Here is a 547,449-nt window from a genome sequence, read left to right as displayed (position 1 = left end):
GATGCTGCAGACCTGAGCAGAGTCCACTTTCAGAGGCTATTGAGTCTGGATCCTCTGAGAACACACAGGGCAGAAGAATGGGCCGTGTGTGCAAGTGACCTCCCAGACTCTAAGTTCCTGTGGATTCCCAAAACTGCTGCTGCTGCTGCCACCACCACAAACCTCCCTCCAGCTGCTGGTGAACCCGCAGCTCTCTGGCCTCTGCTAGTGAGGCTTGGGCCTGAGAGGGAGGTGAGGTGGCCACATGGCCCCTCCTGCTCTCCCTCGCCAGCTGAAATGGGCATCGACTGCAGGCAGAATGGTCACCCTGGTGTGTCGGCAGGACAAGGAGGGATCCTTTGGAGCATGTCCCGTGGGGACACCTTGGTTCTCTTCTGTGGTCACACTGGTGGTACGCTTGGGAACGTGAGTGCTTCCTCTGGCCACTGTTGTCACCTGTCACTTTGCTCAGTTGCTCAACACCTTGTGAATTCACTTTTCCCTCTTCCCTTCCTTTAATGGTCCCTCCAAGGCTACCTCAGACTCAGCCAGGGTCAAAATGAAGAAAAAAATGTGGAGAACAGATCACTGGTCTCCACTTGGGAAGCACATCATAGGGTGCTAGAAAGTTTTAAGGTTAGCAAACTTCATTCCCCCTCAACTCCTGCTGTGTGAGCACTGTGGGCTGTATGCCAGCAGGTGGGGAGAGCCCCCCTCTCCTCTTCCTCCCTGCCCAGTGGGTTGTCCCCCTCACAGCAGTTCAGGAAGAAAGCCGAATCAGGAGTTAGGGTTTAACACACCATGTAACCTTAATGAGAACCTTCTGGGGAAAAAAGCAACAACTTGCATTTAAAAGTAAACACTCTCGGTTTGAACACTTTTTAACAGCTTAGATGCCACTGTGGCTATGTTCTGCCACCTTGTCACAGGGGGATGTGTACTGACTTCTTAAGATCACCTACTGAAGTGCAGCTAACCCTGAAGGAGAAACGTAGATGGAACTCGATAGTGATTCTGAGAAATGGACTCACAGTTATGAATTCTGACAGTAATCACACCTTTCTCAGCATTGCTTTCAAGCAGTAGGAAGTTTGACAAAGAGAGAGAAACAGGATTGAAGGGTAAAGATGTATCAGGAAGCAATTCACCATCTGATACTATTAGAAGGAAACACCCATCTAACTAGCATTTATATTTGGATAGTAAGGTGGCTTATGATTTTGATTGTTCTAAAACACTCCCTTGCCCCAAAAATTATTTACTGTATTTCAATATGAATATTTTAAAGGTTTTAAAATATTTGCCTGATTCTAAAATCATAACCTAAAGGCAACTATTTGAAAGATAGAACAATGGAGTTAAAAACAAAGTTCAAACTGATATCATTCTCCATGTACCGCTAAATCTGCATCATAACTATGTTGCTGGTACTGTGAGGATGAATATGTCAGTTTCAGCTCTCCAGGCATAGTCGAGTAGAGTGCTGTCAGAAACCTGCCAGGTGTTCACTGTATTTCCATGAGAAATATGGACCATCGTGCTGGGCACCTCAGCAACTCGGGAGGTTGACGCAGGAGGATCACCAGTGTGAGACCAGCCTGGGCAATTTAGGCAGACCCTAGGGATGTACATCATTGGTACAGCCCTTGCCTAGCATGTGTGAGGTCCTGGAATCCCTGGTACTGGAAAAAAAAAAAAGGTGTCATCTCTCCTGCAGGAGGAGGATATTCAAGTCTTACATCAGATCTAAATCATCACATGAAACATGACTCCCTGAGTCTAGAGGGCTCTCTGCCTGCGACTAGCAGTCTGGGGGCACATGAGAGTCCACTGCCAGCCTCACCAACAGGAGAGGCTGAGAGGTGGGGGACTACTTGTGTGTGTCTCCATGTTTCTGAGTCACCCTGATGGGAATGGTTTTGAACACCTGGGCATATTTAATGAGAGTGAAGACTGTTTACAAATATCAATCCATTCATGGATGGCATCACTACTTCATAGTCATGAAGTAGTGATGCCATCCATGAATTGGATTCTTACTAGGTGTTAAACAGAAAGATTCATTTACATTACCTTTAAAAGTATTTCTACAGTTCGATGGTGAATAAGCATAAGCTAATTTTCAATACTTATCTATCAAAAGTCAGAACAATTCTTTATTGCAGATTTTAGGAATGCTATTTATTGGAAGACAAAGATTCTTATGATTAAGTTGTGATTTTATAAAAAATGATCAGCAACATAAACCAACAAACATTACAGCTAATTTATCAATAGAAAAAGTAAATTTCTAATTTTCAGCACTATTTGATATGCAGTACAAGCAGAAGAGTATAGCTTCAGAAGACAATGGTATCTTGTTGAACATAGATTTAAAGAGAAAGTATTATATTGTTCAAAAATAAACATGCAAGTTTACCTTCCATCCCAAATCTTATTTCCTGAAATGTACTGACCTGAATGTAGGAAGCAGCCATAGTTGATAAAAAAAAATTAATCAAACATAAGGTTAGGCCCAGAACCACCCCAACAATTGGCAGACCCATGTAGGAGCCCAGGGCCGGGCCCAGGACTGCCTCCTCTGACCTCCTTGGGACTCTAGGCAAGGTTAGGCCCAGGACCACCCCACTGACTGGCAGACCCACGCAGGAACCCAGGCATAGCCCACTTCAATCTTGGGATACTGCAGCCATCACCATAGTCCTCCCCATGAGTAGCCTCCATCTTAGGACAACAGATAGGGCCTGGAGGCAGCTGCATCTCCAAACATGCAGCCCACACTTTCAGCCCCATCTCTAAAACTGGCTGCAGCCAACTTGGGACACCCCCACTGCTATCTTGAGTTACTCCACTATTGCCACCATCATCTTTAGTTGTAGTAGCATTTATTATGGGACACCGGACGGGGACTAGAAGCCCAGCACCAATGTGAGATATGGGTAATCTTCAGGGACATTACAAGATTATAAGGTAGAAACTGTAATATCTCAGATCCAGTCTGCAAGAAAGGGAGACTCATAGAAAACATGAAGAAAAAAAATGGAGGAAAGTGCCCCAAACAAACCAGGATACTACAATAAGAGAATCCATGAACAGGGCAGTTGATGAAATGTCAGAGAAGGAGTTCAGAATGTACATAATTAAAATGATTTATGAATTAAAGAATGACATAAGTGAGGAAAATTTGATCATGCCAAGTAAGAAATAAGAGCAAATACAGGCAATCATTGATCACACCAACAAAGAGATAAGGGAGCAAATTCAGGTAGCAAAAGGGAAAAAAATAAACCAATCAGAAATCCTTGAAATGAAGGAAACAATAAAATTAAAAACTCAATAGAAAGAATCACCAACAGACTAGATCACTTAGAAGACAGAACATCAGATAATGAAGACAAGTATACAATCTGGAAAATAAAGTTGACCACACAGTGAAGGTAGTAAGAAACTATGAACAGAACATCCAAGAATTATGGACAGCATCAAAAGACCAAATCTAAGAGTTATTGGGATAGAGAAAGGCACAAAGTTTCAAACCAAAGGAATGCACAATTTTTTCAATGAAATAATATCAGAAATTTTCCCAAATATGAAGAATGAATTGGAAAATTGAATACAAGAGGCTTACAGGACACCAAATGTACAAAATTACAAGAGATCTACACCAAGTCATGTTATAATAAAATTCCTAGTATACAGAATAAGGATAGAATTTTAAAGGCCACAAGAGAGAGGAATCAGATCACATATAGGGGGAGACCAATTTGTATCTCAGCAGATTTTTCAACCCAGACCCTCAAAGCCAGGAGATCGTGGAACAACATTTACCAAGCTCTGAAAGAAAATGGATGCCAACCAAGAATCTTATATCAGCAAAATTAATCTTCAGATTTGATGATGAAAGAAAACCTGCACTACAGAGCATTCTCAGCAAAGTATTCCCGGAGGAGGAAATGAAAAACAACAATGAAAATCAGCAAAGGGAGGAACTACACTAAAGGAAAGTTCAATCAAAGGAGAAATCAAGTCAAGTTAAAAACCAAAAATAAACAAAAATGACCAGGAATACAAATCATATTTCAATAATAACCCTGACTGTGAATGGCCTAAATTCATCAATTAAAAGACTTAGATTGACAGATTGGATTATAAAAAGAGAGAAAAAAAACAACAACAATATGCTGCTTTCAAGAGACTCATCTCACAGGAAAAGACATCCACAGACTGAAGGTGAAAGGTTGGGAAAAACACGCCACTCACATGGACCACGTAAAGAAGCAAGGGTCTCCATCCTCATATCAGATAAAGTAGACTTCAAACCAAAGCCATGTGCTGAACTGAATGTAGGAAGCAGCCATAGCTAGTGAAAAGGGATAAAGAAGGACATTTTATACTGCTGAAAGGATTCACACATCAACAAGACACAACAATCATAAATATCTATGCCTCAAACAAAACCTTCTCAAATACAAGAACCAAATAGACCACAACACAACAACACAAACTATAGAAAAAGTCAACAAGTTAATGACCTGACATTACAGCTCAGTGCCCTGGAAAAAGAAGATCAAAACAACACCAAAAGTAGTAGAAAACAGAAAATAATTAAAATCAGGGCATAAATCAATGAAACTAAAACAACAACAACAATTCAAAAAATTGACAAAAAAAAATCTGGTTCTTTTAAAAAATAAATAAAATTGACAAACTCTTAGTCATCCTAACGAAAAGAGGGAGAAAACTCAAATTACTAAAATTCATGATAAAAAAAGGAAATATCATGCCAGACACTATTGAAATGCAGAAGACAATTAGATATTATTTTGAAAATTTATACTCCAATAAAATAGAAAACCTTGAAGACACTGACAAATTTCTAGAGACATATGATCAACCCAAACTGAGTCAAAAGGATATACACAATATAAACAGATCAATTTCAAGCAAGGAAATAGAAGATGCCATCAAAAGCTTACCAACCAAGAAAAGTCCAGGACCAGATGGATTCTCAGCTGAGTTCTACAAAAACACCGACAAAGAAGAATTAATACAAGACTCCTCAAATTATTCCATGAAATAGAAAAGGAGGGAATTCTTCCAAACTCATTCTATGAAGCTAGTATCATCCTAATACCAAAACCAGGCAGAGACACATCAAGGAAAGAAAACTTTTGACCAATATCCCTGATGAACATTGATGCAATAAAATTCTCAATAAAATTCTTGCAAATCTCATACAAAACCATATTTAAAAAATAGTGCACCATGATCAAATGGGTTCATTCCAGGGATGCAGGGTTAGTTCAACATATGGAAATCGATAAATATAATTCATCACATCAATAGACTCAAAGATAAGAATCATATGATTATATCAATTGATGCAGAGAAACAAGTTGACAAAATATAGCACTCTTTCATATTCAAAACACTAGGAAAACTAGGGATAGTAGGAACATATTTCAACATTGTAAAAGCTATCTATACTAAACCTAAGGCCAACATCATTCTAAATAAAGAAAAATTGGAAACATTCTCTCCAAAAACTGGAATATGACAAGGATGCCCTCTTTCACCACTTCTATTTAACATAATTCTTGAAACTCTAGCCAGAGAAAGTACACAGAAAAAAAGCAATTAAGTGAATATGAATAGGAAAAGAAGAATTCAAACTATCATTATTTGCTGACAACATGACTCTATACTTAGAGGATCAAAAAATCTCTACTAGAAAACTTCTAGAATTAATAAATGAATTCAGTAAAGTAGTAGGATATAAAATCAATACTCATAAATCAAATGCATTTCTGTACATCAGTGATGAATCCTCTGAGAGAAAAATTAGGAAAACTACTCCATTCACAATAGCCTCAAAGAAAAGAAATAAAATACTTGGGAATCAACTTAACAAAAGTGATGAAAGACCTCTACAATGAAAACTACAGGACACTCAAGAAAGAAATTAAAGAAGACCTTAGAATGATGAAAAAATCTCCCATGCTCTTGGTAAATGCATCCTTCTTTTTTTTTTTTTTTTGACCCATCCATTTTTCTTGTTTAAATAAACTCTGCTAAATTTAACTTGTTTAAGGGTTTTCTTTTAAACATTAAGTAGGGGAAAGAAACTGAAAGATTATTAATTGTCATGTAGTTATGAGTCTGTGATATTTATGTTTAAGACCTATTCATATCTTGAAGGTATCTAATATTTAAAATAAAGTGTGTTTCTTATTAATCCTTGTGAAGCACATTATGTTTTTCTTGGGGTGGTCTTCTTCCTCCCAGTTCTTGTCTGTCTCGATTCTGGCCTGGCACAGAGGGTTCTCACTAGATCTCTGTATCTCACACACCTTACCTTGTCCAGTGGATGCCCCAGGGTGAGCACAGAGATTTCCCTGAGTGGCGCCCCCTTGCAGAGATTGGGGCTGGGCACGCTTCAGTTTCCTAAGCAGGTAATCATGAGGTTTGCCTGCATTTGCCTGGCACATGGTTCGGGCAGTGCAGCAAGTGAGTAGTGACTGCAGAGCTCTGTGGAGGTCCCCCACAGCTACAGAAGATCCCCAAGCTTTGGAAGGTGGGAGGCTCTTTGCTGCCTGGGGATTGGAAATGCAGACCCAGCCCCTGTCCTTCGGTTGCTCCTGGTTCTATGCACACATTTTCAGAAGTGGCCAATTAGTAGACGGTGCCTTCTCTCTGTTTTCTTTCTGCCTTAATGGTCATTGTAGCATCAGGACATCCCATGAGCCTGACCTGAAGGCATCTGTGAAGAGGTGAGTTTCTTCCCATGCAGCTTGGGGGATTCTATACCATCTCTCATGTCCTAGTCTGTATTGGGGGAGCTTGGAGCTGTGTTTTGTCCTGGTGTCGCTGTGTCCTGTCTATAGTAGTGACAAAGGGCAGTCCCTATGGGAACCCTAGCTGGCATGGTCCCCCAGCCACTCTGAATTTCCAGTGGGTGCTGAGCAGTGAGCTCAGATGTTCTGGGCATCAGAGGGGGTATGTATTGCAGGACTGTAGCCGGGAAGGATGGTCCTGTGGCTGTAAGGAGTTATGTCCCAGGACACATTCCAGGTTCCAGGTGCGTGATTTCCATCTTGGCAGTGATGTGTGCTTTGAGAAACCCATGAGTGAGCTTCCCCCTGGGTCTAAGGAGCCTAATGAATGTCCAGCCTTGGTGACTGGGCTGGCATTGCTGCCTGTGTCCCTCTCACACTCAGTGGCACTGTGCTTGGTTCTCAAGAGCTGGATCTGTTAGAGGTGCAGCAGGGACTGAGGGGACAGGGACCCAGGATAGTTCTGGGATAGCTAGAGGTACACAGTGGCCTCTGAGCTGGCAGGGGAGCACCCCTAGAGGAGGAAGCCCAGAGTCATCTCTGAGAGCCAAGGCCTACTGCAGAGCTGACTCTGGGGAGCCCAGGCGGGGAGGCTGTGATCAGGAGAGGGAAGGAAAGAGCAGGAAGGAAGGGGCAGGGAGGGGTGGGGGAGGAGGCTGTAGAGACCTGGGGAGGAAAGAGGGAGGATAAGAGGAGCAGAGGAGGAAGGAAGGGGGCATGGAGGGTGCAGGAGGAGAGCCAGCAGCAGGGTGCAGAGGGCCAGTGGTGAGGGGAGGGAAGGTGGGGGAAGACAGGGACCAGGAGGAGGGCAGGGGAAGGCAGTGGGGAGCAGAGTGGTGCACGAGGAGGAGGAGGAAAGGCTGTGTCCAGGGAGGGGAGCCCTGTGGGCAGGGAATACATAGGGTGGGGTGGCCCCCCGATGCAGTGTCTGGAAGGAAGCCCCTGCAGGGCTGGCAGAGGGGTGGCCATCCCAGGAGAGGATGGAAAGCACTGAGGACACTCAGCCCTGGTGGAGTTTTGACTTGAAGAACCTAGAGAAGAGGCTGAACCGAGGCAGCTGGAAGGTGAGGACCTGCCAAGGCTGTTAGGCCTCAGCAGAAAACTAGACACACACCCACTCATGGGGAGGAGGAGGAGGATGAAATGAAGGAGGAGGAGATGGAAAAGGAGAAAATAAAAAAAGAAGAAGCAAAGAAAAGAATCATAAGTGTGGGTCTGGGGTTGTAGCTCAGTGGTAGAGCACTTGCCTAGCATGTGTGAGGCACTGGGTTAAATTCTCAACACCACATATAAATAAAATAAAGGTACACTGACAACTAAAAATTTTTTTTTTAAAAAAAGAATCATGAATGTATGATTTGTCCCTCTGTAAACAAACATGGGAACCTAAATGAAATGGTAATTGTGAAATATAAAGTGTTGATTTACACCCCAGAAAAGAGCAAATCTAAAAATCCTCAATAACTTAGAAAAGAATTAGAGAATATTTTCACAAAACTACACATTGAAGAATTTTCTGGTGTAAGCTGACTCACAGCAGATTTCTGCATATACTTTAATGGGGTTGTAATTCCAACATAAATAATTTCAGGGTTTTTTTTGTTTGTTTGTTTTTTTGTAGCAGGGATTGAACCCAGGAGCACTTAACCACTCAGCCACATGCCAGCCCTTTTTATTTTGAGAATGGTCTCGCTAAGTTGCTTCAGACCTCCCTAAGATGCCGAGCCTGGCTTTGAAGTTGCCATTCTCCTGCATCAGCCTCCAGAGTTGCTGGGATTACATGGGAGTGCCACCGTATCTGGTCATTTTAGAATTCTGAGAAGGAGGAAAGAGAATTCCAAATTCTCTATAGGAGGGCAGCATAATATGCCTTCCAAAACCCAGCATATCTTTAAATATGCCCAATCAAAACTCTAATGCTATTGTGGTTTGGATGGGAGGTGTCCCCAGAAGCTGCTGTGCTAATGCAGGAATGTGCAAAAGTGCAAGGTTTGGATCATGAGAAATGTGCAGTCTGAGTGAACTGTGCTGGCACAGGCAGTGGGTGTGGCTAGAGGAGATGGGCCCCAGGAGGCAGGTCCTGCGCCTTCCATCAGACCTTGTTCCCCAGCCTCTTTTCTATGTTTGCTGGCTCTCATGACCTAAGAAGCTTCCCTCAGCCCTGTCCTTCTATCATGATGTGTCCCCTCACCTTGGGCCCAGAGCAGTGGACTTGGAGCACCATGGACTAAAGCTCCAAACCTTGAACCAAAATAAACTTTCTGTCCTCTAAGTTGTTTTCATCAGGTTTCTTTTTTTTTTTTTTTTTTTTTGGTGTCACATGTGATGATGTCAGGATCATTGTTGTCCCACCTGGGGGTAGAGTGCCACTGAGAGCAAGTGGGCAGAGGCTAGGGAGGTCGCACAGGAGAGGTTCCTGCAGCACAGGGTCATCTAGTCTGAGATCCCGGCAGTACGGGTATTCCTTGTGTCTTAGATGGACTAAGCTCGCTCAAGGTGCCAAGCCAGTGAATAGCAGAGCCAGCCCAGATATGTTGGGTGAGGCGCACGGCTCCGCCTGCCAGGGCCCAGCTCAGCAGAGGCAGAGGTCTGAGCAATTTGGTGGGAGGTCAGGAGACCAGAAGGCTGATAAGGAAGTGCTTATGAGATTTCAGAGGAAAATGCAGACTCTATTGGGAATTGGACTAGAGGCCATTCATGTTATATTCTGGCAAAAAACTTGGCTACATTTTGCCCAAGTCCTGAGACTTTGTGTGATACTAAACTTAAAAGTGATGGGCTAATTAATCTGGTGGAGGAAATTCCAAAGCTGCACAGCATTCAGGCAGTGGCATGGATATTACCATCAGCTCTTAGACACTTGTACTTAGAATCAGGAACACAAAGTGGAGTGAAGGGATTTTATAAACTTGCAGTTTGGTCAGAAAAGTGTATGTAAAACTAGAGTCAATGAAGATATGATTGTTAAGGAGATTATAGCTACCAAAGAAATTCTAAGAACTTTTCACAGATACAATAGGAAATATGAATGAGGATATCTCAGGAATTTGCAAGACCATACCCGAAGCAACCTGAAAGATCTAGCGGAGAAAAATTCCTTTGAGAAGAAATCTTTGGGAAACTCTGCTTACACAGTAGGATCTACGAAGTTGTTTCATCATGATTTCCGTGTGCACAGCTCTTGTGCAAGCTGGGTGTAGTGGAGCCATCCAGAGGCAGGGCCAGCAGAAATACCAGGTGTCTATCCATATGTGACCTGTGCACGTAAACATCTATCATCTTTGGGTGTATAGTTGGTATACATCTATCTTTAGGTGTATAGTTGTATTTATCACTGGAGAGAAGCAGAGTAAACTCTCAAGCAAGAAAACAGATCAGAGGGGGGATGGAGGGAATGTATCTCCTCAACCTATCCTGTTTGTATATGTGCCCTTTTAAAAATATGCAGTTTATTGTAAAAATATGTATACAGAAATAATTGGAACACACAAAGACATTTCCCTAGGTTCTTTCTACAAGGATTCTAAGCATGGAAAGCATTGGAAGATGAAGGCATTAATCAAGAGAATAATAAACAAAAGGATATTAACTTAGAATCAAGCTAAGTAGGAAACACAAGGTTTTCAGTATTGCAGTTGATATTAAGAGGATCAGGATTATGTATAAATGGAAGCTGGAGCTCAGAATCTACCTGTGGTATAATACCAAAATATGCCAACATTTTTGACCATGTTTAATTTCAAATATCTGAGAACTAGGCTGAAGCGTGTGTGTGTGTGTGTGTGTGTGTGTGTGTGTGTGTGTGTGTGTTTTTAAGGCATTGAAAAATGAAACATAAGCCAAGAAGACTCACTGGCACAGTGCTGGACATTGGCATCAGTGTGGAGCTTAGTCCTGTAGGTACTGCGCTGCTCTGGCACAGTATTTTTTTTTTTAAAGATATTCCTGCTGTTAGTATTTTAAAAGTTGTTTGTCCAAGAGAATTGTCAGGGAACGTGCATCCAAGAACTATTTCCTGGGGCCTCCCTTCATTCAGCCCTCAGCTTTGTGGGGTGGGGAGTGAGCTATGCAGATTAGGGAACCTGCAGGCCACCCTGTGGTGGGGGGTCAGGAAACAGTTCTGCTTGCCACCTGGGGGGTGAGCAGAGCAGCTCCTGAAGGTCATAGTGACATCCAGAGATCAGGATGGCCCCACCAAAATAGCCTTGGGCTCTGGAAATTTTTACAGAAAATAAATGTCCCTGGAGGCAAGAGAAAGCAGTCACCAGGAAGCAGTTACAAACCGTAGGTTCCACAGGTGTCCCAAGGAAAGGGAAGTCCAGCCAGGTTCACGGCAGAGTTCAGAGGGAGAGACACCAGGAGACAGTTCATAAAGCAGAGAGGAAAGAAGGAGGTTCCTCTGTGAAAGCGACCTGAACTACACAGGTCAGGTGCTGAATTAGCACCTGCTGCAGGCAATAGCTACGGAAAAGTGCAGGATTTATTCGGCAGCCCTCTTCTAAGAAGTTCAAAAGAATTGTTTAATATTTCTCACTAATCCTTACCACTTTCACCATATTCTTAAGGGGGTACATTAATACCCCTCTATTTTCATATATAGATTTTTTAAATGGGAGTTGAAACAAAAGATGGTGGTCTCTACAATGGTCCATGGTGTAGGTGTGACTCTTGTGTCCTAGTCTAGTTTAAGGAAGGAATGTCTCTCGTTTCTAAATAAATCAGACTTACAGGAAAACCACATTGTGGCCAAATGAAGGGGGCAGAAGGGCCTACAGAGCAGGAAGGCTACTGGCAAAGCAGGCCGTGTGGCAGACACTGGTAAAGAACAAAGCAAAAACGAACACAGCACTCATGTTTACCCCATGATCGTAGGAGAATGACTTGCTCTTTTATCTTATCATCTTTGTCCTCTGTTTAATATGTCCAACAGGGTGGGAAGAATTAGTCATTATGTTTGAAACCAGTCCAGTAAATTGCAAATAAAATAAAACTAATTGTGATGATACAAATGTACAAAAATGGCAACTGGGAGTGGCATGGCAGGCTTCCTATCTGAGCCCAGGGTCAGGAGCCCTGCAGTTGACTTCAGAAGGTACATCTTCAAGGTCTTAACAACCTTGGCTCTCTGGACCTACTCAGGACGTTACACTGTTGCCTTCTTCAATGAAGTAGTTCATTGTCCATTTTCCTAGCCCAGGCTGTGCTCTGTAACTTTGGGGATGATTAGGCAGGGCTCTAGTCTTGTCCAGTGATTAAAGTTACAGAAATTCGACAACTCAAGCCAGCTGAAACTCAGAGTAAATACACCCTGACATCCAGGCAGAGTTCAAGATTCCAACTACCTGGCAGTAGATGCCAATAAATGTTAACTTATTGCTGAATCATCACCGTTATGTTCATTCATTGAACAGCACATCTAAGTGCATGAAAGCGAAGGCAGAGGCCCAGATTAGTGGACAAAGAGCTAGTTTCCAGGCTCACAAGCCACTCACAAGGTACTTCATGCTTCTTTGTGTTTGTAGTCATCTGATCACAGCACTGAAGCCACGGGGACCTGCAGAACCCGAGGGTCAGAACACTACGGGGCATCTGTCCTCTTCAGGTTCTCCATTGGGTGTCTTGTCCAGATCCCCGATCTCCTACAGGCCTCTGCTTGACGCTGTCATTCTCCGCAAGGCTGCCCTGTCCAGGCTCTTGGCTCTCTTGGGTATGGCCACTTGTCTTTTTTTTTTTTAATTTTAATATTTATTTATTTTTTCTTAGTTCTCGGCGGACACAACATCTTTGTTTGTATGTGGTGCTGAGGATCGAACCCGGGCCGCACGCATGCCAGGCGAGCGTGCTACCGCTTGAGCCACATCCCCAGCCCTGGCCACTTGTCTTAATCACTCCACCTCCCTGGCCCGTTCCTGACCCATCTTTTCTTGTACTCCTTTCCATTTTTATACAGCAGTTGCCAAATTCTAGTGAAGTATGTAATGCAGTTTCTTGTCTATTTTCCATCTTTTGCCAGCTCCATGAAGACAGGGCACTTTGTTTTACCCACCTTTACATCTCAAGTACCCAGAGAGTGCCTGGCAGGGAAAGAATGTGAGTACCACAGTGCGCTGATTCTTCCAGCCTGCTTTCTCCTGTCTCTGTTACAAACCAAAGGGTGCACTGATTACCTGAACGTCATTCACAGTGAATCATAACAAGAACACTGGTGACAACAGGATGTTCTCCCATAATAACTGAGTTTGCTCAAAGGAAATTATGTTTTTAGATATAAGTACTCGGGAATCTGGAAAGTTACCATTCCAACTTCTAATTCTGACAATCCTGTGGAATACTTCACATTTTTGTTGCAAGAATGAAACTGATCTTTGGACTCAGAAGATATGCCTACAGCAAGTAGAAAAGGGGAGAAAGTACGGGTGTGCTCTGGAAGTTTTTATTCTGATGGATTCTGCACAAATAAGAACTTATATTAAAATAATAGCTATCACTTATTGGCACTACACAAGTGTCATGCTTTGACACACTCGCTTGAGAATCCTCAGAACAAGGCACAGACATTCCTGTTTTCTACCATGTAACAGTGGAGATAACTCAAGAACGGAGACCAGGTTTCATGCAGCAGTCAGGACAAAGTCAAGATGGGAACCCGGGTCTGCTGGCAGCCACCTGCTGTCAGTCAGCCTTGCAGTCACTTTGATTGCTCATCAGCATCCCACCGGTCATCCTAAGTTACAGCACACAGGGAAAAGGGCACACACTGGCACTCCGCCCTCATCTCCCAAATGCAGTCCAAGGTCGGCAGGCAGCTGGTGTTTACAGGGTCTCAGGCTATATGTCAAAATGTTCTTTGTCTTATAAAGTTAGGTGCAGAACCTGATATGGTCAATTCCAGTGTTACGGTTTAGGTGTGAGGTTTCCCCCCCAGAGCTCATGTGTGAGACAGTGCAAGAAAGCTTAGAGGTGAAACTATTCGGTTGTGAGAGCCCTAACCTAATCAATTCATTAGTCCACTTTTGAGTGAATTAACTGGGTGGTGATTGTAGGCAGGGAGGGTGTGGCTGGAGGAGGTAGGTCACTGGGGTGTGCCTTTGGGTATATATTTTGTTCTTTGTGAGAACTCTCTCCCCTTCTTGGTGCCTCATCCTGATTGGCTTTCTTCCACCATACTCCTCTGTCATGATGTTCTATCTCACCTTGTAACAGGGGTTCACTTGATGCTTTGACCATATCCCTTGTGGCTCTGAAACTTACGTGTTTCCTTCTCCCACGGCAGGATGTCATGCAGAATGTGCAGCACTCTGTTGCAAGGGCAGTTATGCCAACATGTATCACCTCCACCTCTCACCTCATTTCTGCCCACTACATCCCCCTTCAGGTTATGGAGGCTGAAAGTTTAAAACTCTGAGATCTTGGGGCTGGGGATGTGGCTCAAGCGGTAGCGCGCTCGCCTGGCATGCGTGCGGCCCGGGTTCGATCCTCAGCACCACATACCAACAAAGATGTTGTGTCCGCCGAGAACTAAAAAATAAATATTAAAAATTCTCTCTCTCTCTCCTCTCTCACTCTCTCTTTAAAAAAAAAAAAAAAAAAAAAAAAACTCTGAGATCTTCTTGGTACAAGTTCAGAAGCAACTTTTCCTCCTCTGGATAGTTGTGGTGGTCCCTCTGAGGTAGATAGGCCACAAAAGTGAGGCTCTTTCCTGCTCTTAGCCATGGAGGGTCCTTGAAGGCAAGAAACTGAAGTCCAAGCAGGTGGGGCAGAGGGAAAGTCAGTCAGATCCTCACCCCAGATGAAGGTTTGATTCCTTTTCATAGATTTCATAGATTCCCTCAGTGACAGCCTGCTGGAACGTTCCAGCCTTATCTGTACTGGCCACCAGCATTACAGGGCATCGAGGGAGGGGTCCAGTACCCACATTTGAATAAGAACTTCATAGGCAGAGCTCATTCATCTTCCTGGAGTCCTCCCTTCAGCCAAGGAAAACTCCATTTTTTTTTTTTTTTTAGTCTCAGACTTCTTTACATACTTTAAAAAATTATGGAAGATCTCAAAGGGTTTCTGAGTATGTGGATTTCTATGCTAAAAAATTAAAACTGAGAAATGTTTCAAATACTTGTAGTTAGACTTTAAAAATAATAATCAAGGGCTGGGGATGTGGCTCAAGCGGTAGCGCGCTCGCCTGGCATGCGTGCGGCCCGGGTTTGATCCTCAGCACCACATACAAACAAAGATGTTGTGTCCGCTGAGAACTAAAAAATAAATATTAAAAAATTCTCTCTCTCTCTCTCTCTCTTTAAAAAAAAGATTTAAAAAAAATAAAAATAATAATCAAGCCATTACATGGTAACATTTAATGCATTTTTATTAAAAAATAATTGTTTTCCTAAGCTAAAGCTCATAGGAAAATCGATGGGCACTGTTCCTATTTTCCCGATTGTCTCTCTCATCCCGCTTGGTAGACGCATATGCATTTTGTGATGTTTCTGCATTCTTGTTGCAATATGTCATCTAGGCTGGACTTCGGTGCAGAGTTGTGATCTCACCCAGATGGATAGCTGGAAAAGTCAGAGAAGTTCTTAAACTTTTTACTTGGAGGTAACGGTAGACTTCAGTGCATTTGTGTGGCATACTGTAGAGGAATTCTGCAAACCTTCCGTCCCATTTCCTCTAATGTGTATCTTGCATAATCATAAAACAACATCACAGTCAGAAAGTCAGCACTAAGTCCAGTGATTTCATTAAGATCTCACTGTAACCATGTGCATTCATTTGTGTGTGTGTGTGTGGGGGGGGGGTTCTGTGCTGATTTTCACATGCACAGATCCACGTGAACACCACTAGGAAGTATGGAGAGCTCCATCACAGGCACCTGTCATCTGCCCTCTTGGACCCACAGCCACCTCCCTTCTTCTGCCTTAGAAAAGACTGTGGTTGTCAGCCACCCCATGAAGTGTGCACTATTTATTATTCTTGTTTTACAGATGAGGAAACTGAATCGCCAAGCCATAAACCAATAAGTGGCTTAAAGAGAGACTGAAAGAAGGGAGAAGGCAAAAAAAATTCTCATTGTGTAATTAGGTGTTATCTTATAGTCTCTCCTGTCATGGGTAGGGCAGGACCCACACTTAGGAAATTCTGGCTTGCCACAAGACAACCTAAATTTTTGGAGTTTTTAATAACTAGACTCCTCTACTCTTTTAGCCTTATCTCCTGCCACAGTAATCGCGCAGCCTCTAGCATAGTGTTTCCGAAGCCTCCAGCACCTGAACCTGCCGCTGTAAAATACCCGCGGTCCATTCACCTCGGAGCAGGTGGACTACACTGGCAGGTCGTCGGAAAACACCAACTTCCGGGGCTGACTACGCCCGCTGCAGGGCGCGCTGCGCTACCACCTGTAATCTGCAGATTTCAACGCTAGCAGTCTGAAGAGTCTGAGCACGCACAGGCCTAAGTTTCGAACCGCGCACCTGTAGTAGGCAACCTGTTCTGGGAAGCCTTGCTATCTCCGGCACACTGGAGGATGTCTTCTCCGCTCGCCTTACCTCTTTAGAGAGGGGTCTCCACCCGCCGAACCCACCCTTAACTTAAACTTTCCCGAAAATTAAGTGGCTCTGGGCTGGCTCCGCCTCTCAGGCCACGTGGGCGCCGCGCACCTCGGCACCCGTGGCAGGGGCGCATAAGGGCGGGCGAGGGTCCTTTGCACTAATGCACTTGGAGTGCTCGGAGCCGGCCAGGGTAGGAGGCGGGCTGGGGGAGGGGAGCGTGTGGAACTGGAGAGGAAGCGCGGGCTCGGTCGCCCGGACAGGTATAGGGTGGGGCTCATGGCTTGGGGGAGTGGATCCAGGGAAACTTGGAAAGGAGGGGCAGACCGAGCTCCGAGTGCTGAGCGCCGAGCCAGGTTCCGGAGAGAACCTGGAGCGGAGGGGCGGGCCCAGGTGGAGAGGCAAGCCCTGGAGGGCGGTCTGGAGGGGTGGAGTGATCCAGGGGCGGGGACGGGTCTCCGCCCTGGGAATAGACCTGGAGAGGATTTGTGGCCCTGGGAGGCGGGGCGGCCCGGGGCGACGGAGGAAGCTGGGCGGGGAGCTAGGCTGAGGAGCGCGCGACTGGGCGTCCGAAGGCCCAGAGCCACCTTGGGACGACCGTGCCCGCGTCCATGGGTCCCGCTGCAGCAGCAGAGACTGCCAAGCCTAAACTGGGGCTAGGAAGGGCCTTCGGGTAGTGGGCGTGACCTCCGCATTCCTGGGGCCGTGCTCCGCTCCCCATACGCCCACCCTGGGCGCAGACCGCGACGCCGCTGGAAGATGGGCGCCCCAGGCCGCCCGGGAGACTGAGCTAAGCCCGCTGTGCCGCGCCCTTGCGGCCGCGCATGGCACTTACGGGTGCCCAGGGGGCGACCCTTAAGCCGGGATCCCCGGCCCAGGTCGCCCCCGCCAGCGCCGCTTCCTCGTTGTCAGCCTCCTCGGGCGGCGCGTGCCCTGCGGGCGCCGGGCTGTGGGCTGCGCTCTACGATTACGAGGCGCGCGGCGAGGACGAGCTGAACCTGCGGCGCGGCCAGCTGGTGGAGGTGCTGTCGCAGGACGCCGCTGTGTCGGGCGACGAGGGCTGGTGGGCCGGCCAGGTGCAGCGGCGCCTGGGGATCTTCCCCGCCAACTACGTGGCGCCGTGCTGCCAGGTCGCCTGCCCCGCGCCGCCCCCCGCGCCGCCGCCGAGACCCGGCTCGCCCGTGCACGTCGACTTCGAGAGGCTGGAACTCAAGGAGCTCATCGGCGCCGGCGGCTTCGGGCAGGTGTACCGCGCCACCTGGCAGGGCCAGGAGGTGGCGGTGAAGGCGGCACGCCGCGACCCGGAGCAGGATGCGGCGGCGGCGGCGGAGAGCGTGCGGCGCGAGGCGCGACTCTTCGCCATGCTGCGGCACCCCAACATCATCGAGCTGCGCGGCGTGTGCCTGCGGCAGCCGCACCTCTGCCTGGTGCTCGAGTTCGCCCGCGGCGGGGCGCTCAACCGCGCACTGGCCGCCGCGCCCGACCCGCGCGCGCCGGGTCCGCGTCGAGCGCGGCGTATCCCCCCGCACGTGTTGGTCAACTGGGCTGTGCAGATCGCGCGCGGCATGCTCTACCTGCACGAGGAAGCCTTCGTGCCCATCCTGCACCGGGACCTCAAGTCCAGCAACAGTAAGTGGGCTGGCGGGGCTCCTAGGACCCTCCCCGGGAGCAAAGAAGCGGTGGTCACCGCGGGACCCCCAGGCGATTCTTGTGTTCTTCTGGTCTGGGCCTTTCAGGCTGAGGCCAGGCAGCTTTGGAGCAGGTGCTCCTGCCCTGACTTGCTGCCCTTGGGCGTCTTTTTAAAGAGGCAGACCAGATTTGCTTGTAGATAAAACCTTTGTCAATATCTGTACTGGCAGGAACCCTTGGGGGCAGTAAGAGCAGGCAACAAGAAATGATATGTCCTTTGTATGTTTGTGTAAGCCCCCTTGACCATTCTTTGAGGTAGGAGTGCAAACTGAGGTAGTGTCCTTGGACAGTTAGGCGCCCTGGCAGCCCTCTAGCCTGGTGGCCTTTCACTGGCCCTTTACAAGTGAGTGTTGAGGTTGCCATTTTCCCTGTCCTGTCAGTTGAACTCGCAGCCTGTGCATGCTGTGCCCTCAGCTCAGTTCCCGTCCCCCATATTCTGTTCCTTAAATATGGCTTCATGTCCTTTGACTTTTTAAAAAGTTGTTTAGTTGTCAACGGACTTTTGTTTATTTATATGTGGTGCTTAGAATGGAACCAAGTGCCTCCCACATGCTCGACTAGTGCTCTGAGCACAACCCTGGCCCGACCCTTGACTTATCCGAAGGTTTTTTCCATTTACCATCTCTGTGTATAAGACAGAGGTGATTTCACCTACAGGTTCTGTGTATGAGACATGGTTTCGTTCTAGATGGGTAGCTTTTTTTCTTCAGATAGGAAGTGCCTGTCTGAGCCAGTATGCACTTGTGGGTTAAAATCAAGTTTATTGTCCTTGCATAGGTACTTGAAATCCTTAAAATCCGGCCTGTGCCTTTATCTTTTTATAAACAGGTTGTATTTTTCTGGTGTCAATAAAGAACTGACATGTGACCTAAATCCAAATACTGTTAACCTTCACTGTATAGAAGGGTTAATACGGTGGCTGTTTGAAATAACTTCTTTGCTCTTGAAGACCACTTCATATGAGTGAAATGAAATGCCTTGGAAGATTAAAGGCTGTAGCCGGAGCTGGCATCTGCCTGCTGCAGTAGCGTCGTGTCTTTCAGCCTTATAAAACCTGCTGGGACTGGAGGTGGTTCAAATGGAGCCGGTGTCCTCCAAGAACAGAAAGAAGAGTGACCAGAAGAAATGACAGATCTGTTGTATGTTTGTGTAGATTTTTTTTCTATCAAAATTCTTCAGTACTGAAATTATTTAAAAATTGCTAATGTAGCATTCACATTATAGGAATTGTGAATGCTTTGTTTTGGTTATGTATATGGTCAGGTTTCATTGTGTGATCCCGTGCTCCCCAAATCTCTCATAACCCTGATTTTAATGGCATCAATGATAGGAGCATAGCCTATCAAAATGTGACATGGAGGAGGGTCAGTGCCCCAGTGTATTCTCAGTGCTCTGCAGGGCTGGTGAAAGACTTTGGGACTATTTGTTTTAAAACTGTGTTACAGTAATGACACACCATTTTCAGTGTATTTCAGATTCGGTGTCTTGCCAAACTTAAGTTTTTGTAGGTGTCTCACATCTGGGACCATGGGACACAAATCGGCTAAATTGTAACAAGAAATACTATGGCCCTGGAAGAATAACTGTAGTCTTATTGACACCGGAAAAACTTGAAGAGCACAGATGGTTGTGCATGTAGTAGAGTTTTTGTACTTTGAAAGTGATTACATACTGCTACTTGGTTTTTGAGAGTTCTTACCCTCAGAACACAGTGCCAGACATCCCACAGCATTTTACTTTCTGTCATCGTCAGGTGAGGTCACCTTGGCTTCCAAAGGATCAGTTGGCTAATCACTAGCCCAGCCAAGTATTTGTTGCAGTGTGGCCATTAGTATAGTTATGTGATGGGTGCAAAATGAAATTTTGAATAGAGCCTTAAATGTGCAAGTCACAGTGCCTGGCGCAGCCTTATTCTGCCCGCCTGGTTCTATTTGTTCACTGAGCAAATGAATTCTCGCATGGTGCTTGAAGCTGGGACTTCTTGCTCACTTTTCCCAGTGTAGCTGATACTCCGCCACAGCATGCTTGTTTGACTTTATTCATTGTTTGCTAATGGTGGTAGTAAGTTAATGACCTTGTAAACTAGACCTTAAAAGTCAATATTGAGCTGTATTTTCACTCTGCAGTCTACTCACATAACAGAGCTGGTGGAAGTCTGTGGAAATTATTCTCTAAAACAAATGCTTAAGTTTGTCAGAAGAATTTATTATTCTTGACAGGTTTTCTTTCATCTTTTAATTTTAATGGGTCTTAAGTTTTATATCACATCTTGCAAGAAATACCTGCAATGCAGTGAGTTAAAACGTTTTGATGGTGTAGGCAGCTTTGTCCCTTCCCGGCCCATGGTAGCAGATCGAAAGTTGAGCCAGGTTTGCAGGTTGTAAAAAGTGAGTTTCGTAACTCCCAGGGGACTGCTGCCGTCCTGTCTGCCCACCCCAGCGAGACATGATACCAGGCCACCTTGGGCCGCTGCAGAACTGCCAGTTTTACATGTGCATCAGAGAGGAGAGAAACACTGAGGTTCCATGAAATTTATGTAACCCTGTGCCAGGCTCCTCCAGGCCCCAGGGACAGAGTAGCAAACCAGAGGACAGTGACAACATCCTTGCCATCATAGAGCTTGGCCAAACAGGTAAGGGCCTGCATTCATGCATTCACCTGTGTTATCCAGCTGGCGCTGCTGACAGTGGTGGTGGAGCAGAGGGACTGTTTCAGACAGGGATGGGTGGCCAAGGAAGCCGCTCTGAGAAAGGGCCCAGGGGAGTCCAGGAGTCTAGCCCAGACGCAGGCAGAGGAAGAGGGAGCAGGCCTGAGGAGTGGGGAGTCCAGTGAGACTGGAGGCCAGAGCTGCAGGCGCTCAGCCGCCCTGAGCTTCCTCTTCCAGGGTCCTGGGAGCTTTTTGTACTAAGGAATGGTGCGATCTAACTTCTGTTTTTATTTAGTGTATTTGTGTTTTGCAGTGTTGGGGGTCAGACCCAGGGCCTTGGGCATACCAGGCCAGTGCTCCACCACCCAGCCACATCCCAGCTCCCTGACTTCTGTTTTGAGAGGCCACCAACTGCTGGGCAGAAGGGACTTCTGGGCTGAGGACAGGCTGTTGCTGCTGCTGCCTGTGGGAGGGGCTTTCTGGGAGTTGGGTGGAGACCAAGGATCAAGGAGATCTCAGGAATTGAGGTGGGCATTGGAGTGGGCTTGGTGTTCCCGCTGAGCCAGTGAGTGGTGGCGGCCTTCGGGTGTTCCTTTCCTTTTGTAGCAGTGGTCGCTGTGTTCTGCCTTTGCCATTCTTCAAGGAAAATGACATCCTAGGGAGATTGAGCCTCAGATGTCAGTGGCTCTGAGGTCAATGACCAAACATCTTTTATCCTGCTTTTTTTTTTTTTATTAGCCTGTTTTGAATAATTATTACTCATTTACTTTATGGTTTACAAATACACTACACCTGTAGTCTACAACTAGGCATAAAGTTGTATTTTTTATGAAATGCAATCTAAAGCTCTAAGAGAGACTGCCAAAGGAATCTATGTATTTTTAGTTTTTCCTTTAATATGTTGTAATCAAAGGAACTGGTTGATAAAATTATAGCAGATGTAATAATAAATAAGGTATTTCAGGCCTTCTAAGAGTGGCTTGGGGCCACTCTTAATTACGCTGTTATCAATTAAAAGATACCTATCCTGCCCTCTTCTACTCTCTCACCAAGATACACTGCTCCCTGGAGGGCCAATTCCTGTTCTAGGGCGCAAGGGCAGGTAGCACAGACTTCCCAGTGGCCACTGAGGCATGAATGTGCTCTTGAAATAAGATGAGCAGGGGCTGAAGCTCAGTGGTAGAGCGCTCGCCTAGCATTCTTGAGGCACTGAGTTCGAGCCTCAGCACCACATAACTGTAAAATAAAGATATTGTGTCCACTTAAAAAAAAAACCCTAAAAAATACATATTTTTTTTTTTTTTAAAGATTAGCAAAAAGCCAAGGCAGAAACTCTCTTCCTCGGCAGGGTGATGCTTGCCTATTCAATGTGAATAGGCCACTTCTTAACTTTTACTCCTGGGGAACGGCTGTTCAGTTTCAGATTAGCAGACTATACATAGTGTTCACTCTGTAGTCAGAGACGGGGAAGAGAGGGGCGGGCCGTCCCCCTGGTCCGAAGTTGCCCGTGTGCCCTGCATCTTCCCACAAGCATGTGGGTGTCCACCTTCACTGGTGGCAGACGTTGGCTTCAGGTCAGCCAGAGCTGGAAGTGAATCAGTGTTGCCACCTGCTAGCAGGTAACCTCGGTTTCCCACAGTGTGTATTGATTTCCTGTCATGGAGCCTGGCAGAGCCCTGTAGGGAAAATCTGTTGAATGTTATTAACTCTTCAAAGGCAGCTAGATAAATCCCGGCTTGGAGAGCTTTCCAGGGAACAGTGGTGAGCAGCTAGGTGTGGCCAAAAGGAAAGGTGGAGATGGGGTTTCTGGGGTGGGAACTCGGGTCTCGTGGGGCTGTGCAGGTGTGTGTCCCACGTAGTGGTCGCCAGGGAGCTGTTGAGGTCCTTGAGGAGGAAGGTGGTGTGTGGTCTGCTGGTGAAACCAAGTAGCGGGAAGAAAAGAACGAAGCTGGGGTCATGGGCTTTATTACTGCGCTGTCAGAGGCTGTCAGAATGGCATCAATAAAAACATAAAAGGACTTACTGAGATGCTGGTTTGAGATCAGTTGCTGATCATCATGCCCCAAGCTCTGGTTTTAAAATCAGTTTGTTTAGTGAGTTTGTTTAGACTACTTTCTTGCCCTGATTTCTCACTCTCTTTAGAGTTGTAAAATATTAATTCAGTTTTCTGTAGGGCTGATGGATGTAACTGTGAAAGTCCTTAACCGTCTCCAGTATCCCCAGAGCCTCCCCGCACAGAAGTGTCCCCCACACAGGACTTGAGCCAGCTGAGGGGTCCAGGGTGAGAGGTGCTGGAAGAACTTTGACACTTTATTTGCCTGATACTTTAATTTTCCACAAGTGACCCCCAGTGAGTGTGAGCTTAATTTTTAAAAAAATCATCTTCTCTAAATGCTGCTTCCCTTTGGGCACTTCTCGCTAAATAATGGTGGTGACAGGAGCAGCAGCCACCCTTGATGTGGGCCCCCAGCTTCTAGGCACTTCTGTACTTCATGCCATGGCTCCTGGGGCCTCTGAGAAGGGCCTGGCCACCACGCCCACAGGATTAAGTTCACTGTGAAGCTAGTGGGTCAGCTGGTCAGAGGTCCAGGGCTAAGGTCAATCCAGGGCTTCTGCGTCTAGCACTTGACTTCTTACCCTTCCATGTTGCCCAGATTGACAGTTTTTGAATATTTGTTTATAGGACCCAAGGGAGCATTTATGTATGTTGTGTATAAATCCTCCCGTCTGCAGCAATTGATATCTGTTGTATTAGATGTTAAAAATATTTAATAATATAAAAACAGGAATAGCCCCATTGATAAATGGGTTTATTGAAATGATAATCTAAAATGATAATTGAAATATTTAATATAGGTTATTATTAATTATAAATTTAAAATATGTAATGATATAAAAACAGGAATAGACCCATTGCATGTTGACATCACATTTTCAGTGGGAGAAAAACCCCACATTTTTAGAACAAATTCAGCACAGAGGGCGCCATTGTGTGACATGCAGAGTCTCGCTGAGTGGCAGACCGTATGAAGTCTGGGTGTGCGGAGTGCTGAGTGGCTGGCGTGCTGCTGTGCACTCTCTCTTGCCATCCTGGGGGGCTGGGGTCCTTGGCACTGGTTGGCCCTGTTGGCACAGCAAGCACTGTCCTTCTTAGCACCTGCACACCTTCCTAAATCACTAGATCAGTCCCCTCGTGAGCTTTTACAAATAAACTTCTGTGTCTCATTTTTGGATACTCTGATTCAGTTGATGTTACTTGGGAACGAGTCACGTCTTTCTTTTCTAGTATCTTGTTTTGAAAATCCCGAAATATTTGGAACTGAAAGAATTCTAAATTAACTTTTCCATACCACCACTTATTCGACTCCACCCCCAAGACTGTGTAGCTCCCCTCACTGGTCGGACCCCCATGTCCCTCCTCTTGGCTTAGGGTGGAGCAGGACATTGTTTTGAAAAGCTTACATAGGATTCAGGTGTCGGGCCAAGTCTGGGAACTACTACCCCAAGGACAGGGTGTGTGGATTCCTGCATGAAGTTGGTCTGGGGTGTATAAATCCTCCCGTCTGCAGGCTGGATCCCAGTCAAGGCAGCTGTCTAATGGTCATCTCTGACTGGTCACAGGAAGTGCTAGGTGAGACTCGGCCTGGCTTATTCTGGCATGTTCCAGGGAAAGGAACATCTCCAAGCATTTGTCTTCTGAAGTTGGGGGACAGATGAGGCAATTGTGGTGTGTGAGGCATTGGCTCTGACTCCACCCCTCTGACCCACCCTTCCCCAAGGACCCTGTGAGCTGAGGAAGATCAAGTGGGATCCTCTGGCTGGGCAGACTCCCAGGAAGGGCCTGAGAGGAGGCATTTCTGACTTTGCAGGCCACGTGGTCTTTGGCCGCTCCTCAGCCTTGCTGTTGTAGCCAAAAGAATCACGGCAGTTTCCAATAAAACTTTATTTACAAAGGAGGTTTCGTACCTATTTACAAAGGAGGTTTCGTACCGAATTTGGCCCACAAGTTGAATTCTGCCAACTCCCCATGTGTGTCCAAGTTGTTAATAGCACAAGATAAAAACCTACATTGTCCATTGGTGACTATGCATTTTTACATTTTGTTTAGAAACACTCTCAATGCCTAGTTCTAGTTTATTTGTGCATGAACTCGTTGGTACCTAAACGTTTTCTTCGACTCTTTATCACCTAAGAAATCATTATTATTGTTCTTTCTCCAAATTGTAGTGCCATTTACTCATGTTTATTCATGTTGGCTGAGGGAAAGGGTTTTTCTTTTTTTTTTTTTTTTTTTTTTTTAGTTTGGCTGATGTAGTTGATTCAGCCAGCCCACCCCTGAGGACAGGGCCTGAGCTCTGCCTTGTGTGGAGTGTCACCCAGGATGAGTGGCAGAAAGGACTAAATTACTATTATAGCCATTTTGTTTGCACAACTCATTGGTAACTTTTGCATATTTAAAAAATTTCAAAAAGAGCAAATTAACAAGTATTTAGGGAAGTGTCTCGATTGCACCTAGGATATGTCAACTTTCATTTCTGAAGATTTGGCTTGACACAGTTGTGGGTTTTTTTCAGATTTTCTACAAATACTGCATCAGCCTATGAGTGTAGGGTGTGGCATGAGAGTCCTGTCTCAGTCTCCTTCATTATGTGCCCTGTTAGTGAACCAAAGTACTGGCAGCAGGGGCTGATTTCACATCAATGAATCATAAACGTTTTCTCATTAAAGCTGGACATTGTGTCCACGACCACCTGCCCTGTGAGAGGTGGCTTTAGTTTTGGTGTAGGAGCAGTGTGAAGCTCTGTTTTAGCTGACTATGTCTGTGTTTTCTTTATAAGGGTGTTGTATGTATAAGCCAACTCACTCACTCATAGAATAGTTATTGATGAATTAACCACGATGTGCCAGGAACTCTCCTAGTTTCTTGGTGGTCAGTGGCAAACAAAGCAGAACAGACCCCTTCCTTAGTGCAGCTTACATTCTATCAGGCCAGACATGAAGCAGAATAAAATGGTAATATAGGTATTGTGTTGGCAGAAGCAAGTGCTCAGCGTAAAAGCTAACGTGGCAAAGCAGGATAGAGGGAGAGGGTGGGGGGAGCCAGAGGTTCTGGACCATGTGAGGTGGTCTCAGGAGGGACACCAGCAAAGGCAGGTTTGCAGCAGGGTCTGGAACAGTGAGGGTGTGGCCGGGTTGGGAAGAGCATCTTTGCTAGAAGCAAGAAATGGCACAGTCGGTGACAGGACCCAATGGGTTGTGATTGCTTTTTTTTTTTTTTTAATTAAAAAAATTTTTTTTAGTTGTTGATGGAGCTTTATTTTATTTATTTGTATGTGGTGCTGAGAATGGAACCCAGTGCTTCACACATGGTAGGCAAGTGCTCTATCACTGAGCCCCAGCCCCAGCCCCTGTAATTGCTTTTTAAAAACATACATGCTGTACTATAATTCTGGACAGAATTTTCCAAGGGGCTGAACAATCCATGCCTTGTGCTGTGTTTGAGGGGCAGCCAGTTGATCTTGTGGAGGTAGCTGGGGGACATGGTCATGGAAGGCCCAGGAAGGGGAGCCAGTGGGAAGTTACCAAGGAGCGCTGGGCATGTCTGTGGACAGATGCTGCTGACCAGGCTACCTGGTTTGCAGTCCTGAGCCAGTGCACCTCAGCGCTTCCTGCTGGAGACAGGAAGTGGAAGGTGGCCCCACCTGTGTCCTTACCTGAAACCTGGCTGGGGGCCCACTGTGTGCCCCTGGTGAGACGCTATTAGTGGTTTCAGTCAAGAGATAAGAAATTTCAGGAATTCTGCTCCATGGCCCTGAAACAGAATCCCAGACAATGGGCCGTTCTTGGAACCCTGGGCCTTGGTGTGGAGGGGCTCTCGTGCCTTGCTTTCTGCCAGCTCAAGGTCCTTGCGGCCTCCAGGTGCACTGGTTTTCATGACTGGTATGGTAGCTGTTGGACGGCACAGGGCAGGTAAATGCACATCTTTCTCACAGTGGCTTCTGGCCTGGCAGAAGCCCGGCAGGGTTCCCTGGAGTCCATGAGAGCGAATTTGAAAACTTGCCACAAACACTTTGAACCCAGGCTGTGTCTGTGTGGGAGGTCCTACGGCGGGCAGCTGAATCTCGGACTCTGTTGTAGGCCCTTCACACATCACCTGTCCTCTCTCCAGCATGACCCAAGCTGCTGGCGTGGGTGCCTGCTGTCCTTGGTACCACTCTGCCTGTCCACAGACCCGTAGGTGAGGAACCAGAGACAGGAAATCAAAACAGGAGGCACCTGGGAGAAATCCCCTGCAGAGAGAGCGAGCTCTTCCAAGGAACTGATGTCAGCTGTCAGCTGGGCTCTGCTGATGGGATGAGGCAGCCAGCTGTGGGGTCAGACTGGGCCTCACTGCCCCCCCAACCTGTGTGACTGTGTACCGTGTATTCAACCTCTCTGTGCCTCTTTCTTATCTATAACGTGGAGGCAACAGTGTCTACCTGTCGATTGTGTGGCGGGTTATATAATGAAAGACCTTTGGCCTCACCTGGCAGCCAGTGTTCTCTGCAGAGACTGACATTGGAGAAAACGGTCCCTCTTATGATCAGACATGAAGAATATCATGCCTACTGTCTTGCCCCAGTTTTTTTCGGATAGTTCATTCCAAAACCTCATACGCTTGTTTTCTCATTTTCCTTCTAAGAGCACCTGGTTGCTCTTTTAATTGAGGAACTTATTTTTCAAGGTGAACCTGAGTGAAACCCTCCCTTACCACGTGCACCGCTTTCTCTGGAGTGTGCCTTGCTGTTTGGTGGATTTGCTCAGTCACTCCGTTTTCACTGACTCTCCTTTGGTCATGAAGACTGCCTCCTGGGGCTTCTGTGAGTGAGATCATGCCGGTGGCAGGAGAGCATGCAGGGGACACTCAGTATTTGTTGGTGACTCTTCTTAATCTGGTGTTCCCATAGGGTAGGAGGGCAGGAGCCCAGGGTGGTGTCAGGGCCCGTGTGTCCTCCTCTTCTGTGGACATTCGGCTCTTATTCTGAATCAGACTCCTCAGAGCAGGTGCAGGAGCTGAAGGCGAATCTCTTCTGCCATCTACCTCCTCTTCTCCCTGATGCCCCCTCTGTTCTGTGCCCTGCCTCCCAGCTGGCTGTCCAGAGCAGGAGTTGGGTGAACACAGGTGTCACAGTGCACCATGCCTCCTGAGTGCTGTGTGGATTGCACGCAGGAGGGGAGGGTCGTTTCTCTCCCTTGGGGGGTTGGAGGGCCTCATCAAGGAGACCTTTGGTCTGGCCGAAAAGCCAGCCCGGCTCTAGAGGATGAGGTATGGGGTGCATCTCAGGTCAGTGTGCAAATGTGGAGAACTGTGGCTGCCCAGTTAGGAGTGTGGACACTGGCCTGGGTTACATGGAACCACAAAGGGGCTTTTTTTTTTTTTTTTTTTAAGTGCAGGGTTATTGGAATCTGGTTTATACACAGTGAAGTGGCCTCCTGAGTGTGTACAATTTGATGAGTTTTGGCAGATTAATAGAGTCCTGTGACCTTCACCATCAAGGTGCAGAATTTTCTTCACCCCCACGAGCTTCCTGGTTGCCCCCTTGCAGTCAGACAGATCTCCTCCGGAGCCTCTGGCAACACTGACTCGGGTGTGCCTCTCCAGAACATCCTGTGAGGTTAGAGTAGGGGCCTTCCTGTCCGGCTGTAAGTTCACAGAGTGGTTTTGAGATCCATCCTGTTGCGTGTGCTGGTAGTTTGTTCCTGGGGTTTTAAGAAGGTAAACAGTGTTGTGATGCCTGGGGGACCTGCTGCTGGTAGTGTGTGTACAGAGGAGGAGGGCGTGGCCGCTGGCTCCACTGGAGCCTCCTGGAAACCCAGGGACACCATAGGGGGTTCTGGGGACAGGAGAATCAGCCAGGGGGCAGAAGACAGGAGGGCGCCTGGAAGGCGGGACTGAACGCACCCTGCAAGCTGCAGAGCAGGAGAGGCCCCAGACTTGGTGTGAGTTCACCGCAGGAGGCGGGGCTGGGAACACCGGCACTCAGGGCCTCTCTGAAGCTTTTGCTTTTTTGCTGTATTTCAAGCTTCAGTAAAGCCATTAATGACATCTTATAAATAATGTTCAGGAGCTAAAGGATGTATAGTGAGCGTTCTGTAAATTCAGGAGACTAAAGTCTGATGGTCGTGAGTTATGGTAACATACCGTCCAGTCATGAGAATGTCTGCTTGGGCCATGAGGCGTTTCTGGGAAGAAAACAGTGTATTTTTTTTTTTTTTCATATCAGGAAAATTGTTACAGATCAGAAGTCTCAGCAAATGTTTCTTGCCCATGGAAACCCTTTCCTTTCCCAAAAAAGAAAAAATATCATCGACTAAGCTGTGTTGCAGTTGTAGATTTTCCTAAAAGTGCATAACTTGAGGCACAAGTGACCCAGTCAGGGTTATAATAGACCTGCCTGCATTAAGTTAGGAAAAACGATGAAATACAAATTCATTCTCACCTGTGCCCCAAACTCCAGTGAGATGGTGTTTTAAGTGCCGTTGAAAACCCATGACCAGAGAGCTGGGCGATGAGCGTGTCCTCCTTGGCTCTCCTCAGTCTTGCTGCTGGAGAAGATCGAGCAGGACGACGTCTACAACAAGACGCTGAAGATCACGGACTTCGGGCTGGCCCGCGAGTGGCACAGGACCACCAGGATGAGTGCAGCCGGCACCTACGCCTGGATGGCCCCCGAGGTCATCAGGTCCTCTCTGTTCTCCAAGGGCAGTGACGTCTGGAGGTGAGCGGTGGCTGTGCTGAGTCCCGTGGGGCTGGGTGGCCCTGAGCTGAGCAGCCAGGTGCACCTGCAGGGGGTTTAGGTTTCTAGCCAAGAGCCACAGGACGGGGACTCGAGGGCTCTGTAGTGGAGACCCCATGTACTGGGCGAAGCTTCCCGTGAAGTCAGGAGCTGATTGGAGCTCAAGGTCTGAGTGAAGGGCAGGCCAGGGAGTGAAAGGAGATCACCCCTCAAGCAAACTTGACTCCTGTGATTCACAGACAACTAGCATGGAAGGAGCTGGAGGAAAAGGAAATTTAGACGGTCCCTCCATGTCCTCAATGTTTCCTCCAAAGGTTGAGGGCCTTGGGGTGAGGATGGAGAGTGGACCCAGCTGGGACACCAGGTGCTGCTGCTGTCACTCAGCTGTACCTCCTGAGAGTGAATGGATAAAAAAAAAAAATGTGGCATTTATACACCATGGAGTATTACGCAGCACTAAAAAATGACAAAATCATGGAATTTACAGGGAAATGGATAGCACTAGAGCAGATTATGCTTAGTGAAGCTAGCCAATCCCTAAAAAACAAATACCAAATGTCTTTTTTGATATAATGAGAGCAACTAAGAACAGAGCAGGGAGGAAGAGCAGGAAGAAAAGATTAACATTAAACAGAGACATGAGGTGAGAGGGAAAGGAAGAGAAAAGGGAAAGTGCATGGAAATGGAGACCCTCATTGTTATACAAAATTACATATCAGAGGTTGTGAGGGGAATGGGAAAATAAACAAGGAGAGAAATGAATTACAGTAGATGGGGTAGAGAGAAGATGGGAGGGGAGGGGAGGGAGGATAGTAGAGGATAGGAAAGGTAGCAGAATACAACAATCACTAATATGGCATTATGTAAAAATGTGGATGTGTAACCGATGTGATTCTACAATCTGTATTTGGGGTAAAAATGGGAGTTCATAACCCACTTGAATCTAATGTATGAAATATGATATGTCAAGAACTATGTAATGTTTTGAACAACCAATAAAAAAAAAGAAAAAAAAAAAGGAGGGCAGAGAGAAGCCAGGCCTCTCAACAGCTCCAGTGTCCTCAGAGCTAGCTAGCCTTGGCTGTTGCTCATCAAGCCCTGCGTGGCACGTGTTAAAATCACAGGTTTTTCTCTATGGTCTTTGAGCAGCCTTGCTGACAGGCACTTCCCATATCATGCAATTCGCCCCCGAACCACACACTTCAGTGGGTTTCGGTGTATCAGTAGAGCCCATCAGCATGGTCAATGTGTAACATTTTTGTTACCCCATAAAGAAGCCCCATATCCCCTCACCCTTCAGTCTTGGGGCCTCTTCTCTCCTGGCCCCGGGCAGTAGTCTGCATGCCAGGTCTGTGGACTCGCCTGTTCTGGACATTTCATCCAAATGGAACCTTCCAGTATTTGTCCCTTTGTGCTGGCTTCTTCCACTGCATCACGAGCTTCGTTCTCTTCAGGGCCAAGTGATAGTCCCTTCTGCAGATGGGCCCCATTTTGCTCACCCATTCAACTGGCGGTGAGTGTTTGCTCTGCGTCCACTCCTGCTTACTGTGAATAATGCTGCTGCAAACACCCACATGCAGATTTCCCTGAGGACGCGGGTTTGGTTCTTGGGCACATACCCAGGAGTGCCGTGGTTGGGCCACATGGCAATTCCATGCTTAATTGTTGAAAAGCCACCCCTGCCTTCCAAAGGGGCTGTTCCTTTCTGAGCTGACCAGGTTCCTTGCCAACTGGGTTGTTAGCTGATTTTCTGACTCTTGAGTGTCCCAGGTGTGAAGTGTGTTTCATTGTGGTTCAAGTTCAAATTTTTATTTATTTATTTTTTTAACACAAAAGAAAACTAGTGGCAGGAGAGGTAATATCACTTGCTAGTGTCCATTCCCATGAAGTGATAGGTCTCTGTTTAAACCCAGATGTGTCTGACTTCCAAATTTCTGATCAGCAAAAATTGTTTTTTCCTTTAATCTTAAAATGCACTGGAAGTTACTCAGACTCACACGTGAAGTCAGTGGCAGAAACCCCTGTCAGTAAAAGTTCCATAAAATTGCTTTATGTTTACAACATTTAAAATATGATTTACTTATTTTACTTACAATTTGTAAGAAGCTTATTGTTGGGTGGGGAATTCTGTGGTGTCTTAGCACCAGTTTAAAAAATTCAAAGGCTTCAACGTCCCTGCTTACTGAGTTAGACTGTCCCCTGGTAGAGGCTGAGCATAGGTTTTTATAGGGAAATAAAGGTTTTCATTGATGTCATCACAGTGGTTTTCTAGCCATGTGAAAATGGCATGTGACGTGAGTGAAATTGGCCGCCCATGTAAGAAATCATACTTCAGGACTCTAAGAACTATTAAACTATGTCATCCATCAGGTTCACAATCAAAATGATAGTTCTGAAGGCAGGAGCCATGTCATCCTGTGCCTCTGTCACAGGCCTGTGGTCAGCAGGAGGCGTGAGCTCCACATGCTCCCAGCTGCCCTGTCTGCCTAGAAGGAAGCAGGAAGCAGGCTGGGGGCTTGCGACAGCCAGGAAGCAGGGCTCTCCCCAATTGGCTCGCTTGGTAGACAGCGGGAGAGCCTCGCCAGGCTAATGGTACTGAAACACGGCCAAAAGCAAGGTGAGTGGCAGGCAGGAACCGCAGGAAGTAAGAAAGCAGAGGATCCAGACCCTGGGACCCTCGGGCTGCTGGGTGCAGAGCCGCATGCCTGCCCCTCTCCGAAACGCACAGCATTGCACGTGGGGGAGTGTGACTCAGTCACGTGCAAGTTTGGTCTCCCACACGGGAAGTTTCTCCTGGATCCTGCCTTCTCTGGCCACCACGTCTCCTTTTGTAATGTTTCCTGAGAAGAGCCTTCAGAAAGCAGGTCCTGCCTGTGCAGTGGGCGGATTGCGATGTGGGTCCACCGGACCTCTTCCCCTCCCCCCTGGCCAGTGTTCCACTGCAGGGTCATTCCCTGTGCATGAAGCTGGACACTCACCTGACGTCCACAGCAGTTCCTGCTGCCCCAGTTGTACAGGAGCCAGGTGCGAGAAGTTAAGTTCCTCGGGGTGCTGCTCTGGGTGGTGAGGCCAATGAGAAGCAGGCTCCAGTCCTGGGACCAGACCTGTGACTCCAGGCACCAACATCAGGTCACATGCCCTGGGGCTCTCAGGGGAGGGCTGTCATGGGCTCTCCTGCCCAGCAGAGGACAGGAACACAGGCCCGTCCCTTCAGCATCAGCCCTGGGTACAGCTGTGTCCTCCCAGCTGGGCTTCTATGGGGTGAGCCCTCTTCTCTATCATGACCTGTCCTGTAGGGTCCTTCTTTCCCTGAAAGAAAAATGAGAAGAAAAATCATCTTGTTTTATGCTTTGGTTGTGTCATTTGCTAATGAGATTTATTTAAAAATATAGTCGTAGTTGGACACAATACCTTTATTTTATTTATCTCTTTATTTTTCTGTGGTGCTGAGGATCCAGCTCAGTGCCTCACGCATGCCAGGCAAGTGCTCCACCACTGAGCCACAACCCCAGCCCCTGCTAATGAGATTTTTTAAAAAAATTTTTTTTTTGTTGATGACTTTGAGTTCTGAGAATTTTTTGATCCTCTGCTCTGAGGTGTTTTTTCTTAACCAATATATGAGTTAAATTTACTTATTCTTGAAATCATGTCATTACTAATGAATCAAGATGGAAATAATTGACAAGAAACTAACCAGATAATCTTTGAAAAGTATTGGTTTCAGAGTGAAAGCTAAGAGGTCTGGCATGTCACCATCTATGGTGCTGCGTCATGTACGTGACACGTTTGTCTTTTCTGTTTTGCACCGAACAGCTCTGAGGGGTGGAGCAGGGTTTGCTGTTATTTAAGGCTGAGCTGACTGAAGATGGTCTCTCTGGGCTGTGAGTGCAGACAGGGCTACTGGGCAGCTCACCCACGGCCTGCCTCCTGCCTGGGCATGCCCCGGGTCTCAGTACCAGAGCAGCCCTGCCCAGGGTGGAGGAGCACCAGCGCACCCCAGGGCCTTTGCCTGGCATGTGCTGTGTTCTCCCTTCTTTCCCGTGTGTGTCGGTTCCCAGCCTAGAGTGCAGGCAGCGCTAGTGGACAGGGTCTGTGTGGTGTGCAGGTGTTTGAGCTGTCCTCCCCCTGGGCAGTGGCCACTGAGCCAGCTGGGTGAGCCACCCTAGTGTTGAAGCCGTCATGAAGAAGGGGCGCCTGGGCTCTTTGACACCCTGCTGACTTTTCTTTCCAGCTATGGCGTGCTGCTGTGGGAGCTGCTCACGGGAGAGGTGCCCTACCGTGGCATCGACGGTCTTGCTGTGGCCTATGGAGTGGCCGTCAACAAGCTCACTCTGCCCATCCCGTCCACCTGTCCCGAGCCGTTTGCCAAGCTCATGAAAGGTATTTATTTGTCCAACCATTGCTTTCGTGTGTCAGGGGCAAGGAGAGATGCTCTTGAGGACATCCACATGGGTAACCATAAAAGCAGTATCTGGTGATTCCAGTTCCCAGTTGCTTAGAGGATAAGCCTGTCTTGGATAGGAACCGTCACATGACCCGCATAGCTGAACACCATGCGTTTTTAACAGAGCCTCCTTTCTGCACAGAGCTCAGCCGAGTGGAATGAACGTTTCCCTGTACAGCGCAGAACTCCAGCGGCCCTGAGCTGGGCCACATCTGCCATCTGTCGCACACCTAATGATCAGAAGTGTTTTACAGGCTTACCTGGCCTGGTTGTACCTGACCCTGTCTATCTGATCCTTATCTCTCGAAACTTGTTAACTCTTGGTGAGCTGTGCTAGTCCCATGGTCAGGCTGTTTCCTAGAACTGCTGTTGTGAGGATGGCACTCTGGAGACTGTGTTCCTGGGACGGGTTTTATGGACATGCATTTCTGCACCAGGAAGTCTGTGACCCTGGCAGCTGAAGCCTCTGCAACACCATTCACGGCAAGACACAGGACACGCAGTTCCAGGTGCTGGCCGTGGTGTGGTGCTGGCCGCAGCAGCCTTCCTAGCAGGGACCTGGGTTGATACAGTGTGGACAGACTTGTCACTGGGTCCTTAAACCTTCAGGGCAGATGTTAAAGACATGGGTTTCTGGTTCAGTGACAGATGTTAAGCTGAAAACCTGGTTGGTGTAAAAACACATCTTAAAACCTCACTGTGGATGTCCCCTGAAGCACGCCCAGGGAGAATCACATGGTTCCTGTTTATCTTAGAGTGCTGGGAGCAAGACCCTCACATCCGCCCGACCTTCGCCTTGATTCTCCAGCAGCTGACCGCTCTAGAAGAGGCCGTGCTGACCGAAATGCCCCAGGATTCTTTTCATTCCATGCAGGATGACTGGAAACTGGAAATTCAGCACATGTTTGAGGAGCTGAGAACCAAGGAAAAGGTGAGACGGACTTTTTAATTATAACATACTTACATTCATAAAAATTATGGAAAATAAGAGCCAAAGTCACTAGTAGCGTTATTCTACAGTATTTTCAGTATTTATGGATTCTTGCTTTCTTTTGGTTAAAAATAAAAGCAAAAATGTCCTTAAGATGGATAATTGGGGGAAAAGTCCTTTTGTTTGGAAAATTTTTAAATGTTAAAAAAAATGGAATAGCATAATAAACCTTTTGTGTGCATTAACCACAGTTTAGTAATTGCCATAATCTCATCATTTGATAAATCTCTCCCCACTATTATTATTGTCATTATTATTACTACTCCTACTACTCCTACTACTGTTATTTGGCATTACTGGGGACTGAACCCAGGGTGCTATACCACTAAACTACATCTCTAGCACTTTTTATTTTTTGAGACAGGGTCTAAGTTGCCCAGGCTGGTCTTGAAACTTGTGATCCTCCTGCCTCAGCTTCCTGAGTAGCTGAAATTACAGGCCTGCACCACCATACCTGATTCCCTTTGTGTTTTTTAAACTGGAATATTTAAATCAAATCATGTTATTTTACCCATAAGCCCTTTGGTGAATCTTTATCTTTCTTGCCAAAACATCCACAGTAACCCTCCCATCTCATATACTTGCTCGGTATTCGGAGGTCACACTTGGCCTGTACTGAGAGGTCACAAAGATGCCTTCTTGCAGTTGGCTCATGCACCTCAGACTCACACGTGGTCTGCATGGTTTCGTGGTCAGGGCTTCCAAAGCCTCTTTGATGCTGGTTCTTCCTGCTTCACCTCTCTGATTTCTGAGGCCATTGCTTTGCTGGGGAAACGGGACCGTGCGTAAGTTTGGACTCCTAAGGTGTTGCCATAGAGCTGTGCTTGGCTTAGGCTTTCACGAGGTGTGGGGTGGATAGGCCCATATGCTAAGCACACTGAGGCTGCAGCTCTGTGACACGAGAGGGGACCCCAGGTCAAGAGCACAGTGGGAAAGCAGACTGGGAGATGAGTCATGTGGTTTCCTGGATGAAGACAGATGCTATTGAGGGCCACGTAGGGACCCCATATTCAGGCATGCCTCTCTGGTGCAGTGGTGGTATTTATTACTTAAAGACATTTTGTAGTGCCTGAGCATTTTGACTGTCAGGGTTTCTTCCTAACTGGAGTGCATGACTTGCAGTACTGTTGAGCCCTCTGAATGTTTGTGCACACAGATTCCTAACGTGTCACGTTGAAGTAAAACATGGTAAGTTTCTGTGACCTCTATGAGGTTATACCCTTGTAGGAACCCCATACCTCATCAGACTCTCAGGTGGACAAGGGGAACGTTCGTTCAGAAGAGGACTGAGGTCTGGTCTCTGGGCTCTTGGAATGTTAGCCTGCCATGAAGGCTGTCAGCTCCCCTCTGGGGAGCTCAGGAGATGGCATGGGATCACCCAGGGGTCTCATGCCAGCATTGGTGGCCATCTTTAGTGGTGAAGACCAGGGCTCTGAGCCAGATGGCCTGGCCAGATGGGCTTGAACTCAGCATCACTCTCTGCTCCTGGGCACTGGAGTGTCCTAGCAATGTCATTGTCCCTAGGGTTGGGGGAGGTCGGGCGAGCTTTCCTTGCAGTACCCCACTCCACTTAGGAAGAGCTGGGTACTTGTTCACTTCAGGAGAGGACAGGCTGGCCTTAGCTGACCTGGGCAGTGTCCTGGCAGAAGGTGGGCACCTGCTGCGGAGGGATGTGGAGGCCACAGGCTGGCTGGCCCTTCTCCTTGCAGTTCTTGGCAGGACTACTCTCAGTGGGGAGGTCACCATTACATTTAGGGTGAACCTCAGTGCTTTTAGTTGACTTAAAACGATATTTTTCTCTTTTATATATCTCTAAATTATTTTCAGGAATACTAAAATTTGATGGTTCATCACAAAAATAAAAATGATTTTATGCAGTGGTAGAGGATTTTGAGGCAAAAATACTTAAAATCACAGAATTAAAGTTGGGTCGTGATCTCATTAGTCACAGCTATTCCGACCTTTTTCCTTTAGTCATTGATGAAGCCTCTCTGGGGCTGCAGGATGCAGGTGTGTTGGGCGATTCTCCTGTCGGTGGGTTAGGAATAAGAACTTGCTTCCAGAGCACTTTCTGCATCTTGAGGTTGAGAGTGGAGTCTTTCTTATTCTTCTGATTGCATTTTCAGCTGTTTTGGTGCTGTTTTTTTCCTTCACTTTGATTCTTACCCATTGCTCTTTGGAATCCAGCATTGATGGTATCTTGTGAACCTTTGATTCATTATAAGAGAATCATCCCACCTTATGAATTTGTTTTGCTTAAAGCTTCCCGATGGCATCTTTCTGACACAGTGAAGAGCACAGGGTCCAAGCTGGGTCTCCTCTGCTCACAAGGAGGCTTGGGCTCCTGGGCTGAGAGGCATGGGCTGGAATGGACGGCCATGCACTGGGCCGCCACAGTCTCATTGCTCAGCTACATTCAGCTTCGCAGATGTGAGTCCTGAGTCCCCCGGCCTCTCTCTAAGTGCCTGCTTGGGTTCTATTGGACAGGAGGTTGTCGTTAATGATTGAGCTGCGCGTCTGGGAACCCGGATCTGCCGTTTCAAGGATGGCCTGCGGCCAACAACTGCCCCTTTTGGCACTCCTTCCAGCGGGAGGACTTGCTTGGTGTGCTTCATTACAAAATAGCCAGAGGGTTTCATGCCCAGTCCTCTTTTTTTCTTTTACTTTAGAATTTTAAAATTCGCACAGAAGGAAGATGACTTTGACTACTTTCTCTTTGATCATATATAAATATTTACCATGTTTTAGGCAAGTGTTTTTTTTTTTTCCATTTTTTTCGGGCGAGGTTGTTACAAGGGGATGCATATTTTAGATTGGACTTGGAATTAAAAGTGGTTTCTTATTTAATTCATGTAGTAGTGACACAAAAGTTCGAGTGAATGCGCTGCCCATATCTCGTCCTTATGCCTCTCATTTGACAATAGTGAGCTGGATCGGGGTCAACACCGCTGAAATGTAATATCTTTTTTAAAAGGTCATGTTGGGAGTTAGAAGCTGTGAGCTGAATGGAAATTATCCTCTGTCCCCAAATACACTGTAGTAAAAGCTCCAGTTTGGACAAACTAGTTGGAGAAAGTTACCAGTGAAAAAATGAATCACAGAACTTTAAAAAATATATTACATATTTTTTTCTTTTCAAATAATAAATAGCAGTCTGCACCTGACACACTGTAATGAGGAAATGCTGAGCTGCTGTATAAGCAGGACCCAGCTGGTGCTTATCATAGGCCCACCGTAAGGCCGGCTATTTGGGGTAAACCATTCCCTCTGCAGTTTTGTTTGTGCACTTTATTTTTACAAATTTAAAGTAAAGGATGCTTCAGAGTTGAGTTTCAGTTCTCTTTGGTGGAATTGCCATAAATTCAGGATTGGTTTGATCTGAATGAACACATTTGTTCTTGGAGCTCCTGGTCTCTTAATTTTTTGTGTGCTGAGGCTGGAATCCAGGGCCTCATCCTGCTAGGTAAGGGCTCCATCTCTGAGCTGCACCCCGGCTCTTCCAGTCTCTTCTGTATCTTGTCCTGTTAGTTTGTGTGTGTTGGGGGGGTGGATGGCGGAGGGGGTGGTTCTGTGTTTATTTTGCTTTGTGATAATTGTTCTGACAGACCTGGGTCCATCTATAAAGTCCAAGGGGCTGGCAGAATTGAACTGGCCTCCTAGTCCCTGGCTGGCCCTGGGGACCAGCACCCTAGAGGTGGGCCACATGCAGTGGGACATGTTCCCCACCTTCAGGACTTGCAAAGCCCAGCCTGGAGCTCTGCCTGAACTGCAGATCTGACCAAGGGTGGACTGAGGCTGCGCTAAGATTGAGTTCGTCTGAGCAGAGTACGGAAAAGCTTGCAGATACCCTGTTTTCCGTGTAAGTGCTAGATTTAATAGCAATATGTCTACAATAGAAAGGAGTTCACCCCTCAAAGGAATAGTTATGTCCTTGGCAAAGAAGAGAACACAACAGAAACAGGAATGGAGATATGGTTTAAATGTAATAGCATTCTCAGATTCCATGTTGAATAATTTTTTTCCAAGAGGAATAAAATATTTTTAACTCATAGATGTCCGATTTCTCAGAAATTCAATAAATTCTAAAACCAAAACCAAGAAGAAGTTGACATTAGTCAGTAAGCATTGCTGAGGAACTTCTGTTGGGTAACTTATAGAAGCTGTCTGGGGTGGGGGAAGCTCCATGGGGGGGTGCCTGTGCTGAGGGTCTCGGTTTGGCGTGTCCCACTGTCCCTTCCAGCACTGTCCCTTCTGGCAGGCTCTTCCTGCCTCCTCCCACACCAGCTTGCTTCCTTCTCTCCATCTCATGTTTTATTCTCAAGCAGCAGTTAAATGCCTGCAGGAAGGGCCTCCCTAAAGAAATCTGGACTGCAGGATTTGGAACTAGGGTAATTATCCTTCCACTAATGGCTTCACCGCTGGGCTTCCTTCTGCAATGAGCCACTTGGGCCTGTGCTCGTTGCTGTGCTAACATACGTCGATATGCCGGGTGGCTGCAGGCTGCAGGGAACCATGCAGCTCAGGCGTGAGAGCTCGCGATGCCATCTCTGGATCACAGAGCTGAGAGGGCACAAGGAGCGCAGAGGCCTGGGTTTCCTCCAGGTCCGTGGTGGGCTGGCCGGCTCCGCACTCTGGGTGCCCTTACTCCTGGGAGCTCCGGAGGATAGGGAGCTTTGCCCAGCGCACCTGGGAATCCAGAGGCTAAGGTTTGCAGAGGGTGTTAGAGTCCTGAAGGGCCTCCTCCCTGCAGGGAGTGACTCCCTGGGTGTGACCCTTGCAGGAGCTGCGGTCCCGGGAGGAGGAGCTGGTGCGGGCTGCTCTGCAGCAGAAGTCTCAGGAAGCCCTGCTCCGGCGCCGGGAGCAGCAGCTGGCAGCACGTGAGATCGACGTGCTGGAGCGAGAGCTGAACCTCTTGATCTTCCAGCTGAACCAGGAGAAGCCGCAGGTGAAGAGGAGGAAGGGCAAGTTCAGGAGGAGCCGCTTGAAGCTCAAAGATGGACATCGCATCAGTCTCCCCTCAGGTAGGACGTGTTCTCACATTTCTGGAGGATCTCTGTGCCTCAAACTGTTAACTGGCTTTGTCTCCTCAGAACTGGGAAAGCTTGGGCAGGCAGGTTTTAAAACAGTGAATGGGTAGATATGCACAGTTGGTTGCTCATCCTGTCCTCATTCAGTGACCCTATGACCTTCAGGTGCAAAGCAGCGTAGAGGAATGTGTGGCAGTTCATTCAGGCCTCAGCCTGCCTCCCATGACATGGTGGGTCGATCTAGTCCTTTTGAAATCAAAGCACAGCCTGTGTCCTGCTGGTGGCACTGATGGCACCAGGTAGCACTGTAAAGTGCAGAACAATAGGACGTTGACATTTCATCTTAAGGTTAAGGATACGTCGAGGATCTGTGGTCACATCTGGTGCCCAAGTTCACAGGGACACGTAGGCCGTCATCAGTACCTTCAACATAGCGAGTCGAGTTCTTCGGTTATATTCCAGCCTTCATCCAAGCGCATAAAAATAAACCAGTAAATCTAGGGAAGCCTTCAAAAGCATTTTTTTTTAAACATTGTGATAATAACATACAAGGATTGCTAAACCTTTGATGTAGAATTATATTATCTATCCAGGTATGTATGTGTTTGTGTTAAGGTGTGCTTTGTGGATGCTTGTGTCTTCCTAAGGTGTTTGTTAATGGCATGGAAATTTTATTTAAATAACTATGATGAGAGTTGTATTTTACACAACATGTGTATAAATTGTCTTATAAACTATTTACAGACACTGGAAGGCTTACAGGATAGAGTGACTTTTTAAGATTTTTGGAGATGCTGTTGGTTGATCAGAAATTGCTAATGTGTGGTGGTGATAAGTGTCTGTTATCTGTTATTGATGATTCGGTTTGACGAGGTGAGACTAGGCTGGGGGCCTTACACACTTCCCTCTCTGGTGGGGAAAACCAGTTGTGTTTTCAGGCTCTCTTCTGATGTTTGCCTCTGCTGGAGTGTGCCTGGAGCCCACTGACAGGACAGTCTCATATATAAGTATCAGCAGTAAGTTAATTATAGACTCTTGTGTCTACAGTGAGGTTTCTGCTTTCCTGTGTAGCAGATGGAAAGATTGAGAGGCACTAGACGGTAGCTTTCTTTTCCAGCTGCCCTCTGCACCCTTTTTCTGCCTGCACCCCTTTCCTGCCTGTGTGGGAACCGAGCTGTGGTCATTGATATTCATGGTTTCTGTTGGGAACTCTGGGGGAGCAAGTAGGAAGAATTGGATGGAAAGGCAAAAATCTTGGAAGAAAAGTTAAACCATCTTAGTGGTTCTCTGCTCTTCACGGGCAGGGAGAGTAAGTGAAATTCCTCAGGATCCCTAAGTCAGACTTATGTTCCTGCTTTTCCTCTCAATGCCCCTTGGCTGATACCTGGAGCTTATTAGTTCTACAGACTAACTATATCTGAATATTTTTTGTTTTTATTCCTGGCTTGTATTATTTGATGTTTCTCTTCTAGTTACATATTTATTTACTTTGTGACACTTAGTGAAAGGTTTCAGTTAAAATATAACCAAATAATCCACTGCTGTGCTACTTACTATCTGTCCATCAGACAGGAATGAGATCAGCCTCTGGGATTTGGCGTGGCGGTTACCTCCTGTGCCCACAAGGGGGCATTGCACCTTGCAGTCCTGGTACTAGGGTGGAAACCCTTCCTCCTGGGTGCAGTACCATGTGCAATCCCCAGAGCAGGGCAGGCGTTCTTAGTGTAGAAGAACAGCAGTTATTCATACCTTATATTCAATTATTCATTCCTTACATTCAAGGGAGTTATTTGTACCTGACCTTATCATCTAGTAGGCAGTTTTTTGGGGTACCCTGTCCAGGAAGACAGAGCTGGGATGTGTGGCTTTCCATCTAGGGCATTCCCTTACCACCACGAGCCCCTTTGCAGGTACCCTATGTGGAACCAGCTCAGAGAACTTCACAGAAGCTCCTACAAATCAGCACTCAATATGTGTGCCTGTGGTTCTTTCAGACACCTGTTACTCAAGGCGAATAGTTAGGTTCACTTGTGATTTTATCTTTGAGAATCACTGATGATGATGTTTAATCTTATGACTATTTATAGCCATGATGACTTACTGTTAGAAAACTAATATTGTTTTATCCCTGCTAGGATCTCTTGGTGCCTGGCTCTGAAATAAGGAAGCCTAGCAATTTAAAAAGTGACATAGCACAATCTGTGCCACTTAATTGTGAAACTTTGTGTTTTGTGAGTATACTGAATGTTTTTCTCGGAACTTGTAGAAGGAAGAGGTAGGGTCACAAGATGTTTTGTGTTGTGATCACTCAAAATCACTCTCTCTACTGGGTTTATTTTGAACTTAGGTTGTGCTTTTAGGATGTGTAAAAAGCAAAGCGGAGAGGTTGTGAAGATTCCCAGGTTTGGTATTTCTCTAAAGCAGTGTGTTCTAACTTCATCTGCTTCAGAAGGACTAAGTCCTGCAGGAACCACTGCACACATGTGTACGAGAAGGTGCATGTGCACGGGGAGCGGTCTGGCTCCTCGGGATTCTGGAGGGTCACACGCCTTCATGTGAAAGTGGTTGATCCCCTGGAGGCTGTTGGCTAAGTGCGCAGTGGACCCACCTGCAGAGCCTTTCTCAGCACCCTGGCCACAGTTCTGGCTGGGAGCAGATATCCAGAAGGAGAGCCTCCTGGCAGCTGGGCACTAACAACAGGTGGAATTCCTGAGCACAGAACTGGGACAGACTTGCCCGTTCCCTGCTTCAGAAGGTCAAGGGCACCCGCGAGGCCCGGGTTCTGTAGGGGAGGCTGCACTCTGAACTCGGAACGTTGGGCTTGGCCTCCCGCCCGTAGCTGATCGGGGTTGGCACCTTCACCACAGCATAGTCTCATCCTTGCGTGTCCCACTGTCCCTTGTGGTGGCCTATTGCCTCCTGTGGGAGATGTGCCTCCCGGTGGGGTAGCACGTGTGTTCAGCACTCGTAGGTCCTGCTGGAGCATGTGCATCCGGCGTCTTCTAGACTGTTCCTTCGCTGTGTGGCAGGGTTGGGTAGTTGAGGAGAATCTGAACCTACAATACAGCATTTTAAAATGGGCACCAGGGGCTGTGACTGTGGCTCGGAGGTAGAGGGCTTGCCTGGCATGCTTGAGGCCCTGGGTTCCAGCCTCAGCATCACAGAAGAGGCTGGAGGCCCACATTCCAGGTGCAGGGGTTTCTGAATCAGCTACATTTTAATCTGTAACTTTTGAATCATGAGAAGCTTTTGAAGAATTTTAAGCAGGGGACTGCCACGGTCAGTCATGCATTTTAAAAAGTGCATCTAGGGCTGGGGATGTGGCTCAAGCGGTAGCGCGCCCGTCTGGCATGCAGCACGGCCTGGGTTCGATCCTCAGCACCACATACAAAAAACAAAGATGTTGTGTCTGCCGCGAACTAAAAAATAAATATTAAAAAAAAAATTCTCTCTCCCCTCACTCTCTCTTTAAAAAAAAAGAAAAAAAAAAAGTGCATCTAGCCGCTGTGAGCTGGTCTCGGCCCAAGAGGGTGGGAAGAGGAGAGAAGGCACTGTGCAGCCCAGGTGCAGCCTGAATGCACACAAAGTGGTCGTGGGGAGGGACTTCGAGCAGGTCATGAGCACCAGCACCGGCTGCCGTTGAGGCTGGTGGTGGGCACTCTTCACTTCTTCAGGCTCAATTTTCCATCACAGTCCTGTGAATTAGGAATAATGTTTTTTTCCAACAATTTTTATAAGAGAATGTAGTGAGACTTAAAGAAGTTACTTTCTAAGAATTCACCTGGCTAGTAAAGGGTAGAACTGGGACACCAAGTTTGCTAACCCCAGAACTTGGATGTAAATTCTCTTCTGCAAGAATATGCAACAGAATTTATAACATAATAATACGTAATAAATATAATGGAATTTTGTGCTTCATGGATGTGTAGGGTCAGGGAGAAGACAGTGCCAGAACAATCTGAGATTTTGAGTGTGAGTGATTATATGGATGCCTTACCTTCCAAATTCTAACCCCACTTCATGTCAAATAACAGGTGGTCCACTAAAGTTCTTTAAGGATCGTTTCAAAAAAGGTGAATTATTCCCCTCTTGCAAATATGAAATGAACATGTCTCAAAGATTTTACTCAATTCATTAATTAGGAAAACAACAACAACAAAACAAACAGATAAGGCTGGTTCAGTGGAATTCGAGCAGTGAGGTCTTCATGGGCAGTGCAAGGCAGGGTGTCAGGAATGGATGGAGCGGAGCCCAGACCTTGCCAGAGCCCAGCGTGGCAGCAGGCCAGAACCTAGGGGGTGTCTTTCATGCTCTTGGGAACCAGACAAAACCTACACATTAACGCCCACCCCTGCCCAGCCATAAAAACGGCCCTGTGAGCGGGAGATCAGATAAGCAAAGGTCCGTCTCAGCACCTCACAGAAAGACGCTGCAGAGTTCCTTTCCCTGTGCCCCCAGATTTGCTGGTTCCCCCTCTGGCCTCCCTGCCCTCTGGCCATGTTGCTCTGTCACAGAGTCCTGCAGTTGAGGCTTTTCTCTGCCCCATCCAACCAGGCGAGGACAGCCTGGAGAGTGTTTGTAGAGTACGCCTCTGTCTCACTCACCACAGGGTCCTGTGAAGTGCTTGGTGCCCTTCAGGGGTGAGGGGACAGGCTCTGGGCAAGTCGTCCCTGCTCTCGGTGCATGATTTGCCAGTGATGGGCCTGGCCTCCTGCTTCACCTTTGTGTTTAACCGTCTTCAACTGCACACAGGTGACACTTGCCAGTGGATCGAGAGCTGTGTAATGACCCAGGAGCATTTCCCTGCGTGTCATTGTACCTGACACAGAACCTGTCAGTCATTCTCTGGAATCCAAGTTGAGGACAGATAAACCAAAGTGAGAGACAGACTCTGAAATAGCCTTGCCGTGCTTGTTCACGGCATTGTGTGCTTTTATTGCTATGCACAGAGGTCGTGTGGATGAAAATAACGTAACATTGTGAAATCTTGGTTCTTTGATTTGTACCCAACAGATTTCCAGCACAAGATAACCGTGCAGGCCTCGCCCAGCCTGGACAAGCGCAGGAGTCCGGACAGCAGGAGCCGCAGCCCGCCCAGCAGCCCTGCCATGCTACCCCGGCTCCGGGCCATCCAGCGTGAGCGCCCCTCCCGTCGCTCCTCTCTTCATCCCCTCCTTTGCTTGCCTTGGATTCAGACCAAGCAGACGTGTTTTTATAGCAGGCTGCGGGCTGCTGATGTGAACAGGTGCAGCAACTATCTGGAAAACACGCTTTGGCCTCAGGCTCCTAAGGCCGGTTTCCTTCTGCTCACGATCACAGGTGACCTGTGGATTCTGTGCAGTGTGACGTGGGCAGGCTCAAGTGGAAGGTGAAGCCCTTGCTCTTGAGACATTTTGTTAATGACCACGTGCAAAATTAGTACCAGCTTGTTAGGCCGTACCTTGCTAAGTTTTTGGCTATTTCATAGTTGTAAAGGGACATCATGCCTTTGTTTTATTTGTTTATTTTATTATGATTTTTTTTTTTATGCAGTGCCTCACACATGCTAGGCAAGCATTCTGCCACTGATCCACAGTGTCAGCCTCGTTCACTTGTTTTTTAAGGGAAAAAAACCCATTTTACTTTTGAAATTTAACTTTAGTTTACTTTAGGTTTGACCAATCGAATGGTTAAAAGTACTGCCCGGGTTGTGGTTTTAGAGAGAGTGGTCCCCTGGAGGAGCTCGGGCCTACACGAACTTCTTTGTGTGCTGCGAGCTTCGTTTAGACCCTGGGTCACAGTTGGTAGAGTGGGATGAAGAAGATCATTGATTTATTTTTTTCCCGAAGGCAAGTCCTCACAGACCCCACAAATAGGCTTCTCGAGGACACAGTGGGTGATGAGTGTGTCAGTGGACTAAGGCCATTACCACGCTTCTCATCCACCCACAGCCTCTCTCCTTTGTCCACTAAGCTCCGTCCTCTTGTCTTATCCTCCTTATTTCGGGAGAAAAAAGTCCATAAGAAAATTTCCAGCTCTGAACTCCATTTTTTTTCGTTTTTGTTAATGAATCCTTTTTCCTTTTTGTTAATAAAATCCCTGGTGAGCGGCAGGGATTTTAATTTTTTTTTTTAAGCTCCTGGACCATCTCCTCATAGTGCACCATTGTTTTCCTGTAAATGGTTTGTTCTTCTGAGAAGGCTTTTTTTTTTTTTTTTTTTTTTTTTTTTTGATAAGGATCTTTTTTAAAGCTGTGTTTTGTATCTTGCCTGGGCCTGGGCAGTCAGGGCTTAACTGGAGGAAGGAGAAGGTCGTCGGCCCTCCTCCTCTGCCCTCTGCCCTCTCCCCTCTGCCCTCTCCTTGTCCTCCACCCTTGGGAGTGCCCACTCTCGGACGTGGGGATGTGGCACTGGGCAGCCTGATGGCACCCAAAATTTGTTCTGGATGAAGGAGATACTTTAGGGATTTCAAACGACTTCCTTCCTGTACGGTGGGTACGAGGCCAGCTCAGAGCAGGCAACCCCCAGTGCTTAGTCTAAGCAACGAGCCGTTCTGATCCAGCATTCTTAGTGAGATTGGCTCTAGTGGGGGCTGTGGGCCATGGTCCTCCCAGCTCAGCATGGCCATCTTCGTCCTGCCCCGGCTGCTGCACAGCCGCTCTTGTTGTCTGTGTCCCCACCCCAGCCCGGCTCCCTAGAGGTCCTGTGTTCTCACGGTGCTTGGCATGGAGGGCAGTAGGGTGTGGGTGGACTTTGGCACAGATTCTAGCCTTGGCCCTGCCCCTGAGACGTGGGTCGAGTTCCCTTAACTCCTCAGCCCTGCGATGCTGTTCTGTGAGCTGAGGGTGACGGTGGCCTGGGAGTACCTGGTGCACAGAGGCTCCGTGTGTGCTGAGCGTTGCCCTCCCATCTTGCTTCCTACTGTCCTGTCACCACCCCTGGGGCTCTTCCTGGCTTGCCCTCCCTTCTTCTGCCTTTCCCAGCCTTGTCCTGTGTTCACTGTGGAAATGCAGCCTCTGGTAGGTGCTTGGGGTACGGATAGACACACTCGGCCGAGGGGCCTGGGCTGCCTCTGCCTGCAGAGGGTCATCGATGTCCTCTGGCTCCGTTTCCCTTGACATGTGGGTGGACTTGAGTGAGAAACATTCGTTGTGCAAGAGCCATTATGCACTTACTTTGCCAGCAGGAGTCTGAAGCAGAAGGAAGGGTGTTACAGTGGGAGGTAGCAGGGGCATGGGGTCAGTTCACCACGCGAGCAAGAGAGAGCTCTGACCAGATGCGACTTAAGGGAGACCCAGGGAAAGGCCTCAGCACAAGCTCGACTTGGGCACAAAGGCAGTTTTCCGGCATGGTGCAGAGAATGGTCGCTGGCAAGCTGCACCAGTGATTGTGCGGAATCACTGTCACTCACTGTCACCCCCGCTGGCTCACCTAGTGACCGGCATTGCTGTGTGAGACCATGTTAGGGCCCACTTCACTTTGAGAATGAGAAACGCTAAATTCCCTCATTCTGGAGATCTCAGCTTTCAGGTGCAGACTCAGGTCGAAGGCTCAAAGCCAGGGCAGAACGCACCTGCTCCCTGTCAGACAGTCAGAGCTTCCTGTCTGTGGTATCTGCTGCCCTGTCCACCCTTGGCCTGTGTCCCGGTGACAGTGTCAGGAGGGATGGTAAACTTCAAGCCTGAGTCTTTCCAAGGAGTGGCTGCAAGCTGGAGATGCCAGGAGCACCCTTGACTCCCCGCCCCGCTCACCAACCTGCAGGACAAACAGAAACCGGGCAGCTCTGCTGACTGAGGCAGAAATACCACACCCAAACCTCCGACAGCAGAGACCTGGGGGCCCACCCGATGGCAGTAGCAGCCCATGTCCCCCGGCACCTGCTGTATTTAAGCGATATTCCAGCGGCTCCATGCTGAGTTAACCCACTTAATGCTTAGCCCAGTCCCTGGGTGGGTGCTGGTGCGATCCCCAGCCAAGGTACAGGCAGGACCTGGCCTAAGTAAGGAGTGAGTAGCAAGCCTCTATTCAGACCACAGAGTTCAATAAAGGCTTATTTTGTGGGGACTGAGAATTGGACCCAGGGGCCCTTAGCCTCTGAGTCACATCTCTAGCCCTTTTTGTATGTTTCATTTAGAGACAGGATCTTGCTAAGTTGCCTAGGGCCTCACTAAGTTGCTGAGGCTGGTGTCGAACTCAACAGTCCTCCTGCCTCAGCCTCCCCAGCCCTAGCCACTGGGCTTACAGGTGTGGCCACCACGCCCGGCTCAGAAAATGTTTAGACAGCGAAAAAACAGGAGTGCATCAAGAGAGGAAGGAGAGGGGGATGGGAGGAGGAGGAGGAGGACAAGAAACCAAGGACTGTTGGGCTCTCTGCATGTGTATGTGCCCATGTTTTAAAATTTGGAAAAGAATGGGAACATAGAAGCCACAAGGCATCACACCCAATGCCTCCGGTTTTTAAACGCCCCCACAGGAAGTGACCTGCCCTGTTCTGTGGCAGCCTCCCCCCAGAGGCGAGCCCCAGCAGGAGCTTGCTGTATTCACCCCCCTGCTGCGTGTGCATGTATGTGTGTATGTGTGTGTGTGTGTTTGGTGTGATGCTGTGTAGGAGTGTGGGGTCGTGGCGACCATCCCGCTCTCCACAGGACTTCCTACAGGTGTCCTTCCTGCTCGGCTGCTGGACGTACCTGGTGTTTCAGGGCTGCTTTTCTCCCTGGGGCTGATCATTTCCCCAGTGGTTTCCAAATCCCCCTGAAGGCAGGGGGCCCAGGAGGAAGCAGATCAGCAAAGTAGGGGCACCAGCCTGCTCAGACCCTGCGAGGCGGGAGTAAAGGTAGGACAAGGACCCCGAGTATTTCCAGACTGTACAGGGCACCTGTAGCCAACTCGATCGCTCCTGAAAAATCAGGTTAAGCTACAATTTTAAAGCATGTGTTTTGTGTTTCAAGCTTAAAATTTAGATTTTTTTTTTTTTTAACATTGGGGTACTAAGTTTATTTTAAGTTAAATGTTCAGTCTGGCTCCTGCTTCAGAAGTTAAAATGCACACCTTGCTGTCTCAGAACATCAGATGGATGAATCCAATCTCTGCTGTTAATTTTCATCAAATTTTCTGTTAATTCTGCCCACTTCCCTTGCTGTTTTTCTGATTAGAAAAGTGAATTTTCCTTGGACCGGATGAGATGTATCTGCTCTTTTTTGTTTTCGTATTTTGAGTCAGGTGGTCTGGTGGCTGACAGGTGGTGCATGTGGAAAAGAATGGGAACATTAGCTGTCGCTAATGATGATACTCTTTGTTTAGTGACTTCAGACGAGAGCAATAAAACGTGGGGGAGGAACGCAGCCTTTCAGCAAGGAGAATTTGAAGATGTTGGAAGGAATTTCAAGAGAAAGGGTTGTACGTGGGGACCAAACTCAGTTCAAATGCAAGAAAGAACCGATGTCAAAGAGAGGTAGGTGTGTGGAGCCTGCAGGGTTTGGGGTGCACTCTGAGGGCTGTGCGGCAGAGCCAGCCCAGGCTGTTGGCTGGACTCTGCTTCCAGAAAGCAGCCAGCACGAGAGCCACTAGCTTTAAGTGAAGACTCAGTTCAGTGGCTAAAAGTTCCTGACCTGTTTCTGTCTTGTTTTAAGGTTTGTGTACTTAGTTAGCTTTTGTTCAAAGCTCAAGGGTGAAATGCACTTCCCCTGCACCTTTGAAGCTTTGGCTGAAGCTAGGTACCCAAACCTGGTGTGTCCTATGGTCCTGTTACGTGACACGCAGTCTGTCTCTTGCAGGATCAGGCCTCTCTCGGATGGAAACAGCCCTTGGTCGTTTCACTTAATAAAAAGTCAGAAATCCACGCCGTTGGCTTCGTTATTTGCGGACCAGCCAGGTAATGGTATTGCCAGGAGTGGTTAGCTTGGGTTTTGACTCCACGGGGAGGCTTTTCCCACCCAGTCCTTATGAAGAAGTCAGTAGGTTCAGATGGAATTTGGGGAATTTATAATTCTTGATCTTTATGGGAAAATTCGCTGCCACACTTTACTACATAGACCCAATTAATTTAGGATAGGAGGTAGCAAAATGAACATGTTGTTCTGACAGTTCTGTTGAGAGGAAGGGCTGACATGAAACTGAAGAGAGATGGGAATCATTGGAAAACCTCAAGGGTGCTAGTTAGCCAGTGGGCCCCGCACTTGACAGCGTCAGGAGGCTCAAGGTTCCGAGTGTGATGGAGACATGAACAGTGTTTCTCCGGTGTCTTCTGGGCGATTTGTGGGCTCATTTCCCATGTCCATTCCTCTTCTTGGAGGGTTCTGCATCCAGGTGGGGCGAGGGAAGCTGTGCTGGAGGCAGGGCCTCCAGTGGAGGAGAGGAGGACACCTGCATCCCGGGTCGTCCTGCTTATAAAGCACACTGCAGGTGCTAGAGGAGGAGGTGCTGGAGAAGCTAGAGGCTGTGTCATGGACGCTTCAGGAGCCCAATGGCAGGGTTTCCATTGCGTCAGCCGCTGGTGAACACATGTGTGGGAGCAGTTCTAGCCTCCTCTGCAGCTAGTGTAAGTTCTGGGGACCTCCAGGCTCCCCGGCCTTTGGGGGTGTCATCCCCTACCGCCCACTCTTTGACTTGGCCTGTCTCAGCACAGACTACTGGTTCTACCCCCAGGACTCTGCTTCACTGGTCTGGGATGGGCCAGGAATTTGCCTGTCCTCAATTCCCAGGGGCTGCTGGGGTCCAGGGGACACGTTGAGAACCACTGGCCTCTATGTGACACTCTTCTTTATTATTATTATTATTTTTATTTATAGATATACCTGACAATAGGGTGTATTTTGACATATTGTGCACACATAGAATAGGTGTACATTGTTCCAAGTATGGTTCCATTATTGTGGTTGTGTGTGTTGTGGAGTTCCACTGGTCATGTTTTCATACATAAGGAGACCAAAGATGTGTGATCCATGTTCTCTTTTCTGTTCTCATCCCCTCTCCCTTCCCTTCATTCCCGTTGTCTAGTCCAGTGAACTTCTCATCTTCCCCTCGTTGTGAGTTGGCATCCACATATCAGAGAATAGTCTCCCTGTGGTTTGGGGGCCTAGCTTATTTTACTAAGCATGATAGTCTCCAGTACCATCCAATTACGGGCCAATGCTATAATTTCATTTTTTTTTTTTTTTTTTTTTTTAATATTTATTTTTTTTTTTTGTTCTCGGCGGACACAACATCTTTGTTGGTATGTGGTGCTGAGGATCGAACCCGGGCCGCACGCATGCCAGGCGAGCGCGCTACCGCTTGAGCCACATCCCCTGCCCTATAATTTCATTTTTGATGGCTGATTAATAGTCCAGTGTGTATGAATGTCACATTTTCTTTATCCATTCATCTGTTGTAGGGCACCTAGGTTGGTTCCATGGCTTGGCTCTTGTGAGCTGAGCTGCTGTAAACATTGAAACATCTGCATGTGCAATGGTCTTGCCCACAAGATGTATTGTAGAGGCGGGTCTTCATGCTTATACGGGGCATGACACAGAGTGGGCAGTAGGTGATGACACCCCCCGAAGGCCAGGGAGCCTGGAGGTCTCCAGAACTTAACACTTGCTGCAGAGGAGGCTAGAACTGCTACCACACATGTGCTCACATGTGACTAGCATTCTGCGTGTGCACATGTGTGCATTTTGTAGCTCCGAGACTTTCTTTCCAGGATGGTGTCTGTCAGGAAGCTGAGGAGGGAGGCTTTCTGGAGGGTAGGGGAACAGCAGGGGCTTTCCTTCTGTCCCATCTCTGGGGAGCTGAACTGCAGGACTTGGAGTCTGTCTTCAGAGTGCTAGATGGGTCCCCGCCCTCCGGAAGGACTTCGTGTGCATTGGGTTAGGATGTTTACCGGGAGGTTCGAGCTGTGCTTTACATCACAGTTTCACTGATCTCTGCTGCAAGATGGTGCCACATTGTCAGTGTTTGTGCTTTTGTTTAGGGTCCTGTGAGGAGCCAGCCCCTTCCCCTGGCGGGTCCGAACGCAGAAGACCAAAGCCAGTGAAGGTGCCCGGACAGGCCTGCGTTGACCTGCCTCTTTGGAAAGATGGTCAGAAAGAGAAGCTGGCGGAGGCTGAGGGCCAAGAGGAGGGGCCCCTGGCCAGCCCTGCCACGGGCTCCTCTCGGGTGACACCTGTGGCCAGCCTGCCTGGACCACCCCAGAGAAGGAAAACAGACACGGCCTTGTACAGGTGCACGGCGCTGCTGGCCTCGGTGGCTTTGGGGCTGGATGTCAGGGACCTTGGCAGAGCGCAGGCTGCTGAAGAACTGCTGCCCAGGGAGGAGAAGAAGAAGCGAGAGGGGCCCCTGCAGTGGGCCACCAGGTCCCGCGCGAGTGTCAGCCCACCCCCCAGGCTGCCGAGCCCCTCCGACCCACCAACAGGCACTCCAGGCCCTCCCTCCACGCCCTCTCCGGCCACCAGGTGCTGGCTACAGACAGGCAGCTGTGAGCCACCCAAGGGCAGCACACGTGTGCCTGGGGACCCCAAGGTGCCTACTCCGGATTTCTCTCCATCGACTCCGGGCTGCAGCTGTGTGCCTAGCCCCATGCCAAGGGCTGAGGCTGGTCACACTGTGCTGCATGGCCCTTCTCCTTCCCTCTGGGAGCAGACATGTGGGGACATGCCTTGTTCCCCAGAAGACAGAGCACAGCGCAGCGGACGACCTGCGTCTGGGGAGAGAGCTTCTCAGACCTCAAGTAGGTTGCCTTAGATGGGGACCAAGCGTAAAGCTCCACGGAGAGGTGGCACTGTCTGCTCTGCTCTTTCCCTGGAGATTGCATTTAGTAATTGCTGTTTACGCGGACCTCTACCTTTGTCCTTCTCTTACATTTAATTTACTCTAAGTGTCCTTAAATTCAGTGACTGAGGACAGAGCGTGGGCAGGGAAGGCGAGCCACTGGCGTTATTGAAGATGGCAGCCAGGGGTGCAGCGGGGCCAGAATTGGTGGCAGTTGCCGCATCCTGCGTCAGGGCTGCCCTGCTCCATTTCTGCTGGGGGGAGGGTGGCGGGCACCTCTGTGTGCCAGGCTGCATGACGAGGCGCAGGCCATGGGCACACCCAGGAGGCCACGTGCCCACCGTGGCTGGGTTGGCCCTGCAGAGCTGCCTCCTGCTGCACATGCTGACTTCACCCAGTGCTCCCACATGGCTGCTGCCACCCGGGAGTCCTTGTCTTTCCTCCTTCCCGGCCCAGGACACTAGTCACGTGGGATGGGGGCCCACCTTGGTAGCCTTGTTGTGACTTCTTCACCTCTGCAGAAACCCTGTCCACCTGGTCCTGAGGTCCTCAGAGTTGGGTCTGCAGTGTGTGGATTTTAGGGGACGTTCTGCTGTGCAGCAGGGCACCCAGTGACACATAGTGCGCCACAGGCCGCCGTGAGGCCCGTGCCCAGGTGTGGACGCTGCCGAAGGAAAGTCAATTTCCACAGGTTTTCCTGGTCCATCGAACAAGGTGCAGAGGTGTCCCCTGACATCACAGTAGCACTTGCAGATGACAAAGCCTCTGACCCAAGTGGCTTCACCTTGAGGGGACTCTGTGGACATGACATCAGCACAGAGGCAAGGGGTCAAAACTCGTGGGAAAGCAGTGGTGCCTGGGACCCTGTAGCCACCAGGGATTCCAGCCCTGGGTCCCCTGCTGCACTGTGCCTGCCCCCTGTCCTGTGAAACTTGACCAGTGCTCACATGATCAGGTGGTGCAGATTTGAGCAGAGGGGCCATCCCCTCTGAGACCCCTGGGGGTGGTCACTGTCCAGTACTGACCTTTGAGGACACTGGTTACTTGGGAAGAGCAGGTAACTTGGAGGCATAGGACTGAGGCTCAAGGTTCAGTTACGTGTCTGTATGTGGCAGCCGTGATCCTGGGAAAACCATGGCCCACGTCCTCGTTTAGAAGCCTTCAAGATCCTGTAGTGTCAGTTAGTGCAGAAACTGGACTCAAGCTTGCTGTGTGGCAGTGGGCAAGTCACCTGACCATCCTCGGTCTGCTTTCTTTCAGTCAAATGGGACTGATTATTGTTCATCAGCATCAGGTGAATTGATCTGTGAGTCAGTGGGTGTTGGTCTTTTATGGTTGCACAAGTCAGAATCCCAGCACAGTGATCCTATGAGAAGTCATCCTTGGTCTTGCTGGATGCCAGTCACCTGGTGCTTCAGTACCAACAAGAGAAGTTGTGGGGGGCGGTGGCTGGGGTTGTGGCTCAGCGGTAGAGCGCTTGCCTTGCACGTGCGCGACCCTGGGTTTGATCCTCAGCACCATAGAGATAAATAAGTGAAATAAAGGTATTGTGTCTAACTACAACTAAAAACTAAATATTAAAAAAAAAAAAGTGGGACCTGACCACCTTCGTATTCTTGTCAGTTTTTCCAAATCCCAACCTAAAACTGAAGTTTAACCATGTCACCCATCGTTTCTGAATGTCCCATATTTATTTTAGTCTCCTGCATTTTGAAATCCACCCTGTTCAGAAACGCGGTGGCAGCGGCCGCTGGCCAGAGCGCCTCAGGGTTCCTTTGCTCCCTGACACACGGGATTTCCATGCGTTGGTGCTCTTCCTAATCTTGGGGTACTTTATCCCCGAAAGGAATTGCATCCTGACGTGTGGAGGGTCTGCGTGGAGGGTCTGTGTGCTGCTGTCTGCTCTTGGTTGTGCTGAAGCTCCTGGTGAGGGGTCTTACTTGGGAAGAGCAGGTAACTTGGAGGCACAGGACTGAGGCTCAAGGTTCAGTTACGCGTCTGCTTTTGGCAGCTGTGATTTCTTTGAGCGTGGCTGTCTCTGTCTTTCTAATCGCCTGTGTTTTGGCTCTCCTCATTGGCAGGTGCTCCCGGGGCCTCTGAACTGCCACCTCCGGCCTCCCCTGGCCCTGCTTGCAACTCACTAAGCGAGGTCCCTCCTGAGCAGCACCCAGCTGTCATGGTCATGCCTCTGCCGCCCCCTGCTTCCTCAAGAAGCCCATCCGATGTGCCACAGGCTGTCCCACAGAGGTCAGGGTTCCTTCCTGTGTGGGTGGCTGATGGTGGCCACACAGGACCAGGCCCCACCTGCCTTCTTGGTGCCCAGGACAGAACTAGGTTCCAGGCACCATCCTTGCTGGACACTGATATGGAAGGGCCGACCAGGGAGGGCATGGTGCCCTTGTGTGGTATGCAGAGTGTGGCTCGCCCGCCGGCCGTCTGCGCCCTGGAGAGGAAGTTTCTGACCTAGTGCCACTGCTGTTCTGGCGTTTGCCTCAAGACCCCGTCTACACCTTTGTGTTGTGTCCAGCTGCTGTCCTTGAAGCTGTGGCCTGGATATTCACGTTCACAGCTGGAACGTGCTGGTGCTCGAGTGAGGCTGGCCTGTGGACGGTCCTCTGCGGCGGCCTCTGCCCTTTTCTGCAGCTGTGGATGGGTATCCAGGAGCAGTGACCTTTTCATTCTCCAGTGGAGTGTTGAAAATGCCAGTCACACATGCCCACTGTGCTCACAGATGTTACCTGTCATAAACATTCAAGTCACAGGGCTCCACATTTCTCTGTTAGCCCAGGGTCATCCCAGCCCAAGTACCCTAATCCCTGCCAACACAGGAGGGATGGTGGTGCTGGAATGTGAGCCCTGTGAACTCACTCCACCTGTGCTTACATGTATGATCTTACAGTCATAAAATTGACCACCGGGTTACGGGGACAGGAGTGGCTCAGCAGGAGCTCATGGATTTGCCTAAGTTTCTCATCTTTTCTGTCCCTGGATTGTCATATAGAAGACAGTAGATATTAAAGTCTTTTCATACGATGAAAAACTAAACTGTAGACATTGCTTGGTATTTCATTTTAAATTGTGCTTCAGTCAAGGGACAACCTTGCAGGGGCTTATCGGCCCCGGGGTAGGGCCAGTGAGGAAGCTGGGAGCTCCATTCAAAGCCACTCTGCAGGAAAATTTGAAGCCATTATTTCTTCAAATATTTTTCCCAGCTACGTTTTCTCTCTCACATTTTGGAGTGCATACTAGGCCCAACATTTCCCGGGAATTGGCTTGCTATTCATTCATTCTTTTCCCATAATCTCTATTGATCTTTCTTCAAGTACCCTGACTTTCTTTCCCCTGGAGACGGGTCTCACTACATTGCCCAGGCTGGCTTTGAATTCCTGGGCACACAAGCCGTCCATCCAGCTCTCTGATGCTTCTTTAGTTCAAATTTACTGTCCAGCCCTGTGGTCAGGTATTCATTTTGACTAGTCTGTTTTCTACTCCGTGACTGTATTTTCCATGATGTTTACCTCTCTGTTGATGTTCTTTATTTGAGGAGGTGGCAACATCTGCCTCCCTTTGCCTCTTTAAAAACATTTTCCTTTCCTTCACAGAACACTTTTACAATAGCAGTCTCAAAGGCTTTGTGAAGCCTGAAAGTTGGGTCCTTTCTCAGGCCATTTCTGTTTCTCTGGTGCATGGGTCATGTTTCCCTGTTTCTTTGTGTTTCGTGCTTTTTGTTGGAATCTGGATATTTAAGGCGCTGTATTGTGGACACTGTGTGTGCACACCGGTGTCCCTCACCACCCCCCCTCCAGGTCTCATTTTGCTGTATCTGCTTGTTTGTTGAGCTATCTACTAGTCTACCAAGGTGGAGCCTGCTTCCTCCAAGGTGTGAGGCCTTTGTGTCAGGCCACACTAGGTCTGGGATGACATGGTGCAATGTGGCTCTTCTTTCCTGGTCTTGCTATGTTGCCCAGGTTGGCCTTGAGCTCTGTGCTCAAGTGATTCTCCTGCCTCAGGCTGGCTAGTAGCTGAGACCACAGGTGCATGCCATCATACCTGGCTCTCTGCTTCTAGTTCACATTTACCCTCAAGCCCCTCCAGTCAAGTTCATCTGTTAATCAGTGTGCTCCCTTGGCCTCATACCCCTAGTCAGCCTCTAATAGTGCTGGGTAATTGTCCTGTTATTTTCATTATGTCCTGGGGCACAAGGTACACACAGCCTGTTCCAGTTCATTTCAAGCAGATGTAGTTTGGGGGCCAGGCTTTCAGGCTTCTTCGGACCTAGGAGGACCCTGCTGAGCTGTCCCTGCTGATACTGCCTGATAAGCCCACAGGCCTGGTCTAAGTCGTTGCTTCAGTGTAGAGGAGCCCTGGTCTTGAGAGTGCTCATAGGCTGGACCATCACATGTGGTTTCAGATAAGATCAGTTCCTTCAGTCCGAGCTTTGGAGCTCTCTGTTCCCCAATGGGCCATTTTTTTTTTTTTTTTTTTTGAGTCATACACTGGGTGCTTGACCAGCAACGACTCTGTTCTTGGCTTCTTCCAGAGTGGCTCCCCTATTCTGCAGGTGGCTCCTGGGGAAGCATGGACCTGGTATTGCACTGGTAGGCCTCCTGCCGCTGAGTGGGAGGGAGGGAGCCTTTGACCACTGGTCACACTCACCAGGAGTTTTGTTTTCTGCTTGTGCCCCCACTGAAGTGCCACCTCCTGTGACCAGGTGCTGCTGAGATGAGGGGGAGTTCTGACTTTTTTCCTGGAGTGGAGTTCCCGCCAAACAGAGCTAAGTGGGGAACAGGGAAGGGAGCAGGCCACAGCCCCAATGTGAGGCTCTCATTCTCTCAGCAAGATAGTCAATTTTTGGGGGAAAAAAAAAAAGATTTCTTTGGGGCTGAGGCTGTAGCTGATGGACAGAGCACTTGCCTAGAACAAGTGAGGCACTGGGTTCGATCCTCAGCACCACATAGAAATCAAACAAATAAAATAAAAGCATGCAGTTCATCTACAACTACAAAAAAAATATATTTTTAAAAAAAGAATTCTTCATTTGCTGAATGCCCCAAGGACAGTTTCTAGAGGTCAGCATATCCCCCAGAGAGCTTTTACTTGCTTCTCAGGGAAGATGGCACCCTGCACACAGCCATTTCATGCATTGCTCCTGTCTTGCCAGGCTTGCATTAGCTTCTTTTTGAAACTTTGTCTTCTGTTGGCTCAGGAAGCACCACACACCTGATCCACGTTTTTAAATTTTTATTCCATGGCTGTCGATGCGTTTCCCTGTCCAGCCCGTGTTTCTCATGTGTTTCTCCCACTGCTGACTCTTTGCCTCCTTGTGGGTGGCAAGGGACAACTCAGCCTGGACACTGCTGAGATGAAACTCCTCCCCTTGTCCTTAGTAAGAGCTACTGGCTCCTAGCGGCCAGAGGCTGGACGAGCCGTTGTTGGGGGCAACATCGAGAGCCCTGGGTGTCCTAAGGGCCGTTCCATAACCACCTGTGGAATGATTAAGTGAATTATTCTTATTTCACAAATGAAGAGACTCCATCTCAGAGAGATCAGATAAAGTGCTGGATTTGAATCCAGCCTGCTTCTAACCCTCTAATCTGTTTTAATTCTTTTTCTTTTTGATTTTTTTCTTAGTTATATTTGAACACAAAACCTTTATTTTGTTTATTTATTTTTATGTGGTGCTGAGGATCGAACCCAGAGCTAGGCGAGCACTCTTCTGCTGAGCCACAACCCCATCCCTGTTTAAATCATTTTAAAGCACAGGGAAAAAAGTTTGCTAGATATAAGTTGGTTTTCAATAAATGCTATTGCTAATGTGCTCATTAAAGAACAGTTAAGAAAATAGTGTAGACTACAACTGGGATATGGAGGACTTTGAGTACCAGCCTAATAAGCTTTGGCACTGTATTTTGTGTTAAAAAGGAGCAAATACAGGTTTTAATTTGGAGTGCCTATTAGGTTCTCCAGCAAACAGAACAAAATGAGATATGTGTCTATAGAGGAGGTACCTAGGAAACTGGCTCAGGCGACTGTGAAAGTGCCAGGTGTGAGGTTGGCAGGGCGGGCAGTTGGGCTGTAGATCCAGGGAGGAGCAGATATCACAGCTCCAGTCCAAAGGCCTTGTGGTCAGGTGCAGTGGTACACACCTGTAATCCCAGCAGCTCAGGAGGCTGAGGCAGGAGGATCATGAGTTCAAACCAACCTCCACAATTTACCAAGGCCCTGTCTCAATGAAATAGAAAAGGGCTGGGGATATAGCTCAGTGGTTGGGGATATAGCTCAGTAGTTAAGTGCCCCTGGGTTCAATCCCTGGTACAAGGGTAAAAAAAAAAAAAAAGGGTCATGTGGAGACCTTGAAGTCCGAGGTCAAGGTGTCAGCAGGGTTGGTTCCTTTCGAGGCCTCTTTTCAGCTTGCAAATTCTCCCTGTGTCCCTGCCTGACCCCTCTGTGTATCTGTGTCCGAATGTCCTCACCTTCCAAGACATCAGCATGCCAAATGAGAGTCTGCTGTGGCCTTTCTTTAGCTTGCTCACCTTTGTAAAGAGCCCTCTCTAGCCACAGTCACATCCTGAGGTGCTTGGGGTCACCCCTCTGCATCTGCTGTGGGGGCACAAGAGGGCTGTGCTCAACTTGGCAGGGACTGTCAAGCAGATCAGAGAGGGAGGAGGATGGTCCCTGAGGACAGGATGCCGCCAGCTGTCACAGCAGGAAGGTAGGGAAGGAGCATCTACAAGAGGACACCACAGAGGGAAAGAGCAGGGCTCTCCGTTGGGAGACCTGGGAGACCGTGGCCACACCAGGAAGTGAAATGCAGAGGCGACAGGTGCGAGGGAGAGCCAGGACCTGGCTTTGGAAGGCTCTTTGGGGTTCTGAGGGATGTCAGATTCCAGAGACACCCACAGGATCTCTAAGAAAAAGTAAGAAGAGCCGGAGGACGGTGTGCAAAGGGGAGGGACAAGTGGCCCAGGGGAAGACCCAGGGAGCGGAAGGCAGGGACAATCACAGGGCACTCCCTACCCCAGGTAAGCACCTCTGAGTGGCCATTCTCAAAGCCATGGGCTCTCATTGCCTCTAACCAGACGAGGGAAGGGAATCCAACGTTCATGCATTTTACTAACAGCCGTGGCCATGCTAAGTGGCACCTGCCTACAGAACCCAGGCAGGCGACAACAACCTAGAACTGTGACCCAGGCCACGCCACGGCACCTCCCCACTGTGCTTTCCTACAATGTGAGGAGAGCACAGGGCACACACCATGTTTGAAGCCACCCATTCCTAAAACCAGAGAGTAGGAATGATGTGTTTGATGCTGTCCCCCTGGCCATGCTGACTGGTCTGCAGGGCCTGGCAGCCGTCTGGCCTCTTGCTGCTCCTGCAGATGGCCAGGAGACCCCGCCAGTGGTGCCCTTCTCCTCCTGGTTTGGGCCCAGCCCAGCAGGATTGGCTTGAGCAGGGAGAGCCCCATGGCACAGCTATAGGTAGAGCCAAAGTCCAGGCTCTTGACAAGGATCCTCAGGCACAACCCTCTTACCTCAGAGGTGGAGGAATCGTGGACACTTCTGATGTGTCTTTCCAAATGCTTCCTCTCTGTGCATCAGACAAGGTTTCCACAGGAAACCCACATGGACCTTCCCTACCTGAGTCTGTATGGAAATGTATTACTTATTTGAAAGAGAGATTCTAGGTTAGCCCAAAATGTGACCTGGTGACCCTTGGCTGTGTCAGAACCTAGGGACAGTTAAAGGGATCTGTCCTGTTGCTTAACAGGTGTTAAACTTTTAGTAGGCCATGCCCTCTTCTCTAAACAGACATTCATAGGTGTGATGGTTCCAGCCCTGGAAGTGGGAATAACCCACCCTCATCCTCCACCCACTCTGCACTCTGCTTGCTCCAGAACCGGAGGCCAGGGGACGGTTTCCGCTGGGCTTCCATGTACTAGACACCAGATGGCGCCATGTGCACGTCATTTCACACGCAGAGGCCTCAGAAAGATTTTAAAATCAGGCAAATTTCACATCTTGGAAGAAAAGGTAAAAACGGTAGATGTGATTTGGGAAGAGGAGGGGAAACAGAAAATGTTTTTCTATAATGGTCACACAGCAACAAGGAGATCTTAATACATAGATCTGTTCCAAACAGAACAAGGAAAACAACACCCAACACACTCAACGGTGCACTTAGATGCAACCCATGAACTTACACCTACAACACAGATATGCTTATGTACATAACATACATGTTAACACACATCACACCCTGAACAGAAAACAGCACACACCATACCAGGCCTGGAAAGTGAGGGTGCAGCCTACAGGGATGACATTGAAAGGTCCTCACCAGTGACATGCCTGGGCCTCCAGTCATCAGCTCCCACTTACTGGAAGTACAGAGAGGAATTCAAGCAGCATTTGAGATTTTCCAAGATAACAGAAGAGTGTCAGAATTGGAGCGTACACTAATATTCAACATGGTTTATGTTAATCAATCTCCACTAAACCACTGGGGCAGGCCACATCCTCTATGGTGGTGGAGGAAGGGGGGAGGACTAACCCACTCCTCATCTCCGCCCCTCCCCCACCTTCCTTCCTTCCCTCCTAAAATCACTTAGTGGCTGTCTGTTGGGACCAGGGCCTGCCTGACCCACGCTGAACCGCTCAGCTTCATCCCCAGTCCTTTTTAATTGATTTTGACACTGGGTCACATTAAGTAACTCAGAGTGGCCTTCAAATGGGGCTCCTACTTGACTCAGCCTCCAGAGTAGCTGGCAGGACAGGTGTGCACCACCTTACCTGGCTGCATATATGTGCTCCTATGTGTGTGTGTGGGGGGGGTGTGTTACTCTGTGCATGTGTATATGTGTTTGTCACACTGTGTGTGTGTAGGTGTGTGGGTGTTGTTCTGAGTGTGTGTGTGTGAACGGTGCTGGGGAACACCCCAGGGCCTTGTGTGCGCCACACAAGCTCTGTTCTGAAGGGACACATCCCCTCCATGATGTCAGAACCTCGTGACCTGACCACCTGCTCCAGGTCCCACCTCTCCGTACTGTGGTACTGGGGTCAAGCTTTCGATTGGGGCATGGGAGGAGCGCACACTCTCAAACTACCAGAGAATGGGGCCGAGGGCCTTGGTCACCAGCAAAGGGGCCCCATTCTCTGGGTTGATCTGAAGGACTGGACAGGAACTCTCTCTGGATGGAGACAGAGAGAGTTCTGGCAAAGGCAAATTCATGAAAACTGTAAAAACTAGCACTGCTGGGGCTGACGTGGTGGCTCAGTGGTAGGGCACCTGCCTCTCATGTGCCAGGCGCTGGGTTCCATTCTCAGCACCAAATATAAATAAATAAAACAGAGGTCCATTGACAACTCAAAAAAAAAAAAAAAAAAAAACAAGAAAGAAACTGGCGCTGCTTTGGTGTCCCCCACGTTTAAGGAAGAGAATGCAGGCAGCCCATCCCTCCAATTGTTAGTGGTTGTTAGTGGACGTTACTGAATAGAGGCACACACATGGGCCACTGTGTCACCAGGAACCACGGGGGATGGGGTGGAGCTGCCTAGCAGCTGTGATCACTTTCGCTTGAGTTTCACTTGGTGCATCTCTGTTCATGCCAACGTCCTTGTAACCTGACAAAGGCTGCTCGGCTCCTTAGTGTAATCGCTCTGTGATTCCCTCCGTGTCATGTGGGATTTCATGTTTGTAAAACCAAAGCACGGCACTACCTTTCTTCTTTTAAGGTCGGGAGTGGTGTGGGCTGTAAGTGTGTTAATTTTATTTTGGGATGCCTGTCCCTGGGGTGGACTGGAAATCAAACCCTTAAGGTAGTAGAGTTCTATGATCACACTCCCTTCAAATCAAAAGTAATTGAGAGGTGCAGGGGTTATATAAGTCACCTTTTAATTGTGGCATTTGTTCATGACCCTCCCTACTCTGCACTTTGAAGGGGAAGTTTGAGCAGAATAACATTATTGGTGTTCTCTGTGTGAGCATTCCAAGAGAAATGGCTCTCAAAAATGGAAAACCACAGGGCAAACGGCAAAATTGCATCCCCAGGAAGACTCCCACTCGCATTAGGGCCTGCACTTCCCAGCTTGCTCTTCTTGCCTCAGCAGGTAGGTAGAGGGACAGAAGAGAGGCTTCTGATGGCAGCCCATCCCCAAAATCTCCCCGCCCAGCAGCGTGCCCTGGGGGTGTCCATGTGGCCCATGGTCTTCCTCTGTCTGTCCTCACACTTCTCACATTGCACTCTGCATGCTAGGGATCTTCTCTCAGCTCCTGCAGGTGTTCTGTGTCCAGATTTAGATCCAATGCCAGAGTGTCACGTGCCCTGTGCTTACTCAGTGGGTGTCCTTAAGTGAGCTTTAGAAACCCCAAAGGCCTCATTTTCTTAATCTACGAAAACAACAACAACAACAACAACAAAAAACAGTCCATGGCCTACATAGAAGAGGATGGGTCAGCAAATGCACGCAAAGCCGCATGTGGCTCCTGACTTGTAGTGGACCCTGGTGAGATGTGTGATAACCATCGCTGCCTGTTTTTCTGCTGACGTCAGATCTTGCCATCAGGCGGGCTGCTGTGCACGGGGAGTCCTTGGTCACAGATGCACTGGTTCTCAAAACCTATTTGAAACTTCTCCCTGTAAGGCTCAGAAGGGAACCACACCTGACTTTCTGGGCACCGACTTCTTGGAGCGTGTGACTTCAAGAAGAGCCCACTGTATCTCTTCGGTATCACTGTAGCACACCTGAATGTGTGTTAAATGCCACTCAGGCCAGGCGGGGGCACAGCGTGGGGTGGACTGGCCACAAGTGGTCAAGGTCCACCCCCTGGCTCTGTTCTCGAGTGTTTGCTCACCTTTGCCCAAGTCCTCCCTGGTCTTTCCTGTCCCTTACTTTGTCGGCCAAAACATTGTTCCAGTCTTGCTATGAATCCTCTGTACTGTTCAAGTATAGGGACTCAAGCAGCTCAAATCAATTGCCTGGATAAAACAATAATAGTGGAAAGTTCTCTGGTGGTGACTAACCATGCACAACTGAAGTCGGGTTCTCTCCCAGCGGAGAGCCTTTTAAACTCCTTTAGCACGTAGGCGAAGGCTGTGCACAAAAGTGATTATTTTCTTTGAATTTCAAAACCCAATTCATCATCTGAAAATTGCAAGGAACATTGTGTGACTCATGAAACTTCTTTGCCAGTAAGTTCATGTAGGAGGCAGTGTCCTAGCACTTCCTAAAAACTCCACCTGCTGGAGCTGATTGGCTGCCGGCATGGTGCACACCTGGGCATCTCCTCAGAGCAAAGCCATCAGCCAGGGGATCCAGCTGTGTCTTTGACGGCTCTGCGGAACCTGGGGAGGCTCGCACCATCATATTCAAGGCCACATTATTTCATTATGTTTTATACATCGTCTCCAGGGCTTTTAGTGTGTTTAGCAGGAGGAATAGGTCACAGGTCAGCGATTACATGGTCTTAGCATCTGTCAGGGGGTAGGCCTTCTCCCCTCTTCTCCCTTCTTCTCCCTTCTCCCCTCTTCAAGGGAAGTCAGATTTGGTTTGAGTTTCAATGATGAGCTTTGAAACTGGGTAAACTTGAATAGGAGTCTTTTCATTTCTTCTATGGTGATCTTTTTTTTGTATTGCAGGACACTGAGCATTGGTCCAGAAGTAAATTCTTGTCACTCATGATTCTTAACTGGAACTGCAGCTCCCAAAACGTGCCCAGTGTCCCCCACCTGGTACTTGAATACTCATGCATCATGCTCCCCTCAAGGGGGGGAAGTCCTAGTGACTAGCTTCTGATAAACAGGTCATGGGTGGTTGGATTTTACCTCTGGGATTAAGTGACAGATTACTGTCTCATCTTGCTCCCTCTCTTGCCTCGACTGGAAGCCAGCTGCTGGACTCTGAGCTGCCCTGTGGTCAGCAAACAGGATGGGAAACTGAGGAAGACTTCCAGGCAACAGCCCGTGAGGGACTGAGCCCAGAGGAGCTGTGTGGAGTGAGCATGGAACACACCTACCCCCAGAGGGCAAGCTGTGCCAGCTCTAGCACCCCAGTCACCCTGCAGCCCACCTGGTCATCACAGCGTCCATCTGTGAAGGATAGTGCCATGCTCGTAGGATGTTCAAATGGCCTGGGGCCCTCCTGATGGCGCTGCAATGGAGGGCAGGGTTTGGGAAGCCCTGGGATAGGATTGTGGCAGGCCATAGGCCAGACCATGAATCCAGAGTCCATGTGCATGGAAGCATGTCTTCGCCCTTCTAGGGAGTTCCATGCACCTCTCTTTCCACGAAGATCACCCTGTTATTGCTGTGGTTCGTATGTCTGGTACTGTAAGAGTTGCAACAGCTCTTTGTCAATATTTTTTCATAATTTTTTCTTGGCTCTTGACATGTCCACATAGACACTAGTTTACACACACACACACACACACACACACAGTGGGGTCTGGTAAAACTGGGATTGCCTTGACTCTGCATTAGTGTGGGAACAGCCGCCATCGTTACCACACTGGGTCTCCTGACCCCTAATCGGAGGGATCACCTGTATTCATTCACGTTTTCCTTAATGTCTACCAATAATGTTTTATAGTTTTCACTGTTGAGATTATTATATCCTTAGTATTTGATGGTTGTTGGTGCTATTGTTGCTTCTCTATATTGAATAAGTGTACAGTGACTTATTAAAATAGTTCACGAGCTCTCTTCTTTATCTGTAGGTCTTTGGGTGTCCCATGAGCTCTAGGTGGCAGCCCTTTTACTTCCTGGCATTTCTGCTGTGTGTTTCCATTGCCTTGTTCAGCTGGTGAGGACTCCAACACAAAGCCGGACGTACAGGTGGCCAGTCCTGCTGCTGACCCGGGGCAAAGCTTCCAGAGCCTTCTCTTCACACATGGCCTTCCCTGGACGTTTTTGTTGCTGCCTTTTATTAGCTTGGGAAATTGCTTTTGTTACTTTGTTAAGAGTTTGATTCACAAACAGGTATTATAGTTTAAGAAAAGTTTTTTCTTCATCTATTAAGATAATTGCATGATTTTCTTCCTTTTTCATATGAACATGAGGATGCATCGATGCATTTTTAAATATGGTTCAAAGTTCAAAATCCTGGAATAGACCTTCTTGGTCATAATGCATTATTCTCTGTATTCATCACTGGATCTCACTAGCTTCTAATTTGTTTAGAATTCTTGCAACAATGACAATAAGGGCATTTGGCATGAATTTTCTTTTCAAGTTCTTGTTCAGTTTTTGAAATTTCAACTTTTCTTGTTTTCTCCACAAGACTCCTGATGTGCCATTGTCAGAGGCTCTGACATCTCCCATCTTCCAATGAATCAAGTGTGACTTGGCTGCTGGGAGATACAGACACCCCCACTCATCTGCAGGTGGGTCTCTTCATCCTGCAGGTCCTTGTTTAAAGGTGGGTTTGTGGCATAACTTTCCATCTTCCATCTCAGAAAATAGCTCCATTATTGAGGTGTCATTTTTATTCTGATAACTTTATTTTAATTTACTTTTTACCACTGTGCTTCTAAACTGCCTGGTTCCCAGACATTTATCAAAAGTGCCTGCCACAGTAAAAGGCCAGGGGCCTGGCTTTGTCCTCCTCTTGATTTTATAATACTGAAAACACTTCCTACTGAGAGGCTTAGCATTCCTTGACACCCACTAGTGACGTCACTAGAGCAGAGTCCCAGAAGGCCAAAGGGGAAGGAATCCCCTGGAGGAGCAGGCTCGGCAGGGAAGCCACGGCTGAGGAGCTGGAAGGCAGGTGGCACAGGCCAAGCAGGCTGCCGTCTGGCTCCTGGCAGACGCTCCAGAGGTGCTGTGGCTTTGTACCCAGGCCCACCGACAGAATTCCACTATTAATATTTTGGAGCAAGAATTTTCTCATGCAGCACGGCGTATCAAAACCTAAATTTTAGCTGAGAATCAAGATATTATGGTACTGTTGTTCCAACCCCCGTTTTCTCTTCCTTTAATTATGCAGTGAGAGCATGCTTCCTTCACCAGGAGCAGGAGACTGCCAGAGTCCAAAGGACACCAGCATGGATTCCAGCAACCTATGCTCACCTGTGTCCCTGTGAGCCAGGTGTGATGACAATGGTCTCTTTGTCAGTGCAGACTATGTTCTCCAGGTCACCTGCACAAACCTTTCTCAAGTGGCTTAATATTTCCTGAAAGCCGCTATCCACCGCTCAGGTGACATCGGTTCAGTGCCAAGACTACGCAGGTGGGAATCACTCCCTGTGGTTTGAAAAAGAAAATGGACGGAGCAGATGGCTGTGGCCCAACCTGGGTGTCCAGCCAAAGGAATTCACGCTTTAATTAACTCTCTCAGCAGAAGAAATCCTGCAGCTCCCGCTGCACCCCTCAGCAGGCAGGCTCTGCACCCCTCAGCAGGCGCTCGTTGCCTATGGGGCAGGTGAGGTAGGAGATGTGCTCGGTGCAGAGCAGAGGCTCTCAGGCTCTCAGCACCACACCTGCCTCTGAAACCAGAAAATACCGTCTTCGTCTTCGCTGTTTTAATTCACATTCAAACAATCGAAATTCATAAAACTGAAAAAAAGTGGGTAGCTCTTTGCCTTACAAAAGCACTAATCCTCAAGTTGTTTTACATAGTGAAGTCCACTATTTTCACCCTTTGACAGGAGGGTGCATGGCCACTGAGCTTCCTGTTAGCTGGGGTTCAGAGGAGCTGCTGATGGGAGCAGAGGGGGTGAGTGGACCTGGAGACAGCAGCTCTGAAGTCAGTGGTGACGTAGAGAAGAATCGGAGCTGGCTGAAGCACAAGGCGATCCTTGTCTCTCTGGGTTGAATCAGACTGGTGGCTGAGGTTCCCTGGCCTGTGTGGGGCTCCTTCAGTATGGCAGCAGCTGGCCTTTGAGCTGAGCCTTCTGCCCCCTCTGGCTCCCCTACTACTACCACCGGTCCTCCCTTCCCCCACCCCCTGCCGCAGGCTCCCCTCTGACACTGTCTTCCTTGTCCTCCTGGGGACTCCCTCACATCCCTCAAGATCCAGGTGAAGGACCTGCTTCTCAGCAAAGCTTTGCTCTGTTCGATCTTTGCCTAGGAATTTCTATGCCTGTGAGGTAGCTTGCACTGTGGTGAATACTTCATGTATGTTTTGATTATTATCACGCCCATTTCAAAAGTTGGGAAGTCAAAACTTTGAAAAATTTAAATGTTGCCCAAGATAAAGGCTCCAGTGGCAGGGCTGGGATCCCATCTTTCCTCTGCAGGAACCACCCCCAGAAGGACTCTGCTCTGCCTCCTGCTGGCTGATCCCAGAAATGCCTTCTCTGCCTTGGAGCTTGCCCTCCCCTGGCAGAAGTTCCTGACATTTGAGATCCTTTCACACCTGCTCCTGAGAGAGGCCATCTGCCTTCGAACCTTCTCCCTCCCCAGACTCATGCGGATCATAAAGACCAGCCCAGATTCCAGAGCCTTCTATGCCAGCCCCTCCGCATCTCCTGGGTCTCTCATTGTTAAATGATCTGCCTTTAAGTTCATGTTACAGTTTGTAAAAATGTGGAATTTATGAAGTTCAAGGTGAGTTGACCCCATAGCTGTCTTCTTCTCCCAACTTCCACTTCCAAACAACATTTTTAAAATTTAGAAGTCATGTTTCTTCTTTTTAGAAAGTTTGAGGGGAAAAAAAAAGTACACTTTAAGGATTTGCTTTAGGTGACCTCCCAAGGTGGTGTTGTATGTTGGGGTGGTGGCATGTGTTTTTCTGCCTGGAAACCCTGCTTTTCTTTTCAAAGCTGACAAGAAGAAAAGGTACACAGAGCAAGTCCCCGAACTGTGTCAGGCACACACATGCGATATGTCCTCATTTCAAAGGTGAATGGGGGAGAGGACCACCTTGAGTACAGGTATTTGCTTATTTAAGAAATGTTTCTCAAGGCCTTCCACATACTGGCATTGTTTCAGATGCTAAAGCACCTAAAAATTACAAGACAAACTTATGACATTATCAATTTATTCTGCAAATGTTCACTGAATACCCACCACATGCCAAACTCCACACCACGTGCTGGAGGTCCAGGGGAATAAACCCTTGCCCGCATTGGGCAGACTCCTCAGCAGAGGGGGCATTTTTGGCAGAAGAGGAGGGGCGCTTGGCCTTTCTACTCACCCAGGATTACCCACACCAGCTTTGGCCATAGGGAGGGGACACAGGCATCCGTAGACCCCCACCCACCTCCCTTCTGGTAACCAGCCAAGCCTGGTCCTGGCTCAGAGCTCACAGCAGAGGCTGAGCCCCCTGAGGGCCTGTGGGTGTCACTGTGGCATCTTGGCTGCTGTCCTGAATGCGAGGCTTCTCCTGAGTAGCTTGGAACATGGGGGCGGGGGGACCCTCCTGTCTCCCAGGGGCCTGCAGGATACTTGCTCTAAGGGACTTTGCATGGAAAGCCGGAGGCCGGAGCTGGGGTCCTTTCCATCCTGCGTTCTTAACCCTGCCAGTCTTTAGGCCTCTTACCCTCTGGGTCCCTGAGTTCTGTGCCCCCTTGTGCAAGGCCTTCTCCTGCCTCCCCAGGACAGTTCCTTGTGGGGCCCTGCGCCTTCCCTTCTCCTAACTCCCCGTTGCCCTTTAGTGCTCAGGGTAGCCAGGGCTGGTGCTGTCTGGCGCTGTCCCCATTGATGACAGGCCCAGGAGCCCTGGGATGTGCGTGAACCAGTCTTGGAGTGGGTGACTGAGTGGACCTCAGTGGCAGCCTCCCTGGGGTGGCGAGTTCTCTTACACTCCAACCCAGCTTCTGGTCCTGCCACAGACTCAGCCCAGGCTGAGGCACCTGCTGTGACTGCGCCTGCCTCTTCCCCTCCCCACAAGTCTCCTTGTCAAGACACCAAGCCTGCCTGCCTTCCCCCAGCCTTTCCAATGTCTTCTTTGGAAGCAGCTAGTGCGGCTGGGGACAGAACCAGGGCCTTGTGCCCAGTAAGCTCTACCACTGAACCACACTCCAGCCCCATTCAGAGATCTTTACATTAGGGTAAAATATCCACTAAAAGAGTAAATGAATAAACTTTCAGAATTTTCAATTCTGATAACCCTTTTGTATCATTAACAGCTCGGGTGAGAATTTTTAAGCATTTTGTGAGTTTGGGATATCATATTGTGGGTCTTCCTAATGTGTTAAGTCCTAACTAATATTTCAGAGATAGATGTAGTTCTTCCAGTAGATTACCCTTTCCATGGATAGCACGCAGAAACCAGAGGGTTAACAAGCCATGCTCACTTGAATATGCACCACCTGCATACACAGGGAGCTCAGGCTGCAGCCACACCATGTGCAAGGCTCCAGCTCTGCGTTGGTGGAGCCTGGTACAGCTCTCCCTGGGGCGTCCTCCCTTGAGGCTGGGAGAGGAGGTGGGTGGGGCAGGCCCTGCCCCATGTCTCCAGAACACTCCTGTTCTCACAAAAGCCTGCACCTCCTTTAGAACCCCTGGGGGCAGAAGCCCCAGCTGTGTGACCCTGGAGGCTGCTGTGACCCTGGCAGCTGCCATTTAAATGCCTGCCACTTGTCTCCCCTGCTGGCCTGAGCCTGGAGTTGGAGAAGAGGAGCATGCCCCTCCTTCAGTCAGAGCTCAAGAATGGAGGGCACTGACTCTCCAGGAGGAGGAGCAGTGGGTGGGGAGAGCTGGCCCAGGGTCAGGGGCCTCTGCCTGGGACAGAGGCTCAGGGCTTCCCTGCTCTGCCCAGGCCCAGTCAGCACTGTGTGAGTGTGTTCACCCCATGTGTGTTCACCACCCCTGTGTGTGTGTTCACCCTGCACTGTGTGTGTTTACCCTGCACTGTGAGTGTGTGTTCACCCTGCACTGTGTGTGTTCACCCTGCACTCTGAGTATGTATGTGTTTACCCTGCACTGTAAGTATGTGTTCACCTTGCACTGTGTGTGTATTTACCTTGCACTGTGTGTGTGTGTGTTCACCCTGCACTGAGTGTGTGTGTTCACCCTTCCCTGTGTGTAGGTTCACCCTGCACTGTGTGTGTTCACCCTGCACTATGAGTGTGTGTTCACCCTGCACTGTGTGTGTGTGTTCACCCTGCATTGTGTGTGTGTTCACCCTGCACTGTGTGTGTTCACCGTGGCACTGTGAGTGTGTGTTAACCCTGCACTGTGAGTGTGGCTGTGGTGCTCTGGCTCCTCCAGGTGCAGCTCCACGGTGGCCAGTGCTGGCGCTCCCTACTCCTGTCCCTGACAGATGCGGCTCAGCGGAGTCTGCAGTACCAGAGCACACCCTGGGGTGCCCGAGTGGGGCTGCCTTGTGGGACTGTCTCCGTTTCCTCATCTTGCACCCTGTTCCCCGGTGGGGGCCATCTTTCCTTCAGAGCCCACCCTCCAGGCAGGAGAATTCTGAGTAAAAGAAGGTCATCCCTGGCTTGTTAGCAGCCCTTGAGCGGTTGCCAAGGGAGACCTTCGTCAGCAACAGTGACATAAATCCGACATCCACAGAGTGATTTAAAGTGTGTAAGCAGATCCACTCTTGACGCCCTCACTCGGTCATTTAGAACAACCTGCTTTGGATCATTTCAATGATGAGGAATTGGAGGCCTGGAGATTTCAGGGTTTTGGCCACATCTTACAGCCCTTGCGTGGCCCATGGGACTCTCCCAGTCCCACACGAGGGCTGGTGCAGCTGCCTCCAGAGCTTCTGCTGGAAAACACCACCTGCAGGGGGATCCTCACAACCCTCCTGCCTCCACCGGCCAGCCAGGGCCAGCGCAGGCAGCCTGCTGCCTTAGGATGCAGGGGCCTGGCAGAGTCCACCCTCCTCCCAGAGCGTCACTTGCCCCCACCCACAGGTCAGAGCCCAGCAGCACTGTCTGCAGAGCCTTCCTTTTCTCCCAGCATGGGGATAATGAGACGTGGCAAATTGCTTCTTCTAAGCACTGTTCATCACGAGGCACAGATGAGTTTAATGACAGGGGACGGGAGTGCAGACCCTGGAGAATGAGGCACACTTAATCAAAAGTCTGCACTTTCATTTATAAATGGCTTCTCTTTGTTGTAATTTCCTACTGAGCGCAGTCTTAGTAGCTGTAATCTTGGAATTAAATGATCAGATCCTGCGATGTCCATTAACCTTGTCAGTTGGGGGTAATTATTTCACTGGAGGTGAAAAATATGACATTTTTCAACGTGAAAAAGTGCCTAGCAATGTCTGTGGACAATTTCATCTGATCTCACAGGATTTGCTTGTGAAGGTTCCAGAAAGGCAAATAGAATCGTGATTAACATCTGAAAGCTGCTGGCTGAGTTGTCAGAAGGTCTGAAAGCTGAGTATTTAATAACAGGCTTATGGAAAAACGGATTCAGATAAAAGCATGGTCTCCCTTTGTGTTTAGACTCCTCAGATCCCAACTGCAGGGAGGTTTCAACACAGTGTCAGGCAGGGGCTAGGACCCCAACTCCAAGGGGCAAAGAACAGAGGGTCCTCTGTCGCGTTTCTCACGACTAAAACACTCAGGGTCACTCCAGGGGAACTGGGCTGCACAAAATAACCACAAGAGACAGAGATACCTTTTCTTTGGGTCCTGTGGCGGCTCCTCTGACCTTAAGGGTCCACAGAAAGAGAGAGAGAGAGAGAGAGAGGGCACGTGCTAAATCCTTTTATTGGGGAGAAGCCATTCAAATGAGGCAAGGGGTCAGGTTTTGGGGATTGAGTCTAGCTTCATGATGTCTGCTGTCAGCAGGTTGACTGACAGCTAGGAAGGCCACACCCAAGGGCAGAGCAAGAGAAAGGGACACACAAAGGGAGCTTCCTTGGAACATTCTATCCCAAACAGGGCAAAGGGTTAGGATTACAAAGGAATAGGTGAGTGTAGCTCCTGAAGACACATCCTCAGCTTCCTGGGCTGGGATAATGCCCAAGTCACCAGGAAATGTAGTGATTGTGAAGTGGCACCCCTTTTCTCCACTGAAAAGTCTTAACTGGGCCTCTACAGAAATCTTCACTCAGACTGATTTTAGGTCAGCAAAAGAGTCTCTGCAAAAGAGTTCAATGTAGATAAACTTCCTATTTTCATGTCACCCTGTTTACTTGGCCACTGGCTAAGAAGATACCAGCACTCCAGGTGCTGGGCACCCACTTACTAGTTTTTCACAAATGTATCCAGTATAGTACTTTGGCCTCTGGCCTTGAGCTGGGCTTCACGAGATGTCTACATTTTTAAGATAAGTTACAAATGGGCTCCATGGTAACAGCTGGCAGGGGGAGGAAAGAAAGGGGAGAAGAAGCTCTCCCCTTCTCAGGTGTTGTCCTTGAAGAGTTAACTTGCCCAGAACAGTGAAAGAAAAAGCTGCTTTTATGTGAACTTCTGCAGACTGTGAACTTCTGAGCCCCTCCCCTTACATGCTGGATATAAAACTCTGAAACTCCCTGAACTCGGGGTTCAGGGGATTAATTGATTACAGCAAAAGCTGTGTCCTCTGAACCTGGCTGCAGCCAAATAAAACTGTTTCCTGCTATGTTCGGTGCCTTGCCCCCTTTGTTCCCACAACAATTGGTCAGAGCCTCTTGCTTCAGGACGGAAAGCCTGGATCCTTCAGAGGGGCTCCCCACAGTCCTCCATGGAGGAGGCGTTCCTGGGCCTCTGGGAAGCAGGGCACAAACCAAAACCAAAAACAGAAACAGCAGGAGAGCAAGAGGAAAACCAAAGTTTCCAAACCAGGAAGGAGGTGGCCTAGAGGGCTCAGCATCCATCCTCAGCCTGTGCCTGGGAGCCGCTCTGCAGATGAGGGTGCCCCACAGGCCCTGGGCTGAGTGGGCAGGACCACGCTGACCAGCCCACGCCAACCGGGCCATGTCGACTCACCACTCGGAGCCAAAGCCACGTAGCCCTGTGAGCAGATGGGCCTCCGAGTCCTGAGCTGGGGTGGGTGCCTGAGAGTGTTGAGGCTTCCAGGCTTGGATCAGCCCCTCATAGTGATGGTGTTCACTGTCACCATGTTGTGCAGCTCCTTAAACTGAACATGTGCACAGTTGTTCCAAACCTATGGGGAAAAATAGCCCTGTCCCACTCCTGACCCTGCGCTGCTTCTGTGTGACTTCTACAGAACTGGGTGGTGGGTACCATCTTGTAAGTTGAACTGCCACAAAATAGCTTCCCACCAGTGCCCCGTCCTGCCATTAGCAGGGCCATCAGGTGCCTGCTCACCGGAAGTGCTCTGTGAACGCTGCTGCCTCCTGGGCCTGGCTCCTGTTTGCCGTCGGCGGTGGGTCTCTCGTAGTTCCTCTAAACCAATACAGAGTGACCAGTTGGCGGGCACATAGCCTATTTCAAAATAATAATAGTTGATTAAAAGAGAAGGTACTAATCAGCTACTGAGGCTTGGAAAAGACTGTGCATGAAAAGATAAAAGCGTATACTTGGGGATATGGACCAACGCCAGAGCCTGGTGCCATTCCTGCAGGGCATCATGAGAAAAATGACAACTAGTTGTTCATGGAAATTGGCACAGTAATTTAAAAACCCAAATGAAGTAAGTACAGAACAACTGAGATGATTTTAGAGAAAAACAAACAAGAGTCTACATGCCTGAGGGGGTGTGTGCAGGCCAGGATGAAGTAGGAGACCACAGTGCACCACCTGTGAACATGTCACACAGCAAGAGTGTCCTACTGCAGGTCTGGACAGAGGGATACAGGGCAAAGAAATCCAAGTGTGGGGATTTATCATTAGGAAAATGTTCTGGTCCTGTAAAGAAGTTTCACACCTTGAACCATTTCCAAAGCCAGATTCCGGTGATATAAAATATTTTTATTTAATAAAAAATAAAAAGGAAATAGTTTTAAGGAAATAAAAAACAGAAGATATGCCAAAAATCTTGGTGTGGACAAGACATGAACACATAGACCATGAATGGGTTTCTGAGCATGTGATATACTTTAGGAATGTTTGAAACTACAAAAAGAAAAAACTTAATGGCAAAAGATGTAATAGGAGCTAAATGAGAAGGATGAGAAGAGAATTCTCAATATCCATAATTAAATATTCATGCTGGGTGGAGAATATGTTGAGTGACTGAAAATCAGAGGAAAATGTAAATAGCACAAAAGATAAATGACCAAAGAACAGAGCGGAGAATTTACAGAAGAGAAATTAAAAATGGCTACAAAGCAAATGAAAACATGCTCAACATAGAGAAATACAAATGAAAACAATGAGATGCTATTTTAAAGCCATTAGTTTGACAAATATCAACAAATTGTATACTGTGTTATGTTGGCTAATGTAATGGCCATTTTATAGTCTGTACTAAGGTGTAAATAACTACATTAGAGGAACACAATGTGCACAAAATTGCACACACAGAGAATTTTGTGCAGCTTTATTAATCAGGAAAAATTGGAAATATTTCACATGATCATATATGAGAATTCTCAAATTAACAATGGGACATAGATGCTATGCAGCAGGTAAAAAAAAAAGAAAAGAAAGAAAGGAAAAAACAGTGTGGTTTATATTGACTGGCACTGAACAACTTCCAAAGGAAATTATCTAGAAAAAATATAATTATATTCAGGAAAAACAGAAGCCAACTCTGTGTGTCTCTACAAAAATACACATTTTTCTGTGTGAGAGGGCAGGGATCTGTCGGGAAGTGTACCCAGAAGGCAGGGAGCAGAGTTGGCCCTGGATGGGCCCGGGACTGTGGGTGGCTTGCTGGAAGGAGCACCATCTTTGTGTTGTTTAGCTTGCATGCTTACAAAAACGTCTTCTTGCTGAGGTGCTGGAGGTTGAGTGTCTCAGAGATGGAGGCAGCAGAGAAGGAGGTGCAGGAAAGAGGGTGAATTAGTAGAGTGGGGTCTGGGAGGCATCCAGGGGCCTGGGCGACTGGTGAAGAGGGGCAACTTCCTCTGAGGAAAGGAAGGAGAGAGTCAGTAGAAAGTGGATTGACAGGGGTACAGGGAGAAGAGTCTATGAAGAAAATCCAGGGGAGATCTTCCACCCAGAAACTGCGCAAGGAGGGATGATAGTTTTTGAGTGTTTATATGGAGATTCACCATTAAGACTGGCTCTTTAGTGATGTGTGGACATGTGCAAGTGTGGAGCTCCGCCTCCTGACATGACTGACAGGTGATCCTCATCAGTAGTTGCAGACACTCAGCACTGAGGACAGGAGGGTGGAGATGTTGCTGAAGTCATGTCTGATTATACAAGCAATGAATATATGGTCGCCCGAGAGCACTTAAGCCCAGGAAGCTGAGGTGGGGACTTAGAGATCATCTAAAACTTCAACCCTTGAAAAGATCTGTATTCTTCCAGTATTTTTATGCATACATGATTTTATGCTAAGGTGGGATGACATTATACTTAGAAATTTCTATCCTAACCTACCCAGGTTATTAACTAACTTTGGAAATGTCATTTTAATTTCCAGGTAATTATGCATCATATGGAAATAATTTATTTAGCAAATGGGATAATCTTCATGAGAGAAATAATACCTACTTAAATTCAGTGAGATCCATGTTTTAATATTCCATAGGAAACAGGAATCCAGTATCTAAGTAGAGAATAAATCAGCTAGTTAGTCAACAAACATTAGCCCAACATTATACACGGTGTCCTGGTGATTTTTCTCCCATCCTTGGCTATACTAAAAGATAGTCTCAGTCCATTGCCTTAACAGTGCCCCATCAACTGATGTAAACAAAGCATTTGAAAAGTAAAACTGCAAAATGTGTCCTGTCACCGTCCTAAAATACAGAGCTCTTCCCTTTCCTCCACAGAGCCTGTCTCTCTCAAGTTGTGCCATTTTTACAGTTGTTATTTAATGTTATTCTGAGTAATACAAGGTGAGTATCAGCACGAGCTTTTCCATTCCTGAGCTTTTCCACTCCCGTTTACTGTGGGTGCTGTTTAACTGCAGGGTAGGAGCCGCTCACTCGGGCAGAGTCTCCAGACCCCGCTGTTCACATGGCACAGCTTCTTCTGAGGGTGGGAGCGCGGGAGGCTAGGCAAGCTCGGCCTTTGGCTTTTGCCTCAGCGTTTTGCACCAACATCATGGCTGGCTGATGAGCAAACATGGCTAGAAAGGAACAAGACCCTCCCTTTCCCACCATGTTGTGTTCAGCCCCAGCTATCAGCCAACACAAGGACGTCGTTACACAGCAGGAAATACCGTGCGAGGGGTCAGGTGTGCCTCCTCTCCATGTCCACTGCAGCTTCTGACTTGTGGATAGCCAGCCTGTGGGAGCCCTTCTTACTGAGATGTGGACAGGTGTGCTTACCTTGTCCTACTCTGCGTCTCCTGACTGCTGTGTGTCCCCATCACCTGAATTCCATGCCAGGAACACAGGGTGCTGTGTGGCGGGGGATGCGGGTGGACCGGGACACCCCCTGCTCTATGATCTCATCCACGTCACATAAACACCCACTGAGAAGCAAAATCAGTGGGTTTCCAGGTGCAGCCTGAGAACAGGGCTTAAACCAAGCCTGGGCCCTCGTGAGCATGCGCGGGGCAGCCTCACAGGCTGCCCCGAGGTTCAGGCAAGGATGCTGGCAGGGCTGTCTTGCTCACGTCTGTGCTGGAACTAGAAGCAGATTCACTGTGAAGGTACTAAGTGTCACAGACTTTACCTGCCCAGGAGCTCACCTGTTGGGAGCTGATAGGAGCCATCGAATGTTTGACAGGAAGGAAAGGACAGGTTGCTACTGAGAAGTGTTGGTAACCTAAAGAGATCTTGGAAGAAAGAGACCTGGATTCTATCCTCTAGTCATTGTTATGAATTCTTTCTGCATTCTGAAGAAGTCACTGTGTATCTAATTTTGTAACTGTTTTCTTAAAGAGACATTCCAAATGATATTAGCATCAGGCCCAAGGACACCTAGATCTGTCACCTTGATGGGTACAGCTAATGTGTTCTCACCTTACTAATCAAGGTACCCAAACCACATTGAACCAGAGCTTCATGAACATCACACCTTCCACCTTTGCCCTCAGAAGAGGAGTCCCCGCTCTCCACCACTGCACTCCCACTGGGAGCCACATCTGCTCGTGAAGCAGGAGGGCAGGTTTCCCTAGAGCTGTGCTGTGCTGCTGGACCCCCGTCTTGGGTGCCTCACCTTTCATGGGCTTGGGTGAGGAGGATAATAATAATAATAATAATAATAATAATAATAATAATAATAATAAACACATAACACAAGTACTGTGTCAAAGAGGTTTTCTTATGACTAATGGCTTTCGTTTCAACATGAATAGCATTATTAGAGAAATAAAATATTTCCAGACTGTGGCCAAGAAGCTTCTGTTGGCATCTGGAATTTCCACGTTCTGGAACTACAGGCCAAAGAAGACACACAGCAGCCTCAAATCAGCTTCAAATCAGAAACATCAGCACAACCCCAGCCCTGACGAAGGATGGTGCCCTGGCGTGTCCTCGAGTCCCCAGCACACAGCAGCTGGCACAGATGGCAGAGTCTGCAACCCAGAAACTAACCAAGAGCAGACGTGGGAGGCTCCTGGCCCTTTCAGTAGGGTTCACCAGCTTTGGGGACCCGCCACCTCTTCATGTGGCTGTGGGAAAGTCCCGATGGCAGGAGTTTCTATAACCGTGGTTTGGTTTCAACCGTTTTTTGTTTTCTATTTTTCCCTTTCTCTCTGATTGTTCCTTTTCTCAAACAATCTGTTCTTATCTTATGGGCACAATATCTTTTCTTATTTCTTGGAGCATTCGTTGTAATTTGTTTTGTTGTTTTTTCCTTTGCCTGTGCTGTCTGTTTTTTTTTTTTTCTGAGATACTTTTTCTATGATGCTATTTTAGATTTTCTCCTTTTTTGTTAAGACTTTCTTCAAATGCCTTTGAAGGTCCACTCCTCTGTAAGACTGAGACACTGAGAAGCTGCTGGAGGCCCTGTGTGTTTGGTGGGCCATCTCTACGGGTGGGCTTCCACTTGGGATCAGCTGGGGTGACAGGGCAGGGAGCTCAGCTTTTCTTTGGGGGGCTGTTAAATGGCAACAGATCATTTCTTTGTCCCCAGCAGAGCCCACTCTCTTTTTTTAGGGAAGAATTTATGTGTCCTTCCTGGGAGGGTATTTCTGCCCTGAGAATCTTCAGAAAGCTAGCTGTCATGAGGTAGGGGACCATGAAGGGTCAAGAGTGGCAAGGACAGCCTGTCACTGGCCTCTTGCCCCTGCTGAGGTACCTGCTCTGACGAGTCTGGACATGCTGGGGCCACATTGGACATCTTCCCCCAAAAGTCTGAGGTGCAATTCACTCCATCTTCCATCATTCATCCTCCTTCCTAATTCCAAACATAAGTCCACCTTTCCATCTGCAGTCCTTGCCTCTTCTGTTCATTTTGAGAATAACTTTGAGATCTTTTATTCACTCCCTTTATCAGGGTTTTGGCACAGCAAGGATAAACATCTCTGGTTCATTGGCCACTTATTGAACCAGAAGTCAATTTTCAACTTTCCATGTATTCTCTGAGATTTCTATACAATGATGTATGTCAAATAATCTGCTAGGAGAAACCTTTCGATGAGTGCCAGAAAAAACACGGACCCATTGCTCTAGGTATGTGTGCGTGCTCAGGTGATGCTCACATGCACGGGGCTCCCCCCTTAGACACAGCCTTCCCCGATTCTTCCCTCTTCTCCAGCTGCAAACAGAGCCCATACAGGGCAGCGATGTGCACAGACCAGCTGTTAGAGAGGCTGTGTTTGTGTGAACGCACACACGTGTCTTTCTGGTTCTGTTTGCTTGGGACTGTGGGTTGAAGAGGTAAGACTTCTTTTATTTTTTAGCAATCCCTCTGCAGTGGTGGACAAGATGGCAGATTCCCTAGATTCCCTTTCATTGCTTAATTAAGAGTTTCCCATAAGGGCAAGGAAGAGTCTACTGAAGCCAAAGCACATTGCGTAGTCAGAGATGAAGGACTGACCTGCCTTTGGGTTTGCCTACAATGTCGTGTTTGAGCTCTGGGCACATGGTCCAGATTCTCTTTAGTAGGAATTGAAAGAAACCTTGCTGTTTGAATTCTTAAAGCTTAGATAAAAATTGAAGGAGAAATAAGAAACCAGAGGGTAAATGGAAGTAACTCTCAGGAGGCTTGCAGAGCCTAGCAGCCAAGTATTGATTTCAGTACCTGGTCCACAAATGAGGGTATTGATCCTGTCCTTCGTGTTGGAGGTGCCACATTCATTTTCCACTCAATTGAGGACAACAGTTTAGGAGTGGGAGGTCTGATTAAGGGAGCCGGGACGGCCAATGTCTTACTTTTAAGACCTCACAGTGTGCCCTGACTTTTGAGGAATCTCCATATTCTCTAGGCTCAGAAGGAAAAGGAAACCTCATCTTCTTCCCACAGTTGAACGTGCTGCGTTGCCAGCAGCCGAGATGGCTTGTGCTGGGAGGACCCAGGTGATGACAGGCCCCGGAGCATTGTGTTGGACGTCCCTGGTTGGCCCCTCAGGGTGCATGGAGTCTGTTATGGGGATAAAGAGCTTCTGGAAAGAGCTTCTGCAGTGCATGCTGGATGTTGGATAGACACATCTCAACGCCCAGGGTGAGAAGGACCTGAAGATGCAGACATGCATGTTTGCGTGACTTATTGCTCTGCTGTGGGTTTTTTTTTTTTTTTTTTTAGGTTCCAAAAGCAACCCTTTTTTTTTTTTTTTTTTATTCAGAGTAGAAATTAGAAGTTTATTAAAGGACAGCAGAAAAGACTTCTCCCGGAGGAAGAAGGGGACCCAAGAGGTGGAATCCCCAAAAGCAACCCTTGAAGGTTACTAGACATTGCATTTTAGAGCTTAGGGTCACCCATGAAATTGTGGCCTTATTTGGCATCAGGCACTGCCACTGCAGAGGGAGGAGGCTCAGGAGGCAAGTTAAAGAATTCCGTTCTAAGAAGGGCTCCCGCTGTCAGGGACCAGCTTCCTTCTGGAACTCTACACAGGATTGGCCTGTCTTCCTAGAGCTGGTCAATGCCAGGTGTAGGAACAGGTGAGGGGAGGTTGAGGGAAGGACTCTCTTTTTTTAGAACAGCTCCGGGTTAGGAGTTAGTTTGGTAGCCCTGGCCCTGGGCTGACGTCTGGAGCACGTGGCTGCTGCTCCCAGCTCTGTAGCTGAATACCACAAGCAGTTCTCCCCACACCAGGCTCCTCCCCGCTCACAGGCCCTGGGTGAGAGTGGTGGCACAGGGGAGTGCCCCCCCCACTTCCTCCTCTCTGCACCTGGGTGGCCATCAGTATGTGCTTGGCAAGGTAGTGCTAGCCAGGGGAGGCCACACAGGAAGTGACTGCATCTGCTCCAGGAAGCTTTTCCAGCACATGCCAGGTGGCTTTCTCTTGGTCACTGTGTGGTGCCAGGATGCCAACCCCGAGGTGGCAACTTACTCCCTTCCCCAGAGCAGATGAGCAGCAGATGGCCGTGCGCTTCTCAAGGACAGAACCGGCAGCTTTTCCCCAGCCAGTTTCCAAAATGAACCTGGATGAAAAAGGCTTTTCAGATGAAGCAGGAAAGATGGAGTTTTCTATGCGCAGGCAGGGTGCCCTTGTGGCAGAGGGGAGCAGGAGTGCGTGGAGCTGAGTACTGACAGGATGGCCATGCTAGGAGACCCCAGCAGGTCCTGATATGCCCGCGTGTCAGGGGGCAGGGGCAAAAGAGGCACCAATTTCCATGGCTCCAAGTGTCTCATTCACATACACACAGCAAAACAAGAATACTATTAAATGGAATACTGCTTCAGCCTCTAAAGCACAGTGTTAAGATACATTGTTAAAAATGGTGGCAAAGAGGGCTGGGGATATAGCTCAGTTGGTAGAGTGGTTGCCTTGCATGCACAAGGCCCTGTGGGGAGGGAACATAGGGATCCCAGGTGTCTGGATGGCATGTCCAGGACTTGGCACTGAGGGCAGGGAGATGTCCCCGACACCACAGTCACCCCACAGCCCAGGCATTGCAGCAAGCCAAGCCTGGGGTGGAAACATCTCCTGAGGCTCCTTTTTAAACAGGGGCACACCCAATGGAACAGGTGCCTCTCGATCAAACAGAGTCAAAGTTTGGCCTCATTGGAAATTCATTTCAATCCAAGCACTCGGAAGCCTTGCTCTCAGTCTCGCTTCCTGGGTGGTAGGTGTGAGATATCTTTGGCTTCTCTTCTCACCAGGGAGAAACAGTTCTCAACATGGAGCCCAAAATAAACGGCAGCGCTTTTCCATCCAAGCGAACATGCTTCACCACCGTCTTTAGTTACAGCTCATTCTTGCTTAGGGAGAAGCATGTTTCTGATTTCCTTCCCCCCTTTTATGAGGAAGGTACTTGGGTAATTCTGTGTCTGCAACTCCTACCCATGCTTTTCCTGTTCTCTAAATGCCTTAGGTATGATCTTGTCATATGCTGTGTGCAAAATGTGTATTCTGGCTTCCTGTTGCTTATTTCATCTTATATCCTTGAGAATATAACCTGCATCAAACTCGGGGAGAATTAATTTTGTCCATTCATCATTCTCAAAGGTGAACTCGTCACTGGTCCCTGACTTTACCCATTCTCAACATCATAATATAGATCATAAAACCTGGGCGGGGTCCACAGGTCAGTGCCTCTCAGTAAGGATCATTAGAGAGGGAACCTGCTCCTGCCATGAAAACATCATGGTCAGAGGGTACCCTTCCACCCTGCTGGGCGTAGTGGTGCTTGCCTGCCAATCCAGCATCTCAGGAGGCTGAGGCAGGAGGATCACAAGTTCAAAGCCAGCCTCAGCAACTTAGTAAGGCCCTAAGCAACTTAGCAAGACTCTGTCTCAAAATAAAAAATACAAAGGACTGGGAATGTGGCTCAGTGGTAAAATGCCCCGGGGTTCTATCCTCAGCACCCCCTCCCCCAAAAAAAAGCACCTCCCCATTTGACAGGAGCTAAATGAAGCACTCCCAGGGCCAAAGCTAGAACAATTTGCACAACAAAAGTGTTAAAAGGAGCATTGTGTTATAACCTAAATATAAAATAAAGCCCCTGAATCCACACTGATATGAGAAAGTGACGGAGTCCCTAATGGGGAGAACGGGGGAAGTCTGGCAGAAGACTTTCCAGGGCTTTGGTGAGATGTCCCCTCAGGAGGAAGTGCAAGGCTTCTGCTCCTCGAGTGGCTGTGCAGAGGGCTCCTTTCCCAGGACTGCAGGATGGAAGGGGGTGAGGGCAGTGTTAGCGTGGAGAAGCCTGTGATCCTCAGCCTCCAGGGAGTGGCAACAGAGGCTGGCGAGTCAGGCAGAGAGTGGGCACCCTTGACAGGGGACAAGAGTGCTCTTTCCCCCACCACCTTCCTTCAGGACCTACAACCCCAGAATGCTCATTATGAAAGCATCAGATGGATTCCAAATGGGCGCCATTCTGATTGTGCCCCAAACTGTCCAGCTTGTCAAAAGCAAGGAAGTCTGAGTAGCTATTGACACCCAGGGGAGCCCAGGGAGGCATGGTGGCCATGTCATGTGGGGTCCCCTTGGGACCCTGGAGCAGAAAAACTACTTAATGGGTAAAGCATAGACTTTACTTCCTAATCGTGTGACAGTATTGTAGGATTTAAGTGTCGAACCTACTGACATCACACACACAGACTGAAGCTTACAGGACAGACACATGCTTCAGACCCTCCTCCCTCCGCAGCTATTGACAGTCTGAAGGAAAGACAGGGGAAGAGAGGCAGTGATACCAGGTCTATGGAGCGAGCACTGGGCAGCTGTGAGCAGGGATCTTTCTGCACTGAGTACCATTTCCTGAGACTTCAGTCATCTGAATTGCAACAGCTAATAACTTGCACACATCACGTCATGGCCGACTGCCAGCAAAGCAGGAGGTGAGGGCGTCCACTAGTTGGCCACCACCTATAGTGAGCTGCCTTAACAAAGAAGGAGGTTTTGAACCCTCTAGTCTTCACTGGTAGAGAAGGCTGAAGATCTACGGCTGGATGGCTTGGATGGAAAGCTCTTTCTGGATAGATTCGTGTTCCCCAGACTAGGGAGCTGCAGCACTGTGACCCATCCTTGAGGCACTGAGCAGCGGACATACCTGAACAGCAGAGGAAACAATATCCCTTCATATGTCTGTCAGGCAGAAGCCTCATAAATGCCAGCAGATGCCCCCAAACAGTATTTCAGCCCTGACCACTCAGTCCTCACAGGCAGAGAACAAAGTCAGCCACCTTCGTAATTCAGACTTAGCCCCAATCCCTGCTTGATTGGTAAGTATGCTTGAGATGTGGGCCCCGGTGTCCAGCCTATGGATGCTGTGTGGACAGGGTGGACATTCCTCTGTGAGTTGGTGTGAATGACATAGCAGCTTTTTCTCACTTTCACTTGAAGTAGTTTCCATTAAAAACTATTTTTTTAAAATCATTGATAGATTTCCTTCAATCATTAGTCCTGTTGCTGGTGGATAGTGCTGTGCTTAGTCCTGGGGAAAGTCTCCTGCCCAGTAGTGTTCTTGCCAGAGGTTTTTTTGCTGGCTGTCCTCAGCCAGACCCAAACCAGCCATGAGTCTTGGGGTCAGCAAGGCCATAGGACACACCCCAAAGCCTGTCTTTGCCCTGGAGGCCACGCCCCAGGAACCCAGGACCTGGAATTCCCTTCCAGCAACCTCACTTCTGCTCGCCTGCTGCAGACCCTTCCTGGGTTCTGTTGAGAGTTTGAAAGGTGGCTGAAAGGCAGCTCTTCCTGGGGACAGTGAGCTGAGCAACTGCACAAGGGTGCAGGTGCCTCTGAATCTGGACAGAATGGGGGGTTGAACAGAAAGGGGCTGGGTGGGGCTGGGACCCAGGTTTCCTCCCTCTGTCACCTTCTGGTACAAGATGCCAAGAGTTCAAGACTTTCAAATTTGAACTTGACCTCTCAGGTCATCATGTCCAGGCAGAAATATTTTCCCAGCTGGTTTAATCCTTTATAATTTTGGAGTATTTAGGCTGTACCAACCCTTCACGTCCATTCCTGCTCCAGACCCCACTCATTTCCTGTGGTAATAACCATCCTTAATCCACATATTTTGAAAACTTAAATATTTATTTCTGCAAGCAGCATTTAGTTCAATAAAAGTGGTGTGCATGGATCTGTAACCACTTCTTCACTTCCTTGGGGTCAGAGGGGCATGCACATGACTGTTTTTTCTGCTGGTGACAAGGGTGTCAAGTGTGGTGTAAAATCCTGTGGCTCTCCATTCTGACACAAACTCACTTCTTTTTAATTCTGTTTGTAAATTATTTCTACTTTCTTTAATTTTTTTTTTAAATTTTATGGCAGTAGAGTATATTTTGACATATCATACATACATGGAGTGTAACTTCCCATTCTTGTGGTTGAACATGGTGTGGAGTTACCTGGTCATGTGTTCATATATTTAAAAAAATTATTTAAATCTATCTATCTATCTATATCTATATCTATATATCTTCATTAAATTAATTAATTAATTTATTTTTTATGTGGTACTGAGGATTGAACCCAGGGCCTCATACGTGCTAGGCAAGCATTCTACCACTAAGTCACAACCCCAGCCGCTCATATGTTCATACATGAACATAGGAAAGCTATGTCCGATTCATTCTACTGTCTTTCCTATTCCCTTCCCCCAACTCTGCCCTGTCCAATTCTGTGACACTCCCTCACTCATGCCTATTGTAAGTCATCATCCATATATCAGAGAGAACATTTGGCCTTTGGTTTTAGGATTGGCTTATTTCACTTAGCAAGATAATCCCAGTTCCATTCATTTATCAGCAAATGCCGTAATTTTAATCTTCTTTGTCTTTCTCCCATCTTGGAGGAATGCCAGGGAAAACATTATCTTATCATGTCATAGGGAGATTGAGCCCCAAAGACGGCACCACGTGTTACTCTGACCCAAGGCTTTGTGTCCTGGCCACGAGCCAGAGCTGGGTTGAGCACAGGCCGCTCTTCGGAACCAGGATCCCTCCTGCGGGGTGTCCCAGAGCCACCCTCTGCCTCTGCGGCTGGAGCAGCGTGCCCGTGCTTCAGGTCCAGACTTCCCAGCATCCTGGGTGCCAAGATTCCAAGTGGCTCACGTTCTCTGGGCACTGGTCTTTGCCAGCCCAGATCGAGTCTCTATAATCACATTGACCAACATGTAGAAATGAACTCCATCATTTTGGCCGCACATTCTGCCCATCTGTCAATGCCATGCTGTCCCTGCTGGCAGAGCTGCCCTGGACTGAGCGCAACTCCCGGGGGCTGGGCCTCTGCAGCAGTCATTGAAGGGATTTTATGTTGAGGAACATTTGTAACATCCCCACTTGCTACCTTTGTCCATGGAGGCTTTGGCAACTGACCACGGAGACAGTGCCATGGGAACACGACATCTGTGTAAGAATGGCAGGTGCCGTGTGTGTGTGTGTGTGTGTGTACCTGTGTGTTTGTGTCTGTGTGTCTCTGTGAATGTGTGTACCTATGTGTATGCATGTGTCCATGTATTGGTGTGTCTGTATGTACCTGTGTGTGTGTGTGTGTCTGTGCATCATATATGTGTGTGTGTCTGTGGGTACCTGTGTGTTCTTGTCTGTGTGTCTCTGTGTCTGTGAATGTGTGTGCCTATGTGTGTCTATGTGTTACATGGATGTATACGTGTATCGGTGTGTCTGTATGTACCTGTGTGTGTGTGTGTGTGTGCATCATGCATGTGTGTGTGTGTGTGTCTGTGTGAGCTGCTCTCCAAAGCCTGTTAGGTCACCTGCTATTCTGAGTCAGTTACATTATCTTCCACTCGTTAACTGAGTATGCAAGAGGCTCAGTGAGTTAATGATCTAAATCCTAGACCTTCACACCTGCCATTCACACTAATTCTCAGTTATGTACTTTCTGTCAACATGGAGGTCATATGTCCCTGAAGGTGCCACTGTGAAGTCAGCCTTGAGACATGCTCTTCCCTGGCCTAGATATGCAAGGCTTGCCTCTTTCCATCCCGGGGCCCCTGCCCTTCACCCTTCTCAGGCCCTCCCAGCCTCCTCCAGGCCACGTGCAGGCCTGGCTAACCACTGAGGGCAGACCCATGCCGGAGCGGATCCCTGAAGATGTAATGTGTGGCTGTTGGTCGGTGCCCCTTCTGCCTCCAGTGCTGTCCAGGCTTGCTCTCGTCCTGGAGACCACCCAAGGTGGATGGTCGGGCCCCTCTTGGGTCTTTCCTGGCATGCACATGGCTTTCTAAACTCCTGCATCTACATACTGACTTTTGAACATCTTAGTTTCCAAAGAAATCTCCCCAGCCTCTGCTCCCAGGCCTTCAAAAAGACGCTGGTGTATTTCTACCTCAAGTCCTCGCCCCAGGCACCGATGGCTGCTGGCTCCAGGCAGGTGCTTTGAGGCACTGTCCAAAGCTCTTCAGGCCTGAGTCTGGGGTGCAGTGAACACAGGCAAGGCTCCTGCCACCCCCCGCAGGCAGCCTCAGAGTGGCCATAATGCACCTGTGGGGATGACCTGTGAACATGGCCGGCTCCGCTCCCTCCAGGACCCGGTTCCAGGTCCTGCAGCTGCTTCTGACCCAGACTGCCACCTTGGGCAATGGGCATTCAGCAGTTCTTTGGTGGCTGTAAACTTGTGACTCTTTTCCAGAGTTCTGACAAAACTGGTTCTTTTTCTAACGGTTTTTCAATTTTTCCAGGGGAGATGAGCCTGCAGCTGTCTGCTCCACCATTTACCAGAGTGACTCCTTAATTAATTTTTGAATATGGCATGAAAAAAAGGTCAAGAGTCATTAATTTCCATATGGATGTTCAGCTGCCTGGCTCCATTTGTTGAAAAGACAAATTTAATTTTTGGCTATGGGTGGGAAAAGCAAATTTAGTTTATTTTTTTTAAAATCCACCAGTGGGGTTAGGGTGTAGCTCAGTGGTACAGTGCTTGCCTAGCATGAGGGAGGCCCTGGGTTCCGTCCCTAGCACCCCCAAAACCAACCAACAAACAAACAAATAATAATCAAGCAACGTGTGCCAAGTCCCCGCATACTATGCAAGCTATGCATTCAGAGACATGGCTGGTCACTGCAGTAAACTTGGTTAATGGCCAAGGGGCCTTGCTTCTTTCTGTAGGCTGGGGAAAGACCGTCTTGGGCCTGATACATGCCATTGCCGTTGGCCTAGTTAGAAAGTCCCCTGCACAAGAGAATCTGATGGCCCACACCAGAGTCCTGAAGCTCCTTTCCCCCTCTATCCATGTGTTTTCTTTTAAGTCAGCCAACGCACAAGCCCTTGGAAAGCCGAAGAGAACCCTGAACGGGTGGGAGTCTCAAGGGCCCCCACTGCAGGGAGAAACACGTGACTATGTCCTCAAAGACCGAGTTTCGCTGACATGGGGTCCTGTGCCAGGACATCAGCACAGCCACTGCCACGGAAACCTGCAGCAGGTGAGCGAAAGGCTGGGGAGCAGGGAGCCCAACCCGCCATCCTCTCCAGGTGGCACCCTGCTGTCTGGGCCCCACCAAGTACAGCAGAAGCCTCCCCCTCCCCTCGGGGTTTTGAGCTCTGGAGCCCCTGACTGCAGCGCCTGGGTTTTCCACCTTGCTGATTTCTTGCTAGGAAGCTGTGTCTCTGCTGGAGGAGTAGCCGCAGTTTCCGTTATTGTGAAGTCTTTCTCTGGCTTTCCAACCATGGTGGTCATGGTCACAGTAAGTGAATCCAGAAAGCATTGCCTCCTCTGCGCTTTGAAGAATTTGTATAGAACTGGCTGTTTTCTTCATGTTAGGTAGAGTGCACTGGTGGAGCTATAGAGTTCTGGAATTTCTTTTCAGAAAGGTTTGAAAATTACAAATTAGATTTTACAAATAGAGGGCTATGCAAGTTTCCTCTTGTGGAGTTGGTTTTGGAGTTTGTCTCTGTTGATGTGTTTGTCCATTTCATCTGAGCTCTTGGATTTACTGATGCAAAGTATTCGTAATGTTCTGCTGTTGCTTTAACATCTCTGCATATGGACAGCTGTCCTCTCATTTAATCTTTGAAGCTGGAAAATGGATCATCTTTCTTAATCAGTCCAACAAGTTTTATTAACTGCATTTGATTTTTCAAAGAACCAGATGTTGGTTGCATTAATTGTATTGTTTTCTGTTTTACTGATTTCTTGTCTTTATTTTACATTCTTTGAGCTTCGTTGGCTTCTTTTCCCCCTTACAGAGGGAATATAAATCCTTCAGCTTTGACTTTCTTTTTTAAAAAATATGATCATTTGTGCTGTGAATTTCTCTCTAAGCACTGCTTTACCTTCATCCCACAGATTTTGACATTTTTATTTTCACTTAATTTAAATGAGTGTTGATTACAAATATTTAATGGTTTCCCATAAATCTTTTGTTTAGTGATTTCCAACTTAACTCCATTGTGATCAATGCATACACTTTTTCTGTTCTTGCGAAGAGGCATGGACATTTCCTCGGTCTTACTTCTCTTGAGCTATTGGGAGCTGAGCTACTTTCAGAATGGACAGAGGCACAGAGAAGGCACAGGACTGGGCCCAGGAGCACCTATTGGGTGTTCTCTGCCTGCCTCCTGCTCACTGTATGCTGTCTTCTGTTCTATTCTGCTCTGTTGCCGGGTGGCTGACCCATTTCCATTACATCGACAGGTCCTCATCTTGTCCCTTTCGCTTCTTTTTGAGTTGGGTCCACTGGAAACACCCAGCAGGGGTCAGAGAAGAGCACTCAGGGTGGGCATTCCAAATGCTCTCTGCTGGGGAGCCCTGAGGAGCTGTGTCTCTCTGTCAAGGCCATATTGCTCACAGGTGGCCCTTTTCCCTGTTGGCTGTCCCTTCTGCCTGGGCTTGGTGTGGCAGCCCTTCCCTACTACTATGAAGCTGCCTCTATTTCAAGTCTCCTCTGATATCCACCTTGGGTGATCCCTCATCCTTCCTCGTGGTTGATGCTGAGAGATGGCTGCCCCTTGGGTTCACCTGTTCTCAGCCTGGAGTAGGTGCTAGAAAGCGGAGAGGCTTCCTCCTGAGAGTCTTCTCAGGCTGATGGATAGTATTGATTATTACATTTTTCCTTTTATTATCACCAGTTTTTTCAAAGCCAAATGCATTCAGAGTTAACTCAGTTTTTCTTCTAAGTGAAATTTTAAGCTGCCTACATTTTTATTAAAATGCTCCTGTTTCCCTGTGGCAGGTTTGACTAGCTGAAGCCCCAATCATTTACCCTGGATTTCTGATCTCTCCTTTATTGACTCACCAATGAACTCATTTACATTTCAGAATAATGAGGTTTCAAAAGGATGGTAGGAATTGGTGGTTATCTAACCAGCATGTGCCATAATTAATTGGTTGCTTGGCACCAGAATCTCCTGCTCTGCACAGGACCCTGGTACCACAGGGGCGGCTTCATCACATGCAACTTGGAGGAGGTGTAAGTGGAAATACGTTTTGCATTTCTCCTCTAATTAAAAGCATCGTAAATGTTACTGAATTCCCTGATCCAAAATATTTGGCTCATTAAGAGTCTCCTCACATCAGTTAATTATGTAATTAGCTAAACTCCTTAAATTAAATTCTTTATCAGCATTATATGTTGGCAGAGATACAAAATTTTCAATCTTACCTCGCACAGAAATTCACATAGTAATGAGGAGAGCAATCACTTACAGACGATGAGGAATGAATTTCTATGGCAACTTCCACTTCAGGTTAGGGACAAGGGAGGAGACTGATCCCCAATCACTGGGTCCTCTTGACGTTCTCCTCTTGACGTTCTCCTCTTGATGTTCTCCTCTCGACTGCCCGAAGAAATGGCAGCAGTAAAATAGAGGCAGCTACACTATTTCTCTTTTGCAGCCACATTATTTATTTAGACATTCTGTCTCTTTAGCTTGTTCTAGCACAAATTAAGTAGAAGATGCTCCCAACTCCAAATAAAAGGCCTCAGAGTAAGAGGTGGTGGTGGTTTAACAGTACTCGCTGTCTTCTCCAAGTTAAAACAGTGCTGATGTTAATTATAAGCCTAGAGCCACAGCAATGCGTGCACATGTGTAGAAAGAGAAAGAGAAGAGAAATCGCCAAGTGTACAGTCATGGTCCTGTGGTCTGTTAGAGTGAAATACCACAGGCTGGGAGGCACAGGACACCAGAAGTTTATTTCTCACAGTTCTGGAGGCTGGAGGTTCAAGATCAAGGCGAGGTCAGTTTGGTGTCTGGTGAGCGCCAGCACCGATGCCACTTTCCTGTGGCACCCTCACGGGGAGGAAGAGGCCTCTTTTACGAGGGCTGATTTCAATCGGGAGGCCATGCTCTCGTGACCTAGTCACCTCCCAAGACTCACCTCCTGAAACCTTCATTTGAGGTCTGGGATTTCAACATGAATTTCAGGGGACACAAACCTGACCACAGCCCATACAACGGGGATGACATCTGGAATCTTTAACCACTGGTGCCTGCTACAAGGACATTGTCAACCAGAATAGATACAGGCACAGACAGCCGCCTGCCACCCCCCCCACCCCCCCACCCCCCCCCCGCCAGACCAGTGCAGGCTGGATGATGAGAGAAACTACGGCCACGGGCACACGGAGTGAAGGTGTGCATGGGTGGGCGTCACGTTGCCACTGGTGCGTGTGTTGCTGGTGTAATGAGAGAGGAACGGAAGCGCCTGCAGGGATGTAGGGAGAGAGGAAAGGATGGGGAGGTGAGGGACAGCTGGCTGGGACCTGCCTGGTGCCCTAGGACCTCCCGTCCTGCTTCACGCCCTCCTTCCATGGCTGCAGAGCAGACCAGGGACAGGGCTGTGAGGTCACCTTCTGGGTCTGCAGTCAGTGTGAACACCTCTTCCTGACTCAGGGCTTGGAAGGAAACACATTGCTCAGGGTCTGGCCTCTGGCTCCCTGGCCCACCACAGCACACCTGTCTGCTAGGTGGAGAAGTGGCTTCCTGGGGGCCTCTGTGCTCTGTCCTTGGCGGCTCCTGGTTGCTCCTCCTGCTCCCTCTACATCTTGGCTCTGCTCCTGACCTTGGCCCCAGCTCAGCTTTTCAGGATCCTCCAGGAACGAGATCCCAGCAGCTGTTTCTGGTTCCCTCTTGTTGTGTGGATTCCAGTTGCTCCGGAGTCCTGGACCTCGAGGTGACTCACGAAGAGCCCACGGTCCCCCCATAAGCACAGCCATCACAGATGTTTTTGCTGGATGAAAAGTTAAACTTTGTGTAACCCATTTTCCCAGGTCTTTGAGTCTTTGAGTGGAAATAGGATTGGGTCTTGCAGTTCTGGAGCCAGGAGGGCTGCCAGGCACCACCTGTCTCAGCACCTGCTCCTCTCCGCCTGTCTCTGGGGGCATCAGTGTTCACTCATAAATCCACATGGCATCTGTTGGCTTTTCCATTCCTTTTCTGAACCCGGCTATCCTCTTTGGTCAAGCTGCCCACAGCTGGGTACAACAGTGGTAACAAACTGACCGTGGCCATGCCCCGTGGACATCAAGGATGCTGCCGGGTGTGCCACCAGCCCCATCCTCTCACTCTCACCTGGTCTAAAGCTTCCTTTGCCCTTGCTGTCTCAGGATGTTCTAGCTGCTGTTGAAGAGACCTCAGGCCAGGTGTTTTATAAACAACAGAAATGCATCCTCATGTTGTAAAGGCTGGGAATCCAAGACCAAGGCGCTGCAGATTCTGCTTTGTAGGTGGTGCCTTCTCCCTGCGACCTCGGGTGGTGGAAGGGGCAAACAAGCCCCCAGGGCCTCTTTGGGAGTGCTCATCCAACCCATGAGGGCTCCACCCTCAGTCTGATCTCCCCAAAGTCCCACCTCGTAGGACCTCCTAGGACTGTGTCTTGGTGTGTGTGTGCTGGGCGGGGGCGGCAGTCAACAAACACAAGCAGACCACAGCTAAACACTTTATAAACATTTCCTCCAGTGCTGGGGCTCTGGGCTCTGGTGCTCCAGTGCTTCTGGGTATTCCCTCCCAGGATGCTCCTAATGTGCCTGGGCACTCAGAGTGTGTCTTATGGAGACTCCAGGGCCAAATACTTTCTGGTGTATGGGGAAAAACTCTTTCCTCCACCTTTATGTCAATCTCTGTTTTAAAACTCTCTGGACTCTAGAAAATGAGGCTATCTTGAATCACATATAGCTGGAAAATCTCTGATGTGGCTTTGGAAGTTTCAGAGGCTCAGCGATCTCAGAATTGCTCTTGCTCTTATGTTCTCTCCCCTGGCCTCCCTGCCTCCCTGGCCTCCCACTTTGTTGATCTTCATCTATGCCCGTTTCAAAGCCCTGTGTTTCTCTCTCCACTGGCCTCACTCCCACTCCCTAGGAAGATATTTCCTCCTGGGGACAACAATGGTTTCTACAGACCCTGGTTCACCTCATCCCAGCTCAGCAGCCTCTTTAAATGACTATTTACAAAATTTCACCAAAGACACCGTTTGATCCACTGTGGGGCAGGTGTTCACCCCTGGGCCCATCACTGTGTCCAGGAGATGAGACAGTGAGACTACAAAATCCTCGCAAAAGACTGTATGCAGACGCTGTTCCGCAAGGAAGGCAAGACACTGCTGTAGAGGAAGGGAGAGGGAGATGCTGGGCAGGAAGGAGCAGTAACTGCTCAGCTAATGACTGACAGAGCCTTCGGTGAGACGCTCTAAGCTTCCCTTTGCCACCATCTCTCCCGAGAACTCAGAGTTGAATCCACGGAGGTGGGCCAAGGGGAGAACTTAGGGACAGACTGTTCTCAGAGTCTCCATGCCTGCTGTGATCAAGGCTGTGGCTTGGGACACAGCTCTCGCCGACTCTTCCTGCGTAGGTACTTCCTCAGGAGATGCTGTCCTCTGTCATAGTGATCTCATGGTGGCCGTCTCAACACCAGCCGCAAACATGCCCAGCACGGCTGCATCCTGCACTGAGTGCTCCTTGGAGCTCCGGAAGATGCGTAATGTCTCCCTCTCTCTATGGTTACAGGGAGAATCACAGCAGTTGTTTTTATCAATGTCCGGGTTCCTGCAATGAGTAATCATCTGGAGCCTTTGCAAATGTTTTACGATCTTTTCAAAATGATGATGACATAAGTAGAGAACATCTAATTAATATGTCTTATTTTTTGATCTATTAAAGAAATTTACGAGTGCCTCAGAATTTGGTGTCATGTCATATATCACTAAAATGCCACGGGAAGAATCTGGCACTCTTTAAATCAAAGAAAAATAAAGATGGAAAGGACAACTCTATTCTGGGATTATTGACATATGGCCCTCACCCAAAGGAGGAGTAGAGGACATTGAAGGTTCTTTTCACCATTATTGCCAGACCTAAACTTTTGTTTTCTGATTTAAACATTTTATTTAAATTATCCTATTTAAAAAAATATCCCAAATTACCAAAATCTCAAGCAAAACAAAACATGTGTGTGCATGAACTACAATCCTGGCTGCTTTGCGTATGAAATACCATCATGGTCTAGCTCAGTAAGAAAAGCACTGAGAGTCGGGGACTTGGTTACAAAAACCAGTCAAACGTAGTCACCGTGAACTCTTTCATTCCCACCCCAGCTTCAACTTCTACTTGGTCTCTCCATTGTGCGGTCTGTTGTCTCAACATCCCCATCATCCACCCATCCAACAGCAGTTGATTCTTCTTACCTTAATGTGCCCCTGAAACCCAATTCTCTCAGCTGTCATGTCACCTCTCTCTGGAACCCCACCTTCTAGGGCCAGCTCTGGAGGCCGCACTCTGCCCTGCAGCCAGCAGGGGGTGCTGGAGGAGGCCTCCGACTCTGCCAGCTGGGGAGCCATTGCTGCTCCCTGCAGTGAATGTTTTAATGTCCTCCTGGCTAGCACGTCTCTTTACTGGTCATTTTATGATCTCTGGTAGGGTAGCCTACATGGATTCTTTCTCCTAACTGCACTCTGACAATACCCTCCCGTTGTCATGGTCATAGAGAGCACCCGCCAGCCTCTGGCTCACCTTTGATTTCTCTTTTCCCCTATCCCAGATCCTTAAAGATGGCCTCAGAGCGTACCGTGCATCGAGGCCTCCCTTCCTGCCCTTCCTCTGGGGAGATGTCCTTCCTCCTCAGTCTGATCACAGCTTTGCCCCAGCTGCTGCTCTGACTGTCCCTGGCCCCTCTTGAGCACATGTCAGCCGGACTGCTCTTTAGAAACTTGGCTCAGGGGATCCACTCTTGTGTTCTCAACTCCCAGTGGGAGGGTCCCAGCCCACAGGCCTCGCCGGACACTCCCTGCCGCAGTCTTGGCTGGGCACAGAATCACGAGCCACCACACAGCTTTGTAGATTCAAACAGCAATTCTTTATTCCCGAACTCACACCGGCCTCCACACACGTTCTGGGGCAATCCCCGTTCTTCTGCCACCCAATTCACCTACTCCACGAGGCTTTTTTCCCCAAATGCTCTCTGAATCTCACGAGAACTCAACGGGAGCTCAGGCAGCAGGAACGCCCTAATTCCAGCAGCAATAATCCTCAACATCGAACTTCCCTAAAATCCAAGGTCTTAAACTGGGAACGCCCTAAACCCAAGGACTGGGATACTTCCTCAAACCTGATCAGCTCTAAACCCGGATCCGCCTTCCTTGAGCAAGGTCACCTTACATGCAATGTCAACAGCGAAATTCCAAGGCAAGTCATTTAACATGGGGTACGCTGGCAAGGAAATTTCGAATGCGTCATTCCTACTTGGTAATGGCCCTCAGCAACTCCCGAGCTCACCCTGGCACTGTGGTTCTCTGATATGCCTGGCCTCCCCACTTCAAGGTCTGCCCTGGCTGCTCTCTCCTCCAAGAGTATCCATCTCCCAGATCTTTCTGTGGCTTCTTTCTTCACCAGAGCCAGGGCTTTCTGCAACACCATAGCTTCAGCACGGCTTCTCTTGGCCGGCCTGTCCAATAGCACCGCCCTCCCCGCCTGCCCCTGCCCCTGCCCCTGCCCCCGAAACTTCCATTTGTTCATTGCTCATGGCAGGGGTATGGCCAGCACCACGTGGCAGGTATCGTCCAACACATTCTGCATGTGTTCACTGGGTTATTCCTCTTAAGAGCTCAACCAAGCAGTTTTGTGTGATACCTATTTAAGGTGAGAAAAACAGGCACAGAGGATAAGTAACTTTCACAAGGTCACACAGCTGGTAATTGGAGGAGTTGAGTCTAATATGCAGAAAGGTCTGGCTAGAGCCCAGGCTATTAATGTCAACATTATTCTGCTTCATTTTGCATTAAGAATTCAACACAAATGAATGAATAAACTAATAGTTGAACATGTGGGCTCCAGAGTTAGGAAGTCCTGGATTGGATCTTGGCGCTTATGTAAGTCCATTTTTGAGTTTCAATCCTGTTTCTACTAGTCTCTCACATGTATGCTATCAGCCAAGTTAGTTAACTGTTCTGAGTTGTCATTGCCTTATTGATAAAATAGACCTTGCGGTCACTGTGAGGATGACTCCTTCAGGTGGCTGTGAACATTAGTACCGTTACCTGTGCATAAACTCTCCAAGATGACTTCCTTAAAAACTATATCCTGGGCCAGGGTTGTGGCTCAGTGGTAGAGCACTTGCCTAGCATGTGTGAGGCACTGGGTTCGATCCTCAGCATCACATAAAAATAAAGTAAAGGTATTGTGTCCACCTACAACTAAAAAAAAAATTAAATACTTAAACAAAAAATTTTATATCCTTAATTAAAGCCTTGTTCTTACACAGGGCTTCTGTGCAGTTTCCCTGGTGGCGTGCTGGGCAGCAGGGAGAGGCAGGCATTCGTGGCTGCTCCAGTTGGTGCACACTGCAGCCGCCCTGTCCATCTGTGTGGACCACAGCAGTTTCTCCTCTCCATGTCCTGCAGAACGAGGAGGAGAGACTGACTGGGTGCACTGTCCTTGGCTTGAGAAAGCATGAGCACTAGTATAGGAGCTGGACCGTGTTCCCAGCCAAGCCATGGACCCAGACCCAGTCTAGAGTTTACACAAGCAAAACGAGAATGGGAGCTGAAGGACTTTAGAGCCCCAGGTGCTGAGAGAAACTTCCAGACTAGCTCACCACTCCACGCTTTACCTTGCCTGTGGGCAGGGACTTGGCAAGGTTTTAATTTGAGAAAGAAATACCTCCTGAATTTGAGTTGGGGCTTTTCTTTGGAGTGTGGGGCACACTTGCCTGATCCTTCACATATGGATCCTGAGTGCTGCGATGTCCTTCTGTGACGTTCCTCCACCTCCATATTCCTCCAAAGGCTGTCCGTGTTCTAACAGGCAGTGAACTTGGCTGCAGATCTGGAGTGGCCCAGCTCCCACTCAGTTCTTTCGCCCGAGGCTGAGGCATGGGAAGCCTGCCTTTCACGATGTGCCCAGGGGCCCCCAGAGACTGCACGCTCACCCTCTTTGCCCTTTGCTTTCCAGGATGAGATCGCCGCCTTCCAAGGGATGTGCTAGTCCTTACTTCTATCCTCCAGCTTCTCAAGTCAGAGGGAACCTGGGTTTTAAGCCTGTCAACAGACTCAACATCATAAAAGATGGGAAGCTACCTGGTGCCATCTCCTTTCAAGCAGCGGTTTCCCCTGATCTGCTGCCCTTGCTAACTCTGAAGGTCGGTGGCTGTGTTACTTGATGGCTGGGTCCTTCCCCAGGATGAGGGTGTACTGGGCCAGCCTCAGGGAACTGCCTACTCCGGCTTCAGCCCCTGCCCTGCAAACACAGGCAGGACTCTGGCTTCCTGGCTCTCCCTTCCTTGTCTATGAGGTGTGGGAGTGGGGCTCCCCACTTAGGGTTGTTGACAGGCACCATGACCCAGCACACTCAGATTCTCCCCAAACCAGGACTGCGCTGAGCACCATCTGGGAGCCATTTCTCCAACACTGAAGCTACTCCCTTGGTGAATAGTCACTGTGGTTCATTTCATATTCTCTGTGGATCATGTTGGGAAGAACTAGACAAAAAGTCACTAATGTATTTTCATCCCAAGTCACAGATCAGCATTCTGAATTCAGGAGACATAGGCCTCATTACTTAATGAATCATGTTGGATTCTTTTTTTGATGCCCCGGATATTGTAATGTATAACTAGTTCAGGAAGAGGAGAACTGAATTCATGGTTTGTCACAAGTCACTTCAAACATTTATTACAATTCTTTATTACTGGGTTTTTTAAAAAGTTAAGAGTTGAGCCTTTTACTCCCACAGTTGGTTAGGGGAGGGGGAGATAGTTACCGACTGCCTACTAGTTCCACAAATTGGTGATGCCTACAGAATCCTGATGATGTTTTGGTTGGTGTTCAAAACATTTATTTTATAAATCTGTCTTATTTAGATTAGAAAAGCTAATGCTTATGGTAATGTGCAAATGTGATTGTGTAGCAGTTCATTAGCATTCCCTACAGCATTTAGAAAAATCTCTGAGGCCAGAAAAATAAATCATGTTTTCTCTGAGGCAAACAGAAGAAGAATACTTTGTTTCAGCTAAAATTTAGAATGAAGAATTGTTTTTTAAAAGAGAAAAGAAATCCTGATAATAAGATCTCAAACAAGTGGGGCTAACTTTTCTCATAATGGAAATCCAGATGTTGGCCACTGGGGTTAGTGCAGAGACGGGCTCCCTGATGAACCTGCTCCTCCACTATGTGTTTACAGGGTGGCTGCCACAGCCCCCAAGGTTGTGTCTGCATATACCAGGACAGAGAATGGAGAGTGAAAGACTGGGAAGTGTGCTGGCCGAGTGGGTCCACTTTTGTCAGAGAAACAAGTGTCCCCCAAGGCAGTGCCTCTTCCCCACCACTCAGGGAAGACTTGGTTGGCCCAGCTGGGTCATGAGGCCACACAGTCCAAGGTGAACAGAGCAGCTGTCCAGGCCAGAGATGCACCAAAGGAGATCGAGCCTTGGTGGTGACAAAGCCTGGCAGGTGTCCACCAGGGATGTGTGACTGAGGGTCACGAGAGGCTTTCCAGGAAGTCTTGGAAGTCACCGTCCAGGTTTGCAGCTTCTGGCTAGTCCTCTGCCTCAGAGTGCCTGCCAAGCCAGCACCCAGCTAGAAGCACCCAGCTCTCCCACCCCACTGCCCACTGCCTCCCTCCACCAAGCAGGAGGACTCCAGGCCCCACCTAGCCCCTTACTTCAGTACAGCCACCCGTTTGTTCCCTGGGTACACAGAACCTCCAGGACACACGTAGGCCAAGGCAGCGCTCAGCAGGGGCTTGAGGAAGAGGGTCTGGAGAGCGTAGCTATGGCCTGGGCGCAGGGTCTCCGCTGTGTGCATTTGCACATCCTGACCCCTCTGCCTCTGGTCTTGTTGGAGAATTTATTCCTATTGAGGAAGAGCCTTTGAGGGCAAAGCCAGGAGACATGCTGGGGTGTTCTAATCCAGTGACAAAGGTGGGGGCATCGTCTGCTCTAGAATTAGGATTCAGAAATCTAGTGCCCACCTGGGAAGGCACAGGGTCAGGATTTTCTTGAAGGCAAAAAGAAAGGATATTTTTTTCCTGCCCCAAATGACTGTCATTTTGCTGATTGTTTGCTAATGGAGATATATTAGGAAATAAGGTTCCAGAGGGAACATTCTCTAATTCCAGCCAGATGAATCTGGAGCTCCTGTATCGAAGAGACTGTCCCCAAATGACCAGGTTAAGAGGGTTCAAAGGCTGCTGCTCAGGGAAGGAGCAGCAGGTCTAACTGGCAGTCACGTGGCCTTGTGCCAGAGACAAAGAAGATGGGTGTCTGGATCCCAGCCATAAATGAGTCCCCAAGTCTGGTGGCTTCTAACGCTGTGTTTACAAGAAGCTCCCAGACACAGCAAATCAGCATGTTGGCTAACGCTGAAAGAATTGAGAGAATGATCATCCTGTGAGCTTTGATATTTGAATCAGAAGGACACATGAAAAAAGTGGTATTGTTACAAAAAAATTCTATTTCCATCCACTTAAACTTGTGCTTCCAGGTGTTTGTAAATGAAAAGGAATGAAATAGACGGTGAGCCCGCCCACACCCCAGCATAAGCACTCACCCAGGAAGACAGGAGCAGATAGAAGATGTCCCACAGGCTCATTAGAAAAGGTGTTTACAACAAAATTTATGTTTTCCATTTAGTATTTATCAAATATGTAATATAATTATTCTATTTGCATTGATATTGAAATCTGTGTTCACCTATTTTTAAAAAAATACATGCTTATATATGTTGTAGGATAGCAAATTGTTCTGGTATTTAGAATTCACTGGATATATAATATTTATAGTCCATTGCACATAATAAATATAATAAATTAATCTAAATATTTTTATTTTGTTACAGAGGGAACATTCTCTGTAATTCCAGCCAGATGAATCTGGAGCTCCTGTATTGAAGAAACTATCCCAAAATTACCAGGTAAAGAGGATTCAAAGGCTGCTGCTGAGTGAAGTTGTGATTATAGGATTATATAAATCCAATACAACAGAATATAAATATAATAAATATACTTGTAGAAAATATTTTAAAATATTTTTAAAACTAATTTAAAATAGCTGAACTAACATTTTGCAATTATTTAAACTTAAAAAATTTTTAGATGTCAGCTTAAAAATATATTATTTTTCAAAATTCTATTTAAAAATTTTTAAATTTGTTTTAATTAGTTATACATGACAGTAGAATCACTTTGATATATCATACATTTCAATCAGATAGCATATAATTTCTCATTTTTCTGAGTGTACAGGTAGCAGAATCACATTGATCATGCAGTCACATATATATATATATACACAGTAATAATAATGTCTGTTTCATTCTACTATCTTTCCTATCCCCACATTTCCTCCTCTTCCCTCCCATCACTTCCCTCTACCTAATCTAAAGTAACGCTATTCTTCCCAGTGCCCCCAACCTCATTGTGAATTAGCATCCGAATATTAGAGAAAACATTCAGCCTTTGGTTTTGTGGGATTGGCTTATTTCGCTTAGCTGATATTCTCCAACTCCAACCGTTTACTGGCAAATGCCATAATTTTACTCTTCTTTAAAGCTGAGTAATATTCCATTGAGTATATATACCACATTTTCTTTATACATTTATCTATTGAGGGACACTTAGATCGGTTTCCTAGTCTAGCTGTTGTGACTTGAGCTGCTATAAACATTGATGTGGCTGCATCATTATATATGCTGATTTTGAGTCCTTTGGGTATAAAACAAGGAGTGGGATAGCTGAGTCAAATGGTGGTTCCATTTCCATTTTTCTGAGGAATCTCCATACTGCTTTCCATAGGGTTGCACCAATTTTCAGTCCCACCAGCAATGTATGAGTGTATCTTTTTCCCCACATCCTCACCAACATTGATTGTTGCCTATATACTTGATGATTGCCATTCTGACAGGAGTGAAATGAAATCTTAGAGTAGTTTTGATTTGCATTTCTCTAATTGCTAGAGATGTTGAATACTTTTTCATATATTTGTTAATCATTTGTATTGCTTCTTCTGTATTTAGGCAAAAATGGTCAAGGTTATAGTGAAGGACAACTGACAGGTGATGGGCACAGAGCTGTCATTTCATCGCAAAGTTTCCCAACATGTCTCATAAATCACAGTAAGGCACTCTTAGAACAAGCTCCTGAGCATGAAGTGTAAGGACACTGCCCCTGGATAGAGGGGCACAGGTGACTAGCTGAGGGACTGAGCAACATGCTGTCTGGAGCACCTGCTGTGCTCCACGCAGCCCCCACCCCCAGTCCTCCGCGCTCACGAGGATGGCACCTGCCTAGGCAGAGCCAGCAGAGGGCCCATCAAGAAGATGCCACAGCTCAAGACACCTGCTCTTCCATGATGACAGGCACGAGTCCTGGGAACAGAGAGGACGGAATTAGTTCCAGGGAGAGCTCCACTACTTTAGACCATCTTGGGGCCTGAACACCCCGTTATGAACACACATGGGTTTGCTTATTTTAAGCACAGATAAGACACATCTAGATGTGAATATTGTCCTTTTACCCATGTTCTTCAGTAGAATTTATCTCACATGTTGTAATGATAGGTAAATACAATTTTACATGCGTTTTTTCCATTTCGAATATCATCAAAGAGCTTTCACGGCTGGGAAGCAAGTGCAGAGAAGCAGGCATCTGAGGCAGCCAGGCCCAGGGTCTGGCTTAGGTGACTGCCCCAGAAGCTCTCTGCCATCCAGCGTGTTTAGAGCTGTGCCCCCAAGGAGCCTCTCACTCACCTGAACCTCAAGTTGGAGGAGCCTGGAGGATGCGTGCGTCCCAGGAAAATGCTCTGTGGGAGCAGGAGGGCTCTGGCTCTCACAGGCAGGGGCTGCAAATGCTCCTAGGTTTTTATTTCTGTGAAATTAAGTCATGTTCACATAAAAACCCAAACAGCAATGTCTATAGTAGCTCTGTTTTCCAGAGCCCAGCTGGACGAGGGCAGGCATCCTTCCATATGTAGATGTGGGATCAAAGTGTGGTGCATCCTACCCAGAACGCTACTCAGAATAAATGGGAAAATATTTACACATGAAACAACCTGAGTGAATCTGCAGAGAATGATGTCAAGGGAAAGGACACTCAGCTTCCCTACTAAGTCAATGTATGTTCCACTCCTGAAGCGACAGAAGAATAAAGCTGGAGAGTGGATTCTGGAGGGTGAGGAGGGGTCCCCTTCAGTGGGTGGTTGTAAAAGGGCGACCTGGTTCCAGTGGTGGAGGGAATGTTCTCTACTTTGCATCAACATTTACGTCCTGGTTGAGACAAGGCACTAGAGTTTTGCAAGGTGTCACCTTCAGGAGAAGTTCGTGGAAGGGTATAGACGATCCCTATTATTTCTTACAACTTCTTGTGAATCTGCAGTTATTTCAGGATAAAATGTTTAATTTATACAATGAGACCATGCACCACTTGAATGGTAGCGTAAGCAAAATCCGCAGCTTGAGCCTTTGGATGCCAGCATATGTGACATACACAGCTCTCTGTAGGGACCGAGGTGCTGCATGTGTGACATGGTGAGGGTTCCCTGGTTCAGAGTAAGACACATCTGGGGCTGGGGCTGGGGCTGGGGCTCAGTGGCACCACATTTGCCTAGCATGTGTGAGGCACTGGGTCCAATTCTCAGCACCACAAAAAATAAACAAAATAAAGATATTGTGTTCATACATAACTAAAAATAAAAAAAGAAAATTTGCTTCCTTCTAAGTAACCCATTTATCAGTGTCACGAATATTACTATTGTCCCCTGAATTTCCAGACCTTTTCCTAAATCTTCCACTTTACTTTTCTCAGGAAGACTTTGTGACAGAGAGGAAGTGACAAAAATGAAGGGGAGATAAAGTGTCTCCAGATTCCTCAGGCCTTCCTTAAATGCATGGGCAACCTTAGAATGAAGGAAATGGAGATGAGGTTGCACATGGTAAGATTTATTTTTATTTAACAGTTTTTTTTTTTTTCAAGAAATCAGAAGTAAATACAAGAGTAGCAAATCCAAGAATTTCAGTGCAGTGAGATTTGGTGATCTCTTTCTCAAAAGAAATCACATACATTTGGGTCTTTTTCCTCCTACCTTCCCTCCTTCCTTCCTTCCCTCCCTCCTTCCTTCCCTTTCCACCCCCCCCACCCCACCCCAAGGAGATGTGTGGTGTGTACTGGTTATACAGGTTTATTTAATCTTAAGAACCCATCAACTTGGACATCTGTGGATTCTATTTTATGCAAATCATACTTATTTTATAAATTCAAAAAATACGGGAATTTGAAAATACATCAGAATAATGAAGAGCACACTGATAATCACGGCTTCTCTGTGTGCCAGGCAGCTTACAAGTGATGTGCAAGACAAGGGCGAATCTGGGTAAGTCTTGGAGCAGGTGCAGGACTTAAATGCTGTCACCAGTTTACGAATGATGGAACTAAGGTTTAGAAATGCTATGTAACTTTCCAAAGTCGCAACTGAGTGAGAGGCGATGTCCTAATGTTGCCAGGAGAGGAAAAGAGGTGGATTAAGGGAGGAACTCACACGCTGGGAGACAAGTCTGCCAAGAAAGCTTGTGCTTTGCCTTTGCGATTCCTTGGTTCTGTGTTCCAGGTGACCTTGACTTGCTCCACAGATGCTGGGGACAACAGAAGTGTCAGATAAGAGGACCCTCATAAGACAGCTAGGGGGACAGGTCTTTTCCTCTTGGCAAGCTTTGCAAGCCAGCAGTCACCTGTAGTTGGGCCAGTGCCCATTTCCTCTCCTATGCTTCCAACTGATGAAGCGTGGAAGCAGCCCACAGAGGGTAGTGTGAGCCTCCTGAGCACCTGCACCATTATTAGGTAGCCCATTTGACCCTGTGACTAACCATGGTAGGGACACCAAGAGACAGGAATCCTGAGACTCAAGGAGACTATCAAAGGCATCAGGTAGGAAGTGGTGCCTGGTGCAGGGGGTGAATGAGTCAAGTCTTTTGGTCTAAAACAGCAGTCCCTTCTCTCCCATGGTTGTCCCCGTGGTTGTCCCCGCGACGTGCCCTACCTGTTCTCACAGCATCACCAACTGGAATGCTTCCTGCCCTGCAGACCTGTCCTTCAGCTTTCCACCACCCCTGTCCTGGCGGAGACCTCAGAAAACACAAGGTGGCTTGCAAGTCCCCTGCCTTCTTCAGAGCTTAAGGGTCAGCCTGCAATCCCTGCCCCCACGCAGTGGTGCATTGTTCCCTGGGGCTCTGGTGCAGGTGAACAGATGGCTCTTTGTTGGAAGCTACAGCCCTTAACCAACAGTGAGGTGGCCACTGTTTTCCTCTGTTCTCTTTCTTTTGTTTCTCTAACCTTGGCAAGTTTAGATATCAGGCTTCTTGAAAACAAGGAAAGGCTACATTCCTGAATATCAGCCCCCAGGGCACTTGGAAACAGGCTCTGCTGAGAAGAAGAGGCAGCTGGACTCAAGAGTACGCCTTTTAGTACTCCTGTGGCCAACTTCCACGAGGGCCTCAGGCAGGGGAAGTCAGCACCTGGACTCTGACTGAGGCCCTGGCAGAGGCGATAAGGCTGGGAGAGGCCCCTGTTTCTGCACCATCCACTGCTCTGGTCCCAGCGCTCTCTTTCCAGGACCATCTGTTCTACTGCCACTTCCTAATGCTTTCATGTTTGATGGGCAGGCGGCTGACACTTGAGCGGATGAGAATCTGCGGATTGCCTGCTATTTTCTACCCACTGTTAATGAATGAACATGACCCCTTTCAATAATTTAATTAATGTACTCTGTTTTCATGTCACAAAATCAGGTCAGTTAATCAGCTGTCAGAAATTGACAGCCTGCAGTGGCCAAAATTTAGGGATACAAGAAAATGTGAAACAGAGTGAAAACAGAAGCCATCGGTTGCTTTGTGTCACACAGAGGATCGTGACCCCAGCAAAAGCACCTAGAATAGCAGGTCTGTCGGTGCAGGACCTGGCGAGCACCTTGTGCTACTGAGCCTGGGTGTGTGGAGGGAGGGGTAAGGCGAGAGGAGGAGAGGGAGCTTCCGCCCAGGTCCCCACACACTGGGGCACCCTGCTCTGGTTGCTGCTCCTTGGGGGGGACACTCTGCAGGACCAAGGACACGAATCCCCTAGAACAGGGGCCTACCTGCTAGAAACGTTCTGGGTCACTAGGGCCCCATGATCCTCTCTTCACTGGCCCTGATTCTGCTCCCATAGCCTGGGGGGCCTCTTTCCTGGGTCCAAGGTTAGACCCTTCTTCCAACATGTGCTCCTGGGCAAGGTGGGTTGCCAAGGGGTGGCTGTGGGTAGGGGGCTGGGTGGAGTTTGAAGTTAGGGGTAGTATGGTCCCTCATGGTGTGGAACAGAACCAGGGATAAGAAGGGACAGGTTGGATGCCCATCAGGGACGTGGGCCTTGCTACCAGCTGTCCCCACACAGTCATGTTCTGGCCTGGAACTCTGACAGGTCTGAGACTTCTAAATTTGAATCTGGGTTTCTGAGGCAGGAGAATACAACCTGGTTCACTTCCCAGTTCCTTGGCTTGATTGATACCGGACTGCACGTGGTCCAGGTTTCACGCGGCTCTGCTACTGTTCCAAGTGAGCCTCCAGGAGAAGGCATGTGTGCCCTGTGGGCCCTAGGCTGTGGCTCCAGAGGAGGAGACCTGTTAAAATCCAGTCCTTTAAAACTGGTTGCTGCGGGTTGGGCATGTGGCTCAGTGGTACTGCACTTGCCTAACATGTGCCAGGTCCTGGGTTTAATTCCCAGTACTATAAATTAAAAAAAAAAAAGAAGAAGAAGAAGAAGAAGAAGAAGCTTAAAGTTGGTTGCCAAAATTATTTTGCAGGCAGCATGGGAGACATGGCTGCCGCTCTGGAGCCGGCTTGTTGGTAACTGATTCATTAGGGGGTGCTGCCCTCGCCCTTCCCAAGTATGGGAGTCCCATGCACTCTTTTTCTGCCTTTCCTAGGGGCAAAGGGGCAAAAGGATTCAGAATTCGGTCCTGGAGCCATGGACTCCATCCTCAGGCAGAGAACAGCAGGGCCTAGGGGCGTAATTCACCCTCACCCGGAGAGTTTCTTGCAGGGCTTTGCAGACAGAGCAATGCAAGGGTGCAGGGGGGGAGAAATGCAGCCTTGGGCTTACAGAATGGTTCCTGAATATTCTCTGATTGTTTTGGTTCTGGTGCTGTAGTTACTGGGCTGCAGAACAACTTGAGATCTATCGTGGGGTTATTAGTGTTGCAGATAGAATTGCTATTGTTTCTCTCCTCCACATCATTCTCTCAAACTCAAGAAATACAATTTAAAAAATCTACTGTGTGTGTTCAGGGGTTGCCAACTCACACTCACCAGAAACAGGAGAATCAATGAACCTGTCACAGCTGAAGGGAAGTGAACCCCTGGGCCCACGACGTTCACGGCACTTTAGATGACTAATGGAACCAATGCTGTCACATTCGTTATTTGATGTGATGATGGTGAGAACGATAATAAAATAAATTTCACTCTCTTACCGTTGACTGACTTTCCATTTGATAGCTTAAATTTTCAAATAGCATGAATGACTTTCTTAGCAAATAACCTGTTTATGTTAAATCACAATGCAGTAGTCTGTCTGCTTATTTGCAGTGCAGAGGATGGAACCCAGGCCATTGCACTTGTGAGGCAAATGCTCTACCACTAGCCGCACCCCCAGGCCTGTTTCACAGATCACACACCCAAAGCAGAGCTGGCTGTTATTTATGTGAAGCCCAAAGATGTCACCATTCACTGCTCTTCGCTGATTGGAGGTCTGACTGTGAGAACAGATTGCGCTGGTAAACACAGCTACAAAAATAAGAGGTGAGTAGGCCGGATGTGGGAGGTATGCCACGGGCCCAGCGCGAGCCTCCTGGGCGCACACTCCAGAGTTTTTCTTGCTTCTCTTCCCTTTTGCTTTATTTCGTTGTCATTTAAGATACATGTCTTATTCTAATATATGATTTTCTTTGCCAGTAATTTGGGACAGAACAATTTAAAAATGTCCTTTAGAAAAAAACCAAAAAAACAGAACACGAAACAAGCTGAGTAATTCCAGTGCTGTTTTGACTCATTCAACTCTGGGTCTTTTGCTGTCGGCAGTGTTAGCATTTGAGCCCAGTAGTTGCTGGGACGGTCCTGCTCCTGTTCTACAGCCTCCCTGCCCTGTCCACGGGATGACTGTGGGTAGCAGCCCTCTGTAGGGATTAAATCTCCAGGTGCTGCCAGTTGTCCCCTGCGGGCACAGCCACCCCAGTTTAGAAACGTTAGTTTAACTATGTAAGTAATTAAAACGTGATTGTTCCTGGGTGCTGCATGTTGACAACCGTTAGAGCGGGAGGGGTAGGGACTAGCACCCCACCCAGGCTATGCTTTCCCTTCTACTGCCCAGTAATGGAGGAAAGTGCCCCTTTACAGTGTCAAAGCCTTACTGATGAGGCTTCCCACCTGCTGTTCCAGCACAGGCACCTCTAGCTGAGCCAAGTTAAGAGCAAGCCCATCTCTCCTCCTCCCTGGCCCCCTGACCCACAGTGGCCCTGGCCTCACCTTCCCCGCCACATTCTTGGGGGCTTGTGTCAGAGTTGGGGCTGCAGAACTGGTGGCCACACCGGCTGAGGCCCTGCCTATCTCAGGGGCAAAGGCCTCGCCTCTCACCATTCTTGATGCCAAGTGTTCGAAAGCAGAGTGAATCACTGCCCCTGGAGGCCCTGGACTCTGGATGGTCAGAGGAGCGCTTTCCCCTGTGAGTGTCTTTGAGGTGATGTGGAGGTGGGTAAGGGAGGCCAAAGTACAGGAGCTTACACCCCGCCAAAAGGCGGAGAGCATAAGTGAGTTCTCTCTGCAGGCCTGATACTGAGGATGCAGAGCAAGCCTTCCTATTCTCTCAGGAAGGATGGGTACATGGCCTGGGCCAAATCCAGGAGCGTGTGGGGCCCTGTGGTGAGCACCCCATCCCAGTCATCCCGTGAAAGAGGCACTCAGCAGGAGTGAAATCTGCTGCCCAGGCTGTCCTTGGCACTGAGACCTGAACTCTGGTACAGAGTAGCCCCGTGGTGCTGGCTCTAAGCTCCCTCCTGGCGTCTGGTCAACTCCACTGTGTGGTTAAGGAGTTCTCCAGAAAGAGAAATCAGAATTTGGGGCAAAGCTTGAGGTCATCCTCTAAGACAGTGATCCTGGCCCCCATCAGCCCCAGCACTTGAGGGGGCTTAAACGGATTTCAGCTGATGCCTGTTAGAGGAAGATACGGTTTTGGAGCCACCGGTATAATCTTGAGTTTGCCATTGAACCCCCCAAACTGTGCCTTAATGGGGAAGATGGCACCCAACAGAGGGAATGTGACCTAGGCTGAAGGCAGAACAGAAGCTGATGTGCCCACTATAGCCTCCTGGACAGTAAGGTGACCTGCCAGTGATTTAGCTTCCCCGTAAGAAACCAGTCGAACCCAGGTGCCGTATTATTATGCACGAAAACTCATTACAAAATACAGAAACAGAACGTGTCCTGTGGACAAGAGAAAAATAGTCAAAGGGGCAACAAATGCCTTAGATTTGGGAATTATCAAATAAGAACTTGAAGCTATTTAAAATTCCGTAGGAGAATCTGATGCAACAGAGAGGTGGGACTGTCAGTTGATCGCTGGGACTAAAACTAATGACAACAGAACCAAAGTTTGGCAGAAGTATAGAGCAACTAGACCAGGGACTGCAGGCACAACCACTTTCCAAAGTCTTTTTATAATTTCTTTTAAAGGTAACAGCCTATGACAAATCTATTTGACTCCTTCCTCCAGAGAAATGAATATTTCTACCTGCAAAAATCTTGTATGTGAATATCTTTGGCATCTTTATTCACAATACCCAAAGTGGGAAGCACTCCAGTGTCCCCCATTGTCAATTCCAGTCACAGTGACAGCCTAGCCACCCAATGGAATGGGATGCAGCAATAGAGAGGATTGCGTCACTGGGAGTGTGAGTCCAACATGTCAATATGGCAACAAAATGGAAATCAGGTCACAAAATCCTTCAGCCCAGGGAACCACGAGGCAGGAGACAGAGCCCCCTGGGCCACTCTGAGCCTGCACAGAATTCCTGCATGCCCATGGATGGCACAAAGATGATAACCGCAGTAAACAGAGTTCCCCCAGTCGTTGTTCCCACCTGGAATGAGAACCACGAGGGACCATCCCCCGCCAGCGTCCTGTGTCATTCTTGCCAACTCATGCAACTGCTATGAATCAGTAATGGTAGCATGAGCCACCCTGAAGAATGCAGCGTTTGGTGGGCAAATCCTTACACAAGAGCACACTGGGCCGTTTTATTGACATCAAGAGGCAGAACACGATGAGCGAAGTCAGAGCCAGCAGCCACATTTGTGTGGAGGGCTATGACAATACCCCAGCTCCTGCTTTGCATCTTGGGTACATTTGCCAACACAAATCAAGATGTGCACCCGGGTGTGTGTTTTAGCGTCTGTATGTCCTGACTCATGCGTGGCATGACAGGACAAAGTGTAGGGAACGAGCTCCTCTCTTTCCTTCCTCTGCTCCTCTTTCCTCTAACTCTGGAGGTCTGCCCTCTATGGCCCATCCAGCAGGTCCAGGGAAGTCAGCGTGAGCTCGGCTCTCAGTGCAGTAGGATGCCCTGGAGGAAGTTACCCATGCTGGTGGGGTGAAGGCTCTTGAGTGCTGGAGGAGGCTCCAGATGTCTGCTGTCTTGGGAGTAAGAAACTCCCTGTAGTGCATCTGCCTGATGGACCAGGTTGAATTCTGATAGATATATAGGGCCCTATGGCATGTGATCCTGTGTCCCCTGGGGAAAAGTGACTTGCATTCCCAAAGGAAACACATAACCACAAAACTGAGAGCCAAGGGTCTTGGGACTTCAGTTTTCTTTGTCAGGAGGAAAGGGCATCTGGGTCCCCACAGTGCTGGGAGGCATTCAGGGTCCAGCTGTGTCCCCATTGCTGTTGCTAGTTTTAACGTAAGTTCCTGGAGAGGAGAGGACACAGTAGCACCCTAGTTCTGTTATTCCTCACCAGGTGCTATACCACCAGAAACTACAAAATAGCAGGTGGATTTTTATGTTGGGGGATGTGGCCTAGAAGTGCGGGCAAGTGGCCTCCCCAGCAACTAGCCATTGAGTGGGACCTACTCCACCACAGGCTGCAGGCAGACCGGCCACAGTGCCGAGCTCCCTGCAGGCCTCTCAGCCATGGAGCACAGGTGCTCTCCACAGTTGGTTCCATCCAAGAAGGGAGGAGGAGCAGGGTAGAGAGGAGGTCTCCTTCTCTCTCTACCCTCTTCAGAGCAGATGCTAGCCCTCCCTGGGTGAGGGAGCTCTGTCCACCTGGGGAAGACTCCTCTAGGCACACAAAGCATGCTCAGGCTGGGCTGGCCTTGACCCTGACACACAGGCTCCACACAGCCCCTCTAGAAGCCAGGATTGCCAGTGTGAAGCCCTGGTCATCCCTGTGCCGTCCTCATGCCACAGCTCAGCCTGGACTGGCTGCCTGCTGCCTCCACCATACAGGGGCGGAGAATCCAGAACCTTCCCTTCCATGTGCCTGCTGGGAAACCTGAGTGGGTCCAGGGAGGCAAGCTCACAGCACCTTGGAGCTCTGGTGTCAGACCATCTGCCTCTCATTCCCAGCCTCCCTGGCACCTTGGGCAGGCAGGCAACACGGCCCTATGTACCCACGTTTCCTCCTCACACAAGCACAGTGCTCACCTCACGGGGCTGTCTTGGCACATGACAGGGCTCCCTGAACGTGGTTCCCCAGTGAAACTCCAGTGCCACGTGACTCTCGCTCAACTGCATGGAGAACACCTGCAGCCCCTCCATATTCCCACCCCTTTTCCCATCCCTGACTCCTCGCTTGGGTTGCTGCATCTCTGTTCTTCTGACTGATTTGGGACTGCAGCTCTGGACCTGCTGGTTCATCACAGCCAGTGCTGACCTTGTGCGCCTGCAGGTTTTATTTTTGTCCTTGTCTGCTTGAGGTGCTTGGCTCTGGGTGTCCAAGGCAGAGGAGCTGGTGTCTGACCTTCCTGCAGACTCCTCGCTCTCTCCCGCCTCCAGCTTCCTTCTGCCAGCCACCCTCCCACCCACAGCGGGGGCTGCTCCTGGACCTCCAGGTCCTCCCTCTGTCATCTCTTCTGCAGCCCTTGAGTAGCCCCTGCCTTTTGTACACTAGGCTCCCAGCCCTACACCACCCCTCAGGGACAGCACCTTGGAAGTCCGTGTCTCCCTGGCTGCCCTGCCCCGACTCTCCACTCACCGCAGCCTGACCACTTGCTCACCTCCGGTTCCCCTTCTGCTGAACTGTGGGTCTGAGCTGGGCTGACCTTGGGTACACAGCCTTCCAGTTCCAGCTGCTAAGACCAGAGCACACAGAGACACGCTCCTTTTGTACCTCCTTGCTTAGATTAAAATGTTCTAGCAAAACACAATTCTAAAGAAAGTCATGAATAAGACAAGGGGTGGAAAGGGGACGCTGGTCGTTTCTCACAATGGAACGTGGAATTGTCCTATCAGGCTGTTTGGTGTTTTTATATCCGGTTGAGCCTAATGCCTGGAAGCTGGAACTTGGAGTTTGGCCAAATGAGAAAATGACATTTATTGATCTGTTGACCTGCTTTATCCAAGTGTGAGTCTATGGCTCAAATGAGAGGGAAAGAAGGGCTGTCTGCTTCTGACTGGAGTCCTCGGTGATTCTGCTCGTGCTCCATGAGTGCCGCTGGTTTGAACCCCACAGAGACCACCCACGGTTCTCGGTGATAATGACACTTCACATTTGGGTTTGAGAATTGCACATTAGAAAAATGCACATTTCCTTGCAGTGAAGAACAGGGAAGATTTCAGTTCCACAGGAAAAACAAGTCTGACCCTTTCTGACCTGTTCCTTTCATCCAGACTGAATGGATGCCCTGGGGCAGAAGAGCCTCTGCCTTTAGGACTTGAATTGAGAGCACCTAAGCTTGCTAAGCCGTCCTGGCCTATAAAAGGGGGGGTCATCCAGCGACCTAGGCCTGGGAGCCAGTGAGGTGCCCAATGCTGGCCTTCAGAGCCTGTCCACGGCGGTGATTCTCTGTGATGGCTGCCTGGGAGCAGACTGGAGATGATGGAGACGCCCCCATGGCACAGCCCTTCAGGGACCTGCTCCTGTTGCCTGCAACTCGTTTCCTGGTCGGAGAGGCTGTGTTGTATTTGGTGGCTGGTTGAATTAAACCTGTAGAAAAGCAAAATTAAATTTGAATATTTTGAAGGGTATCAGAACATACCACTTTGGCATAAGGATGATTTTGAGCTAAAAGCAACCCAGAAGAAATAGATAAAAGAAAAATTCTTTACCCTCCCTGTTTGCCTACAAGCCAACATAAATTTATGAAGATGGTCCTCCTTCCTGTCTCCCAGAGGTACAAAGGTCAATCTGGATGACAGATGATATAGCCCCATCAGATGAGATGTGGCACTGGAGATCAGTGTAAACAACTCAGCTGACTGGTCTTTATCTGCAACGTGCTTATCTTGCCACAGTCTGCATCCCTTAGAGACTCAGCATGCTTTTTCTGGGTCTTCTCACTTCCTCAGCAATACACTGTCCTTCATGAAGGTGCTGTAGAAGCCAGAGTTGTGCCCCCCTCTGAGTACGGCACATCCCCTGGATATCTCCCACCTGTTTATAAATATATGTGTTAATAAGCTCCTGTTTGGAATTTTCTTATTAATCTCTCTCTCCTTACAAGAGTCTCAGCTAAGTATTTAAAAATATAAGGGAAAATAATGTTAATGCATCACTTAAAGAAAAATAGGTAGATAACTGAGGAGAACACTGATCGCATTGCTCAGTCTGCACGGCCACCTGTCCCCTCTCCCTTCTCCATCTACTGTACAAAGTGCTGTGACTTGTGATTCGGAGATCCAGCTGATGGCCCCATCCACAGATGAGCTCCTGCAGCCTGGCCTGGGCAGGAGGAGTGGTGCCGTGGACAGGGAGCTGAGGGGAGCTGCTGAATCGGGATGACGTGGCCGGCGAGCTCCCTCCAGGTGCAGCCCGGCTCTGCTCCACCTGCTCCGTCCATCCAGAATCTCCCATCTTTCCATCTTCCTGAAACCAGCCCCTCCTCCACTTTCTAACTCAAAAATAAATGGCTACCAGCTTCAAGAGCCTTCTCAGACGTCCTCCCGCACCATGGTGACCAATGTTGTCTTCCCATGGAGGGACACTCTCTGTACTGGGGGGGGGGCATGAAGCAGGCCACAGTCATCTTCAGGACCTCCAGTGAAGCTCAGTCCTTGATACACAGTGCTAGCTCCACCCATATTTTGAATGGGGTGATTTTAAGACAAGAAGATCGAAGGGCCTCTCCAAGGTGTTTCACCCTTCTTCCAAGAGGAAGAACTCTGGCCAGTGCTGACACCAGCCAAGTTAACTATACATTTTGCACAAGGAAAATTGAGAAATAAAGGTTAGGTTATGCAGAAGAATCTGGGAAGCCAAGAAGGAGGAGTGGCATTGCCCTAGAACGTTTCAGGACATGGTCTCTAGGAGGAGCGTTCTCCACAATAGCAGCCTTGCAGACGGCACCCACCATCAGCTCAGGAGAAGGAAGTGGCAGAGTTTAGAATCTGACCTGCCTGCTCTCTGCATCCACACAGAAACCCTCCCATCCTGTGACCCTCAGGCCCACACTCACAGGTCACCCTCAGGCAACCAGCAGCAGACAGGAACCGTCTTCAAAGAAACCATGGAGCCCCATCCACCTCCCCGTCTGCTGATGACGTCCAAACAGTTCATTAACCTCTGAGTCCTTACTTCAGAGTTTATCTAATAATCCTTTCTGGTCAGTCTAAATAAGGATAGCTGCTTTTGTAAATCGTCTTTACAGAACTGTGTTCCAGCTCCTGTGGATACGATCACTTTCTAAGCATGTCTGTCCTGTTTTGTGAGTGTGAGTGGCCCTGGTGATCACTCCTGGGCCTCAAATGCGAGGCCAGTGCTCTCTGCTGAGCTACACCCCAGCCCCTTGTCCCTCTTTGATACATGATATTACCTCCTTTTCCATCTTCCTGAAACCAAGCTCTTTGTCCACCCACCCAAAAGTAGCACACCACCGACATTTATTACCAACTACCAAGGTGACAGGGAGTGGGAAGGCAGCCATGCAACCAAGCCTTGCTCAGGATTATGAGATTTTAGTTACAATGAGCAGATCTCTGGCCTTGGGCCAGCTCCAGTGTCCCAGTTAGTGTCCACCTTTAGGACTGTTTTCCTTTCATGCCCTATAAGGGACCTTGGATTCATCCTAGGCATTTGTCAGGGGTCCCCACATCTGTTGTATGGTCATTTGGCAGGGTGGGCACCATTCACACCTGGGCTCAATGGCATAAAGTGATTCCTCAGTCTATAATGGATTGAGTAGAATCCCAATTCGGTCTGCCTGACTTTAGCTAAACAGCTTGTTATCTTGGCCACAGGTCTTTCAAGGTGGAGGAAGGCCAGCCCTCCTCTCCTCTGCCCTCCCACCCAGGGTCCTTAATTATATCCCTCTGTCCCTGAGCTATTTTTTTCCCAACCCTGTTACCTTCCTATTTGCTGCATTTTATGTTGGGAGCTCCTGTCCCCGGCTAACCCTGGAGGAAGGGCAGCTGGAGCAGAAAGAGATCAGGAGCATCGTGAGCATCCCACCAACGCCCTCTCGCTTACCAGTAAACAGTGTCCCCAGATGCCAGGCTGTGCTGGCCTCCTACACCATTTCTTTTTCTGTGCCTCCTCGTGACTGGTCCTGCGCGGCGGCAGCTTCTCTGATGATTCACACTGAAGTGCTGAGGACCGTCGGGTTTCCACTAGGTTCCTGGGCCCTCCGTGTTCCTCACCGTGGCCCTGGGAGGGGAGGCACCCTGGCAGCATTGTCTCCCCGGTGCTCACGCTGGTGTGGGTGATCGCGCTCAAGGACAGCCTCCTGCAGAAGGGGGAGCATCCAGCCAGACACGTGGGCTACACTGGCCGATCCTCCTGGACTGGACGATCCTCCTGGATATGCGGACTCTGGGTTTAACCTGATGTTCTTAATTTCCTCCAAGTTCTGCGTAGAGTCTCCATGTGTAAAATTTAGCTCTAGCTGATACACAGGACAAGGGACCGACTTAAATAACCACTTTTCAGCAAAGGGCATTCCCTGAGTCAAAGTGGAACCTCCAAGTGGAACCGGGCACTTATTGGTCTTCTGCTCAGAAGAAGATGAAGGGAATCGCCTCTTTCTCGGGCATCAGGTCTCTCTGTCGTGGAAATGGCTCCACCCACGGCCACTTTACCTCCAGTTGTGACACAGGCAGAGGCCCTCACTGAGGGCCCTGGGATGACCCATGTTCCCTCAAAGTCACGTGCTGAAGCCCCACCTCAGCAACTCAAATGTGACCTCAACTCAAGTGAGACAAGGCTGTTAAATAGGTGACCATGTCAGATGAGGTCACTCTGGGCCCTGCTCTGATAGGCCTGGTGTCTTTCTGGAAAGGAGACACAGGACACTGCTGTTCGGACATGAAGGTGGCCTTATACAAGCCAATGAGATGGCCTGGAGAAGACACCTCCCTCAGACCTGGGAGGAATCACCAAGCCCGCGTGCAATCTCAGACCACCAGCCTCCAGGACTGAAAGGAGAGCCATTTAGCAGGTTAAGCTCTGAGTAGGCAGAACATCACGACCTCACCCTCCACATGGACCTCAGAGTTCACCGTCTCTGCAGGGCTGGGAGGATTCGCAGAGGAGACCGAGGCTCGGGCACAGGCGCTAATGTCACATGGCCAGCAAATCTGGCCCGGGTTAGTGGCAGCCACTGCAGAAGGGAGGAAAGGACCTCGCAGTCGGCCCTTCTTCAATGGTGAGGTGGTGTCCCCAGATGCCCAGGCATTAAGGAGTGTTGTTGGTGTCTGGCATGGTTCTAAGCCCTTCACATGTATTAACTGATTTAATCCTGGTTAACTTAACCCCTAGAGGGATTCTCTGGGAAAGAAGGACCTGATTCCCCTCATCTTGCAAAGAAGGAAACAGAGGTACCAATGTCGACCAAGCCGCCCACTTTCCTTCAGCGGGTCAGTGGCAAAGCTGTTTGTCTAGGGGTCCAGTTTTAAAAAGCAACAAGGAGCGGGAGAATAGAGCACATGAGAATTCAGTGGTTGTCTGAATTGACATCTTAGTCCATTTGAGCTGCTGTAACAAAATACGTTATATGGGTGAAACACAGAAATTCCTGGCTCACAGTTCTGGGGCCTGGGACGTGCAAGATCTGGGCAGGTCTGATGAGGGCTCAGTCTGCTTCCCAGGGGGCCATCTGCAGGGTGCCCTCCTGCTGGGGGGAATGGACACACCCCCTCCAGCCCTCTACAAGGCAAAGCCTCCCATTCCTAGAACTGTTAGGTGTTAAGTTTAAGGTGACAGCCTTAGAAGCTGGCCCTTCCAGCCACATTTCATTCAGGCCCCAGGGCTTCCCTTCCCTTCCTTCATGGAGGAGGTGCAGTCTCACGGAATCTGAGCCACCTGCGTCCTTGTCCGGGACTCCCGGCTTCCAGAACCATGAGAAACAAACATCTGTTGCTTCTAAGGCCTGGTCCACGGTGTTGCTTCAGCAGCCCAAGCTGACCAAGACATCCGTTCTTAGTAGCCATCCAAAATACCTCAGATCACGTGAAGATTCATGTACCTTCTTCAAAGTGGTTTCAAAACATTGAAAAGTGAGGGGAACTTTAAAAACAGTGAATTACATTTTGGAATTATTGTATGGTATCATACCGGGTAGTTATGAAAATCTAATTTCCATAAAACATTTAATGACTTGCAAATGCTCATGATGTAATATTAGGTGGAAGGAGTGTAAAGAAAAATAGTTGAATTTGTTGACAATTGCCATCTTTAGGCAGTAGGAATAATTATATTTTCCTCATCTGATTTTTTTCTCATTTATATATATTTTTCTTATATATATCTACTAAGAGTGGGGAAAAAAATCCACGTTTTTAGAAAATGCTGTTTAGTTAGGCAGAGATAGGCACAGGAAAGGTCAGAAAGAACTGAGCCTAGGGCAGACCATAGTTTCTACCAAGGTCAGGAAGAGGGAGGGGGCTTGGTGACTGCCCCCCAGAGCCTCCCTGGCATCCCGAGACAGTGCTGGCCTCTTCCTTTCCTATTAGAATAGTGGGCTCCACTCACTTTCCCACTAAGATCTCCCATCAAAATAAAAATCACAGCCAAAAAGGGCCTTGAAGGTCATCTGGCTCAGCCCCAAGCACTGCGGCTGTGTTGGGTCAGCCCAGAGAGATGTATTAAGTCAGCACTTGTTCCACAGACAGGGAAACAGGGAGGTTCTCAGGTTACCCAGGTAGGAGGTGACGAGTCCCCCCAAGGTGAGCACTCATGGGCAAGGAGAGCCCCAGGGTCTGACCGGCTCCAAGAACACAGGCACAGTTGGGAGTCAGAAGGAGGCTGGGTGGCCGGGTTGTCTTCAAGTGGCTTTGCTGCTGGACGCCTCTGCTCTCCACCTGGGTACGTAACTACTGTGATGGCTGAGCTGCCCGCGGGTTCTGCTTGCTTCCTCTGTGGCCCTCTCTTCCCCTGCCAGTTCCTGCTCAGTCACCATGCTCTCCGGCTTCCGCTGTCCAGGTTCCTCCAGCATCTATTCATATTCTTGGTGGTGGTATTCTTCCCATGAGTCAGACTCACTTGTCCACCACAGCCCTCTCCCAAGGTCTGACTGGCCCAGAAAGCTGGCGGGCTGCGTGGATGGGAGGCCTCACAGTGGGCAGAGGTTGCCAGGCGTAAGAAACCCCCGGTGCACGACAAGGCATGCAGGTGCCAGGCTCCCTGAAGGCAGCAGCACAATGGGCAGAGTCCTTGCCTGACCTTCCCAGCAGGGCCAGCCACATCCCAGGACTATGAACACCCTGCTACCCACAACCATAGTCCACTCCACTCAACTCTCCATTCCAACAGACCCCTGAGCTGAGAGGGGTGCTCAGCTCCTCGCCTCCACAAGGAAGCCACGAGGCACAGCAGCCACATTAGCTCTTAGAGATATCAAAGCCAACTAGTTTTTGCTAGTGGCAGGACCAGACCAGACACCTGGCTCCCAGCTCCAGTTCTTTACCAGGCGTCACCAGGCAAGGTTCCCCTTACAGCCAGCTCTATGCTTTGTGCCACTAAACTGTGAGCCAAGATCCCCACAGAGCTGGGCACTATCCTTAGGGTCTCAGGTTTTGTTTGGAGTGATAGTGCAGATGCAAACAAAATAATCAGGAAGTGGTAAAACTGAGTTCTATGGCCAGAGCTGGGCCACGCAAATCAGGAGAAGCAAATAACATGCCCTGTTTAGACTGCGCCGAGCTACAGGTGGAAGACCCTGTGGCAGTTCAGAGATGGAGCCAGACCGCCTGGGTGTCCTCAGTACAGATGTCCCTATTTAAGTTTCTCCAGAAGTTTTCTGTGTGTGTTGCTTTCTGAATTTAGTTCAAAATCATCACCCAGCTCTTCCTACTCCCAAACCCCATAGCCATACCACTTATCTCTGAATAAAAAAACAACAACAACAGCAACAAAAAACTACTGTTAGGGCTAAATTTTGCTTTTGAAATAAAGGAAACCGCAATGTCACTTCAACGTCATGCACAGTGGAATTTGTCTCTCACTCCTCCCCAAGTCATGCTGACGTGATGACAAGGAAGTTTTAAAATGTATTCTTTTTATTTTATTTTGTTATTTTGTGGTGCTGGGGATCAAACCCAGGGCCTCACTCATGCTAAGCAAGTGCTCTACTAGTGAGCTACACCCAGCCCCATTCCACCCCCCTAATGAATGAATGAATAAAACAAAGTCATCAATAAAGAACAAAAAAAGTCAACACACTGCTCTGGGAAGATAGAAAGGGCCAGTGACCGCTGAGTTAGCAGTGGAGTAAATTATGAAGTGTCAACCTGCGGAGGGCCAGTGTAGCAGCCCTAGGATGCCTGCAGTCAGAGACAGCCTGCACAGGCCAGGAGCAGAGGCACCAGGCGAGGCTGGAAGCACAGGTATGTGGCATGTGAGACCAGGGAGCTGACCGTGATGCTCGGAAGGAGCAGCCCCAGGCCTAGCCCTCACTCTGCAGGGCCAGGACAACACCCTCTCTGGCCATGCAGTTTGTCAATCATCCTGGACCTTTGGGAGTGAAAGTAAGGGGTCTGGCTGTGGGCACATGTCCAGCCACCCTACGGTGTCCTGAGCATGAGGTGCAAACTATACTGCCCTTCCGTCAGGACCAAGGGTGTGTAATGAGAACAAGCAACAACAAAAGGGACGCTGGGAAAAGACCAGAGAAAAAGGGTGACTTGATTTTGAGGATGATAAGATTTGGAGAAGATACTATTTTTGCTCCTTATATCTAAGAAGTTAAAATTCTTTAGTGGAACTTCAAATGGTGTCTATTTGCAGATTCTGGTGCTCAAGAGGAGCAGCCTGTATTCTCTGCTGTGCACGAGGACTGAAGGTTAGAATGAAAGCCTTCTTCAGCTCTTGCCCTCTCTTGGGGAATTTTTCGACTACATCAAATCTTTACATTTTGTGAAACTCTCCTTATTGCTAAGAACGACTCTGCATTGGATGTAGTCACAGCTCTTTTGCACTAAGCCACTGAGCTGAAGGTGACAGGTACTCAGGGCAGTGAGGTGGGCAGTAGCCTTGGAAGTGTTCCCTTGCAGGGTGCCAGAAGACCCCAAGCATGGGCCAGCTCCTGACACGCCAGCCCCACCATTTTACCTGTGAATTCAGGTTCAGGATGGAAGTTCCTGCTGGTCTCATATCATGGCAAAGTGGATGGAAAACAGTCTTCATGTTCTTTGAGGGAGCATTTTATATCATTATTTCTTTGATTATGGTAAAAATACACAACATACGATTTGCCCTCCTGACCCTCCGAGGTGGTATTATTATACCGTCATCGTGTGCAACAGGCCTCCACACCAGCTCTTCTCTAAAACTGAAATCTTGCACCCACTGAACATCAGCTCTCCCTTTCCCCTCTCCCCAGACCCTCGCTCCCTGTCTACTTTCTGTCTATAAAGTCGGCCAATCTAGGTTCCTGCTCAAGAGTGTGATTGTGCAGTATTTGATCTTTTGAGACAGGCTTATCTCATTTATATAATGTCCTCAGGGTTCACCAATCCTGCAGCACATGTCAGAACTGCCTTCCTTTTTGTGGCTGAATAATATTCTGTTGTATTTACATACTATATTTGTTTATCCATTCACCTGTGGATGGACCTGGGCTGTTTTCCCCTCCTAGCTACAGTGAACAGAGATTCTGTGAGCATGGGTGTGGAAACAGCTCTTACAGATCCTACTTGGCATGCTCTTGGGCGTGGATCCAGAGGTAGAATTGCTAGACCATATGGTAGCTCTATTTTTAACTGATTGAGCTGCCCCTCCCCCATTGTTTTCCACAGAGGCTGAACCTTTTACAGTCCCACTAATGGCACAGGAGGTTCCAATTCCCCCACACACTTGCCAACACTTGTTACCTTTATAGCAGGCAACCTAATGGTATGAGGTGACAACACATCTTGGTTTTGATTTACATTTCTCTAATGTGAGTGATGTTGGGCATTTTTTTCATGTGCTTATAGGCTATTTATCTTTGAAGAATTGTATCTATTCAATTCTTGTGCCCATTTTTTAATGGTATTATTCAGATTTTTTTATTGTTGTTGTATTGTGGGTTCTTTTTTTATATTGTGGGTATTAACCACTTATCAGATGTTTGATTTGAAAATATTTTCCAATGTTACATAGATTGACTTTCTCACTCTGTCCATTGTGCCCTTTGATGTTCAGCAGTTTTGAAGTTGGATAAGGTCCCAGGTGTTCATTTTACTGCTTCTGCTTTTGGTGTCATATCCAAAAAAATCATTGCCAAACCCTGTGCTATAAAGCTTCCCCCACGTTCTTTTCTAGAGTTTTCACAGTTTCAAATCTTACCTTTAGATCTTAACCCCTTTTCAAGGTAAATTTGGGGCATTCTGTAATGACGAGCATCCACCTCATTCTAGTGCATGTGGCCACCCAGCCCTCCCGACACCGCTTGTTGAGAGGACTATCCTTCCTCCACTGAAGGCTCATTAGCTTCTTCACCTGATGTAAATTATTTACAGAGCCCCCCTAAGACTAAGGAACAAAGAATACTTTTCTAAAATATCTTTCAAGTTGGCTCAACCAATGTCTTTCTTCTTCAGCAGTTTTAAAGTAAATTCACACAAATATAAAAGACACACCTCAATGAGTTTCACCCTTTAAAATTCATTCAGATCCTGGGGATGGAGTTGTGGCTCTGCAGTAGAGCACTCACCTAGCATGTGTGAGGCAGTGGGTTCGAGCCTCAGCACCACATAAAAATAAAGTTCATTCAGGTCCCAATGAAATTCTCTTTAACTCAATGAAAAATCTGGATTCCCACAGATGGAAAAATCAGTAATCGTCATCTGTCTTAATGAATCATCTGGACTTCCTTTTACACACCAAGGATGTCGACGGGAAGGAGAATGCCTACGTTGGCAGCGTGTTCCAGCTCTTTCACCCAGTGTGGCCGGCTGGGCACCAAGTGGTCACTGCTGGCCTGTGCTCAGGTGTACCAGGCCCACCGTGGGTCTGCAGCTCCGTGCTTGTTTTCCGGAACCTGCCCTGCACATGCAGGGACAGAATGTGTGCCTTTGTCACATTCCCGAGGGCCACTGCAGGTCCTGCCTGCTTCGTTGACGGCTCTGGTAAGTTCGTGGGAGGTGACGACTGTGCAAAGGCAACATGAGCACCTTTTAAAGGTCAGTGCGATCTCTGCACACGCTCTGGAAACACAGAGTCCTTTCATAGATCCACCACGTCTAGAGGCTCCATGTCGGTTTTCCTGAACCTGGCAGTATGTGTGTGACCAAAGCAAAAACCATGACCATCTTATGAAGCTACCACAGGAGGACCGTGAAAACACTGAATTAGACTTCTAATTCCATTTCTTCTGATTTCTAAATTTTAATAACTACCTTAATAACTAGATTTTAATATCTACTTTAAGAAAATGAGATATTTCAGATGATAAATAATGACCATCATGATCAATGTTTGATTTTGTAATAGTTACCCTAATTTATTCTTAAGAGTGGTTACTTTAAAAGCTGGAGAAAAATTCCAGTTCTGTGCCGTGCAAGCATCGTGCCTGGGACTCGAGCTGTTTGCTTGGAGTGGGTCTCGAAGCCTTGCAGGAACGTGCCCATTCCTTCACCGCACGCTCCTGACTCTGTTCAGGTGTCCAGCACAGTGATGCAAACCAGCAGCATAAACATGAACCAGAAACGATCTCCCTGCTTGGGGTGGACAGATCTGAGAGCGTAGAGAACATGTACAGAAAGAACAAAAAACCTTCAGGACCTTGTAATACAGTGTCTTTCATGTACCATGCTTCATATTGCAGAATATATTTGGGAGGTTGAGAGGGAAAAACCTCAAGATGCATAACAGATTTACCAGGGCGTGAACTTCAGGCAATCCCGGGAGACAGGACACTCAGCCTCCTGTGCATCCTTACCCCAGAGAGCTCTCTGGTGGAGGGAGGGAGCTGGGTCTTTCAGCCGCTCTGCCTGGAGCCAGGCTACTCAGCCCATCTCCCACGTGGGGTCCGATGGTGGTTCTGCTGGAGTTTTCCCAGATGCTCTGCTGGGTTCCTATGGTGATTACAACTTCCCGATGCCTTCCAGTTATTGTTTTTCCAGTTGCACTATAACTATTCTGTGGAGTTTCTAATAATAGAAAAAGAACTGGGAATACAGTAATAGGTCATAATTCACATCTGGCACCATGTAAAAACCAAGAAACAGCATTCCAAGGTGTGATATCACGTCCTTCTAATGTCCCCAAAGCCAGTTTCCATCTATGATTTCGACAATTCAGACACGTATTGATACGAGTAATACCCGTGGGATGAGAAGCAAAGCCCTTCTATTGCACCTCTGGTCACGGCTGCGTTCAAGACGTGGTGAGGAGATTTTCTCATAGAGGAGAACAAATAGAGTATGTGATTGCCTTCGTGGGCATCCGCAGAGAACTAACGCACAATTTAATATAAATGCCTTCAGAGTCGCAGCCAGGCAATTTCCTCTGCAGGCAAACATGGCTGTTGAAACCGACCATTCATTTTCTGCAGTTAAGAGGAAGGGAAATAATTTCAAGACAGAACAACAACTTTGAAGTTTAATTTCCTGGTTATAACATCAGACTAACTAAACATGCTTTCAATATTACCTTAGAGGTTCCTCATTTCCCAGATTCACCACAGAAAACAATCCAGTAGAGATTTAGAAGATTCTAATCAAAGATACCCAAGAGGAGGGGAAGCCGTGGGGCGAGGAAGGGGGAAGGGAGAGAATAAAGGAACAATGAGGAGCCAAGGGCTTTAGAGGTCACCCCACTCCCTCACTGTCTCCATGAACAGTGGCCTTGATTAATAATTGCTGCTCTGTCTCTCCACCACAAGAGGAGCCAAGTGAGAGCGCCATGACACAAACATACCCCAAGCCTCCCCCCCTACTGCCCAACCTCAGAATGCGGAGCTGCTGATAATGGGTTCACGCTTTGGAGGAGAGGCTTCCAGATTGTTCCATCTGATGCTGAAGTCTCCAGGTACAGTAATGGTTAACAACCCTCCTGTGCTAGTTTTACATACGCTACATTGTGTTACATTACAACATTATAGTGTTTTACATATCATATAAACATAATAGGTAAATAATTTGTTACATAAATATTTATCTAAGAATATTACATATTATCATGTAATGTAGATTTTATGTTTGTATAGTTAATTTGTCCTGCATTCGATAATATTAGTCTGGTTATAATGCTTATGTAAACTCCTCTCCTAAAGCTCTCAATAGGTTGCATCCATTCTCTCTCAAAAGAAGCCTAAGGGGCACAGGTGTGGTATTGTGGTACCCATTTTGCGGGTGAGGAAATTCCGGGACAGAGGAATTGAAGTCAAGAAGTCAGTTGATGTCAAATCTTTTCTCTGAACCACAATAACCTGGGTGTCGCTTTCTGGTTATACCCAGGTTCTGGACCCACCATCCAATACTGGATTCCAGAACACAAGAATGAAAAAGATGCATACCTGAATTCAAAATGACTTGAAAACAAATTTAGCTGTGAGAAGTCAGATTCATCTTTATTTAAAGTTTTCCATGGTGATTTGGCTTTTGTGGCCTCAGCTCCAATAGCAGCTTCTCCTCGCCCACCAGAGAAGTGCAGCGTGGCAATGGAGCGTGGTCATGAGTGGCAGATGTGGAGGCTCAGGGACAGCACCAGCATGTCCTCTGCAGGAGGACTCTCCTCGCACCCCCAGAACCTTCAAGCCCTGAGTATTCTAAGCCAGCCTGAAGGGCAGGAGCCAGAGCTGGTGACAGTCACGGCTCGGATTCCCACAGCTGCAGCATGCCCCGAACACTGTGGTGGAAGCAGGATGGGGAGTAGATTCCTAGGCAGGGGAGACAGTGAGACCCAGGCAGAGCGGTGGATGGTGTGCCAGCTGCTCAGCAGGCCAGCCACAGGTAGAAGGTGGGGGACAGAGGTCACAGGCTTCCAAGAGCTCACCTCCTAATGTAGACATTTTTTTTCTAAAATTATGTAGACATGTACTTAAAAACATTAAACCTGGACATGGGTTTCATTTTCATATTTGGCAACTTGATCAGAATTTGGAGGAGTCTGCAAAGCCATCACATACAGCTGAGATGGATTCCTAAAAAGACCAAAGCCATTAGAATAAGTAAAGGAGTGAGTTGATTCCTGTCTCCCTCTTTGTCTCTAAGATTTTGTAGATAATTTACCCCACAATTTAGCCCCCAGGTGTGGATCACACTGTATAAACTAGCTGAGAATCCTTTCCTCCAAAACACATGGCCCTGATTTCAGAAACCACGGAGCTGCTTCGGTGTCGATGACGGCAGGACCTGTGCTTCCGTCTCCCTCAGCAGGTGTTGGCCTGAGGTCCTTACAGCAAAGGTTGTTTCCAATTAATCTGAGCCTCCCACTCCCGTTGGTTAAATGTCATGAAAAGAAACACAGCTCTAGAGACTTCCCTTAGCATTTCTTTTCCTCTCCCATCACTGCCCCCTGCCCATGTTGCTGTTCTTCTGTCTCTTAAATAAAAACAAACATGATCCCCAATTCCAACTCAACTCTGTCTGGTATCGACCAAAGTCTCTCCTTTTCCTCCCCTTGCCTTCTTTTAAAATTAAGATGTAGTTCACAAACCACAAAATTCATAAAAATCTGTTAGCATCTTCTCTCCAACACAGAGTGGAGGCAGGCAGGGACGCTAAATATAGACATTCTCATACAAGGAGAGAAAAACTGCAAGGAAAAAGTCATCAGTCTCAAGCAGTTTCAGAATCCAGCTGTCCTCCTGTGAGCAGCCTCCGGGTCTTCTGCCTGGGACATCCCGCCTTGTCGTGGATCCTGGAACATGTTGGTCTGACTTGCCCTTCTTCCCCCTGGTAGACCTCTGGAGTCCAGCGGCCTCTTTCCTTCCAAGTCTCCAGAATGTGTGAGCACTGGTGTGTTAATGTGCACCCACCCTCTAGGTGAGGCTCACCCACAGGCCTTTTCTGGGTGATTCCACATCTGCCTTTGGCTTCTGCTGAGAAGGCTGAGGACAGCTGAGAGTCATAGATCCAATTCCTTCAAGGAGTCCCAAGTGACTGAATGCTGTGATCTTTAATTCCCTCAGAGTCATGAGCAGAAGCTTCCCTGTGACTTTCTCTCCAGGACTCACTTTCCTGTAACTCTACCATTAGCATTTCTTGCAATCTAGAATTTCCCAGACCAAGAGCTGATTTCCAGTGGTTAATCATTTTTGCCTCAGTTTGTCTTTTTCTTCTTGCATTTTACAAACAAGACTGCCACTTCAACGCTGCCTGGAAATCTCCACTTAATGTCCAAGTACATAAGATGCTAGTTCTGCTTTTCACGTGACTAGGGGACAAAAGTCAGCTGCGCATTCAAGCTGTACCCAGGTTCTCTCCCAGTTCCCAGCAGTGCCGGCCTAGGTTTGGTTCTCTTGGCCTGGGCAGCTGGGCCCTGCGGGCTCCTCTTTCCACCGGGAGCCTGCTTGTGACGCTCTGTGCCCTGCAGTGCTTGGTTGGGTCTCTCTCCCATCCCCTCATTTCCTTCTGAGTCCTCACTAACAGAATTACTAACATGCACGATTTTTATTAACAATTTATTCCAGGAAGTTAAGGCTTTTTCTATCATTTTCCTCAAAATTCTTCCAGCCATTCCTCACTGCCCCAGTGCAAAAACCTCTTCAACAGGTTTAGGAATCTGTTAGGTCAGCACACCAGCATGGGTGCAAAATGTGTGTGTTTCCTACAGCTGCTGTGAACAAGCCCACCACAGACACTTTGGTTTTAAAAGGCATGGATTTATCATTCACGAGTTCAAAGGTCAGAGTCCAAAATGAGGCTTTCAAGGTCCCAAAGTATTGGCTGCATGGTGTTCTTCCTGGAGATTGCAGGAGACATCAGTTCAGTCCCCTTCCTGACCTGTGGAGTTTGCTGGAGTCCTTGGCTCGTGGCTGCCTGTGTCCATGGTCAGAGACAGCCATGCAGCATCCTGCCGGCCTGCTTCTCCCCTCAGCACTAGAAGATTCTCTGACTCCAAGGACCATGGATTAGGTTGGGCCCACATGGATGATCTGAAATAAGCTCCCAATCTCAAAGTGCTCAACTCTAACACATCTGCAGTCCCTTATGCCAGGCAAAGATTCATTCTCCAACTCCGGGATTGGGACATGGCATCTATTCTGCCAATATCATCTTTCATTTCCTTCATGTCTATGTATCTGATATTCTTTGATGCTACTGGAAATGTTTTTAAATTTCAATTTTTGTTTCTTTTCATTTTCTAAATTTTTATTTGTTGTTTTTAGTTATACAGACCGTAGAGTAGAATATATTTTGACTTATCATACGTACATGAAGCATAACTTCTCATTCTTGTGGTTTGTACAGGATGTGGAGTTACCTGGGCATGTCTTCATACATGAACACAGGAGAGTTAGGTCTGAGTCATTCCACTGTCTTTCCTGTTCCCACCCCTCTTTCTTTCATTCCCCTTTGTCTAATCCAATGAACTTCTATCCCCCCCCCACACCCTGCCCTCATTTATTTGTTTGTATTAAGTGGAAATTCAGTTGATGTTTGCGTGTGAAACTTGTATGTAATGATCTTCTTACATTCATTTATTAGTTCAGGTAGATCCTGGACTTCTGTATCTTCTATGTATGAAGTTACATCACATGAGTGCTGGAGGTTGTGAGGTTCATCAAGGGGTGGAGCTGACGTTCTTTTTTCTTTTCTGATTGTGCCTGCCAGGCACTCTGGACCAACACCACATGGAGGTGGTTGGTGATGCCCATCTGCACAGTAGGGAGGGAAGACTTGCAGCCTCGGCCTCCCTTAAGCCTGGACACTGTAGGAGAATGAGCTCCCAGGGCACCTGTCTGCCTGCTGCCTGTTATTTCTAATTTGCTCTAAATCCTCACCATGAAAGGGTGTCACTTTTTATAAAATACAGTCTGCATCTTTTGAAATGATTATACAGTATTAGCTTTTCCTTTATCCTGTTAATATGGTCAACAACATCAATTCTCTTACGTTATCGATTCCTGGCATAAACCTACCTGAGCACAAGAGATGGTCCTTTCTTGCACTGCTGGGTTTGAGTTGCTGTGATTTTGCGGCTGTGTGCCTGAGGAATACTGGCATAATGGCTTTTCTTGTTTGAAATGTCCTTGTCTGGTCTTGTGTGGAGTCATCTGGCAACAGGGGCTGAGACGCATTCCCCTGTCCTTGCTTCTCAGTCAGACCCACAGGCTGGGGATTAGCATCTCACTCTGGGCAGAGCTTGGGCAGCATCGGGACAGTGACCATGGGCTCCAGTTTCAGGGGACTCCATCCAGGTCAGGCTCACCGTGCTCCCCAGATAGCACCTCCCAGGACTCTAAGTGAAAGCCCAGTAGCTTCACTTCCTGAGAACCACTCTTTGGATGGCTTAGAGCTGCCCTCTCTGTCTCCTGCTGTGCCCTGTCAAACCAGGCAGTTGCTTGAGGGAACAGAGTGGGAGCTGGTTCTGTTTTTCCATGTCCCAGGGGGAATTGGTTTCTTAAACCCAGCAGGGGGAGATTCCACTCAGCTGCTCTGAATTAGGGACCTGCTTCCTGCATACTCTGAGGATTCAGGAAAACCATGAGAACATGGGAAAAATAGCCTAGTAACCTATATCCTCCTCTGGTATCCAACCTGTAACACCGTCTTCAAGTGACTGCCAAGAGCTCTTCCCTACATCTTGTCCCTCTGCTAAGTCTGATCCTTAGCCAGAGCCCAGGAATGGCAAATGCTGCCAGGGAAGAAAACAGCTAGTAGTCATCGGCTTGCCTAGAATGGGAGTTTCTCTCCTCAGAACGTTAGTTCCCCTGATACTTATTCCCTCCACAGCTCTCTCACGGCTTGAAAAATTGATTCTTGATATTTGCCCCTTTTTACTTAGTGTCGAAGGTGAAATATTGCTTTCCTGTCTTAGTCCATTTTGTATTGCTGTAACAAAATGCCCGAGACTGCAGACTTGCCAAAGAAAAGAAGTTTACTTAACTCACAGTTTTAACTGGAGAACATGACACCAGTATTTGCTTTTGGTGAAGGCCTCGTGGCAGAGAAGATCACATGGCAGGGTGCATGCCAAAGAGAAAGATCATGTGGCAAGAAAGGAAGCAAGAGAATGCATTGGGAAAGAAAACTCTCCTTATAATCTGCTTTCAAAGTAATCCATCCAATCTGGGGAGGTCAAGCCCACTCCTGGAGGTAAGCATCAGCCCTTTCCAAGTGTGGGACCACCAGTGATTTGGTGACGCTGACGGGAGCACACATCAGCGCCAGTTTGGGGGCAAAGCAATTTTCTAGTGTCCTTTAAAGTATAAAATGTACACATCTGTCTAGATGATGGAGACTGCATTGACACAGCTACCTTCAAGACAGCCATCCTCGTAAACGTTGGCTGAAGCGTAGACAGCAATAAAAGAAGGACAGCTTAAGGGTCCTCCATGCAGGGATGGTCACCTTGTACTAGGACAGCACACCAAAGTTAAGAAGAATGGCCATGCCATTGCAGGGGCATGCCTGAAATCACAGGGACTCCAGAAGCTGAGGCAGGAGGTTTGCAAGGTCAAGGCCAACCTTAGAAACTTAGCAAGACCCTGGGTCAAATTTTTAAAAATTTAAAAAGGGGTGGGGGATGTAGCTCAGTGGTAGAGTGCCACTGGGTTAAGTCCCCAGTACCACAGAAAGGATAAACAAATAAGCAAAATGAAGAAAGAAAACATAGACAGGCTGCACACTGGCAGAAATAGCTCTGTGGCCAAACGTGAGCCGCAGAAGCACATGTGTGCTATGACAGCATCAGAGAAAAGCAGAGCCAGATGACAAATTCACACGAGGACTAGGGGTGCAAACCACCAGGTGCAGAGCCAGAGGCACCACACCTGTGCTTTCCAGAAAGAGCAGCGGGACATGAGGAGTGCCACCTCCTAGGAGGCCATGCCCACCTGGTAGTGACAGCGTGCATCGCAGAGGCCCTGGGGACCATGAGAGAGAGAGAGAAGGGAAGAAAAGAAAGAGGCAGCAGAGAAAGGAAGTAAGAGGTGTCCAATTAACTCCCGATGAGAGCAGGGAGAGCCCACACTGCCCATGAGAGCAGGGAGACCCATACTGACCTGTGAGAGCAGAGAGACCCCACACTGGGTGCAAAGTTGGAGGCGTGGGAAAGACTCCGGGCCAAGGGAAGTGTTTAATGCAGCAAGCCACTGTTGGGCCTGGTTGGCGGGTGTGCCGTCCATACTGCCCACGGCCAGGCCTGCTTGCTTCACCCTGGACCTGGTCTTGATGGGTAGAACGGCAGCTGGGAGGAAGACCTCCCCTGCTTTGGGAGGTGAGGGAGAGAAGACAACTGGGCAGAGATACAGAGACTGAGAGCTTAGCAAAGAAATCAGAGCCAGAAGCACACACTCCAGAGGGTTGGCCCTGAGGCCATTCTCGTGCCATGGGAGGCTGAGGTGGGGCGAGCACAGGCCCTGCTGTCTGGATGGACAGCTAGGGCAGTGCCAGGCTGACCCTGTGTCCAGGGGCACAGAGAGATGCTCTGCTGGGGGAGTCAGCAGCCAGGATGCTCAGGCCAGAGTCAGATTGTGGCCCTGTGATTTCACAAATGGAAAGGGGACAGTGGTAAGCTGGCACAGCAGCGTCTTAACTTCTGGGGGCAGGACGTGTGTGACTATATAATGACATGGACCAGTTAGCCATGAGTATGTTCATGGCATTCAAATTGCTAAAAGAAATTTCTCAAACTGGGTACAGTATCATGAGGTGGAGGTTCGCCCTTCACCTGAGCGAGAGCATGGAAGGAAGGGCAGCCGGGTCATGCTTTTGACCACTGACATCGCCATGGGTAATGGACTGGTGGGTCAAAGGTGGATTCGGGAGCTCTTGGACAGTGACCACAGGGCCTTTGGGTCTGATCTTTTCCTTGGTTCCCCCTGTGGGAGAGGCCCAGCGTTTCCTCTGGAGGCTCCAGGCAGGGCCTGGTCTGGATGAGAACAGGAGCATGCCCTGGGGACTGAGCAAGACAGGAAATGGGCCTCCCAAGATGCCTGTCTGGAAGAAAAACAGAAGGAAAACTGGGGGTTTTGAAGGTTCGATGGAGAGGTGTGTGTTCCAGAGTAGATCCTAGCTGGCTTATGTCTTAGAAAAATGTTATTTTAAACCATATGAAATGGTTTGCATTCTATCATCACTTTACCTGTGAAAATAGCGGTTTCATATGATCCAACTAAATATTGTAAAATGTCAGATACCAAAAAGCCCAATTGCTGGATGTATGGGTTCATAATGATTTACACGCCCAACCCCTGATTTGTGTCTCTGCTTAACCACATGGGAGTTCTGGGCTCTGTCCTTCTCATCATTCTGGCCAAGCACTTTTGGGTCAAAGACAACCGACTGCAAAACCCTCTCCTTCCCCGACCCCAAGCCTGAAAGAGCCAAGCTCACCAGAGAAGCAGTTTGTGGGGAGGTTACTCCTGGCTTATTCTCTGGACTGGAGGTGGCGACCCAGAGACTCAGAGCCGCTGACGGAGGCCCGTCTGTGCCATGTGATGGTCACAGATGCGGAGGGTGCTCCTTGCCCAAGAGCAGCCCCCTTTCCCTCATCTTCCTTGCCGGTCACCTCTGACTTCCACTGGCATCCAGGTGGTTTTCAGCAAAGAGCAAACACCTTTCTCCGAGACGTGAGAGTCCTTGAAAGACAAGGAGGGGGCGGCAGCAGGAAGTCATTACCAAGTCCTTGGGTTTCACTTTTAAATCCATTGCCAAGTGCACCTCGACATCTGTAAGCAAGCTTCATGGGCCTGTCACTTGCTCTGTGACCTTGCAGCTCCAAGGACTGGCTCCTCTGTGACAATGAAAGCACGTTGAACCAGGACGCCCTTGACAAAGACTTGGGTCATTGGGCTGTGGGAAGCGACTCACAACGCCTGGCCCGGTTCCGTGGTGATCATGGTGAGATTGCTCCAGTGAGTCCACCTCATGAACGATGTGTATAGAAATCACCCACCGACTTCAAAGCACCAAATAAAAGTGAAACTATGATAGGAAAGGAAAGAGGGAAAATATTTAAAGGAAAAAGAAGGTCTCTGAGAAATGGGCTCACGGAGGATGGAGACTCCCAAATGCCCCTCCTCAGGGACGGGGATACTATCCTGCCCACGCCAGTGTTTGGTGTACAGTGACAGTATTTTCGAAGCTGGAGGTGAGGTGTTTGAGTTTGGGGACCCAGTGAGGAGTGGGGGTGGGTGGGCTGTGGGGAGCCAGTGTGCAGTGGGGGTCCCACAGGAGCAGAGCTACCCCTGCTGGCCAGGTGGACAGTGGCCAGGACCATCTGAGTCTCAGCACCATCTGCACCCATGCTGCTGCCTGGCTCCGTTGGCTTGGACATCCTAGACCAGGGGGTTCTGCCCTACAGCACTGGCCACAGTGCCAGTGGAAGGCCCCTGCCCAGGGACCCCTTGCCTTCCTCTCCTGAAACTGGGGTTTTCACGGCTCCTCTCCTGTGAAGAGCTTCCATTTATCCTTTGGCACCCTCTGGTCAGAGCCAACCCATCTACTTCTTTATTCCAATGCCTCCCCTCTGATTTCTCCAAGCCTCGTCTTTCCAGCACATTCCTGGCATTCCCTTGGTGGAGGCCCCCATTTGAGTCCATCTCAGGGCTGAGGAAGGCACAAGCACACTCCTGAGTCCCTGAATCAGTTTCCAAACACCTGCTCCTCAGTGGAAAGGTACTGTCTCAATCCATCTTCTGTTGCTGTCACACAATACCCTGGGCTGGGATATTTATAAAGAAAAGAGCTTTATTTATCCCACAGATCTGGAGGTCCAGGAGCACAGCACCTGCATCCACTTCATTTTATTTTCCTCATAGTAAAAGGGCATTAGAGAAGCTGGTGTGTGTGCAGGAGGGGCAGCACGGGACATAGGTTGGCTTCACCATAACCTGCTCCATGAGAATGAGTCCATCCTTAAAAATGCTTCAGTAATCCCCTCCTGGGGGCAGGTCCCTCATGACTCCAGATACCTCCCAGAGGCCCCGCAGCTCAACACCACTACACTGAAACCAAGCCTCAACCCAAGGGTGGATGGGGACAAACCACCTCCCAACCCACAGCCACCCTTGACCAGGGCCATGGCCAGCAGCAGAGCTCCCTCCTTCAGCTACCATCTCCCCCACCCCTCTGCCGCTCCCTCTGAAGCCCTGAGGCCTCTGCCCTGGCCTGTGGCCTCGTTCTCCACCCTGTCCCAGTGAGGTCACAGGCAGGGCCCCATGCCTTGCTACCCTGCGCCTGGCAAACCTGAATCTTGGAGGCCGCCATCACCCAGGCCTCACAAGACCCTCCAAAGTCACCTCTGTGACTGCAGCTTCCTCTCCGTCCACCCCCCTCCACTTGCCATGGAACCTCCCTCTTGTGGAGACCAGCCTCCACTCAGCCCTCCAGCCCCCTGGGCTTTATCAGCCCCTCAAAGCCCTCACTTCCTTCCTACACAGCCTGGACTACGTGATCCAGCATGTTAACTGATGTCCCCACCCAGGGACCCTGGATTCTCCTGTTCCTTCACCCTTCCACAAACTAGCAGCCCCTTTCCCCACAGGGAACTGAAGACCACTCAGATAATGGCAGGCCTGTGTGGTTGTCACCTGCTCTATTCTGTGGTCTCCAGTGGTCTCCAAGGGAAGGTGCTGTTGGCATCTCGATGTTCCCTGTGTCCCTTGGTTAGATCCCTCCCTCCTTCATCCCTCCTTAGACTCACGCTCATCATCCTTTCCATCACACCCAGCAATGATCTCACCTGCTATTTCACATACAGAGCGGAAGCCACTGGGCCAGCTGCAGTCCCGCTCCCCCGGCTCCCCATGATGGCCCCTCTGGGTATGTGGCCTGAGCCCCTTTCCTGCTCTTTTCCTGAGACCTTCAGCCAAGGGAAAGGGACCAAGAGACAAAAGTGACCTCACAAGGCAAGACCCACGGTGCCAAGGGAATGGCCTTCGGTAGACTCTCAGAGTTGGGGTCTCAGAGGGCAGACTCATGGGGAAGCTCTCCTGAAGGAGATGGTGGGACTGAGGATGGCCAGGGAAGAGGAAGGCATTCCCTCCAGGCAGGGGGTGGCTCTGAGAGAAAGGCAGGAGCGTAGACAGGTGTCATGCTTCTGGGGACCAAGTGTTGGCCAGGCTGGGGTGAAAGATGCCTCAGGCCCAGGGGAAGGCCAAGCACAGATGCCTTCCCACGGGCTCCCACAGGCCCCACTTCCCCCTGTCCTGCACCTGGCTGCCTCTGGCCACCAGGTATCTTCATCCCACAGATCTGTACCTCATGCCTCCTGCGCCAGGTGCCACAGATGTGCTGATGATCCACGCGAGCACAAAGGCGTAGCCCTGCCACTTTGTGAAGTGGTGGAAGGTTTGCCCTGTGTCCGACACCACGCCAAGCACTCTGCAAGCACGTCTTGAGCGGCTAGCACAATTACCATTGCTGTTTCCCAGGAAGACACTGAGACTTAGGTTAAATCACCCAGCCGTTGCTCTAAATAGTAGGTGGTGCCAGAGGTAGTTGACCCAGGTGAGTGGATTTGAACCCCTAGGCTCTGCCATTTTCTTAATGGCCTCTAATGACTGTTTATTCTATAGCCTGTGTGTTTGCTGAGGGCAAGAGCTTTTATTTATTTTTGAATGCAAAGAATATTGTTTTATTTCTGGGACAGAAAAAAATCTTTTTTCATGTTTTAAACTTGTTCTTGAGCTATAATTTACCTGCAGTCACGTTGGTGTGTCCCAAGGGCACAGGTGACCACTTTTGCAAGTGTTTCCATCTGGGCACCTCCCACTCCAGCCAAAATACAAAATTCTTTCTCTCCCCAGAAAGTTCTTTACATCCCTGGGCAATTTCTCTCCACCCCAGGTTACCAGTGGTCTGACCCTTACCACTATAGACTGTTCAAAATCTGCAGGGTCTCATATCGTGAAACCAAACCACACATGCCATTTTGTGTCTGGCTTCTTCCAACAGCACATAGTTTCTAGCTTCTTCCAAGTTCTGTTCTAGGAGTTCATTCCTTTCTACTGCTGAGGAGCATTCCACCGCATGCATGTACACAATTAGAAATGAAACACGGATAAAGCTGCAGTGACTTTATATGACAAGCCCTCCTGAGGACTCCATCTCTCTTGCAAGACATCTGGGGGTAGGATTGCTGGGTCACATGATGACTCGCACACATGACTGGATGAGAAAGCACTGACTTGTTTTCCAAAGAGGTTGCAGCCTTTCTTATTCCCACCAACAATGAAGGAAAGTTCCAATTATTCCATGTCCTTGATAACACTTGGGATTGCCAGGCGTTCTGTCCTTTTAATTTGCCATTGTGAAATGATTTCAAGCTTACAGAAAAGCTTACAAAATAGTACAGAGTATTTCTCTATCAACCTGGTTTCTCCTAATGTCAGTAACTTGTATGGCCACAGCACTATTATTAGAGGTCAGAGATCACCGTTGGGGTGACACCGTTTACTAAACTATGGACTATTCAGAATCCACCAGTTCTTCGCTAATGGAAAACAATGTGTCCCAGCCTCCAATCCACTGCTACCTCCTCTCTCCTGAGGAGTCACATCCTCAGCCCTTTTAGTTTTTATTTTGAGACAGAGTGTCACTAAGCTGCATAGGGCCTCACTAAGTTGCTGAGGCTGGCCTTGAACTGTGATCTTCCTATCTCAGCCTCCTGAGTCCCTGGGATTACTGATATGCAGCAGCACATGCCCAGCAATCTTGATACTTCCTAAGTATAATTGTCAGTGATTTTATCGAATGTCCCCAAATGTGGGCTTGTCTGATATTTATTTATAATTAGTTTGTTAAGAACACCCAAACCTGGTGTGCTCTTCTCAGTGTATTGTGTCACAGGTGAAATAAAGTTGATGTCTTAATACTGGTGATGCTAACTTTGGTCACTTGGATGAGATGCTGTCTGTGGGTTTCTCTTGCTGCAAAGTTACTATTTTTTCTTTCGTAATAATAAGTATATTGGAAGCCAGGTGTGATGCCGCACGCCCATGATCCCAGAGACTGGGGAGGCTGAGGCAGGAGGATTGCAAGTTCAAAGCCAGCCTCAGCAATTTAGGAAGACCCTGTCTCAAAATTTAAAAAATAATAGAAAGGGCTGGGGATGTGGCTCAGTGGTTAGGCACCCTTGGGTTTAATCCCCAGTATCAAAAAAGAAAAAAAAAAATGGGAGAAGATCTTGTGAAACTAGATGTGTTCCTGCTTTATTCCAGCTTCTGTCTACTACTTCAGCCTTGTGAGTGCACCTGGCCTGCACCAATGACCTGGGGGTGTCCTGACGGACTCTACCTTCCTTACCATTTCCATGGGTGCTGACTGGAGTGGTCAGTGAGACAGGCTGTCTGTCTCCCCCATTGGTCTAACCCACTGTGCACACACCAGCCTGGGCTCCGTGGAGCCACTGGTTGCCATGTGACTTGGAGGCTTCGGCTCAGTCCTGGGAGCTCCCGCCCCGTCCTTGGTACAGGCTCTGTGTGTTTCTGAAGCACGTCCTCACTTTATGGCCCGTCTTTTCGGTTTCAGTCATCTTTGTGGGTGAGGGGCTTTCCGCTGTGGTCTGCATTTCTCTGAGGATCAAGGTTGCATTCGTGATTTCTGAGGTGGCAGAGCCTTTCTCACTGCATCCATTAGCCTGTCTGGGTTGCGGGTGGGGTGTTTGCTCAGGCCTCTGCCCATCCTTTGCTGGATAGCTCGGGTTCTGATCGGCTCAGGTTTCCCTAGTAAGTCAGTTTTGTTCCACTTACCACTTCATACCTAACACTGAAATTTCTTCCTGCTTAAACCTCCCCCTTCTACTCCCACCCACCCAACCCCTCCTCTGCTCCCTTTCCCTATCACCACGAGATGCTCACAAGAGTGGGGTCCCACCGGCTCACCCCTCCCCTGCTCTGGGATTCCTGTCCTAATGTGGAGTGAACTGTGAACACCGTCTAACAGTGACTGAGCACCCTCTCTCTTAAGTAAATCACATGAGGACAGCCCCCCCATGTACTGCTCTTAGATTTACTTATGTATGTAGCTTTTTCTGCCCTACACCTTTATTTCTATAGATCCCCAAATCCAGTGACATTTCTCTTCAGCCTGAAGGACATCATTTAGCTTGTCTTGAATACAATTCTGCTGGTAATTAGCTTTCATTGATTCAAACATGTCTATTTTTATCCCTCTTTTAAAGGTTATTTTTATTGGACATGGACTTCTAGGTTGGCAGTTATTTTTTTTTCCTAGCATTTTAAAATTTAAAGGTGCCCAATGTCTCTGGCCTGTTGTTGATCCCTGGATACAGTGTCCTTTATTCCTGCTACTTTGAAGATTCCCTTTTTACTTTTTTTTTTTTTCATTAGTTGAACTATGGTGTGCCCAGGTGTGGTTCTCTGCATTTATATTTCCTGGGTTTATAGAGCTTTTTGGACTTAGGTAGTGTTTCTCAGTTATTCTGTAAGAAAGAGTCATTCCTTCTCTTGTGGACGGTTCTAAACTTGTGAAGATTTGGTTAATATATTTTTTTCAGATATTTTTCCATCCTCTTCTTTTTCTCTCTTTTCCTTCGGGGGCTCCAATTCCTTACATGTCAGACTGCTTACATGCAGACCCACAGCTATCTGAATCTGTTTATTTTTTTCAATCCTTTTTAAAATCATTTTTTCTTCTTGTTCTTCAGATCATTCAATTCCCATCTCAACTTCACAGACTCTTCCTTTCATTCTCTTCACATGTTATAACCAGCTGCTTTATATATATGTATTTTTTCACCAAGTCAAATGTTCCCGCTGCCCTGGGCCCAGTCTCCACTGAGTGCTTTCCTCATGACTCTACTCTGAGCCTGCCCATGTGGTCAGCAGCTCTTCTGTTGCATATGGATGTTGTTAGTAGTAGTTGCAGAGACTCCAGAGTCTGTTTTCTGTCTCCTGTGGGTGCTGAATCCTGTTTTGAGGCTCAGTTCGACCCCTGGGAGCTGTGTCTGGTGAGTCTGGGTGACACGAGCCCAGGCAGTCACAAGACTTTATCTGGTGAGACTTGAGCTCCAAACTCTGCCTCCCACATGTCTCCTCAGGATTCCTCCCAGCTTCTTTGGGCCAGCTAAAGCAGGTGACTCCAGGTCTCCCCGTGTTTCTGCGAGTGCTGAGGGCACTGGGAAGATGATCCTCCAGAGAGGCTGGGACTCTGCGTTCCCCAGCACCGTGCCTCCCTGGCACCACCCTCCCTCAACATCCATGTTCCCCTCTCAGCCCTGGGGTGGTTGCCCTGTGGTAAGACGCTGTGTGCGTGGCAAGCCCTCGGTGACAGGTTCACAGATGACGCCTGCAGGCCACTGTCTCCAGCCACTTCCCCGCTCTGAGCTCTTGCCCCCACTCAGTGAACTGTTGTGATTATGCTGTGTGTCCCTTTTCCCAGGGTGGTCGCCTGTGCAGCCTGTGGCCACCACTGCAAGCAGTGGCCTCCTATGATCGTCCAGTTCCCAGCTGCTTTGTGTGAAAGGTCACTCTGGTGCCAGTTGTTCCTTCAGGACTGGGAGTTGAGTGGCCCTGCTGAGGTGAAGGGCTGGCCAGGGGACGTGAGCACAGCGAAGAAGCTCTAGAGCGGTGGAGAACGGCAGCGAGGCCTCATCTCGCATGAGAAAACCAAGTCCCAGAAATTAATCCAGATGTTCAGGCACTCGGTAACCTGAGCCACAGGTAGCTGGGAAGGGAGCTGGGAAAGTGAGGGCCGGTTCTCCTTCCCCGCCCCTGACTGTGAAAGGGTCTCTCAGTAGGTGGCAGCTCAGGAATCCTGGCCGTTCTTCTATTTCATCCTCAATCCATTGGTTTGAGACTCTGGAGTTTCATGGTGAACATGTTTTAAAGCTCCTACTGACATAAGCATCTGCTCAGGACCTTTCTAGGCTGCCTCTCCTTCCTGGATGGCTGCTCCCAGTGGGAACTGTGTGAGCCATCGTGGGGGGGGGGGGGGCACCAGCCAGCGCCTGGTGTGAACTTGGCTCTTCTGTCTGGGCTGAGGAGTCCCCCGTGATCTCATGCTGTCAGGAGTTCTGTGCTGGGCCCTGTGGAAGCTGTGAAGGGAGGAGAGGCACTTTCCCTGCCCATCGAAGACTCAACAGTGGCAGACTTGTCACAAAGGCGAGCAGAAGCCTGTGAAGCCACAGCATGTTGGGTACTTGTTCCAAAGTCCCAAACCCTTCAGATGAGCTGAATCAGTGAGCTTCATATTATTGTCTATAAAAGAAGATTAGGCAGCAAAGAGAGGGGGGAAAATCAGAAAAGAATTAAACAGAAAATGTGAAAGGACAGCAAAGGCAAAGAATTCGAGTGTGTGACTACACAAAGAGGAGGTGCAGATCTACACACCTGAGAAATAGAGAGATGGGGACAGGCCCTGGCTGCTCCATCCACCTGCAGGAACAGGCCTCTCTGACTTTGTGGACCTGCTGGGGTTTTAAATGAGGCAAAATGGGAGCTGCTTGGCCCAGCATCTACCCCTACGTAAGCAATCGGCGTATCACACATTGGTGTGCTTGCTTCCTGCTCTTGGTCTAGCTCATCAGAGGGCTGGACTTGGGCCAGCAGCTGGCCCCTCCTGACTCACCCAGTGCACTGTTTTGTTAATGTTCCCAAGTTCTGGGCAGGTCTGAAAATCTAACCTTTTCCCCAGTTAGGATTATGTCAGGTGTACAACATCCCTGGAGAGACCCTTGCAAAAGTAGAAGCTCATTAAAGAAGCAGGAAGAATAAGAACCGAAAGGCCTTCTCTCCCTGTTAAGTAATTCAGCAAGCCCACCCTCCTTAGTGAGAGCCAGTAGCTCCACAGCACTGTGTTTAGCAAGTATTTGCACATTATCTTTCTTAAGCCCCGCCCCTCGCCCCCGACACACCCAAGCCTGTGAAGTTTGTCAATGTCCTCCTGGTTTCCATCTGAGGACACAGGCCCAGAGGGGCCACGCGATGTCCTCAACTGCAGCACTGCTCAGTACACTTGTGGCCGGGCACAGTGTTTAAATTCAACACTCATTCCGACCCCAGTACATCCTAATTGTCCTAGTTTTCTATCCATGCCATGACAAATCACCACAAGCTTAGTGGCTTAAGATCATGCAGCCTTGGGCTGGGGATGTGGCTCAAGCGGTAGCGCACTCGCCTGGCATGCGTGCAGCCCGGGTTCGATCCTCAGCACCACATACAAACAAAGATGTTGTGTCCGCCGAATACTAAAAAATAAAAAATATTTAAAAAAAAGATCATGCAGCCTTGTTATCTCATGATCACTAAGGGTCATGAGTCTGGGCACCATGAGGCCTCGGCCCAACACAGGTGTGGGCAGGGCTGCCTCCCTCTCTGGAGGCTCTGGAGGTGGACTCTCTTGCACAGTTACTTGACAGGTGGCAGGAGCCACTCCTGTGTGGTTTGAGGACTCCGATCCCTGTTTCCCTGCTGGCTGTGGATGGGGCTTGTTTCCAGCTTCTGGAGCCTTCTGTGATTCCTGGCTTCTGTATGGCTCTCCTCCAAGTCAGCAGCAGAGGGCTGAGTCCCTCTCCTGCTTCAGATCTCTCTGAACTTCCCTTCTGCCTCCTCATTTATTCATCAATCAATCAAAGATATTTATGGTGAAGATATCATGTGACAGAATGCTGAAGAAAATACAAAGAACTATAGAAATGCCAGGTTTCCTCCTAAGAGTGTGCAATCTAATGGGTGCATGTTTAAGACCTGCAGTTGTACACAGATACTGCATGCAGCATGAATTCAAAGGTGGAGAGGTGGCTTCCATGGGCTCAGAAGGTTGAGGTGTCTATTTGTAGGGACATCTACATGAGGTCCTGAAAGACAGGAGAAAGTTCAAGTGAGAGTGGCACAGGCCGGGCCAGGGACGGGGCTATTCTGGGATCCAGAGGTTGCACTCAATTAGAAGTCTCAGAGCACTTGCAGTACAGGCTTACAGACATTCCCTGGAGTCCTCGTCCCAGAGGTCAGAGGGATGAGTGGGGAATCGCAGGGTCCTGGGACCTGAGCACATCCTCTCTGAGCAGGTCATTTCTTGGAGGGGCGAGATGCCGACCTTCAGCCACATTCTGCTGGGGAGCTCCCTGGGTGCCACCCAGTGCCCTGCGACCACCCTGCTGGGGTGTTGCAGCTGCAGAGTGCATGGTGTGCTGTCAAGGAGCTTGCTGCCCCAGGTGTGGGGAGGACTCCAGAGCACTGGCAAGGGCATCCAGGCCAAGTACTCCTGGGGCAAGAGGATGCAGCCCCCTCTTGTTTTCTCTCTTCTGGCTCCAGGATGAGAGGCTAAAGTCCTGGGACCAGCAAGCCTGAGGGAGCCTTTCCAAGCTGCTGGACACAGGCCTGTTTGGTGGGGTGGCTGAGTGGATAATGAGGAGGCTGCCACCTTCACAGGTCAGCCCTGGAGCAAGCTGAGCCCTCTGAGCCCTGGAGGGTGGCAGGAGACAGCAGGCTCTTGGCTCCTCCCCCTTCTTCACTTGCTTCCAGGAAAGCCCTTTCTGCTTTTCTTTCCCCTTCTTATCCTTTGCAGGGGTGCACTGAGAGGTGAGAAGATTCAGTTATGTTTCCTCACTCACAGTCAAGATGCAATTGGTCAGGAGGGGTGGCAAAGAGCCAGAGATGTGGCAAGGGCATTATATGCATCACTCAGACCAGCCATGACCAGCTGCCAGGACCTGCAAGGGCTGGAGTATCCCAGGGGAGGCATCTGCCATTGGCTAATCTCCAGCAGACCCTGTTCAGAGGCCCAGACCTGAGCCACACTCCCCAGAGGACCAGAAGAAAGGAGAGTGGCAACACCCTAGCCAATCATGACAGGCTGAGGGTCTGCAAGGTATGGACCCCAATACCTGGGCATGGCACCACCTGGGAGTCAGGGACCTGGGCATCCTGCGCATCCCTGATCAGGAGTCCACCATCCTCAGGGACCCCAACGTCATAGACGCTGGATCATAAAACCTCCCATCTGAATGACAAGGCCGGCATGCTATGTCCTGTCTTCCCAGTCTGTGGTGGCTGCCCTGGGCTTCAGTGCTCTTGAGAGAGCCAGGCACTGCTGGAAGCACTCCCCAGTTCTGTGACATGGCACAGCTGCCATGCTATGCCACCATCTCTAGGTCTCTGTTCATCTTGTAAGACGGACACTCAGTACTTACTGATGTCACTCCTGAGGCCTCCCCTGCTGCAGTGGCCACTGCTCTACTCTCTGTCCTTGTGACCTTGACTCCTCCCCACACCCCACACAAATGCACTGGCACGGTGCTTGCCTTGTTTCGTGCCAATGCCACCTATTGTCCTCAAGGGCACGTGTCAGAATCTCCTCCCTTCTTGAGATGGCCTAGTCCTCAATCGTATGCATGGCCGTATATGTTTTATCCACTCATCTGTGAATGGACACTAGGGTCACTTCCACCTTTTAACCATTGTGAAGGATGTGGCCGACAACAGGGGTGTGTAAATACCTGTTCAAGCCCCTGCTTCCAATTCTTTTGGGTCAGTTTCTGGAAGTGGAACTACAACACCGAGGTTCTATAGGGGTTGCTGATTGACTGTTCACTTTGGACCCCAAGAGAAATGGGTTTGTGTAAAGCCAGCATCTCTACCTTCTTCTCCTGGACAAGCTATTGAGGCAGCTGGGCCGGTTTACACCTCATGTCATCCTGCAGCACAGCAGTGATTCTTTGCAGCGCTGATTCTGGCCCAGGTTTATTTCGCATGACACATGACCACTGTCCACAAGTTATGTCCTGGGAGGGACATGAGGCAATGGGCAGAGCACGGCATCCCTCACACTCCTCATGCCCCATCCTGCCAGTGCTGCCCTCTCAGGAATCCTGGGGCTCTTCTGAGTTTCCTTGCATATCCCCATCCTCTTGAAAGGAGGATGCGCTGTTGCCCCTGAATCCCTGCTGGAAGGAGGGTGAGGGGAGGAGCCAGTCAGCAGAGAGGCCTGTATGAACCTTGGGGCCAAGGTTTCAGTGCAGGACACCTGACTCCCCTGAGTCTGCTAACTCCCTTGACAACAGTGCATCTGGCCAGGAAGAGGAAAGGAGACGCCACACTGTGCCCCCGGGGTTCACAGCATCTCTCACAGCCAGAGCTACAGAAGGCTCTGTGGACTGACCTCCCTGGGGGCAGGATCTGAGCCCCCACAGGACCACTCCCAGGAGGTTTCTGGTGTCTACCTGTAGTCCAAAGGTAGCATATCTTGCAAGAGTATGATGGCTTGCATCTTAAGTGTCCCCCTAAAGCTCACGTGCTGAAGGCTTGGTCCCCTGCAGAAGGCCCTGGTGGGTAGTGGAAATGTCAGGAAGGCCATCTCTGTGATGTGCATTTCAGAGGACAATGATGGGACCACACCTGTACACACAGGACTCTGGTGTCACAGACTGGCCCCTGAGGGTGCAGGTGGTTTCGGTAGTGGGGCTGTGCCCTGGAAGGGTACAAGGGACCTCAGCCCCTTCCTCTTACTCTCTCTGGCCACCATGAGGCAATCAGCTTTGTTCCCCCAAGGTCTCCCCCTGATTCCTGCTCGCCACAGGCAAGAAAACAATGAGGGCCACTGGCCATGGACTGGAGGCTCCGACACCCAGGGTCAACCTGACCCTTTCCTCCTTTGGTTGATCTCAGGTATTTTGTCACGGTGAAACACAGTTAAGACAAAAAGTATCTGGTATCCTTGGCCTGGTTGTAATGTAGAACTGGAACAGTGTCTCACTCAGAGAAGGAGGAGGGAAGGGAGGGCAAGTATCCAATGATGGCTTTCAAAGTTCAGTGCAGGCCAAAGGCATGTTATCTGGTTGGCTGTCTTGGCACAGGCAGCCAGACCCAAATCCACTGGCTAAAAACAACAGTCAACATAGCTCCTGGTTCAGGCAGGAGGAGCTCAGCCGGGAGATGCAAGTCACCAGGTGGCCCAGCCAGTAGGACTGAAGAAAGCCATGCTCCCATGTCTGAAGTCTCCTGAGGATGGGCAGAAGGCTGGGCACAATGGGATGGTCATCTGGAACACCTCCACGTGGCCCTCCCAAGTGGCGCAGGGCACCAGGGCAAGGCATTCCAGTGAACAAGGTAAACAGCTCCTGTGCTTTCCAGTCTTGGAAACCACCACATATCCCATCTGATGCATTCTATGGTTGACACAGTCACAAGTCTCCCAGCCTAAGCAGAGAGGACACAGACCCTCTTTCTGATGAGAGGAGGGCCAGAGCACCTGCAATTGTGCTCCCATCTCTGTGGATGTGCATGAGAGGACAATGACATTACCATGCCTGCACACAAAGTGACATTAGTGCCAGAGACTGTGGCACATGAGGGGTTATGTGATTTGGGAGGAGCAGAATTCACATCTTGCTGGGTGCCATATTTCAATGGATGACATATGACATGCAAGCCAGGCCTGAAGGACAGGACCTCTACTATGGCAGAGAAGGAGAAGGCGTGTCCTAGCAGGAGGACACTTATGAGCAGAAGCACAGGAGAAGAGGCGGGCAAGGGCAGGAGGACTCTGACGGCGTGCTGCAGGGAGAGGGGGCCTCAGGAACAAAGTGGATCCAGAAAGGTCACATCAGCAAAGATCAGGGACAGGGTAGGAGGAGCATGGCTTAAAGAACCCACAGAGGACAGGATAGGGTAGGAGTCAGGAAAGGAGGGACTCAGGCTCCTGAAGAGCTGAGAACTGGCTGATGGTGACTACTCGGGAGACTGGAGGACTTGGAGGGCTGGGGTGATAGCTTCACCTTGAAAATAAGGAGGCCTGTTCTTCCTCAGGGGTGGGAGCAAGGGAAAGAAATGGGTTACTGATGAGCTTTTGAAGTACAGAGAAGGAATGCAAAGGATGACCTCAATCCTCTGAGTAAGCAGGGAGGGATTATTTACTGAGAGTTAAGAACCACTGGTGAGTGTGTTAGACACTTATAAAATGTGATTTTCTTATTCTAAATAATTGTACAAGACACTTTTACCTTTAATGCTTTTCCTGATTATGAAAACACAGCTACTGTAGAAAACTTTAAAAATATTTTAAAACACGAGAAATGAAAGTCACTTATATCCTCTATTAACACCTATGGGCAAGGGGTAGGAGCTGGTTTTATTTCCATGCAATCTACTATGCAGAAATAATTTGATTTTACAATGCAGAATGCAAATATTTTATATATTTGAGATTCTGTAGGGTTTTGTTTATGCTTCAGCAGTCTGAACACATCTTTGGAAGCAGCTCCCCTCTTGAGATACCATAATTTTACTGCTTTGGAACATCCAGAATGCTCCCGATTGGCTGCTATTTTATCTGTGTACGGTAGACATCCAGATGCTGCGTACATGTGACAGAGATGTTTCAGGTCAGCTTGTCTGTGCTTTTCTTAGCACACACACTCCTTCAAGACTCTTGAGGCCTGCTGCTAAGTTACCTTTTCAGAAAGGGTCATGGTTTTTTACCTTTGCCATAAGGCAGCCCACGGACCCCTCTCAACATCTCCATCCCTGAGAAGAAGGGCTTGAGAAGCTGCTGCTTCTGGTAGTTGGCACCTGGGTCCAAAGTTTAGCACAACGCCTGAGGTCCTGTTCTAAAGATCAAGAGCTCAGAAACAGGCCCCCTGTAGACGCTTCCTTCCCCGGGAGCCTTCTGAGGGGTGTGTGGGTCCGAGGGCACTTGAAGGTGCTTTTCCGCCGGTGGTTTCGGGTACTTCGCCACCACCGCGGGCTCCAGATGGACCAACTGTCTGGGCAATAAGAAGAGAAGGACAGGATCAGGAGCTAGCTATTTTTTTGATGGTGGCTTTGACTAGGCGGAAATACGCGGGGGCAGGAGTTGCGGGGAGGGCAGCGCGTTGCCCTGAAGTGGCCCCGCCGCCCTCACCCACCCGGCAGGGGCCGACGGTGGGCGCTGGGCAGGGGCGCCGCCGAGAGGCGCAGGAGGCCGGGCGGGGGTCGGGGACTGCCGCGGGCTGGAAGCGCGCCGCGGGCGGGGTGTTCGGGGGCCGCGCCCAGCCCCGCGCTCGGTCAAGTTTGAGCGCGGTCTCCGCCGACTCCGGTTACCTGAGCCAGCGCCCACGTCACTGCCACATCATCTGGGCCTTTTATATTGCAAGGAAACAGGAAAGAGGGAAGAAAAGCGTCGCTGGAGCGAGCCAATCGCGGGCGGGCGGTGGCGGGAGGAGCGCGCGGGCCGGAGCGGAGCCCAAGCCGAGGGGCGGCGGCCGCTCCGGCCGGTCTGCGGCGCTGTTCTGGCGGCGGGAAGATGCTGCAGTCCCTGGCCGGCAGCTCCTGCGTGCGCCTGGTGGAGCGGCACCGCTCGGCCTGGTGTTTCGGCTTCCTGGTGCTGGGCTACCTGCTCTACCTGGTGTTCGGCGCCGTGGTCTTTTCCTCGGTGGAGCTGCCCTACGAGGACCTGCTGCGCCAGGAGCTGCGCAAGCTGAAGCGCCGCTTCCTGGAGGAGCACGAGTGCCTGTCGGAGCCGCAGCTCGAGCAGTTCCTGGGCCGCGTGCTGGAGGCCAGCAACTACGGTGTGTCGGTGCTCAGCAACGCCTCGGGCAATTGGAACTGGGACTTCACCTCCGCGCTCTTCTTCGCCAGCACGGTGCTGTCCACCACAGGTAGCAGGCCGCGGCCACCTCGCGCCACCCCGGCGGCGCCCGGGCCTCTCCATCCCCCGCCCCCAGCGTCTGACCCTCCTTGGCCCCTTTTGCGGCCGCGAGGGCGCGCGCCTTAGCGAGGTGGCCTCAAAGCGTGACTTGGTGCAACCGCCAGTAACTCCAGGGGAGTGGTCCCTAAGTAACTCTTGGGGAGTGGTCCCTAACCTAGGGCCTGAGTGGCTTCAGGGGCTACATCCCCCACGCTCTCTGAATACCCTAAACTAGATCCGGTAGCATCCTGGCCGCCCAGGGGCTAGGGGGTGCGCCTGGTGCGGTCACCTTCCTCCTGTCCTGCTCCCAGAGGGCGGAGGCCGCAGAATCTAGAAACGATATTTCTGCAGGCACCTTCCGGACTGTGCCTTCTCTTTTGATAACCATGCATAGATATTTAGGCTTTTAGTACCGGGAGGCAGTTTCGGGGTACATACTCTGCTTTTGCAGGTGACCTCTAAGAGGCCGATTTGGCTTCCTTCAGAGTAGGAGGAGGGTGGGGGAGAGGAAAGCGAGTGTCCGATTGCCCATGAGCCGACAAAATGGGGCACCCTGATTCAGCAGTTATTTCAACTTTAGGTATGAGAGGTTCCTGGTCAACTTCAAAGCACCACCTCCTGCAGAGCTCAGGAATGGAGCAGGTCCTCAGGTGCAAGGGGGAGGAACACAGGCCCCAGCGCCATCACTGGGCTGGATTAAATCCAGGAAGGCTGTTTCCCCAGCCTTGGCCAGTGGAGCACACAGCCAGGGCTGAGATAGAGATAGGTGTCTGCCCTCTGTCCAGAACCTCACAGGGCTCCAGCACAGCCCCTTCACCTCATTGAGATCAGCCTGTGAAGCAACCCGTTTTTGTGAGCACAAGGTCACCACACACTTTCTAGTTCCCAGTGTAGCTTGGAATTGGGGTGGGGGGGCATTGTGATTCCTCCAGGAAAACACTTTATAATATCCAAGCTTTACATGTGAATCCCCTTGGGGTGTGACCTCCTACTTCGCTGGACCTCCCAGCTTCTGTTGTTCATAACCACCACCCCCCTTACCCAGTTGGTGGTTCTGGCAATTACTTATTAATGAGTGATAAATAACACTGTCCATGAAGAGCATGTAAAACAATTAATCAGAAGACTGGGGTGAATTACTAAGCTGACTTAAGTTTATCCTGAAATAGACAGAAGTAGGAGTCTAGCTTGTGTTGTGGGATATTAAAAACATAGCCCTAAATGAGACAAACCTGTGTCTCCCTTTCTGAAAATGGCCTCTGCCCTAGAGACTCTTATTTCACCAAATGCTGCCTCCACTGTACTTATCAGCTCTGTCCCTCTGCCCAGGCAGAATTCACCTTGCCTTTCTGTTTAGATTATGCTTGCTTTAGAGCAAGAATCACTTATTCTCTTCAGAAGTCAGTATTTCCACAAGGCTACAGAAGTTCACAATGGGGTCATGATGCTGGGTACGCATGCTGAGAAGGGTGACAGCTCTCACTGTGTACTTTGCAGACAGGACAGGAATGAGGATGGAAAAGAACCCACTTGCTTTACCTGGGGGGGGGGGAGGGTTGCCCCTGAGTGGTGAAGCTCATGTATAAGCTCAGTATCATAGTCCTTAACAAAATGTCCAAAGTTAGTGTATATCTTGCTTCCTCTGGGAAATTCTTGTCTATTTAAGATGTGAGCCATTCTCACACTTTTTAATTAGTAAAAAAATTGCAGTTCCTGTAGAAAAGGCGCTAGGGACAGATGTCTTATCATTGGTATTCAGATGGCATTGGGGTTCCTAAGAAAGTCTGGATTCATGCAAAACAACAGTTCATTTAGGAAAACAGTGCAAGGGGCACTTAGGGACAAACCCAATGAAAAAGGTGCCTCTTGGTTTGGAAAATTAGCAGGTCAACGAACTCTGTCGTGAGTACAGCCATTCTGAGTCCAAGGTCCTCCTTTGTTGGTTTTGCACTGAGCCCCTGTTGGACACAGTTGACTGGATTTGTGGCAGAGGGTTAGGTCACTTTTATATTAAAGCTAGTATACTTCATTACTAGGAGAATCTTCTCTGGCAGAGAGCCAGGCAGCTCAGGGGAGCCGGAACTGCTCCTCTCTCAGGGCACGTGCTTGTCCTTGTCCCTCTCACCCTTACAGCCCTGTCAGCTGCCAGCTGCTACATAGGCACAGCCCATCCTTGTCTTGTGTGGAGTAGTAGTGACCAGCATCACAAAGATGCTGTCCTCAGTCACCATCGCTATAATACAGGTCTGTCAGTGCCTTTGGGTCCCAGTCGCCTCATCCCCCAAATTCTGAGGCTCCATTTCTGGAAGGAACTGGGTGAAGTCTGCATGGTCTATTTGGAAGAAGCCTTAGCTTGGCCGGATACAGCAGTATTTTCTTCATTCTTTGCCAAGGACTCAATATTTCTAATAATCAGTTTAATACCTCTTTACTTCCCCCTGTTGAGGGGAGAAGACTTTCTCCTCCATTGCTAGGTTCATGGCTGAGGCACCAATAATGAAGGACAGGCTGACAAGAGACATCTGTTTCAGTTTTTACATGGCACCGGAGCCTTGGGTGATGGATAAGGAAGTTCTTTTCTTCTGGATTTGGGGTGGGTGGCCCTACATGAGTGTCATCCTTGGCAGAAGGTCCAACAGATCTTGTGTGGCCTGCTTCGGGGGGAAGAGTGAGGAGGAGGAGGTGAGGGCAGCCTTCCTGCTCTCTCGGGTGCCATGGTGCCGTGTTTTGGAGTGGTATGTGTTGATGCCCACCACCCTTAATCCAAAAAAGACACAAGGACCTCTCCATGGGAACCAGATGAGAATGCAAGAAACAGAAGTTTCTGGAGGGAAGAGGGGCTTGAAAGCCAGAGGAGAAGACAGTATTCCCACCTGACTCACACTGTGATCTCCCCCGAGGATCAAGGACATGTCATCTAGGTGATATTTGGGGAGTCAGATGTCATTTTGTTAAACTCTTCTTTAGTAGCCACGTAAGACTTTAAGCTGCATCGTTCATTCTTTATCATTCTATTTTCTATTTGTTTTTTTCAGATATACATGACAGTAGAGTGTATTTTAACACATCACACACATGGGGAGTATTTCTTCCCATCTTGTGGCTATACACAATGTGGAGTTTCACTGGTCGCGTATCATGTGTGCACATAGGAAAGTGATGTCCGATTCGTTCTACCGAGTACATCATTCATTCTTAAGAACCACATGTGGTGTTGGTTTGCCACAAGTGTGCTTCTTGACTCACCCTCACGCTGCCAAACGGCCACACCTTGATGAGGGACGCTGGGTAAGATGGTGTTTTATTCCTATACTCTCTAAGCGGTGGCTACCTTCTGCTCCATCCATTTCTGTATTTGTGGCCATGGCTCGTTTCTGCAGGAGGCTCTCTGGTCCCTGTTTGTGAAGAGATGTTTCAAAACTCTTAAAAAAATGTGTACAGTAAAGGAGCTTGTTTGGGTTTGTTTGGAGTGGACTCTGATGTAACCAGATAGGGGGCTACCAAAACAGGAGTGGTTTTAAAAAAAGATGTGAGAAAAGGTAAAAGGGGGTGTGGTGTACAGGATGGATGCATGGTGTTTGAACTGTCAGTTAAAAATGAGTTTTCCCACCAACACAGATTTCTGGAGCTATTAGAGTAGAGCAGGGCTGAGCCAACCACAGCTCAGCTCCTGGGCCTGACCTGTTCCCACTGCCTGTGTTTGTGTAGCCTGAGCCAAGAATGGCTTCTGTGCTTTCAAATGGTTGGGAAAATGTCAAAGGAGCAGTAATATTTCCTGGCATGTTAAAGTTTTATGACAATTAAATTTCATGGCCCTTAAGAAGTTTTATTGGCCTGCACCACACCCGTGCATTTGTGTCATTGTGGCTGCCTTCCGGCTACTGTGGCAGAGGTGAGTAGTTGTGATGGAGACCACGTGGCCTCAACACCCAGGACACGTCCTGAGTGGACATTGGCAGACCCAGCATGCTCCACTGGGCATGAAGCTCCTGGGAGCCCTAGGGTTGTTCTGCCCACATGTTGCTCCCTTTGGCAGTTCCTGCCCACAGTGCAGCTTCTCCAGCTTCCTGGCATGCTCAGGTGGGGTGCAGCACCTGAACTGTGGGTCCCCACCAACAACCACTTCCAGAAATGGGGTGGTTATTACAGGTGTCACTGATTTGGGGGCAGATCTGTGACACTGCCTTTTCTGTGGGCGATAAAGCTGTGTTGGCGTGGGATCGCCTTACCTAAAACATGGAGTAAAAGGACAGTGAAGAGAGCTGAGCAGAGTCCACCTGAGCCAGGAGGGACGGGAAATGGTGAGCTCAGCTTCTGGCCTTTCCCCCAGGAGAGCCTGGGCCTGGTTGCACCTTCACATTTACTTCCACATGATGCCCTGCGTGGGTTTCAAGCCCATGGCTGACTCAAGAGGAAAAGCAAGCCCCAGGGTGCAGGTGACAGATAGCTTGGCATCCATACAACTAAACAATGTAAGACATATTCTTTGCCCCCTCGGATGCCAGACAGCAAGTGCATGCATCGTCTTCCAGGTGTGCAAGGAGCCAGTGAGGTGTGGCCTCCACTGTCCTCCCCTCTCAGGGGTGGAAACACAGACCTGGTCTCCATGACCCCTGACGGCCTGAGCTGGCATTGGCTGTGTTTCCAGCAAGTTCAGGGTTGAAGGCCTGACCTCATACGGCAGACCATGACTGCATTTGAAGGCCGGGATTTTAAAGAGGAGATTGACTGAGAATGAGGAACTTGTCCAAAGGCAGCCATCTGCAAGTTTGAAACAGGCCTCTGAAGGAACTCAACCTGCCCACACCTCTACCTCTGACTTCCAGCCTCCAGAACTAGGAGAAAATAAATTCCTATTGTTTAGCCACCCCATTGTGGTGTTTTGTTATGACAGCCCTAGGGAATGAAGCAAGAGGGGCTCAGCTATTTTTAATGGTATGAAAAAAATAGATATAGGAGCATAAGAAACAGAAATTTTAAGTCTTTTCACTGTTGCAAGTTTCATGTACTGTACATGAGTAGGATGTCACCACGGCAGAGCCAATGGTTGTCGATGTCCTTGACCCATTAAGAAAAGGCTTCAGCATGCTTCTGCTCAAGTCATAGAAGTGTGCAATACACTCTGAAAGCATTTCCACCCAGTGATGGTAAGAGCGAGCAGATTCAGTGATTGAATGTAAAACACATACTTGTCTATGTTACATCAGCTCTTGAATATTTTGAAGAGCTTTTTATCCCCCAAACTATGAACTACTGTGTTCTCTACACCTGTTTTATAGCACCTGGAACATGCTGTAACAATTACGGATGGTTATACCTTGAAATAAACTAGGCCTTTGCTTTTAATGGCCGGACTAAGTCTTGTTAAGAACAGAATCTTCCAATGTGCAGTGAACCTAGCCAGGCCCTCAGGACACACTGTCCTTGAATTGTGGTGTGGGCAAAACATCAATGGGCTATGAGTAGCAGACACATGTAAGGTCCGAGCATATGAAATTGCTCATACTCAGTGTGACCCATAAAAAGGGCAACTCCAGATGGCCCGGCCAACTGTGAGGGTGGTTTCAGGGACAGATGCCGGCTGCATCGAATGCTCTTTTTGGCATGGTTGGAGTTGCAGCTGGCTAGATTTTATTATTGAGAGACACCCACTGATACCAGTTACAGACATCTATGGAGCCTGTGCTGTGTTCCCATTGCTTGTTCCTGACAGGAGATAAAGGCCTTGTCAGAGAGCACGCAGCTTTGAGATATTTTATCAACTCCCATGACCCTGCTGTCTCTGGACTCAGTTTGGCTCTGACTTCCTGTGGTCTTTCTCTGTAGTTCCTAGCTTTTCAGTTTGGCTCTGACTTCCTGTGGTCTTTCTCTATAGTTCCTAGAGAATTGGTGTTCTCTCGGTCAGCAGCAGGTGCAGGCTCTGGCCCTGACTTGACAGTGGAAGTGAGACAGAAGAGGGGTCCAGAGCCACATAGTTTTTCAGGAGCATGGACTTCCTGTTCCTGAAGCACTGCGTGGCCCTCATGCTGGTTGCTTCCCAGTGGCGTCCGGGTTCCCTCTCTTCCATCTGCAGAGCAGACTTGGTTGCTATGTGGATGAAGACTAATTGGCTTCTGTTGGACATTGGCAAGTTTTAACTTGGTGCTGTCTGTTTGATCCCAGATCAGAGTCTACCTTTCTGCAATTGCATCTCTGACTGGAGCTGACTTCTTGGTGCGAGGAGAGCCTGCCTTCCCATGCCTCCACAGATGTGTTTATAGCACTGGTACCAATTGAAGGGTTCTCTTGTTCAGATATGATAGAAATCCAAATTGGCACTCCCTGAGCCATCAAAGCCCTGTACTCAAGTGCCAGTGACTCTCAGCTCTTCGTGTGCTCCTGTGGCCCGAGCGTCAGCAGTTCCCAGCAACTAGTGTCAACTGCTCTCCCAGCCATTTCCTGGAACTCAAGGCCCCCCTCCCCTGAGCAGCTTCTGTCCAGTTCCCTGCTACTCTAAGGCTGTGGGGCATTCTCAGCAATAGTAGCTCTTAGTGCTACCAGCTCAGAACAACCAGTTCAGCCTGCTCTTTCCAGGATAAAGATCACAGCAGCTGTGAAACCCATCTGAGCTAGGAACCACAGGCTTTGCTGTGGCTCTGCTGAGGCACCGGAAGGCAGTACCTAAGACGGGGTCCCAGCCTGGCGCAAGATTGAGGAGTGTGCTCCTTTTACAGCCAGTGGTGGTGGGTCTAGGCAGGTGCACAGCCTCCTCAGGCTGTCTGCCAAGTCATGGCTGTGTACTGCTCCTTGTGGACCAGATTGGGAACGGCCAAGGAAGAGGGAGGCATCCAGAGAGGCTGCAGGGAGGGGTCCTCAGGGATTGCCACAGGTTTCTCAGAGGTGCTGCAGCCAGCCAAAGTGAAGTTCCTTGGAGCCATTGCAGGGCACTGGACACGGCCATGGCTGACTAGAAGGCATCTGGTGCAGCCATAGCTGTTAAAGGTGGAAGTAGAGAATGGGCCCTTCTCTCTTGTCTCTATACTGTGGGGGCTTTAGGTGGAACGTTCACCAGGCATTCAGAGACCCAGGTACTGTAGAGTTGGTGGAATCATGGCTGGATTCAGAAAGAAAGCCAAGACATATGCAGGCCTGAGGCCAGAGTGTGCACATGGAGATCAGTTGGAGGCTCCTCCTGAGATGAGTCAAAGCTCCAGGGCCTCACACATGACCCAAACTGTACCCACTGGCTCAGGATTCTTCTCAACTCAGGCAGAAATCACAAATGGGCTGAGTGCAGCTCCTTAGTGTTAGCAGCTCCAAGCAATAGCAGCTCTCAGCTAGCATTAACAGCCCTCCGCAGCCAGCAGCTGTGGGATGCTTACAGAAGCCAGAGCTAATCCCTACTGTTCCCCAGCTGCTGGCCTCCCTGTTATCAGCCCTAGGTGGTGGTCAGCCCCCTCAAGAGTTCCCAGCTCAGTGCAGCCAGCTCAGCCTGTTCTGAGAAACCAATCAAGGTGGAAATCAAGAATAGGCAAAATACAGCCTCCAACAGAGGCCTCCTTGGGGCCTAGGTTGCAGTGTACAGCAGGAAGCAGCACACATGCTGCTCTGACCGGAAGGGAGGCTGCTTCTGGAGACAAAAAGGCTCACTCAATGGACTCAGCACGTCCAATGCGGCTGCCCACCCCCAACTTTTACTTAGTCATGGGGAGGGAGGGGCTCCTCACAGAAGGGATTGGATGCAGCTGAAGGGCTGCAGAGGGCAGAGGGGCAGGTCGTCTGGGATGGACACGTGACCAAAGTGGCTGCAGACATTCATGACAGCTGTGGCTGTGAAGATGGACAATGTGAAAGATGCAAATACCACTTAGGAGCTTCAGGCCCCTCTCTTCAGTCTCAGCTGAGCAGTTTACTCAAGTTGAGGCTTCTGTCCCCTTTCTGCTCACTTTGTTGAGGTTTCTTGAGGTTTATTCTGGCCTGGTTTCGTTGTTGGTCTGTAGTCCACTTGCCAGTGGAGCAGGGAGGCAGGAGAGGCCATCTCCCAGAAGAGCTGCCCACGGGGCCTTCTGCACTAGGGGTGCAGGAACCTGCCCAGGGCCTTCCCCAGGCCCCTTCCCAGTTCTATTTGGCCTTTCTCCCAAGCACTCAGCCTTCTGCCTGCTGGTTCCCTCACTTCTTGAATGCCACCCTGTGGGAAGTAACCCGCCTTCTGAGGACATTTCTTCCCTTTTCTGAGATTGTCTTGTAACATGAAGAAGGCTCTAAAGGAGTCGTTCATCTGTAACGTCATTGTCTTGCTGACGTATTCAGAGATGACTGAAGTATTCACCTGTAGTATGTGAGGGCCTGCATAGCTGTGCCCAGCATGGGAGGCCCTCCAGGGTCTGCAGGGCAGAGGCCCGCTTCCCTCCTGCACATCTAAGGAGCACGTGGGCTCCCCTGGCACTGAGCTGGGCCCTGGGTTATATCGCAGTGAATGAGAGGAATGGTCCTTGCTCTCCTGGGAGGGGCGTCTGGTGGGAGGGAGATGCTGCCAAAGAGAGAGCCTGTGACTGGCACAGTAAGTTAGCCCTGGGGACGGAAGCCAGGGAGAGTGGCTTGGGGAAGGGGTGGGCACTGGCATTGCAGCTTGTGATGACCTCAGTGGTCTGCATGGCCTCTGTGGCCTCCATGCCCCCGCCTACTGAGGAGAAGGCAGGTGTGAAGAGGGAAGGAGGGGGCGTTGGTACAGTTGTTTGGGGAGCTGTGCATGAGGACGAAGGCCTGACTGGACAGCCCAACCAGAAAGCCATCACCACCAGGGGCTGAGCAAGAGCGCCAAGAGGCAGGGTGTCCAACATCCCGGGCCTTGCAACACAGGTGGCTTTCCAGAATGAAGCGGGAAGCAACAGCAGGTCTGAGGGATGAGAGGAGCCAGCCAGTTGCTCTAATAGGTGGGCCCTGGCAGGTGTAGGAGGGACTAACAGAGGAACACAGGAACCCGGATGAGCCTGGCACGTGGGAGCCAGCTGATGGCAGAACCTGCAGGGTGGGCGGATGGAGTAGGTGTGAGCTGTCAGCAGGAGTCTAATCAAGAATGATGCCGCAGGCAGAGTGTTCTCCACAGAGTGCCCTGGCAGTGGAAGGGCCTGGTGCTCATCCTGGGCCTGTTGGACTCCATCCCCCTGGGGTGGGCCCAGGTTACCTTGGGGGCACACGCAGCTCAGAGGGGTGTTGTGAGGGCCACGCTTGGACAGTGACAGTGACTTCTGCTGAACAGTGTGCTGTGGGCTCGCAGTAGGTCACATGTATCAATTGTCAGCGCACAGACTCTGAAGGCCTTGGGGGGATGATGGGTAAGTGGTGAAGAGGGATTTCAGGTGCAGGACATGAGGTCTCTGGGCTATCTGCCAGGGTTGGAAACATTTATGATAGTGTTAAATACTTCAACTTGTATGCTAAGGAAGAGTAGCTAAATGGTGCTATTAATTTGTAATGTAAAATGACATAAGGCTTTGTAAGAAACTGAAACAACAAGGAGCAGAAGTATTTGCTTCATACTTTATAAGTATACCAGTGGAATATTTAGTGTTCATGCAGGGATTCAGAATAAAATATACATTATAGAGTGTGCAAAGGATGACAGTAGATACCTCCAGCACATTTCTTTATCTTATTTTTTTTTAAGTGGGGTTCTTTTTTTTTTTGGAACTGGGGATCAAACCCAGGGCTTTGTAAATGTGAGATAAACACTTTGCCACTGAGCTATATCCCAGCCCTCAGGACATTTTTTGGGAGTAGCTGATATTAAATAAAGTCACCATGGAAAGAACCTACATGGTTTCTGTTTTTAGGAAGTCAATAAAGCACCTTTTTCACAAGAGGTGCCATGGGGGACGGTGTGGGAGGGTGTCCGCTCCAGACAAGCACATTTTTGGTTTCAGATTCTGTCACTGGTGGGAGGTCATCTTGTGTCTCCAGGGAGAGTGCCTGGTGCTGTTCCTGTCTCCTTGTGCTCTTTAACTTGAAGGTTTGCAGACGCAGCTCCCTCCCTTCCCTGATGATCTGAGCGCCCTCTTTTTTTCCCCCCTCAAACACTGTGTCCTAGATGCAGTCTCAGCTTGTGACGAACCAAGGAGAGGGAAAGTGAAAGGCTTTGAGCTAGAATTAGAAGGTTCAAACATTCTTGCCAGTGCCATTCGTCAAGTGCTTGAACACCGGTCACCAAGGCACTCAATTATTTAGAGACCAGGGTTAGGTGGCTTAAGTTAATTAAAGAAGCTGGAGAGGCTGCTCCAACCTGCCTCCTTTTGGGTGTCCGGAGTCAGATGGTTCCTGTGGGAATCTGAGTGGCTGAGGGCCGGCCCCCTCACCTCCCACCTGCCGCCCAGAGCTCTACTGATGCCTTCTCAGAAGAGCCTGTCTCGGGCCCACAGGAGGCTCCCAAAGTGCCTGCCCTGGGCATGGGCGGATGTGGTCCCCAGCAGCAGGGGAGGAGCTGTGGGTGGGTGAGCAGCCTGCCACCACGCCACACGCCGCCAGCCCACTTGCTCCTGGTGCTGCACACAGAGCTAGAGGGAAGAAAATCACTAAAATTTAAAAAAAAAAAAAAAAAACCCACACACACAGCAAAAGCAACTTCCTGGTCGTAGCTCATGGGAGGTGAGCTGACGCCAAGGCCTGCCCCCCCTCCGTCCCCGCACCTCTGGTTGAACACCCGCTCTGGTGAGGGTGGCCTGGGGAGCCCAGGGGGCCTGTTTGCACCTGCCCATGTAGTTTCCTCTTGTGCTTCACTTGAAACTAGGTTTTGTGGTGGGTTTGTGTGGCCTGTCTCTCAGGGAGCTCAGGCTGTCCCCTGACCCAGTGCAGGTGGACTCTGTCCGTGGAGTTTCCTCTGCCACCTGGCCTGTCCCCCACAGAGTGCCCTCCTTGCTGTCAGTCACTCCAGGGAGGCAGAGTGAATTCAGGTGGACATGACTGAGTCACCCTGAAGGAACTCTCTCAGAAGTCCAACCTGGTGTCCTGAAGTGAGATTCGTGGGTTGCTTTTAGGAAAAATGTATAGTTCGGCTGTACTGAGTGTCCTGCATGGGCCAAGTGAGGGACCACAGGTGTGGAGCACTGAGCTGGGGCCGGGCCAGCTCTCTCGGGCAAGTCGTCCTCAATCCGGGGCCGGGTCAGATCCTTGTCTAGCTTGAGCATTCCTGATCCCAGGTCTTGGGAGAGCATCCGCAGGTCAGCCCTGCTCTTTCCAGCAGGTGAGGCTACAGAAGAAAATGCTGTACAGGGTGACCTGGGCCTTGGACAGCCCACCACTGGCCAGAGACCAGGTGAAGCAGGGCACTCTCGGACAGCTGTGGGGGTGCCTGAGCCTCTGTGTGGAATTGTGTGGGTCCCCGGCAGCCTCGGCAGGACTTGGGGATGGGGGGTGTGGACTATAGCGCTCAGGGAGGCTTCACGGAGGAGGCAGACTGAGGAGACCAACAACAAGGCTGAGTTTGGGTGGGGTGGAGAGGCGGGCAGAGGCGAGTGAGCACAGGTACATCACTTGGCACAAACGCCCACAGTGGAATGGGCCCGTCTGAAGAGAGAGTGAGGGTGCCCGTCTCAAGAGCCACCAGGGCAGGCAGTGGCCAGGATAGCATTGGTGGAGGCAAGGTGTGCAGCAGAGTTGGCACTTGACCCCGCAGGCGACAAGGGGCCACAGGGGCTTCCCCGGCTGCACTGTGACAAATGGCCTGGTCTGGGTCCCCTCATCGCCAGGCTCCTTGCTACTTTATTTGAGAGGTATGACCTCAGTGAACAAGTCCCATGTTGAACTTGCGTGTGTACGGGCTGCCCGTGTACTAAGGCCTGAGAGGTGCTGGTGTGGGACATGTCTGCAGAGCAGAGTGAAGCTGACGAGACTTGAATCTTTTCAAGAGCTGCCTGGGAGCTCTGGGGACCTTCCTGGAGCGTCAGTGTCAGACACACTCACATGCTGCGCGTCTGACTTTGTGAGACATGTGCCCTTTTTGTGACATCTTTTTGCACATGTGCCCTCTGAGCAGTCAGAGCACTGAGATCCTCAGTACAGCACACGAGAGGTGGAGTAGTGGCATTTCCAGAAGACTTACCTAAACATAGTTGTCCCTATGATGGTGTCACGCTGGCTTGCACCCTAGTTCTGCTCTCCTAGAAAGGGAAGGGCCCGGCCCGGCCTCTGTACCTGAGCACCATGCCCAGTCACTGCCTGCCCTGCCTGTGTGGCACTCACTCAGCTGATGCTCAGCGCTCCCTTTGCCACCTCATGCAGGGCACGGAGAACATGAGGGTTTCCATGGGAGGCGCCACTTGCTGAAGGGGCGAGCTCTGCGCAGCTGTGGAGGGAAAGATGGGAGCCCCTGCTCGGGAAGATGCTGGTCCTGGGCAGGAGTGCAGCAGGGCTCTCTCTGCTTGGGGACAGGGAGGTTGGAAAGCCACGGTGCCCTCCATCTCCAGTGCTATGGAGTCAGCCATCCTGCTCTGCCTTCTTCTGTGTGTCAGGGAAGGTTACTTGTACTAGGACACCCAGAGAATTTGTTTGATTTTGAGTTTTTCCTACCTCCTCTTCTGTCCTCATCTGGACATGAGGCTGGGCTGGGCTCAATCTGTGCTCCCAAAGAAACGTGCCTACCACCCCTGGTCCTCAGGCTTGTCCTGTATGGCCCCCAAATAACACCAGGTCTGCTTTTCCCGGGTAGGTGATTCTCCATTTCCCATTAAATGCAGAGGCAGGGGGACACATGTCAGCCAGAAACTGCAGGAATGAGGCTGTCTTCTAGTTTGGTCCCCTGTAGCCCAGGCCAAGGCCAGCACCTTACTAATTCTAATGGAGGTCTCACAGCTTGGCCCAGCTGCAGTGGGAACCAGAAGTGTCCACCCACGATGCCTGACCAGGTGTACCTGCTGGGCTCTGCCTCTCCTGTGCTGCTGTGCTGGTTGGAGAAGCACAGCTTAGGGCTTTGTGCCCTCTCAGTGGGCAGGAGGCAGCTGGCCCCAGAGCTTCCTAGTGGGGTGAACGTGTGCTCATTCTGCCAGCTCCTGGACTCTTGCTGTACCCGGAAGGCTGCTGTCCAACTTCATGATCTCTCTAATATGTCCTGTATGGGTTAAACTTTTACACAGATACAGTTGTCCTATTTTCTTTTTTTCCTCTAAAGATATTGACTCTAATTTGAAGCTAATAAATTATGAAGTGCAAACAACCGAATTGCTTGACGATTCCAGTGAGAATATGTTATTAGTGAGTTTGGTCAGGTGGGATGACCACGTTAATTAATGGATGGACGAGAGGCCTTGGGTTCCTTGTTTGGTTACTCCATTAGCCCTGGCTTTCATTCACTGTGTTTTTCTCAGCTGGTGGTCACTGTTGAGGTCCAGGGTGGATACTGCTGCTGGTTCTCCTGTGGGGGACGTCCTGCCTGCTGCTCAGAATTCACAAGGAATCTGGTTAATGACTCCAGGAATCACTGCCCCTTGCTGGCCACGGCTGCAGGACCCTCCCTGGCCATGGCTGCTCTTCCTTCCTGGGATGGGGGCTCACTGGCTCATGGGGATTGGCACTCTGGTGGGGGTCCCAAGCCTGGCCTGCAGCTGTGCTCTCTCTGCTTTCCTTCCTCATCAGGTACGTCTGTGATGCAGCCCTTGGAGCTTAGTCTTGTGCACTTCCCATCCTGTACACCACGGTTCCACGTACTGACATGGTTGGGAGAGCGTCCTCCCCACCCTTGGAGCCCACGTCTGCCCGCCGCTCTGCTCCAGGACATCCCCTTTGGCCTTTCAGAGGCCAGACTGCCAGGACTCCCTCCTTGGCTACCTTGGGCGTGATTCCTCGTGTCATGATCAATCAATCAGCCACTCTGTGTGGATGCTGGCGAGGGACTGCACACATATGCAGTTAACCCATGGGCAGAAAGAAGGTTATAGGCAATCCTGCTCCCTTCTGTGACCCTAAGAAACCTAGTCCTGTGTTAGATGAACTTGACACATGCCTCATTCTGATAGGTGTGCGACAAAGTCTAAAAACCTACGTATTCATAGTAGTGAACTTTGCCTCTCAGTGCGGCAGGGAGTTCTTCCCTGGGGCATTTCCATGAGGTCAGCACCTCAGCAGAAGCCCGGTTAATGTGACATTATTGGGAAACACTGGTAGCCCAATAAAAATGCCTGTTTTTCGGAGGGATTCAAGAACTATTGTCAAATCTAAGAATATTGGCCTTATGACTCTCTGCAAGTGGCCAACTTTGTAAGATGGAATCTGAGCCCTACTGTCAAGTAGGATGTTCTGTTGAGAAAGAGAACCGTGTTGCTGGTTTGTCTGACATCTAGGCTAACCCCCTGTAAGTATTGGGTTCAGAGACAGAATGAGAACGAGGGTAGTCTTGGTGGTTGTGTCTTGTCCAGGTTCTTGGGGACAGCTCTGTTGTCGTTCAGGCTAGGCTATTAATGGAGGCCATGCACAGCCCTGACTGGATAGGAAGCCCTGGGCTGGCCCACGGTCAGTACCAGGCGGGAACCACTTCCTCCTTCAGCGTGAGAAGGGAGGTGAGGCTGTTCCAGGTCCTCGGGAAGGCTGTCTTTCCAGTGACTCATTATCATCACCTGGCTATGAGCAACCGTGGAGGCAGGTGCTTGGCAGTGGCAGTGAACAGGAATGGACCCGCCCAGTCAGACTTCCGGGTGCCCAATGGCTCTCACTCACATTCCCTCCTCTGATTGTGGCTGCGGTCATGGTGGGCAGACCCTCATCATCCTGTTTTCCAAGCGTCATGTCTGTTCTAATGGGAGGCGTTGGAAGTGGCAGGATTGGGACTCCACCCCTGTGCTCACAGGTTGGGCACTTGGAGTTGCAGGTTTGGTGGCTGCTGTAGTTGGGTCTGGAGTGCCCCAGAGCCTGTGTGTGCAAGCCCTGGTGCCCAGCTTGGTGCTGCTGGGAGGGTCTGGAGCCTTAGGAGAGGGGCCTCAGGAGGTCTGCAGGCAGGTCATGGGACCCCAGTCTCTTCCCTTCTCCTTTGCTCCACGGGCACAAGGAGGGCAGCTTGCCCTGCCATGTGCTGGCACTGGCCCAAACACAACAAGGCCAGCTCGCCATGGACTGAAAACTACAAAGATGTGAGCCAAAGTAAACCTTCGTTCTTGGTAAGTTGGTCACCTCTGGGTTTCTCATAGTGACAGAGTGCTGGAGAACAATGGCCGTGTGAAAGAGAAGCAGGCTTGTGGGGCGACTGCACCCATGGGAGCAGTCGGCCACTCTGCTTGGTTAAGTGCTCACGGGGGAAGTGTCTGTCACAAAGGACCAGGTGCTGCACGCCCTGGGAGCCTGTAAGGAGGAGCCCAGGGAACCCGCTGATCTCCTGAGAGGAGGCAGATGCGGAGGCCTGTCTGCCCGCTGCCCGTGGAGGCACAGGGCCTGGTGTGGCCTTTCTGCCCAGACAGGACACTCTGCCACACATGTGACTGCTTCTCTCCAAAGCTCAATGGATATGTTATCACCCTGATTGTGCACAAGGCTTCTACCCTTGGCCCAAGTCCAAAAGAAGAAAGAATGTTGAAGTTTGAATCATTCTCTGGTGCAAACTTCCTGTTGTTTAGGCCAGCTTTTTAAAATGGAGTCCTCATCATAGCTAAAGTAGGTGAGTACCCATATTTCCTTCCTTTTTAGGAGCTACTTTAATATTTTGTTAATAGCAATTATCAGTTTGTGAATGGAAAACATATAATCATTTCCATGTAAATGTTTTGAGTGTGAAGAACCTGCTTGAATGGGAGAATCGCTGAGGGTGTGTCTCCCCAGCATTGCTCAGCTAACAACAGTGTTGACTGAACAAAAAGCCACACAGGTACCTCGAGTCCCCTCTGCGCCTATCTGCTGGGCCATGAGAGGAAGGAGAGCAGGCACCGTACTGGTCCTCAGGAGCCCCGAGTCTGTCCCAAGACAGTTTTTTGCTGCTTGTGCTTCTGTGTGGTTGAACGAAGGCAGAAGGCTTAAGCCAGCAGGGACCACGACTGTTTTTATGTGACGTCATGATGCTTTACATACAAGTTGTGGACGAGCTCATCCACTCTGCCAACGTCCTTGCATAGCGCACCCTAGGGCACCTGCTGTGTGCCAGGCCAGTCTCCAGCTGCCGAGAAGCAGCAGAACACAGTATGTACTAAAGCTCTCCCTGTGGAACATTTATTCTAGAGGGAGGAAAGATCCTAACCAACACAAGTAAAGAGGATATAAAATACATCACATCGAGTGACTGTTTCCAGAAAGGTGAAGCAGGGCAGGGAGACAGGCCTCCACTCGGGGCATGTCCTATGCCAGGAGGTGCTCCGTGTGCCCCTCTGAGCTGAGGGCATTTGAATCAAGACCTGAAGTTGGGGGAAAGCCAGCCAGGTGCGTGGGTAAGGATGACCGTTCTAGGCAGGGTGGTTGCCCAAGCAAAGGCTCTAGGCAGGTGGATGTGGCATGGAAGCAGCTTCTGCTAATTTCCCCAATCCCTTCTGTAGGTCCTGGAGCAAGTGGAACATCTCAGAAAGTCCCATCCGAGTTGCCAAAATGAAGGGGAGAAAAACAGTTTTCCTCAACAGTCATTGGTTTGCAGCTGAGAAAGATTCCTGCAACAATAAAAAGATCAACAAGAGAAAATTAGCAAGTTTACTGAATGCACAGTGCACACTGTAACAGAGAAATGTCACTCCATGCTGTGGCTTAGGGCCTGCCTTAGGCAGTATTTTAACAAAGAACAATGCCTTTAGGGAAGTGGAAGGACAAAGGAGAGCTGTCCCAGGCTTCAGAGGCAGGAAAATGAGGGAAAGTACATTCCCCGCAGATGCCTCTGGCCCCATCTCCAGCTGACAGGGAGCAGTGAGGGAGGACCTGCCCCAGTCCTCAGGCAGGGGGTACAGAGGGAATGTGGGGAGGCCTTTTGTCCTTGTGAATCTCTGGGGCTTAGATAGAGGGCAGAGAGCTCCCTGGCATTTGATTAGCATCAGTTCAAGTAACCTTTATTTTTCCATGAGAAATATTTTGATTTCTGTTAATCAGCTTCTTGTTAGTGTAACAAAATACCTGCAGTAATCAACCTATGAGGACGAAAAGTTTATTTATATATTGGGTACTAGTGGCACTTAACCATTGAGACACATCCCCAGCCCTTTTGATTTATTTACTTTTTAAATTTTGGGACAGGGTCTCACTAAGTTGCTTAGGACCTAAGTTGCTGAGGCTGGCTTTGGACTTGCGATCCTCCTGCCTCAGCCTCCCTAGCCTCTGGGAGTACAGGTGTGCACCACTATGCCTAGCAGGAAAGGTCTATTTTGGCTCAGGCTGTGGGAGTTTCAATGCATGGCCACTGGGCCCCTTGCTTTGGGCCTATGAGGTGGCACATCCTGCAGAGAGTGGAGATGGAGCTCTCTCCTCGGGGCTAGGAACCAATGGGAGGGGAAGAGAGGAAGGGGCTGGGTCCTACTACCCCCTCCAGGGCACGCCACCCAGGACCAGGACCCTCCACTGGACCCCACCTCTTGAAAGCACCACTTCCCAAGAGCGCCTCACTGGGCAATAAGCCTCTAACACTAGGGCTCTGGGGACCTTGAAAACCCAGATCATAGCAGTTTCCTTCCAAACATACCCAGTGGGAATTCTGCATCTGGGCACAGTGGGTCAGAATGCAATGTGGCTTTGGAGACTTCTGGATTAAGGGTAAATCCAATTCAATCATTGCAGAAGCAAGAAATTCAATTTAAACGGTTCTATTAGGTTGATGGGCCTTGGTACTTAAAGCTCTAATGGCATGATTCTTAGTGAGAAGGGCAGGAGGGGACATGAGGCTGGAATAGTAAGTACCAGGCGTGGTGGCAGTGCCATCCAGGTGCCTTCACACCTGCTCCCTGGTGTGGAGGGTTCAGTGTCCCTGAGACATCAGCTAGGGTGCCTGCTGCTCGGTCCTGTTCTCTGGGGTGACATCATCCCCCACTTCTGGGCTTGCTGCCCATCAGGCCCTGCCCTGGGGTTCCTGAGACCCAGAGGTGAATGGGGTACAGTGCCAGTAACCAGGCAGCTTGTATCTCAGAGAAATGCGTACTAGTAACCATGGTGCAGGTCACTGATAACGTAGATGATGTTCAGCTGCAATAAACAAAATCCCAACTTACAGTGGCTTGAGCTAGGGGAGGGTTCTGTGGTTTTCTCCCATCATGGAACTGGCGGTCAGCAGCTGCAGGTGTCGAAGTCACTACCTGCCTCTGCCCCTTCCTGGTGCTGGCCTTGTCCTTGTGCCAGCCTCACATGGCTACTCAGCTGCGGATCTGCTGTGGTAAAGGCAGGAAGGGACCAAGTCTCCCACACTGTGGCTCCCCAGCAGCTCTGCATGACCCTCTCTTTACCTCTGGGTTGTGGCCTCTGGGTCGTGGCCACTCTTCCCTTCTGGGGAGACCAGAGAAGAACAGTGTGGATACCTGGCTCTATGGTAGAGACTAGTGAGGGGAAGGTACCATGGGCCACGGGCATGTGAGCATGGAGTCTGGGGCTGGGGGCCAGGTTGGGAGGACAACGTGGATAGCCTCTGGGACAGGAGTCCTCTGTCCTCCTTTGCTAGCAAAGCAATGAAACTTCTTTTTCCTTTTTCTCCTTATTGGATTGCATTAGGGACAAGGACCAGGCTTTCAGCAACACTCAGGCTGTGAAACCTGTCCTACCTGTTTACAGAAGGTGGGAGAGGAGGGATGGGGTGGGCGTGGGCTGCCCCTGGGGCCTCGGATCCAAATGGCAGAAGCAGCTAAAACTCTCCAGCCCTTGCCCCCTGTGCAGGAGCTCTATGTGGCTGGACCTGTAGCATCACGACTTGTGACCCTTCCAGGCAAAGCATCTGCAGCTGCCTGGTCCCCCAGGTTCTGAGATGAGGGAGGTCAAGGGAGATGCAGCTGGGGCTGAGGCTAAGGGAGAACTCTTCTATCTAGGAGATTATGAAATCACAACCAATCTGAGGACTTAGAATTGAGAAGTCACCCTTGGCTTTATCCATAGTGCCTAGGGTCCACTTTCAATCTAGATGTGGGAAAGTACACTTCTAGTACCGTCTGTACAAAGGCAGGACTTCAAACAGCAAAGAAAGCCTCGCTTTTCCTATTAGAGGAAATGAAAAGCTCTCCTACATCTGCATTTCATAGTTTGGCATTTTTTACCCCACTGGGCTGGCAAAGCTCAACTTTGTAACTTTTTTATTGGGCACAGTGATTTCTGAACATATTGGAATTCCTAAGGAGAGTAGGTATGCCCTGCTGAGCAGCTCCATGATGCATAGACACAGTTCCAGGCTGTGACCTCCTGGAGCTGCTCCAACTTGTGGAGCCGTGTGCCATAAGCTCTCCACCCTGAGTTAAGGTCTGAAGTGGAATGGCTCTGTACATTATTTGCACAAGTAAACAACCACCATCTGCCTAGCACAACCTCAAGGCACAAACTGATAAAGAAATTAATCTTAAAAGTGACCATCTGTGAACTTAGTGAGTTAATCAGAAGTGCATGGATGCCTGGGTGTATGGAACTCAGATGGCAGAAACCAGACCCGTGAGCTTTCTGAACACTCCAGACCACTGAATGAAGCTCCCCGTACTTGAGACCCATCACAAGAGGAGCACCTCGAGACTCTGACCCTGTTGACTGCTCATTCATCACTAGCTTCCACCGTGAGGAACACCTGAATCTCTGTCCTTGGGGTTCAGAAGAATTCAGCTTCTCCTGCCCATGATGTCCATGCAGAGCCCACTCCAAGCTGACATCTCAGGCTGACACTCCTAGCTAACACTCTGAAACTGCCATCTGTTCAGACCCTGGTCTAAAATAACTTGCTGCTCTTTCACAGCTCTGTCCCCTGAACAAGTTCTTATCTAACCACCTATAGTGACTCTGAGTCACACCTGCTCTCTGCCTTTGCTCTCAGTTCAGCCTCCTGGACCCCTGTGGCCGCTTAACCCTTTCTCAGCCTAGGTAGAGATAGAGATATACAGATCTCTCTCTCTCTATTATTTATGTGTATATATAATTTGTGTGTGTAAAGTGTGATGTGTGACTTGAGTGTTACAAGTATTAGTAATTAAGATTGTGTTTGAACTTGTGTTTGCCCAGCTTGTGACTAGCAGGGGATCCACAAGTATTCAATGACCCACCTCCACCCACAGTGGAGCAGCCTGGGAATTTATTGTCGTTTAGTAAATTTTGACGTTTGGAAAGACACAAATATATTTGGTCCACCCGAATGTGTCTCACTCACAACAGTCCACCTCGGGGACTACTTATTGAAGTATCTAAGTGTGTGAAGCTCCTACATTTACAACAGGTGGCTTGACACTCGTGCCCCTTTCCTTGTAACATACCACCTAGCAGAGACATTTCAGAAGAGACCTCCAGCTCTCACACCCCTTTCGTCAAGGGAATATGCTGTTGTCCACTCTGGATATGTGGTTTGTGGTGGATGGCCTCCATATTCGATCAGTTTACAATGCGGGGAGTGGGACCTAGAGAGGAAGAATTTGGATTTTTTTTTTTTTGGAGGGGGATCATTAGTGTCCTCTTAAACAATAGTCAGAGTCCTTATATCAGTCTTATGTATCAGCTTATTGCCAAGCATTTTTGTAACCAAGGGAAACCCTAAATAAACCCTATAGCTTCATTTGCCTGGAGATGACTTTAAAAATCACTGATTCTGGAGGTTGTGCACTGAGCGAGATTAGTCTCCCACTAGCTGAGCTGTAGATGACACTTCTGATGGAGGCCACCCAACAGGTTCAACCTGTTGTCTTCTGCCATCTCCCCTATTCTCTAGACAAAGACTCCTTTTGAATCTTAATGATTAACTAACTGCAAGGTTAGCTATTTCTGGGAAAAGGAACTGAAAAAAAAAAACACAAGTCATAAAACTTACTAATCAGTAACTTTTCTCTAGATTTATAGAGTGGGGGGGGCATATGATAGTCTTCAGATAACATCAAAGTATAGGCCAAAGATTTGCTAATCCTGTTGCTTAACAAGAAATGATGTTTAGGTTGCAGGGAAATATGTTTATCTGAAGAATTATAGAGACTGGCCCAGGAGATGAAATCAACTGTTATCTCAAAGATATTCTAACAGAAGAGAAAGAAACACAGGCCCTTGTCAATGAGGAGTCTGTTCACCTTCCTGCTCATTCTCCCCAGCTCCCCTTTTCCCACTTTATAAAAGCCATGTGTGCTCCCTATGGTGTAGCTTTGAGGATGATAGCCTCTCCATCTTCTCAGGACAGGCTATTGAATAAATCTGATTTTCTTCTCACCAATTCTCATCTCCCAAGTATTGACTTTTGAGTGGTGAGCAGGCGACTTGAATCCAGTAACGTTGTTAGGCCTTTAATTGTGTAAAACCAAAGAAAGCTCTTGAGACTAACATCAAAGGATGTATTGAGCCATTACAGATGCTAGCCAGAAAGAAAGGACTGAGTCCTGGGACAGGTTCCCACATCTACCAGTAGCAGGGCTAAGCAGTCATTGGGAAATGTCTCCCAGTATGGGAAGATGGAGGCTGCCTCTAGGGGGATTGAAATGCTAACACCTCCAGAGCCCTTCCCCCTCCTCCCCATCCACCTGTTACCACAGTTACCTGCCTAAAAGAGAACTGTTCCCCCAAAAAGTTTGCTACTGAAGCGCTTTCTGGGCAGTCCTTCCCCTTGTTTGGGCAGACAAGGAGAGCCACCCCTGGAGGGCTTCCTTCTTACCTTTTGGCTCATCTCCTGGCCACTGGTCACTTAGCAGGATGGGGAGAGAAGAGGGCCAAGATAAAGGGAGAAGGAGGGCATAAGAATAAAGGAATTCTAAAATGTATAAAAGGGGCAAGACACCCCACTTCTTTGGATGCCAGCTCTGGGACCCCTTCTCTGCAGAGGAGTTTATCTCTGTTCTATCTTTAAATAAAACTTGCTTCCTACACATGCCTTGGTGTTTCTTGGGTGGTCAGTCTTAACATCTGGGGAAACAACTTGGCCCTGCCTGATTTTCATCCGCTGTGGTGTCCATGTGAAGCAGGAGGCCTGACAGGAGGGTAGCTCATGAGGAGAAGCTACCATCACTCCTGGATTTGTTAAAGTTAATAGTCATGAAACATTAAATCAGGGTGTAGTGGCACTGGTGGTGACAATTATGGGGTTCAAATTGAAGTTTCAACATAAATACTCTCCATGGTTCCACCTGCAGCTAACTAACTCTCATCTCTTCCACCATCCAGCATTTCTAGTGAAATTGAGGATTTGTCAGGATTTTTCTTTATCAATTTTTTAAATTTTTGTAGTTGTAGGTGGACAGAATGCCTTTATTTTGTTTGTTTTTATATGGTGCTGAGAATTGAACCCAGTGCCTCACACATGCAAGGCAGGTGCTCTGCCACTGAGCTACAGCCCCAACCCTTCTTTATCAATTTTTATCAGACACTGCTTTGATAGCTTCTAGCCATCACTGTGGACGATGTCTTGAAAGGCTTGGGAAAAACTGAACTATGTACAGAGAAGAGATGGGAGCATGCCAATGGCATCTAACTAGCGTGCCCAGAGCTGGTGGCCGAGCTGGAAGAACCTGCAGCAGTCCTTCAGCTACCCGTATGCAGTCTGTGGAAGCGTTTACCTTCCTGACACACCACAAACACTTTGGCTACACTCACTGCCACACCTGGACTCCTCTCTTTGGTCCTCAGGACCCCTGCACAAGGCAGGAAGTGATGCTACTAGACCCATGTCCATCTGTTGACCACTCAATTTGGGTGGGAAGGAAATCAGGTGTATTGAGGGTAGCCCTGAGAAGAGACGGGGCTGCCATCCCTCAAAGACCGCCTAAGGTACCCAAGGGCTTTCCTGGGAGGAAAAAAAGTTGCAGGGAATGATGGGCAGGAGGCTGTGTGCTGAGTGGGGTCATCAGGGTCTGGACAATCCCTGTAATTCTCTAGATAAGCATTTTATAGCTCCTACAAGTTCAACATCATTTTATTTTTAATTAGAAAGCAAGATTAGCAAGTCCTTGGCTCCCACTTGGATGTTATCTGAAGAACGTCATCTGCTCCAGGCTCTGAAAACCTGAAGAAGGATTAGTGATGAGGGGGCTTGGGCTCAGTGTTTCTCTTGTTTCTCTTCCTGCAATATTTGGCTCCAGCAGTCAGTGTGCCAGTCGTCCCAAGGTAGTTTTCTTTGAAATTCACAACAATGGAGGGAAGAGAAGGGGTAACGTCATCAGGGGCGACTTCCAAAGCCGACTAACCTCAGACAGGGTGTCTAAGACACAGTGGGACGCTCTGCCTGCTGTTCCAGTCATGTTCCCAGGATGCTCCTCGGGCCACACAGCTAGTAAGAGGCAGAGTCAGGATTCAAGTTTAGGAAATGTGATTCTCCGGGGAGGCCGCTGGGCTGGGGCGGCTCTGCACTTTAAGTGCCCACTTGGATAAACCAAAGTCCAATGTAACAGACTAGCCAGGAACAGACTGACCACCAACTAGGAACCTGCTTCTCTGACCGATCAGAAGTGTTCCCTGTCCTGCTGCTGCAAACCCTTCATAGACGCCCCCCTCGCCCCTCTGGAGGAGAGCGGGCCACTCGATGAATGGTGCTTCCTGGGTGAACCACTGGAAGCTCAAACTAGTGCTTCAAAATGTAAACGTGCTTGGTTTGTCTTTTCTCATCAGCTCATTTCCTCCAGGTGCAGCCTTACATGTCCTTTGTTCCAGGAGCCTCTGCCTCCAAAAGGTGTGGAGGTGCAGGTGTGGCTGACCAAGTTTCCTCCCAGGAAGCTGATTTCCTGTGGGTGGAGGCATGCATCGTCCCTCTGAGTCCTGGGGCAACTGACAGCTTATGTCAAGGCTGGGCTCTGGCCCCATACAGCAGCCCGTGTGTGGAGAGGAGAGCTGGTGGGAGGGAATGGGGTTCCACTGCAAGTCAGCTGATGCCAACATGGCCAGAGTTTTGTCCTAATGACCACTTCCAAAGAATTCAGGAGGAGAGGAGGATGGAGGTGGATGGGCGGGAAAGATGTATGCTGGCTGAGCTGGGCATCCAGCCACACTGTAGCTCTGTGTCACCCAGGGGATGTAGTCCCTGCTTTTCCATCAGAAGGTTCCTGGTTCCTGTGATTAGTGATGACTTTCATCTCCTGCACAGGTTGCAATCCTTCAATACACATATTATTTTCATGCAAATTAAGCTCTGTTCTTCTTTTAATAAGAGAACAGTATTAGCAGGTCCTTGGCCCACACTTCATGTTACTTGAAGACCACCAGGTGTTCCAGTTTCTGAAAAATGAAAGATTACTGATTAGAACAAATGTTTTTCCTCTTTGTCTCCTTTTCCTGGAATAACTTACTCTTAACATTTCCATCATTAAAAGTGGGTTTTCTTAGAAGCTGAATCACTGGGCAAAGGAATAAAACAGAAAAACTTTACAAGGGCCAATTTTGCAAAGTGAAGCTCATTTTCTACATGGTGGCATAAAACAAAATGGAGTAGCCATTGTCACCGTCACATCTTTACATGACATGAGAGTTGAGGATGCTTAGCCTTCTGGTCTAAAGTTGAGCCTTGCAGTCATCACAAGAATGGTGTCAGCTATTTGCAGGTATGGCAGGAGATGAGTGGGAATGGCGCAGTGGAAATTTAGCAACTAGTATGGGATGCCTTCATGTCTTCCACATTTGTTATTGACTTTGGAGCTGCTCATGTTCCCAGGGGAAGAGAAGTTTCAACCCTGAGTTGTCAGTTTCTTCATGCCTGGGAAATGCCAGCTGCCTCTGTGCCTGGGGAAATGCCTGTGGCCTCCATGCCTGGGGGAAATGTCTACTTCAAGTAAAACCCTACTCTTAAGCACCTCTGGGAAGACTTTACCATAGAATAGTTAAAATAGTTAAACCTTAGGGTCCCAATAGCTGCATAATGAGTCAAACCTGAAGGCAAACCTGGAGGGTGCGTGGCAGCAGATGGAGAAACTGCTGCTTTGCTTAGTAGGTTAGGAGGCCTATTTCAAGATACGGGGCTTTAGGAAAACTATATCTTTTGTCTGTTGACTTCTTCAACATTGCTTCATTCTTGTCTTGTTACTAAATTTTTTGCATGGTCAAGAAGGAGTGAGAGGGAAAATACTTTTTAAAGAATAAAAAGGGCAAAATAGAATAAAATGCAATTCTTCCTTGGCCATGCTGTCTTCTGCAATAATCAGGCTTGGCGGCAGGTTCTAACTCTTTCTCCCAATGTCCCAGGGTAGAAAGTGGCTCTCTGTGTGACAGACACACAGTGGGACCATGGGCATTGCCATGTGCCCACAGACCCCGGGGTGGGCTGAGGTGCTGCTGACAGCAGTTGCTGATGCCTGAGGCTGGGTCGAGGACCTCACCTGCAGCAGAGGCCAAGAGCTGTGTGGAGGCAACAGCCCAATCCACTAAGCTATGCCACGAGCAAAGGATGCGTTTATCTTCGAGTAAGAATTGCGATTCAGGACACACCAGGAGTGAGCCCAAGGTGTGTTCTCAGGAGGGACAGAGGAGGGGCATTTTCAGAGGGGTGGCCCTGACCTTCATCCCTGTTTCAAAGCTTTGTTGGCTGATAGGGCTGCAGGTGGGAGCTAAAAGAGTCCGTCTGCCTCCTGGCACTCAGAGGTGTTCTGGTGATGGGGACCCTGAAGAGTCTGCAGTGCCCCTCTCGCACACTCAGCCATCTTACTTTTCAAGGTGAATTGGAGAGACAAGTGGGTGCCTGTCTGGCTTAGGCAAGTTCCACACCTTTGTGAAGCTAGACCATGAGCCTTCTCCTCCTCCAGTGTGGGCGCTCGTGGCTCTCAGGCTTGTGGACTCCAAGGCCCACAGCTCCAGGGTCACTGCTTGCAGTAGAATGGAACACTGGGAGCTTTGAAGTGGAGGAGCACCCTGTCTCCCTCCAGGGAGACCACTGACGTCCCCTTGGCAAAGCCAAGTCTGTTCTGAGACAAGAGCATTGTGCCTCATCCCATCAAGTGGGCTTCAGAGGCTGAGACTTTTCTCTCATTTTTATTTGTCTGTTGTTTTTATTTAGCCTGTATAAAGCTAACTTAATGAAGAACATATACAAGGTTCCACATCATAATTAATGTAAGACAATGAGAGTATTATATGGCCAAGGTCATAGGCCATGGTCAACTGCACCTCTCAAAAGCATCTGATACAGGTGAAGAAACTGCACATTGGTGACTTGCTCTGATGCACCAGAGGAGCCACAGAGGTCCTCTGCCTTGGACCTCCTCAGGACTTGGTACCAGAATAACCAGAAGGCCCGTGCCTGGCGTGGCCTAATTGGGTTGTAGATCAGCGTTAGGGAGCAAAGTGTCAGCAGCTGTGTTTAGAGCCGCATTGTACAGGAGAGGGCCATCCACACACCCACCCCATACGGCCTTCCTATGTCGCCCCCAGGGGTGTAGCAGCTGGGGAGCAGGAGGCGAAACCACGAGAACATGGACTTTGTAGGAGTTTCACCCCAGGACCTAATTGAGGTCTTGAAATAAGTTTCAGCCAACTTTGTGATACACAGTCTTTTGGGCCCCAAATCATGTGACTAGCCTTAGAAAAATTTAACGAACCCCAATATGCCAGGTTTATTAAATCTTGCTAAATTTTTCATCATATGTAATGGATTTTAGTATAATTATAAGATTTGAAAACTATGAGCTTTGCTTCATGATTTATTTGGATATTCCACTGGCTGAGCTTGAGCGAGCTCAGGAGTGTCCAGTAGGCTGAGAGCTTCCAGCAGGGCCACCGAGGGGGTCTGTTGAAAACCAGTTGCTGTGTGGGCAGGGCAAAGGATGTTTTCCCAGTGTGGCCTGCACTCGAAGTGTGGGCAACTCAGAGGAGAGGTGCCTTTTACATTTACTTTCCTTTAACAAATATGATTTATGTAAACATCAGGAGGAGCGGAAACAGCCTCAGTGAAGGTCTGCACCCTGGCCATGGTTAGTCTCCTAGCAGGACTCTATCACCAGTACAAAAATGTCATCATGCAGAGAGCCTGGAGTCCTGTCGTGATTATCTTTGCTGCTCAGAGACAATATTTGAGTCAATGAGAATTAGTTAACATTCTCATAAAATGATCTATCAAATTTTGAGAGTAAATCATACCCTTATTTTTTATCCCCTGCTAGGATCATGTCATTTATTGGGACAGATGGTAGGAAGAGGTGGGCTGTGTGGCAGAGGTGTGTCACACTTTTAGAAAAGCTAACTTTCAAAAAATGCTGCCAAAGAAAAATGGAATCAAATCACAGGCTTAAATCCTTTTGCCAACAGACTCAGCGACTCTTGTGCTTCCTCTACAAAATCCCTGCCAAGCCAAGTTCCTCCCTGCAGCGTGCCACCCTCTAGTTGTCAGAGACTGTGACCTCCTCCTGCTTTGGGTCTCAGGCTTGGAACAAATAGGTGAATTGCCTTCCCGCTGGCTTCGGTGCTGGTTAGATAGAATTCCATTTCAGAGTTATTTCCATGCATCTCTGATCATCGGAATATCCTTCCTCAATGCCCAATTGGAATCGTACCTTCAGCTGGCCCCGAGTTTCTGTGACGTGGGTGGTTTTGCTTATAACAAGTCTCCTTCTTTTTTTGCAAAACTAAACATTCACATTTTCCTGCTTCTTTACGCTGCTGCATGTATGTTAGTTAGCAGACTGTCACCATTACTCATGTGATTCTGGGTATCACCATCACGCTTGTGATTCTGGGTATGCTGCCAGGGTTTGGATGTGAGGTGTGTCCCAAAAGCTCCCATTGATTCAGGTGTACTCAGGGGTGAGATAATTGGACTGTGAGCTGTGACCTAATCAGGCCACCCTCGTTTGAATGGCTGGGTGGTAACTGAAGACAGGTGGTGGGGGGGATGGAGGAGGTGGGCCCCTGGGGCTGCCCTGGAAGTGTGTACCCACCCTGGGTCCCCTTTGCACTACCTCTCTCTGCTTCCTGATCCTACCATGAGCTGGGTAGCTCTCCTGCCCTGGGCCCTTCCCCCATGATGTGCTGCCCAACCTCGGGCCCAGAGCCATGGAGCTGGCCATCTGTAGATTGAGATCTCTGAAACTGTGAGCCCCAAGTAAACCTTTCCTCCCTGAGCTGTCCTTGTGGTCACAAAGAGGCAAAAGCAGGCTAACACACTGCTCCAGCCTGCCCTTTTCCTCTCTGAATGCCAGGCATGAAGTTAGCCAGGGCATCCCTAGCATTGCTGGGCGTGTGTGGACAAGATGGCTTCAGACACTGAGGCTTGGAGCAGTGGTTCCTGACCCCTGGGGGACACAGTCCTCCTTTGAGTATCTAAGCTCTGGAATCTCCACACAAAAATGCTCAAGTTGGTGGATGGACATGTTTGCAAGTGATTCCAGAGGACAGGAGAACCTGCTGTAGTTTACTCACAAACTGTGCTTGGGGGCAGCGTATGAAGAATAATCCAGGAAGCGGCTGGGTGGGCATGGTGTTCCACGTCTGGAACCCGGGTGACTCCAGGGACCAAGACAGGAGGATCACAGGTTTGAAGCCAGCCAGGGCAATTTACTTCTGTTTCAAAATATAAAATAAAAAAGACCAGTGGTGTAAATGGTAAAGCATCCCTGGGATCAGTCCCTAGGACTTAATGCTAATAATGGTAATCAAAGAATAACTACCTAGACCTGGATATCAGGCATGAAGCAGAGGATTTGCACATGTAGTTGAGCAAGACACATTTTCAAGATTCAATTTTGAAACCACTTTTCAATTATACTCAAAGATCAGTTTTTTCAGAATCCAATTTCGTTTTAACAAAGAAAAAAAAATGCACTTAGTTGGCAAAGTGTCATGAGCTGCCTCGTTGGACAGGTTGGGGCTTTCTGGTGAAGTGCCCTTGAGCTCCTAGAACCCTGGGAGCCTCGGGCCTCTCCAGGTTCCCTCCTGCTGGCTATGGTTGGATGAAGAGTCTCTTGTGTGGCCATGTGGGAATGAAACAGGCGTCCGTTGTGACCACTGCTCCTAATGGAATTGTCTTGATGCTTCTTTGGGAATTGATGGCATCTTTGAATGTCTGGAAGTGACAAGGGGAAGAGGGCAGGTGTCTGAGTGTTCCCTGGAGCCAGGTGACAGAGCAGGACACTTTAGAAGCAATGCTGGCCCATGACCACGAGCTATGGCCTCATTTCTGCCCTCCCGTTTCCTATCTTAGTGGAGTCCACCCCTCCCGCTGCCTCCCGAGGGCTGCTTCTCCACACACACCTTATTTGTCACTCATTCTGGTCACAATGTCCGGTGAGTCATATGTTTTGGAAGTGGGTGGATTGGGTGTGACACTGTGAGTGTCCTTGGGAGCAGAGGTTGCATCATGCTGGGTAAGGGGGACCCACGTTGAGCTTTCCTTCTGCTCTGCAGCTCAGCATGCTCTTCCTGTTCAGCCAGACGGCGAGTCTCAGGTCAAGGGCAGGTTGTGGGACAATCTGGTCAGGTTACAGAGCGGTGGGCCTCCCAGGAGTCTGGCCTCCACGGATGGATCCTACTGACCTAACGGCACCAGACCTAGAGTCTCTCAATTCTCCTCTGTTGGAGGGATGAGGCAGACAGTAGACACATGTCACTTAAAAACGTTTTATCTTCTGGGCCTGGAAGTGGCTCAGTGGGAGAGTGTGTGCAAGGCCCTGGGTTCCATCCTCAGCACCAAACCCAAAGCACAACCCATTTCCTGCTCCCCAGCTTCGGCTCACCTGTCACCCTTTCCCCTTGCAGGTTATGGCCACACCGTGCCCCTGTCTGACGGGGGCAAGGCCTTCTGCATCATCTACTCCGTCATAGGCATCCCGTTCACCCTCCTGTTCCTGACGGCTGTGGTCCAGCGCGTCACTGTGCATGTCACCCGCAGACCTGTCCTCTACTTCCACATCCGCTGGGGCTTCTCCAAGCAGATGGTGGCTATTGTCCACGCTGTCCTCCTTGGGTTCGTCACTGTGTCCTGCTTCTTCTTCATCCCGGCCGCGGTCTTCTCTGTCCTGGAGGACGACTGGAACTTCCTGGAATCTTTCTATTTTTGTTTCATCTCCCTGAGCACCATCGGCCTCGGGGACTACGTTCCTGGAGAGGGCTACAACCAGAAATTCAGAGAGCTCTACAAGATCGGGATCACCTGTGAGTATCACGCCCAGGATGCCCCTCAGGTCTGTCTTACCACCCGAGTGCCACCCCCCAGTAGTCACCCATAAGTGCTCGGGGTGCTTCCTCGTGGGTTAGTGGGTCTTCCACTTTTGCCACCTTTCCATGCTATTTTCTTTCATGATTCCCATAAAAATTCTTTTGCAGAACCTTTATTACCTATTTATTTTCCCCTGGCACCTTATAACAACTGATCAATAATATCTAGGCCTTAGACAGTGCTGTATTAAAACAAGCCACACAGGACATGCTTGATGCCCAACTTTTAATAAAGCAAGTTGCTCTGCTTTGTTAAGTGAGCATAAGGGAGTGAGGCCTTGGGTAGAGCCCACCACTGTTGACCAGGAATTTCTTAAAATGGTCATTTATCTCCTTTGTCCATCTGGTACTTTTTGAAGAAGTTATTGGATGTTGAATGTTTCTAGAATATTATATGGAGAAAATAAAATGGTCATGAAAAATTCAAATGGCCAGTGACTCATAATTTTTCAAATAATTTCAGTTTAAATTTAATGTAATATCTGGGAAAATGTAGTCACCCACTTGGAGAAGCTGCTTGCTGCGCGGCCTTCCCTGTCTCCTAGGATGCACACTTGTGCAGTCGTGATGGACATGCAGTTCCCATTTCTGCCCCGTCCAGGATCTTCCCATTTGTGACTTACTCAGCCCATGTCCTCTAGGAGATCAGAGTAGAAACTCGGACACTCGTATGTGCCTGTCCTGACATCTCAATGCCACAAATGCTTAGTTGAACTGTGTTTGTGTTAACAATTCCATTAAATTGTGGGCTCACCAAGAACAGGGATGTCACTCACAAGTCCTCAGAGCTTCCAGCAGTGCTAGGCCACTCGCAGCTCAGCAGGCGCGGGCCCATAGTTCCCCATCCCCTAAGAGTTGTTTGTGGCATCTGTGATTTACCACGGGGCCACGCCATCAGCTCTCCACGTCTCTGTTGTTGACTACTAAATAGGCTTCTAATTTGGGAGTGTTATAGATAACATTACAGAAGACGCTTTTTAAAATACTTTTTGAACTTTCATATATTTCCAAGAAGTGGCATTGCTGGCCCAACAGGAATATGCTTTTCTGTGGCTCAGAACATATTGTTCCGGGCTCTCCGAATGGTATTATGGGTCCTAGCAGTCACCGGCTCTATCTGAGCCCAACGGTTTCAGTCCTCTTGGGGTGGCAGTGGCCAGTAGATTTATAGTGGTGTTTTTTCTGTATGTGAATTTGATAGCAAAATAAACATTATCTTAACTCTTTTTCATTTAACAGATAATTATCTAATTTTTATTTTCATGACTTAGGGAAGTACAATATTTCTGATTCTACTTACCAGCTCTGCTCTTTTTTTGGGTGAATTGCCTTCTCAGTTTGTCCAACAGTTTCTCTTCTTCCGTTTTTAATGTAGTAAAATATCCTTGCATAACATTTATCTCTTGTTACAATGTGGACATGTTTTTTAGGCAATCTAACTAGTTTATGGAATCTTAATTTAGCTTAAGAAGTAATTTCTGTTACTAAACTTCTTATTCTGTAGTGGAAATAATGATAAGGATATTACATGCTTTAAAAGGTACCCATGGTAAGTTGCAAGCATTCCTAACATGCCACAGGCTGTGTGAGCCTGAGTTAGGGCAGAGGTGGAGCCCTCCTGGTGGGAGGCCACACTTGGAGGGGCCCCATTAGTGCTAATATTTTTTATTTTTTTTCCCTCAAAAATTGCAGCCTGTGATTTGAATAATTCCAGCTGATAGAAGGGTAAACCCCTCTTCACCTCCTTTTCTGTGCAGTTCCTCTTGGAGCCATAGTCTTTAAACTTTCCTAGAAACGAATCATTCCGTTCCGTAGCTTTTCTGTGGCAGGGGTGGGAGGCAGGTCAGCACGGTTCAGGGGCTCTCCTGTAACTGGGTTGCACTGAGATGCTGTCCTTCTCACGCAGGCTACCTGCTGCTGGGACTCATTGCCATGTTGGTGGTTCTGGAAACCTTCTGTGAGCTCCACGAGCTGAAGAAATTCAGAAAAATGTTCTACGTGAAGAAAGACAAGGATGAAGATCAGGTGCACATTATGGAGCATGACCAGCTGTCTTTCTCCTCTATCACAGACCAGGCAGCCGGCTTGAAGGAGGATCAGAAGCAAAATGAGCCCTTCGTGGCCACTCCGTCTGCCTGTGCAGATGGCTCTGCAGGCCACTGAGCTTGGGCTGGGCGGGTCCTCTTCCAGGAGAATGGGAAAGCCAAGATGAGGCCTTCTTAAGGGCACCTACAGCTTGCAATATTTAAAAAATGTGGAGCAAAAGTAGCTTTGACTCTGGAGGGGTGTCTGATATCTGGGGAGACCGAGCATACACCTGTATTTCACATACCACAAAACCATCTAGACCTGACTAACAGGAGAAGAACACTCGAAGCCGTGTGCCGCATTGGGTGGAAGCAGATTTTATACTTCTAATTGGGGACTTTGGGGTTTGCATTTAAATCATTGAGTTGATGGCTAAATAGCAACATTTATATTTAAAACAAAAAAAATGCATTTTATAAATAGGTTTAAGTGTACCAGTTTGCATGTGCCCATCCAAAATGATTATTTTTATAGTATCTAAGTTAAACTTACTATTTATAATGACTAGGTTACCATTAACTATGTACAGCTAAAGTAAAAATAGATTTATATCTTGTATATACAGCTAGGTCACCAGGTCCCACTGGACTTCTTAACCCCAGAATGTAGATAGTTTTGCTCTTGATTCTCTTTATACTAAAGAATCCAGAATTGCCGCAATAAGATGAGGGGGATAGTAAGTATAAGAGTGAATGCCTGCAGCATCTGTCACCCTGAATGTGCTGCTCTCTTAGGAGTGTGACCTCAGATGTCCAGGAGGTTTGCCAATACTTCTGTGGACGAGATCAAGCAAGAAAAAGCAAGAGTCATTAAAAGGCTGAGAGGTTTTGTTTTGAGGGCCCGTTGTGATCCACAGCCACCAGGTCTAAAGCACAGAACTTGGACATGAAGACTCCAGATACACACTTATGTCACACTAATCTGAGGATTTTACATTTAAAAGCTAAAATAAATAAAAATCTCTGCTGTTCACAATCCTGTGCACTCATATATCCAAAGCTTCCTTTTGTGTATATAATATATATGTGTGTGAGTGCATATGTGTGAGGGTGGTGTGTATGTGTGTGTTTGTGTGTGTGTGTGAGGGCGTGTGTGAGTGCATTGTGTGAGGGCATGTGTGAGTATGTGTGGGTGAGTGCCTGTGTGTGAGTGTGTGTATGTGAGGGTGTGAGGGTGCATGTGAGGATGTGTGTGAGTGCATGTGTATGTGTGTGAGTTCGTGTGTGTGTGAGTGCATGTGTATGTGTGTGAGTTCGTGTGTGTGTGAGGGCATGTGTGAGTGCGAGTGTGTGCTTCTCTACAGAATCCATAGAGGTGGCAGGTAAATGAGGTACCCGGGACACTGTGAAGAGTCACAGAAGGGATGATTAGGAAGTCCTGCATGATAACAAATGTCCAGTGACCCTCTAAGCAAGTCCTCAGGGTCCCGCTCGCTGCCCCGGAGGTGATCCTGAGCCCTGCTGGTGAGCAGACATGCCTTGCGCTCCTCAGTGACCACCCTCTGCACCGTGTGCCTCCACGAGCAAACCACTGCGTGTCATCCTCGGGGGTGTCACTGACTCCCAGCAGAACCCTGTTTGGGGTAACAGCAGTCACCCCCACCCTGCAGCCCCCGTGCCGCTCCATGTCATCAGCAGGACTTCCCTGTGCTGCGGATCTGGGTCATGCTGCCTCGTGGGCACATCTCTTCCATACTGGCCATGACTCCATGAGGAAGGGGTCACAGGGCAGATGGAAAGGAGGAGAACAGGGTGCCTCCTGAGAGAACAGAAGCAGGTGTGGTGGCCTGGCTGGGCCTGCAGAGAGGGCAAGGGAGGTGCAGAGGCAGCCCTGAGGTCTGCAGAGTGCCACACAGGGGCCCTGGATGACCATGGAGGGCTTCCTGCGTTGGGAGTAGGGGAGGAAATGGCTGGTTCGCCACAGCTGCCCGGCTTTAAGGCAGAGGGGAGGCTAAAGTCCAGAGAATAAGGAACACAGGCAGGGTGACTTCAGGGTCGAGGAGCCTTTGGTCCTTGAGCCTGGGGCTCTTCTGGCCTGAACGTGCAGAGAATGCACGGAACCTTGATGTCCTTCAGCTGCTTGCTCCTGGTATGAAGAGTGAGCCGTGAGGTTGAAGCAAGCTCCGCCCCAGGCCTCGATGGGTGGGAAATGCTGGGAGGGCATCTGCCCAGCTGGACAGGTACTGACCTTGGTCCCCAGGGAGAAGTTAGCTGGGTCAGCAGGATGAGCACCGTCAGCTTCTCACAGAACAGAAACCAGGCTGCTGGGGCGCAGGAGGGGTAGGTGGTGGCAGTGCAGCGCCTCCGGCTGGCACTGTCCCTCCAGCCACAGGTAAGGGTGAGCAGAGGGAGGTGATGTCAGCGTGGGAGCTTTCTGGACTCTGAGTATAAGCTGGATTCAGGATTCAGATGGAGTTCCCAGGATCCCACCAGTGCCTCAGTATGGAAATGCGACAAATCCACTGTTCTGAGAGGGGCGCTGCTCCACATGCATCAGGAGGCCATGCATGCTGCAGGAATGCAGATTTTGAAGCTGCACAAGCATCTCATGTGGAAGAGAACAGAGTACCTCAGTGTGTGTGACCTCAGCCTCCCAGAAACCCACGAGTTGGGTATAGACCAAGGGATGCATGCAGTCTCTGCAAGATTCTGGTAAGAACAATTGACCAGACCTGCGGCCTGTGAGCAGATGAAGCTTGGCCTACACCACTCTGTTTATGAGCTGCTGTGTCTCAATCCATTTTGTGCTGCTGTAACAAAACACCTGAGGCTCAGTCATGTACAAGAAAAAAAATTTACTTGATTAACAATTATTCACCTGGAAGGTCCAAAGAGTGCAGGGCTGGAGTCCTGGCACAGGGCCTCTTGTCTGCATCATGATGAGGCTGAGAAGCCTAAGGGAAATGGCTATGTGCAAGCAGGGGGAGTGGCCTCAGGCCTCTCAGGTCAGCCTGAGCATGCGCATGCAAATGCTTACATGTGGCAGGAATGGACCCCTCTGCTGCATGTGTGCTGGGCAATCTTTGCTGATGCCTGCAGGAAGGGCAGCACCATGAGCTGAAACCTTGGAGACAGTAAGCCAAAGTAAATATTTACTCTTTTAAGTTATTTACCTCAGGCATTTTGTCACAGCCACACAAAGCTGACTCACACATACAGAAACTGGCAGGGCAGAAGCAGGCATTAGACAGGCTAGCCTGAGGGCAGCACATTTCTTTTAGTGTTATTTCCATCATAGTTTACATAATGATGTTAAACTGCCTAACTCCTCTGCTTAAGGAGATATTGTAAGAAAAGATTTGAGGGATACATTCCAAGACCCCTGGTGTCTCTCCTACCTTCCCTGCAGTCTGTGGAAATGGGGCTTTCCTTGGTGGCATGGCTGGCTGAGAAATAAAAGCCAGGAAAAACAGAACAAAGAAAAAAACCACAGGATGCAGAAAGTAGTTTCAAAAGTGGGGGAGGCACGGGCAAGCCGACCAGGTGACTCTAGCAAAATGGAGCCCTCACCTGCTTTATTTATACCCAGAACATCAAGGCCTTCCACAGAATGTTCTTCACCAAAAAAGTCTAACGGTGGGCTGTCCAGTTCCTAGTGCACACCTGTCTCCAGAGCTACTCGGAGGGATCTTCTTAGCAGAGGGGAGATACAAGCCACGTGCATGGGCAATCTGTTGCCACGGAGAGTCCACAGTGCCAACTCTGAATCTCCCTGGCCTCCATACCGAGAAGAGACCCTCATGTAATTCACCGGTGGCTTCCTGCTCTGGTAGATGCCTGGAACCACAGATGGAAGGTCCCCTGGGTGCGGGGTGTACTATCCTGGGCTTGCATGCCCCACCGAGGAGCAGGTGAAGTGCAGCGCGGTGGCAGTGCCAGATATTGACACCTGCGGCCCCAGCAATGACAGACTCTCTGAGAAGGGCACTGGTTTCAAGGACAAGCTGGCAGCTGGCCTGTGGGAATGCAGCTATACAGCCAGATTGGAAGGACTCACTCAAAGACAAGAGCCTAACAACCTCGTTTTCTCACTCCCAGGAGACCTGCACCTCGTCAACGACCTCATGTGTCCTTGACGATGCCCCAGGCAGGGAGAAGCAAGTGGCTGTGTGAGCTACTGAGTACCCAGCCGCAGAGGGCAGCGTGGCTCTCCCATTGCCAGAGGTTGGACCCCATCTGCTAATTTCCCCTAGAACGGGACACCAGAGAGCTCAGGGTCACTACAGGCCACTCAGAGCTGCTCAGACCCTGGGAAGTGCTGGACGTGCACATGCTTTCCTGACTGCTCTATGGGTGAGCTGAAGACAGAGGTGTCACTGGTGGGGGAAGAGGACAGAGGCCCCTGAGGAGGTGATGCTCCGTCTGAAGAAAAGAAAACAGGTACGATCTCAGCTTCCAAACTCTCTCAAAGCCTCAGCCTCCCTAACTGCCTTCATTCTAAGTGATGCCTGTCTTTTTAGGTGAACAGGTGGGGAGAAGATCAAATCCCACGTCCTGTGCACACTTAAGTTTTGACCTGTCCCTCCAAGTTCCTTTGGGTACCTCCATGTCCCCACGTCTCCTGGAACATACACAAGACCCCATTAGCAGGCAGGGGTGGTGAAGGGTCGCCTCAGAAGCTGCAGCCTGTGCTTCAAAGTCCGAACCAGTCAACTACCAAAGGTTTAGTTCTCGTGAAACCCAGGTCCACTGCATGTGTCAGAGGTCAGGTGTGACAAGAAGAAGAACTTCCCAAGTCAGCAGATGAGATGAGGAATGCAGAGCAATCTGTGGGGAGTGGGCTGGGCAAACACATCCCCTTTACCAGCTGCTGTCAAAGAAAGTGGTTCTTTATTTAGAGAATAAACCCAAACCCATCCCAATTAGCAGCACAAGGTCAGTGGATTCCAGGGCTGGCCTTGTCCTGCAGTGTCAGCAAAACAAGAATGACTTCACAAGAAGACAAGGGCCTTCAATGTTGGGATGGAGAGGAAGGGTTTGTGGGGCAGCTGATCCTTGGAGGTCACGTCAGCTTTCTGTCACTGTGACCTGAATACCTGACATGAACAGAGCAGGAAGATTTATTTCTGTTCATGGTTTCAGTTTGTGGCGGGCTGGTTCCTGCTGTGGGAAGAACACTACTCACTTCATGGCAGCTGATAGGAGAGAGGTGGAGGGGGAGAGAGGAAGAGAGAGGGAGGAAGAGAGGGAGAGAGAAGGAAAGGGAGGGAGAGAGAGGGAGAGAGAGAGGGAGGAAGAGAGAGGGACGAAGAGAGAGAGAGAGAGAAGGAGAAAGAGGGAGAAAGAGAGGGAGAAAGGGAGAGGGAGGCAGGAAGAGGGAGGGAGGGAGAGGGAGGGAGGGAGAGAGAGGGAGGGATAGGGAGAGGGAGAGAGAGAGGGAGGGAAGGATAAAGAGAGGGAGAGAGAGAGGGAGAGAGGGGGAGAGGAGGGAAGAGAGGGAGAGAAAGAACAAGAGAGAGGAGGAGAGAGGGAGAGAGGGGGAGAGAGAGAGAGAGGGAGGGAGGGATACAGAGAGGAGGAGGGAGAGAGAGAGGGAGAGAGAGAGGGAGGGAAGGATAGAGAGAGGGAGAGAGGGGGAGAGAGAGAGGGAAAGACAGAGGGAGAGAGAGGAAGAGGGAGAAAGAGCAAGAGAGGGAGGGAGAGAGAGAGGGAGAGAGGGGGAGAGAGAGGGAGGGAGGGGGAGAGAGAGGGAAAGACAGAGGGAGAGAGAGGGAGAAAGAACAAGAGAGAGGGAGGGAGAGAGAGGGAGAGAGGGGGAGGGAGAGAGGGAGAGAGGAGAAGAGAGAGGGAGAGACGGATAGAGAGATGAGAGAGAGGGAGAGGGAAGGAGGGAGAAGAGAGAGGGGTAGAGAGATGGAGAGAGGGAGAGAGGGAGAGGGAGACAGAGGGAGAGAGAGAGAGGGAGAGGGAGGAGGGGAGAGAGAGGGGGGAAGGGGGCTGGGGTGAGATCTACCCCTCCAGAGCAAGCTCCCAGGGACCTATAGCCTCCAGCTAGACCCCACCTGCTGCAGTTCCCAATAACACCATCAGACTATCAATCCACCTGGGTTAGCCCATGAGGAGGTCAGAGCCCCAGGGTCCAGTGGCTTCCCAGAGCCCCTCCTCGACCTGCTGCACTGGGGACCAAGCCCTCAAGACTTAAGCGTCTGGGGGCATCTAAGACCCAAAACACAAAGGGCGGAAGGAGACCAGCACAGGCCAAGGTGAGGGCCACAGCTGGGCACCAGCAGAGTGGGGCCTGAGTCTGATGCCCGTGCCTTGCTCTCGTTGTGGGGCCTCTGTCAAGCTCCTTGTCTCTGCTTCCTCTTAACCATGATCCCCCTGGGTGCAGGTCTTAGTGATATGCAGAAAAGCAATTAGCACAGACCCTGGCTCCGCACACGTCATAACAGAATCCAGCTCCAGTGTTGTGTACAAACCACTCTGAGTGTAGAAATTAGAGCATTTACGCATTCAGTAATGATAATATTGGCAACCAAAGTACCAACAGAGTGTCAATATAGTAGTAAAAAAACATTTGTTAGAGCGACCAAGAAGGGATGGCAAATGTGCTTTGCTGTGTTGGCATAATGAAGAGTTCACAAAGATGGAAGGAGATCATGTGGACAAAGCACCTCACACAGTGCCTGAGGATTGTCCACAGGGCTGATGGAAAGGATCTTGTATCCCACTCTGAGAGGACCTGATGCTCTTCAAACACCCAACCTGAATGGGGAGACCAGGAGAGGCTGCCACTGTGGGCACCGAACCTTAGTGCTTGGGGCAGAGGGGCCTGGCAGATGCCCCAGTGGGTGTGACTGAACATCAGGAGCAAAAGACATTGGTCTCCTTGACCTTCTGACAGATTTGGCCATAATCTGAATATGTTTGCATCCTGCCTGAAATCCAGGGCTGTACACACACACACACACACACACACACACACACACACACATGCACCCCTAATGCCATTCTACCACATGATTATGTGGTCAGGGTCTTAGTTTCAGAAGGGTAATTTGGTGAACATTTTTGGCTAATTGCAGAGCTAATTCTGCGTTTGGATGTTTATTATATTTATTCTATCCCATTTAACTGGAGAAGTTATTTGCCAAATGTAACTATTTCTAAAAATTTCTGTCCATCCAAGCCGCCCTGCACACTGACATGAGGCTGGCTGGCCTTGCTGCAATCCCAGGCTTCAGGCGGTGGCCCCTGGGCCTGTAGGGAGAGGGCCTCCTTCCTCTGGGGCAGGACCTGAGCATAGTGAAGCTCATTTTCAATCACTTGCTGCGGGAGATTCTTGCCCTGCAGAGTGCTAAGCCAACACCTTCTTTTGCTTCGTCACTATTTAAATGCTGTTGCTTACAACCGCACATATCCTGGTAATAACAAATGAACCATAAACCAGGAATTGACTTTCGCTGGCCCCTGCTGCTCAATGATAATTAGTGTTCACAGCATCCCAGGGGGCTGAGCAGGAGGCCTGAGCGCCCTGTGACTCATCAAAGAAGGTAAATCATATCCAGTGGGCCATGGTTCTTCGTGGACCTCACCACACAGGAGTTCTTTCATAATGAGCAGACTTGGTTACTCTGTGAAATTCACACAGCGTTTCCCAATTCTGTCTACCTAAAATCATAGTGCAAACTGTGCTGAGGAGAACTTTCCTTCAAGGTGCTTGAGAATGCTTCAGAGCCATGCTGTGCGGCTCTTTCTGGGGCTGTCCATCTGGGGGGATGTCCCTAACCGGAGGACAATTGTTTCCATCCATACATACACCAAGAAGCCCGGAGGCATCTACCTGTGCTCTCAGCAAGTCCAGCTCCATGCGCTGGGCGATGCCAGACAGGCTCCCGCCTCTTCAGCATGTTAGGCTCATCTTCCTTGGATTAGAACAAATACAACCTTCTCCACTTCTTAAGGGACTTCATCCATCCACACACAGCCTTAGAGGTTCCAGTCCATTACCTGCTGGCCCCATTGCTTTGGGCCTGCAGCAGGATAGCACATCATGGCAGGAGTGAGTGGGTAGAGCCACTCCTGTGGCTTCATGGGCCGGGGGGCAAAGAGAGAGAAGAGAGTAGGGTCCCACAGTCCCCTTTGAGGGCACAACAGTGACCTAAAGACCTCTCTCGAGGCCCTCAGGCTCCATCTCCCTCCAGTGGTACCATCCCAGCCCTTAACTTATGGGCCCTTGGGGGACATTCCATTGGGCAGCAAGGTGAGCACAAGCCCACTCTCTGCAGCAGAGTTCCAGACACTTGTGGGAGCCTCCGAGCCATGAAGCAAGCATGCTGTCTGTCCCATTGCTAAAATGATGAGGTTTATGCCATATGTATCTTATCACCACAAAAATGTCTTCTACCACTACTGAGTGAGCTCAGCAAAGTCACAGGTCACAAGACAAACACACAAAACTCACCTGTATTTTATGTTTTAGCAATTAACACATAAGTTAAAATTTAAAAAATGGCATGCAGTTTTTCAATATAAAAATGTGATATAAGGTATCAATCTTGGGCAGGACTTGTGTGCTGATGAAGTAAACAAGACAATAACAATAAACGGAGAGTTTGCCCTGTTTGTGAACTGGGAAATCAGCATAGTGAAGATGTCACCTTTCCCCAGATGGATACACAAGGTTAAAACAAATTTTTTCAAAACCCAGCAAGATATTTTGTAAACATAGGTAAGATTACTTCAGACTAATGGAAATAAGCCAGAATGGCTTTATTTGTTATTTTTATTTTTTTAAAGATAGATAGAGAAATTTTTAATATTTACTTTTTAGTTTTCGGCGGACACAACATCTTTTTTTGTATGTGGTGCTGAGGATCGAACCCGGGCCGCACGCATGCCAGGCGAGCGCACCACCGTTTGAGCCACATCCCCAGCCCCAGAATGGCTTTAGTTTTTTGAAGGAGAATCAACAGAAAGGAGTCAGTCTACCATATTGCAAGATTTATCGTAGAGCCAATCAAGATAGTATATATTGGTAAAAAGATAGACACACTGATGCGCAGGAAAAAGCAGTGAACCCAGCCGTAAACCCACACGAAGATGCAGAAATGACTTGAGACAAACATGTAGAAATGATTCGGGGGAAAGAGATGGCCTTTTTAACACACAGTGCTGAGCAATTGACATCCACAGACAAGAACCAAGCCTTGACCTTGATCTTGGTTTTACGTGTTACAAAGAAATTAACTACCCATGGATCCTGGACTTTGGGGTGCAACCTTCAGTTACAATAATTTAGAAAAAAATTCTTATGATCTAGGACCAGGCAAAGAGTGCTTAAGCTCAACATCAAAAGCATGAGCCAAAAAGGGAAGAATTGATAAATTGGATTCCATCAAAATGAAAATTTTTGCTCTTGGAAGATTCTGCAAAGCGGCTTCTTTTCCTTCACCTAAAGCCTGTGTATAAAAAGAGCAGACAGTGTGGGCGGGGTGTTTGGATCCTGGAAATGGGTGTGGGGTTTCAGGAAAGGAGCCCTCTGCTTACTGTACACCCAGCTGGCCCCAGAGTTCCAGGAGGAGATTCTAAGAGTTAGAAGACCCTAGGAAGAACAGGCAAAAACCACGTGGAGTGTGGAGAGAGGTAAACTGTGTGGGCAGAGGGAGGATTGCCCAAGTACCATAGAAGCAGAGATATTTCAAGATGGGTGTGGTCCTGGGGAAGTGACAGGCTGGTTCCACTGTGGGGAATTCTGCAGAGTGGGGAATACTTCTCCAGGCACATCTGCAGACCCCAGGGAGCACAATTCCTGGCAGCCTGAGTTAAAGTGTCACTGAGTGGCTGCTGTGGTTCAGATATGGAAACTTCCCCAAACTCACGTGCGGGTCTTTTAGGAAATCACTGCATCATGAGGGCTCTGGCCTCACGTGAATCAACCCATCGACGCTGAGTGGACTCCTGGAAGGTGACACCTAACTAGAGGAAGTAGGTCACTAGGTACGTGCCCTAGAAGGGGTTGTCTTCCCCCTGACCTCCCCTTTTCTCTCTCAGGGTCCCATTGCCACAAGCTGAGCAGCTGTCCTCTGCCACACCCTTCCGTCATGATGTCCTGCCTCATCCGGGGCCCAGTGCCGTGGAGCCATGCCGCCATGGACTGAAATCTCTGACATTGAGCCACAGTAACCCTTTCCTCCTCTGCACGGTTATGGTCTGGTGTTTTGGGCACAGGGGGAAGAGCCAACACAAGCGAGCCTTGGAAGTTAGAGATTGGGTACCTCTCTGGAGGCATTTGAAATCTTATCCCCTGGAGTCTTCTGCAAGGGACATTCCTCTAGTCTCTCCAGAGTTCCCTGAGGCCCCAGAGACAGGGAAGGCAGCTGTGCCAACCACCTGTGTGAGCTCAGAGTCTCCCAACAGGTTCCCCTCCTGGGTGCCCCTGCACACGTGGCCCTCTGGCCTCATCGGGTCATCCCTTGGGGAACCAGGGCCCGAGGTCCAGTGCTGCCGAGCTGCTTCAGGGGCAGTGGACTGTTTGGTCCAGGAGCCTCACATTTCTTGTCTGGTTAATGAGTCACGGTAGTTGGTGAAGCTTACCATACAGGTTCTGTGGAGGCAAGTCTTTCCTCTGACAGCAATATCATGATTTATATTTTCTCTCAATGTTAAAGGTGAGTGATTAAAGTCTCTACCAGGTTGCAGGTTCCCACAGGTCATGTACTGACTGGAGTCTGGCTCCTCACTGTTTCCTGGGGAATCTACACACTCATCTCTGACTCAACCACTCAACAGAGCCGCACCTCAAGGGGCGAGTTGACCTCTTCAGGGTCCTGTGTCCCTTTAGAAAATGCTTAGTGTCTGACGTCTTGGAAGGATCATGTTCTGCAAGGTCTTCCATTGCTTATTCTTTCAAGGTATTTAGGGGAAATGCAGCAGGCTGTGGAAGTGAGAAGAACCTCCTCACACAGCCTTCCACCGCGTCTTACCAATTGAGCTCCAGGTTCCATGTGGGTGCTGCTCCATGGCCAGGACCCCATGTGACTACTGAGCCAGATGCAGAGCATGAGTGGACGGCCGGGTCTCAGAGTCCCCACCCATCCGATTGACTAAATTCACCACCTCCTCAGGTTCCCTCTGTGTTCTCCTCTATTTTCTGCCAATGTTGGCACCAGCTCCATCCCCGTTTGTCCTGACCAAGCTCAAGATCAGCAGGTGCCCTGAAAGCCTCGTCCTGGACCAGGGCCAGCTCCCACCTCAGCCTGTACTGGTGCCAGTCACGGCTTCGTCCCTGCTGTTTCTGATTTTCTCTTCCTTCCTCTCCTTTCTGCCACACCACCTGCTCTGTACCAACTTGACATCCATTTCTGAATTCTTCTGCTGTTGTTTAAAGCTGCTCCCTTTGATAATGCCGTTCAATCTCCATGTTTCCCCAACTCCTTCCCCCACGGGGCTGGGCTGCCTCTCACGCGCTGTCTTTCTCTCCCGTCTGGATGGATCTTGCATGTTGCTCTTGAACAGTTTTGCAGGCCCCTTTGCGTTTGAGAACCATCAATAAGCCTCGCTTATTATGTCTGGTGAGAGTGAGGTGGAAGTCCACCCAAGATAAAAGATACATCAACAGCAGAAATGTGTTAGGATCAGATTCACAATGAACGAGACATCGGAATGGGGATAGGAAATGATATTTTATGGACAAACACATATCAAATTCCTACAATGCAGCAGACACAGTTCTAGGTGTTTGTGACATAGAAATGAACAGAAGAGACAAAAATCCTGTCTATGCAGCTTATGCTTGAGGGCCTTCTTACTCTGTGCTGTCTCATTTAATCCTCATGCAGACCCCCTGAAGCCCATGCTATTCCCAAATGGAATTGGGGATTTTTTTTTCCCTGTTTGGGTCTTTGTTGTCTTATCTCTGACAGATGGTTAATGTTCGCCTCCCAAGGTCAATGTCGGGGAAGGATGCTAATAATTATTGAGCACCTACTGGGTGCCTGGCTTTTTTGACTGGTGTTTTAAAATCTTTTCCTTACCTTCCTAATGAAATGATTTGTCTTAATTTCCAGGTGAAAACCCTAATTATAAGAATAGTAGAATAAGTTACCTAAAGTCACATAGCTACTTATCATAATAGTAGTGGAATAAACTCATGTAGCTACGAAGTGTTAGAAATGAATTAAACTTTAAACTCACTCCAATCTTCTTCCTTCTGTCTGCTCAGGAATGGATTCAGATGGAAGTTACAGGTTTTTGAGCATCTCTTATTTAAAATGTAGTACAGCAGCACTGGCAAATGTTAAAATTGCAGAAAATGAACTTCTTGCCATGTGTAACTAGACCATCAAGTGGGGAGATAGTTTCATCCCAACTGTCACCACGAGAGGCAGTGTCCAAGGACGGAGCTGAAGGTACATGGCCCTGGTGCACTGGGCTCCCTTTCTAGGCTTAATGAGTGCTGGTTTGGCAGGGCTTTTGGAACACAGAAGAGCTGAAGGCCAAGGACAATTGGGAATACGGTTATGGATCTCAGGCACAAGATCTAGCAAATCTCGGCCCTGGGAGTTGCCTAGGACAAGGCTTCCCGGGCTCATGGCACTCATGCTAAGTGAATGAGGCTGTTCATGCAGGGGGACAATCTGCCAGGGCCTGCGCCTTCCTTTGCCACCAACCACTGGAGGGCCAAGGCCACCTATATCTTGCTTAATTCATTCCTGACACTCACACTGCGAAGACCTGACCTAGAATGTGCGTTAGAGGTTCAGACTCCCAGGACCTCACCGGAGTGACAGTGTGACAGGAAGCCAGGTCTGCATGAGCTCCGGAGACCCTGATTCAGGGAGGCTGAGGGCTTCCTTTACAAAACCCCATTTAATAGCTATAACAAAGTTAAGAAAAAGCAAATTATTACTCTGTGTCTAGTTGGGGACATAACTGCTTAAGAACCGCCCCAAGAGACTGTAAAACCTTTGTTGTTTAACCTACTAGAATATTCTATAGAAATAAGCACTTTAAAAGAAGAAAACAGTTCTGTGTTTCAGATGTTCCAATGGTGCCCATGCTTCTTCTTTCCTGGGACTTGGTGGGATGTGTCTGGTGGGGCACCAAGTGAGTGGTTCTGATGGCATCGTTGATAGAGAGATTCTGGCAGTACTGAAGAAGAGAGATAGGCTGAGGAGGGTGTGTGGTGAGCCCCCTGCCCTAGAAGGCTGGATCCCATTCTGTCATCCTCACTGATCCCCAGGTGCTTCAGACCTGGGGCAGGAATTAGGAACATTCTGTCACATCAGAAGTAAAAGACCCGAGAGTTGCCTGAATGTGACTGGGAGGCCACGTGGTCGCCAACTGAGACCCAGCAAGTGGCTGAGGTGAGTCAGCTTTGCCCAGTCCTTCAGCTGTTATTACTAACAATTCCCTTAAACCCACTTTGAGTCTTCAGAGGACACGAGGGTCTCTGCTGTCTTGAACACTCGGCTGAGGAATAAAGGAGCTCTCCTGTTTTTTTGTACATTCAAAACTCAGAATGACCAAGCACAGGGTGAAAGAAAGTTCTCTTTTTAAAAATACTTCCAGAAAAGAAATACAGAGACCCCCAAGCCCAGTAGCTGCAGGAGAGAAGACTGGCTGTGTATCTTCTGATGCCACCTCCAATCACCTTTCCAAGGCCTACAGGAATCTAACCAAGCCCTGTACATAGCCACAAGTTTCCAGGAGCAGAGGAGCAGGCTCCGCAGTGCCACAAGAATGCAATCTCCAGACCACAGACCTTGGGCCCTTTGCAGGACTGACCACCCAGCTTTGCCTACAGGGTCAGCACAAAGACAAGGGAGGTGGTGGAAGATCTGAGGAGACCCTTAGGTCCAGAATGGAAGGGACACATCCAGGACTCTTGTATCTTACTTAGATATCAATTCAAAAAAATAATTTAAACAAAACTGCAGGAGGGAATTATAAAACAGGGGATGGATATTAAGGAATTGTAGCAATTATTGTTGAAATCACTATATTGTCATTATGTTTTCTTGGAAATAATTATTCATATTTATATGTACATATGATGAAATATTTGAAGAATAAGTAACATCTGAGATTTGCTTCAAAGCAATCTCAGGTAGGGAAGAAATGAATAATGTCTAGAAAAAAATAATGTGGTTGGATATCGATGATTGCTAAGCTGTCGTCATGAGACATCTAATTTATTATACTGTTCTCCAAAATAAAAAGCAAAGAGATGAAAAAGAAAGACAGAAACATGATTTTGAGGGTCAGCTAGAAAAGAGAATTTAATTCTCTGAGAGGCCATATTCAGAAAATGGAAAAGAACTGGAGAGTCACCGTGTCAGGCAAGCCAATAGTGTTCCCCAAAAGTGGAAGTTCAGGATTACAGATATGGAATGCAACTCACTGATATCTTATTAAAGATCTAGTGTCTGTATTCTTCAGGGACATGGTCTGCACTTTTCTTTCCTGTGCGTGACCTTATCTGGTTTTGGTATTAGGGTGATACTGGCTCTTTGGAATGAGCTTGGGAGGGTCCCTTCTCTTCTATATCATGGAATGATTTAAGGAGCAGTGGCATTAGTTCTCTTTAAAGGAAATGCAGTATAGATATGCAATAGAGTTTTATTCAACTATATATAAGAACAAAATTATGTCATTTGCAGGAAAATGTATGGAACTGGAGAGCATCATGTTAAGGGAAGTAGGCCAGATGCAGAAAGTCAAGGCCAGATGCTTTCTCTCACACATGGAAACTAGAGAGAAAAAAGGGAAAAAGAGACCTCATAAAAATAGAAGGGAGACCAGTAGGGTAGAGGAAGAGGGTGAGGGGGGCGGAGGGAAGGGAAAGGAGATGCTGGAGAACAAAACTGACCAAATCGTGAGTGTGCACGAATATGTCACCATTGCCAAGAAATGGGCAGGTAGGCATCCAGAAGCAAGCACATGGCTGCCAGCAAAGGACAGTGACTGGCCTTGGAGGAGTCAGGAGCACAGAGCCCACCCTAGGAAGGGAGGCTAGGCAAAGGCAGGCTCCATCCAAACTAGGCCTTCGCTGACCCAGGCTGGGGGTTGAGGAAAGGTTTCTGGCAGATTTAAGAATGGAAGGTTCTCGAACAAGTTAAATGCTTGGTAAGGAACCAGTGAGGAGGAGAGAGAGTGCATGAGGAGGACTGGCCAATTTCATTGCGTGTCATCTCTGCGGGGATGAGAAATGGGGAGGGGTGTGGGGCTTCTGCAGAGAACAGCCACAGTCAGCTGAGGTCCATTCAAAGCCGCTGGGCCCAATGGGCATTCATCAGAATCAGCAGGAGCTGAGGGAAATAAGATTTCTCCTTTTCCCAGACCCCTGAAGATTCCAATTTCATAAATATGGAGATTTCAATATAATACAAGCACAGAAACCTCTATTATTTAAAATGCCTCCAAGGAAGTCGGCTAGGGACTTCAATGGGAAAGTGCCATCTTCGTCTTTCCATATGGTGTATACCCTGGCGCTTCCTGAGATGAAAACAACATTGCCCAGGCCCGAGTTCCTGATGGGGAGCAAGCCTAGTTAACCTTTGAAAAACACCAAAGATCAAGACTGAGTCATTCCAAAACACAGTGACAGCCTGAAGGAGGCTCTGCCACTGACCTTGAGCTCTGCTGACCTTGAACCTCTCCTGGCGTGTTTGTGCTGGGCAGCCTGGGCTAGGCAGATCCTGCTTTCACTACAGCAGCACATGTGGAGCCTGGGTGGGTCACAGGGGAAATGCGAGAGCCAAGGGCCTGAGCTGCAGGGGTGCAAGGCCAGGCAGCCACTGTGGAGGGCTGCTGCTGCCTGCCAGCCACCAGGAGATGGGCATGAGCTCTGTGGTCTGTGCTGCTGTGGGTACTAGTTCCTACCCTCACAGCCAGGGGAGGGGTCAGAGGATTAAAGTGGCATACAGGACACAGCGGCATTTGGTATAAACACCATATGGACCTGGCTATGTGCTGGCCAAAGCCCTTGATGAAAAAGTTATCACCCTAAAAGGTTTGTCTTTGTAATTAGGCTGCAAATCTTGGGGGATCTGGCAACCCAGTGGACAAGTCAATCCCTCTACCTCTATCTGAATGAAAAGGACATAGTTTCTGGCACTTTGACATCAGTTCTCTGATGATGGTGACATGGAATGCAAGTGACTTAAAAATGTGTGTCAGTCAACATTGTTACCTTGTTCAGCTTCTGCAGCCCTCAGTTCCAGGGACCACTGGTTCCCCAATAGATGGGAACACGCTTTTCACTAGCCTCAAGTTTCCCAGGACCCCAAATATCCTCTTGACTCATCTTCTCTCAATCACCGCTTAAATTATAAAATATGTTCCAAACTGATGTCTTAACCACTCCAAAGTCTCTCCTATCTCAGTAGATGGCAGCATCACCCCTTTGGCTTAAATCAGAACCCCCAAATATATCCTTTTACCTCTTGAAACCACACCCTTTCCCCCTCCCTTCACTCCCTAAAAGCAGATTCTTTTCAGGTGCTCACAAGACAAGCCCTTCCTTTCCTTGTTCTCCGCCTCCCCTCTCCCCTTCCTCCTCCATCTTGTTTTACTTCTAGGGTCTGAAGTGCCATGATGCTAACGCATGTATTTTTAACACATTCTAATCTTATTGTAATTATAGTGTTTTAAAATCAATGGCAATCAGAACCATAACCACAGTGTGTGTTTTCCTTTCTTAGAAGTACAATAGTGGTGTCTTAAATCCAATGGAAAAACACAACAGAACCAAAATGGCAGCCTTCTTCCTGTGCTGCCCAGTACTGGCCTTCCCAGGCAGCTCAGCGCTCATTTTGGGCTCTGTGAGATGCCAGCTCTGCCTGACTTGAAGTCCTCTTCCCCACCCCATCCAGCTAAGTACTCCCTTTACAGAGTCGCTCACTTGTCATCTGCCTCCTCTGCAGAACAGGGGCTCTTCTCAGGTGTGCCACCAGCCAGGGTGTGACCCGTGAGCATTGGTTGGGAGACTTGCAAGGCAAGGACCTTTCTCCCACAGACTGGGCAGCTCATTCCACCAGCTCAGCTTGTTCTAGTGCTTCCACTACAACACACAATGGCCATTTCAGTCTCCCCATCTAAGAAGTGGCAGGACTTCCAGCCTAGTGGACAAGGCCATGGTCAACTCCCACAGGGAAGGCATTTAGAGGAGGGGAGAAGGCTTACTATGGGAAATTTCTCTATCTTAAAGTCCTCTGTTGGGACAGAGAGTGTCACTTCTGTGGCTTGAGAAGTGACGGATGAGAATAGCTTTCCTCTTCTTTCATGGTAAATTACTTAAACTTTTTTGGTTTTACAAATCTGATGAAAGAGCTGGTTGAGATGGCCACGCCTGTAATCCCAGTGATGGGGAGGCTGAGGCAGGAGGACCACAAGTTCAAAGCCAGCCTCAGCAGCCTAGCAAGTCCCTAAGCAACTGAACGAGTTGTCTCTAAATAAAAAGAACTGAGGATGTGGCTCAGTGGCAAAGCACACCAGGACTCAATCTTCAGCACACACACACACACACACACACACACACAAAATCTGATGAAAGTAAGGTGTCCAAAATGTATAAACTCCTCTTTTTTGGTTTCTTGGTGGTGACTAATATAGAAATGAATGGATACTCAAGGTTTGGGTTTAGTTACCAGGAGTTGCCCTCTTGTACCTTCCTCTCCCAATCTCCTGAGATCCCAGGGGTCCCGCTATACGGTGAAGCTGTGGCTAGAAGCTGGGAGCAGAGCAGACAGCAAATGATCTGTCACAAGTCTGCGAGGCCAGGGGAGTGGATGGGGAGTGTTGCCCCTTGCTGTGTCTTAGAGGGAAGCTGGGTCCCTCTCATAAACCAGCCAGCTGCCACTGTTCCTATGCCTCTCTAGGCACAGGAATGTGCAGGTGACTTAGTAGGTGGGTCCTTATAAGGTTCATGACAATTCCTCCTCTCAAATTCGGTTTCTAGGTCCCTTAGAAGACGTGCTGCAAGGAGCCATTCCCTGATGCTCCTGCATGGGGGTAGAGGCAGCTGTCAGTCTCCACCTGCCGTCGGGGCTCTTTCCAAACAGCCAGGCGACAGCTGGGAGCACTGGGGCCTCCCAGCTGCTGGCAGCTGCTCCACAGGGGATGGCTCTGACCTCCTTCCTCCCCTGGGTGGCCTGTTCTCTGAGTCATTCCTGAATCCTGTGCTGTGTGAATGAACCTCAGACTGGAAATGAAAATGCCCTGAGACTCCTGAGTGGTGGCAGGACAAGCAGATGTCACCAGCCTGCGCGAGCAGCCTGGGAAGGAAGAGCATGGGGGTGCTATGGGCAGGGCGCGTGGCCATCCGTGTCCTGAAACCCAGGAGGCCTGGGCTGAGAAACGCTGCTTCCTGCTGCGTGGGTGCTCTGGCTCTCAAATGGATTCCTGACAAACCACATGGCGGCCCGCTCTCTGGAGGCAGAGCAAGCGCGGCCAGCCTGTGATGATTTTGTTTCATAGGTGATAAAATTTTTTCTCACTCCAGGAGCTGTTGTGATTCAGTCTTCCACTCGGCTGTTTCCCTCTGATATTTCAGGCTGCTGTCAAGCCAAACTGAGTCCCAGAATGGAAATCCGAAGCAGTCGGGTTGACCAAAAGCCCCACACAACAGTGGGCGGTGGGGTGGCAACTGCTGTCGGCTCTGGTTTCTGGGACTGTGCCCTGTTATAAAAGGGAATGAAGGGTCTTCTGAGGGGCAGCTCAGAGCCGCTTGGTGCTTGGGAGCAGGGGAGGCCCTGGTCCCACTGGACTGGGCTCTCTGACTGACGTCTTGCCTGCGGAGCCAGCACTGCTATGAGTCTTAGGACTACAGCAAGATCCTTCAGTGACAGGGACTGGGGCAAAGCAGATGAAATGCAGCCTCCTGCTCCCAATGCTGTGGCTTGGGGTTCCCAGAAGCTGGTGACTCAGTACATCATAGATACACATCACAGCACCCCCAGGATGCTATGCTCTGGGGGAGTCCAGGGAACCCCTGGCTGGGATGAGGCTGCTGGCATGTCCATCAAGCATGCACTTGGGGTTCACACTCAGCCCTATCTGAAGGAGCCATTCCTCCACACCACTCCACAAAGCACTGAGGGGTCTTGGTTTAAGAACCAAGGAAGAGTCTGCTAGTGAGGAGCACAGACTTCTGCACTCCCAGCCCCAGCAGTGTGTCCATGGGACCTAGTACCCCGCTGACTGAGGGGTATGCCCTAGAGACTGCAGGGCCATTGACCAGCTGCCTCACAGCTGCTGGCCACAGTCACCCTTCACCACTAGGTGCCTGTGTTCAGGGCAGGAGAGGCCCTGCTTCCTATTGGCTGGCCATCCTCGCCTCCTGCTAGTTTCTGTTTTGCTTTAAGACAGGCTTTAAGATCGAAAGAGTGAAGAAGTCAGATGTCAGAAAGGGAGGAGTCTTGCCCTTGAAGAGAGCTGTGGAGATGTGTCCAGCCCAGACAGCCAAGGTCAGACAGAAGGATGTGCAGCTAAGAGCACTCCACCATCCCTGCCCCCGAAGACCAGGGCTGGCCTCTGGGGTGTGCCACGCCCTGGCGGAGCTGAGCACCACATTAGCACACTCGGGTGTGCTGTCCAGAGTCCCCTGGCCCTGCCAGCCTGCTGTGTCCCTCTAGGGGTCCTGCCTCCAGCTGGCGAGGACACTCTCCCTGTCCTGGAAACTCCTCAGTCTCAGGTCAGTCTGAGGCTGAGTCAGGACAGACAAGCCTCCTCACAGGCCCCACCCCGTCCTGTCCCTCCTGACTCACTGCTTTTCTTCTTTAAGAGGACATTCATTTATTCTAAAGCTCTTTGAAAATAAGTCTCATTATAAATGACCTTATAACTTTAAAAATAGCCCTAAATCACTTTTAATCAAGACGAAATTACCTGCTCAGAAGGCAACACAAAGCCACTATTCATTCTGCAACCCCAGGCTCCTCCGTCCCATTGTGATTAAATCCATGTTACCACGCAAATGGATTTAAAGATATTAGAAAGGACACAGAGGAGAGGACAGTGTATTGTACAATTATTACCAGCTTCTTGGTTTCCCTGACGACAGGACCCGTGGTGCTAATCTCCTATTGCAAGAATAGTTATGGCAAAAATCAGCTTATTGATCCCTGCAAATTGTCAGGGGACAACGGCTCAGCTGGCTGCTTCCCGGGTCCTGGAGCCTGCTGCCCCCTGCCCCCTCCCTCTCCTGCACCCCTCCTCTGCCCATTCTCTCCTCCTTGCTCTTCTTTGTTCCTTTCCTATTCTTGAAATAAAAACTTTAGACAAATGAAGTTTAACTGAGCTAAGAGCAATTCTCAAATCAGACAGCCTTAGAACCAGGACGGGTAGGGAGACTTCAGGGCTATCACCTGGCTGGATAACATTCAGGGACAGAAAAAGGGAAGTGGCTACAGAAACGGAGGTGAGGAGCAGAGGTGGCCTGGCCTGGTCAATGAAAGGCCCTTGGTGGGGGCTTCACCTGAACTTGGGCTAACAGAAGTCCTGCTGCCATGACTGGTTGATGTGAGGAGCCACTCTGGATGACCCACGCCGTCCATCTTGAAGCAAGAGGCTCTGACCCATCACTACATTTCGTGGTGACTTGGGCATTGTACCGGTTCAGGACATTGAGGGCATGTCAATGTGTCACCCATGGGGTTGAGCTACACTCACCTATTCCTTTGTAACCCCACCCCTTTGCTCTGTTTGGGATAGAATGTTCCATGGAAGCTCCCTTTGTGTGTCCCCTTCTCTTGCTCTGCCCTTGGGTGTGGCTGTCCTAGCTATCAGTCAACCAGCTGACAGCAGACATCAAGAAGCTAGACTCAGGCCCCTGAAACCTGACCCCTTGCCTCATTTGAATGGCTTCTCCCCAATAAAAGGGGTCAGCACCTGCTCTCTCTCTTTCCATGACTCCTAAGGTCAGAGGAGCCGCCATAGGACCCAAAGACAAAGGTATCTTGGTTTGTGTGTGATTATTTCTTGCAGCCCAGTTCCCCTGGAGTGACCCTGAGGAACGCAAGAGGCTGAGACTCAGCTTTGGCCACAAAGACAAAGGCCTGGGGTAGATCTCCAGTTTGCTTACCTCCTGAGCTAGTTTGCAGTTAGCCAGGCTAGGATTTGAGCATGCTAGTACAGATGCTTGCTAGGGCCAAATTTAGCTGGATTTAACACTACTTTTCATTACAAAATATGATTATGCTAAGCCCCTTTAAGGTCCACAAACTAAAATAAGGTAAATATTTTCCACTTCATAATTTTGTCTGCTGCTGCCACTGACCACTGACCACATTTGCATAATCGTTAGAAACTCGGCTGCAGAATGGTGTGCAAGGAAAACAGGTCCTTCCTGCCCCACTCTCCTGACAGCGCTCACCTGAAAAAAAATTAACTTTATGTACCAAAGTTGTATGTGTGTGTGTTACATGTATTCATATGTTCTCACACATGAATATGAGTATTTGTATTGTAGAGGTGTATCGTATACAAATGTATGAGTATATATTTGGAAGAGGGTGCTAGGGATTGAACCCAAGGCCTTGGGCATGCCAAGCACACGTTCTACTACTGAGTCACAGCCCCAGCTCCTTGCGGGTCTATTTATTTAACTTTTTTTTTTTTTTGACACGGGACCTTTCTATGTTATCCAGGCTGGCTCTGAACTCCTAGGCTCAAGTAATGCTCCTGCCTCAGTCTCCAGCTGGTACTGTGGGTGTGTCCCACTGTACATGGCTTTAGATACAGGAATGACAATATGTATGTATTAGGTGTAACATAGAAGGATCAGATAGATATTTGTGAGCATATACATATGTATGTAAGACTAGATTTCATTTATGTATATGGATACATATATATGAATTGGTATATTTATATGTGTGTGTGTATAAGTATATATATGTGTGTGTGTATATTTGGGGCGAGGGGCCACCAGGGATTGAATTCAAAGGCACTCAACCACTGAGCCCCATCCCCAGCCCTATTTTGTATTTTATTTAGAGACAGGGTCTCATTGAGTTGCTTAGCCCCTCACTTTTGCTGAGGCTGGATTTGAACTTGTGATCCTCCTGTCTCAGCCTCCTAAGTCACTGGCATTACAGGCATGCGCCACCATGCCCAGCTGATATATATTTTAAAGTAATTATTAGCTTTGAAGTCTCCATCTAAAACCATATTTTTGGACTTTGCATTCTTCAAAACTGCTATAAGGTCATTGCATGGATGAACCATAAGATTGGCTATTATTCTTTTTTATAGATTTTTTTTCTATTTATAGTATTCACTATTTTTATTGTTGAAAATTTGGAAAATGCAAGCAAGCATGAAGAATCAATGACACTGGCTGGCAGACAGGGCTGCAGAGGGGAAAGTTACCCTAGGACCAACGGTGCTGCTTGGGAGAAAGAACTCCACAGAGCCCATATCCAGGCCCTCCTGAAGTGCACACAGCCGCTGCAAGTGATGGAAGCCAGAGATGCTCTAGAGGCCCTGCCACGCAGCTGAGGCTTCTCTTGGCTTAGTCAGTCATGGAATGGCCCACAATGTGTGGGGTCTGCTTTGGAGTGGGAGATGCCCGGAGGAGCAATGGCCTGGATTGACCAGTGTTCTGGGGAGTGTGGGGTAGGCCGCTTTCCTTCTGGCTCCTTACAGGAGCTTCAGAAAGGTGTGGCCTCCCTACGTGAAAAGCAGCCTTGCAATGCTGTCTCCTGGTGGCTGCTAGATAGCTTGGATGGTGCCATTGGTCATCAGGAAGGCCAACGAAATCAGTGGAACCCCTCCAGGGTTAGGGTCAGGATGCAGAGTGGGTTCGGTCCTCTTCCAGGATGTCTTCAGTCCTGCTGGATAATAAAGCCCCATGAGAACTCGAGAAACAGGCAGACACCTAGGGATACCCAGAAGAGGCCCAGCACACACAAGCTCCACCCTGTGGCTGGGCACTATCTGTGGGTGCTCTACCGAACCTGCAAGGGCATGGCCTCGTGTGACTACTTACACGAAATTATGCTTCCTGGTGATAGGTACAATGGAATCAGCAAACCAGATTCTAGGCCTCACCTGGTGACAAGCCTGGGGGTGGCATGTCACTGGTCCTACCTGGGCTGTGGCTTCCTCATTCATAAAAAGTGCATTTATTCAGTGAGACTGAAGAACACAATGTGAGCAGTGCCTGAAGTTAGCTCATGCTGGCTCCGCTGGGTTCCAGAACACTGGAACTCTGTTCTCCATATTAATTTCCTTCTGAATTTACGTGTCACTAAGGTTAGTGAGCACTTGCTCAAGGCTAGGCATTTTGTTATGGGATTTCTTCAGTAAATTTTGTCTTAACTCCTATTTCACAACAGGCCAGGAAAATGAACACTTTTATTTTCTCATTTTACAGATGAAAAAAATAAATTTTAGCGACGTAAGAAGTCTACTTCCCAGGGAAATCCAGTGAGGTCGGTACCAGCCTGCCTGCGGCAGAGCCCTTGTCCTTGGTCTCCTTGCTCTTTGCCTTTAGTCTTGTCTCTGCTCCTGTGAAACGCTCAAAGACAGAACAAAGTGGCTGGTTGTCAATCATTCTATCCTGAGGTTCTCCCTTTCCATAATCATCCTGGTGAGTGGTGCAGTGCCTGGTGACTGACCCAGCTCCGTTTTTACTCCATTGCGCCTGTCTGACTTGCTTTCCTTCCCTCCTTCTCTGTTCTCTTCTGCAGTCACCTTGGTTCTAGGAACAGCAGGTCTGATGGGTAAACATGTTTTGACAAGATTCAGAAATATATCAGGACAACAGCAACTTTCTTATGATGGTCAGACCATGCCTGGGCAATCTTGAGATGCGGTGGATGGACCTCGCCTGGCCAGGATCACCTGCTTCAGCAACTGTGCAGTCCCTTCTGCTGTGCAAACCCTGCCTCATTCCCCTTTCTATAAGCCTCAAAACTGTCAACCCAGCAAAGACAGGACAAAGGTCACAAGTCCCCTCATCTTCCCAGTACAGCTACGCTGATTAAAGGCCCTCTCCTGCTGTTATTTGTCCATCTGGATTTTTGGGAGGTGAGTGGTCAGATCTGACTTGCTGCACCTCCAGAATCAGACCACTGGAGTAGAATTCTGGTAACCAAATAATACATTATTTTTAAGAACATTGCCATTTTATTTTGCTCAAGCACTTGGAAGCTCGTTTTTAAGAAGCTTTGCTTTAAAGAGTGCTATTATCCATTTTGATTATTGAATACCTTTCTCTCAAAGCATCCAAATTATGCTTGATTGCATTCATTTATAATTCATTGCATAAATTTCACAATAGCTAACTATCTCCTACTATTTCTGAAATCCTCTGCAAAGGTTACTCTGTTATTTTCACGAAATGAAAGGCATTGAAAAGAAATTCTATTATCTGCTTAGTAAGTAATTCCATATGCTAACAGCAAAATAAACTCTACAAATCCTTTGTGTATGGTATCTTTTGAAATCACCCTTGATTTGTGAAGGATTTTATATAGGCTGAAGCTGTTCTGCATGAATATCCATATGCCCAGCTTTACCATGCCTCTATATTAACTCTGAAGAATTGAAGTCATCTTACTACAGTGACACACACAGACCCATGTTTATTACAGCAGCACAATCCATAGTAGCCAAACCATGGAATAAGCCCAGGTATTCATCAACAGATGGATGGATAAAGAAAATGTGGTGTATATACACAATGGAGTTTTATTCAGCTATAAAGAAAAATGAAATAAATGATGGTATTTTCAGGAAAGTGGAAGGAACTAGAGACCATCATGTTTAAGTTAAATAAGTCAAACTCAGAAGGTTAAGGATTGTATGTTTTCTCTCAAATGCAGAAGCTAGAAAGGGTGGATCTTATAGAAATCAAAGGGAGATCAGTAGAGGTAAGGGGAAGGAGAGGAGGAGGGAGGGGAAATGGTTGGGGAGTGATATTGGCCAAATCATATAGTAATATTGTGTGCATTTACGAATGTTACAACAAATCCCAAATATGTGTAACATATCAATAAAATGCAGAAAACAAAAAATGCATGCTGTTTACAAGTCACCTCATCTATGATATATTTTACAGCAGCCTAAACAGACAGGACAATCACTGTCACAATTCTAAAGAATGCAGAGACTATAAGTATCAGATAATCAATCATTAGTGGGATTTATATCATACATACCATGTTGTGAAATGCTGAAAATGTGGTAGTCACAACATTTATACATGTCCATGATGTCTTCATTTATCAATTTTGCTATATGAGGGGTAACTTACAATAACACCATTTTCAAGTGTACAATTTGATGATTTTTGACCAACATACAGTCATAATCACCATCTCAATTAAAATAGAGCATTCACTCATACCCTTATAGTCTGTGCCCTAACCAATCTATTTCTCTGTTGTTATTATTTTTCCTTTTTCAGAATCCCATATAATGGACTGTCTAGCCTCTTTCTCTTAGAATGTTGCTCCTGAGAGGCATCAATGTGCTGCTGGGTTATCTGTGAGTCTTCTTTGGTGACTTGCTACTTTTCCATTCAGAAATTCTTATTGTTGAAATTGAGTCTTAAAAATGTTTATCACATCAATTTACATGAAAGCATATTATATGACATGACATCATAACACTTATTCTGGGTTTGAGTCTTTTTAAAATGTGTTTTATAAATACCCCAGTATATGCCTGTCTTTCCATTTTCTTATCAGTATGCTTTAAGAGATGAGATTTTAATTCTGTTCTTGAACACTGTTGATGACCCTACCTTCTTTTCTCTGGTCCTTTCTGAAGGACAATGTGAGCAGACTGGACGATGTGGCAGGAGACATCACCCAGGGAACAGAATTGCTGGCTCAGAGTGAGCGCTCAGTGGGTCAGGGGATGCTAGATAGGACGCCTGCTGGCTACAGTGCACATAGCTGTTTCTAAGCAAATTGTCCTGTGAAATGGAAATTCTGTGTGCCAAAGAACTCCTTCCAAGAAGCCCTTCCCCAGAGACACCATCACCATGGACCATGCAGGGTCCTTCTCTAGTAAACAGGAGTCTCTGAGAACTGCCTGCTGCTGGCTGTGCCTTTGAGACTGTTTTTAGATGTTCAATGTCTGGCCAGAGAAAACCTGAATCACCTGAGCATCCACAGCAGAGCCTCCAGCAGTCAGCCCTGAACAAGCATCTGCTGAGTGAATGAATGAGGTCCCTGGGTTTGTAATCCTGTTGGGTCCTGAGGCTGCACTCCTTATCCTGGCTCTGCAGACACTGTTTCAACAGTAAAAGGAGCCTCCTGCTGGGAGAGAGCATTAGCTAGGAGAGATCCTTAACACCCTCATTTGAGCCGATCTTGGTTCTGGAAGGCTCAGAGCTAAGGGTGAACGTGCAGCTCCTCTTGCCTGGGGCCTGGATCCCTTCTGTGCTGTCTGCCCTGCAGTTCCAGCAGTGACACGTCAGTCACACCATGCTAGCCCCTTGGCTGCACTGCCAACTCCAGCACTGCTGTCCCCAGGCAGCCTGAGGCACCACCTGGGACTGTTTTGTGAAAACTTGACATTCTGACATTTGGCCCATAGTCTGAAGCCTACAGACTCCTATCTTTGTCCCTTCTGGACATTCATTAAGCCCCTTAACACCTGAGCTATGGCATCCTTGGACTCTCCTTGAAGTTCCCCCGGAAGCAGGAGCCACATAGCATGAAATTACCCTTCAGCAGCGTCAGCAACCTATTCTTCTCATGCCTACAGAGGAACATGTCTCCAAGTACGCCCAGCCCACCTGCACTTTGCAGGGTCTGAGGGCACTGGCCCTAGGGAGGCCAGGGTTTCTTGGAAAGCTGGCCCTGGCCTCTGGTCATGGGTGAATGCAGGAAATGCTATTTCTCTCTGCAAATCTGTCCTATCTGTACAACTCTTTACAAGGAAGGTCTATAAATCGCCCTCTGTGTTCTGCATCCAGAGCAAGAGCTGTTTGTCCCCCAGTGTGCTCCTGAACATTAATCAACTTTCCAAATCCTGAGCACAACCCTAGGGATGTGCCTAGTTAGAATTACCTCCCCTTTTCAAGTGAGCCATAGAAACTAGATGCTGTGCCCATTGTCACCTGGATCATGAAGGCCAGAGATGGACTTCAGTCTCAATGCTTATGTATCAGAACTTGCACCACAGGTGAAATCCTGCCTATCGTATCTCTTGTCTGACTGTCCGTATTTTTTCAGTCTGAAGATCAGCAACATCGGCTGTCTTGGTGTCAGGGTATGGATATGGGTTGTCTCCCAAAGGCTCATGGGCTCAGGGCTTGGTCTCCCACGTGGTGATGCTGAAAGGTGGGGCGTTGGGGCGGTGACTGGATCAAAGGCTCTGCTTTTGCCCATCATTTAATCCATGGAGGATTCGTGATTTGAGTGGACAACGGGGAGGTGGTGGAGATAATAGGAGGTACAGTTGAGGGGCGTGGGTCCTGGGGTGGGCCCACGGGGACGATATCCATGGGGATGATATCTCACTCCCAGCCCCTTTTCTCTCTCTCTCTCTCTCTCTTTCTCTCTCTCTGCCTCCCAGCTGCCGTGGTGGCATGGCTTCCTCAGCTGTGCCTTCCTGACACGGTGTCGCTGCCTGCTGCTGCCTTAAAATCCATCGAGTCAGCTGAGCGTGGACTGGAACCTCTGGAACCCAGAGCAGGACACGTCTCCCCTCCTTGCCATCATTGATGCCAGGAATTCTGATCAAAGCAACAAAGAGCTGGTGAAGATGCTGGGACACATTACAGCTCCCCGCCGGGCTGTCTCCTCATCACAGGACCGCGCACTATGGAAATCAGAGGAGGTTCAGCCTCTTGTCTCTGACTCAGTAACCAATTTTCTGCAGCTTTGGGAGGGAAAGTCACGTTACAGGACAGGAGATGGGAGCTGTTGAATGTGGAGAAATGACTCCCATCAATCTCCGCTTCAGCCGCTCCTCACACCAGGCCGAGGTGCTTCATGGACCAGAGTGGACTCACGAGTCGGGATCTGCTCTTCTGGCTTCCGGGGACTTAGCGTGTCAGGAGCAGTTGGCCTTTTCTTCACCATCTCTATGGTTCTGTGTCAGAGTCCTTCAGTCATGTGACATCCTCTCCATGATGACAGTGCTGGCCCCCAGTCCTTGGAGCAAGTGTCCTTGTTGGTACAATCAGGTTGACTACTGTGCTTTCAGGGCTACTCTCTGACACAGCAGTGTGTTTACACAACACCTGCGTGGGCCCTGCCAGAGGCCACCTCTATGTCATTAGCGGTGGTGATTTTCCACGCTCTGCTACAAGCGCGCATTTCGTTCCCTGCAGGTCCTCGAACACTCACTCGTATTGAGACAGTGGACTGTTTGCCCTTGTCGATGACCAGCAGGGCTTTTCAGCCAGGTTGCATTTTTGAAAGTGTCACTCTATATTTAGCTGGCCAGATTGCCTGTGGCTCCACTCTGCTGCAGGCCAACGTCACCTGAGAAAGCCCCCTTCCCCTGCAAGGTCACAGACTGCAGGCACTGACCTCCACCATCCAGAGCCCAGAGCAGCTTCCCTGCTAAAAATGTGGTGTTGGGGAAACTAAAAAGAGGAAACACTGTTTATTTCAGGTTTGGTGAAGGGCAGAGGCAGGAGCAAAATTTAGCAGTTACTGCTCAGAGGCCCAGCTCTGCCTGGTAAAAGAATTCCATGTCAAGGTGCCCTTCGTCCTCTGCTCCTCTGCTCTTCCATCCTGTGCCCTCGTTGCCACCTCCCTGCCTCTCACCTCCACTCCCTGCATTCCTGCTCTTCAGTTCTCATTTATTAAGCTCTTACTCCATTTTTTAAAATTTTATTTATTTTTATTTATTTTTTTGCAGTGTGCAAGGCACCTGGATTCTTCCCAAAGGTTTTTAAACTAAAACTTTCTGTCTTAAGAGTTCACCCCTTCAGTGGCTAGGAAAGAAGCAGATGGGCCACCTTCATACAGGGTCACTAGAGGGAGGAGGGCCTTCAGCTGGTCCGAAGGGCACCAGGGAAGTCTGTCTGAGGAGGGAAACTTCTGGACGAGTTCCTTCTCACCCACCAAGGCCTGGTGCTTGGGAGCCTGGATCTGATTCTCATCCTTTGCCTTTGCATGGTAAATAAGAAGCCACGTAGGGACACCTCGTCTTGCTGTGCCCAGGAACCAGCTCCTGCCTCTGTGGTTCTGCCTTCTATCTCTCTTGCATCCTCACCCCTGGGCCTGTGGTTACAAAGCTTCTTCTCAGCGGTTAAGAGAAGGTCTAGAACTCAAAAAACCACGGGAGGAAAATAGTCACACTGCATTATGTGAGACTAATGTTTTAAACTTAATTATATTCTTTTTCAAGGAATCAGAGCCTTGGGAAAGAACGGAGTTGCTTGGTGGTCACAGTGCATCAAATATCAACTGCTTAATGAGCAGAGAGGTTTGTAATGTAGAGTAAGCTTTGCTTATCTGAAGCAAGGTGCTTAAATAGGAGTGTGCCCTCGGCTGATGTTTGGGGCAGTTGTACCCAGTCATTGACGGGGTCTTCTGTTGGGGAGGGCAAGGTGAGCTGAGGTCCCTGTAAGTTCCGGTTCTGCTACTGAGTTACTGTGTGGATTCTTAGATATATGAGCATGTAACTCTCTTCTCAGAAGAGACCTTTATTTAGCTCTGAAGTCCCACTTAATCCCACCTGTTCAGGGACATTTGGCTTCTTTGTTTAAAAGTCCATTTCCTCTTGGGGAGTTCTCAGAAGATCCAGGCTTGGGATCAGATAAGGGTTGGATTCTCTATAAGTTCCATTCTGTCTCCACCTGCTCCTAGATGAAGTCCAGGGGTCACATGGGCACCATCCTCCAGGCCCTCCTGCTTGAGCAGTGAAAACCCTTTGCTACAGTTGGGATCTGGAGTGTTCCCGGGAGGCTTGTTCCCCAGGGTGGTGTTGAGGGGAGGAGGTGGAGCCTTTTGCCGCAGCCCAGCTGGCTGGGCAAAATAGCCAGGGGGTGACGAACAACTTGTGTACGTTGCTACAGCAGGAGTGGAAGCCGTTTATTGTAGGACAGGGGCAGTATTTATACATTCCACACAGCTTATCTTAATTAGCATAAACTAGATACAGCAGTCAACCAATAAGAAATCTCCACACTTAATGGTTACTTCACAAACCACTCCCTCTGGCATTTTGCCAGGCGCCATCCAGACTTGTTTACAGACTCTAATAGCCTTTCCAAGGCAGGGCCTGGGGGAGTCTTCAGGTCACAGGGGGTGGGCCCCTGAAAAGGATCATGGGACCCACCCTCTTCTCATTCACTCCCTGGCCTTGAGGAAGGGAGGCCCAGGCTCTGCCGCATCCTGCACCATGTGTCTCTGCCACGAGGAGCTGCTCACACAGGTCTGAAAGCAGCAGGCCCATCCACCAGTGGCTTCTACAGCTTCTCAACTGTGAGCCAAGCAATCCTCTTCTCTTTGTAAGCAGATTATCTCAGGTACTTGTTACAGCTGAGTATGCTGACTGATGCACTCCTCATTTTCACAATTGTTCTCCACATTTTCTGTACCCACTGCAGGTCCCTCTAGTCCCTCCTGGTCTCTGGGCAGACTTTGTTGTGCAGGTTTGGTTTAGGATTTTATTAGAGCAGGTCTGTTTGCCTTCTTACTAGGGCAGGACAAGTGTCTATCTGGAGATATGATCTCCACCCCTAAGGCAGGACCCTCTGGCATCCAAGGAAGAGCAAAATATGTTTTCCAAGTCTCTCTAACTGAGCTGCACACAAACCTAGCTCAGTCTCCAGAGATCTCTGTTCTGCTACCTCAGTCTTTCGTGGCACATTCTTAATCCGCCCTATCAATGTGCAGTGTAGGCCCACCCAAGCAGCTGGGGCTCCCCTTTCTGTAGACTTTCTTTTTATTCCAGGCTTTTCTCCATCAATTTCCATCTCCTGACTCCTCAGGCCAAGGCGAGTGGGTCTTTCTGTGTGGGCTCTGTCTGTTACAGGATGGGCAGACCTGGTGTGGGCCTGGGAGAGTTAAGTAGCCGCACCCCTGAGACACCACAGTTGCCCTTGGCACTGCACCCCTGCTGTCACCTGCCCTCTTGGCACATCTCCTCGCAGGGTTTCAGTGTTTCACCTGACACTTTTAATTGCTGTTTAGAGGAGGCAGTCAGAGGCATTCCACTGTCTCGAAAGGCAGAGCCTGGGATTTAAGTCGGAGAGCAGACGGAACCCTGTCGTGGTTTGATCTGGAGTGTCCCCCAAGGCTCCTGTGCTGAAGGCCTGCTCCCCAGTGCAGCAGTGTCCAGAGGTGGGCCTTGGGGAAGAGACTGGATCATGAGGGCTCTGGCCTTGTCAGCAGATTGATCTATTAATGAGTTCACAATTGGTGGACTATTGGGAGGGATGGAAATGAAGGTGGTGGGGCTTAATTAGAGGAAGTGGATCACTGGGACATACTCTGGAAGGGTTTTCTCATCCCCTTCACCATGATGTTCCACCTCACCATAGGCCCCAAGCAATGCAACTGCCAACCATGAACTGAAACCATCAGTCAAAATAAATCTTTCCTCCTCTAAGTTACTTTTCTGGGGTATTTCGTCACAGCAATGGAAAACTAACACAAGCATGGAATCAACACCTGGGGTCTTGACCATCTGGGAGTGCACCTGGCCCTGCTGCATGTGGCCCCGGGACCATGGCCAGGCTTCCTGTGTTCTCATGCTCTCATCTGCAAAATGCAGAGGCCATAGTTTCCGAGTCATAAAATTTCTGTGAGGATAAAGCAAATGAATGCATGCCAAGCTCTTGGAACAGCATCTGGCTCTGATGTTTGATAAATATCAGTTACAGTTTCCACTGTGGAAGAAAACACTGTCCCTTAGCTGCCTTTGTGTCTAAATCCCAGAATGTGAATCTGGTTGATTAAGGCCACACTGACTAACTCCTATTCCAGTATATTGTACTTGAGATAAAAGATATTGGATATATATTGTTACGCCAAAGAGTTCTTATTAATAATGTAGACAGTTCAATCACTTCTTTCATGGAGATTTCCCCTTAAAACCTAAGGTGCCTTTTCCAGTCGGAGGCATATCTAATGTGCTCTCTCTTTAAAGACCATCTCAGAAAACTTCAAAGCTGACAGTTTGTAAACAATGTGCCAAAGTAAAGGCACCACCTTATTTTTACTGCCTCATTTATTTTTTAAAATGGAATCGAGGTAATGTCTTTGAATTCTGCTACCTCACTGCAGAATCGAGAATGTTGACTTTTTATCTCCAGGCATGCACTTTTTTTTATTTTGAACTCAACTTGAAATAGTGATGAATTACCACACTAGTAATCACAAGTTCCAAATCCAGCCAGATGCAACACATACTAATGCGGTCATGTGCAAGTCATGTCCACCTAGAAACCAAAGTGAAACGTGTACAAGCTGTGTCCCACGTGCAAGTCATGTCCACCTAGAAACCAAAGTGAAAGTGTACAAGCTGTGTCCCACGTTTTCACACAAACTAAAGCAGCCCAGTGTCACTGGGTGTGATCTTGAGGGACCATTATGGCACTTGGGTCTCTGTTGACCAAATGACCCATGTCGCATGTCTCTTTACTTTTCATGTTGGGGGAGGAGAGCAGAAGGGTGATCTAATCCTTCACCCCTACAGCACCAGCAATGACCAGCATGCAGTGTGGGGTTTGCCACATAAACAAGTGGGAGAAAGCCACATGCCAGAGCCTCTCCTGTGGTCACTATGAGATCAGATGGACGCAGGGCCACTGCACCTGAGGAGGGGACTCTTCACTACCTACACTAGGACTTTCAAGCAAATCCCACGGCGACCTCAGCACTAATGGCAAAAGTCAGTAGATGCAACTCACTTCTCACAGGTTCTTTGTGAGGAAGATGGAAAACCGATACAGTATACTAGGTATTGGGAAAATGTGCAGCACGGTGTAAACCCAAGTTCATGTAATCACTTATCTCTGTAAAACAGCGTCTACAGCTTATGAACTCGTCTCATTTGGGTCTTTATCATTGTCTTTTATTAAAATTGTGTGCCAGTATCTTAATGTCTAGAAATCTTCATTTTCCTGAGTCATAGAAAATTAATAGTAGAAAAGCTACCACCAATGTCTCTCTTTCCACTATCCAATCCATAAAACTCAATTGTTTTCAGGACAGTCCCCTTTTCTGATGATATTTTTCAGAGTCAGGCTGGTGCCTCTCACTGATGCATTATTTTCATTTTCTGTGCGAGGTGCTGCTTACAGACCTGGGTCTTTCCCTTCTAACTCTCCCACTTGAGTAGCATAAAGTGCCAGGTGCAGGGCAGGACGCCCAGGCTCAGGGGAGTCCCCTGGGTAACGGCTTGGTAGAGGAGTGTCCCATGCAGTATTTGGTCTCATGTTTCCTTTTCTAGATTGGCAGCCTGGTTTAGAAGGATGCTGTGGAAACTGTGCTACGGGGCTTTGCTCTAACAGGAGGTCCTCTGAAACTGACTTACCTAACTGCAACGGCTACCTAGCTCTTCTGAAAACAACACCCGGATTACTCTCTAAACTTCTTATTAGCTCTTCCTTGAGGTTTCCATTTTAAAGATTGATATTTATCCTACAATCCAGAAAAGAAAAAGAAAAAAAAAACCTGACCCAACAATTTCATAAAGTGTGACCCAAACTGTGCATCTAAGACTCTATTCCACAACAGCTCCAAGAATGGTCACAGCAGGCAGGTGCTGAGTGACACTTGCGATGTCCAGTGCATATGCACCAACTCTCTGCAAGACAGGCGGAGAATAAAGACCTTCCCTGAAAGAGCATTTACTCAGGGAGACGCACTGTCCATCTCAATCAGGCACGCTGATTCTTGCCTTGGGCATTGTTGGCTGCCATCTGTTAGGGACCCAAATACTTCATTCCTTACTTATCAGAATCAGATTGGCCATTTCCCAGAAAGAGAGGCCTAGCCCCTGGCAGGGCTTTAAGAATGAACCTGCATCAGCTTCCAAGCAAGAAGCAGCAAAAGCCAGGCTCCCTGCTGGCCTGTTTTTACTGACTGCTTTTAAATTGCTTCCATTTTGCATCTAGTCCAAGTGGAGAAGAGATGAAAATAAAATGTAAATCACACTGCAATAGTTTTCAGAATTAGAAGAAATAGCAGCAGGCATCTGATTATAGCTCTGTGCCTGTAGGAAGGGCAGATTTTTCCCAAAGCAGAAAATTGTAATGTCTCTGATTCTGTGAAATAATAACTAAGAGCCAAGGCAACACTAGAGAATCAGTGTGCCTGAGCAAAAGCCATTAAGATGGACTTGAAATCACAAAAAAAAAACCCTGTGAAGGAATGTAGTTCAGGGTCATTATTTTAAATAGTCTTCCTTTGATATTCCTAGATAACTCATAGCCATTCCACACAATATAGTTCACATTATAGAACATACTTGTGTTCCCACATCTGCTCTCATTCCAATGGAGCCTGTCTGCTATTGCTGCACATGGAATGTTTGGCACAGATTTGTCCCAAATAGTTTGTCATAATGGGAATAAATACAAGTTAAATGTATGATGTCATATTATTAGAGAATACTATCTTAATTTTTAACAGCTTTATTGGGATATAATTTGCAAAATACCTTAGTCGGTTTTATGCTGCTATAATAGAATGCCTGAGACTAGGTAATTTGTGAAGAACAGAAATTCACTGCTTAAAAAAACTAGAAGCTAAAAGTCCAAGATCAAGCTGAAAGGTCTGGTGAGGGCCTCCTGTTCAATCACAACATGGCCAAGTGACAAACGGGCATGCCTCTGCCTCAGCATGATATTTTATTTAGGTATGTTCCTGTACCAACCCATTCCTCCGTCTCTAGTGTAGTAGAGCTAGGAACACACTGTAATTCAGGAGTGGAAGGCATATCTTTTTATTTTACTTTATTTTTTTTATTAGTTGTTCACAACATTACAAAGCTCTTGACATATCATATTTCATACATTAGATTGAAGTGGGTTATGAACCCCCAATTTTACCCCAAATGCAGATTGCAGAATCACGTCAGTTACACATCCACAATTTTACATAATGCCCTATTAGTAATTGTTGTATTCTGCTACCTTTCCTATCCCCTACTATCCCCCCTCCCCTCCCCTCCCATCTTCTCTCTCTACCCCATCTACTGTAATTCATTTCTCTCCTTGTTTATTTTCCCATTCCCCTCACAACCTCTTACATGTAATTTTGTATAGCAATGAGGGTCTCCCTTCATTTCCATGCAATTTCCCTGTTCTCTCCCTTTCCCTCCCATCTCATGTCTCTGTTTAATATTAATCTTTTCTTCCTACTCTTCCTCCCTGCTCTGTTCATAGTTGCTCTCATTATATCAAAGAAGACATTTGGTATTTGTTTTTTAGGGATTGGCTAGTTTCACTAAGCATAATCTGCTCTAGTGCCATCCATTTCCCTGCAAATTCTATGATTTTGTCATTTTTTATTGCTGCATAGTACTCCATTGTGTATAGATGCCACATTTTTTTTATCCATTCATCTATTGAAGGGCATCTGGGTTGGTTCCACAGTCTAGCTATTGTGAATTGTGCTGCTATGAACATCGATGTGGCAGTATCCCTGTAGCATGCTCTTTTAAGGTCTTCAGGGAATAGTCCAAGAAGGGCAATAGCAGGGTCAAATGGTGGTTCCATTCCCATCTTTCCCAGGAATCTCCAAACTGCTTTCCAAATTGGCTGCACCAATTTGCAGTCCCACCAGCAATGTACAAGAGTACCCTTTTCTCCACATCCTCGCCAGCACTTGTTGTTGTTTGACTTCATAGTGGCTGCCAATCTTACTGGAGTGAGATGGTATCTTAGGGTGGTTTTGATTTGCATTTCTCTGTGGAAGGCATATCTACTCACAGGATGTACAATCGTTTTATTGCCACAGCAGCAAATAAGTCAAAGCAGTTATTTTCCTTCACTCATTTCTCCTTGGGATTCTCAAAATATCTTATGTCAATACAATATGATTTCTTCATAAAACATTCATTGCAACAGCACATTTATGATTTATCACGATGTCAGAGGTACTTTGAGAGTTCCTTGGGATGCCAAAATGCCTGGAGCTTCAGCTCTACTCACCAAAGACAGAGAAGTCAGATGCACTGACAGATCATTCTGATGCAAAGCAGTAAGTGCTTGAGAGTCAGTAGTGACTCTGAGCTCTTTGAGGGCCAATGGTACAAAGACTGGACTCCCTGGGTGTGGCCCCTCTTTACAAGAGAAAGGGGTAGCCATGTGAATCAATGCCCTTCTTTGCCCTTCTCCTTTCCTTCTCCCTGATTGTAGCTTGGATTCAATTCCCAGAATTGTAGATTTATATTTTAACAGAGACGACACAGGCTAAAAGCTAATTTAGAATGGCTGCTTATATTGATGGGTCCCAGGTGTTTGATGGCAGTACTGAGCTGCAGCGTCTGCTTAGATCTCTGAACTCCCTACCATGCCAGAAATCAGTCCAAGTGTGGCCAAGCCCTTGGTGGGGCTGCCTTGCAGCAGAGTATTCCTTCTTGACACAGTCGTTAAGCCTCAGAAAAGCCAGCTGGTTCCTCTGGACCTCAGGCTCCTCACTTTTATATTAGAAATATAACGTGGACTGCATAAGCCTGTTAATGTTCATGCACATGAAGGCCATCAATAAGTGGTGAGTAATACTATGATGTTTTATCCACAATGCCAACAAATAAAGTCAGCTGACCAGAGGGAAGAAGCTCTCTAATTGCCTGGAAGAGTCAGTACACAGTCATCAATCCAATGTAATCCCCGTCAAGTAGCAACGGTGTTCTTCACAGCACTAGCAAAAAAAAAAAAAAACAAAAAACAAACAAACAAAAAAAAAAAAACAAATCTGTATGGGGTCACAATATCATCCAAAGAGCCAAAGCCATCTTGAGCAAGAAGAACAAAGCAGGAAGCATTACACCACCTGACTCCAATATGGACTACAAAGCTGTAGAAATCAGACAGCATGGTTTTGGCAGGGAAACAGATTCAGACACCAAGGGGACAGGAGAGAAGCCTCGAGGTAAACTTGCACATCGACAGACAACCCATCTTCTGCAGTGGTGCTAAGAGCATGTGCTGAGGAAAGAACAGACTTCAAAACTGGTGCTGGGAGAGTGGAATATCCACATGCCCCCATCTTCTTATATATGTGCACAGATCCATTCAAAATAAATAATTAAATGTACGAAGAAAACATAGAGGAAAGGCTTCAGGATGTTGCGATGGGCAAGGGCTTTTTAGATAATACCCCACAGCACAGGAAACAAAAGCAGAAATAGACAAATGGAATCACAACAAACCAAGAACTTCTGCCCAGCAAATCAAAAACAGAGTGCAAATGGGAGAACATATCTGCAAATTATGCATCTGACAAAGGCTAATCTGCAGAATACATGAAGAACCCAACTCCGCAGAAAAAACTCCAACTGCAAATGAGCTAGCTGCACACAGTGGCCATGCCTGTAATCCCAGCTACTTGGGAGGCTGAGGAAGGGGAATCTCATGTTGGAGGCCAGCCTCACAACTTAGCAAGACCCTATCTTAAAATAAAAAGGGCTGGGAATGTAGCTCAGAGGTGGAGTACCATTGGCTTCAATCCCTAGTACTCCTAAAGACCTGTACCTTGTACCACCTAATTGTGTTAGGTCAGTGAGACTGGGTGCCCTGAGACCAAGGCAAACACCCAGAAACAGGACACGAGATACAGGGCTCACAGAGAAATGCCCATAGGGGAGATCCAGGGGTGGTGGGCAAGACAAGTGCTTCTCCAGAAGGCACAGAGGTGACGGGCTGCACAGGTGCACCTCAGCAGCACATGCAGGGCCTCCAGGACCTCACAGAAGCTCAGTGGCCATGCCCACCTAGGAAAACCTCTGCTGTAGGCAGGCACTCCAGGATCTGACCAGAAAGTAGCAGATTCCCTTCTTTTGCAGGCTCTACCCTGGGAGAGCCGCCTGGACGGGCACTTTCCTCTCTACTGTCCTCTGTTGGCACTACTAGCACAGGGAGGGGGTTTTAGAGGGTAGGTCACAGGAACAGTGACATCATCAGCCATAGCTTATAAGAAACTATCTTTTATAAATAGCACAACCTTTTCCTGATTCTGACATCTACGGAGAGAGCCAGGGTCTTTCAGGAGAATGTGCACCTAGATATTCCAGCCCAGACCCACTTTCATGGGCTAGGCTTTGGGGAACAGAAAGGGACATTCATGGACACGGTATCACTATCTTCCTTTTCTTTGAGAATGATATAAGTCTTAAATGGACATTTCTTAAAGGTAATTGTCAGGGATATTAAAAAAAAATACTCAGTATCATCGATTATCAGGGAAATGCAAATCAAAACCAAATGACATCATCTCACTCCAGTTAGTATGGACATTGTCAAAAAGACCAAGGATAAGTGCAAAGGTGAGAAGAGGGCTCCCGCGCACTGTCAGTGAGCATGTCAATCAAGGGCAGCCACGACAGAAAATAGCAAGGGGTTCCTCAAGGATTAAAAATAGAGCTACCACGTGACGCAGCCGTCCCACCACTGAACGCATGTCCAGAGAAATGGACCGTTGGAGAGAAGACTGGTCTCCTACGTGCATTGCAGCGCTGCTCACAAAGTCGAGAAATGGGTAAACCTAGGTGCCCATCAGCTGAAGGATGGACAGAGAAAAGGCAGCACATGTGCACAGCGGAATATCACTCAGCTGTACAAAGGTGGATCTTGGCCTTTCCAGCAGCCTGGATGGAAATAAGGGAGGCCACGCTCACCGAAGTCAGCCAGGCAATCAAGGACGTGTGACCCCACTCACACGAGGAGCAGAAAGAGGCTGACCACGCAGAAGTTGAAAGTGCAGTGGGTACCAGAGTGACTAGAGAGAGTAAAGCAGATCTGGGATGGGTGTTGAATGTGTTCATCACAAAGGAGTGACAAAGGCCCGAGGAGACAGGTACACCTGGCCTGAACGGAACAATACGCAACGTGTACCTGCCTTGGAACAGCACGGGATACGTGTGCAGGTTTTGTTGTTGTTGTTTTAGTTGTAGTTGGACCCAATGCCTTTATTTTATTTATTATGTGGTGCTGAGAATCGAACCCAGGACCTTGTACGTGCTAGGCGTGTGCTATACCACTGAGCCACAACCTCAGCCCCATGTGTGCAGGTTTTATGTGTCAATCAAAACCACAAATCAGGGCCAGGGTTGTGGCTCAGTGGCAGAGCGCTTGCCTAGCATGCGTGAGGCACTGGGTTTGACCCCTAGCACCACATAAAAACAAACAAATAAAATAAAGGTATCGTGTCTATCTACAACTAAAAAAAAATAAAGCAAAATTTAAAACTCTCTCTTGTTTCTGTGGGAGTGAAGAGTGGTGCAAACTCTCTGGGTGCTCCGCCACTCTAGATGGTAACCATCTGTGAAAGAGAAGGGAAAACAGAAGACAGTGGGTGACCACCTCGCTCCTCAGAGCCCCAGACCAGAAACAGCTCCAGCTCCACCAGGGAAGCAGCTGTGGGGCCGGGGAGCATGGCCCTGAATGCAGGATGGGGATGCGGCCACGCAGAGGGGGGTCAGGAACACAGCGCTTAGTCCAAGAACCTCTGCTGCCACCTCCACTTCCACAGTCCTGCAGAGGCAGAAGAATGTGCAGTATGGAAGAGCCAGGAACCTCGAGGGACGGCGGAGAGCCCCTCCTGAGGTGAAGACAGGCACTCGCATAGGGTTTTGAGATCCACGCGATACACTTAAGAGGTTTCTGTTGATACCTGTGATAGTCACTTGAAAGGAAATCATCTATGAGTCAATATCGAATTTCACTTAATGATTCCTATGCTGGATCTCTTTTTTTTTTTTTCCTTGATAATTGTCTGATGTCTATAGCTTACTCTAAAATACTTCAAAAGTAGGAGGGTTTGATGATAGGGTGTCAGAGAGACGAGGGTATATGATAAACCAAGTACAGGAATTTTGCTTGTTGAATCTGGGGGGGTGAATATATGAATATTCAATGTAATATCATTTTGACTTCTCTGTATGTTTGGAGGAAATTGGATGATACTATGAAACTGTTTTGTATTTAGAAAAGGATATTAGAATGTAACAATTGTGCTTTAAGATGATAATACTTGAGAAATTATAGCCTTTGTAACTATATAAACTTATGTTAAAAAATTCTGGTGTCAACCTAACAATATTCCAGGTGAGAGCGCTTACAGGTTGTTCCGGATATAGGCAGCCCAGAGGCCTGCGGATATGAGCACTTCTGACATCCCTGGGGCTAGTTGCGTGCCTCATCAGGCCACCTACACCTGCCTGCCCTCCCTAGGGACTGGATCCCCAGGGGCTTGAGCTGAAGGCCACTAAGGAAAGCATACGATGCCTCTCCAGCTGCCTGACAGATTCTTCATGCCACTCTACCCATTGAAACCTTTGGAAAATCCAGTGGCAAATTCATTCCCTGAGACAATGTTAGAGATCGCTGGAGCCTGTGGGTGGGGCAAGGGTTCAAGTGCAAATGGTTTGTAAAGTGCAGAGACAGACAGCAGGGGGCTGGAGAAGTGATAGAGAGACAGGAAGATGACCTTCAAAGTGTGTTGGTAACCAGCAGCCAGGGCTTTGGGGCTTAATCCTGGGGACTCTGGGAAGTGGCATAAAACATACAGCTCAGAATGGTCCCACGGAGGGGCAGGAAGCTGGAGTGTTTGTGTGCAGTTCCCAAGGGTGGCTGCTCCAGGGACTGCCCCCAGGGGACATACCCCCAAAACACTGTGCCATGCAGGCACAGAGCTGCCCCCGGGGCCTCCAGAAGGGAGCCCAGAGACTGCAGCCTGACAGCTGAAAGTTGGATGGAGTGGATGGAAATGGCATCCTGAGCAGTGGGCAGGGCAGAGACAGGACAGTGGCTGTACTTGTCAGCTGTTAAGAACCAGCACTGGCCAGGGGCTGAGCTGGACTTCTGTCCCTACTGTCCGTCAGTCTTCACCTGTACCCCGAAGTAACCACGGTGGCCAGTAATTATTGATCTGTGTCCAGGAGAGTATGCATCACGTGAGTTTGATGAAAGTTAGACGTGCTCACATAGAGAGAAGGGGCTGAAGATGACTGCAGAGGTCTCAGAAGGTCTTCTGTGGCCTTGGGGCCCCTAGCTCCGGAACTCACTGCTGGCTCCACAAGCCCTGCTGCCTGTCTGTAGCCATGGAACCCTTGTCCTGGTCTCCAGTTTTTAATCCATCCTGATTATCTTTGTGGAAAATGGACAACCAAACGGATTGAATTGCCAGGTATTCAGTTTTAGGGATTTTACTTTTTGGATTTCACAATATGAGTTTCTATTTCCAAAATTTGATTAGGGGAAATCAAAAGCAATTATGCAAAAGTTCAGCCAGGAAATTCAAGACAGATTGTGATACGATGCAGTCCTCCAATCAAGGTGCATGAGCTTATCTAGCACTCTCCTGTTATGAACTTTTATAATATGCATTTGGACATCTTTGGAAAAACATCTAAACTCTAATTTTGTCCTCCTTGTATCGGGATGGATTTTCTGATAATGTGTATGTCACTAGCATTATTAATCAGGGCACATGGACTACCATCCCTCTGAGAGTTTACTTGCTGGAACAAAATACTAACATAATAGTGCTTTGTACATGAATGATCATTAGTTTGCCAAAACACCCTTGGCATGCAGGCTGCACCTCAATTTCTCCATTTGTAACTCAAGAAGAGTAATGCTGATTAAACTCCAGGGAGAACTGATTAAATCACTGTTTAATTTCCAACTGCACTTTCTGGTCAAAGCAGAGGAAAGAACTAATTATCATAGAGTGAAACCTTCATCATTTTTCATGTTATGAATCTCTGCTGAAATTTGCCCTTTTTTGCCCCCATAAACCATTTTGAGAATTGCAGAGAGGGCGGACACTCAATGAGATCTGTCTGAGAAAATATAAGGCAAAGCAGAGCCCAACTATGATGGATGTGAATGCTGGCATGTGTCATCGAGAGGGAGGAGCCTGACCCGATGGGTTAGCCTTCTAGAGAAGGGCATACAGCAGGCTGTCCCAGGCCGGTGTTGGAGCAGCCCCGGCTGTCAGCCATGCACTGGCCACACACCTTGACACCCCTACCCCGCCCCCTCCTCAGAACTAGCAGGGAAGGGAAAATGGGCTCAAGCATCCCCATCCTGACATTTCCCTATAACTCATATTCATTTCTAACTCTATGTCTTTCCTGGAATTACACTGACTAAACTGTAAAAAGGTCTCATTTTTTTTTCTACTTCTTTACATAGTTAAGAAAAACCTGAACAGGGATATGATAAAAAGCAAAATTTATACCCTCTAACAAGGTATAAATTTATATCTCTAACAGCATAATTAGCATAGTGTACCAAGTTGGTTGACCACCCACCTCATCTAAGTTTTTGAATTACAAGCATGTGGCTGTCCCTGGCATCCCCTCAGTAGAATGAGCCTGTAGGGTCTCTAGTGATAACTTTCTTTTCTTTCCTGATATTGATAAATTTGTACCATTCTGGCTGTAAATTGTATTGGTCTTCTCAAAGAAAAAGCTTTCGGTTGCAATGTTTTTCTGCTTATAATTTTATTGCCTTTTGCTCTTTAATTAATGAGACACCAAATTTCTATAACCTTTTCTTAGCCTTCCTTCTAAGGAGATGAAATAAATCTGGGAGGTACATGAACAATTGCTAGCACAGCAGAAGGTAGAGTCCTTGCTGATGCAGCCTGGACTGCATTCCACAAATTCTTATGCCCTGTTTTAATTTTCTTTCAGATCAAAATCTTTTCTGATCTTCCTGAGCAATTTTTCTTTGACCTCTGGCTATTTAGGAGATTTTAAATTTGACTTTCAAGTATTTAGAGAGTATAGTCTCTGTTAGTAATTTTGAGTTTAATTTCATTATGGCCAGGAAACTTACTTTATATGATTTCAACTATTTTACATTTATTAACACTTGTTTGTTGCCTAGAATCTGACCTATTTTTTGAGGGTTCCAGATGAACTTCAGAAAAGCAAGTGTCCCGTTATAGTTGGATGGAGTGTCATTTTCAATTAGGTGGAGGCAATCAGAGTCTAATTGCCAATTAGATCAAGGAGGCTGATGGTAATGTTCAGACCTTCTGTAAACTTCCCAAATTTCTGTTCACTTGTTCTATGAATTATTGCAAATTAGACAAAAATTCCAATTATCACCACCGTTTTCAACACTGAATTAGAAGTGGTAGGTAATACAGTAAGACAAGAAATTGTAACAGTAAAATAATTAGAACTGAAAGATGGTTACCACTATTCATAGATAAAACAACTTTTCATATAAAATATGAAGGCATTTATAGGTAAATTATTAGACTAAATAAAATATCTAACAGTGTTGCTTAATACTGCATCACCATACAAAGTAATTGCTTTGTACATTGTCACCCGAGAATTCAATCTGAAGAAGAAACTTCCCAGCCTTTCAGAACTGTGCAAAGTAAATTTACTTTTTACAAACCACCCAGTCTTGTGTATTCTGTTACAGCATCACAAAATGTACTAAGGCAGTATCCTCAAAAATTCAGTGAGTAATACTAGAAAAAAATTGTTTTAGAATGGAATGAATCCAGAGAAAAGATGGGGTTGCTGGTAATAAATGCCTGAACATTAAGGGAAAAGATGTGGTTCTCTTTCACCTTCAAAGGAATATAACACCCTCTCAATATATGTGTCCCAACAAAATTGTCAAACAAGAAAAAAATTATATAATTTGATTATGTTTAATTTGGCGAATGCTACTGAATACATATTTCACACATTGGGGCCCAAAGGCAGTAACAGTAAGTCTTGGTCTATGTAAGAGCACTGAGGATTCTGAGTCTTGTGTACCAGTGACCTATGCTCTCATTTGCTCAAGGACATCTTAGTTGCTCCTAAGTCTTGGAGTATACGGATAAAGCAGTTATCAACATCTGTGGGCAGGTTTTCCTGTGGACCCAAGTTTTCAACCCTCTGGGTAAATGCCAAGGAGAATGATAGCACATAGCGTGGTAAACTGTATTTGGATTTGCAAGCACCCTCCCAGCTGTTTTGCAAAATGGCTGCACTCTTTGCCTTTTCACCAGCAACCAATGAGAGCTCCTGCTGCTCCATATCCTCACCAGCATGTGGTACTGGCCATGTTCTAGGTTCTGGCCATTCTAATAGGTTTGTCTCTCATTGCTTTAACTGCATTTGCCCGATGACATGATGAACAGCATGTCCATATAATCCTTATTTGATACCCATGTCTATTTTTTGGTAGGATATCTGCCAGCCCCCTTTCTTCTTGGGCTTTTTTTTTTTTATCATTATTATTATTGAGTTTTAAGAGCTTTATATATTTTGGAGAACAGTTCTTTATCAGATGCATATTTTGCAAACATTTTCCTTACAGTCTGGTGCTATTTTCTGATTCTCTTGTCCGTGTTTTTTGCAGAGTGCAACATTTTAATATGCATGAAGTCCAGCTTATCAATTTTTTCTTTCATGGACTGCACTGCTGGCAAATCCATGCCACCATCAGCCCTTTCCCCCTTCCCTCCCCCTTCTATTCTACTGAAGTTATTTTACCTTTTTATTGCCTTTATTTGTAAATTATTTATGTAAAATAGTATTTCTCTAAACTTTTGTTTAGTAATTTAAAAGACTTTCATCCTGTGAAGCTTTAATTTATCCTTTCACTTTCTCAGTCTTTCTCTTGTTGTGGGTTTGATGGGAAGCTCAGGTTTGCGGGTCGTTCCTGGATCTCAGTATTGGAGCAGGTTGACACAGACCTGATGGTGGACACAGGGCAGCACAGGGTTGGAACTCAGAAGTGTCCACTGGAGATCCAGAAGGCAGGAGGACAGGGCAAACAGGAGCAGGGGGGACTTTCAGCATACTATGGGAAAAGGCTGAGAGCAGGAGAGAGAGCAGGGGGTGAGGAGGGAGGAGCCCCACAGAAGCCAGGATGCTGGCTATGGAGAGGTGCATTGGAAAGGAGGCCGGGATGCACCACATCCATCTCCCGTGATGATTTAGAAAATTGCAAGTGTAAATCATTAGTGCAAAGGTAACGATGATATCTCTGGCTCCCAGGGAGAGAGGACCATTCAAAACCACCTCTGTCGAGACTGCAATATAAACAAGAAACAAATCTTAGAGAACTAAATGGAATGACAGGCAAAAAAGAAAATTAAGTTGGACTGTGAATATTACATTGTGTAAGTTGGTAGCAGCAGCTCAGCAGCTGCCACAATTCCCCTTCCCTTCAAATGCGCCTGACCTGTAGGTGTGTCCCCACCCAGCCTGGGCTGGATGGGCCTCCCCAGGGTGTGTTTCCTGTCTCCCTCCTCCCAGTGCTCCTGGTCTGAGTCAGCACAGAAGCTGCTGGAAGAATCACACCTTCCCCTCCCTGTACTGGAGGTTGCCTCTGGCCAGGATTACCTCTCCCACCCCCATGGTAGCCTTGAACTCTCAGAACATCCTCTAGCACTTAGCACCACAGGCTCCGGGGAGACACCACAGATGCCGCTTTGAGGAAGCTGCTCTTAAGGAGGATGTAAAAGAAGGTTCCGCATGTCCACTTGGACTCTAGAGCCATCACCTCACCTGGCCCCCGATTAATGAACAGAGGAGACCTTGCTGTAGATGTAGACAGGAAAAGACAAAGCATGCAGCCACTTAGCAACAGACGGAGCCTGGGAACACAGCCCCCAGACAAGGAACCTAGGAACACAGCCCCCTGGCTGCTCGCATCACACCTGCTATTGTCGTTGTTTGTTTCATTTACTTTATTATCTCGAGAAAGGACCATTTGAATTGATTTAGAGGCAGAATAACAATATTCTCCAAAACTGTTTCTCCCAGATCCAATATTGAACCCCTTTGAGACAGTGAGCTTGATAGAAACTGTGTGTCCTCCCCACCCCACAACCAGAAAGTTCAGATTCCAGAACCAGCTGAGCATGGAAGTTTCCTCTTCAGAGCTGATAGAAATTCCAGCACAGGGCGCAGTCATGCTCTGCTTTCACACTGCTGTCCTTTTTTTTTTTTTGGGGGGGGGGGTTCAGAGCTCACAAGGAGCAGCCCTTATTTGCATGTGAGACAATGTGGTCTTTGCGGTGCCCTCAGCAATTTGCATATACGAATCCACCAGTGACGCTCAGAGTGTTGTGGAAGGAGGAGGAGTTGGAGAAAGGCAGACTCCAAACCTGCTCAAATCTAGGGGTTCCTGATCCTTTAGTATGAGCCCACTCACATGCCAAAGGTAAGTTAGATTTTCAGAAAGGTGTCAATCAAGACAGACCATCATCCTGGGAGCTCCATGGCCCAGCCACAGTGGAAATACCTGAGTGCTGAGCAAAAATGCAGCCTCCAGGCTCCAAGGCAGCCACACACTTAGTCCTTGTGAACTCTTGCTGAGCCTACTGGCCAGAGTCTTCTTGTCCCCTGGTGGTCGACACTAGCTCTCATTACCTAAGGGCCTTGGTGGACATCCTTGACCTAACAAACAGGTGTGCTACCTTTATCAACTGCGTCTGCTTTTCCAGGAAATTGAGCGTCTCCATACTCCTTATGGGGAGGAAAAAGTTCCTAGTTTCCAACCAGGAGTTTTCTACTCAAGTGTAAAACCTACCAACCTCTTTTTGTAAATAATTCAAAATTGTATCAATTTTGTATTTTTTAAAAAATACAGTTGCATGCTCAAATATTTATGGAAATTACAGAAAAGCACATGTCAAATTGCTCATGTAAAGATCCAAAGGAACTACATAAAAGGTATAGGGAATCTTTTTTCAATTTTTTCTGAGACAACATTTTCTAAAAATCTTAAAAGCATTTGTGAATTTTTTTTTCTAAGTGTGGTGGTGGATGGAGTTAGTGAATGTTTCTCCAGTCCTGGGCTCTGAAGTAGAAACTCAGGTCAGTACCATCCAGAAGACCTGACCTCCCGCAAGAAATCTGCAGTCAGGCGGGAGGAAGATGTTCTGAGGCAGCCTGAGATGGGCAGGCTGTGCTGGCCTGTTGCAGGGCTGCAGGGCACAGGGGCAGAGACTGGGCGGAAGAGTGGGACTCCCGAGGGAAGCAGCATCTGACATAATCCTGAAGACTGGATAGAATTGCCCAAGGAAATGACAGAGAGAGGACAATGTGTCAGAACAACAAAGGGACCAAGAACAAAGGTGAGGACACAGTGGGTGAGCACAGAGTAGGGAGCAGCACATCCATTAGGAGGAGAGAGAAGGGTGAGCAAAGCTACAGCCACAAGGGAAGACCCCTCAGGGACAGAGCCACCCGGGTCGTCCTGCTGGCAGTCTCCCGGCCAGGGCAGTGCATGGCCAGAGAGTTAATGGTGTTCCCATAAACCTGCAGGATCTTCAGAGGGCTCCAGAGAACGCAGGGGCAGCTGCCATACTGAGAGGGTGTCTGGAGCCAGGCGTGGGCGCGTGCCTGAGCTCCATGTTCCCTACGCCCTGTGATTAGTGGGTATAGTGTCATCCGGGCAGGACAGCCCAAGCAGGTGACCACTGATGATAGGTAGCCACCTCCACAGGGCTGCTCTGCATTTCTCTGGCCTTGGTTTCTTCTGCAGTGTTCCGCAATGCTATCTGTTAAAGTTTTGCACCACTAAAGAGAAAAATTAATTAAACTTAAATTTCATTTTTATTTTATTAACTAAATTAAAAACTTTAAATCAAATTTTAATTAATTAAATTCATTTACATTTAAATAAGAAATTTTATTTTAATTAAAATTTAATGAGATTGAGAAAAATTTAATTCTGGGGAATAAGACTTTGTTGGGATAGGGTCGAACTCAGGGAGGCCATACACTATTGCAAATCTAAGCTTTTGTGTATCCCTCGCCACCCGCAGAACCAGTCTTCACACACTGGTGGGGTATTGACCCCAGTGAGAACACATCTTCTGTCGGAGGGGTGTGTGAAGGAATAAACACACACGTTTGTCCTAAGTTTTTCTAGAGATCTGAGTTTTTCTAGAGATCACTTCAATACAAGTTATAAACACTATCCATTTATGTCACAGAGGCAGAAAGCTTTCACAAGGCAGCACCAGAACCTTGGGTACTAAATTTAGGCTCATTTACAAGGAAAACATTAGTCTGTGAGTGATTTATTACTCAAGGGGGAATGTGGGCCTTTATTTTTTAAATTGCTCTTATGCAAATGTTCCAGGACTTTCCAAAGAGCATAGTATAAACAATTTAAATGGCAGTGCCATTGTATGTATCATCCTTCAAGAAAAGGAGGGCAGGAATGCCCTGGCCCTAAAATGGCCCTTCCAGCTCACAGGACTAAAAGCCCAGGGAACTAGGAGAGCCCGCCCAGCTGGAATGCCCTGTCAGTGTCACCTAGAAGGACTCTGGCTTTCTCTCATGTATGATGGGAACAAAGGTGAGTTCGTGTCCTCTGCAGAAAGCTGCTCCTTGGGATGCTGGTCACACAAGGAGCCAAGCAAATAAATGGCTGATGTCGCTGCTACTGTAGCCTGACTCTAAAACCTCTCCCTGGTATCTGTGCAGATCAGAGCACACAAGAGGGAAGAGCCTCTCCGGCAGCTGCCCCAGGACAAATCGTCGTAAGGGACAGGAGGTGCTGTTCTCTGGCAAAGCACCATAGGCATCATGAGCAAGAGGCATGCCTGTCCAGCTGGTCACCACTGGACTTCCTGGCAAAGTCCCCAACAGCTTGTCACCGGGTTCCTTCCCTGTAAACATTTTTCAAGGAACCTTCACATCTCTGGGTACCTTCCTTGTCTCTCAGCAACCTATCCCACTGCCCTGGCATAGCAGGACTGTGGACATTACAGATATTTTATGGGGAAGTCTGAAACAGCAATATGAGGTGCCCATTCAAAGCATCGGGCCCAAATTCAGAATAGTCAAAGGCAAGAAGAAGTTGGGAAATTTTTACTTAATGGGACACTCCATAGCACTTACATAGGTGGAAGTATTTGAGGTAGAATGGTTTAATCCCAAGTAAAAACAATTGCAGTTTCTTTGCCATCAGATAGCTAAGACACACGTTGACCCTAAAGTTCTTGAACTTGAGTTTTTACAACTGGAAAACCTCAGTAGATAAGCGGTCTCCTTTTTGCAGACTAAAGGAATTCTGCTTCAGAAATTTTCCTTTTCCTTTTTCATAATCAATATTTAGTTTTCTTTGCATCTTTCTCTATTAAACTGTAAATAATTTTGACGTGCAAACTTTTCCCTCAAATTTCTGAAACAAATTTGCTATTTTTTTAATAAATTATTAAAATGACCATATCACTAAATATTATATTTTAATTGGATTTCTTTTTCTAGTGAGTTCAAACATTTTAAAGTTATTAGTTACTTAAAGTACTCTTTGTTGTGTTTTTAAAAACAAATTTTCTATTCATGTCTATTCCAACTTCTTTTTGTACTGAGAAATATTTCTTTTTCTTATTAATTTGTAAAAATGTCAGATAAGTTCTAAATGTTCTAAGTTTTGCGTACATTTAAAGTCTGACTACTTTTTTCATGAATTTTACTAATCTTTACTTTATTTATTTATTTATTTTTTTTACTAATCTTTACTTTATGCTTTCTTTACTCCAAGATTATACACATGCCATATTTACTTCTTTTTTCTCATGGTTTCATTTTAGTGGTTAAATATTAGTTTATCTAACATTAACTTTTACATTTTCATGAGTACTAGGTAGAATTTTTTATTTCATAAATGTACATACTTTCCTAAAAGTTAAGTAGCTGCCCCAGGTTCAAATATTTATTAATTCTCTCTTTCTCAACTCTCTACTTTCAATGCTCAAGGTTATCTTTGGATTGACTGTTAGTACTCATGACTGAGTAAACTGAGTCATGGATAATATAATATACCTCTTCCATTGAGACTCAAGTTCTAGAAAATGGCTTAGTCTAAGATGCAGAGTCTTAACTTGGCTTCAGATGACCTGCTTAGCTTTTTCCCAAGTAAACACCATTAAAGGCGAGACGTGAATAAGATGAGTGTTCAGTTCATCTCAGTCTCAGAAAGCCCCTCTGAGAGAGAGCTCATGAATGTCTCTTAGCTATGAGAGCCTCCCAGGTTGCTGTCCACATTGTTGTCTTAAGTACTCAATAAGAGCTCATTGAATCCATGTGACTCTGGGCATGTTCCTTGACTTCTCTGCCCCTCATTCGCTTCACTTGCAGAATGGGGTAATAAGAAATAAGAATACCTACCTGCGCTGCTGGGGGTGTAAGTGTTAATATGCATAGACTTCTGTACAGGGCCTGATATCAGCTGTTGCTGTGATTGAGGTTTACCAAATGTCAGAAGTAACTATAAATTCATTGTTTCCTTGAGACCTTTGTCACCTCTTGCTGGACTTTCTGGTCCCTCATACTAAGCTACCAGCAATTTCTCCTGCACTCACTCTCTCCTATCTCAGCACCTTTGCTAACACCCCTCTCCTTGCCGACAATGCCAGGCTACCTCCCCCCCACCCATCAGTCCTAACCTTGCCTTGCAACCAGACTTCAAGGTATGCTGGGCCTTAACTTCTCTGAGACCCATGCCCCCCCACTCGCCTAGGCCATTTGCCCCTTGAGTCTCTGGACTTCAGTATATCAGGGCATTCCTCCATTTGTTCTTTCATGGAGCAACATTATTGAGTGGCTACCATGTGCCAAACCCTCCACAGGCCCAGAGGGCATCTTGTCCTACTGCATGTAGTGAGCACTCGGTCCATGGGGGCTGCGTGGAGGGGGGCCTTCAGTATATCCTGCCCTGGAGAGGACTATCTTGGCTCCTTTCCCAAACCATCAAAGCCCTTCTGGGGCACTCTCAAGTGCTCTGCAGTCTAATTTGAGCCTAAAGAAGGAAGGAGCCTCCTTACTAGAAAACAGATGAGAATGTGGTGATATAACTTAGACATTCCACTGTCTTCCTGGGAGAAATAAATGACTTATCAGCTTCACCAAATGAGTGCAGACACTGTTCCTCCCACACCTTGTTTAAAAACAACACCAAGGACTCCCTTGCTGCTGCCCTCATTGGAAAGCTCCACCAGCTGGTCCCACTCAGGGTGGTTTCCAGGCTCTTGATCTGACAAGGGACATCTGACAGAATTTCTCTGTAGCCTGTGTCCTCCCAAGGCCCCATCCCTCCCTCCCCTGGCCTCCAGCCCCTCTTTCCAGGAGAGCTTGTCTGGACTCCACATCAGAAAGGCACCGCCTTCCTCCACCTGCTCTTCCCTGGGGGCTGGGGGCCAGGGACGTTCTTGCCCTGGAGCCCTTGAACCAGGATCAAGTCCCAACGCCTACTGTCTGCTCTTGGTGTGCCCGGGGTTTCCAGGAACGATGAGCACTCTGGCAATGAGCACTCCCTCCCACACTCATGACCTAGTTCTTTCCAGTTCACTCAGTATTTTGGCAGAACAGATGTCAAGATGCATGCGCACTACATCCTCCCTAATGTGGCTGTGAGCGTTCCCCAGGGATCCAGGGCCCGACATACGGGTGAACGCGTGCGCCCTCTAGTGGCTTTGCAGGAGCACAACACGGCGTTCAGAGCGAGTGGTCCCTTCCCCATAAGCATAGACGTGTTTCCTATGGTCCTTTATTTCAAAGATAATAGTGGGGAAACCCTACCCTGTAATTTAAAGTTAAATAATAATGAAATTAAACCTCCTTGAATATTCTTGAAAAACTTTTCACTTTGTAAAATAAAAGTTATAATTTGAATGTAATATGAACGGGAATGCAGAATTCTAACGCATCCCCTTGGGCCAGAATTTCCGAATGGCATATAACATACTTACAAAGCAGGCTTCTGAGCAACGTGCGCGGCAGGAGGAAGCGCAACGTTCAGCCCAGCAGATGGAACAAGAGCGCCCAGGTCGTGGACGCAGAAGCAGCCGCCATAGCTCCTCACGGGGGCCACGGGTGTCCACGGGGCCAGGGGTGTGCACCTTACGGCTGCAGATCCCGTGTGGCCTGCCATGTCCTTGCTCACCACCCCCGCAGGACAGCTACAGACCAAGAGGCCAGCAGCCCTTTGAGCTCCGCCCTCGCTGCGGGACTACTTAGCTCCACAATGAGCACCTCTGCTCTTCTTAGGACAGCAGACGTTTGTAAATAGACTTCCAGAGCACAGGCACATGTCCTGTGGCAGGGTTAGAGCAGGGGTCACACTGCCTTGACAACATCATCTTCATGTTCCGAGACCAGAGTCACTTTCTAAGGAACCGAATCCTGATGTTGAGTGAAGCCATCAGGCCACAACACCAGCTCACCATAAAGCCTTTGTTAAGTGCTGCTGGGTCTCAGCCCCTCTGCAGGAGGAACTGAAATCAGCATGTGGCCATCGATAGTGAGCTTGTTCTAGTCACTGTCACCACCATGTCATGCTCACTAGCTTCTCCTCTCCCCAGCACTCACCTCAGTGTGCTCCTGCTTTCTCACCTGCTGGGGGCATGGGGACAGAGGGAGCCCAAGTAGAGCCATGGTGTCCTACACCTTTGGAAGTGCCTTCGGGTTTATGGAAGGTTTTCTATACAAGCAAAGGTGACAATAGTAATCTCACTAAACCTTTTGGCACCAGCCCCAACACACTCAGAACAGGTCACTTTTGCAGGGGGGAATCTTCAGGCTCGTCTGGTTGTGTTGTAAGACTCGCTAGCACTAGGTGCCTGTGCATGAAGGGACCAGTTAATGATACCTGAGCCCATGTGGGCAGCCAGGATGACTTTCAGGGACCAGACGGGAAAGGGTTGATTCTGGTTTGCTCCCTAATAGTAAGTGCCTCACATGGGCTTCTGCATCGCTTGATTGATAGTGGTTTGAAGAGTGTCATAAAACACTCTGACTTAATTGTGTGCGTGTGTGTGTGTGTGTGTGTGTGTAAAGATCCACAGGTGTGTAATGGTGAAGCTGGCATTTAAATGCTTGTCAGGCTGTTCAAAGGACAGAGGCCTCTCATCTCCATGCCCAGGTCTCACCTCCCAGGAGAGTGGACCTACCTCCAGGCTTACATTCATTTCGTTTCTCCATGAAGAAAAGAGCAGCCATGCATGTGCTCTCTAGGACAGAGGCAGCCTGAGAGGATAGACAGGCTGGGACGCCAGTCCTGGGGCAGATTTCAGCTCCTCCATTTGCATAACCAGGTGACATCAGAACCATGAGCCCTCACTCTCCGAACCTGAGTGTCCTCTGAGATGCCCGCTGCTGGTGTCTCACGCAGAGCAGGTGCTTGGTGGACATCTGTGGAACGAGTGGAGCAAGGGTTCCATCAACACAAGGTGCCCAGGAGCAGGTGTCAAGGCGAGATGCTAACCCTTGCTCTGCCCCCTCCTTCCTTTAGTGTCCTGTTTCCTAGTTCCTGAGGTTACCCTCACCTGGCAGACTATCTTCTCCCCAATGGGGAACTGAGGTGCCTGAGGACCCCTTTGCTGGCTGTGGAACATACCAAACACAAACCTTCAGTCACGGGGTGTTCCTCCTGGCTCCAGGTCTGAGTGGGGACTTGGTTGTCAGGGAGATGAAACCCTTTCCAGAACCTCTGATAGGCGGCTGTACCAGCAAGAACAGTGGGATGAGTTTTCCTTCCCTGTAGCAGAAGTGGCTTAGGAGCACCACGCTGGCACCCTATCCAGGGACAGGCCTGGTGTCTGCTGGGCAGCTCTCCTATTCTGCCCTGTCACCCTCTGGTCACTGTCACCATCACCATAAGCCTGTCTGCTGGAGGATGCACCAGGGGCTGCACTGATTCCACTGGCAGGTGTGAGTCCACGCCAGCTGCCTTCCAAGAGGCCTGGTGCACAGTGACAGACAAGAGAGGCAACAGTCACATGGAGAGACGTGGGAGGGGCTCGGGAATGAGGGGTTGGAAGGCAGGACTCCCACCTTCACACTCCCAAGAGGTCATGTCACAGCAGTCTCCACAGGAAGACTTCCCTGCCCTGAGGAGCCTTAGGGAGACACCACTTGCAAAAAACGGCTGCCTCAGGCCAATACGCCTGGGGCTTTCTCAACATTTATGATTTTGGAAAAGTTATTTTCATGAGGAAAATTTAAACTTATCTACAGTCTGAGAGCCAATAGGTTATGGGAGACCCAGAGAAAATCATAAGCACAGAAATCCAAAATCAACACCCCCTCCTCTGGACACAGCTTCCCTACAGTACCCCTGCCAGGTCTGCTCTGCCAGCCTGGGTGAAGAGTCAGGAGAAGGGTGCTCTCGTGGCTTGAAAGGACGCTGGTAATGCTCAGGACCAGGTGCTGGTCATAGTACAGTGCAAGATTGGGGTCTCCCCCTCCCCAAAGCAGCTGCCCCAGAACAGCTTCCACCACTAACCATTCCTGGAAGGGAGGAGTCCAGAGGAGGCCTCAGGGGGAGGGGAAGAGTCAGCTTTGTGAACTGGAGTGACAAGCTCCAGGGTTGGAATGGAGGGAGACTGAGCTGGGGATGGAGAGGGGTATGCCTCTTGCAGGAACCGCAGGAACAGCAGCAGCCTGGAGGCCATATGGAGGAAGCCGTAAGGAGGAAGGTGGCTTCCTGCCTGGGGCTCTGCATCTCAGATGCATAGTGAAAATCATAGAAGTACTGCTCAGTCCATAGTCTGGGATGCTTGGGCAGGGGTCCCAAGAGCTCAAGAATGAGCCATGTCCCCCAGCAGTTTCTTTCCACCGCTCTTGATTAAGGAAGACCTGTCTCTACTTGCTGGGAGCCACCTCCTGTCCTGTGCTCACTGGAGCTCTGCGGTGGCTCCAGGGGCAGTCCAGAGAGCTGGGGGACTGAGTCCCCATCTGGGGCTGAGGCAAGCATTTCAGTCCACTGACTTTACAACCATACCAAAGCTTCATTACTGCAGAGATACTCTGGAATTGGGGGATCATTCAGCCAGATTGACGAGGCTCATCTTTCCACTGGGTGATGCCAAGGAAGGGAGTGAGCTTGGGATGGGAAAGCTTTGAGAACAGATCTTAAAGAATGTCAGCCCACATTCCCAGGAAAACAAGACTGCACTCACAACACCTTCATTAAAACAGGCTTAGCAGCCTGAATTAGCGGAGCTCTCTAACACAGCCGCTGGGGAGAAGTGAAACCAGGCACAGGTCACACCCTCAGACGTCTAGCGGGCTTTGCTGTCTTGTTCAGACTCCCTTGGATTTAATAACTGGATTCCAGACACACACACAAGAGCAGACAAACAAGGCGTGATTGTTTGAACCTTTCCCTCCATTGATTATGAATAGTCTTCAAACCTCTGCTTGGTCTTTGATCTAGGATTCCTGTTTCTCCCCAAGTATCTTAGTTCTTCATTTGTAAAATGGGAAAAAAAATTACAGGGAAAAAAAAGGAATGTAAACTAGTACAGCCACTGTGGAAATTAGGATGGAGGTTCTTCAGAAAGCTAAAAGTAGGACTACCACAGGACGCAGCTATCCCACTCCTTGGTATTTATACAAAAGAGCCACAGTCACCATACTACAGTCATACAGGCAAACCCATGTCTACAGCAGCATAATTCCCAGCATCTAAGTTGTGGAACAGAGTAGGTGTCTATCAACGGATCAGTGGATAAAGAAAATAGGGTACCTATACACCATGGGGCTCATTCAGCCATAAAGAAGAATGAAATTATGACATTTGCATAAAAATGGATAAATTGGAGGCCATAATTTTGAGCAAAATAAGACTCAGAGAGAAAAATATAAAAAAAAGGTAAAAGAAGAAACAATGATGACCAAAGGATCTCTATAAAATTTAAAGAGAGAACAGTAGGGTGGAAAAGGGGGTCAAAGAAAGCAAGGGAGGATGGGGAAATGTTGGAGAATAAAATGAATTGAATTATATTTTTGTGCTTGCACAAATATGCCATAATAAAACCTACACTTCTTTATAATTAATAGGTACCAATTTAAGAAAAGAAAAAAAAACAATTTATTATTGTTTTACTTGCAATTGTAGTAAAGAAACTGTATAGCATATCTGGTATATAGAGAGCATATTGATCTCTGAAAGTTTGATTAATTACAGATAATGGTTGGGAAAATGAAGATGAGCAGGTGCCAGCAGAGGCTTTCAGGGAAGAAGGGATGAGGAGGCAGAGCACAGAAGGTTTTTGATCTCCAGGAGTATTCTGGATGATGCTATAAAGGGAAATACATGTCGTGGCACATTGGTCAAGAACACACATGCAGTCTGGCTACTTTGGGTACTAATGATTTAGTCACATTGATTTGTCAAATATGACAAATGTACCACTCTGAGCCTGGCATGGTGGCACACCTCTGTAATCCTAGCTACGTAGGAGGCTGAGGTAGGAGGATCACAAATTCAAGGCCAGCAGGGTTATTTAGTGAGATTCTGTCTCAAAATAAAAATTAAAAAAGATGGGATGTCAGTGGTACAGCACTTGCCCAGCATGTACCAGACTCTGGGTTCCATCCCCAGTAATGCAAAAAAAAAAAAAAAAAAAAAAAAAGAAAAAGAAAGAAACAATATACCAGGCTAATCCAAGATGTTAATGATAGGAACATTGTGGAGGTGAGGACAGAGAGTAGTGAGGTGGGGGCTTGGTACTCAGTCCTTACATACCATTACACCTTTCATGGACCCCATGAAGACTGGATTTAATTCTGTCTCAATCTTTTCCGCAGACATAGGCATAGTTCCACACACTGAAATCAGTGCAGCTGCCATTTTTACTGATTCTAGAAGCATTTCCAAATAAAATACATAGAGGCCAGCAGCCATAACTTGGGGTCCTGGACTACTCCCTGTGTACCCCACCTCAACGCTTCTTATAGTCCCTGCAGAGCCTCCTTCCCCGATGCCTAGGAAAGGGATCTGGTCTTGGGGTTGATGTTTCTGAATGTCCTGCCCTCCCAGTGGAGGTAAGGAATAGGAATGTCATTGCTCCCTCTGCCCATAGGCCTCAGGTGCAGAGTGGGATGTGATGGCTAAGCTTCTTCCAGTTTGTTCTCTACCAAGGAAATGGGTTCTGCCTGGCTGCTTGAATCTCAGCATGACTGCTTTATCTGTGTATTGACAGTTTTTAGCCCTTATTAACAAATTCACACCTAACTTTTCTACTCTGCCAAAGAAGAGCCTTTATTTAAGATCTTTCTGAGGCCCTGCCGATATTCTCTGCATACAGTATCAACCCAGGAAAGGCAGTTTGTGTGTGTGCATCCCACTCCTTTGCTTTTGACTCTCCTTCCCACCATCCTGAGGATAATAGTTTGCTATGGTCCCTTGTCACCATAGAAATGTAAATGTGGAGGGATCTGAGGGAACCAGAGTAGAGGTCAGGCAGCAGCACTTGGGAAGTACATGACTTGTCCTCTACAAGTAGTTCCTTTATGCATTTTTACATCGGTGAACTTTGCACATCAAGACATAACTTGTCAAGAGCAGCCATGGACTCCTGTCTTTCTCTAAAGTTGCACTGCTTTGGGAACTCAACTATTTTATGGTTAACTGCTCTGGCTGCAGCCCTGAGGCCCATCTGCATAAAGCAGAACATGCAGGAGCACAGGCTTCCAAGGTCCTGAGAGCTAAGCCCTTTCTGAAGTGCTTCCAGGAGGTATGATTGGAGTGTATGCTGCAGGCCATCCAGCTGGGCATCCAGGACATCCCCTGCAGACATCTCCACCTGTCCCCAGGAGACATAGTCCCAGAAGCAGTGTCTGCACCTTTGTTCATGGGTCCCTGGCTGGGGCTGGGGCATAGCACTACCCAGCAAGTTTCTGGCCATTTCTCCAGGCTCTGGTGCTATAAGTCACAACCAGTTAGAGCTCTAAATTCTTCTCCAAAACAAACAAGAAACTTGGAAAAATCTCTTAAAAGTCATAAGTTTCTTCTCCCCAAGAAACCTCATCAAGGAATGGAAAGCTGATGATTTTTTGACCCTAAATTTCAATAACACAGGTTCACTGCTCCATCTCTGGAGGAGGCCAGCCAGACACAGGGCATCGCTGTGATTGGTTAGGGCTGTGCATAATCTCTGTCATGCAGAGATTTAAGCAGACCTTCTCTGGTTGGTCTAAAACTGGACTTGGGCCCCAAGCTCAGGGACACTGTCAGTTACTGACTGGCCCTGGGGTCCTGGGACCAAGCCCCCTGCTACCCACCCACCTGTGCAGGTTGACATTGGTGGCAGCAGCTGTTGAGCCACTGCCATGCTCCATAAAGCAGAGAGAGCACTCCCTCTGCGATACTGTGCTTGCTCTGTGATATTCTCAGAAGGAAAGCACCGTGTGCATGCAGCGACAATGTGGCCTCTCAATAATGTCGGTGGGCAGACCATGAGCATGTGCAGGGCAGTTCCACCTGGTCAACCTGTCCACAGGAGTAGGCCTGACAGTCTGCCTCCCCAGCAGTGAGACAGCAAGCTGGGAGGCTGTTCTGCTTCTTAATTTCTGGCTTGTGTCATCTCCTTTCTATGTAACTTCAAGCAACCCAGGTTTTGAATAATGAAGCCAAAGATTTTCGTTGGTGCTCAAGATTTAATATCTGACCATCTGGCTCATGAAAGAACAATCGGAAAGCAATTGATTTAACAAATCATTTACTAAGCGATTGGAGGAAAACGGAAATGAATAAGTGATGGAATCCAACCCCCATCTTGGATCTCCTAGCCTCCAGGAAGTTTGCACACCTTGCTATCTGGGGGCCATGACCCTGGTGAGCTCCCTGGCCTCCCAGATGTAAGACTTCCCTAGTTAACGGGGTCCCGATCACACTCCTTCTTGACTCTGTGGAGCAAGGACAGTTTTTTGCTTCTGTGTCCCAGCACTGCTCACTGATGCCTCCAGAGCGGGGTGTGTTTCCTGTTCACTGAGGGAACACATTAGCCAGTATTGATTTGCTATTAGAAGAAAGTTTGGTGACTTGGGAATATTGAAGAAAACAAGACGTTCCTGATGTCATCATTACTTCTCTTTTGGTTTCCTTTGAAGATTAGACAAATGCTTCTAAAAATTTTGGTCTGCAATGCATGATTCATTCATTAAAAAGTGACCAAATGATATAATATTATCTCATCCTCATGAAAAATTGGATCTGGGCCGAGGAACAGGTGATGGTGTTAGATGCAGGTAAACAGAAGTCTTTCAAGTTCTAACAGAAACTCAGCAGAAAAGGCATATTGGCCACCACATGGCCTATCTTTAACTTAGTACAAATTAAATACAGAACAGGCCTAGATCTGCTTCTTCCTTATCGTAGTGAGAACGCTCTTGGTTTTCAAGGTTGATTGACATGGCTCTGGTCATTGAGGAGACAATTAGATAGTCACTCTTTTCTCTTAGTTTAGGAACATGATCAGTTATAAGTAAGGAAATAGTACACTTGTGATAGGCTTCCCAGATTCTTTCCTGTATTTGTAGCTTTTAACATGACTCTGAATGTGCTAAACGTGCCTCGCACACAGGTGTGTTGAACAAAGTTCAAGGTGCAGGGGCTGGGGATGTGGCTCAAGCCGTAGCGTGCTCATCTGGCATGCGTGCGACCCAGGTTTGATCCTCAGCACCACATACAAACAAAGATGTTGTGTCCGCCGAAAACTGAAAAATAAATTAAAAAAAAAAAACCTTAAGTCTTAATCTGTTCATTTCCCAATCAAACCTCATCTATCACTCACCTTTGTTGGCTTGTGTAACCAATCAGCCCCTCAGTAGTTCTTCCTTCTTTTCTCTGAGTGTTCTCTACTTTCCTCTCTTTAAAAAAAAAAAAAAAAAAGTTTGAGGTGCAGCTCTGATCCCCAGACTCCCTCACTGACAAGCACAGTCCTAGAATGGATCACACATGTGCAAAGCTGAGTCCCCTGGGAAGACCCCTGGAACATTGGTATCAGTCACACCTGCCCCAAGACCCTCAACAGGTACATGGGGAGTAAATTGCAATGAAAAGTCAGAAATGTAGGTGCTAATTTCACTGTTCATGGAAACATGTGTTTTTATCCTACCAGAGGGCCCATGATGGCTGTCACAATCTGGAAGCTTGTTGAACTCTGTGACCCAGGTCTCTTTTGACTAATACATGTTAGTCTGCCTCACAAGCCAGTCTGTAAACTGAAAGGGAGGTAAGAGCCCAGAACGACATGGGGTCCCTGGTTTGGGAGCCTGATTGGATGGCGATAGCATTGTGACATTGTGATGACATAAGATGGGATGAGGGGGGCCGGTAATGAGCTGGCACAGCCTCCTGGAGAGAAAGTTGGTTGATTCTTACAAACTTGAATATTCCTCACACATGGATCAGTAGCCATGTACCTTGCTGTTCACCAGGGGGCTGAGGACCCTGTACACAGATGTTTCCCTCATAACTGCACAGACTGGAAACAACCCAGGTTTCCTCCAGGGGGCCAGTGGATAAGCAAACTGTGGTCCATTGGACAACAGAGGCTGCTCTGTGAGAAGAGCCAGGGAGGCAGCACAAGACCTGGAGGAGGCGTACGCATGGTACTGAGTGAAGGCAGTCGTCTGGAAAGGCTGGGACAGTGGGATACCAAGGGTGCAGCATCCAGTGAAGGTGAAGCAGGGGGCACAGAGGGCTCGGCATTCCCAGAGGATGGGACAGAGGGACACAGGCAGTCTTAGGGCTGTAAGCCACCAAGGAGGTCTCATGTCAGTACACGTTTTTGCAAACCCTAAGGACGAATGCCATCAACGCTGGACACCAAGATAACTGGGAACTCTGGGTGATAGTGGTGTGCATTCACCATGACAAACATGTCTCTCTGGTGCTAGCTGTCAGTGCTGGGAGAAGCTGTGCCCATGTGAGGACAGAGCTTGAATAGAGAATCTCCCTACCTTCTGCTCACTTTTACTATGAATCTAAACTTTCTCTAAAAAAACAAAATCCATCAAAAATGATAAGGAGCGAAGACAGGAGGATTATCAGTTTGAAACTAGCCTGGGGAACTCAGCAAGACCCTGTCTCAAAACAACAAATTAAAAAGTGCTGGGGATTTAGCTCAGTGGTAGAGCACCCTTGGGTTCAATCCCCAGTACCAAAATATATGTAGATGTATACAGCTCTAGGTGGATGGATATAGATCTAGGTGGATGGATACAGATATAAGTGGATGGATATAGCTCTCGATGGATTGATATATCTCTAGGTGGATGGATATAGATCTAGGTGGATGGATATAGATCTAGGTGGATGGATATAGATCTAGGTGGATGGATATAGATATAGATGGATGGATATAGCTCTAGGTGGATAGATATAGATCTAGGTGGATGGAAATAGCTCTAGATGGATGGATATAGCTCTAGATGGATGGATATAGCTCTAGGTGGATGGATATAGATCTAGGTGGATGGATATAGATCTAGAAGGATGGATGTAGATCTAGATGAATCGATATAGATCTAGGTGGGTGGATATAGATCTAGAAGGATGGATATAGCTCTAGATGGATGGATATAGCTCTAGGTGGATGGATCTAGATCTAGATGGATGGATATAGCTCTAGAAAGATGGATCTAGATCTAGGTGGATGGATATAGATCTAGGATGATGGATATAGATCTAGGTGGATGGATATAGCTCTAGAAGGATGGATATAGCTCTAGGTGAATGGATATAGATCTAGGTGAATGGTTATAGATCTAGGTGAATGGATATAGATCTAGGTGCATGGCTATAGATCTAGGTGGATGGATATAGATCTAGGTGAATGGATATAGATCTAGATGGATGGATATAGATCCAGGTGGGTGGATATAGATCTAAGTGGATGGATATAGATTTAGATATAGAATTTGGGGGAGCTATTGGGATTTAAAGAATTGGGGAGTGTTTACAGGTTGAATGCCATAGAGAGAAAACCAGTCTGAAGAGCCAGGTCATTGCTGGTGATTAGAGTGTTGGTTACCATGGCAACACCAGTTTCAGCAGAGCTATGGGACAGAATGTAGCACCATTGCACCCACCACTGCACACTCCCTGTATGTTGTAGCACCTCCCACCCCTTCTGAAGTGTGCGTTTCTCCACAGCAGTCACAGTCTTCTAGCCTGGTAGACTTCCCACTGTGTGTGTGCTGCCTGCCTGTCCGCAAGGCCTAGCAGATGCCCTCAGGGAGTGCCTAGAGAGCTGGCTCTGCATCTCCTGGCAACAAGCAGCCAGGCCTGTGGCTACCAGGTGGAAGGGAAACTCCTGAATTCAACTTTCTAGGAGACAAAGAACCTAGGGTCTTAGAGCACAGAGCAGTTGGTGGCTTCCAGTCCTCACCTGAGTGACTGTCACCTGACGCTGGCGTGTGGTACCTTGCCGCAGTTTTGGCTGGGCACAGAATCACGAGCCACTCAAGCAGGAACAAAACTTTATTTTGAAAAAGCCGCCGATACTCTCTAGGCGCCGGCAAGCCAAACCCGGTCCTCCCACGCTGGCGTCTACCGGAACCGCGCGCCTCCCGGAACCGGGGGTCCCCCCCGGACCTCCCCCGGAATTCCCTCCTACTATCCTTCCCCAACCAATGGGAACTCTCCATGAGTCCCGTAACATGAGTCCAGTAGCAGGCCAAGGTGAACAGCGGGAGTCCAATTTCCATATGAATGTAAATCTTAACATAATCATATCTCAGTGGCTAGCTGGCGTCACTTTACAACCAAAGGTGCCATACATCGTATATTTGCTTGTGGCTCCTAGCAGTACCTGAACCACACAGGCTCACTCTACCCTGCAAGGCTGCTCCCGATTCCACCTGTCAAGAGACCACCCAGGCTGGCTGTCTCTACTGGAGCACAGCCCATGGCACCCCAGCTGTCACCTGCCCCAGATGCTTCTCTGTAAAATGGAGGGACAGGTGTCCTGTGACCTTCCTGCCTGAGTTCTAGAAAGTACCAAAGGTAGCCTAAGCCACTATAAGAGGGAACAGCTGTTGAGGTGGGGCAGAAGCCACTGCCCCAGGGCTTAGTAGAAGACATCTGTTAGCAATGAGGGCAGGTCATAAGAGGCCAGTAACGGGAGGTAGGTCGCCCTGTCCGTGTCCACAGACACTCTGGATTTGCACAGTGACTGGTTTCCATAAGCGCTGGAGCACATTGCATGACCTGGAAGCCATTTCTACATGTCCTGAGAGGCTGCTCGTGAAGTGTGGTGGCTGCTGTGCTAGGGGTCTCTGAAGCCCCAGAGAAGGAAGGTGGCAGCTAGGTTTACTGCTTTGTCCCAAAGCAGTTGGAGCCCTAGGACACGTCAGAGCAGCAGACTCCCCACAGAAGAGGAAGCTGAGAGGACAAGTCATGGGGAGGGGTGAACTTGTCCAGCCTGTTCCTGGGCGGAGCTGGTGCTGGGAATCTGAGTTCACCATCACAGGAAGGGAAGGTGTCCACTGGGTCTTAATCACAAGATGAAGCCACCTGAGCCAGCCTAGTGGTCACCTGAAGCTTCTGCAAGACACACAGCTGGCAGACCAGCCCCGTGACCACAGCAGGGCGGTTTTTTCAGAATAGCTCCTGACCTGAGGGCTACTCAGTAAATGTTTGCTGGCTGCCTGAATACTTCAGTTGAGGAACAAATGAGGGTTGGGGAGGTAAAGTTACAGAGACAGACAGCTTCTGTACCAGAAGAGCAGCAAACTTGCTTTTGAAGTCAGCTATGCCCTTGGTGTTGGCACTGGGCAGGAAAAGAGCCACATGTGTGTGCGGATCAGCAGGGTTCCAGGGCGGCCACTCCTTCCACACCTGGTCCTCAGGACCTTACCTTGCAGAACTGAGCTGGGGCCCTCACTCCGGGCAGGGCATGCCTGCTATTCCTTATTACCTGGCCAGCAGGGAGCTGCTCTGTTTTGTGGCATCTCGTCCCCACGGTGCACGTGTTCTCCTGTCTACTTGCCTAAGTGCTGGGCTGACAGGCAGTTGGTTCACCAGGCACAGTATCTCAGGAGGAGTCCCACTGGTGCCCTGATCCATGCCACATCTTCTTTTAACTATTTAAAATACTGCCGCTGAATGTAGCCTTAGTTCTCATTTAAATATATTCTTAATATATAATGCTTATTTAATAAAATAATACTTAAATAACTGCATTTTAGTTATAATGTTAATTTACATATCATTTAACGCACATTATACTATCAGAAAATGTATTTGTTTCTCATTTTTCTTGGTTCTACTTTGTTTTCACAGGCCATGGGGGGGGGGCTTCATGTCTTCAGCCTGCTTCAAAACATCCCATGACATGCAGGGAACATTTTACTCTGCCTCCCTCTAAGGACAGATGCCAAGGTCAGCACCTCTTCTCTGTGGCATCAGGGCAGTGCAGCTAGGAATGTCTCAGCATCTTTCTCCTGGGAGCTGTGGGCCAGGGGAGTCTGAGATGTACTGCAGGACAGAGCTACTGGACAGAGCAGGATTCGAGCCCAACCTCCTGATTTACAGGAAGGTTGCGTCCATTTATATCTTCTCCAGCTGCCCAGGAGGAGTCTCGAATCTTCTAATTGTCTCTAGAACTTGATATCCTCTAACTTTAAAAACACTGAGTATATAATGTTCCTGTGTTGTTGCTTTAATTCTTACATCTCTAATTCCTGGTGCATATGAGCTTGTCTTTAAAAACTCGTTAGCTATTCATTTCTATGAATGGCTAATTCACATTCTTTGCCAATATTCTACTGGATTGGTTTCCTGATATTTTTCCTGTTTCTTTTCATGCCTTTCTTAGATGTGCCAGACATGAATCCCTTATAAATTTTTGGAGACTGAATTTTTTTTTCCTTGTCTCAGTACTTCTGCAAAGTGAGATCAGCCCTATGTTCTGGTCTGAGCTGTTTCGCTCCCAGTATTTCTGATGCCAGTTGTGTGGAGGTATTTTACTGACACCAGCAGTTTCCCAAGGCCAGCGGGTTGTCCCACAGTTCAACTACCTGAGAGTCCCCATCCAGTTAGAGGGCTCAGCCCCACAACACCAACCTCACCTGGGGCCATTGCCAGGCTCCCCACACCTCTGACCATGTGGCAGGAAGTCAGGCTCCCTGACTCTCCCTCAGGTTCCCTGACTCTCTCTGAGGTTCCATAAGTTGCAAAAATAGTCACAGAACACAGGAAATCACTTCATTGCTGTCACTGTTTTACTGTGATGACCCAACTTGGGAAGAGCAAGATGGAAGGAAGCACAGGGCCAGGTCTGGGGAGGCAGCAGTGCCAGCCCCTGTGCCCTCCCCTGGCACAGCGCCCTCCCCTGGCACTGCGCCCTCCCAGCACGTCCAGGTGCACATCAAGCTTCTCCAACCCAGTTGTACTCTGGACCCTGCCAATTATGATTTTACCAGGACTTCACCACACGGGCATGACTGACCAGATCACTGGCATGGGTGACTGAGGGCCTCAACAGCTGACCCTCCTTTCCCTGGAATTGGGAGGCTGCTGGAGTTTCCCACTCCTAGTCATGTGGGTGGGCCCATGGCAACCACGTTAGCATAAACCCAGGAACTGCTCAAAGGACTTTATTTGAATAACAAAAGCTGCTCCTGCCACCCCAATCACTCACAATCCCAAGGGTTCTAGAAGCTAAAAACATATTTCCTTCCAGCACATCTGGGATTTGCTGAAATGTAGGTGCAGGATCTAGTTCGCATTTTTAAATTCCTCCACTCTGGGGAAGTGGAATCTCACTTAGGGGACCAGAGAGCTGCCACTCATTGAGCATCCCTTAGTAAGGGGCACCATATTCCCTGCTTCTGATGACTGTGGTGTAAGGAGTTCTGAAGGGTCATCCAGACAGTGTGAGTTTATAGCACAGCAGCAGAGCACTTGCCCAGAATGTGCAAGGCCCTGGATTCCATCCCTTGCAAAGAAAAAGCAGCACAGAATGACCAGTGCTGAGTGACAGGTGACTGGAAACTGCTACTCTGGCAGGGACCCGCCATTTATGATCAGCACCATCCCTCTAGCAGGAGTCTGCAGGCACAGTGCCTCAGGACCCAGGGGCCACCACACATGCTCTGGAGAGCAGCTCTGGGTCTGTCTGGAGTGCAGCCTGGGGCTGAAGTGCCTATGGGTCCTCAGGCAAGTAAGTAAAACTTACTTCCAGGCACAGGGCGTCCTCCTGCCCTAACACTGGGAACCTGCCCAAAAGCCCCTTGGGAAGGAGCCCAGTGAGGCTCAGTGCAAATCCAGCCTTGCAGCAGGAATCCAGGAGACTGAGGGTGTCTGTTGCTTCTGCCAGGCTCCTTCTAAGCAGGGCTCTCAGAGGCTTCTCTTGCTTCACCTCCCAGCCTGATGTGCGTCAGGGCCCCCTTGCAACACTTCACCAGTTCCTCTGAGCAACGCCTACACTTTCTGCTAAATATTTAAGCAAAGGTAGCGACTCAAAGAAATTTTCTATTCCTTCTCCATAATTTCCTGTGTACACTGCTTTCTCCTTTCTCTTGTCCTTCCAAAGGCAGAAGGCAATCCTAATGTTTAATTGCAGGGTAAAATGAAAACCTTCCACAGAGTGTGGTTAGCCTGAGGTCAAGAGCAAGTCACCATCTCTGGAGGAACCGGGTGTTGTTGTAGAGTAAGTGGGTAGAATGGAGCCTATCTTGGAGAAAGCCACAAATTCTAAAATTTGCTTTTCCTCCCTGACGAGGTGCCCAGCCCACGGCTGTGGGATCAGTGGGATCCCAGAGTGCTTTGCTAGTACAAATAGGACCGACCTCTCCTACAGAACTTCCTTCCTGTTTTATTTGTTCATTATTTTTTATGTATTTCAGTTGTTTGTTTAACTCGATTTCCCCAGCCTGGATCTACGTTCAGTACTGCTGCTTGGTGGTCCTGGGTTTATCTTAACCAGTGCTTGTCAGTTCTTGTCTACCAATTCCCTTACTCAAGAAAACAAAAGGACAGTTGAAATGACCTGTACCATCACTCAGTTGATCGGCATGAGGTATCCTCCAGATCCCACCCTGAAGGACCACCCATTAAAATCCAGGTGATAGTTAAATTTGAAGTCTGAATAAATGATGAATAGTTTGTGAAGCTTAAGTTTTCCCCAAATACAAACAAATACAACAGGATATAGACAAAAAAAAACTTAAATTCTTCTGTATCTGAAATTTAAATGTAACTGGAAGTCCTGTATTTTATTTTTAGCTTCATTATTCTTGAAAGCTAGCCCCAGGACCATCTTTAGTAGTATCTCAATTAGACCCAGATTGATATTTTCATCAGGCTTTTAACTATTTGGTTTGAGGCAAGGAGGCCCCATCAGAAGGAAGGCAGTTTGGTGCTGTGGAAGGGACCAGGCTGGGGACCTGGCAGCCCATCCAGCTAGGGCCACTCACCAGCTGTTTATTTCTGAAGGAGACACTGTGAGGCAAGCAGGGACACAGGGACAAGGGGAAGGTGCACCACCGAGGCCTTAATTCAAGACCTGTTTTCCCTAAGTGGCACTAAAACCACTCCCCAGTTTTTAACAAGAGACTCAGAGGGGCTGTTCTAGGGAGCAGCGCCTCCTCTCCTGGGCCCGCTGCTGCCCAGGGGGAACCAAGAAAGGCCCAGCCGTGGCATCTGGGTCCTCATTTTGAGCAGTTGGGACTGGAGCTCAGCTTCCTGCACCATCTTTGCCTTAAGCCCTGCATCAGACTTGCTGGCTCGGCAGACAGGCCTGTCAATCATGAGTGCTTATCAGGAGCGCTCATCTAGAAACTGGCTGCACAGGTTCATTAGCCCTGAACTTACCTAACCTCTTTGCCTCCTTCAAGTCTGAAGGCACAAGATAAGTGCAGGGACATTCATCTGCCAGTTTTACCATGTCCTGCTCCAGACCCTTGGAGCAGTGCCTAGGAGTCTCCAGTCACTGTCTAAACCTGCAGTCACCTGGATTTCAGGACAGCAGAGCCTTGGAGACACATCCCCCCATGATGACATTGCCCTCCCCCAAAGCAGAAGCAGTCAACCCTTGGGAACTGAATGGCCATTCCAGGATGCCAGCTGTGACAGACAGAGGTCCTGCAGAGCAGACTGAGGTGGTCCCCTCAAGCCATCAGGAGCCACCTGGCAAAGCCAGAACTGAGACCATGGTCGGTCAGACCCCAGCCCACTCCAGCAATCCAATAAAAGTCTTGTCTCCCTCGTTTTGGGGGTAACAACCTGATCTCTCTCTTGGTGCTGTCTCCCTTCTCTTTGAGGTGCAGCCCCCTAATTAAAACTGTGGTTGTTACAGCCTTGCTGACCCCTGTTGTAAACTTGTTTCGTTCCTGTGGACTCTGGGTTGAAAGTTCCCCTCTCTAAGATTAGGACAGCCTTGCTCCCCCTGTGGATGAGTGTCAGCACTGCTCTCTGGCCGCTCTCCAGGACCTTGGGAGGGAAGTGCTGCAGTGAGCTGGCCCCCGGGGTCCAACTGGGCTCCACCAAGGGGCGACTCTTCCAGATCCCCATCAGCTTTAGCCATTGCTCCGATGTCGTGTTTGGGACTTAAGTTAAAAAACAAAAGACGACAGTCCATCAGATGTCTCCAAGGAGTCTGCAAGCTGCAAATGCCACAAGGCCTTGGAGGAACAGCACAGGGAAGAGATGCGTTAGGTTCAGTGGTCTGAGAGAAACGGAAAGCCAAGCATGTGTGGCCAGGGGCCATCCCATCTGCCCAGGGAACCCAAATAGCTCCCCTTTCTGTGAGCTGCTTTCCTCCTGTGCACGTAGGACTATGTGTTTCCCTTCCACAGTGTGAAATATGTTGCCCAAATAAAGGGCTCTGTGAAGGCTAGTGAGGCGTCATGGGTCTCAGACATGGGAAAGGCGCCTACAGACAGGCTGGGTGGAGCCTAACCAGAACCAGAGATAGTTACCTAAACAGTATTTCTGGGCCCAGGTTGCTGGGGACTTTCTACACCAAAATAGGACCCTCTGATCTGCCACGGAACTTCCCTGTTTGAAGCCTCTGATCATCCTCAGGAGCAGGGACTCTGTCCTTGGACCCCAGGGCACATTGCACTTTCCTGGAAAGCTTTTAGATAGCATCAGGCTTCTTCCTGGAGGCTGTGATTTTATGGAAGCGAGGTGGGCCCAGGCAGTAGGCATCTTTTAACAGCTTTTATTCTGTGCAGCCACAGCTGGGGACCACTTAGGAGTGGTGCACTTCCCCGAGTGCCCCGGGGGGTCCTGTCTGGGCAGTTGCCTGCCCTTCCTCCTGCAAGGGGAGGCCTCTGCTCATTTCGGAGGTGGCAGTGGGCAAAGGACCCCATCCCTCCCTCCTTGACCCCTAGTTATCCCTTTACTCTGAGATCACCGTGCTATCAGCCAGTCTCTTCTACACGTGAGCATGCTGGGGACAGTCTCCATTCTCATGGTCATCCCTCTTCTGTCCAGTCCCGTCAAGGCCTGGCTCTGGAGGATACCCACCAGACCTAGGGGGACCTCCTGCCCCAAAAGGCCCAATGGCCAAGTGCTGAGAAGCGGGAAAGGAGGCTGTCTGCAGCGGCTGCACTGGACCTCAGACCCAAGTGCTACCTCTATGTCAGCACAGCTTCCAGGGAAGGAACAAAGGCTGGAGTCAGGGGTTTCCACAGCCAGCATCTCGGTCAGGGGGTCCTGGCTGATCACCATCCAGGGGCGGCTTGAGCAGTCTTGGCAGAGCCAAGGCAAGAGCCACTGCTCCTGGGGAGGGCAGTTTTGAGTCTGTTCCCAGATGTGGCATTTGTCAGACCTGGGATGCTGGGATTTAAGATAAACTGGAGGAAAGAACAGTAACTGGGAAAGGAGCAGCCAGAGAAGGCAAAATGGGGTTATTAGGTCTGGAAGTGGGTCAGCTTTCCGTCCATGCCAAGCTTCATCAGCTCTGCCCGCGTTCTCTGCTCTTCTGGGCCCAGTTTTTAAGAGTGTCTTGGTTTTAGACACGCTATACCTCATTCTCATGGAAGAATGGGAGTGATGCATGTGACCCGTGGAGCTGGTGATACCGCTGTTGACCGGTGACGAGTCCTTGCTTCCCCGATGTTGAAGAATAACACCAAAGAAGCACGCCGAGGCAAGGTCAGAGTAGAAATTAGAAATTTATTAAAGGACAGCAGAAAAGACTTCTCCCGGAGGAAGAAGGGGACCCAAGAGGTGGAATCCGTGGAAGTGCGGTTGTTTCCCCTTTTTGTAGTTTTGGTGATGGAATGTAGGTGGGAAGGGTTAGGACACAGGTGAGCCAAATGGGCAGGAAGGACTTTTGGGATGGGCTTATCACTTCTCTGGGATGGGCTATCTCCAAATCTGTTGGGGGCTGTTTCTTTGAGGTGGACTTTGGCCTAGGGCCTTTTCGGGACTTCATTAACATTCCATGAGTTGTCCTGTGTTTTCCCTGAGTCATTCCCAGCATGGCCTCCGTTTTAGATTTCACTTGATATTAGACCCGATTTACCTAACTACACTGACTACCTAACTTTAAATCTGGCTTCATTCCCCCCTCTAATTTGGGAACTCCTTACTGCTGTAAGGAAAGGGGGCGAAGAAGATCTTTCTGGCTTCTTCAGGCTGACAAAAGGGGCGATGTTGGGGCAAGCAGTTTGGAGTCCCCCTTTAAAAATCAGGTCTATTGAGTGGTCCATGATAGAAGTCCGATTGAGAAGTAATAGGCTGGAGGGCCATCTGAGTGATGGGTGGTCTATAAGAGAAACAAGAATTCATTAGTACTGGAACCATATTGATGTAGCAATAAATCCCATAGCACAGGAATATGCCAATGAGTATGATGGCAAAGACAAAGACTAACAATGTTTTCCACCAGGAAGTACCAAAAACCAGGAGCTAAGATATTGTCTCCATGACAAAGTTGCTGAGGACATGGCTTTTATCTGAGTATGTAAATCTTTAAGGATATTTGTCACATTGTCAGAAATGTCAGGGATGTAAACACAACATTTAACTTTTAGGGTTACAGTTGTCCTTCCCTTAAGATATAGTTTAATTTAATATCATCTGATCTTGCAAAATCCTTTTACTAGTATGACCTGTGTCTAATAGAAATCTTTAATTCTGTTACCTAGGGCTGGATACTCATACTAGCAAACACCAAGCCTACCTGTGTAGGTTAGGAATATCTGTGGGCCTTAAACTAAAAACTACTCTGGCAGTTTCTTTTGATAGTTATCAGGCATTCCTGTCTGAGAATCTCTTTTGTAGCCTCCAGTTTACTTATTTATGGAAGTTTCATTTAACTATTATTATCATTTAAGATGTCCAGGAACAACTGTGCTTTGGCTTTGACTGTCTTTGCTAAGTGTTTAAGATGAAGCAAGTCAAACTGACTTCTGTTTCTACCTATTGTTAACAGTCAGCTGAGTCTCCTGGGAGTCCTCGGGAACTTCACAGCAGCTTCTCAGTTCTGCTAGTGCCATTTGCGCTAGGATGGGTCCAGGCCTTGCTTGACCATGTGGCTTCCCTTGAAAGCATCAGGGATGTCTCCCTTTTTTGATGACCCTCCTCTTCACAGCAAATGCACTAACTGGCTTCCTGTCCTCTACTGGTCTCATTAATCTCCCTGATCGGGAGGTTATGTGGCCTAGAGTTGCAGAGCCCTTTGAAGAAGTCCCCTATTCCCTGATTCAGACTGACTCAGAGGGCAAGAGCCAAATTTTTAATTTTAAAACTTAATCTTAAAGATCCAGCAAAATAAGTTAACAGCCTTATATTAAGGGTACTGGGCTTTAATGTCTATCTCTCTATCCTGTAGGTGATAACTTCTTATCTTAAATTAACCCAGGTTGTGTGTTCTTAAATCAGTACCTCTGCAAAACATTAACAGGCAATCTTAAATCATTTATAAGAAAACTACAAGATAAAATTATCAAGAGTAAAAACATTTAGTTCATATAATAGCTACCTTGAATTTTGGTGGAGTATATCCCCTGTTTGAGATCCTGGCAATCGTGACAAAAACCAACTTTTGGACACAATTTTAAATGTACTGAAATCTAGCCTACTTCTTTCATAGTCACTTTCACAGGAGATGGGACATAGAGCCTTATCTCAAGTAAGGTGGGGCTCTTCATAAATCTTAAATACTATAGTTCTGAAGCTGATCTTTGCTTTTTTTAAACATCATTTTACAAAGCCTACATAAATTGTTGCTCAAGTTCACATGAATATTAGCTAACACAACATAATATCACATCTAAAACATGAATTAAAGAAAGGCTGAAAGCTTTTAACCTTTTATAGAAAAGTAGCAAAGTACTTTTGTGTTTTGCAATAAAACCTTTACGTAGATTAGGCTCTCATTAAAAATACATTTAAATTGTATCTCAGTGTAAAAAGTAACATGGAACTTTACATAACTTATTGATAACAAGTCCAGTTATAGAACACAAATGATATAAATAAATCTCCAACATGTTTTTCTTTTAAGCCTAAAATTACCATACAATTTTAGAACACCAGCTTGATATAATGCTCTTTCTAAAGCTTCTACTTTACAGACTTGTATACCTGGAAGATATGAACACATTAATGGCACCAATTACATTGATGTTTTTATATTAACCAAGTTTAGCTTTTAAAGAAATAACATAGCACAATTCTCTAAAACGACAGCACTTGTTTAACCAGCTGTTTAATGTCTTTAAGATTACTTGCTCAAAAACTTACACAGACCTTCTTTATATCATTTACTTAAACCCTCTTAATTACTTAATCATATAGACTCTTATCCAGAAATCTAGAACCTTTTAGTTTCTCTTTTTATCTGTTAACCTCCTTCTGTTCACATTTTGAAACAATACTTGTAAATTTTTGAATTTAAGCAGATTTAACATTTTATTAAGGCCTTTTTGAACACCTAGAAAAACTTATAAGCTTAATTTTAAAGACATCTTTACTTTCATCTGTTTACCCAATTTAAATTGAGCCATTTGAATCACGTGAATCAAAGATATTTGGATCCATTTTTAATTTTTCATGAGCGCTCCTCATCTGTCAATTGTCATATCACTGCATGACATATGGACATACACACAGACATACCGACATACAACACGTAACACAAGTGTAACACATAACACAAAAGGCCTTGCAGCTTTCTCAGGTGAAATCTCATTGCAATGTTTAAAAAAACTCCAGTTGATCAAAAATAGAACTTATCAGAAAAACATTAGCTTGTCTGTAGAATAAAAATCATGAGCTCAAAAAAAACATAGAATCTAAGAAAAGGCAAAAGTCCTAGAAAAAAATTGACCTGCCAGTAATTAGTAAATGCCATACAATTTACTCTTTGGTTTAATCTAGTTTGAGTTCAGGTAAAAGACACCTTTACTTTTTTTTTCCTTGGGCCTCAGATCTGTCTCCTACTGAGTGCTCCAGGCTTCTTCTATTTGCATATCAATTTAAGTCCTGGCTGAGGTCTGGAAGGAACTGGGAAAACTGGAATTTTGAGCAGAAACTTCATGCCTAAGGCATTTTAACCATAAGTCACAATTTTCAGTTTTGGAAGTTGAAAATATGGTAAAAGTTTAAGATACAATTTACAAAATTTCATCTTTATATCTTCCTACACTAGAAAAACTTGCTCACACAAAACTGAAAATAGGATCTTTCTTGATAATATAAAAGCCACCATCAGAAGAAGTTCCTTCAGGATCATTAAGCTACTTTCTTTGTTCTGAAGTTCCTAAAGTAGTATTAAGTTACATTAAATCACCTGGAAAAAATCCACACACTACCATGTATATCTAAAATTAAGCTTTGAAAATTCCCAAGACTGTTGCTAATTAATGTCATTTCAATAAGCCAGACCAACGTTTTAATTCAACACTTTTTCCTAAATCTTACACACTGAGAGAAACAGATACCAAATCATAATTTACTATCCTTGCCCAAATCAATGCACTGGTATACTTAATGAAATCTCCTTAGGCTACCCAGTTCAAAAATTGATGAAAAAATAAAACTGAATGATTGGGAGTTACTTGCCAACTTAGAGTTCTTTTAATTTTCTATCCTAAGTATTTAATTTCTCCGGCATGCATTATCTGAAATCAAACTAATCAATTACCTAACCCTGACTTTTAACTGCAAGATTACACAATGCTTCAAACTCATTTAGATACCAGATGTTACAGTGAAACATCTTTTAGACACACATTTAGCCTAGATTATCCCCAAGAAACAATCTATAATAACCTTTAAAACAGACCAGATAAGAAAAAAATCTCTCCAGGTTTTGAACTTCCATTTAATTATGACTCCTATCAGTGGCACCTTAGATTGCCCATGAGTGGACCAGATGTTCTCACATAAGGGCAACTATAGGTGTAAAATCAAGGGTCTCAGTGTGACTGACTTTACTGCATTTAGGTGGAGTAATCCTTAAGTGCAGGGAAATTATGAGGAAATTTCCCCAAAGCGAAAATGGCTCTGGCAGCTGCTGGGAATTCCTCAGTTTCCCTTTCACTTGCAAGATTAGCTCCTTTGGATAGATCCAATCCTAGACAATCTGGCATATCTCCTAACTTTCCAGTAGAGTCAGTTTTTATCTGCCTTAGGTCTTGAAGGGGAAAGGGGGTATGTACTTTGATCGGCCCAAATTTTTCTCTTGATTCTTTTTCCTCAGTGAGTTCAAGATTTTTTTCTCTTCATGGCAGATATCATAGCTAGGTCTACTTTACACTGTTGGCATAATTTAGGATTTTCCCTTAGAGCAAAGAAAATCTGAACATACGGCACCTCACACCATTTCCTTTTTTGTAAATTTTATCAAACTGTAAAATTGTATTAAAATTGATATTTTCCTCTGGTGGCCAGTTTTCTCCAGAGAGTTTGTATTGAGGCCAGGCCAAGAAAATGAGGCACTTTTTCTTGAGCATCTGAGGTTCAAATCTATCCCAATTTTTCAATATGCAGGCTAGTGGTCCACCTGGCGTATTGGAGAGAGAGAAGCTCCCGTCTGAGTGAGAAGAAAACAGGACTCAGGTGCCCACGCTGCACCGGAGAAAACTGTTCTCATTAGGGACATCTCCCTAAGTTTGAGCTTCCTAAACGGTCCAGAAAACCCGTCTCTCACCTTGCTTTGCCAAGGGGTTTCTGGTCCCCTTTAGCAAATTGCTAGGGTCTCAGTTTGCCCTGTGCCAGAGACCCTGGGAGGATTCAGACTTAAGGGCCTTACTGCTTTCCTCCCGACCACTAAAAACCCATTACAAAAGAGAATCCTGTGCTCTTTTGTTGTTGTCTTTGCTCTGTAGACTAAAGGAGCCGCCTGAGTGTTAAGGGATATCTCCTGGTTGTAAGGTAGCAGATTACCGGAGGAGTTGATTCTAAAAATGCCTCTCTAGTAGCTTAAAGAACACAGCTCATTTTAAACATTGGGGCGGTAAAACAGACTAGTAAAAGTTACCTATGCACCTTAGGGAACCTGGGCAGATCTTACTAATTATCTCATGCCTTTCTCAGTCCTGCAACCTGAATTGCTAACATTTCTGACCTGCGAAGGAAGGGAAGCATCCAGGAGGAATGGATGCGGAGTTGGGAGTGTTGCGCCTAGCCCATATGGAGGCAAATGTGATTGGGGCTTTCCCTCAGTGCCATTCATCTACCGATCACCCTAGATACCCATGAGCGCTGTCGGAAGGGGGCTCAAGAGAAAGGAACCTTAAGAATCCTCTGAGAGTAGCCCAGACCGGAATTCCGCAGTTGTTCCAAACTCCTTCCTCCACCTCCACGCATCCGAGGCAGACCGGGATTAGGGACACTGTGTACTCACGCCAATTGCTCTCCGGGCCCAGACAGAAAAGTTGGAAGCGGCTTTGACAGAACCCAACATGCCTGCTCTGTATTGAACAGGTGATTGAGAGCTGCCTAGGCCGGGAAACCTCTCACCCGAGTCTTGAAGAGTGGTGGCTGCACTAATTGCGTTTAAGTAGCCGTCAGGTGCCCACCTTACCTCCAGAAAGAAAGAGAGAAAAAGATGCACCTCAAACAGACATGGGGTGCATGCACTTACCTCGGTGTAGAATCTCGGTGGGACCTCCAATATGATACCACTGTTGACCGGTGGCGAGTCCTTGCTTCCCCCATGTTGAAGAATAACACCAAAGAAGCACGCCGAGGCAAGGTCAGAGTAGAAATTAGAAGTTTATTAAAGGACAGCAGAAAAGACTTCTCCCGGAGGAAGAAGGGGACCCAAGAGGTGGAATCCGTGGAAGTGCGGTTGTTTCCCCTTTTTGTAGTTTTGGTGATGGAATGTAGGTGGGAAGGGTTAGGACACAGGTGAGCCAAATGGGCAGGAAGGACTTTTGGGATGGGCTTATCACTTCTCTGGGATGGGCTATCTCCAAATCTGTTGGGGGCTGTTTCTTTGAGGTGGACTTTGGCCTAGGGCCTTTTCAGGACTTCATTAACATTCCATGAGTTGTCCTGTGTTTTCCCTGAGTCATTCCCAGCATGGCCTCCGTTTTAGATTTCACTTGATATTAGACCCGATTTACCTAACTACACTGACTACCTAACTTTAAATCTGGCTTCATTGGCAGTGACGCAGCTGCCGGTGACTGCCACCAATTTAGGGTCACAATAGCTCTAAGCTCGTGTCGACTGCCCATCCACTCATTTCTTTGCTGCAATCACTTTAAAAGTGTGGAAGGAGTACAGACAGTGTCTAGAACATTTTTCCAGGTAAAAGGATGTGAAGAATAACAGGAATGTGAGCTTCCATGTCCACACGGCACATCAAGTCTGCCAAGCCCTCCTGGTTCCTTCAGCCCAGGAAACACTGCCGAAATTCATAGTTTGTATTCATCTGCTTTCGTAATGACTCACTGTGGTCACACCCATGGTGAATGTTAACAGTCCTTGCGCCCACCTGGCCTATTTGTCTTCCTCCAATCAGGGTTTCATCCCAGCCGCTGACCTGGTGATTCCAAGGCTCACCCCTGGTCTCTGGGCTCCAGAGGACGCCCTTGATCTGTCCTTGGTGGCACAAGGAGGTGTATTCCTCTAGTCTCACGCTCTGGCTCCCGTTGATGACCACTCTCTCTTCCCACCTTCTGAAGTCACCCCTCTTCCCTGTCTAAACTGACCTCATTCAGTGTAGTGCTTACAAAGGCCATCTGTAGGCCCATAAACACATGCTCTAAATCCACTCTCAGGCTCCACATCCCACAGCGTCCTTGACACCTCCGCTTAGAGACCTAATATTAAATTCAAATTTGCACGTTTTCCTCATCAAATTGCTTCTCTCAAAGTCATTCCCACATTGTCGACAGCAATTGCACACTGCCAGTTACTTGGGCCAAATTCTTGGACTCATTCTTGAAATCTTCTTTTCCTCTCAAACATCACAGCCAGCCGTTGTGGGTCCCCTGAGCGTTGAGTTTGGAACCTGTCCCGTTCACACCCACTTCTCACTTCCTCCTCTGCTGCCATCATGCTGAGCAGCTGCCTGTGGACTCGCCTGTCTCCTGGGAGAGCAGCCAGCCTGGCCTCCTTCTCCACCTTGCTCGCCCTCTGCCCGCCCCACCCCAGTTCATTCTCTGTGCCCCAGCCAGGAGATCCTGTCCAAAGGTTACCCAGACTCCAGCCCCTGCAGGCCCTCCAGCCTCCAGCTCCACTGGAGGCCAGGTGCAGGCCCAGGCCCGGCCTTCAGTGACTCAGCCCAAGGCTGCCTTTCCAGCTCCACTCCTGCCTGGCTTCCCCTTCTCCCGCTTCCATTCTTCAGATGCCAAACACATCCCCTCAGAGCCATAGCATCCACTATGGCTTCTGCCCAGCATCTGTGTGGATGCCCTCGCCTCCTCCAGGTTCCTGCTGGAATACCCACTCTGCAGAGGTCTTCCCCGGCTACCCACGGCCAGCAGCAGCTCCAGAGCCTGCATTTCAGAGGCCTCTTCACGGTGCTGTTCGGTGTTTGCTGGATGTTAATTGAACGAACTAACGAGAATGAAGTGTTTCTGCTTCAAAGTCTTACAGTGGAGCAGGGAGCAAGTCCTACTCTCCTTCTACTAATTAGAAATTTTGTTTCAAAGTAACATAAACAAGTGAGCGCCAATTTACACGAGCAGAGGAGACTGTTATAGGATTGGGACTGCATATGAAGTTGATGTCAGGACGCAGGTTGGTTCCCAGGGAGAGATGGAGCTGGGGCACAGGAGCTACCACCTTCTCCATGCTCAGCTCTGCACCCGCTCTCCCTGGTGCCTCCCCCACAGCTCTGCCCTATGACGACTCCTCCCGCCCCACAGCCTCACAGGATGTGGACCGCCAGGGTACAGGTTCCACGCAAGCCCAGTGGCCTGCAGAGAAGCCCACCTCTTTCTCAAGCCCAGGCCTCTTGGGAAAGGACTCCTACTTGGCCAGTTGGCTCTTGGTGCCTCCAGTGGCCAGAGAACAGTGTGCCATTCTGTCCTAGAAAGGGACCCTGAGAGCCACTGCAGTCAGTGGGGGCTGTGCAGGAGTTCTCGGCAGACATCCTTGGGAGAGGTCTGAGACCTGTTTCAACAAAAGCATCAAGCAGCATGTCCTATGGGGCATGTGTTCTTCCCCTAAGATGTCAAATGCTGTCTCTGTCTCTATCTGTCCCTAAAACAGAGAACTTGTGTTAGGAGGAGGTGTCCTTAGGACTCTATCTGTAGCCACCACTCTGAAGGGGCTTCTCTTACTACAAAGTACCTAAAGCAGAAAAGGAATGCCTGATTGATTTCAAGATAAGCAGCTGTTTGTCTTTTCTTTTAAAAAAATAACAAAAAACCTTCAGGACAGCAAATTTTAAGCAGCCTGACGGGTGAGTGCAGCCCCCTGAGGGATCTGCACTTGAATGTCAGTTTGTGGCTGCCTCCTCCTCCCTAATCCCACGTTCAGCTCCTTCCAACTTGAAGAGTCTTGTGCCTCTTCAAGTAACAGACAGTGGCTTTGGCTGGCTTTTTCTGGGAGCTAATCGGAAGCCCCAGGGACAGGGAAGAGAGCCTCCAGAGGACATGGACGAGGGAAGGAAACCCATTTGCCATGGTTCATATGGGCTGAGCTAGTAAGGTCTGATTGTGGGCAAATGTTGGAGCCTTGTAATGAGGGCGATTTCCTGCTGCCTTTTAAGTTGGTGGGAAGTAAGCTTTTCCTGTGGCTGCCTCCTGAACGCTTGCCAACATCTCCTAGGTACTTCCTGTGGTGTGGGAACAGGAGTCCCCCATGGTCCCCAGTTTTGAAGCAGAGAGCTCCTAAACTGTTTCAAACCTCATGTGGAGGACGGAGGCCAAGGAAATCACAACTGACCCATTCTGTGGCTACACACCACCTCACTATTTCTATATACGTAAGTCACCTGGCTTTTGTTTCTGTAAATTGAGGCTCCTGCTGAGACCAGAGAGCAGCGCCTCGCTGCCCTCCCCAGTTTGACCAAATTGCATAAAATTCCTTTTCCCCTTTTCCATGATTTGCCTATTTCTCAGGTGGGTGGGCAGCCCAGTGTGGCCAGGCAGGCTCCCTGACTTGGCTGCTGGTAACAGAAATGACTCACTGCCAAGACTTCAGTTCCTGTGGTCAGCTGAGATCCAAGCACACTAACTGGAAGTTGCTCACCATCTGCGGAGGTTGCTGGCACCCCAGCTACCCTGCTCCATCCACCTGGTGTGGTCATCACTTGGTTCAGCATCTCCACACTGTGTACTGCCCACTGGCCACTCATAGGTCATCTTGTAGGTCAGCTGCAGGGCCCTGTGGTGCTTGTGTTCCAGCAATCCCTGTTTTACCTCGTAATAGCCCTGGCCTGCAGGCATCATGGTGCTATAAATCCAGGGGTGCCAGAGAAGCATAGAGTGCTCTTGTTAACTGAAAAGATAGAAGTTCTTTTTTTTTTTTTTTTTAGAGAGAGAGAGAGAGAGAGAGAATTTTTAATATTTATGTATTTATTTATTTTTTTAGTTTTCGGCAGACACAACATCTTTGTTTGTATATGGTGCTGAAGATCGAACCGGGGCCGCATGTATGCCAGGCGAGCGTGCTACCGCTTGAGCCACATCCCCAGCCCCAAGATAGAAGTTCTTGATGTGATAAAGAAAGAAAATTTCCTGTGCCGAAGTTGCCAAGACCTACAGTAAGAACGAGCCCATGAAATTGAGAAGAGGGGAAAAAAAACTTTGTGTGAGTTTGGCTGCCACCCTGAAGCAGCACAAGTTGGTACCACCATGTGGGTAAGGGCACGGTGAGGGTGGGAGGGCACTGAATGTGTGTGGTGGTTGGAGAAAAAAATGTCCCAGCTAATGGCAATGCTGAGCCTGTAGGAAGGCTTCAGCATGGGACATCCTTGCATAAGTGCCACCAAGCCTGTGCTCCCAAGTGGTCCACAGCTTCAGGAGAAGGTTTGCCTAAAATATGCGAAAGTTATTGTAGAGGTCATTTGATATCATGGTTAATCTCTTACTGTGCCTATTAGCTAAGCTATCATAGGTCCATATGCATAAGGGAAACCCAGCACATGCAGGATTTGGGACATCTGAGTTTCCTGCATACTGAGGGTCTCAGGACAGATGTCCGGGATAGAGGAGGACTGCTGGACCTTTACACCCCACCTGCACACATTGTGCAACACGTCACGTTTAGGTTTCCCACCTGCAAGGAGATATTTTTACTAACTTTACACAGTGGTTAAAATGTGCCCAGGGTCTCAAAGCAAGTGGCAGAAACAAGATCCCCACAGAGGGAGTTTGGCCTTTCCTCCTGATTCTGCCCTGGTCTCGCTGCACGCACGCCAGCAGCCAGGAAAATCCTCTGTATATAAATGGGCTGCCACGGGGACAGGCTCTTCCTCTGTCTGACTCCGACTTCTCACATGCGTGTGCATCTCTAGGGGCTTTTGCTCCATCCCATCCTGTGTGCTGACGCCCTTGGAAGCCTCTGGTCCTACCTTGCTCTCCTTCCTGGCGGCAGAGTGGGCAGGGGCTTCCCACCACTTCCTGTGCTGCCATTCAGGTTCTTGCTTGACCTCCACTTTGGACCCTCCAGTCCCTGGGGCTCTGGCCCACCAGGTCGTGGCTCCTCTCTCATTTACCACCATGGTGAGGTCTCCTGGAGGCAAGCCCTAGTCTATGCTCTCTGATAGCTCCCACCCCCTGCCCTGCCTGCTGGGTGCTGGGTCCTAGGACCCTCCCCACTCTTCCACACCCCCCATCTGACTCCATACAAGGTCTAGGGCCCTGCACACTCACCCTGGTTGAGGGGCTTCTCTTCACTTACCTCTTTATTTTCATTTGATAAGTAGTTAACTTAGGTCTTCTATGGCTTTTTAACCCAATTTTTAAAACTAGCTTTGTTTTTTAGGGCAGTTTTAGTTCTGCAGAAAGTGAAGCCCCCTCGCACCCCCAACAGAGCTCCCCAGCCCCTCCTGCTGGCTCCTCATTGAATCAGCCTGCTGTCCTGTGGCACACTGTGAAGATCTGGCCAGAGCAGACACATTATTATTTCCTAAGGCCCAGGGGTACTTTAGGGTGTGTTGTAAGGACAAATGAGGCAAGGCAACGAACATAGCAGGAAACAGTTTTATTTGGCTGCAGCCAGGTTCAGAGGGCACAGCTTTTGCTGTAATCAATTAATCCCCTGAACCCCAAGTTCAGGGAGTTTCAGAGTTTTATACCCAGTGTCTAAGGAAGGGGTTCAGAAATTCACAGTCTGCAGAAGTTCACATAAAAGCAGCTTTTTCTTTCACTGTTCTGGGCAAGTTAACTCTTCAAGGACAACACCTGAGAAGGGGGGAGCTTCATCTCCCCTTTCTTTCCTCCCCCTGCCAGCTGTTACCATGGAGCCCATTTGTAACATCTTAAAAATGTAGACATCTCTGTGAAGCCCAGCTCAAGGCCAGAGGCCTTGTTTGCACATTTCTTGAAAGTACTATACTGGATATATTTGTGAAAAACTAGTAAGGGGGTGTCCAGCACCTGGAGTGCTGGTATCTTCTCGGCCAGTGGCCAAGTAAACAGGGTGACATGAAAATAGGAAGTTTATCTACATTGGACTCTTTCGCAGAGACTCTTTTGCTGACAGTCCTAAAATCAGCCATGGTGAAGAGGGCTTTTCTGTGGAGAAAGAGGGTGCCACTTCAGGTGCACTCTGTGTTCTGACAAGAGTATGACAATGTGGGTCTACCACTGCCGCAGCACAGGGAGTACCCTGTCCTCTCAGCCGTTCCTCCTCCCTCTGATCTTTGGCAACCAGAGACCTGCTCACCGACTCCATGATTTCGTCTCCTCCAGAATGCCACGTACTGAATGGTGTTCCACTTGTAGATGTACAGTTCACCCCCTGCAGGCAGCTTGGCTGCTTCCACACTTGGGAATCGTGAATTAGCAGCCATAAACATCGGCATGCAGTCTCTTGAGTGGACCTACAGTTGCAGCTCATCTGGGTAAAGACCAAGGAGTGTGACTGCCACGTGGTGTGGTGAGGGTACGTGTGCCCTTGTCAGGAACTGCACACCATCCCCCAGGGAGGCTGCTCTGTCCTGCATTCCCAGCAGCACTGAGAGAGAGAGAGTGCCTGCTGTCCCCGTGCTGCCAGCACTGCCGCCTGTCCTGGGTGTTTTGTCTGACGGGGGGACAGTGCAGTGGTGCCTCATCATTTCAGTCTGTGATTCCCTAACGACACACGATGTGGAACAGTTTTCATGTGCCCATTCATGCACTGCGTGTCTCCTTTGATAGTGTCTGTTCAGATGTTTTGTTTTCTAATCACTGAGATTTAAGAATTCCTTGTATATTTTTCATACCAGTCCTTTGTGCAATATGTACTTGCAAGTTTTTTCCCTCATTGTGGCTTAACTTTACTTTCTCTTACCAGTGTTTTTTTGCAAAGATTTTTGTAGAAGTTTTGTTTTGTTTGTTTTGTTTTGTTTTTTGGTACCAGGGATTGAACTCAGGGGCATTCAACCACTGACCACTGAGCCACATCCCCAGCCCTATTTGTATTTTATTTAGAGACAGGGTCTCACTGAGTTGCTAAGCACCTCCACATTGCTGAGGCTGTTTTTGAACTCGCAATCCTCTTGCCAAACAAGAGGCTATTGGGATTACAGGCGTGTACCACCATGCCTGGCAGAAGTTTTTAATTTTGAAGAAGTGCAGCTTATTAATTATTTCTTTCGGGGATCAGGTTTTTAACATTGATGTGGTTTCCTGGCTGTGAAGCTAACCCACTAATCCCTGCTGAGAAGCGGTGGCCCCAGCAGGCTGGAGCACAGGCAGCAAGCAGCAGCCTCAGCTGCTTGGAGCCCATCATGCTGGCACAGGCCTGAGGTGCAGTGAGCCAGGCCCAGGAGAGCCAGGGTGCTCAGACCTGTGGTGCTCAGGCCGTCCTGCCAGCCTGGTGTGGAACGTGAAGCTCAGAGCCCTGAGCATCCTCCATCCACAGACCTCAGCCTCCTGGGAAGCTGGGATTACGGGCAAGCTGTAAGGAAAAGGAAGGGGGCAGAGCTGAATGGAAGTTCTCGAGGGGTAACCAATAGCATTAGTGCTTCTCCAAATGCTGGTTAGCATCCATGTGGACCAACAGTATTGCCTCTAGTGCTAGGTGAATCCCCAGACCAGCACACTCAGGGGCAGACCCTGCCAGGTTTCCTTCTTGCCCCTGTAAGAATTCTGTTTCCATATCTCACATTTGAATAAATCCTATGCCTTTCACTCTTGCCTTCCATTGTCCCATTAATTTTACTCTTTGGATTTGCAAGACAAGAACCTAGATGGAAGTTGGTGGTGAGCAGCTGGGGTCTGTTGCAGCACTGGAGGTTAGAGCCTACCATTTAGAGCTGCATCACTGAGACCAGCAACACAGCCCTCAATGGCCCTAGAGAAGAGTCTGGCTTTGTCAGCTGCAACCTACTGGTAGGCACCCCATGTTGTGCTTAGCTGCTACACTAAAAAGGCTTTCTTGCCTGCAGAGGCCTGCAGCATGCGCAGACCCCTGCCAACAGAAGCAGAGGATGGAGTACTCTGGTTCCAACATTGCATATGAACATCATCTGTTTTCCTCTGTGTCTTCTGTTTCCTCCTGTGCCATCTTCTGGGAGTTTATAGTCTTTTGTGTTTTTACACCTAAGTGTGAATTCTTAGTCCAATTGTGCTAATTTAAATACATTGAGAAAACCATCCATTTTCTCTAAATCTTCAAATTTATGCATATTTTCTATTAAAGTATTAGTTTATTTTATTATTATAATTTTTTTTTAAATGGAGCCTTCTACAGATTGGCCTCAACTCCCGACTCAAGCAGTCCCTCTCACCAGCCTCCTGAGGGCTTCAGGTGTCCACAGCACGTGGTTGTAATAGTCTCTTACATGTTTAGTTTCTGTTCTCTGTAATAATAGTGTCTCTGTTTGAAAAATACTATTGTCCCTTTATCTTATTTTTCAGGATTAGCTGTGCCAAAAATATGCCAGTGTCACTGTATTCATTGAAGTTCCAGAGAGCCTGCTTTTGTTCTATTGGTTAAGTCTTCTCTCTGGTTTGTTGGTTGCTGGGTTTTCTGTGTAACAGTTTTTTTCCCCTTACTAATTCTATTCCCTTACCTTTTTTTTCTGGCTCTTGGAAGTAAATATTTGGTTTCTTTCTCTCTAATATACTTTGGTTAAAAAAAAAAGAGACTAAACTAACCATTCCATGTCTCACCTTGAATCATGCACAAATTTTGCCATATGATGCTCCCAGACCATTCATTTTGGATTACAATTTCAGTTTTGATTTTCATCTTAGAAGAAGAGTGAGTTAAAACACTTAAATTTTTTTATAAGGGATAGATAGGTTGTTTTTGTTGTTATTTTGTTAATTTATGTTATTATATTATGATCAAAGAATGTGTCAAATTGTCTCTGGTTTTTGAAATTTATAATTTATCATAGCTTAACACATGGTCAGCTTTTATGTATAATTCATAGTTATTTGAAAAAATTGCTTTGTTTTGCTTGATTTTTTTGTAAACAAAATCATATGTGTGTGTATATAGGTATGTACGCGTATATACAAAGACACACACAAAATGTCCATCTGTGTGTATGTGTTTGAGTGTATCTATAAGCTTGTGGGTATGTATTAGAACTTGATAACTTGTTTTTTTAATATTTATTTTTTAGTTGTAGTTGGACACAATATCTTTATTTCACTTATTTATTTTTATGTGGTGCTAAGGATCGAACCCATGCTCTCGCATGCTTAGCGAGTGCTCTACTGCTGAGCCACAATCCCAGCCCCTTGCTAACTTAATTATATCCTTAGTTTGATATCCTTTAGTCCAATTTCTAGGGAAGGAAATTTTAAGAATCCCATTATGATCATGAACCTGCCAGATTTTCTTTGTGTTGCTATCCGTCATTGCTGTCTATTTTGTTTTCTAAGTTGTACTGGCAAACGATCAAGATTCATTACTTTTAAACCTTCTTCAATGAATGCAATTTCTCTCAAATGAAATTAGCTTTTTGGTTCCATTTAATCCTGTTCTTTTAATTACATTTTGTCTGTTTATTATTATAGGTACTTTCTATTCTTATAATTTACGTCATATATTCCTCCCATTTACATATATATATATATATATGTGTGTGTGTGTGTGTGTGTGTGTGTGTGTGTGTGTGTGTATATATTGTTTTTTTGGCTATGTTTTTTTTTTGTTTTTTTTTTTAGAGAGAGTGAGAGAGGAGAGAGAGAGAGAGAGAGAGAGAGAGAGAGAGAATTTTTAATATTTATTTTTTAGTTCTTGGCGGACACAACATCTTTGTTGGTATGTGGTGCTGAGGATCGAACCCGGGCCGCACGCATGCCAGGCGAGCGCGCTACCGCTTGAGCCACATCCCCAGCCCCATGGCTATGTTTTTTTAAATACCTTTTACAAATAGAATCTATCTGAACTTTGATTTTTTCCCCCAATTTTAACATGCAAATCTAATTTCTTCATATTAATTTTATTCCTAATATGCTTTGTCTTCTTCTCATTTCATTTTTTCCACTAGCATGTCCTTTCTTATGTCTTTTTGTTCCTCTCACCCCTGAAGGTTTCATTGAGTTGTGACTTCCTGTGTCATGCTCCTGACCCAGCCCCACCTGAGTTGCAGTTGGGAAGACAAGCCACGCCTGACCCCCTCCACTGTGCACACCCACATTTAGATGTGATGATCCTCCTTTGCTAACACACCACCATCCATCCTGCAGATTTTGAGACAGAGCAGTGGTAGGATCTAAGTTGGCTCATCATCCCATCCATTTGTCCCCTTCCCCCGCTTCCACGAGATCCTCAGGGCTATTCGTATCAGAATGTGATTGATTTGTTTTCACCTGATGATTGATGGTTATTTGAACTCAGCTTTGGCTGTCCATAATTGCTCTCTATGTTTCACAACTTCCTCTTTCTTGGAGACCTTCATTTGACTAGAATGCACTTTCTGGTAACTTAACAGAGGACCTGTGCTTAGCAGGCATTAGTCTCCACGTGTGACACCATCTTTATTTCATCCTCACACTCAAGTAGTAACGTAATGGGTTGCAGAATTCTAAGTCTTTTGCTGTGAATCTTTTAGCTGACCTCTCCTGCCACACAATGAGGATCTGGTCTTCCAGGAAGGATTGAGGTCTCTGTTCCAGGGCTGGAGCAGAGCATTGGTTTGGGACTGGGTTGTCCATTTGAGTTAATTCAGCAAACATTTATCAATGCTGCCTGTACCAGCCATGACTTGAAGCACTGGGGACAGAGTGGGGGATACACAGCCAAACCCTGCAGCTGTGCAGCTCAGGTTCCAGTGGCTTGGGGAAGACAATAAGGAAAGGACATCGTATAAGTGGGGTGATGACTGTGGAGAAAGGGCACTGGAAAAGGGCACTCTGAGAAGGTGACACTGAGGAGGGTCAGTTCAGCAAGACCCAGTGGAAGTGAGGGACTTCCCCATCAGGTATCTGGAGGAAGGCTGCAAGATGTGGGAAGAGCGGGGGTCTGGCCCTGTGCTGGGGCATGTTGGAGCTTCCAAAGGCAGCGCAGAAGTCAGTATGGCTTCAGATTAGCAAGGTACAGTGGGGCAGAGACTGCAGGGCTTTGAACTGTGGTGAGGTCTGCGCCTTCCATCCAGACCAAGAGGGAAGCTGTTGGAGAATTCTGAGCAGGGGAGTCACATCTGACTCAAATTACAATGGGATTACACTGAATGCTGAGTTGGAAACGTACTTCAAGCACTGGTGGCGAGCGTGAGGTTAGGGTGGTTTGGGTGGTGGTGGGGTTGGTTACAGAAGTAGTAACAGGTGGAGCTGGTGGGACATGCTATGGTTTGGATGTGGGGATAAGAATGGCTGGGATGTTAACCTGAACCACTCAGAGGATGAAGTGGCTAATAGTTGAGAGGGAAGGACTATGAGAAGAGTAGATTTTATGGTAGAGGGGATGATGATGGTGGTGGTGGTGATGATGATGATGGTGGTGGTGATGATGGTAGTAATGATTGTGGTGGTGATGATGGTGATAGTGATAATGATGGTGATGATGATGGTGGTGGTGATGGTGATGCTGATGATGATGATGTTGGTGGTGATAATGATGGTGGTGATGATGATGATGTTGGTGGTGATAATGATGGTGGTGATGATGATGATATTGGTGGTGATAATGATGGTGGTGATGATGATGATATTGGTGGTGATAATGATGGTGGTAATGATGATGGTGGTGGTGATAATGATGGTGGTGATGAAGATGATGGTGGTGGTGGTGGTGGTAGTGGTGATGGTGATAATTTGGACCTGCCTGTCCTGAGATGCCCATTAGGCCCTCATGCTCATGTGGAGACCACTAAACTTTGGACTGGAGGTGCAATGTTGGAATGTCTGATTAGACATTTAATATGCCAGCCGTCTACTCAGCCACACCTACTCAGCTCACAAGGGAAATATGGTTTTTTCTTTGCTCAGGCTCTGAAATCTGCACACACCCCTCCACTACCCCAGCCACCTCCAGGCCTAGGGCTCAGCATTTCTATGACAAGAAGAGTTGGCAAGCTCCCTGTTCAGAGAGTATTTTTGTTTTTTCTTGGTGTCTTTTGCTCTCCACTTCCTGTGTCCAGATGAGCATTTCATCAATATCTTTTCAGGTAGAACCATATATGGATACTTATTTAGTTATTTGATTTGTACCAGAAGCAGCTACAATGATAGCTTTTCTGTCCTGGCTTTACATGGCAACGTTTAATAGCAAACCAGTGGAAAAATTGACTTCTCAGCTTAGAAAGGAACATGCATGGGGAGGGAGTGGGGGGTTACTGAGTCGAAGGAGCATGAACATTTCCCAGGCTTAAGAACATGCCTGAGAAAGAAACTGTTGCCCAACTGTGAAAGAAAGCTGGGAGTTTAAGGATTACCTCCCTTTGCTGACATTCTAAAAAGCAAAAGGGCTGGATCAAGGTAATTAGCAGGTTCAACTGCAGGGTAATTCCAGAGTCAGTACCTCCTGACTTTAGGGTTGACTCCTTCTCCAATTTCAAATGGAAAATTCCGGCTGGCGCAGCAGCACTTGTACCTCTCGTGGGGGCCAATGTGAGCCCAGGCTGCTGCATGTCAGAGCACACACCCGCAACTACTCATCAAAACAAGGAAATCACATCAAATTTGCATAAAGTTAAGTCAATTTGCCAAGTAGACAGCTGGCATATTAAAAGAAGTGTATCAGTAGAAATGTCAAATGAGTGTTTTTGATTGTCACAAAAAGGTTGGAAGACATTTAGAAAGATGCTCTGGTGACAGGATGCTGCTTAAAAGCAGCCACGTGTCCTCATCATTACACTGGAAAAAATGTCAAGCTTTGATTGCTTCCAACATTCAAAGAACCTGCACAGAGATGTCCAAAGCAGTGAGAATGGTACAGATGCGGACTCGCTGAAAGGAAGGGGGTCAATGCACGGGGAGCCTTCAGGGTCGGGGTGTGCTGAGAAGTCCTGTCACAGGATCCACAACGTGCTGCTAAAGCTGTTTTGCCAACAGCAGAGTGAGTTGGGTCTTCTCTGGAGCAGATCTGTAAAATCAAGAGTGGTCATTAGGAGAACGTGCAAATCATGACCATCCTGTGATGGCCTCGAAAGACACCATCAAGATGGTGCCCTTCTTTTGGGTAATGGTGAGAAAATGTGAAGACAGTGTTTGAGTGGCAAGTTTGATGTGTTTTAATCTGACAGGGCCACAGGGAGCCCAGTGATTTGGTTAAACATTATTCTGGGTGTGTCTGTGAAGGTGTCTTGCATGAGAGTCACATTTAAGTGGAGAGACTGAGTAAAGTAGATCAGCCTCCATAATGGGAGTAGCCTCATTCTATCTACTGAAGGTCTTCATTGGACGGAAGACCCACCTCCTCTTCTCTTAAGGAAGAGAATTCTCCAGCATGCTGAACTTCACCCTCTACCTGGAGCACAGTTCTACTAGTTTTGATTTTGTTTCTGGTGCCAGGGAGCAAACCCAGAAGAATACTCAGCCACTGAACCACATCCCCAGTCCTTTTAATTCTTCATTTTGAGCCAAGATCTTGCTGAGTTGTTTGGGGCCTTGCTAAGTTGTTAAGCTGTTCTCAACCTTACAATTCTCCTGCTTCAGCCTCCTGAGTCTCTGGGATTTCAGGTGGGCACCACTGTGCCCTGCTGGTTCTGCTGGTTTGGATCTGCTAGCCTCCTATTAATACTGGAAAACCTTGTCAAATACAGATTTTTGCATTGAGTGGTTCCAGAGGAACAGGATCTTAAGGATGGACGTTTTGAGTTAGTTCTGGGATTTCTGAGATTGTCTCCCTACATTTTTAGCAATAATTTCTGGTGAGAAAGAGAGCACTGATATTCCATGGAATGATCTGGCAGTAGATGTACGCAAAATATCACCACTTTATGCTTCTAATTGATGACTTATAAGAAGCAAGGATCTGGCTGACCACGTATATGATACTTTTGAGAAGTTTTCTCAGACTTTTAATATCACTGAACAAAGTGGGGACAGAGGGAGGAACTCAGAGCTTTCCTCTCCTAGGTCTAGTGCTAAGTTACCGGAAAGCTGCTACGTCTGTCCTAAAAGAGGCATTTATCTCCTGCAGCTAAAGGGCTGAGATTGCAAAACCAACCCAGAATCTCCTTTGAAAGTGGATAGGTGACAGCAAAAGTGGAATCCCCAGCCACTCCAGTCACTGTCCCCATGGGTTTGCAAACAAAGTAGCCATGGTACAAGGATGGAGAGGATGAGTGAGCCCAGCAATAAGAATTCCACTCACCAAGGCCACCTGACCATTACCACTGCCCAGTCTTCCAGCAGCAGGGACCAACCATGACCCTGCCCTGCAATATGACACCACTTCCCTGAGGTGATCCACTGGCTCTCTGGTGACAAGGATTTTATATTGAGCCACTTTTATCATGGAAAGGGCAAAGTTTTGTTCTTACTAGAAAAGACACTTATTTTAGACACAGACTTGCCTTTTCTCCACCCGGCTGAGTCCTTCCCGGCTCCCATCTGCAGAGTGACAGAATGCCTGACCATCATCATGCCGCCCACACAGCATTGCCTCTGAGTGGGAAACTCATTCCTGCAAGTGGCTGCTGCCATGGCCCCCAGCTGTTGGGTCTGGTCTTACCACGCCACCCTCAGCCTGGAGCAGTTGGCTTGATGGAATGGTGGGGTAGCCTTCCCAAGGCTGTCACAGTGTAGCATATGGGTACCAAGGTGACATGCGGTAGACTTGTGAGGCTTATTTTATGTGTCAACTTGCAGGATGTTTGAGGACAAGTTTAACCTTCTTAAAATCAGTGAATTTTAGATAAGCATATTACATCCATGGTGTGAGTGTGGCTCACTCAATCAGTCGCAGGCCTGGGTAGGTCCTAAGGCTGACTTCCGCAAGGACAAGAGAGCTCTCCAGACAGCTGGTCTTCAGACTCAAAGGAGAACTTTGGCTCTGTAGGTTTGGGGTTTGCCAGCATCCATAAGAGCATGAGTCAATTCCTTATAACAAAATTTTTTGTATTTATATTTATATAGCATCCTAATATATGTATAGACACACAGAGATTTGTTATATGATATATGTGTTTTTCTGAAGAACCTAAAGAAAGTGTCTTCCACAAACTCAAATTTTGGTTTGTTTTATTATTTCAATGATGATTTGAAACTTAAACTAAATTAGCAATAGAGGAATGACAATGTTGTGGAGATTCTAGAAGGCACATATGGCAAAAGGGCTGAAGGACTACAGGTCACATTTCCTTGGACATCATGCTTCATTCACGCAAATTTCATCCTCTGCCATCAAAGGGGACCAGCAGAATTGTTTTGGAAACACTGAAGATTCTGTGGAAGGAAAAAGGCTGCCATAGTTCATTGATTTCTTCTGTCCCCTAGCAGTAATTCAAGAGAGGGTTATTTGAGGGAAAAAAGAAAGAAAGAAAGAAAACCTACATTGATTTTAGTTCAGTTTAATCATCCCCATTTTAGCCACAGTTTGCCCCAAATGACTTTTGGCTGTTTTCCAAACCCAAAGCCACCTTCCATGAATAATGATCGACAACACAGACAATATTGAAAATTAATGCTCTAGATTCTAAAATCCATTTTAAAAGCAGAGTTCTGAAAATCCTTCAAGCAATTGCAGTAGGATTGAGGTGAACAAGTGACCTCCAGGATGACACTGAGAAGAGCAGAACTAACTTGCATATATGTCATACTAGGTTTCGTGTCACGTCGACACTTAGCCATGACATGCGTGCATATGTATATGTCACATCTGCTGCCGGTGTAGTGAAATCAGACCTGAGCTTCTAGAGTGGTGGTAGAAATGGCAGGGGAGGAATGTGTGCACATCCACATCCTGGTGGGCATGAAGCAGCAAGGTTCCAGGGCAGTAGTATGTGACTATGACCCTCAGGCCCAGTGCCCTGGGCCAGGATATTTAATCTTGCAAAGAGATTATGAGTGAGTTTTCAGTAAAATGGAGATTTGTCATGTGCCATGCTGAGAGCCATTGCCAAGTAGGAATGACGCATGGCATGACCCAGGTCATTTGCAGTGACATTGCATGTAAGGTGACCTTGCTCAAGGACCAGGGCGGATCCGGGTTTAGGGCGGATCAGGGTTTAGGGCGCTCCTTTGGTTTAGGGCGGTTCCAGGTTTAAGGTGTATCCTGCTGGGAATAGGGCGTATCCTGCTGCCTCCAGGCACCCGCTCCTTGAGTTCCCGTGGAGTTCTCTCGGGATTCAGAGAGTATTTGGGATTCAGAGCCCGGTGGAGAGCGTGGATTTTGCCCAGAATCTGTGTGTAGAGTGCCGGTGATAGTTCGAGAATAAAGAGTTGCTGTTTGAATCTACAAGGTGTGAGTGGCTCGGGATTTTGTGCCCAGCCAGACTGCGGCAGTGCCACAATGGTTACAAGCTCTTCTCTTTCTCCTAGCAGCCACTGGACTTCCAGGTCATATCCTCTGGAGAGAGGAGTGAAGCCCATTGAAAGGAGGGCATCAGACACAGGTGCAGAAATAGATGAGAACACTGAAGTGCCATAACCACAGTCAGCTCAGAGCTTGCGGATCTAGACTTGCAGAATTGCACAAAACCTCCCAGGAATCTCTGTAACGGATTATCATTTTGACAGTGTCCTAAGAGTGATCAGATGTGGTGGGCTGGTGCAGATTAAAGTGGACAGGAATGGGATCATAAAAGGATCCTAGAATTAGGGGAAGAAGAGGAGGAGGGCCAGGGCAGAACCCCTTCCTTGAATACTCTGGGCTGAGTGTTTTGCCAGTGCCTGAGAGCCCAGGACACAGGGTTGTATCTTACAGTCATTTGATTTGTTGCACAGGTACGTGTGTGTGTGTGTGTGTGTGTGTGTGTGTGTGTGTATCTCCATCCATGCGTTTATATCCTTAAATTAATTATGCTGATCATTTCCAACTCATCCTTATTTTCCTTGTTTTTATAAGGTCCAGAATTTTAGTTGGTCTGATAGAATGTTGCAGGATCTGAGGAAAGGCCTCCTTTCCCAGTGCATACTCTGTACCATTAGAAACCCCGGGACTCTTTAATATTGCTTAACATACCACCAGCATTCACATAACCATTGAACACTGGGAGAGTCAGAAAAGAATGAAAGGCGGGCTGGGGATGTGGCTCAAGCGGTAGCACCCTCGCCTGGCATGCGTGCGGCCCAGGTTCGATCCTCAGCACCACATACAAACAAACATGTTGTGTCCGCTGAAAACTAAAAAATAAATATTAAAAAAAAAGAACGAAAGGCAAGGTCTCTAACTAATGGAGGCTACCATCTGGGGGATGAGGTAAACCAACGCAAATCGCAGGGGCCTCTGTCTATCCCGAGTACCTGCCTATGTTTTCTGAACCTCAAACTGGGACAGATCTCCTGACAATAGGAGCACCCTTTTTGAGGACAATAGAACAGGATGTTTGAAGTCAAACCGGGCTCAGAATATCCAGAGCACGGGGTTGCTCCACATACTGTCTGGGCTGAAAAATGAGGCTTGAAGAAAGGCTGGCGCTAGAGGCAGAAAGAGATAAGCTGGGAGGAAATGAGAAGCCTCGCCTGCCGACCTGTGATGGAGGATCCAGTGCTGGCCTGGAAAAGGGAACTGGCAGGAACGGGAAGTCCCAACTTGGCCTGGCCTGCACCGCTGTTTGCATTTCATTCTTTCAGTCTTCTCCAGGGATGGCTTCTTTTTCCCATTTTCCCCATTGCCCATTTACCCCCCACACACTTTTTTCCTGAGCCGCACCTAGACAGGTGTTTATTAGGTACTGGGGGCACAACAAAAGCCAAGCAACCTCTGCCTCCTCATTTCTAGCCGAGCAGGGGCAGGCATTATTTAAATACTCCTGTAAATTAACATGTACTAAGGCCCCCGAGGAGGGCTATGGAGGCCATGTGGAGCCCGCAGGGTTGTACAGGAAGGGCCTGTACCACTCTGCAAGGGTGAGAAAAGGCTCTCCAGGGAGGGAGTCTGAGCAGGAGGTGCTGGAGGGTGAGGGAGGGGGGCGGTGGACAGGCCCTCCAGGCAGAGGTGGAGCCTTCCCACTGTGAGTGCCTTGGGAGAGGGTAGCACACCCCCTGGGCTCCAGGGAGAGTGCCAGAGGTCGAGAAGCCCCAGAAGGCAGGAAGGCCCACTATTCCCACTCTGCCCTCCAAACAGGCTCCACCCTCCTACTTCCCACCTTAGCAGCCAGTGCCCTTGTGCTGTAGCTACTGCTCCTCCTGCTGCATTTCCTGGCTGATTCCTATTCCTATTTTGAACTAGTTTGGCTTCTAATCTAAGAAGCCTTATCTGATATTTCTCTGATGCTCTGTCTCCTTCTTCCCTTACCTGACTTGGAAATCCCTCTTGCAGGATTCTACTGAGTTGTTTGCCTACAGCCATCATGGCCCACATGACCCCTGCTGTTGGCTTGTTTATTATGCTATGGTCTCGCCAAGGGCAGAAGACTTCTCTTATTTGAACCTAGCACACAGCATGCACTCAATGTTTATTACATTTTACAATAAACATGCCTCTAAATATGCTCAATATTCAGGGCTCTTTAAGCTTCGTGAAGAATATATCATTCTCCTGCTCCCCCCCAAAAAAACAAAACGCAAAGCGTATTTTAAATAAAGTAATATTTAAAATTGATGAATTAAACTTTCACTTACTGATTTGAGAAATAAGCTATAGGAAAATGCATGCAGAATATACTCCATGTTTGGAAGCAGAAGTTGGCTAGCTTAGCTTGCAACAAAGTACTCATTTTGATGAACTTATTCATTGAAGTTTTATTATGAATAGAAAATAAAGAGCACATCACTGAATTCAGGTAATGAGTAAATTGTTTCTGACACCAGAAGTGGTGTACTGACTGGCTGCTGTTGTTATCCTTCCCCCAGAACTGACATCAACCAAAAAATGCATAAAGAACCAACCAGCCAAAGTGAAGCCACAGCACGATCCTGTCCATCCCCTTGCTTTCCCTTAAAACTCACCCAGAAATCAAAGGAAAGCCAGATTTTTTAAGAAAAAAAAATCCTTGCCTAATGGATTTCCAAAGATATGTTGGTAAATGTGTTAGCTTTAACAAAAGTTCATGACTGCTTTAAAAAGAAAAATAAATAAACATTTATGAAATTTTATATCAGAAAGAAATCTACATCCAGGTAGGATGTGGCAGACTTTAGCAAAAGAACACTAGTTGCAATAACTAGAAAACCCAGGTAAATAACCTATTTAAAGGTATCAGAGAATTGTGGAAGAGACATCATTATGTGAATTTATATTGTAGAGGAAGGAGGAAGAAAACGGCTCTGAGATGAACTGATGGTCACCAACAGTTTTTTGTTGGTCTGTTTTTGTTTTTGATTTTTTTAAACCAGGGAGCATTTCCAATTCTAAGCCCAAAGCAAACGACTGAAAACCACCCTGGTGGAGGGGCTTTGGCCAGTGAAATCAGGCAAGGTGTCAATGGCTGAGAAAGCTAGAGAACTATTTGTGAACTTGAAGACAGGAGGAGAAGGAAGATGTTGATCCAAGGGGGCACGGCTTCAGATGGTGTTATGGTGTAGATATGAGGTGTCCCTCAAAAGCTCATGTGTGAGACAATACAAGAAGGTTCAGAGACGTGATTGGGTTGTGACAGCCTCAAACCAATCAGTGCATCAATCTCTTGATGGGATTAACTGAGTGGCAGCTGAAGGTTTGTGGGGTGTGGCTGGAGGAGAGGGCCTTGGGTGTGGCCACGGGGTATATATTTGTTTCTAGCAGTGGAGTCATTCTGCTTCCTGATGGTCATGTAAGCTGCTTCCCTCGGCCACACTCTGCCTCACCCCAACCCCTGAGGAATGGAGCTGGCCCTTCTATGGACTAAGACCTCTGAAACCATGAGCCCTCAAATAAACTTTTCCTCCTCTACAATTGTTCAGGTCAGATCTTTTAGTCACAGCAGTGAGAAAGCTGAGACTAAACAGATGGACAAGCTGTGAAGGTCTCCTGACTGTAGCAACTTGGTGACTACCGTTCATAAGGGATTGTGAGCTTGAAAATGGCTCACAGAGAAAAATCTTTAATGATTTTATCACCAGGAAATCAGTGTTTGAGGTATAGGAGATGTTAATTAGCTTGATTTAATCAATTCACGGTCTAGCTATATATCCGATCATGACATTGCAGACGTAAATCTACACAATTTTTATTTATAAATTACACCATATAAAGCTTGGGAAGACTCTTTTAGGAGAAATAGTGACATCCGAAAGTATTACAATGAAAATGTTTTTAATTGACTGAATTTTATTTTTAGAAGAATCTTAGATTTGCATTATGATCTTATATTATAATGGAAACTGGAAAGGCCAGTCCAGAAGTTACCAAATACCTCCCTCTAGTCACACAAGCACAACCCCTCACCACCAACACCACACCACAGTTCCACACCACAGTGGGCATTTATTACAACTGATGAAGATGCATCCTCACTCAGTTATCGAAGCCCGCAGCTTGCAGTGAGGTTCCCTATGTGAATAGTACCCTACTCACCTATTGAGTAGGGTACTATTCACATCTGGCGATGATGGACAAAGTTGCTATAAATATTTGTAGATTATTTTTTGTGTGTGTGGACCCAGATTTTTAAGGCATGTGGTTAAATATCAAGAAGTGTGATTGCTGGACGTACATTTTGTAAAAAAAAATTCCAAACTGTTTTCCAAAGTGGCTCTTGCATGCTGCACTCCATCAGCCCTGAATGTAGGTTCCTGAGGTTCAGAATCCAAGACCTTGTCCTAGAGCGTCCTGGATGGGCAGGAGTTCACGCAGGTGTGGGTCAGGGCCAGGATGAGCCAGGATGCGCTGACCTGTCACTCCATGGTGCCCAGACCTGCCAGGCGCAGATGAGGGTCCACACAGTGCTACAGGTGCCAAACACACCTCCTCCCCCAGCAACCTCATCCGCTGACTTCAGCCTCCTGGGAAGTTGGGGTTGCAGCTAGCGACCAGAAAACCACGGTGGGACAGACCTGAATGGAAGTTCAGACTCTAGGGTCACTAATAGTATTAGTACTTTTTCAAGCCCTGGTTAACTTAAATTTAGACCAATAGCATTGACCCAAGAGCTATATAAACTCCGTAGACTAGCACACTCAAGAGGAACCTCTCTTGGGACTCCTCTTGCCCTGTGGGCAGGGAGTTCTCTTTCTATTCACCTTTTAATAAATCATACTCTTAGACCCTCATCCTTGTTTGTGAATTTCAATTTGAAATAATAAGTTGGTGAGCTGCTGGGGTCAGCTGCAACACTAGGGGGCACAGCCCACCATTCAGAGCTGCAGCCCATTTGTGGACTGCAGAGGCCTGCAGCTTACCAGACCCTACCTGCCAGCAGAAGAGAAGAGATTCCAGTTTTCAGTTCTACATCCTGCCAGAATTTACTATTTCAGTGTTGGGGGTTTTATCCATTCTATTAGGTAGGGAGTGGCTTATTTTTTCAGTTTTAATTTGTAATTCCATAATGGTATATTATATGATGCATGTTTTCATGCTTATTTGCCATATGTATATTTTTAGTGGTATGATAGAGATAATTGGCAATTTTTTTAAATTGAATTGTTCATTTTCTTATTGTTGAGTTTCAAGAGTTCTGATTTTGGATAACAATCTTCGTACATCTTTTGATAAAATGTTCTGTCAGTCTGAGGCTTTTTGTCCCATTGTCTTGCCAGTGTTTTTAAGGGCAGAATATTTTAATTCTAATAAAGTCCAACTTATCAGTTTTTCCTTTTATCAATCATGCCTTTGATCCTGTATATAAAATGTCACCAACAAACCCAAGGTTATCTAGATTCTCTCCTGTTTTCCCCCCTTTTCTCCTTTCTTTCTTTTCTCTTTCTTTTTCTTTTCTTTTTCTTTCTTTCCTCCTCCTCCTCTTCCTCCTCCTCCTCCTCCTTACTGGGGATTGAAGCAGAGAGCACTCTACCACTGAGCTACATCCCCAGATCTTTACTTTTTTTTTTTGAGACAAGCCCTCATGAAATTGCTGATGCCTTGAACTCGGGAATCACCTGCCTCAGCCTCCCAAGTCCCTGCCTGGGATTATAAGTGTGCATTATCATGCCCACTAATCCTGTTTATTTTCTAAGGATTTTGTGGGCTTATTTTTGCATTTAGGCCAATGGTCCATTTTGAGTTAGTTCTTGTGAAGCATGTGAGCTGACTAGATTTTTTTTTTAACATGCAGATTTCTAGTTATTCCAGCACCATTTGAAAAGAAATGTGTACATTTTCTTCATTGAATTTCTTTGCTTATTTATCCAAGATCAGTTGACTGTGCCAGTCCATTGGTGACCTATTGTGTTCCATTGGGCTCTGCGTGTTCTTTCACCAACAACTATCTGGGTTACCATGGTTATATGAAGTCTTGAAGTCATGTTATGTCAGGCCTCAAAATGTTTTTCTCTTTAATATTGTGTTGGGTATTCTGAGTCCTTTGCCTTTTCATGTAATTTTTTCTATTTTTTTTTATTTTGAATTGACTCATGTTGTACATATTTAAGGGGCAGAGTGTGACATTTTAATACATATGTGCAATGTGTAATGGTCAGGTCAGGCTAACTGGCATATCCATCACCCCAAATGCTTATCATCTCTTTGTATTGGGAACACTCACAATCCCCTCTATCAGCTATTTTGAAATATTCAGTTAATTATTCTACTATGCTACAAAATATTACAAGTTTTTCTTCCTATGTGGAATCTACACATGACTGGGATTGCATTAAATACATAGATGAAATTAATACAGTTGAGTTTTCCTGTCCATGAATATGGGATAGCTTTCCATTTAGTTCTCCTTTGATTTCTTTCATTAGAATTTTATAGTTTTCCTCATATATATTATACATATTTTATTAGATTTATACTTAGATATTTAACATTTGGGGAATGCTCATGTAAACAGTATCTTTTTCTTTATTTTGAATTCCATTTGGAGAACCAGTTGATTTTTGTACGTTAACGTGTTTTTTTTTATCCTACTTTAATTTGCCTATTAGTTCCACCCCCCCCCCCTTTTTCTGGTCATCCTTTGTGATTTTCTTAATAAACAACCAATGTTTTTTGCAAACAATGACAATTTATCTTTCTTTTTAATTCTTCTTTCTTGGTGTACTTGATTCTCTTTCTTGTGTAATTCCACGAACTAGGACTTCCAGTGTGATGTTCAAAAGGACTGGTGAGGAGAGACATCTGTTTAGTCAGATTCTACTTCCTGTGGTCAAAGACCCGAGAAGGCTATTTTGATACAAGGTTTCAGACATTCAGTCCATAGTTGGTGGAGGGAGGCAGAACATCATAGCAGAAGGTGTGGCAGAGGAGAGCAACTCAGGACATGGCAACTAGGAGGCAGAGAGCTCTGTTAACCAGGGACAAAATATAAACCCCTAAGGTACACCCCCAGTGACCCACCTCCTCCAGCCACACCTGTCTGCCTACAGTTACTGGCCAGTGAATCCATACCTGGATTAATCCACTGATTAAGTTACAACTCTCATAATCGAATCATTTTGCCCCTAAGATTCTTGCATTGTCTCACATATAAGCTTTTGGGGGACACCACAAAATTCAAACCATAAACCTTGCCTATTTCTGATCTTGGCAGGAAAATGTCCAGTTTCTCACACAACCGTGAAGTTAGCGTTGTGTTAGCGGTAGGATTTTATAAATTCTTTCCATCAAGCTGAGGAAGTTCCCGTCTATTCCTAGTTTGCTGAGGAACATATATTTATATTTAATATAAAAATGGTACATGGGGTAGTTGTGTGATTTGAATCTGATTTTTTGTGGAAAAAAAAAGTATTTTGCCTTGGAAAAAAGGAGGCCATATCTAATTTAAAGCAGTCACCTTTGGTGGGATAACTGGTATCTTTCTTCACATATTCCCATATTTTCTAAATTTGTACCAATGGACAATAACATTATGAAAGGTGATCAGATAATCTGGAAAGAATGGCGGGTGAACAGGGAAACACAAAACCGACTGGAAGCTAAAGAAAAGGGGTATCTCCAAAGAGAAAACGGACGGGGTATGGTCTCATCAGTGAGAAGGTGCGCTCTTTGAGGACAGGTTTGACTGCGCCATCCCGAAAATAAAACGATGTACTTTGTCTCAGCTTTGCCTATGAAATACCATTTATTTATTTGGCATTCTGAGTGTAGAGGCGGATTTTTTTTCTTTCGGAGTAGTTTTGGTCTTTATGAAGTCGGGGGCGGGGGCGGGCGTGGCAGCATCCGCGCCAAGGCTTGTGGAAGTGCCCCGCCGGGTCCGCGGGCTGTGGCGGGTCCTGCAGGCGGAGGAGCGCGCTGCACGCCCCAAGGCTGCGGGCGGAGCTGGGGGCCCGGCGGGCGCACTTGGGCTGCGGGAGCTGGGCGCAGCGCCCCCTCCTGGCTCCACGCGCCGACCGGGCGCACCCCCGCCCGCCCAGGTGCCTCGGAGCGCACTGCTGGGAGCGTTTTCCCGGCCCCGCGGCACCCGCGCCCGCGCTGTGCTAGGGCGGCGGCGACAGTGACTGGCGAGGGGCGCGGCGCTGCTCCGCCGCTCCGCTGCCGGCTGGCTGCAGTGGGCCCCGCGGGCTGAGCCACCCGCCGCACACCGCGGAGGTGCTTGGGGACAAACCAGGGCGCGCAGGGCTGCGCGGGGCGGACCCGTGGCGGGCAGCGCTCTCACCTCTCCTGGCCAGCAGCTGCCGCTAGCTCGGGCCCGTGGCCCCTCCGCCTCAAGTCTGGGAGCTCCGGGCCTCACCCTGCCGCTGCCTATGGGGATCCGAGAGTTTCCCGGCGGCGCACCCAGGGGCAAAGGCATCGCCATGTGAGTAGCGCCCGGGGTGTGGGCGCGCGAGCCGGCCGGCAGATGGCCCGAGTGCTGGGTGGACTCTTGCAGCCGCGACCTCGGGCACTCGGGGGTCCGGGAGGGGCGGCGTGCATGGCGGGAAGTTTAAGGCACCTTCTTCCTCGCCCCTGGCCCCAACCCACACTGCCGGAGGCGCCCAGGGGAGGGCGCGGGAGACGGGAGACGAACCTGACTTCGAGGCTTGGAGCGAGCAGAGGTGGGTGGCGCGAGGGAGCAGCCCCGGCTGCACCCTGGCTAGTCCAGGGCCCCGCTCCTCACCGAAACCCCCTCTCTGTCCTTAATCCCTCTCCGCCTGCCCACCTGCCCCGGCGCCCGCGGCCTCAGTGGCATGAGGAGGTCACCGGACGTCAGCCCTCGGAGACTGTCCGACATCAGCCCCCAGCTCCGGCAGCTCAAGTACTTGGTGGTAGACGAGGCGATCAAGGAGGACTTGAAATGGTCGCGCTCGGTGGAGGATCTCACTAGCGGGCCAGTGGGACTCACCTCCATCGAGGAGCGGATCCTGCGCATCACAGGCTACTATGGCTATCAGCCCTGGGCAGCGAGCTACAAAAGTAAGACACCCCCGCCCCCATGCCATTTCCCTGCCCACTGGTCTTCCTACCACTGTCACAGCCGCCTGGGGAGCGCGCTCTATGATGGTCCTGCCGCCAGCTACCGCCCTGCCCGCAGGTTTGCAACTTTGAGGAAGAGGCCTGGAGACAGTTCTCCGGAGCCGTCAGGGCTTCTGATCCGTTATTTCACAAGCCTTTCCCTCCCACACAATCCCTCTCCATCCCTTATCCCCTTCCTCGGGAGGTGTCACAATATGGAGGGCACCCCTCTTGTGGCAGAACGTGAGAAACGCGCAAGCGAATCAGTATCCTGGACTGCGTAGCTTTACTGTGATCAGAAAGTGTTACTGGGCCCCGGGTTAGGCGCAGCTGGCTCTTTTGGAGAAGGCAGACTTAGGCAGCCAGGATTTTAACTCTTTCTGGTGCCTCCTAGGCAGGATGATGGAGGACAGTTCTTTATATCTCAGCCCCTCCTTTTGCCCCAGGACTTTTGGGTCCTCAGTGAGGAGGTTCCATAAGGATCAGTGTAGATTCTGGCACAGTGCTTGCAAGATGAAACAAAGCTTGGTGCCAGGTAGAGATGCTGAAACTTCTTTACTGTGGGCTTCAGCTGACTGTGCCTGGAGCAATGACACAGATCTCACCTTTTTTGGCTTACTTTGGAAGAGAGAGAGGTTGCCTACAACAAACTCCAGATGCTGATAAATATAACCAGAATTGAGTGGTCTCATCACTGTGTTTGGACACAGCAAAGATGCGTTAACCACTTCAGTCAAAGAAATGAGCATTGCCTCATTTATGAGTAAAAGAGTGGACTAATAGTTTGATAATTCTGAGGATTTTTAAAACCTGTTATTTATTGCTTGAAATTGCAATTTATTGGTCCTAGGAAGATATCAGGCTTTTTAATCATATTCATCACTAAAACTATGTCTATCTTTAGGTTATTTCTAAAACCTTCAAGTCCAAGTCAAATATAAGCAGTCTACTAGCAATGAGCTTATATTTTGGGGAAGAAACACAGGATTTGAATGTTTAGCTACTATGCCCTTGCTGGTCTTTAGAGGACTGTGGTGAGTGCATTTAATTCAGCATAAACCTTACAATGATGTATGTGTACTCGAGTCTCCTGACTGCTGCTGAAATCATCGCTGGTCTGCTGGCTTTAGATTGCAGAAGGAAGACAAGGGACCAAGTTCCCTTTCTATCTGAAAAACATGGGGTGTAGGATGACAAGAATTCAAACCCATTGGAAACCATTTTTCTTATGGCTATGAATATGACCTCACTTTTTATTTCTGCTTTTTTGAATTTCTGTTAGAAAATACAACTTTTCTATTTCTTGTTTCCATTCTCTGTTTCTTTGTAATTGAGGACTATGATACAAATCATAGTTTTTGTGGAGTCATCTCTTCAGCCCCTGAAGTCATGATTAGGTTTATTTTTATTATTCTATTTGTTCTTGGCTCTAGGTGTTTTCTGGAAATGATCACTGAGGTTTGTGACTCGAGGGGTGCTTACAGTGGTGATGACTGGGTTTGGTACAAACATACTTAATGATTAAGACCATGGAAATGAGTCCTTTGAACCACCAGGAGTATTCTTAGATGCCCTCTCTCTCTGAGGCATCGTTCAGGGGATAAATACTAGCAGACAGGCTGTAGGAGCTCCAGCCATGGGAATAAAATCAGCTCACTCCACTGTGTTCCTGTGAGGATCCTTCTTTATTCCAAGGTATTTCCTTGCTACTGAAATGCTTTGGGTGACAACTGACATTTTGATGCATTAATTGGAGTTTACGTTTAAATTTAGAGAAGCTAATGTTTTATTCATACAGTGGGAGAGGTTCTAGGGCAGTGCTTTTGCTGCTTGCCATTTCTACCCAACTAAGAAAATAAGAGCAGAGGCTTATCCATCTGTATGTAGTGGTTGGTTAATTTGTTGCTTAATAATTGAAAAAACAAATTACAAGAGACATAATTACAAAACAGAATATTCTCCTCATGGTGTCCACAGAGGCTCCAAGCCTGGTCCTTACAGTTTTGATGTTACCTCTCAGTTTTCTTTCCAAGAGGCTTCTCTGCATTCTGACTGTAGGAGAGTTTCTGGACTCTTGGAGAGGTGTGCAGCTGCCCGAGCAGCAGCAGAAAGAATTTAACCAAGTATTCAGCCACACCCCCTTCATTTTTAGGCTTTGGCAGTTAAGATAAATGAGATAATTATGAACTATGCTCAACCCCAACAGTGACAGCCACAAGTTTCACTCTGGACAAAAGACTTTTTATGAGGAACTATTATTAATGTTTTTAAATTTTAAAGCCCCTGAGGCTTGAGAGGGACATTTGTGTGGAAGTCAAGCTCTCAACAAGTGGGCGGGCAAGGCTGAGTCCCTTCTCTCAGTGGCTCCACTCTCCAGGCTCCCATTCTGAGTTCCTGCAGTGACATTGGCAGGGATTCTTTGAGTTACCAGCTGTGAGCTCTTCCACAGCCCAGAAAGCACCTAGTGCTCATAAATATTTGCTGAATGGACGAATGGATGGTACTTGAACTGCTGGCCTCTGGGACCCATATCATTTAACTTTTTATGCTGACTTCCTATTACTTTGGAATTGCTTTACTCTTACATTGGAAGTGTTTTCTGAGACATAGACTAGAACAGAATTCTTGATGATAAGCTTTGGTGTAGCCCAGTGTTTCTGAACCTCAGTTATTGACAGTTTTTCCTGGGTGTTATGGGGACTGTACGTCATAGGGCACTTAGTAGCCTTGCTGGCCTCTGTTAGATGCTAGTAGCACACCACCACCCCTAGTTGTGACCACCAAATATCTCCAGACGTTGCCAGATGTCCCTCGGAGGGCTGTGTTTGGTTGAGATCCACTCATTTACTTGAACCCATTCTTACTTCCCAAGTGCCCCCTACTCTGCTGACCAGTGGTGCCCATGGAGTGGACCTGCTCCAAATTCCTCATCTTCCCCTCCCTTCTCCTTTCACCTGGCCCACTCCTTGGGTTTTCATGATGGGCCACATTAGAATGAAGGTCTTTATTTATTTATTTATTTTTTAGTTATAGATGGATGCAATATTTTTATTTCATTTATTCATTTTTATGTGGTGCTAAGGATCCAACCTAGTGCCTCACATGTATGAAGCAAGCGCTCTGCCACTGAGCCACAACACCAGCCCCAGAATGAAGGTCTTTTTGCAGACTCAAAAAGGCTTGTTGCTTCTGTAGCTAGTGAGATTCCAGCCCCCTCCCTCATAAGTCAGCAACCTGTAGAGAGAGCTTTAGGAGTTGGAAGGATCTAGATAGTTGCTCAGAAGAACATCCTTGCCCAAAGTAGGGAAGAGTGACTGACCTAAGTATCTTCTGCTGCTTCTCCCTTCTCTGATGTTGCTGCCATTGGGTGGTGGGGGTGGGGGGGGGAGATGGCTATGGAAGGGAAGAGGGAACCCAAGATCAGGAATGTGCTATCTGTATGTGGACAGACAGCTCCAGGTGTCTGGCAGGATAGGAGTAGCACCTCTGCACAGGGGGGACAGAAGAGGTGACCTTGGAGGTCCCCGATGGAGGGTCCTATGTGACTGGGGAAGGAGTACTCATCTGCTCCTTCGTTTTCTCTGTTCATGGAATCTTTTTGGAGCATTCGCCCTGTGTCAGAATACAGAACTGAGCTCCGGAAGACGGGCTCACTGTACAGGTGTTCCCTCTTCAGGGAGTGCAAAGGCAGTGCCCTGCATAGACAGCAGGAACCCAGGGCAAGTCCTGGTGACATCAAGGGTGAATGTTTACAGAGGCAGGACTCTTTGCTTGTGGAAGGTCTGGATGTGGGACAGACGAGGCTGGATACCCAGGGAATTTTCAGGAAGCAGGTTTATTGACTGCAGGGTCCAGAGGGGTTATTGCCCAAATCATTCTCTGGACAAGAAATGCTTTGGACTTAATACCGAGTTGGTGGAGCGGGGGTTGGGGGGGTGTGGAGCTTGGAGGTTCACAAGACAGTGCTTTTTGTTCCAGTTTTTAGAACAGTCAGAGGTTTTACACGTTTTACCACAGAAGCAGGAGCAACATCAGCAGGTTTGCAGTTAAACTTAGCTTTTGTGAGACACAGCAATAGAAAATAGGAAGGTCTAACCACATTGAACTGTTTTGCAAAAATCTTTGTTGATATTATATTAACAAGAAAAATTATGGTGAGGGTCTTCTGGGTATGGAGTCTTTGGGCTGCTTCAGTTTCCCTAATGGTGCTGTTGACTGCACACTGTCAACAGCTTTCCTAATCAAAAGCACTTTCTTAAGAATTACTTTGAGGGGGGTCATGTTTATTGCTTGAAATGAGATACAAATGTGTTTGTAGTAGATTTAACTCCATGGTGCTAGTATGTTGAGATAAAAATGATTTTTTAGAATGCTCATGAGTTTAGTTTTAAGTCATTTTTAGAGTGGAGGGCAGGCTAATCCCAAAGGCCACCCACCTTTAGTCCAGTCCTGCTTTCCATTTGCAGCGTGAGCCTGGACCTGGAGCCTGCAGGGTACTGAGCAAAGTCTCCCTCATCTGGATGGAGATTTTCTAGTTGCAACTGAGAAAGTGGAGGGTGTTCACTCACATTGCTGGGGACGAGGGTTGCAGAGGGTTTGCATGAGGTGAGTGGAGGGGCTTCTGGGGCAATCCTGCCCTTGGGCCCCCTAAGACTGAATTGAGGGCAGGGTTGCCAGTGCCAGAGTGGTGGCTGCTGTGGTGGAACTTGGGTTGCAGGGCTCCTGTGAGGTCCTCTGGAGCAGCAGGGGTTGGACCAACAACTCAGAAGTGGCACTGTGCTGGAGACGGAGGAGTTGGTGGTAAACATAACTCTCAAAGGCAGCTTGGCACATGAAATATGAGATGGAAAACATTTAACAGGGAAGAGTTGGAGGTGGCTGAGGTAGGGTAAACACTAGAACACACATTCTCTAATGTGTCAGAACATAACTTTGGTTCCTGAGTATAATTGCATACTAACAATTTAGTAAATGCTTTCTTTTGACAATTAAAATGCAGAATGATTAGCTTTTAAGGAACCCCATGCTCTGTAACCCACTCAGATCATGGCCATCTGGCTGTGAAGGACACGGTCGTACCTCCAGGGAAGTGATGTCTTCCAGGTTTTCCAAGAAGCGCAGACCAGGAGGTGCCTCACTGTCCTCTGTCTCCCTACAAAGTGTCCAGCCCAGAACTCTCCAGTAGGGAGTACTGGTCCTTTCCTTAAGCAGCTGGAAAAAATCAGACTAGTGCACTAAAAAACAAATCCATATGTGTGAGAGCCGTTGAACTTCATTGAGCATCTTCCTGAGTGTTGTTGGGATGCTCACAAAAGCTGGGGCCTTGCATTGGGGGCAGGGTGGACTCATGTCCTTCGGTGTGGCTGGGAGGAGTGAGGAAATGAAATTCTCTGGAGCTGCATTCACATACCAGTTCCATCCCTTGGTAGATACAGGACCAGTTACTCACCACTGGGAACATCTGGTTTCTCATCTGTGAAGGAGTGATGAGGAAAGAAAACCCACCTATACCCCGTCACTGAGAGAACAGAGCCTTTTGGAAGGTCTTTCCAGTTCATGGGACCCCTCAGCTGCCTGTCACCATGCCCTCAGGTCAAGCCTATGGCAGCAGATAGCACCATCTCTCCTGGGCTCATAGATAGAACAGGACCAACTCCAGGTCCACCTGCCTCGACCAGTGTCTGTCCTGGGACTTGAGAATAAAACCAGAAGTGTGCAGCCAGGCACAGTGGTGCTTTCCTAGTCCCCGTCACTGGGAAGGCTGAGGCAGGATCATCTCTTGAGCCCACAAGTTCAAGACCAACCCGGGCAACTTAGTGAGATCTTGCCAGAAAAAACAAACACAAGAGGTGGTGCTCTGGCTGGGCATGGGCACTTGAGTGGAGGAAATGCACTGAGGGCCTCTTTTGTCCCCTCTGGGGGCAGAGGCAGAGGGAGCTAGTCTACCTGGAGAGGGTGCCCGCAGGTTGTGCCACAACTGAGAAAGCCCTGGAGGCCAGTGCCCTCCTAGGTGGAGATCAGGCTTCAGCTCCTCCCCCAGTCCTGGGGACTCTACTGTCACAGTGCATGCCCCTTCCTTCTGGGTGAGTGGAAGCTGGGCTCTGTCCTGTGCACCTGCAGGCTGCTCTGTGGTTACGACTTCTGGGCCATTCTGCTGAGTCCGAGTAGATTAGAGCAATGCTCTGCATGGCCAAGGACATTCAGCTGAAAGAAAGGAGCACTTCCTGGCTGCTGAGAGAACAGAGAAGCCACAGAGGCCCCGTCAGTGGGAGTCTGCAGAAAGAGCGGGACACCCTGTCACCCCAGCGGAACCCCTGTTCCATAGCAGGGATGAACTAGGTTCTTTTTTTTAACATGATATATTTTGTTTTAGCTTCGTGGTGAGTGTACTGAGCAACAGGGTAAGCCACTATCTTATTACAGAGCCTCGGGAGGAATTATGCCGGTTATGAGCCTAGTAAATTTTTGTGGCTGATAATGGTGGTGAGCCTTTGAGCAATTGCCCAGGCCATGGACACAGATTTTTCTGTCATGCAACTTGAGGTAGCCTTAATTTATGACATTGGACTGTAGGAAATAAATCGCTCGGTTGAGGAGAATTTTAAAGTTGAGGGTCACAGGCTGTGTTGGACTCCTGAGACATGGGGGCTCATGTAACTTCAGAGCAGTTTCTGGTTTTGACAGATGTTTTGCTGTGGCTTTCAGATGTTCTCCTTGTCAATTGGCTGTGTCACCTAGATCAGAATCTATTAGCAGATTATCTTTACCCTTCTTCACCATCTTCTTGCAACAATCCAGTGTTACCAAAATCAGAGTGTATCCTCAAAGTTTCTTCAGAAGGGCTGGAAGAAAAGTGCTTCTTCACAGACCCAGACTTTGCCTCCTTGTTTTTCTTTTTAGAAGTTGTGCCAGCTTACTTTCAGGGACTGTTGAAGATGTAAAGGAACACAGTCACCAACATAGGCATGAGGCCTGTGGGTGTGACGCAGTGTTGGCTCATGCCATGCACCTGTGGGAATTTAAAAACATTTTTCATGGTGGAAGTATATTTTGTTGGCAGGCAATATCAAGGAAGAACTGGAAGTACCCTCCTCTATTTCTTTTCATTTAAAAATCAGCCAAAAAAAAAAAATAGTTAGAAGACTGGGCAAATACCATAAGCCAGGACAACAAAGTCTTGTGGCTTATCCAAACACATTGACCTTGTCAGCATTTCATTGTATAAAGTATTGAACATAGAAATCTTGAATAGATGTGTCTGATTTGATGCAGTAGGTTTGATAAGCCATTAGAATTTATTTTTTAAGCACTAGGAAGCGTGTACCATGGAGGTGTGAGTGTATTTGCTCTGTCTGTAACCAACATTGTATTTGGTGATTCTTTAAAAATACATTGAGGGGTTTCAAAGCGGTGACTGGAAGACAGGAGTGCAAAGCGTTTTCCACTGGGACCCACCGCCACCTTGCCCTCTGCGGAGGAGCCCACGGGCCAGGCAGGGACTTTAGAACATCACTGCGTGGAACTCCATATGCTTTCCACGGAGGGGCTCATTTATGCCTGGGTTAGAAGCAGATGGAACCTCAAAGCTGCTGTGAAGGTGTTTTCATTTATTCATGAGCCCATCCATCCACCATCCACCATCAGTATTCAATCATCAAAAAATAACTGTTTCTGAAAGGTGGTAAAAAAATATTCACCCCTGAGGCAAACATGTACTACAGGTGCTGTTTCCTTAAAAATTCCATACTGACATACACCTATGAATCCATGAATTGCATTGACTCCAATACACACATTTCTTGCCTTGGGGCCATCTCACGAGCACTGTGTGTCTATTTGTGGTCCTTCTCTAACTAAATATCCTGTGGTGATTTGAACCAACACTGACCAGCTATAAACTAAGCCCTGTATTATATGAATTCTATTGCATGGTGTTTTATTGTAGGAACTGTAACTCTAGCTAGATACAGCAGAGGCTATGAAGCCCCAAAGAATTCCTTTCTCTCTTCCTTGGGAAACTTGAGCTCTTCTGCTGTAATCAGAGTTCTACTTTGTTCATTTGATGTAGCCCAGAACATTTAACATTTTTTTTTCTTTTGTGCTATTGTGCAACAATACCGATCTTTGACAGGGTTGGTGAGTGGAGCAACGTCACCAGGACATTTATTTTCTAATGTTTTCTGCTGTAGATATTCTGTTTCTCTCCAGCTGCAAAGAATGCTGTCTTGAGGTTGTTTTCTTCCTCTAACGAGGGGCCTGGCAGCAATAACAGGGACTCGAATCCATTCAGGGGAGCCAGGGTGTGCTCCCAGTCCACCTGTTCTCTCCTGCCCAGATCATGTTCTGTTTGTGCCGTTCCTCTAGCTCCTCCAGGAGGCAACCCCAGGTTCACAGAGTGAGCTTGTGAGCTGTTCTTGTGCTCGGCCAGCTTGAGTCATAACAGTATCCAGTTCACAGAGGCGGGAGGGGAGCGGGGTCTCTAGGGGCATCACCGCTTTACATATTAATAAAGCCAGAGCATCCTGGGTTGCAGGACTATTTCTCTGCGCGCTGTTGCTCATGGAAGGATCTGGAGTTCTTCTCTGTCATGTCTTGTTCTGGTTGGTCCTTGATTCACCTGTGTGAATCATAACGCTTGATTCACCTGTATGCACATAACGCTCAAGGACGTGGCTGGATCAAACACAGGCTGAGCGCAGCCTTCAGGGGTGGTTCCAGGACATTGTCTCAGGGCCCTCTTCCTGACTTGCCCACCTTCTCTTTGTGCTGAGCCCTGAGGAGTGTTGGCTGCGGGTGGTCAGCAGGTAGCTGGGGTCATTTGAGCCAACACCCAGGAGCGTGTGGGGGTTTCTCCATTGCTTTTGGGTGCATGTGGTGCCTTTTTAGGGAGGGTGGCATCTTGGTCACTGTGGTCGTTTGGCTACCTTATGCCTGTGAAGGGGAGAGGGGACAAGATGGGGTTGTCTTCTAGGGGGTTGGACTCTCCTCCTGAGGAAAGCACTCAGAGGCCACCTCAGTTTCCACAACGCACTGTCCACACTGCTTCGGAGGAGTCATAGCTGTACCCGACATTTTGGAGGTTTTCAGAAAACTTTGCATATTCGACTATTTTATGGATATTGTTATTTTCCTTGGGCTCGGTAGCCTCAGTGTGGTTATTATGTGGGAGAATATCCTTGTTCCTGAGAGATGCTGCGGTATTAGGGGTGAGGTATCGTGTCTATAGTGTACTTTCAAGTAGTTCAACAAAAACCAGTATAGACAGACCAAATGACAGATGAATAAAACATGCAAAATTTTAATATTTGGTGAGTCTATATATATACACCAACTTTTCTATAAATGTAAATGCTTTCAAAATTAGAAAAAAAAACATTGCTTCAGCTTATGGTGTAGCATGATTCAGGCTTGAAGGGAAACACGGTTCAGATTATTATATCAGAATTCAGTAAAAAGAAAACCAGAAAATGGTGTGAGTGCTGACAGGCTGTCCACAGGGGAGGAGCAGGTCACCTCCCAGGGCCAGCCCTGTCACTAGCTACTAGCCACTCTCAGCACTGACACCGTGCCTTTGCAGCACCTGCCTTGGTTTCTCTCCCCACTCTGGCCAGGCCACATCACCATCCCTCCAGCATGCCTGTCCACGTGCTGTGCCGTATCCCAGGCTCCAAGCTTCTCTTCAGGGGTTTAGACTTCTCATCCATCTCCCCAAATGGTTTTGCTTTGTACCCTACATAATGTAGGTGGAGGACCCCTTGCCTCACTGAGAACAGGTGGCCTAGCACCCTAGTCTGCACAGCAGGCTGTTTTTAAGGGATTTCTGGCCTGTGGTGTGGCTCGTGCTCCTCGTGCCTGGTCTCTGGGTGCTGGCACCGTGCCTTCCCATGGTGTCTCCCTCTCTTTGGTGCTTAGGTACTCAGTCGTTCATCTGGCTTCAAGGGTCAGGCCAGGCCAGGCCTCCTGAGGGCTGTTCCCATGGGTTTTGCTCCTCACGCTCCCTAGAGAAGATGGCTGGTGATAAGAGGGGAAGAATCAAACGGGCTTCCAGGTCTTCACTCTGCTCTGTGCTCAGGCCACAGACCATCCAGAATTTCTACAGGAGCCAGGTTATGGAACCAGCCAAAGTTTCCATGGACAGAGGAGTGGATAGAGAGAATCAATGCATATACACAGTAGCGTGTTATTCAGCCTAAAGAAGAGCAGTTATGCCATTTGCAATAAAATGAATGGAACTGGGGAACATCATATTAAGAAAGATAAAGCAGACTCAGGGAGCCAGTGTGTTAACCTCATATGGGGAAGCAAAAAAGTGTCTCATGAAAATAGAAGGGAGGCCGGTACGGTGGCGCATGCCTATAATCCCAGTGGCTTGGGAAGCTGAGGCAGAAGGATCGCGAGTTCAAGGCCAGCCTCAGCAACTTAGTGAGGCACTAAGCAATGTGAGACCCCGTCTCTAAATAAAATACAAAATAGGGCTGGGGATGGGGCTCAGTAGTTAAGGGCCCCTGGTTCAATCCCTGGTGCAAAATAAATACATAAGTAAATAGAAAATAAAAGGGAGACCAGTAGCGGGGGGCCCAGGGGAGGGAAGGCAGGGGTAGGTCTTGGGGATTAATTGATCAAATTATGTTATATGCATATGAATATATCCCAGTGGAACCCACTATTCTGTATAACTAATATGCACTGATTTAAAAAAAAAAAAAGATGCCCAGAGCCCCTGGGAGAATCCTCTGCACACAATGTCTGAGAGGACGCTGTGCATGCGGTTTGAGCGTGTGTATGAGGAGCGTGGAGCAGTGAAGGGACCTCAGGCTTCCACCAGCAGAACTGTCTTTGCTCAGATGGAATGTGCAGCATTGGAGGCCGGGTCAGTACCCATGGGGTTTCTCCTGTTAAAGAGGAAGAATTGCTTCTTTAGAGTCAGGGGAAGGGGGCATGTGCAATGGCACCAGAGAGCCAGGTGCTGCCGAGTGCCTGAGTCTCACCGAGCGGAGCTGGATGATGGGCGGTTCAGGAAGCAGGGCGAAATCTGAGGAGGCAGGTGGCGCAGAAGGCCCACCTGGGTTCGAATCCTAAGTGTTTGTGAGAAGCACAGCCTGGAGGTGCCCAGACTGAAGAGCGGTGGCTGCTGGGGATGTTCCCGCAGTTGTCCTGGATGCACGCGGCCAGTCTTTGCTGGACAGATGCCCAGGGGAAGAATTTCAGGGTTTTAGAGTCATGTCAAATGATCCCCAAGGTGGCCTCCAATGTCCTCCCCGGGGTTCATGCCCTTGAACAGTCCCCTCTCCTTGGGTGGAGGCTTGACTAGCTTCCCACCAAGGATGTCTTCTGGGAGTTTGTCATGCTGCGTGAGAGCCCATCTTGCCAGCTTTGAGAAGACACTGGCCCTCTTGGAGACCCATGTGGCAAGGCAGTGCAGGTGGCCTTTAGAGCTGGGGTGGCCTCAGGCCAACAGCCAATACACACTGCAGTCCTGTGACCTCAAGGAGCTGAATGCGGCCAGCAGCCAGGCTAGCAGAAACACGAGTCTTCTTGGTCTAGCTCCCAGCTGAGCACCCAGCCCTGGCCGACACCCTGATTCCAGCTTTGTAACCCTTGAGCAGAGCACTGGCTGAGCTGGGTCCAGCCCCCAACTCTCAGAAACTGTGAGATGACAAAGGTGTCTTGTGTTCTGTCACTTGGTGTGTGATCTCTTGTTATGCGACTGTAGATGGCTAATACCGGAGGATGAGTCAGGTCTCAATCAGCGAAACAGAGCTGCCAAGTATAAATACACAGATATGCATAGCTCTCTTCACCAACATACACTTTATCATCTGTAAGTTAGATGGCTTCTAATTTTTTGCCTTCAATAAAATTCAAGGAGGAAATCCATAAATCATTAAAACTGAAGTTTTATAATAGATCCCCATGTAGCTTTTGTGGTCTATTTTTGAGCAATTTTCATGCTCCCAGGCTCAGTCCCCGTTATCAGCCTCCCCTCTAGATGGCTGCATGTGTATGACAAGGCGCCATCGCCACCGAAACGCACAGTTTGCAGAGCTCACTAGGTGTTCTGCGTCCTCCAGGACTGACGGGTGCATAGGGACATGGGTCCTGCGATATCATGCAGTGTGTCTGGCAGGGCCTATCCATGGGGGTGAGGGGACAGTATTATGGAGCTGCTGTGGAAGGCTGCTGAGAAGAGCAGCTCTGGGAATGGCCTCTCTGGGGACAACTGACCTGGGAAACGGCTGCATCCCATCCGTGAGTTCTTCCCCCTGTCCCTCCACTGCTCACTAGCGTGGAACTGTCCCTGGAGAGACTTTGCAGGTCAGGACTGGGCAGCACTCGGCTCTGGCTTCTCCCCTCTCTGCTCTGCAGCCTGAGTTCCCTTTGTTGCAGGGTGTGGCTGGCCTTCTCTTCCCCGCGTTGTGGTGCTACATCTCCCCACCTGGTGACCACACATGTCAGAAGGCTGGGGAGAGGACGATCGAGCAGAAACCCACAGTGTGCTGGTGTACTTGTGGTTCTCAGTGTCCCACATGTGGTGGTGGGTTTTGAGAAAGGGGATCATCCTGACATTAGTGCCCAGTCTCATCTGCACAAAGCTCCCAAACTGGCAGAACTTACCCATGGTGGTGACAATGAGAGGAGCCGTTGTGTGTGGACCAGGAGGGGCACAGGACATTTTCTGTCTGCTGTGATGAAATCTTCCACATAGTAAATTCCATACCTGGGACCTAGGGCAACCCCTAGAGGCCCAGGTTAAGGTTTGGCCCCAGGGTGGCCCTGTTGGGAGTTGGTGGGACCTTGAGGAGTGGGGCTCCAGGAGAGTCCTAAGGTGACTCGGGGTGTGTCCTCAAAAAGGAAATCATCTTTCTGTTGAATCTCAATTCCCTGCCTTTACAGGCAGATGAGGTTGGAATTCTCTGCTTCTGCAGGCAGGTGGGGTCTGGGCAAGGATGTGGCACTTGAGCTCCTAAGGGTGGGCCACCCTCCAGTGCTCAGCAGACCCTGCAGCTCACCACCAACTTCTTCTTTCCAGGTTCTTGTCTCATGAATTCAAAAATAAAATCCTTAGACCAGGATGAGTGAACACAGAGTAGAACTTATTGAAGAATAAAAGCAAGGACAGATCCCTGGCACAGCAGTAGGAAACCCAATAGCAGGTAGTTTCCACCTGAAGGTACTAGTGCAGGGGTTTATATCCCATGTGGGTCACTGCTATTGATCAAAATTACGATAATCAGGCTTTGGGAAAGCACCGAGGCTATTAGTCAGCCCTGAATCCCGTTCAGGTTTCCATTGCTTTCGTTTTCTCCCTGCCTCTGGAATCGGGAGGTTGAAGTCATTGAATTGCACGTGCATGGTGGGGTGGTGGGTGCTGCCATGCTGCGTGGAGTGTGCTTCTGCAGCAGGCATCCCCACTGTGCGCAGGCTGGGCTGCCCCAGGGAGACAGGTGATGAGTCTGGTCACCCCAGCTCACCCCGGCTCACCCTGGTTCACCCCAGCACCTGCAGCTTGGAGCATGGCGGGCTCCACAGGGCAGCTGGTGCTTGATGTTGTGCCAGAGCCCTCCTGGTTACTGCTTTGCCACCTTCCACTCCCCTCTGCTTCTGGGCAAAGACCACTGGGCTGGATGAACAGCTGGACATCCAAGGAACCATGCCAACTAGACAGGAAAAATAATTTCTACCAGGATAATGAGCTAGTTAAAAAATACACTATTCAGAGTAAGATATCCAAAAGGTAGAGCTTTAGTGTAAACCATAGGTGCCTGGCTCGATGAGCTGCTACAAAAGACTCTACGCTCGTTTTCTTTTTTTTTTTTAATTTTATTTTTTTTATTGGTTGTTCACAACATTACAAAGCTCTTGACATATCATATTTCATACATTAGATTGAAGTGGGTTATGAACCCCCAATTTTACCCCAAATGCAGATTGCAGAATCACGTCGGTTACACATCCACATTTTTACATACTGCCATATTAGTGACTGTTGTATTCTGCTACCTTTCCTATCCCCTACTATCCTCCCTCCCCTTCCCTCACATCTTCTCTCTCTACCCCATCTACTGTAATTCATTTCTCTCCTTGTTTATTTTCCCTTTCCCCTCACAACCTCTTATATGTAATTTTGTATAGCAATGAGGGTCTCCCTTCATTTCCATGCAATTTCCCTTTTCTCTCTCTTTCCCTCCCATCTCATGTCTCTGTTTAAAGTTGCTACGCTCGTTTTCTGCATCTTCATCAAGACATAGACTATTATTGGCACATAAGCTTTTTTGATACCTATAAGGAGATTTTCCTAATTTTAAATAATCAAGAAAAGCCCTGAAGTTTTTCTCTGGAGCTTTCTCTCTACAGAGGTAGCAGATGTTTTGTCGAGAATCCCACTGCCCTGTACTTTGTAAGGAAGCCGTGTCCAGCCTGGTGTCTGGCCACATGGTCCAGGCATCTGCAGTTTCTAGCCTGGGCATCAGGTGAGAGGTGGAGTTTCAGCTGGCTTCATGGGAGCTTTGGGTTTACTGTTGTTCTCCACGGCCTTGGAAAGAACTGCCTGCTAGCCGGACCTCCTGTTTGAGCCCACAGCTGTGCACATGCCTGTTTTCCCCTCTAACACCTGAGTCTTGCAGTCCCAGCTATCTGCATTACCGCCTGTTGTATCCGACACCTAGGTGTCTGCATCTGGCTCTGTGGGTCCTGCTTCTCCTCCCTGTGGGCTTTCCCTTGCTGCTTTGGTATCTCACAGCGCTGGATATGGTGGGTCCAAGACAGGACAGAGCCAGTCCTGAGTGGTGCATGAAGTGAGCTCCCGTCTTCTCATGGGAGGTCGTTCATCGGGGATGAGTCCATCAGCCGAGGCTGGACATGGGTTTGGGTTCTGTTGGACTTTAACGTTGTCCTGGGACAGAGCCTACTCTCTGGGGAGAGTCCTACTTCTCCCCAGAGCAAACTGTGCTTGGTCCTACCCATCTCTGAAGTAGCACTTTCCCCTGTGGCCCAGGGGCAAGAGATTTGCCGTCCAGGGATGTTAGACTTTGCTTGTATGAGAGAGGGCTGGGGAAGTAGAGGTGTTACCCTGTCCCTCAGGAGCAGCCCACTACCCTTGAGCCTGTGCTTCTCTGAGTGGCTGTTCCAGGCTCCTCCTCGGTCCTTCTAATGAGCCATTTGGTGGAGGCTCAGGAGAAGGAGCTTTTGCAGGAGGGTAAATCCGGTGCCTCTGAGACACCTAGCCTTTCTGCTCTACAGTTGAGGCCCTTAAGAATTTGTTAACATTTAGCTGATTCCTCTTCCTCTTTGGAAAAAAAGCCTCTTTTGTCCTTCCTCTGCCAAAGGTAAAAGAGGTGGTGTGGGCTGGGTGTGGTGGTGGTGCACGCCCATCATCCCAGTGACTCAGGAGGCTGAGGCAGGAGGATTGCAAGTTTGAGGCCAGTCTAGGCAACTGGGTGACTTCCTGTCTCAAAATAAAAAGAGCTGGAGATGTATTTCTGTGGTAGAGCTCCCCTGGTTTTAATTCCCTTCATCTAAATAAATAAACAAATATATGTAAATAAAAACAAAAATAGGCAAACAAACAAAAGAGACAGTGTGTCTGCCCCAGCTGGGAAGTGTGCATCCCCCTAGAATTCAGTTTGCTCGTTTACCTCGGAATTCGGCTTCCTGATGGGCTCCATACACATCACTGTGGACATGCACCTTTCTCTCGTTGTTTCGGCAGAGTAAAGTTCTCCTGAGTCTTTTTACATCCGAAGCAGAAGTAGACTTGGTCATAAATTTAAGTGATGTTAACAGTGGACTTGGTATTGCTAAAACCTCCAGCTCAGAGGAGCTAAATATTACTACCTAGCTGAGCCGCCTCCCTCTCCGTTTCCATGGCCTGCCTGGGGTGCGGGAGAACCCAGTCTTAGGGAACATTGTTGATCTTTTTATCAAAAGATCTACTTTTTATCTACTGGTAGAAAGGGAGCAGAGTGATACTCTTCTTAGTTCAGAGGAGCAAGCTTCGATGGTGGGTAAGTGTCCTAGGTTTCTGTCCCATCCCCATGATGACAGCCTCACTTGGCTTCTTATAGCCCATGCCTGGGACCCAAGTGGGGGGCACCATAGCCTGTGGAGCTTCCCCTCCTGCATCCTGCCCATGCCTCTCGCTGGCTATGGGCCACTCTGTGGTGAGATCACCGTGCTCCACACCGACTGTTCACCTCCACTCCATCAGTCTCCACGTGCCCGCAGTGCACAGGTGCTCCACGTATCTTCCCAAGTCAGTAGGAGACGCTATTCCAGGCGTCACCGTGAGACAGAGTGCAGAGTGGAGTAGAGGCAGAAAGAACCCCACAAGAAGTAGTCTTGCCCTAGAAAAGGGGGCAAAGGGCACTTCAGGAGGAGATTCAGGATTCAAAAAGCACCAGGGTGCAGACTAAAGGGCTGAGGAATGTTCCAGATACCCACTCTACTAAAGTTCACATCTACAATACAAAAGGCAAAGAGAAAACTTACCCAAGGCTAACCCTGCACAGGCCAGTAAAGATGACCCAGTCTCTCTGACTACCCCTCTGTTTGTGTTTACCCTGTGTGAATGAAATTAGGACAATGCTTCCTGTAGACAGTTGAGGTTCTTGGCTATAAGCAACAGCTATCCCATCTGCTGATCATAGGAAAAGGGAGAAAAGAAATTTCTGGAAGAACACCAGACACGGGAACAATGGGAGGCAGAGGGCCAGACCTGGGAGGTAGACATGGCCGGGCTGCAGACGCTAGGAGCAGAGGTCACAGCAAGGTGCCTGCCTCAGAGGAGCGGAGGTGGCCAGCAGGCCTCGTTTCCATGGTCCTGCTGCCTCCTGGCACTTGGGTCAGACCTCCAGGCATCTGACTGGCTGGCCTTGGGCCACAGGGTCACCTCTGGCCTTTGCAGGAGGCAGAGGGGGAGCACCTGTGCCCTTGGCCTGGGTGGCCACAAGCTCCAGTGGGCGTCCTGCTCAGAACATGGCCTTCTGCATGGTCATCAGGGTGGACTCTGTCCCAGGTGGGTGTTGGGATGCTGAGAGTCAGAGGGATGAACAGTGGAAAGTGACAAGAGGGGCATCAGACCTAGGGAAAGTGCTGCCATAAGACAAAGGCCCAGGGGAGCAGCTGGTCCAGGAAAACAGAGAGAGCCAAAGAAAAGAGGAAGAGAAGTAAAGCACACAGTGTTACAGAAGGGAGGACAGAGTGACAAGGACTATCACCAAAATGACTTAGCAACATTGGGAGCTCTGACATAGGTAGGGGAATGGCAAGGGCTTAAGCTTGGCTGGACCATACTCAGACTGCGGGCTATTGGAGCGCCTGCTGCCCGTCACCGACCAGAGGATCTGCAGTCCACACGTGTCCACTCCTCTATCATTGGTACCAGGCTTCTAGTCCTTTCACATCACCAGGACCTGCAAGAGGTGGCTAGCTCTCAGAGCAACAGATTAAACAAGTGAATACCACGTCATGTGTAATGGTCTACACACCCTACCACGAAGAGTTGCTGAGAATTTTGAGATTCGAATGTCCAGCAGAGGCCCTCCAGGTCATGTCAGGAATGGGATCTGCCATGGAACTCAGTACCATGGGGTACTGAGGAGCATGTGTCCCTGTGGGTGGAGGAAGCCCTGTCCAGCAGTGGGTGTGAGTGCCTTCGCATCACTGCTCACACCGCGGGCTCGCTGGGCTGTGGGAGACCCGCGTTTTGAGGTCAGCTCAACCCTGATCCAAGCAGGGCCTTGCTGAGGCTCCTGGGGCAGAACGTTTCCTGCAGCAAGGCTTAGTAAGCTCACAGGGGAAGCATCCTCAGAAACTAGAGACCATCAGAAGCACAGGGCTGAGGGCCACAGCAGGTCCTCCACACCGCCTTTTACAGTGCCTTTAATGGTGCAAGTGTCATGTTAAACCCAAGAGACAACATAAAGTAATCACTCCTGTCCAGTTTTCTGAAACGACTCCCTGGAACCACTGCTTATGGATGGTGAGGTATGAGCCCAGCTAATTTTGTTATGGGATCCACTCTCAACGTGGACATTCCCACGTGTATTTTTTGCTGAAATGGGATCAAAATTCACACATGGTTTTGCAGCTTACTTTTTGCTTAATCATATATATGGTGCATATATATATATATATGCACCATATATAGGATTATATATATCATATATGTGTGTGTGTGTGTGTATATATATATATATATATATACATATATATATATATATATATATATATATATATATATATATGCACCCACATAAAATTGCATGCACACACGCACACACATCTATCGAGTGTTACTGGTATCTTTCATACCATGCAATAGATGTATATGGATGTGGAAGTTCTTCCTGCTGAACTTTGGGCTTGAGAGGAGCAAACACAGGACAAGGCCAAGGGGTACAGGGACGGTCTTAGGGAGCATAGGACTGAAACGCGATTGAGGTCGCGCTGGCTGCATCGAATGCCCTCTCCTCCTCGTACTCAGCCGCTGCCCGTCTCTGTACAACAGCAAACGTGTGTGCTCGCACTTTGCCTTGCTGGGATGCCGCTTCCATTGCAGGATGGTTTCCCAAGCAGGACGCCTAAGCCTCCGCCGCCTACTCCATCTGAAACTCACCTGAGGCGTGTAAACCTGACTCCCAGGTAAAGCACGTTGCCATGAGCTCTGTGCTCGCATCACACTGTCATTATTAACCCTGCCCACTGAGGACAATAGGTCGTTCCAGCTTTCCACCATATTGAAGACTTCCCCAGTGACCCTCCTGTGCATTTATGGTGGGGATTTGCCTTGGGTTTTTCTGTGAGGTAGGCTTTTAGAAATGCAGTTACTAGGTCAGAGGGAATGCATGTTGAATTACTAATAAGATACTTGCTGCAAAGTCTTGGGTACTAACGCCTGATGCTTGCTCTGCTGTGCCCGAGATGTCTGGTGGCTCTGGCTGGATGGGCACAGACTGATCTCTCCTTCTTTTCCCCAGCCACTGCCCTGGGAACCCTTGCCTGCTGGCACACTGCTTGCGCTCAGCGTAGGCAGACAGAACAGTCAGGAAATGAACTGTTCTCTCTCTACGAACCTTATATGGTGGTAACTAAGGTGCCAGTCCCCACGAGTCTGCCTTTCTCTCATTTTTGTAGCTATTGTGTTTCTGCTCCCCAGTGATTCCACTGAATTTCCGTTACTCTTGACAGCACATTAAGACCCTCTCCTAAAACCCCATTGTACGTGCTGATGGAAACTTGCGTCATAACTTTGTCATCAGAACAAGTGTACAGTCATAATCTCATAACTGGATTTGCTGGGCAGAGGTAGAGGATGTGTCATTAAAGCTTGGCTTGTGTAACAACAGGTGCTAAACAATCACTTGTTCAGTGCAACTCTCTCCTGTTAAGTGAGCTGCCGCTGAGGAACCTCCAGAAGGGTAGGAGTCCTCTTGCCCATGGCCCACCCATGCAGAACAGCGGCTGACATATAGTCTGTGCCAAAATACATTTGTGGAATCAGTGGATCAATTATTAAAATTTCATGAGATTTTAAAAGCCCGTTTTACCCAATGATTGTCCTAGCTCCACAGTGGTCACGTTGAGGTCCATCTTAATGACACTGTGCTGCCTTAGCTTATGCTGCCGTTAGTGTGCCCTTAAGGACTTGTCCTTTATACATTATGTCCAGAGGATGATTTTTTCCTGATTATCCTTGGGGAGGCCAATCATTGATCTTTGAGGCTAGATATTTTTTATTACAGCTTTGTTGAAGTATATAACTGATAAACAAAACCTGTATATGTTTAATGTCCACAGTTTGAGGAGTGTGGCCAGAGGCATGCACATGTGGACCCTCACACAATCAGGGAATAGACAGGTCCATCAACCAGTAATTTCTTGTACCTCTTGTTTGTTTTGTGGTAAAAACTCTTTACATGAGATAAGCCCTCTCTTGTTTTAAGAGTAAATATAGCATTGTTAACTCTCGCTCCATGTTGTGCCCAGATCTCCAGGACTGATTCATGGTGTGTGACTGAAACTTTATACCTGTTGAGCAGCAACTCTGCTTTTCTCCTCCCCACTCCTCCCACCGGGCAGCCCCCATTCGATTCCCCATGCATGGATGGTTCAGCAATTCTCCTGGGGCTGCCATTTTGCACTTGGTACACTGTCCTCCAGGTCCGTCCACTTCATCTCTGGTATGCAGGTTCCTTGTTGTTCATAAAAGCCAAGGCATGAAAACAACCCCGGAGTCCATTGGTGAATGAATGGAGATGTGATTTTGTTTTAGGAAATAACTGGATTTTGTCCTGGGGTAACTTGGTCATGATCATAGGCATTCACAATGAGCAATGCTCTGTAACATAAAAAATGACCCTTCTGGGGAGCAAGGCTCCTTACCTTCGTGGCCTGTGCACCATTCGAGGGATGATCTATAGTCTCCTTCAGCTTTTCAGTGGTCTGAGGGGAATTTGGACCCATAATCCCCTTAAGTTCTGTATTACTTTGTTCTTTAAGCTCAGCCAGCCAGCATACGAATCAAGCTTCATTAACAAGGTGCAGGTGGCCCTGCCAGCCAGTGTCCCTCATGCTCCTGTTCTGCTGTGTTGCACAGCTAACTCTGTCTACCGTGCAATGCTATGTCCCTGACCTGAAGCGATGGTGTGGGATCTGCTTCCTCACAGTGCACAGTGCGGAAGCAAGGATAGAAGAGTAGCTGTAGCTCAACATCACCATTTGGGACGCCCTCTCCAGTCTGAAGGGTGCGGAGGGCTCTGGGATGGGCTGGGCCACACATCTCTGTTAGCCTGATGACCCTGAATAAGGAAAGCGGAGGAAGAGGGTAAAAGGATGGTCCCTGCTGAGGAGGGAAACATGGAATTTGGGGAGCAGCCATCCATTGCCTGGACTCCACTGCATCCATGCATCTGTATGGCTCTCAGTGCCCACTGCGTTTCGCTTCAGCTTGATGGCAAGGCTTGGATCGGCCCCCACTGCGACTCTCCGACTCAGCTGTGGCTTCCAGCTCTCTCTCCAGTGGCGGGGTCCAGGCCTCCGCATCTGGCAGGAAGTGTGACCCTGGAGCCTGTCCTCTGCCTAAGGCACAGTATAGGGTTCCAGGTCCTCCAGGGGAGCCGGCCATCGCCCTGGTCTGGCCCAGGCATCCAGTCCATTTTGCTCAGTTTCAAGGAAGTGTGCTGACCCGTAACCTGGAAGCCCAAGAAAAGCCCTTCCCAGTGGGACGGGGTGGAGTGGTGTTGACAGTGGCAGCGGAAAGCCCGAACTCTGGAAGCATGGGAAGCCCCCACCACCGTGGCAGACATGGATACGACTCATGCTGTTGGCCGCTACAGTCAATGACCGGCCATGCTGCTTTGGTGAGGACAGAGCAGAGGACCAGCGGTGGCCACATGGCCTGCTCGGGACATCTGCAGCACGTAAGTGGGAGATCGTGGATGTTCATGGTGTCTCCTGGAAGGCGCTTGGCTGTGCCCTGGGGTGGTACCAGCCTGTGACCAGCAATGGTGGATTATGGGTGAATTTTCATGGCTGCAAATCCATAGGAGGAGGAGAATTTTCCCTGGGCTCATGATTATGTTGTGAGCCTGATGTAGGTGGGAGAAGGTGACGCAAGGGCCACGTTGCTGGAGCACCAGGCAGCTGTGCAAGCAGGAAGGGACCTACACTGTGGCCCCTGAATGTCCAGTTGCCTAAGCCCTGCTCACCCAGCACAGCTGGTGGTCCACAGTGTGTCCCCAGATTGTGATTCAGCAGGAAGAAAAGGCAAAATTATCAATTCACTCACATTGTAGACAAGAATGTACTTCCCTTCTGAAGATTTTTAAGAAATAGGAAGTAAGTGCAGAATGTTTCTTTCACAGCGATGTGTCTGGGTCAGGAGAAATGCTTTGGAGTGGGTGGAGGTAGAGTGTTTCCTCACTCTGCCAACAGTGCCACACAGAGAACCTGTCTGCCAGGTGTGCTGCTCATGCAGTGTTATCTCAGGGTGGACTCAGTGTTTTAATAGACCTATCTACCACTTTGGGTCCAAATGATGGTAACCATAACATTGGCAATAAGTTTTCAGCATTTAAGACTAAAGCATAGTATATATAAACAGATGCTACCTGTTTGATGCTTTCCCAGCAGCCATTGGCTGTGATAGTTGGAGTAAGAGATATATGTGTACACACGCTAAGGCAGACTCAAAGAGGCAGCTTCTGTGCCAGCCTGCCTCCAATTCTCTCTAGACGTGGGGAGAAGGGGTATCTCATGGAGTGAAAATTTTTCTTGCAGATGACACACTTCAGCCTTTTATTTTTCTTGTCTCTCAGTGACATTTGGATTTATGTTGCTGAAGATATTATCCAAATATCCCACCTCACAGACGGTAAAATTAAGCAAAGGGGTAAGGGACATAACAGAGGTCATACAGCCCGGCAGTGGTAGCAATGACGGGAACCCAGTGCATCTGTTGTTCCTTCAGACACGGCACCATCTCCACACTTGGAAATGCACCCCAATTCTCAGCCTTGCAGCTTTGAACCCATGGAAGGATATAGGACGCACTGCTCGTGTGGCGTCTTCCAAAGCAAAAGTTTCTTTGATCACTCATAGAATTCAGGATCTGTGTTCAATCTGAGCACCCAGAACTCTCAGATGGAGCCAGCTGAGGTTTGCTGACATTCCACATGGCCTGAAATTCTGTTTGGACTTCTCAACAGAATACAAATAAAAATAAGGGAAGAAGAGCAGATAAATGTGGTACCAAATGTCTTGGATGCAGATACGTATGGGAACAGTTGCAAAACAGTATCTAATTGATGTGGAACAATTATTATTGTCACTGAAAATGTTTTTGTATTTGAAATATTTGGATGAGTCTTAAAACAATTTACATAAGACCAGCGGTTTCTGTGCCAGCAGTCGCTGGTGGTCAGTGGGTGGGAACTAGGCTGGCTCTGCTCGGGCACTCCCTGGAGAAGAAGCTGAAGGAACGTTGCTCAGAGGCAGCTGCAGAACTGCTCCCAGGATGAAGGCTGAATCAGGGGGTGCATTTCAAATGCAAGTTCCTGTGGAGATGATGCCATGTCTGAAGGAACAGTAGGTGCACTGGGTTCCAGTCATTGCTACTACTGCTGGGCTGTGTGATTTCAGTTATGTCCCTTATGCCTTTGCTTAATTTTACTGTCTGGGAGGTGGGAGATCTGGATAATATCCTCAGCAACATAAATCCAAATGTCATTGAGAGACAAGAAAAATAAAAGGCTAAAATGTGTCATCTGTGAGAGTAATTTTCACTCCATGAGATACCCCTTCCCCCTAGGTCTAGAGAGAGCCTGAAGTCTCTCTCAGCATTGTTGTATTGCTCTCGTGGACTCAATGCATGCTAAATTACACTTTTAACCTTATTCTAGTAAAAGCAGCAGTGGAAGCTCAGTGACAAGTAGTTTTGGTAGGAGACGGGTGGGCACAGTGGGGACAGGGGCCAGCTGGAGGTACCTGTCCTTCTAAGAGGGGGAACTGCTGGTCACTCCTGCCATCTGGTACAAGGGGCCAGATCTTGGAACTTTTTGAGAAGGTTAAAATTATAATTTCTGAGTAATATTTACATTTTCATTTAGAATTCAAGTTTGAAAGAGGTCCTTTTCCAAAGTCCATGGGCGGAAGGAACACTTCTGTGGGCTGGTGGCTCCTTGAGGACTGCTGGCTTCTGGTGTCTGACAAGTAATGCAGAAAGTACCCACCACTCATAAGCATTTGACCAGTGGGTTTATGTCGTGGCTTCTGGGCGGGTCCTTAGGGCATCTCCGCTGCCCTCTTGCTGCCTTAAGATGGCCACATGAGGAAATCCAGCTGGCTTCTCAAGGAGGAGCCAGGCCTGTGGTGAGGCCACCCTGGACTGTCCAGCTGCTCTGGCCAGCAGCTGACTGCAGCTGTACCTGTGTGTCCAGAAGAGACTAGCAGAGCTGCCTGGCTGAGCCCGTACAAACTGCCAGCTCAGGGAATGTGAGCAGATAAATGGAGGTCTGTAAGCCCTTGGGTCACAGTTGGGTTGATGGGGTCTCCCCCCAAAGGTAATGACTGCAACATAGAGGAGACTGTCCATCTGAAATAAAAATTGCAGCGTTTTCCCAGCTGGGCATTTATCTTTTGACTATCTTTTTGTGCTTCGGCCGTGGAGAAGGTTTTCCCTACTTTAAAGGCCTCATTTGTCTGTATTTTTGCACTGCTGCCATTGCTCCTAGGCTTTCTTGATGTGTGTATGGACACAGCTCGACACCACCGCGGCCATCTGGGGTCATGACTGCCATGCTTGCCCCTGAGTAACAGGACAGGTTTATCCTGCGTAGCCCCCAGAAAACCCCAGAGAGAGGAAACCCATAGAGTCATACACCAGGCTTTACGCCCGGACCCTGGCTCCAGGGACGCGCTGGACACTTCCACATCCTCTTGGGATAAATCTGGTGTGCTCCAGCCAGGGCGAAGCCACTGTCATCCTGAAGCATAAACACACGTTCTTTCTGACCAGATGGCGGGATCCAGCCAGTCTTGCTGCCCCCAAGAGCCTCACTTTGTGGGCGATCCCCTGTGCTGTGATCCTGGGCCTGTCTGCTCTTCCTTGGTCTCACAGCGTCCTGGGCTGTCCTCACAAGAGGACTGGATTATTCCGAGCAGCTTCTGTCTCTCGGTGTTTGAAAAGTGTGCATGTGTATTTTTTTCTAGTTGTTTATTTCCTTTCAACCTTCGCTCCACTGGGAACTTCCTGCCTGAGCGAGGCATGGTCCAACTTTGCGTATGTCACCGTGGACTGTGACATTGAGAACCTGTGCTGCTTCCCCACTCCCTACACTTGCTTTTATCTGAGTGCAGAGGCTAAATAAATGTGGGGATGGCCACTGTCCCCGGGCCAGCGGGTGCCTGCTGTTTGAAGTCTATGCTCTGACATTTTCCGTGAGAAGCAATGCTGGGGACATACCTCATGGTAGCCTGGGTCCCACTTTGTCCCTTGAGGCCACCATGCATGTGTCCCTCTGTCTCCAGCCCTGAATGCTGCTGCGAGGTCTCAGGCGGGCTGCCTTTTGTTTCCCTGATGGCTGGCTTGACATTCTGTCTTGACTCTGCAGAGAACTTTCCATTTTACCTGTTTCTCTAAAGTGCAGTGATTTCACGGATGGCTTTCTCCGGGGGTAAACTGCTGCGACCTTTCGGAGTGGAGACGGGGCTTCTTACAGAGTCCACACACATTGACTCTGGCGGGGTTTCTGCCTTTACCCTCTGAGGTTTCCGTTAGACATAAGCTGGACCTCCTTTGGAGGTCTATCTGTACACCTGTCCTTTTGTCTCACCCCAATCATCCTCCCTGCATTTTCTCTCTGTTTTGCTCGATTTCTTCATCTCCTGCCAGTTACTTGAGCTTCCAGCTGTTGTTATTCTTTGTTGTTTCTCATAATTTTATTTCATTTCTGTTTTTTTTTCTTTCCCTCTTCTTCGTTCCTGATCTCTGAGTCCTGATTCCTTCAGAGATGTTCTTGCTTCACTATTTTTTAAATGTATGGGAAAATGGTCCCCATTTCCGTCTGCTCCATGGAAACGTTTTTATAAACTGTCCTTGTCCTGCCATTTGCCATCTCCCTGTCTTCCCCCCTTTTCTGACTGCTCATCTGTGGAGCAGGTGATCCTCCTCTAGAGCGGGATTCGCAGGAGGCTGGGGTGGAGGTGTAGGGGATTGTGTTCTGGAACAGACGACAATTCCTAGCAACCCAGGGACTCATGGTTGAGGGACTTAGGTTTCACGTCTCCCTGCCCGTGGAGCGAAGCTATCAAAGTCTGACAGCAGACGTCTCTCCTCTGCCCTGCTCATGGCGGGTGGCTCTGGCACACGGGTCCTTTTCTGGGTGCCTCCTCCTGCCTCCTCTCCTCTTGTGGTCATGCCTGATGCCCTGTCTGCTGCACCACACCCTACTGTGAGGAGGCATTGGGCTCTGCACCCCTGGGGTTCACTCTCAACCTGGGAAACATGCTGGGCTCTGAGCGTCATCTGGGCTCCTGGCCTGGCTTCCCTCCCACGGGTGCCCTGGCCTTTCATGGAGGATGAGGGTGGGCTTTCCACTCCTTCTGAGAATTGAGGATTTTAACTCTTAGCTTCACCTAAAAATGGAGTTTTTTTCTTTGTTCTTTTTGTTGATTTTGAATGACTTCCAAAAGATAAGGCAGAAAATATCAACTTTCTGCCACCATTTTTAAAATTGGGGTACTCCCAAGTGGAAGACTTTGACCTTCAGCCTGTGAGTGATGGATAACCTTAAAATGCTTTGAATAGTGAAGCAATATGCAGAAAGAACTTGAGAATAATATTGCAGTTGTATTGTGAAGGGCAAGTTCAAAATAGGAAGAGAAGAGAGCCTGGGAGAGAGCTGGGAATGAGGTCACACTCAGGTGGGAAGACAGTGTCCACAACGGTCTGGAATCGGCTGCAGATGACAGGATTGCCAAGGCCTAGGCCTACCAAGAAGGAAACACCAGTGACAGTTGGGACATGCTAGGTTTGATGGGAAAGACACACTAAGAATTATTTAAATTTTAAACTAAGCAAGACATAGAATAAGAGGGACTGGAATCATAGCTCAGAATTCACTGGGGCTTATGACTTTTGATAAATTAAGGAATTTTGCCCTCTGAATGTGAACTTGAAAGTTAATGCAAAAGCCATCATTGTGGATCTGCCCAGTCACCTTAAGACAGCGGGCTGGAGGACATGAGCTGTGGCAGACGTTCCTCACATGCACCTGGAGAGCACCAGGGGCCACCATTCATCACAGCTGTCGGCTCTGCCACTCCGTGCAGGTGGTGGCTGTGCCTGCCACCTTGGCTGGTGGCACCTGTCTAGCAGGCAGCTGGCTTCAGGGTGAGGTAAGGAGGGAGGTCACCTCACAGACTCGGATGACAGGTGAATTCATGGTTTCCTGGGGGAGAATAAAGAGAGAAATGAGAGATGAAGAACAGATCCTTCAGGAGCAAGGATGTTTACAGAATGGGAGGAGAGAAACTGACCAGGTCAGAACCAAGCCCAAGAAGCTGGAAAGTGTGGAAAGTTGCAGCTTCAAAATGAAATTTTAAAAGTGACAACAATGTAGGTCAAGAGCCAGAGGTGGCCCAGGTGGCCCTTCTGACAGCAGCCCTTCCACTGTCTCACCTCTCCCCTGATGGGCTCCGTGTAGACAGAGGCCCAAGCAGAACCTCTTTTTACAGAGAAACTGGTATTGAGACAAAATGGGAAATGGTAAAAATGAGGGAGGACAAGCATCAAATGGCAGTCCATGCCCTGTGTCATGCCAGGGAAGTGCCATGGAGGGGTGACGCAGGGGCCTGACCTGTGTCTGACGATGAACTGCATGTGGTGGTGCCTGGCGAAGGAGCCCCTTTCTGAACAAGCAAGACAGCTTGTCCTGTGTTCTCCCGTCCTCCCAGCTGGGATTCAGACTGACCCTGTGAGGCAGCCCTTTGCCACTGTGAGGGTGAAGCTCGGTGATGACGGGAGGCCAGGAAGGCGGAAGCTGACTGGATTTTTGCTGACTTCATAAACATCCTCTCCAGCCTGGCACCGTGGATCGCCTGTGTCCTTTTTACAGAAAACGTTCTACTCTGTTGGAGGCTCAATGAGGTTGTGAGGTGATCTACAGCTTTCCCAGAGTCAGGACCCTGCCCTCCACATGGCCTCTTCACGTGGCCTCTTCAGGTGGCTTCTCCACCTGCTTCCTCCAGTTGTCTGAAGGGAGGAGGGGAAGCAGCCAGAAATGCACTCCATCCCCAGAGCTGCCTTCGCCACAGGAGACTCTACTGTGTGATGCGGCTGACTTTCTGCCTGTCGTGATGTTGTGACTGATATAAAGACCCTGATCCCCAAGTTGTCTCTGATAGCACTTGCCAGCTCCAGGTGGTCTGAGCAGTGTCTTCTATGTGGCCTGAACATAGACCTGGGGTCAGTTGACACTCTGTTTCTGAGTAGAAGAATCCCCATGTGGCTGTACCTGTCTCCCCCCTGCTCCTGTGCTGGTGTTCAGGATTGACAGACAGGCAGACGCACAGTGGGCAGGTCGCAGATGCCCACGGTTCATTCCTATGAGACCAGTTTCAGCTGGGCAAGTGGCCCTCAGCGGGAGCTTGGTAGAACACACTCCTGCGGGTTCAGCCAAGAGACACAAAGGTTTTATGAATCTCATGAAAGAGAAGAGTTTCAAGGCGAGCGTGTTGCATTGCGGAAGAATTTCTAGAATTAACAAATATAAAAGCAAACATTATTAAGTTGCAGCTCCAATATCCCAATTGCCAGCTCTATCACGGGACCTAAATCCCCAAGATCACTCGTGACATTTGGAGGAGAGAGAGTTAAAGGTTAGTTCCAAATTACGGAATATAAAATAAGAAAAATACAAGCGAGTTCTTTTGATTTTGCTCAAGTGTTCCTTGACCTTTGAATACTAAACAAACACATGAGCTGCTGCCCTAAACCTTACCCTTTTTTCCATGGTAGAAAATAGAAAAATATTTTAAACAACTGTTTACATTATTTTTTTTTCCTTTTTTGAATTGTGGATATGATCAGTTACCTCAGAAAAGAACGAAAATAATGAAAAAGCCCTTGGTTCCTCCAGAAGAAGGATTGACTTTCCATTCTCCTGTCATTCCCAGAGGCCATAGTGAAATAGGACATGTTTCCAAAGCGGTTGAGTAGGTTTTAATGACATCTGCATGTGACTAACTCTAAAGCTTATTCCCACCTTGTTCCCAGACAAGAAGCAGTGAATAGTAGTCATACATTCAAGTTACTTATCACTGATTTAGGGTTTATTTTATTTTTTTTAAGAAGGAAGCTTAGTCTTATCTGCAGTTCCAGGAATGACTAGTTTGACAGCCCGATATTTCAAAATACTTAACGACTTTCCACCCTAAACTGCAGCTGCTATAGAAAAGAATGCACAGAATGGAAAGCTCTCTCCCTGGCCTTCTCATTCCTTCTACACGGGAAAAGCACGTCACCCCGCCGAGGGAGGGCAGGGGTGGGAGAGTTGGCTGCAAACACCAGGAAGAAGGAAAAAGATACTTTTAGACAATAGGTCCCACTAGGAAACTAAGGGGATGCCATGATTCAATCCTGGTGAGCACTCTGAGCACCAGCTGGGTACCAAGCCTAAATGGCAGGGATGGCGACCAGCTTTGAGAGTCTCATGAAACTATAGTACATGTGTCACTGGGGACCAGAGCCATGGATGGCTTTCCTGTAGTCAGTTTCGGCTGACTCCTGGGAGGTTAGGTGACCTGACCAGGGTTGCTTGGCGGTCACTGGCAGAGAGGCACTTACTCTGCGGCATACTCCTTAGCTGCATCTTGAACTTTCACAGACTTGGTGCTGACTTGCTGGGTCGGATCCATGGACCCGATTCTGAGGCCTGCTCTGCTCTGCCTCCTGTGCACGGTGTAGAGCCTCCTGGAGGTGGGAGGCAGCCTTTGCCACTCAGGTGGTCTCCTCTTCGGGGTTCTGTGCCTTTCTGCGTTCTTGCCTTCTGCTCATCTCTGGGACTGGGAACTGAATGAGACTGTCAAAACCTGGATCCTGGGCCTGGATCCCCCATTCATCTCAGCTGCGGCCTTGGTTCCTATGCGACATGCCATTGGCCACAGTCCGGCTGTCCCTGGGCCCTCCACTCCTCCATCACTGCTGCTTCCAGGGACCTTGCCAGGTGGTGACAGAGTGAGAGGTTTCTCTGGCCTCAAGTGAGACAATTGAACAGCCCTCTCTTTTTTCCTTATCCTCCAACACAAAGCAGCACCTTTCTCCTGAGGCAGGCAGTCCTGTTTAGACTTAGAGGAGGCCTTAAAGATCACCTGTCCTGGTATCTTGCTGGGCAGCAACCCTTTCTCTGCCTGCTGACACGTGGCTCTGTGTCTGTGCCCGCTGGGAAGGGGGCTCCTTCTGTCTCACCCAGCTATTGGCGATAGCAGCCATCAGCCTTCCTTCCTGGCTGGGTCACTTCTCAGACCTGCTGGTGGTAGACAGTCAGAGCAACCTGAAGACCTTGGATGGCCGTGAGGGCCTGAGGAAGGACGGTGATGTCAGATAGGATTGGAGTGAAGGTAGGACAAGGAAAGAAGGGGCTTTAGAAGTTCCCTGACTGGTGTCCCTTGTTACAAATCCCACCACTGGGTCTTACTGAACTCTCTGTTTCTTCAGGGTCCAGAGAAATGGCCAGAAATCCACTCCCAGCCTCCCAGGGTAGGGCCAACCTGTGGGGCCTCTCTGAAAGGGGCTGTGTCATGAGCTCTAAGTTGCTTTGAACTTGACCTTTGATAACTCATCTTCTCCATTCATTAAGAGGATCAGCTGCTTCCTGGAAAGAGTATGTTGATTAAAGAGAGCGCTGGGTCCCTCTGGGGCTCCACATGCCAGCACCATATGCAGATGAAGGTCCTAGCCCAGAGTGAAAAGCCTGCAGGCAGGTGGGCCTGCTTCCCTGGAGGCCCCTGTGGCTGGTGGGTGGCCGTGCAGCTGAGCCTGGGAAGTCAGGCCCAGGCTGTGGGAGGAGGTGCCTTAGTCCTTCAAGCAGTTAGGAGCTGCCTGTCCTTAAGCAGGGATGAGGCTCCAGAAGGAGGGCAGCAGTAGCCTGGGGATCCCCAGCATGTGCCCAGGTGGGTCCTGCAAAGAGCTGAAAGAAGGGGAGCTTGACTTCTAAGCCCTTCATTCCCTTCCTCACCTCCCACTTCTATTCTGTTACTGCTGACCCCACCGTCCTCCCCAAACCCTTCATGGCAGTCAGTTCTTCAGGTCACTGACTGTCCACTGCTCCCTCACTGGGGAGCTTGTTAGAGAGGCGGGCTCCTGGCCACCAGACCTGCCAACTGGAATTGCATCTTCACAGATTCCTGGGAACACAGACAGTGCTGTGCTGTAGCTGCTCCTCACCCTGTGCTCCCACCCCCGGAACTCAGTAAGTTGAGGACACCTTCCTCCGGTGGCAGTTCTGTAGCTTCCTGTGCATTGAATTAGTGCTCCACCCTCGGGAAAATTTGTTATCCTTAGCTATTGTTCAAGAATGTGATGTGTTTTAAATGGTTACAGTGACACTTATCAGCCTAGGTGTATCCAGGTCCCTGTTGCTGGGCATTTAGTGGCTTCTATTTCCAGTCTTTCTATAAATAGTATTGTGATAAATATCCATGAATCTTTGCCACAAACTTAGTGTTGGACTCCTATGGGCCTTACCCTAATTGCTAGGCCTGCACAACTAAGTCCAGGGGGATCCTGGTCCTAGTGAGGGGCTGCTGTGCAGATAGCCTGTGGAGAAACTGGGAGAAACGGGTTGGGCTCTTGTGCGAGCACCTTATCCTGTGCTCTTGCCAGTGTGTTTTCTACCTGGAGGAGAGGTGCCACTGGGCCTCTCATAGGAGAAAGAGCCCTTGATTGCTAAGGAGTCAACTCAGCATGAGAAGCACGTGGAGCTCAGGACCTCAGAGGGCTGACTCGCCATGTTCAGGATGCTCCGCCCTCTCCAGGACGCCCTTCTCAGAGCTGGCCTTGAGCCTAAGCCGGCCTTCCCTGGAGCATTGAAAGGCTCAGGAGCATGGCTGGGCCTTCTGGAAGAGCCACGTGGCTTCTGTGTCTCTCCACCAGCCATGGGCACAGAGCCCTGCTGCAGCAGGGGGTGAGCATGGCAGCGAGGCCCTGCCAGCCTCAGCTCTCTTCCTTGCTTTCCCAACCTCTCGCGGGCATCATGGGGCCTTCTCCTGCATCTTCAGTGATGGCCGCTCCTGGGGCGAGGGCTGCTGCCCTCACACGCTGACATTCCGCCTCCAGACTGTCACTCCCTGTGGTAGGCATGGAGGAGGGTGGGCCTTCAGAGCTGGTCAGTTCCTCCCAGGAGAGGGGCCAGCAATGCCATGAAGTCCACAGTAACAGTGGAGCCTAGGAGCCACAGTCTGTCGCTGCTGCTGACTGAAGTGCATTGGAGTAGATCGCACACCGCCCCAAGGGGGCTGGCGCTACAGCCATGTGTCCAGCCGCACAGGTTTGGCTCTACTGGTCAGTGGGGACACTCTGGGGTCTGGAGTCTGCTTCCCCGCATCAGGTGGGCTGCTGCCTGTGGTGGACCCAGGCCCCAGTAGAGGAGGTGGAGGACTTACCTGGTTTCCACTCTATGTGAACGCGGAAGCTGAGGTCCCCCAGGAGCCTCTGGACAGACCCGTCATGGAAACTGCCTGGCGGGCCAAGGATCATCTTGCTGTTTATCGGTAGAGCTGCAGTCCAACAGTGAGCCACAGGACTTGTGCAGACACCACGCTAGACCCTCAGGGCGTCAAGGTGGCAATCCTGCTCCTTGGCTTCTGCAGAAGGAGCCAGCTGGTCAGTGTGAGCCCAGCCGCTGTGCATGGCTGTGGACATCAGTCGCAAAGCACCTGTGGCTCTGCCCCATCCACTCACCACAGACACCACTGGAGTGCCCAAGTGCCCTTCGTGGCACGGGGGCCCAGGTCCAGAGGCAGGAGGGGAGGTACGCAAAGCGCCCCCCAATGGCACAGGGCCCCTGTCGGGAGGCAGGAGGGGAGGTATGCACAAGAGCTCCCTGGTGGCACAGCGGCCTGGGTCAGGAGGCAGGAGGGGAGGTACGCATAAGCACCCCACAGTGGCACAGGGGCCCTGGTCGGGAGGCGGGAGGGGAGGTACGCATAAGTGCCCCCTTGTGGCACAGAGAGGTATGCACAAGCACCCCCTCGTGGTACAGGGGCCCTGATCAGGAGGTGGGCCGAGAGGTACACACAAGCGCCCCCTTGTAGCACAGAGGCCCTAATCGGGAGGCAGGAGGGGAAGTATGCACAAGCACCCCCTCGTGGCACAGGGGTCCGGGTCAGGAGTCCATAGACATCCAGTGCTCAGTTTGCCTTTCCAGCTGCCCTGGCTGGCCTTGCTAACAAGGGAACCGCAGCACATCAGTCTCCTGCAGAGGTGAAGGGACATTGATCTGCCACCAACACATTACATCAATAATTTTTTTCTCAGACACCCGCCATGGCTACTGCCATGAAGTTGTTTTTGCTGTTGGACCCAGAATGGAGAGAAGGACAGGATCAGAACCAAGCCGTACCTTCACTTGGTCCTTTTAAATTCCCACTTCGGACCCTAGGCTATGTCACACTCATTAAGGTCAGAGACTCTCCTACAAGGTGAATCTGAAGCAGTTCTCTAAGTATTATAGTCTTTTAGGACAGTAAGTGTCACTCTTTAAAAATCTGATCCAAGCTGGGCACTGTGATGAAGCTCCTCTGGGCTGGGCTGGGGGGGTGCATAGGTCAAGGTCAGCCTAGGTGACTTAGGAGAGCTCCTCTCAAAATAAAGGGAAAAGGGAAAAGGGCTGGGGTGTGTTTAGGGCCAGCATGCTTGCCTGGCATCTTCAGGCCCTTGGTCCTGTCTGCAGTACTGGCAGCAGGAAGCAGAAAAAACAGCAAGGTTTGACTCAGAGAAGGAAAATACTACTAAGACACATGTTGTTCTTCTTTTCTAAAATACTTTTTTAAGTTGTAGTTGGACACAATATCTTTATTTGATTTATTTATTTTTATGTGGTACTGAGGATCAAACTCAGTACCTTGCACATGCTAGGCAAGGGCTCTACCTCTGAGCCCCAGCCCCAGCCACGAGACACATGTTCTTTAGTAGTGCTATTATTTGCCGTTAGAAGGAACCTTCCTTCCTTCTTTCCCTCCCTCCCTCCCTCCCTCCCTTCCTTCCTTCCTTCCTTCCTTCCTTCCTGACTTTCTTTCTACTAGGGATTGAAATCAGTGCTTAAACACTGAATCATAGCCCAGTCCTTTTTATTTTTTATTTAGAAACAGGGTCTGTCTAAGTTGTTTAGGGCCTCACCAAGTTGCTGAGGCTGGGCTCGAACTTGCAATCCTTCTGCCTCAGTCTCTCCAGACAGTGGGATTACAGACAGGCACCACCATGCCCCAAAGGGGAAGAATCTACATTTCAATATCTATACCACAGCCTGGGCTTACTTCCTGAGGACTGAGCATTTTACTTCCCTATGGCAGTGTTTGTGCCTCTGTCTCATCCTGTCCCCTTGAGCACAGGCATAGCCAGGGGCTTGCTTCTAACTTCAGAACAGGCAGAAGCAGGCTGTTGCTTCGGGGCTAGGTCACACTCTGGAGGTCAGAGACCTCCAGAAGAAGTTCAATGAAGCAAGCCACTGTGTAAAAGCCCCCAGGAGCCAAGGACAGCCCCTGAGAACACCCAGGAGGCAGAGAGGCCTTTATCTTGCATCCTCGAGGAAACAATGCTGCCAGGGACCCACATGGGCCTGGAAGCAGGCTCTTCCCAGCCAAGCCCCCATGAGAGCATGGCCCACCAACGCAAGCAGGACCCCGGAAACTTTCCTGCAAAGCCTATGATGAGAAGGCGGAGACTGACAGCAGAGGGAGAAAGCACGGAGACAGCCATAGGGGAGGAAGTCCTGGGGAGAGGAAAGAAGGTGGGAAGAGGGGAGAAGCTCAGTTAAGAGGAGGCAGATCCAGGCCAGTCTGCACAGGGTACCTAAATGGACCCACCAGGCAGGAACCAACACCTTCCCCCTCTGCCTGGCCTGCTTGCTCGTCCCAGAGAAGAGAAAGAGGAATGTGGGAGCGAGTGCAGGCCGGGACACTGTGCAGGAGAAGGTGTGCTTACCCCTGCCTGGGACAGCAGTGGCTTCCTGAGCTGCAGGGGCTCCTCCCCAGCTCAGCCAGGCAGGTCCAGCACACAGGGAGGCTGGGGGAACTTGGTGTGGTCATGCAGGGATCACATGGCCGTGCTTCAGTGCCCCACTGGAGAGAAGGCATCTGGCATCCCCGAGGGAGGTGAGCAGCCCACCCTCTGCGTGGGGATCTGTCACTCTTTTCCTCAACAGAGCTCCTGTCTGTGCAGCTCCCTGGGGGCAGGCCCCCACTCCCACCTGTGCGTTAGAGGAGCGCTGGGACATGCCCACACATCCATCGAGACGCCCAGTGACATCATGTTCCAGACGAACAGCAGATGGCTTCGTGGTGTAGCTACGTGTCCAGTGTTGTCCTGGACATGCTTATTCTAGAAAAGACGTTCATGGTTGATCTAAAATGCTTTCGTGGGACTCCTCACTTCACCCGCAGTCCCTGAGTTGCTGCGAGGGAAAAGCCAGGCCACCCCGGGTGTGTTTTAAGTTCTCTTCTAGGAACAAGTGCTCTATTTAAGGTCTTTAAAAAATAAAAGCCAGCTTCTTCAGCAAGTAACCCTCTGCGCATATATAGCTTTAATTGTATTTTATCAGAAGAAGATTATTTGTAGGTAGATGAACTGATGGAGGAAAACCATGAATGTGGACACTTGGGGGGGGGGCAGAGAACCTATTCTTCAGCCTTAGTTTAATGAGAAGGAAACATAAGCTGAACGTTGACCTTCAGTGTGGGTACTGCAGGCTTCTGCTCATTGTGATGACCCTGGGTCAGCGATGACACTTCTGAGAGCCAGCCAGCTGGGTGGTGCTTCCTGGGCTGGGACAACATGGAAGCCCCAGGGAAGGCATTTCTCACAGAAGCCACGTGTCCGCTGACTCTTCACGAGAGAATCTTGTCAAAAGCAGGTTTAATGTAGTGTGGAGACGGCAGTTCTGGTCTCGGTAAGAGACACAGAGGCAGCATTTATTCTGAGGCCTAAGGTAGCTTTAACTGTTATTGAAACAAGCAAAACCCAAGTTCTTGATGTTTTCACTGTGAGCTGTGGCCAGGACGGGAGGAAGTGGCCCTCAACTGCAGCCACAGCTGGACATGGAATGGGAAGCTTTAGCGCAGAGGGCATGCTGTGTCCCCAGGGCTGCTGTGAGCAAAGCCACACACTGCATGGCCCACAGTGATGAATGTCTCATCTGACACGTGTGGAGGCTGCAAGGCTAAGGCCAAGCTGTGGACAAGGCTGGCTCCTCCTGAGGGCTGTGAGGGGTGTCTGTCCCAGGCCCTGCTTGTTGTGTCGCTGCTCCAGCCTGGCCCTCCCCCTCCCTCCTCACACCACATCCTCCTGAGCTCTGTCTGCAGCTGGTGTCTTTTCATAAGGACACCAGTCGGACGGGATTGGGGCCTACCCTCCTCTAGGGTGACCTCTCCTTAGTTAATTGCCTGCAAGGACCCTATTTTCACAGGTCACTGCAGGCTGCTGGGGTTGCACTCAGCACCTTCAGCTCCTAACATCAAGAGTGCACATGGGGCCCTACCTCTGCGCTTTCCACCCCCCTGCAGTTCCCAGCTGAGCTTTGCAGACGTCCATGAGCCTGGCTCTCCCATGTCATTTTGACGTATTTTGACTTCTGTGACACCACTCCACTCAGAGCAGTAGCAGGAATGGCTGATCTTCACTGGTCCCTCTGGGCAGAGTACCTGGTGGTGGCCTCCTGTTCCGTCAGGGTTGGCACTGTCCAGGTAGAGCTGACATGGCCCGTCAGGCTGATGGCTCCAGGGACTGGTGACATCAGTGCCTCTGAATATCAGCATGGCTCCCTGCTTGGCCCATCCTCCTTCTTTCTTCTCCCAGGGTCTCTTCCTGCCTATCTGTGGCCACCTCCTGCCTCTCCCCTGGTGTCTGCATACCTCTGCTGGACAGTGAGAGGAAGGTTAGCTGTGTGAAGTCCTTCTGTGTAGCTCCTCTGCCCTTCAAAGAAAAAAATCTCATAAAAGCCACCAGTAATTAAGTCTTGAATGTGGACTGTGGGGGAGGGGGCGGGGGGGGGCACTGGGCCTGGTGTCCGGAGGCAGGGCTCTCTAATGGCTCTGCCAACACAGGTCTGAAATCGCAGTTCCATAAAATCATACCAGCCTGTTTTTCTCTCACTGGAGGTAAATTCCAGGTATGTGTAGTCTGGACTGGTGGGGTGGGTGTAGAGACACTGGCAGCCAGCAGCTGCCCCTCCGCTCCCAGCCAGGGTCCTGCAACAGCTGCACTTGGAGTCGTGTGAGAAGCTGTGTGGTGTTGCAGGCTCCAGTGCATGACTTGCGCTGGAAGTGGAGGCGGGGCGGTGGCGTGGTGAACCGGGAGGTTGGGCACCCCAGGCTGGCCTTCAGGTCCCAGCTTGACCTCCCCAGGACTGATTGCAGCTTCTGTGACCAAGACTTATCTGAGGGCCAAGCAGCATAGCGTGCTAAGCAGCTGGACCAGGATACCTGGGGCACGGCAGCACTCGGTACCTGGGAGATCTTGAGTTATTTGCATTTCCCCTTCTCCAAGGGGGGAGTGAAAGGGGAAGACTAGCAGCCAAGAGAAAATCAGGATTGTCCTAGCACCCCAGGATGTGTCTGTGACTCTTCTCTGTGCTTCAGTTTCCCTACCCTGAAGCTATGGGTGGTGCTGATGACCCCCCACATCTGGTTGTGTGGAGAGTAAATGGGCCTCGCTGAGCCCAGAATTTAGGCCACAGCCTGCACATGCTCTCTGAGAAGCTGTGGTCATTATCATCATCACCATCATAATTATTGCAGTGAGTTCGGAGGAGAGGACAAGAGGGACAATGGAGGCATTTGTTTCTCTGTTCAAATGATGCTTAGGTTGCTGCGTGGCTGAACGAGCCACTGGGATGAAGAGATGCATTATATAATCTAATTGTCGCTCGAGCCTGATGGTTGCCTGTTGCTGGCTTATTTTAGAGGCGAGGAAGTAAAATTCAGGCCGTGGGGCCATCTAGCCGTGTCACTAAGTGGCAGAGCTACAACCTCAGAGATCCCTGACCCAGAGCCACCAGAGCCCACTTCTGCTGGCCCTCCCATGTCACCCAGTTCCCACTGTGACTATGAGAGGAACCTGGGCTCACCTCTGTGCCCACATCTTACCACGCTACTTGTCTCTGGCTGTCAATGCTCCTTAAGGCAGGAAGATGTCACCTTGGGTCATGATAAATTGAGGTGGCTCAGGGGCTGCATCTGCAGCTGCATGAGTCACCAGAGGCACATGGCTCCCACGTCCCCTGCAGAGTCCAGGATAACAGCTTGTTTTGGTGCTACACCTAGGGTCTATGAGTCAGCTTGCAAGGCAGAGAGCCCTGGGACTTGGGGTCACACTGGGATCATTCCTGGCTGAAGGAGAGTCTAGTGATTATGAGCAGGGAGAGTCCTGGGGGTCAGAGCAGCAGCCCAGGAAGGTCGTATGTATGCGCCTGAGGTGACCAAGTAGTCCTGGGCACCTCTGCCGTTCCCTAGAAGCAGGCATGGCTTCTGCAACTGGGTTCCAGAGCGCTGGCAGCTGGACGGGGCCTAAATAGTGAACAACAGGCCATCTAGCAAGGAAGGGGCCAGGTGCTGCTGCCCAGGGCCACCGTGCACACAGCCTGGACAGCAGCCCTACAGGGCAGGGAGTCCTACGGGTCCCAGCACAGGAGCAGCTGCCAGCAGAGAAGAGGGCCTGGGCAGCACCTGGCCCCACAGGTATGGCCATCCTGTTCTGAGTCAAAGTGCTGTGTGCTGCAGTGGGTGGCACAGAGCTGTGTACATGTGCCGTGTGTGTTACACACGTGTGTGAGCTGGAAGTGGCGGGTCAGAGTCGTGAGAAAGAGGAAGAAATAGGTCTGCTTAGAAGGTAGGCAGCATCAGGACCTCAGAGAGGCCCAGACAAGGAGGAGACAGGCTGTGTGACTCTGCGTGTGTGGTCATGCAGAAAAAAAAAGGAGAAGAAGAAAAGGAAAAGGAGAGAGAAGGAGAAGACAGATTTCTAAAGGAAATATGAATTTTTATGACTTTTAAATCTTATTTTCAGCACTGGGCTGGAGCCAGGCTCTCTCGCATGCCAGGCATATGCTGTGCCCCTGAGCTCCAGCCCACCCTGGGCACCATGTTCTAAGTAGACTAGATTGTTATTATAAATACATTACATGTATTTATTTATGTAAATATATTTACATAACTATGTTATAAGCGTAGTCTATTATCCTTGCAGAAAAGTTTTAAATTGCATAAAAGTATAAAGAAGAAAATACTGAAATCATCCCATCCCACTATCTGTTATTGAGCATGGTTCATAGTTCATCCTATTTCTCTACAACTTTTAGATTTTTTTTTTAATATTTCTTGGTTTGGAAAATTGCAGACTGATACAAAAGGGGGACAGTGCAGCCCCTCCGGGTGCCTGGCAGGGCTCTGGGGAAGGGGGAAACCTTTAGCCTTGGACTCCGGGTGTGTGCAGATGTCCCCTCCTGTTCTCCTGCACGCAGAACTGTGAGAGCATTTTTATTCCCACTCTTCAAAAAGTTGTAATTGTAATAAATAACGTATGTCACCTGGTGGTGTGGCTGGTACTAAATTTTAAAGAGAAGATGTGATATGCTAACATTTTGGCAATGGGTCTGTCAGTGGATTTACAGCGAGCAGAAGCCAGCCTCAGGAGGCTCCCCGGACATCCTTTTAGAGGTGAAGAGGTGAACATTCAGATGTCACCCAGAGGCCTCTGGGATTCGCTCAGGGGATTCGCCCAGTGGTCCACTCCCCCTCCCCCTGGGCATCTGAGAGGCGGGTTCAGCTCCACATCATTGCACCTGGCCCATCTGAGGGCTTGTTTTGGAGCCCTGGCTCTTGCCTGGGCAGTGGGCAGGATTCTTTTCTCTTCCTGCTATAGCTCCTTTTTGCAGGGAACTTTAGGGGCCCGGTTGCAGGTCAGTCCACAAGGAAGGCTGACCTTGACAGTCACAGCTTGCACCTGGAGCAGCTCTCACCTCCCCACAGGCCAGAGCACCTAGTACAGCGTTGCTAGCAGGGCAGGGCCAGGGAGCTACACTGTGCAGGGGGGTGTCTGCTGTGGGTGTTCTTTCCTAGGGTTGCAGTAGCAAGTGCTTACGTTCCTAGCATCTACTGAGGGCTACTCGTGTGTTCCCAGTGCTCTTCCTATGCTGACACCCTCATCATCCATACAGCCACCTGCTTGCATCATTATGACCTCACTCCTGTCCCAGAGTTGAGGACTGAAGCCCTCAATGCAGTTCAGTTCCTGCATCACTGAGTTGCTCACTTTTTTAGGCATTGGCACTCTGCCTCCTTTCAGTTCCAGCAGAAGATACACTTAGGAGTGTCTATTGCCTACTCTGAGCGCCTGAGCTGACAAAAGTCAACCCTGGAAAATAGTAACATGCCAAGTAATATTCTGAACTAAAAATGTATTGTGTATGCTTTTGAAAACATGTCATTTAAAACAGTGAAAAATTGATAAATTGTGTGTGTGTGTGTGTGTGTGTGTGTGTGTGTGTGTGTGTATCACCGGGTATTGAACCCAAGGGCACTATATTCCCAGCCCTTTTTATTTTGAAACAGGGTCTTGATAAATTGTGGTTCTGTCACTTCAAGGATGTGATGCAAATGGACTCCCGTGGCACTCAGCCCCTGAGATCAGCTGCGTTGCCCAGCAGATGCCCTGGGGATGGGCTACCCCGAAGCTGTTTGCCGAGAAGAGTGTGTGGGTTGCTAACCATGCACACACTGAGGAACACGTGGAGTGTTTTCATTTTCAAGCTATAAGGAAGGAAGCTGCTAGGAACAGTTGTGTTTAGGTTTTGCATAGACAGAATTCTCATTTTCCTGGAAGAACTGCCCAGGAATGCCTTGCTGGGTCCGATAGTCAGTGAATGTTTAGTTTTTTAAGAAAGCATCCGGCTGATTTCCGGAGGGGTGGTGCGGCTTCCACTCAGCTGGTGATGTGTGAATGGCCCCGTTTCTCCCTGTCCTCATCAGGGTCTGGGTGCTGAATGAGTGTAGTGACATCTCACCACAGTTTCACTGGCGTTTTCCTTATACACATGACGTGAACATCTTTTCATGCACGTTTTTGCATTCGTTTATCCTCTATGATGAAATAACTGTCTATTTTCTAATGAATCATTTGAATTTTTTAACTGCTCAGTTTGAGTTCCAGACTCAAGCCCTTTGTCAGATACCCATATTTACTTATTGTTTGAAAACTGACCATGGGCAAGACACTGACCCAGGACCTGGGAGTCAGTAATGCTTATTTTCTAGTGAAAAGTGTGCTAGTCAACTTTCTAGGGCTGTAACAAAAATGTGTGAGGAAATCAATTTATAAAGGAGGAAAGGTTTATTTTGGCTCACAGTTTCAGAGGTTTCAGTCCACAGTCCTTTGGTCTTGTCACTTTGGGCCTGTGGTGGCAACACAATACATTATGGCAAAAGCATGTGGCAAAGGAGGCTGTTCACCTCCAGGCAGCCAGGACGCACAGAGAGGCAAGAAGGGACCGGGGTGGCAATGTCCCCTTCTAAGGGCAAGCCTCCCGCCCCAATGACCTGACTTCCTTCCAGGAGGCCTCCCCACAAAGGCCCCATGGTAGCACCTCAGGCTGCAGAGCAGGCTTTGAGATGTATGTGTCCTTGGAGACATATTGTGTCTCCAGCAGGAGGGAGAGGGCAATGGCTGCTGATGCTGCCAGAGGCTTTCTGCTGCCATGAAACCCGAGGGTGCCAGGGGCAAGATGTTGGCAAGAGGTCTTAGCCTACCCTGGGAGCCAGGGAACCCTAGAGCTGACCCAAGACCCAACAGAACAGAGAGTGCGAGGAGGAGCCTCCAGGTGGCTGCACCGTACTTTGCTCTTGCTGGACGCTCCTTTGTTGTCCTGATGAGGTCATGCACAAGGACACAGGGAGACCCCAAGACCCTGCATTCCCCTGAGGCCAGACACTGACCAAGACAAGAGAAGCCCTGTGTGTTCCTTTTATTCTGCACTCCTTAATTGATCTTGGGACCAGGTGCCCATTACAGGAGGGGGGTGATCATTTCACTTAGAACAGCGTTGAGCTCATGAACAATACCCTTCATACAAATTTAATTTTGAAAAATGGAGTAATTCCATAAAATATCCATAACCTAGTTCCTCATGCTCAACACCTCCATAGAAGCATGGCGAGCTACAGCCAACAGAACCTGGGAATCCACCTCTGGATGCACTGTACTTCTTAACTTTCATCCTTTCAGATAGAATTGCTCCAAATTCTTCCTCTCTTATCTCCCTTAATATGCATACAAAGGTCAAGGTCACTGACTTGCTGCCGTCATTACTGATGGCTCTTTTAAAAACCATTTCATTGGAATGCAGAAGGTCAGTGCCCAATATACATAGCTCCAAATTAAAGTGGAAACCCCCACTGTTTTCCTCACTTCAAAGCAATACCCAAGCTATAATTCTCTTAGTTGAAACTGTAGAAGAAAATAAGAAAGCATGTGTGGGTTTCCCTTAGATCTGGAATCAGTATGTCCTGAATTGAATACCATGTGCTCTGATACCAAGACACAATATGACAATTGTGACTGCAACAGAAGTTCAGGAAGCAGGGTACCACGTGGCCCAAGCCAGCTGTGCCATGCTTGTGCTTTCCAGAATGTCAGAGTTTACTGGACGACACTAAAATCCCAGCCTGCACCACTCTCGCGGGGTTGCTCTTCACCAAGTACTTCCGGGTCGCTTGGTGGCCATGGTGGGAATCACAGGCTTTTTCATTCCTGTCTTAATTACTAGCATCAGTCTCTCAGGTCATACATCACACTTTATAATGACATATACAGGTCACAGAAAGGCTAGGAAAGGGTTAGGGTGACAGAGGGGTTCAGGAGCTGGCACAGAGCACAAGGGCAAAGCAGAAGAGTCTCTGCAGGTGGCCAGATAAGATGAAGAACCAGCCTAAGGACTTTGGCCACAGAGCTGTCAGATGAGAACCTATTCCAGGTGGGCAGAGGAGCTGCCTGAAGCCCTGGGTGCGTGGGAGTCCATTCCCTGCAGCTGGTGGTGGGTTGGTGTGGGCCCCCATTGTCTGAGGTGCCCTTTCGTTTACTGCCTTGGGTGAGGGGTTGCATCTGGTGCAACTGGTAAGCTCCTGGCCTGGCTTCTATGACAGGGGTTGGCCTTGTCCTGCACCTGTGAATCTGATTTAATCAGCAAGCTCGAAGTGGTCATTATGTATTTATCAGTCTGTGTCCTCTGGTTGAGCCCAGAGACGTGATTGCTGACTCGTGGAGTCTGGAGTATTTCCACCTCAGCACTTAGGGTCAAATGGAGCAGCCATGGCCACTGCTGCTTTACCAAGTAGAGCGACAGGGGGTTGAAGAGCAGCTCCCAGTACCACCTGGAGACCCCTGCTCATCACAAGGAGGCACCACCCATTGTCCACGCCACACCCAGGATGTGACTTGCTCCCAGTGCTGCTCCCACACATCCTGCACCCCCTCCTCTCTGCCTCCTCGGGCTCTTTACCCCTCATTGCAGTCATCCTGTAGGTGTTTGGTGGCAACGAGGTATCCTCTTCCTGATGTCTGGGAACTGGAAAGCTCCTGGGCTCTCTGCTTTCTTGTCCTCACAGACTCACCCCCTTGTGGACACTCCTGCCTGTGACCTCTATGTAGATTCAGGTCAAAACCCCAGGAAGAGGAGCAGGTGTTTTGAAAGGCAGGATGTCACATGAAAGACCATTAATGATGCCAGTTCTCTGGGGAGTCTGCTCGGGGAATGCACTGTGGACTCTTCCAGTTCCTCTCCTAGGAATCACTATGACCCTTCAGTGACACCGGATGTTATGTCTTCTGACTTCAGATGAGTGCTCCCCCCTGAAGTAAGAACACTCGCCCAACGGCACGCAGTAGAATTTAGAGAGAGCTGAGCAGAGGGAGGCTTTGCGGGATCTCTGCTGGTGGTGCTTGCGGATGTTCCGGGGAATGGAAGTTAAATATTGCATAAATTATGCAAGCATTTCTGCTTTCCTCTGGGCTCAGCTTTACTGAATCTGTATCTGAAGAATCTAAGAATTATTTCTAAATTAGAGACATGGAAGGTTTATGTAAATCTTTATTTCTTAGGGTGTAGTGTAGGTAGGTGTGCCCTGCTTTTGTGACCAGTAAGGAAAAATTCCACTTTGCTTCCTGGACCCTCTTGAGACCCACAACTCTTTCTCCTCCTAGAGCTAATTACTATCCCCGAGCACCTGGTGCCAGCTACGAGCAAGCCTCTGTGCTTCTGACATTCTGGGGTGCTTCGTTATGGCTTTCTCCATGTCATGTTGGGTCATTCTCTCATCTAAAATTACTCATCTGTTATTCAGCTCTCTGTTGCTGTGACAAAATGCCTGACATAATCAGCTTAAAAGGAGGAAAGATTATTTTGGTTCACAGTTTCCCAGGTTTCAGTCCCTGGTCGCTTGGTGTGGTCATTTTGGGGCCTATGGCAGTGCATCATGGTGGTGGGAAAGTGTGACGGAGGAGGATGTCACCTCATGGCATCTGGGAAGGAGAGGGAGGGAGGCAGGGAGGCTGCAGTCCCAATACCCCCTTCAAGGACACGCCTGATTTCCCTCCATGAGGACCCGCCTCCCCATCGTGTCATTGGATGGGGACCAGGACTTCAATACATGGGTCTTTAAGGGGCTTTAAGGTCCAAACCACAAAAATACATAAACGTAAAGGCATAGACTGTGGGATCAGGGCTGTGGCCATCTGTGTGGTGCAGGCCCAGGAATGTTCCCGGAGCGCTGGGTCCTGCCTGTGGACCTCCCTGTGGAGGGGGGTGGACTTCCTGTCAGTGTTCTCAGCGTGGAGCACCTTCCTGTTCAGAGCAGCAGAGAGGCCAAGACTGGAGGCTCTGGGGCTGTGTGGGGTAACACGCTATTGTCTCTGCTTCCCCGGTGGCACCTTGGTCTCTGAGCCTTCAGTGAGTCTCAAAATGGGTGTTGTTATAATAGCACTCACTTCACAGAACGCTAGGAAGAAAATGCGTGAACACAGGGATGTGTTTGAACAACGCTAGTTCACCCTGCCCTTAGCAAAATCTTGCTTTTCTTTCTTTCACTTTAATGGTTCTATTTTTTTTCTCAGAATAATGCATGGGCCTTTTAAAAAGTACCAATAGTTCTTTGAAGCTTTTCATGTTTTACGTAACTTTTTTTTCCACCCCAGGTTCCCACTTATGAAAGCCGGCCACATTTAACTCCCCTCCCCTCTCTCGGTTGCTTTCTTCCATGAATGTTTACTGTGAGTGTTTCTCCAGGTTTTAAAATGGCAGTTGAGTTCCAGATATAGAAAATAAGGATTTAGTTCCCATGCTCTCTGCACCAACTGGATATTAAATCAATTTCTTAGCTTAGCTACAGTGTACATATGTGTCATGGATTATTGCAACAGAACTAATAAAATATACGTGTGTGAATATGTGCAAGTCATCTTTTATAATATGGATGTATTTTCCTTTCAGTTTCACTTTTTTTTCCCCTTGAAGTTTTTAATTGAATACTTCTAGCATTTGCTCTTTTTAAAATTCACCTGAACTGACTGGGCCCACAATCTCCTACAGAGAACTGTCCCCTTGCTGTGCTCCAACGTCTACCACATGTTTCTGTTCTGCTCTTTTTCTAGCCAGAGCCCCTCCTGGGTCTTCTCTGCTGCTGTCTGGACCCGTCTCTCTCTGGGGCCTCTGGGTTCTCCACCATCACCCTAGGGACTTCTCCTGCTGTCTCTGTGTTGGATCCGCCGTTTCCTAATCTCATTGCTCTCTCTCTTCTGTTTCTCGTGTTGCTGTGCCACCTCCTCAGGGCCACTTGAGAAAGGGTGCAAGACTGGTGGTTTTCGTGGACTTGTAGGTAGGAAGGCGCGCTCCTGACAGAGAGGTGCCCAGTGTGGACTTCTAGCAGCCGCCATCTTCCCTTGTCGAGGGTCCACCTGTGCTCATCTGGATGGTGTCATTGTGGAGAAGCCCAAAGCTTTTTTGACTGCCCATCTTTTGATTTTAACTTACCTTCTCTCCCTGGAGAGAAGGTAACAGCTTTTGGTGTAGTAATTTTGCCTCTGGCACTTTGATAGCTCACAATAATATGACTTGGTTTTGTGAATTTGAAAATCATTTCTGCTGGTCATTGAGTGGAATCTTTCCATCTCAAAACGTATGTTCTTTGAGGTTTGAGAAATACATTATTAGTATTTCTTTGCTCATTTCTTCTCCCTCAATTTCTCCTCTTTTCTTCTTTTGGACCATCTATTACTCAGATGTTGGACCTCCTGGATTAATCGTTTAATCTTCTTACACTTGGTTTCTTATTTCCCAAATGTCTATCTTTAGGGAGGCGTCTCCAGATTTATCTTTTAACCTTTCTATCACTTTCTTTCCTACTGATGTACTGCTTTAATTTCAAAGAACTCTTATGCCTTTGTTTTGGTTTCTTCTCATCTCTCCAAGTCTTAATGGTTACAAGTTATGGAAATTGTTTCTGTTTCCTTCTGCCTTTGATAGTGCTACTGGATATTTTGATTTGGATGATTTTATAAAAGCAGGACTGAAATAGTATAATATTCATGGCACTTTACAATGACATGGAGAATTTCTGTGAAAAGTTTTCATTCCATAATAAGATTCCCTGGTTATATTATAATAAATCCTCAGAAATGGTGTTGACCTTAAGGATGTTACATATTTACATTTTTATTTTACAAGAAGGCAAGCAATATAAAGTGGAGCCTTCTCTGGGGCTATCAGAGGCTGATGCTCAGTAAGTATTACAAACCAACACATTCTATCTAATTAAGGGAAAGGGAAAAAACAACATGTTTTAAAAGGGAACTGAACTGGTGAGCTGCAGAGAGCTGGAACCAGATGTCTTGAAATGCTTCTAATATTGCAGACTGTCCTCTCTAAACAAAGGACCACACATAAAATTCTTACCTAAACACTTTTTAAAAATTTGACAAAAGTTTTCTAAAGTTTTTAAAAATTTGACCAAAGTATCCCAAATAGAGAGTTTCAGTAGGTTTTAAACATATGAACTAAATTAAGCAAAATGGAAATAACAAATGTTATAATATCATAACAGAAAAATGGAAATGAAATTTACTACCTGGGTTATTACAGAAATCTCTGGCAAATTGGTGGACAAGATTGAGAAATGAGTCTCACTATTTTATGAGAACAACCATACATTGCATTTTGTTCCTAATATTGGTGCATAAGATGTTAACTTGTGAGGTCTAGGTGGCAGAGAAAAGAACTTAGAGGCAGATCTTTGGATCACTGTGTCATAAACTAGCAAAACAAGATTTTTTAAAGTAATGATACATTGTATTAGTGACAGTGAAAGATTGGTGATAAAGAAAATTTTAAAGTATTGTTTACTTCATCTGTAACTCTCTCATTCTCAAAAATATGTGTTTTAGCAGTTTTATAATGGGAACATGGTATCTATTCATTGATACAGAACTTACTGAAAAGTGATCATCATGCTGGGAGTAACGTTCAGATTTTTAGTGTTAGAGGAGTATGAGCTTAAAATCCACTGGGTTGAAAGGCAAGGATTTGAAGTAGACCAATCTGGATTCAAATCTCCACTCTGTTACTAGCAAATGTAAGAAAACACGTCCAATTTCCTCTTTCCTTGACTGTTCAGCTCACAGCACTCAGGGTGGGAAGGCCAGGAGACGCTGGTCAAAAGGGACTGTAGTCAATATGCTTGAATCTGCATAGTGGGCCAGCTCCCTGCTACCAAGCAGCACAGCCAGCCCACTGGTCCCTGCTGAGAAGCTGCAGCAGAATGGGGAGCATGGAGTGGATGCCCTGGTGGGTCAGAGAATGGGCCAGGAGTACCACCTGGGGCCATGAGGAGCCCACCATGCAGGCACGAGGTGAGCCAAGGCACACGGACCTGTCACCCTTTGGTGGCCAGGCCTGGACACTGTGTGGACACTGGCTCCACCCAATGCTGAAACCCCATCTTAGGATCTCGACCTCCCACTTCCTGGCCTGCAAGTGGGCAAACCTGAAAGGAAGTCAAACTTCAGAATTGACCAATAGCATTAGTACATTTCCAAACCCTAATGAGCATAAGTCTGGACCAATAGCAGTGACCCAAGTGCTAATAAACCCCTGGACTAGCACACTGAGACCACAAGAACATCCTATCAGCGGCCTCTTGCGGTGTAGGAGCTCTGTTTTTCAGTAAGTCCCATCATGACCTTTGCTTATCCTGTTCTAAGGAGTTCATTCTTTGAAGTTTGGAGACCAGCACCCAGGAAAATGAAACTGAGGGGGAGCTGCCAGGGTCAGTGCCATGTTGGAGGGCAGGGCCCACCTTGAAGGGCTGCGATATTTCTGGGCTGGAGAGGGCTGCAGCTTATGCAGACTGTACCTGCCAGAGGGAGAAGGAAATTGAGTTTCTTCTCCAAACTCCAGTTTCACTAGTGATTCTCCCCACACATCTGAAGGTAGCCATGCCAGGTGACGGATATGCTCATTGCTTACCTGGCAGTCATCTCACGGTGTATGCACATATCCCAACATCATGTGGTACCCCTTGAATATGCACCATTTATCAATTGTATCTCATAAAGCAAAAAAAAAAAAAAAAAAAAAAAACCAAACTTGCAGACTAAAGAAAAACTACAATTTTATTTGCATTATATATAGATATGATGCCTGCAAGTTTGTTTGTATTGTTATCAATGTAATAAAATTAATTGTTTGTAATGTTAACAAGCTGTAATAGACGTCATTAGTGATGTTTGTAATGTCCCTAAATGCCTAAATGTCCCATATCTAGTGCCTGAGTAGTTCTGAAGCAGGGCTGTGGCTGGGGTCAAGGGCAACGACGTGGCTTGCCAGCCTTCCCTGTGTGGTGCAGGAACACGGCTCTAGTGCAGGTGATTTCCTAGAGGAGTACCTGGCACTCTCATGTCATTCAGATGCATCATTTGACAGCCTGGCTTCTGCTAAGCAGGACATGGGGAGTGCAAGGTCAGAAAGCTCTGAGCCTCCTGCTAGCTGGGGCCTCCTGGGGTGGCTCCTCAGTCTGCTTTAAGGAGAAGCTGCACTGGTTTGTTTCCCACCTAGAGGCTTTGTGAACCTTTTAATTATGTTTTCTTCTTTGCTCTGCCTACTAGGAACTCCAATGACTAATATTTGATGGTTAGAAGGTCTCCAGCTATTCTTTATTATCATTATTACTATCAATTTCCATTTTTCTGAATTTCTCTCTTTATAATTTTATGTTACTGAATTATAAATATATAATATAATGAAATGGCATGACTTCTCTTTTGGAACTAGGTTGAATAAAATCAAAAGGTAAGTCAGTTAATTTTTGTCACATGAAGAGAAATCACTTCCTTTTCCTTTGAATGTTGGCTATTTGCCAATGCTTTCTTGTACTGAGGAGAAATGGGAATACTGTGGAAGCAAACCCAGGACCCGAGCCACAGTGAGTGACCCTCCAACCCCAGAGGGCCCTGGTGCTCTGTGGGCAAGGAAGTGGGACCACTGGGCTGGGAGGTGGGGCAGGAGGGACCCCTCCACTGCTTGTTTCCTTGGGGATCATCTGTTCCATCACACTGAGTAAGTGCAGTGAGTAACTGAGATTGTGTTTGGGATAGGAGCCCATCTTTAGCAATCCAGACGTGTAACTAGTTTTGCAGGTTCTGTGTCCGGCCCAGGGTTCCTAGGCATTTTAGCCTGACATGTCGCGTGGGCCTGGGGTGAGAAGGCAGGAAGCGGTGAGAGGGTGCTCTTCAGGGCCTCTGGGCAGCTCCTGAGAATCTTCCACTCCCACGCTCGCCCTCCTGCTGCAGGGCCTTCTGGGACATACTGTCATTCAGATGCACTTGAAATGCCTGCACCTGGCCTAATGCTTCATTTGCTATTCACATAGGGAGATCTTAGCTCATCAAAGCCTGCGAGTAACTTCAAATGAAGGAAAAGAAAACCCAAAGGGTCCCATCCATCACATCAGTGAACTCACCGGACGAGTTCGTGAGACTCCCAGGGAGCACGACTTGATCAATTTTCTGGACTGGCGGTGGGTCAAGGGCATAGCTCACCCTTGGAAGAGGAATTGTTGTATTACAGTTGGACATCTTTCTTCTGTGTCCTTGTGGGAGATCCTGCTTGGAAGCCAAAGCCACTGCTAAGCACTGTGTAAGGAAATGTCCCCATGTGACTAGCCCTTCCTGTGGAATCAAAGAGCTTCAGCACTGAGGGCCTTTGAGGGGCTCTCCATTCTAGGACAAGTCAAGAAAGTGGAGACTGAGGCCACTGAGTGATGTGTCTCCACACAGGGGAGCGTGGAGACAGCTGGCCCTGGTAGCCTCATGCGGTCCTGGTTCTCAGCCCATGCAGCCTCCAGAGCTGTGCTCCTGGGCGAGTCTGAGTGTAGCTTGTTGGCACTGGGGATTCTGCATCTGCCCTCTGCTCAGCTGACGCCTGGGGAGCGACGACTGGTTCTGCTGGAAGTTGGCTTCCAACTACCTCAGCAAGTGCGGTCACTCTGCTCAGCCCCTGCCCGCTGCAATAACAGGTGGGGCCCGCAGCATTCTACTTGAGTGAGAGCACCACCAGTTGCCTGGTTACCAGAGTGAGAACCATGAAGTGGCAGGGCTCTGCGTGGCCCTGGAGGAGGGGCATTTCACTGTCACCATGACGCCCAAGGAGTGGAGCCACCAGCCATATTTCTGGCACATGTAAGCTTTTGCCACTTCCAATGAGGGGGTCCTCTCGCCTCTTGCTAGCACCTGTTCATAGCCCACGTGGACAGGACAATGGAGAAGAGTGGCGATGGTATTGATACCTGAACATCACGAGCCTCCATTAGGAGCAGGGGGTGCTCCGTGTGTGGCCTGTGAAACTTCCCAAGAGCGTTCTCAAGTACATACTTCAGCCTCGCAAGCATGCGTGGAGTGTGCCAGCATCCGCAGTTGACCTGGCCACGTGCAGCTGGAGACAGGACCTCCAGCTGCCTCACAAAGATAGCAGAGCGAAGCCTGTATCAGTGGACCAGACCTGGAAAGGCTGGCCTGCGCGACAGAACAGCAGGGCCTGGTGAACCTGGGATCCAGGCCTGATATGCTTGACTTCACTGAGGGGCTGTGAGGCCTCTGTGCCTTCCTGTGCTCATTCCACAGGGGAGGCAGGGAGCGGCCCAGAGGGGCTGGTGGAGTGAGGGCCTTTAATGGTGCTCAAGCAGCCATGTTGGGCTCAAGCTCAGCCACCGACCACCAGGTGACTTTGAAACAGGTGGTTTCTGTGGCTTTCTTTCCTCATCCCCAAAGTGGAAGACTTGAATGGTGATTTCTAGGGTTCCTCTAGGTCTAAATATCACCTCTCCACCCCAGGAGACGCCGACGTTGGAAGTTACAAGGTAATCCAGCACCAAGAATGCAGGCCGGGGAGGCGGCTCGCCCGGGTTTGAATCCCTGCACCTTGGCCTCCTGTGCAAATCTCATTAAGTTAATCTTCATAAGCCTCGGGTGTCGTGTTTGTAAAAATAGAGTGATGCACGTCCCAGGGCCCTTGGGAGGGTTAAGCAGGCAGAGTCGGGGAGACATGCAGTTCCAGCCACACAGTCTTGCTGGGGTCTTCAATGTCCTGGAGAAGCTCATGTGCTAGGCAGTGTGGGCAGTTCACAGGCGAGATGTTAGATGAGGAGGGCTGGACTCATGGGTGGGCTAGTCTGTCTGATGGATTAATAATTTGAAAGAACTACTGGGTGGTAATTTAGGTAGGTGTGGCTGGAAGAAATAGGTCGCTGTGGCCTTGGGTGATGTCTGTCCCTGGCCCCTTCCTCTCTCTCTCTCTGCTTCTTGGCTGCCCTGAGCTGAGCAGCTTTCCTCCACCACCCTCTGCCACGATGTTCTGCCTCAGCTCAGGTCTGGAGCAGTGGACCGGACCAACCATGGACTGAATTGCAGAAACCATGAGCTCAGAATAAACTTTTCCTCCTCTAAGTGGGTCCTGTCAGGCATTTCAGTCATGGTGATGACATCTGACGAACACAGTGATTGTTATGGATGAGGTGGGCTAAACGTTCTCCAGAGCTCACCATGAAGGGCAAACCTAAGATATCTCTCTGATAAAATACTGACGGATGCATTTTCCCATAGGCAGAGCCAGGCACAGAAGCTTAGCGGTTTGGGAGTAAGGATTTGTGTCCAGTGTTTGTAGGAGAGAGGGGAGAGTAGTCTGGTGGGCAGAGGGTGGCAGGAGAGCCAGGTGCGTGGGACAGGAGTCAAGTATGGAATGACTGAGTTCTGATGAAAGACTATGCCCGTGAGAGAACCCCACAGGTATGGGGTGCTGACGGAGGAGAACCAAGACCCGACAAACCCGAAAGGTGACCCTTCCCTAAGGCTGAAGGACGTGCCTCAGGGGGAGGCTTGGAAGGAATCACCTGGGTGGCAGAGAAGGCTGCAGGCTGGCCTGGCTGGAAGGGGTCTGGAGGGGTGGGCCAGCTGGAGCTTGTGGAAGTAAGCAGAGAGGATGGGGATACCTGTGTGAGCAGGGGGCCGGGGTCCAGGGTCCTGCAGGGAGGGCTCCTGTAAATACTACTGCACTGACGTGGAGGGTGGCATCTCTAGAGGGTTTGGTTTCACTTCCTGGGGATACCAGCCTGGAAGGGGGTTGCCAGGTCATCTGGTGGTTCTGTTTGATTTTTTGAGACTCTCATGCTATTTTCCCTGGTGGCTGGACCAGCTGACATCCCCATCAGCCACACAGCAGGGCTGCCTTCTCTCTGTCCAACAGGCAGGAGGTGTTCTCTCTCGTGGGGTGTTTTGTGTGTGTGTCTGATGGTCAGTGACGCAGGGCCACTTCTCTGATGCCATTTTTGTGTTGGGCGGATTTGTCTCCAGTTCTACCTTCTTCTGTCTAGACCCTCCCGCCCTCCTGACCCACTTCCTCCTCCTTTCCCTGAGCAGGCCTCATTCCTTTTTGTGCCATAAAACTGATCCTTTTTTTTTTTCTCTATGTTCTTTTACTTCTTTCTCTTCTTTTGAGAAATACAATATTCCAAGTGGTAATGAACACACTAATTGGTTCTCATTTGCTTTATGTGTAGTTTAATTTAAAAACCAAAGCCTTCCCAATAGATACATGCATCCATAAATAGCACACAAATAACATCTACATTTTTATGGCTCATGCTGTAAACACTTTTTCCCTCAGTGTCTGGTTTGGCAACCCCTCCGTGCCGTGCTGTTCTGTACATGTGGTGGGTAGTTCTGGCTCCAGCTGCCCGCCATCTGTCCTTCTCTGACTTAGGTTGTTTCCTCCACCTTCTCTGTCTGGCTTGTACGTGTTACAGTACGACGTCGTGTGATTACAGTAATGCTTCCTCTTCCTCTTAGACTGTAACTCCTTTGGGGCAGAAACCCTGTTGGAGTCTCCTCTACATTCCAGCTCTTGATGAGCTTGCACCCCACACAGCCTAGGCACAGTCCACTGAGTGCTAGAGGAGCAGCCGGGCCGGTGTGGAGGCCTCTCTGAGGACAGGCTGTGCCTGACGAGGGCAGTGATTTTTCCACTTAGCGGATTTCCCCCAGGAGCTCACACTTGGTTACAGAGGCACGGTGATGGAGGGGTTCTCAGTCTGCACTGTCCAGCTGGGGGATGTGACTGTGGATTGTGTAAATGTGGCTGATTTTATGCAGAAACTGAACATTTTAAATTTTATTTGATTTTAATTAATTTAAATTTAAATAGTCAAGTGTGGCTTGTGGCTGGGTGTAAACAGCAGATGATGCCTGCTGATGGAAAAGAATAGTTGTTGTTGTTGTTGTGTCCTTAAATGATCATCCTGATACTTAGGAATGATGAGTAACTTAGCAAACATTTAGCAAGGGGCTGGAGCAGCCTACTGTGTGGTGAAGCCCGTGGTGATTCTTGATAGGACACCTGGATGAGACAAGACATCTCTGCAAGGCCCTTCAGCGAGTGCTCATTAAAGATGGCAGCTGTCAGTCTTCTTAGCACTCAGTCATTATTGTGTAGTGGGCAGGGGAGACATGGGTCTGACCTACAGCTCCTTTCCTTGAGTCTGGAGAGGACAGCATAGACTGTTGTAGCCAGGGCACCCCCATCCCAGCTGTGTTCCTGAGACACAATGTTGGGGTCATTGCCGGTTTTCCAGCCTGGTCCTATTGCCCACTGGCTGAGAGTGCTAGATGTTTTAGCACCCTGAATGGTGGTCTGAGCACCTTGCTCCTTTTTGGCCTTTTTGAAAGGTTTCAGGACTTTCGCTCTGGGTCTGGCTGCTTGCTGGCTCCCTCTTTGATTCAGCAGATCACAGGAGCTGCTCCCCAAAGCCCAGCAATGTCCAGCTGTGTTGCTGCCCAGCTCCTCCAGGGCTCCTTCTTTCCTGGAGGTCAAAGTCCACTTCCTTGGACCTGGGTGCATCCGGTCAGTCAGTGTCTTCCTCTCCCTTATGGGGTCCTGCTTCCCTGTGCCCTTGCCATTGGGGCCCAGCACGTGCTCAGCTCCCCTATGCGGTGCTCTTTCTGGTTCCCCTTCCCATCCGCAATGCCTCCGTCCTCCCTTCCTGCCCTGCCCAGGTGGCCACTCTCCTGGCTCTCCTTCCTCCAGAGCTGTGACCCCAGCACCCAGGCAAGTACTGCCTCTGTGTGCAGAAGGCCCAGCCTCCTCACTGCCCCACACCTGTTTCTGCCCGAGTTTGTGTCTGGCTGTCTTGCAAACTGCTTATGTCTAGGGGTTTGCTTTCTAGACTTTAAAACTCATGAAGACAGAGTTTGTGTCTGATTATCTGTGTCCCCACAGCACCACCAAATCAAGCACGGCAGAAGTGGAAGATTTGTTAAAACAAGTGATGAGGTTAACAGCAACTCTGATCCTGATTGGCATCAGGATCTGGGCCCCTCTGGAGAAGGGTCCTTTCCTAATGAGAAGGACCCCTAGACACTCACAATGTGGCAGTTTCCCCAGCGAAGTCCTCTGTGTATAAAACCACAAAATGTATCACTTCATTGCAAAATCGCAGGTCTCTGTGTAACAAGGACGTTTAAATGTTTGCCAAGTGAGGATGGCCACCATGGCCAGCACAGCCCCCACTCCCGATTCCTGTGAGCCAACAGTTGAAACATGGGCTGTTTCTCGGGTCCTTGGTGAAAACTGGCTTCCTCTTCTGCCTCACAGAGCTGCATGCTTTGTTAAGCTTGCAGCCCAGTCAGGAGTTAAAGGCAGGAGTTAAAGTGAAATGTACCTTGTTGATTTAACTTTGATTTTGCTTCAGATTTAGGTGCAGTGTTGACATTTCTAAGAAAATAACCTGCCTTCGTTCCCAATTTTGGGCAGTAGCAGGGACAGATTGCTGGTTAGCACAGCTGTCAGAAATGTCTTTACCAGACATCCTGATGGCGTGACCCTGCATGAGGTCCACAGGGCTTGTTAAGAAAGACATGCGGACACCCACCGCAGCACACAGAGGGTCTGAGAAGCCATCGCTGTGTACAGGGAGTGCTATTGATTTCTGGATTAAACTACAAAGCAACTGTTGAGTGCCCCTCTGTGACCAAAAATGGTAATGGAACATAAGCTAAGAAGGGTCTCAATTCACTACATATGGAAATCTTAAAATCCAGCTGTTTCTGGTTTCTATAGTGGAAAATTAAATTAGCACATTACCAAGCTTGTGGGGAAGACTGTGCAGTCGGGCCTTTGTCAGAGCTTGCAGGGAACGGGCCAGGTTGGGAGTGGAGCTCTTGGGGCAGCTCATGTTTTTATTCATGGTGAGATCTCCTTCCTCTGTTGTCATTGCTGTATTGGCATCAAGGGAGGATGGGTGCTACTGCTTGACAGTGACAATGACATTCCCCTGGGGGTTTATACTTTAATCTAATGGGACAAAGAGAATGAACAGGACTTCAGCAGGCTCATCAAGAGAAGGGCAACCTTGCAGAAACCTGCAAATGGAAAGGAGCCAAGATCAGAGAGCGTTGGCCCCATGCTCTCTGTGGCCGCACAGCAAACCCTGGTGAAAGCTGTTTCTTCTGAGGCGTGGTACCTGTAATGGGCCAAGAGGAGCAGCAGGGAGACTACCAGCAAACCTCAGAGTGCTTGCACATTTGGTGATGCCATCATGCTTTGTGATATATCAAGACCTTAAATTTGCATGTGAACATTTCTCTTTAATGGGGAAATCCAGTAGTACAATGTGGTATCTGTCCCTTTCAACAGCCCTTGATAAACAAGAAACACTCAGTGAATAGGTTCTGGAAAATTTAAATGAGGCAATGGCACTTGCTGTTCATCTGGTCCTTAGATAACTATCAGATATTGAATTTCCAATATTGAGTGCATGGCTGCGTCGTCATTGTTAACAGCCATGCTGATGGAAGTTTTCATTTGTATTGTGCTTTTGTAAGACTCTAAGTACTTTGCCTAGATATTCGCTCTGGACCTCATAACCCTGGTGGGGGTTGGGGATGCTACTCTAATCATTTCAAACTTGAGGAGAAGAGCAGGGTAGCAGAAGTTCTTGGGCTGTTACTGAGACCGAGGTGAGAGTCTTACAGTTGGGAGCCAACTGTTTCTAGGTCCTAAAGCTAGAGACTCTTTCCCCAGTCAGTGCATAAGAAGAGTCCAGCAAGGAAGACAGCAGGACCCAGATGGACAGCACACCCTACACAGCGCTGTGCACCTTTCAGTTTCTTGAGTGACTTTCCTGCTCTGCATCTTGGGAAAGTGAGCACGGGTGGTATCCTCTTTTGGTTTTGGTGTCCCTCCATCTTCTCGGCTGGCCATCTCAAGCCCTCCTGGTGCTGCAGGCTTGGGAACAGCAGGGAGAGGCCCCCCCTTGTCCCAGCTGCTGGGAGCCCTCACCACTGGCCTGCAGGGAGCCAGCCTGTGCCCAGGGCCAGCTGTGCTCCTTGCAGGCAGCTTCCACTCCGGCTCTTGTGGTGCTATGGCAGGAGAACACAGTCCTGCATCTCTTTGTTTTTCTTAAGGAAGCTTTTTATTTGATAACATTTTTTTTTATTTCCACATAGTACAGAGAGTTCCCATATCCCCAACACCAGGTTCCCATCATGCATGAGAGGATACATTTGTCACAATGCTGAACCCATGTGGAAGCATTAGTATCTAGGCATCCTTACTTACCTTAGGTCCTTCTGTGTCTCAGGACCCCTTCAGGATCCACCATACCTCCCTATGGACTGTGGACTGTGGCAGTTTCTCAGTCTGTGTGTTTTGTTAGTTTTTTGTTTGGTTTGGTTTGGTCCTGGGGATTGAACCCAGGGGTCCTCTAGCTTCAAGCTATACCCCAAGCCCTTTCTGGCTTTTATTTTGAGACAGGATCTTGCCAAGTTGCTGAGGCTGGCCATCAACTGTGATCCTCCTTCCTGAGCCTCCTGGTAGCTGAGATTATAGGCCGGCTCCACCGTGTCCCAGCCTTTCCTTGTTTTTGATGACCTGGATGGTTTTGAGGAATGCCGATCAGGCATGTTGTAGACTGTCCCTCAGGTGGGATTTGCCTGGTGGTTTTCTCTTGACCACATTCCTGTTGGTGTTTGGGGCAAAAGGCTGCAGAGGCCCTCCCCCTGCCCAGGTGTCGAGGCTGCTGCCCCACCATGACTGCATTGCTGCTGTCAGCCCCCGTCACCTGGCTAAGGCAGCACGAGTCAGGTTTCTTCAGGACCCAGGTGACTCTTGTTAAAAGGGAAAACCCCTGGACAAGCTTGAACTGAGTTTACTTGAACAAAACAAAAATCAGTATAAATCAGGCAGCCCCAGAACCAGAACAGGTCCAGCCAACAGTGTGACCAGGCAGGGTGTGTGGACACTGGAGCAGGGAGTAGGGACAGGGTGCCTGCTCTGTCAGCGCCTCATCTGACTGACGCCAGTGACAGAGACAGGACGTCTTAACGTGTGGGCCATCAGGAATCGGACAAGAGCTAATCTAGTCAGCGCCTTCTGCATGTCCTCCTTCACCCTCCCCTCCCCTACTGTGTGCAATGGAGGAGCGAGGAGTCGAGATGGAGCCCCCTCCTTGAAGGTGGACTGTCTGCTGGTCACTCAGATTGCTTCTAGGAGAGGGGACCCCGTACATCCCCCACCTACCTGCTTATGTTGCATGACTCTTGAATACTTGTCTTGGAGTGGACATTGACCTAGATATGACTTGGATATTGATCTGGATATGACCTAGATATGACCTGGATATGACCTGGACATTGACCTAGATATGACCTGGATATGACTTGAATATTGACCTGGATATGACCTGGACATTGACCTAGATATGACCTGGATATGACCTGGATATTGACCTAGATATTGACCTGTGGTCTCAGTCCACAAGAGGGCTGGGGGTTTGTGCTACTCTTACAAAGTCACTGAAGAGCAGAGCTTATGATTTTATGCCATCAGATACACTAGTACAGAATGTGATTGACAGCTTTTCCCACAGTTGAGAAAGTTCAGCTGCTTCCATAGATGGCCTTGCCTGAGGGGTGAGTCTGCGCTTGTCCCACAACCCACAGTCCAGTGAACTCGTGGCCCAAACAAAAGAGGGAAATTTTACATTCATTGGAAAAACCTGCGATGTGTATCTGCTAGGTGTGGAGGAGGGCCAGCTTTTTAAACAGACTCACATAGAAGCTAACTGCATAAAAGGGAAGCCGTAGGTTAAATATAACCACACCAACAAGTTTTAACTTGTGTGATAAAAGACAGGAATTTAGTCCTAAGCTCAGTGGATGGTACACAAAGAATCCCAACAACAGTAAAAAGACCAAGAAATGGAAAATGAGAAGCTGGAGCCTTCAGTAGATAAGAAAAGGAAAATCAGAATAACAATCAACTGAATGACGTCCACCTCCCAAGGTCTTGGGTGCCCCCCACCCCAGCACCAGTGAGGTAGGATTACATGGGCCTCACGCTGTCAAGGTAGGTGCTGTGGGAGAATATGAGGTGCCACCAAGGGTCAGCACACATGCACACTGCTGTTGCGGTGAGTGACCAGGCTCCAGAGGAAGACAGTTCACAGAGCCTAACCCCACCCACCCTAGCAGCTCAGCTTCCAAGGGTCTGTCCCAGAGGAATGCACGCAGGACTTCCACGGATATGATGAGTAAGAGTGCTCTGCATTACAACAGCAAGAAGTCTAAGACCCAGGGTCCACTGGGGAAGGATGAGTGGATAACAAGCAGCAGATGCTTAGGAGGGGAACTAAAGAGTTCTCAAAAGGAATGAATAAAGTCTATCTTTTCATCTATTTTCTATCTGCTTTACAAAATGAATCTCTCTTAAAAATTCTTCTGCTGAAAAACAAGGTGTGGAATGAAGCACAGTTATTATAAATTATTATTGCTCTGTGTGATAAAACACAGAACAGTGTATTTTCTATATGTATATCCATATGGATATAAAAGTATTTTTTTTAAGGGAGGTAAAAACACTCAAGACACCATAGTAATGGTTTTAATTGGGGATGTTTGAGGGAAGAAGTTTGGAAGTGTGGAATAACATATATTGTGATGATCTAATTTATAATAAGGAGAATGGATTCCTGTGTCAATAGTAAAATTAAAAATTAATTTTGAAAAAGAATGAAAAATTTTACAGATATCACAGAAAAGGAAAAAAAAAAACAAAGTTTAACTCTTAACAAAGGTAAATTGTTTTTCTAACCATATTTGCCAAAGTTCCAAGAGCTGCCATTTAATGCTGAGGAGAAAATAGGCTTCTTCGTTAGAAGTCAGGTCATTTTCTGCTAACCTCACCTGTCATGCCCCAAGTACAAGGATCACCGTGGTTTTCATTTCTTGCTCATTTTCAAATGGCTTTTCCAACTTCTGCTTCCTGATTCATCTTCTCACCTGCAGATTCACAACTTTTTCATTAAGATGGAAATTCCTTGATCATAAAGGCAATAGTCTTCAGATAAAAGGGACTTATTTAAGAGGACTGTAAGGAAGGAATCTTAAGTAAGAAATTGAAGAGGTATCCTCAGCTCTGTAGCAGAAATAGAATCAGGACATTCCCCTGCTTGGATTCAGGGCAACCAAAGCTTGAACCTTCTGCCACCAGCTCCTCCCCTCCTCCTGTGGAGTCTGGGGACAGTGATCTGGCTGTTCTAGAGCCTCTTTTCCCCAGAAAACATGACCTGTGAACCAAGCCACAGACATCTGTAAGTGCACCTCTACCTCTAGGAGAGGACCGGAACTAAGACTCCTGAGGAATCTGGGAGAAGCAGGGACTTTGATGACTTTGATGCCTTCTCCCACTTCCCAGTTCCCAAGAGCAAACCTCATCGACCTGCTCCACTGACCCTTTATTCCTGTGGTTCTTAAACTTGAAGAATGGGAAAAACTCTCGTGAACGTTTGGCGTTTTCTTAATCAGTAGAGACATAATGGTACATAATGGTCTCGCTGCTGGTACACAGAGCTTTTTGGGTTCCAGGTATGATACTAGCGTGGGATGTGGTGACCAGGTGCCCTCGCCTTTTAAAAGCTATAAAACAGAACATCTTCTGCATGAAGGCACCATTCATCTGTTCCTGCTTCAACTATTTACTCAGCACTTGGGACATACCATTGACAAACCCATTTCCTGTACTGAGGGAGTTTGTCCAGAGGGAGGCAGATCTTCTGCAAAGGCCAGAGAAGGCTAATCCTGGGCTTGGTGACCCCTGCATCTCTACCTCAACCCCTCAGCCCTCTGCCGCTGCTTCAAAGCAACCACAGCCAAATGGGCCTGGCTGTGCCCTAGCAAAATGTAATGTGAATATTAATGTTAATTAATAGCAGGTGGGGGGCCAGATTGGGCTGGAGGGCTGTCCTTTGCTGATCTGTGTTCTAGACAATAAACTTAATAAAAAGGAAACTTACAATATTATTAGAGGATAACAAAGAAAACTAAGTTGGGTAAAGAAGGTGATTTGGAGTTCGGAGCAAATGAGCCGGGCAGCTTTACGGGGCCGAGAAGGTGGCACTGGGGACAGAAGCAAGTGCAATGTGGCCAGTGTGTGTGGCCAGTGTGGGCCTTCCAGAACCAGAGTCTAAGGCAGGCCTGAGAGGAGACCTCTGATGGCTTCAGTGCCTTTGCAGCATAGCGAGCTCCCTGTCACTAGCGTGTCCCAACCTCCCTGTTGGGTCAGGATGGTCATATGTCAGGAAGGATGAATCTCCTGAACTGTGGAGTTGAAATGCTGAGAGAGATGGAGAGAGAGAGACTTATTTTATGGAACTGGCTCACCATCTGTGGAGAGTAGCAAGCTCAACATGGTGTGCAGGGCAGACCACAGGCTGGAGGCCCAGGGAAGCTCAGTCTTCTTTCTGAAGGCCTTGACTCATTTGCTGAGGCCCACCCACAATATGGAAGGCAATCTGCTTTACTCTCCATCTGCAGAATTCAGCATCAACCACATCTTTAAAATACCTTTGCAGCAACATCCAGGCTGACTGACCAACTGGGCACCATAGTCTGGCCAATATGCAGGATTGACCATCACACTATCTCCTCTCTCCAAGTGTCTTCAAACCTAACATCATGGATCTGCCTATGATTAAAACCCAGATCTCAGAAAACACACTCCCACTGTGCTTGGCATCTGAGTCACCTGCTGGGTGGGCAGTTGACCTGAGGAATGTGAAATCTGCAGTTCCAAGAGGAGGAGAGTGGGTCAGTGACAGACTCTCTGGTCCACCAAGAGCAGCTTCAGTTGCAAAGTAGCCTGGTATCTGCTGCTTTAGGAAACTGTCAAACAGGAACAAAAGTTTAACACGATGACATTGAGTCAGACAACAAGGTTGAGGACAAAGATCTGTGCCTCTGGGGTCCTCCTGAAGCCACCTGGGTAAGCTGCTGCACAGAAGTCCCCCCGTGCAGAAGGGGGCTCTACCTTACTGTCATCCAGGGAATGTCACTGTGGTGCAGTGTTTGGTTCCTACTCATCTTTATCGACTTTCAAAGGCCCTATGTTCCCCTGCGGTTCCTACATGTTTATATATGAAGGCCGTATGGATGGATCTCCACTTCTGTCGTAACAAACTGCTCTCCACAAAACCATGGGCACAGGCGGGTCATTATTATCAAGTCCTTGTTCTTCCCATATTGAAAACCCTAATGTTCAATGGAGGCAGAACACCACCTTTCTCTCCTCCTATCCCTCATTTCTTTCTTTCCTTCCTTTTTTCTTTTAGAAATTGCATCCTTCCTGGATTCTAAGCTGGCAGTTGGAGGATTAGCTATTAGCTCGAATTCTAACTACTCTTGAAGTTCATTCTTCTTCTTTCAATAACTCCCAGGACCATTAATTTGAGAAGATTGTAATTAGCAGCAATTCTTTCAGTGCTGCTGAAATTATTTTTATTGTGAATTAATTTCTTTCTTCTGAACAGAGTGAAAGCCCAAGATCATAGGCTGGGAAATGGCTTCAAGGCAGAGCCCAGGTCTCAGCTGCCCACACTTGGCCAGCCCTGAAGCTCACCCTGCTGGCCCTGGGCTTGTCCTTGGACTGAACGAAGACATTTCAGAGCTCCTTCCTCATGGTGCCACTTAGCAAATGGCCCCAGAGGATCTTTGGGGATCCTGGGAACCAAGACTGATGGCAATGGGCAGCTGGCTCTCCAAAGGCCACGCAGAGGCAGTGGGGAGGGTCTGGCTTTGGAAAGAGCCTCTGTCCAGCCTTTCCACAGTGAGGACATTGAGATTTAGGGAGCTCCTGTGATGCACCAGGCCACCTGCCCTGCAAGGCAGAGTGTCTTCTCCTGTGGGTCCCCAGGGCCTAAACAGCTTTCAGGTCCTTGTTCCCTTCACAGTGGCCTTGGAACATGTCCTATCAGGGTCTTGGCTGAAGCTGACCACCACCCCAGGTTGGGCTCTTAATGTGAAGGGACAAAAATGGTGCTTCAGCTCTGTGGCCTCTCCCTCAAACCCCAGATCATGTGGTTGAGGATGTTCTACAATCCCCCAACCAGTGCCTCTCAATGCCGTGAAGGTCCTTGAAACCCAGGGAAGTCCGAGACACCATGACCTCCCAGAGGAGCCCATGCAACATGACCCGCCCCATAACGTAGCATCCTGGGCGGGATCTGCAGACAGAAGAAAGATGTCAGGAGACATTAGTCAATACACCAGTGTCGATGCATCAATTGTGACAGATATTTAAAGTCATGTCTATGTGAACCATTGGGGAAACTGGCTGAGAGGTATCAGGGACCTTCTGCACTGTGTCTTAAATTTTTCTGAAAACTAAAACTATACCAAAACTAAAACTTTATCTTTATAACAGAAGCCTAGGCATGGGGCACTGGAGATACCTTCATTTGGCTGGTGCAGGGAGGTGATGTGGGAGACGCTGATAACAGGAGTGGATCCCGTCACACAGGGCCTCACAGCCTGCCTCGGCCTCATGCTCCACCCAGTGTGGATGTGGGCAGCTGTGCAGAGGCTCTGAGGGATGCGGCAGTGTGACGGGTAGTATGTCCCCAGCCGTCTGGAGTGGTGTTGAGAAGGAGGGTGGGAAGTTAAGTGACAGGTGTACCCGGAGCTGGACTCCAAGCTCAGCAGGAAGAAATGAGGCCTGGGCTAACTCACTCCGGGCAGGCAGGGAAAGGAGCTGATGGACATGAGGGTTGTTGAGGAAACAGAATGGACCAAACTTGGTGACAAGCTGTGGGGATAAAGGGGGACAATTTTGTTTGTTCCTTCCACTCATTCACTTACTTAACAAAAATTCATTGGGAACCTACCACATTGTAGCACCCAGCTCAGGGGGCTCACACTCCAAGGAGGGAGGCCAACCATGGAAGGACCGCGAGGCTCTTGGCAAAGCCCTGGCAAGAGTGTGTTGGGAAGCCAGGGTTCAAGAGGGAATCCATCGCACAGGAGTAAAACACAAAATGTGGCTGGCAGGAAGGTGGAATTGAGCTGCTGAATCTGGGAAAGCTGCACAGGTGGATTGAAGGCTTGGCCAGCAGACAGCAGCGGAGATGTGTGCCCTCTGACCACAGGAGTGAGGGCTGCAGGGAGCAGGGCCGAACCTTGTCACCACTAGGCAGAGGGCCTGGCTGGAGGCTGCCTGGCTCACCCTCCACTCTCCTTGCAGTGGCAGAGCCTCCCTTCCCCAGTGGTGATCCTCAGGTGGACCCTCAGGTGAAGGAATCAGCAGTCAGAGGCAGAGCCACTGTGGTCTGCAGCTCCACTATTAGGGGATGGGCTGTGCCGACATAGGAAGGTCTTTGTGGAAAGAAGGACCAATCTGACTGTGAGCTGAGGGAAGCTTCTGGGAGCTGTCAGTCTCCCCGACCGTGGTCAGCCGGTGATGGTAGAAACCTTTCTGGAGTGTCCACTGGCCTCCTCTATCTGCTAAAGCGTGTCTTTTGGGAAAGAGGACCAGCTGAAAGGGGATGCTGTCTGTCCTGGTGTCCATGAGGTTGTCTGAGGGCTGGGGCAAGTGTGGCTTCTTGTTCTTCCTGTCACCAGGAGGATCCAGAGGGGGGAGTTTTACTTTAAGAAATGGAAATCTTGGGCTGGGGATGTGGCTCAAGCGGTAGCGCGCTCGCCTGGCATGCGTGCGGCCCGGGTTCGATCCTCAGCACCACATACCAACAAAGATGTTGTGTCCGCCGAGAACTAAAAAATAAATATTAAAAATTCTCTCTCACTCACTCTCTCTCCTCTCTTACTCTCTCTTAAAAAAAAAAAGAAATGGAAATCTTGAGAATGTTTATGTGCTTCAGGGAGGAACTTGGCAGAGCAAGAGACTCTACAGAGCGAGGTCACAGGTGAGGTCAGAGCAGGTGGGATTCTCCTTGAAGCTGCAGGAAGTGATGTGAACAGGAGGTGACCTCCTGCAACTGCGTGTGCCGGGGTGGGAAAGGGCCATTCCCACAGGTCACCTTCCTTCCTGGGAAGTGGGAGGATGTCTGCTCAGAGAGGTGGACAGGCTGGAGTCGGGGTGAAGAAGCACAGAGAGGAGGTGACTGGAAACCAGAGCAGAGAGTGCACTGGGGGCTAAAGACCCAGCTGGGCCTGTGATGACTCAGGCACGAGACTTCAGTGGTAATAATGGAAGTGTCTACTTTTATAATAAATTCTCTCTGAAAATTTGCTTATAAGTGACATTTTGACAAATTCTTCCTCTTTCATTCAGAAAGACAAATCAGAAAGTAGTGTGCTCAATGTGCTTGGGGCTGGGCAATACCAACAATTAAGGCACAGGAACCAGCCTCGTGAAAGAGCTCTATCTTCAGGGGAAAGAGGCCACACACAGACCCAGGCCTGCAAGAGAAGTAGCCAGGAGGCACTGTGGAGGCTGGGCTGTATGAGCAAAGAGGAGGGCACTTGTGACCACTTCAGAGCCTCTAGAAAGTTGATGATTGTATTGGTCAACTTTCCTGCAATGTAACAAATATGCTAATCAGCTTATGAAGAGAAAGGGTTTCTTTGGGCCCACAGCTCTAGAGATGCCAGTCCACGGTGGGTTGGCACTCTCGCTTTGGGCCTGGGGCGGGCGGCCCATCATGGTGGGAGGGTGTGGCAGAGCAGAACTGCTCCCTTCATCAGCCAGGAAGTCAAAGGGGAGAAGGGAATGGCTAGGGTCCCACACTCCTCCTTAAGGGCACACCTCAGGGGCCTCAGGACCTCCCACTAGGCCCACCTCTCAGAGGTTCCACCTCCTCCCAGTAGCACCACCCAGGGACAAGGCCTTAGCAAATGGGCCTTGGAGGGTCTGTCAGCACTCAAACTATAGCAGGGAAAGACACCTAAAGGATGCATGAAATGGACAAGCATGGCTGTTTCTCATCCCATCCTGGTTCCGAGTCCAGTGGCTTCGTGGTCTCTCCACCCATGCTGACCCAGGGATCCACACTGGTTCTGTCTGGCACTGCAGCCACCTGTGGTCACGGCCATCTGTTCTCCACAGAAGAGAGGAACTGGAGGAATTTTCTGCAGGCTGAAAGTGAGGGAGATGATCCATCCAATCCATCACGAGGGCTCAGTACATGCACCCAGCCCAACTGCAAAGGGAGCTGTACGAGGAAGAGATGGCAGGACTCGAGAGCACCCACCCAGCTGTCCACCTTGATCCTGTCTAATGTCCCTCAGTATCTATCTGTCCACACACAGACACCACACACACACACACACACACACATACACACACACACACGACGTCAAAGAGAACAGTTCACCTGCAGCATATTTTACAATTATACCTACAAATACTCTGCTAGTGTCATGTCCATTATATAACAAATGGACTGGGTGGATCATCTGCCTCACTTTAAGGCTTGGAGAAAATTCCTCCAGTTCCTCTCTTCTGTTTGCAGAAGTGAGTGGGATTATTTTCTGTTGAACTCTATTCTTGTGAAGGCTCAATTTCCATTACAAGTGCATGTACCTGGAACAGTGTAAAAGCATGAAGGCATTCAGTACTCATATTGATGAGTACATCTTTGGATTGATGGGTGATTGGTAAACAGATCAAATCAGAATTGATTTGGTTGTTTTGGAAAAGTTTTAAATGGCATGTGTGTGTGTGTGTGTGTGTGTGTGTGTGTGTGTGTGTGTGTTTATGTGTGTGTATGTGGCCAGTGTTGTTTTAGAGTTCTCTCAAGTGTCCTGTGTTTAACCCCTGTCCTTCTTCACTTGAAGCAAGAATTAGATTTGAATCATGTGCCTTTAGTAATTTGTTTGCTTGGTGTTTCTAGTGGGTTGAATGATGTACATGGTCTTTGCAGATGTAGTTCATTAAGGATCATAAGGTGAATCATCATAATTAAGGGTGTACCCCAAATCAAAGATTAGTAACCTTCTAAGTAAAGGAGAAGACACAGAGACAGAGAAGATCAGGTCAAGCCGGAGCAGGATCTCGAGTGACCAGTACCAGCCAGGGAATAATGAGGTCTGCCAGCCAAAGCAGAGACCAGGAGAGATAAAGAATCCACCTATGGTCACAGTCCCCAAGGAGCAGAAGGTTGGCAGGCACCTGGCACCCACGTGAGAGGAACCCGGAGAGAAAAAAACCACATGGCAGCCACAGTCAGTCTTCCCCCAGAGAAAAAAATAATTACCTGTCTTTTTTGATCCATTGCTAATTAAAAAAATATGCTATACATGAAATTATACAGCCAGTAACAGAATAGGTGAAAAATGAAGGGGAAGAAAAAGCCCCCGTAGTCCCACATCCTACCACATGCTGCAGCTCCTCCTCCTTCCTCCTCATCTCTAAGTTCTGCACTGTGCTTGCCTTTTTCCCTTTCTCTTCACTTGATTTTTTGAAGATTCCATTTTTGTGGAGGTGCAGAGGTGTATCTAGTATCAAGTGAAATGGAACCTGCCCACCTGCCTCGGGGCCTCCCCTTCCAGCCCCTCTCGCCCACATGTGGTCTCCCACTGCACCAGAAACTCAGCCATGTTCCTTGCTAGCATTTCTGGTAATTGCTTCCATAACTCTGAATGACACGTTCATGACAATTTTTTTATGAATTACTTAAAATATACCCAAAGATACAAAAGTATGGTCTAACAATCACCCAGCTCCACAGAATGCTAAAATTCTTCTGTACCTGGATTTAGTTTTTAAGAAAAAAGGTTGCAGATCTGTTTGAGCCCTGCCCTCTGCCTTGCAGACCCCCACCCTAGTGACCTTACTGTGTCCGTCTTTCCCAGGAATGCTCCTATGTCAGCAGCTCCCAGATGTGGTGGTCTCAGAATACCTTCACATTCTTAAAGATTACTGAGGACCTCCAAGCAATTTCCTGTGAATGGATAATAACTATCAATATTTGCAGTGAAATAAAGATGAGGAAATTTTAGAAATATATTAATTTTTTTTAAATTATTTTAAACTCATTGCACATTAGTATCAATATTGTATGAAAGTAAATGTATTTTCCAAAGTAAATGAAGAGGGATGCAGTGTTACATTTTGTGACTTTCTTTAATGTCCAGCTTGCTAGAGGAGAGCTGGACTTCCAGATCAGCGCTGCTATTCTACCTGTGACGTTCAGTTCATGTGGCCTAGGAAAACTGTCCCAGGCTCACGGGAGAAGGAGAGTAGAAGAAAGGTACCTTAGTCTTGTTGTGCTTTCACCATTGTTGTCTTTATCATAATGCCTGAGTGAAGCCAAGCCCTTGTCCCAGGGCTGCAGAATGGCTGTCCACAGGGACTGGAGTGTGGGTGGCAAGCTGCAGCCACACAGAGCCACCCTACTGGTGTGGGCCTGAGGTGTCAAGACCAGACCCCAGCTTCCACGATCCCATGACCTCAACTTCCTGCCTGCTGATAGTGAGAAAATGGGATTGGGGTGAACCTGAATGGAAATTCAGGGTCCAGTGTGGTTACAACCATGTTAGTACTTTTCCACACCCTGATTAGCATGAGTCTGGACCAATAGCGCTGACCCAAGTGCTAGATAATCCCCTAGATTAGCTCATTCGAAGAGAAAACATGCTGCTGGCCTCCCTCTTGCCACTGCAAGACTTCTGTCTCTATTTTTCACACTTAAATAAATTCCTATCTTCTGGGACATCCTTTGGATTTGTGTAAGAACAACCTGGAAAGAAGTTGGGGAATTGCTAGAGTCTGTTGTGACACTGGAGACCCTCCCCAGGCCAGGGGCTCCCGCATAAAGCTGTAACACACCGCTCAGTGGTCGTGGAGGACTGGGCCTGGCCTCTTGTGACCCTCAGAGCTGACAGGGCAGGCATCCCCTGCTGTGATTCACAGCAAACACTAGGAAAGGCTTTCTTGGCTGCTGAGGCCTACAGCACACACAGACCCATCCCACCAACAGAAGTGGTGGAGTTTCATCTCATACTGGTATCATGACTGTGTCCTGAGTGCTAGAAAGGAGGCCATGTCCCCAGTGATGGGCATGCAGTGTCTGCGGTCCTCTTCTGGAGGTGATTCTGACTTCCGGCTTGAGTCCACCCAACACAGCCTTCCCAGAGCAAGACACTTTTTGATACAATAAACTCATTCCTGTAAATCAATGGACTTCAGCATAATACACTGAAATAACAATAAAACGATGAAGTAAACACACCACACATGCTATCCAGAAATTGCAGTTGCACCACACAGTGTGGTGTTCAGCTTACTGGCACCAGGCACTATTCTGCTCTGGGTTGGGTATCAGTGGGGAGGATCTGGAGCTTCGCAAAGTATTTTTAGTAGTAATCTCAAGGGGCTGGAGCTACCATGATCATTTTTGCAAAGGTTTTAAAACCTCAGTGTGGAAAAGTCAATGTAGCAAAAGCTAGCGGAGATCTTTATGTCCCTGCATTCTGGTCCAGGGCTCCCTCTTGAAACTTGTCTTAAATCTCAACACCACAGACAGATAAGGTAGCCACTCATTAGAGTTGTTGTCTGTACACAAGCACAATTATAGAAGCAACATATAGCTAGAGTTTAAGAAGCTGAATTCTCAGTTCTGCTGCTGAGCAGTCTGTGAAGTTGTAGATCACTGCAGCCAAGCTGGCTCATTTTAAGTGTTAGCAGCTAATCAAAGAGGGGATGCCTACGAAACCAGAGTTTAGAGGTGAAACTCCATTCACTGCTGCTGCTGCTGCCAGAGGGGGTCTACACAAGCTGAGGGCCTCTGCAGCCAGGAAGAGCTGCAGCTCCTAATGGCAGGCCACCCACCAGCACTGCAGCAGAACCCAGCAGCTCTCCTTCGGCTTCTTCTTTCTGGTTTCTTATTTCATGAATTCAAAGAATGAAATCCCCAGACCAGGATGAGTGAGTGTAATAATAGAATCCATTGAGTAACAGGAATGCAACTCATGCCACACGAGAGGAATAGACAGCAGGTTTTCTTTGCCAAGTGTGCTAGTCTAGGGGTTCATAGAGCACTTGGTTCACTGCTGTTGGTCCAAACTTATGCTAACTTGGGCTTGGAAAAGCAATAACGCATTGGTTGGTCCCGAATCCCATTCACACTTAGCTTTACTCTTCTTTGCTCCCTGCTTTGGGAAGCAGGAGATTGAAGTCTTTGACTGCACATGCTCAGTGGGTGTCTGAAGCCATGGCACCGCTATAGAGTGTGCTTCTGTGGTTGGTGTCCCCTTGTGTACAATCCAGGCTGCAGCAGAGTGACAGAACAGCTTGCCCTGACCCACCTCTGCACTGTCCTGCATCAGGACTCACTTGGTTACATGGCAGTCTCCTCAGGGCCACGGGCCACATGAGCTCCACAGCTGCATCTTGATAAGAACCAGTAGGATGACTGATTTGGCTCAGCAGCCAGGAATCCACATCATCTACAAGGGTCATCTTTGAAGGCTGCAGCCAGCAAAGTCTAAGTCTTCTCACTACCATTGAGTGGCACATTGCAGCTATCAGTGCTGTAACTCTGAACCCCTGCCCTGCTCTCCAGTGCTCCAATAAGCTCTAGCATTTTACCACTAACGTCTTTCCAAGCTTGCCTCACACATCCAAAGAATTAAATTAATGAGATAAGGAAGGCCAGAGTAAATGGGATAGAATTTAATTGGAATGAAAATAAAAACAGACCTCCTGTAGAGACAAGAAGAGACCCAATAATCTAAGCATGCTAGTCGAGGGGTTTAAAGAGCACTTGTGTCGGTGCTAATGGTCCAAACTTATGCTAATCAGGGTTTGGAAAAGTACTGATGCTATTGCATCAACACTTGAGCCTCAGTTCACATTCAGGTTCACTCACTCCCATTTTCTCACTGTTGGTGAGCAAGCAGGAAGTGGAGGTCCTGGGATCGTGGAGGCTGGGGTTCTGGCTGTAGCACTGTGTAGAGCAGGTATCCACACTGGGCCCAGCAGGGCTGCCTCAGCTCAGTGGGTCTACGTGCATTGGTTTGCCTTGGTGCTGGCTCAGCTCACCTCGGGCCCACATCAGCGTGGTGGGCTCCGGGTAGCAGCTCATGGTCACTGCCCTTGCTGCAGCCCTGGGGGCAGCTGTTCTGCAAATCTAAGACAAGGATTGACTTCAACACTGGCTTTGTCCTGAGAATCAGGCACAGGGAGGAGCTAGGATGGGAGCAGGAGCAAAGCACTGTGGAAGCACAGAAGTCCAGTAGGCTGCTTCCCCAGGAGGGTTCACGAAGGCCCTCAGTGTCCCTGGGTCCTGCAGACTGTGAACCTCTGAAGCCTCTGAGGTGTCACCTTTGGCTCCCCCCTGGCACTCAGACAACCTTGCCTCTCCCAGCAATTGCTCTCCATGCTCCTCCACAGCTGGGACTTTCCCTGTCCCTGACAGGACCATGCTGTTTGGGGACCAGCCCTAGACAGCCAGGCGGGGCCATGTCTGGCTGCCGTGTTCTGTGCTGTTGCAGGATGGCTTCCTTCTCCCTGGGGCTGGCCTTGGTCACACAGGACTCAAGGTAGCTCTACCTTGGACTCCTTCCCCCTCCGCCTCCCATGGACATTGGTCCCAGTGGTCAAGGCAAGGTAAGGAGCCAGAGTAGGGTCTGCGCGGCTTATGCCCTGCAGGACTCAAGCCCAGCCCTTTTCCCTTCCGACATTGACCTTATCTGCTTGGATCTGTGCATGGAGGTCAGCGTCCTCTTGTGTGGGATGAATCCTGCTGTGCCTCTAGAAGGCTCTTCATCATGGGGGCGCCTGGAGGGCCCACCTGCACCTACCACCCAGCCAGCCGCCCACTACCCTGCCGACAGGAAAGCACAGCACACAGGGAGGGAACATGGTCTCCAGCCTTTGTTTTCCAGTGGCCTTTGACTGATGCCTGTTTTCTCTGCACTGAGGATAGCACTCAGGTGTGCACCCACCATGCAGGCCAGATTGTAAAAAGTCCAGTCTTATTTCCGATGTTTCGACCTGGTTTCAAGTCTCCGTGGCTGGTTCTGGAACATGCAGTAGGAGGCTGCACCCATGTGGTCTGGACCCATTTTATTCCTCTAGGCCATGGACAAATATAACAGAATGTTGGGTGTGTCCCCAGTTTCTTTTTAATTAACTTTTTAGATAGTTTCCGTGTGTGTTTTTTATACCTAATCAGGTCCAAAGAATTGTAAAGATACCCAGTAGTTAGCATCTTTTCCTATTTTCTATATGTAAAAAAAAGTGTCTATTTTCTGCATTTTTCTCAGAATGTCGTAGCTTATGTATTCTTCATGTTACTCCTTGACCAGTCAGTCCATCTTGGTGATTTCACGCCTCCTAAGAACCGCTAACGCTCTCTACACTGTCTGAATTTGCTCGGTTCCTATTGGAGATGCCTAGAGCCAAAAGGACCCGAAGCTTCCCACTCCACCTCCCGCTTGGGGTCTGAGGAAATAGGTTCAGAGCAGCTACCTGTCTGCAGGTGACTGCTGGAGAGTGTCTCTTGCTGAGTCCACAGGGCATGGACTGGACACCTGGCGCGTCCTTTCAAAGGTGTTGTCACACCCTGCCCTGTGTGTGGAGGGACCAGAGAGCAGACACGGCAGGCTCCAGGCACCTGGAGAACCACTGCCCATCAATGTGTCAGCTGCAGCCAGGCGCCTGCAGGTGCCGGCCCTCGAGGAATACTTCATGAGGAGCTATAGCCAGGCACAAGGTGCTTGGGACTCTGGAGAGTGGAACAGTCAAAAGCTTCCTCCACACAGTGCAGACTGACCTAGAATGTGTTCAGGAAGCCTGTCCCACCACAGCCCAGGAAGGTGAGGGCCCTTGCTCCTCACCTAGCTGCATCCTCCACATCTGGCCTAAAACCTGTCAGGTTCTAGAACCTGAGTAACTGTCCTCAGGCTGCCAAAGTCACATGCTGTCCATCTTCGCCATTCTGCCTACCTCAAGTGGGACCTTAATGGGACAGATGGAAATGTCCAGTATCACAGACTCTTCCCGTCAGAGTCACAGTAAATAACATCTCTGGCAGTATTTGATAATGTCCCTAGTTACACAGTTTTACAAGTGTGCAGGGTTTCATTGAGTAGGTGAGACCTTGAGAGAGGAAAAGAAGGTGCTTTAAACCATCAGCAATTTGCAAATAAAATATATCTGCCACAGCTTCTGCAACTCTGCACCTCCTCACTGGGGTGTAATTAATGGCTTTGGACCCCTTCCAGAACCATTGGCTATGGCCTAAGTTATAGGAATTAAAAGAATCTGTCTCCAGTCAGCAAAGTTTCATTACATTCCACAGGGCACCATTTATGGCCCCCGCAGAAAAGGGAATCAGAGCCCCGAGAGAGAGCAGCTGCCTGAGTGAGCACTGAGGAGCTTACGACAGTAGGTCTGAGTGGAAGAGCCGTCCTCAGAGTCAGGTTCAGGCCTGTGGGGGCTGACACAGCTCAGCCACGGGGGACACATAGCAGCTCACTGTGAGCCCCACTACCCCAGGACATCGAGGCTCCCGAGGCCATCTTAATGTGACCACTTATTTTGAATCTTCTCCCATCTTGTCAAACTAGCTGTGTTCCGGGTTTGCGTTTATTTATCTTTGAAGGTCACACTGAATAATAAGGAGCTTGCTGTGGCCATTATGCTTTGTGTATGTGTGTGTGTGTGTGTGTGTGTGTGTGTGTGTGTGTGTATGTGTGTGTTTAATACCAAGTGACAATGCCTATGTCAGCTGTAGGGGGCTTAAATCATTCAATAAATATTTTCTGAACTCCCACCAGACACTGATGGACATATGCAGTGACAAAACAAAGTCCTTGCTCTTGTTTCTGGGGAGAGAGGCCTAGGCAAGCGTGCAGATAACAGGCTAATGTCTCCTGTAGTGCTTAGTACTGTGAAGCCAGGTTAAGTGTGTCTTAGTCTATCTTGTGCTGCTATAACAACATGTCAGCAGACTGGATAATTTATAAAGAAAATAAATTTACTTGGCTCACAGTTTGGGGTTGGGAAGGCCAAGGCTAAGGGAGAGAAAGGAGGGTGGAGCCTACACAGACCCGTCAGCTCTTAAAGGTCCCTCCTATTAGAACAGTTGCCTGGAGAATGAGGTTTCCAGCACATGAATTTGGAGGGACATAGTCAGACCCCAGCAAGGGGCAGAAAGGGCATGGAGAGAGGAACTCACACTTTATAGGGGTCCCTGATGTGATGATGGATGACAATGGCAGAAACCTAAAGAAAGGGGTGGGAGGGCTGTGGGTCCTGGGGAGGCAGTGTTGCAGGCAGGGGGTCCTGGGGACAACAGTGCTGGAGGCAGGGGGACCTGGGGACACAGTGCTGGAGGCAGGGGGACCTGGGGACACAGTGCTGGAGTCAGGGGGACCTGGGGACACAGTGCTGGAGGCAGGGGGACTTGGGGACACAGTGCTGGAGGCAGGGGTTCTTGGGGACACAGTGCTGGAGGCAGGGGGACCTGGGGATAGAATGCTGGAAGCAGGGGGTCCTGGGGACACAGTGCTGGAGGCAGGGGGACCTGGGGACACAGTGCTGGAGGCAGGGGGTCTTTGGGACACAGTGCTGGAGGCAAGGGGGACCTGGGGACACAGTGCTGGAGGCAGGGGGTCCTGGGGACACAGTGCTGGAGGCAGGGGGTCCTGGGGACACAGTGCTGGAGGCAGGGGGACCTGGGGACACAGTGCTGGAGGCAGGGGGGCCTGGGGACACAGTGCTGGAGGCAGGGGGACCTGGGGACACAGTGCTGGAGGCAGGGGGACCTGGGGACACAGTGCTGGAGGCAGGGGGACCTGGGGACACAGTGCTGGAGGCAGGGGGACCTGGGGACACAGTGCTGGAGGCAGGGGGACCTGGGGACACAGTGCTGGAGGCAGGGGGACCTGGGGACACAGTGCTGGAATCAGGGGGACCTGGGGACACAGTGCTGGAGGCAGGGGGTCCTGGGGAGGCAGTGCTGGAGGCAGGGGGACCTGGGGACACAGTGCTGGAATCAGGGGGACCTGGGGACGCAGTGCTGGAGGCAGGGGGACCTGGGGACACAGTGCTGGAGGCAGGGGGACCTGGGGACACAGTGCTGGAGGCAGGGGGACCTGGGGACACAGTGCTGGAATCAGGGGGACCTGGGGACACAGTGCTGGAGGCAGGGGGACCTGGGGACACAGTGCTGGAGGCAGGGGGACCTGGGGACACAGTGCTGGAGGCAGGGGGACCTGGGGACACAGTGCTGGAGGCAGGGGGACCTGGGGACACAGTGCTGGAGGCAGGGGGACCTGGGGATAGAATGCTGGAAGCAGGGGGTCCTGGGAACACAGTGCTGGAGGCAGGGGGACCTGGGGACACAGTGCTGGAGGCAGGGGGTCCTGGGGAGGCAGTGCTGGTCAGGGGATCTTGGGACCCTGTGAAGCCCCTGAGCGAGGCTGTGTGTGAAGTGCTGGAGGAGCAAGGGGAGCCAGGGTCACAGGCAGGTGAGCCAGGGGACAGCCCAGCATGGGCACAAGGCAGCGAGGGCCAGATCGTGCTGTGCCCCAGAGGCCTCAGAAGGACTGTGGTGTGGGGGGGAGACATGGTCCTAGGAAGCTCTGACTAGAGAGTGACAAGAAGTAACAGGTTTTGAAGGAACCACTTTGGTTGTTGAATGGAGCAGATGGTGGGAGGATCAGGGTGGGTGCTGGGGCAGCGAGGCCCTTGCAGCAGTCCTGGGAGAGGCCAGTGGTGGGGGCAGCGGAGGCAGAGTGATGTGGTGACAGTGTCTTGGGGGTGTGCCTTGGCCTTTCCCACCATGGGGCATGCTGTCCCTTTCCGAGGAGCGTTGAGGCACAGTGATTGGTTAGCTGCTTCCTTAGTGCACCCTGTGGGCCTTACCTGAGTGTGGGGTCATGAGGGGTCTTTGGAGGACCGGGCTGGGTGCCAGGGTGGCCAGCACACAATCATAGGGTGGAACTCTGAGCCCACTCCTGGACCTCCGGGAAGAGAGGGAGTTAAGGAGTGACAGTCACCCACGCCAGTGAGTCACCATCCACACCCATGCCATGGAACCTCCAGCGGGACCCTAAAGGCCACAGTTCTGAGAGCTTCCAGACTGGTGGACACATGGGGCTGTGGGGCACCAAGGAGAACACAGATGCCCACCTCCATTAGTTCTGTTTTTCATTATGTCAATCCGGGGAGATTCTTCAATGAGCGGAACTTGGGAGTCACCACGTAACCCAACAAGTCCCCTTCTGAGTATACCTCTGGAGAACTACAGCCACACCCTGAGATGAAAATGTGTGTGTGAAGCCCACGGCCACATGGCAAAGCCAAGGCTTTCAGACAAAACCAAACTCACTGTCTGCTGGCAAGTGGAGCCAAGCAGTGCAGCAGCCGACCCAGCGGCTCACCACCAACCCCTCTACTTGGGCTTCTTGTGCATTGGAAGAATGGAATCCACAAACCAGGACAATCAATGTAACCCTAGAATTTATTGAAGAACGGAAACAAAACTCTTGTCATAAAACAGAAGATGCTGGTGACACCACAGCAGACTTGACCTGATGGAGCAGGCATTTCTTGGGGTGTATACAGCACTTGGGTCACTGCTAATGAGGGCTTGGAAATACTAATGCTGTGGGTCACCTCTGGAGTCCTGACTTCCATTCAGCTCTGCCCATATCCATTTCCTCAGGGTAGGTCAGAGGGGGAGGGAGAGGTCCTGGGATGGGGCTGCAGCGCTGCGTGGAACCGGCTTCTACAGCAAGTGTCGGTACCAGGCCCAGGCTTGGCCGCCCATGGGCAACAGGTGGGCGTGGCTTGGCTGGCCTGGGTGCTGGTTCGCAGCGCTTGGCTGTAGGTCCTGCTTGCTGCTTGGACCTCATTGGAGGCCCCTACTCATGCTCCACTTCTCGGCTGCCGCTTTGCTTCATGGTAGAAGCCTGCAGACTGGCTAAGCAGGTGCAGGGAGCCGTCAGTTGTCCATAAAGGCTAAAAACCAGAAGCTACCCAAATAAAGAGTGGAGAGACCAAAGGAGAGGACCAGGGAGGAGGAATATGGATCATTCCACCTTAAGAGGAAGGCATCTGTGATAGAGCCTGGCAGGGAGGCCCCTCCACACCTGAGCTAAGGAAAGAGGCCTGCTGCACAGGGTCGGTGTGATCCCTCTGTGGGAAATGTCAAGAGCCGGCAATTCAGGCAGAGAGGAAGTAGGGGAGCGGCTGGGAGGTGAGGGTGGGGGCACTGGGACTGCGACAGGTGCGGGGCTTCCTGAGGTGATGGAAGTATCTCAGATATGACATGGTGGTGGTTGGTCGCTCCGGGAGTACACTATAAACCGCTTACTTGTGTACTTTAGGTTGATGAACTCGCTCCCAATAAAAATTTTCAAAGAAGAAAAACACCTTCAGAGTCACCTTTCTGGTCTCCCCCTCCCCTACAATTTTTCAATCTTGCAGTTCCTGTCTTGCTTGGCAACCTCCTGAGAATTCCTTTTCCTTCCCATTGCTGCACCACACATTCAGAAACTGCCTCCTAGCAGCGGTCTCTTCCTCAGCCTCTTGCTTCCCATGAACAATCCATCACTTGCCACCAACCTTCCCCCGAAAGTTCTTAAACCCTGCAGGAACTCATGCCTCCACCAAAATATTACAGGGTGTGAGCAGTTTGCAAATGGCACTACGTGGGCTAGATATCCATTTATACAAAGCGGTTGGTTGGGATGCCAAGCCCCGGTTGCCATGGATATGATACCCTGTTACAGGAAGAAGGTAGGTCCCTGGGCAACTCACCATGGTAGGTTAATCTTTAGGCAACCGGAAGTGTGTGGTTAGTCCAGAGAAACTGATCATTGCAAAATTGTGTTTTGGTAGGGAAATAAGGTCTGGGCTGCTGATGTGCTCTGTTCAGAGCCAGGTCCTGAGAGTCAGGGTGGAGCTGGCCTCAGGGCTCACTGTGAGTGGCTGACGTCCTTCCAGCATAACCACGGAGTCCCTCGGCCACAGTACCTATTCTCCCGGCCTATGCACTGCCATTTCTTGCTGCTCCTCTCCAGTTCCCGTCCTTGTGCGTGTTCTCTGTAAAACACCGTTGAAGCCTCCATGGCATCCAGGGCCGGCCCGCGCAGGATGGTGATTTGGTACCTTCTTAGCAAATGCTCCCAGTTTGTTTGAGGAGGCCACAGAGGAGTCAGTTTTGATATTAATGTACAAAACAGAATCACATCACAATTCCTGACACCCAAAGTGTTCTTTCAGAATTTGGCAAACTGGAGTTCACTTTTTTGTAGTTCTTATTCGCTCCTTGGTTTCTTCTTGGAAACAAGACAACTTCTGGGAGAAGTTTGTCAAGTGGCTCTTTCTGTAAATTCCTGCAGATGCCACTGCTTCATGCATGATCTGATTCTGAGATCTCCATTCACTGCCTGCCTCAGGCTAAACCCAGGACCTGTGTCACAAAGACCTTCAGCCAAGTGCTGGCAGCGAGGTGCAGAGCACTGGCTTGCTGGTGGTGCGCCATTCTGTTCTAAGAGCCAGGTGAGGCCTTGCCTTTGATGAGAGGGGCTGTGGAACCCTGAGCTAATGGGCATCCTGCTGGGATATGTGCTCTAGTGGCAGTTGACAGAGGTCACCACACCCAGTGGGTCCCTCTTAACCCTAAGCAATCCAACCCCTGAAAGAGGACCTGCACATCCTATCTTCATTTAGGTCACGAGTGGGCAGGAAGAGAGGAGGAGGACATTCCCCTCTATGCTCCTCTCCACTTTTCTCCTTTAGTTCTGGGTAAAGACATGCTAATGGTCATGGTGGGCAGAGCCACACAGAAGTCTTCCAACCAGACAGCACCCAAACCAGCTCCTTGGAGCCCGGGTTTTAACAAAGCAGAGTTGCCAATTCCCAGAGCAGTCCTGGACAGGGCAGTTCAGACCTACAGATCCTGTATGGCTGTCTCCTTGTTCCTGCTCTCACCACCCGTTCCACTTTGCACGTCTTAGTTTCTTAGAGGTGGAGGCTTGGGTTTAGCTTTGGTGTGTGTCTTATGCTATTCCTTCACTATGGTATTCCTGGCAGGCTTCCTGTTGGACCAACCCATGCTTCTGCACCCACATGTCTTGCACGTAGTCTCCAACCCAGAACTATACTCTGAGGGCTCCAGAAACATCCACATGCCTCTGTCACTCTCTTTGTTCAGAACGCACATGGACAGGAGGACCCTCAGGTTTCCAATCATTTCTTATGAAAGGGTGAATAAGCCTTGGACCTCTTCCTAGAAATCTCTCACTTGGATTGGTCTCTGTTCCAAGCACTCTTCCTTGTCATTAGAATAGCTGTTATTCTGAGCTGGCCTCCAATTTACTACTCTGAGTGAGAAAAGCTGTGGGAAGCCAAAGGCAAGGTCCAATCCAAATGACAAAAAATAAGTGACCATCATGCTAATGAGGCGTCCCTCTAGGTGATGGTCATAGTTGGAGATGAAGAAAAGCATCTTTTAAAAAGTGAGGCAGAGCAGGTCGTTGCAAATGGATTTTGTCTTGGAGATTGTATATGCAGCCATGTGGCTGGGACAACCCGTGGATCCCCTTTAACTGTGTGCAGTTTGCCAAATGGACACGACACAACGTCCTAAGTGCAACAGCACATTTTGAAAGCTCAGGCTGCACAGTGGAGAACAACATGATTTCTGAGATTGGAACGAACTAACTTTTACATCCCAAGGTGCCTGGCATCAAGGGCTGTGTGTGTATATGTGTGTGTGTGTGCATGTGCATATGTGTGTGTAAAAAGAAATTTTATAATTTACATTATATATAAAATAAATTAAAGAAATTATGTGCTGTGAAAGGCTTTCAGAGAACATTTCTGTTTATTTATAGAAGGAAAATTAGCAAAGATCCTGACAGCTGAGTGGAACCCCGGTTTCCAGACTCATTCAAGATGGTCGGCTCCAGGGGTTCTGTTCTACTGAGGAATAAAACAGGCTATTGTGTTTCTAGAATAGCAAAGAGGTGGAGTGGGAGATGGATTTCCATGAGGATCTGCTTGTCCCCCACCCTGCTGAACACATCACAGCATCCTGAGATTGCAGCAGTTCCCTGGTGTATGTTATAGCAGCCCTTGGGGGTTTCGTCCCTGAGAAGGACCGAAGTGCCCAGAAGAGTGGAAATCAGCCCAAATCGCATACTGCAGGAGCCCCAGAAGGCAGCGTGTGGGACACCAGTAGCCTTGGGCTTCTGGCCTTGTCCTGCAGAACTTCTGGTGCTCGGGATGGTTTGCCCAGGCTGCTCTAGAGGGTCTGTTAGCTTCCCTGGAGCCCATGGGAGGGGACTGCTCCAGTGTCCATGTGACATGTCTGTGGAATAGCGAGAGGAGCACTGGAGACATCCCCATCTGTTGATCATAGTTAGGAGTCACCTAGGCCTCTACATCAACCTGCGCCTTCAGTGGCTGGTCTTGGTTTTCCAAGTCTCCCTGGAATTTTGATGAGCCAGCCTTGAAGAGATGTATTCCTTAGACAATCATTGTTGTGTGTCCCCTGTTTCCCTTGGGTTATAACTGGAATGAGATCATGTTGTTTTAGCCTGCCTTAGATATGGAAAGTGATTTTGAGATGTGATTTCCATCTGGGCTCCTTATACCCTCACTACTTGTACCCTTTAGAGATTTGGTCTTATGTGAAGGATATAAACCTAAAACCCTATCAATGACATTCCCTGGAGTCCAGCTCCACTCCCTTCCCCTACACCTTAGGAAAGTCAGTGGTTAGCTCACTAATGAATTCCATACCAATTTTCTCGTGAGGCCTTGGTCCTACAGGGAGCTAGGGGTCTCACTGCAAATCCCTTTCAATTCTGACTGTCCTTTGAGGATTTTCAGGTGCTGTCTGATTTTAGGCAATAGCAATCTCTGGTCCTTGTTCAGAAATCATTTGGGAATAGTTGGGTGTTTGGCATAACTAGTAGGTTGAATCATATAAGGATACCATCTTGTTGATCAAAACTAGTCAAGTGGCAGTAGTTTTGTACGTTTTAACCAGAGTGCAGGATTGTTGAGATCAGGTGGCATCGTGGTTGATTTTGCTAAGACCTTCCAGATCATCCTAGCCTGGTGCCTGGTGAAATTACTAGAAGGTGAGTGAGTGGGCGGGTGAATGCATTCTTTCCCCCTTTGTTTTGGGCATGTTCGGATCTGGTGCCTCCTCTGTTCTGTGTCCTTCCCTAATATTGGACGACACCCCTCATCAGATGTGCTATGTTCTGAAAGCAGCAAGCTTCCCTTTTAGTTCGGCATGAGGTATCTTTTGGCGAATGGGGGAAATGAATCAGGGTGAACCCTGGAGTGAGATTAGGAGGGCTCTGAGTGTCCCACCCAGGAGTTCAAGCCTTGCTCCACAAGGGTCATTCAGATGTTTGGAAGCAGAGACCCAGCTGTGCTTGGACTGGCTGAACACATCTGTATCCTTTCAGGGAAAAAAAAATCTATTTATTCTTCCCTTGGTGGACATAATGCTAATATTGAAAACGGAGGGGTGTGTGTCTGCGGAAAGGGGTGTGTATGTGCATTCAGCCCTACAAAACCCCTGGGTAACACAGCATGAGCCTGGACACACAGACTAATAACTGAGGGCCGCCAGTTGCTGGGATGTCTTGGTGGGGATGTTTTTATGGGTGATAAAAGATTTTTCTGGTGGCAAAATCCTATCTCAGACAAGGGACAGTTAGTTAGCTGTCGCCACGGGAAACCACCGCTAAGGTGTGGACGGCAATTCAGGTGACTCCCCCTAGAGAGGGCAGGAAATGGCCAGGTATGCAGAGACCACCCCAGGGCCCCAGCCCTGTCCACCAGCAGCCCCTCCTGCTGCAGGAGCTTCTGACCTGTTGTCACTCCATTGTTGGAATGGGAACAGACTCCTGACGGGCAAGGGCAGTCTGACTTTCCGGGTGTAATTAACTGCCTGTCTGATCACGTCATGTGCCCAGACCTTAGAGGACTGTCTGCGCCTGGCCTGTGAACCTGATTTGACCTCTTGAACTTGGCAGGGCTAGGGCTTGACACAGGTGTGTCCCTGCCTGCCTTTCTGGCCCCACACCGCCCAGCACCCTCACAGCTCCCGCCTGTTCATGGAGGTGGAGCGCAGGGATTGCCTCTGACCATCAGCCATCTAAACTGAGGGTCTCTTGCCCATCTCCAGGGCATTCAGAAAGCTGCCATGCCTGATGCCAGCCCAGTCACCAGTGGCAGTGACAAAACCCTTGCCTTGTGGGTGTGCTTGTGGGTCACTGAGCACTCCACGCCTGGTTCCCAGGGTCCCAGCTGGGCTCACCTGATGATCAGCCATCCAGGCTGGTACCTTCTTACTGAGACAGGTCACCACAGCTAAGTGTCCCACTCCAGGGCTCAAGATTGCAAGTGACTCACTGGAACCGCACCAGGCACCCTGGGGCTCTTCACCTCAGCCCAGGGCTCCCACTTACTCTTTCTCCATAGTCATCAGAACAGCTCTGATGAGCTTCCCAATGTGTGGGAGGAACTGCGCTGCTTTTCTGTTAGGAGCCTCCAAGTGGCTCCTCCACCCACCCAGAAGCACATGCGCAGTCCTCGGAGGCCCCCCAGGTCCGCTGCCTACCTCTTTCTCTTGGCCTCACTGTCACAGTACCGGGGTTTCACTGGGGCCAGGGCACCCTGGGGAAGGTCCTGTCTCAAGACCTGGTACACAAGCGGCTTTCTGCTCAGACTGTGGCTGGCTGCAACAGGAGCCCTTTTCCGTTCTCTGATGGCCTTCATGACTTTCCCAGAGCACCCCTGCCCCTCAGCCTTCGCCTCCCGATTTTCACATATCCTTCTACATCTGTGTCTTTGTGGTTTCGTTCTTCCTCCTGGAAGAACATAGCCTCTGTGGACACCAGTCCTTGATCTCTCCTTTACTGTGGGAATGTACACAGAGGGTGCTCAGTAAGCAGTTCTGCATCAGCGAGTGATTGGGTTTATCTTAAGGTTTCTTCAAAATCTATTGTAATTTATTTGCTTAATAGAGCTTGACAGAGACCCAGATGAATAGTTTTTCCAGTTCCATTTCTCTGGTACGTTTTGCACAGCTGTGCACTGTATGCTGTGGGGTTAACAAAGCAGAATTAAGCTTGTGATCCCTGTGCTCATTAGGGACCCGCGCATCCCACAAGGAACTCCAGAGGATGAGAAGTGACTGTTCATGGAGACCTGGTAGCCGGCACAGAGGGCGTGTACGGGGCCCTGGTGAGGGTGAGAAGTGAGCAGCCGTGGAGGGGCGACTAAGGAAGAGCTCCCGGGAGGTGGGAGCAGTGTGGGCAGGGGCAGGCCCCTCGCTGGGCCAGCCCAGCAGCCAGAGGGTGAAGAGGGTGGGCATGGAGAGTAGAGGCACATAGAGGGGTCAGGTGTGGCCTGGGGCAGTCAGGCTTGTCATGAAGACACAGGAAGGGGGCCTTTGTGGGCTCTGCTTACTGTGGGAGGTGGCTTGTCCCTGGCCAGAGTGACCTGGGGCTCATAACACTCAGGGATGGATCTCTGGGCCCCTGTGTCACCCACGAGGTGACAGCAGGAGGGAAGTGGGAGAGTGCAGAACAGGGAAGGAGGGGAGACACGACCTACCTGAGGGGATCTGACGGCCAGAGATGAAAAGCTGTGCCCAAGACGCTGCGGCCTTCACACACAAGCCTTTGGATGAGAACTCCTTTTGAAGGGAAGCCTTCCTTTGTAGATAGTATGTATTTTTAAATATGTGGAGTGCTATAAAGTCTTGTGTGAAGAGCCCAGACAGACACAAGTGATGCATTATGAAGCAGACTACGCTGTCAATCATGAGTGGCCTGTCACGATTGCACCTCTAGTACTCAGCGCAAGAGGAGGCCAGCGCTGCCCCCTGCCAGGCTCTCCTTCAGCAGCATCCCTAGGTTGGGGCTGTTCCCTGCCCACAAGGTGTTCCTGGTTCAGCAAGCAGGCCCGCCTCTGCCTTGGTGAGGGCCACAGCTATAAGACAAAAGCCCTGGGCAGTGGCCCAGGGGAAGCACACAGGAGCCGGCTGACACACAGCAGAGGACACTTTCTCCCAATGGTCCTGACCCAGTGCCAAGTCACTCCATGCCAGAAAGTTCCACGTGCAACAGTGACTTCACTCGGCTTTGCTGGTTTCACTTGGCTCTGTCATCCCACGAGTGGCATTCGAACATGTCACATCCTGAAAGCTCACGCAAAACCAAAGCACACAGAGTGCAAACCAAAGTCCTCGCCACCCTCCTCCTTCCCAGGAACACACACTAGGCTGCGGCTTCTGACCACTCAGCCTCTGTTCTGCACATCTGCCTCGCTCTGTGCTCTACTCAAGGCTTTCTCCACGTGCCCTGTCCAAATCCCACAGCTGAGTCCCTCTGAAGCTGGTGCCTTCATGTTCCTGGGATGACAGGGACCCAGTCGGGCCTGAGGACTTGGTACTGACTGATGGTTTTCCTTGAGCCTCATTGGTGCCCATTTCCTCCCTGCTACCTGCCCTGAGCTGGCCCAAGGCAAACTTTACTGGGCTTTCTTTGACTGTGAGAAGCGAGACCAGTGCCAGGAATGAGCTGGGATTATCTTATGTCCTGGTGCCACCACTGCGGGGCTCAGCCATGCTGTTTGCAAAATCCCACCTGCAAGAGCATGAAGGTGCCAGGGCTGGCTAAGAGAGCCCAGCACCTGCTGTGAGCTGGGATATCCAGAGGGAGGCTCTTCCTGCTCTCTGCCCTCCTCTGTCCTGCTCCACTGCCAAGTTCCCATGCACAGTCAGCCATGGACTTCACACAGCGGTGCAGGAGGCGCTGAGGGAAGCTGAAGGCCCTCACACCCTAGAGGCCACCCTCTTCTCCCCATGCCCTCAGGAGCTCTGAGTATAGAGTGTCGTGTAGCTGAGGTTTCCTGCCAGCTCTGAACACCCAAGAGGACGGGTTGCAGGATTGTTGGACAGTAGGTGCCATGAGAAGCCTTGTCCCCACGCCCAGGCTGCAGGGCTGCTGCCATGGGAGCACAAAGCACCGTCACCAGAAGAGACCTCTGGTCTCCAAGAAGCTGGCCAGCTGGCTTCGTGTCCTCTGCTCCCTCTCTTCAATAGGATTGGCTTCACCCATTTATGCCTGTAGACTTACCCCTTCGCCCCTCAAGTTCTCTTCCCTGGGGTAATCAGAAGTCTTGGCGGGCCTCAGCCCTCAGAGCTTTTAGATTGTGGAAAACCATTTAACATCCCTGGGCCTCCGGCTTCTGAGTTGTGAGTAGTTTCTCAGGCTCTCGTGTGAAGTTAGCATGCGATTATGCACACGTCAGTCCTTGTCAGCTGTAAAAGTGGACCCTCCTGTGTGCCGGGGACGACTCTGGCAGCACTGGAGGGTGACACTCCACGGCCGGCCTCCTAACACTGGCTCATCTCCACAGCAGGCACTCGAGAGCATGAGGCTTCGTCTGACCCTGACCCAGTTTGGGCTTATCTGCTTCCACACCACATTCCTGACTTCTCCCACCCTGTTCAGATGAGATATGATATCTACAAACCACTCTGCAAGTGGAAAAGTACTACAAAGCACCCACACGATAACCTGGCCTGACCTTCCCCCACCCCACCTCGGGCTGTCCTTTCCCAGCCTCTCTCTCTCTGCCTACTCTCAGCCATTTCCTGGACAAAGGTGGAAACTTTTTGTTCTATACTTCGTCCCCTAAAATTGTTTAAAGTCCCACTGATCATGCTCGGGCATCTGGCCCTGGGTCATGAGCTCCCTCATGGGACTGTGTCCAGTTGAGGGGACTCCTGCAGGGGGTTGCAAGAGGCTCACTTCTCTGAGACCAGGAGGAGGTCTGTTCTCCCCTGTCCAGCCCCAGACCCAGCCAGCACAGCCTTCCTCCAGCTCACAAGGGAGACACTGTCCAGCTGAGGCAGAAGGGAAGCACCAGCCCCTTAAATATGCTCTGGGCAGAAACAAAGACCAGGTACCCTGTGTCTTGCCATTTCCCTGTGCCCCTGGTGACAAATTGATCGAAATAGGCTGGGACGTGCAAGAAAAGCTGGAACTGTGTTGGAGGGGGAGTCTGCAGCTGTGGGATGTTTTTGCCAGATGAGGACTTGCCGGCCAGGGACAGTGCTGGCTAAAGACCAGTAGCAGACCACCCACGCAGTGGCTGGAGAGCAGAGATCCGGGAGCACTCCCTGAATTTGCTGTGCTTGCAGGTGCCGGGTCAGACTTGCAGAGGACTAGTACAAACTGTGATCCCTGAAACGGGTCTTCCCAGAGTGAATTCCCCTTACCTCTGGGCACCGAGCCATCGCCCAGAAGTTGACTGTCTGTTCCCCCCAGTAACTTCAATTTAGAAAGGAACTTAGAAGCCTGTTATCTTAAAGACGGATGAGGACTTGATGCCTGTTCCTCTGCCTCCATTTCTGGAGGGAGACCAACTAAATGACATTCAGCTTCCCAATCCAACTGGAACTGGCAGGAAATTGATTTGCTTTTTAAATCCTCTAACTTCATGCTCCATGCAATGAATTATTTGGAGCTGGGCTCCAGATAGCAAGAGTGTTCTGTGCTCATGGCAGTTTCTCAGAGGGTCTGCGTCTGTGGGAAACACAGTTATCACAGAGGCCATCTTGGGTGCTATAGGCAATTCCCAGTTGATGTCTGGTTGTTTCTGAGTCTTTTAGTTAGCAGTTGCCATAGAAACAGCCTATGATTGATGGTTCATTTCCCAGTTGGGTGCAACCTAACCGTCAGTGGAACTGTGAGCTGACCCTGAGCCCCAGGTCTGAGGGCCTCTGATTTCCAGAGCCCTGTCTATTTCATATGAACTTCATGGCAGTGTGGGAGCAAGGAATGTGAAGCATCGAGGGGGCGTGGTGGGGGCCCTTTCAGCACCCGTGGCAATTGTGGAAGCAGTTTTGGTTACAGAGGGCAGGAATCGCAGGTGATGGCTGAAATGACAGGCGTGTCCCTTGGCTCTGCCACTTGCTCTGCTTATCCACATGCATAGACGTGTGTGCACGCATATGCACGTGCAGACACACACACACAGACACTGCGTGCACACACACAGTAGACAAGATGTCCTCCTGCTGCAGTCCCCATGTGACTGGTCTCAAGGCTGTGGCCTGTGCTTACACTCTCCATTCTCGCCACACCTCACACCTTGCAGCTCCCCTTGGCCATGGGTGCCACACCACAGGGGACGCAAGCCTTCGTTCCTGGGAAGTCTGGGTCCCCTGTGGTCCTGCCTCTTTTCAGGTTGCCGTCATTCTGCTATTAAATTTTACTATTAGACATGAAATTACCCCAGGGGAAGAAGAGGTCTAGAAACTGTCTTGAGTGAGATTGCCAAAGTGCACATGGGCCTCGCAGTGGGGCCTTAGCAGGAGGCAGGCTGTGTGTGTGTGTGCTGAGGAGGACTCAGCTGGACGGGAGGGAGGAAGAGGGAGTCTGGGAGCTGGGGTGTTGCCAAGAACATGCTTACAGTGATGACCATGAGGTCTACTCCAGATGACGAGGGAGGAGCTGTGTGGAGGGGGAAGGGAAGGTGGGCCAGCGGGAGGAGCCGTGGCCACCAAGGCCAGGAAGTGATGGGACTGGGCCATGGTAATCTGCAAATCAGGTATGTTGGTTGGCAAATTCCAGACAATGTGAGCACCCCTTACCCAAAATGTTTGGAATGAGAGGTGTTTTGGATTTGAGTTTCTGGAATGTTTGCACATAATAATAAGAGATGTTGTGAACACATCCAAGTCTAAGCACATACTTCGCCTGCTTCATGCACACCTGGAGGTAGCTTGACACAGTATTTTCAGTCAGCTTGTGTTTTGGCTGTTACCTGTCACCTGAGATCAGGTGTTGAATTTTCAGCTTAGGTTGTCACGTCAGCATTCAAAAATTTCTGACTTTTGGAGCATTTTGGATTTCAGATCATCAGATTATGGATCCCTTCTTGTCTACATTTGTGTCAATCTAAGCAAGAAAAGAGTTTGAGCCCAACAGGCTGCACGTGTGCCTCTTCTCTTCTTTTTGACACTTTGTTTTGGATGCTCCTGGGTTGTGTGCCACTTCCTTCCCCCTCATGGTGTTCCCCTTGTGTGGTATCTTCAGCTCCTTCCTGGACTAATTTCTCTCTGAATGAACCAGAGAATGTTTGCAGGACGTCTGCTTCTCTCTCCCCACAACCTCCCCACCCGCCTTCTTACTGCCCAGGAAAGCAGGCATCTTCCCCTGGTTTCTCGAGGAGGAAGGACCGGTGTGGAGCTCTCCTTAGACGGGAGTCAGCTGCAGAGTTGGGCTGTGGTCCTGGCTGTCCCTGGAAGGCGCCCCCACGGTGCTCTTCAGTTCAGGTCATCTTCGTCACCCAGCGGGCTCTTTATTACATGGATGTGCCTCCAGGTCTATTTTGATAGGTTTGAATCTCTCCACCACGGAGCACAAATATCATTATTTATGTTTGAAGAACTACAAACTGCCCCAGATGGCAGGAACAAGGAGCCCAGAGTTAGTGGCAGGAGGCAGGACTGGAGAGGTTGTGGGGAGCTGGGTCCATAGTTTGAAACAGGCATCAGGGAAGCGTTTTCTCATAATGGAGTGGCAGATGGATTTGAAGGCTGTAACTGAGAGAAGGCAGGGAGGCCCACCACAGGGCTAGTCCAGTTATCCAATGTGCAGTGATAGAAGAGGCTCTTTCCATCTATCAAGCACCTATTTGCAGTAAGCACGTCAGGAATGCCATCACCTCAGTGAATCCTAACAACAAGGAGTTGTCCTAGGCATCCCTGTGGAGCTTCACGGAGCAGGCATCCTGGCTCAGGGAAGTCAGGAGACAGCGCCGTGTCAGAGCTGACATTTGAACCAAAGTCTTCCACATGCACCTTTTATCCTACCTGTGTGCAACCTACTACAGTGAGTCCCCCTGCTCTGGCAGAGAAGTCATGGGACCCAAACTAAGACCACAGGCTGGGAATTGAGAGGAGGAGATAGATCTGACACAGTGATTGGACTGGAGGTGGCTGAAGTAACTAGGGAGAAGGAGCCCAGGATATCTCTCAGGGTTAGGGACTGATTGACTGGAGAGCAGCAGTACAATTTTAAAATATAAACTGAGCCCAGTGGTGCACACCTGTAATCCCAGAATCTCAGGAGGCTGAGGCAGGAAGATTACAAGTTTAAAACCAGCCTTGGTGATTTAGGCCCTAAGCAACTTAGCAAGACCCTATCTCAAAACAAAACAAAAAAAATAATGTAAAAGGGCCAGGGATGTGGCTCCGTGGTTAAGAGAAGAGCCCCTTGCTTCAATTCTTAATGTGGAAAAAAAAAAAACCTACATATATATACAGTTCACCACAGAAAAACATAGCTTTGATGGAGATGAAGAGACTAGTCTGCCTTTCACATTCAAGAGACTTGCCAAGAGAAGGTGACATAATGATGGTGGTGGTAGTGGTGGTGATGGTGAGAGCCCAGAGTGGTGATCAAGGAGAAGGTGGTGTTGGTATGGAGGAGGTGGTAATGGCTATAGTAGTGGCAATGGGGTAGTATTGGTGGTGATGGCGAGGATGGAGTGGTGATAGTGGTGGTGATGGGGTGGTGGTGGTGGTGATGGTGAAGCCCCAGGGTGGTAATGGAGGAGAAGGTGATGTTGGTGTGGAGGAGGTGGTGATGATGATGGTGATAATGATGGGGTAGTGGTAGTGATGGTGATGGTAATAGTGATGGAGGTGGTGATGATGGAGGTGATAGGAATGATGGAGATAATGGTGTTGATAGTGATGGTGATGGGGGTGGTTGTAGTGGTGGTGGTGGTGATATGGAGGTGGTGATAGTGGTGGTGATGGTGATGACGGAGGTGGTGGGAATGATGGAGATGATGGTGTTGATAGTGATGGTGATGGGGTGGCTGTAGTGGTGGTGGTGGTGATATGGAGGTGGTGATAGTGGTGGTGATAGTGGTGGTGATGGTGATGATTGAAGTGGAGGTGGTGGAAATAATGGAGATGATGGTGATGATGGTGATAGTGACAGAGGTGGTGATGATAGTGGTGGTGGGTCTCCTTGAGACACACCTGGATAGACTCCTAAAAAAATCTTACTTTGGAGAAGATCTTGCCCAAATGCTGGTGCCTTCAGCAGGAGCACAGAGCCTGCCTTCTCCAGGTGTGAGGCGCCCCGCACAGGTGTGAGACAGGGCTGATGGGCAGTGGCCGCTGGACAGCTGCGGGAAGTAATGGGAAAGAACAAAACATTGCAGAATGTAACAGGAAATATTCCACACCTTCGATCGGAGTCTTCGATCTTGTCTTCACAAGCCTGCCATAGAAATATTTGCTTAGTTCACGGCACAGAGCATAGTTCTGTGAACAGTCCAAAAAAGCCTGGGATAGCAGTGAGCTTTAAAGAGGAATTGCTATATACAACACACACACTGCTTGTGAAGTCTGTGGCAATGACGACCTGAGCACCCAGTGTATCGTGGATAATTAGGTGCTGGGAGCCTTCCTTCTTCATGAGTAAGCATAAATCAGCCCCCATGAGTGTATAAAATATGACAGTTAAAGAGCATGCTAAAGAAGGGAGACAAACACACAAGCACTAGTGCCATTGCCACCCTGTCCCTCCACAGCCGACTTTGCATCACGATTCTACATGGAACCTCTGTGCCGAGAACCCGACCTTATCAGACACTTGAAGTCTTTCTCCGGCATCCCCAGTTCCCTCAGCCTCTGCCCAGTCGCAGTTAATGATATTATGGTTTGTCTGCACTCAGAGCAACCTCCCTATGTCCCCATGTGGCTCCTCAAGTGGTATTTTTGTGCAAAACCCACTATAAAAAGAGAGGGGCAGCCAGAAGCTGGTGTTGCCTTGGAGACAGATAATCAAAAAAGTTTGGTGAGTATCCTCCTATGAGTCCTGGGAACACTTTAGTCAGTCCTTCTATGTGTTTTCAAGGAAATGTGCAGAATCATCCCTCAGCCTGTTAGTCGTTAAGATGGATCTGAACAGTCCTGGAACAACTTGGTGATCTAACTTGTAAATAAATAAATTGAAGCTGTGGGCACATAGGCACACTTGTACTCTGTGGGAGGGGAACAGAAAGGAGGAGAGGGAAGGAGGACCCCCTTCCATCTCTACCTGGGACTCAAACACAGCCTTCCCCTGGCCTCCCCCTGCGGCCAAACCTGGGAGCCTCAGGCAGGGCTTGGAGGTATCTTTCCTTCCACAGAGCACATGACTTCTTCCAGAGAGGGCCACACCAGGACCAGGAAGCCCCTGACCATGCCTTTCAGAGCAGGTTGGTGCCCTGTGGAGGGACCAGCGCTCATTGCTATGGTCCCTCTGAAGGCAATGGGCCTGCCCTGGTTCTCATGCTGCAAGCTCCACGTGGGCAGAGAGGCCCCCCTTCTCAGTGGCTGTTCTTACTCAACAAGTACTTACTGTTGGCTGAATTTATTCAAAACCAAAACCCAAACCATAGCCCCACATTCTTGCCCAGACACAGCCAAAAGCTGGAATAAGGAGGAGACTGTGTAAGAACCAGCTCCTGGCAGGTGACATTATCGTGTCCACCCCCTCAGTCTGCAGTTAGTCCACTTAAGTCAAATGTCACCTGGGAAATTAAGAGCACATTCTGTTCTTTAGTTACTCTGAGTTTATGTGGGGTTCTGTGAGGACTGGTTAGCTCTATGCTGAGACACATGGTGAGCACTCCATAAATGTTGGTTGCTTTCCTGAGCCCACGAAGAAACTTTGATCCCACCAGATCATTCTGTGCCCAAGAATTCTGAGGCATGATGGCTGGGTCCTGGAAGAAACTTGTAAAAATTTAGCAAACAAATCATGGCACCTTCTCTTTCCACATCATTAGGACATAGACTGTGCCGGAAAGGCCCACTGGTCAAATAAGGTCCAGGGGTGAATCTTAGAGACTTGGCATAAGTAAGGCTCAGATAAGCCTGGGCAAAGCGTGTGACGTTTTGTGCTGGCAATATCCAGATCAACCTGAAATAGCTTAAAGGGATTTTCTGCCTCAGATTCAAGGAGCCAGAAGCTAAGAGTAGAGGAGAACTGTTCTGCCCATGGAGAACAGAGTGACCCTTAATCACACACCAGTTCCCTGGGAGGGGCAGGTGGCTGCTGTGCTCCACATCATGGCTGTGGAAGCTTCTGGAGGTGACACACAGCTTCTCAGAAAGTTGTTACTCCCAATGGTCACACAGAAAGGGCAGACTCTCCTGCCCATACGGGAGAGAGAGAGGAGCCTCCCGTTTCCTGGAGCTCTTCACCTCCCATCTCCCGTTCCCTGGAATTCTTGGGAGAAGGACGTCTGAGGGAGGATGAGTCTTGATGCCCATACTCCACTGCATGCTGGAAACCTCGAGAATAGGACTTCAGACTGCATTCACATCCGGACGGGGTCTGCTTGGAATGGCATTGCGGAGGTGCATGCGCGTGCAAATGCATTAATCCTGATTCCTTGGTTTGAAGAAGACAGAAAAGCAAGGCTGGGGAGTGTGTCCTGAGCCTTCTGACTGGGCAAAGAGATGGGAGCCTTTTTCCACAAAGCCCATCCTCATGCAAGACACGGCCTCCCAGCATCAAAGCTTGCTGGCCTATAGACTGTGGACACCACTCCCCTGTGGGGCAGAGGCCAGTCAGTGCGGGCTTGGCTTGTTCCCTGCCCTGGAGGTGAGAATCAAGCTGAAAGCATGAGAAGCCAGCTGTCAGCCAGGTGGTGACAGCTTCGAATCCTCCACCTCTGCTCTTCTGCCTCTGCAGCGACAGACCCAGAGCCAGCGCGAGAGCTGAGCTGCCTGGGCAGCCGCTGGCTTTCCACAGGAGATTCCAAGCCGCAGCGGCTGAAGTCGGAACTCCTGAAAATGCCTTTGGCAAGAGACACTCGCAGATGGCCCAGCGAGCTCATTTATCTACTCATAGCTGAAACAGACGCCAAACACGCGGCAGAGAGGTCAAAGGGAACCGGCAGAGCATGGGAAAAGCCCTTGACACCGGTTTTATCTGCTTGTCACGTTGACACTATGCAAAGTTGAATGTCACTCGATGCTGAGGTTCAACTGTTTGGGGAAACGGCATAAAATATACATGTAAGACCAGACTCTCTAGAAATAGGTGGAAGCTGGTGGGGAAGAGATGGAGAGCAGCATGGGCAGCGTTTGGAAGGCGGCCTTCCTCTCTGGTGTGAGGGAGGGAGCCATGAGCCGGGACCAGCCGCCTGTCGTGGCAAGGTGACTAATAAGGGAAGTGCTTTGTTTGTCCCCACCCAGCCTCTCCCAATGCTTCCCTGATGTTGGATTGGCAATTGTGTTTAATTACTATTCATAAAAAAAAAGAAATGCCTGAGCATCTGTCTCCACTCACGGGGACATCTGGCCTTCAGGGCCACCCTCAGAGGCCAAGGGTCCTGGAGTGGGTGGCTAAGGGGAAGGTGGCCTGGCCTCAGGGCTGTGCATGAACAAGAGTCCTCAAAGACCTTCCTGGACTCTAGGCCTCTGCACCAATGAAGCACAGGTATCATCAGGCTGTTCCCATGGTCCTGCATTGCAGTGGCAAACTGCACACTTGCAGGACTTTTCTTTTGATAGATCTCAGAGGGCTTCAGGTCCAGACTGGAACAGTGGGTTCCAGCACTAAGCAAGACCTCTAACCCTTCACCCTTTCCTTGTCCTACCCACAGCTACATGCTCTTCCTGGCAAACAGAATGCCCTACATTCAGATGCATGGCCATTTCCAGATATCCACTGTGTCTTCTTGGGAAGGACTGTACTCCCCACTCACCAACTCAGCCTGGCCATGAATTTGTTCTAGCCAATGACACGTGAGTGGAGTGGCGTGTGCACTCTTGAGCAAAATGCTTCATAGCCTGCCAGAGGTCAGCCACGTTCTTCTTCAGCTACAAGATCAGTGGCATTCCTGATGGACAAGCTCTATCGGCTGAGCTGAGAACAAAGTCAACCTGAGCAAGGTCATAGCTGACCACTCAGATGAGTAACATGGACAGAAAGTTAAACGTAGCCTTAGCTGGCCATTAGGATGGGAGGCTCTTCTGTTCCCATAGCGTACCTTGACTGTCCCCCACATTTGTCACGGGGCATGTGCAACACTGGCCTCACCTCTGAGAAGCTGAACAAAGGGGGAACATCATCAGAAGATAGAAAGGTGGTAACCCATATTGTACAGAAGGGAAAGTGTCACCTGCAATATGGAGGGCAGGTAATGTCTCTAATGTGTCCATAGATTTGGGCAAAAATGTAGGCAAGCAGAGGGCTAACGGCAAGATCTTGTTGCTCTTGGTTGGAGTGAGCAAGATACAAGAAAGAAACCCTAAGGAAAAATGTTAGTCTGTCTGGAAACAAGATCGAGGGGACTAGAGGATGCCCAGGTGTTTAGAGCTTGCATGATCAAAAGATGCAGAAGACAGAAGGTCACTCTATGACTTTCAGTGATAGCAGCCACTTAGAAATCAGCCTTGTGCCAAACCCACATCAATTACTCCGCTGTAAAGCCCTTTCTTGAACATCTGAATTCATTGGGCAACCTGGAATAGATATTTTATTTTGAGCAAAATGACCCTAAGAAAAGTGACTAAAGGTATGGAAAACAGACTAAAGGACAGGATCCAGGATACATTCCCTTAACTCCAGAGAGAGCAATATGTCTCAAAAAATGTAGGTGTCATTTCCAGCATGTGGAGCTGGCTGGGATCAGATTCTTACAAAGGGTTAATTCTGCAAAAGTGATTCTCACAAGTGAACCAGTGGCTTGGTTGAAAGCCGACAGCATGGTCCAGATTTAGACCCACCCTTGGGCCCTGCCCTCTCTGGGGGGGAAGTAGGTCCCCAGTGTGCTCTCCACCCGTGGCCACGGAGGATAGTGGGGAAGAGCGTCCGGGATGGAGTTGATGGCCTAGGAGACTGACTCCCGAGGAAAGCTGCTCCCAGGGAGCCAGGTTAGGGCCTCATCAGGAAGCCTCTGCCCCAGGGTTGGGTCCCTCACACATCTGCCCAATGAGTCTGCAGAACCCCACAGGGCAGCAGGGCTCGAGGTGCACCAGGTGCATGCCTTCCCTGCATGGGGACCCTTACCGCGGTTACGCCGTCCCTATCCATCAGGTGTGGGGTGCTGGTGCAGACAGTCTGCAAGTGAAGAGGAGCCCTCTCACACCTCCCGGAGGGTGGGGCTCGAGGATTGCTTGAGTTTGAGTTGGACGGTGACTGGAATTTTGTGTTGTCCCTTTGGAGGGAAAATGAGGTTCTTCTGCCTGGGGGAAGAGAGATGGGCATCTGTCCCCAGGAGGGCAGGTGACTGCTTGTCTACAAAGATCAGTGTTCCACTGGGCAGGGCTGCACCTCCCTGCTGCACTGCCACCAGGGTGGGCACAGATTTGTCTAAGAAAGGACAACGGAGCCACGGAGCTAGCACGTGTTCGGCGTTACTGCCCATGAGCCACGGGAGATGAAGCTGGGGTTAGGGGGCACTGCCATGTGGCATTCAGCATGGTGGGGCACCATGACCCACACAGAGTCACTAAGCAGAGCAGGACAAAGTGCACAGTCCTTGTTTTCACAGATGGGTTCAGGCAAATCCCACTTACTGCTGACCACAGGCCTCAGCCAGTTTATTTAAACTCCCTGCATCTGGGGGTTTCCCTTATGAGGAGACAAGTTTTCAAGTCAGATGAGAGTCTGAGCAGGCAGCGTGTGGAGGCCGGCACACAGTAGGTAGGCAGTAACGCCGTTGCCCTTCTGTTCTCTTTTTCACAGACACATTCAGAGTGCAAATTATAGACAAGGTGACCTGACAAAGCAAGCTCCTTGAGTTTCCCTCCATTTTGCTTCTGGAAAGTCTGCCTTGTTATTTGGTCCTTCCTGGCAGGAGAGGGTGGTCAGCGGCCCTGAAGCTCTCTTTTTTCCTTCAGCAAATGAAGGAGAAGAATAAGTTCCCAAGAAGAAGGACGGCTTCAGTGCCGAGTTGCTGCAGTGAGCAACTGAAGTCTATTATTCTCAATCTTTAATCAAAAATGTGGAGCACTTCCCATGACACTTCACGTTCTGTCCAGAAAAATCAATTGATCTTAAAAAAAACAAAACAAAACAAAAAAACAACCTCTGGTTTGCTGGTGAAGAGGCTCCTGTCTCCCTCAGGTCTCCTGTCTGGGAGGCCTCCACCTCAGAGCACCAACCTGTGAGCACTTGCACCCTCTGCTGGCTGCAGCAGGCAATGACGAGCCAGCCCCTCCATGTGCTGGAGATCAAGTTTCCAGCTGCATCCACAGGGACCAGCTGAGATGTGAGGAGAGCTGAAAATTACTCTAAAAGAAAGGACAAATTTAAAAATAGAGGAAATGAGAGGATGGGGTGTAGCTCATAGTAAGCCCTCAGGGGCGGCCAACCTAGTCCCTCCTTGTGCAGGGGAATCCCCTGGAACTCTGTGCAGGGGAATCATGGAGTGGAGTGGGTGAGTCACCCGTGGAAATCCTTTCAGCAACCCCACTTGGTGATCTTTCCGGTCCTTGCCACGGCTCTCCTGGCTCAGTCTGAGCTCCCACCCAAGTAGCTTTCCCTATAACTAAAGCAGGGCACTCCCTTTGCTCCCCTTCCCCTTGTGCAAATCACACACTAACTCACCTCCCAGTCCATTTCCTTTTCCTCATGGAGCCTCAGGTCACTGATGTACGACATCTTGTATTTCACTGGGACCTTCTTCCTCACCTTGGAGAAGCTAACAACTCGTCCAGGAGCGACAGCCACTGTCATGCCTGAAGTTTCTAAGGGAGGCAAAGAAGTCTTAGGAACCTCCGAGGACATGTATCCCCTCCATCCAGCTGCAGATTAAATCACCCCAGTCATCAAAATCAGCACTTGGCCTTAGAGATGGGACACAAAGGAGTCGGGGGAGTAGATGGAAATGGGAATCCCTCCTGGAGACCCCTCAGGGTCGCTTCTTGCTGTCTTTCCAGGAAGTCTGTTCGGTGGAGGCTCTGAATACACTCACTGCAGGCTAAAGCTTACCACCTCTTAACCTGTGAGTATGAGCATATTAAGAAAAGAACCTAGAAAAAGAAGGAGCAGGTGCATGAAAATACAACGTCAGAGGACACAACTGCGGCGACAGACGTTCAGCTGCTCAGTTGTGGGTTGCCCTGAAGTGACGTCCCTCTTATTGTCCTAGATTTGGTTTGTGGCCCCAGGAGGTACATGAGATGCTTCTTGCCAAGGCGCAAAGACCGGGCAGGTGTGCTGGCAAATGCTCCGCCACCTCTGCAGAGGAACAGGGGGGCTGGTTTCCACCCTTTGCCGGTTTCGTAGAGTGACTGCTTCCGTCATGGCTGACTTCAGTCCTCCAGGGTGACATCATTGGATGTGCGCTGGGGAGCAGGCCACACAAGTCCTGAGCCAGTAAGGTTGGCTGGGGCTCACTACTGCCTGCTGTTGATCTGTCACTGTGCTATTGAAAGTGACAACATGAGGTTTGTGTTTATTTTCTGAGGTGCTAGAGATCAAACCCAGGGCCTCATGCATGCTAGGCAAGCGCTCTACCACTGAGCATGGTTATTTAGTACTGATGAAAATGTGTGGAGTTTGGGGTTGAGTTTGGGGAGAAAAGCAAGTTTGAGAAATGTGTACTTGAATTTATGTGAAAGGCTCACAGTCCCTGACCTTTGGTTTTGAAAGATTGCTTAGGCTGGGGGTGTAGCTCAGGGATGGAGCGCATGAGTCATGGGCATGAGGCCCTGGGTCTGCTCCCCAGCACCAAAAAGTGAATAAAATATTGCTTATCGGTCTTTTAAATGTAAATAAAAGAAAGAAAATAAGACTATCTATTCGATGTGACTGTCTTTTATTATAAACTGATGTATTTACGAGGGTTTCCATTTTAATGAAGGACTCTCAGCTTGAGGGAAAAACTAACTGCAAATTCTTGGGTGACAGCTAAGGCGTGGGCGCAGGCTGATTGGCTGTGCTGCTCTGCTCCAGCAGAACCATGGATCGTCCCGTGGGTTCACGCACACTCAGCATTGAAAATAACGACCTTATTTGCTGAGAATATACAATGTGTTTAATGTGCAAAAATAAAGTTTTAGCTGAGAACAAGAGATTTAAAACCAAGCAAACTTTATGGTGAAAACGAGGAGGAGTTTGCCCTTCCTATGCCATTTGGGGAGGGTGGAAAGAGGGATTCATCATTTGGATGCGCAGATGAGAGATGTTGCTGGAAGAACTGTCTGAGAGCAGACTAACTTGCTGTCTCAACACACTCTCGTTCCTGAGCCATCTGAGAATAAGCTCTGCAGAGCATGCACAGCTTTCCTTTGACCTCTAGGTCCCCCAGTGTGTGTTTCCTAAGAACAGCACGTCCCTTGTGTAACTACAGTACTCCCATGGAGATCGGAAAACCCCGTGCAATGCAGTTATCTATTGTAGACCTATGCAGACCTCCTCTGCTGGCCTCCTGGTGGCCCTCACAGGAAGGGGCGGAGCAGGACTCTGGCCCAGGCCTGGTTCCAGCTCCTGTGCCCTGTGGCCCTCAGGTTTCTGGCCGCCTCTGATCTGAAGCATGCCCTCCGCCTCCCTGTTTTCTATGGTTTGGGTGTTCTTAACAGCTACTTGTTTTGTAGGATGTCTCCTAATCTGGGTTTGACTGGCATTTCCCATTACTAGATTCAAGCTGGACATTTTTATCACAAATAGAAGTGATGCTATGTCCCCATGTGTCATGCAGGAGTGCGTGAGTTGTTACTGGTGACATCAGTTTGACGGCTGCCACTCTTTCACCTTAGCAACTACTAAGTGTGTCATGGGAAGATGCAGGAGGCTGAGTTGGTCCTGCTTGTCCTCCACCCTCTCAGGTCCACACATCCTGATGATCCGCATTTGGAGTAGCGTCATCATGGTCAGCCAGAGGCAGCCTCCCTTCTCCGCTTGCTGGCTGGATTTCCACTTTAGAGAAAGTTTTCTGCATCCTCCATTTGTTTAATTGTGTGTTTTCAGCCTGGGCTCATGTGGTTTTCATTTATGATTATAACTTATCATAGCATTCTGATGCTCAAATTGTCCATATTTGGCCACTGGGTCTCCTGTGAAGCTGGCCATGGTGTCCTTTGGACCTGTTCCCAACCTTCTTGGAGCAATTATTTGCTTTCTAGTACAAGATGTTCTAAGTTTGACCTGCATGGTTTTAGCTCCTGGAATCAGCCCTTTGTCCACGGGATCATCAGAAACAGGAACTGGAGAGCTATGGGAGTGATCCCCAGGGAGCTGAGGACACAACCCCAAGGTGGATTTTCTTTTTGATAACCCATCCTTCCCTGAAAACAAAAAAAATTTCAGAAATAGTATGATAATTAACAATTTTCATTATTCCATCCGTGTAGCCAGGCTCTAGGATTTGGAAGTTCATCATTAAGTGAGGACTGAGTGTCCCTCTGTTGGGTTCACCCTACCCTGCCGGACACCAGGTGTGACCTCAGCTCCACATGCTAAATTCAGAGGTTAACCCCAATAGCTCTTTCAGGCATGTCACCTCGAAAGAGTAGGAAACTGAAATATGCAGAAGAAGTCCCATCCACCTTCAAATCCAGTTCATCTGGTAAAACACGGGACTTCCAAGCTTTACCGAAATGCCGGCTAGCTTTGTCATTATTGTTTACATTGAAGAATATCCACTTCAGTCTTCTAGAAATAAGATAATAATGATGCATAGCTACCTTTGTGTGTAACTGAAGCAGTCATAGTCCTGGAAGCCAGCAGCATCGTCCTGGCTCCCTGTGGCCCTGTTCTGGGCCTGTCCTCCTGCTCTGCTGGTCCTGCTTCACACTGAGCCCAGGCAGGCCTGGGTGCTCCTTTCCTGGGAAGAGTTCATCCCTGACTCCACCCCCACCGACATTCCACCCCATCCCAACCTTATTTCCCATCAATGATTCTTTCTAATTCAGGGGTCAGGAAATGTCCAGAGCCCCAAATTTGGCTGAAAGCCTGTTCATATAGAGCCAGTGAGGTAGGAATGAGCTTTTCAATTTTAAAGAAGAAAGAGGAAAATGAGGGAGGAGAAGGGGAAGGAGAGGCCGAGGGCCAGACGTAGCTTGAAGATTCAAGCGCTCACTACTTCACCCTTTGCAGACTAGTCCACAGGCCTGGCTCTGCTTGGTCCTCTTGGCATGTGTGGGAAGGAAGCAGCACCATCCTTATCTCCACTCTTTAAATGTGGAAACAGACCCAGGGAGGTCGAATGACTCCCTCAAAGTCACTGGCTAATTCTTGGAGGGAGTGGGGCCAGAGCAGAAGCCTCTGTGTCCATTCTGTGGTCAGTTTGCTGGCCATGGGCTTAGGAGTGAGCAGTGTCCATTCTCAGCTGGAGCCAGCCAGGGGAGAGAAGCTGGTTTGAAGGGGTGGCTGAGTCCTGGTGCAGGGAACGGGATGGCACTGCTATAGAGGGGGGTGCCTAAGCTCGTAGGATCTATCGCGCCCCTGCATAGAGACGCTTATGGGACCCAGGCACGTCCCCGCAGCACTGCCCAAGACTGAGCTCTGTCCCCACAGAAACCTCACAGGAGGAGTGGGGTGTGCGACAAATGTTGAGGGTGGGGAGGTGACGACTAGGAACAAACTCGCAGTCTGCCACACAGGGAGGACCCTGAAGCCTGGCCAAGAACCCCAAGCCCATGGGGCTTCCTGAGTCATGGTGAAAATTGTTGGGTTTTGGTGTTTTGGTTTTTGTTGTTGTTGTTGTTTCTCAAAAGATTGAAACAAAAACCTCTCAGCTGCCATAATGTCACGAAGATATCAGGGATAGAAAAATCAGATTAGCCACAGAGGATGCTACTCACTACACAAATTAGAGGGCATGGTGCTCAGTGTGGCGTCCAGCTCTGCAGGAGCTCCTCCGGTCAGAGCTGATGGGAGGCTGGAGCTCTGCCGCCTCCTTGTGGACCCCCTGGCCACCGGGGCCAGCTCTCACTCGTGACCCTGGCCAGGGAAGCCCTCTCCTAAACGTTTATGGTAGATTACGGACTCCTGCACACCTTCCTCTGAGCTTGCTGGTGCTGGGAAGCCAACAGTCCAGAGCTAGAAGGTAACAGATGAGAAGCTGAAAAAAGCGGAGTCTGTTAGGGGAAGAAACCCACAGTCCCCTCCCCACAGTCCCCCCAGAGGCAGCCTCCAGCAACTCCACGACAGAGGCAGTGACTGAGTCTGGGCATGGTGGGCCGCCCCCACCAGCAGCCCCAGCCTGCGCTCTGCAGCCTTTGCCAAGTGGCAGCCCCCTCTGGGCTTCGCAGCACCAGCAGTCTTGGGCCTGAGGGAGCTGGAGGTAGGTGTGAGCCCAGTAGGGACTGGCCATGCTCTGCCATGGAACTTGGCAAGTGCTGGGACTCTATTTCTCCAGCAGAGGGCAGGGATCACCACAGCTGGAATGGCCACTGTGTTTGCAGACAATTGTGACCACAGCAGCATAGTGGTGCTTAAGCTACCTAATAGAGAGAGGGTCCCATTGCCTGGGGGCTGGCAAAGAATTCCTAATCTCATACAGTAGAGGGAGTCAATGTTGACCTGCTGTGATGCAAACTGCAGTACTTTATATGGTTCTGGCAAAGGTAACAACAGATCCCCTAACACCTGCCGACATCTGCCAAAATCCAGGAACAGGGCTTGGCCTTCCCACAGAGAGCCAAATCCCCTGAGGAGCCCGGTTCCTGGAGCCTCCACCTGCAGTGTTCCCCTCCACTGTCAAGCACAACCCGTGGTCAAGCTCAGAAGGGCGCAGAGACGGTCTTGCCCAAAGCAACCACAACAGTGCAGAGGTGCCAAGGTCAGCGCTGGCTAGGCCAGCATCATTAGCCTGGTCCTGCACAGGCCGGAAGCTTGGTCACCCTCCCCTCAGCTGGAGAGGGGTAGTCTGAGTCACGCCCTGCCCTCCTGGAAGCTCCAGCTGCTTGCCTTTCTTGACTCAGTCCTACTTAAAATTCTGATCCTGGTTGTTCATAACCCAGGGTCCATTAAGCATTCACTAAAGTTAGCATTTGCTACATCTATCAAATGCTTCAGCATGTTTTATTTTAACATGTTTTAATCTAATGTTCAAGCAATTTTCTAGTATACGGTTGCTCTGGGCTCAACCGTGAGATATATAAAAAACTTAGAAACTTAAATTTTGACCATTGTCCCCAGCCCTTCAATAGAAAAAAATGAGGATTATATTTTTCCTGATTTCTGGTTGTCTTGATTTCATCAATTATGAGGATGTCAGGGAGCTTTCTTAATGCAGAGCAAGTTTAATGTATTTTTGAAGAGACCTGAAAATGTCAGGTTCTTCGTTAAACTTCACAGTAAACAAAGCATTAATAATCAAAGTCCTTCAAATATTGACCTTACCATCATCCCTCTAGTAATTAAGAATTTTGTAGGTCAGTCAAGAGTATTCACATGCTGTAGTGACACATTGGGGACACTCTTCTGGACCTGTGTATCCCACATGGTGCTCACTAGAGATGAAAGATGCTACTTCGACGTGCAGATGAAGGGCTGTACCAGAACCCCCGTAATGATTCTTAAAAATATGACTTCGGAGGCTTCACCAGTGCTGCTTCTGCTGGGATTGGCTTTGCTATTTGCTGGTTGCCAACCTCCTCTTTCAGATTCTCTGACTCTACCCAACAGCTCCCTCCTGTGATGGCTTCTCCCAACCTCACCTGCACACAACTCCTTGCCACCTGGGAAAGCCCTACTTGTCTTTTAGTTTTAAATAAAATTTTTATTGAAATCAATGTAAATGCCCATCGGTTGTAAAAGATGTTACAAAGAGACCCCAAGTGCCTTTTCCTGGCCCCCAGTGGTGATGTCTTGCAGAACTGTAGGGTGTCACACCAAGATGTGGACATGGACATGGTCCATGGATCTTACTCAGATGTCCCCAGTTCTACTTGTCGTGTTGTGTGTACATGCGGGTTCTGTGTAACTTTATCATACATGTAGACCTCCCGTGTCCATTGCCACAGCCAAGGCACAGCACAAGAGCCTGTCCCTGACCACAGGCTTGCTCTTGCCCTTCCATAGCTGCACCCTCTCCACTGCCCAGCGGCCCTCCCTGAGCCCTGCCCACCTCTGACCTGTGCTTCATCCCGTTATCATTGCAAAAGTGCCGTTGAAATGGACATGGCAACACATGACCTTCTTGGGTTGGCTGTCTTCAGTCAGCAGCCCCAGAAGTCCTCCAAGTGGCATGTGAGTCATTTATCTTTCACCTACTCATCTGTTAAAGTCCTCCATGACACCTGCTTAGTTGCCCCAAATGGAAATAATCAGGCTTCCTGTATTCACTTGCCAATTTTTAATAACTGTGATTCAAAGCTATTCAATAACCATGCTTTATGTTTGCATGACTCTTCAGGGGTACTAAGACACTCTTGCATGCTTTATTTCATCTGATTTCAAGTGAGCATCTCTCTCATGTCTCTGTGCACATCTGGATGAAATGGAGATGTGCCCCTTTCCTCATGGGTCAAGTTCAATGCTTGGCGCACAGTGTGCCCCTGGGAACTGCTACCTGGGTGAGGCCCTGCAACACATTCCACATAGAAAGCCGCCTTCTGAGTATGACTAAAGCCAACTGGACAGTGCTGCATTTGCTGCCACTCAAAGGAGACACATCTGGCTCTCGGCAGGGAAAACTGTAGAACTGAGGACTCTCTTAAATGTAAAAGAGTAACATAGTGGACCAATCTGAAAGTCTCCTGTGGGGATGATACCAAGTGCTTCAGCACACAAATATGACTGTGATCAAAGCATAGTATTAAAAATACGATGTTATGGGGCTGGGGTGGTGGCTCAGTGGTAGAGCACTTGCCTAGCATATGTGAGGTACTGGGTTTGAGCCTCAGCACCACATAAAAAATAAGTAAAATAAAGGTATTGTGTCCATCTACAACTAAAAAAAAATTAAAAATATGATGCTATAAGTTTTCTTTCAAAAGAATAAATTGAACACAGATTTTACATCTGAAAATATCATAAGCACATTAGTGTTCCTTTTTAGCACAAATCTGAAAAGATTACGTGCTGCCTAAGAATGCATTAGAAGTGCCAAAGTTAACATCAGTTAGACATCACACTTACAAACACAGGGTTTACACATATAAGCACACGTAGACCCAATACGGAGGATCAGGGGCGTTGCTCACCCTGGAACACGGAGCACCCCATGGGCTCTAGGGCAATGGAATGGATGGGAAGCCGCAGTGTGTTCACCACAGGGAGGCTGTGGAGACGGAAGACCATGGCTGGATGAGGCAGCACGGAACTCCCAGACATGGCACCTGAGCAGATAAGGCTCACCCCAAGGCAGAGCTGGTCTGCGATGTTAGAAGTCAGAGCCTGGTCAGCACTGAGAGAAGGAGCGGCTAGTTAGGGGACCTCCATGCTCCTGGGCTTCTGCCGATGCTCCCCGGCTTGCAGTAAATACGTATGCTTTGCTTTTTCTTTGGGAATATTATTTTTGCAATAAAAAGTTTACTAAAATGCTGTTGTAATTATGTTATGTAGAATATGGAAAATAACCAAATATTTGCATGTGTGTGTTGCTGCTTCACCACCACAAAAGTAGCTTGACTTTGGAGCTGTAAGTCTGAAGGTCGTGGAAAAGATGGTGCCCTATAGCAGCGCCCCCATAGATAGGGCCTCAAACATGGGAGTCCCCCATGGGGACCACACTGCCTCAGCACCACTACCTCTTGCCTTTCCTAGAGTATTCTGTTCACTATGTGGCTGAACAACCTCAGCCAAGGCCAAAAGCCATCTGGAGATTAAACTGGGATTGAAGACCGCGACCGTCATGCTTGGTCTCAGCCCACAATGGTAGAGGCGAGGATTCACCTCCCTCTGTAAGGGCCGAGGGCCACATCGCAACCAACCTAGACTGGGCAAAGTCTGCACCCTGCGACTTCCTCCTGGCTGGAGTGAGGAGTCTGGAGAGACCCTCTGTTAATAGACCGGGGGCTAGAAAGCCTGAGCAGGACCTAGGCTGTTCTCCTAGGAGCCAGGCACTGATTGGCTGGCCTGATTTAGAACAGATCAACCTTCTCTTTGTAAAGAACTGTTGGTGCTCAGCCAGTGAATGATAATAATAAGCTTCCCTCTGAAAACAAGGCTTTTGTTTATTCTAGACCGTTTGTGAGCTGAGGGTAGTGGGAGGAAGGGAGGCTGCACAGCCCTTTTCCCTAGAAGCATCTCAGATGGGAGACCTCACAGAGGGGGTTGGACACAGAGGTCAGAGGGAAGTGCCAGGGGGAGGCCCAGTGTCTAAGGAGCTGGGAGCTGGGAGTCAGAGGTGCTCAGCAGACATGACTCTGCTCCCCGCCACCCCCACTCTTCTTCTCTGTTCCTCTCCTCTCTCTCCATTGTTTTCTCTCTTCCCTCTCCTTTTCCCTCTCATTCTGCTCTTTCTCTGACTTCCTCTGTCTCTCCTCCCTCTCTCCTCTCTCTTATCCATCTCTTTGTCTGTCCCTCCCTCCCTTTTCTGTCTCTCTGTCCCTCTCTCTCATTATCTTTTGCTTATCAGACACTAATTCATGCTCAATAGAGGAAATTTAAATAAGACAAACTAAATCAATGCCCCACCTCCTCCCTGCAGAGACAGCCACTGTTTGTTTTCCAGTGTTTCTGTTTATGATTAAAACATAAAAAGCTTCCTGTTGTATGTCCACCTCTTAATTGCCTTTCTGTCTGGACAAGCCTGTTCTGGACATTTTCTCATCTTGTATCACATCCTGCTTCAACACCATTGGGAATTGCTGCCTGACACATTTCCAGTTCAATTTGCAATCTTTAACTGTCTGTTTAGGTGGTTTGCCACATTCCACTTCTATAAGCTATACTATGATCAACATTGGTCTAAATCTGTATTTGTGTTCCTCAAGATAATACCTGAGTCCAGAAATATGCAAACTCTCAAGCGTTTGGTGCATGTGGCCACGTCAGCAACTAGCAGACACATTTTTTTTTTACCAGAAGTGCAAGAACATACTCATTTCCTTTCACTCCTGAACACACTGTGCACTAACATTTCATCTAATCTTTGAGGTTTGAATTTGGTTGAGGAAACATGTGAATTGTGATTTATACACATAGGTATTGTTTGAAACATTTTCGTGACTTCTGGCCATAATCTTTCATTTATGAGTCAACTGTTCAAATCTTTGGTTCATTTTTGTCATGGTGTTAATTCTTTGATTGTTGATATGTTAGTGTCCTTTACATATTAAGAATTTTATCCCATATTGAAAATGTAAAAAAAAAAATTACGCACACATACACAAACAAATGGAAACGTTTCCTTGTTTTGCTTTGTCTCTTGATCATATTTATGGTGGTTTATGATCCTAATCTGCGGCAGCGAATTCAGAAAGAAACGTCACACTCCTGTGTAGCTTCTGCTCTAGGACTTCCCTGACTTTACTTTCACACTAGCTGTCTAGTACTGTCCAGGATGGCAGGAGGGGACTGGGGGAGCTGGGACTCTGGCCCTGGATGAAGGGAGCTGAGGTGGAGGGCATTGGGCCCTGAAGAAGGGAGGGATCCCAGGACAGGGGTGGGGTGAGGGGAGACTCATAGGGAGCAGTGATGGAAGGAGATGCCAGCAAGGATGCCCTTTATCAGGAGGCTGCAACCCCACCCCTGGAAAGCAGTGGGGTGGTGCAGGCACTTAGGGGTTTGGGGGTGAGGGAGGGTTCCCATCTCATGGGCAGGTAAGAGAAAGGCTGGTTTCCTTGGCTTATCTGCGGGGGGGGGGGGGATGAGGGGAACGGTTTCTGCAAGTGGGAGGAATGGGAAAGGAGCTAGTAAGAAAGTCCTTCCCAAGTGCTTTGGCGAGAAGGAAGCCTGGGTAGCTTGGGAATTCCTTATTTTACACAGTGGTCAGACCACATCCCTGTTGTGCTCTAGAAGTACAGTTTCCACAGCTGTAGGAACAACTTCAGGCTAAGCCACATAAAATTTGGCCACTTTGGTGCTACAAGCAATGGAATATGGCAGTTTCACCCCCACCTGGCTTGGTGGCCTGGAGTGATGCACCTGGGGCCACGTGACCTTGCTCCCCTGCCCTTCCCTTCACCATCAGTGGACTTGGTTCGCAGGGGTAACAGAATTCCGAGGACTTCCACCAGCCTGCCCTGGCAGAGGACGAGGGCTAGTTGTCCTACACCTTCCTGCAGAGAAGGGAGGAGGGAGCCCCTGTTCCCCACCAGCTGTATGCTTCCTCTCTGAGACCCAGAGAAGAGGGCTGGACCCAGACATATTCACGTGGATTTGACCAGTCGAGCGTCACTAAGGTGAAGCAAGAGGAGACGTTGATGTGTACAGCCTGAGGGAGGAGCAGAACAGAGGCCGGGAGTTGGAGGCTGGGCGTGGGGTCTCCCTTTCCCCTTCTTCCTGCTGTGGATGACCATTCCCTGAGCCCAGTGTGAGGATTCAAGCGTGAGTTCTGCAGACACCTTCAGTGCCCGTCACATACTGAGCACCAGCCAGCAGCACCTCTTGGCAGTGACACTGCTGCCTTAGGTTTAGGCGGAGTGCCCCTGGACAAAGAGCCTGAGCAAGGTGCCTCTTCATGCTCCTGTGGTTGTAGGGACAAACTAGGCAAGGCACCGAAGATAGCAGGAAACAGTTTTATTTGGCTGCAGCCAGGTTCAGAGGGCACAGCTTTTGCTGTGATCAATTAATCCCCTGATTCAGGGAGTTTCAAAGTTTTATACCCAGCATGTAAGGGGAGGGTCTCAGAAGTTCACAGTCTGCAGAAGTTCACATAAAAGCAGCTTTTTTCTTTCACTGTTCTGGGCAAGTTAACTCTTCAAGGAAAACACCTGAGAAGGGGAGAGCTTCTTCTCCCCTTTCTTTCCTCCCCCAGCCAGCTGTTACCATGGACCCATTTATAACTTATCTTAAAAATGTAGACATCTCTGTGAAGCCCCAGCTCAAGGCCAGAGGCCTTGTTTGCACATTTCTTCAAAGTACTATACTGGATACGTTTGTGAAAAACTAGTAAGTGGGTGCCCAGCACCTGGAGTGCTGGTATCTTCTTAGCCAGTGGCCAAGTAAACAGGGTGACATGAAAATAGGAAGTTTATCCACATTGAACTCTTTTGCAGAGACTCTTTTGCTGACAGTCCTAAAATCAGCCATGGTGAAGAGGACTTTTCTGTGGAGAAAGGGGATGCCACTTCAATTCCCCCCTTTAATGATGCTACCCATAATTTAATCCTTTAAATTTAAGAGGAACATTACCATTATCTTGGCTTAAAGCCTTATACAATGTCAAACCTTAGTTGTTGCCATCCTTTTAACAGTGGACCCAATAGTTTTAATGCACAGTGGAACCAAACATGGGAGCAATAAACAGATTAACAGCAGAATACCCACTACACCAGTTAAGCTTTTAAATCTACCAAGAGGTGAAAACCATCTCCCAAAAGCATGTTTGGGACCCAAACTTTAATGTCCTTCTAGGTATGAACGAGCACATGTGCTAGTTCTCTTGTGTTGTTGGCTATATTCTTAACTGTTTGTCTATTGTCATCCATTTGGATGCAACAATCTGAGCTGTTGAACTCTCCATATATTTCTTTTTCCTCAGCCAGTAGGTAATCTAATGCCAAGAGTTTTTGATAGTTAGCCACTAGCATCTGGTCTGTTGTGTGGCTAGGAGGTCAAAGGCTGTGCAGTCTGAGTAATAATAATTTCTAGTACAGTTTGTGAGTGAATAATTCTGTTTAACATGAATGTTTAACATGTAAATAGGAGTTTTATAACTCCAACTGCCATTTTGTGCCCGGGTAGCTGGAGCATAAGTGGCAATAAATCCTCTGGGGTGGCCAGTTACCTTCACCTCAAAATTGGTGACTTCCTAAATCAAGTTTCTTTCCAATGGACCTCTTTTTCCTTTCCAAACAGTCATCCATCTATTGCATTCCTCTGGAAGGAAAGGTCCTAAATATGTTTTACCACCTCTTAGTTATAGTGGATTATCTTGACACATGGTTCACATGATCTCTATGGTTGAAATAGGGCAGAATCCCTTAAGATTATCAAAGGAAACCGAGCTAAATAATAGACTAACATTCTGGTTAGTATAGGTTAAACAGCATAAATTAACAAAGCCAAACTATAACATCAAACAAATCCTAGAAAACTTATATAAGCAAGATAAAAAACTCTAAGTGAAATTTTGTTACCCAGAGTCCAATCAGTAGGGGTTACTCTTATCAAACCAGTAGCAAAAACCAGAGAATTATGTATATATCTAGAAGCAAGGGGGTGACAATGCATTACAGTGTAAGAACTATCTCAGAGGTTGAAAGAGTTCATTAGTCCTGGTGGGAAGTTTATCTTTCACCATGCATTGATCAGTCAGTCTCTCCTGTGTGGCTGAAACAGGGCCATAGTCTCCTCACGCTTCGGCCGTGCATAGACCAGTCAGCTTCTGGAGTGACTGGAGCAGGGCTGTTGTCCTTCTGATCCTCAAGCTTCTCCGGTACTCCTTTTACTTTGGGATGGCAGCTTCAAGGGCATAGCAGCATCTGGAGTGCACACCCAGTCTGCAGCTGCAGGCTTGAGTCTGGTGTAGTGAATCCAGGGACCTATCTCTGCAACCTTTAATGCAGTTGGGGTGGATAAAATAACAGTGAAAGGGCCCTTCCAAAGAAGTTTCATTTCATTCTTTGACCCAGACTCAATCTCCAGGCTTGAAGGAGTGTGCACCTGGGTCAAACTTACTGGCAAACTTTCTCTAACACATTGGTTGAGAACCTGTAAAGTTTTTCCTGAGGCCTGAAGCTGTCATCTCAGGGTTAATTCTCCTATCTCTCTTAAGTCTCCCTGTGGTCCCCTAATAATAATATATTATCTCAAAAGAAAAGAATCCAGTCCTCCTAGTGGGAGTGGATCTAATCCTCAGCAGTGTAATAGGGAGAAGTTCATCACAATGTAACTGAGATTCCTGACACAGCCTACCCAATTAAGACTTAAAGTCCTGATCATCCTTTTAACTTTACCAGAACTCTGCAGCCTATAGGCAGTATGTGACTTTCATCTGATATTTAACTCTTGGTCAGAAAATCGTATCACTTCTGCCCAAAAGCTGTTGTTTCTGATACAGTGGCTTAAAAGCTGGGGCCTCAGACTGAAGACTTGATTGCTACATTACTACCACCTGCAGTCGCAGGTCCTTCTCCCTTTTCTGGGACATTAGTAAAAGTCGTTGAGAAATGTAGCCTGTAATCTCTGATTCCTCTTCCAGGTCAAGGCTGCATAGCTGTAGAAGGTCAAATCGAAAGCACAAATGCAGTTCTTCTCCCTGGAACAGTGCTGGGCACTCAGAAAAGACAGGTACTCCACACTTTCAAAGCCTCCTCCAAGTAAAGCACTCTAGAGCACTCTTTAGAAAGGTAATACAGGACAAGGACACATAGGTTTTGGTTTTGATTTTTTTAAATCATCTGTTTACATAAAATTGTCCCTTTAATGAGCAAAGAAGTATGTAGAGGGACGCTGTTCTCAGTGTCCACTGGCCCCTCCCCATCCTTCCTGGCCGGCCAAGCTTCAGGAACTGCGCATGCGCACTGGTAGGGCTGAGCAGGGGCCCTTGGGCACTATGGTTTCCTCTCCCCTCCTCTCCTCATCTTTAATTCAGGGTACTCCCCAAGACAACCCCGTCCCACAGCCCTGCACGAAAAGAGTTTCACACAAAACAAATGCGATTTAAGCTTCGAGTTGCCTGGGAGTGGCCATCCTCGGGTGGACAAAACACCTGCGCAGGACCCTAGCGAGGGGCTGGAAGGCCACAAAGGGCAGTGGCCAAGGACAGCAGCTGTTGAATGGACCGGACTCCATATATCACTGGCGTTTTCCACAGGGTGGCCATTTGATCATGGCACCGCGGTGCAGTGTGACAAGGAACGTTCTGGAAAGTAGTTCTGAGGAAGTGACAGTCCTCCACATCTTCCTGTTGGTGTCCCCGCCCCTGGCCTTTTCACAGGGACACGTTGCTGTAGGAAGGCCTGTCTACGGGGAACCGGGAAGCTGGAATCGCCAAGACGTGTCCTAAGCTGAGAGCCGTGTGCTCTGGAAGCCTCTGGGGTGTTCCGTGTGGCCCTGGCTCTGCGGAGCGCATGTGAGCTCAGGGTTCTGCCACCTGTGGCCCTGGGCCTCTGGGTTCCAGCAGGGGTACAGGATGCAGTTGAGAGACCTCTTGTGCACCCTTGCACAGAGGTCTTTCAACTGCAGGAGAAGCCCCATGCCTTCCTGTGAGGATGTGGAAGTTCTACCCAGTGATTTCTCGCAGCTTATTATTTCTGCCTTTGACAGGCAGCTTTGTCATGGGATCCCTGGCATGCTGGTGCTGGTCTGTTTTAGTGAGTGCATGTGATCTCTGCTTGGTCAGGCATATACTTTTACTTAGGTAGAGGGGAATGGTAGCATCCTCTGGGGAACTATTTCCAGTTCTGCAGTTCTTCTAGCAGTTACACAGGGAATCACATTCCCTTAATTAGCTCCTGATTTGCTTAAAGGCCACCAAGATTCTTTGCTAGATTCCAGAGATAGATGAATAAATCAGAGCCCCTTTCTTATGGGGCTTGGAGTCCAGTGGAGGAGACACATGGGAAAACAAACACAGACAGTACTGCACTTCCCATGGGATCATGTCCTGATAAATATTGTTAGTGTAAAATGCACTTAATACATCTGAACTACCCCACATCATAGCTGAGCAGAGGCTGCCTTACACATGCTCTGAACAGTTACACTGCAGTTGGGCTGAATCATCTAACACAAAGCCTATTTTATAATAAAGTGATGACATCTCAAGTAATTTGTAGAACACTGTACTGAAAGTGAAAAACACCATGGTTACATGGTACGTTTCACACCACTGTAAGCTGAACGGTTGTAGGTCAGGTCCTACCTAAAAATATAATGCAGCATGATAAATACAAAACAGGGAAGCATCCAACAGGCCATCTACCAAGTGGCTCAGAGAACAGGGGACACAGCCAGAGGACGAGGAGTGGATGGTGCCAGAGCAGAGGGGCCATGCCAGGAGCAGGACGCAACGTGTGTAGAGTTGAGTCGTTGTCAATTCTACTCATCTTGTCTTCGGGTGTCTCCTAGTATTTCTGCATGACGTCCATTGTGCTTTGGATGAGCCTCCTGTCCAATCATAGAATCCTCCAGGTTGACAAAGAAGCGTTCTGAAGCTCCAGGCTCAGGGCACACCTGTGTCACCACACCTGGAGCCTCTCAGGGATGGAAGATTTGACATCCTTGGCACTGCAGTGCTATAAGTGTCCCTTCCAGTACCTCTGGAGCATCCGTCACTTTGGATGACATCCTGGACAGTCCCCTACAGCAGTCAGTTTGGTGCTAAATGGACATACCACTGGAAAGTTCGGGAGGACTTTGAATTGAAGGAGTTGTCCATCACCGTCTTCCGGTCATCTGGACATCTGCCTCTTTTTGTCTGCTTGGTCAGTTTCTGAGAGGGCTGTTTAAATCCCTCTTCAGGCAGGAGCCTTCTGGGTGAGGCTCGGTCTTGCTGCTTTCCCTGAGCTGGGCTGAGTCCTGGAAAGCACACCTGGAAAGCCATTGGCATCGTCTTCCTCCTTCCATCTTGAAAAATATTTTGTCTTTATTGTGTATTTTGATAATTTAGTCATCAGTTTTATTTAGTCATCTATTAAAATTATACCCCAACTTTTTTTTACATGTGTATCTCTTTTTATCTTTCAGTCTTTTATGTCACTTTGTTTTAAGCGAGTCAATTATAGACAACATGTAGTTGAAATTTTTTTTTATCTATCTGGTGGTTTCTACATATTTTTAGTTTAACAATTTAAAGTAATGTAACAACTATAATTTTAGAATTTGTGTCTACCACTGTATTTCATATTTTCCATAATTGTTTTTCCATAATTGTTTTCATATTTTCCATAATTGTTTTTCTCTTTTCCTGAATTCCCTTGGATAAATCAAGTTTTCTTCAGGCTCCTTCAATTACATAATATGCTCATCTGATAACTGTCACTGCACTTGGAACTTCCATTGGCCCTTTAAACTTAGTCTGTACCTCACCAATTTTAGTAAGTTCTAACCTCTTTGTCTCTGCCATCCCTTTTCATGCTGTGGTGTTGCCATTATCTAGATTTTTAGCTCTTCATTTTCCTGGATGTGCTTTCTCTTGTACTGCCTCTTGTACTACCATTCCTAATAAAGGTCCTCAAAGCTTTACTCATATTCCTTCTCATATTTTATGCATCAACCTGTTTTTTTTTCTTTTATTTTCTTCTTATTTAGTTATTTCTCTGAAGAGTGTTTGCAGTTTAGACTTTGAGGGAGAAAACTTCTGAGATCTTGTGTGCCTGAGGAATTTTGCCCCATAATCAACCAGGCAAAGTTTGGCTGGGTATAAATGCCTGAGTTTAAAGAGCCTTAAAGTACTGTTCCACTGTGTTCTTGCATCCAGTGCTTGCTGCTGTGAATTCTGATATCTAGTTCCCTGGCAGGTGATCTTCTCCACTTCTAAGGAGATTTAAAGTTTTGCTGTGTTTAAAAGGGTTGTTCCTTACCTCTCGTATTTAATTTTTTGGAAATCATGTATTTTGCCCTCTCTGTTTTTTTTTTTTATCCTCCTGAAATTTATATTACCAAACATTATTGCTTCTACTTCTATGCTCCATATTTCATAGCGTTTCTTTTATATTTTCTGTATCCAACTTACAGTTAGCCTCTATTGTGTATTCATTTCAATCATCACAGCATCCATAGTTAATATTTTCCTTGGTTCTTTGTAATGATTTCATATAGTTGCCTCATTTTTATTATTTTTTTCCAATTGCACTGGATACTCATAAGATTTATGCTTATTCTAAATTGTTCATACATGTATTCTAACACCTTTGCTTTGGCTAGTATGTATTATTCTGTTTCTTGTCTTTCCTTTACAGTGTGTGTACTCCTGGGTTGTGGAGTTATTTTAACCTATGAGCTCGTGTCTCAGAATCAGTTGAGCTTCTCAATCAATCAGTTGAGGATCAGGAAGATTCAGTTGCTATGACAATTATCTTAACAAAGTGCCAGAAGTCAGTTTAGTCCAGGAGAATTTACAGATGTGATTGGAGAGTAAATCTTGAGGCCAGTGGCAACCCATGAGCCACAGAACCACTCGGTACTCCCACATTTCAGCTCTGGGTTCCACTTCTAAACCCTTGAGGAGATGGTTCTCAAACTTCACTGTGTGTCACATTTGCCTAGAGAGCTGCTTACAGCACAGATTGCCAGGGCCCACCACAGCTTCCTGCATGGTAGGTACAGGAGGGGCTTGGTAACAGGCCCCTCTTTCAAGCCTCCCATGATGTGAACACTGCTGGGCTGGTCTAGGTTCCACACTTTGAGAAGTGCTGCCACAGGGAGGTACTGCAGTGGGGGCAGCGGGCTCCCTGGGTTGTAACCCATCCACTCTGACTCCCCAGATTGTCACCAACCTGTCCTCAGGAAAGGATGGGCAAAGGAAGAGGGAGTGATTGTCTAAGGGGTGAACAGAGAGTCTCTCCATCAGGGCTTGGTACTGCCAAGTCATCCCTTTCTTATCTGCCCAGGCGTTGGTGGGGGACAGCCAGAGCTAGGAGAGTGTCCCTTGTCCCTTGCCCACCCTCCTGTCATCTCCACGCCCTCTCAATGCCCCTCAAAAGCACTCAACAGTCGCTGCAGATTCTCCAGGGGCTCCAGCTGGCTGGGTTCACCTTTTGGGTTGCGAGTTCTTCGCCCTCATTCTTCCAGGGCTGTTCTGCAGAGAGGGAGCCGAGGTCTGCAGCAGCCCACCAACGGGAGCTCTGACGCTGTCATCAGGAGCCTGGCTCAGTGTCTCCTCTGGAAGTCAAGCTGCAGAGATGCCTGAGGGCGAGGATGCTAGACCACCTACAGGCAGAGCTCTGGCCCGAAGGCCCTGTGGGAAGAGAGCGTACTCCCCCAGTGTCCCCAGAGGCACTATGATTGTTAGAAAGAGACACTACTCCATGCACATTTCAAGAAGCCTACTCTGGCTGCCTGACAAAGAACAGAAGGTGGCTGGACAAAAAGGAAAATGGGGACACCAGCTAGGAAGAGTCTAAAGTGGGTATAATGGTGGCTGACCAGATGGCTGTGGAGACGGACAGGCGTCACATTGCAGAGGGGCTACTGGGATGGATCAGATTGAGCAGGGTGGGGACAGGGAGGAAGAAGAGACAAATTCCAGACCATAGTCAGGAATAGGACAGAGCCAGGAAGTCCCAGAAAATAAGCTGCCGTTCATGTCAACTGTCAGATGCCACAGAGGAGGAAGCCCCACGGAGCTCTGGAAACTTGGCTGAACCCATTTCGCTTGAAGAGCTCAGGAAAATCAACTTCACAGAAAGACAAGCAGCCAAAAAAGATTAATATCAAATTTCAGGAAATATGATAGTGAGAAAAAAAAGGCTGTGGGGTAAAATGAAAACCCTGCATCCCAAATGTGGGACAGAAAGATGTCCCCGAGTCAGACAGAGCTGCAACCAACGTTCCAAAATGGTAACAATGTATACAAAAGGCGGATAATAAGTAAGTCAGAATTGGCAAAACTCAGAAATGAGAGTTAGAAATAAGCAAAAATCATTTCAGAAATTGAGATTAAACTAGAAAGAACTCAGGAACGTAAGGACTGTGTGAGGCCTTCAGAGAAAGAGCAAGTGAAGGGGATTTTAAAAGTCAAAGCAAAATGAAAATATAAAAATGATGTGACAAATATATTGAAGATGGCTCAAAAGATGGAACAGGAGACCACAGGGTCCCCAAGGGGTCCACACACCCCAAGCCACGGGCAGAGCACATGCCAAAAGCTGTGATTCAGGAAAACGTAACAGAGCTGAAGAAAAGTTGAAATTGCATAAAGAGAATGATGACCGCCAAGATGCCGGCAAGAGACAGCTTCTTGTGAAATCATCGAAGTTTACTTAGGAGAAAGGAAAAGCCCTTGGAGCACTAAGAAGAAAGAGTACATGGTTTAAAGGATCAACACGGAGAGTCACCGATGTGCTAGCAGCGGTGCCAGAATAAAGTGGAGTAATGCACATGCTCCGCTCAGGTAAGGGGAGCGTGACCCAGGGTTTCACAGCCAGCGGAAAGGCAAACTGTTATCAGCCTGCGGGGACTTGGGATTATTGTTCCCATGAAACCTTCCTGAAGAGTGTTCTAGAAAACAAGCCTGAAATGACCAGATGACGGGAGGTGATACAGCTGGAACTGCATTGCACTAAGCAGGGCAGGGCCAGAGGGTGAAAGAGCATAACCCACTCCACACCTGATGACGTGCAGCCCACCCAGCTGGAGGGAAGATTGGGAGGCTGCACAGGATAAAAGTGTCTACACCGCCAAGAATCATGCAGGCGGTGGCTTTAGGGTTATTATTCAGTCTGTTGTGGGCATACTCTAATAGAAAACAAAAAAGTGATTATGATGTACTCTGGTTCAGATCTATCTTCCCCAAAGTCTTAGAAAGCCCACTTTCTAGTGTCAAGAAAGGAGATCAGGCCTGTTAGAGGAAGTTAGTTAAAATAAAGACTTGACTTGCACTGGGAGCCTCCATATGGACTCACAAGGTGTTTGACCTATGTATCCATCTCGCTATGTGCATGAAAATACTTATTGGTTCAACGGCAACCCTGTGAAGCCAAGCCCTTGTCCTGCTGAAGCTGCGAATGGGTGCTCAGGGCACAGCACGCAGAGCCTGCCAGGCCAGAAGGCTTGAGGCAAGCCAGGGCTGAAGCCAGTCAGGGCATGCTGAACCCCAGCAGATGTCTGCTCTACAAAGCACCACAGTCTAGAATCCTCCCACATTCACAGTCCGCACACCAAAACCTCCTGCTCCACACCAGTATCGAGAAAACGGAAGCAGGGTGGATCTGAATGGATGGTCAGACTCAAGGGTGAACCAATAGCGTCAGTACTTTTCCAAACCTGGTTAGCATAAATTTGGACCAGTAAGGTTGACCCGAGTGCTATTTAAGTCCCTAGACTAGCTCGCACAATGATAAGTCCTGGTGGAGATTCTTTCTTAGTACTGCAGGACTTTTGTTTATCTTCCCTTTTGTCTTTTGCTTTTCTCTGAATTTTACTTTACAAGTTTGGTAGGGAAAAAAAACCTGCAGAGGAGTTGGTGGTGAGCAGCTGGAGGTGCAATGCTGGTGGGCTTGGCCGATGCCAGGAATAGTGGGCCCCACAAGGTAGCAGAAGAGAATAGCTTACCTGGCTACATCCCTGGGAGCTGGGACTGGCAGCCATCCCCTGCTGTGATTAGCTGCCAACACCAAGGGTTTGGGGGCTGCAGAGACCTACTACTTGCAGGGACCCTACCCACCAGCAAAAGTGGAGACCCAATGATAAAGGATATTTTGGAGAAATAGTTGGCTCCTGATCTAGATTGGAAGTGTGCAAGGTGAGCCTCAGTCCTCTTATACGGAGGTTGAGGAAGCTTCTCAAGGTTGCAGGGCTATGCAGGCTGCCAAAAGCAGATCTGTTAGGGAGAAGTTTGGTATTTGACTTTTTCTCTCCTCCCAGTGTAATCAATCTATTGCTGGGCACGCCTGTAATTCCAGTAGCTCAGGAGGCTGAGGCAGGAGGATCATGAGTTCAAAGCCAACTCAGAAAGTTAATGAGGTGCTAGATAATCTAGCAAGACCCTATCTCGAAACAAAGTATTTAAAAACAAAGAGCTAAGGATGTGGCTCAGTGCTTAAGAGCTCCCCGGGTTCATTCCCAAGTACCAAAGCCAAAAAACCCAACTATAAAATCATCTTCCAGAATTACTAACATTCTTTTCAGCACAGAAAATTCCAGTTACAGGGAATGGAGTGTCACCATGACCTTCTTAATGCTTAATATTCCTAAAGGTTTGGATCCAGCCTCTTTCAATCCTTCCCAAGAGCATGGATGGCAGCCTTTTAGGGGCTCTGGTGGGGTGTGATGGCAAAAGAAATCCACCAGGGGGAGATATAAGCAAACACCAAGCACAGGAAGGGCTGGCTTCCCAGCTTCCTTCCTTTTTCTTTCTTTCTTTTTTTTTCTCCTCTTCTCTCTCTCTCTCTCTCTCTCTCTCTCTCTCTCTCTCTCTCTCTCTCTCTCTCTCTCTTCCTTTTTGTATTAACTATATTTGAGGGAGAAGTGTCACTTTGGGACACAGTGTCTGCGGAAGGTTTCTCTTAGGACTGGTTTCTCCATCCTTCCAAGAAGAACTGTTCTCTTCTATTTTTCATCCATTGCATGAGACCGTGCTTACCCAGAGTGACACGCTCACCCAGAGTGACACAAATTTGGAGCCATTTAATCGGAAGAAAGTTTCACCAGTGTCCGTAATATTGCAGGTGTTCCACTCGTCTGAGTGAGGAGTGAGTGACAGGGTTAGAGTGGGTCCGGAAGGTGGGAAGGACAAAGCCATGCCAGTCCCACCAGTGCATGACCAACGTGGTGTGCGCCTGTGCTGAGGACACAGCCACCTGCAGGGCAGCTCCCAGGGCTGTTGCCACCCTGACCCTTGCAAAGCCAGCCTGGGAGGGAGGCTGGGTCACCACTGCTACAGACAGGTGTGCAGTTAAACAACCGCCTAGCACCCCGTGTTAGGAGAGGGGACAACAGTGTAAGCAGGGTTGATCAATGTTCAGGAATCACGTGGTATTGGGAAAACCTGTTAACAATCCATCATAATAGGTTAGCAATGAAAGCTGTAGGTTCATCTGTTTAGATGATTCAAAAAGAGCCAACAGAAGATTCCCAGTTTAATTGAAAATTGTTCTCACTGGAACTAGAAATAATAGATTTTCATAAAGACAGATATATAAGTATGCAATAAAATACATAAAAATACAATCAGAAAATGCATCTCAGACCCGAGTCCAGCACTGGTCTTGATGGACATCTGCAGAGGCATTCCTGTCTACTGAAGCAAAGCTCAGAGGAAGTAGTTATAGTCCTTCTTACCTGATGTTCTGGATATTATGGCCGATGCAGACAGGTTACAATCATGTGGTGTCATGATTTGGACACAAGGTGTCCCCAGAGCAGCTGTGTTAACGCAGCAGGATTAATGCTTAAGTTATGAGAGCTACAACCCAATCCATGGGTGAGATCATTTGGTGGATTGATTTGAAAGGACTTCTGTACTGGGTGGTGACTGCAGGCAAGTGGGGTATGGCTGGAGGAAGGGGGTCACCAGGCTGCCCTGGCTCCTCCCTCTGCCTCCTGGTGGCCAAATCCTGAGCAGTTTTTCCCCCACCACATCCTCCTGCCAGAATGGTCTGTCTCACCTCAGGCCCAGAGCAATGGAGTCACCCTCCGTGAACTGAATCTCTTAAACTATGAGCCCCAAACAAACTTTTCCTCTAATTGTCAGGTATTTTGGTCACAGCGATAAGGACCTCACACGTGGTGTATATTGGAAAGGAAGCTGGAGGATTACTGTGTAAAGATGATGTATTCTCTAAATGGAAAAATCCGCAGGACTCAACTAGACTCACTAGCATCTAAGGCAGTTCAGCAATACAGCTGATTCCAAAAGACATGTGCAAAGTCAATAGCTTTCCTACGGACTAAAAATAACCAAAAGGAAAAACACTGATTTTAAAATCCTGTTCAAAATAACCACAAAATATAGAATGTTTAAAGTCAATGAGAGAAGTGTAAGATCTTTGCAAATAAAATAAGGAAACAGCCAAGAAGTATAAGAGAAAACATGAAGAGGAAGCCACCTCACCCCAGCATTGCAAGATGCGGTATTATAAAGATGGCTGCTCTTACCTAAGCTGGTCGGATTTAAAAGGTGTCGGGTTCATAGATTGTCATTGAATTTTGAAGGGAGGAACCTGAAAGGTTATTGGAAAATGTTTCTGATGACAGAACAAGGAGAAAATAATCAGAAAAGCTTAGAAGGGGCAGCTTTTCTGATCCTTAACTGATCATAACATATCTTTAATAAATTACAACAGATTATGATATTCCCCAATATACCTAGGCTAATGGAAAGGAACAGAAAGAGAGGGACTTGAGAATGTACAATAAATAAATGTTAATGATTACCTGAAAATTTGCTGGGGAAAAGAATCAAAGAGGGAAAAGTCAGACCATGTACAAAAATAAATGGGATAGAGTGTATTTTAAATGTAAAAATAAGAACATAAAGTCACTAGAAGAAAATATTTTTGTATTTATACATTCCTGTAGCCAGTAAGACTATTGTAAGCATGATATCCTGTAGAAACCATATAAGAATTGAAACAGGAAATAGAAGCTAAACAACAAATTGGAAAAATTACCTATAACTTATACAATAAAAAGCTTCTGTCCTTAAAATGTGAGAAGTTGTTTATAATAAGATTAAAAAACAGCCCAATGAACATATTAAAATATATTTCGAATTGTAACAAAAATAGAGAGTGAACGTTTCTTTCCATGGTGGACCACAGAGGGTGACCTTGAGTGTCGGTGAGGGTAAGCTCAAGCTGGGACTCTGGTCGGTGGGTGCAGTTCCCAGTGGGCACACCTTCTCTCAGATGTCACCTGGCAAAAGCTACCCAAAGCCTGCAGGAAGTGTACACATTCGAACCCAGCTCCGCTTTAGGAATTTACCCTCAAGAGGTGAGGGAGGCTGCAGCCCTGGTGCAGGACCCTGCCCCAGAGGGGACGGAGCATGTCAGTGAGGAAGGGGAGGCACTGTGACTGCTGGGTGGCTCCTATGGATGTGAAATGGCATGGACTCCAGTAGACAGGTGGGCCATTCTTGAGTAGGCTGACCCCAGGAAACTTTAAAGCATATTATGATTATTGGAAAGCTTTCTTACTTTTAAACTAAAATCCCACCTGACCTAGAGACCGACTCTAGGCGTACATGCAAGAAAACAAAACATACTTCCTCAAAATGGTCTTTGGGCACAAGGTCTCATAGCGTGTTCAGTATCCGTCATCGCTCCTGAGCACTGGCACCCTGGGACTGCAGTCCCCCACCTGGTGCTTGCGGGGTCCTGGGCTGTTAGGGAGAGGTGAGCAGAGGCCCTGTCTGTGGCAGGTGGCACAGGAAGGTACCTGCAGGGGGACTGGGAAGAGAAGGCTGAGACAGGCAGGAGGAGAGGGCTGCAGGCAAGATGTGCTGGGGGAGACCAGGAGAGGTGACGTGCATGAGGGCAGGTGGTAGAAGGAGACAGGAAGGCGAGCCAGTGGTGAGCAGGAGGGACCTGTGCTGTCTGGAGGGCAGCCATTTGGAGAAGCCACCTCTCCATTCCATAGGAGAGGCTTTCATCTGGAGAGACTTCCAACAGCAAATGCCCTCCCTGAGATGCCGGGATCCAGCCCCAGCGGGAAGGGGAGATGGGGGGAGTCCAGGGATCCTAAAGGAGGAGTGGAGTTGGCAGAAGAAGAAGAGTCCGGACGACAGGTTGCAAGTTGTGAGCAGCCTCCAGAAGAAAATCTGCTGCCCCTAAAGGGGCCTTTATTTTTATACCTTTTTTGCAGGTGTTTTTTCAGGTAGTTAATGGATAGCATCAAAGCCCGAAACTTCTTTGATTTACATTATTTTCAAGAGTTACAATCTTTTCTGACATACATTGGTTACCTGAGATATTGAGTTCATTGTTCAAAATATTTTTCTGTAACCTTAGTCAATCATGATTAAGCTTTTACGTTTTCACCTCAATCACAAGGTGCTAGGCGACGCAACTAGACTACATGTCTCCTGGCCAATTATTCACCTCTAACTTTCTTTTTTTTTTTTTAATTTTTTTTTAGAGAGTGAAAGAGGAGAGAGAGAGAGAGAGAGAGAGAGAGAGAGAGAGAGAGAGAGAGAGAGAGAGAATTTTTAATATTTATTTTTTTTTAGTTCTCGGCGGACACAACATCTTTGTTGGTATGTGGTGCTGAGGATCGAACCCGGGCCGCACGCATGCCAGGCGAGCGCGCTACCGCTTGAGCCACATCCCCAGCCCCACCTCTAACTTTAAAGCATACCTATAATTATTTCATTAACTTTTAACTTTAAAGCATACTTATGATTATTGGAAAGCTTTCTTACTTTTAAACTAAAATCCCAGTAAAACACACTTAAAATAGTGAAAGCCTATTACTTAAAAGCTTACTACTCTGAAGTGCCTCTAAAAATATATCTATATTAATTTTATGTTATTCTATTTTTAATTTCCAAGGTAATTTCCTTTTTTTCATATGACCTATTTGACTGCTTTCTTACAGAGTTTCCTTGATCCTTGGTCAAAGCACACCAATTCTTATGTCTTTGTAATCTTTAACTAAAGGGCAGGCTCTGCACCTCAACCCATTTATCATTTATACTAACTATGTGTTTTCCATTTTCATCATAAATTTCTGTGTAAGGCAAAGGAGGGTCTATTGGTGGGGGAATGTATTTTTATTAGCCTCTTGTCCTTGAGGGGGATACCATAAGCTACATACGGTGGTCCTTGTACTGTTGGCACAGCAATTGTTTTTCTGTAGCTAGGCTGTTGTACAGGTTGTGGCTTTAGGATGGGGTGTGGGGGGCTAGTGTAAATTGTTAAACCATGGGATAAATATTTTTTGTTGCTTAGGCTTGAGGAATAGCACCATTGTTTGTATCCTGAGAGATATTGAAGCGCACCTCATGGCATGTCTCAATTGTATCCTTAGTCTCATTCTGGAAATTTTCCTGCAATCTCAGGCACACGTACTTCTATTATTGATTGATGTATGCCCTGTTATCCATGTCATGAGTATCATGTACAAAACACTTAACATTCCGGATGGTTCTGGTTTCCACATGCTGCAGCCCTGTGGCAGCATCCCCCATGCTGTGACCCTGTCAGACAGCAGGTGCAGGAACACCTTCACCACCGGGGGAGGAGGGGCTCTTGCTGACCCTCCTGAGTCACATTGTGACCTTGTCTGGACCCCTCCAGGTCTGCCCTACCTTCCTCCAACGGGCTTCCTTTTGCTTTGCTGTTCAAGAACCATTTAACCTCCCTCCCTGCCCAGTCCCAGGAAGAAAAGGGCCACTGAGAAAGTCCGTGGCTTTCCCCTGTGGTTTCAATAAAAGGACCATTCTCAGGAATGCTCTCCTTCCTAACACAAACAACAATGAAACACCCAGTTAGAGTGCTGGAAAGTCCAGGGAAGCATCTGCAGGAGAGATCTGTTGAATCTCTCTCCTCTCCATCTCCCTCCTTCTTTTTCTCCTCTCTCTCTCTCTCTCTCTCCCTCCTGCCCTCTCCTCCCTCTCTCCCTCCCTCCCTCCTTTCTTCCCTCCCTTTCCCTCCCTCTCCCCCAGTCTCTCTCCCTTCCAGTTCCTCCCCTTCCCTCACTCTCTCCTCCTCCTTCCCTCCTCTTCCTCTCCTTCCCTCCTTCCCTCAGCCCCACCTTCCCCCTATCTCTTTCTGTTCCTCCCCTCCCTCTTTGCTTCTTTCCTTCCCTCCCCCTCTTCCCCTCCCTCCCTTTCCCTCCTTTCTTCCCTCTCTCCCTCCCCTCCTCCCCTCCTCTATCCTCTCTCTTCCTGTTCCTCCCCTTTTCTCCCTCTCTCCCCCTTCCTCCTTCCCTCCCTCTCCCTTCCCCTTTCACCCTCCCCACCCCTCTCTCTTCTTGTTCCCCTCCCCCTCCCTCCCTCCCTCTCTCTCTCCCTTCCTCCTTCCCTCCTTCTCCCTCCCCCTTTCCCCTCCCTACCCTCTCTCTTCCTATTCCCCTCCTTCCCTCCCTCCTTGCCTCTCTCCCCCCTTCCTCCTTCCCTCCCTCTCCCTCCCTTTCCCTCCTCCTTTCCCCCTCCTCATCCTCTCTCTTCCTGTTCCCCTTCTCTCCTCCCTCCCTGCCTCTCTTTCCCTCCCCTCCCCTTTCTTCTTCTGAGTGGCAGCTGAGGCTGCTCCCCTCCACCTTGCAGCCACTCAGGCATAGGAATGGGAATGGTGGCCCTGCTGCTTAGTTATTATTAGTGACACCTAAAGTGCAGACATGGAGGCTGCCTGGTTGCTGTTTCCTTCTCCTTGGGCAGCATACAGGGTCCCCCATCCCCCCAGGGGGGAGGGCTTCTCAGGATGCAGAACAAACCATCCTGTGTACCCAGAGCCTCAGGCAGAGTGGTTTTTACTGACCCAGGGAAACACTGAGAGGTGATGCTGGTACTTTTCTGGGGGCAGTTCTGTTTTGCCATCAGTGAGAACTTGAGAAAGAAAGTTCTCTGACATTCTGCAAGAGATGCTGTGACTGGGTGGGGGCGGGGGGACATTTTTTCTGTTTTACAATGATGACATTAAAAAATGGCACCCTCTTTCTGAAAAGGGTTCCTGATTAATAAACACAAAACCTGAAAATCTCCACTGACATTGTGTTACCTGTGAACGAGCTGTTGGCCAGACTCCCCAGGGACCATCCAAGGTGGCTCCAACACACTACACGGAGCAGCAACTGCCTCCGGAGATGGCTGTGTGCTTGATTTTTGTGCTCGGCTTCTCTCTAGCCTTGATTTTTCTTTTTAACAGACTTTATTTTTAGAGCAGTTTTAAGTTCACAGCAAAACTGAGCAGAACACAGAGTTCCCATAAACTCCCTGCCACCCTGTGCACAGCCTCCCCCGGCACCATCCCGCACCCAGTGGGGTATCTGTGACAATCCTGCAGGGACACATTGCTACCACCCAGTCTGCAGTCCGCCGTGGGGTTGACCCTTGCTGTTGAACATTCTGTGGATCTGGACAAATCTATGACATGCCCACCATCGGACTCCAGATAGAAACCTCTACTCCTGCTGCCTCACCTGCTGCCCTTGCAGGAGGGTGGCCCTCCTGTCTGGGACTAAGCTTGGTTTCTGCTCTAGGGACTTTACCATCAGGGACAGGAAGGGGTGCCCAGAATCTGCAAGAGGACTGGGTGGCCCCAAGGCTGCAGCCACAAGCCTCTGTGACCCTGGCAATCCAACAGGACAGGAGGATCGTGAGGCCTGGCCTTGGTCAGACAGTGTTGCATTGCATGTGCTTGATGGTGAAGGGGCTCCTGAGCCATGGGGATGCCGTAAGTCCTCCTGGCTCTAACCACAGCATTGTGAAGTCTTTGTTTACATTGGAAATTATGTGGTTCCTTTCTCAATTCACAGCTCTTCAGCAAATTCTGTGGGGTAAAAAGTATTCCCAGACCACAAGAGGACACTGGGCCTCCACACTACCCCACACTTGAAGAAGCAGGGTGCCCAAGGACGGCTCTCCTCCAGTCAAGGGAGATGAGCACCATCAGAATCTGTCGTGGCCCCAGGTCACCGAGGGGATCATCCGCATATGGAGCCCATGCTCTTCTCTCTGCCACAGGGCCACCCCTGCTTCCGGCCAGGTGAGGACCAGTACCACTGTGACCCCTTCATCTTCCTGTCTGCCCAGCTCAACCCTCATGCGAACCTCTCACCATCCTCAGCTATTCACTCCAGTTGGATTATAATTAAAATAACAGCAGTATGTTTAGAGTGCTCTGTGAGAAGCTCTTCCTATGCCATCTCTCTCTGTCCTCAAAGCACTGCTCGGAGAAGCTATTGGTGATGATATTTTTCAAGTGAAGGATCTGAGGTTCAGAGAGGCTCAGGAAATGCCAAAAGGCCCACAGCTTATAGGGCTCAAACCCAGCTAGGAATATAGGCCACTCCCATGGTGCCCAGTGGGGACGCATAAGAGGAAGCCACCAGAAAAGAGCACTGGGCCTTGTCCAAATCCATCGCTCCCAGCTCAGCTGTATGAGCCCACCAACAGGAGCCATCTGTCCACCCTGACTGGCAGCTACTCAGAATAAAACCTGTCAAGGGTCTCCCACTATGAATCTGGCAGGTGTCAGAGTGTTCTGGAGTAGGGGGGAGCCATCACAGCCCTGTCCCGAGCAAGCAGAGGGAAGCGTCAACAGGAAGCATCACAGCAAAGAAATCAAAGAAAAAAATCACAGCTCTGCCCTGGCACGGCTTGGCGAGGAGACGGCATCCATCCCACTGCACAGATGGGAATGCTGAGGCACACGAGGCCACTTTGCCCAGGTCCCCAGGGTGGCCGTCCTGCCCCCAGACCAGGTTCCATCTACTAGTCCTCAGGCCAGCAAACCTTTTCTGAAGGGGCCAGAGAGCAAACGGTTGACCTTGAGGGCCATGTGGTCCTTGTTATTACTACTTGGCTTCACTGTGTCCTCATGGCACAAAAGCAACCACTGAGGACGCCTGAGCAGAGGGACTCAGCTGAGTGTGGACACATCTGTACTTACAGGAATGAACAGAGACCACATTCACCCTGGTCATAGTGTTCCAGCCCCAGCCCAGGCCATGCAGGTCTTGGAAGTCAGAGCCCCTGATGTGGTAGGTGCACTCCTGCAGCTATTTGCAGGGTTGGAGTGTGACTCAGATGACCTCTGCAGGCCTGTGATGGGTCCCTGTGCCTGATGGCCTCCCTGCTGACCGGGCACCTCATCCAGTGGCCCAGCAGTGGCAGACACTTGGCCGCCAGTGCCCTTCCTCCTCTCTTCCCAGAACTGCTGAGGTGAGGTGCAGAACTGCTCAGATCATCCCGGAACCCGCACTTCATTCCACCTGTCAAGCAGCCGCCAGCTTCTCAGAGCAGCCATTCTGCACTGGACAGGAGAGGACAGCTTGCCAGAGGGTCACCGTTATTCACAGCATGGCTGTTAATGGCTCTTGGCATGTGGAGCAGAGAGTCTATGGCTCTGCTGCAGCTGTCTGCCAGGAAGGAGACACAGGGTGAGGGCTCAGGCCTGCCTTGCCCAAACCAGCTGGGACAGTGAGGCCACATACAGGGCCTCTGGGCAGGGGACGTGGCTTCACAGTTTCAGGAACCTAACCATGAAAGAAGAAGCCACCTGTGGGGGATCCTTAGCGCCCAGGCAGACACATGGCCAGCACCCGCAGCCTGCTGTCACCATACGGGAGAGGTGCCCTCCTTCTCCCCTGAGCTGAAGGGCTCATCACACAGAGAGGCCTGTCTCCCCACCCCTCCCGGCAGCTCAGGGGAAGGGGCATGTGGACAGAACCTGCTCAAGCAGCACTGGGACCTGGCACTGGACTCTGGCCATCTTGAACATAAAGAGAATTTATTTCTCCAGTTCTCAGGAGAAGGATGCTGCCCATGGTGGTTCTGGGCAGGTGTCTATTCCAGATGGTGATCGTCAGCTACAGCTGGTTGCCAAAGTAGCCAGGTCCCGGGTGGAAGGCTTCCCCCAGAAAACGGGGCTGACTTAGGGTGGCTCCTCACATGTGTCTGCAGCCTGTACACATATTAGTCAGGGGTCTCCAGGGAAGCAGTCCAATAGCGTATGTATGTAGACATATGTAAGAAGGGACTTATTGTAGGAATTGGTGCCTGTGGCTAGGGAAGCCAAGAAGACCCAGGTTCTGCTGTCCACAAGCTGGAGAACAAGGAAAGCTGGCCATGTGGCTCCATCTGAGAGCAAAGGCCTGAGATCCAAGGGAGTCAATAGTACGACTCTCATTCCAAGTCCAAAGACCCACGGACCTGAGTCTCTGCTGTCCAAGGTCAGGAGAAGGTGGAATCCCAGCTCAGTAGAGAGCAAATCACCCTTCCTCCACCTCTGTGTTCTGTCCAGGCCCTCGACAGATTGGATGATACCCACCCATGCTTTGAAGGCCAATCTTCTTTCCTTGGTCCACTGATTCAAATGCTTATCTCTTCTGGAAATATCCTCACGGACAAAAACAGAAGCAGCTCATGGAGCTGTCTAGGCATCCCTCAGCCCTGTCAACTGACACGCAAAATCAACCACAAAGTATAGGAGCAGGGGTCAGGGCTGGGTCCTCATCTCAACTCTGAAGACAGCTGGCAACCTGACCTTGGCCTCAGCTTCCCCATCGTGTCTTCTGGACATCCTGTGATTCTAAAACAATGGGCAGCACGAGGGACACGGGCCTCTGCATGGAAACTTTTCTGGGTCCCTGTGGGGTTCCTGGCCGTGACTGCCCTGGACTAATGCACTGTTCAAGGACATCACACCTGAGATGGAGGCCTGGTTAACCCTGGCCCGGAGTCACACTGCAGGAGGCAGCCAAGTGCCCACAACACAAAGAGTCCAGGCTCAGAGGCCACTGGCCTCCCTGTGGTCCAGGGGACATACCCAGAGCCCCCATATTCTGTATGATGAAGGTGGCCGTTCTTTGGCTGCACACCTTCTGCCCTGGTGTGGCTCCTCCAGTCCCAGTCTCTCAGTCTCCCAGCCTGGGACATGGCAGAACAGACTGGAAGAGGAGCCAGCCAGGGAGCCCCTTGTGCTGGGCACCTTGCCAGGGGGCTTTACTTAACCCTTGATCCCATGATGGGGGCCAGTGTCCTGTCCCCAGTGCAGAGGGGGACTCTGCAACTCCCAGAGGTTCCATCCCCTGCTGCTGGGGAGAATCTGGGCTTGAGCCTGGTCCAGCTGATGACAGAAGCAAAGCTTTTCCAGCTCACCACACTGCCTCCCGGACAGGAGCAGATGCCGAGCGGGTGAGACTTTTGCTGCTACACATACCTGTTGACCAGAGCCTCTATAAGTAGGCCTGGGGACGTGAAGTGCCCATCCCAACTCCAGATAACCCCATCTGACCAGTGAGAACCTCTCCTCCCGGGGTCCTTCCACTTCTGGGCCCAGAAGTGAATGCTCCCTCACTGAAGTCCTGAGCATGTCCTGGCTCCTAGGGGCCCTCTGGCCCCAGAGCTCATCTTTATAGAAACAGGGTCCATAGCACATTCAGACCCATAATGAAAACAACATTTGGTCCCAAACAGCAGAAGAGGGGGCCAGGTGGCCTGACCCAACTTCTAGGGGTGTGTTTACAGCGGTGTATTTAAAGCAAGAACTTACAGTTGCACTAAGGCAATTTCCATTCCTCCAGGTCACTTTGATGTGGCCTTGCCATGGGGACAGTCAGCCTGTCAGGATCTTGGCAAGCCAAGCCGTCTTGTTGGGTGAAGCCAAAAGACCAATTAAGAAATTTGATTTGAAACCCAGTCAGCTCACTTAGGAGAAGTTTCCATACCTCCTGTAATAATATAAGCAGGCTAAGTGTGTCACCCCCCTCCACTCTGTCCACTCTGCCCTCCCCAGATGTCCTCAGAGCCTGGTCCTCCAGCCACCAACAGAAATGCACATTCCCAAGCCTAGCTCCAGGCTTCCTGGGTCAGAAGCCTGAATGGGGGTCGGGGAAGCACCCCAGCGTTATCCAGTCTGCTACGGATATGGAAAACAAATGTGTGCACCATCATGAGACGCCCCCCAAGACAGCCAGGGTGGCAGGGTGCTGCAGTGGGAGGCCCTGTTAACTAGAAGGCTGTGATTTCAAATCCAGCTCTATCAGTTTTCCAACTGTGTGCTCTTGGGAGACTTGGCTAACTTCCCCAACTGTCCATTTTTTCGTCTATGACTTGAGGATCCTGGTTTCTGCCTTGTCCTAATCTTGGTGAGAAGTCAGTGTTCTGTGGCTACAAAAATCCTGGAGCAACCAGCATTTAATAGTCACCTGTTTAAATCAGAATATCTCATGGATTGGTTAGCAAAAAAAAAAAAAAAAAAAAAAAATCACCCAGGCCCAAGACTCCCAAGGGAAATCAGTGAGCCTCACTGTGAGGATCTATGGACGCTGGGGTCCAGAGCCTTCGACTGCTCTTCTCAGACTGTGACCTTCACCTGGCAAGGCTGTGACAAATGAAAATTCCAGAGAGTTGACCTCAGGGATTCCGACTGCAGCAGGGCTGGGTCCAGGAAGCTGCCTGTAAATGACATTTTCCAGATAATTCTGAAGTAATTGGGCTGCCGAGCTCACCTGAGAAACAGCCTTAAGACACCTGGGAGCCCTTAGGTCAGGCCCATCATGTATAGAGCATGGGCACGTGTGTTCCGAGGGTGGCAAAGTACCACAGTGTCTTCAAACACCAGACACCTGTCCTCTCTCAGTTGTGGAGGCCGAACGTCAGGATCTGAGTCCAGTCTAAGGGTTGCCAAGCCCAGCTCTCTCCGAAGGCTCTTGGGAGCAAGCTGCTGTGCTCCTGCCAGTTCCTCATGGCTCCTGGGGGCTCTTGGCCGGGGCAGCATGGCATCTAGCCGTGTGACAGTGGAAGGAAGCCATGGCCACAGCAAGCACCAGACTCCTGCTGCTGTCCCCCACCCAACGGTTCTTCTTCCTGAGAAGTGTCCACATTCATTGCAGCTTTCCAGAAGGACGTGTTGTCCATAAGGACTGGGCAGATGGCCTCCCAGGGAGGACTGGAAGACCATGGATGGCAAGCCAATCGGTGGCCAGCACCCTTCCCCAGCCAGCCTCATGGCACCAGAGGTTCTCCTGTAACACCTTGGCAGGTCCATGCTTGCTGGACCAGCCACTCCTCGTGATCTTCCTGCGACCTCTGCTTGAGCAGGCATTTTAGTCACCGAGAAGTTGACGCTGGCGCTTCTTACTCAGCAAGCCTCTGCTGAACGCACTTTTGTGCTAGATGCTCAACAGAGGGTGTGTTCCCTGGTCAGTTCAAGCTGCCATGTGAACACTTCTCTCTGGAAGGCCTCATGACTTTGCCACCTCCGCAGAGAGGGCTGAGTGACAGGTGGTGGGTGTCCTGCCTCAGAATCCCCTGGAGGGCAGGGCACATGGATAAGGTGGGGCCTTTGTTTCTACGCAGTTTCTATGAGGTGAAGCAATCGCTGCCAGCGAGGGACCCCATCTGGAGACGCTGTTCTGCAGGGTTCTCTGGTGTTAAGAATCAGCTGGGTGTTGTGAAACACAACTCCCACTTCCTAGCCCACTCTACCACATCTTCCAGGAAGAACCTGAGAGCCCCAGACAGGTGGGACCCGCAGAGGTTTGGGACAAAATTATTTCCAACAGGGGAAGGGGAATGACTGTTCTCTGGGGGATGGATGCAATGCCTGGGGACAACTTTGGTTGTCACAACTTGGGGGGAAGTGCTACTGGCATCTAATAGTGGGGTTAGGATGCTGCTAAATGCCCTACAACACAGGAAGCCCATCCCAGACACAAATCAACCCTTCCAAGGTTTAGGAGGCTCCCCCCCAACGCTGCCTCCTCCTCCCCTGTCCTGGCCTCCATGCTGGCTGTGCCCAGGACCTGGGCACCAATGCATCCTCTGCGTTCTGCGGCACATCTCCAGCACGAGCCCCAGAACTTTATCTTCCTGACACCTGGCCTCAGCCTGCGCCTTGGTGGAGCTTTCCTTGGCCTTCCAGCCTGTGCCCCACAAATGCTCTGCACCCCAGCCCTTCTGGGGGAGTGTGCATGTATGGTCAGGAACCCCTGTAAAGGCAGCTCTGTGACACCAGACCACAGACTTGTCACTGTCCTACCTGAAGCCAAGGGTACTGTCAGGGAAGAGGTGAGAGGAGGCGGACACCCAGGGCCTAAGCAGAGTTTAGTCCTCACAGACACCTGCAGATACATCGGGGACATGGAAATATCTGAGATACTAGATCCTGAGTTTTGAGATGAGGCTCCTTTTCCTGTTCCTCTGGCAGATGAGACTGGAGCCTCTGCAGCTGTGCTGGAGCAGGGCCTGAGTAAGCCTGCAACCTCTGCAGCAAAGGGGTGGCCACTCTTCATGGCGGCCACACTCTCCAGTGCTGCAGCAGACGCCTAGGGCCCACCTGGAATTGATTCTTTCTGGGCTCCTGACTGATCAATTCAAAGAATAGACCATTATGAATAAGTGTAAGGATGGGATTCATTAAAGAACACCAGGTTTTCTCAGGCAGTGTGCCTGCTCCCTCTAGGGGTTTATATAGCACTTGGGTCACAGCTATTGGTCCAAACTTATGCTAATTAGGGTTTGGAGAGGTACTAACCCTATTGGTCACCTCTGGAGTCCCACCTTCCATTCAGTGCTGCCCACTTCCAATTTTCTTGTGTCAGGTCAGAAGCGGGAGGCTGAGGTCCTGGGATGGGGCTGCAGTGCTTCGTGGAGCTGGCTTCTGCAGCAGGCAGCTGAACCTTGCCCAGGCCTGGGCACCGAAGGGTGACCGATTGGAACCTTGGCTCGCCTCGTGCTTGCATGATGGGCTCCACATATCCGTAGGCTATGCTCACCTATGCTACCCCGTCTGCCACTCAGCTGCTCCACAGCTCCTAGTGGCAGGGACCAGTAGGCAGGCTGCGTGGGTTGGCATTAGGGGCCGCAGAGGCAGGTGGTGCTGCTGCCTACTGTCCTGTGCCTTTTAGAGATCTCCCATGAATTACAGCATTTGCTGGGGCTCAGTTCCTGTGTCTGAAGTCGGATGTCACCATAGTGACCCCAGCCAGTGAGCTTTTGATACACACACACCTCCCACTTCAATGCACTCTTTTATCCAAATCCCTGTCTAATCAAAGACACTGGAGGAACTACACCGAGAAGCTTCTCTTTATCCTGATCAAAGGAACAGTCTTTATTCACAGTCTTCTCCCGGGTCCAGAAGGAGAACAATCAGGCTTTGTCTTTGTTCCTTCTTGCACATCACCCTAATTTCCTTTGAGCACAACAGGTGAGATGAGCCATGTCTTTGCCCTTTGATCAGGAAAAGGGGATTGGAGCAGGAGGAGGAGGGTAGTAAAAACCATCTCCAAAGCCTGGTTGAGAATCCTCTTGGCCAGAAAGCACCATCTGGCTAGAAGAGAAGTCTAGAGGCTCCAATGGTCAGATAGACGGAGGGGGTTTCTAGACAGCAGGGAGCAGCAGCCAGAAGCTCTGCTGTCTGCACAGAACAGCTGTGGCACCTACTGGCCAGAGAGCTGCCACCTGTAGGGTTTCCAAAAGCAGTGCTCACAGAGCCTGAAGGGTTGGCTTACTGATGGGGGCCGTTTAGGGCAGAAGTTAGCAGAGACTGGTAGGAAATCGCCAACTGAGAGGTGCTGGGTGGGTGGTGCCACATCTTCAAAATGTGAGTCATGCAGTTACTGTCAAATTCATTTGTCTGCCAGCTTTTATTGGAACCTATGGATTGGAATGGACAGGCTGATGTCAAAATGATGTGACCCTAGAGAGTGTGTGTGCAGTGTCACAGTTTGAGAGATTTTTCTGCTGTGCAGTCAAGGTACAGCTTCCAAGCTTGACTTCTCTTTCATTTCTTACAACCAAAGAAGAAACTCAGCCCATGGGTCTTTAAGACATTTGGGGGCATATACTTTATTCACCACCCTTTAAGCCTTTCCAAAAAATTATCCATAACCTAACACAAAAATGGGATTCTGGAGCTTGTTCCAAAAGAGGAAATTCAAAGAATATTTGAGCATTTAATATATAATCAGATCTCCACCCCACAAGTTGCCTGCTCATGGGATTTAACTCCCACGGTGTGCTCTGCCACACCACTGTTTGCCTGCTGTGCAATGGCCCTGCAGCAGGGGCAGCACCCTGCCCACCCTCTTGCAGCTCAGCTCACCCCCTTGAGGCCTTCCATGGATGGGAACACAACCTCTCCTCCTGACAGCCATAGCTACACCACACACAGATCTGGCCGCTTCAGCCAGCCTGTGCTTGCTTCTGTGGTAAGTCAGGCAGCTCTCCCCTCTTCTTTCTTTTCAAAATGAGAAAGACATTATCATTTAGAGCAGTTTTAGGTTCACTGCAAAACTGCGCAGAAGGTGTGGAGAGTTCCCTTGTAACCCTGGCCCCATTCACACACAGCCTCTCCCCCAACACAGCCCTCCCCAGTGCCCTCAGCCCCACCCAAGGACAGTCTCAACGGTGTACCTTCATCGGCTTGGACAGGAGTACAGTGGCACATGTCCACCATTGCAGCAGCATGTGGAGTAGCCTGGCTGCCCTAAGCATCCTCTGCCCCACCTACTCGCCCCCCCCCCCCACTTCCTGGTAGTTACTGAGCCTTAAGCCATCTCTGCAGCTTTGCATTTTCCAGAATGCCCCAGGGGACTGCCCTCTCCTTCACATGAATATGCCAGGCAGGTGGGACCAGGTCTCCCGTCTCCAACCTCCACACTCCCCTGCTGACTGCTGCCCGGCTCATATCTTCTCTCCTGACCTGGGGAGCTGAGCACCGCCTCTCACATCAGGCTTCCAGACCCAGGGAGGACAGAACCATAGCAATGGCTTGTGGGAAGGGAAGAACTTCAGGGCATGTTCTGATTAGGCTGAAGCCCCATGTGCTCACTGCCCATCAGTGAAGCCTACAGACGGATACTAGAAAACACTTAAGATGAGGGCAGTCTGGAGAGACATTGTTTCATAAATCAAACCTGAATTCTTAGGGGAGCAGGCTGACCTCCATCGCTGACCCTGGTGTCCTATTAACGCTGAGCTGAAGCACGTGCAAGGGAAAGAGCCCAAGGGCACAGCATAGGGTCTCAGATTTTTACCAATTATAAAAATAACTTTTTATAACTTTATCACTTACAAAATTAACTTTGCAATTTGGTGTTCAATTCAAGAAAGGAATAAAGAGAAGGGAGTGGTCTGGAGCAGAGAGAAGCACAGCAGCTCTCTGCCGTGGCGGGGAGACCTCTGGGACGTCAGCAGCACAGTCCAGGAGACTTCCCTAGAACGAACAGCAGAAGAAAAATGTCTCTTCCCGTCTGGCTGCTGCTCCTAGGTGCCCTGACCTTGAGTTGTCCTAGACTCACTACAGGGAAATCCCAGCAGTTCAGCGGTGGCCCTCTTGGCTCTAACCTGCATGTTTGAACTTGATTTCTGCAAAGGAATTTTTAAAATCTGCTTTCAAGTTCTAGGTAGAGAGTAAGTTATAAGAGCACCTGGGTCAGAAACCACAGTGTGTAGTTCTAGTTCTGGGGTTTCTCGGTTTTGCGTGACCGCAAATGCTCAGTTCACCATGGTGGGTCTCCTTGGCTCCCCTCCTGGGGCTGACTCTTCACACTAGAGTTTCTGGAATGGACACAGTCCATCCATTTCCTGGTGGAGGGAAGGCTTCCTTGACCTTCAGTTCTTCAATCCCTCCCTGAAGAAGGAGGGAGGCAGGAGGAGGAAAGGGGCAAAGACGTCACTTGAGCATAGTGAGTGCAGCTCAGAGCTCTCCTCCCCATGGCTGGAGGGTGCCCAGGTGGTGGTGGCCCAGGGTACAGGCTGGTGTCCCCCCAGGACTTCAGCCTGTGTACACACAGCCCTTATATGCTTCTCCACGTGTCTGGTTAGGAAAGCCAACGGCACTGAGGAGGGAATCCTCAGGCCACTATCTATTTAAGTCCTAGTGCTGCGACCCTTCACCTCTGATCCTTAGTTTCTGCTTTGGCCACCATCTGCCACAAAGGCACCCAGGGCTGGTACGATCCATCCTGTTCACAGATCTGCAGAGTGAGGTACTGTGGACAAGAGCATCAGCACACCTGGGCCAGAGAGAGGAGCAGGTAGTGGGCACTGCAGTTCCTTTCACCAGCTTTAGATGGTTTATTTGGCTTTTACTGTGGACAAGTCAACGGTTAGGAGGTAGAAAGGGCAGCACAACTAAGTACCTGTGGCCATCACCCAGCTGCATCGATTAGCAGCTTGGGACAGTCTCTGCATCTCTACCCTCCATGTCTCCTCCACAGAAGGTCAAAGAAGCCTCCAGGGGTCAGATCAGTGCTTGTGAAGGGTTTCTAAATGTAGTTCTGAAAAATAAGAGCAAGCATTCTCTTTTAAAAAATATTATCACAGCAGCACTAATAGAAATTGTAAAAGTTATCAGAATTTTCTCAATCATAATTTTTTTTTACAGTTTGCATCATAATCTAAATAAGACCCATGTTCATGTATTTAATTTGTGGGTCTCCAACATTGTCTTTAATCTATAGGTACCCCTCTTTTTAAAAAATATATTTGTTGAAGAAAATTGTTCATTTATCTTCAGAGTTTCACAAAATCTGAATTGTGCTGACAGCAACTCTATGGTATCTTTTAAGGTATTCTTCTGCCCTGTACATTTCCTGTGAATTGATAATTAGATATGCCAGGTAAAAGCTCTTTTAGATTCTGGTTTCTCATTTCTTTAGCTTTGATTGCTTTCTTCTTTTCTTTCTTTCTTTCTTTCTTTTTTTCTTTCTAGGACAGTTCTCATGTGGTTCCATGCATGTCCATCACAAGATACATGTTGTCTGATTATCTATTTATCTATCCAGTTTTCTAGCAGATACTCTAGAATTACTTGAACCATGGATTCATCCGAGTCTACAGAGATAGTGCCATTTGATCATTTCTTCATTTTACTAACTGGAAAAACTCCTGATCAAGAAGCTTCCCCTCATCAACTGTATGATGTACCCGAAGTCCAGATCACACACGAATGATGGCAGAAACCAATTCTTTCCCTTTTTTTGTTACCAATTTTAAAATAATAAATTAGTGTCCTAATATCTTCCAAGGGCAACCTATAAGTTTTCTCCAAGGGTTTTCATAAATACCTGCAGACATGTCCTGCATGTTCTCATCCTTGACACTCATCGTTCCTGATGGTGTCCAGCTGTCCCTTCACTGGCCAGAGCAAGCTCCTGGAAGTCGGGTCTCGCTCCTTTTGGGCCTGACTCTTTGACAGCCTGCTTGCTCTCCCGTCTTCCTCCTTCCTCCCACCCTCCCACCCCAGTGTGACAGCATGATCTAGAGTCACCTTGCACATTCACCACCCTGGACCCAGAATTAGCCCTTCTCCTGAGGAGCCCCATGTGAAAAACAGCACTTGGAGACCCCTGCCCGGTGCCAGGGAGGACCTTGCTTTCCACACCGCGACACGTGGTTGTGCCCTGGCTTGTCACTGTCCCTGTGGGTGCACAGATGTCTGTGTGTTTTTTGAACTAGTTGCCAGAAGTGGGGTGACAGGAGTAAAAGGAAAATGCTCACATCTTTTTGCGGGACAAGGCCACATTCCTCTTATGGGGACTGTACCGTGTCATATTCTCACCAGCAATGACAGAGCGCCTGTTGCCCCAGAGCCTTGCTAATTCCAGCATGCTGTCAAACGTTCGAGTCTTTGCCAGTTTGATTGATGAGAAACAGCACCAGTACAGTTTCATTTCCGTTTCTCTTAAGAGCGAGACTGAGCTTGTGGTTAAGGGCCATTTGCATTTCTTGCTCTATGCCAGTCTGTTCTTGTCTCTAGCCAGTTTTCTAGCAGATACTCTTTTGTTCCTCTATTTTTTATACTCTTCTATGTTGGAAATATCAACACTTTGAGTTGTGATTTAATTTTCCCCTCAATTTATTTGCTTTTTATTCTTAAGATGTTTTTAACAATGAAAATGATTTTTGCAGTGATATCACCTTTATCAGTCACTTTGATTTCTCCTGGGTTTTGAGGGAAATGATCATCATGGGGACACCCATTCTGTGTGAAAACCCAAGGAAACCAGGACTTGACAGGACCTAGACTCTCTGGGCGCGCTGCATAAGTAGACTTCCTTCTTGCAAAAATACAACTGTCTCCTTGGCCTTGCTGACAGGGTCATCGAGAGCTCCCCATCTTTTTTTTCAGATGTATTGAGGTAGAATTGACAAATATAATTTGTATACATCCGTGTTGTGCAGGGTGAAGGTGCGACACAGGTGCACATAATAGAGTGACTACCTGTCAGGGTGGGCTGCTGCCCGTCTCCCCACAGCTGCTGCTCCCTGTCTTCACGTGACAATGCTGCGTTTCTTCAGCCAGGGGAGCACTAGCCATGCCATGTGGCCCCTGCACCTTAATAACACTGATTGTGACCCAGTGTATTTTTGTCATATTCATCAAACTGACCATTCTCACACCAAAAAACAGATTGCAGTCCATGCACAGGCCCTGAGAGCACCCACCCACGTCTTTGTCCACATGGCCACTCCCTTGTTTGACCTTCCTCTCTTGAATGTGTACTGTGTGCTAGGAACAAGCAAAGCCGTGTATAATTAATTCTTTTTACTTAACCTATGTTCACTGATGTTTCAAAAGATGTATCAGCTACAACAAAAGGAACACTCAACCCAAGCCCACATTGGTTGATTTCTAGGCTATGTGGTAGATGTTAGGAAAACACATCCAGTTGCTTAAAAATGTTGCTTTTTGCTAATTCATTCTCTGCCATCTAAGAAGACAGGTGTGTTTGTCTGTTGGTTGGTTGGTTGGTTGATTGGTTGGTTGGTTTTTAAGGCTGAAGTGCTCCTTCAGCTGTGGCATTGACCATGGGTAGTTGGATCATTTCCTTGCTGTCATTATTAAATTGCTGAACTTTTCCCACTTTCCATGGAAAATGAAATATTGGATTACATGGCAAAGTGCTGTGTCCCTCTATGCAAGTGTGATGTTTTAATTCTTCAAACTCTTTTGCCTGGTTTACCAAATCTACAGAACAGAGGCCTCTAGGAAGATGCATATTCTTGAGTAAATGTTGATTTAAGACCCATAGCTTTCATTTCTGGCACAGATGGAGAAAACAAACGGAATGATTCTCTAATGGGCAGGATTTGTAATCTTTAGAGTTTGCAAGACCTGGCTTTTGACTTTTTCTTGTGAGCACTATCATGCCGTGCCTGTTGCTAAGGGTTTTCCACACAGAAGAAATGCAAGCTGGAACAGATCTGAGAACCTGGGGCCCATCCTGGCTCTGAGATGACTGATTGCTGGAGCCCACTTCCAGGTCTATGCATATTTGTCCCTCAGAGGGGACTCTCAGCCACCCTCCACCCTCCAGAGACCCACTGAGTTGGAACCTGCACTTTAACCAGAGCTCATCAGGGGAGTAAAGACAGGGCAGGATACAGGACACTAAGCTTCAGGGAGGGAGGGGGCAGGGGCTCCACAGGACCGCGTGGTCGGGAAGGTGCAGATGCTCTGGAAAGCTGGACAGGGGAGGGAATCTCTGGGGACAAAGCCGTCACCAGAGGTGAGAAAGAAAGCCCAGGTGAGTCCTGCCCTGGACGAGTTACCAGCTTGGCACCTTCCAGGCCTCTATGAGTGTGATTCAGTGAATGAGCAGTTTCTATTGTGCCTGGGACTATAGTGCTTCTCCTAGTGGATCCCGCTGGAACCTGCCCTGTGTGGGGGCACTGCCATGGCCCCGGTCCTGCCCCTCCCTTGGGGCCACTCTGAAGCAGCCTCTGCTCTGTAGAATGCCCAGGGGCTGTGGCAGGAGTGTGGAAGGAGGTATTTAAGGGATCCTTAGTGTGCGCCTAAGGCTTGACTCTGGAGAAGGCCCGGCTGTGGTGGCGGTCACCACACCAGTGGACACAGCTCTCCTCCAGACTCTTACTGTATTCAGAAATGGCCTCTTTTTAACTCCAGCATTGGCTCTTCGACCTCTCTCTGACTTTCAAGAACTTGGGGTGTCCTGCTGGCCTAAGGCCCCCTCTGGGGAAGCAGGACTCACATCAGAGCCCCTATTTGTGTGCTTCCTGCATAGACGAAGCACTGTGTGGACAGCTGGCCAGAGGGCAGGGCTTTACAGGAGGTGCCACTGACCAGAAACCGATGAGAGAGACACTGGGAATGGCCCTGGCAGTCTGTCCAGCGCCAGTGCTGCTGCCAGCCACCGTTCCGACCTGCGGGTGTTGGCGCGAGGTCCACTCCATAGGGGTACATTAACCACATGGTTACTTTGAATTAACATTCCTGACCTGCTCTAAAGCACTGCTCAAGCACCCAGCAGGCTCCCCTCTGCTGAGTTACCGCTTGAGGATGCTGCTGTCCTGCTCTAGGGTTTGTCTGCCTAGACTAAGTGAACTTCGAGCACTGACCAGCTTGGCTTTTTAAGACATTGTTGGCCAGCAAAGACTCAATGCCAAGCCTCAGCAGATGCCCAGCAAGCCCCAGGCAAAGGCCCACTGGGCCCCTCTGCTTGGAGCCCCCTGTATCCTCGAGTCCCCTGTATCTCAGGTTCCCAGGGCCATCCTCGTATCCCATTGGAGAGAGAAGCATGCCCTAGACTTGAAGATGTCTGGTGGCAGATGTGGAGGGAGACAAGCCATCAGGATCCCAAGTACTCTGTGTTGTTAAACTTGGGTCTGATCATAGCCCACCTTTGCAGTAATTTATTATCATTACTACAATTACTATTATTATTTTGCATTGTATAGTTTAAACCCAGGGCCTCGTGCTTATGGGCAAACGTTCTATCCCTAAGCTACATTCCCAGCCCCTGTGGTCACTGACTTATTTAGCAGTGGTAGCAATGATTCCCCAATGTTCCAGGTGCTGAGATCAACACCCTGTGTCTATGAGCTCACCTAAACCTCGCATTGCAAATCAGTGTCTCTTCACTAATGGGATACAATGGCCAGAGACCATTGGTGAGCCCATGGCTTCAGGAGGCTCGGGGCTCTGGATCCATCTTCCTCCCTCCTCCGTCCTGGTCTCACTCCTTGCTTCCTGGCCAGGCTCTGCACTCTACTTCTCTCGCATTCTCCCTTCCTTCTCCTGGGCTCTCTAACTTTTCCTGCTCTCCTGTGTGTGGCCACAACTGCTTGGCTGCAAAGTGGTCTGAGGAGGTCCCCAGAAGGGAACAGGGGACCTCAACTCAGCCCTGGCAGGCTCTTGGCTTATACCATAGAAAGGCACAGAAGAGACACAAAGATTTATCTAGGAGAGCAAAGAGGATTACTGGGGAAAGCAGCAGCGGAGCAGGGTGTACGCTCGAAGGAGGGGAGCGTGGCCGCCAGGAATGACCAGCACTCTGGCCTGGTGAGCTTGGTTGTCTTGATGGCATGCAGGGCAGGGCACGAGGTCTGGCTCTTTCAGGTCTCCAGCTTGACGTCATCCAGACAGAGAAAATGATTGCTATGTCCCCAAGATAGGTTGCTAACAATACTTTCCATGGCTTCAATTAATGTAGAGAAGTTGCACTGTTGCACTAGCAGTATCCCCGGGCACCAGTCACCTAGATGCACAATGCCCCAGGGCTTTTTAGGAATTTCTGTCTGGTGACAAACAAGCCTGGAGGTAGGAGTAGGGTGCTTGCTGAACTGCTAAGATTTCAAGGTCAGTTTTTTCCCTTCCTGTTGGTCTCCTTGCTACCTACTCTTATTTCCTGTATCCTACCTCAGTTCCAAAGGAGTGGGTCTGAGAAGCCCGCAAACCCCTACCCACAGGGAAAGGTGATGGCGGGCTCTGGTCACTATTGTGGAGGCCCCAGTGGCTGCTATGTGAGAGGCACGAGGAACCGACCCCACACTCCAGCTGGCCCAGCAGACTCTGTCCTGGTGTGTCCCACCTCCTAGGAAGGGAAACCCACCCAACCTCGCCCGTGCTCCTAGCAAGCTGGGACTGAACTGGGATGAGAGAGGGTTCCAGATGCAGGGAGCAAGCCGGAGCCCCTGCTGGATGTGCAGAGGGGCAGCGAGATCCCTGCAGGGCTCAGGAGCAGGTGGGGTCGGGGAGGGAGGTACTGGCCTGCAGCCTCCAGCACATCCTGGTCACAGAACGTTCCAGATCTGATGATTTGTGACCCATTTCCTGTCGTGCTAGCCGACACTGCACCCAGTTCTGCAGACAACGCGGGGATATCTTGCTGCCTATTGGGAGGGGCACACTGGGGGGAGCCTTCCGTGGCCACCAGATGCCAGCACTCTGCCAGCCTTGCCGTGGGCGCCCCAGACACCACTGAACCGGTTCCTCGGCAGCTCCTCAACCTGCATCTTAGAACTGTATCAGCTCAGAGGAGAGAGACCCAGCCTTGAATTGAATCCAAGGCCTCACACCTACTGAGCAAGTGCTCTACCTCTGAGCTACACCTGCAGTTACAACTCCTTTATAATGTTTGAGACATGGTCTTGCTAAGTTGCCTAGCCATCCTCCTACCTCAGCCTCCTGTATCTCTGGGATTAGAGGCCTGTGCCATGCACCAGGTGTTTTTGAAGTGAGAGGGTGGGGGGATTCAGCAAAGTCAGGAGATGAAAAAAATTATAGAAGTGGGAATGGGGTTGGTCGGAGTGAAGCTCATCTGGGTTTGCTAATTGATCCCCTCTCACCCCTCCACCTAGGCTGGGAGCAGGGCCTTCAGGTGTTCCTAAAACCAACAGAGAATTCCTTGAGCAGCCTCCATGTTTCTCAGCAGGAGCATGTTTCACGGCACTCTGATGAACTCCTTTTGCTCAAGTGATACATGAATTCCTGGGAAGCATTTTGGGTGGTTTCTCAGGCAGAGTCATCCTGGAGCTGCTGGAAGCCATGTCAGTGTTTGAGCAAGTAAGTGTTTGGAGGCCAAAGCTGAGGCCACATGGAGACTAGGGCGGGAGGAGCCAGGCTGGGGTTGGTCAAGGAGAGAGTCTTTGTCAGGCTCCAGCTCAGTGCCTCGCGCATACTGAGTGCTCACAAAACAGTTATTAAATCAGTTAACAAAGTAGTGAGTGCTAACTAGAGAGTGAGTGTTGTGGGGACAGACGAGGCAGGGCACCGAAGATAGCAGGAAACAGTTTTATTTGGCTGAAGCCAGGTTCAGAGGGCACAGCTTTTGCTGTAATCAATTAATCCCCTGAACCCGGAGTTCAGGGAGTTTCAGAGTTTTATACCCAGCATGTAAGGGGAGGGGCTCAGAAATTCAGGGTCTGCAGAAGTTCACATAAAAGCAACTTTTTCTTTCTTTCTGGGCAAGTTAACACTTCAGGGACAGCATCTGAGAAGGGGAGAGCTTCTTCTCCCCTTTCTATTCTCCCCCGCCAGCTGTTACCATGGAGTCCAGTTGGTAACTTCTCTTCTCTTAAAAATGTAGACATCTCTGTGAAGGCAAGCTCAAGGCCAGAGGCCTGGTTTACACATTTCTACAAACTACTATACTGGATATGTTTGTGAAAAACTAGTAAGGGGGTGTCCAGCACCTGGAGTGCTGGTATCTTCCAGGCCAGTGACCAAGTAAAATAGGGCAACACGAAAATAGGAAGTGTATCTACATTGAACTCTTTTGCAGAGACTCTTTTGCTGACAGCCCTAAAATCAGCCATAGTGAAGATTTCTGGAGAGGCCCAGTTAAGACTTTTTGTGGAGGAGAGGGTGCCACTACATGACCTCCCGTGATCAGGAAGGTGCCAGGTGAAGGGAGCTGTTTCCCAGAACAGGGAGCCCAGGACAGAGGGTGGCAGCTCAGAGGCCACAGCCCACGTGCCCACAACGAAGGCAGAGCTGCCTCAGGACGTCCTTGACCTTGCTGAGGTGAGGGAGGTCCCCAAGGCGCCTGCATCAGGTTGAATGTGGTGTTTGCAGCAACAACACATCTGTTGTGTTCAACAACCAGCCAGAAAAACTGAAGCAGCTGAAGACGCCCACGTGTTTTATTCTGAACAACATCAGATTGATTCACTCCTCTGAAACTACACAAACTGTGGCCACAGGGAACAGCGGGCTGTGAGGACCCCCTGCCAGGTCTTCTCACCTGGCACTGGCTGTAAATATAAACCAGCAAGGTGCGCTGGCTTCAGAGAGGCAACCCGAGTCCAGCTGGGGCCATGCAGTGATTTCAGAGGGAAAGGAAGGAACTCTCTAGAACAGCCCTCTGCAGTGTCCTGGCACCCTGATGAGTTCCTTTTGATCAAATGAGACATGAATTCCCGGGAAGCCTTTTGGATGGTTTTCATGGGGTTACCTGGGTTATGTATTTTTTGCATAATGAAATAGGCCTGGGAAACCCTGGTGGATGGAAGAACAAAGCAGGACACTCAGCTTGTCTAGAAGACAGGGACGTGAGCACTGGGTGCAGCGGGTGCTGGACACTCTTGGGGAAGCTGAGCACCTTGCTGAGATGTGTGGCTTACCCTCAAGGGGACTGGGCCACAGGGGATGCTGGGGCACAGGTCCTGCGTGATTCAATGACCAGAACACAAAAGAAGAAAAGCAAGCAAACAGATATCGTGACTTAATTTCTCCCCAGCCCCCAAGGTCAGGCAGTTGGTCTGAGGTGAAATCTAGCACCTCCTCTTCTAAATGGTGCAGTGGACAGGCAGAGTTGAAAACACCCACAGATAATGAGGAGCAGTGGGATCGGTAAGAGAACAGCTTGCTTTCACTCTCCCCTCAAGGCCTCCCGTGACTTCTCGGGGCCACCTCTGTGCCTTGTAGCATGCATGCACCAGAGACCAGCTACAAACACAGTCCTGTCCTCCCAGAGCTAACTCAGAGAAGGAAGAACCAGGACTTGGTTGTTGTAGGGACAAATGAGGCAAGGCACCGGACATAGCAGGAAACAGTTTTATTTGGCTGCAGCCAGGTTCAGTGGGCACAGCTTTTGCTGTGATCAATTAATCCCCTGAACCCCAAGTTCAGGGATTTCAGAGTTTTATACCCAGCATATAAGGGGAGGGGCTCAGAAGTTCACAGTCTGCAGAAGTTCACATAAAAGCAGCTTTTTCTTTCACTATTCTGGGCAACACCTGAGAAGGGGAGAGCTTCTTCTCCCCTTTCTTTCCTCCCCATGCCAGCTGTTACCATGGAGCCCATTTGTAACTTATCTTAAAAATGTAGACGTCTCTGTGAAGCCCAGCTCAAGGCCAGAGGCCTTGTTTGCACGTTTCTACAAAGTACTATACTGGATATGTTTGTGAAAAACTAGTAAGGGGGTGTCCAGCCCCTGGAGTGCTGGTATCTTCTCAGCCAGTGGCCAAGTAAACAGGGCAACACGAAAATAGGAAGTTTATCTATAATGGATTCTTTCACAGAGACTCTTTTGCTGACAGTCCTAAAATCAGCCATGGTGAAGAGGGCTTTTCTGTGGAGAAAGGGGGTGCCACTTCAAGGTGAGCACATGCACAGGGTGAGGAATGCTCCAGAAGGGGCCCACGCTGACCTCTAAGAGAGTGCATGAAACAAACACCTGATCTGGGCTGGGGGCCAGAAGAGACATCCTCCAAGAAGCTGAGAACCAGAAATAGGGATAGAAGTTAAACAGACAGGTGGGAAGAAGCCTGGTCCAGCTGAAGATCAAGGTCCTGGAAGAAGATGGGCATGGCTTCAGGCCACAGGAGGGTGACAGGAGGGACTGGCCCCCCTGACCTTGAGAAAGCCTCACTCTGGTGGCATTGAGGAGAGAAGAGAGGACAGGACTCAATACCAAGGGGACAGTTGGAACTCTGGCTGTGGTTCAGAGCAGAGCCTGCTGGATGACAGTCAGGGTGGGGTCAGAGGAGAGTCCAGAGTCTCACTCATGTTCTAGGAGAGAACGAGGGCGGAACAAGGAGCTGCCCAGGACCAGGCAGGACAGCAGCAGAGCCACACCAGCCCTGTCTTCATCCTGGGCTCGGGCCTCCTGGTCTGCTCCCTGCACCTGCAGGACAGGAGTGAGCACCTATGGACAGCTGGGGTTGTTGGGGTCAGAGCTGGAGAACCCCAGCAGGTGCCAGGTGAACGGAGACACTGGTCGACTCACAGACACCAGCAGGCCCTTCCTGATCCGCCCCAGCGGACCAGGGGGTCCAGACATCCACCTTTCAGGATTGATCCTTCAACACACAGCCACGTGAGGGCTCGCAAGAGTCACTGGAGCACATCTCTACCTAGTTCCCTGCCCAGTGACATCATGTCAGAGCTCAACTATGAAATCAGCCACCATGTCAATATTTACACTGTGGAAATCAGTGAATGCTGTAATCTGGGCTGTTGATTTGGAGAGCTGATCTACCATTTCTTAGGGGTTTAGAAGGTCCTCTGGAATCCCTCAAGGATTCTGCGAAAGAGACTCACAGAGGACTCAAAAGGTTTTGTGGCTCAGCCACCATATCCTTGTCCTAGAGGATTTTAGTACATCAGTGCCCTGGGATGCTCCTGCCTGGGGACGAGGGGGAGTTGGGAGAAGGCAGGAGCCCCGCTGAGGAGCTGTCTGGGCCTAGGTGTGTTTGTGGAGGAGCAGACGCGCTGATTTCCTGAAGAGAACAAAGTGATGATTGCATTTTACAAAGTCTACACAGCAAAGGCAGAGGAGTATTCAGGAAAAATACACATGGAAGGGTGAAGTGGGATCTTGAGTAAGCCCTAGCCAGAGGGCTCTGTGGGAAACTCACAGCAGCCCGTGGCGCTCCCAGACCTGACACCATATTCACTGTTCACAGCATCCTGAATCCCAGGCTGACCGTGGCTGGCCTCCAGGCAGAGTGGGAAGCCGCACCTAGCCCTGCAGCCTCCCCACCACCAGGAGATGTTATTAGGAGATTTTACTTAACAAAAATCAGTTTATGAAAAAAAAACATGAGAAATAATTTTAAAGGCACGTATAGTGCCACCAGACACAGCAAACACAATGTATCCGTAGAAAACCTCACTGCTTAACAAATAGATATCAATGAGTATCTGTGACCACAGTTCAGAGCACACTTTTGTCTCAGGTTTCAGAAGCAGTTATGCTAACATCAGCTTCACTGATACTTCATTCATTCCTAGTGAAGTGGACAACTCCATGTTGGTAACTATTCAGAGTTAATAAACCATCTCCACAGTTATTTCTAAAATATTTTTGGCACCTCAGGAAAATTCCCGCACCTACTAGCAGCCATCTCTGCCCCGTTCTCCCTTCCCCTCTTTCCTGGCAACCCTGAATCACTTTCTGTCTTGATGCACGGAACCTGGTTCTGGACGCTTCCCTAAGGAGGGAAGCAGTAGGCATGTGGCCTCGTCTAGGCTCCTCACCTAGCATGTCCGTACTGCATGCTGTCTATCCGCTGAATGACCTTCCATGGGAGGGATGTCCATGACTTACCACCCACCCCTTCATAGCTGATGGGCCCTGGGATGTTTCTACCTTTGGTTTTGAGTGATGCTGCCACCAACAGTCATGTATGAGTTTGGTCAGGGACACAGGTTGTTATTTGTCTTAGACAGATACCTGGAAATGGCATTGCTTGGCAGTACAGTTGCCCTGTGACTGCCAGGGTGTTTCCCTGAGTGGCTAAGACATTTGATTCCCATCAGCAGTGCAAGAGGGTCCGCACTTCTCATTGTCTTCTCTGATGTATCTGCCTCTTTAATTCTAGCCATCCTAGTAGGGATGAAGTGATATTTCATTGTGTTTTTTAAATTAATTAATTTACTTGGTTAATCAACAAAATTCTATTTATAGGGCACAGCGTGATGTTTGGTCTATATATATGTTGTAGAAAGATTAAATCAAATTCATTAACATATTCATCATCTTACTATTTTGTTGTGAGAATGCTAAAAGTCTATTGCTTTAGGCAAATTTTAAACATATGATACACTGTATTGATAGTAGTCACCATGCCCCAAATTGCCTTAGCCATCTCAGGCAAAAAGAACAAAGTTGGAAGTGTCACACCTGACTTCAAAATGTATTCTAAAGCTGTTGTAATCAACACAGCACGGTACTGGCATAAAAATAGACGCATCGATGGATGGAACAGTGTAGAAAGCCCAGATATAAACTTCTAGTGTTTATAGTTAATTAAATTTCAACAGAGATACCAAGAATACAAGGGGGGAAAGAACAGTTTCCCTAGTAAATGATGCTGAGAGTCCTGGATATCCACATGGAAAAATGGAAGTGGATTCTTATCTCATACCACATGCGAAAGGAACTCAAAATGAATTGACAGCTTCAGTGTAAGACCTGCAACTGTGAGACTTCTAGAGAAAACAGAGGGGAGAAGCCCAGGACCTGGGTCTGGCCGGTGATTTCCTGGACGCAACTGCAAAAGCAAATATAGATAAATGGGATTTTATCAAACAAAAAAACTTCTGCACAGCAAAAAGATAAAAACAATAATTAGAGTGAAGAGACAACTCGTGGAACAGCAGTGAATATTTGCCAGCCATATATTTGATAGGAGCTAATATCCAAACTATATAAGGAGCTCAAACAACTCAACAGTAAGAAAAGAGATAATCTGATTTTTAAATAGGCAAAGGACCTGAACAGACATTTCTCAAAAGAAAATACAAACATGACCTACAGTTACATGAAAAAATGCTCAATATCTCTAATCAACAGAGAAATACAAATTAAAACCCCAATGAGATATTAGCTCATTGTTTTTTTTTTAAAGAGAGAGAGGAGAGAGGGAGGGAGAGAGAAGAGAGGGAGAGAGAGAGAGAATATTTTTTAATATTTATTTTTCAGTTTTCGGAGGACACAACATCTTTATTTTATTTTATGTGGTGCTGAGGATCAAACCCAGTGCCCCACGCATGCCAGGCGAACTCTATATATTCTAGATACAAATACCCTAAGAGAACACGAGAAATAATTTTAAAGGCATGTACAATCATGAGAGATACATGATTTGCAAATACCACCCCCCATCCCTGTTCCCTGGGTTGCATTTCCACTTTTTTGGTAGTGAAACCTCTGCTTGCTGTGGTGCCCCACACCTTCCTGACACACTGCATCAGGGCCTTGCCTGTTGCCCCAATCCACCTCCTCATGGAGTCCTGCATCCTCAGAAACTCCCACTTGTTGGTAGGAAGCACTCACATTGCTCTTACTTCTTAAGATGAAATATTTTTTTTTCCTAGAGGCACCATTCCCTCTCTTGCAAACAGAGTCCCTTTAAAGCACTATGAATTTCCTGAATCTTGTCCAGGGTTTAAAACTGAAGAGAGCCTCTTTATTTTACCTCCAGAAGAGACTCTGAAATGCAGGCGGGTTCCATCGATCTGAATGCTCTGGCTTCACAGCAGCTGCAGCTTGGTTTCGGCTGCCTGTGCATTTCTGGGGTATATTTAGGTGGCCTCTATTTACTGTTCCCAGAATAGCCACAGTTTTTTGTTTCTCAGTCTTCCTCTTGGTTTTGTTCCTTCCTGCCCCAAATGGATGGTGACAGACGAGATGGTCTCCAAAACCCTCTCCACCCCAGAAAGCCCAGTCTCTCACCCAGTGTCCAGGCCCCCTTTGAGGAGTGCAGAGCCAGCTGCAGCTGCTCCCAAAGTCCACCAACAGGGGAGAAGACTGTCACCAAAATGCAGAAGAGGCCCCGTGGCTAGTCGGGTCAGGCTCATGTCCGAATCCCTGGGCTTCCATCACTGCTACTTAACTTCATCTAGAAGTTTCCTCTGAATTTAGATGTTTTAGAAGGAAAAGAAACATTTACCTACATCACTTCTAAGCAGGGTTGTAGACATATTTTGCAGTGATTCCAGTAATGCTAACAACTCAAGGTGACATAGTCAATAGCTTCCTCTCTCCAAGGATAGTGAGAAGTAAGTCCCCTGGGACTGTGGCTCATGTCCATGCCATTGGTGAAGTACATAATGCTACTGGCTTCATGGCAGACATGTGCCTTAAATTGTGAGGGCACTGCTGCTGGAGAGGGACTTCCAAGCTGAAGCCCCCTTCCTGTCCTGGATGTCTGAGTTTGCTACTAATCCCAAATGAGAATCCTGCTATCAATACGCTTTCTATGCTGCTCATTTTAAATCAGAAGTCAAGGTTAAAACCAAATCTGAGCTTCTCCTTTGAGCTCTCCCATAAATTTAGCTCAGCACATAGCTCTTCTGAGATCAGCCCCTCCTCTGAGCAGGAACAGGACACCCAAATGGGGGTGCACAATAGTTTCCTTTTGATGTTGTTTTGGTTTGGAGGTTCTTTTTTCTTTTTTTTTCATCTTTGTATTTTTACAAAAAGGTTGGTTTAAGGTGTTAAGACATTTGTACATATTTATGTCAGTGGCAAGGAAAAAAAGTAGGTTAAGAAGGGCAATATTAAGGCCTACTGAGGCCAGGTATGGTGGCATACACCTGTAATCTCAGGAACTCAGGAGGCTGAGACAGGAGGATTGCAAGTTCAAGGCCAGAGTCAGCAACTTAGTGAGACTCTGCCTCATAATACAACAAGGGCTGGGGATGTGGCTCAGTGGCTAAATACCCCTGGGTTCAATCCCTGGTACCAAAATCAAACAAACAAAAGCAACAGAAGAGGAAGAAGATTGAACTGTGTCCTTTGCTCATTTGGGCTGTAATATAGCAAAGCACAAGTTGCATGCCACTCCAAGAGGTCAGTGTGCCCAATTTCAAGCAGAACACAAGAAAGATAAGACAGATAAGGGCAAATAATCCTTCTACATGTGGCACTAGAAGGAAAAATCCAAATCACTTCTCAGCTTCTCAGAAGACAGTGAATAACAGCCCAGAAGACATCCTGCACAGAGAGCATCCTGCAAAAGCTGCTGGAAGGCAAGGTCACTGCTCCCTGCCAAATCCAGAACCAGACCAAGCACTGCCGCCCTTAGGAGTGGGAGTAAGGACTGTCCAGACCAGACCCTGAGCAGTTGCTTCTTCTCCTCTTCAGGAAGCACCCTGCACCAAAGCTGGTCACACCTTCACACTCTCCCAGCTCCATTTCGTTTTCTAGCAGGTTCTGAAATATTCTACAGCCAGAAAACTATGAAAAGCATGTGAAGCAACAAAATATTTAAAATATGGAAATGGGGGTGAATGATAACTGCTGATGTTATCATACACACACTTCAAGGAACTGGGAAAGGCATTGACTTTAAAAGCAGGTTCCCAAGGTTTACATAAGAATAGAACTAGTCTATCGAAAAAGAGAAAGCAGTCTCACGTTGCCTTTTATGGGCCTGTTCATGAAGACCTTTCCTGCTTTTCTTAGCCTTCAAGTCTGAGTAGGAGACACGTTTTTAGACCCTTGAGCTATCAGTGAGTGAGCATCAATGCTGACCTCAACCCACACCTGTGAACTGGATTCCTAAGTACAGACAATCTTCCAGTTGAGTGAAATTTCAAGGATAAAGTGAATGAATCACTGTTTCTATTTGTGGTAGTTAGAAAACATGGAAATAAAAGTGGTAGCCTGTTCAGTTCTTGGATGTGTAGACAAATAGTGCATACACACACACACACACACACACACACACACACTTCAATGATGCCATGTGACCTGTGCGTGGAGGAAAAGGCAAGGAAGAAAATCATGTTGGGTGAGAGACACTTGCCTTAGGCATCCTCCTGAATGTGTGTGCCCTGTTTGTTGGATCATTTATCTTACCAGCCATATTGTGCTCTGAGAAGAACACCACACTTCATTTCCCAGCCCTCTATGGGTGAACAGGTAGGTTGTTTCCAACTCATTACTGGGAATAGATTTGGGATTAACACCTTTGTTATATAAGTGTATTTGCATAAGATTATTTCTTGGGGGAAAAATCCTAAAAATGGAAATAGTGGCTAATAGATCACGAACTCTTATTTTTTAAGAAATTCTATGCATATTACTGTTAGAAGGAGTATACCAATCTTTACTATCATTAGCAGCACATGAAATTTTTAAGGATAATCATCTTAAAGTGAAAATAGAAATTGAGAAAAATCCAGAACAGATGGGCACCAGGTGACTTCAGAAGGTCCCCATGAAATTGGATGGTCCACAAGCTCTTGCGTGCTGCCTCAGAGGCAGCCCTGGGACAAAACAGGCCCAGCTCTGACCCAGTGAAACCTGGTGAAGCTTGACTCCCCTCGCTGCCTGCTGGTGGGGTTCTGCGCAAGTTACAGCCCTCAACAGTCAAAATGTACATCAGCTTTGGTTGGCGGGCTCTGCTTCCAATGCTGCAGCAAACTCCAGCTCACCCACAACTTGTTCTTTCAAGGTTCTTGTCTGATGAGTTCAAAGAATGAAGTCCATAGGCCAAAATCAGAACAGAAGAGCAGGAGTCATTAAAACAACAGAAAGAATCCCTGCAGGGCGACAGAGGACCTTCAGCAAGTTTCCCCCACAGAGTGAGTCCCTCTGGGGCTTTATTAGGACTTGGGTCACTGCTATTGGCCCAAACTTAGGCTAATGAGGGCTTGGAAATGCACTAATGCTATGGGTCAGCTCTGGGGTCCCAACTTCCATTCAGCTCTGCCCAGGACCATTTCCTCAGGGCAGGTCAGAGGAGGAGGGGAAGGTTGTGGGATGGGGCTGCATCCAGCTTCTGCAGCAGGGGTGGGTACTGGGACCAGGCCTGGCTGCTGCAGGGTGACAGGTGGCACTGGCTCGAGGTGCCTGCATGGTGGGCTCCTCATGGCCGCAGGTTATGCCTGCCTCCGGCCCACCCACCTGGGCCCCACTCCATGCTCCACCGCTGCTTCTCCACAGGGACTTGTGGGTGGGCTGGGGCTTGCCAGCCAACAAGCTGGGTGGGGTGAAAGGGCCTCCAGAGCTGTTTGTTAGACGGTGGTTGAGAAATCCACAAGGGAGAAATATCCTGAGTGGATCATTGCAGGAACAAAGACCGGTTTACCTCGGGCCCTCCAACCCCTGCTGGGGCTCTGGGGGGTTCTTGGGGATTTGACTGACCCCTACCCAGGTTGACCAACCTCAGCCAGGAGCAGGATGCACCTCCAGACCTCAGGTCTCATGCTGCTGTCTGAAATCACAGACTCTCTCAGCCCTGCAGTAAGGAACAACTCCAACCTTTAAACTTTTGCTTTGTTTGCCTTTGCAATAAGCAAGGTATGTTGCTCAAACAGGGCTAAAGTGTGGAGCATTTCTCCCGCTTTGGCCTGTACTTCCTTCTCTGGCCACGATTCCAACTTCTTATGCATACAAGTGGCACGAAATGCCAGCACAAATCAGCAGATCCCTGTGGAAAACAAGGGAGAAAAGCAGTAATCCGCAGTACTTGTGGGTGGGAAGACCCAATTACTTCTTTGAGTAATTGGAGCACCTACAAGTTTTGGCCAGTAGGGTCATTCAGCAATGGGTGACATGCTGATTTTTGTTCCCACTGTGTCAATTCTCAGAGTCACAGTGGACTAGGATCTGGGGTGCCTTGTGGATTACCACTGGTCAGAACTCACCTCCTTTGTCCCTGAGCAGAAGCACAGCAGGGACAGAGTGAGCACCTAACGAAAGCCTGTCTGTGGCACTAGAGCATCCTGGGGAACAGCGGGCCCCAGGAGCAGCAGTTACCTGTGGACTTCCTCCTATGTCAGAGTTGGGGTTTCTCACTTCCGCCGGGCTGAAGCCCTCACAGAAGCCAACCTGAGAGGCAGAAACAGCTAGAGCCTGAGTGTGGGCCACAGGCTTCCCCTGAGAGAAACCTGGCAGGAACCAAGCCCACTGCTGTGACCAGGATGCTCCCTGGGGTGGAGAGGCCAGGGGACTGATGTCCGGAGGAGGTCCCTAGGGCAGAACAGCAAGCCCAGCAGGAGGAGGAATTTAGCTCTGGACATCAAAGGCCATCCCTATCTGGACAGGCAGAAGAAGACACTTTTAATGAGGTTCTGTAGGTCAATGTGATCTTGAGCCAAGGGATGGTCACTGAGCAATGCTCAGTGCAGGACCGAGGGATGGCTGGGGAGGATCAGGTGCTGGGGGGGATGCTGTGGGAGGAGGAAGAGCAGGTGCTGGAGGGGATGCTGGGAGGAGGAGGAGCAAGTGCTGGTGGGGACCCTGTGGGAGGAGGAGGAGTAGGTGTTGGAGGAGTTGCTGTGGGAGGAGGAGGAGCAGGTGCTGGAGGGGACCCTGTGGAAGGAGGAGGAGGAGGAGCAAGTGCTGGAGGGGACCATGTGGGAGGAGGTGGAGCAGGTGCTGGAGGGGACCCTGTGGGAATAGGAGGAGCAGGTGCTGGAGGGGACTCTGGGAGGAGGTAGAGCAGGTGCTGGTGGAATCCTGTGGGAGGAGGAGGATCAGGTGCTGGAGGGGACCCTATGGAATAAGAGGAGGAGCAGATGCTGGAGAGGATCCTGTGGGAGAAGGAAGAGGAGCAGGTGCTGGAGGGGACCCTGTGGGAGGAGGAGGAGCAGGTGTTGGAGGAGTTGCTATGGGAGTAGGAGGAGCAGGTATTGGAGGAGTTGCTGTGGGAGGAAGTGGAGCAGATGCTGGAGGGGACCCTGTGGAAGGAGGAGGAGGAGGAGCAGGTGCTGGAGGGGACCCTATGGGAAGAAGAGGAGGAGCAGGTGCTGGAGGGGACCCTGTGGGAGGAGGAGGAGCAGGTGCTGGAGGGGATCCTGTGAGAATAGGAGGAGCAGATGCTTGTGGGGATCCTATTGGAGTAGGAGGAGGAGCAGGTGCTGGAGAGGATCCTGTGGGAGGAGGAGGAGGAGCAGGTGCTGGAGGGGACCCTGTGGGAGGAGGTGGAGCAGGTGCTGGAGGGGACCCTGTGGGAACAGGAGGTACTGGAGGAGACCCTGGAGGAGGAGGAGCAGATGCTTGTGGGGATCCTATTGGAGGAGGAGGAGAGCAGGTGCTGGAGGGGACCCTGTGGGAGGAGGAGGAGGAGCAGGTGCTGGAGGGGACCCTATGGGAAGAGGAGGAGCAGGTGCTGGAGGGGGTGCTGTGGGAGGAGGAGGAAGAGCAGGTACTGGAGGGACCCTATGGGAAGAGGAGGAGCAGGTGCTGGAAGGTATCCTGTGGGAGGAGGAGGAGGAGCATGTACTGGAGGGACCCTATGGGAAGAGGAGGAGGAACTGCAGCAAGGGGGATGCTGTGGGAGGATGAGGATGAGGAGCAGATGTTGGAGGGGTCTCTCTTGGAGGAGGAGGAGCAGTTTGCTGGGGAAGTGTCTTGGAGATGGGAAAGATCTTTTAGAGAAGTGATACCTTTGAATTTTCTTAGTCAGTGAGGAACCAGTGTGTCTTACAGGGCATCCCGGATTTGGAGAGGTGGGGGTTAGGCATGGTTGAGCATCTGACTTCATGACACTCTGGGAGACTCTGCACCGCTCACTCTTGGCTCATTTCCTTGGTGCTTATGAGGTCTCTGGCGTTGCATGGTGACAGGAGGAGCAGAGCTGGCTGAGGCATTCAGTGGCCTAGCCCTTTCCTCTACCACTGGCCCACAAGGTGTTGGACAGGGAGGGACCAGGTCCTCAGGCAGAGGACACATGCCTGCTGGGGTGGGCATAGTGTGAAGGGCTGGGTGCCTGGGAAGGTGGTCCAGGAAGGTCTGGCTGTGAGGAGCTGCTGTAGGGAACAGCCAGGTCTCCTGGTTCCTGAGGGCCAATGTCAGTTTGGTTCAGGAGCTGACTCTGCCATGCCTGCCTCTGCAGACCTGCCCACCTCAACAAGACAGGTCCTGCTTCCTTCTCCCTCATGACTCTCCTTTCTTCCATTCATTCAGCAAGGGCTTCCGAGTGCTCCTTGGCAAGGTCCCTGCATTAGACAGTCACACCCACGGGCAGCTGAAGCAAGTGCTCAGGCAACCCCAGGGCCAGCAGACGATGCTGCTGTCTTGAGAGAGAGAGAGAGAGAGAGAGAGAGAGAGAGAGAGAGAGAGGGCTCTGCAGGCAGCAGAGCCTGGCCTCAAGATCAGGACTTCTGAGACCCTGCTCAACCCTGAGCCAATAGCGTCCTTCTGGGTTGAGGTTTCTGCAGGTCCCCATGCTCTGGAGTAAGGACAGAGTGGAGTAGCCCCTGCATCCTTCACTAACCCAGACACTGTCTCCTGCTCAGGCCAGGATGATGCTAGTCCCCTTGATCCACCCTTGGAAGCAAACGGCTGCCTAGGATGGGCTCCTGGCCTTGAGGAGGAGCTGATTTAGGTCAGTACTCCCAGCTCCCCCTGCACAGAGGAGGCAGAGCCAAGGAGACGGATCGAAGGCCAGCTGTGGACCATGAGTCACCCAGGAACAAGCAGCAGCTATTTCTGATCTAAATGGCATCAAATCTCTCTGCTACCATGGGTCTCGAGCCTGGGTCTCCAAAATATTTCCTGTGAGTTGGAGCCAAAGAGAGGCAGAGAGCCTGTTCAAAGCAGAAGACGGTCGTCAGCCTAGGTTCATTACACCTGCACCTGGCAGGCAGCAAAGTAGAGTCCGAGGGACACAGTCAGTCCCAGAAATCTCTAGAATTCTGGGCTCTGTGAATATGCTAGCTCATTCTTTCCTTTTGGTCTTCCTGCTTTGAACACCTTCTGTAGAAACCAGGTACTGTGTGAGACACCAGCAGTATGACAGATCAGAGTGACCCTCCTTGTGGCCTGTGACTGGACCTAGTGGAGGAGAACAGAAACGGTGCCCATTCTCGTTGGGTCCTGCTGTTCGCCAGTGCTATCACAAGCACGTTAGGGACATCAATTCCTTTCATCTCCACAGCTGATGTGGAAGGCAGACACCATTGTTATCTCCATCCAATAACGTGTCCCAATGGTACTGTTTACAGCAGCCCCCTTCCCACACTGCCTCACACGGTGGCAGAGAGTGTGTGGGGGTGGCATGTGTGTTTCCCCAGTGGGAAGGGGTGCGGCTTTGCGAGGACCTCCTGTGTGCGAGCCTCCTGTTAGTGCTTCTGGTCCTTCCTTCTCTGGGCTAGCCACCCAGCTCCACCTCTCAGAGGTCCCAGGGAAGGAAGCCCTTGGTTCATCATGATCTGGCTCTAAGCTGCAACATGCCAGCTGGTGTCTCCTCACTGTGGGGCCAAGGCTGTCCCCAAGCCCAGTGGTGATGTCCAGTGATCCCACCCCTCCATATCCTGTTCCCCCCAGTTGAAGTCATTCAGCCTTGAGTTTCTCCCTAGAGAAAGAAGAGAAGGCCTTGTGGGACCCGGGGGAGTCTGAGTTTGTCCCCCTAAAGTACCTGGATGCCTGGCAGGGGTGGGGGAATGGGGACACGTGAGGGTAAGAGAAGGCCCTCAAGTCCTGTGTGTGCTTGCACCTGGGGTGTCTGAGTCGTTCCTGCCAGGTGGCAAGTGAGCCCTGGCACCCCGTCCTCATCCCTGCCTTTCCGGGCTTTCTTTCCACTGGGAAGAGAGTACTGTACTCCAAGCTACCTGAGGAAACTCCATTTCTGGTTCCTGGAACCACTTTAAACAGCTGTTTTTAAGCACTGACAATCACAAAAATAATGTTTCTCTTAGTATTTAACACTGGGAAGGACTATGAGACAGAGCTGATATTGCACAGAGAATTAATTAAAATATCTGTTTTCTGACTACTGAAAACTCTTATCAGATTTCAAGATTGTTGTTATTCATTCTGAACATATGGAGTGAAGTCTCCATATACCTTACTATGAGTACAATCTCAACAGTATTTTTCAAACTACATTGATTATAATCCATGGATGCATCATAGTAAAAACAAATGAATTGATTGCACTTTTTTTTGTAGTGAGCAAATAGGACATAACAGAGTTGATATGATAAAACAGAATGGAAACAAATGCTCACATGTGGTAAAGGGAATATTTCACTAACTAGTTTAATCAGCTGCCATATGAGTGTGTCATACATATAAATGCACACCACATACACATGTATACATCCATCATGGTGTATGTACACATGCAAATTATGTGTAAGGGTGGTGATGTAAAATGTGTTTTTCTCAATTTTTAGGTTGATATATGATTTACAAATGGTAAAATTCACCCTTTTTAGTGTACAATTTTTGACAAATGTAAAATGTATTTCTGACCATGGCAAAAAAGTGAGACAACTCATTAAAGCAAGAGTCTACTTAATAACTGGAGATACTCACAAGGTGAGCATTCTCTTAAGATCTTTGGAGGCTGTGACAATTGAAACCCTGGAGGTGATTTCATACTCCCCAGATTTCAAAGCCCCATAGCACCTGGGAAATCAGCAAATCAATGGTTTTCCGAACTTTCTTTTAGGATCATCGTCTTTTCTTACAAACCAAGTCTAACAGAGAATCCCGCAGATAAAAATCAGAGTTCTCCACAGAGAGCAAGAAACTGCTGAAAACTGCCACAAGTCCTCTCGAGGCAGATTAGATACCTGAGGCCAGAAAGATCAAACAAGGGCTCAGGATTGGCTGCTCCTCATGGGCAGAGCCAGAGCTCATGCATAGGCTGCTGGCTCATGCTCAGGGCACTTCCCACTCCAGAGAACTATGAGCAACAGGTAACCCAACAAATGGAAGAGTGAAGTGGGACCACAGATATGTACCTACCCTCACGAGAGAGAGCAGGGCTGAGGCCCTGGGGATGGCAGAAGTGTGAGCCAGCCCAGGAAGGACCAGAACAGGTTACAGGAGCAGTGTGAGTCTAGAGACAGAGCCAGGGACGAGGCCCACACCAGGAGAAGAGTGGTAAGCCTTCAGGACATGAGGAATCAGCCAGCCCATGTCTACTTTCCTGGAGATTCTCCCAAGCCCGTCTCTTCTGTCTTCCTAGAGGACCACAGTACTGCTGAGAACAAAACCAGCCCTCCTCGTGAGCCCACCATGTCAGACTGCCAGAAACTGTTATAAAATCCCTGTCCACTCCCCTACCACCTGGTCAAAGGGTAACCGAGCAGGAGGCGGGCCTAGTGACAAAGGACTGGTGTCTCGCCATCTCCCCTCTTGAAGCGCAGAGCCAGCGCTGGGCTGGGCCAGCAGACTGTTGGTTACACTATGCAGGGTAGGAGTCAGAAGGAAGAGCTATTTAAAGGGTGTGACCTGAAAATGCACCCCAGGTCCCCTTTCAGATACTCCCCTGTACTACTAAACTCAAGACAAGTGTCCAGGCGTCCCCTTCAGATGTCAGTTCATACTGGCACCCTCTGAAGAGGAGCAGGGTCAGAGGTTAAATGTCCTGTCCTCTTGCCTGGGTGTTATCCATAGTGTTGTTTCTATTGATACTTCAGGAATCTCATCTTTATTTCTTAAAAGGATTTCTTTGTTTTGTTGCAAATTTAGATTTGGATTTTTAGATTTGGGAGCTTAGACAATTTTCTAAGTATCCCATGTTAGCCTAGCTCAGGTATGATATTTTAAATGTTTGGAATTCTCCATATGGGCTCATGTATCAGTACCACACTAACTTCCTGGGTAATTTCATGGGAGTTTTTAAATATGGGCCCACCATGTCCTACTCCCCCCAAAACAGTGTTGCCTTAAGCAATATCAGTATGCAGAGAAACCTCCTGACTTAAAGGCTGCTGCAGTTGAGTACAGAAGAAGAAGGACTGGAGCAGCACACAGGGATTAAGAAGAGGAGAGAGGACAACCAGGAAGGAGAGATTAACAGACATGGGACAGCAAGGGCCTCCCAGGGTCCAGACAATCCTGCCCCACAGGGAGATGAAAACCAAGCCAACAAAACTAGGGAATAATTATTTCATGGATACACCTAGCAACAGGGATGTTTAACCATATGGAATTGTCAATGGTTTGACTTACATAGAGCACTGCAGAAAGTAGAAATAGCTATTTTCATAAAAGACAAGTATTTATTCAGCACTTTCCTTCATGATTTGCCTGTAGGACAAGGGTGGAGGACAAAAGTGAGGTGCTGGGAGACACAGGCCCTCCAGGAACACGTGCCATTCACGCACCACAGCTCCGTAAAGGCACATTCAGACCAAAGGCCATCCGTAGAGATTACCTGACACCCATCCCTCACAGACTTGGAATAGTCAGGTGTCGGTTTTGCATTTTATATTCACAACATATAAGAGAGGAGCACAGGGAGTACAAAGTTCTTGAAGGCTTAGATTTAAAATACCGCTCTGCCAGTTACTCTGTGACCTAGGATATTTTATTTCACCTTTCTTGATTTTCTCATCTATAAAATGGAGTAACAATGACCATACAGAAATGATTTAAGTGAAACACTTAACACAATGTCTGATATCGCTCAAAAATGAGTACTGTTTTAAGTGATATTTTAGTTATTATGTCTATACCGAATTCTATGGATGAACTTCCTGAAACACCACACAGAAGTATTATTTCGTGATAAATTCTTTTCTTTCGGCTCATTTCCAGAGCAGGAAATGGCTGATTTGGTAGCATCCTCACTAGGGCTCTTGGGGTGAGTTCCTGGGAGAGGTGTGAGGTGTGGAGGCCACCGCTAGAGGGCTCTGCAGAGATCCTGAGAACGTTTCCTTGGACGTAATGCTGGGGAAGGTACCGTGAGAAGCCCTGGCCTCTGAAAGACTCGTCCTTCTGCTCATCATGGCTGTTCAAGAGGGCAAGTACTAACAAGAACTCCCCCAGAGCGACTTCAGGAGCCATTCTGCCGCACACTAGGGGCATGTGGGTGGATGTCACCAGAAATAGCTGGTAGGTGCCAAGTTAGGGGAACCCTGTTGTTCTGCCTCACTCTCCACTGGTACCACTCCACTGAGTTACCCTTATTGGGGATCAGAATGGCAGTACAGTGGAACACCAACTTTGAGACAGGTTCTGAAACTCTGGGTGAGAACTTAACCAATAATAACAACCAAACCCACCTTGAATCTTCGGATTTCCTGTAGTGGCTGGGGCCAGAACTGAGTTTGGGGCACATGTGAGTGAGATCCTATAAAGTGTCTCCCTTGGCATTCTGGGGTGTAGGAGCCTAGAGTCCTACCTGTAGTGGATAGTGGGGCACATTTCATGATGCACTATCCCAGATTAACAATAAATGATAAAGGTCCCTCTGGACTCAGCAGTCACTAGGGATGCAATAGATAAATCGAGGCCTTTTAACAAGCCCCTTCACCTAGTAGCTGGCAGCAGGTCTGAGTGGCAGCTGAGAAGGCCCGCCTGCAGAATCAAAGGCCAGACAGCAGCTGCAGCAAGAGCTTGGGAGCCTGGGCGCCTGGCAGAAAGGGAGATTTCCTCTAAGCCTGCCTTTTCTCATCGTGGCTGCTTAGTCTGTGGACTGCATTTTCTTCCCCCCAAAGAGTTGTCTCTAGGGCCAGACAAAAAAAACGTGTTCTTAGGCTTAGGAAGCCCACGCAAGCTGTGAGGAGCTTTGCTTTTTCCCTTCTCTCCCTGTAAAACAATTCAGAACTGTGCAGGAGAGGAGTCAGCCCTCCATCCAAGTCAAACACCTCCTGGTTAAACTTGTGGCGACTGGGGCTTACGTGCTCAGGGTCCCCACAAATGCATCGGTCCCACTAAAGGGCTGGTCCGGGAGGCGGCGGCCTGAGGCTGCACCGGGGACTGGCTGAGAGCTCGGGGACGCGGCCGCGGGGCTGGCGGCCTGGGGCGGGGGCGGAGCAGGTGAGCGGCCGGCGGGGCGTGGGGAGTGCACTGGGACGTGACGTTGGAGTTTGCAGCCAGCCCGAGTAGGAGGCCGCGCGTGTGGAGTGCTGCGCGGCCGGGAGGATGTGCGCTGCGGGGCGGCCGCCGCATTGAGCCGCGACGCGGGGCAGGAGCGAGGGGCGAGGAGGAGGCCGCGGCCCGAGAGGCGCGCCGCCGGCCCCAGGATGTAGCGATCGGCGGCAGCGCTCCTGCAGGCGCCGGCTCACCATGAAGAAGCACTCGGCCCGGGTGGCCCCGCTCAGCGCCTGCAACAGTCCGGTCCTGACCCTCACCAAAGTGGAAGGTAAGGCTTGCGGCCCCTCGCCCCTGCGCCTCTGCGCCCGGCACCTGGGCTCGCTGCGGGCTGCGTTCGGGTCGCCGGCCGCCCGGGTGGGTCCGCAGTGCAGCGCGCCGCCGCCGTGGACCTCGCCGCCGCCGAGCGCCACGCGATCTCCCCGGGCAGCGCCCGCGCGTCCGCCCGCGGCGGCGCCTTTCCTGCGGGCTCTGCCCGCTGCCCACCTCGCCGCCCGGGCACCGGCGCTGCCTGGGTTGCAGCGTACTCCCCGCAGCCCGGCTGGGCCGGGTGTTGCCCCGCGGGGGCAGGCGGTGCGGGCGGTGCAGGCGGGTGCAGGCGGGGATATCTTTGCGGCTTTACAGCCGAGGGACTTGGTAAGGATGGGCGGGGCTGGCAGGTGCTGGGAAGCCGGTTGCAGCCCCTGGATGTGTTTGTTCCCCGTGGCTCCGGAATGTGCCCCACCATCCGTGTCGCCCCTTGAGTATGGATACGCCCCCACAGGGGACATGTGGGGGAGAGTAGCGGCCACGCTGTCATTCCTCTGGCCAGAGAGGGGACCCTGCTTTCCCACAGGGGTACCATCTCAGTCCTGCACTCCCCAGAGCTGGCCCAGCTGGCCGGCTGGAGCGTGGGAGGGGCAGGCAGAAGGAGGAGAGCAGCCCCTTCGTGCCCTGAGCTGCCAAGTCCTGCAGCAAACAGCCATTGGCACTCCCGTGAGAGGTGACCACTGAAATTAGGGCCTGTGGGTGCAAGGACCCTGCACCCCACTTGTGAGTTCTTGCTTGTTGCAATGAAGTGAGAACCAGTGAGGGTGAAACACAGGCTAGCAGTGGCAGGGTGCTGCCAGCCTGAACATCCACCAAGGCTGGTGGTAGCCATCTGGTACCTGCAGATAAGGACTCTGAGACCCAGAAAGGTGGAGAGACTATCCCCAGACCTAGCGCTGGAGCTGTGAAGAGCATGAAGGGATCCTAAGCCCATGCAAACCCTTGGTTTTTGCCTGAGCTGCAGGTACCTCTTTCTGGTCAAGTTCTGCCTTAGGAGGTTGGGTTTTCTCCAGTGGCTGTTTCCTCCCCTCCCCTCTCTGGAAAGACCTGGTGGGAGTGGCCCACCCCAGAAATTCAAGTGGCCTTGCCCCAGGTGCCTGAGTGGGAGGAAGCTTGATGTTTACCTCTCTTGGCAAAGCGTAGACACTAGTGGGATGCACAGGAAGTCACCCACCTCCACCTGCTCCTGGGCAGGTGGGCTCTGATGGCCAGCAGCCAGTGAACCCTGGGGCTCCCCTACCCCAGCTTGGGTAGGACAGGCCTGAGCTCACTGGGAGATACGCTGGAAATGGTGGTGAGGCCACCTGAGCAGGGTGCTGTGGCCTCAGAGGTGCTGCAGGGACAGCAAGTGACAGCAGCAGGCACAGATGTCCTCTGGCCTCTTAGAGGTTGCCTTCAGGGAATGAAAGTGAGGAGTCTCCTCTCTGCCTTAGGGCTGCTGCCAACTGAGCTGGGTCCCTTTCACACTGAGGGCCTCTGCCTTACTCTGGGTTGGTTTGTTTAGCCAGCACTCACACACACATCTGTGGGGAATGGAGAGTGTGTTGCACCAGGAATGGGGCAAAGTGAGCATGGAGATGGGGCTCTGCCCCTTATACAGTGTGACCTATGTAAACCTGACGCTGAGCCTCAGTTGCCTTGAATGTGAAGAAGTACCAGCCTACCTAGGCACACTGTTGGGGATGGAAGGAGGTAGAGCTGAGTGACAGTGTCTAGCAAGTGCCTGGCACACAGAAGGTGCTCAGTAAATATCTGGCCCTTCCTGCAGCCACAGCTGGACTCCTTTGGCACACCTTGCTGCTCCCAAGGAGCGTGGTGTGGGACAGTGTCTTGAAGCACCTGCAGGGCTGCAGGGATTCCCTTGCTGAGTGGGCTGCCCATGCAGGCATCAGCCAGAGTCTGCGGGTCAGGACTTCCTAACACCTGTCCTGGCTACACTGGGCTCATGCAGGGCTTTTTCTTTGTCTGGATTTTTCCTTTGGTGTTCAGTTTGCTTGGGGGTCTGTTTTTCTACAACCATTTGCATCTTGAATGCTTGTTTTGGAAGTGTTGAATCCTTCTGTTTTCCTTGGGTGCACAGGGCAAGGTGATCCCCTGCCATGCTGGATATGAAGAGCAGACAGGCTGCAGGGGCAGAGTGCAGCCAGCCAGGAAGGTTTATTAGCTTGTGGAGTGTGTCATCTAAGGGAGGCAAGAAGCCACCAGCCTTTGGTGCTTATAAAACCAAAATAGAAAATGCAGCTCTCTGGTGAAGGCAGACACAGGAGGATGGACAAGATGACTTCACTTAAGCAATAAAGGATTCAACTGCCTTGCTCTGTCCTGTGACCATTTAACAAGGCCCTGAAATGCGAAGATGAGCAATGCTAGCTGCATTCTCTTAAGGAAATTTCATTCCAGTGGGAAAGAGACATTGCAGATAAATTGTCAAATAAAAGGTAGAGAGTTCTGGTGCAGCGCGGAGAACAAAGTGTCACTGGGAAACTGAAAATTGAACAATCTGAGGAGGAAGCCTTTCAGAGGAGGACTTTTTAAAGGAGAAGCTTTCTGAGGAGGAGACCTGTGTGAGAGAAGGCCTTCCTGAGAAGGAGGCCTTTCTGAGAAGTCCCTTCTGAGGAGCAGGCCCTATTGAGAAGACCTCTGGGGAGGAGGAGGTTTCTGAGGAGCGGCCTTCTGAGGAGGAGAACTCTAAGGAGGAGGTCTCTGAGGACCAAGGCTCTGGGAAGGAGGTCTCTGAGGAGGAGGTCTCTGAAGACCAGGGCTCTGGGGAGGAAAGAGGTCTCTGTGGAGGAGGCCCTTCTGAGGAAAAGACCTCTGGGGAGGAGGCCTTCTGAGGAGCAGGACTTCCTGAAGGGAGGCCTTCTGAGGAGGAGGTGTCACCACTGAGGCTCAGGGGGTGTGAGAAAGCGTGTCAGCCATGGAGGAGAGGAGAGTCTATTTCAGGCAGAGGCTTGGCCAGGATGCCTGAGGAGAGCGGGGCTGGGCCTGGGCAGGGGCTGAGGCTCCCTGAGCAGCTCTGGCCAGGTGGGGGCTCTGTCACAGCTACGTGGGCCTTGCTCCCCTGCCCTCTCCCTGGCTTTCCCATCAGAAGTGGACACTGTTGGTCAGGAGCACGTCTCTAGTACAGGAGCATTCACTAGGGTCACCACCCCCACGAACAGCTAACTTGTATTCAAATTGTCTTCACTGGGAAGGAGCAGTTGAGAACAGTAGGAAGAACTCCCCCCAGAGGGCAGGGGTGCAAGGCTGTGGAAGGCCTGGGGGCTTTGGCATTTAGTGCCCAGCCTCGGGCTGGCTGAGGGATTCTGGGAGTCTGTTTCTCTTTATGGAAGTGGGGAATGGTGTTTCCCTTGACCGTGAGGACAAGCATTCTTGCTGGTGAATGTCCAACATGTTGCAGATTCTGCGCAGTGGGAGATGGCTCATCATCTCTGCCCTCCCAAAGCTAGGGTGTGCACTGTTAATCTACTTTACAGATGAGGAGACTAAGGCTCCAAGAATCATTAGCACAAGGTCGTGGAGTTAGAAGATAAGAGAGCCTTCAAATCCATTTCAGTCTGGCTCTGAATGTGGAACAACTACATGACTGAGAAAGAGAGAATTGCACCTGCTCATGGTGCTTCCCAGGTGCTTAGTGAATGTTTGCCCCCTGAAGCACCCACTGTAACAAGATGCATGGTCTGGACCCCACCAGGGTCCCAGTGCTGTTGGCGTTATAAGTGCCTCTGCTCCAGGAGGAGGTGGTCTCTGTTACCCCCTACACAGGCCTGGCTCACTCACTGGTTGCTAGGTTCAGATATCAAGGGATGCAGTTATCCACATGGAGATTAGCCCTGCTGGCCCAACCTCAGACATATGCTGACAAACTGTCTCTGTGTCCAAAGACATTTCCCTGGTGACTAGTCCCAGGCCTGAAACGCCATTGACAAAGTCATTCATGCATCAACTGAGTATGTTTTGTAACATGTGCAAGAGAATGAACCGGAGGCTCTGGGGGATTCTAGGAGAAGTAAAATACGATCCTTGACCCAACTGAGCTTCCAAACTAGTGGGCAGTGTCAGAAGGGCACACAGCACAGGTTAACGGCTTTGATTCCATGGAAGGACAGTAAAATAAATGGGGCATTTCCAAGGAAAGTGCACTCATTTCTTTCTGGGACCCAGATGGCCAGTAGACAACACTCTTGCCATCTTTACCCTCTTGTTAGCCAAAAAACTTAATCTAACAGGTTACTCTGTCTGCAAAGCCCAGATGTGGCCACAGGCTCTGCCCTGTTGTCACACTGGAGGTGGTGACTACCCCTGCAGTGGGAGCTTGGACAGTGATCAGAAAGGATGCCATCTGTGCCCCAGGCTGTCACAGGGTGGGTAAGAAGATGGCCTTCCTGGCAGAGGGAGTCTCAGGCAAAGGTGCAGAGCCAGGAACAGTGTCACTCAGCGGACTTGGCCAGTGGCTGCTGGGGCTGAGTTCAGGGTAACTAGAGGTGCAGGCGTGGAGGAGCTTGAGGCCATGGCAGGAAGGCTCGGGCCTCCTGAATGCAAGGCAGCAGTGGAGGGTCGTGGAGACAGGTAGGAAGGGCACCAGGGGAGGAGGGGGTCACCGCAGGTCTAAGCAGACAAGACGGTCATGCTGAGCAGTGCCATTTATACCAGATCCTGAAACTTGATTCTTCAGCTACAAAGTTTCTTGATAAAGTATTTAAGGTAGAATAAAACCAAAGTCTGTCACACGTGATGAGAAGCAGAGTTGATCCAAGGCCCTTTTGTTTCACGGAGTGTGTGAGTTACACCCAACTGTGCACACAAGTGTATATGGTGTTGAGGTCATGGAGGTGGAAAGGCCGGTGCCCTTGCTGGAAAGGGTCCAGTGGAGGAGGGACATGCTGGGAGCCACGGCAGAGTCCAGGCTGGTGGTCTGTCAGTGGGGGTGACATGGGCTGCTTGTCGTGAGCCCTTGCCCTGGGGCGCTTCACTGGATGCTGCGGCACCTCACACAGCAGGTCCTGGCATAGATCCCGCTGTGCCGGTGAGGACGTGGAGTACGGACGGGGTTTAGGCAGTCCTCGCTGTGAGACCGTTGCGTCCAGGTTCGCCTGTATCCTGCGGAGCAGGCTGGGGACAGCAGTGGAGATGGAGCCTGAACACCTGGGGGAATGGGGCACCACCAGCAGTGACAGCAAGTGGAGGGGACCCTGGCTGTGAGGGGCGTGGGCATGAGGCCTCAGCAGTGTCTGCAGACCAGGCGTGCCACAGGCCAGGAGGAGGGAGGGAGATGGCAAGCCTGATAGGCAAATGGGACCTGCAGTGACCAGGCTGGCAGAGGACCTGGCCATGGCCACATGTGCTTAGGATCTAGGGGAAGCAAGGCAGTCTGAACGGCTGGGACCCAGAAATATGGAGCCATGGAAACGAGGGGAGGAGGCAGATGCAGCCAGGAGGGCGAGTTTGCAGAAGCCGATCTAAGTGGGTGCTGTTCTGGGAGCCAGATTGCAGGAGGTGAGCCGTCTAGGGAGGGAGGGGCCGCTGCAGGAGGCTGAGCGTGGGACCAGGGAAAGGCGCACCAGGGAGGCTGATCCCAGAACAGGTCTGAGATTGCCCCCAGAGACAGGCAGCTGATGTAGCCTGGCCTGGAGGAGGAGGAGGTCGGGAAGGAGGTGCAGGCCAAGAGAAAGGAGCTGGGAAGGTGAGGCAAAGACAGAATTGTGGAGATGCAGAGGAAGGAAGCCCAGGGACCTGTGCTGGAGCCTTTGATCTCTCCTACGTAGGAAGGAGAAGCTTCTGCTGAACAAGACCAATGGGGATTGTAGGCTTGAAGAGGTGGAAAGTTTCCCAGTGGCTCTGTGGTACGAGCCAAGACAAGATTTAATTCCTAAAAGCCTTTTTGGCGAGTGATCCAATCCTACTAGTTTGACATCTTACAGCTTGGGGGAAGGTCTAGAGGGAAGAAGGCTGGGTGGGGTTTCAGGAGGCTGGGCTGCTCTTCCTGGTCCCCACTTGCTAATGCGTCTCCCTCCTCCTGCAGCCTGGCCTTCTCTTTCTACTATGGAAGATTAGATCTTGGGCTGGCTCTTTTTGCAGGAAGTTCTGAGTCTCTTAAGTGACTTATTCATTATAAGAGATTGGTTTATCTGATTAAAGCCCTTCCCTAGCAATACTCAGCAGCACCCTGGAGGACAGAGACCCGGGACAATAGAGTATCTCCGTCTGCGAGTGTGTGCATGTGTACATGCAGACGCAGGCACTGTCAGGGATGGTTTGGATAATTGAGCAGAGAGTGGAAGGACCAGCTGCGTGAGTACAACTTGTTCCATGAATCTTCAGCAGCAGGAAGCTACCCCACATGATGAGGTGGCACGAAAAGTACAAAAGACCTCAAAGAGAAGCTGGGCAATGTCCCAGCTTTGCCCGGGGCCCCAGGTGCTTTTGGGTTAAACCTCAGCATGCACTCATGAGCTCAGCCGCATCACCCTCCATGGCGGATTAAACCTAGGAGATCAAGTTCAGCACTGTAAGACCAGCCCCACTTTGGCCCTTGACTGGGCAAGTTCAGTCCTGCCGTCGGGATACAGGAGGACTCTGCTGAGAACTTGCATCTACTTGACAAAGCAGTGTTTCTTTCTTCAAGAAAAATTGGAAATATCTCTTGCCATTGGCCTTGAATTTCTGTTTTCCCTTCTTGTTTCCATCTGATGTTCCACCAACCAAAACAAGGGGACAAGCATTGTCCCCACCTTCCTAAAGGGCCTGCAGATGCAGGGCGCAGCCTTTCCCTCGGGGGCTGCCCTGCACTAGCTCTGCCCTCTGTAAATCCCTGGTGGCCCGTGAGTCTCAGCAGCCTGTGCCCCAGTCCATGTGGGAGTCAGAGGACCCAAAACTGCTGCCTGGAAAGGACAAGCATCGGAGAAACATGTGTTTGGGTGTGTGTGGGTCTCTAGCAGCACCCAGATTCACCGGGTCTGCACCTGGTGAGCACTTACTGTATGCTCAGACCACGATGCACCCTGGACATGAACACAGTGGAGTTCCAGAAGGTGCACAGGCCAGGACTAGCAGGGCACGAGGATGACAGCTGAGCCTGGGAGCTCACATGTTTTCAGAGCAAGCACTGAAACTCACTGCCCTGCTCCCTCCCAAGAGCAGACACCGACACCTGCACTTCCCCAGGTGCTGACGGCCTCACCCAAAGCTTCTCGTGACCCATAGTTCACCTGAGTTGTATAATTCCAGGATTGTTTTGAGCCCACAGCATGAGGACGTCTGGAGCCATTTGGAGACCTCTGTGGAAGCCAGGGCGAGGGACATGCCAACACAGAGCCTGCTCCTGGAATGGAGGCAACAGCAGGCAGGTGGGCTGGAGGAGGCTGCCTTACCCCAGCTCTCAGGCTGCTTCAGGTGGAACTCCCAGAGGATCCTCACTCTTCCCCCAAAAAACAGTCTTCTTCTACCTCCCAACTTTCTGTCCTCACCAGGGAAATGTTTCCTGTGAAAAATGCTAATTTCATTTTTTAAAATGGCTTCCCGGTGGCAATTTCCTTCTGTCTCCACACACCACCTCCAAGATCCCCTGGAGGCAGCAGTTATGAGATAGCATCTAACCTTCCTGATCCGGTCTGTTGTTTCTTCTAATGTGTCATCAAAATGAATTCTCTGCCACCTGTATCTTGTCACCACATCCTGACAGGGACAGCTCTCTGTGCCTCGCATCTGTCCATCTGACCTGCTTGTGCTGGTCAGCTCAGGCATGCCCCAGGATGGATAGCTTCAGGAAAATTGTTTTCTGACAGTTCTGGAGGCTGGAAGTCCAAGATGGAGGTGCCAGTAAGGGTTGGCATCCAATGAGGAATCTCTCCTGGCTTGCTCACCTTCTCCCGTGTCCTCCCTGGCCTCTGTTCTGTTAGTGTGCAGCTATTGAAGGATTGGGTTCTCCGGTTCCTCTGCTCCTAAGACTCTTACCTATCAGGTTAGAGCCCCATTCTTTGACCTCTCTTAACCTTGATTACTTCTGCACAGGCCCCACCTCCCCACACAGCCACCCCAGGCATCAGGGCCTCAACCTGTGAATTTGGGGCAGACAGTCATTCAGCCCATGATACCCTCATTCCAGGACAGCAATGCCAGCCCCAAAGCCCACATGTACTCCAGCTGTTCCAGTTGAGAAATGAAGTCTGTCCTCTGCAGACCTGACGTACCTTTTTAGCACTGCCCAGTTCAGACTGAGCTCTCAGCACCACCAGCTGTGAGGGGGAGGAGGAGGAAGCTGTCCATTCTTGCTCATGCTTTGGGCTGGGCCAGACCTGAGTGGAACTGCTTCTCAGCTGCCCACCAACCTGTGACCTTAGAGACAGTTACTCTCAGAGCCTCCGCTGTCCAGTCTGCAAGATCTGCAAATAATCATCCTGACTGTCTCCATCATAGTGGGGGATGTGACGCAGGACCTCTCCCAGCAAGTGGTGCACGTGCTGTGTGTCTAACCGGCTCCCGTGCCTGTTTCCCCCTCTACTCCATCTGCTCTGCTCGAGGTCAGCATCCAGCTTCAGTTGTTCATAGATCCCTTTCTTTCCCTGGGACCAGTGCTAGCTAGGCAGGAGCAGAGATGAGGCCTCAGCCATATATGAAGAGTAGCAGTGTTTTCTTTTTCTTTTTTTTAAACAGTTGATTTTATTTATTTATTTGTTTGTTTGTTTGTTTATTTATTTAGGTGGTGCTGAAGATTGAACCCAGGGCCTTGTACATGAGAGGCAAGCACTCTACCAACAGAGCTATATCCCCAGCCCCAGTAGCAGTGTTTTCTGAGCCAAGGTCCAGGAATCCACACAGACGGTCCAGCAAGGGTGGGTGGACGTAACAGGTAGAGAGATGAGACATGAGGATTGCCTTTGGATATGAGGGCATGAGGTGGCCCAGGACTTGTGATGGTGCCTTCTGCAAAACTTCCCTTTCCTCCACACCATTGATTAAGAAAAGAGGGTTACACATAAACTCACTGAACAAGTATTTAATGAGTAGATGAGAAAAACAAAACCCAAAATGCATTTTGGGAAAATAAATTATATTTGCAAAAAATCAAAAGCAAAATCTTTCTTCCAAAAAACTCCTCATCTTGAAAAAGCTATTTAACTTGATTTTATAGTTCTATAAAAGCTATTCAGTTTGGTGGTCAGGTTCTGAGCTGGTGTATCCATTGGTGACCAATAAATGGGAAATCGTTCTTCAAGCCTTGTCTTTTCTTGGGCAGTCCAGGAAAAGAAAGAAGGGTGCCGAGGTAGTCTGGGTCCCTGAGCAGTTCCCAGCTGTGTCTCCTGGAGATGGAATTAGAAGCTCTGACCCTCTAAGATGTGGGCTCTCTAAACCCTGGACTAAGCACATCCTCCTGGGAAGAGCTCTGTCTTGTGCAGGGGTAGATAAAGATCAGAGGATAAGTGGCCTAAAATGTAACTAGTCCACCCATATGAACTAGTCCCTATGAACATGAATCTATGCATCTGCACAAGGACTTACATTCGTATGCTCATAGCAGCATTATTCACCATAGCCCCAAACTAGAAGCAACCCATTTGCCCTGATAGATGAGTGGATAAACGATATGGTATCCATGCGATGGAATACTACACAAGCCTAAGAAGGATGAACAGTTAACATGGGCTACAACATAGATGGACCCCAAAGACACTGCTAAATGAAAGAAGCCAGAGGTGGGAGTCTGCAGGACTGTATGAAATGTCCAGAATACTCAAGTTTTAGAGAAGGAAAGCAGATCCCAGTGGCCTAGGGATAGAGGCTGGCAATAGGGGGCAGGAGGACTCATTTTGGAGTGATGGAACTACTCTACATCTGCACTGTGGTGATGTTTTTCTCAATTCTGTGCATTTGCTACACATCACTGAACTGCACACTTAAAATTACTGAATTTTATGGGGTAAAAATTATACCTCCATAAAGCTATAAAAGTATCTGTGTGGGTCCTGTGGACGTAGATGCCGGTTGAGAGGCCTTTCCCACTCTCTGCTTGCAGGAGACTTGGCCATGCCAGCCCGTGGTGTCTTTGGCCCCAAGACCCTTACCCTAAGGACAGGGCTCTCTCTGGAGACTTCTCCATGGAAGGTGTCAGCAAGGACCCACTTGTTCCCAGGGAGCTGGTAGAAGAGACATTGGTGTTTTCTTGAAGCACATAAGAGCCATTTTATAGGCCATTTCAGGAGACAGTAAATGATTTTCCAACCCAAATGGCTTTCTCCTTGTAGAAATGGCTTCCACCACAGGGACATAAGAAGCACCCAATTTGTCATTTTCTCAGGGAAAAGCAGTGGATGGTTCATGGACCCAAAATGGGCTAGTGGCTAGGCTAGATCTCCAGCTCACCCTCTGTGATCTAGACATTGCCTCTGGGTCCTGTTTCTTCTGGAACAAAGTGTGACTCCTCTGTAATTCCCCTAGGGACTGGCATACATCGTGACTGTGGGGGAGGTGGGACTGACACCCAGTTTGCCTGGCAACCCTCAGGATTCTGAGACAGTTCAGAGGGACTCGTGAGCTCAGGCTTGGTGACGTGTCACAGTGCAAGGAGAATCCCTGTGCAGAAGAGGGCAGGCCCCCCCCTACACACACATATACTTACACACACACACACACTGTCACACACACACTGTCCCACACACTCTTACATCACACACACACTTACACTCACATATTCTCATGCATACACTCACACACCAACACACTCACATACTCTAACACACACACACTCTCACACACACTTCCAAACACACACTCACACATTCTCTCTCTCTCTCTCTCTCTCTCTCTCTCTCTCTCTCTCTCTCTCTCACACACACACACACACACACACACACACACACACACATACACACCATTCTGGCAACAGTGCTTAGAAGGGCCCACCTGCCCTGCAGATGTCTGGGTGGATTAAGTGGCCTAAACAGAGCATCTAGAAGTGACACAGCTACAGGGAGATGCTTAGAACCACACAGAGAATCTGTCAGCACCACCGTTGGGCCAGGGTGTGATCTGTGTCTTGCTCCCAAGCTGCTGCCTGCAGGACAAGAGTGGAATTCAGGGTACAAGAAGATCCTAAGCAGATGGTCTGCTAGAAGAGCAGGTGGAGAGTGAGACCAAGGTGACACAACAGGACTCTAGTCATACACTAATGGCCAGAGAGCTGTGTGAGGCTCATTCGTATTGATTTCCTGGAGGCACCGCCTCTCTTGGCTCTAATGGAGTGAAATCAAACCATCAAACTGGCAGCACTTGTCCTGAAGCTTAGGAGGGGGAGTCACAAAAGTTTCCTGCACTTGAAGACTTGAGAGGCTCTGAGGAGGATTAAGCCCTCCTTGCCGTGACTCCATGTCTGAAACCTATTGGGCATTACCTGGACAGCTCGTTGAGGTCCAGTTGGGGAAACTTGGCCTGCATTTCAATGGTGGATAAAAACAGTGCCTGAGGACTGTTTGTGGTGTTGCTCTTCCACGTTTCAGCCCTCTGCTTGCACTTCCTTCCGAAAGGAGGGTCTGTTGACATCTGGATTTGCTCCTGTCCCTTCCACAAACCTGGCAGTTTCTCCTGCGGCATGATTGAGCAGCCCCATGGGGCGGGGTGGGGTCCATGATGCTGCTGCCCCTGGGCAGGTCACACACGCTCTGACACTGGACGAGGCTCCTCCCTAGTCAGACCCTTTCTGTCCCACCAGGCTCAGCCTCACTGCAACCTACTCTGACTCTGGTCACTAACAGGGCACACCGGCCATGCTATCTTCATGACTGCTGGTTACGGTTGTGGTTGGAAGTCTCCGCATTTTGCACATAACTGTTCTTAATTCTTTTTTGGGTGCGTCCTGTCACTCCCACAGTTCCTGAAGGATAATGATCACACGTTGCACTTGTTCCTAAACTAAAGCTCTGGACACAGGGCAGATACTTCCTGCCAATCTCCTGTCCAGTGGAGATGTTCCCGGGAGTCGTTACTGCACACAGCCCAGAGAGCTTTATAAAGTCTGTGCTGGGGTGTGTTAGGTTAAATGACTGCAGGACAGAGACAACGCAACCTCGGTTTTGCTGAGTGAGTGGGTCTGTGTCCGTTTGTCCTGCACAGGACTGCTGATGTGTCCTTGTGTCCTGCACAGACAAGAAACTGTAGAAAATGCAGCAGCAGCAGCAGCAGTGAGAGCTCTCTTATTATAGGTTGCTTTTCATTCTTGCTTCTCAGTACTTTTATAATGTGTTTATAAAGAACGTTTTGTATTTATAGAGGGAGGAGGAATCTGGAAGTATTAAGAATATGTGAGGTGATGAAACTGATATGTGGTTATTATTATTATAAGAGACTCAATGCAGTGACTGGAGGGTTTGCAATGAATTAGGTTTTGATGTCTGTTCCTTTTTAAGGGTCTGTTCCACTGTTTCTCAAAGTGTGTTCCAGGGCACACCAGGACCTACCACAGATGTTACCCACTTAGTTAAGATAGCAGGCAGGCACGCAGGCTGTAGCAGCCTCCTGGGAATTCACCACGTCTGTGCCCTGAAGATTCCTAAAGCAAAGAACCTGTCAGTTCTATTTATTGTTTTCCAAACTTAACAGCAGCCACAGACTCCTTTTCTCTTATCATTCCTATTACCTGTGTTGCACGTTTGAAAACACAGTTCAATCTTACATGTTATTTTTAAGGAAGAGTTATGAGTTTAGTTTACAGAGTCTCTATTTTTTGTGCATTATTGATATTCCCTTGGTTGGAGGATTGAAGAGGGCACGAGGCTAGAGAAAGGCTGCTCAAGCACAAAGCCATTTCAGCAACATAAAATCACAGGATCCGGTGGCTTTCTCTTTCCCTGGGAATGTGGCATAGCACCAGCACTCAGGCCCCTGTGTCCTAAAGCTTAATTTGCCATAACAGCACATTAACTGAGGAAATGTGCCCTGAGCTGAATTTGTGCAGCCTCCCCCGGAGTCCTTAAGTGGGGGTTTTGACGGGGAGGCCGAGTCTTCATCTCCAATTGTCTTTCCAGGGGAGCTCAGGGCTGAGCTTCATTGAGAGAGAAAACTCCCTGCCCCCCACACGCACCCAGTTATCCAGTACTGAAGGGCTGCAGAGTCTGATTAAAACTGGCAGGTAATCGGGGTGTACACTGAATCTGGGTGCCTCTACCTGAAATGGAATTTGCCTTAAACTGTGGGAATTCACCACGAGCAAAGTTAAGAAGTCCTGGTGGGAGGACATAAAGCGAAAGGCTGGAACTCTGTCTTTCCGTCTCTTGTGCCCGCCCCACCCTGCAGCTGCTGGTGTCAGCAGCTCCTAGGGGGACTAAACACTTGGTTTTCCAGGGCTTCAAAATGGATATACACACACGGGAGAACCAAGAGATTACATACTACTAAAGCAGAAAATGAAGACAACAGAAATCATGTCAAACAGGCTTCGAATCAGCCTTTGACTAGTCACGTAGCACTTGATGATCTTTGACTAAGACAGACACGGTCTAGGCTGGCAGTTAATGACAGGTTCAGACAGCATACAAAATTTGGTTTAATGTTATTAAAGATCACGAAATGACCATTAAGTTTAAATGATGTGTAGAAACCCTCATTTTCTGTACCCTGGAGTGAGGTGCCCTGGCAGCTGGGTGCCCATTCAGCTCAGTGCCGGGCAGAGCACACTGGGGCAAGTGGGCTGCCTGCTGGAGGGCTGCCTCTGTCCATGGTGATTCTGATACCAGCCACAGATCTGTTTAACTTTCCAGCCGACTGACACACACACAATCATGAATGAAAAGCAAACAGTGGAAAATAACGCCTTTCACCTCCTTGTACTCTGCAGGAGCAGCTCACGGCTGCAGCCTGGTTTCCCCAAGGGACACAGCTCTATAATGGAGTGTCCTGTCTGTGGCCTCTCACACACTAGCTGCCAGAGGCTGCAGTTTTTAAGTAAAGCTTCGAAGTGGGACCAGAGGCCATCCACAGGAAGCTAGTCCAAGCATATGGAGAAAGGGTCCGTGGTATCTGAGCATTCAGAATAAGAGTGTGCCTGTCAGTAACAGGCAGAGGACCTCCTGTCAAGGCAAGGGACTCTGTAGAGGTCAAGGCCTGCCGCCTCTATGTAGGAAGTCCCTTCCAGGGCTGCCCAGCTCACCGAAGCTGCAGCATGCTCTAAAGTTTCCCAGACCGAGACAGGTCAACTGTTGGAATCAAGTTCTGGTTAGGAACCTGGGGAAGGCCTGAGACTGCGTTTCCAGCAGGCTGTCAGGAAATGGGGTGATGGAGCTGGGATGGGTCTACTTTTGGCACCCAGCACCTGGCTCTGGCGCACAGGACATGGCAGCTGCCCTGCGCCCGGTCTGCAGGCCCTTAACTGCCTTCTCTTCCCCAGGGGAGGAGCGCCCCCGGGAGCCCCCGGGCCCGGTGGAGGCCCAGGCGCCGGGCGGGGCGGAGGCCAGCGGGAGGACCAGCCGTCGACGCTGGACATGCTCGCGGGCGCAGCTGCACAAGACCTTCTGGGGCGTGGCCGTGGTGCTGTGCGTGTGCGCCTCCTGGGCCGGCTCCACGCAACTCGCCAAGCTCACCTTCGCCAAGTTCGACGCGCCCTTCACCCTCACCTGGTTTGCCACCAATTGGAACTTTTTGTTCTTTCCGTTGTACTACGCGGGGCATGTCTGCAAGTCCACTGAGAAGCAGTCTGTGAAGCAGAGATACAGGTAGGCCCTCCTGACCCTGACCATCTGTCCCGGGCAGTCCCAGGACGCTTGCCCATGTGGGAGGTGGGAGCCAGGGACAGTCTGAATGCACCTGCTCATTCACTGGGCCAGGACCAGAGTCCTCCTCACCCTGGCTGGTGAGCCTCTGCCCCCACCTCCAGCCCACAGCCCTACCAGCTGCTTCCTTTCTGTGAAGCAGGAGCAGGCAGTACCCTCCAGAGGGGCCTGAGTACTTCCCAGGTATCGAGGAATGGAGCAGAGCTCCTCCCAGCTGGGATGAGGACCTTGAGTCCCTGGAGCCAGGTGCCTGGGAGCAAGACATTGGCTCCTTTGGTATGTGATTGCAAGGTCTGGGCGTCTGCAGTGTGGAGACCAGAAGCAGAGCAGTGTGTAGACTTCGTTGACTACATTGCACATGGGATTGATGCCCCTTTCCAAATAAGCCCAGAAACCTGACCCCATCTCAGTCTGCAACAGCCCGACTCCCACCAAGGCCCCAACCCTCCCTTGGAGCCCCATTGTTGGTGTTGATCCCCAGCTCCTCCAGCTGATAGTGCACCTCATGTTGCCCAGGTGGAGAACCATGTGGGCTGTCAAGGACTGGCTCAAGTCTGTCTCAGTCAAAAACCCCAAGAAAGACTGCTGGCCAAGGTGTCACCATAGGCCCTGGAAACTTGTCTTTTATTAGTCCCAGAGGTGAACAGAAATTTCAAGGTGATGACAACCAGTGCCTTCTTCTTCCCCACCTCATCCCACCCCACCCCAACACATACCCCTACAAAATGGCCAAGTCCTGTTGAATGTCCACTTCAAACCTAGCCCTGTCCTGAAGTTGCCCTCCCAAGCCACAGATTAACTAAGCCCATCACTGGAGCCAAGGAGGAAAGCGGTTTGGAAATGGAATTCTAGATTGGGATCAGAATTCTCTTGGGAATTCACCACTCTGTCCCCAGAGACTGAGATGCAGGTGCCATAGTCCTTAAAGGTTCTGGCTCCCTTAGAAGACCAGTTTGTAAAGTAGAGCAGGAATTCTGGAGGAACAGACCCTGGGGAGCCACCCTCAATCAGCTGAGACACCCAGCCAGCCTTGTATGTCCCCTCAGTGGAAAGGGTTTGGGGCAAATGTTGGGGATGAGGTGTGGTGCACAGAGCCCTGGACTGGGGCATCCTCAGGGCTGACTTCAACCAGTTGCTCAGAGCCAGCTGGAAATTGCCAAGAAGGCACTGAATGCCCCTAGCAGAGGCCTGAAAGCAAGTCTCATGCCCTTTCTCCACAACGAACTGGAGGAGCAGAGATGGAGGCTCCTTGCTGGCATCAGCTGCTCCTGCTGGAAGGACCCCCTCTTCAACAGTAGCCACTGACCTGAGCAGATGCCATGGCTGTGCCTGGGGACAAGGCTGGCACTGTGGCCACTTAGGGCAGCCCCAGCAACATTTAGACTGTTGGGCTGGAAACCACACCTAAGGAGTGAAGCTCAGTGGTGGTTGAAAGATCAAGGTAGGGAAAAAGAAATGTCACTGAAAGGGGCCCATTTTGCATGAAAAGACAGCACTCCTTGACTTCAGTCGGTGCCTTCCTATACAAAGCATCCAGAAAGAATTTAGAAAACCTTGCAGGGACTGGTGCATTCACTAGAGAAAGTGGGGGAGTTTGCAGAATTCTCCGTTGATTAGTGAAGCCACTTAAAACTGAGCCCAGTTTCTCTCACAAAGCTCAGCTCTATTTGCCAATAAAAATCTTTCTAATTGTTAGCCTGTGGCTGAGCAGAGCTGCTCATTTTCCAGCCAGGTTTGGATATTCAGTGAAGCCATGCATGCCATGAGAAGGGAGAAGAGTCTCCTCTAGGAGGGGAGAGAAGAATTTGAATGTCACTACAGACCCTCCTAAGGAAACCATGACTGTCACAGCTCAGATGGGGAGTGCTTTCAACAACTTTTGCATTGCCAGAATGGAGGAACACTGAAATGACATCTTCTATCTTCATGCGTTTATCAGAGTTAATGAGAGAGAGCAGATGTAGGACCTGCTGAGGAGATGGATCCTTGGCTAGCAGTCTTAGCAGGGGGCTGGTAGACAGGAGGCCAGAAAACACCCATTGCACAGAGAGTGGCCTAGCAGACAAGCTGGCTTTCCTTAGTTATTAGGAAGCAGTCAGATGGAAGTTTCTTTCTCCAAGCCCTCTCCGACTCAGCTGCTATCCCCAGATGAAGCCATAGAAGGCAGGTGCAGCAGAGAGGGAGGTGAAAGTCCCTGGCTCAGAGCTCCTTGGGCTTGCCAGCCAGGCCATCGGACGCAGGGCTTCTGGGTGGCGTGAGAGGCTGCCCTCCTGGGGAGCATCCAGGATAGCCGGTGCTGCTGGACGGCAGGCTGCACTGTGACCCTAATGGCTCTGGAGTTGTTGAGTCTCAGTTATCAGTTTTTAAAAATGCTGATGATCTGACCCAGTGTAGGATCCAGACTCACCTGGCTACATGGAACTGACTGTGACTTGCTGTTGCAGCCCTGGTCCTTTGCCACTGGGGAGGGAAGCTCTATGGACATGCCATTTAAGCTCTCTGAGCTTTAGATGCCCACTTATAAATAGATGATTCAGACCTCGCCTTGTGCAAAATATTGCTGTGTGATCTTATCTGAAGTACCCTCTTATCTGCTGTCCACCACATAAATGCAGAGAAGTGTGTGCTATGACTCCTGTGGGCTGAATAGAAGGGTGCACCAGGGCTTTGCTCATCCGCCGCCTTGCGGTGGCCCATTCAAACTGCAGAGAGCTGACCCCGAGGTACCACACTCTGGTTCTCCTTGAGAAATCAACCTGCAGCCTGGTGGCTGCACAGGACATCCTAGAACACTGGCCAGGGTGCTCACGATCAGACACTGGAGTCAGAAATTAGAACCCGAGTGACAGATCTCTCAGCACCACTGACCTGGGATTTTGGCCCTTGACTTGGGGTGGTCCCAGCTCCTGGAGCACAGTGGGTGCCTCCCTCCCCCACGAGGGGCACTCCACCGTGTCTTTCCTAATGCTCGCTGACAGCTGTCTGACCTCACTGGATGGCCACAGGATGCCCCGAGGAAGCATCAGTGCCCAGAACTTGGGGACAGCAAAGACAGCTCCAGCCAAGGAAAAGCTTAAGTGCACTGAGTATCGCAGTCTCCTGGACAGCTGTGCACGGCATCCAGGGTGGTGAGGATTCAGAGGAAGGCCACACCAGCTCTGCAGCCTGGAGATACTGTCAAGAGAGGTGTGAGGACACACAACCTCTGGGTCTTCTGACCCTGGGAGAGAAGGATGGCTTCCCAGGCCCCAGTGGCTGCTACCACCAGCAGAATCCAGGCAGAAGCAGATGTGGTGCATTTGCAGTCATGTCAGAGGGTCTTCTGGGAGCTTCCAGCAGCAGTGACCTGTTCTCTGCTATCATGTAGCTACCCAATAAAGGTCACCGTGGTGGAAGTCTGGTGCAGTGGCAACAGATGTTGTCCTCTGCCTGCTGTAGTGCCAACCTTTTGTAAGCCAGCCAGTTGGCTCTGCCCAGGCACTGTAATGCCATTCAGAGCCGAGGAAGGGGGAGGGAAACTTGGATCTCTTGCAGTGCTACCCAAGGCTGGTGTGTGTACCTAGCTATACAGATTGCCAAGGAACTATTTGGGTCTTGTGGCTGTTCAGAGTCTAAGGAGCAGAGTGGAGTAGTTCCAACCTAGAGGTTGGTTTGTACTGTAATGGTTACCATGTCTTCTCTAGGAGATGTGCTAGGGATGCAATGATAAATTATCCCTGTCCCCAAGGATCCTCCAAATCTGGTAAACTAGGCAGGGTGTGTGCTGGGGAGTCGGGGCAGAAGCCTGGGTGCGTGTGTCCTGGCAGAGTGGAAAGGTTTGTGGGAGGAAGTGAGCCAGGAAGAGCAGATGGCCCACCAGCCGCTGAAGGAGGAGGTCAAGAACTCCCACGCAGACGGAGATGGAGCCCAAGGGAGGGCTCCCAAGAGTGTAGGAAGTGAGGCAGGAGGAAGGGCAGATGCTGGCAAGCCTCCTGCACCCTGCAGAGGAGCTTTGGCTCTGGCACATTTGTGGCAAGGACCATCAGAGGGATGATCAGGTTGGATCTTTAGAAATCCGTTGCTCCTGCTGCTGTGTGGAGTGTGAGATAGAGCCAGCTGCAGATTGCCCAGTTCACCAAACTCTTCCTCCACGTCGGTGTGCCCAGGGCATGCAGGCAGATGTGGATGGCACGGACGTTGCTCCTGACCCTAAGGAGCTCACAACCAAATGGGAGAGAAGCCCAGGCCAAAACAGTAGGATGAAGGAGGAGGTGGGCAATGGAGGGGACCAGACTGTCTTGACTGAAGCTTGGGCTCCAGCACAGGGTGGAGTGGATCTCAAGCTTCACAGGCAGATGGAGACGCAGGTGGGAAGCACTCTGGGGCCAGCCCACAGCTGAGGCTTTAGTCTCTAGGCACTGGGGGCTCCAAAAGCTTTTGAGCAAATCTGCTCCGGTCAGAGCTGCTTGGATTCATGAAGCTAATTTTAACTGGTACCACAAATGTTCCCATCTCATGTTAAGAGGTGGGATGACTGTCAGGTGTCTTTTTGGTGTGAGGGGGGTGCCTAGTTCCTGAGTAAGAACTTTGAGTGCAAATCTTGAAATATTACAGGACCAGGTCTCTTGCTTTGAACTGCCAACTTCCTCTTCAGCCTTCAGCAAGATCTTGTGTTGGTGAAAATCATTTCACAACTGTCATTTCCATCAAACTCCAGGATTCTGAAAATAAGTGGGAAATCTTCTTTCCAGGGAGTATTTGTACACATTTTCAGGCCCAGCGGTGGGTGCCCTGTGGCAAGGACCATCAGAGGGATGATCAGGTTGGATCTTTAGAAATGTGTCTCCCTGCCCCATCAGGCCTCACCCTTGGTGGCTTTTTTTTCTTTTCCTTTCTGGAGGGAGCCCCAGACACAATCCAGCCTGTTCCCACCAACAGCTGTTCATCAGGTGGAAGCCCCTCTGAAATCTGTCAGAGGGGCCCCTCCAAGCTGGGGGTTGGAGGTGCTCTGTCATTCCCCTGGACCTGCCAAGGGCCTTCTGTGTGCCAGGGCTGCTCCTGGCACGGGAATATTTCATGACCATAAGAAAGGAGGAGTCCTGCCTTGTGGAGCTTGCTTCTAGCAGGAGAGGAGTGGTGAACAGAGGGGACAGTGTGCCAGATGGTGTTGAGGCTGCAGGGGAAGATGGGGCCAGGGTGCTGGAGGGGAAGCCTTGGCCCCTGCCTGGAGCCTGTCTGAGCCTGTGCTCGCCGGCACCTCCTGCCTCAAGCCCTATTGTGGCCTAGGATCCTTCCTTGGTGAGCCTCCACTGACTGCCTCCACTGCCCAGCCCCGCCGAGCACTGAGGTGGACGCCAAACAATTGGAACCAATGGGAAAAGGAGCCCCTTTGTGCCAGGAGTCTAGTGGCAAGGAGGCCTGACTCTCTTGGCCTCCAGTGGAGTCCAAGAGCCTATTCTACTCACTAGCTCAGCAGCTGGGGTGAAGGAAGGGATAAAAAATCATGGGTTGGTCCCCCTGTCTCCACAGTCCCTCCTAGCACACACACAGCCATCCAGTTCCCTGTCTATTCCCCAAGGACTGACAACCTATAAAATGGTGCACTTCATCCACAGCCCTTCAGCTGATGTCCTTGTCCTTCGTCTGATTTGTAACTGCTTTAGAAGAAATGGATGCAATGATTGGGTGCTGCAGTCTGTAATTTGGCCCATGTCTTTAGCCTGGGTCAGTAATGGTGATTATGCATGAGTATCCTCATGCCAGGAGATTTTGGTCAGGCTGTGCTGGGACAATTAGCATCCCCACACACATGCACACACACACATGCATATACACACACACATGTAGGTAGTCAACTGAGCAGCCGTTGTCAGGTACAGCTGCCGCAGAGCACGTCATCAGTGCTTCATGGCTAAGTGGGAGGTCACAAGGGCCTGGGATCCGTGAAGGCTGCATAGGTTTGGTATTCAAGGATGCATCCGTGCGTAAACAGGGGAGCGTGGTCCACCTGCCCCATCGCCTTCCTGCGCCTATGCTGGGCCGCCACTCTGCAGGGTCTTTCTTCCGTCCTGTGGTCATGCCTCATAGCTTAGCTCCTTTGTTTCCCTTCCGGCTTCTCCTCCCCGCCCCCTGCACTTCAGTAAACAGCTCTGGCTTCACCCCAATGAGCCCGAATGGCAGCCCAGCATCCCACAGACAAGTCCAGAGTGTCATATTCCACGAGTGACTTTGGACCCTGAGGCAAGGCGGAACTGCTGCTCTGCCTCCTGGCCACCTTTGTTTTCCTCTTGAGTCACCTTGCCTGCCAGCCCCAGGTACCTAAGGCTCTGTTAAACCTTGACCAGGTAACAGGGTCTGACCTGGAGGTTCTGCAGTTCCAGGTCATCCTCCGTGTACTTTCAGAGTCTGTTTAGTTCAGCTGCAGCAGGGTTATTTCAATCATGTTGAAATTTTGCAAAAGGTCAGTTCCAGTTCTTCTGGATGTGTAAGATGTGGGTTTAAAGAGGGCAGCTAAAGGGCTGGGCTGGGGCTCAGTGGTAAAGTGCTTGCCTAGCATGTATGAGGTACTGGGTTTGATCCTCAGAACCACATGAAAAAAATGAACAAAAACCTAAAGGTATTGCGTTCATCTGTAACTCAAAAAAATTTTAAAAAGACGGCAGGTAAATAACTTCCATGTCAGTGTACTTATGGCTTTTGGGGGTTCAAAAATCCCCAGGCTGGAATTTTCAGGAAGAGCTTTGGCGATATTTTTAGCACAAAGTGCCAAGGTCCCTGTGAAGATGTTCAAAGTCAGTGTAACGGGGGCTCAGAAGGTGGAAAGCAAGAAAGGGTAACTTCCCAGAGGAGGGGTCTTGAGGAGCTGTTAGTGTCTGCATAAGCCAGATAACAAGGGTTCATTTGCAGCTTGCAAAGGGCACCAGGAATCAGTGCAGGTATGTACAGGTGTGTGGGCGTGACCAAGAGGCTGAGGCCCATCCAATGTCACCTGGTAAGACTAAGCCATTTCTTACTTTCCATGTGATTCTTATTCATAGAGTCAAGGCTAGTGAACTAGCTCAGAGGCACATTGAGCCTTAAAACTCTCACATTTAGCAAGATGTTTTAAAAGATCATCTTCTAAAGACTTAGAAATATCTGAAAGGGATCTAAAATCTAAATCATTCAAATTATCAAAGAGGTCACAGATGCTCTAAGAAAGAGGGTAAGATGCCTTGTTATCTTCAGCCCTGGACCTTTCCATAATGATACCAAGAAAAGATGGATTGATGTTCTTTCCTCATTGGAAGGAACTTGGAGGCAGCACCCAAGCAAGGTTGTGCAACAGTGGGGAGAGAGCCCATGCTGGGAACACTGTGACACACAGGCTGGCCATTAAATAGCTGGGATTGGAAACCACACTGTCTTCATCTGATGCATGAATATAGGAAAAATCAACTAAAAACTCTAAGCCTTAGCTGTTACCTGAAAATTGAAGACTATACTACCTGCTTTTGAGGGTTGCTATTGGGATCCATACCCCTCCCCTGGGTTCCATGGTTCCTGTGTGGATCATGTGTTTAACTGGAACAGAATTAAGTGTGATTGTGTGAATAAATTCCCAAACTGGTTCAGAGACTTCCTACCCATATTTGCAACTTCAAAATGTGTATCCCAAAACTCATACAAGCCATGGCTCCTGCTCTCTATAGGTTGTAAAATGATCATGGTTATTATAATGATGATGATTATAGTGGTGGTGATGGTGGTGGTACTGGTAATGTTCATGGCTTTTATGATAATGATGATGGTGGTGGTAGTGACGATGGTGGTGGTTGTGATGGTAGTGATGGTTATAATAATGATGATGATGATGTTCATGGTGACGTTGGTCATGGTGATAGTAATGGAGTTGGTCGTGGTAGTGGTGGAAGAGTTCCTGGTGGTGATGGTTATGATACTGATGGTGATGGTAGTGGTAGTGATTGATGATGGTGGTTGTGATGGTGGTGATGGGTATGATAACTATGATGATGTGGTAGTAGTGATGTTGATCATGGGGATGATAATGGTGATGGTGATGACAATGGTGGTGATGGTAGTGATGGTGATGATGGTGGTAGTGAGATGGTGATAGTGATAATGATGACGGTGGTGATAGTGTGTTGATGGTGGTGATGATGGTGGCAGTGGTGGTAGCGGGGTGATGATGATGATGATGTGTAGTCCCAAATGATGAGTCTTTCTCCTAATGAGCATGGGTCTTGCAGCTGGTGTCCAGCCCACATCAGGGAGGCCAACACTGGGCTCTGTCATTATTTTAGATTGCATGGGGGAGACATGTTTCTTGACAGAGATGAGCTTTGACAAGTCTGACAGGAAAAGGGGCGAGAACTGATGTGGAGTAGGCCAACACTGTGTTGTTGTTCTAGAACATGAACCAGAGCCTGAGGAAGTACGAGGTGATGCATTGTCTAGAAGATCAGGTCCTCTCAAGCTCTTGATGCTCTTATATTTTTGAAAGCTGAAAAACAAAAAGGGGAAAACCTTCTGCTACCCTGCAGACACAACAAGGGGCCACAGCAGACACGCCCCTTGTCCCATCACTTTTCTCCTGCTGGCTCTGCTGTGGCCGTGCTGATTCAGCACTTGCTACCTGGGGTGCCCAGCCCACCCTTGCAGGGAGCCCAGCTGGTAGTGTTTCCCACAGCACTCTCCCTGTTCCCTATGCGGCCTTTGAGCACCCTCGAGTGCCAGACCTACACTGGGTCCCAGAGTCACACAGAGAAGGAGGCCACACGCAGAGGAAGGGTCTTGGGCTTTGCATCAGGCCGGCCTGAGCTCTGGGGCCCACTGCGTACAGACTGCACGACTGTGGTAAATTCTCTGGCTGAGGGCTCCCTACCTCCCACTTCCTTGTATTGAAGTTGGGAACGCTAATTCCTGTGTACACCACGTGGGCTCCAGGGTTTGGACTGCAGATCACCTGGCCCAGAACTCAAGCCTTGGACAGTGCTGAGGTAGTGGTCCCTGCTCCTGCTGCAGGAGCGGTGATTCCTTTGATGGTAGCAATTAGTTGTCACTGGCCTTTCCCTTAATCGCCTTTCTGCACATGCCCTCTCTCTTTGGAAATTTCATTTCTAATTGAGCCACAGGACAAAAGAATTAATTTGCCATTGGACTTTCTCCTGTTATTTCAGTATGTTCTTCTACCTGAGCCTTCCTCAGTGAAGAAATTGGGATCCAATAGGAAAAGGAGTCACTGGAAATTGCTACGCCCACTTTTTAAAGCAAAGTTGAACCACATCCTTTATACAGCCAGTGTCCCTGCTGGTGCTTCATAGAGTCAGCTCCAGCTCACCAAAACAGAAGTGCACCATCCACAGGCAAGAGCCAGAGCAGTTGGGGCCACTTGCCCAGCGCCCTGGGCCAGGCCTCCCCTCCATGCCCAAGCCTACCACAGGCCTGGTCCTGAAAGGCGAGAGGGGGAAGGGGTGCCAGCTGAGGGTCCCTGGGAAACTTCCCTTGCATTTTCCAGCCTGGCCATTGTGTTCTGAGAGACAACCCCTGCTTGAGATGAGCTCCCTGTGTCTGAGAGTGTGAACTTGGCCTTGGGAAGCTCTTGGTTGTTTAGAGGGCATCCTGGCCTTGTGGCCACACCTCACACAGTCTAGGTGAGTTCCTCACAAAAGACAAAACATCTGACTGGCCAGAATAAGCTGCCTTTTCTGATGTTTGTGCAAATTCTATTCTGGTGCTTCCTGAACCTTTTAAAATAGTATTATAGTAATTACATTTACCTCAACGGCTGTTTTCAGCTTTAAGTGGAGAGAAAACAAATATGATTTACGTACTTAATGTCACATCAGAGTGCATCAGCATTGCTCACACTCTTCTCTCCTAAGTGCCTTATGTTATGACACTTAGGTTTAATGAGTTCCTCTCCATCATACATACATTATTAATTTATAACATAAAATAAATTAAAAGCCCTGGAAAAACTAAGGCTCCCCTGCTGCAGGAATACATCATTAAGACCGTTATTTGGCATTATTTTGCCACATGTTTCTCTGGGGGGAAAATGGAAGAGAATTTTTTTTCAAAGAAACATTCTAAGTGCTCCACCAACAAAATGGGAACAGGTTGTTAATAATTTATTGTGGATCTGTGTGGGTCTCTCCAATGCTCATGCTGTGTTTTGAGCACTCAGTCTTATTAAAGGTGGTAGAAGTTGGTGTGCTGAAGCCCAGCCCTCCCCAACTCATGGTGAGGATGTTTTCTCCCACGTACCGAGCACAGGAAATTGGCTAGAGAACAGAGAGTCTCATACGCAAGTGCAGAGTCCTCCATGGGGGGTGTGCGGAGCTGAGTAGATCTTCCCTAAGAGGAGGCTTGGGGCCATCTCAGGTTCCTGGCCAAATCCCCAGCTCTCAGGACAAAAGAATTAATTTGCCCTTGGACTTTCTTAGGAGTCCCAAGCAACTACTAGTGTCCATTTGACTTTGCCAGTGCAAAGCCAGACCGTTCTGAGGCATGGATGGGGAACTCTGCAGCCCAAATCCTGGGTCTCTGCTCCAGTGGAGGCTGCTATAGGGCAGGGATCACTAGCCAGGGACTTCATCTCCCAGCCTCCACATCACATTCCCCAAGTGGTGTGTGTCAACCACAGCAGATAAGAAAAGGTGGGCCTTGCCCACCCTCCTTTTCCCATGAATGCCCTGGCTTCAAAGATGATAAGAGGAATGTCCCCAAGGGGTCAAATGTCACCTGTCAAAGGCATGAATCAGAGCCATATGTCTGTGTTCCAGCCTCTGAAGGCGGGGTCTTGACAGGGCAGCCAGCTTGCTGATTAACGCTGTCTCCATCCCCCATCGCCACCGAGGGGCAGCCAGTCAGATCTGCATGCTGAGGATGTGCTCTCAGACCTCATCCCTGCCCGGAAGCTTCCACATGGCTTTACTTGATTTTATTCTGAGTATACTAATGTATTTAAAAGAGTATGTGAACATAAAGGGGCCATCTTTACATACCACAAGAACAGGGGCTGTGACAGTCTTGCTCACCTGCCTGTTCCAGCAGCATCCCTGGTGGGGTGCCAGGAGAGGGGCAGGAGGGGCGGTGAAGGTTGTGTCCTGCCCATGCTCACCATCAGAGCAGACACCCGCGCTGAAGCTAGCACTCAGCAGGGCAGCCACTTGCCACAGGCTGCCCTGTCCCTTCCATAATGGCTAGCTGGTCCAGCGTGGAAAGAACTCTTGAACTATAAAGTCGTTTTAGAGAAGGAACTGTTTGAATGTCAGACACTTTGAGAACATTACCCAGGTCTGAAATTGGTAGAGCCAGCCCAGGGACGTCCGGCTCCAGCCTCTGATTGGAGTGAGAGTGAAAACTCATTGCAGGAGGTTGAGGCTTCACCTTCACGTGGCTGGATTGTGACCTGCTCCTGACCTACATGCTCACTGAGCCCTGGAAGAGAGGGGTTTAGAGGACTACAGCATTCAGGGTCTTAAAATCTTGCTAACACTTAACCTGCTATGAGATTTGAGATTTTACTTTAGCTCCAGTCACTGCTGCTCTTTACAGAGACCTGCTACTGAGGCTCAGTCACAGCAAGGCAAGAACTGACCACCTGTGCATGTCCCTTCAGGGTGTGCTGATCATGCTGGCTGTCACCTACTACCTCAGCCAAGGCTGTCCACCTTAATACCTATATATGACCTCCTTGGGTAGCCTGGGCTTCTTCAAAACATGGTAGCTCAGGGCAGTGAGGCTCAGGGCCCCAAAGGTGTGTATCCCAGTGGACACAGCAAAGACTGCGTCCTTTAAAACCTAGCCTTAGACAGAGCAATAGTAACAAAAACAGCATGATACTGGTACCAAAACAGGCGGGTGGACCAATGGTACAGAATAGAGGACACAGAAACCAATCCACAATATTAGAACTATCTTATATTTGATAAAGGGGCTAAAAGCATGCAATGGAGGAAGGATAGCATCTTCAACAAATGGTGCTGGGAAAACTGGAAATCCATATGCAACAAAATGAAACTGAATCCCTTTCTCTCGCCATGCACAAAAGTTAACTCAAAATGGATCAAGGAGCTTGATATCAAATCAGAGACACAGCGTCTGATAGAAGAAAAAGTTGGCTACGATCTACATACTGTGGGGTCGGGCTCCAAATTCCTCAATAGGACACCCATAGCGCAAGAGTTAATAACTAGAATCAACAAATGGGACTTACTCAAACTAAAAAGTTTTTTTCTCAGCAAAAGAAACAATAAGAGAGGTAAATAGGGAGCCTACATCCTGGGAACAAATCTTTACTCCTCACACTTCAGATAGAGCCCTAATATCCAGAGTATACAAAGAACTCAAAAAATTAAACAATAAGAAAACAAATAACCCAATCAACAAATGGGCCAAGGACCTGAACAGACACTTCTCAGAGGAGGACATATAATCAATCAACAAGTACATGAAAAAATGCTCACCATCTCTAGCAGTCAGAGAAATGCAAATCAAAACCACCCTAAGATACCATCTCACACCAGTAAGATTGGCAGCCATTAGGAAGTCAAACAATAACAAGTGCTGGCGAGGATGTGGGGAAAAAGGTACACTTGCTCATTGTTGGTGGGACTGCAAATTGGTGCAGCCAATTTGGAAAGCAGTATGGAGATTTCTTGGAAAGCTGGGAATGGAACCACCATTTGACCCAGCTATTCCCCTTCTCGGTCTATTCCCTAAAGACCTAAAAAGAGCATACTACAGGGACACTGCTACATCGATGTTCATAGCAGCACAATTCACAATAGCAAGACTGTGGAACCAACCTAGATGCCCTTCAATAGACGAATGGATAAAAAAAATGTGGCATCTATACACAATGGAGTATTACTCTGCATTAAAAAATGACAAAATCATAGAATTTGCAGGGAAATGGATGGCATTAGAGCAGATTATGCTAAGTGAAGCTAGCCAATCCCTAAAAAACAAATGCCAAATGTCTTCTTTGATATAAGGAGAGTAACTAAGAACAGAGTAGGGAGGAAGAACATGAGAAGAAGATTAACATTAAACAGGGATGAGAGGTGGGAGGGAAAGGGAGAGAGAAGGGAAATTGCACGGAAATGGAAGGAGACCCTGAGGGTTATACAAAATTACATACAAGAGGAAGTGAGGGGAAAGGGAAAAAAACAAGGGGGAGAAATGAATTACAGTAGAGGGGGTAGAGAGAGAAGAGGGGAGGGGAGGGGAGGGGAGGGGGGATAGTAGAGGATAGGAAAGGCAGCAGAATACAACAGACACTAGTATGGCAATATGTAAATCAGTGGATGTGTAACCGTTGTGATTCTACAATCTGTATACGGGGTAAAAATGGGAGTTCATAACCCACTTGAATCAAAGTGTGAAATGTGATATATCAAGAACTATGTAATGTTTTGAACAACCAACAATAAAAATTAAAAAAAAAACTAGCCTTAGGGCTTAAAGAGGGTCACTTCCGCCTCGCCACACTGTGAGAATGTCCCTACAATTTCCAGAGCAGGAGGAGGCCCCCCACAGCCCTCAGTGGTACCATCTCATGGAGGAGTAGGCAGGTTACCCCCACAGCCTCTGCAGCAAGGATGACTGTGGGGAGAGCTGTGGCCCTGGGCTGAAAAGCCACCTGCCCTGGAGGCTGGGGAGCTGGACCATCCAGGAAGAGACTCCTCCAGGATCCCTTCTGTGATCTGAGGCAGTGGAGGGTGTGGGATGATCTCTTGGAGCTGCCGGCTGAGGCTGACCTGGCCTTCCAGCCCATCCCCACACCCCCAGGCATCTCCAGGCCAGATGTCTGCTCCCACCCTCCTAGACCTCGCTGTGAACTCAGCTGTCTCCCTCCTCTGAGAAGCAGGGCCTTTATCAGCACAGCAGAAAACAGCATCAACTGGGGTGGAGAAGACAAATACAAGTGGAGATGAATTATTCAGAGAGTGGAGCTGCTCTGGAACTGCCCCATGATAAAAAGGGCAGCACGTCCAATGTGTGCTGGGTGCCTGCCGCCGCACTAGCTGGCTCTCCTGAGCAGGTGGATTGTTTTATGCACATAGCATCCAAGAACTGCAGTATGGCCAGCCACTGAGCACACAGCCCTCATACCCAAGTCACGTCCTTCTATGCATGAATTATAGAGGACCTGGCATTAATGAAACCACATGTAAGAAGGAAACAGCTATGTGATGAGTCAAGACCTGAATAGGAGACGGCTTCCACAGGCCAGAGCCCCTGCACCCTGGCAGCTGTGTGGATGGAGTCCCCTGAGGCAGGAGGCCTTGCTGGTGTTTCCAAGTCAGGTGGTATAGGGAAGGGACGGCCAGACAGTGGTGCTCTCCAGGCAGGACACAGAGACTTGGACACCATAGCCAGGTTCCAAAGGACCATACCGAGCTCATGGGGCCGGAAATCAAGGTGTAAAGCCAAATGGGGTGGGTGGGGACACCAGCTTGGTTTCTTAAGCAGTTCCAAGGCCAACGCACATGAGCACTCTGGGCACTGAACACTGGAACAAAAGAAGAGAAGACAGACACTCCATGGTGCATGTGTCCCATGTATGCATGTGCACATGTGTGCGTGTGTGTGTGTGTGTGTGTGTGTGTGTGTATCTGAGATAAAGCAGTGTTTTAAACTTTGTTGTTTGACAGATTGGTGAGTCAATGGATTGACTGGCCTGTTGTTTGCTTGGTTGGTTTTTTTGTTTGTTTGTTTGTTTTGGGGAAAGTTTAGTGAAGAAACATTCTTCTAATTAAAAAAAAAAAGACTCAGGAAATGCACATGGAAAAGAGAGATCTGGCCAGAGCCCTTCTGGCTGTGTTCAAAGGCAGTGATCTTTCTCGCGGTCAGTCTGACCCTCCCGAGCAGAGATGGTGGCCCCACGTACGTATGCCTCCTGCCAGAAGCACCACATACATCGCAGGAACCAAGCCCTGCTCCTTGCTGCCACTCATCTGAGCAAGGCATCCTTTCAGGACCCACCCACCCCTTACTGGTCCCCCCCTCGAGACCAGGTGTGCATATCACGCACATGGCCACAGCCTGGGCTTACAGCTGTGCAGGTGGCCCAGACCCCTCAGATGGGACCCTTGTCTGTGCAGCAGGGCTGGAGGAAGGGAAGGTTCAAGGACTTGAGAGAGTCCCAGGCACATGCCCCAGAAAGCAAGCAGACACCTGAGTGCCCCTCCCAATCTCCCATGCACCTGCAGGGAACTACCAACCTATGTGGTGAACTGTGATCCCCCTGGGAGTGGCAGGACAGCCAGGAGGGGTGGACACAGTGTCCCCACTCAGGACCTGTCACCGCCTTCATCCGGGCTCTCCTTTGAAGAGGGTTTGGCTTCATCCTGCTCACACAGGCTGACCCTTGCCACCAGCTCCGGGCATGGAGACCCACCCCACCTGCCCCGTATGCGTCACTCCCTTCTTGCCAAGCTTTTTATTCTAACCCTATTGAAGCTTCCATCCTCCCAAATGAGGAAGAGCAATTCCTGATGTCCTCCCTTCTCCTCTAGCAGGAGTCCAGCCCGTGTGTCCAGCATCCCTGGGGGGAGCATGGAAGAGCAACAGGGCATTGTAACACCTCGACTATTGCTGGATGCCTCGGTCAGCCGAGCTCTGGTCCTAATAAACCGCTGACCCTCCACAACCTCACTGCTCAAGGGTTAAAGGAAACAACTAGAAGTGACACTTTTTGACCAACAAGCAAAAATGCTTGGAGACCAAATTGACAGACACAACAGAGAGGGTGACTACGGCATCCTGACATTCATGAAAAGAAGCACAGGCAATTGGGCCAGGAGAGGTTTCAACCCAAGACATCCTCTGAGTTTGACTCTTGAGCCCTTCAGGCCATTATGAGAACAACAACCTGGGAGACGCCATATGGCAGAAGGGAACCCATTTCCAAGCTCAGCAACCACAGCAAGATTTAAGTCCCTGTGCAAACACAATAAAAATTGATAGGACCCCTGTGAAAAAGACTTTAAAATTCCCGAAACTCAACAACATAAAAATGTCAACCTTTTATAAATGCAATGCTATCCTAATTAAAATACTCATTTCTAAGGAAATGGACAAGAAAACCCTGCAAAAGAAGAGCAACAGGAGAGAGGCTGTTCTGGAGGTTAAAGTTCACCCTAAAATCCCAGCATGGTAGCAATGTGCTCAGGCAGAAGACCACGGGCATCCAGGAGGGACTTAAGTTCATGAGAGCTCTGGGGCACAGTACGTGCATCTCTCATCAGTGAAGGAGAGAATTTAATAAGTGATATCAAGACAACTGGAAAACCACATTGAAAAAGAAGGAATTTTATCTATAGTACCCAGAAAAATTCCAAATGAAATTTAGGTGTTAAACCTGAAACCTTATGAATGCTAGATGAGAACCTTGGGTAATTCTTGCTCCCATTAAGGTACAATGTCTAGAAGCCATCAAATAAAAGATTACTAAATTAGAAACTGGAATTACTAAATTCTAAACTACTGTTTGGAAAAAATTAAAATTATCATATGCAAAGTGAAAATACAAATTGACTAACTTGAAAAGATATTTGCAATACATATGATAGACCAAGGGTTAATCTAACAGATAAAGGGCTCTTACAATCAGCCAGTATGAAAAGCCTCAACTCAGTGGAGAAGCTTGTATGGAATGTGAACAGGTGGCTTACAGGAAAGGACATTGAAATGGCTAACATAGGTACAGAAAGAGCTGCACGCTTCTCTACTCTCAAAACCCACCTGGAACTCATTTCTGCCTCAACCAGTTGCACCTTGCCTGCCAAACCAACCAAGAAGCACCTTGGCCTTGTCTTCCTGAGGCCGACAGTGGAGAGCCACACCATTAGATAGCAGTGCCACGGTGTTCTCCAGCAGAAGGACAGTCTGCACAGGGGCAAGGAAAGGAAGCACAGACTGCCCGAGAAGAAGCTACCTCTAAGGCAGAAGACAGAAGGGCACTTTGCCATGCTCAACATCTCGAGGTCTTCAAGTTCATACCATCCTAGAGGAATAAAAAAAGGCCTGCAGACATGACTGTGAAAGGTACTGGGAAGAGAAGGGAAGATTGGGAGGATTGTTTCCCAGCGTTCCAAATGGTTGGAAAGAGACTCTGGACCAAATGGGCACAGCACGGACTCCTGGCAAACCTGGCAATAGGCACAGACTCCTGGCAAACCTCGGGAATGAGTCACTGACCATTGGTGAGCCCTTGATGAGGACAGGCATCACCTGGAGGCCAGCACAGGCTGTTTATCAAAACATGCCAAGTCAGCGAGAAACATGTGCCAACGTGTTCTCATTGGTCATTGTCCAACCAGAGAGAATCATCGGAAGTCCACCTTTGATTATTCCCTGTTCGCCAGACTAAGATTGCAAATGTGGCTAAAGTATTGTGATCCCATGATAATTTGTTTTATATGATGTATTTTACTATCCTATTATTAATTAAAAACTTATTCACCACAGAAGACATCAAGATAACAAAAAGACACATAAAAGTGACGACAGACTAAGATTGCAAATGTGGCTAAAGTGTTTGCAAAAATGTGGGAGAAAGTATTTGCAAAACACCTAATAAAGGAGTGGCATGCAGAATGTACGGAGAACTTAAGACCCAGCAAGGAAAGCAGGCACGTGATCTGAAAAGATGCCACAGAGGACAAACCGATGGCCATGAGTACATGAAAAGAGGCACCACGCCATTTATCATTAGGAAACTGCTGACGGTTAGCAGCACTGCCTGCCTTTAAAATGGCTAAAACTCAAAATGCTGTGACCCGGAGTGCTGGTGAGGATATGGTGTAACAGGAACGCTCATCGTTGCTGGTGAAAGGCACGGTGGCCCAGCGCTGCTCCTCGTGAGGCCAAGGACGTTCCCACTCTGTGGCCCAGCAGTCACCCTCCTCCATGTTGAGCCACGTGAGCAGGAAGCTGGTGTTCACACAAACATGGGCACAGGGATGCTTATGGCAGCTTTAGTCACAGTTGCCAAAGTCAGACAACCGTCCTTGGAGGACGTGGAAGAAACTTGAATGAGCTTGAAATCAAAGAAGCCACTCTGAAAAGGCTCCATGTGGACAGTTTGATTCCAAATGTAAAATGTTCTGGAAAAGACGAAATTGTGAGGACAGCAGAAGATCGGTGACCAGCAGTGCTGAAGGGTCAGCAGGCATAGGAACTGGAAGCAGGAGCAGTGAAGAGTTCTGTAGCTACAGTGGTGGAGACACGTGCCTTCGTCCAGAACAAAATGAAAACCCACGGAAAAGCAGAACTGAGCATGAGAAGGGAAGCCAACTTGTGCAGTGGACTGCAGTAGTGGGCACGGCCACTCTGCTGGCTATAGCGCACCCCAGGTGGGGTGTGAGGGACAGGGCATGGGAACCCCAAGCACTTTCTCATGCTGTATTCTGTAAACCTGAAACTGCTCTAAAAATAAAGTCTGTTAATTTTTAATGTTATAATACATAAGAGGGAAATGACTTATTTTTTGAAAGTGAAACAAAATTTGTGAAAATAAGGTTTTTAAAAAGTTAGTCTGTGCTGGGTGCACATGCCTGTAACCCCAGTGGCTCAGGAGGCTGACACAGGAGGATCGTGAGTTCAAAGCCAGCCTCAGCAACAGTGAGGCACTAAGCACTCAGTGAGACCCTGTCTCTAAATAAAATACAAAATAGGGCTGGGGATGGGGCTCAGTGGTCGAGTGCTCTTGAGTTCAATCTCCAGGACCAAAAGTAAAAGTTAGTTTATAAATGCAATGATGGACTCTTAGAATAAGTAAAGCCAGACTTGGGTGAGGGAAATGCTCTGGATCGGGATGGTTACACTGGTGTCACAGTTGCACTGACTTGTCAAAGCTCAAGGACACTTACAACTTAAAATAGGTGCCTTTCATTGTATAAATATTCTTCTTATGAAGTTCATTTCTAAGTGGCCTGATGATGTAGGGATGTCGTTTTTATGTCAAATTATGATCACATAATATAGTGAGCTTTACTTTGTGCTGGACTTTTACTTTGTGATCTCAAAGACAATTTTTTAAAATATATTTTCGTAGTTGTAGATGGACACAATACCTTTATTTCATCTATTTATCTTTATGTGGAGCTGAGGGTCGAACCCAGGGCCTCAAATGTGCTAAGCATGGACTCTACCACTCAGCTACAGCCCCAGCCCCTCAAAGACAATTATTTTTAATGAATATTCAAGAGTTTCACCAGTTTTTCCAAAGTCTCTTCTTGGCCTTTTAATACCCAGCCAGTCCCTCTAGCCCCTCTTTGAAGGCACTGAACAGAGTTGCTGCATGTCTCTGCTTTCATTAGCTCCCCCAGATCTTAGTAGCTTGTGTGCAGCCTACGCTGTCTTCTGGCATCACTGTCACAGGTCACTGGTTGGTGTGGCTTTGGTTTGGGTTTGGGGAAGGTATGCCATTCATTTTGCAAGAAACAAATCGCTGTGTATTTGTACTCGGCAAAAGATGACATGGGGGCTGGGGCTGTAGCTCAGTGGCAGAGCACTTGCCTAGCACATGTGAGGCCCTAGGTTCGATCCTCAGCACTGCATAAAAATAAATAAAGGCATTGTGTCCATATACAACTAAAAAAAAGTTTATTTAGAAAGATGACGTATAAGGATCTTGAATGAAAGTATGAACGTTGATCAATGTTGAAGGGGGATATTGAGTGAGAAATTGTGTGGAGGGGTGGTGCAAGAGATGGAACCCAGGGCCTTACACATGCTAGGCAAGCGCTCTACCATTGAACTGCACCCCAGCCCAGTAATGCTTTTGTATTGCATTGTAGCTAGTTCTCTAGGGAATAATTTCGCGTTTGGATGATTTTGCTTTCCCATACAACTTTGTGACTACAGAGTTGTATCAGAATTCTTTAGGGGAAGAGGATGCACTTTTAAAATCCAATATGTAGATGAAACCAAGCTGCACGTAGAGCTGCTACAGTGGAACCCTATGAAGATTCATACAGCTGTTTTTGAAAGGATCAGCCTGGCCAGCAGGGTGGTGACACACAGTCCCTTCATAACGCCCGTGGTGAATAATCCCAGCATTACCAGCTGAAGTTTAAAATGCTGGTTAGAATGTGCAGGGAGCTGGGGCCTGTGGTTTGTCTGCAGTGCTTGCAGGAAAGGGCTTGGTTTTAGTTCACGTCTTCGGTGTCAGAGGCTGCCTGGGGAGTTCTGTTCTTCTGGTCTGGGCTAGACATGCACTATGGAGCAGGGGTACCTACCACTGTGCTGTACTGTGCTGAGCTCCACCCTCTTAGAAGGGTGTGAGAACTACTGAGTCCAGAGGAAGGTGTCTGGGAAAACTGGGGAGGGGGAGACTAACAGCCACTACATATGCAGAATGGGGGCGGGAGCTGGGATTGTCAGTCCCAGGATGGCTGAAATCCCATTTTCAGGCCTTCAGACTCTAAAGGCAGAGTTCCAGCATTTGTATTGAGTAAGATGACCTCAAAAAGTCCTTCTCCTGGAAGATTTCAATTCCCATTGTTGTGTTAAATCTTCTCTTCAAAAGATGTTCTGCAGGCTCCTGTTCTTCCTCCCAGATGCCACAGGAGACTTGAACAAAAGCCTGTGGCAGACATTCTGTAGCAAGTACCTTGCCTCCCAGCCCATTAGCTAATTGAGGCCAATAAGAAGAAAGCCAGGAGGGTCCCTGAGCCCCTGAGCAAACCGCTCAGCTCTCCAGACACAGGTGAGGCACTCAACCTCAAGACACCACCTCCTGGTGGACATGGTCAACACGGCCAGGCAGGGCTGGGGCAGTTTCTCCAGGGGACTATTTCTCTTCCTCGCATCTCAGACTGCTGTGTCCACTGGTGTCTTTTTTTGGATGCTGAGGCCTTTCACCAGACAGTCATAGCTTCATTTCTTCAGGCCCCTTTAATTGAGAGTTAATTTTAACAGATTTATTTGCAGGTTTTTTTAATGACAATTTGCATTTTTACCAGTTCTTTTTAATTATACATAACAGTAGAATACATTTTGACATAATTATACAAGCATGGAACAATGTTAAGGCATTTGCCAATAGATAGATGGATCCAGAGACATCATGCGAAGTGAAATAAGCCAATCCCCAAAAAAAAAAAAAAAAAAAAAAACAAAGGTTGAGTGTTTTCTTTGATCTGTGGAAACTAACCCACAAAAAGAGGCAGGGGATAGAAGTTCAGTGGATAGACAAAGGGGAGTGAAGGGAAGGGAGGGGAGATAGGAAAAGGAAAGACTGGCATAAATCTAATTTGCAGTTTTTGAGATACTCCTGAAGAAATGTTTGCTAAGGAAATAGATGATGAAGGAAAGGTGGGTGTTTAACCTCTATGAAAAAAAAAAAGCCAGTTTTGGGACCCTTTTGAAGCATCCTGTCCTTGAAACTAGTTGGTAGGATGAGCGAATGTTTTTTCTTTTCTGTACCTTGGGCTCCATGGCACTGTTTACTATGTCTCAAAACAGTCCCAGAGGTTAGTGTGTGACTAACCTGGCTAGAGGCTGACTCCTTCTGCCTAAGGTGGCCCCAGGCTCGGCATTTTTAACAAGTGCCCTAGCAGATGCCCCACTGGGAAAGGCTATTTTGGATTCAGAAGTGAGAATTTGCTCTTCTGTTGTTGTTCATTATGTTCTCACTAAAAGAAAAATGTCCAGCAGTGTAACTTAAAGGAGTGAAGGTTCACAGAGTAATCCAGAAAAGGACTCTGCCGTGACATCTGCAGTGAAGGCAAAGACACAGAGGGTCTGGGCAGTGGACACTGTGTGAGCTCTGCCAGAGTCCAGGGGCCCACTTACTTCCTGACATGGCTCTGTCTGTCCCTTTTTGGTCTTAAATGATGAGACTCAGAGCAGGCCCATGGCTGAGACCCTGGCATTGGGGCTGGGGGTGGAACTCAGGTGTCTGCGGTGGGTGATGTGCTAAGCTTTCTGAAGTGCATCTTTCTCATCTCTAGAAGGAGGTAACAAATAATCTTTTCAAAGAGGCTTTGATTGACAACATAATTGCATATACTTTGGGGGTAAAATATGTTTGGCTTTATGCGTACATTGGATAATGATTAAGTCAGGATAATTAGTATATCTGCCACCTTACACTTTTGCCATTTCTTCATGGGGAATACATTCAAAGCCCTGTTTTCTAGCTATTTTGAAATCTGTACTTCATTATTGTTAATTGCATACAGCGTGTTTTGCCATAGACACTGAAACTCATTCCTGTCGTCTCTGTCCTTGTGCCGATGGGCCAGCCTCTCTGCACTGCCCTGCCCCCTGCTCTCCCAGCCTTGGTAACCACTGTTCCACTCTCAACTTCTGAGGTCAGCTTGTGCAAATGAGTGAGATGATTGGTATTCATCTTTCTGCACCTGGCTTATTTCTGCTAACATAATGTCCCCCAGCTCTGTCCATGTTTTCCAAAAATCACAGGATTTCATTCTTTTTAGGGCCAAACAGTATTCCATTCTGTGGATGTCTCACATTTTCTTTATCCACTCATTCCTGATAGACATCCAGGTTGATTCCATATCCTAGCTAGTGTGAACAGTGCTGCAGTAAATGTGGGAATGTGTCAGAGTCCTCGCCTGAGGCCTATGGGGCACCAACAGATGAGGCCCAGCTGTTTATCTCACAAGTCCAAGTGGAGGGAAAAAAAAGAAGCAGAAATGGAGTTTATTTTTGGTCTGGCCACACCAGGAAGAACAGAGAGCAGTCCATGCTCCAGGTGCTGAAATAGTCTTGGGGTTGCAGAGGGAAGGAACCATACCAAGAGCTGGGGTCTTGCCCGGCTGGCCATCTTAGTTAGGAGTGACCACTGCTGAGCATATCTCTGGTGGTCAGGCAGGGACTTGCCAGTGGTAAGTGGCTGCTCTTGGGGCTACCTTTGACCCCTAATATGCTTGTCCCATCACACCTACTGGTCCTGGACACCAGGGTGGCTGCAGGAGGGAATGGCACAGAAGAGAACAAGGCAGGCAGGACAGTGGAGTTGGCTTCCAGGTGTGCCAGTGGGCCAGAATGCAACCTTGTGGAAGCTGGTGGTCAATACTCTGTTGATTATGATGTCCCTGTCAATTTCAAGAGAATCTTGGTTACTCTTCTCTTGGTGTTGTCAGCCTTGAAGGTGGAGAAGAGCAATTAGGTGAATTTAGGGCAAATAGAAACAGTCCTTAAATGACAGCATGTCTACAGGAGGGTGGAGCGGGAGTCTGACCCTCTGGCTCGGGTAGCAGAGGAGACAGGCTCAATGTGCAGGCAGAGACACCCAGCTCTGCCTGTTTTCAGTCACTCGCATGGAAGTCCAGTTTTCCCAGCATCCTTTATCGAGAGACTATCGTTTCCCTGCTGTGTATTCTTAGCTCCTTTGTCAAAAATCAGTTGACTGTAACTGTGTGGTTAGTTCTGGAGCCTCTATGCTGCTCTGTTGGCCTGTGTCTGCTTTTGTGCCAGAGCCCTGCTGTTGTAATTACCGTGTGGCTTTAGTATATTGCGAATTCAGGTAGCAAGATGCCTCCAGCTGGGCTCTTTTTGCTTCAGATGTCTTTGGCGATTTGGCATCTTTGTGGTTCCATGCAAACTCTAGGAGTGCTTTTTCTATTCCCATGAAGAATGACAGCTGGCTAGTGTGTGGCTGGGAGCTTTTTGTGAGTGAAGCCATCTCCACGTGCACTAGTCCCTTGCTCCTGTCCACCTGAGTACTCAGGAGCAAGACCTGACTCTGCTGGACTCCTCCATGCTTCCCTCCCTCGGCTGTAGCCTCTAGGCATACACAACACAGTGTAACACATTAGAGGGAAATTGCTAAAAGTCAAAATATTGGTATGGGCAACTTTTCTTTTTTAACATGAAGCCAAACCAAGGAAATTGGCAAGATATATGGACTGAAATTCATTTTCCCTTAAAAATGAAAATATTTTTTCATGCAGGTCTGGCTAACACAATACCAAATATTGCTTGCTTCTGGTGAGGCATCCCTGCAGCCTCCTGGGTGCTTTTCTGAGTCAGAGAAAAGGGTGTGCCTGTCTTGGACTCCTGCAGAATCCTGCTGGATGAGGAAATCTTACTTGGGGACATCTCTGCACCCCAAAAGATAAGGAGAATGAGAATGAGAAGGACTTAAACAGTGGCATATACCATCACTAAATAGCAGGGCAAGGATTCAAACCTGAGTTTGTTGATAAGAAATCCTCAGGCCCTAAATCCCAGCAAGATGGATATACTCCAGCCTCTGGACTCCCCCAGGACTCTTACCTGCCTGGGTAAAGAGGGAGTTCTTGGTTTTCATTTCAACAAATACTTACGTAGCATTTACCATGGGTCAAGTCCATACTGAAATCTGGAGGCTGAAGTGATGACTAGCATATGACCTCAGCTGTCAAGAGGTCTTCCATGAGGGACCGTGAAGGGGGAGAGTATTGCTGAAGGGAGAGGGAAGTAAAGCAACACACCAGCGATTATCAGCGAGAAGGACCGCTGTGGACTAGAAGGGGGACAGCCCCAGTGGCCAGGTAATCTGGTCAAGGTATTTATCTTCCTAAGCCTTGATTTTCTCACCTATGATATGAGGGTGAATCAAACTGACCTTACAGGGTTGTTTACTATGACTCCAAGAAATAATTTGAAGATGAATGCATTAATCAAAAGTGCATGTAAAAGCCAAGGCTAGTGCCTGGTGCAGGGTTGGCTCTCAGGAGGGGTGGTGGCAATCCGGGAAGTGATATTATGGAGACTCTTCAGGGTCTGGCTCTTTAGTGGAAACAGCCATTTCCTTCTGGACCCTTGTTATTCCCCTTCCTGCTCCTCAGGAGGTCCCTTGGCATTTGACTCTGGCAGAACCAGGACTCAAGTGTGCCCAGTGAAACCTCTCTGCAAGCCCTCTCTGTAAGAATTCTGGGCTGAGCTGTGGCCTGTGGGAGTCTCCGGTGCTGCCTCCAGAACCCACCTCCAGAGCCCAGCTCTTTCTGTGGCCCAAGGGCAGGTGGTAAGACCCTGTGCACCGCCAGACTGTGAGCTGTAGGCCTCTGCCCCACACCGCCTCAGGTAGGAGCTCACGGGTAGGAGCTCACTCCACAGTCAAGAGCAGGACTGAACTCCAACAGAGCAGCGTGTGGATCAGGCACACTGCCCTCTGCCTGGTGTGTTTGGCCTTGAAACAAGAACTAGTGTGGACATGGGTGGATTGCCACAGTGCTGGGCTATGTTCACATTAGAGCAGGTGCACCAGGGGTCACATGGCTTTGCACTGCACCAGGGGTATAGTGCCCCCCACATACAGGTGCACGAAGCTACTGGTGAGGGAGGAGTTGCTATGTACAGTAACTAAAGTGATTGGTCCTGCTCAGCCTGAGCACAGTGCTACTGCGGAGAGCAAGACTGAGAGGTGCCATCTGGAAAAGGGAGGTACATAGGAAGGAGGGAAAATCTGGAAGCTGGGAGAAGGAGCTAAAGCAAATTTAGTTTCTGCTAAGCATGGGGAGCTTACAAGAGAGAATAATTTTAAGAGGAGAATTTTAAAGAAAGCTGAAAGAATTCTGTGTAGAATTCTTATTAAAATTATGATTTCATGTGCAAAATAGTCTTCAACGTCAGTGTGTTTAGAATATTCTGCCTCCGCATGTGTTGTTCCTGTGCTGTGGATTCTGTTTCATTCTCCACCTCTTTGAGTGACACCCTCTCTGAGGTGTCCTCATCCTACCCCGCGGCATGTGGGACTGTATTATGCTCCCTGGCAAAGGGACTTTGCAGTGGTGATGAATGCTCAGGGGACTTTGGTGGGGAAGGGCATCTTGGAGAGCGTGGTGGTGCAGTTGTGACTACAGACTCCTTACAGGTGGAGAGGGGGCCAGGAGGGGCAGGAGAAGGGCAACGAGGTTCCGAGGTGAAGGGCACTTGCCCTTCCGCAGGGGCTGTGGAGATGAGAGGGGACATACCCCTGGAATGCACTCAGCTTCTAGACCTGGAACCCCCCTCAGCCAACAGAAAGAAACTGGGGATCTCGTCCCACAAATACAGGAGCAGAATCCTGCCAACAACCCCACAAGCAAGGAAGAGGATTCCTCCTGGAGCTTCCCAGAGGAACACCGTGGCCTTGACTCGAGGGCTGGAAGACCCAAGCCAGACTTGGGGCCACAGAGCTCAAAGGGCACTTTAGGTGTGTTCACCTTAAGCTGCTGAATTCATGCCGTTTGTTATGGCCACAGTGAAGGACTAACAACGTATTGGAGAAACAGACCTGGACACACACCAGACATCTACAAACAAAAACTGCAGTCATCCACACCTACACTCACCCAACACACCAAAAAGTAGGTGTTGGCCTGGAGAGAAAATTCACAAATTCAAGGGAAGGCTAAAGGATTTACCTAAAATATGGCCCAGAAAGATGGGGTGAAAAAATCCACAATGTAGAAAAACACTGGCAGCGATTATTGACTGGGAAAAAAAAAAAAAGAAGTACAGAGGATGAAATTGCTGTGGAATTGAGTACAAAGTCAGAATGGCGGGATAGGAGGGGAATTCCAAGGGAGGTGAGACCACCTAAAGGCTTTCCTTATCAAGAGAAGCAAGAGATTTAACTTTAAGGAAAATGAAAGGTCAAATTTGCATGCTGAAGTTTTATTGACAGCTACTTGTTAAAAGTGTAAATTTGTGAGTGAATGTGCAAAGGAAATCAATACGTCAGATGTGCAAATGGACGAGAAAACAGTACTCAGAGGAGCCACAGTCCCAGGCTCTAGCCATGCACACATACCAGTCATTACACTAAACGGCACCCTGTGGACGGATTAAGTGTGTATGTTAGTCACAGAGACTAAAATTAGATTTTTTAAATAGTTACATGCTATTTTCAAAGGAGGTGAGGTGAGATGCTTGGGGTTGTAGAGAATGTCTTATAGGGTGAATTAGTTCCTGGGGCTGGCTGGCTCTCTTTACCAATGAGAATGGATTTCAACCCCAGAGGTGAATGGCCTTCTGAAGGCCCTGTGTGGGCCAGGCATTTGTCCAACCTGGGTCACCTTCCAGGCTCCAGGGTGGGGAACAGCCCCTGGCCAGCTGTCCTTTCCAAGGCAGGCCTGTGGCCCTGCACACCCTGGCAGGAGAGGGCAGCGTTCCCCTCTGGAATCTCCTCTGTGACCCCCTGACCCAGGACACTGTTCACAAATCACAGTTTCCAAGAATCTTTCTCTCAACAACTTCTTTTTAGAAGGATGAAACAACTTCTGTTCCTGACAGTATCAAGGAGTTGATATGAGACTGAGAAAGATACTGGACAATTTTGTTTTTAACCTTTTAAATGAAGAAGCCCACACTGCCTGCCATGAGAGCAAGGATCTTGAGCGGCAGGTAACAGCAGCGCTGGGCACATGTGCTCCAGGTTGGAGACCCCCAGCTTCTACCCAGGCAGCCCTGTGGGGCCGGGGACTCCGGGCACCACAGGAGAGGCTCTGCTCAGCTGTCAACAGGTGAAGAGTGGTCAGTTTCACTACATTAAAATTAAGAGTACTCCTCACAGAGAGGCAGCAAGATCAGGAGGAAATGGCAGTACAGAACCTGCCAAGAATCAGTATCCAGAATATAGGCACCCGGCTCCCTCTGCAGCCCCTGCAGCTACACCCAGGAACCCTCCCAGCCCCTATCTCTGCAGGACCTCACCTGGCACTTTTCCCCACCTCTCCTGCCAATCGTCCCACCCCGGCCCCTACTGTGCCATTGGCTGGCTTAGACATGGAGAAGCTCCTGGCCAGGTGCCACCTCTCACCTCCCTCAATCCCATGGAACTCACCTGAAGAGGGAACTGTGCTCCCTGTCTCCTCTCCCTCCTAAACCCACTCCACCAAGAAGTCCTTATCAGTCATGGGTGGCCCAGCCAGGGTTGCTCTTGGTCACCATCTTACCTCACCTGTCCCTCATCATGCCTGCCTTCAGAAGCAGGCCTCACCTGGGATGCAGATTATCTGGCCTCCTCCTGTCCTGGCTCTTCCTTCCCAGTCTGCTCTGTGGTCCTGCATCCTTCCTGACCTCTGACCAGTAGGACCCATCCCAGCCCCACCTGCTCCTCTGGAATATCTGCTCTCTCTTTGGGGCCTTCCTGTCTCAGGTATTCATGATGCTGACTCCTGAGCTTGCCCTCAGCACCTGCCACCAACCACCTGTTGGTGGCCTGCCTGGTGGCCCGGAGACAGTCCACACACTTGTCAGGCCCTCCCTGCCCTTCCTCTCCCAGCTCACTAACAAACAGACACCCCTGTCCTGGCAGCTGGCTCCATGTCGCATATGCATTCTGACCCCCAACCTGTCCAGCGGAGGCTCCTGGTGACAGTCCTTGAGCCTGGCCCCTGCCCACACCCATACACCCTTCCCCTGGGACTGGGAGAGACGAGCCTCCCTCGCACCCCTGTCCATCCTCCTCCCCTTCCCTTCCTGTAGTGCCCTCGTCGTAGCAGCCACAGCCGCCCTCAGGCTTGTCGTCTGCTCCTCCACTCACACTTGGCCTCCTGGTCCTGGGCATGAGGGTCACTCAGCAGGCGCCTCTTCCTGGTGTAGTCTGCTCCCACTCTTCAGCATTTTCAGGTCTTGAGCTGCTCAGGGAAGCTCTGCCCTCGGGCTTCTGCCCCTTGGGATCCCTCTTCCTCAGTGGCCCTTCCTCCTCCTTGAGGAGTCTTCTGACCCTTCCACTGCTCCTACTATTCTCAAGGTTACTTTGGAGCAGGGCCACATTCTGTGTCCACTGCTGTGTGCAGGCTGTCCTTACTGGGTGGATGAGGGGAAGGACCTTGTTTTGCTCAGGGTCATCTCTGAGAACCTGGAGCATGCCTGGTCCAGAGGGACACTCCTCTTCTCCAACAAATGGAACATCTAAGGACGCTGTGCCTCTTACCAAGAAGCATGACAGAAAATGAGAAGATTTCAACCAGCATGTCCTAGAAAACTCAAATGGCCAATAAACACTCCAAAATGCCCACCCTCACTTCATGATCTAGACACTTCAAGTTAGAAGCAAGAGACTGTGCCCTTCGTGCCCACCAGACTGGCAAACACCGGCCGATCCGGTAGCGTGGAGGGAGACAAGGCTGCGCCACAGCTGGATTCACCCCACTGTAGGTGGAGGGGTATACCGGAAGCACTGCTTTTCAAAGCATGTTGGATCATATACCTGTGTGTGCATGGCCTCCAAGTGCCGCCTGGACCACCCCCAGGATATGTGGGAGTGCTAGGAGCCCCATAAGAACCACCCCAGCAGCCGCACTGTGGTCACAAAGCACCAGAGGCAACCCAGAAGCCCCTTCAGATAAGTGGGAGTGACTCATGATCTATCCCACCACGGTGGCCACAGAGCAGTGCCAGTGGACAGGCCTCAGCAGCAGGCAGCTCCATGGATGCATTTCTGGAACATGGTGTAGGCGGGAAAAAAAAAATCACAATGAATACAGTCAGTGTGATCCCAAGGGTGTGAAGTGCAAGTGCATGGACCTGGTCTATATGAATGTGTTCACATGAGTGTGTGCATGTGCGAGTATGTGCATGTGATTGTGTGCGTGAGTGCACAACTGCTCATGTGTGCATGTGTCTGACTTGTGCATGTGTGTGCACGTGAGTGCCTATGTGTACAACTGTGTGCATGTGTGCACTTGACTGTGTGTGTGCACATGTATGCACGTGAGTGTGTGTGCACGTGTATGCACATGAGTGTGTGTGCGCATGTGTGCATAACTGTGTGCATGTGTGTGAGTGTGTGTACACTAGAGAAGGTATGCTATGTGTGAAGGGCACGTGGAGTCCTCAAGACTACTGAAAATCTTCTAGTTCTTAACCGGTGGTGGAGCATGCTGTTATTGTGCCTGGTACACCTCAGAAATACTGTTTTTTACACATACATTTAACATTTTAGAGTACAAAGGTCCCAATATGATCAGTGGGATAGTGCTGTCTAGCAGGGAGGGATACCTAGTGTGGTTTATTTGTAGGAGCAGTAGGGCCCTAGATCCCTGGGACTGGCCACAGCTCCCCTAGAGCCTGCATCTGCAGACAATCAGAGAATGACCCTTGCCTCAGGACGAGCAGCCGCCAGCCTGAGTGCTCAGGCCATCTCACCTCCTCAGAACTAGAAGTGACTCTTTCCAGTTGTTGATGTAGGGAGGAGTTTGCCAGATTGGGGGCAAGGCCTAGACAATGTGCTGAAATCCATAAAATCCAGCTTGCTAGAGCATTTCACAGTGGTGGTCTGGGCCAGCATGCTGCTTTAGGGCCCACGTGGCTGTGGATCAGACAAAATCCACTTCACCCTCACACCCCCAGATTTCTGCAGAGTCTGGCAGTTGCCATGCTCATTACCCACCCTGGAGGCCTGGGCTGGCCCAGCCCTGCTCCTCAGGACTGATAGCCATTTTAAACTGTGGAGGGAGGAAACTCTTCAGAAAAGAAAAAGCTGACCAATAGTTTGAGGTTCCCCCTTGATAGATGCTCTGTGGGGCCTTCCCAAGCCCAGTGCAAATGACGCCTGCAGGTATGGCTCACAGGTGAGAGGCAGGTGTCACAGCAGCCCAGGAGAGCTGCCCTGATCCACTGGGCAAAAACCACACTCCTTCCTGCTGTCGGAGGCTCCATGTCAGCCAAGGCACAGAGCAAGCAGGGGCAGCCTCATTCTTGGCAGAGTTCCACCAGCAGACTGTCCCTTGCAATCTGTAGCAGAGGTGTGCATTTCTTGGTCTCTTTACACTTTGCCTGCAGAATTTTATAACAAAATCTAAAATTAGTTGAAGTTCATATCCCTAAATAGTAGGAGACCAGTAGATTTAAAGATGGGGTGGGGGAAATACAATCACTTCAGTCCTTCGAGTGGCCTGATGGTTACTGCTGGGGTAGGCTTTCCATCCAGGATGCCTCCTCTGATGAGATGAGGTCCTGGCAGTGGAGGACAGAGCAGGGGACGTGGGCAGTCCCTGCAGGTAGAGGGGTCGTTCTTCACTACCTTAAGTTTTTTAAAAATGCTCTTAAAATGCTTGTTGCTGAAATGTTGTGGAGGTTATTAATACACACAGAGAATGTCTCCAATCTGATCTTATTGATTAGTGGATTGATTCCCAGGACTCTTCAAGTGTCTCACTTTGTCTGGTTCAGTTTCTTCCTTTTGCAAAATAGAAATAACAGACCTTCTTTTATCTTGTACTACTCAGTGTTGATTGGTGATAAGGCACTTTGAGATTAAGAAGGGATGTAAAAAACATGCTATAAAATTTTAAATGCTCTTTGCTATGGTATTATTAACTATAAACAGTTGTCTCAAAGCAAAAACCTCGTACATCAAAGAATTGGGCCTCAAGTCCCATGATATCCTTAAGAGACTTTCCACGTAAAGAAAAACTAAAATATCACTTACTGAGTTAATCTGAAGCCACCATCCCAAATGAATAATTACTCCTTGATCTTCAACTCATTCAGCAATTGAGCCCCATTAACAGCTGTGTAGGAACAGCAGGCAAAGGTGGTAAAAAGGCATTTGACCTTAAGAGTAATTGGCTACCCACCCTAATTGGGGTCCAGAACTGAACACTTGCCCGCATATGGAAAACAGGTGTGGTGACGCAGCTGTGGGTTGCTGCCAATGAAACCAGAGAGGGTTCCAGAATCCCAGCCTTGGAGAAACTCACTCCAGTCCACCTAGCATGTCTGGGGCTGAGGGGCAGCTGCAGACAGGCTGTTGGACATGATCCACCTAGGCTTTACCTGCTTTTGAATGTGTCTTGGGATCAAGGGGGCTGGGAATGCAGGGGGTAGAGCATAGGTCAACCCTGCACTGTGGGGTGGGCTGCGAAGAGGTCAAGAGAGCCATCAGGGGTCAGGCTCTGTTTTTTGGTCAGGAAGCCTCAGAGCTCAAAAATAGCACTCTGAGCATCAGCCAAAAAAGGTCCCCATGGCCCACTCAGCATCCGCTCAGGTATCTCTCTGGAGTCCTCCACAGGGAGGAGGGACGTCATGTTCGTGGTTCTATAGGTCTTTTCTCTTCCAAATTCCAGTCCTGGAAGTGGATTTGTGTTCTAGCCTTATTAACTGCTACTTCTAATTTTATAAAGAAGAGGCTTGACAAAGGGTGCCCCCATTTCTCCTACGTGATGTCACTCAGCATGGATGCCTCTTGTCCTTTGGTTGAAACCAGGTGAACACAGCATGCCTAAAAAGACACCACCGGACACTGTGCCTAGAAATTAGTACGAACAAGACGTGTGGTTTTAGTGTGTTTTCACACAAGCCAAAGACAATGCAGGGTGAGAACAGAAATGGCTCAGAGTTACTAACTTCACGAGGAGGACACCTGTGTCATTTGGGTGAAGGCATGGCTCTGTTATCATTCAGGTGCCTTTCCCAGGAGATAGCATTCTGTGGCGCTTAGCTGGACTCGGTTCTAGTCAGCTCAGGCTGCTAAGACTAACAGCCATGGAATTTGGGGGACTACAGTCAGTCATAGCAGACCCCTTGTGAGTTTTTAAAAGAGCTGGAAAGGCAGAGGGGAGAAGAACAGGAGGCTGTAGGCCCAGGGAGCTAGTCTCTGCACCCAGGGCTGAGTGTGGTCAGTAGAGCTGAGAAGAGCATTCCCTGGGTTTTGGGAAGATGGTGGCGAAGGGAGTGTATCACTCCCGTGTACCACGTCACTGTTCAGGAGAATGATGAGTTAGAATAGCTAAAAACTATCTTGTTAGGAATTTCTAGCAAAACTGGGATGCTCCAAAACCTAGTGGAAGGATTTTCATCGTACGAGGATCAGCTACAGGGGCTCAAACGCGAGTGATTTGTCCGCATGGAGGGTCACGCCGCTTATTCAGCAAATCGCCCCGTGGCTAGAATCTGCGGCACGCGCTGGGAAGCAAGAGATAGCAACGCAAAGATACAGCGCTGCGGATTCTGTGGGCTCCTGCCAGCTGGGCAATCACTGTACACAGTGCTGAATTCTGGGTTTGAGACGGGGGAAGGAAGCGGTCCAGTTCGGTTCTCCACCGGTCAGACCACAGAGGAAGCCAGCGGCCACCATCTTGGAGAGTTGACGTCATCATCTCTGTTTTCGACTGATCGCAGCTCATTCAACCATAGAACAGGTAATTTCAGGCTGCCATTCGCCTTCGTCTCACAGACAAATTACTCAGGCGCAGTGCTAAAGAACCCGCGGAAACTGCTTCTTGGGGCCTGCTCCTTATCAGAACATACACAGAGCCCGGGGCGGCCGAATTCTGGCTCCTGGAACTGCTCTGGCCCAGGGCTAAGGAGCCCGCGGAGGCTGCTTCTTGGAGCCTGCTCCTATCAGAGCATGCACGGAGCCCAGAGCAGCTGGGTTCTGGCTCCCAGAACTGCTCTGGCCTAGGGCTGAAGAACCCACGGAAACTGCTTCTTGGGGCCTGCTCCTGTCGGGGCATGCACTGAGCCTGGAGCAGCTGAGTACCGGCTCCCGGAGCTGCTCTGACCCAGGGCTGAGGAACCCGCAGAGACTGCTTTTCGGTCCAGATCCTGCTGAGTGCTGTGGGGGCCAGAGGGGCAGAGCAGAGCTGCAGCCCGCGTCCAGAACAGCCCCAGCGACCCGCCGGCGTGGTATCACTTCACCCCAACTGCAGTAGGGGCCAAGCAGAGCCGCTGCCCGAGCCCGCAAGGTAGGCAGACCACCGGCCGATCGGCGGAACGGGCCCAGCGGCCTGCCAGCGTGGTAGACACGTCCCACCAATTGGAGTAGGGGCAGAGCAGGGCCGCCACCCATGCCCGGAACAGGCCTAGCGAACCGCCGGCATGGTATCACTTCACCCCAACTGCAGTAGGGGCCGAGCAGAGCCGCCGCCCGAGCCCGCAAGGTAGGCAGACCTGCGACCAACCAACGGGACAGGCCCAGCGGCCTGCCGGCGTGGTAGACAGGTCACACCAAATGGAGTAGGGGCAGAGCAGAGCCGCCGCCCGCATCCGGAACAGACCCAACGACCCGCGGGCGTGGTAGTCACGTCACCCCAATTGGAGAAGGGGCAGAGCAGAGCCGCCACCCGTGCCCGCAAGGTAGGCAGACCTGCGACCGACCAGCACAACAGGCCCAGCGGTCCGCAGGCGTGGTAGACACGTCACACCAATTGGAGGAGGGGCAGAGGGGAGCCGCCGCCCGCGCCCGGGACAGGCCCAGAGGCCCGCCAGCATGGTAGTCACGTCACCCCAATTGGAGTAGGGGCAGAGCAGAGCCACTGCCCGCACCCTGAACAGGCCCAGTGGCCCGCCAGAGTGGTAGTTACGTCACACCAATTGGAGTAGGGGTAGAGCAGAGCCGCCGCCCACGCCCAGAACAGGCCCAGCGACCCGCCGGAGTGGAAGTCACATCACCCCAATTGGAGTAGGGGCAGAGCAGAGCCGCCTCCCGCGCCCGGAACAGGCCCAGCAACCCCCGGCGTGGTAGACATGTCACCCCAATTGGTGTAAGGGCAGAGCAGAGCCGCCGCCCGCACCTGCAAGGTAGGCAGACCTGCGACCGACCGGCAGAACAGCCCCAGGGGTTCGCGGGCGTGGTAGACACGTCACACCAACTGGAGGAGGAGCACAGCCGCTGCCTGCCCTGCAAGGGAGACTTTTCAACTATACAAGAGCAATATAAATATATAGGGGGAAAATTTCAAAAACACAACAGTTTCACCAAGCAGAAAGAAACGCGAGCAGTATGAAACGGCAAGGAAAGAAAGGACCACAAGCAATGCAGGTCAACTCAACTTTAGAAGAGGTAATAGCTGCAGCAGATGGAATGTCAGATAAAGAATTCAGGATATACATGCTTCAGATGATATGAGTCTCAAGGAAGACATTAGACAGCAAAATCAGACAATGAAAGATCACTTCGACAATGAATTACATAAACAAATCCAAGAAGCAAAAGATCAACTATACAGGGAGATAGAGGTAATAAAAAACAAACAAACAGAAATCCTAGAAATGCAGGAAGCAATAAAACAACTTAAAAACTCAATTGAGAATACTACCAGCAGAGTAGAACACTTAGAAGATAGAACATCAGACAATGAAGACAAAGTATTTCAACTTGAAAAGAACATAGACAGCTCAGCAAGACTGTTAAGGAACCATGAGCAGAACATTCAAGAAATATGGGACAACATAAAGAGACCAAACTTAAGAGTCATTAGGATACCAGAAGGTATAGAGGTCCAAACCAAAGGAATGAGCAATCTATTCAATGAAATAATACGAGAAAACTTCCCAGACTTGAAGAATGAGACAGAATCCCAAATCCTAGAAGCCTACAGGACGCCGAATGTGCAAAATCATAAGAGATCCACACCTAGACACATTATAATGAAGATGCCCAGCATACAGAATAAGGAGAGAATTTTAAAAGCTACAAGAGAAAGGAAGCAGATTATATTTAGGGGTAAACCAATCAGGATAACAGCTGATCTTTCAACCCAGACTCTGAAAGCTAGAAGATCCTGGAATAACATATTTCAAACACTGAAAGAAAATGGGTTCCAACCAAGAATCGTGTATCCAGCGAAATTAAGCTTCAGGATGGAAGATGAAATTAAAACCTTCCACGATAAACAAAAGTTAAAGGAATTTGCAGCTAGAAAACCATCTCTTCAAAACATCCTTGGCAAGACATTTCAGGAAGAGGAAATGGAAAACAACAATGAAAACCAACAGTGGGAGGTAGGACAGTAAAGGGGGGAAAATAATCAAAGAGGAAAACAAACCATGTTTAGTAACATAAATAAACAAATATGGCTGGAAGAACAAACCATATCTCAATAATAACCCTAAATGTTAATGGCTTAAACTCACCAATTAAGAGACACAGGCTAGTAGAATGGATCACAAAACAAGACCCAACAATATGCTGCCTACAGGACACGCATTTGATAGGAAAAGATATACATAGACAGAAGGTGAAAGGTTGGGAAAAATCATATCACTCATATGGACTTCGGAAACAACAGGAGTGTCCATACTCATATCAAACAAAATAGATTTCAAGCCAAAGTTAATCAAAAGGGATAAAGAGGGACACTACATACTGCTCAAGGGAACCATACACCAACAAGACATAACAATCATAAATATATATGCCCCAAACAACGGTGCAGCTATGTTCATCAAGCAAACTCTTCTCAAGTTCAAGAGTCTAATAGACCACCATACAATAATCATGGGAGACTTAAACACACCTCTCTCACCACTGGACAGATCTTCCAAACAAAAGTTGAATAAGGAAACTAGAGAACTCAATAACACAATTAACAACCTAGACTTAATTGACATATATAGAATATACCACCCAACATCAAGCAGTTACACTTTTTTTCTCAGCAGCACATGGATCCTTCTCAAAAATAGATCATATATTATGTCACAGGGCAACTCTTAGACAATATAAAGGAGTAGAGATAATACCATGCATCTTATCTGATCATAATGGAATGAAACTGAAAATGAACGATAAAAGAAGGAAGGAAAAATCATGCATCACTTGGAGAATGAACAATAGGTTACTGAATGATCAATGGGTTGTAGAAGACATCAAGGAGGAAATTAAAAAATTCTTAGAGATAAATGAAAACACAGACACAACATATCAGAATCTATGGGACACATTGAAAGCAGTTCTAAGAGGAAAATTCATTGCTTGGAGTTCATTCCTTAAAAAAACAAAAAAACCAACAAATAAATGATCTCATACATCATCTCAAAATCCTAGAAAAAGAAGAGCAAAACAACAGCAAAAGAAGTAGAAGGCAAGAAACAATTAAAATCAGAGCTGAAATTAATGAAATCGAAACAAAAGAAACAATTGAAAAAATTGACAAAACTAAAAGTTGGTTCTTTGAAAAAATAAATAAAATCGACAGACCCTTAGCCATGCTAACAAAGAGAAGAAGAGAGAGAACTCAAATTACTAGCATACGGGATGAAAAAGGCAACATCACAACAGACACTTCAGAAATACAGAAGATAATCAGAAATTATTTTGAATCCTTATACTCCAATAAAATAGAAGATAGTAAAGGCATCGATAAATTTCTTAAGTCATATGATCTGCCAGATTGAGTCAGGAGGATATAGACAACCTAAACAGACCAATATCAATTGAAGAAATAGAAGAAACCATCAAAAGACTACCAACTAAGAAAAGCCCAGGACCGGATGGGTATACAGCAGAGTTTTACAAAACCTTTAAAGAGGAACTAATACCAATAATTTTCAAGCTATTTCAGGAAATAGAAAAAGAGGGAGAACTTCCAAATTCATTCTACGAGGCCAACATCACCCTGATTCCTAAACCAGACAAAGACACTTCAAAGAAAGAAAACTACAGACCAATATCTCTAATGAACCTAGATGCAAAAATCCTCAATAAAATTCTGGCAAATCGGATTCAAAAACATATCAAAAAAATTGTGCATCATGATCAAGTAGGATTCATCCCTGGGATGCAAGGCTGGTTCAATATACAGAAATCAATAAATGTTATTCACCACATCAATAGACTTAAAATTAAGAACCATATGATCATCTAGATAGATGCAGAAAAAGCATTCGACAAAGTACAGCATCCCTTTATGTTCAAAACTCTAGAAAAACTAGGGATAACAGGAACATACCTCAACATTGTAAAAGCAATCTATGCTAAGCCTCAGGCTAGCATCATTCTGAATGGAGAAAAATTGAAGGCATTCCCTCTAAAATCTGGAACAAGACAGGGATGCCCTCTCTCACCACTTCTGTTCAACATAGTTCTCGAAACACTGGCCAGAGCAATTAGACGAAAGAAATTAAAGGCATAAAAATAGGGAAAAAAGAACTTAAATTATCACTATTTGCAGATGACATAATTCTATACCTAGGAGACCCAAAAGGGTCTACAAAGAAACTATTAGAGCTAATAAATGAATTTAGCAAAGTGGCAGGATATAAAATCAACACGCATAAATCAAAGGCATTCCTGTATATCAGCGACAAATCCTCTGAAATGGAAATGAGGAAAAACACTCCATTCACAATATCCTCAAAAAAATAAAATACTTGGGAATCAACCTAACAAAAGAGGTGAAAGACTTATACAATGAAAACTACAGAACCCTAAAGAGAGAAATAGAAGAAGATCTTAGAAGATGGAAAAATATACCCTGTTCATGGATAGGCAGAACTAACATCATCAAAATGGCGATATTACTAAAAGTTCTCTATAGGTTTAATGCAATGCCAATCAAAATCCCAATGGCATTTCTTGTAGAAATAGATAAAGCAATCATGAAATTCATATGGAAAAAACAAAAGACCCAGAATAGCAAAAACAATGCTAAGCAGGAAGTGTGAATCAGGTGGTATAGCAATACCAGACTTCAAACTATACTACAGAGCAATAGTAACAAAAACAGCATGGTACTGGTCCCAAAACAGGCAGGTGGACCAATGGTACAGAATAGAGGACACAGAAACCAATCCACAAAACTACAACTATCTTATATTTGATAAAGGGGCTAAAAGCATGCAATGGAGGAAGGATAGCATCTTCAACAAATGGTGCTGGGAAAACTGGAAATCCATATGCATCAAAATGAAACTGAATCCCTTTCTCTCACCATGCACAAAAGTTAACTCAAAATGGATCAAGGAGCTTGATATCAAATTAGAGACACAGCGTCTGATAGAAGAAAAAGTTGGCTACGATCTACATACTGTGGGGTTGGGCCCCAAATTCCTCAATAGGACACCCATTGCACAAGAGTTAATAACTAGAATCAACAAATGAGACTCTCAAACTAAAAAGTTTTTTCTCAGCAAAAGAAACAATAAGAGAGGTAAATAGGGAGCCTACGTCCTGGGAACAAATCTTTACTCCTCACACTTCAGATAGAGCCCTAATATCCAGAGTATACAAAGAACTCAAAAAATTAGACAATAAGATAACAAATAACCCAATCAACAAATGGGCCAAGGACCTGAACAGACACTTCTCAGAGGAGGACATACTATCAATCAACAAGCACATGAAAAAATGCTCAGCATCGCTAGCAGTCAGAGAAATGCAAATCAAAACCACCCTAAGATACCATCTCACTCCAGTAAGATTGGCAGCCATTAGGAAGTCAAACAACAACAAGTGCTGGTGAGGATGTGGGGAAAAGGGTACACTTGCTCATTGTTGATGGGACTGCAAATTGGTGCAGCCAATTTGGAAAGCAGTATGGAGATTTCTTGGAAAGCTGGGAATGGAACCACCATTTGACCCAGCTATTCCCCTTCTCGGTCTATTCCCTAAAGACCTAAAAAGAGCATGCTACAGGGACACTGCTACATCGATGTTCATAGCAGCACAATTCACAATAGCAAGACTGTGGAACCAACCTAGATGCCCTTCAATAGACGAATGGATAAAAAAAATGTGGCATCTATACACAATGGAGTATTACTCTGCATTAAAAAATGACAAAATCATAGAATTTGGAGGGAAATGGATGGCATTAGAGCAGATTATGCTAAGTGAAGCCAGCCAATCCCTAAAAAACAAATGCCAAATGTCTTCTTTGATATAAGGAGAGTAACTAAGAACAGAGTAGGGACGAAGAGCATGAGAAGAAGATTAACATTAAACAGGGATGAGAGGTGGGAGGGAAATCGAGAGGGAAGGGAAATTGCATGGAAATGGAAGGAGACCCTCATGGTTATACAAAATTACATACAAGAGGAAGTGAGGGGAAAGGGAAAAATAATACAAGGGGGAGAAATGAATTACAGTAGAGGGGGTAGAGAGAGAAGAGGGGAGGGGAGGGGAGGGGAGGGGGGATAGTAGAGGATAGGAAAGGCAGCAGAATACAACAGACACTAGTATGGCAATATGTAAATCAATGTAAGTGTATCTGATGTGATTCTGCAATCTGTATACGGGGTAAAAATGGGAGTTCATAACCCACTTGAATCAAAATGTGAAATATGATATGTCAAGAACTATGTAATGTTTTGAACAACCAACAATTAAAAAAAAAAGAAAAAGAAAACATATCCCATGTGAGATATTTTCTTTGTATTTCTAACAAAAATTCTCAAAAGGGGCTGCATATTTAAATCATCTGAAGAGTTTTAAAAATACTATGCCTAGACCCTGCTCAGCCCAGTTGAATCAGAATATGAGCTTTTTAATTTCTTAAGGCCAGGAATTTAGTTAATTATAAATTAGATATGAGCATGAGGAAAACTTGGAAATATATAACTCCTCCATTTATATTTCATTACAATATGAATGATTTAGAAAAAAGCTCCTACATTTTGAGGTGAATGAAAATTTCCATATGTTGATTTTGAGGGAGACTTGATGGTATTCATTTGTCAAAACTCACTGCATAGTAACTTAAAATTAGCAATTTATACTGTTTAAATTATAATTTAATAAATCTAGTTTTTAAAACTAAAAAAAAAAAAAAAAAAAAGAACATTCCCTGGAGGACCCCCCCAGGCCTGCAGCCGACAGCTGGAAGTGGAGTGACAGAGTGGAGGCCAGCAGCCTGGCACACCAGTGGACATGGCAAGACGTCTGGAAGAGCCAGGCTTCTGTGGAGTGTCCTGGGCAAGTCAACCTTGCAAAATGGATCTGGGGCAGGACAAAAGGCCAGGGCACATTAGGGAGGCTTCCCTGAATTAGCCAGTGAGGATTCACTTGACACTGGCCAGTTAACCCATGATGGCGCTGGACAATGACCATGCAAATGGAACGATCTCCTGGGGTGGAGTCTTCTGGACGGATATCTGTGCCTAGGGCCTTTGATCATGAGGCAGGAGCAACACAGGGCCCCACCTTTGCCCATCAGGAACCATGTGACACTTCAAAGTGAAGATTCCTATCAGCTTATACCCAGTGAAGGAGATGCTCTGCTTCCTTCTAGGTCATGACTTCGTCCTGCACAAGGTGCCGCCAAGATGCCTGGGCACTGGTGGCTTCCTCCAAAACAGCTGTTCTGCCTTCATCAGGCCTCACCAGCTGACCTTTCGCTGCAGAAGCACATTAGCAACACAAACAGGGGCTGGGATGACAGTGGCCAAGGGCCTGGTTCAACCTCTCCACTGCCCTGACCACTGAATGAATTCACTCTCACCACCAAAACCAGCCTCGGCAGTCTGCTTATTGGAAACCAATGAGAGGCATGTCGAGGGATGCCCTGGTGATCATAAGTCACCCCTCAAAATTAACTGAGGTTTAAAGCTTTCCCAGAGGGAGCAGAGAGGACAGGAAGATGGTTAGCACTCAGAACATTCAAAAATTGCTCTTCTAGCTATTTTGAAATATACAATCAATTATTGCTGTCTGTAGTCACCCCAAGTGCTGCAGAAAACTAGGACTTATTTTTCCTGTCCAACTGTATTTTCATATTCAATAACCAATGACCTTTTCCCCCAATATGCCAAATTTGATATTTCTAATATATATAAGAAAATTTGATCATTAGTGATATTTCTTTTATATATATGTATATCATGCATTGTGTCAATATATATATTAGAAATTTCACACTGTATCCCATAAATCTATATAATTATCATGTGCTAATTAAAAATTTAAAAAATAAAATTCAAATTTCAAAAAGAATTAAGAATTGAAAAACAGAATTGTTTAGAGTTGGATATGACAAGAGCAGGTAGCCCTGAGCAGCCCAACTGACCCTCCCAAGGCCAGCATCGTCTTGTTAAAATGTGGGCTGGAGGTGTAGCTCAGTGGCAGAGCACTTGCCCAGCATGAACAAAGCTCTGGGTTCAATACCCAGCACTGACAAAGCAATATGGGGCCATCAGGGAAAAAACCTGGATCCCTTCTCTCACTGGATTCAGAAGAGAAAGACGTAGACACACACAGAGGACAGCCATGAGAGGACAGAAGATACCCACGGCAAGCCAAGGAGAGGGGCCTCAGGGGATGCCTGCAACACTGATCTTGGACTTCACCCTCTAGACTGGACCTTGTTATGGCAGCCCCAGCTGAGCAGGACATAGGAGTCTGAGGCCCCTTTTCCTCTTTGTACCCACTGGGCAGAAGGGAGAGTAGACTTGAAATCAACCTGCTTACCCTGATGCTCTGCCAGAAAAAAGAGTTGGTCAGCCAGACTTTTTCAAAAGCCCCAAGCAATCTCCACTGTACCTGATGGTTTAAAATAGAACTGTCAGACACAGGTGTGGGATAAATACATGCAAACAAAGTGGGCTGATCTGGGTTTTTCTTAATGGGAAAGGGGTCCAGGACAAGGTGTAAAATAGCCCTCATCCCCGAGGATGACCTCCAGCAGGCTGGGCCTCTCCCTTGGCCAGAAGCCCTGGCTGTCAGATCCTGTGAATCAGTCTTGTCGGGTGGGTATGAAGACGTCTGTGGACTTTGGGGATTAGAATGCATTGTGTGGGCCCAGCCAACCACACTGTCATCCATCATGCATTGCATCAAATCACTGCCAGAGCCCAGCCCTAGCCAGGGTGCAGAGCATGCAGTGAGGTGGCCACTCAGCTCAGGTCCTCTGTTTTTCCCAAAGCCTGATGTGCAGCAGGATCCTGTCCCCAGCCCAGAACTGGAACCAGCAGCCAGGCAAAACCAAGACTTTTCCCAACACCTTCTGACGTCACTGAGCCCAGAGGTGCACAGCCTCGTCGTCGTCACCAACAGGGACCATGCCCGGCATCCCTTATGCCCGGCATCCCTCACCAGGCAGCTCTGCTGTGCTCAGCTGACCGACAGGCTGGTGCCCCGACCCTCCTGCCAGCCAGCACTGAGCCTTCAAGCCTGATAGCTGCACCGGGGCCTCAGCCCCACCTGTATGTTCCTCCCTGGACCAGCCAGGGCTGGAGCTGAGGCCTGGAGTCTTCTGCCACTCTGTGCTTGGCCTCTGCCACTCAGAAGACATCTCTTCTCACAGACCCCAGCAGGCCTTCCTGGGCTGCTTGGCTGCTTTCCCTGGGGCCCAGCTGGACACCCACCTGGCCTTACTGAAGAGGTTCCCATAAAGGGATCCCCAGTTTCAAGTATGTCTTCTGGGAGACTGGGAGCTGGTCGTGCATCATTGAGAGAAAGCTCATTCCCACCTTCATCTTTTGTAACCCTTTACCAGAAAGCCTTGCTGTCCCCCACTTTTTTCTCTCAGGGCCTGTGTGGCTGGGCTGACACACATGTCAGTCAAAGGACACAGTGTCTGATGGCCACCATGCTGTCTGACATGCAACTACAGAGTGCAAAACCAAAAGTTGCTCCAGTGAGCTCTGGAGTCCAGTCGTCAAGGGTGCTTGTGTAGATCCCCTTGCTGGAGCCCTGTGCAGACACAGAGACTAGGGAGAGTCCCTAAGAACCAGGGGACTTCCTGGGGGCACACAAAACACCAAGACAGAGGACTGCTCTGTCTTACAACAGGGGACAGCTTCCTACTTCCTAGAATCAGCCAAGGTTGTTCACACCTGGCATGGTGGCATGTGATTAGTGATAGTGTCCCACCTCCATCTCTGGGGGGGACAGAGGTGTGCCCCTCATTGTCCCATCCAGGGCAACAATGCACACTTCCTGAGGGATGATGGATTCCGCGGCCAACTGTCACCAAGCTAGACCAAGACAACATGTAGTGACCACGAGCCAGACTTTGACGCTAGGAGTATCTTGAACAAATGGCCTGCCCCCGCACCACGCTCTCCCCTGGGAGTGTTCTGAATGCACAAAGTACAGCTGTTTTCTCATTATTACTCCCCCTCTCCACAAAAACGAAGGGTAAACCTTTGTGCTGCTCACGCCACTGACCTGTGTGCTTCAGTCTGCTGGACACTGGGAAGGACTGGGGAACATAGAGTAGCTCCGCAGACCTCATGGACACTGCGTTGGTCCAGGGCTCCCAGGGCAGAGATCCTGACAACAAAGGCTCAGATTCTGCAGCGTTGGCCCTGCTGAAAGACAGCTGGATTCTGGAATCCTCAAGAGCAGAGACCTTGAAGGAAGGAGAACACAGCCTCTCCAGGACAACAGGCCTGGTGACCCATTGTCAGGCTCTCTGCAGTGCAAGTGTCCACAGGGATAAGAATGGTGGCAGCTCAGGCTGCAGAGTTGGAGAAGCTTCCCCTCAGCACCTAGGACTGCTTGGTGACCACTACATAAACAGCACAGCAGCAACACATACCACTTTGAGAGCATTTATTGCATTTCAGGAAACTTCAGACACAATAGCTAATTAAACAGTAGAAACTTTTAAAGACAGATTTGCTGATATCCATTTTATAGATGACAAAATTGAGGATCAGAGAGGGATATTAACTTTCCCAAGATCATAGGGCTAGAAAGTAAAAAGGCAGAATCCATACTGTCCTCTTGAGTCTGACTTCTAAGTCTGCACAAGACAACTGCGTGCTGCAGGGCACACCTGCCCTCATCTGCTTCATATGTGTCCCACTGAATGTCCCTTCCCACTCTCCCCCTCCCTACGTGTGTTGCTCTTGGAACTGTTGGTTCCATTTCACACAGGAGTCAGGCCTCCTACAAATGCCAATGGAGCTCCTTTCCTGTGCCTGGCCCTCTCATGGTGGCTTTGGCAATGTTAGAAGATGCAAGAGAGAAGGCACACCATGTTTAATTGTGATTGTCTCCTATGAGTTAAAAGAACAGAGGAAGAATTAGGAGTCACTGAAAGTCCAGAGAAAGAAGGGTGAGAGAGTTCCTGGCTCCTCAGATGCAAGTAGCCAGAGCACATGGTCCGAATGGTGACATTTCAAGGTGACAGCAGAATCAGCACCAACTCATAGCTATTGGTCTCTGAAGGGCTCTGGGGAAAAAGGAGAGATGAAGAACAGAGTTGGGCCAGGAACAAAGAAAGGCTCCATGAACTCACTCTTGCAGGCATGAGCTGGATCCAGGGCCAATGCTAGACTGGACTCCCCAGGGGGTGGCTTGTGAGCCTCTAAATGAGCACAAGTAGGGATGAGCATCCTCAAGGATACCTGAGCTCCACAAGCACCATTTCCTTTCTGGTGGGAATTCCCTAGTAGTGGCCTGAGAACATGTAGCAAACACTGTACAGCTGAACTTCAGCAAGCACCCAGCCTTGTCTTGTGAGAGACGTGGGTGGGAACCAGGGGTGAAGACAGGACATGGGGTAGAACAACCCCTGGAAGAAGTCTGTCCATGAGACAGTCGGTCCCAAGGGAGATATCTCTGCACCTATAATTGGGCTTAGTCCATTGTCTTGTCTCATTCAACATTGCTGTTGGTGTTGGTGTTGGCATTGGTTTTGGTATTGTGGTGGTGGTGTTAGTTTCCATATTTGTGTTGGTGTTGGTGTGTGAGTTGGTTTTGGTGTTGGCATTGGTTTTGGTGTTGTAATGGTGTTAATGGGGATAGTGTCCATGTTGGTGTTGGTGGTAGTGCCTGCGTTGGTTTTGGTGTTGGCATTGGTTTCAGTGTTGTTGTGGTGATGGTGGTCAGTGTTCACGTCGATGTTGGTGTTAGTGCCCACGTTGGTGTTGGAGTTGGTGTTGGAGTTGGTTTTGGTGCTGACACTGGTTTTGGTGTTGTTTTGTTAGTGGTGGTGTTAGTGTCAACATTAGTATTGGTGTTGGTGTTGGTGTTAGTATCTGTGTTGGTATTGGTAGTTTTGGTGCTGGCACTGGTTTTGGTGTTACAGTATTATTAGTGATGGTGTTAGTGTCTACATTGGTGTTGGTGTTAATGTCCTTATTAGTGTTGGTATTGGAGTTGATTTTGGTATTGGTGTTGGTTTTGGTTTTAAATGGAGTCTCACTGTGTTGCCCAGGCAAGTCTCAAACTCCTAGGCTCAAACAATCCTCCCATCTCAGCCTCCTGAGTGGCTAAAACTACAAGTGGGCAACTCTGCACCAACTATTTGTTCAACAGTTTTAACAATGACTTTGGTGGAATCATAAAAATCACATCTGTAAAAGTTATGAATGGCACAAAATCGGGGAGTGGGGGGATAATGTCTTCTGTGACAGAAGCAGGTCCCAGAAGACCTGGATGCTGGGAAGAAAGGCCAACAGTAACAGGAGATCCGATAGGAATACAAGGACTGTGCCCCATGGGCCCACAGACAGAACAGCGGCAGGGGGGAAGGACAGGCTGCCACTGACTCCGACCCCAGCAGGAGGCACATGCATGACGAGGCCATCAGGGACTTTAATTTGATCCAGATTATATAATGAAGTGTGGTAATTTGAATTTAGGAAGTGAAATGTCCTCTTCTGCAGTTGCCAGATAATGGGACTACATGGGGCCACGTTTTAAGGGGACCTAGCGTGTGGTAGTGAGAGTGGCAAGAGGGTTCAAAGTCAACCCCCCAAGAGTCAGTGGGAGAACCAGGTATGATTTTGAGAATAGAAATTATGAGTATCTGCTTGTCTCCCTAAATAGTCGAGGTACTAGGCTGGGTTTTAGAAGGAGCATGTCAGTGGCACACCTGTGGGGCAGGTGGGAGGCCCTGGGTTTGATTCTCAGCACTGCCCAAAAGCGTGGGATGCTAAAGAAGTAGAATTAGGATCATATCAGAAGCTATGTGGAGCTAGGCAATAAATGAGGAAGTTTGTGGCGTTAGGCTTTGGGTTCGCCTTCTAGAGTAGGGTATTCTCCAGCAAAGAGAGGTGAAAAGGCCCAGGGTTGATTCCTGTGGCTATTGGGGGGAGGGCCCAGGGCCCAGCTGGGGTCCCTACACTAATCCCTGAGGCCGTCAAAGCAACAGGTGCACTTGCCATCCAATCCAAACAGCTAGAGCTGTGCTCAGGTGCTCTTGTGCACCCAGATGGGGCAGGGCTGGTTCAACTGCAGATGCTGACCTTAAGAAGGAACTTTGAGATGGGACTTGGACTCTGCAGTCCTAACAAGCCCTGGGGTGAGGCTGCTGCTGCTGGTACCCAGGTCACACCATGAGGACCCTGGCCAGACCTTGGGGTACAGGAGTCAGGTAGGGTGAGGGAGGAGCGGGATGCACAAAGCTGACGCTAGGTGTTCTTGTGACTAGAGAAGTTGCTACACTGTGTGTTCCCCTCAGCCAGAGTCATCCTGCATTCAGCAAGTTAATCAAATACCATTGGACCTGGAACTTTCCAAACACACTCTAAGGAAAAAGCCAGAAGGCATCAGGAGCTGGTGGAGGTCCTTGAAAGAGGAGCACCAGGCTTGGGGGCAATGGGAGCCCGGGCACTTGAGGGCTGGCGTGGCGCAGGGGCCTTCCTGCTGTCTTCACACTGGGAGACCACGCTCAGGCTCACATAGCACCTGCCTGTGTCTGGTGGCATGTGCTCATGTCTCAGGGGGAGACTGCGGGGACTGCAAGGCTTGAGGCTGTGTCCTACAAGCGGGTTGCATCTTCCGTGCCCAGTCCTGATGGCCAGCACACCTAGAACCACAGCCAGCAGAGCGGTGGTCCAGGTAGGCGCCCGCTGCCAGCCTGCCTGAGGACAGCAGCAGAGCCCTCTGGCCTCTGGGCAGCAGCCATCCATAGACAGAAGGGCCTGGGTTCCGGGCTTGCCTGAGAACACAGGGAGGATTCCAGGTCCTTTGTCATCTGGTCCCTAAACCGTTACCAAGAAATATTGGAAATGCCAGGGGGCTGTTGGGCTTCCCGGAGGGTTGGAATCAGTTTAGAACCCTGCCTATGGATGTGTCCTCCTGGGCCCCTGCCTTCAGATAGGGGGCCTGGGGCCACGTTGGGCTGGTGGCAGTATGCTCAAAGGAGAGGTTCCTTGCTGCTTGGGTGGTCCTTGTTCTTAGGAACTTCAGCTCATTGTCATGAACAGAGAAAGGCCAGAGCAGCATGGCCTGTCCTCCTGCACCTCACCACCAAGCCCCTCAACAGGTTGTCTTCCCGGGGCCTGGGCCTCTGCTACAGACGTAACTGCTGCTCAAGATGTTTCAGCAGCTAGCAACTGGCTGTGACAGGACCCTCCAGTCATTTCAGCTGGCCCTGCATTTTCCAGATGGAAAAGTCAGTACCCCGAGAGATGCAGCTAATGAATTTTTTTGATTGGAGACTCTTAAGGCTCCTGATCAGGTTCCAGGACTGGCACTGGAGTGAGGTCCTGCCTCCAGACAGACTGCAGTGACTACTTGAAAACCTCCCCTGTCTCCCAGAAAATGGATCTGAGCCCCTCGCTCATAACCAGAGCTGGCTGAAACTGGTGCCAGTGGACTCATCCTGGTGAGCAGAAAGGACGTGGGGTGAGATGGGAAGTGAAAAGCCCCTTCGGGAGGCTCCTGTGAGCCACAGCCCCCGGCGCCTGAATCTCTGGGGGAAGAGAGAGCAGCAGCTCCAGTATGCAGGCACCTCCCCAGGCTGGAGGAAGGCCCCAGAGCGAGGAGGCCCTTCTCAGCTATTTCCAAATCCCAGCACCATGGCTCTGGCGACCTCCTCAAAGGTCTCCAGGACTTGTGCACTTAGTCTCTGCAGTCACATCTAACTTACTTGGAAAAGGAGCCAAGATGCAGGCTGTGGAGCAGTCTGAAGACATATGTGCGGTTGTTCTGGACACAGCGCTGGCTGTAAGTGAGGAAGAGGGACAGGAGAGACGGCCACCAAGAGAAGAACTGGTCCACATCAGGTGCATACATGCCCATCTCCCGGCTGATAAGTCTGCTCTGTCCAGATGGCACACTAAGGAGCGGACCCTCCCCATGGGCATTTCTGTCCTTGGGATACAACAAAATTCCATTTAACTTTTATAAAGCTCTGCTCCCAGGACAACCTGGGATTCTCAACACCTATGGAATTTGTGGCGCCTTTGTCTGGTCCAGGTGTGAGACCAGGAAAGCAGAGCCTGCTCACCTGACAGCCGTGCTCACAGCTCCTCAGTTCAAAGGAGGCTGTTGGTAAAAGCATACCTTGTAGACAGGCCAGAGGGACTGCCTTTGAGTGTTTCTTTCTAAAGACAAATCTGTGCCCATGGTTTTAAATAATTTTAACGCAGCTCCTGAAATAGCGAAGAGCATTACCCACACATCTGTGTGATCGATGGTAGGGAACATACCTCCAATATCTGTGCCCACGCCTGCAAAATCCAGAGAGGTGTCTCCTCCCACTCTGCAGTCCACATGGCCCCTTTGACAGTGCTGAGCCCAAACTTCAAAGGAACCATGGCATCAGGCTTGGCTTTTTTCCTTATCCTGCCCTGGCCAGCGGAGTGAGTGGGCAGCTGCTCTCTTCTGGCAAAAATACTCCACACCACCCAGCACCTCTGCCACCCTTAGGGTTTCACTGAAATAAATGCAGAGCATGGGAAACTGAATCAGGAGCCCCAAATCCAGGTTCAGCCCTTCTGCTAATGAGCTCCAAGAACCTGGGAAGAGCAGGCTAACCATGTGCCAGATCTTTCCCACACCTAAGGAAGGAAAGAAGTTAGGACTCTGATGTCCCTGCCACATTGACAGGCCACAATTTTGTGATGTCCACTGCAATCTTCCAGGCAGTAAAGTCGTCCAATAATGGTCAAATCTGACCACAAAGCACTGAGTCCTGTTGCATATTCACAGGGTCTTCTCTGGGCCCTGATGCCCAAGCTGGGCCCTAGGATAGGAGTTCCCTGTTCCTATGGTTAGTTGTAACAGGCACATCACTAGGATGAGATATCACTGAATCTTGACTGAGAAGGGCCAAGAATAGCAGTTGACCATAACATAATTGACAAAGAAACTGAAGTCAAGTTAAGGGCCTTGAGAATTCAAATAGGATAATTAAACTACTGTCCAGGGGACGCTGTATGAAAGATCTCAGTGGACACTGCAATATCCCCTTCAAAGCTTGGGCTTTGGAGATTGCCATATCCAAATGCCATGGCCTTTCACTGTGACATGGAGAGCACAATGGCCAGGACAAGTCTTAAGCATCAGTCTTTTCATTGCAAGGATGAGGAACCAGCTGGGACAAGGGGTAGGTCTACCCACCCAGCATCTTCAGGAACTCTGACAATATATTTAGAATTTCCGCTGGTCATCTCTCCACCCTGATAGAATCCCAGGTCTTCAAAAGATGTTATGGGGAATAAGTGTGGGCCCAGCTTTGAAATTTCAAGTTCTTCTTTCATTGAACAGTTCTGGAAAGGTCTTCCCCATTGAGCTAAAATATCCTTTCTTCTACTGCAAAGCCACAAATAGCCACCCAAAGGGAAGAAAGCAAGGCCAGCTCACCAATGCTACCCAGTGGGTTGCAGGTGTGGGATCCCACTCTGGCACTCAGTGAGTACCATTCCAACCAAGTCTGATCTCCAGCCTCCTTTAGAAAGGTCAAGGAAAGGTCCCAAAACCTTCCTGTGTCTTCTCCACTCTGGGATGAAAGTGCTATTGGGTCATGTGTTGTAAAATGTCTCTTGGTTCAGCTCTTGACAGCCAGTTGGACTCAAAAGGAATCCATGCTGAAGTGGGAGTCGCCAAAGGCAGCACCATAAGTGAAGCCCAGCAGCAGTTGTTTTCCAGGAGCTTTGAACAAGAGCTGGGCATGTGTCCCTGTGTTCTGCAGAGGAATGTGCTTTGTTAAAGCAGATGGCTGATGCTTTTCTGAGCACCTGTTCCACTGTGGTACTAACAACTGTCACTAGAGCCCATCTCCACCCCCACAGGAAGAAATCCCATCTTGCAAGAGATAGTCCTAGAGAGTCTTTTTGCTTCAGAAAAACCCACGTGTCTAGTATCTCTGGGCGACGTGGACAATCACAAGCCAAGCTCATGAGGGCAGCCTTATCTCACACATGAGGTATTGGAATGAGCTCCCAAGAACAGGCAGAGTGGCTGCAGACATGGAGAAGTATTTGGGATCATGAGGAAATGCATAGCAGCTCTGAAGGCCTATCTGTCCTATATAGCCAGACACACCATATTCTTTAGTGAAACTGTAGTCACCTTGACTTTACTCCTTTAATCTTCACCTTCAGTGGGAATGAGCAGCGCCTCACTGCAGACCCAGAGCCTGTGGACCAGTGATGCTCAGGAAGCAGGCACTCTCCTTGCTCCTCTAAAGTCCTCTGCTGCTTGGTTGAATGTACAGAATGGCCAGCAGAGCTCCAAACAGAACATCTTTCTATGGAGGAAGCTATAAAATTCCTAGTTATAGGGGCCTGTATGCAGTCTGTTCTTTTCAACCTTCTCTCACAAAGACTTTGTAGTTAAAGTTGAACTATTTCTCAGGGACTAAAATTCCCTATAGATTGTGAATGCTCTGAACATTCCCTTTCTTTTAGTGGAATATTTGCTCATATTATTAAAGATTAACACAAGTAATTAACAAATTAATCAGCAGGGAACTTGAATAGACACTTAACTAAAGAAGACATACAGATTGCCAATGGGTACAAGAAAATATACTAAACATCACTAGTCATGTAGAGACTGAAGAATTTCACCAAAGAAATGAAATCTATAAAAATAATCAATAATCATTAGATATGTAGAAACTTAGATTCTATAAGTGGATTTAATACAGATTAGATACAAAGAAAGTATTCATAAACTGGAAAATAGGTCATTAGCAAATCTTCAGATTGAAACACAAGCAGGAAAATTTTAAAGGAATGATAAGATACATATAGGGCATAGTGGAAATATCTGATCTGTGTATAACTGGAATCCCAGGAGGAGAAGGGAGAATACACGTTGGCCAAGAATTTTCCAAAGGTGATGAAAGACATCAAGCCACAAGCCAAGAAAATTTACATATCCCATGCTACAGAGAAAGAGCCCTAGGAACATTGTAGATCTACTGAAAGACAACAAAATACAAACTATTCTTTACAAAGAAGCTAAATAAAAATGACACATGGCATCAAAAGAGAAAAACTAATCTATAATGGACTTTTCAGCAGAAAAACTGGAAACCAGAAGTCAATGGAATGATATCTTTAAAGGATAGAAAGAGTATGCCAACCTGGAATTCTAATCCCAGTGAAGATGCCCTTTTAAAAAAGAAGACATAGATGTTTCTATAAAAACAGACCCACACTGACGAAATACTGGAAGAAGGAATGATCCCAGACAGAGATGTAAGAGTTCAGGAAGGAACGAGGAGCTTTAAAAAGAGAAAATAGGAAAGAATAATAAACCAAAATATAGCAGTTGTTATATTAATTTCAAATAGATTAATTTTCAGTTAAAAGTTAGCAAGAATATAAACTGACATAACTACTTTAGAAAAATTTGATACTGTTTTCTAAAGCTGAAAAGGTGCATACTCTTTGAGTCTGTGTATTTCCACTCTTGGCATATACCTCCCAAAATACACAGACATACACAACAAAAGACATCTTCAAGACTGTTCACAGAAACATAATTCATAATCCAAGCCACTCAATTACCTATCATCTGTAGAATGGGTAAATAAATTGTGTTATGTTTATAAAGTTAGATACTCTACAGGAAGTGAATTACTGCTTCCTACACATTGGATGAATCTCTCACACATAATATTGAGTGAAACAAACAAGACAAAAAAAGAGTACATAATTATGACCTCGTATTTATAAAATAACTGTGGAGATAGAAGTCAGCATAATGACTCTATTTGAGAGAAGGGTAATGACTAGGAGAGAGCACAGAGCTCCAGAGCATGGGCATATTCTATGTCTTGGTAGAGATAGTGTTACATGTATGTCTTCAGTTTATAAAAATTAAACTGTAAACTTTAATTTTTGGACACTTAAAGAAATGTATATTTCAATTCAAAAGGTTTTTCTTAAAAAGAAGGAAAGTAAAATAAGTCCATTCATAATGGCATCAAAGTACTAAGTACTTAGGAATAGACTCAACCAAGGATGTCAAAGACTTGCATATTGACAACTACAAACCATTGCCAAAGAAATTAATGGGAAGACATCCAGAGGTCATGGATTAAAAGACTTAATATGGTTAAGATATAAATATTAATTACCCAATGTCATCTAGAGATTTAATGTGATCTTTATTAAAATTCCCAATGTGGGTTTTTTTTTTTTTTTTGCAGAAGTAGAAAACTCTATCCTAAAATTCAGATGAAATTTCAAGAGACCCCGAATACCCAAAACAATCTTGAAAAAGTTGAAGACCTCACTTCTTGATTTCAAACCTCATTATAAAGTTACAATAATCAAAATAGTGTATGTAGTACTGGCATGAAGATGGACCTAATAGACCAAGGGACTAAAATAGAGAGCCCAGAAAAAGAGCCTTTGTACAAGTGGCCAGATGACCTTCAGAAGGGTGTTGAAATCATTCAATAAGGAAGGGATGTCTTTCAACAAATGGTGCTGGAAAAAAATGAATGTTGAACTGAGTGGAAACCTTACCCCACATGATGTAAAAAAAAAAATGATTCAAAGTGAATCAGAGTTCTGAACCTAAGAGATAACAATATAAAACTCTTGGGGAAAACTTCATGCTATTGCATTTGGCAATAATTTCTTGGAAATGGCACCCAAAACATAAGAAACAATAGCAAAAATAAATAAGTTGGGTGACATTAAAATTAAAAAATCTATGCATCAAAGGACACAGAGTGGATAGGCAACCTATGGAAAGAAATATCAGCCAAATCATGATAAAGGATTGATATTCAAAATATACAAAGAACTCCTACAACTCAGTAGCAACAACAAAGACAAATTTTAAATGAGCAAAGGAATTGAATTGACATTTCTCCAGAGAAGATTTACAAATGGCCAGCAAGCATGTGAAAAGATGCCAGACATCACTACTGGTTAGGAAAATGCAAATCCAAACCTCAGTGAGACCAGTAGGTAGCTATAATGTAAAGAAAAAGGAAACAGGTGCTGGCAAGGATGTGGAGAAGTCAGAAGCCTGTGCTCTGCAGCTGGGGATGTCAAATGGTGCCCCTGCTATGGAAACCAGTAGGGCAGTTCCTCAACAAGATAAAAATGGACTCTCCATGACCCAGCAGTCCTGCTTGGGGTACACATAAAGAAGAACTGAAGCGGGATCTCACAGAGAGAGAGAGGCCTGTACACCCGGGCTCCCAGCAGCTTTACCCACTGTGTCCAGGATGGAAGCAGCCGTTCCTTCCATGGAGGAAGGGATTGCTTTGAAGGTAGTCCATAGACATAGTGGGAAAGTGTTCCACCTACTGAAGGTCAGAAATTCTACCACAGGCCACACCATGGCTGAGTCTACAGACATTCTGAGAAGTAAAGCAAGAGAACCCCAAGAGCACAGAAGCCATATCACCCCACTTGGACGAGGTCCCCAGAGCAGTCAGATGCACAGAGGCAAAAGGGGGAACAGTGATTTCCTGGCCTGAAGGGAGGGGAGGGGATTGTCTAATGGGTCAGAGTTTCTGTTTGGCAAGATGCAGAGGTTCTGGAGATCACTGCACAGCAGTGTGAACACACTTAACACCCCCACTGGGCGCTCACAAATGGTTGGGGTGGGAATTGTATGTTGTGTGTATTTTACCACATTTAAAAATTTTAAAGAATTTTTGAGAAAGAGGAAAATAGAAGGGATAATGAACCTTTGGATACATACATGGCTGCTCATGAGAATTATATGGAAAAATTTAAGTATAGTGCAATTGCATGTTAATGCAATTTTTCAATTACAAAATATAAAATATGACTAATATTTTATTTATACATAAAATTTCAAATAATGTAACTCCTCCAAGATTTTAAAAGTTAAACAAGAATCACAGTGTCATTTCTGGGAGGCTGAGTGAGCCGCGAATGCCGGGGGTAGTATTGATGTTAATCAGCTGACACTCAGTGCCACTATTGCGGGAAAACTAGAAAAGAGCTCTACATTGTGAGTTACGGTGAATGGTCAGGAGTGTATTCCTGATGGGAACTGTCCAGAGAGAGGTCCAGGATTTTGTTGAGAATGGTGCCAATCCTCGATTTATTCATTGTGAAGTAATTTAATCTGTTTGGATTAGAACATCCTTAGAAATAAGTGGCAGACACAGAGGCAGTAGTCCAAGTGGGAGGGGACAGAGGCGTGGACCAGGACAGTGTCCATGGAGAAATAGTCTGCAGGCTTTGGTGATGAATTAGGTGAGAAGAGGGAAAAGGAGAAGCAAAGAACAGTCCCGAGTGTCTGAGCTCGGTAGGAACATGAATCATTGCATAGGGATGGAGGGTCGTGGTGCGAGCCAGGAGTTTATTGAAAAGTCTGGATTTGAGATGCCCTGGAATGTCCAAGACAAAGATGGAACCAGGAAAAAGAAGGGCCTTGACTGAAGAGCAGCATGTGGGCCTTTGAAGCCATGGCATAGGCAAGATTGCTCAATGGCTGTGGGGAAGAGGAGAACCCTGGGCAGATGTTGGGATTCTTGCTGAGGAAGGCTGGCAGGGGGGGAGAGGTGCCCGCGTGTATGGAGTTGGAAGTGGAGGGGGTGTTCCAGGGAGCAAGGGGCCCCAGGGTCAGAGCTTACAAGGGTAGAAAGTGCCTACTGGAATTAGCAAGGCCTGGGCAGTTGACCTAGGGTCTGGGCAAGTGGAGGAGCAGGCTCTGGGTTAGAGGAGCAGGAGGGTGGGAAGAGAGGTCCTGGAGGGCTGGCTGGACCCCCTGCAGATGGCTCTCCTGAAAAGTGTGGCTGCAGAAGAGCTGGGGAGAGAGGGGCTGGCTTCATCAGGGAGCTTAAGGTTAGACACATTGAAACAGTGCAGATGCAGGGGTCCAGACAGACGGAGAGGGGTCGTGGGAGTTCTCTGAGGAAGAGCACAGCCTGCAGGTCTAGCTCCACCTGAACATCCATTTAAACTTGAGCAAGTCATTTAATCTGTTTGGGCTGTAGCACACACACATGCACACACACACACACACACACACACACACACACATCTCTCTCTCTCTCTCTCTCTCTCTCTCTTTCTCCCCGCCTCCACCTGAGGTTTTCAATCTGTCTCAGAGCGCCCACATTTCAGCCTCCACCATGGAGGCTTGACATCTCTCTTGTGTGTTTTTAATTATTTTTTTATTTTTAGTGATTCAATGTATGTATATAACTTACAAAAGCAAAACTGTAGTAAAAGGAATTATAAAACACAGCAGCTCCTGCCCCATGCTAACCTACTCTCAGCCACATTCAGTCTCTAGGAGACTGTCCTCTGGTGCAGAAGCCAATAGATAAAATCATACAGGTTAAATTCCTACCTCAGTGTTTCCAAATCGCAGAGATCCACTCTCTCTTCTCTGTTCTCCATTTCCTCCCGAGTAAATACCAATTTGGGGTTAAAAGCATTTTTATTATTATGAGCATGCAAATGTTGTTCATGACTCTGCTTCCTCTTGGGAACAACCCCTCCTTTCTTCTGCCAGAAGTATTTGCCTCTTTTGTCCCGTTGGCCTTGATTTCCATTTAATGACTGCTATTTTTTCCCCTAAGTGTTCCAACATCTCAAACACCCATCAATGTCTCCCCTGACCTTGCTTGATCAGCAAGGCTTCCTGGAGACTCGAATCCCAGCAGCCTCTTGGTGGCTGCAGAGCCTCCAGCTGGGGGACTCCCTCTCTCAAGCCTGCAGCAGAGCCAAGGTCCTGCTGCACGTCTGTGTCCTCCTTGGCTTGCACTCTCCTTGTGGTACCAGCCTCTGGTGACTCAGAAGGCAGTGCTGTTTGTTGAGTTCTGTGACACTGAAAATATTTTATTCTACCTTCACCTTGGATCAGTAGTGGGCTGTTTACATTCTGACTGGGAGAGAAATATTTCAAATGGTAAGGGTTTGGACCACTATTGTATAGCTTCCATATTTGCTGTTGAGCTCCCTTGAAGTGTTCTGTTTTGCCTCTCTTGGGGGCTTTTAGATCTTATTTTCATCCCTTTATTTCACAAGTGTGTGCCTCATGTGGTTCTCTCTTCATTGTTTTCCTTGGTACTTGGTGGGCCCTTGCATTATGAAGATTCATGTTCTTCAGTTCCAAGAAAGTTTCTTGAATTATTTCTTTTGTTATTTCTCCCACTTCACTTTTTTATGTCCTCTTTCTGGAGCTGCTTATAGTTCAGTATTGGACTTTCTGGTTTGATTTTATAATTTTATCTTTTCTTTCTCTGTTCTCCCCCCACTCCCCATTTTATGGAAGACTGTTTTAACATTGTATTCTACTCTTTGTTAGTCTTTAATTTATTTATCCTATATTTAATTTCCGGTGTTATTTTTGTAGTTCTTTGTTCTTATTAGATACAATCATTCTCTTATCTCACCCTCCAACATCCATACTATATAAATTCTACCTGTTCTTCAAGGTCCAGCTTAAAGTTTAACTTTTATGAGAACTTACAGCACAGTCCAGCTCTCTGCATTGGCCAGGAATTCAATGGTGTCACTACAATCTGTGCCATCTAATGTATCAGAAGTTAACACAGACAATCCAGTTAAAAATTGTGAATAGAAGAGTTGGAATATAATTCAAGATAATCCCTCAAAATAAGACCAAGAAAGAAAATGAAAGACAAAAGGAAAAAAAAGATAAAATTAGAGGATCAAACCAGATGGTCTTAATATCAGATTAAAAGATGCTCCAGAAAAAGAAAATGGGGGGGGGAGGAAATTATTTTAAAAAAATAATAAAATGAAGTTTTTTAGTAAAAAAAAAGCATTCTTAGTTTAAAAGTTTACTTTTTCTTTATCAGGCACAGTACACTGTATAGAGTTGGAAATAAAACAAGTGTTAAGCAGTCCTTGTTGTTTTGAATTAAATGACAAGCCATCCTAATCCTGCCCAGACAGGCTACCCCATGGGGATTCTCTTTTTTTTCTCTTTTTTTCCCCACTTAATTGTTGTTTAATTAATTTATTTTTCCTTTTATAGTTGTACATAAACATGGAATTCACTGTGATATGCTCATGCAATGCTGATGCATGCATATGACTTGGTTTGGTTAAATTGTTCTGCTGCTCCTCCTCTTTCCCATTCCTGCTCCTGCTCCCCATCCCCTTCTCTACTCCACTGTTCTCCCTTCTATTTTCATGAAATCCTTCCCTTTTCTATTTCTCTGTAGCTTCCACATGTAAGAGGAAATATTAAACACTTGACTGAACCTGGCTTGTTTCACTTAGCATGATGCTCTCCATTTCCATCTATTTAACTACAAATGACATAATTTCATTCCTCTTTATGACTAAGTAGAACTCCACTGTGTATATAGACCACATTTTCTCTATCCATTCCTGTTGATGGGTACCCTGGCTAGTTCCATAACTTGGCTTGTGAATTGGGCTGCTATTGATATTGGTATGCATGTGTCACTGTAATATGCTGATTTTAATTCTTTTGGATAAATAACAAGGAGTGGGGTGGCTGGGTCATATAGTGGGTCCATTTCTAGTCTTTTGAGGAATCTCCACGCTGCTTTCCAGAGTGGTTGTACTAATTTGTAGTCCCACCAGCAATGTACAAGTGTGATTTTTACCCACATCCTTGCCAAGACTTATCATTAATGGTATCTCAATGACCGCCATTCTGACTGGAGTATGGTTCTGATTTGCATTTCCCTGATTGCTGGGGACCCAACAGCACTTCTGTAGAGTACCAAGAGCATCAGTATGTCAGCTACAGGGGCGCGGGACTTACAGACCTCTGCAGACCTTCCTACCCCACCAAGATTCTCTACATGACATAGTCGCAGTATTTCAATGCCTGCTTTCTTTGTCTTCCTCAAAGCTATCAACTTAGATTTCATAGTAAAAGCTCTTCCTTTCTCATTCACATTTCTTTGGTTCATGAAATATTAAATTGAACAATGCAGCTTAAATACCAAGAACAATTGGCACATGCAGGACTGTAAACAAACATGTCTGAATATAGACTGGCCTCTGACCCAGTTATAGGACCAGAAGGGCTTGGCAGAGAACAGCCTGGCAGCCTCTGGCCTCCAGCTGGCCCAGAACATCACTGAGTGCGAAGAGCAAAGGACATTCAGCTGTGCAGTCGGTTGAGTAGCAGTCTGTCGGGACAGCACTGATGGCACTCTAGTCTTTGCATAGCAACAGACGGCCCTGGCAGAAGTTGATCTGAGCTCATCACCTCTCCTGGGTCCCCTTGCAGTCAAGGGCATGCACAGGATAGCCAGCTGACACCCCTTAGTGCTCAGTCTCCGTGACCCAGAAGGGGCCAGGCATCTTGGTCTGGATTGAAAAAAGATCCCCAAGCTGAACCTGTCACTCCCTGGCCAGAGTCCTCATGGATCCAACAGAGCCATGCCAGGCCCAGAAGTCTTGTGCCCTCCACTCCAGGATGGGACACCCACTGTTCTCCTGGCTGGGACAGTCAGCACTGAACCATGTCTGTGCCTGCCTCCTCCTTCCCCTGCCTCCAACCACCAGGCTCTGTAGGAGTCAGATGCAGATTCTCGGACAGGAAGTAAGCTGTCCTACAAGTCTGGAGGGCCCCTGTGCAATATGAATTCATTTTTATAGGAGCGAATGAGATGGACCTGGAAATCCTATTCACAGTTTTCCTTACAAAGGGGAACCTCGAAATAGAGCTGACACTGGTTGTCATTAGGCAGGAAAGAGTACTTATGCTCCTAGGTCCTACCCAAGGGATTGGCATCACTTAACAGCCACCATAATCACAGGCATGAAGGAAGCCATCCTACCTGGTCCCTCTCCCTTGGAAGCAAAGACTTCTCTGCAAATAAGGGCTTGAGAAAACCCCACAGATATCGCAGCTGAGGTGCTGCAGGAGAGCTTCACAGCAGACAGGAACACAGGCCCATCAGCCAGAGGGCCGCTGCACAGACACAGGCCAGATGGAAGCCACTCTCTGAACTGGTTTCTTGATGGACTTAGTGACCACAACCACTCTTCCTGGTACAGACTGGTTGAGATCAGCACAGCAAGGGTGGCAGAACTGCGGCAGGTTCCACACACAGGGCCCAGGCCCTCTCCTCGTTCCCTAATGAGTTTTCTATTTCTCCTGTGGATATCTCATGGTGATGTATGAACAAAATTTTTCACTTTGGATTGATAGTAAGAACAAATTTTAAATGTCAGCAAATACTTTGACTCTTAAGTTTCTTCTTTGAACACTGGATTGTAATAAGAGGCCAAAGCTGGACCATTCTTATCTTAGTTTATTTGGTTTTCTCCATTAGTTGCTGTTCTTTTGCTCTTGTGCACATTCAGGGAGGCTGAGTCTGTTTGGGCTGGCTGTGCCCAGCTGGCCTCCACCACTCACCCTGGCTGGGTGCACTGTGGCTGTGAGCCTGCACGCACCTCTCCAAGGGGCCACGTGTCCTCACTCATCCATCTGCCCTCAGGCCCCACCAGAGTGAGGCTCTGTGCTCCTGACAGCTGGGAATCAGGCAGTCCCCTGAGACCAAGTTCTGAAGGCTCTCCTCATGTGTGACCCCGGAGCTCCCACTGCCTCCTTCTGCATGTGGAGCATTAGCTCAACTTTTCTTAAACACGTTTCCAAATGCCAGCGATCCCTTCTGGAGAATCTGCAGTGGCCTTGAAAGCCTCCTTCTACAGGTGTGGCTTCCCCTCAGGCACTGACCTGGATGTGCTTGCTCCTCCTGGTTCCACACGGTGGATTAAGCACTCTAAATGTGGCCTCATGGAGAAAATACGCAGGTAGTAATCCCTCTTCATATCACAGCCAGAATGCCTTCCTGCGCCTGGGAAGTGACAACCTCCCTGACTAAATGACATTTCCAGGGGCTAATGTTCACAACATCCATCTTCTTTCACAGCTCCCCAAAATAAGTTCTTGTGGCTCCTTCTCTTACTCAAAGGTGACCCCTCAGTCACTCACCACGTGCCTTGTCCACGGAGCAGCTGTGCCAGGGCAGTGGGAAGGGTTCCCCGGAGACCAAAGAAAATACCCCAAGGGGGCTCATGAGGCCTATGCTCCCTGAGAAATACACAGGGAAGGTCCAATGGTGACTGCTGAACAGATGGCACTTCTGTCCCTCACTGCTGCACCAAGCAGGGCCTCTTCCCCCTGTGACATTCTGTTCAGTGGCAACCAGCTGGAGGAGTGACCCATACCCTTCCACAGTGCCTCAGCTCCACATCCATCCCTTTGACAGAGGGGTTTCACATATCAGGTGCAGAAGCTGTGACGTCATCAGCAGGAGCTTGCTTAGGGTCTTGTCTGATCAGCACCCCAGGGAGCAACTGTCCTGGTGCAGGTACAGGGAAGCAGTTTTCTACAGATGACAGCGGCTTGCCTGATTCCCAGCGTGCAGGGGGAGCCTTGTCCTTCAAGACAGCACATGTGGACCTTCAGGCCCAGTGCCTCTCTAAGGTTGTTCCCTGAGCTAGGTTTTGGGGAATAAGGAGGGGGCACTCAGAGCAGGGTGTTGTCTGCCCCCTTTTCTCCAAGGATGGTACACCATGGAATTGGGCCTCCAGGTGAGAAAATCCCGACATCCCTTCTATGTAGAACCATTCTTTCCAAATGTCATCTGGATGGAAGGAATATTCTATGACATCAGGCTACTGCACCACATTTTCCTCAACAGAATAAAGCTATAGATGCAAGAGCTGTAATGGAAAGATTTATTAAAAATGATACTAAATTAAAAGACCCTGACCCTTGCCATATTTTCTAAAAACAGAGAGAAAAGAAAAACTGAGTATAGGGAAAACAAATGGTCTGCCTCAACCCAGGACTGTAATAACACTGCCTCTCTTTCCTTGTTTTAGGGAATGCTGTCGATTTTTTGGAGACAATGGCTTGACTTTGAAGGTGTTTTTTACCAAGGCAGCCCCTTTTGGTGTTCTTTGGACACTCACAAACTACCTGTACTTACATGCAATAAAGAAAATAAACACTACGGATGTGTCGGTGTTGTTCTGCTGCAACAAAGCTTTTGTGTTCTTGCTCTCATGGATCGTTCTCAGGGACAGGTTCATGGGAGTGAGGGTAAGTTCCTTATTATCTGTCTTCCCCCTCACTCAGTCATGTCAGCCAAACCTGCCCATTGGCTTGCTTAGCTCCATGTGCTGGACCATGATCATTAGCTGCTGACCACCGTCCTTCTGATTTGTAGCAGAACAGGAGCCTGGCAGGGCTGGTTCATGGTGTGCCTTGCAAACCTTCTTGCTTGTAAACCATACTAGATGAGCTTCCATTAAAGCACCTTTCATTTCAAAGCATTCCCTAAAGTATGTGCCAGCCCAAGGCCCAGCCTGGGAACAGCAATGTGCTCTGCTCTCTGTGTGCTCACCTGCCCCTTCATGGTGGCTTTCCAGGCTGCAGCACATGGCATGGTGACTTGTGTCCTGTAGCCTGGAGCTTCCTACTAACATCATCACTCTCTGGTTAGGATGCATCTGAAACCCAGAGTACTCTTGAGTGCCCATGAGTGTGAGCATCCTTGACCTTGCCTGGCCCATGTGTCTGCACCCCAAATAAGCAAGACACACTTGTGTGAAGCCCAACCAGAGGGTGATTTCACTTCCTTTGTGCCACAGGCGAAGGGCAAGGGAAATCGCTAGCCCTGGATTGCCTCGCATTGCATTAAAAGCCAGTCAGAGTGCACAACGGCTGTATGAAGTATGACAAATGTGCTATCAAATGCCAGCTGAAACCCAGAGCAACCTGCCCCAATAAAAGGAGCAGGTGACATTTCGCCTGGACAGAATCCTAATGGTTTCTGCCTGCTCCCTCTGGTGGCTAGGAGCTGCTACTGCCCATCATCAGCTTGTCACAAACCAGACAGCTTCGGCCCTGCTGCTAGTTCTCCCCCAGTTAGAGCGCATCCCTCCTGCCTCCCACCTCCAAGCCAAGAGCCAGTTTGATGGGCAGCCCCACTAGAGTGAGCCATGATGGCAACCAGTGGGGGCAGACTCTAGGCCTCCACCTCTGTCCTTGCCTCACGGTCCTGGGAACAGAGACATCACCCTGTGGTGGGTTCACACCCACCTAAGTTACTCAAACAGCAGCAGGGACATGAGTCAACTGCTCAGTTGTATTTTTAGCTTTTAGTAGGGGGAGAATTTGTTTTGAGGCTTCGTGTTAATTTTGGAATAAAAACTCACTCCCTGGGCTACCACCCAGAAAAGCCTTCAACAAATAAATGATCTAATACATCTCGGCAAGAACTGCAGGTGCTTCCCACAGTAACTCACCCCAAGGCCTTTGGACTTGACACTGAAGACTCAGATGCCCTTCATGACTGTATTGTGATGCAAAGAGCCAAGGTGATTCATGGGACTCTTGGGCATAATTCAGATGTCCTAAGCAAATACCCAATGAGACCACCTCACTGGGAAGAGAAGCTTGGAGATGAATTCTGAAGTTGGCAGAAGAAAACAACCTTTCTGAGGTTAAGGAAAGGAGGTGCAGAAGAGCCCGAGCTGCTCCCAGCCTCGCAGAGAGCAGTGGGCACTGGCAGCCCTTTCCATTATATTGCTCTTCCTGGGTGGGGGCTCCCCAGCACACCTGCATTATGCTACATTCTGGCCTGGTGGCTACTTGAGCACTTGGGTCTGTGTTGACTGCTGCAAACCACAATTGTGTCCTGCAGGCCTTCAGCTCTAGGCTGGCACAAACATGCAGGCCCACAGGGTCAGGCATCAATGTTGGGACCTTGTAACTTGCCAACACAATGCAGGTCTCAGTCTCCTCTTAGAAGTCCAGGGCCAGTCACCAAACAGCCTCCCCCTTCAAGTTTCAGAGCATTCCCACCTGTCCTCCTTAACAGCCCAGGAAGCTGGCCACATCTGCAAGATGGAAGTTTGGCCCCAGTAAACACATGGTGATGTTGGTTCAAGATGATGTCTAAGTGGTGCCCAGTGTCTCAGAGTTCGCTCAGACTTCTGGGTTAGCTAGCACCTTCCATGGGGCAAATTCCAAAGACAGAAGGGAGCTGAGCTGGCCCCCATTGCAAGGGCTGAGCATCGAGCTTGAGAGCCAGCTGCACTGGCACGAGAGACATAGCTGAGGCCCAGCCTCGTGGGGGAGTCAGGTATGCAGGAGACTGTGACAGACAGCTGCTCGGTCATCAAGGCTGCCGCTGCAGGAGAGCACCAGTGGGTGGAGGCCATGCAAACAGATGGGCCTCATAATGCTGGAGACCCTGGCCACTTATGACACCAGAAGACCAGAAGCTGTGGAGGTGTCTGTATGAGCAGTTGGCCTCGTGTGCTTCTGGGCTCTGGTGGAGGTGTGCTTTTCACATGTGACCTAGGCCAGAGGTTCTCATGTAGTAGTGAAGTGCTCTGGCTAGAGTCAGGTGATAAGGCTGCGGGGCGTGCCTCCACTCTTATATGCTGTTGGACCTCAAGGTGGTTACTAAACATCTCTGAGCCTTAGATGACCTGGTTTTTAAAGTCAGCAGAATATAACCCTAATAGAACAGTTGTGAGAATAAAATAAGGCAGCGTAAGTATAGCTCATAAAACTCAGTAAATGCTTTCTCAATGTTGTTCTTAGTCCCTCTCAGGTAGAATTGGCCCAATTCTCTGGCCAATGCCAGAAGGTGGAGAACCCTTACGGAGTTTTGTGTGGCAAGAGATTGGGCCAAGAGGTCCTCTACGGAGGCCCTGAGCCTGTAGCACCTTCTTTCCATGATCAGTTCCCATCTCAATCAGATTCCAGCTGGCATTTTCAATCCAGATGTGCTAAGTACTTCACAAAGGGCCGTCCTGGATGCTAACTCCAGCATCTGATCCTGACTCCCTTGTGTGTGTGTGTGGGGGGGGGGGGTCTGTCCACTGCGCCCTGAGCCCAGAGTGGGAGGACTCAGAGGGCAGGGAGCAGGGGTAGACAGAGGGTCACTCAGCTGCCCCCAAACACTGATGGTTTTTGAGTCAGTTAGAACACTCCTGGAGCGAGGAGAGCCAATTCTGGGAAAGTGCATTTAAAAATTAGTCTTCTTTCCCTTTTGCAAAAGTGCCCCAAACTAAAAAGTTTCCAGATGGCTTCTTCTTGGCATGGAGCATGCAGCCTACCACAACTGCAGCCAGCCTAGCGGCTGCCCTGGCTTAAAAAGTGTGGTACCAGTTACCCTCAGCTCCTCCTTGAGGCTGGCGGTTCCCTCGCTTCCCTCCAGCCCAAGTCCCAGAACTCAGATCCCTGCCCTAGCGACGGGACCCACCCTGGGCAGGCACCCTGAGGACAGACATCTGGCCTGCGCTTCCTCCCGTCTCCAGCTATCATGTCCAGATGAAGTAGCGGGGGTGGCCCTGGCCTGCCTGGCTGGGCACCGCTACTGCCTGTCAGTTTAGGACAGTTCAGTGGGGAATGTTGTGGGGGCAGGGGACAGGAAGGAAGGAAGACATGAGGAGCCTTATCTGTACACAGCACCCTGGGTGAGTGTGCACAGGTGCTTGGGACCTCAGGGAAGTGTTTCCACCAGAGAACAGATACTTTAGGTATTAGGTGCACACCCGCACTCTGCCAAGGGACTCCAGGCAAGAGGGAGATGCAGGCTCCCACCTCGGCTCTGCCCTGAGAGATGCTGCGAGCACTTGGCTGAAGACTCCCCTACAGAGGGCTACTGAGGCCCAGATAGTGGGAGTCCGTAGGCCCATGTCTTGTGGCTGGGACCACCAGGAGGTCACTTGCCCCAGTGCTGCCTATCAGAGTAAACCCTCAGGGCTCGGGGACCACTCTGGTGTCTGTTCCTCTGCTGACTAAAGCAGGGTGGCCACCTCATTCTCACTTCTGAGCCCTCCGGCCCTGGCCCAGGCCCTCTGCTCTGTCCCACCTGGGGAAAAGCTTTAGCTATTTATCACTTAATCACCAAAGAAGAGAGGGCATGAGGCTTCAGAAAAGGTTTCCCCTGCTCTCCTTCACCCCCACACTTCTGCTGCAGGTTGGGGAGACCCAGGCCTTCGTGGAGACACTCCAGATGGCACGAAACCTGGCCACTCTTCCCTCCAGATCTTCCTTCTTTTCTGAATTCTTGCTGGTACCTCTGATGCCCAGCCAGGAGGAACTGTCCCAGCAGTATCTTCTCTCTGCATGTGTCCTGGGGGCAGAGCCCACCCCAGTGCCTGTCTGCTTTTCCACCTGTCCCTTTCTTGTTCTCCAACTGATAACTTATTGTTTTGCTCTCTCTGCTTCTTTCTCTCTTTGGATAGTTATCCCCAGGCCATGTAGCATTTGAATATGAAATATAGTGCATTTACATGGTGCAGAACAAAGCAGCCGACTACCAGTGAACTAAGCCAGAAAGAACAAGGGCTGAGCTCCTCCGGGATCTGATAGTCACCAGCTGCCTAGGGCCCATGTTTTATGGACAAAATAGAATTACATTGAAAAGACTGCATGAAGTTTGCAGCAGAAGTGTGTGACTCAGATATGCTGTGAAACTCAACCACCACCTTCCACTGACCTAAGAATTGTCTTTTGGCCACAAAGGAAGCCTCAATTCAAACCTGAGAGCAGCTGGCAGTAGCTGCTGCTATGCCAATCACACAGTCCTGTTGTTGAGCAGCAGCTGTGCCTGCACACCACCTATGCAACTTTGGGCAGGTTACATGGCCTCTCTGCACCTAGGTTTTCATGACTACAAAAGGAGACGAAAGATGCTATCTACCTGCCATGAGGGTAAGGTGAGGAAAGACATAGGAAACCCTTACTGGTGTAAACCCTAGCCATGCGACATTGCTTTGGACAGCTCAAGGCAGTTTTGAAGCATCTGTAAGAGGGACAGAACTCTTGGCAAATCCAGTGGTTAGGCCCCTGTTTCCTAGGACAGCCATTGGTCTGCCAGCAGCACTGTGTCCATCTCCAGAGAGCTCCCCGCAATCCCAGAGGTCTGTGTCTCGACAGGAGCACAGAGAGGAGCTGGGGGTGGGGCACCACTAAGGAGGAGCTGCGCCTACAGCCTAGGACCTAGGTGGTGCCCCCTCGGGCCCTGCTGCTGGCGTGTAGAGTGGGAACAAGACCCACTGACCCCACTGTGCCTTCCCTGCTGAGTATGAAAACACAAAAAGCAAGGTCACATGAGGCATTCGAGAAGGTGGGAGAGAACTTGGAGTGCTTCCAGGTGACACTCCAGATTGTCTCCTGGGCCTCGTTATGGCCAAATAACTTGTCACCAGAATTAGGATCACTAGGTCTCCAAGAATTGCAGTGACGGCCATAGCCTGAAGCTAAGCCACGTGGCCACTCCTGGTTGCCCCATCTCAGGTCCTCTGGCCGGGCTGACCCTTGCCAAGTGCCCCTCCAAGCAGAGCCAGTTCTGATGAGCAGCCTCCACCTGCTGCTCCTTGGAGGCCCGAGGTGGGGACAGCCTCCCTCCCTCTGGCCCAAACCCAGCAGACTTTCTAGCTCACTGGCCCTCGCCTGGTCCCCCTCCTGTCCTGATCACTGTTTTCTTCCTTCCATCCAGATTGTGGCTGCCATCCTGGCCATTGCCGGCATTGTGATGATGACCTACGCTGATGGATTCCATAGCCACTCTGTCATTGGCATAGCCCTGGTGGTGGGCTCTGCATCCATGTCGGCCCTCTACAAGGTAGGCGTGGATGAGCTTCCAGCTGGCCTGACTCCTCCTAGCAGGCTGGTTTCCTGTGCTGCCTCCACTCTGGGGCACCCTGGGTGGCACTGGTACTGCTGAAAGGCATTTGTTTTTGGTGCACCCCAGGCGGACAGTAGCTCTGGGCCTTTCTATCAGTGGTACATGTTTGCAGCATTTGGGATGAAATGATTGGCACTGGCTGGATCTGCAGATTTGCAGCTTCATTGTCACAGGTCCAGATAAGGATGGGGCCCTCTAGCCTGGCTCATGTTTACTCAGATAAGTTCCATGCTGGCTGGACGTGCAGACCTGGAGCAGCTTTATCACATGAAGCTTGACCACACCACAATTGTTCAGCATAAGTCCTCAGGTGTTTTAGTCATCATCTGTGGGGCTCAACAAACACAAGTTCAGCGCTATGGTGGGACTAAGATTCTCCACACAATGGTGGGAACCCCTAGAAAGCCCTTCCCCGCTGTAGGTCTAGAGGCAACAATCTTATTCCCACACCAGCGTCCCTCGCCATGTCCACCCCAGTTCCTTCAAGCCTCCAGGCTGCTCTTTGCTCATCCTCCTCTCTCCCTCTGCCTCCTCCTCAGACATGTAGAAAAGAATGGAAACCTCTTCAGGCCTCCCAGCTGGGAGCCTGGCCTGAAGGACTCAGTGAGAAGCGAGGTCTCAGAGAATGGTGTAGTGTAGAAAGTCATGAGGAAAAATGGTCCCTGTGCTGAGTGCCAGGCCTTGTGGTTTGTGGAAAGCGAAGTGATTTTATATATGCTAATCCATCAGCTCTCTGCCCTTGCTGCCCACAGAGGCACACTTCACTGTAACAGGTGTGACAGCGCAGCATCATTCTGAGACTTCACCACCACTGTCCCAATGCAGAAAACATTAGAAGGCCACGCTTGTGCTCTGGCCAATGAGCTGCATGCTCATGAGGAGCAGATGTGCAGAAAGGCCACCTGCAGGGAGGCCTCCATCTTCTCTATCTCCCCCACTGCCTGGAGTTCAGCTAGGGGGCACAGGGGAGGCTGGGAGCTGCTCCTTCCCCTTCCTGTACTTCCTGCACGTATGGCTGTGGACGGCTGGTAAGGAGAAACAGCAGGTCCAGGCGCAGCAATGCAAGGCAAGGACTCAAACTGGACCTGCAGCACCAAGCAAGCTGGATGGAGTCTGGCCATCCAGCCACCTCTGTGCCTCTTCTCCCGGCTTCTGTGCCTGGGATGCTGAACAAGCAGGGCAGGAAGTAAGAGTTCGTTGACTCCATTAAACCCATGCCACTCTGTCACAGCGGTGGTGATCAGGGCACAGATGAGCAGAATCTCTCCACTTCTACTTAAGAGAAAATTTCCTTATAGCCAAAGCTCTTCTGAGAGGTGGGGGCAGTGGTTGTTAATCCCTGCTGCCCAGGGGCAGGGATCAGTTTTAGGGCCTCTGAGAGGTTGGGCAGGGCAGCTCCACTTGATGTGGTGTCATGAGCATTCGAACCTAGTGTGAAGACTTGGGAACCCCAGAGATGCTCGTGGTGGACCCAGGCTGTCCATCTCTGCACCACTGAGATGGGAGTGCACAGGCCCGTCGCCCCTCACCGACCTCCCAGGGGCGTAGAGTTGTCCTAAGACATGGGCAGCCTGGTCTCCAGGTGCGCCGCTCCGCTCACAGAGGCCTGAGGTCTCAGGGGGCCCTCACTTGCCTTTCTCTCCTGCAGGTTCTGTTCAAGCTCCTGCTGGGCAGTGCCAAGTTCGGGGAAGCCGCCTTGTTCCTGTCCATTCTGGGTGTGTTTAACATCATCTTTATCACCTGCATCCCCGTCCTGCTCTACTTCACCAAGGTGGAATACTGGAGCTCCTTTGACGACATCCCATGGGGAAACCTTTGTGGATTTTCAGTCCTCTTATTGAGTAAGTGGCCACCACCCTGTCCAGAACCCCCAGAAAACCATGAAGGACAGACAGAACTCCATGGAAGCCTGCATCTTAAATCAAGAACACAGTGCTCTTTGCTACCCCAGTGTCCTGGCTTCTTTTCCAGATCTTTGCATTTCATAAAGTGCATCTTTCCAGAACCACAGACACTGTGAGAGCAACAGTGCCCACTGGCACTCTGAGCAGTAAGCCCAGGGCCTTGCCCGTGACCTGTGAGTAGTAAGTGGTAAGGGTTGGTAAGGCAGTGCCAGTGGAGCTCCTAGGGCACTGCTTAGGTATCAGTGCTCAGTGAATAAGACCAGTCAGCATTATTGCTGATGTCATCTTCCTAATCACTGTCACTCAATGGGCGGTGACATCAAGGCAGGCAAAACCCCATCCCAGAGCCCTGGCCCATACAGCCATCCCAGAAGTACTGCCAGCAATCCAGGAAAGCAAAGCCAGTTAGAGGGCCTGTCCCCTTTTCCAGCCTCCTCACTGGTCACCTTTCTGAATTCCGTTTCCCTTCCCCAGAGATCAGGGAAGAGGGGGCTAAGTGGTCAGGATGCTTGTAACTCATCCCAAGTTCACTGGGTCCCAGCAAAGGGTCATCAGAGAAACTGGGGTCAGGCAGGCAGTGGGAAGGCCCACTGCAGGGCTTCAAGTATAATTGTGAGTAACTCCCGCTTTCCAAATTATTTCAGCATTCAATATTGTATTAAATTTTGGAATCGCCGTGACGTATCCCACTCTGATGTCTCTTGGAATTGTCCTCAGTGTACCTGTGAATGCAGGTAAAACTATATGCATGATTTTCTACACTTGCTTGTCACGATCACATATACACAGTTGGACTCAGGGATTTACACATATATTCTCATACATATTCTCTCTGGGCCTGGTCTAGGACACATGTTCAAACTTCTGCAAAGAAAGAAAAGCACTTAAGTAAAATGTTGGTGCTTGTTGTGTCTGCAGTGCTGTCTCCATGATGTTCACATGCCACACCGAGATACAGAACCCCTAGAGCTGTCTCCATTCTAACTGGTGTGGGAGCAAAGATGAATATCATCAGTCTATTCATAGACGGAAAATTATGTAGCAGAAAAATTTAATTTTTGCAAGTGACTTTCTGGAGGAGAAAATTTATTCAGGGTGTGACATAGAAAACTGTTGTCCAGCTGAAGAGGCATGAACCTTGTTGTCCTCCACCTCCTGGAAGAGAGAGAGTCCTCTGTCTGTCACCTCGACTTGCATAGCCCTGGGGCTGTGGCCTTCACACAGTGGTCACCCATCCAAAGGCCTGCATTCTCCTGCCCTCACCTCCTTCCTTTGCCTGACTCAGGCTGGTTTGGATTTGGGGGTTTCTTCCCAGGATCTCCTGGCCTCGCATCAGACCTCCCTCTGCACCTGCTCCCAGCCCTGGCCTCGCACCACACCTCCCTCTGCATCTCCTCCCAGAGAAGCCCTGATTCCTTCCTCTCCAGAATACTCACTCTCTCAGCCTTGACACAGCTTCCTCTAAAGTATCTCCCAAACCCTCTGTGTCCAGGCCCCAGAGGGCCAGGATTCCTGGGAACCAAGCCTGTACCAGTGCAGGCCAATCAGCTCTCAATTCCTGGGCCTGTCCCTGTGACTCAGTCCTCACCACCCTGACCCATGAGCTCTGTACATGCCTCACCAAGGCCCCAGCACTTTCCAGAGAGCCACTTGGCAGCAGTGTCATGTGGCCTGCAGGAGGCAGCAGAACACTGGGCTCAGCCCTGCGCCACCATAGCCCCTCTGGGGTTCAGTGGTCCCCACTTATCTGGACCTTAGCTCATTGTTTCCCCTACAAACAAAGGCTATGCTTGCCCCGGCTCTTTCAGTCCATACGGGGGTCAGATGGAATAATCCATGAGAAAGCACTTGAAGATGCAGCAGCACCTGGGCTCTTGGCAGAGAAGCAATTCAGCGGCACCGGCTTCTGAAGGGTACTTTGTCAAGAGCCCCCTCCATTCTTTGCATCTTTAATTTATAGGCATATGAGATTTTTATGGCAAAAGGCATGTTCTAGGTGAGTCTTACCTAAAACTTATTCTGGTCCCATCCCACAGCAGGTGTTCGCAAGATTAGTGAGAATCATTTCATATTACTAACTGCAACATGAGAGGTTTAATAAGGGGTCAGCAGAGGAATCCAATTCCTTATTGGAGGAGAGAAGCACAAGAACCTGCTGATTAGGAGTTTATCAGAGAAGAGCCATCACCTGCCTTTTGGACCCCCCAGAGGTCTGCCCTTGAGACTGGCAGGGAGAACTGCCCCACCTCCTGTAAATCAGCAGAACGCTTTGCTGGCATCAAAGTATTTCTGAATTATGGTGGGATAAAAGTGTCATCTTATTCCATAAAAGGGCACTAGAATTTTTTTTCAGGTTTAGCTTTCATTCCTCTTACTCTTTCTCTAACCACCTGCTAGATGTAGTGGAGTCAGGGAGGGAGAAGAAAGAGGGGTATCAGGGAGTGGAGCAAGTAGGGGTGACAGCAGAGGAACGAGCCCCCAGTGCCAGGGGTGGACAGTTGTCCAGGGAGTCACTTTATACAAACTTTAGTTGTGAAGTGTGCACATCTGTATCCTGGGTGGGTCAGGCAGCATGCCCTGGGGAAGGCAGACTCCAAATGTGCCCAGTCTAGGAAAAGGACAGAGAAGCCCAAAACAGCACAGGGTGGTTGAGCACCATCAGGCTGGGAAGGGGAGGACAGTCGGAGCTTCAGGAGCTGATGTGAACCCACTTCTCGCTTTGTCCTCTCACTGGATGTGTGTCAGGATGAGCCCTGTGCTTGGACAGCAAGGACACCACAGGCACAAGGACCTTGCACCAAGTGATGCCCACTGCATAACAGGAGTTTGCATCTATCATCTTGGTCTTCAAAACCTATGTGTGTGTGCATGTGTGTTCGTGTGTGTAGATACACATGTACATACACATGCACAGATTGTAAATTAATGTTTTTAAAATATAAAAATAAAGCATGTCATTATAGACACTGTGAAAAGACCAAAAATAAGTCACACCCAGACTTAGTCACAACAAAGCTTTGCTGTATTTCCATCTAAATACACATATATCTCCAACTTCCCTTGATTGATTGATTGATTGATTGATTGATTGATTTGAGTGGGGGGTGTACCAGGGATTGAACTCAGGGGCACTCCACCACTGAGCCACACCCCCAGCCCTATTTTGTATTTTATTTAGAGACAGGGTCTCACTGAACTGCTTAAGGCCTTGCTTTTGCTGAGGCTAGCTTTGAACTTGCAATCCTATTTCAGTCTCCGGAGCTAATGGGATTATAGGCGTGCACCACTGCACTTGGCCTTATTTATTTTTTAAACACACAAAAATCAATGTTTTAACTCAGATGCCAAGTCAGTCTTGGAGGTGAAGTATAGTGCAAGGCTCAGGACACAGTTTGGGGAAGTTCGAGTGATGTACTAGAGGCCACCCCAGCCTCCTGGAGCGAATCCTGCCAGGAGCAGTCTATGGTCCAGGAGGACACTCCTGCTGCTGAGTAACCAGTGCTCTGTCTCCAACAGTGGTTGATCACTACACCAGTCAGATCGTCTTCAACGGGGTCCGGGTCATCGCCATCATCATCATCGGCCTGGGCTTCCTCCTGCTGCTCCTGCCGGAGGAGTGGGACGTCTGGTTGATCAAGCTGCTCACCCACCTCAAAGTGAGGAAGAAGGAGGAGACGGTGGAGGGCGGGGCTGACCTGGGCTCAGGACCCCAGAACAGGAGCAGGAGAGCTCGCCCTTCCTTTGCACGCTAGGGCCTCTCCTCTGGGACTCTGGGGCTGCCCCCACAGTGATGATTTGGAAGCCTGTCCCTGACAGGAGGAGCCTCGGTTGGGTAAGGTGTACATACCTGTACAGTTTTGGTAACTGCGGTAAGTCCTACGGTATTTATTGGCATGTCCAATTTGCTTGCACTTTTCCACATCAGACCTTCACTCAAGGGCACCGATTCAATAAGGAAGAGAAGGAACCTCAGCGCTTTCCCAATGAATGTAAAGCGGGTCACCATGAGCCTTGTATTGATTGTTTCTTTTTTTTTTTTTTAAAGAGAGAGTGAGAGAGGAGAGAGAGAGAGAAAAATTTTTTTAATATTTATTTTTTAGTTCTCGGCGGACACAACATCTTTGTTGGTATGTGGTGCTGAGGATCGAACCCGGGCCGCACGCATGCCAGGCGAGCGCGCTACCGCTTGAGCCACATCCCCAGCCCTGTATTGATTGTTTCTGATGACAGGTGTGCTTAACAAGCCAGGGCAAATGTTTCGAATCTTAGCAACTGAAAATGACATTGTACACTGTGATTATTTTTCAGCTACAGTAGGTCATATTTTGTTTTATACCAGAGCTGTACTCTTAATTTTAAGGAATTTCAATGAACCAAAAGACAACTGTCAGTTAATCCGGATAGATGAGTGGATGGGTAGCTGGGTGGACAGATGGATAGAAGGGTGAATGGATAGAGGGTTGGTTACATGGATGGGTGAATAGGTGGATGGGTGAGTGGATGGGTGGCAGGATGGGTAGATAGGACAATGGCATTGGATGAAGTGAAGCAGAAAAGGATAATGGACATGACAACCATCAGAGGACAGGCCTGCACCAGGTCACGAAGGGGAAAGGGAAGCCCAGCCTTTGCTGGCCTGCTCTCTCGTGTCTTCATAGATCATACAGGAGGATTTACAGTGCCTTCTACAGAATCTTTGTCTTTACCTATGTGACCCAAGGTGACATTCTAAGTCACTGGCGCCGTCTTATAATTTAGATGTAAAATCTTTAGAAAAAAAAAACTATATGTGTGTGTGTGTACAAAAAATGACAAAGCTGGTGACCAATGTCCGCGGAGCCTGGTTGGAGGGGCACAACGCACGTGTTAAGGTAGACCATGTGGAAAGAGAGCCGCGGGTGGCTTTTACTTCCAGACCAGACTGAAAACTTATTTACCGAATCTGCAAACCTTTTTATGAAATTTTAAGCACCAGGCTGTTTACTTACACAACTTAGGTCTGCCAGACAATTCTATCTGTGATAGATTTGTAAAGAGGGATGGGGTTAGAGTTTACTATTTTTGAAGTTTACATTGTTATCTATGAAATGGAAGCATTATTTTGAAACGTTGTCATAACCCAATGGTGCATTCTGTAACCATGGAGTCTTTTGTTTCCTGGGGGAAGGGGCATTCATGACCTGAACTTTTTAGCAAATTATTATTCTCAGTTTCCATTACCCGTTTGGCCAAACAGATTAATAAAATATTTGAAAAAGAAGTGCTAAGTATGGTCTTAGTGCCCACATTGTCACTTGCCACTATAAAGGTCCCACATAGGCCTGGAGCTCAGGCTCTCCCACACCTGTCCCTTGCCTTCCGGCACCAGCAAAGCAGGTGGGCTGCCTGGGAGAAGGGGACTCTTCCTGTGAAGATAGAACTGGTAATGGTGAAAATGACATGCAGAACTGTCCCAGCCTCAGAAGCCCTCATCCTGAGGCAGCCTGCCCCTCTCCCTCCCTCCTGCTTCCTCTCCCCCAGGCTCTGTCTGCTCAGCTCTGCTGCCTGCCCCCAGTCCTTCTGTTCCTTTGCAGGTGGTTACCCCACTGAGCTCACACTGGGTTCTCCTTAGGTAGCATCCTGGTCCCTAAGTTCACACAGTCTTCCCTCTAGACTCCTACCTGCTCACCTGCCTCATGTCCTGACCTAATTCTGGCTTCATAGGGAAGGTGATTTGCCCACATCCGTAATGTTCCACACTGTTCCAGGTGACTGTGGCCCAGGCTGTGAGATCCAGTACATCTTGTAGAGGGCTGTAGAGGGTCAGGTTCCCAAGATGGGTGTCAAGGGGGGAGCCCTGAAGTGTACCTCAGCTGTCACCCCTCCTGGAGCTTCTGCATGATGGGTACCAGTGGCAATGTGGGCTCTGAAACTGGGGCAGCTGGCTGCCCAGAGGGCCCCCACCCCCCTAACCAGCATAAAGGCCTCTGAAGATCTAAGATTACTGATGCTAGGACTCCACAAGGTACCTGCACCCTATGTTCACAGCAACATCACTCACAATCGTCAAAGGGCGGAAGCAGCCAGGTGTACCCAGATGGATAGATAGACAGATGTGTGTGCATACAATGGAACACTATTCAGCCTCAAAGCAGGGAAGTTCTGACACATGCTCTGGCATGGTTGGGCCTCGAAGTCATTACGCCAGGTGAAAATGAGCCAGGCCAGGTGAAAATGAGCCAGGCAAAACGGAAAGTGCTTGCGACCCTGCTCAGGAGGGACCTAGAGTCCCAAATTCATAGAGATGATGCCAGGGGCTGGATGAGGGAGGTAGAGGAGTCAGTGTTTAAGGGGGACAGAGTTGTATTGATAAGAGAAAGTTCTGGAGATGATGGTGGTAACAGTCACATATGACATCAATTGCTTAGACCTGCTTGCTTAAAAAGGCTCACTATGTGTATGTTAGGCCAGAATGAATAAGACTAGAAAGGATGTGGTTATGAAATAAAAGGTGAAAATTCTGTGCCCTTTTTAGGACATTAGAAACCTGAGTTGGGCATGGCATGGGTTGAGAGATTATTTTGCAGAAAGTATATGACCATACCCCCACCCACCCCCATATCCCAGAGACAGACAGCACTAGTCCTTGAGCACTGAGGGGTGCTGCAGCAAACCTCGAATGGACCCCTAAACACAAAGTCCAGGAAAGGAGTTCCGGCAGGCGGTTCTGGGTCCACAGGGTGCTCCTGCCCGGCCCAGGAACATCCGCCCTCTGGAGACCTGTCTGGGCGGCAATCAGCGCCCTTTCCCTGTGATCCAGAGAAGAGCCTGCGTGCAGCTGGTGGAGGCAGGAAGCTCTCAGCAGCCCCCAGCTCTCCCCTTTCTTTCAGAACCTGAAGCTGTTATGTGACTTCAGACTGCCCTGCCATTGAGCCAGAGCTGTCTAAGAACGCGAGCTGCACGGCCCCTGAGCTCCTGCAACCTGGCCAGCTGGCCGTGGCCCTGAGGCGCCATCCTGGACCCTGGGAGCATCACAGGAAGCCTGCCGGACTGTTCTGAGGGCCCTGCCTGGCATCCTCCTTCCACAGAGGTCAGCAGGGCCATTCCTGTTCCAAACAGGTCCTGAGACTCACCAAGTCCCAGAGAGCCCTGCAGCAATCCCCTTTTGTTAAAGACATCGAGACGCCATTTCTATGCTTCTAAGAAAAAGACTTTTATGCGTTCTTTACAGTGTTTACAATATTTTAAATAAAATTTTAAATAATATCATTATATAATTTTTTAAATCAACATTGCAAAATTCTTGAAAAATCCTTTTTGTGAGTTAAAATAGTGGTAAATTTCAGCTCAGGTAAGTTGGCTTCATATTATGGAGATCTTTGGAGTTACTAGAATCTCAAGACTTCAGATTTTATGTAACTACAGCTTAATGGACTGAGAGTTCTAGTTGAGAGAAGCCTTTGTCCCTGGTTCTCTTATTTTAAAATAATTCCTCCTTCCTGAAGAGACTAGAGATGCCTGTAGTTACTGTGGTGGCACTAGTGGCAGCGGGGGCAGGCACAATAGGTGCATGGGGACACTACATTGAAGAGGACCGGAGAGTTCTTAGGCACGCTCTCTGGAGGTATTAGGAAGGCGGACAGGTTTGCCTTCATACCTGCTGCTAGGTTCAGGGTCTGGCATGTCTCCAAGGCCCAGGTATTGGGGATTCAGACCCCAGCCAGGAGCTGTTGAGAGGTAGTGGAACGTTTAAAAGGTGGGGCCTCATGGGAGGCCTGCAGGCCACAGAGTGTTCCCTGAGGGAATTGTAGGGCCCCAGCCCCCTTCTCCTTTCTTTTGCATCAGCCATGAGGTGAATGTGCTTTCTCTGCCATATACTCCTGTCATGACATGCCACCCCAGGCCCAAAAGCATCAGGGCCAACCAATCATGAACTGAAACCTCCAAAACTATGAGCCCAAATAAACCTTTTTTCCTCATAATTTGGTTATCTTAGGTGTTTGTTGCAGTAACGGAAAGCTTAACAGCACCTGCCTAGCTTTTCGCCGGCTGCTCCACTCCACTGTAAAGCACACAAGAGAAGAGGTTCTTGCAAAGGGCCAGCCTGGAGGGACTTACTCCAAAAGGAGCCCGCAGGATGCCCCATGTTCATTCCTCACTGATCACCCGAGCCTTTCACCTTGGTAGGCATCTGTATCATGCTAATAGACTCCATGGGGAATCTCAGAGGCTGAGGTGGGGCCCAGCAATGTACACGGATCAGAAGCCCACACATGAGTGCCAAATGGCCCTATACACTCAGACAGCTTCTCCCTAAGAAGGGACCCAGACTGCTTCCCTGTGGCTCTGGTCTGCAATATGCAGCTTCCAGGAGGTGTGAGCCTGAAAAGGTGGCCTGGAGGAGGCTCGCCTGTGCTGCTTGGCCTGCCAGGGCAGTCAGTGTGATGATCCTTGCCCCATCCTATCTCTGCACAGGGGCTATTTGGGCATCAAGAGAAACCCCCACTGGTGCACTGCTTTGCTGTTCTCTTCTAGCCTACACTGCCTAGAGGGGTTTAGAGGTTGAATTTCCCCCTCTGACCACTCTCTTTTGGCACCTCCATTTACGAGTCCTGTTACTAGATTACACTAACTGGGTGAAATTATTCACCCAGTGTTCCCAGTCTCCCTCTTTATCCGATTTCATCCTCACAGTGAGAAAGCTGAATTTCTGGCATACCTCATGGGGATGTTGGGAGTCAGGCACTTTTCCAGGATTTAGAGGCATCCCTATTGAATGGTATCACTCCATGTGTGGAATTTCCTCTGTGTGTGTGTGTGTGTGTGTGTGTGTGAGAGAGAGAGAGAGACTGTGGGCTTCCAATTAGCACATCTTTCCAATTAGCTATTGCTACTTGTTCAAATTAAGTTATTCATGTAAGCAAGTCACTGTGTGATAATTGATACCTTTCATTTAATGATACTATTTAGAGCTAGATATGCAGTTATTGAGGTACAACCTGGTGACTTCATTCAGTCCCTATTGCAAGCAGTGACCACTTAGAGTGATCCTACTATTTTTCTCCAAAGCTTAATTTTAAACATTCAAATCTTTCCATCAGTACCACTTTAAAGTGCAAAGTACATTTGGATATTTAACTAACGCCAGATCTGGCTCACCTGAGAGTATTATTGCTTCAAAACTTTAACAGATTACTTTTACCTAGATTTCCTTTGAATTTTCTGATAGTATTGAGTTTTTAATGTAGCATCATTATTGGCGTTGAACCCCTGGTGCTAATCGCACACTATTTTATTACCAGGTATTCCCAGGCATTAAATCTCATGCCCTCTCCCCTCTCCTCACTTCTGCACCAGCAGTCACAGTGCCATCTACACATGTTCAAATCAGTTGTGTCACTGACATGTCTCTAGGAGTCTCCCTGTGCCCGTCCTACACTACCACCTGCCCATTCCCATGCCTACCTCCCAGGCTGCTGTGGGTCCCCTGGACCATCCTGGGATCGCAGCGCTTGGATGGCTATGCTGCTAACCCATGCCAAGGGCGTCAGTATCTTCCCAGCTTCATTAAAGAAGCTCCTTCCCTGGCCTGGACCCCAGGACCTCACAATCCAACTCACTGCTACGACAATCCCACCATCTCCTCCCCTTCGACCACCTCTTACCATCCACTGTTTCTCAATGTGACCTGAGCTTTCTTGACTTGGTCCTGCAGTGGATTCTGCACGGGTCGCTCTCCACAGCCATCTCTTTAGATGGACATCACCGTCTACCTCAGGTGCTTTCTCCTTCCTGGAGCCTGCGCATTCCCCCTGGAGGATTAAGATGCCTACCTGTGATGGCCACCACTGCAGTCACTCCCTCTCCTGCCTTACACCAAGGTCAAGACTTATAGATATGAATGCCCTTGAGAGAGTCAGTCTTGCCTTGTGCTCTGTCCCCCTCAGCAGTAGCAGAGCCCCACTCACAGTAGGACATGCACATTCATGGACTTACCTCTCATTGCTGACTTGTAATAATTGAACATGATTTATTGCAGACTTGTGCCACTCTCAACTCTCCCCCAAAGTGCAAGATGAATGTCTCAGGCATGGAAATGTCCTAGTCAACCATCACAGAATTCTCCCAGGATCTCATCAAATCCCAATTGAGGTTATCTATCCGAACCAAAAGGATGTCAAACTTTTGTCCTATAATCCTAAGATTTATGAAAACATTAGCACACAGTGGCCCCCAAAAAAGGGCTCTTCCTACTCAATGTGAATTATGAATCCTCTGGACTTCCAATAACCAGGTGCACAGAGGGGGGGGCCCAGTTCCTACAGGAATCCTCATCATGCCAGTTGCTCAGGGAGAAGACTGGGAGGCAGTCTGCTTGGAACACAGGCCAGGTTCGCACCTGGGACACATGAAGGACTGGATCTAAAATGATCCCTCCTAAAATGGGAAGGTCACTTGGCAACTGGTGCAGCTCAGCTCCGAATAGGGCAGGATGCTACTAAACTCCCTTCACAGCTGTCTGCATTGTTTCAATGATTTCCCTCCGAAAAGACATCAGAACTCCAGCACAGTGTGAGCTCTGACTTCTGAACCCTCCATGCCAACTGAAGTTGAAAGTTCTTCCTGTTTAATTCAGTGTTGAATCTTGGCCAGATCCCAACTAATCAACCACACCTACCCTGAGCGTTTCTAATTTTCCTCCCCTGATTCTTGATCTATCTTCCATGCGAATCACACTGAATAATAAGCACTTATAGGGATGGAAAAAAAACTTTGAGTCAGAAATTTTAAATTGAGAAACAAACAGATAAAAAACATACATATGAAATAAGAAATACCAAAACTCAGGAAATAAACTGAAGAAAAACAATTATCTCAGAAATGAAGTTCCTCCAGATAATAGATTTGACTGGAAAAAAAAAAAAACAGAGATTTGAGCAGGATAATGAGAAAAAAGTGGAAAAGATTTTAAAAATCAGTGGGTTAAAAAGACGAAAGAAGATCAGGAAAAAAGCCACAAATGTGTAATCTCAGGGGAAAAAAAATCCCTGTGTGAATTATCAAAGAAAACACAACAATTAAAAGAAAACACAACAATGGAGCATTGTAAATATTTAAATTGGAAAAAGTATTATGGAAAGAAGAAGATCTGAATCCACATAGTAAAGACCCAGTGTCTACCTAAACAAACAAACAAACAAAAAAGTTTAACCAGAATGGTCAATCCCAAAACACATTCCTGGTAAAAGCATTAGATTTTAAGAAAAAGAAAAAGATATATCTGGGACTCCAGAAAAGACTAAGTCACTTACAAAATTATAAAATGGAAGGGAAATTAGAGTAGAAATTTAGAAATTTCAATAGCCACATTAAACAAAAAGATAAAAGTGGGCAAGCATTTTGAGGCAAAGATGTTTTACCCTGCCAAACTTTCGTTTGAGTACTCCTGAGCTAGCACAAAGAAGGAATAGTGAAGATTAGGCTAGAAATAAGCAAAAGAGAGAATAGAAAAAAATAGAGAATCAACAAAACCAAAAGTTATTTGAAAAGTTTGATAAAAATGACAAATATTTAGCTATACTGAAAAGAAATTTTTAAAAAAGAGAGATGCCACAAATAACTAAAATTAGAAAGGACACGGGGGACTTTATTATTGATCTCTCAGAAACAAAAGAATTATAAGCAAACACCATGTGGGTAATTATACCCTGTAAATTAGATAACTAAGATGTAATAGAAAAATTCCTAGAAATAGACACATTCCCCAAAGTGACTCAAGATGTATAACAGGAGGTAAAAACAGTAATCCAATATCTTCTAAGTCTAGAAAGAGATGGCTTCACTGGTGCATTCACCCAGAAGAATTTGTACTAACGCCTCTCAAGTCCTTTTTTAAAAATGAAGAAAGCATACTTCCTAACTCATTCTATAAGGTCAATTTTGGCCTGATACCAAAGCCAGATAAAGGTATCACAAGAAAAAAATTACAAATCAACAACTCCTATGAATATTGATGGAAAATCCTCACAAGATACCAACAAACCAAATCCAACAGCAAGTGAGATTTGTCTCAGAAATACAAGAGTAATTCATCATAAGAAAAACAATCAATGTAATTTGAAATGTTTAAAAGAAAAAAGTCAATGTAATACACTAATTTATAGAACAGAGGAGGGAAGACCAACAGGATCATCTCAATTGATGCAGAAAAGGCACTTAGAAAAATCCAACACATTTCCCTGATTTTAAAAAAACTCAAAAAAAGTAGGAGTAAAAATGAACATTTTCAGGCTGGGGATGTGGCTCAAGCTGTAGCGCACTCACCTGGCATGCGTGCGGCCCGGGTTCGATCCTCAGCACCACATACCAACAAAGATGTTGTGTCTGCCGAGAACTAAAAAAAATAAATAAATAAAATATTTTAAAAAAATTCTCTCTCTCTCTCTCTCCTCTCTCACTCTCTCTTTAAAAAAAATGAACATTTTCAACAAAACAAAGAGTATTTATGAGTATGGCTAAAATCATATTCAATAGTAAAATACTGAAGCCTTTCCCCTCAACAATCAAAAACAAGAGAAGGACACTTGCTTTCACCACTACTATTCAACATTACACTGAAAAATCTAACCAAAGCTATTAGACAAGAAAAATTAAATAAAAGCATCAAAACTGGAAAAGAACTGGGTGAGGTGGAGCATAGCTATAATCCCAACAGCCCAGGAGGCTGAGGCAGGAGGATGGCAAGTTCAAAGCCAGTCTCAGTGATTTACCAAGGCCCTAAGCAACTCAGTAAGACCCTGTCCCTAAATAAAATACAAAAAGGGCTGGGGATGTGGCTTGGTAGTTAAATGCCCATGGGTTCAATCTCCAGTACCAAAACAAAAACAAACAAACAAAAAACTGCAAAAGAAAAATATAAACTATCTCTATTTGCAGATGACAAGATCCTAAATATAGGAAACCAAAAAACAAAAATCCACAAGAAGATTGTAACAGTTAATAAACTGATTCAGTAAAATTTCAGGTACAAAATCAACAAATAAAAAAATCAATTATATTTCTATGATCTGCAATTAATAATCCAAAAAGGAAATTGAGAAAACAATTCCATTTACAATAAAATCTAAAGGAATAAAGTACCTATTAATAAATTTAACTGCGGAACTGAAAGACTTGCACACTGAAAGCTATAAAACACTAGCTGAATTAAATTAAAGAAGACCTAGATAAATGGAAAGACATTCCATGTTTGTGGATAAGAAGACTTAATATTGTCGAGTTGTCAATTCTCTCCAAAGCAATCTACAGATTCAATCCCTTCCCCGTCAAAATTCCAAGTCTTTTTTTCTGCAGCTTTGGAAAAGCTGATCCTCAGATTCACAGGGGATAGCAAAAGGCCCACATAGCCAAAACAATATTCAGAAAGAAGAACAAAGTCAGAGGACTCACAGAGCCCAATTTCAAAACTTACTACAAAGCCACAGTATCAACACTGTATGGTACTTTCGGATAGACAGAAAACCCAACAGAATGGAACTGAAAGTCAGAAATAAACTCATCTACTGCCGAACTGATTTTTGACAAGCATTACTCAAAAAAGTAGGAATAAAAATGAACATCTTGGGGAGACCGGAAGATGGCGGCCAAGGGAGTACAGCACACCAGTACGCTGCGCCACTGTGTGGGAGAAACACGAGGTGAAATGGCTGAAGGCTACCTTGGTGGGAATCCCCAGTGAAATTGAAGTGCTCCAGAATCTAGAGGTCAAAATTCCAGCGCGCGGGATTCGGCTGCAGGGGCTTGGTAGCGGGCGATTTCTCCGAAGGGAGCGAAGCAGTACTTGGTCGGCGGACCGCCCCGTGGATGGAGTCTGGGACGCGCCCGAGTTAATTAGCCGCGAGTTACCAGAGAGGGATTACAGCGAAGCGGATTCTGCAGGCTCCTGCCAGTGGCACACTAGCCGCGCTGAGTGCTGAATTCCAGCTTTGAAATACAGGAGAGAATCGGTCCAGTTCGTTTCCCGACACCGGTCGGGACACGCAGGAGAACTGCAGCCGCCATCATGGAGAGCTGACGCAATCATCCCTGTTTTCTACGATCTCAGCTCATTCAACTACAGAACAGGTGATTCCAGGCTGGTATTTGCCTGCGTCGCGCAGACAGATCGCTCAGGCTCGGGATTGGAAACTCTGAGGAGAATACTCTTCAGGCCTCACCCCTGGCAAGGCGGGCGCCGGGCTTTGAGCGGCCAGATTCTAGTTCCCCGGGTTGCTTTGGCCCAGGGCGGGAGATCCTTCTTGGCCCGGGGCTACGGAACCCGCGGCGACTGTGTCTTTGACCCTGCCCCTGTCTGAGCACACACTGAGCTGGGAGAGGTTGGAGCTGCCAGGCCCGGGCGGGGGCCGCCTGGGCCTGAGGCTGGGGTACCTCTGTGGACCCTGCTCCGAGCAGAGTGTGGCAGGGATCGGAGAGGCTGGGTTCTGGCCCTCGTGGCTGCTTGAGCCCAGGGCCGCGGAGCCTGCGGGGACCGCGAGCTGAGGCCAGCCACAAGTGAAACTTGCGACGAGGGGCAGCGGGTCTCTGTCTCCTGGAACAGTTTTGACCCGGAGCTGGAGAGCCCGCGGGAAGTGCGTCTTAGACTCTGCTCCAAGGGGAGCGTACACTGAGCAGGGAGAGTTTGGTGCGGTCAGGCTTGGGCACCTAGCAGGGAGAGTCTGGTGCGGCCAGGCTTGGGCTCCCGGGGCGGCTCTGGCCTGGGTTTGGGGAACCCGCGGCGGTTGCCCTGAGGAGCCTGCTCCTAGCAGAAAGTGGCGGGGATCGGAGAGACCGGCTCCTGGCTCCCGAAGCAGCTCTGGCTCAGGGTTGGGGATCCTACAGGGACTGCTTCTTGGTCCGGGTCCTGCTGGGTACTGCGGGGGCCTGGAGGGCAGAGTGGAGCTGCCTCCTGTGCCCAGAGCAGGCTAAGGGTCCCGCCGGTGTGGTATCGCGACACCCCAACTGCAGCTGGGGCCGAGGAGAGTAGCCGCCCACGCCTGGAACAGGACCAGCGACCCGACAGCAGGGTAGCCAAGTCAACCCACTTGGAGTAGAGGCCGTGAAGAGCTGCCGTCTGACCCTGCAAGGTAGGCAGTCCTGCGTCCCACTGGCAGGACAGGCTCGGCAGCCGGCCAGTGTAGTGGACGAGTAGCATCGAGGCAGTCACGTCACACTGGTTGGAGTGGGGGTTGAACAGAGCCGCCGCCAGCATCCAGAAGGAGCCCAGAGACCCGTTGGAGAGGCAGTTAGGTACCCCCACTGGGAGTGGGGGTTGAGCAGAACTGCAGCCCAGGCCCGCAGGGTGGGCAGATCTGAGACCCACCGGCGGAACAGGCTTGGAGGCCGACCAGCGTGGTAGACACGTCACATTAATTGGAGTAGGGGTGGAGAAGAGCTGCTGCCCACGTCCGGATCAGGACCAACGATCCGAGGACGTGGTAGGAACGTCACCGCAATTGGAGTGGGGGCAGAGTAGAGCAGCCACCCGTGCCCGCAGGGCGGGCAGACCTACGACCAACCAGCGTAGTATATAGATCACCCTGATTAGAGGAGGATCACAGCCACTACCCGCCCTACAAGAGAGATATCCCAAATATACAAGAGCAACAAAAATAAACAGGGGGAAAAATTTCAAAAACACAACAGTTTCACGAAGCAGAAAGAAACGCAAGCAACATGAAAAGACAAGGAAAGAAAGGACCACAAGCAATGCAGGTCAACTCAACCCTAGAAGAGGTAATAGCTGCAACAGATGGAATGTCAGATAAAGAGTTCAGGATATACATGCTTCAGATGATCTGGACTCTCAAGGAAGACATGAGACAGCAAAATCAGACAATGAAAGATCACATTGACAAGGAACTACAGAAACAAATCCAGGAAGTAAAAGATCAATTTCACAGGGAGCTAGAAGTAATAAAGAACAAACAAATAGAAATCCTAGAAATGCAGGAAGCAATAAACCAACTTAAAACCTCAATTGACAATACTACCAGCAGAATAGATCACTTAGAAGATAGAACATCAGACAATGAAGACAAAGTATTTCAACTTGAGAAGAACATAGACAGTTCAGCAAGACTGCTAAGAAACCATGAGCAGAACATCCAAGAGATATGGGATAACATTAAAAGGCCAAACTTAAGAGTCATTGGGATACAGGAGGGCACAGAGCTCCAAACCAGAGGAATGAACAATCTATTCAATGAAATAATACAAGAAAACTTCCCAGACTTGAAGAATGAAACAGAATCCCATATCCTAGAAGCCTACAGGACACCAAAAGTGCAAAATCATAAGAGATCCACACCTAGACACATTATAATGAAGATGCCCAACATACAGAATAAGGAGAGAATTTTAAAAGCTACAAGAGAAAGAAAGCAGATTACATTTAGGGGCAAACCAATCAGGATAACAGCTGATCTCTCAACACAGACTCTGAAAGCTAGAAGATCCTGGAATAACATATTTCAAACAATGAAAGAAAATGGGCTCCAACCAAGAATCGTGTATCCAGCGAAATTAAGCTTCAGGATGGAAGATGAAATTAAAACCTTTCATGATAAACAAAAGTTAAAAGAATTCGCAGCTAGAAAACCATCTCTTCAAAAAATCCTTGGCAAAACATTACAGGAAGAGGAAACTGAAAATAACATTGAAAACCATCAGTGGGAGATAGGACAGTAAAGGGGGGAAAGTAACCAAAGAGGAAAACTAATCAGGTTTAGTAACATAAATAAACAAATATGACTGGAGGAACAAACCTAATCTCAATAATAACCCTAAATGTTAATGGCTTAAACTCACCAATTAAGAGACACAGGCTAGTCGAATGGATCACAAAACAAGATCCAACAATATGTTGCCTACAGGAGACGCATTTGATAGGAAAAGATATACATAGACTGAAGGTGAAAGGCTGGGAAAAATCATTCCACTCATATGGACTGCGGAAACAAGCAGGAGTGTCCATACTCATATCAAACAAAATAGATTTCAAGCCAAAATTAATCAAAAAGGATAAAGAGGGACACTGCATACTGCTCAAGGGAACCATACACCAACAAGACATAACAATCATAAATATATATGCCCCAAACAATGGTGCACCTACGTTCATCAAGCAAACTCTTCTCAAGTACAAGAGTCTAATAGACCACCATACAATAATCATGGGAGACTTCAACACACCTCTCTCACCACTGGACAGATCTTCCAAACAAAAGTTAAATAAGGAAACTATAGAACTCAACAACACAATTAACAACCTAGACTTAATTGACATATATAGAATATACCACCCAACATCAAGTAGTTACACATTTTTCTCAGCAGCACATGGATCCTTCACAAAAATAGATCATATATTATGTCACAGGGCAACTCTTAGACAATATAAAGGAGTAGAAATAATACCATGCATCCTATCTGATCATAATGGAATGAAACTGAAAATCAACGATAAAAGAAGGAAGGAAAAATCATGCACCACGTGGAGAATGAACAATAGGTTACTGAATGACCAATGGGTCATAGAAGACATCAAGGAGGAAATTAAAAAATTCTTAGAGATAAATGAAAACACTGACACAACATATCGGAATCTATGGGACACATTGAAAGCAGTTTTAAGAGGAAAATTCATTGCTTGGAGTTCATTCCTTAAAAAAAGAAAAAACCAACAAATAAATGATCTCATACTTCATCTCAAAATCCTAGAAAAAGAAGAGCAAAATAACAGCAAAAGAAGTAGAAGGCAAGAAATAATTAAAATCAGAGCTGAAATTAATGAAATTGAAACAAAAGAAACAATTGAAAAAATTGACAAAACCAAAAGTTGGTTCTTTGAAAAAATAAATAAAATTGACAGACCCTTAGCCATGCTAACGAAGAGAAGAAGAGAGAGAACCCAAATTACTAGCATATGGGATAAAAAAGGCAATATCATAACAGACACTTCAGAAATACAGAAGATAATCAGAAATTACTTTGAATCCTTATACTCCAATAAAATAGAAGATAGTGAAGGCATCGATAAATTTCTTAAGTCATATGATCTGCCCAGATTGAGTCAGGAAGATATAGACAACCTAAACAGACCAATAACAATAGAGGAAATAGAAGAAACCATCAAAAGACTACCAACTAAGAAAAGCCCAGGACCGGATGGGTATACAGCAGAATTTTACAAAACCTTTAAAGAGGAACTAACACCAATACTTTTCAAGTTATTTCAGGAAATAGAAAAAGAGGGAGAACTTCCAAATACATTCTACGAGGCCAACATCACCCTGATTCCTAAACCAGACAAAGACACTTCAAAGAAAGAAAACTACAGACCAATATCTCTAATGAACCTAGATGCAAAAATCCTCAATAAAATTCTGGCGAATCGGATTCAAAAACATATCAAAAAAAATTATACACCATGATCAAGTAGGATTCATCCCTGGGATGCAAGGCTGGTTCAATATACGGAAATCAATAAATGTTATTCACCACATCAATAGACTTAAAAATAAGAACCATATGATCATCTCGATAGATGCAGAAAAGGCATTCGACAAAGTACAGCATCCCTTTATGTTCAAAACTCTAGAAAAATTAGGGATAACAGGATCATACCTCAACATTGTTAAAGCAATCTATGATAAGCCACAGGCCAGCATCATCCTGAATGGAGAAAAATTGAAGGCATTCCCTCTAAGATCTGGTACAAGACAGGGATGCCCTCTCTCACCACTTCTCTCAACATAGTCCTCGAAACACTGGCCAGAGCAATTAGACAGACGAAAGAAATTAAAGGCATAAAAATAGGAAAAGAAGAACTTAAATTATCACTATTTGCAGACGATATGATTCTATACCTAACAGACCCAAAAGGGTCTACAAAGAAACTATTAGAGTTAATAAATGAATTCAGCAAAGTGGCGGGATATAAAATCAACATGCATAAATCAAATGCATTCCTGTATATCAGCGACAAATCCTCTGAAACAGAAATGAGGACAACTACTCCATTCACAATATCCCCCCAAAAAATAAAATACCTGGGAATCAATCTAACAAAAGAGGTGAAAGACCTATACAATGAAAACTACAGAACCCTAAAAAGAGACATAGAAGAAGACCTCAGAAGATGGAAAAATATACCCTGCTCATGGATAGGCAGAACTAACATCATCAAAATGGCGATATTACCAAAAGTTCTCTATAAGTTCAATGCTATCCCAATCAAAATCCCAACAGCATTTCTTGTAGAAATAGATAAAACAATCAGGAAATTCATATGGAATAATAAAAGACCCAGAATAGCAAAAACAATGCTAAGCAGGAAGTGTGAATCAGGCGGTATAGCGATACCAGACTTCAAACTATACTACAGAGCAATAGTAACAAAAACAGCATGGTACTGGTACCAAAACAGGCGAGTGGACCAATGGTACAGAATAGAAGACACAGTAACCAATCCGCAAAACTACAACTATCTTATATTTGATAAAGGGGCTAAAAGCATGCAATGGAGGAAGGATAGCATCTTCAACAAATGGTGCTGGGAAAACTGGAAATCCATTTGCATCAAAATGAAACTGAATCCCTTTCTCTCGCCATGCACAAAAGTTAACTCAAAATGGATCAAGGAGCTTGATATCAAATCAGAGACATGGCGTCTGATAGAAGAAAAAGTCGGCTATGATCTACATACTGTGGGGTCAGGCCCCAAATTCCTCAATAGGACACCCATAGCGCAAGAGTTAACAACCAGAATCAACAAATGGGACTTACTCAAACTAAGAAGTTTTCTCTCAACAAAAGAAACAATAAGAGAGATAAACAGGGAGCCTACATCCTGGGAACAAATCTTTACCCCACACACTTCAGATAGAGCCCTAATATCCAGAGTATACAAAGAACTCAAAAAATTAGATAATAAGATAACAAATAACCCAATCAACAAATGGGCCAAGGACCTGAACAGACACTTCTCAGAGGAGGACATACAATCAATCAACAAGTACATGAAAAAATGCTCACCATCTCTAGCAGTCAGAGAAATGCAAATCAAAACCACCCTAAGATACCATCTCACTCCAGTAAGATTGGCAGCCATTAAGAAATCCAACAACAACAAGTGCTGGCGAGGATGCGGGGAAATGGGTACACTTGTTCATTGTTGGTGGGACTGCAAAATGGTGCAGCCAATTTGGAAAGCAGTATGGAGATTTCTTGGAAAGTTGGGAATGGAACCACCATTTGACCCAGCTATTCCCCTCCTCGGTCTATTCCCTAAAGACCTAACAAGAGCATGCTACAGGGACACTGCTATATCGATGTTCATAGCAGCACAATTCACGATAGCAAGATTGTGGAACCAACCTAGAAGCCCTTCAATAGATGAATGGATTAAAAAAATGTGGCATTTATACACAATGGAGTATTACTCTGCAATAAGAAATGACAAAATCATAGAATTTGGAGGGAAATGGATGGCATTAGAGCAGATTATGCTAAGTGAAGCTAGCCAATCCTTAAAAAACAAATGTCAAATGTCTTCTTTGATATAAGGGGAGTAACCAAGGACAGGGTAGAGACGAAGAGCTGGAGAAGAAGAATAACATTAAACAGGGATGATAGGCGGGAGGGAAAGTGAGAGTTAAGGGAAATTGCATGGAACTGGAAGGTGAGCCTCAGGGTTATACACAATTACATATAAGAGGAAAGGAGGAGTAGGAGAAAAATTATATAAGTGGAAGAAACGATTTATAGTAGAGGGGATGGAGAGAGAGTAGGGGAGGGGAGGGGAGGGGAGGGGTGAGGGGACAGTGGAGAATGGGATAGACAGCAGAATACATCAGTCACTAGAAAGGCAATTTGTAAATCAATGGAAATGTAACTGATGTGACACAGCAATCTGTATATGGGGTAAAAATGGGAGTTCATAACCCACTTGAATCAATCTGTGAAATATGGTATAATAAGAACTATGTAATGTTTTGAACAACCAACAATAAAATAATTAAAAAAAATGAACATCTTCAACAAAATAAAGAGTATTTATGAAAAATATATTGCTAAGATCATATTCAATAATAAAATACTGAAGCCTTTCCTTCAACAATCAAGAACTAGAGAAGGACACTGCTTTCACCACTACTATTCAACATTACACTGAGAAATCTAACCAAAGGTATTAGACAAGTCCACCCAAAAGGTAAGAAGCACTCTCTTCAACAAATTTTTCTGGGACACATGGATCTTCCCAAGCATTAGCAAATTAACTTTGAGCCTTTCCTCATGCCATGTGCAAAAAATTACTCCAAAATTGATCAAAAACCTAAATCCATGAGTAAAAATCTTAAAAACTCTTAGAAGAAAACAGTAAATCTTCATGATATTACATTTAGTAATAGAATCTTTAAAATGACACTAGGAGAATAAGCAACAAAAGAAAAAGTATTTAAACTGAACTTCATAAAAATTTAAAGCTATTGTGTATGAAAAGACATTATCAATAGAGCAAAAATATGACCTGTAAAGGGGGTGAAAAATTCATGTCATCCATCTAATAAGGGGTAAACATTCAGAATGTATAAAGAACTGAAGCTCAACAACACAAACACAAAGGTCCATTATAAAAATGAGCAAAGGATTTGAATAGACATTTTTCTAATGAAGACATAGAAATGGTCAATACACAAAGGAGACCCAACACCCTCAATCATAAGGGAAACGAAAATCATAATGAAATAAATACCATTTATTTCATCCTACTAGGATGCTAGAACAATCATCTTTCTCACATGGTAAATAGCAACTGTTGGTTGAGGAAGTGAATGAACAGGAACACTCACCCAGTGCCCAGAGGAGAATGAAATGTGCAGCTGCTCTGGGAAAACCCTGAACTTTCTCAAAAAGCAAAACACGGGATTATGATATGATCCAGCAATTCCACCCCTAGATGTGTACCCAAAGATCTAAAAAAAAAAAAAAAAAGATTCAGACAGACACCTGCTTGCCAACCTTATTCACAATCACAGGTGAAAACAACCCACATGCTCACCAACAGGTCAGTGGAGAAGCGGAATGCTATGTAGACATACAACGGACTATCCTTCAGCCATAGAAGGAATGAAGTTTTGATGCATGCAATAATGTGAATTCATCCTGAAAACATTACAGTAAGTGGAATATTGTCTGATCCCACCTTCATAAAGCATCTAGAATACGAATTACCCCAGGGATTTTCTGTCATAGAAATGTCGTAGGAGATTCGAGGTTAGCAGAACTAGAAGGGAGGTGAAAGAGAGAGGTATTGCTTAATGGGTGTTGGGCTTATGTTTGAGATGAAAAGTTTGGAAACTGCTAACAGTTTCAATGTAACAGTAATGAATGTCACTGAACTATACAGTTAAAAGAGGTTGAAATGGCAAATCTATGCCATATTTATGTTACCATTAAAAAAAGCAAAGCATGGGCTATTAGTGGAGATAGATCAAAAAACAGACGTGATGAGGAAGCCAAGCCCTACCTCCAGGTAGGCTGGAGTGTGGGCGGACGCAGGGACCAAGGGAGCAGCGCTTGCCCACCTGTCACC

At 48.5% G+C, this 547,449-nt stretch overlaps 3 protein-coding genes across 5 annotated transcripts; all 3 read left to right on the top strand.

The window, feature by feature from the left end:
• Positions 1 to 17,178: 17,178 nt before the first annotated feature.
• MAP3K21 (mitogen-activated protein kinase kinase kinase 21) lies at positions 17,179 to 55,121 on the top strand (the record flags this gene model as incomplete). Its single annotated transcript, XM_081299729.1, has 10 exons — positions 17,179 to 17,983; positions 29,269 to 29,449; positions 33,699 to 33,847; positions 34,667 to 34,842; positions 39,683 to 39,923; positions 44,943 to 45,065; positions 49,208 to 49,358; positions 49,681 to 49,778; positions 51,858 to 52,613; positions 54,736 to 55,121. 10 exons carry the CDS (start codon positions 17,179 to 17,181, stop codon positions 55,119 to 55,121), a joined length of 3,066 nt encoding a protein of 1,021 aa, XP_081155855.1.
• A 90,699-nt stretch (positions 55,122 to 145,820) lies between these two features.
• On the top strand, positions 145,821 to 179,616 carry KCNK1 (potassium two pore domain channel subfamily K member 1). The gene is made up of 3 exons (XM_081299987.1): positions 145,821 to 146,363; positions 176,117 to 176,512; positions 178,482 to 179,616. The coding sequence occupies exons 1-3, from the start codon at positions 146,009 to 146,011 to the stop codon at positions 178,736 to 178,738; spliced, it is 1,008 nt and encodes a 335-aa protein (XP_081156113.1). The 5' UTR covers positions 145,821 to 146,008; the 3' UTR covers positions 178,739 to 179,616.
• Positions 179,617 to 278,854: 99,238 nt separating this feature from the next.
• On the top strand, positions 278,855 to 530,065 carry SLC35F3 (solute carrier family 35 member F3). Of its 3 annotated transcripts, XM_081297090.1 has the most exons (8): positions 278,855 to 279,380; positions 279,747 to 279,976; positions 455,128 to 455,452; positions 517,103 to 517,322; positions 522,745 to 522,870; positions 524,582 to 524,774; positions 525,482 to 525,571; positions 528,354 to 530,065. In XM_081297090.1, exons 1-8 carry the CDS (start codon positions 279,328 to 279,330, stop codon positions 528,587 to 528,589), a joined length of 1,473 nt encoding a protein of 490 aa, XP_081153216.1. In that variant the 5' UTR covers positions 278,855 to 279,327; the 3' UTR covers positions 528,590 to 530,065. The 3 variants fall into 3 exon arrangements, with proteins under 3 accessions (XP_081153216.1, XP_081153217.1, XP_081153218.1); XM_081297091.1 differs by lacking the exon at positions 525,482 to 525,571; XM_081297092.1 differs by lacking the exons at positions 278,855 to 279,380; positions 279,747 to 279,976 and adding an exon at positions 440,406 to 440,715.
• Positions 530,066 to 547,449: the final 17,384 nt, after the last annotated feature.

Source organism: Spermophilus citellus, assembly GCF_964194105.1.
Source record: "Spermophilus citellus genome assembly, chromosome: 6".
Classification (NCBI taxonomy): domain Eukaryota; kingdom Metazoa; phylum Chordata; class Mammalia; order Rodentia; family Sciuridae; genus Spermophilus; species Spermophilus citellus.
Note: the sequence above shows the minus strand (reverse complement) of the source record. Positions and strands in the feature narration are given on the sequence as shown.

Bases quoted from the DNA above. Each gene is read 5' to 3' on its own strand.
- KCNK1 (XM_081299987.1), top strand. From the start codon at position 146,009: ATGCTGCAGTCCCTGGCCGGCAGCTCCTGCGTGCGCCTGGTGGAGCGG. The intron at 146,364-176,116 runs GTAGCAGGCCGC...TTCCCCTTGCAG, and splicing joins CACGGTGCTGTCCACCACAG to GTTATGGCCACACCGTGCCC. The intron at 176,513-178,481 runs GTGAGTATCACG...CTTCTCACGCAG, and splicing joins CTACAAGATCGGGATCACCT to GCTACCTGCTGCTGGGACTC.
- SLC35F3 (XM_081297090.1), top strand. From the start codon at position 279,328: ATGGGGATCCGAGAGTTTCCCGGCGGCGCACCCAGGGGCAAAGGCATC. The intron at 522,871-524,581 runs GTAGGCGTGGAT...TCTCTCCTGCAG, and splicing joins CCATGTCGGCCCTCTACAAG to GTTCTGTTCAAGCTCCTGCT. The intron at 524,775-525,481 runs GTAAGTGGCCAC...AAATTATTTCAG, and splicing joins ATTTTCAGTCCTCTTATTGA to CATTCAATATTGTATTAAAT.